Below are 576,716 nucleotides of genomic sequence, written 5' to 3' on the forward strand. Positions count from 1 at the left end.
TTAAAACAAAAAATTAACTTTGTTAATTTTGGTTATTCAATAAGGAGGATTACCTGGGGTACAATTTGTTAATCACATTGTTAGTCAATGAACGTGCACGTTCACAGTCAGATCTATCCTTGTCACATCCTGTTTCAAAACACCAAGAAAACAGTACTTCACAATGTATTGTGTATTCAGCATGATTTAGCCCATTGGTTTTGGACTCCAGTTTTTAAATCCCATGTCATGTTGGTTTTTTGTAACCATATTTGTAAGAGTGCCAAGTTATCAGCTAACCTTTGCAAGTTTAGTTAGCAAGCTTCTTCCATAAACTGTATGGGTGCAAAGTACAGTCATAGATATGTAGTAAGTCCTGCCAAGTAATAGACTGATTAAATACTAAAAATTTTCTTGCCAAAACTAAAGCACAAACTCTTTGGACAGGCTGTACCACACAGCAAGCTATAATAGTTCTCAGATAATTAAACATGGATGAGTTATGTAATAGTCATCCTCTTTAGAGTTGTTGTGAATGAGACAGAGTATCAATACAGGGCAAAACTGTTTTCATACCATGCATCCTTCTTCATGAGGTAAAGTATGGGATTTTAACATGGGATTCTGAGAGGACTGACGATAGGGGAAACTTCCCCCATGTTGAAGTGGTAAACATTGAAGTTCTTCTAGGTGCCATCTGGCTGGCTCCATAGGCAAACCAGTCCCTATGTTAAAATGACCAACTTTACAGTCCTAAAAAAATAGGTAAGTGTGCTTTTTAAGTTCAAAATTTCACTGATGATTTTATACTTGCTGTATTTATGTCCAAATAACTGTCAAGAAGCACTGCCGTAAAAGTGACCCAGAGGAAGTCTTTAAGAAAGACTTTGCTTTGATTTAAACTTCATTAATTTATTTATCTTGACAAATGACCCAGAATGACCCAAATGACCTAGAACTTCATTCTAGGTCATTTGGGTAATAAGTGATTTATGCATCAAAACATAAAAAGTTATCCACTCCCTAACAAGCCTCAGAATCAGGCAAATACAACCTCAAATGAAGTCTAAAACATGACATATTACACTGTCATTATTTATTTAGCAAAAATTAAGACAAAATGCAGAAGCAATAGGTGAAAAACTCAAGCGCATGTCATTATTCACTAACTTGTAGAACAAAGTTTAGCAGCAATAGCTTGAAGTAACTGTGTTCTGTATGACTTTATCAGTCTCTCACATCCTTGTGGAGGAATTTTGGCCCACTCTTCTTTACAATGGTGCTTCAGTTCATTGAGGTTTGCAGGCATTTGTTTGTGTGCAGCTCTCTTAAGGTCCCACCGCAGCTTTTCAATCAGATTGAGGTCTGGACTTGACTCGGCCATTGCAACATCTTAATTCTTTTCCTTTTCAGCCATTCTGTTAGAGATTTGCTGCTGTGCTCGAGATCATTGTCTTGTTGACCTTGGTTGGATTTGCTGGGATGTTCACTTCTTGAAAGCTTGTAGCATTGTGTTAACCTGAATGCTCCAGCCTGAGAAACTGCAGAAACCTCAGATTTTATAGAAGCAGTCCCACTCGCTGATGATCAATTAATCAAGTAAATTTAATCAGCCGCACCTGGCCGATACTCATCTTCTGAAGTCCTATGGAAGTAGCACTTAGTTTGTAGAGGACTCTGTGTCTTTCTTTGCAACTGCAGGTAAACACAGGTGTTAGTAATCACATTAATTAAGCTTTTGGTGTATTTAAATACAGAACCTTATTAATGCTATTTGAAACACCTGTGTTTAGCTACCACTGAACGTCAGAATGGCTGTAGTGAAATAGTCCTGCCAGATGAAACAGCCCCACATATTCCTGCTAAGGTTGCTTGGTGTTTATAAGTAATATAGATTTTTACCTCCCTGAACGTATTTGCCCATGAGAATAATCTTTAGCGAAAATAGCTATGATTTAAAAGTACCTTTGCAGGGCCTTTAATGGCCTGCACTGAAATATTATCAATTGCCAACTCTAAATGGTTACAGGTTTGTTGGCATGAAATACAGCAATGGGCTGCTTGTCTTGCAAAAAAAGGAAAAAAAGAAAAACAAAAGAAGGAAAGAAATGAATACCACAAAGTTAAACAGCATAATGTGAATAACAACTTCCTGGATTTCACAGCAACCACAAACATCACAGTCAACTTCAGCTTGATTTTAGTGATTAAAAGAAACCAGTTTGACATGTTTCAACATGCTGTCAGTTAAACTGAACTGTTATTGTTTTTATTTTGATTTTGGTCTCTCTGCTAGGTTTTGCATGGGAAAAAAGGACAGCAAAAAGGTTTCATAACAGTTTTCTTTTCCATAATGCTTTTTGTTATTAGGTTTGTTCTTATCAGGAGGCGGTCGAGAAGCTCTGTCGATTAACATGACATGCAGACATTCATTGGATATTCAGTTATTGCATTTTTGACAGGTGGCATGAATAATATTGAATATCGTATTACAATGCGTTGTTCTGCTTTGGTGTTCATAGTCAAAACACATATTGACCATGTCCATATCCAGGTCATCGTAGTCTAAGGAGCTTGGAAAGAAAAGGGTCTGGACTTCTTTAACTTTCTTTGAAAACGTTTCACCTCTCATCCGAGAAGCTTCTTCAGTTCTAAGTGCAATGGGTGGAGAGTCCCCAAGAGGGTCATGAACCCCCTGCTGATCCTCTGCCTAATGAAGTTTGCTGATGACACAGTGGTGTTGGGCGCCAGCTCCAACAACGATGAGGCGGCCTACATGGATGAAGTGAAGAATTTGGCATCGTGGTGCCAGGACAACCACCTCCAGTTGAACGTCAGCAAGACCAAGGAGCTGGTAGTGGACTTCAGAAGGAGTGAGCACAGCCCATCGTCATCAATGGAGATCCAGTGGAGAGGGTGCAGTCCTTCAAGTATCTCGGTGTCTACATCTCCTCAGACCTGACATGGTCTGCCCACATTCAGGTCCAGTCCAAAAAGGCTAGGCAGCGCCTGTACCACCTACGACAACTGAGGAAGTTCAGGGTCTCTCCAGAGATCCTCAGGACTTTCTATACAGGCGCTGTGGAGAGCATCCTCACACAGAATATCACATCCTGGTATTGGAACAGCTGTGTCAAAGATACAGCTTGACACACCCCATCATCATCCATAAGTGACTGAGACAGGACTCAGGATTGTAATCACATTCTCATATCATGCCTGATGCTTCTGGCTTCACTACGGCACAAGACACTTTAACACCCAACTCACACAATGTACATTCTCAGATTTTGAACTGTAAATTTCCAGATTGTTTTATTTAATTAAATTAACTTAATGTATATAATTCACTCACTTACTGCACATAATGTCCTCTTCGTATATATTCACTTACTGTACATAATGTTGTCTCTTTTTTTGCACAGTGGAGGAGTGTATCAGGTCACATTTAACTGTGTGTTGTACTCGTATAACTATGCACGTGACAAATAAAGAATCTTAAATCTTGAATCACACGAGCCAAAGTGTGAAAACGGGTGTGGATCACGATCAGCCAAGGTTTCGGGTTAACCCATTATGAAAGGTATCCCCACCCTGTCATGATTTACTGAGGTCAAATGGCCCAGGATATAAGTGGGGGTTAAAGCGTCTGGGAAGGGATCTCAAAACTGGATTATAGATGGCAGACAGTTGGTGCTCTTAGAACTGAAGAAGCTTCTCGAATGAGAGGTGAAACTTAAAGAAGTCCAGACCCTTTTCTTTCCAAGCTCCTTAGACATACTGACCATCTTAATATTAATGCAAACCTAGATCTCCCCAACAGCAGTATCTTTCCATTATCTAAATTCACCTACAGCATCAATTACAGCCTTGAGTCTTTTCGAGTATCATGCTACAAGCTTGGTACACCTGCTTTTGGGAGGTTTTTCCCATTCGTCTCCACAGAACCTCTCAAGCTCCACCATGTTGGATTGGAGAGTGTTAGTGCACAGCCATTTTCAGATTTCTCCAGAGTCAGGGTTCAAGTCTGAGCCCTGACTAAGGGCCTTCTACATCAGTTGCTTAACTGGCGGGGCTGTCAGCTGTAGAGAGAGTCCTAGTGGTTCCAATCTTCTTCCATTTACAGATGATGGAGGACGCTGTGCTCATTGCAACCTTCAGTGCTGCAGAAATTTTTCTGTACCCTTTCCAGAGCTGTGCCTCGGTACAATCCGGTTTCAGAGGTCTACAGACAATTCCTTAGACTTCATTCTTGGTTTGTGTTCTGCACTGTCAACTATGGGATCTTAAATAGACAGGTGTGTCCATGTCAGATTCCATACACATGTCCAATCAACTGAAATTACCACAGGTGGACTCGAGTCAAGTTGTAGAAACATCTGACAGATGAGTAGAAGTAGAACGCACAGGAGTTCAGTTTTCAGTTTCATTACAAAGGTTGTAAATTCATATATTTGTCATATTCTTGATTTTTAATAAATTTCAAGCAAACCTTTTTCACTTTGTCTATATGGGCAATTGTGTGTAAAAAGGATTTAATCCATTTTGGAATAAGGCTGTAACATAACAAAATGTGGAACATATGAAGCGCTGCAACTACGTTCTGGAGGCACTGTATATGATTAAAGTCTATTTGAAGGCATGAAGGAAAACTGTCAAAAATCTTAATAATATGTGGATTTATTGTTGCAACTCTTCAGTGTTTGTCCTAGGCAAAAATGATAGATTCTCACAAGCTGGTGACTCATTGAAGACATTTAAGTTAGGCGTTTTTATTATTGTTGGCTATCAGTGTACAACCACTAAATGTCTAGCTGTGCCATTGGGAATGTAAACAAATGATTATTATGAAACTGATCTAGCAATTCCATTTCCCGGTGCAGGCCTATTGTTACTGGATTCATTTATTTTTAAGTGCCTGTGTGGCAGAAGGAAAACAAGCAAACTCCTTATTTTGAATGCTGGGCTCCTCTAAGCGCCTGTTGCTTGTTTGGAACAAAGGTCTGTTGTCATATTGAGTGACTGGACAGTCTCCTCTCCTATAAAGCAAAGGGTTAACAATAAGAACAACACAAGAATAAGGGAATAATAAGCTTAAGGATCAATATAGTAATTACCTCCTCTAGATATTTCTTAGACCTAGAGACTCCAGGGGGGATACTAACGAGGGTTCAATACCACAGAGTGCAATCACGCGCGCGCGCGCACACACACACACACACACACACACACTATAGCACAGTGCATGATAATCAGTGATTATCAGGTATTAGATTATTGAATAAGGAATTGTTTTGCTGTGTGTACAGGGAGGCGAGCTCAGCTTCTATGGCAGAAAGGACTCAGTATCTGTGTCTGACACACTGTCTTAAGATAATGTGACCAAAACAAAATCTATGATGTTTATGAAATTCTTATAAAAGCAATATATATTTTTTTTAAATATCAGAATGATGATAGTTAACCTTTGATGTCCTTACTTTGAGAAGCTTTGTGTGAAATACATCAGCTGACCTGTTGTCAGTACTTGGAGTCCCTTAAACAGAAAAAGTTCACCCTAGGATATGTCATGTAAGTTGCACTTGTAGTGTACACACTTTGGCTGATGGTGAGATTAGTATTCATGTTGTGAGGACCGGGAGCGGTTGACCTTTTTGAGATGCTGAGCCGTTAGTTTTCCAGCTGGATTTTAAAGGGCCAGAATCTTGGTCAAGGAGAAATTTTGACCTGCAAACTGGGAGTAAAAAAGGTCAAAATTATTATGGGTCATTTTCAAGGATCAGTCAATGATCACATATTATGGCAGACATCAGGAAGGACTGCTTTTAACCAGAGAGAGATCTATCAGAGAGATCAATACATTCATTTACTGATCTGGTAATACTTTCACTTTTATCAGTCGTACATATGAACATAACAGCTTACTGACCTTTTCTTCTGCTTTCCGTCATTTGTCTCCATGTTAGTGATTTCTATTGTGTTTAATTTTGAATTTATTTTTTATGGTATGTTGTCTGTTTTAATGTATGTATTGGCTCTTTGTGATATTTGCAAAGTTTCTTTTTATTCTATATTTAGGTTGCCATTTTAAGACTGCCTAAGGAAACAGATGAACATTAGCCTGTGTGCTAAGGCTGGGTCATTTACTCAAATACAAAAATAAATGAAACTAATAAAGTGGAACAATTTCAATAAACAAACTAGTACAATCAAAAAAAGACTGAACAAGTCTGGCTTGTGTGGAAGGCCTGCCAGCATTTGAACAAACTACAAGACTTCTGGAATAATGTCCTTTGGACAGAGAAGACCAAGCTGGAAATGTTTACTATGATGCACAACACCATATTTAGTAAAAAAAAACAAGCTCGGCATATGAACACAATCACCTCATACCACCTCTGGAGCAAGGCGGTGGAGGGGTGATGATTTGGGCTTGTTTTACAGCTACACAAACAGCATACCTTGCAACCACTGTCATGATACGTTGTGTGGCAGGCAGGGGAAGGACCCAAGATGCAGATTCACAGACACGGGGATAAACTCAAAAAACACAGCTTTATTGCTGGCCACGGGAAGCAATACAAAATAAACTAAAACTGGGAAAACTAAAGCATGAACTGTACAAGGAACCGAACCACGGGGAGAATTACACACAACATGAGGGAGAACGCGACGCCGAACAGAGGGAGACTCAGACAGAAATACACAGAGGGTAAACGAGGAAAGTGGGCACACACGGGGAACACAGGTGATACTGATAATCATAACGAGACAGGGCGGGGTGAACTGAACATGACATGTACAGGCACAGAGGTTCAGACAGGAGGAGAGAGAGCACGGGGAAAACACAGACATAACGGGCTGGGGAAACATGAAACAACCACAAAGGGAGACGAGGGCTCATAAATACATAGAGGGCACACAGGGGGGAGAGAGAGCACGGGGAGAACTTAGACATAAAGGGCAGGGGAAACATGGAATAAAACATAAGGAGAGACGAGGGCTCACAGATACACAGAGGGGCACACAGGGGGTAAAAGCCACGAAGGGAAAACACTTAGGGAACGACACAACAGGGCAACTCAGAAAACATGGTCTAAATAAGGAATGAAATACAAAAATACAAGGAACTAAGAATATTGGGCCCACATGGCCCAGGACCATGACAACCACGAACTCTCTGTATACCAAAGTATTCTACAGGGTGGGCCATTTATGGATACACCATAATAAAATGGGAATAGTTGGTGATATTAAAGTCCTGTTTGTGGCACATTAGTATATGTGAGGGGGCAAACTCCTCAAGATGGGTGGTGACCATGGTGGCCATTTAGAAGTCGGCCATCTTGGATACAACTTTTGTTTTTTCAATAGGAAGAGCGCCATGTGACACATCAAACTTATTGGTAATGTCACAAGAAAAACAATGGTGTGCTTGGTTTCAACGTAACTTTATTCTTTCATGAGTTATTTACAAGTTTCTGACCACTTATTAAATGTGTTCAGTGTGCTGCCCATTGTGTTGGATTGTCAATGCAACCCTCTTCTCCCACTCTTCACATACTGATAGCAACACCGCAGGAGAAATGCCAGCTCAGGCATCCAGTATCCGTAGTTTCAGGTGCTGCACATCTCGTATCTTCACACCATAGACAATTGCCTTCAGATGACCCCAAAGATAAAAGTCTAAGGGGGTCAGATCGGGAGACTTTGGGGGCCATTCAACTGGCCCACGACGACCAATCCACTTTCCAGGAAACTGTTCATCTTGGAATGCTCGGACCAGGCACCCATAATGTGGTGGTGCACCATCTTGCTGGAAACACTCAGGGAACGCGCCAGCTTCAGTGCATAAAGAGGGAAACACATCATCATGTAGCAATTTCAAATATCCAGTGGCCTTGAGGTTTCCATTGATGAAGAATGGACCCACTATCGTTGTACCCCATATACCACACCAAACTATCACTTTTGTTGTTCCAACAGTCTTGGAGGGATCCATCCAATGTGGGTTAGTGTCCGACCAATAGCGGTGGTTTTGTTTGTTAACTTCACCATTCACATAAAAGTTTGCCTCATCACTGAACAAAATCTTCTGCGTGAACTGAGGGTCCTGTTCCAATTTTTGTTTTGCCCATTCTGCAAATTCTGTGCGCCGATCTGGGTCATCCTCGTTGAGATGCTGCAGTAGCTGGAGTTTGTAAGGGTGCCATTTGTGAGTAGCTAATATCCGCCGAAGGGATGTTCGACATATGTCACTCTCCAGTGACATGCGGCGAGTGCTACGCTGTGGGCTCTTGCTGAATGAAGCTAGGACAGCCACTGATGTTTCTTCATTAGTGACAGTTTTCTTGCGTCCACATTTTGGCAAATCCAACACTGAACCAGTTTCACGAAACTTAGCAAGCAGTTTGCTAACTGTAGCATGGGAGGTGGGTGGTCTCGTAGGGTGTCTTGCATTGAAATCTGCTGCAATGACCCGGTTACTGCGTTCACCAGATATCAACACAATTTCGATCCGCTCCTCACGTGTTAACCTCTTCGACATGTCAATGGCTGTGAACAAAGAGTAACTTGTAAATAACTCATGAAAGAATAAAGTTACGTTGAAACCAAGCACACCATTGTTTTTTCTTGTGACATTACCAATAAGTTTGATGTGTCACATGGCCCTCTTCCTATTGAAAAAACAAAAGTTGTATCCAAGATGGCCAACTTCTAAATGGTCACCATGGTCACCACCCATCTTGAGGAGTTTGCCCCCTCACATATACTAATGTGCCACAAACAGGACTTTAATATCACCAACCATTCCCATTTTATTACGGTGTATCGATATAATTGGCCCCCCCTATAGATTAAAAAGCAAGGCCAGCTATTCAAGAGATAAAGCAAAATCGGGTAACATACCCGGCAACTGTGACAAATCGTTGGTATGATATGCTTTGGGAGGCATGAGAGTGGTTTGGAATGAATCTATAAATGTGTTTTACGTGTGACATGAAAATCAACCTAACAAAGCATTATGTACGTTAAATCTGTTCACTTTCAGATCCTGAATCACTTTGGAAAACACTATGTGATAGTGTTAAGGCTAGGGTTAAGGTTTAGGGTTAGGGCTGGAATAGACGGCTGGAGCCTCTGCTCCAATTGTATGTTTTTATTGGATTCAATTGACAACCGAGAGAGTTTCACGACAATGCGGAAGGGTATCTTTCGCGTTACTAGGGGCGTGAAAAATTGTCAGTATGTTACGCGTTGGGAACGATAACGCTCTGGGCAGGAACTTAAGAGAGCTGCACGTAAACAAGTTTTTTGGAGGTGAGCTTCCCTCCCTCCAAGACATCTACAGGAAGCGGTGCCTGAGGAAAGCGGGGAGGATCATCAAGGACTCCAGTCAACCCAGCCATAAACTGTTCAGACTACTTCCATCAGGAAGGAGGTTCTGCAGCATCCGGTCCCGTACCAGCAGACTGAGAGACAGCTTTTTCCATCAGGCCATCAGACTGCTGAACACGTCATAGACACCTCAGCTTCACTACTGGAACTTCAACACACACACACACACACACACACACACACACACACACACACACACACACACACACACACACACACACACACACACACACACACACACACACGTAGAAAAATATTTAGTATACACATCCAGAAATGCATATACTATTATATATTGTACATATATTTATTAGTTTCAGATGTAGCCATTCTTGTATTTTGCTTGTTTACATTATTGTATTTTGCACAACTCTGTTGCTTGTGAAGCTCGCACACAAGAATTTCACTCACATGTGCTGTACCAATGTACCTGCACATGTGATGTGACAATAAAAGTGATTTGATTTGATTTGATTTGATTTGACAAGTGCCTGTGAATAGCAAGGAACTCGAACAACGCTCTAAATAAGAGTGGTTCAAAATTCTTCCACAACAATCTGAGAAACTAATAAAGTCAAACAGAAAACACATATTTCAAGTTGTTGTAGCTAAAGGTGGCTCTACAAGCTACTGCTTCATGGAGTGTAGTTAGTTTTTCACTCTGCTTTTATGTTTTGGCTTAATTTTTGTACTATTGTCATTTTTTTCAGTTCACTTTAGGTTTTTATACCTAATAAGGACTGGATCATTTTTTTTTATTATGTCTTAATACATAACAGCTTGGAATGAAAGAGGGTGTACATTTCCTTTCATGTATGTGGTAAGTATTTACCTAGATAAATAAATAAAACCATAAGAAGATAAATGCTTACCTACATTTTTAGTACATTAGCAATCAGATTCTTCTGCCACCACACAGCTAAAACTGTCACAGGCCTCTTCCTTAGACGTGTGTAAGCGCAACATGATTGGCTTTAATATAATTTCCATTTGGAACTTTATTGGATCTTTGAGGGCAATTCCGACCAAACACAAAGTTCACCAGAAACTTTAGTTTCTGTAATTAAAGATGTTAGGATTCATCCTCTGAGGACCATGAGTGTAGGTCCAAATTCTTTCATAGCCACGTAAATCATTTTTTTTCAACTGAAAACCAAAGATTTTCATCTCATAGCATGTCTACAGATAAATCCATCAAAGTCAGCAGGATTAATCCACTGCAGGACACCATGACATTTCTTCATAGCATTTCAAAAATGAGTTTAATGCATCTTATCATTTACATTATTTGTATGCTGCTTTGGACAAAAGCAACTACTAGTTAATGTAAAGGCCAGCGATCAAGTCTCACTTTTGGGACTTTGAGCCTTTGCCAAGGTGGGGGACTTGCTGATGGACAAGACAATAGACGCGACAAAAGATCCTAAAAGGCACTTCACCAGCGTGGCTAATAAAAAGCTGATAGAATTACATTATAGATTGACTCTGTCAAGTGGCTTAACCTGATTTTATTACCTGCCTCCAATAAAGTGTAACCCTTTCTTTACACATTTTTCACTGTCAAACGATTTCTATGTTCCAACTTCCCTGCTGACACAATCTATCTCTGAGTATAACCTTCCTCCTGACTCTTTTTTCTGTAATCCTCCAGTCTGCTAAAGGTGACGAGTGAGCTGTGTGGCTGTTCAAATAGTGCTGCTGGTCAGGAGGCCTGTGGAGGAGCCACGAGAGAAAGTTTTCTCCGGAGAACAGAGATCACTCACTCTGATAAATTGGGGTCGTGGCCGGCGCTAACAAACATCATTCATCAAGCACTCATAAAAGCTCGCCTTGGGAAGTGTTCACGGTGCACTCAGTGCTGTATTGCCAGTGGTTTCTTCCATTTTATGAATAATAAATGCATAACTGTATTGCTTATTATTAATGCATGTTGTGTTTAAACTTTTAGGTGCGCTTTACCAAGAACCTGGTCGTAATTGTGCCTTTAAAGATGTGTGCCCAGGCCAAACGTCATTACCGCCTAATGAGTACAAGCAGTGCTGGATCAATACCAATGGGTACACAATTAAGCAAGCACACAGTTAAGTTATCAATCCAAACAAGGTCTGCTGACAGATGCTGGAAGTTGCTGCGCTCCCAATTGTTCTCTCTTTGTTATCCCCCTCCGCCCCGTGCACACATGAAGGTGTTTTTTAGGTCGTGTGTGTGCATGTGATACTTAGTCTTCATGCCTTCCCAATGAGCTGTGCGTAAATAGCCCAGGGGATTAATATCTGCCGCTGCCGCATGCAAGCGCTAGCTGCAACAGATTCTATGAAAAAGAAATTGGTCCTCCTCATTAATTTGCACTTTCTGTCAGATCGATGATTATGCACTGTAATGAAAATAAAGTATGCTGCTGGAAGTAGTGAATAACGTTTTGAAGTGTGTGTTTGTGTGTGTTTGTGTGTGCTGGTATGCGCGGGAGACTTTTTTGTGGTTCACTAAAAAAACAAAAGAAGAAAAAAATCGGTGAAAGCAGAAACAGCTTTGTAATTTAGATACATTAAGGATGCTTTAGCTCATGCTAATGCATCTCCTCACTTTCTTTACTTGTGTCTCTTACTCACAGTTTAGCTCCTCCCCCTGAGGATGTGAGAGGACAAAAGGTGGTGGAGCTGCCAAACGAGAAGTCCCGAGCTTTTGGCCTGTATTTACTTGGTATCAATACCAAAATCTGCAATATGGCACAGCACTAGAAAATGGATATGAAGGCTTGTGATTAACCAGACCAGTTGGTATCCTCAGTCTAGTGACCACATTGGTTACTTTATCCCCCTTTTGAATGGATTTCATGTTCTATTCATTATGGCTTGAACTCCACTGCAGGGCAACCTGCCACTGCATGTGGCGAATAAAATTTGAACTTGAAAGTGAAGACTGAGCCCAGAAGGTCATCAGGGAAGTGCATACTGAAGCCATGTGCCTGTTTCCCTACAGAGTTCTTCTTTAGCCAGATGCGTTGCCCCCTTGTTCGATGTGTTAACAGCCAATCAGTGGCAGTGGTGCTTCTGACGAGCCTGAAAATAATTTGAAACAATTTTGTATCATTTAATTTCAGTTTTTTTTTCTTAGATTAGAATAAAAATTTTATATTAGAATTTTTTTTTTGGTATATTGAAATTGCTAGCATTTCAATATTAATATCTCAATGACTATTAAGGATAAAAGCCTGAAATTTTCACTGGTCTTTCTTGCCATCAAAATGAATCAGGGTCAGTAATTTGGGATAGAATATGAAAATAAAGTCCTGCACTCCTGCAAAGTCCCATATTTTAGCACACACTAATAAAAAAAATCTTGCAAAACACAATTGGTGACCAATTAGTTAATGATGTATAGTTGAATTACACAATACTGAAAAATACAAGTGTGTAGAATCGTTTTTAATGTGAATCACTGGGCCATAAAAATGAAAAAATAAAGTGCCAAAGTTTGTATACATAGTACTTTATATAATGATACATTTCAATAAAATCTGGTGATTCATTTCTGAATTAGCGTTTTTTTTTGTTGAGGATTTCTTTGGCTACTTTTCTACTTGACTTACTGCTACTGATATCTAATGTGTTTCTAATGGGATTGATTCCACCGAAGAGGTGACACATTTACTTTGTATTATTTTGAGTCAGAAACATTATAATAAAGACTTTGATTGCATTTTACCATGTACAGTAACTGTCACAACAACTGTCACATTAGAAGATGTGGCATTTACTCACCTGATGATAAAGACTTGTGCATTCCAGAAATCTCCTATTTCTGCATCTTCTCCGGGTCCATTCAGGGAACTGGGAGTTCTTTTGTGAAGGTGGAAGAGATCATTTTAGGTCTCTGGATGAGAGAAGATACAAAGAAGCGTAAGTCAGTGCAGAGTAGACAGAGTGCAGATGATGAAGATAAATGTTTTAGCTGTGAGGCATCATCACCAAACCACCTTAGAAGTTTATCTACATTACAAATTCTTCAGAATGCAATTTTTCTGAAATGTTGTGACCAAAAATCTGATTTCTGAAGATTCTAAACTCTTGTTTTACACAGGGTTTGGGGGATTTTTATCACTTCATAACTGAGAAAATACTTGAAACAGTCCCAATTCTAGTCCCTGGTTTTAGGATTCAAATACTCACACTAAACATTTATTTTAGCTTTACAAGTGTTCTTAAATTTTACTGATGCACTTTAAAAAGGGAACAAAACTGGAGTGTAAAACTCTGAGCGCTGCATCACGGTCTAATACCCGGTGTATTTCTGTAGTTATGTGAAAGACAGACGGCCCGGGGAAACGTCTTCCTCTAGTGGCCATCAGCACACACTGGTCAGCAGATGCCAAAATATATGAAGACATCATCTCATGAATAATCTATTAATATTAATTTATGCTTCCTTTTTGTAGACAAAAGATGGAATCCTGGATGTCTTTGTCTTGTTTTAAAAGATGTGCTGCCTGATAGCTGAGTCTGCTCATTCTCTGCAAACAGCTGCTTCCAGACCAAGTTTGCAGGGATTCGTGTGGACCCTGAGTTGGGTCTAGAGTCCCAGTTCTGGGATAGTTTTAACTAGGATACATAAAACTTTTACTCAAGGGACCTTTTGTTCAAGAAAGGGGTTGTTATTGTGCAAAATGACAGATTTCATACAGTTATGCAACTCTTAACGAAATAAATAAATAAATAAAAATGGTGTGTGTGTGCATATGAGGTTTTGAGGCTTCTTGAAAAACAGTGTGACTTTTTTCCACCACTGAAAAAACAAAATTGCCTATAAAAAACATTTTTAAGCAACTGATTTAAAAAACAAATAAACAAAACAAAAATGAAGTAGGTGTGGCAAATATGATTAAACATTTCAAAATATCAGTAATATAGAATAAAAAAAATGTGTTTTTTTCTTTTAATTTTTCAATTTCTTTTAATTTGTCAGAAGGCTCAACAAGCACTCCAATTTTCAATGTATAAAGAGAATTTTTCAGCATTTATTTTGGTTTCCAGGTAACATTTTAATGAAATTTTAAAGTGACTCATCAGGTCTGTGTGTCTGTCTGACCATCCATGCCTTCACAGTCAGGTAACATTGCACCGTGGTAACTTTTTTCATTAAAAATCCCCCCATAATAAAGCCCACCACCAATCGCAAGGCAGATGCCATCACTCCCTCGCTTCTCATTGGCTCGCGTTCGATATTAAGAATCCAGCTGTTTCGCCCCGCCCCCTCCCAGCACTTGTTAATCGACTTCCTGCTCGACCAGTGGGGGCGGGCACCTCCGAGTCAAGCCCCGCAGCGATTGGCTTAGAGTGGCGCTCTTTGGGGCGGGCAGTGAGAAGTTAGGATTCCCACCCCCCCACACCACCACCCTCCCTCCTCCACCCTCTACTCCCCCCACCACCCCCCATCCAGCTGTGTGAACCTCGCTGATGGATGGAGTACAGTGAGAAAGGAGAGAGAGAGACGAGAGCAAGGAGCGGGAGCAGCCCGGTGCTTTTCATCATGCGCGCAACAGTGGAGGAAGGAGGTGTTTGTGATATTTAGGAAATATTAAAAAAGAAACAAGGCTGGACGGCTGTCTGCGCTCGGGATGCGCAGTGGCAGCAGCAGCAGCATCTCCATGGATGTGCTGAAACTCCGGAGCGGGATCTGCGTTTGAAAGAAAGCCGCCTGTGGATGAAAGTGCCGGGATCGTTCATTTAAAGGAGGGGAAAAGCAAAGCTCGGTGGAGGATTTTCTCCCTTTTTAGGGGTTTGCCCATCAGCGCTGTGGAGGAGGAGGGGGAGGAGGAGGGGAGCGGAGAGAAGTTTGTGCGCGGCGTCAGTAAATTTCACACAAACAGAGACAAAAAAGAAAAGAAAGAAGGCTGAGAACTGAAAAGTAGGGAAAAGTCTCCCTGTCTCCCTCCCAATCTTTACGATTTAGGATTATGATGCGTGCCTGAGGACCCCGGAGAGGCTTCTTGGACACCGGAGACTCGACCCAGGGGGGCGCAGCGTGTCTCAGACGGACCCCGAGCTGCAGAAGGAGCACTGCAGCGCACCAGCAGCTGGAAACTATACGCTCCACAAACCTACAAGAACATCTCTCGTCTGCTCCATCCCTCGCGTTTCTTCTCTCTTGCTTTCTTTCCGTCAGACCGGCGTGGACTTTACAGCCACGGCACACACAAACACGCAAAAAGAAGAAGAGAGAAACTGATCATGCGATGACTGAGCGCGCTTTGGGAACATCTACCCGAGTCCATTACAGGTAACGAATGGAAGGGAAAGATGCTCCTCTCGCTCTCCGAGAGCTAGCAGGAGCTCGGGGGAGTGGGAAGTGTTGCTGTCGGTAGATCGGTGATGCTGCCGAAGTTTGGAAGCCAATAATAGCAAGCAAGCGCTGTCGTTGCAAGATTTTTTTCTTTTCTTTTCTTTCTTTTTTTCTTTTTCTTTCTTTTTTTTGATTTGAAGGAATGTGAGCCCCGCACATTAGGAGCTCTGATCTATTCGTCTCCCCTCCAGCTTTGAACAGTAGATATTCACTTATCCGAGTTTAATCCATGTAAAATGAAGCGGCTTCTGTGATGATATTCCAATACAACGATCATATCTGAGCAGTCATTTCGATAATATTTGGCCATATTTCCTCAAATAACCCCCCCAACACCACCTAGCTGTTCCATACTGTTGCTCGCCTTTCATTGTGCATTTAATTGTGCGCCTATGAGCAGCGAGGTGTTTTTCACTGTAGCCAAAAGTTGGTACCTTTATTTTTATTTTTTTAATCAGCTATTTTTTTTAAATATCTATTTTGCCGATTTCTGTTCTCTCTGCGCGCTCTCCACTGACTAATGGATCCTAATCATATGTCTGTGATCGACCCCGTTGCTTGCAGGAGGTGAATGATGGCCGAGGATGGGGGAAATCTCTCCGGGGTCCCCGACGCCGGGGCCTCGGAGGGTCGCTCCTCTCTGCCGAGGACTTTCATCCGGCTCAACGACCTGTCCGGGCTCGGGACGGGAGGCGGGGAGAGCGGCGAGATATCTGCGGTGGAGCCGGCGTCCCCGGCACCGGATGGGATCTCTGCAGCCGGGGAGGAAATGTCGGCGAACGGCGGGGATAGCCTGCCCTACCCCACCCTGGCCCCCGTGGTCTTCTTCTACCTGAAACAAACCACCCGGCCCCGGAGCTGGTGCCTCAAAATGGTCTGCAACCCATATCCTTTTCTTTTTCTTTTAACTCAACGCGTTTGGAGTCTGCATATGCGCGCATTCACCTGTGGCAGGTAAGAAACACCTGCTTTGCTGTGCACCTCACAAGGGTTTATCCAGTGACCACAAGGCTGCTAGAGTCAGGACAGGCCTGCTCAGACAGATCACACAGATCAGTGTGTGTGTGTGTGTGTGTGTGTGTGCAGGCTGATGTATGGAGTGAGCAAGCGTCATGGCCTGATTTGCACACACACACACACACACACACACACACACACACACACACACACACACACACACACACACACACAAAACAAAACAAAGCGTCACATTTATTTTTGTGACTCAGATGTGTGTGTGTGGGTCCCAGTGGAACCACATCCTCTCACACCTGACTGGACGTGTGTGTGTTCCCACATCATGCTCTGATTCCTCCGAGTTGGGTGTTATTCTTTGATTGATTATTAAGAACACACACAAGTTGGTTGTTAATAATCCATTTCTTATGGGTGGGGTTAGAGGATGGAGTCTGGAAGTTGTAATGTGTTTATTGATACACAGACACACCTGGAGTGGGTGTTTATTGAGCGGTGGCCCCGTCCTTGGGGTGGATAGCGGTGGAGGGGTGGAGTCGGTTCATGTCACACAGCCTTATTGAACCCTTCCTGCCACTGAAGGGTTTTATTGATTCATAAATGGACAGGACCTGCACCGATTCCGTTCTCCTGCTAGCAAGGAGGCAGGAGGAGGAAGAGAAAGGAGGCTCTTTTCTGTCTCCCACTGTCTGTCTGTCTCGCTTAGAGTTTAGGTAACGTGTGTGTGTGTGTATGTCTATATGTGTGAGTGGGCTATGGGAATAAATGTTTCCCTGGCCGCTCTGCTCAGGGGGTTTCAGACCGCCTTTGCTGTTTCTTTTAGGTGTCATGTTCCTTCCATCCTCCCTCCCATCCATCCATCTCTTCAGCCTTGTCTGTTGCATTTCATCCCAACCCCCCTTCCTAATTTGTCACTGTTTTAATTGAGACGCAGTGGCAGCCTGTCCTCCTCCTCTCCCAGGAACGCTGGCCCGCGATGCTGCTGCTCGCACTTGTTTGTACTCTTTTATCCCCTCCTCCCCTTCATGTTTCCTTCTCTCGCTTTTCTTTCATCTTTCTTTTCCTTTTTCCTTTTCTTTTTTGTGTGTGTCTCCATCTCCCAGAGATCACAGCTAATTTCCATGCCTGTAAATGTCAAATCTTTTAAAAAGGGCTTACAAATAGACTTCTTTAGCAGCAGGGGCACAAGAGTCCTCAGTGACTCCACAGGGAGCAGTGGAGATCCTTGATACTGTTATCCAAGTCATGGGTTCTCAAACATTTACTTTTCGTGGACCTCCCAGTGAGACCTCCACATTAAAGCAGCACATTCCTATTTGATAGGAAAAAAGGATCCAAAAACCCACCTTCTTTGGATTTTTATCTGACGTTGATGTCATATAGTTGGGAGAAATTAAAGTTTGAGCAACATTATTCTATACTTCTCTGTTTTGTAATTGTGAGGTTCCAAGAAATTCCAGTTGGGATTTTCATTTGTTTCTCCTTTTATTGTTATTTACAGCCTCTTTGTGTTACAGAAACCATTTAAGATGTTTTGGTGAATTAAATCTCAATATTTCCTTGGTGTATTAATGTACTTAGCACTAATAATTCAGTATGTTTGTCTGTGAGCTGGAGTTTATGGATACAGCTTGCTAATCAAGTTTGGTATCATTAGCTCAGAGTCTATGGTGAAGATATGTTTGGCTGCTTTGTCTGAAACAGACAAAGTAACCAGTCACCAAAATAACCAGATCAACCAGGACCACCGTAGTCCTAAGAAGACTGCGATAATTTCTTTACGAAATTATCTTTGACAGCTGCAACACAGATCAGTAACAATGGATATGACAGTCATAAAGTATTAGGAAGAGCTGGGCTGGAGGTGGGTTGCAAAGTGGCTTGCAGATGTGCAGCTAATGTGGCCAGGTTAAAGCAGCTTACATAGCAAGTGTTGAGGTTGACTTGGTGGCCTGTAGTGCTGTGTGCTGCTGCATATTTTGGTACTGATCCGATACCACGTAAATAGTCACCAGTACCGATGCTTTTAACCGAAAAAGGTATATGAAGAGCAGAGCAGTGTGTCATGGTTTTTGAGATGAATTATCATCAATTTGCAAATTCTGAACACATTATCTGAATCAATGTTATATTTAGTTACACAACAAAACACACCTTTCAGCTTTTTAAATTTGGAAACTGGGTTCTTTTGGAGACCTGGAATGTAAATGCACCTGTCTCTAAAACACTTTGGGACAACTTCAGTTTTAAATGTGTTATATAAATAAAAAAAACTTAAGTGAATTTCCCCCCAAAAAAACCTGAATTCATAAGATAGAAACAAAGTATCGATCAGTTACCAACACCTGCACTGGGATCGATACTATCGAATGCAATACTTAATTTATCGAAGCAATCAAAACAAAACAAACTAATTTTATTCAGTAAAGTGTCACACTGTGGTTTAGGGTTACGGTATTAAAATACTGTCATTTTAACTGATTTAAAAAAGAAAAAAAGTTCATCCTGATGGCGACTGGCTCTTTTCGAACCGGTGAGGTCTGTGGTTTGATGGATCTGTTTTGCAGTATGGATTTTAAAGTGTTGAAAGAACTGCTGGGTGATTTGCAGTGATGTTTGACTGCTCCCCTGTACGGGTGTGCACAGGCATCCCTCAGGCCCCAAAGATTGTATTTAGGTGTTCTCAGGCTTCCCGTTTGCCCTTTAATGTGTATTTGTACCGATTTAGGAAAAGGTCACTGCTTTTGTAATGCAGTGTAACATTACTGCGATCGATCCATCTCCCCCTGCGCGTGTGTTTGTGTGCACTGCAGTGTGTGAATCAGTGCGTACCCTGGTGCTTTGCATGGAGGCAAGCAGATGTAACTTTGGCCATATTTTTAACTCTTCCTCTGTTGATCTGCGGTCCTCCTCTGCAGCAGCCTCTCCACACCGGGGTCTCGCTTTCTTTCTTTCTGTGCTCTTGGTTCGAGAATTAATCCTGCAGTAGTCTCTCTCCGTCTCTATCCTGCTATAAATACATCCACAGCACACCACCAGCAGCGGCAGCAGCAGCAGCAGCAGCAGCAGCAGCAGCAGCAGCCAACTCGGATGCACCAAGACTGCTTCCTCTGTCTGACGCTGTAGACCAACAACACAGGAAAGCCTGACTGATCTCAGGGCCAGAATCTATTCTAAACACACATATCCTCACTAAGCCCCCGGCCTCAGGTGGCCCGCGGCCATTTTCAACAGTCTGAGGGGTAATTAGGACCCCTGGATGCTCGCTGAGGTATTTAAGGTCTAATTGAAGACCCCTGGGGTGCACGCTCTGAGTGATGTTTTGCTTGCCTGTGTGAAATTCCCTCTGCAGGTTTTGCTAATGATTCCTGCAGAATCTGCGTATGATAAAGAGTGAGAGCTTTTGTATGTGTGTGTGTATGTTTGACAGAGAGAGAGCGAGATTGTGTAAGCAGTGCACATACGCAGACACACATACACACACACACACACACATTTCCCCAGGACTCCCGTAGGTGTCTCCTCTCTGGCGGGGAGCTGGATGTTGTGCCAAGATGCAGGAGGAGGAGGGGAGAGTTTGGGAACTGGTCCAGTGCTCTCTATCCTTTGCTCGCACTGATTTAAGCAGAGGATTACACAGCCCAGAACAGTGAGGGAGGACACCTGGCCAAGGCTAGGTGTTTGTCATCACATTGAAACGGCATCACTAGCAGCCTGATAAACCACTTGCGCTTCAAAGGAGTGGAAGGATTTGGACAAAGCATGCTACCAATTTCATGTTTCTCTTCCAATTTCACTCTCCACATTTGTTGCCTGTCTTACGTGATGCGTCTGTCTAATAATGGAAGCCGAAGCGCACACTTACTTAATCAGCAGAAAATGTCTCCCGCCCTCCCCTCCCCTCTCGCAGACCCCCCTTGCTTCTCCTTTTTTTTTTCTCCCCTCCTCTCTGCAGCTAAAAGTCTCACGCTGGCTGGAGGAGCGAGGAGGGGTGTATGCCATCTTCTCCAAAACCGGCAAAAAAAAAAAAGAAGAAGAAAAAAAAAAGAGAGAGCGCGAGGTGGAGGGAGGCTAAGCTGAAGAGCCGTGTGCGATTTCAGAGAGCATTTTTTAAGAGGTGAAAAAGTTGGCCTGCTCCCGCCAGAAACACAGCTTTCATATTTTCTCCCTCTGCTCCTACACCCAAACCTACCATCTCTTAAGTTGCTTGGAGGATTTTCCAACTTCTGGCAGTTTGATGCTCTTTGTGAATCCCATCAGAACTTCTTTCATAGGCGTGTTAGGTTGCTGTGTCGACACTTGGAACATACATTTGTGTGTAAAGAATCTGAATATGTGCTGTCTCTCACTGGACCCTTCTTACATACTCACTCATCGTGTTTAATGAAGTATTTACTCAGCAGTGCAAAAACTTCTTATTGTGTTGTGCAGGGATCTTTAGTCTGTGAGTCATGTATCTCGGGGACCATGTGATGTAACTTGCATGTATTTTGCATGTGAATTGTTCACTGCAAGGGATGTGTGTGTTTGTCAGAGTGTGTATTTGTATGCATATTCAAAGCTGCACACGTGATCGTATTAGCGTGTGTTTGAAGCTTAAACGTAGCTTAAAAGTTTGTATGTAGAATGCAGCTCGCTAATGGACAGATCCACAGTGGATTTGTAGCACGTACATAGCAGCCTGGTTAGCTCAGTCAGTAGAGCACGACACTCTTAAGGGACTTTAAGTCCAAAGAGTTCTAGGGCCTCCAGAGGGTAATCGCCTACTTGGGAGCTCCCCAGAAAATGACTTACCTTCAGGGTATGGCTAGAACTCACCAGAGAGTCCCCCATATGATATTATTATGATACTTCACCGACAATAAGATAAGATAAGATAAGATAACCTTTATTAGTCCCACACGTGGGAAATTTGTTTTGTCACAGCAGGAAGTGGACAGTGCAAAAGTTATGAGGCAAAAATTAGGATACAATAAGAATAAATACAGTACACAACTGTACAGAATAGAATAAAATAAAATACTATATACAGTAGAATAAAATAAAATAAATATACAATAAGATAAAAATAGAATACAAATACAAATACTATATACAACTGAGTAAAAATACAACGATGACAGAAAGGATTATTGCACTTAGTATTATTGCACATGTGTGGATGTGTGTGTTTGATCAGTTAAAGTCTTTATTGTGGAGTCTGACAGCAGTGGGGAGGAAAGACCTGCGAAATCTCTCCGTCCCACACCGTGGGTGCCGCAGTCTCCCACTGAAGGAGCTGCTCAGTGCTGTCACAGTCTGCTGCATGGGGTGGGAGATGTTGTCCAACAGTGATGACAGCTTAGCCACCATTCTCCTGTCACTCACCACCTCCACTGGGTCCAGAGGACATCCTAGAACAGAGCTGGCCCTATGATATTATAGCCATTTTTATGCCGAGCAACCTTCCCATTCTATAGTAGCTTAACCAGAATACAAACAGCTGGCAGCAAGTTGAGTCCTCGTACTCGTGTTCATCGACAAATACTCATGTCAGCAGTCTGCCTGCATTTATAAACCACACAGCAATTATCTGCAAACCTTTGACAGTCTCTGAAACTGACTGCAGTAAGTCCAAGTCAGACTGTTTGTAGAAAGGTTGCCTCTTATTAGGTGATGCATGTAATCACCTTGAAATCTACAGTGGTTTATTAGGAGGTAGCTTTGTCAAGCTAAGCGTGTCCAGTTTTGAGTCGATTTAATCTAAGTTCGCCTGGAAAATGTTGTTTTTTAAATGTATTTAATAATATTATTATTGACATTTGGTTTCTCTGTATCAATACAATATCACCACACAATGTTAAAATACTCCAGCCCGACTTCAGGAGCTGGTTTCTGTTTGCATTTGTACCAGTACGAACAGGAACACTAATGTGACACATTAGCAAGCTGGTGAGCAGCAACAGCTTATAACCTCAACAAGAACACAGGATTTTGTGATCAGTAATGAGAGTTCTGTGTTTGCTGAGTGTTTTGTGATTAAACTTATATTAACTATGAGCACAGAAGCCCACATAAATACCTTTCAAACCCTGTGTTTGTGAGGTGTAGCCAATCAAAAGAAAGCTGGGTTAAACGGAAGACTTGGGGAGGCAAAATGGCTTGTTTCAAACAGCGGGTGCTTAGCTTAAAATAAATAAGGATTATTTTGAACTGAAAGTCATGCAAAGCTCCTTAAGTTCAATCGAACATTAGAATTAGAGTTTTATTGTCACGGCGAGTGAGATGAGCCGTGTGGAAAGATTAAAGGGGTGGCTGTAGCTCAGGTGGCAGAGCAGGTCAGCCACTAATCAGAAGGTCGGTGGTTCGATCCCAGGCTGCCTCCTGGCTGCATGCCAAATATCCTTGGGCAAGATACTAACCCCGTGTTTGCCTACTGGTGGTGGTCAGAGGGCCCGGTGGCGCCAGTGTCCGGCAGCCTCGCCTCTGTTAGTGCGCCCCAGGGCAGCTGTGGCTACAACGTAGCTTGCCATCGCCAGTGTGTGAATGTGTGTGTGAATGGGTGAATGACTGAATGTAGTGTGAAGCGCTTTGGGGTCCTTAGGGACTAGAAAAGCGCTATACAAATGCAGGCCATTTACCATTTACCATTAAAGGAGGATCCAGTCACAGGCACTCGTGAAGGTGAGGTGGTTTATTGAACACAAAATGCAAATGGAGAAACGGCAAACGGGACTGAAAACTATTTAAATTGAGAACAACTAAACTACTGAACACAAACCAGGACCTGAACACGACGGAGGTAAATGACGACGGACAGCAGGGGAGAACACACAGATGAAGCATGGTGGATACACAGACAGACCAGCAACTACAATGACAGAAGACACGACTTAAATACACTCAGAGAAACACAGGGAGATTACACACAGGTGGGGGACACAGCTGGGAGTAATTAACGAGACGAGACAAGGGAGGTAACTGAACACACTCACATGAGACGCAGACCTTCACAATAAAACAGGAAACAAGAAATCACTACACAAAGACGCAGACTCGACACTGCGAGACAGACAGAATATAACACATGGAACCTGAACTAAACTAAACGTGAGACACAACCGAAGAACAAATCCTTAAACACGAATAAACAGAAACATAGAATTCAAATAATAACCAACAAATCACAAAGGTAACAAAACAATCATACGAGAATAAACCAAAACATAATAAACTCAGAATGCTGGGTCGAACCGACCCAGAACCGTGACATTTATGAAACAGCTGCCACCTTAAATTAATGCCACGTAACAAGATGCTCAGCTCAGTCCAACAATAATCTTTCTAATCCTAGATTAGAATTTCCTGATTAGTCTAATTAGAATTTAAAGCTGCATTAATTGATTTTTGGCCACTTGGGGCAGCAGTGCAAGCGAAAAGCATTGACATATTTGATGATCCCCTCATGAAATAGTTTTTTCTGAACAAACTGGGAAATCTTTAGGAAGCACAGAGTGGAATTAGCATTCATTTGGAGTTGTATTTGATTTAGGTTCAGTTTATGAATTCTCTGGTACTGGTTAGAAGCAATTCTCAAGTTTACAGAAGGATAGATGGACGACTAGCTAGTTCCAAACGTGGTCTGTGTGCTTTGGAAACTGCAGACGCTCACACAGATTGCACTGGAATCTCCCGATCTGATCTTTTGGTTTTCTTTTCCTGTCCAGAAATCTTCTTGCTGTACTTCTACCGCTCTCTGTCACTGGCCACGTTCCAATATATTTTATTGGTGAACAAAAGACTGTTGGAAAAATTCACACAAAATTGCTGAGGAGTTCAGTCAAGAGGTGCAGTGGTTACAGAAAATATGTTTCCTCTGATACCTTTCTTTGAACTCACCGTTACATTTGCCAAAAGTTTTGGACGACATGAGAGCGAACTCTTCGGTCTCACTTTTAAGACGGAAACTAAGCTTTAGAACGAACACTTACATACATACAGACTACCTCTTACAGACTACCTCAACTTTTGTGTGGACACGGTCGCCCCTGCTAAGACGGTACGGTGTTATCCTAATAACAAACCGTGGGTAACACAGGAAGTCAAAGCTGTCCTCAACATGAAGAAGAAGGCTTTCAGGAGCAAAGTGAAGGAGGAGATGAAGGCAGCACAGCGGGAGGTGAAACGCTGCCTGAGGGAAGCAAAGGACACCTACAGGAGGAAGGTGGAGCAGAAGTTGGAGAGGAACAATATGAGGGAGGTCTGGAATGGTGTGAAAACCATCACAGGCCACAACACCAAGAAAAGCACAGTGGGGGGGACTGTGGAGAAGGCAAACAAACTCAACAACTTCTTCAACAGGTTTGACCAGCCCACAACCCCCCCACCCTCACCTTCACTACAGAGTCCAATCCCCACTCTCCTACCTCCCTCGCTTCCCCCCCTTCCTGACACCATGACACCCCCCTCCTCCAATCCCTCTCTCAGCAGCAAGACATCTCCCCCCCTCCCCTCTTCCCAAACATCTCCCAGTGTCACAGTGGATCAGGTCAGGAGACAACTGAGGAAGCTTCGCCCCAGAAAGGCAGCAGGCCCAGACAAGGTGTGTCCTAGGATGCTTAAGGCGTGTGCTGCTGAACTTGGGGAGCCGCTACAACGAGTCTTCAACCTCAGTCTGCGACTGGGGAGAGTGCCCGCCCTATGGAAGACATCCTGCATCGTCCCGGTCCCCAAAAACAACCGGCCCAATGAGCTGAATGACTTCCGACCGGTGGCACTGACGTCACATCTTATGAAGACTCTAGAGCGGCTCTTCCTCAACCTCCTCCGACCACAGGTACAACATGCCCAGGACCCACTACAGTTTGCATACAAGGCGGGTGTCGGAGTGGAGGATGCCATCCTGTACCTCCTACACAGAGCCCACTCACACCTGGATGGGGGAAAAGGCACGGTCAGGATCCTGTTTCTTGACTTTTCCAGTGCCTTTAATACCATCCGGCCCTGTATGCTTCAAGAAAAACTGAACAGGATGGAGGTGGACCCCTGCCTGGTGGCTTGGATCTCCGACTACCTCACCGACAGACCACAGTACGTCAGGCTGAAGGACATCACGTCTGACACAGTGGTCAGCAGCACAGGAGCACCACAGGGAACTGTGCTGTCCCCTCTTCTCTTCACCCTGTACACCTCTGACTTCTGCTACAACTCTGAATTATGCCACATTCAGAAGTTTGCAGACGACACAGCCATCATGGGGTGTATCTGGGATGATCAGGAAGAGGAGTACAGAAGTCTGGTGAGGAACTTTGTCGCATGGAGTCACACAAACCACCTGCAACTCAACACCTCAAGGACTAAGGAACTGGTTGTGGACTTCGGGAGGTCTAGAGCAGGTCCACTGCCGGTTCAGATAGAGGGGGAGGAGGTGGAGGTGGTCAACAAGTACAAGTACCTCGGGCTGTGGGTGGACAATAAACTGGACTGGTCATGCAACACAGAGCACCTGTATAAAAAAGCCCAAAGCCGACTGTACTTCCTCAGGAGGCTGAGGTCTTTTAACATCTGCAGGAAGCTCCTGAGGATGTTTTACCAGTCGGTGGTTGCTGGAGTACTTTTCTATGCTGTGGTGTGCTGGGGGAGCAGCACAGCAAAGAGGGACTCATCCAGGCTGGAGAAACTGATCAGGAGGGCTAGCTCTGTGGTCGGCATGAAGCTGGACACTCTGGTGACAGTGGCAGAGAAAAGGACATTAAAGAAACTGATGGACATTATGGACAATGCCAGGCATCCTCTGCACACGGCCATTAACAACCAGAAGAGTCTGTTCAGTGACAGGTTGCTTCTCCCAAAGACAAGAACTAACAGACTTAAAAACTCCTTTGTCCCACACGCCATCAAACTGTTTAACTCCTCTCTGGTGGGGAGAGGGAGGGGAAACAGGAGGACAAAGGAGGGAACAACTAAGCTGTAGTGCCTCTTCACCTCACTGTACAATACCTTTTGTGCAATACTTTTGTAAATAGTCAACGGTGCAATAGACTCAATACTTGAAATGTGCAATTCACTTGTATTTTTATTTTTATTCCTATTTATTCTATTTATCCCCTTCGTATATTTTATTTATATTGTCTCTGTATTTATATATATGTGTGTGTGTATAACTCTGTAACTTCTGTCGGTGCTGTGCTTTTTTGGAAATCGAATTTCCCAGAGGAACCCACCCGAGGGATTAATAAAGTTCTATCTTATCTTATCTTATCTTATCTTATCTTATAACTGCAAACCAGAGAACTCTAATGAGAGCAGTCAAAATCATTCAGCGCTGTGGCTGGTATTTATGTAGGCGTGTGCATGTGGGTGTAGGGCTTTGTTATTGTGCGAGAAAGTCTTTGTTACATTCAGGATTTAATGTTAGCTGATAGGGATTTATCGCTCTTAGTCACCGAGTCTTTGCTCTTGGCTTCGGCTGAAGGAAGTGACTGAGCGTTTATTGTATCCCTGTCCAAATATCAGTTGCAATATTTACCGGCATAATTGCAGCGTTGTTTTGTTGTCTGTATCACACAGACCTACTGTTCGGCTAACATCTGTTGTAAACACACTCGACACACATTCGAAAGGCACCAAGGTTGTTTGAAGTAAGTGACAGTTCTTTTAGCATAATGTGTTGAACCCGCTCCAAACACTGATTCACTGAAAAACAGCCATAGATCAGTTTCCTGGCAATGGTAAACTCCCGACACACTCTGCAGTATGTGTGTGAAATTCAGTGATTCAGCCACCGCCACACTGAAAGTGCCAATTATTGACGAATAACAGGAGCGACAATCAGAAAGAGATGGCAGGAGGAGGAGAGAGGGAGCGAGTCCGAGGCAGAGCTCAGACTGCACTAAGGTGTGAGTAGACGACTCGGTATGAGGTCTGTTCTTAATGAAGAGCTTTGTTTAAGCTGTTAAACACAAAGAAAACCCTTCTTTGTGCTTGGCCCGCAACACATTTTCAGCTCTGTTGCTGATTGCTGCACTTCTATAGTTTCACATAGGCGGATTATTAAAGCTTTTGCTTTAAACAGCTGGTGTGTTTTTTGGGGGGTTTTTTTTCCTGGAAAAGCTTTCCTTTAGGGCACAGAGAGTGATTATTTCATTTTTCATTAGAAAATTACTCTTACTCCCAGTTAATGGTTTCCTCTTCAAAGGAATCTCGCAGAAATCATAGAAGTATAAGCATCTGATCTAGATTTACGGTTACAAAATGCACCGTACTTTGTATTAAAGTATATTTGGAACCCTGAGCAATGTTTCTTGCTATTGCTCTATTCAGTTTATAAACAATAAATTCTAGGCTGAAATCAAAGACAGTAATTTTAACTGTTGTTTTTTAGGTTAGGGTAAGGCTTCAGTCACACCAGCCTATAGCCTGGCAACCACCAGTCGCCAACCAGTCTGGGTGTACTCCCCTACTGGTTGCTGCAGGGGGAGATTGCTTTGGCTGCCTGCAGGTTGCAGCCAAACCAGCAACTTGGTACTTTGTTAAATGGCCTCTGTTTGTGGTTTGCGTTGCACTTTTTCTATTTTCAGTATTTCTAGAAGAGTAAAGGCAAGTCAGTGTCTTCCATGCAATCCATGGGTGGCTGCGGCAATCTGCTAGAGATCACAGCAATCACAGGGAGATTTTTGACACAGCAACCTCTGGAAACTGCTCACCAACCAGGTGAGACAATCAGACAAGCTTTCTTTATAGATTATCGAATATATTGCGCATATTTTCTTCTGCTGGATAATACCTTATAATAAGATGCTCCTCTGTCTGTAAAATCAATAGAACATCCTTGGAATATATTCCACTTTGTTCACAAGATATATTTTAGATTCCCAAGGCCTGTATTTGAAACAGAAAATAAATACATACTTTTATTTCTTAACATCACCTGCTCTCGTGAAAACTCAAAATATTAACCTTGTTTTTGCAAGATTAGAATTAAAACCCTTCCCTTTATTTTAAAAACTCTTATACACACGTGCAAAACTCTTATGTTGTAGTGATGAAACTGGAGTAGTGGAAATGCAAAATGAATTTATTTATGTGAGTCGCCGTACGTACGGGGGAATTCACTTTAGGGGATGATCAGGCAAAGGTGCAGATAATGACGGCTAGACTAGCCGTCACGCAGACACTAATTAATATGTTAGTAAAAAATCACCTGACCTCTGGGAAGTCATTTCTGCCTGTCTTTTACGTCCAGTGAGAAACCACAGCAGTCTAATCTAAACATCAGAACAGAGTCTGACTGCTCGCCGTCTGTAATCGTGAGCTGTGGTTCGACCGTTCACTGCTAGAACCATCACAGCTTCTCCACTTACCTGCGTAACTCGGTTTCTCTGAGTACCAGGTTACTTAAGTATATGTGAATGCAATGAATGTGCTTGTGGCTCGGGCCTGGCAGCCACCTCGGTGTGCGTGCTGGCAGCCGAGGGGCCGGCTAACCTGATACACACCCGGTGAGACTCTGACCACAGCGATTCGGGAGCAAACCACAAACTCTACTGTAGACTGACAACAGCAGCAAGAATCACACTCACTGTCTGTGTGTGTTTGTTGTGCCTCTGCCTTATTATATGAATGTGTTTACTGTTTTGAATGGAAGAGCAAACGTCAGTTTCCTCCTTTCTTTTTTTTTGTGCAACTTTCTGATGGAGCGGCCAGCTTTTACTCGCTTGGGTTTTTGTTTTTGTTTTTTTCTAATGTGCGTGTTGCTTCATTCCTTTTGTCAGACATGTGTTGTGCTCTTCCACCCCTGTGATTCTGGTGGCCTAGTTAACAAATTAATGTGAATCCTGTAAAAACCACAGGCTAGCTCCTCAATAGAGGGAAAAAAAGGAGAGTGAGAGGAAAAGAGGAGCAGCAGCAGGGTCTGATGACAGGAGGTAGTGAAATCCATGGAAGGGATGGAGCTTAGACTTTTACAGATGTGCTGTCTTCGAGAGCTCGTCTGCGGCCCTGTAAAAATCACTTCACAGTGTGTGTTTGTGTGTGTGTGTGTATGTCACCCGCTCATAATCTTTTGTTTTTGCCCGCAGCAACAGTAGTTCCCCTGTCATATTGTTTCTGCTTTGAGAAGCACAGTCACATGTGTTTGTCTCCAGACAACAAATTTATCACTGATTTTCAATCAATTATTTGTACAGAGAGAACAATTAGTGCAGATAAAACCCCGCAGTTAATTACTGCTGCTGCAGAATGCGTCCCGACACAATTAAGATGTATGAAAACAAAACAGTTCTGTCATTGTCATCTGCACTTAATTGTCAGGAATGCTGTTTTGGTTAGACCGGCTGGTTGTGTGGATACTTGGTTTGTTGTCTGATTGGAGTGTTGTGTTTATGCCTGTTTGACTGTTCCATCAAAGACCGCTTGACGCATTGGCTGGTTGGTTGATTTGTTGAAGGATTGTGGAGTTAATTGGTTGGTTGCATGAATGGTTAGTTGGCTGTTGTATTGGTTTTTTATGTGGTTAACTAGTTGGCCATTTTCCTGGTTGGTTGACCAGCTTGTTTAAGTGGTGACTAGTTGGTTAAATGGTTAGCTGGTTGACTGTTTGTGTTTTGTTTTGATAATTTATTAGTATTTAGCCATTTCTTTTTTTCAGTTTCTTTTAATTGTTAGAAACATTACTCTCATTTATGACCCCTCAACAATGAAAGACGGGCTAACTGGCATAATTAAGTAGTCAAATGAATGATTTGTTTGGTTCAGCTTTTGTGAACTGGGTATTGGGTGGGTGATTCATTTGTTGAATAATCAAGTCCAAGGGTAACTGGCTGCTTTTCTTGTTGCTTTGATGGTGGTTGGTTTGTTGGTCCGGAAAGTGTGTAGGCAGCAAACATGATTTTTGTTGTGTTATAAGATAACTTCTTAACACGCGAACGATAATATTAGCTAAAGTTATCTGTAACTTGTAAAGCACTTGTATTTATCTTATCTTTTTTTTTTATCTGTAGCTTAAAACCCTGGTTTTATGTAACCGCAACAGCAATTTACATCCACCATTTGCTACTCCTGTCATAATGAGTGCAACTAGCGAGTAGAGCTAGCAACGCTTTGTTATTTGTTTGAAACTGCTCACGTTCTTTGTAGCCTTGTTGTATTTATGGTGTGTTTTTGTCATGAAATAGGTTTGTTGTTTCCAAGTCTGGTCTTATCTTGGTGTTGTGCACACTAGGACACTTTTACATCACATAAAAATGTATACTGGATGAGTAAAAGAGTCAAAGAGGGATTCAATTTGCTAAAATTTAACAAATATTTAGCGTTCATTGGTGAACTACACTGGGCCACACCTCTTAATTTTTCAATTCAGGTGTTTCCAGTTCAATTACCACATGTGTACAAAGTCTGCATTACAAACATTTGGGAATAAAATGAGTCATTTCAAAGAGTTCGCAGTGTCGTACAGTAAAATCATAGCACTATTGCATAAATCCATTTGCTAAATTTCTTCCCCTCTAGATATTCCATGATTAGCTATAGGAGGAGCCACTGTAACCCAGCCAGTAAGTGACAGACCATGTAAAGTTGTGAGGTCACGAGTAGTGAAGCACATAGTATGTAACATGCATCAGCATTAACATCAGCACAAAAACTGTGCACCAGGAGCTTCATGGTATGAGTTTCCATGTGTAGGTGGACCACTACATTGATCCTTGCAATGTGTGTATATGTGGGAAAAGGTCAATAGAAAATTTACCACAGAGTATTTGAATTCCCATTCCCACACACTGTAGGAAATGACTGTGGGTCTCCTAAAAGCTATTGATATAAATTTCAACTTAATTTTTATTTATAGAAAGATAGGTCTCGCTTCTTTAGGCAATGCTGATAACTTGCTATGGCTAAAGAGTGTGTTTGTTAAGGCATTAGCAATATTGTTGATGATTTATTACTTCCAGGCTGGACTACTGTAATTCATTATTATCAGGATGTCCTAAAAACTCCCTGAAAAGCCTTCAGCTAATCCAAAATGCTGCAGCAAGAGTACTGACAGGGACTAGAAAGAGAGAGCAGATTTCTCCTGTTCTGGCCTCCCTTCATTGGCCTCCTGTTAAATCCAGAATTGAATTCAAAATCCTGCTCCTCACATACAAGGTCTTAAATAATCAGGCCCCATCTTATCTTAATGACCTTGTAGTACCGTATCACCCTATTAGAGCACTTCACTCTCGCTCTGCAGGCCTACTTGTTGTTCCTAGAGTATTTAAAAGTAGGATGGGAGGGAGAGCCTTCAGTTTTCAGGCCCCTCTTCTGTGGAACCAGCTTCCAGTTTGGATTCGGGAGACAGACACTATCTCTACTTTCAAGATTAGGCTTCAAACTTTCCTTTTTGCTAAAGCATATAGTTAGGGCTGGACCAGGTGACCCTGAATCCTCCCTTAGTTATGCTGCAATAGACGTAGGCTGCCAGGGATTCCCATGATGCATTGAGTTTTTCCTTTCCAGTCACCTTTCTCACTCACTATGTGTTAACAGACCTCTCTGCATTGAATCATATCTGTTATTAACCTCTGTCTCTCTTCCACAGCATGTCTTTTATCCTGTCTTCCTTTTCTCACCCCAACCGGTCGCAGCAGATGGCCGCCCCTCCCTGAGACTGGTTCTGCTGGAGGTTTCTTCCTGTTAAAAGGGAGTGTTTCCTTCCCACTGTTGCCAAAGTGCTTGCTCATAGGGGGTCATATGATTGTTGGGTTTTTTCTCTGTATCTATGAAGCGCCGAGAGGCGACTTTTGTTGTGATTTGGCGCTATATAAATAAAATTGAATTGAATTGAACTTCACCTGTTACGGAAATTTCATAGGTACTGTAGAAGCAAATATAGAGTTTAACATAATGTATTTTCTATACTTAAGACGTGTTACTTTATCAGAATAATGAAAGTATATATTTGATTTTGCACTGTTAATGTGTTTTTTCCCCCCAGTCTCTCTTGGGCTGTTTCGTGAGATGGCTGTAAGTTTATGTAGGACTGAGTCCAGGATTTTCCTACCAGCTTTTTCTCATTAGGGTATTGTAGAAGAATTGAGCTTGGCTGCACAGAGTGGCAACAGAAGGGGGTGGGGGTACAGAAGAGAGATGAGAATGGCATGGGTAAGCTATATATTTACTCTTACACAGCAAAATCTTATTGGACACATGTACCGAGTTATTAAGCTGTCTTACTGCCGCTGCGTCTGGTCTACGTCATGACAAATGCTTTGATCTTTTTCTCCTCCACCTTTCTGCTAACTGGTGTCCACTACTTCCTTCTCCATCTTACCCTCTTCTTCAGTCATCATATATCGCCCCAGTTTTGTGAAATTTCAGCTGCCCAGCTTTCTAAAAACCTATTTTTTGACAAAATATGTGACCTGGTTCTTCAGCTTCTTTCCTCTCAGGTCTGTTGTTTCTTGCTTCTTCTTTTTTTTTACCCATCTCTGCTCCACCTTCTTCTCATAGTTATTTTTGATAATTACACCTCCCCCCTTTCCTAGCTGTGTTTTTCTCCAGACAGATTGATAAGCTGATGAGCAGCAGGGGATGCCATGTCTGATAGAAGTGCCCTTTTTAGGTTGTGTTACTAAAAAAAGGAATCTGGTGCTGTTGACACACTCCAGACCTGAGCGCTGACCTTATCTCTGTACCAGCTCACACACATACTCATGCACACTTCAGGGATAAACACGTAAAGCGCCAAATCAGTCGACTGTCAAATCAGCCCGCCGCAAAACTGCCAGTTTTGTCAATAAGTCGCACAGCCACACACCGAAACGCGTCTCTTTTGTCACTTTCTGCACATTTTTGTCTCGCCGCTCCACCTCCCTCCTCCTCCCTGCTCCTCCCTCTCTGTCTGCATCGCTATCTCAATCGCTCTATGTCAAGTCATTGGGACACTAATCAGGATTTTCCCGCAGCAGGTCTGGGGAGTCTGGTGAAGGAGCGGGAAAAAAAGAGAAAGATGTCTTATTATAGATAACAAACGAGGGATATAAATACCTCTGGGGTCAGGAAGCTTATATAAGAGTCATGATAAGTCTGCTGGCCTCGTGAGATCGTGTGTGCAAGTCTGCATCTGTGCACACGGGGTGTTCACAGCTCCACCTTCAACTTTAATAAAACTTTCCCATTAATGTAAATTTAACTCATTACACAACATCATTGTACGACAGCAGATTGGCTGATAGTAACTCACTCAATTACCGTTGTGATTCTGTGCCGAAAGCCGTGTTGTTGCGTTCAGCAGATCATGCAAGTCTGGTTTGTTCCGGTTCATATAGATACATGCAGCTGAGTGGAGGCTAATGAACTTTTCATAGTGGGTTGACCACGTGTGTGTGTGTTTTCAATTCTTTTGAGTAGCTGTTGTGGTTAATCCCCCTATGGTGTGTGTAATTAAAAACCTGCAGAAATAGTTTTTTCATATGAAGTGTAGTATTGACGAGCATATGTGTCGCGTGAGCTCGAGTGAGTTTTCGGTCATCGCAGTGAACCATTCCCTAAACCCCTCCCCCGAACAGCAACTGTTCAGTCATAGCTATTTGCACGTGCTAAAACATTTTTTATTTTCAAAGCCAAACATAAGAGAACAAAACTAAAGCGAATACAGCCTCGGGTGTTGACCCAAGCCTGCAATCCCTCTAAGACTAATGAACATTACTTCTGCATGTCCTTATGGGGGTACAAACCCCCCCCCAGAAAAAACCTAAATGAAAATGCTAATCAACTCAAGTTGATGGTACTTACTTTGTGATTTCCATAAATTAGGTTTAAGTCAGGAACAGTCATTGACTAAAACAGTGACTCACCTCAACCGGTCGCAGCAGATGGCCCCGCCTCTCCCTGAGCCTGGTTCTGCAGGAGGTTTCTTCCTGTTAGAAGGGAGTTTTTTCTTCCCACTGTCACCAAAGTGCTTGCTCATAGGGGGTCATACGATTGTTGGGTTTTTTCTCTGTATGTATTATTGTAGGGTCTACCTTACAATATAAAGCACCTTGAGGCGACTGTTGTTGTGATTTGGCGCTATATAAATAAAGCTGAATTGAATTGAATTGAAGCCAAAGTTTTGGATGAAGAGTGAAGCCAGGGACAGACACTTAATCTTTTAGCATAATATCTAGCTAGCTTGGAACACTGATCCATTTCCAGAAATACTCGATTCTAGGAACAAATCTCACCACCCCACTGCTTTCTTGGTTATGCCTCCAAGCACCTATTTTTAAGGATTTTCTAAATTAACTTTAATTTAAATAGTCACTGGGACATAGAAAATGCACATATTGAATCACCTGTTAAATCTAATTAGAAAGGGACTTTGGCGTATGCTAACTGTGCCCCAGAATAAGGTTTAAGAAAGCTTTTTACACTTGGAAGTTATACTTCTAGCCCCCCTCTTTGGGGGGAAAAAGGCTGTTTTCAATTAACTCTAAAAGAATAAGATGTTGTTTTTGTCCACCTCTGCCTACCATAGATTCAAAACCTAAAAGCCTTCACTATTAAATAACATTTAAAGGTATAGTTAGAAAACAATACATTGGTAAGGTTTAAAATGAGGAGTGCTCCTCGTCCCCTCCCAGACATAATGTTATTTACTTCTATGACTCAGTAAAATTAAACATATTTAATGTTGTAACCAGTAGTGGAGCTAATATCTTACTAGCTCCATTATCTCACGTTAAATCTTGTGTTTCTGTGCACCTGCTATATTATTAGACTGTAGCTACGTCTTCTAATGTGTATTTATAGAGGCAGGAGGTCTGTACACATTAAAAACAGTAATTATAACTTATTGTGCATTTTGGGGGGTTTTCTAATCAATTTTTCTGAATTCTCCTAAATCACCGCTCCCTCACTGGTGGTTGGATCCCTGTGTGCTACTCCGATGTAATAATTCTGGAAACACACAGTTTCAGTTCAGTTCACTGAATGAGCAAATGTAGGTTGTAACTTACTGCAGACATATTTGACTGTGTTGTTGGTTATCAAATATATGGAAAAGTGTTTGCGTGTGTTTCTTTCTGTGTCCGCACCTTTCTAATATTGTAATTACTTCAACTCAGTGCGTTTTCACTGTGACCTGTTTTGCACAAGCAGTGACACTGACATGACAGTCTCTCTCTTTCCCACACACACCCATACACACACACACACACACACACACACACACACACACACACACACACACACACACACACACACACACACACACACACAAGCGAACACCCTATCAGGCTCTCTCTCCTTGGTGCTTGGCCCAAATCACTGTGACATTTACAGTTTGCAGCCATTAGAGTTTAATGTCCCAGGGGCGACTGTGTGATGGCTGCTCCTGAATCAGATCACAGAGTTTTGTGGAAGTGCTGAGCCTCAGCATCCTTTTAAGCACTACACCTGCGCTGGGATCAGCTGAGAAGGGAATGGGATCATGTCCTATGAGCCTAGAGCTTACCAGATTTAAACGGGGTTGCAAGGTTATGTGAAACAGGTGTAATCTGTTAAACTGGAAAAGAGAAAATGTCACATTAGCACCTGATGATAGAGTCTGTGTGTAAGATATGGCTTTGTATGTGAAGCTAGTGACAGTAGTACCCCCCCCCCCCCCCCCCCCCCCCCCCATGGCCATATTATTAAATGTGAGGACTTGAAACATTATATATATATAAGTGCAGTGACTCCTAAGCTAGGCGAGTGGCTCCAGCAGATCGCCCGGGAACAACATCGGAGATCTCTGTCCAGAAGAGCGCAGTCCTAGGAACAGCTAAGATACTGTGCAGGACCCTCAAGCTCCCAGGCCTCTGGTAGAGGACCCGAGCTTGAAGGATTGACCGCCCGCATGGGTGAGCGGGGAATTAAAAAAAAAAAAATATATATATATATATATATGTATAGCAACTACGCACACACAGATAAGAAAGAGGACAAATAAATAACTTAAATGTACTTAATTAATGTACTCCAGCGGGAGGTTAGCTTAGCTAACATAATAGGTGAAATCGGATCCATATAAAGGTAACAAAAGACACCAGCTAAAAAATGTATCTACTGATAAAGCAAAGAGGGCTGTAGCCTCTGTGTTGTCACCTGTTGCTTTGTGAATCTGCTTTGAAGTCTGATGTTGCCACTTTTTATAATAGGTTATCATATTTGAATAAGATGCTGGCATTAGGAAACCTAACACTAGCACTTGCTAACGAGAGTGGCTTTCAGTCTTTTCCATATTGTTTACTAGCTAACAGCTAAGTCTTCTTTAGCCTGTTTGATACTGAGCAGGTACTGTGAGCGTCGATATCCTTTTTTAAAGCCTTAGTTTCTGGAAACAGCTGTCTGCTCTGCTTAAAAATGTAGTTGCTATGTGCAGGAGAACTGTATATTTGTCAAAAACATTTGAAGAACAGTGCTAACATTATGCTATCAGTAAGTCTTTATACCTTAGTTTATGCTATGACAACTGAGGCTAGCTTTAAAATGTATTACCTCGAAAATGTTGAAAAAGTTTGCTTATCTTTTTATATTATATTACAGTATATTATTCACATCCATTGTCTGGAGTATGGTGCTGTGTGGGAATACTGCTTGTCATAATTGTGTTCCTTCAGATGAAGTCACACTAGATTAATAACAGTATAATGAAGTGACAAAGTAATATAAAAATCTATATATTCTGAAACCCCACCAGCAGCAGAAACAGCCACACAGCAACAACAGTTCAATAGAATATGCCAAAAATCGACAGTGCTTGCTTCCCACACGAATACAAATGATACCTAAATGCAAACAGTTCGACCCTCTTCCTCCATCACACATATTGCATTCTGTGGCTCCCACACATTCATAAATGTGACAATATCATTTCAGGGAGAAAAATGCATTGTGTTCCACCCGAGGGTGCCGACCAGCCCACATGCAGGATGAGGAAGACAGCGGGATCTGCTTTTCGTCTTGATTAATATTTTCTCTTAGTCACCATTGCTTTACCCAATCACCCCCCAACCCGTCTATTTCCACCCCTTGTGTGTGTGTGTTTAGAACAAGTGTGCATACTGTTGCATGAATGTGTAATATCTGGTCTTTATTAGGCTTTATATTAGCATAGGCCAACACAGCATAGCTGGGCCTGACATGCGGGCACACAGGGAGGTCTCACTGTAAGTTTTGCAATGGTCCCATACATACAGTTTGCAGATGTAGACTGAGAGGGAAACCCTGTCTGTTCCCTGGAGGTGTATGTGTGTGTGTGCCGGATTTGTTCAGTGACGTTCATGTTTGTTGCACTGTATGTTTGTGTGATATGTAATCCTCTGTTGGTGTATTTGTCTGTATTGTGTAATTTGCCAGTCCTTCCCATATGTGAGGTTGTACTGTGCATAATTCCTGCCAGAAATTTTTTTCTTGTTTTTATTGTGTGTTTATCAGTAGTGTCTCGCTGGGCACACGCAGACTATCTGAGGGATTGTATTGTGCATTGTGATACACACACACACACACAATGCAGGGAGGGGAGCCTCGGCGCTCGTGGTTTCGGTGTCCCTCGTTAACTTGCTCTGTTCAGGATTTCCTACAAGATGTGGCTACAGAACCAGTTCCAGACTCTTTCTCTCTCTCTTCTTTCCTCTCTCTTCACTTCCTCCTTGTCTCTTTGTCTTTTGGGAAAGCGAGAGAGAGAGAGAGAGAGAGAGAGAGAGAGAGAGAGAGAGAAGTCTGCTTCTAATTTAAAACGCTCCCTCGCTGTCCTGCTCTGGGTCCTAGCTTCCCTCTGTGTGAGGCAGGCAACCAAGTGCATCTTTAAGAAATAACACAAATTAAATTCATGAAATAAAACCGTGTGCCTGTGGCTCACACAGGAGCCCCAGTTGTTTGCCTTTACCTTTCCTATGTGCCTGCGTGTGTGTGCTGAACAAAAGCTCCACATATCTAACTTCACTTGCTCTATTCATGATCATAACTCTGCCTTTGCAGCAGTGCATCACATTATTGTGGCGTGATAATGGTACACGCTATATTGTTTTATGACTGTATAGTGTTATATCATACTAAACTTTTATGTATTACATATAAGCTTATATATAAGCTCTTATATTCTTCAGTTCAGTTGAATTCAGTTCAATTCAATTTTATGTATAGAGATCACTACATCACAACAACAGTCAATTCAAGATGCTTTATATTGTGAGGTAAATAACCTGCAATAATCCAGAGAATATCCAAACAATCACATGACCCTCTATGAGGAAGCACTTGGCGATGGTAGGAAGGAAAAACTCCCTTTTAGCAGGAAGAAACCCCCAGCAGAACCAGCCTCAGTGAGGGGAGGCCATCTGTCACGACCAGTTGGGAGTGAGGGGAGGAATACCGGACAAAAGAGACACTGTGGAAATGCAGAGTGAAAGAGAAACACTCCACATTATTGGAAACCTGCAGCAGCCTTGGACTATTGCAGTGTAAATAAGGAAAGGGTCGTCTGATCCCACCCTAATTATGCGCATCATCAAAAAGGAAAGTTTTAAGTCTAACTTTAAAAGTAGAGAGACTGTCTGTCTCCTGAATCCAAACTGGAAGCTGGTTCCACAGAAGAGTCTCAAAGTTGAAGACTCTGCCTCCCATTCTACATTTAAATACCTTAAATGCTCTGTTGGGGTGATATGGTATTATCAGGTTTTATAGTATTGCTCAATATTCAGTTAAATATTATATAGACTAAACAATTGACTCCCCCATGAGGAAGCACAAGATAAAATCCCTTTTAACAGGAAGAATCCTCCCACAGGACTAGACGTGGGGTGGGCGGCCGTCTGCGTCGACCGGCTGGAGCAGAGAGGGAGAGAAGAGACGATGCTTAGTGCATCACTGGAAGTGCCCCGACAGCCCAGACCTATAGCAGCATAACTGAAACATGCTTCAGGGTAGGCAAGAAGCTGAATTGATAATTTACAATAATATACAATTTTTTTAAAGTTTGTTTGTTTTTCAGTGAAATAAATCTAGTAAATGAAGACAATTCATCACATTAATACCATAATCCTTTAAGTCCAGTATTCCCATATAGGAGGGCTGCTCATTGATTTTCTGTAATTGCATAAAACAATCAGAGCTGTTACAAAGACACATGCACAAAAGCAACAGCTTACAGTTATCGTTCTCCATTAAGCTGATTGCTTGAATGTCTTGTAAATGGGAAATTCCATATAAATCAGGGTGAGGAACTAACAAGTTATAGATGTAATCAGTTTTTTTGAGTTACATGGTTAATTAAGGTGCCTGTACACAACTAACTTCATAACCCTCCCTCAAAGACCGGGGAATAAGGAGTAGGGGCTTGTAGTTGGAAATTAAACTTTGCCTCCCCTCTTATTAATCTTACTACTTATATACAAACTTAGAATGTGCAGTTTTAGACAATAAAACACAATGACATCTCTCAAGTCCTCTCCCGGAGCTTTTTTTTTGTGCAATTTTACCTACCTGGAAAGATACTGATAGCTACTGATGTAAGGTTTCACCCTCTTTCTGTTTCAGTTGCACATTTGAACTGTAGTTCATGTCTGGTGGTACAGAGCTTTTTGTTCCAGGGGCATTTAAATAATACAATTTTGCCTCAGTTACGCAATATTGTCTTTTAGCTTTGGTCCATAATCAAGTTATAATAGCACTGAGACATATCTGTTGCTGCCGACTTGAGATTTTTCAACATGAAGGGTTACTGCTTAGGGAGAGTGTATTTCAACCCAATACATAGTGTGTCTTTTGTCCTTTTGTCTTCTGTCTCCCTCCCCTAACACCCAATGAATGGCTGATTTAGCCTGAGGTTTCTTCCTGTCAAAAGGGAGTTTTTCCTTCACACTGTTGATAATGATGGTAAAAATAAAAACATATGAAAAGCAAGCTGAGAGAAGTCTAACCAAGTGCAAAACCCAAAGGTCCAATTGAACAAGAGCCAGTGAGTTATGACAACACCATCTCTAAAACGGGGCCAACATCTCACGGTTGGCCATACTGCAGCACCAACGGCAAGATGTGCAATTGTGTAATAGTAAGATGCATTTTTCTATTGCTATTTTATCGTGTGACTTTAACTTGTTAACGTGTTTCCATGTGGTATTTAGTATATAGTAGCATGTTTCCCCCAAAGGTTCCCATTTAATAAAACCCTATCAGCAGTAACAAATTAGTATTATATAGATGCAATTTCTAGGTATTACAGGAAAATATTAGGTGTGTTTTAGTTCTGTAGTTTCCAACTACAAAAATCAATATTTCTCGCTCAAATTAATTTAAACACCTTACATTAATTGGCGTTTCACTCCTGTGGTGTGCTTAGGGGATCTAAAAAATTAAATACACATCTTGTAACTCTATCTTACTTGTTGTCAAATATTTCTGCTTGATTAGTTTCCTCAGCCAACCCTCTGCTGGCATGGCATAATGTTTCCGTCTACTTTTCCGCATCCAATCCAGCTGTTTTTGGTCTTTTTTTAATCTTCATATGACAAAGCTACTTTGCCCCTATTATGCTCCAGAATAAACTTCCACAAACACATCACTCACAACATTCCCTAAAGCAGAATCTGCAATACACAACCATGACAATATACAAGCACAAGGTCAGAACAATAAACAGGCTTAAAGTGAATGAACATGCTGAGCCTGCATTCCTAATGCTAATGTCGGAGCATGATGGGGCCAATAAAGGAACCAGTCAAGATGCAGCGTATGTATCCCAGAATAGTTTACGGAGGGTTGACTATCTGCTTATACTTGGAAGGTTTGTGAAAGGTTAGATTTGAGGTCTCTTTCATATTGAACTGCCCCAAAGCTTCATTCCCTCGATCTGTCTTGGTGAAAAAACCTGTTAAAGCAAACTGCTGCTGTTCTCCTTGCACAGCGCACCTGTCCCTCAGATATATGGCTTTTGTTTCTACCAGTGTCTCAGGATGTTTTCATCGATCACTCCCTCATTACGTTATCCTCCCCCCTCTTTGCTCATTTGGGTTTTTTCAGCTACTGTGACTGGAGTCAAAATGCTTTGATTGAACATTTTGAAGGAAATTGAGAGACTGACAAAGTCAGCCATCTAGGAAGCATCATCTGTTAAGCTTTTCTCTCCAAAATCCCCACCGGTGAAAAAGTCATGTTTTCAGCAAATTCCAACACTTGAGGCAAAAAAATTTTGGTGGGAGAAGGGGGAAGAAGTGCTGTGTTGAGGAATAGAGAGCAGAGATAACAGAAGGTAGAGAACCACTTACATAAATACGGTCTTGATGTTGTTCATCCAGGGACTAGATTTCATTTCTGATTGGCTGGTTTGGTTCAGCAGAGCAGCTCATTGGTTGTATCTCTATTAGGGGCATTTAGTTTTTGACAGTACTGTAAGTGAGTCCTTTGCTGAACCCTCGTTCTCTGAGTTTTTCTGTGTTAGCAAAGCTAGTGTTTAAACTGATCACTGATCAGACTGTTAGCATATATGTGTATGAAATAAAATAATAATTCCAAATACATTTCGCCCTTGTGCGACCCCTCAATTCATCTACTATCTGAAGCTGTTTTAGCTCCAGTGCACTTTTCTTTAAAACCGTCATTCCAATCAGTGGTAAACATCAGCTCTGAACACTTTAGGCCAATATGTTGATATAGTGAAAAGGTTAGCCAGCTTTAGAGTTTAGCCTAAAAATGAGCAGATGCTGTTTGTGTGAACAGAGCATCCTGGGATGGAGTCCGCATCTTGAATTACTGTTTTAATCCACCCCTATTACATATCATCCCTTGAGATTAACAGGGAAATGGTTACCCCTTGATGAGTCATTTGATATCTGATCCAGTCCTCCTTGGACTAAACACGATATCTTGACCTTAGCAAAAAGGACCTTTTGACCTGTCCCACTACGCGCACAGATGCGCACCACATGCAGCATCTGCAGGGCTTGAAGGTTCTTTATGGAGGTTTGTGTGAGTGGGTTGTGGTTTTGTTTATTTCATGCTCGCACACTCTGTCATTCCACTCACGTAAAATTCAACAACAAATGGCTTTGCAAACATGCTGTGATCAAGGAAATGTGCTTGATATGTTTCTTAGAGCTTACTGTAGCTTTAGTAAGCATCCTTAGTCTTTAAAACACCTAAATCACCAAAAACACTGAAAAGGCTAATCAAAACCTCTAAAATAATAGTTGCTGCAATAATTAATATTATTAATGAATATTCTTGTGCATTTCCAGGTACCCTCCCCACTATACTTGTCAGTTATAATAACTATTCTGATTAATATAACTAATCAGAATCCAACTTTTTAACACTTACATTAACTTGATAATATTTTTATGATGATGGGATATTTTATTAATATTAATATTTTTTTCCAATTTTCTATGATACCTGCCCTAACACATATTAAACACTGCCATTGTGTGTTTAAGACTAATCTATATGAACTGAAAGCTTTGGCTTCATGTTGAGTTTCATACCATGTTTCCCCCATTTTTTTGGCTCTGTATGATGTGCAAGAGATATCCTAAATAAAGCTGTGAGCATAGAAACATCTGTTTGCAAGGAGTAGCCAATGAGGACTGTGGTTTTAAAGGGATGGAGGGGGGGCTAAAATGGCTTGTTTTGGTATCTGAAGGAGTGCAACAAGGCACTGGATAAAATAAATGAATATTTGCCTTGTTTTTGATTTTTGAACTCCTACTTTACTCTAAAAATAAAAACATGCACAGGTTAACTGCCATATTTTTAATCCTGTGGGTTTTTGGGAGGCATGACAATTGTGCTTGGGCATTGTACAAGACAACCGAAATATAAGGTTCATTGCCTATACTGCAAACAGTCACCAGGGGGTTAGCCAAGATATTTTAACTTCTCGGGTGGCAGGCTGTCATGTGATCCATGTTTAAAGGCTCCATGAAGAACAGCAACTTTAAAGGACTACACATTAATTTATGTTAATCTAATTTAGACATACTGTTTGAGAAATTCTCTCTTAAATTTGGACAGAGCAAAGATAGCTGTTTTATCATTTGTTATGCTATGCTATGCTATGCTATAAGAAGCTAGTTACTTACTTTTACCTTCTGGTATTAGCCTAACGTGAAAGATATGTGGTGGATTATGTTGTGGGCAGATGTGGTGAGATGCTGAAGACACCGAGAATTTATTGCACATGTCGAGGAAACTGCAGATAGTTGGTATTTGGACTTTATTACTATAGGACATTCTGCTGGCCACAGCTTCACATTTAGCTTAAAGCTATTCAACTACTATCAGTCTTCTTGTCTAGTTCTTGGAAAGAATCACAATCTGTGCATTTCCCAAGTTATGAACCTATTCCTTTAAGCTTTTGACCTTAGTAGTATTAAATCGGGACCCAAAGTACTTGAAGCAAATAGCTCTAAATGTTTCAGGTACATTTTTAATCTTCATTTCATATTAATGCTGCTCATCTTTTTCTTAGGCGGTGAACAGGCTACCATACCGTTCACTAAACAAAAGATTCTGTGACCCATTTGGAAAAAGAAATAAAAAAAAACATTGTCTTCTATTTAGGTAGACCTCGGTGGAATCGCTCGTTTCTTGAGCACTAAATTGAAATAGATTCCTTAATCGATTTAAATGGATTCATTTTAGAAAATGTATTAGATGCTAGATTTATATACGAGCCGAATACAGTTCATCCTCCAGCCACGTCTTTACATTGCATACTTATACGAGATGCATTTTTATTGCATCTCGCTCACAAGAGGTTATTAAGGTGTGCAGTGCTTTTGTTAGAGTCCTGGGATTCTCAGTGGTCCTCAAGAGGGAGCCCCATTATAATGAGTAATTGTTCAATTTCCCTATACTTCAATTAAGTCCACATTATCCCATTTGATGTGTGTATAAGATTGGCTGGTGTAATCATAAGTTTGCCTCCCACTACTATACTTTCTTCATGTCTGGTGTAGACATTTACAAGTCAGCAACACAAATTTTCCCATACAAGTGTTCCCTGGAGCTAGAATCTATGAAATGTATGTCTATTTTGGTGTTCAGAAGAGGTGGGATTGTAATTGCAGCAGTGCTTGTTCTGATGTACAGCGCGGCCGGTGAAATGCGGGTGGGGGGAGAGACGAAATAGGAAACACTCCCTCCTCTTTCATTAATGTATTTCACAGACTGGGTGGTTATATTTAAGACCATGAAATACCTCAATCAGCGCTCAAACTGCCAAACCTTGGAGTTTGGATATTCTTTCACGTAACAGTAGTTGCTTTTCTGCTCCCCGAGAAGAACTGTGCCTGGCTGTCTGAGTGCGATAACATTACTATGAAGAGCCAGATCATGGCCTTTCATCCGCCACAGAGCCACAACTGCTTACACCAGTGCATTTGGAACACACTGTGCTGATGTTGTACACCAGTTAGGAAACTGCGGCGTGTCATTCGAGATTAGGCCGCCGTGCCGTTCTTTAGCCGTAATGAGCTGACAGACTGATGAGCGAGACTGAAGCGTCTGGGCACTACAAGCACTCTTATAAATCAGGACCCGTTGTGAATTATTCAATACGTCCTTACCCCAAGGAGATGGAGAGGGAAAATAAGAAAAGGGAAGGGGAGGATACAATATGATCACCGGAGGAGGAAAGGATAAAAAGGAATGGAATGAAAGAAAAAAGGCAGCAGTAAGAGTTTATAAGGCAAAGAAGTGCTGGAAGGTGAATCAGAATTTTACGTTTAGCGTTAGTCTTTGAAGCAGAATAACCTTTCAGTGTTCGTGATTTGTTCTTTTTTAACCATGGGACTGGACTGCTAGCATGGGATGACAAACTATTAGACAGCATGCTTAAAATCTGCTGATTTTATGACTTTGGGTGGCTCACAGAGATTCTCAGTGAGTCTGAATGTTTACATTGTAAAGTTAATTTGGTTTATTACCATGAGCCTTCACAGTTTCTTTGCACTTTAGGCTAATTTTGAAAATGTTGACACACCAAACTAAATTGGTATCAGTGATAAAACACTGACAACGGTTAAACAGTTTAGGAATTGTACCAATAATAGAAGAAAGAAAACCTAATAACAACAGTAACGGTAAAAAAAATCTCACAACAGAGGCAAGACCTGACATTTCATATATTGGGGTGCCATAGAAATTGCTGCATTGCTTTATTCTTAGTAGCTAATCTGTGTTGGTCAGATAATTGATACATCCTTAGTCCGTTAATGGACTGTTTCTGTGGATTGTCCAAAAGTACGGTGGCTCTGAGAGGACAAAAACACTGCGAGTTAAGACAACACCAGAAAATTGAAAAAAGCTACTTTTTAAAATTTGACTTTTGCATTTGACTTTTCAGTTCAAATGCACAAAGGTGGTCATACAAACGTGTGGTCAGACTTTACTCTGTGCTGATTGCAGCCACCCCTTATCAAATGCCTCATTGTGAAGAAAAGAATACCTAACATCACACTCTTGACCGCCAACAGTTCACCTCTATAGAGATGACTATAGAGTTGGCTTACTTGGTTCTAACTCCACGACACTGGATTTTTCTTTTGAGTTCATCACTTGACGCAATCAGGTTTGCACTAAAGCTTTAACACGATCTACTTCACATGTTCAGTAGTACTCCCTTCTATCTCTGAGGAGACTTTGATGTGTAATGTTGGCACATGTTTTCCTTTATCCTTTAAGCTTTGCTGCTCTTACACAGAGGAACTCTAATGCTAGCGCATACATTTCATAACACTTCTATGCTCACGACAAGATCCTCATACATGCTGATCAGCCACAACCAAGGGCGTAGATTTGGCATGGACAGAAGGGACATGTCCCCACCAATATCCAGCGATTATTGAATTTATCCCCACCAATAATTTGATCTCTTCGAGTAAAGAAATCAAACCCGATAGAAAGAAAAAAAAAAGATCTGTCAGCGTCTCATTCACCCAGCGGTGCAGAAAGAGCTAAATTACGTTCTCTACTGAGTCAGATGTAGAGTCCTACCTCATGTGACAAATATGGCCAATGTGATTGGCTGTGCCTTTCAGGGAGCTCTGTTTAGTTTTAGCAGCGGCAAACCTGCGCTGCGAGGAGGAGAGGAGTATGGCAGCAAAAAGGAAGAACCTGGATATGAGAAAGTATTTTTCAAAGAAACCTGTAAGTCACTTAAAGTTAAGTTCACTCATAAGATGTGTCATAATAACGTTACAGGCCATGCTAGGCTTTGGCCCACATCAGTCTAAAAGTGTATGTAACCATTAATAACGTGATTTGGAAACTAACTGCACATCAGGCAGCACTATTAGTTATCTCAATCTCAGAGTAGCATTTCTAATTTTGATTGAAACTGTCAGAGAAAACGGCAGCCTCGAGCAAGCCAGGATATTAGTTTACAGAGGCTGTACCATGTCCACCAGGAGAGACTGGACAGTATAGATGTAAAACAAATATGCCAGCAGTTTATCTCAGTTAACGAGAGGAGAAAGCATGTGTTTGGCTCCTTCACATAGTGGACATTGAGTTGTTGTGTCCATGTCTGTTGCTGTAACAGTAGTTCATGTTTAGAATAAAAAATCCCAGCTCACTGATTTGATAGTGTGCCTAAAATGTTGCATAATTTTGCTGAGAGATCTGTTACTTTGTGGTAATCTTAGATGAGTAGTTTTATTAACAAAAACCACCAGATCATTCAGTTTTCCCTTAGTGCTAATGTATAAGACATGTTGGTGTACTATAACTGAAGTAATGATGTTAAATCCTTAAAGTCATATTCTTTTATTGTCATGACTGTATTTGAAGCTATTTTTATTTTTGTATGATACCTGATTTGTATGGAATATGGCTGAAGTAAACTAAAGTCTAAAATACTTTAGTCATTTGCTTAATAGTAATTTAACATTATATAATTCACATATAAAACTATGAATTGTAATTTTAAATGGTTTAAAAGCATGTAGAATAGCATATGTAGGCAAGTATATTTCTCCTTTTATCAAGAAACAAAAATAAAAAGGAAAAAAAAAAAAAGAAACAGGGCAGGGTTTGGTGGTTGAATCATCCGTCCCCACCAATGCCAAAACCAAATCTACGCCCTTGGCCACAACAATAAAACCTTGGGTAACAGAAGCAAATAACAACAATCACCTCGCTACAATGCAGTATTCTCTTCAGAACCTGAGGATGCATCTGCACGTAACTTTGATGGCATACTCTTTGCCTAAAAGAGGCTTCTTACCAAGAACACTGCAACAGACCAGATTCATAGAGGCTCAATCCTGCAACCCCACAGGACCGAAAATGATCCATTAAAAACTGATCCCAGGCACCTCAGGAAACCCCATGAGTCCTTAATGGGTCAGGTCTATTTTGCCATCTCTTGTAGGCCATGAAAGACCTTTTATCTGCATCCACATGAGAAGCAATTCACTTGTCGTGCATCATGTTGAAGCTGATGGTTGATCCCTAGTATAAGCCTTCAAAGCGCAGGCTGCCCAGGTAACCCTCAAATGTTTTTACTACCCTGCAGTCCCATTGGTAGTTGCTTCAATCACTTGCTTTGAAGTTAAGAATAATTTTTCTTGGAACCAGCCCACTTTACATTGCCAGCATTTCTTTGCCTGTGGTGGTTTAGTGGCTTTGTATGGTCTCTGGTGACCGCATTTCTGGGAATCACTTCCTGTGTGGATACAGCTTCAGTCTGACCCGCTCTTCAACTACATTATTACATTTTCTAAAGATTAAAAACACACTGTGAATATCTCACAAACATTTTCTCTTTACATTGAGCAGTAAAGCTGCACACAGTGTTCAGTATATTGACAGACTCATGTTTTATTGGTTCTGTCACATTTCAACTTTGTTTCAGACTCGACGCCCCTTTGGCCTTTTTCATCTTTTTGCTGACATGCCATAATTTCTCTCCTTCTTTCAATTATCAATCAATCTATTAATTCCCCAAATTTGAGGCACTTTTATTTTGCTCTTTTCCCCTCCATGCTTTCCTTTTGCAATAGATTTTGTTTTCCGACCTTATGGTATGATACCTTCCCTCCTTAGCCAGGGTTGCTATGGTGATGGAAGACTTTATATATATATGTACATACTGGGAGTTCTTCCAGTGTGTTTTTTTTCCTCCTTCCTCAGCATTCTTTTGTAGGTTTTCCTATGCAGAGGATGCAGCCATTGTTTTGGCTTTGAGAGCTGAGGTGTTTAGTTGTGTGTTTATTAGCCGCCTCATTCTCTGAATGCGCTGGAGGGTGGATTGGTTGTGTATTGAGCGGAGAGGTATCTTTTATTTTCCTTTGTCTTAAACAATTCAATCAACTCCTTACTTTCCCTTTCTTCCTATTTTCTGTGCACCACTATTGCCCCTCTGTTTTAGCTTCTTCCTGTCCCTCTCTTGTGCTTCCTACCCTTCTATACGCTTCAAGTCTTCTCATCAGTCTGCCCACCTAACACCAGATTTCTCTCATTGAGATGATCTGCATGGGTGTCCATGTGTGTGTGAAATTCGCAGAAGTGCACGCACAGTGGTCTAGCACTCCCGTATTTGTCAGGGTTTTGTGGGCGCAGCATGCAGCCACATGGGGAGGCAGGAAGGAGCTAAGACGAGCAGCAAGGGGAAAAGGGAAAACACAGTTTAAGGCTGTGGAAAGTGTTCAGGATGAGACAGAAACCCTGTCTGGGGAAAAATGTGGGAAACACGATTTGGCCAAGAGAAGCTGAAATGAACTAAAGTGATCTGAGTCATGAGAGATAAGATTAGGAAACTTAGTTGTTCCCTTTGGGGAGATATGGTTGCCACCAGCAGCACAATTAATTTTAAAAACAAGGCAATGACAGAACGATATAATCTCAGCTCCAGATGCAGTGGATAGAGAAAGAAATGAAATGTAAACAGTCTGCTAGACTGTAATAAAATATTAAAAATGGGTTTGGGATCATTTATATGTATGCGTTGATTTTAAAGTTGATTTTAAATAAAAGTTGATATGAGACTTATGGGCCATTCACGCAGTTGATTGGTGGCATATTAATGACTTAGAATGCTTATTGAAACATCCATATAGGACACAGAGAAAGAAAAGCAGTTTCTCCTTTCTAATCCGTAAAGCGTAGGTTTTGTTGACTGGCAAATGTTATTATTAGCTATAGCAAATGTGCTAATTAATTCAGAACTTGGCTGCATATAATGTCTCTGAGTGACTTGTTATTTTGTTCCTAGCTGACTGGTTTTAAAAGAAGAAAAGACTCTTAAATAATGCTCTTACAGGCAGCAGAAAACCGCATCACCACTGAAAGCTACTTGAGGAACACGGCAAAGGGTTCAATCTGTTGACCCATATTTAGAACTCACTCTATTACAGTCCACCACAGGATAAGCTAGAAAAGCCAAACCACTAGCAACCACTGGTCATTGGGGCAACATGTGGATTGTCCTACCAGTTGAAAGTGGACCTTGAAGGTTTCTGGCTGTGAAATTGATTGCTGCCTACTGACAGTTTAGTTACCCCAGGAAGTCACTGGTTGCTAGATAAAAGTGGCTGGCTAGAGGTTGTTAGCAGTCACTAGTGTGAAACTGGTCACAAGGAGATTTACAGTGTTGCACCGAAAGCTTCCTCGTCATTGCTTTGGTCACCAGCAGCTTGCCGAGGTTGTGAGTAATTTGAGTGAATTCTCTCCAAACACTCACCGGCTCAAAAATAAAAGTTGTTCCTTTTGAAATATGTTGATTTTGGATGTTTTCTTTAACACCATTTTCACTAATGACAGCTAGCAGCCTCCAGTCGGTCAGTGAATACACATTTTTTCCTCGGTGACTGTAGGTTCGTGAGTTGTTTGGTACTGGGCCGTGAGAGTTGAGGTTCAGGGTTTTTATTGGTTTTTAAAGTTATTTATTTATTTATTTTTTATCGTTTTTAACGTTAACTCAATTTCCCTGGGTCTTTTCCCATGTGTTATTAATAGATCTTCTTTTTTTGGTACTGGTTTTATTTTGTTGTATTTATCCGTGACACCTTAAAGGCCAGTCTGTGAAAATATTGTCAGACTTAAACCAGTCCGTGGTGTAAAAAAGGTTGGGGGCCACTGGTCTAAAACACTGAAAACCAAAAGTATTGTTCTCCTAAAAGCTAGCTTGTCCTAACAGTGGACTTTCATACAAAAATGAACATTAGAATAAAATAGCAGTAACCTATAGCAACAGATCCCAAGTGTGAATTACATAGATGTTTTGGATTGTCCCATACTTTTAAATTCTAGCAGAATTACTTATATGCTAGCTAGGCAGTGATTGCAATAACTGGTAAACAAAAATGACTGATTATATAGGAGAATTTTAGCACACAGCAGAATGCATGTAAAATCTTCAGTGGTACAAATTGTGATAAGCTAGAAAACAGAGCTAGCAAAAGTGATTCAAAATGAAGAGCAAGAACAAAAGATGAGCCTCCAACTAATGTGTTATAATCAATAATTGCAATAATTCCTCTAACAACCCTGCTGCTTCCTAATGCATTCGATGCACTACCATTGAATGAGTTGTTAACTGGTACTGATCCTGTTAGTAGGTGTTGGAGGCCACTTAATGGTCATATATGTAGTCTAATAACAATTGTCATTCATTGGGCTGGTAACCTTTAAAGTAGGTGTTCAGTCAATAAAAAATAAAGACACAATGCCACTGGTAACTGAAAAACAATTGCTTTTTGACACTTAATTGACTTATTAACAGAATCTTGCAGCGTTTACGTTGGTCTGTGCACATCTGACATGTTTTTGTTTGCCGTATACGTTTCTCTGCTCACTATATTTATCTCTGCTGATGCTCTGCTGTGCAGACAACTGAAGAACATGAAAAGCCCTGCAGACGAACGCATACATGCACCGACACCCGCACGTGTATACACGCACACATATATACACATGCAGGAGTCAGCTAGCATTCACGATGCTTCCGATCAAAGCCGTCTGTTCATCTGCTCTTATACACGTGCAAGCAAAAGCTGAAGAATAAGGGGGTGAGATTATGGCAGGTACAGGGCACGCACATCCTTCCACGCCTTCAGGTGATGCTAATTGGTTTGCATGCACGTGTGTGTGTTACATGCGATTGTGTGTACGTGGGTATTTGTGTCCTGCAGGAGCCCATTCAGCAACACCAAAGGCCTTTAACCCCCACAGAGGCCTGTGTCAGCAACATCACTGTCAATGAGGTTCAGGAATATTAGAGCACATGCGTGGGGGGATGCTATGTGCGTGTGTGTGTGTGTGTGTTATAGAGTGGTTGCACAAGATTCATGAAATATATATTGTTGTCATGTAAACTCAAGAATGATTGAATACATGTTTGATAGGATGTCTTTATGTGTGTGTGTTTGGGACTGGACTAACTTTTGTAGGCATGTGTGTCAAAGAATTTCCTTATTTTCCTGTATTAGTGATTATGCTTATTATTCGCTCTGCTTACTTCCACTTCCCACAGGCACATACACACACATTCATACAAAGACACACATAAAACGCCGCAGCAGCAGCAGACGTAGCAGCATCTGTTTTGGCATAAATTATGGTTCATGAGAGACAGACAAAACGAAGGTAGAGATGGATGGGAAGAGCTTTGTGTTAAATGAACGGGAGGATTTGTGTTAAATGCATGGCTACACAGTGATTTTAACAAATTAGTCTTTGAGGGGAACGCAGCCTGACTGCTGCTGTTTCTGAAGTGTGGTTTACAAAAGCCAACGATTAGCAACAGGCCAGCTCCGATGCATTTTTGGACGATGAAGTAAGACGTGAGGGGCAGAAGCTGTGATTTTATATACGTGTGTTTAGGCTGTCAAAAATTTTCCATGGTATGCTATAATTATTATATAAGAACAGACCTTGCAACTTATCTCCTTTGGTTAGAGGGTTGGTTCAGCTACATTACAAAGAGCACAAATTTTACTGCTCAGTGGTATCCTAGCATTAGAAATAGTTTGGCTTTAATTTACCAAGGTTTTGAAATAACCGTCTTAAAGTTTGCAATAGAAGTGAATGAAATTTAATTTGGTGTGACTGTTACTTTTGTAGAAAGTAGCTGCAGTACATTATTACCGGGAAACTATTTGCAGACTGGGAACATGAGCTCATTACTTTTTGTGTAGAAACCAAAATGTGTCCATAACTTTTCGCCATGCTTTTTGAATCTCAGACATCCTTATAGCACTACTGCCTAATTAGCCATTTCCACTGTCGCCATCTTTATTTTTTTGGAGCCACAAGTTACCATGTTTGGGCATGAGAGTAACATGTTCGAGTTATCTGCTCAAGGTGGAACACGCTAACTAGCTATGTAATGCTAGTTCAGTATTGTGCCCAGGAATACTTTGGCATGCAGACTGGAGCAGCCAGGCATCAAACCATCAACCCTCCAATTAGTAGATGACCAGTGCTAGCTCCTGACACACTATTGCTATCTTTATTTTATATATTTATTCATATAATCAGAATACAACCAATAGGAATTTTTGAAGAAGAGTTGCACCCATCAACACAGGCTCATTCATACTGATTGGAACGAGCTGGCAACCTGTCCTTGTTTATAAATTAGATGGTGGTTATTTGCAAATTGTCTGCAAACTGTCTGAGAGTGATTGCAGTCAGTCTGAGTCGTTTGGAGACAGGTTGCTTACCACCAGGTAACCTGTGCAATCGCTTTGTGATCATAAGTGGTCACCAGGAGGTTACAGTGTTGCACACTCAAGTTCTGGGCAATCACCTAGTTTTCACTACTACTTGCAGTTGGTCTTTGACAGGAAAAAAAATCACTTGTGCCATGACTGATCTTTCTTGGTCACACAGAGGCTGCTGTCCTATTTTTACTCCAGTGTGACTGAGCCATTAACAAGAAACAGCAATAAATCACTAACACGTGGATACTAATTTTGGCTAGTTTAAAAAAGGCTTCAGACAATTTATACCTACTGTAAAACTTTACTAAACAGGAACAACTGAATGATGAACAAGAAATGACACACCTATTTCACCTCAGGTAGAAATGTGCTGCTTATGTTACATCGGTATAAAGGTATAAAAGAGATATGATTGAATCCCTGACAGGGTCTTGTACATAAAACTGCACTAGAGATGTTTTTTTTGTTAAACATGACCAAAAATGACATGAATCCAAGAGGTACTCCTGCTCAACGGAGGCATTGTGTCATCTAAGAACTCTGGAGTATCTATACTGTGTGTATGTGGATATGTGGGATTCCCTGTATGTAACTTACTGCCACTGAAAATCCGACACAGTCGGGTTAATATGGATTACTTCCTCATTCAGTTATTTTGCCAGTGAAGTCTGCGTTGTCTTGTTTTTATACCGTTCTATTGTTGTCTTGCGAAATGACAGCGTTTTGTCTGTGAGGCTGGGTTTGCCTTGCTAAGTATACCTGGGGGAACTCTGCATTGTGTAGCCTCGCTTTATCATCGCTGACACGCTACTATATGTGTTTAGGGCAAGAGAACGAGAGAGAGAGAGTACACCCCTAGCAGACGGCCTGAGTCGACCCCTTACAGACTCTCTTGGCTCGGCGTTCAATGCTGCTGCCCAGACACAATCATCCATCACACTTGCTTACACGCAAACACACACTCACACATGGATATATACTATGCACATGCACCAGTGGAGGGGAACGTATATCATATACAGTGAGGTCTGTAATGATGATACACTCACAGAGGCTTAAGATGTACATAGAAGTACATAAACAAGTAGCATTATTTGTTTTTGCAGACAGGCTATTCAGCTTTCTTACGTGAGCGCTAACAGTCTGATGGGCACTTTGCAGTGTGAATATTTTATGTTGCAACTTTTTGCAACTTCACCATTTGTAGCAGCACTAGTGCTATCAGTGCAAATTACATAAAGGAGTTTTAATTTTAACATTTCTATCGTAGGTCACGAAGTTCCGGTCTTAGAGGCGTGTTTTTTCCAGGAGCAGTGCTAGATATCTGACTTACACTGTCCCTAAAATGCTTCATTTATTCAAGCATATCCTTGAATAATATAAATTAATATTTATCTGAGAATTATAAATAACTGACTGTTAGCTCCTGTTAACTCTTGTTAGGCTGAATAAAATTTGAATATTGTATTCAGTTAATTATTGCAGGCTATTAGCTTGCCTGAGGTCCGACAAGAAGGCAGCTCGTTTAGACAGACAGAGGAAGACTCCATCATGCACACTCTGAACCAACATTTTTGTAATCAGCAACTTGCTTAAGCGTGAATGGGGTATTAATATGGAACGTAGCAACTATTTTTTGGGCATATTTTCACTGGGTAATGTTATCTAACCCTTTTGCAATCATCTGTCTAATATTGTGCATGCAAACACATGAGGTATAAGAAAACATGAGGCCATCGATCATCAGACCAGACCACCTTCCATTGCTACATGGTCCACTTCTGATGCTCACACATCCACAGGGTGGATACTTTGACTTGTCTTATGAAACCTTTTCATCATCACCATCATTAAAGGTATTCATATAGTTTGGGATCAGACTCTATGGTTCATGACCCTTGAGCTTTTTTTGAGTTTGCTGATTGTACCTAAAAGCCACCAAAAATGTTTGCCCTCACTTCATCAATCCATTTCTCATTATAAGCTAAGAGTTATGATCCTGTTGTTAGCAGACTTTCTGTTTGTATACTTATTTCCTAAATACACCACTGATGGACCCTATGCTATTAAAAAAAAGATGGATCAGATTTCTTAACTTTAGCTTTTAGGAGTTTTAATGCTGGTTGTTGAAAAGTTAAGCTGTTTACTCTTTTGGAAATCTAACGAAGTACAATGACTTGTATATCTATTTTTTTTAATATCCAGTAATAGTAGAATCATTCATTTGTGTGGAGAATATCAGGAAACAGTGTAAATGGCAATTGTAATGCACCATAGAGCATACTAATATACTGCAGTCCTAACCACAAAAAAATTGTGTAATCTTTTTATCGGCACACATTAATGAGAAAAAAGCATTTGCTGCCCATGTATGAAAAACTTTAACCAGGGAATGTTACGCTTCCTTTGCTTCTAAAGCTAACTGTATTGAAATTGAAGTCCCAGCTTAATCACTCAGAGTTCATTTTAAATGTGTATTGTTGAATACTGGCCTAATGTTTGATTGTTGTCTTCCACGCTGCAACAAATTCACTCATCAACCATTTGTTGCAAATCACTTTTGTGTAGGTTTACAATGAGACTCCTGAGTGGATGAGTCCCACTCTGCCAGAAACAATAAAAACTCTACTGGACTTTATAGACTGAAAATATAATGAATTTATACTCCTTAAAGGGCATAAAGGAAAGCTGTAACTAGTAATTTACTATCTCTATGAGATAGTTCTTTACATATTACATGTATCATTACTATTATTATATATGCATATATGTGTGTATTATATATACATGTATTAATATTATATGTAAGAAGTTCATCACATATATAGGAAAGCATGCCCAGTGTTTCAGCTGCACAGAAAAATGCAATGCAAGAGTATTTCCTTTTGTCGGAATGATATAAAGACTAGGCTAATGCTAGGCTAATGCTAGCTACTGTGCTAACATGCTAAAGTAAGACTAATTTTAACATTCTGCAATAACATTTCTCTCTCGCAGACACACCCTACCAACAAACTGAACAACAATCAAGCAAGAATCAGAGACACGGTGCTTAGCACCGAGCAAAAATGGTAGGAGTAAAGGCAACCAGTGAAAATAGAAAAAGCCTGAAGGATTCTGCCTCATGTAGCCTGACCCTATACTAATAACAATGTGTGAGCCTCAGAACTGGAAGGTCAGGTTGACGTCTCACCACATTAGGTAGCTAATTTGGAAGTGGCTAAGGGTACTCTAATGACTGACTTTCTAAGTTATCGCAGTGGCTGAGTGAGCAGGCAGTGACACATAGCCTCATTGCTAACAACTAATAAGATATGGTCTTTAGCATATAATGAATATAATATATAATGAAAGCAAAGCTGAGCCACCTCCTGTGATGTGACTTCGCTATAGTACTATAGTGAGACCTGTACAGGATGTACCCAGCCTTAGAAGACTAGATGAATGGATACATGGATGGAGATTGGATCACAAGTTTATTACATTTTTGAGGAGACCGTGTTGTGGAAGAATAAGGTTTTTGCATGCATACAGGTGTATGACAAAAAATATGGAAACAGAAGTACTGAAGTTTGGTTAAAAACATTAGGCTAAATGGGCGAAGAAAGCTTTAAATGTGGTGAGATAGAGATATTTGCTGCTGGTAGCTCACCACTGCTCTGTGTAAAATAATAAAAGCCGATTCATGTCTGCATTCCTTAGCTGGTTGTAAAACCTGCTTGCTGTCTTTAAATGAGGGCTCTGGCAGTCTCCTACCCTAAATAGGCCTCTTCTCCTTTATATTCTTTCTCTTCTTTTTTTATATTCCCCCTCATCTTCACTTAGGGCCACTTCTCAGACACACGCACACACACACACACACACACACACACACACACACACACACACACACACACACACACACACACACACACACGCAATGTGATCAAATCGTATCCTGATATCAGGAAATACTTCTGAGCCCTCTGATTGACGCAGACATTTCGAGTCGATCCGATACCCTGTTGTGATATCTCGAAGTCCAAAATAAGAGACATTGAGTGGTTTCTGGCTCCAGCACAAGAATAACAAGTCATTTTGGTGTTTCCTTGGCTAGAGGGCAGAGCAAAGCAGAAGGGATCTAATCAGCCTCATTTCAACTTCATTCATGGCCTGGACTGAATCGTTTTACATTCCTCGCCTCTCCACTAGCATGAGACTACCGTTGGGATGTTGGCTGCAGTTTCATAATCTTTTTTTTTTTTTTTTTTTTTTAAATGACATCAGAAACAGCAGTATGCGACATTACGTGATGGCAGAGCTTCAGTTCATCCTTTGTCATTTTTTTTTTTTTTTTTTTTTTTTTTTTTTTAAAATAAATAGGACAGGGGGAATGAATGAGAGAAAGAGGGGGAGAGAAAGAAAGAAAACCAAAGGGGAGAAGAGACGGTGAGAAGGGGGGGGAAGAGAGAGAAAAAAAAAAAAGAACTCCTGGGTCACCTGTATGGAGAAAAAAAAAAAACAAACAAAAAAAAACAAACAGAGGAGACAGCAAACAACAAAGAGTAACATAATAATAGAGAAAACAAAGCACCATCACAATAAACTAGCTAGTCATAGATATCAATATTTACTAAATAATAAACGATATTGTGCAGCACGCAAGATAGACAGCGCACAGTGTGCTTTGAGGCAGCAGCCAAGAAAGCTTTAGTCCGCGTCTGTGAATACCCATGTGTGCATACCTGTGTGGATCAGCATGCTTGCATTCCAAAGGTTTCTCCATGTAATGATCTGCTAGGGAGTGTGGGGGGGCCACAGCCCTGTCCTCCAGGGTGTGAAGCGGGTATGGAGGAGATCAAAACTCCAGACATCCAGAGGCCCCCAGAACACAAGAGACCATGGAAGACCAACAGAGGGGCAGCCACGCCACTGTTCCAGTAAGAGCTGAGGAGAGTCCCAGATGAGGGCTCGCCCAGCAGCCGCGGAGCAGAAGTCAGGGGGAGTTGCAGTGACGCGCCCGTGAGCTCCGCCGGCCCCCAGCTGTGCCTGAGTGACCGAGCCCCAGGCCGAGAGGCCGGGGGCACCCCACCTCCAAAGGGGCCCGAGCGAGCCCCAGGCCCCAGGCCCCGACAAGCGGCCGCCAAGGAGTGAGCCGGTGTGTACCCGGACGCCCACCCCCAGACACAAAGAACCACCAACACACCGACACCTGAGGGAGTCCGCCACCGGCAGGGGAAGTGGTGGTGGGTGGAGATAGGCCTCCAAACCTTGGAGGGCCTGAGGTGTCCCTAGAGAGGTGGCGTCTGATACCCAACCTGACATATAGACACAGACATACAGGCACACACAGACACAAACATCCATTTCCACCCTCATGCTCTCATATGCACTCACTCCACACTCAACCAACGTGGAGACAGACATAAAGAGACGCTGTACACACAATCACACTCCCCAAGCGTACTCTACAAACCGGGTCTAGGTACCCTTGCCCCTGGAGGGGGGAATTGCACCCAGACCCAGGTGGTGTTACCCTTTTCCCTGCGGTGGGGAGAGGCAGACCACCCCGACTCCGCAGCAGCAGGGAGGCCCCACACCCCAGACCGCAGTCGGACGGCCAACTCCTCCTACTAGCCCTCCCGCTCCAGCAGGCCGCAGAGAATGGGGGTGCAGTTTCATAATCTGATAGGAGCAGCCATTAAAGCTACATCCCTGCCCAGGATTATGATTCGCTGAGGCTGGAAGTCGATAACTTTTATAGGTTTTCTGCAGGTTGTTGCATAACACGGTTTTATACTGTATTAACATCCATTAGACATGTGCTTATATTTGTGAACACACAAAGTTTCTATGGTGACTGTGTGTCGTACGTCTGTAGACCAGAGAACTTGGCATACAGGAATCTATAATACCATGGCGCAATAAACAACATTAGGCATTTATGCAGGTTAGGTGTTGCTAAATCATCTTGGCATGACTTGGCATGGGAATGTAACATGCTGATTATGTTAAACTCATTATTAGCATGTTAATTTTAGCAAAAAACAAAAAGTACAGCTAAAGCTGCAATTGCAAAACTAATGCTATTAGTTTTGCAATTGCATGAGTTTCTGTCCTGACGTTGCTGTAATGACCATTTAATACACTGGGTACTTGTTGAGACATTACATTCCGAAACCTTCCTGTGGGAGTGATCAGGAGTTGTGAAAAATTGTATTGCAAAGCAACCAGGTTCTGTTGGACTAAAACAGACTGACTGATTGAGCAACTATGTTGCCACCCCTTTAGCAACAAGGCTGCATTGATAAAGTCTCAGGAAATATACTGTCCTGTTATGCAAATGCAAATTACAGTTATATCCTGATGAATAGTCAGCACTAGAACAGATTTTTACACCTCTGTTGGACACACATACACAAAAAGTTACTCTTTGCATATCTTTGTTGAATTAAGATAACACAAAGATTCAAAAACACGTATCAATCAAAAAGCACGTCTAGCACAAGGCGTTATGTAGATATCTTACCAATTGGTAGCACTTGATCAATACTGGATTTTACTGGCTTTTTGAACGGCCTAAGAAATTCTGGTCCTTGTTCTGCACCATAGCATTAGTTAGTGTTGTGAGGCGATCTAATTCTACTCTATCTGCAGGTTATGGTTAGCACTGGGGTCTGTCGAACTACGACATTCGTACAGCTGAGTTATTTTGATGGAACATCTACTTGGCTGGCAAACAAGTCGGTCAGGAAAGTGAGGGGATTTTTTCCCTGTATCAGTTGCAGGAGGTGTTGTTCTCTCAGAAGGATAAAAAAAAGATCACAATATAATTTATACCTTAACTATCAAATATGCCTGGAGTAAACTCTGAGTGTGGAAAACACTGTATGGATAGTTATTCAGAAAACCTTTCAAAAAAGGACAGCGTCGTTCGATACTATTGGTCAACAAATTTACCTATCAAGCTAGAAAAATGAAGTTTAAGACGTCTTTGCTGTGTTTCTTCATCCATCCATAATTTTAGAAGATGAACAATATCTTTAAAATCGTAAATGTGCATGGATTTCTTAGTTAAAGCCTTTTATAGAAAGTAATCCATTCCCAGTGTGAACTTGAACTTCATTATCGAGTGCATGTGGTGTGATATTGAGAGCTGAGGTTTGTAGAGTCTTGGCTGTTGTTGCATCCTGTGCCTGGATACATTTCCTGGTTGACTGGTGGGGGTGGCTGTACTTTGTCTGAGGGCAGCTCTGCATCAGATCACACTGCTTTTATAACAAAAGTAAAGCACTGTCTACTCTGTATGTGTGTATCCAGTGTATGTATGCTTAGTTTTGGTCAACTACTTGGTTTGGGTTAGAAAAATGTGGTTCGGGTTAAAATACTGCACTCCTGGTGATCAGACAACAGTCTTGAAAAAACCAAACCAAACATATGTGGTTCTGGCAGAAGACATATTCCCACTTGTAATACATTAGTTTCAAAGTCAAGCCGAGTGGCACAACAAAACGGAAAATGTGTGTCCACGTAGCCGAACAAATAGATCACATTTCGTCACTATTTCACAAATTGCCAGGAGACCACACTGAATGCATTCATCCTGCCCTCCCTCCAACTCTTCCACGGTTTACTCTTTCATCTCACTTTCTACATTTCCCCCCGGCCATGCTGGATCCTCTTTTTTTTCATTCAGTGCTCCTTCCTTCCCCTTATCCACCCTTTCTTTCCCTTTCTTGCTGTGCTTCACTAGCTGTGCGGGAATTTCTCCTAATTTCCAGTCCACTAATCAACTCCCACCTGAATCAGTCGCTTCTATTTCTCTTTAATCTCTCACCTTCCATCTCTTCCTCTTCCTCCTTTTTCTATAGTGTCAAATCTATTTGATGTGCTTCATTTCCTAACTTTTACACAGCTCCGCAGCCCATCTCACCTCGCCTGTTTTTTTTCCCTCTCCCTTCCCCTCCCGGTCCACCTCCTGTATCCGCTCTGCTGTCATCTCTCTCATTTTCTCTCATTATGTCAGTGTTATCTGGCCATTTGTTCCCTCCCAGAACTCCCACTCTGTCCCCATCCTCATCCTTCCCATCTTCTCTCTTCTCCGTGCCTGTGTCTTTTAATGGGAACTGGTGGGAGGCTGCGGTGGTCCATCTTGAGTTATAGTTTGTTTTGATGTGCTTATATAGATAGAGATAGAGGCTGAAGGACTGGGGCACTGGGAGAAGAGAGGGCAGGGGGAGGAGAGGAGGGTGAAACAGCACAGAAGACACTACAGACAGACATAAAGAACAGAAAGACATAAACGTGTTTGTGGGGAGAAACACAAGAGAATGACAAAAAGAAGATGAAGTGGAGAGGAAGTGGCATATGAACGATAGCTCACTTTGTACCTTGTGGACCACAGGTCCATCTCCAAACATACATGTATGGACAAAGAAGTGGGAGGCAGTGCCCTGTGTCAGGAGGTTGTGGAAAACCCCCAGAAAGGTCCCCGTGTGTGGCGTGAGAACCATGTTAAAGCTACAGATGGCAGCCTGCAAAGATTATTCAAAAGAGGCAAAAAAGCAGATGACAGAACATTGTTCCAAAGCTTTAATGGGAACATCCACATCCGTGAGTTCAGTTTTTGCTTTTCTTGCTGTTGATTCATTCGCAGTGCATTCTGATTCAGAGATCAAAAGAAGAATTGATCTAAAAGCATCAGACTTTTAGCTTTTCATCACAGATTGCTGAGAGATCAAGGCCAACCGACTAGCACTCAAAACAAATGATTAAATAACTTCTTAACCCCTTACCCCACTCTCTTATGGCTTCACCAATAAGCAGACACAGAGCAATGTTAACATTTATTTGTGGTTTGAATATGCGTGCAGCTGATGAATGTGTTCATTCTTCTTTTAGCTCCAATTCGTTCTCCACCAAATCGTGAGCTGAATCCTTGCTGCTGCGTCATAGAAACATCACAGAAACTCTTTTGTTTCTTTGTTAACATGAGAATATTACTTAACGCAGCTTTTGTGTTAAGATGCAACAGCACTGTAAGAAAGGTCACCCATCTCTTTTTAAAAGTTGGGGTGTTGTGCTCTCAGCGTACACTCTGACACGTGCACTGTTCAAACAACTTGTTTTATTTAACCCAAAAAAGTTACAAAATATTCAAAGTATAAAAACCACAGAGCACTGGAAACAGAGAAGCTAACCTTGGGCAGTTTTAGTTTTGTATTTTCCATATATTAATTTTGTTTTCTTTGATCTTTTTAAACTGACTTGAAGAAGTTTGTAGCACAGTAAAAATGACAGATGTTTACTTTGGTTTCACCAACATTATGTAGGAGCAGATCATCCCATATGGAAAAGAAATAGTAAAACCATATATGATTTACTCATGAAAGTGGCCACTTTCATGAGTAAATCATATATAAATCATATAAGGCTTACATGATTTACTCATGAAAGTGGCCACTTTCTCATTACTTTCGTATATTTTTTTAGTAAGTATCCAAAACATACAAGTTTCATTATATAATTTTTCAAGGGATCTTATATGTGTTTTCACTCTTGTATGCTTTTCATACAAGTTTCATACAAGACAGATACAAACTTTATAAGATTTATATATATCTTTTCCATATGGGATGAATAACAGCTACTGATTTGTAAATAACTGGACATGAATAACTTGAGCAGTTTATAACTAGGCAGCTCATTCTCTTTCCCTCGATACTTCCTTTAAATATAAAACGCATTTTGGGGTAAATCTGAAACAGACAGCCATGAAGTGTAAAAGTGAGGTCAGAGGTCAAATGTGACACATTTTGATGCAAACTACAAAAAAAGCAGTAGAACTTTACGCACAGTTTTAAAGGTAAAACACATTTTATGAAAGCTTGACCTTGTTTGACCTCGAAGAAGAGGTCAGAGGTCCAAAGTGACGTGATGATCCCCATCATCACTCCATATATGCCTATATGTTGTCAATACAAACAATGGCAGTAAGTAACATGGTATTAAATAGCTCTTTATAGCATTATTATCACTTTGACCTTTAGTTCAATATACTGAGAGAGGTCAAAGGTCAAATGTGCACCAACTAAAATTGATACAGAGAAAGCCTTTCCCCTTCATGGTGTTTATTTAGATGGTTTAGGCCTATGTATTAGACTGGCTGCACCCTCAGCCTCCTCTTTTGCTTAACCAGGGAGGAGTGGAGCAGCAGACAGACAACTCAGTCAACTCAAGACAGGGAAAAATGCACCTTTAAAACAATCTGAATCACATGATTCAACCGTTATTTGGATTACAATGTAAAAATAAAAGAAAAAGGGCTGAAACAAATGAACCAAATTAAACAAATCACACTGTGTGATTTCTGTGACAGTGATCAAAATTAATTGTGGCCATGATATGAGAGAGTATGACACTGTAGGTTTGCATACGTCTGCTTCATGTCTCGTGTCTTCGTACTTCCTTTGCATGTTAGACTGAAAAATTTGAATTCGCGTGGCTCGTGACAAGTGGACCTTTAAACAGTCCTATCCCTCTTACCTAGGAAGAGAGTTTGAGTCTCCTTCAAAATAAAAGGCATCCAAATATACATTGTTTGATGTGCCGTGTGACGGTCTGATCTTTATCCATTCTTGAGGACACTAGAATGCTTCACTTAATTTATTCTCATCTTTAGCCGATCAATCAGCATTTGTGTCAGTAACAGCTTATTATTGACTATGTTAGGATCACGTTGGATAATTAATACAAGTGTTGATGTTTTTCCACAAGCATCAAAATTTTGGCACCAAACCTTTGGAACTGTTACCAGAGAGCGGTTAGTCTGCCAAGAACAAAAATCTGGCTTTACTTTCTGCATTTTGTAATTTCCAGTTGTTCCACTTAAAACAATATGGTTTGAACTCTGTCCTTTTAGCTTTTTGAAGCCGTAAAAATCCTTTCCAGCAATGTTCTTTCTCTATTAATTAACTCAGTATGTTTTTCCTACGAACCTCTCAGAAGCTCCTCATTACTTCGGCTCTCGCAGATCCGTAGTGTAATTTACAATATGGTGACTAAAATGAATGAGTTTTGCTTGAGCGGGACATCATATACTTTCCATTTCTGCCTCTTTTTCCTTATATTACTCTTTTTATTCCCCCTCCTTTAAAAAAAAAGAAAAGGAAAGTGCAGCACTCCCGCTCTGCTTGGCTTTGTGCTGGTTTCTGATTTCTCTCTACCACCGTCTATCCCCGTCTCCGCTGCAACTTCTTCTTACATTTTCATAGCCCATATTGCAGCGATTTTCGCCATGTCTCATGATCAAAGGGGAAGCACTAAGTTCAGTCACAGTCTCGTCCCTAAGAGGGTCAATTGAATCGTAGCCACTTTCTCTTTCATCTTCTGGTCCTTCCACCTCCTTCCCATTCTGGCCTGGCTATTTGGCTCGGTTTTTCTACTATATTTGCATTTCTGCCCCCCGTCCACATCTCAGGATTTTCTCCCCTCATCTTTTACTCCCGCTTTGCCTCCATTTGCCGATTCTGTGTTCTGGCAGTCAGCTGAGTAAACAGGGGTACTTAATCAAGACATTTTACGTCACAGAGCCGTCCCACAACCTCCATCATCTGCCTCTGAGGTCACGGGTCATTATTTCTGGTTTCCCCCCGGAGATCTCTGAGAAGAGACCAGCGAAGCTGTGGCCGGGCGGGAACAGCTCCCGCCCACGCAGACAGCCAAAGTTTTTAAATAAAGTTTCTGCACCGAGGTGCCAGAGCGCTCCCCGGGTTTTGCTTCAGCACATCAAATGGCACGACACGAGTTGAAGCTGAAGCCGGATGAATATTAAAAGGAAGGCTGCAGGAGCTGTGACAGCGCTTTGCTCCCGACACAGAAATCTGTGATCTGATATGACTCGATGTATGAAAGGTGAACGCCTTCTTTGATCATTCCTGTCAGGCAACAGGGAGACACAGGACAGCTCGATTCATAACCTGGGAGGCTCTGCATATAGAAAAGACATATTTTCATACAGCAAAAGTGGCAGCTTCCTGTCTTTGACCAAGATTGTAAAGCAGTAATTGGCTCATCTGTTCTTCAGTGTCATAATGCTTAAAAAGAAAAGGGGGAAAAGTGTCTGCACTTATCTCCTCTTTATTTCTTTATGTTGTGCTGATGTAACTGCATAAAAGTTTGTCACTGCTATTAGCGAGCATAGACTGTATGTAATACATTGGCTTAGCCACTCTGATGTCACCCATGTTGTTTTATGAAACCAGACGAGCAAGGTGTTGATCTAACTGAGAAACAAAGGACACTGCACACTCTTATGGTAGCAGCTCTTCAGTCACGAGTTAATCAATACATTAACCCTTCATTATCCTGTTTTATGAAAAACTGACATCATGCCTTATTAACTGCGACTTGAAACTAGCAAAGTAGATCATTAACATATCAGTAAAGTGTTTATTGATATTGTAAATCAAGTGAGTATTTGGGTCTTTTTCCCATACACTTCTAGATAACACTTTATAATACAGCCTATAAATAAATAACTAAATATATATGTATTTATATGAAATCCCTATGTAATTATATTTACCAACAAATAATCAGAGGTAAGTTCACTAGAATAAGGAGGGTAAGAGGAAACAAGGAAATAATTATAATGAACATTTAAGTACTTTGTAAGTCATTTTAACTTCTGTGTCAAGTAATTTAAACCAGTAATTTTAAATATTGGAAAACTTAATGAAGTTTGCAGGAATGAAGAAATAATTTAATTGTAAGTAATTTTAAGTAAAGTTGGTTTGTAATTTTGCTGATAAACAAACAGCATTTTCTCATTTTACATTGTAAGTACGCTGTACTTCTTGCAGGCCGTACTGTGGAGTGGCTTCACCTTGCCTAACTAGTATTTTTACTTTCTTGTACACTCCTTTTGAAAGCTATGTCTGAACAGTTATTATGAAGGAAAAAACAATAAGTTAGACTTGGCTCCATCATTATGAGGTTACATAAGCCTTCAAATTTTTATGGGATTTATTTTGTCTCATTAGTTGGTAGAGAACAGTCCTTATCACCCTTACATTGGTAAAATAAAAGCACAGTTCATTAATAGAACACCCACCATACATACAAACATAATGGGTATTAAGTAGCACATGTAAAAAGGCAAGACCACTCCTTAAAATGCCCACACCCCAAATTACCATGAAATTGCACACTTGTTTAAATTTCCTAGTTTAATTATTTCTTTGTTTCCTGTAAAAACCTGACTTGTGAACCTCTTCCTAGTGTCCCTGCCTTTATATATTTGTAGGAAAATATAATTACATCGTAAATTCAAGTATAATACACTAAACTTCCTGTTAGTTGCAGGGGAATTAATTCCTTAGTTTTGGGCCATATTATAAAGTGTTACCGATTTCGGTACACCAAACCTTATTTTTGCTACCAGAGGATTTGTTCCCTGCTGGAATTGAGAAAGAAACCAGTGTAAGGCCCTTTCTAGACCTTTCAGATTTGTTCTGTATATAATATGTTTTAAAAAAAAAATTCACGTTAGGTGGTTAATAGCCTTCTGGGAGAAGATACCATTAAGGACGCTGTCTATTGTCTGTGGAAACATTTAGATGTTTTGTTATAAATTTAGAGTTTAAATTATTTAAACCGCCTGGGTCACAGGCGTCCATTCTGTTGCTGTGGCCTTGTCGCAGTGCCATCTCTTGCCCGCTGCTACTGTTTATTTCTTCCTAATCACTACAACCTCTAAAACTTTAGCCCTTCAGTCACACGCCACGCTGTCCAGGCTCAAGAAGATTCATAACAGCCCAGATAACATATACGCACACTCACATACATGTTTGGCATGTCTTAGCCTCTTGCCCACCTGCTATCTCAGCAGGGTATGTGTGTCTGTGTGTGTGCGATAAGTGAAGGAGAGTAGAAGTTCAACTCTAATCAGCAGCCGTCCTCCACTAATGGCTCTCTTCGCCGTCCACTCTGCACAGCGCCACATCTCCACAACAAACACGCACCCTCTTCACAAACACCACACTGTAAAAAAAATTTGTTATATGAAAGTATTTTACTGTGTATTTTACAGTTTTGTACTGTTCTTCTAGAATATCATTAAATTCACATAATTAGACTGTGATTTCACATTTCAAATGTAAAATAACGTAAAACCACTGTAAATGTAATAAAACATAATTTTCTTGTTTTTTTAAATGTATTTGTCTGTACATGTGCATATGTAGATTGTTAAAATACATTCACAAATGTATCATAATTTCACAAGTATTTGTCCGTTATTTGAAAGATTGAACTGTTAAATTCAAATGTAATGCTATGGAAAAATATATAAAATGATTCTTATAAACTTTACATCAAATAACGTTGTTTGGGGCGATCGTGGCTCAAGAGTTGGCAGTTCGCCTTGTAATCAGAAGGTTGCCGGTTCGAGCCCTGGCTTGGACAGTCTCGGTCGTTGTGTCCTTGGGCAAGACACTTCACCTACCACCTACTGGTGATGGCCAGAGGGGCCGATGGTGCGATATGGCAGCCTCGCCTCTTTCAGTCAGTCCCAGGGCAGCTCTGGCTACGACTCTAGCTTCCTTCACCAGTGTGTGAATGAATAGTGGAATTGTAAAGCGCTTTGAGGGTCTCGAAAAGTGCTATATGAATGCAATCCATTATTATTTAAACCAACTGTTAACTGTATATTTCTGTACATTTAAGTATTATTATTCATATTGCCGCATTCATTGACCTTGTTTATAGGTAATTTCATTGTTTAATCACGTTAAAATGTTCCTAATTTAATGTTTAAAAGCACTTGAAAAAGGCAAAATCCCATGTAAAATTAGGGCAACAAACTGTATTGTCATTACTGAACATAACCGTATTTTTATGAGAAAGTTATTTTCTGTTATTTTCTGGTATTATTTTGGCGCCCCAGCTGCTGGAATATTACTGTTTTTTTAGGATTTTTTTTTTACAGTGCAGACAGGCCTACTCTGTCCAGACGTGCCCCTACACATCTACACACTAATGCTGCCACACTCACACTGACACACACATATACATAAGATATACCCTACCTGTCACCAGCACCACTGCATGTGGTGTTTTTGTCAGCCAGAGACAAGTACAGTGCAGTCTAAAGACACTCAAAAACAGTTTACCCAGGCTGAGTAGTGTTTTTAGGAGACACTTACATGCAGTTCATACATTCACTGTTGTATGCACCAGGGCAGGCAATGTAAGTTGATTTAAAGTGGGGCGATAGAAGCTTTTTAGCTGTTTAAAATACGGCCCCTATTTGTTCAGCTTTGTGGAATACTCACATGCAAAATCTCTTTTTATGCCTATAAATCCTGAGGTTTCTAACACAGTCAGCTAAATAAAAATGTATGAATGTGCAGCTGAGAATGTTAATGCTCCAAACATAAAAGAATCCGGTTTGTGGGCAAGTTAATCGGTCAATAAAATAACTTAAAATAAAGATAATAAAAATGACTAACTAGAGGACGCTGCAATCTTAACTTCACTTTCTTTTAACATATCTCTTGGTATATATTGCTGACCACTTGTTATAAAAACCTTCAGCTCTTGGTTCACATGTGGGTTTAAGATGCTGTTAAATGTTTAAAAGTTTAAAACCATATAAAAATATGAGGAGCTGAGATGAAAACTCCAGCAGTAATTGGCTTGATGAGCTGCATCATCTGTGAGAGTCATAAATACTTGCTTTTCTAAAAGGTCAGATGGTGTATTGCTTTGAACTTTGTGATGTCTTTTACTTTCATATCGGATGGTCAAGTGATGCTAAAGTAGATAAGACGGGGCGTGCTAAAGCGCCTTTGCTTGAGCTGCCTCTCAGTTGAGGATCTGTGGGATGTGCTGATCCATTGAGGCCCCACCTCACAACTTACAGAACTTAAAGGATTTTTTGCTAACATCTTGCTGCCAGATATCACAGCACACCATCAGGGGTCTAGTGGAGTCCATGCGTCGACAGGTCTGGGCTATTTTGACAGCAGAAAAGGAAACCAACACAATATTAGGCAGGTGGTCATAATTATATGCCTGAACGATGTATGTTGGTGAGAAGGTGGTGTGCTTGGGCATCAGGTAATGACAGCGAGCCTGATTAGCAAGGTGTATCCATAAACTGTAATGCTGTTAGCACTGAGAGACCAAGGTGACAGTAGAATTTCATTTACCAAATGTAACCCAGGTCCCACGTAGCTATGGTAAAGCTAGAGTATATAGTACAATGAGACTGGGCCTGAGTTCGTAGTGCTACTAATAATGATACCTGATACCCTCTAATTTAACTAATAAGGACCACCACAACTGTACTTTACACAAATTTATCCCTCACCGGGTATTTATTTAGACAGCAAAGAAATTAATATAAACAGTTACTTTTATAAAATGAATTGAATTAAAATAAACAAACAAAAAAACACTGTAAATGTGACTACATGGATTATAAATAAAAGATTATCCACACAAAATACCTTTTTCTTAGGTGCCAACTGTTATTTCAGTTACAACAGCTCACACCTTTAAAATGGATGAATTTCAACCTTTGATAATAACTTTGATTAAAACTACACACTTACTCAATTTAAACCGAATTTGTAACAGTGGGCCCACACACACACACACACACACACACACTTTAACCTGTCCACACTACACCTGTAGCACGTGCTTGTTGCAGGCCTGATTCGAAGTTCGGGTGCGGTGAGGCCTAAAACTGATGGCCGCTTCACTCAAACTGAGCCATAAACAAAATACGTGCACTTTAGTTCCAGTTAGTACTCACGAGTCCAATGAGTTTGTTAGTGGGGCAATCAGAAACGGGCAGTTAGTTCACCAGTAGTGAAGACAGTCAGGGGTAAGAAAACAGTCAGGGGCGAGGAAACAGCCAGGGGTGAGAAAACAGCAGGGTCCATCCGGGCAGAAACCTCTCTCTCCCTCTCCTTTCAGAGCGTCCCTCGGCTTCTAAACATATTAAAACACTTGAGCTACAATACCAAATGCTATCACATAACGATTTAGCATTAGCATGCTTTGACTGAAAATCACAGAGCTAAACATACAGCATGGCATCACAGCACATAACGCGGTAAGCTGCGCTAGTTAGCATCACATATCACGCTATTTTATCACTATAACGAATAGTTACAGTCCAAATGTCAAGGCACACAGTCTCATTTACCTCTTGCAGATCACAAATAAGTAATATCAGGACCACGGGTAGTCGACCTCAATGATACACTTAGATGCAAAATCCACACCACGGTTGCCTTACGATATCTCTCTCTTCGGACTTAGCTTCTGTGTCCGCTCCCACAGATTCACACAAACATTACCACTCGTCCCGCCCCCATAACAGAGAAGAGTGACATTGACTGGCTCGTCAGCACAACAACCAATGACAATACAATATTGAGATAACTGACATTAGATGGGTAAATAATCTTAGGTTACACCCCAACATATTGTGGCGTGTTGGGGGAGCGGCTAGTTCTCTCCCATCAAGCCTTGGGACGTGTGCTGCTGTTTGGATGTTCTTGTTTTGTTGTTTATAGTTACACTACTTTTAACTGTTATCCTGAATGTTGTGTTTGTACTGTGGTTCAAAGGCACTTACAGTTGTTGTTTTATAGAATGAATGCAACCATGGGTGAGTTCTGTTATGCTGTTGATGACCCTCGAAGCACAGTGTAGCATCAGTGTGTGTTGTAATAAAGAGCTCCCCCTACCAGCTTGGGGTTGAATAACAATCTCTCTGTGAGCTTCTTTGTAAAGTTTCCTCTGCATGCCACATTGGTGTCAGAAGTGGGATTCCAAGAGCATGGCCACTATGCTGAAAGAGGAAGAGGAGCTGAGGAAGATTGAGGAGCTTATCACTCACCTGGAAGCAGTGAATGGAGCACAATCGAAGAAGCGGGGAGATCCCCGGGCAGCAGCAAGCCAGCCAGGGGAAGACCTGTGGGGCTTACCAGATGGAGCCTCACACCCCCGCCCACTGGGGAGCTGTCGGAGCCGCCAAGGCATGCTGCAGGCTCCAAGACCACGAGCGACCAGCCGCTGCTGCCATCAGGGGCTCCTGTCCGGGGGAGCATGAAGCTGCCACGCTATAATGGGGAGGCACCTCCAGAGACCTACCTTATCCAGGTACAGCTGGCTGCTCAGCTAAACGGTTGGTCAACAGAGGAGACAGCTGTCCAAGTTGCCCTCGCCTTGGAAGGCAGGGCCCTGCAGATCCTCACAGATCTTCAGCCAGAAGAGCGTTTAAGTTGGCCTGCTGTTGCCAGAGCAATGCAGAGCAGGTTTGGCCTCCGTACACATGCAGATGATGCCCGAGATAAACTTGCTAACCGCCCACGGAGACAAGAGGAGAGTCTGGGTGCCTATGCTGCTGACCTATGTCTTTATGCACGTAGAGGGTACCCTGCTTTTGATGCTGCAGCACAAGAAGAGCTTGCTCTCCAGGCTTTTGTCCGGGGTCTCCAGCCAAAAAGACTACAAGAGCACATCCGTCTGCATGCACCAGAAACCCTGGCGGCAGCTCTAACTGAGGCCGAAAGAGTGGAGCATGTGCTCAGCCCAGGTGCACGCAGCCCTGGCATAAGTCACCAAGTGCGCCAAACGGACTACGAAAGGAGCGACCAGGCGGAGGAGGCCCGCCAAACCACCAACACACCACCCTGGCGATCTCGGCGAGGGAATAGGCGAGCAGGAGGCCAATCCAGGGGTAACTGCCATCAGTGCGGAGAACCAGGCCACATCGCACGCTACTGTCCAGCACCAAGCCCACAAAGCCTGGCACCCCAGCTGCCGTTAAACTAAGGCGGGGTGGCACAACGGAGGAACTGCCCCCTGCCACCACTCTGTCCTCCAAATCACACTTGCGGGTTGGCCGGCTCGGCCAGACACGGGGACTGTATCTGGACTGTGACCTTGCCGGCACCACCTGTAGAGCCCTGATAGACACTGGATCCACGCTCTCCTTAGTACAGGCTGGAGTCCTCCCTGGTTCTGATGGCCCAATACCGCAGGGTTGGCAGCCTACTCAGCTCCACATCACCACAGTCACGGGGGAGCGTGCCAAAGTTAAGGGGGAAAGATCCCTCCCGGTGACTGTTGCTAACTGCACCGTGGACCACCAGTTCTGGCTAGCCAGCATCCAGGACCAATGCATCATTGGCCTGGACCTGCTAGCCAAATGGGAGGCCACAGTGGACGTGTCCCGAGCAATCCTTTACCTGGGCACGGAGGCTGTGAAGCTCCACACCACAACGGAAGTCCCGCTGCCTGCCTCCACCTTTTCAGCCAGCGTCAGGAAGCCTGAGGACCTGTCGCCGCTGGCGGGGGAAGGGGCCTCCCCTTCACCAGCAGTACCGCAACTGTCTGCAGAGACCAAGCAAGCTGTCGAGGACCTATACCAAAGGAGCTGCGAGGGTCTCCAGGCTGATCAGCGACGGCAGCTGCGAGAGATACTCGACTTGTTTGCCGACATCTTTGCAGCCAAGGATGAGGACTGCATGCAAACCAGCCTGGTACAACACGACATTGACACTGGGGCCGCACGGCCCATCCGCCTCCGCCCTCGTCGCCTTCCCCTTGCCAAGCGTGCCGCAGCAGAGCAGAAGATCAGGGAAATGGCAGAGGCGGGCATCATCGAACCCTCAAACAGCCCCTGGGCAGCCCTGGCTGTACTGGTTCGGAAAAAGGATGGTACCTGGCGGTTTTGTGTCGACTATCGTCTACTCAACAGCATCACACGCAAGGACTCCTACCCATTGCCCCGGATTGACGATGCCCTCGACGACATTGCTGGGTCCTGCTGGTTCAGTTCCCTCGATTTGCGCAGTGGCTACTGGCAGGTGGAGCTGACGCCAGAGGCCCGCCCAAAGACTGCTTTCTCCATTGGCCAGGGACTGTGGCAGTTTAAGGTGATGCCCTTCGGCCTCTGCAATGCCCCAGCCACATTCGAGCGCCTAATGGAGAGGGTTCTGGCTGACATCCCCCGCGACCGCTGTGTGGTCTACCTGGATGACCTCCTCGTCCACGCGACAGACTTCGAGAAAGCCTTGGCTAACCTGACTGCTGTTTTCCACGCTATCCGCCAGGCTGGCCTTCGCCTCCACCCCAAAAAGTGCCATCTCTTCCGAAAGGAGACGACCTTCTTGGGTCACGTTGTGAGCGGAGCAGGGGTTTCCACTGACCCTGCAAAGGTGGCCGCTGTGAAAGACTGGCCCATTCCGGGCAACATTGCTGAGTTGCGGAGTTTCCTTGGCCTGGCATCATACTACCGGCGTTTCGTCAAGGACTTTGCTACCATTGCAAGCCCCCTGCACTGGCTCACACAGAAGGGCCGGGAGTTCCATTGGAGTGAGGACAGTGCCGTGGCATTTGATCGGCTCCGATCTGCACTGGTTGAGGCACCGGTGCTAGCCTACCCAGACCTGCAGCTCCCTTTTGTCGTGGACACCGATGCCAGCAACACAGGGGTGGGGGCTGTACTGTCGCAGGAAGGCCCTGAGGGGGAGCGGGTCATCTCCTACTACAGCCATTCCCTCAGCAGACCGGAGAGGAACTATTGTGTCACCCGTCGAGAGCTGCTGGCCATCATCCTGGGTCTCCGCCATTTCAGACCCTACCTCTACGGGAAGAAGTTCCTCCTGCGCACAGACCATGCGTCCCTCACTTGGCTGCTCAGCTTTAAAGAACCGGAGGGACAGCTAGCCCGGTGGTTGGAGACGTTGCAAGATTACCACTTTGAGGTCCGTCACCGGGCGGGACGTCTCCACACCAATGCAGATGCCCTCTCCCGACGCCCTTGTGAGGAAAAACAGTGCAGGTACTGCCAACGCTTGGAGGACCGGGAGGGCATGACTTCAGTGATCGCGTCACCACAGGGCAGCCCTGAGAATGACTCTGTTCCAGGTGGGCATTGTAGCAGTCTTCAGGTCCAGTCCGCCGCAGGGGATACTGAGGGTCTGGAGGCCATGGATCCCCAACAGCTGCAACACAACCAGAACCAGGACCCTGCCCTTTCCCAGGTTCAGTGTTGGATTGGAGCCGGTCAGAGACCATCATGGCGGTGTTCAAGGAGGTCTGTCAGCGGCTGGGTACCAGGAAGACCCGGACGACGCCACTGCACCCCCAACGCGATGGGTTGGTGGAACGCTTCAACCGCACCCTGGCCACCCAGCTTGCTATCCTGACCTCCCACCAGCAGCGTGACTGGGATCAACACCTTCCCCTGGTCCTAATGGCCTACCGTTCTGCAGTCCAGGAGTCTACTAAGTGCACTCCAGCGGCCTTGATGTTCGGTCATGAGCTTCGTACCCCAGTGGACTTGGTGTTTGGATCTCCCCCCGGGCCGGAAGTGTGCGGGGACCCCGGGTTGGACTACCTCCACAACCTCCTCGCCCGGCTCCGAGAGGTGCATCAGTTGACCAGGCAGGCTCTCCGAGATGCAGGTTCCCGGCAGAAGCGAGCTTATGATACCCGCTGCAAGGGGGAAGGACTTTCGCCCGGTCAGCATGTGTGGGTCTACAGCCCGGAGAGGAAGAAAGGGCTTTCTCCCAAACTGATGAGCCAGTGGGTTGGACCCTGCACTGTTCTTGAGAGGCTGTCCGACGTGGTCTACAGGGTGCGGCTGGTCAAACGGAACAGGGTGGTCGTACTCCATCGCGATCGCCTGGCACCCTATCAGCCCTTGAGTCCATCCAGGGAGACGTCAGGGTCCCAGCTTCAACTGCAGGCCCCCAACCTGGCCTCGGAGGCAGCTGGGGGACCCACGGAACGTCCTCAACGAAGCCGTCGCCTTCCCCAACACCTCAGAGACTTTGCTATGGACATGCTGGTTGCTGGGGACAGCTAACCACTCAGGTGGGGGCTGTGTGGCGTGTTGGGGGAGACAATACAATATTGAGATAACTGACATTAGATGGGTAAATAATCTTAGGTTACACCCCAACATATTGTGGCGTGTTGGGGGAGCGGCTAGTTCTCTCCCATCATGCCTTGGGACGTGTGCTGCTGTTTGGATGTTCTTGTTTTGTTGTTTATAGTTACACTACTTTTAACTGTTATCCTGAATGTTGTGTTTGTACTGTGGTTCAAAGGCACTTACAGTTGTTGTTTTATAGAATGAATGCAACCATGGGTGAGTTCTGTTATGCTGTTGACGACCCTCGAAGCACAGTGTAGCATCAGTGTGTGTTGTAATAAAGAGCTCCCCCTACCAGCTTGGGGTTGAATAACAATCTCTCTGTGAGCTTCTTTGTAAAGTTTCCTCTGCATGCCACAATATTTATTGTGCACAGAAAATAACTCTAAATCATGAAACCCTTTTAATTATTGGACTCTTAACTGTAAATGAAATGCATTTGTACCAAAACATATGATTTTTAAACCTTTTATCAACTATTTATATCTTAACCATTTTTTTATAACAGTAGACTTTTTTCTTTATACTGCAAGCCCGAATAATTGCAGACAGGGCTACACAAAACTGCAACCTAAACGTCTTGTACAAGCTGTACCTTCCAGGAAGTCATAATATTTGTTAGATTATTCAATTTCAAATGCTTCAAAAGGCAATGGTGTTATTAACAAGAGAGCTTCAGGTCATTGATTCAAATTAGCAGAAATGAGTTGCAGTCAGTCAAAGCAGCCTCACCCAGAGTTTCAGTCTTGACAAAATATGGGTTTAAAGTTATAAAGAATTCAGCTGTGATGAAAGGAAAAATAAGCTATAAGTTATTTTATATCAGGACTGATTCCCCGTTGGAGCCAGAGTGAAGTCGGCCTTAGAGAAACTTCAGCTTTTTGGCATTTATTGTTACTGATTTTATTTTAAAGCTCATGAAGTCGTGGCTTAGTTCATGTACACGGTTAATAGAAGCAAGACAAATGGATGGTTTTAACCACCACGCAATCAACGAACGCGACCAAAGTACGTCTAGAAATTTCACACGTAGAGAAAAGCACACACGGGCAGTTATTTTAGCTCCTCGCCATTGTTTATAGAGCGATAGAGAAGAGATTGTGCTGGGTGAAAACTGCATTAGATAATCCCTGAAGCAAGCCCAAACTGTAACAATAACAGAGCTATCATCACCAAAACTATTTCCTACACACACGCACACACACACACTGCATGCACTCTCACTTAGACGCACACACACACTCGCGTCCCCCGTCCACAGTCAGATTAGTGTGGGAATGTTTGTGCCAGCAGCGAGCGTCTTGTGCTGTGTTGATGTTGTGATTATGGGGGGGGGGGGGTGTTTAAGGTTGAGGATGACTCATCTGACATACACACACGCTCACGTACACACAGCGCGCGCCCACAGTAATCTAGATAAAGTTCATCACTCACTCGGCCTCTCCTTCCTCCCTCTCGTCCTCTGACAATGCTTACAGCTCGCCAGGATTTATGCTCACCATTTCTCTCCTTTAAACATCTTTATATAAACGCTTTAATCCTAAACGCCACTCCAGGAGGAAAACTAACAGTGCTAGCAGAGACGGCAAATTAATTGAAATCGTTATTGGAGCCGGTTTTAAAGTGGTATTTTGTCTCGACACTGTATGTGCATTTCATTAGGACCGGCTAAGCTCATGACGGGCCGGGGGCAAATTTGGGGTCCGTGCACGGAGCAAAAGGCAGATCCTTCTGTTTGTTTTCCGTCCCCACACGTCTGTCTCGTTTAGTTTCCGAACCCAGCGGGCGATATTATATTCACGGATATATCTAATCTGTGTCAGCTGATCATGCTTGGGAGGACTGACTTATGTTTCACTTCACATCCTCGCTCTGTTGGATCACACAACGTTAGCACAAGCTAAAGCCAGTCACAAAGTTAGATTTTTGTCTTCAGTTGTATATTTGTTTGAGACTTGAGGGCAGTCAGGGTAAGACCAGAATGTTGCTAATTTAGAATGAATATGTTTTGGGGTTTTTTTTGTTGCTAGTTGCTAACTTTAGTGGTTTATTACTTTACACATTGCGGGTTCCCTACAGCTGGATTGGAAAACAAAACCAATGAGTTAAAACGGTCGGAGGCCAATCTTGAAACCCATCCGCTGATTTCTGATGATGTAACCTCTGTGGGTAACAGCCAGTGTGTTTTGTGGCTTCCGATGTAGCTGGTGAATGTTTGAATGGGCAACTGATAACCAGGCCAAGACTTCCTGTTTAGTGCACCTGTCAATTTGTAGGACCAGAGCTAACTAATTTGAGATCAGTTGACCCTGGCTCTGGTTGAGATTTGAACATTTTTACCATCTTTTTTGTTCTTTTACGCAGTGTTTGTTTAAATGCAGCCACAGTCCGCTCATTCCTGAGGGGGAGAATACAATAGAGCAGCCACTTTACAGTTATGAGCATATACCAGTTAGTGCACATCAGAACAAAATTTCAGTGCACTGACTTATTATCGGGCTAATACAATATAAATAAATAAATCTAAATCTAAAAGTATAAAATATAAAAAAGAATTGAAGATATATTTATGTAAAAATAGGAAAGAATTGTCAAGTTTATTGTGGATTAACCACAGAACTTTTTGAGTCTTTACACAAAAACGGTCAAATGTTGCCCCGAACCGCTGGCGTCTAAAACATTTACAAGAAACAAGAAGGCTTCTGTTACCAAATATATCCTCATATTTTATCATAGACTGTGTAGAACTGAATGAAACTGCAGCTTAGTTATAAAATTATAAGTAATGAACAAAAAATGCAATTTAGCACAGCTTTAAACTGCAGTCATGGCACCAAATGACCAAGATTTAAAAAACATTTTGAGCTAAATATCAGACCTTAAGATATCAAGTCATATACACCGATTATATCCTGGTAAATGGAGTGGTTCTTATACTCTACTGGAGTCCTCTGAGTGCTTTATACAACTTGCCCCATTCACATCCATTCATACAAGCACAGTTTTCTATGCCCAAGCACTTTGTACCTAACATTCACACTCTGATGGACGCATCGGAGTGCAACGTGGGTTTAGTATCATCCCCAAGATCCACACTGTCATGAACAAAATGATATATTTTTTTAACAAAAATGTTAAACCTCACAATTTATTGGGTTAACAGCACTGAAAACACCATTTCCAGGGTATAACCACCAATCAATTGATTCAACATGCGCTATGGTACCAGTCATAGACGTTGGTTGCTACTGACAACAATAACTAAAGCAGTTTCGATTTTTCAAAGAAGTGTTTAGGGTGGACATATATGCAATATATTTAGTTTTATAATTCATATTCATTGTTAACTAGCTAGCTTCAAAGTCTTTATGCTAGCTAGGCTAGGCTGGCATAAGGACTGGCAAGGGATTATTTTAGGGTGCCACATGCCACCACAGTAGATCCACCCCTCTCTGCTAATTCTGCTATGATATGAAACATGTTATGCGATATGTCTTCAAGATGCTGTGTTTGAGTTTTTTGCCCCTGCTGCCACAATTAAACTCAGGAAGTAAGACAAATCATATCAGGGACATCAAGTGAAAGCACCTGCTAGGGGGGGAGCCTGATTATAACAGGGACACAAAACACGAGTCAATACAGCTGAATATCTTCACACCATCAGAAACTAAACAAAACTTTGCGTTAAACAACTACTGTATGCGCTTGACTATGACTGGGTCAGTGCTTTTCTGTGTCCCGGTCTCAGGGTTTGCAAATGATTCTCTTCTCTGAAGACTCAGGTCTTATTTTAATGCAGTGCAGCACACGTGGACTTTGTACTGGCCAACAAAGGTTCCCTGGATGGTGGATGAACTGTGTTGTGATACTTTTGTACGTTTTGTGTTTATCAAACTTTTCGCTCCTATTATTAGCATCAAGTACTCAGTTGGAACCCCATATTTGGAATTTGTACCAGTCCCATCCACTGTTGCTGCTTTTCCCCTTTCCTAGCGCTGCGTCAGATACAGCTGAAAGTGCAGGCCGAGGTCATGTACAGGACCACATTAGTCACAACACTGCGCGCATCTTGAAATCGGACCCATGAGAATGAAGCAGGAATTATTATATTATCACAGGATTCACACGAGACCCGGCTTAGAAGTCTGTCTTCAGCTGGTTGACATCTACAGACCTTTAAAATTTTGCAAATGTATCTCACGTTCTCTTGATCGCAATGTCCCGAGACTGTCAGACTTTATGACAGTTCCTGCCTTGACAGCGGGACTAGTTTCCCATTATTACATCCACAGACACACTAAAACCCTCCCCACAGTGAAAACAATCATGCCATCATGACCGGTAATCACTACTGCTTCTCCTTAAGAAGCATTCAAGGAGATGCCAGGTGGAGGAATGATGGGCAGACAGATGGTAGCGAAGTCCGAGTCCCGAGCACTGGGAAAGTCCTAAGGGAGAGATTTGTTCTGCACTCCTCTGCTACGCTTCACTGTCCCTCTTTTCTCCCCTCCCTTCTCCCTCTGTTTGACTTCCCTTTCTGGCCTGTGATTTGTTTTGTTCTCCTCTTATGTTATCTGTTGCTCTCCTCAGAGGGCTAGTGGATACAAGGATGGACAGTGTGTATACACCACCCTCGAGTGTAGCATCATATTCACGCCGCCATGGTTGAGAGTGTGTGTGTCTGTGTGCACCGTGGGTACACGAGAGATGTGTGCATGTGTGTGTGTGGGGTCTTTGAGAAAAAGAAAGGACCAACAGGACAAAGAGCTGGCATGAAGACGAGCATGGCCTCACTCCACATTCACGAGACAATTTTACTATCTTTCCTGTTGACAGCAACTATCGAAGCACCCGGGGAGTAAAAGCCTCGCTTGGAGAAAATCCTCCCACTACAAATGTAGTTTGTAGCCCACACAAAGTGAACGTCTTTTTTTTTTTTTCAGCATAAAGGGAGAACAGCTCGGCGCAGTAATCCGCCTTTCTGGTGGCAGCCATTTTAGAGCCTTGTCTCGTCGTGGTGGCATTGTGGTGCAGTCCCAGTTGATTAACATGTTGTCAGTAGCTGTGGCTGTGTCTCTCTGCTTCTCTCTAAGCCACTGTGCAAAGACAAGACACAAAATTGGGTAATATATTACTTTGGAGACCTGTGATTGGTTAGAATGGGGGACTTTATTGCATGTTGTGAATACAGCGCATATGGTTCTGATTTTGGCTACCTTTCTTTTTTTTCCCTTCCCCGAGCTGTAGCACAGACGCAGACATCCAGCCGCACACATGCAGATCCATGCAGACAAACACAGAGAAATATGCATCCTAAACACACACACACAATAGAAAGCATTGTATATAAGACAACTTTGCCATTCTGACCACACTTCCTGATGGCTAATCTTGCAGTTAATTGCCAGGCATGATCAGTGCGCCATTACTGAGTTTCCTTGATTATAAATCACGTGCTGGTCATGGGCTCATTACTTTAATAGACCTGCACTGACTACTATACATTACAACTGAGGAACCAGGATCACTGCTCTCTTTAATGGCTTGTGACATCTCTTTGTTGGGATATTCAAAACTCCGAAGAGGACTGCGGTGGCCTGAAGCTTGTTGTGGTCCCTCAGAGGAAGTGCAGGCTCCGTTGTTAAGGGTTACAAACATATGAATGCTGTTCATAATTAAGGAGCTGACACTGCCAAATGATACAGTTGACTTAAATTATTGATGAGAGTCAAGCATACATGAACTGAGGCATTAAAGAGGATGTAATGTGGAAAAAAAGAAGATAAATTGGCGAACTGGAGACCAATGACATATAGTGAAGCTGCCAGGAAGCTACTGAGTAGAAAGATTTATGGAAATAATTAATGAAGTCAGCAGCCGTTGGAAGATGGTTTGAAGATGAGTAGATCGTACGGTTACTTAAGAGTTGTGTGCATCCATAAGGAAACAAATGTAATCTACTTCATATCTGAAGACTGTACATTATACCCGGTGAGGTTTGAAGCCACAACTCTAACCCTCTGTACTGGAGAACAGCAAAAAATGCTTTTTCTTGGAAGCATTTCTGAGCATGATAGTTATAATTACTTCTCTTTTTTTCTATCCCATGTTTGCCAATGCTTGGACAACAATTTTAAAAGAACAGAAATTACGTATTGTGCTATCATAGGGTTTGGCATCATCACCTATGATGACTTAGACCTCACAAAGTTCATTTCTTTACCTACGTGTATTTGAACAGTTCTGGGGAAAAGGTCCAATGAGGACGCTACAATAATAATTGACGCTATAATAAGAATGAAAATAAGCATTATAGCTTTAATTTAGGAATTAAACCAGCCTTACCCTCTGGTCCAGGTTGGATAGTGTATAAGGTGCCTTGACTCCCTCAAGGGAGTCCATGATCTCACAGTCGTAAACCTCCACGGGCTCCTGCTCACTTCTACACAGAGTACACACCCAGTCACCTCTGTGGAATACACAGGACCACAGTCCATGAAAAAATACATTAAACCCATATGTCATATATCCAGATTTGTATGTTCACACAGCACTTACAGCGGGAAGCTGCTGACAGCCTATGTGATAAACTTTGGGGCAGCGGTCACAGCAGAGCAGCTCTCCTCCGTTCAGACAAACAGCGCAGAAATCTTCACTCTCCTCAGTCCCAGCCTCAGCTCCAGGCTGCTGGGCGGATGAGTCGGCCTGTTCTCCCAAGCATCATTGGACGCTAAACCAAAGGCACGCACTTCCTGTGTTGAAATGTAAAGCAGTGGAACTTCAAAGTAAAAGTCAAAGTAAAAAGTTTAAATATCTCAATTTTTTTCAATTTATTCTTAATGAAGTCTGTTGGCCTTCATGAAATCTATCATTCTGCCTTATCTGTGGTTGCTATGTAGTATATGGTTTTATGAAAATACTTTAGCCTTAAATAGGATTGAACTGGTTTCTGAGTTATAATCCAACTGTGATGTGGGTTAGATTTAGATTAGGTAGCTACAACAGGTCATGATAATGGTAGATAAGAGGCTGCAGGTTTGTGGCAGGTTGTCTTTGGAAGATTTCTCAGCATGCACCACCCAGACCTCCACAATCACAATTACAATATAGGAATTTTAAGTTGTGCTATCAAAAAATATAAATGTAATGCTAAGTATTACTTGAGTATTGGCACTTTAATACTGTCGTTGCCTTTACCATTGGTACAATGATTATATTTTAGTTGTCATATTCCAGGTATCATCAACATTTACTGCCTTAAACTCTGAGGATTCACTTTCTTTGTCAACATAAAACAAGTGCATGTTTTTAACAAGGAAGATGTTAAAATGGAGATAAAAATATTGGAGGTATGTCCTCCAATATGAAGGAAGGTATGAAAATATCCTCTGGCTAAGCTCCGTGGATAGTCCTGAAAGACAAAAACATAATGCTGGAATCGTTCTCCGAGTCACTGAGCAGTCACTGTTGCAGTCAAAGCCAACAGTGGAGGGACACAGTGAGCTTTACATGTATGTAAAGGCACGGTGCCCACCTAAACTGCTGAGAGAATTGGCTTTAAGGTAATGGCAAAAGCACTGCATTCACAGCACGCAATGCCAAGCCACAAACACTTCACACAAAACAAAATCTTGAACTTGTACAGCAGCTGTCGTGAGAAAGAGGAGCAAATGGCACCCAGACACACAAACTCACACATAGCATCAGCTGTGCAGTTTGATAACTTCCACGAACTTGTATAAGTGTCCTCACAACCATAATGAATCGATAACTTCAAATACAGGCAATGCACAATTACTTTTACAGAGTCTTTTATAGCTTTTCAAGCTCATTGTGTATACTTCCATAACTATTAAGTGTTGAAATTCACTGGTCTGCATTAGGCTCCTCAGATACATGACACCCATCTGCTGTTGGAATCTCACTGAACTAAATGAACAGTCTTTATTTTACCATGTGGCAGAAAGGAAAGTGGCTAAATCCGATAATTGCTAATAATTTAAACTGTTAGCTAAACATGACCAATAAATGGTTGACATTATTAGCTAAAGTATCAGATTTTTTTTTTCTGATTATAAGGCGCAATATCAACGAATGGGTCTATTTTCAGGCATAAGGCGCATTAAGCGAAACAAAACAATCAGATTAGTCATTCACAATAACTCTCTTCTTTTCAGTGATCTAATTCTTGCAGTAGGTGGGGAAAATTGCCAGCTTTTCTTCGTAATCCTTTGGCAGTTGTTGAAAGATGGTAGTTCTTGTGCGGATGGAGAGATTATACCTTTTAATGAAACGGAAACACCAGGAATGACCTCCTCGAAGTCTTTGATCTTCATGTCACTTGCTACCGCTGTTGCCTTGAGACGAATAGAGATGAATAGAGACGCGTCTACCTGCTGTTCTCTGTCAATAACCCACTGTTCAGTTTTGTCCTCTAATTGTCGCCATCTCGCTTTGTTCACTCTGGAACTCTGTTCGGTCTTCTTTACTTGGCGCAGGTCATCTTCTTGCTTTCTCCACTTTCGTAACATTGGTTCATTAATGTTGAATTCTCTCGCAGCTGCCGATTTTCGAAAAAATTAAAGAATTTTACGTTATCATCCGAAAAATACAGTAGTTGAAATAGATAATATAGCCAATTCTACTTCCTAAACACAAATAGATTTAATTAATACATACTTAAAAATGACTTAGCATTAAATTATTTTTTAGTATTAAATAAATTGCTCAAAAGAAAGCCACCAAACATAGTGCACAAAAGTTATATTATTAAGATGAAATGTAACAGCATATAATAACAGTATCTATAGTAAATCAAAGTAATGATTAACCCTCTAATAAACAACGTAATTGCTGAAGTTAAAAAATCAATAAATGCATGAAATAGCTAAAAGTAACATATAAATGGTATGTAAGCTACATACATCCAAGCCGCTGTCCCTAGAGCTTTAGTCTAACCAAACTATAAACTGGTATTATGTCCAGAGCTGAAGTGTAAAAATCCCATTGTTGTAATATTAGGGGTATGTGCTATTGGTAAATAGCAACTACTTAAAAAAACAGATAAAAGAACACATTTGAAAGACACTTTAGTTTTCTGGCAGGACTTTTGGGGCTTGTCTGAGAGGGAAAAACTGTGTAACACATCAAACCAGTTCAAGAGCACACACGCACTCACGAGAAGGTTCAGATGTTGGTGGAGTACTTGGTACCAACTCTTTGAAAACAACAGACGGTGGTAACTAGGTCAACAATACACGCACACAAACACCTTAATTCATGAATTATTCATCTCTGCCTCTTACATTTAAAAGGAAAGTTTTTGTTTACTCGACACCTGATTAGCCTCGGTGGGGTTGAATTATTGGCAGGGGAAACTGTCGCTGTGCTCATTTAATAATGTCTCACACAACAATGTTCCTGGGACTGATGGATTTACTTTTTCTACATTTCCTGTCAAATATCAAAGCTGCAAACACAGTCAATACGATCTCTGCCAGACTTTACAGCACTTCCAAAGAAAAAAAGTGTTAGGCTATATTAGATCCAAACTTTTTCTCTTTATCGTCCTCCTACAAACTTATGAATAACTCTCAAGCGTTGCTATGTTTTAATAATTTAAAACGGCCCTAAAAAATAAGTTTGCTAATTGCATTTATGGTTTGCTATTGTGGCCTATTCTATATCCATTTTTATTACTATGGACTATGGCCCTGACCTCTGAGCTGAACTGTCAGGTCTATCTCAGAAAACAGAGTCAGTGCTTAATACATAATGCATAAAGCTGGTTATATTTTGGTCTTTCTCTCTACTCTGCTCCGACAACTGTTTGTTTACTTTAGGTTTGTGATTTTGAACTATATTGTTGCCTGTGGATATAAAACATTTAAGCACCTGCAAAACACACGGTATCTTTGGGTTGATGTCATGTAAATTTCATGATATAAAGGAGGCATAGGGTAGGTAGGGATCTACAGCAGTGCATTGAATGTCACATATCTGTCACTTGAAGCATCTTTTGCATCAAATTACGCTCTGAGCTGAAGCCGAGGCTAGACTCGGTGCAGAACAGAGCAGGCATCAGTGACAGCAGCCATGACAGCGATTTGGTCAGAAACAGGTTTAGGAGCTTAGGTGAAAGTGGGTTGCAAAGAGGCCTGCAGCAACTGAGGGCTGTGTTGGCTTTGCCAGTTGAATGTGTGGAAGCTGAGCTCGTCTAAATTAATGCTATGCTCAATTTAACAGAATATTAAAGACCATTATCCACTGAGAACAGCGAGCGGCCAGACTCAAAATGACTCTTCAACATGAAAATACAAAGAAGAGCAATGATTACAGAATGCGCCACAAAATTACAATCTCACACAGAGAAAGACAATATCCAAGATCAAATCCACCAGTGCATTTGTACTTCCTAGAGGAAACAATATTAAAAGCAAGGGTTTCATGTCTTGCAGTCTAATGAACTGATGCCTTTGTTTTTAAGCAGCTAGCTGTTCATTAGGGGGCGTGTTTATGTTCCAGGATAATCTCAGTACAACATGAAAGGGAGTTGCTCAGGGATTCTCTTCCATACCTGCTCTATAAACTCAGCTCAGATAAAATCATTACAATTTTCACATCAGCCTCCTCCACCTGCCCTTCTTAACTTTTACATGGCTTCATTTTGGCCCACTTCAAACTCTTTTCTATTGCCAACATTGTTTACTCGCTCCTGCCTCACTCCACCGTTTCCTGTAAGAAAATGCAGAACACTGCCTCATACATGGCAACTGGATGTTCTGACTTGGAGTAAAACACACACAAACACACAAAAAAATGCAGGAGTGGTTTTGTCAGGGTGGGTGGCAGCAATAAAAGACGCCAGTTGTGTTGTGTATTTGTTTGCATTTGTTAGCTGACGGGGTTGAAGGGGAAATCAGATGAATAAATAGCTTTTGGCTGACAAAGCCGTGGACTGGCAGTGGAACAATGTCTTCTGACTTTAGTTCCTCTATCGTTTTTTGGCCAAAATAAATAAATAAATCACTGAGCTCTACTGGAGAGTCAGCCTCTCTTCTCCCTCATCAGGTTCTTCAGCTCTTCATGTTCGGAAGCACTCTGCATATTTTAGCATGTACATGAATCTCATGATTTTTAATGGCTCTAATTGGTTATAGCTCATCACGCTGGAGTGGGCTTTAATCTTTTGTGTGCCAAGGTCTTGCCTCCCCTGCTGAACCAAAACAAATGAATCCCTACTTGTCTCCATTTAACTCATCCGTGTTCATCTGCCTCCCCTCTTCTGTGTGCAGAAAATTGTCGTGTTCACACTTGTGAAAGAGGGGAAATAATGGATTAGCATGATCAGTCATTTCTGCGAGAGAGCAGCTTTTTGAATAGTTTTGAATAGTATTAACCACTTTTACATGTCAAAACAGCTGCCAGTGAATCAAATTTTGGTCTTAATTAAGTGTTGACCAAAATATCATTATCGTATGGTGTTGTGCATATGGATTGCAAATAAAATTTGAGCACCGTTATGTCACTCACTTATTAGTGATTTCCCTTTGTGAATCTTCACACTGAGCCTTTCTTGTTTTTGGAAATCAAGCGTGATGAGTGAGTGCTGAAGCTGGGAGATACTGCACACTCACAGGCAGCTGCTTGTCGGTCACACGGCAGATGCTAATGTGGACCATAACATACAGAATAAACAGCATTTTGAGTTCACTTAGACATGAAACTAACAGTTAATACCATAAATTCACCAACAGTGTTTAATGAGGTCATAGACAGGAAAATGCCCCACAGACTTCTATACAACTAGATTTCATTCTGCAACTTGGGGAATCGCCCCCTGCTGGCCACTAGAAAAAAGGCAGGTTAAAGGTAGTTCTATGCACAATCTGATATCCCAATGTCGGTGTTGTTCGTATACATAACAATAATGTTAGTCTGGGATCGACACTGACCAATGACATTGTCTGAGCATTTGTTTGCCATTAGACAAAATTTGGCTAATGCTATCACTTGCAAATAAAGATGAATAACCAAAATCTGGCTAACAGCAAACTTAACTTGATAATAAATGTATTGCATTGTATAAATTGATGAAGAATTGATTTGAAATGACGACCACTTATTCCAGGAAAGAGTTATTTTCCTTTTTCCCCCCACATGGCCAAACTATGACACCACAACCATGTGATTAATGTATTTTTGCATTAGCTATACCTCTTTGTTGTTGTCATTATCTGCAATACGGCCATAAATAACTATTTACACAATTGTATCTAATGGCAATAATGTAACAGACTATGATCAAATACAGTGAATATGCACATTTAATAAAAGTCAACGAAATCCTTCAGATTCAGAAGTTTGAGGCTGTTAAAAGAGCAGGTTGTTATTCGGTCTAAGCTAGTGTTATTTTGGCTGCTGATTGGTGCATTCCCTGCTGCCTGCTTTCTGCTCTGTGTGTGCCTATGTAAGTAGTGTGTGAGTGTCAAGCACAGGTGCGACTGGGGAAGTGAGACCATTAGCATGATAACACCATGACAGCACCGCTCCCTTCTGGGGCACATGAAGTGTCATGCTTTCTGCTTTTTCTTTGGCTAGCTTCAAGAACAACATGACTGCTGATGGAACAAATTATTTGTTTCTGGCTGAAAAAAACCTTGTCTTTGTCTTGAGTTTTCTCTCCTATATTGAGGCGTCTCTCATATAGGCACCAAGTATTTATCTAGTGATCCCTGTAGACACGTGGATATAATCAATAGAGAATCTTTCATTTGGATACTGTATACAATTCTTCACCTACAAGTGGAGATCAGCAAATTATTTCTTGTAACATCCTACCTTTGCTTTTGATTCTTCTTTCATTATTAGTCTATTCTTTCTCATCTTGACCTCCAGTTCTTTGGGGCCCACTGTCCCCAGAGAGATCAATAATTCATCCACCTTCACCTCTGAGTTGAAATAAACGACCAGAAAGTGGTGGCAGCCGAATGGCTTCCAGAAAAATGGCTTGGTGCAGACACCGCTGACCCCCTCACTGTTAACCATTTGACATCTCACTAACGCACGAGACTGGGATCACAGGATGTGATTTGTGTCATATGCACGGTCATGCTCGCTGCCCAGCTGCTGTATGAATCACGGATTAAGTGGTCGAACATAGGGCAGACTGATGGCTAATGTTACATCACAGGGACACAGTGTGGGAGGAGAGTCCTGTTTCTGTATGGCGACAAGGTATGCTTAGTTGCAGAAATGCGAGTGCGCATAAAGAGATTTGCATGTAGGAGCACTGCATGTGCTCAGACAGAAGTGAATACAACTGCAGCATCCCGTAAAAAGGTGAAACAAACCCAGACATCAGTCGTCGTGCTTCACCGGTGGAGTTTTATGGAAATCCGATGGGTAGAACACAAACCTCCAGCTAGTTATTTTTGTTCTAAGAACGCATTATCCAAAGCGATGAAGACAATTTTTGAGGTCGCTCCTGCTGGAAAATACTAGAGACGCCTGCGCGTGCCCCCTCCCTTGAAGAGTCTTTGCTCCCTTCTAATTGCTGCTTCCAAAAACGCTGCTCGCTGACAGTTTTGTAACGAGTTTGACAAAAGCTGTGGGAAGAGGGGAGGAGGTGAGGTATGAAGGAGTGAGAAGAAAGGATGGAGGGTGGGTGTAAAGACAAAAAAAATGGTTAGGTTGAATTGCAAAGACTGAATATCAATATTGTTTTCTTTCAGAGAAATACCATCAATTTTACCCTCAATGTCTGCTGGTGCTTTAGCATCAACCTCCACTGTCAAAAGCTCTGCAGTACCCTCCTACATGAGGCACGTGGTTTTTATGTATTCATTATTATTCCCCACTGCTTTAAATACGAGCCTCCTCTACCCCACCTTACTGTACGATATACCATGACCCGAAGGATTAGCCATGCCTTCTGTTTCCAGGTGCAACCTTTAAGGAAATAGGCTATGAGAAAATCCCGCATTTATGTGTCATTTTGAGTGGTCTTCATGGGCATGCAGTAAGCTGCATATAGACTGAAACCTACTGCCAGCTTCAAATGTCATACATCACTTAATGGTGTTCTTCACCCTTATTGGTTCACCACAGGTCCCGCCCATTTGGCTTTGCCAGCAGTTGTTTTGTCCTTCAGCACTTGAAGTCACCAACTATCATTTACTCGCTATGATTTATGGTTGCCATGGTTGCTGCAAATCACTTTCAGTGTTTTTTTTGTTTGTCATGGAAAGGATGCTTTGATCATCCCCTGAAAACAGTGGACTGTGTATGAAAATGGCTGTAATTCCTCGCTGATAATCATATAACTCATAATCGGGATGGCTGTGGATCAGGTGGTAGAGCAGGTCATGTGTGTGAATGTTAGTTAGGTACTCAGAAACAGTGGGGGGAATAAAATGCTTGTGTGAATGGGTGAATGCACAAGTTGTGTAAAGTGCTTTGAGTTCTCAAGATAGAGTAGAAAAGCGCTATATAAGACATAGTCCATTTGCCATTCTCTTGGAAATCATATGACTCTATCTTGAATATTTGCTCTTAGTAGCTTAGCTAGGCTACCACAATGCCAGGACACCTGGAGGACACGTTTCAGAGCCACCGTTCATTCAGTGGCTTTCAAATATGTGATGGTAAAATGGTATATATAGATATTTTAGAGTATTTCGTTAACCTACTTTTAGTATATCCCTCTTCATGGTCTAATTGATGTCCTCTACAAATGCAGAGAGCTTCCGCAAAGTCTCTCTCAAAAATCGTATGATTTTGTTTCAGATTTTTTTTTATTATTGTAGGGTCTTTACCTTACAGTATAACACCTTGATATGACTCTTGTTGTGATTAAGTGCTGAAATTGATTTAAATCAGCTCATAATCCTAACCCTATGCCATCAGAATATATGTACTTATGCTTATTGTTGGATGTCTAAAGGTTTTATCTTTGGACATTGTCAGTCTCTATATTTATTGATCTACCTCCAAGCAAAATGATTATGTTCTTCTATCTTTTCTTGACGCCTCATTTTGGAGAAACAAGGATCAAGGATCTTTGGAAATATCTGGAAACAGCCTATGAATGGACTAAATTTGGATGGTAAACATAACTTTAAGTGTAGTCATGTGACCTCCAGAGTCAAGTTGTCGCGCTCTGTTTGGCCTTGGATTGACTGGTGAAAACGGAGCTTAATGTGCCGACAGCCTGCAGGGTTTCGACCCAGTCATCAGCCTTGCTGTGTGGGAAGCTTTCATCAATGATGTCCCAGGCTGCGGCCTTGCCGTTGACTCCCACCTGCAAACTCTCACTCTGTGTAAATACCCCCGTTTTAAAACGACTGAAGGGACCAAATCAGAGCGGTGAGTAAGTAATAGAACTTGTGGGTGGTTTGGTTTTGCATGCATAGTTTTATTGAAAGAACAAACAGTACTAAGGAAAGGATCCATTACTGTGGTTTATGAATCATATGCTGATCTTCATTTCAAGCCCCAATAACTAAAGACAGACTTGTGTTTATTTGTATTTCATTCTGAATCTACTTTTAAATGGATTTTCTGTCAATTCCTTCCACTAACATGCCAGTGCCTCAAAAACATGGTCAAAACACGTGTTTTGTTTTCTCTTCTATGATTGCTGTTTTTCCCAGCATCAAGCATTCTAGGAACAGATGATATCATCACTGCTCGCAGAGCCGATCGGTTTTGTAGAGGAAGGATATACAAAACGGTTTAAATAAAGAAGTCAGCGCCCAACTGGCCAACATGGGTGGATGCAGCTAATATGATACTTAGTTCCCCGCTATCTGTGGGCAGATTTGTCAGTCATGATAACGTTACAGTGAGCTTTAGGCTACATGTTTGAAGGCTGATGCATTGGGACTGTACCGTGGCAACGCAGCAAAGGAGGCAAAACGATGTTATAATCATTATCAAAAGCTCAGTTGTCAAAGCAATTCACAAAAACATAGCAGGTGAAGGAAAAGGAGGAGGAGGAAGAGTGGGGGTGTTAATGAAAGGGCAGGGAAAAATGGCTGTAAAGGAGGAGGAGGAGAAATGGTGCTGTGTTTGGTGACTGATTACAAATTATCTTAATTACCTCCACTCCCTGGAGATGCATTAGACTTCATGTAAACAGCGGCATGGGGAATGGCTGGCTGTTCCCTCCCTCTCATCTTCAGTTGTTTTAGCCTGTACATTTTTTTCTGCTTATTAGCTCCATTCCTCCTCTCTTCTGCTCTGTTTGAGTCCACCTTTTCTTTCTTGTTGTCCTGTTCTTGTTGTACTGTTGTCCTACAGTGACTGTGTTTACGTGTATATAAGAGATATCATAAAAATCTGGAAAGAGTTTGATTGATTGTGACATGCAGCGACAGTGTCATCATTTTTAACCAGGCATCAACTATCGTGGCTGTGAGCATGCTGGCAATGAGAAAAGATGAAAATTTATTTAAGTCCAACTTGTATGTTTTTTTTTCTTTGACTTTTATTCTTCTTCTTCTTCTAGTGCACAATTTCTTGGAAATTATTTTGTACCACCAGAAATAAACAGAACTCCTTTGAGTGATTGGCAGAGCAATTTAACACTTTCTGGGTGGCACGACTGAAAGGCCTGTCCAACTATATATCAGTCCTCGCCTTTATAATGGCCCATAAAGTAAGGTAGTGACGGGAAAAAACGCTGTTCAACCATGTTAACAGTGTTGATTTTGCCTAGTTTTCCCACCAGAGGGCACTCTGCAACTTCCCTGTTGGCAATATGATTGAAACATTACAAAAAAACAACCACTAGATGCGATCAGATTGTAAAGACTAAGCAAGTAACCAGCGACTCGTCACTTGGCAGTGACAATAACACACCAGTATTTTAACACTGCCATATTATCTCAGTAAAGACTTGTATATAACTACACATAACAAATGTTAGCGAATCCATATATGTTTTATGTGTGAGCCCAGTATATCAGATTTTTAAACCAACAGATATCGATATCAGTATCGGTCTTAAAAAACCTGTATCGGTCAGGCTCTAGTCGTATGCTCAATTCCAAGTCTATATTTTTATAAATGTTTCTTTTGATTGGCTGCTTTAGATCAGCGTTCCCCAACCCCTGGGCCACGGACTGGTACCGGTCAGCGAGGGTGTGAAATTCATGGTTTTCAGGGTTTTTATCGGTTTTTAGTATTTTTTTTATCGTTTTTATTGTTAACTCTGTTTCCCTGGTTCTTTTCCTGTGTATTATGAATAAATCTTCTTTTTTGGTACTGGTACTGGTTTTATTTTGTTGTACAGTGGTCCCTCATTTATCTTATTTATGATAAGTGAAATCCGTGAAGAAGCCAACTTTATTTTTTACAATTATTATAGATGTTTTAAGGCTGTAAAACCCTTCACTACACACTTTATACACTTTTCTCAGACAGGCATGAACATTTTCAAACTTTTCTCTCTTGTTTAAATGCTCTCAATGTTAAAACCTTGTAGATATATAAGTGCAGTATTATAGAATGAAACCAGGTGATAAAAAAATAAAATAAGAAATAAAATAAATAAACCAGGAGATAGAAGATTTATGTAAATGTGACAAGCTGAACGCATTCTGTACTGTACAGGAGACACGACATGAGATCAATTGACAATGGTCTACAGCCAATCGGGACGCAGAACACAATGTGCTGTAAAAAAAAAAAAAAAAAAGCATACAAAATTGCACAATAAAAATTCGCTTAACAGCACGTCCGCGAAAGGTGAAGCGCGATATAGCAAGGGATGGCTGCATTTATCCTCGACACCTTAAAGGCCGGTCTGTTACAATATTGTCGAACATCAACCGGTCCATGGCGCAAAAAAGGTTGGGGACTGCTGCTTTAGAACATTTGAAAAGCAGTCAAGTATAGCTTCGCTGCTCACAGCCTAAACTGTTTCACCAAGAGATTTACAAAAATTGAGCAATTAGAGCAGTCTAACATTTTTACTTGTACATATTCTGGCCTTATTGTTTAAGGCTTTAGCCATTTTCAATGTGAGCAAATAAGTAATCAGCTCACTTTAAAGCTGAATTTGTTATTCAAGGCCTTTATTTACAATGACTCATGTGCAGGCGGCTTTCACTTTTTACTCTGATGCTGAAATACAAGTTTTAAACATGATCATTTTCAGGCAAGGTCTGGAGCTACAAGGACCATCCCTTTTTATACAATTTCTAAGCAGATTTATAGGCAATTGCGACTGGAAATTGCATATAATGATATCCTCAGGAAGCGAGAGTCATCACGTCTGTGTATTCAGATTTGAATAGAGTTATTATTCGGAGTGAGCTGCTGCTGCTCCTTCTGCTGCTGCTTCAAGTGTTGACCACGTAGATAAATTGAAAAATTACACCTCACAAAGTCTTTATTCCTTCTTTCAGCTCTCTCCTCACAGCTTTAAAATACCACGTACCTATGGAGCCGTGTCAAAAATCGCTGTTTTCTGCCTGTGCCATCCTCTAGCTCTACTGTTCTCTGTTATTTTCCCTTTAATGAGCTGTAAATTGAGATCTCAGACACTACTCATCACCGCTTTGTGTCATCGCTGACAGCTGTAATTTCTTTCCATGCATAAAATGTGACATGTTGGATCATGAGCGATAAGTAGTGTACGTTACCAAAAAAATTTGCAGTGCTAAATAATAAATAAGGAATAATTGAAGACACTAAGGAAGTATCTCGGTAATGCATTGTTCCAGAACGTCTTCTGTTTTTTAGATTCTCCAGATCGACCAGAATGACAAACATCAGTTTTATATTCTCTAACTGGATACTCTGATGATACCTGTTGTAATATGAAAAGTAGCAGCAGTAGCTTCTATTTAAATCTCTATGGACATATAAAAGACTAATAATCAGACCCAATCTTAACTTAAAGAACTCATAGTACCGAATCACCCCAATGGAGCACTTCGATCAGTCTGCTGGCTTTCTTGTGGTTCCCTAGATATTTAAGAGTAGAATGGGAGGAAGAGCCATCAGCTCCCAGTTTGGATTCGGGAGACAGACACCTGGTCTACTTTTAAGGTTAGTCTTAAGATTAGTCTTAAAATTAGTCTGGATCAGTTAACCCTAAACACTACAGTAGGCCTAGGCTGTTGGGAGCTTCCCATGATGCACTGATAATTTCTTCTTCACTCACCTCTTTTCACTCTGTGTTTATAAATAACTCTGCATTTAATAAAAAGCTATTATGGATCTCTGACTCTTGTCTTTTGCTTTGTCTCCCTGAGCCGTCTTCCACTTCCAGGAAGTGCATAAAGCTCTTAAAGCCTTAGATCACAGGAAACCCCCAGGGCCAGACTTAATAGAGCCCTATTTTCTGAAAATAGCAGCTGATTACATTGCACAACCTCTTACGATCCTTTTTAATCTTTCAATCCAAAATAAAGAAATTCCACTTGTTTGGAAGTCTGCTTTTGTTACGCCAATATTAAAAGGAGGCGACCCGGCCATTTTGACTAATTACAGGCCAATATCAAACTTGTGTGTTTTGGCAAAAGTCCTTGAGTCTCTCAAAAGCTTTCGACACTGTGGATCACGCCATTTTAAAGCATAGGCTTCTTTCTTTGGGGCTGTCTAGACATGTTGTCTCCTGGTTTACTAATTATTTGAGTGACAGGACTCAATGCATTAAATGTGAAAATCTGTGCTCAGAACTTTTGAATATTCACACTGGGGTGCCACAGGGTTCAATTTTAGGACCTCTGCTGTTCATCATGTATATAAATGATTTGGGACAAAATGTGTCCAATGCTATTATGCATTTTTATGCTGATGACACAGTTATTTATTCCTTTGGCTCAAACTTTGAAAAGGCAATAGAATCTTTGCAGAAAGCTTTTGACGTGGTTCAGCACACACTTCTGGAGCTGAAATTGGTTCTCAATGCTGAAAAGACAAAGCTAATGTTGTTTTCAAACATGAAGAGATTTCCTCAAACTGTCCCCTTGGTGTCCACTCTTGAGGGAAACCTCATAGAAGTGGTGCATACGTATAAATATCTTGGCTTTTTAATTGATGATTCTCTGACCTTTAAACCTCACATAGACAATCTTGTGAAAAAACTCAAACTAAAATTGGGATTTTTCTTTCGAAACAAATTTTGCTTTTCTTTTGAGACAAAAAAGCGTCTTGTAAATGCTACATTTTTATCTGTTTTAGATTATGGTGATCTGCTGTACATGAATGCTTCCGCCCAGTGTCTTCATAAGATTGACTCAGTTTATCATGCCTCCTTACGGTTTATTACAAACTGTAGGGCCTTGACCCATTGTTGTGATCTGTACGCTCGAGTGGGATGGCCTTCGTTGTCCTCCAGGAGGTTTGCTCACTGGTGCATCTTTATTTATAAGGCCCTGCTTGGACAAATGCCCACCTACATTTGCGATCTGCTCACACGGAGAAGTACTGTTTCTTACAGCCTGCGTTCAAGCGATCTTTCATTGCTCAATGTTCCATTTGCCAGAACTGAACTGGGAAAGAGGGCTTTTACTTATGCTGCCCCTTTCACATGGAACATGATGCAAAAAGACTGGAAGATAGCAGATCTTATTTCATTAAATGCTTTTAAGTCCAGATTGAGAGAGCCAGAGAAAAATGTTTTTAAAATGTAATTGTTATTTATAATATGTATGTAACTTTGTAATTTCAACGTGTTGTCGCCTCTTGGCCAGGACTCCCTTGCAAAAGAGGTTTTTAATCTCAATGGGACTTTTCCTGGTTAAATAAAGGTTAATAATAATAATAAAAAAAGGGAGTTTTTCCGTCCCACTGTCACTAAATGCTTGTCTAAACAGGAGGTTGTCTGATTGTTGGGTTTTATTGTAGAGCCTTTATTTTGAAATATAAAGCACCTTAAGGTGACTGTTGTTGCAATTTGATGTTATGTAAAACTGAATTGAATTCTGCTGATTCTACTAACTCTGTGACCTCTTATATCAGTTTCAGTTTTCAGTTTTATTTGTCATATGCAAGTTAGCACAGGGTCAACATCGCAATGAAATGTATTTGACAAGCAGAAGACAGTCACTCAGCAGAATGGTACAGTAGAAGAAAAAATAATAATAATAACAAAAATAAACAGAAAAATAGTAAAGAGCAAAATATTAATAAGATGTAGTAAAAAAAACAACAACAACAACAAAACCCCCCAAAAAAAACCCTTTTGTACTGTTCAGTTTGAACTGCTGCTCATTCCTGTGCAATATCCCCCCCCCCCCCCCCTTTTTTTTAAATGCCTTATATCACATATAAGGCATTTGTATCTGCTGTAGGAAAACTATTGTTGTTCAGCCACTGAGGGGCTGCTATACTCAGAAATAAATGGCAACGGTGTTGATACATATCCAGTTTGTACATGTGCGAAATTTCTAACTTTTCAGGAGTAGTTCAGCTTACCTGGCTGCTTCCATGACTTAAACCAGCGGTCCCCAACCTTTTTTGCGCCACGGACCGGTTTATGCCCGACAATATTTTCACGGACCGGCCTTTAGGGTGTCGCGGATAAATACAACAAAATAAAACTAGTACCGGTACCGAAAAATAGAAGAGTTATTCATAACACACATGAAAAGACCCAGGAAAACCAAGTTAACGATAAAAACGATAACAAAATAACGCTGAAAACCGATAAAAACCCTAAAAACCATACATTTCACACCTGAGCCTCAACTCTCACGGACCGGTACCAAACGACTCACGGACCGGTACCGGTCCGAGGCCCGGGGGTTGGGGACCGCTGACCTAAACCATCGTTTTTAGAGGAGAAGAGCAGTGGTAGGGGGAATAGCACAGTTTCAATCCCTTGTTCTACGACCTCGGTAATAGAGGACAATAAAGCTGATTATTCATTAAGGGAGGCCTGCACTGCGATTGGCGAGTCACTATTGTATGAACTTGCAGTGCCCCTCAGTTTCAGTCTATGATCATAAACTCTGGTTTCAAAAACAAAGATGGTGACGACTAAAATGATCCAATGGAGCTTTCAAAGGCTATATTCGTAAAACCCCTGAGATTACAATTCTCATTTGCCAGGGTGTACTTGACCAGGATAAGCACCATCTTGGATGGAGGGAGAAACTACAGAAGGGTGAACATTAAAACTCCAAACAGAAGAGCCTTGCCTGGGTCCAAACCCAGAACCCCACCACCCAGTACGCCCCAGTATTATATTTGGTGGTAAAAGACTCAGATATCATTTTACTTGTCTAGTACGATATTCCAACTAAGCTCGTCGTTGTTATGGTTGGCTCTTAATAATGCTGCACTTTGTGCTGAGCTGGGGCAATAGGCTCAATCCTTAAAATGTGCAGCTGTGTCTGTATCGCAGCGTGACCTTTGAACTAGAGAATATAGAGCATCATTAATGTGCCTTTCCGTGTGCATGTGTGAATAAATATAGTGGTGTGATGGCTGAAGACAGAGGTGACGGCACATTGGAGTGTCCGGTAAATGATGGACTAATTAGCAGCGGTCCAGATCCCCTTTTACTCCCAGTTTCGCAGCTTGGCCCCGGCGCTGGTTTGGTTTGTTTTTAACTCAAACTGCTCTTCTATTAATGCTTTATGTGCTACTTTTTATTCACTCTGTTTTGCATCCTACCCATTGGGATGTATGATTGTCATACTTTCCATCTTTTTCGCATTAGCGTTATGGCTCTGACCGTATGACGAGATTGCCCGAGCTCGCCAAGTTTGTGGCTGCAGCTTGAGAACGTGTGTGTGTGGGTCTGTGTGCATGTCAGTATCAATGTGTTTTACTCCTGATGTTTGATTGCCCATATTTGTGGCTTTATAGATGATCTCAGCATTGCATGCTTTGTGGGCCTGTGTTGATGTTGTGTGTGTGTGTGTGGGTGGGTGTTTGGAGCCGGCGTGAGGCAGGTTTTGGGGCCAGCGTGTTGTGGTGTAGCATGGCCTCCCTCCAAAGCCCTGTGGCTGTTGAACTTTTATGGCGAGTCAATCGCCGCACAGACCTTTCAGTCTACCCGGTGCGCGTCGCAAACACACACACACACACACACACACACACACACACACACACTGCGCACGCACACATCAGCAGCAGCCCAGCCTTCATTAGAAGTGCCACCAGTAGCCAAGCCAGCAGCTCGACACTTCAAAGAGCTCTCTCTCGCTCTCTCAGTCTCTTGTCTCTACCCTGTGCTCGTTCTCTCATTTTTGGGACTTTTCTTCCTCTTGCCACTTTCTCCACTCCACTTTACAATTCCTGTCTTTCTTCTGCCTTGCTCATTCTTCTCGTTTGCTCTCTCCAGTCCAGGGAAAACCTTTATACTTTGCTCTCTGTGATCTTTTAGAGGAATGCCCCAATGAAAATCTTGCCTTGTGCCGTAAAAACTACCTGCATTTACTTGTAGGCTTCAAAGGTAGCTCTGAAAGCTTTTTGTAGCCTGCTCCTTTGTGAAGAGCAGCACCTGTCGCAACTTGGATCCAAAGCTGGTTGTGCTGGGTTGAACCAAATTCTTTTCTCATAAAATAGATGGAACTGGAGGCTGTGTGAGCTTGTCAATATCTTGATGAAAAAATAATAAAAATAATTGATTTTTGCTGTTTCACTCCTTTCTTATAACTCAGTGCAGGTTCGCCAGCATGTCTTGTAATTATATAAAAATGGAAGGTGCTCAGGTTAATAAAATATCAGTTTTGTATTAGATTACTTTGCTGTCTCTTGCCTCTAAAAATGATGTTGTGCATATAGACCAAAACTCTAATTCTTTGTAGGTTAATTAGTTAGTATATTTAGTCAGTTAATGGCTTCATTTATTTAAGAAATTTACTGGTTCCACCTGCTTAACTGTGAATGTTTTCCTTTGCTTTTGATCTTTCACTGGTTTTTAGCTATTTTATGGCATTTCTTAGACAAACAGTAGTGATCCATAATAATCTGGGTAAATGTGTCCATCAAAGTCGACCAATTTTAACATGTTTTTTCATATCATGACTCATCTACCAGGAGCAAATACACTTAAATGTCTGACTTTCTGTCACAGTCCATGGTTTTGACTCAGGGTTTGAGTTTACGACTTTGAATGTTGATAATTTTTTTCTCAATTTTTTATTCACATTTTGACTTTCATGTCTTTAAAGCTTCTTCATTCCAGTTTCTACTGGTGTTAGAATATAATTGTTCCTTAAAGTTTGATTTCCGTTTAGTCACTGTCTTTTATTTTTTTTTGTTTTGTCATTACCTTGTTTAATTTCAGCTGTGTCTTGTTACCCTGGTGTTTCCAGGTTGTACTTGGTCTCCCTTCAGTCTGTGTCCCCTTGTGTCTCTTAGTTAATGTTTTGCACTTTCTTGGATTCTCGTCCTTTTGTGCATTTTCTTCTTGTGCTTTCATACCTGAACAGAAAGGTCAGTTTTACATTCACCTGGTTTGTTTGTGAGTCTTGCACTCTCCACATCACCAATAAACTGCTTGATACAAGATCTCAGCTGAAGCTTCAGACTAATAAGGAAACATTTGCCTAATTTGGAAGCTCTATATGTATATATTCACACATATTCACATAAATATGACAAAGAGTTTTGACAGGAATCTTTGCAGTCCTGTGAAAAATTAAGTACACCCATGATTTTGTAGCTTGTAGAACCACTTTTAGCTGCAATAACTTGAAATATCATTTTTGGATGATATCGGTCTTTCACAGCATTGTAAAGGAATTTCGCCCCACTCTTCTTTATATTGGTCCAAAACAGCATTGGTTGTTGAGGTCTGGACTCAGTGACTGAGATACACATGTCCTGTGACATCAAAGTATTTCTGTTTGTACTGTCATGAACCATAAAATGTAACATGCTAACTGAGGTTTGAGATATACCTCTCGCCTTTTTGTGATTTCTCTAAGCTGTTTGTTTGACCCCTATGAAACTTTTGTAGAATACACTGTTTTTTATTGGGACAGAAAAAATATCTAATGAAGGTATTTGATGTATTTTCCTTTGGACAGACCCTAGCTTGCCTTTTCTTAAATTTCCAGGCCTTTATATGATAATTTTAGCACCTGTAGCTGAATATTTATAATTCGTGTGAAAATAAAAGCATTTTAGATTTGGATGAGCAGTCTGTTTTCCGACCCACAGTCTGTGCCAACAGGTGAGCAGTATTTGATATATTAAAAATACTTCATGTACTGTACTTATGATAATTTTCTCATTAAATTCTGTTGCTGGTAGCGGTCGACTGCATGTAGAGAGAGACACACGGCTGGAATCGGTATTGTTCAGCACAAATGGAGTAATATTCTTCAGCGTGCCAAGCAAGATAGAGTTTTCTCATATTCTCATCCTTTCATTATCCTTGTTGTGTCTTCCTCTGGTTTCTGCAGTTAAACAATCAGTAAGCACACACGCAGCACAGAGAGAGAGGGATGCCATTTCACACTCCATATATCCCAGTCTGAGGGATGCAGGGTGGTAACGGAGCATTATCAGATCCCAGATATTGATTGATTGTCACATGTATTGTTCCCAGGGAAATATAGCCCTGCTGAGGCTAGCTGCAGCTGTGCAAGAAGGTGCTATTGCAGTGAAGAAAAGTTTCACTGGGAGCTTGTAGATTATGGCCATGATTCAGCATGCACGAGGCTTTTCTGATGAATTTCTGTGCTGATTCATAGAGCAATGATTCATAGTTTTGCATGATAACAAGCCTGGAAAAACAAACAAAACTCACACACAGAAAAAACCCGCAGCAGTGATGTACTGCTGAAACTGAAGTTTGCAAATATTTCTTTATGAGTAGAGTGAAATTAAATGCATTAAAAGGAGCATGTTGCTGAAATGAAATCTCTCACCTAAATTTCTGGTGCTCGCATTGCTGGTTTGGTGTTTCACCAGTGGCCATGTGGTCTCCAGCTGTGTGTATTCCATCACAGACCAGAGGCAAAAACTGTGCCTGGCTCTGACTCAGGGAGACCCCAAATGAGCGTGTCTGCGTGTGCTTGTGTTTGTGTGTGTGTGTAGGTGCACCTAATAGGGGGTAACCCTGACATACTTTAACTTTTCAGCTCGTACCCGCTGCATCTCTTTCTCACTACAAACCTTTTCTCTCTCGCTCATGTGCTCTCTCTTGCACGCTCATGCGCATGGGGCATTAACAATTCTGCTAATTGTGCAGAATATTTAGTCTAACGCCTGTGTCTACACGAGCAAGAGAGGGAGGAGAAAATGGCTCCCAATTAGCTCAACTTTGAAACTTTGGCCACTATTCTTGCTCTTTTTTTTTTCTAGAAAGTTTCCCCTTGCAGCCCCTAGCTAGGGGTGTGTATGTGTTGGTGTGTGTGTGTGCGTGTGTCATGAGCTTGAGGGTCTGGCACTAAGATGGTCAATTAAAACCACTGCCGGCAGCGAAGGACCAATGGGAACAGGGTGCCAATGCACTTCCCCACCGTCAATGTGGTAACGCAAACCAGATGCAGTTGGGCAGTGTGTGTGTGTGTGTCTGTGTGTGTGTGTTTGTCTTTGCTAAAGTCTACTGTATGTGTTTTTGCAAATACCTCTTTGCTGATACACAGTTTCTGCTTGTGCACGTAATGAAAATCTTTACCTTTTTGGAAAAGGAGTTGCAGAGCTTGCAGTTTTATTTATGTGAGAACCAAAGGGGTGCAACAAAAAAGGCTCGGATAACAAAAACATGGGATGAGAAAGAAAGGTATTTCCTCTTTCTTCCCAAAGCTATCCCAAAAAGCACAACAGCCCCTGTCTCTGAAATCTCACAAACACACTGGAGCTGTGCTGGCTGACAATCAGTTCTGACGTTCATCACCTAAAACACATCATCCGTCTTTTATCCTGCGCTGACAGCTTTGAATGGTAATTTCATGCAAAGTGATGTCTTGTTATGGCTTTCTTTTAAGTTTTTCAAAGACTTTTTATTTCATCCTTTTATGCTGTTTGATCCTTTTGAAGTTTGAGTGTGAAAAGAAACCCTATTTCTAAAACTTAACAAACCTTTGTTTTGCTTCTTTTTTTTAAAATTGGCTACATATAGCTTTCATTCACAGTTTTATAAGGTTCTGATCATAAACAGAATAAAAGGTGGACGCTGTGACGTCATCTACCGGTTTATGAAGTCTGGTTACCAGTCAGACGAGCTGATGATATATGATGATGATGATGGGTGGCTCTGACTGAAACGGCACACTCCTTGGTTAACAACCTGTCATTCATATCCATTGACCAGTGAGCATGTCTGAAATATAGGATGACCAGAATTTCCCAATCATACTAACAGTTTTCTACAGAGTTTGCAAAATTATAAGGATGGTTTTTACTGATATTCGGATTAGGATCATAAAAAAACAGTAAATATATTGAATTTAGATCTTAAAACCTATGGCCTAAAGATTATCATGGCCATAGTTCCATAGTGTGTTTCAAAATTTGTGCAGAAGTCCACTTAGACTGACTGCATTATATCTTTCAAACTGGTCTTGAGCAACAGCTCTCAGCTTTCTGAAGGTCTTTCAGTGTCCTTTGAATGTCTTTCAAAGAGCCTAGAGAACTTTTCCTGAATACTACTTAAAGAAACTGCAAGACAACTTGCCTAAGAGAGTGGAAGAATAAAGGTAGCCATAACAAAAGTTGAGTTTTCAAGCTTTTTGTTAGAGTCTGTTTTCGTCTTACATTCTAATTTAAGCTGTCTTGTTTCCTTGGTGTTTCCAGGTTGTACTTGTCACATATACATACTATATTCCAATTTAAGTCTGTTTTCCATTTTCTTAGACTTTTGTGCAATACGACTATTTTCAAATGTACGCTAAGTTACCGTACTTAGTACTTCCAGTACTAAGTACACGCCTGTCAGCCTCAGGATCACATCATAGCCAGTTGTGAACTTAAAAAACCTGCTAAACATCAGCATCTTAGGATCATCATTGTGAGCATGTAGCCGTGCAGAGATGAATGAGTTCAAAGTAGTTCCAACCTTTATTCTTAAACTTGTCAATCTTGCGACACTTCAGATTTATCGAGGACGTGACTGGCTGTAGAAACTATCTGGCATCTCCTCCAGACTTGCAATTTAAACCAAGATGGTGTCTGGAGATGCTTTCAGCGCTGCGGTACTTTAGGGATGATTAAACACTTACTCTCACACAAATACACAAACAGATACACACACGCACAACAGCTGTATGCTATATGATGGATCTTAGCATCCCACAAGGCGCAAGAAGAAGAGATAAAGTGGATCAATCTGTGCATGTGCGACCGTCTTTATGGACGTGTTTGCTCTTTGGTTCTGTCTGTTGGCCTCACAACAGACGTACTACAGCTCTCGGGGAAATAGGGAGAGCTGTTTCTGATTACTTCCGCACAATCCGCAATGATAATCATGATGTTTGATTGTCTTTTCTTTCAGCGTGTAAGCACAGATTTTTCCACAAATAAACCAAAACCATGAGCATGATGAATAACGGCGACGCCTCTCGGGTCTCACTAGCTCTACGCGTGAACTGAATCACCTCATTTAGGAGCTTTGACCGACCGTGGCACATTTCATTCTGTGATCAATGGTCTGGGAGTTATAGGCAGAGGAGGTAGTCAGAGGTGGGGCACAGGGATGAAGGATACGTGGAAATACGCAGCGACCTGTCCCGCGATAGCCGGGAGAAGTTGCGCAGGAAGGATGATGCAGAGAGGGATGGACAGAAAGAGACAGGCGTTGAAAAGGAGGGAGAGGGATGGATGGAGACGCAGATAGAAAGTGACAGTCAGACAAAGGGGCGGAGGGACTTCAGCCTTCGTTGTCCGTCTCTGGATACAAGAACTCATGATCTGTGAGAGCGACGAAATTGTATTTATTCAGAGCATTATTGCTTTTGCGTCTGCCTCTTTGGGAAGTGATGCTGGCAGCTTTTCTTTACTTTGTGCACCTGTGGAAATGTCACCGAGTTTCATTTTGACTTTTCTAAACTCCAATTTTTCTACTACCAAAGGAATGGTGGTGCAGTAGATTAGATATTAATCTAATCTCTGTTATAACAATCCATCACTTTGCATTTGTGTGACCCGGGTAGGTTTAGGGGTACGGATATGCTCAAGGGTATGTGGTCTTCTCTCCAATAACTCTGATGTATAGATAAGTGTAGTTAACAGAAAGATAACTGTGGCGCGTATAATGGGAGCGTGGACGCTGACATTTTGACTCTGTGTAAAGAATGCATAAAGAATTTCTCTACAATGGTACACACAAAGCAGCAAACCCAAAGGCTAAAAGTTTAAGATAAAGGGGAAAGACTGCAATTCCTAGAATAGCTTGATGAGACTCAAAAGCAAGTCCTATAGACTCCCATGCTAAAGGGCCAAAATAAAAAACACTAAAAGAAAAGCTTAGATAAAAAATGGCTTTGTTTTCTGTGAAAATTGTCCACCTTTGACCTTCTATCTGGGGTGGGTGTGGCTCAGGAGGTAGAATGGGTTGTCGACCAATCAGAAGGACATTGGAGCGAATCCCAGGCTGCTCCAGTCTGCTGTCAATGCTTAAGTAATATACTGAACCCAGATCAGTTACTCTTTAGTGAGTACAGTTCACCTGTATGCTTTATGTATGCTCACCAAACAGCTTTCCAAAATATGGTGATCCTGAAAACATTTCTTAATAACATGATATTTACAATTACATAAGTCAAAATGGAAGTTCAAGTCTCGGAAGTCAAACATTATTATTTATGAACACCTCAACCTTCATAAACACTAATGGCCCTGGTTTCACCAGATGTAATTGACAGTACTGCCTCCTAGTATCATCGCACTTCAACCTCTTTAGGCATTTAATGCTGGAAAATGTCTCAGAGCCAATCTGAGAAGAAGCTACAAGTGGAAATGTGAAGGTTGTAGTGTCTGCAGTGGTAGAAAATAAGCACTCATGTACTTTGCTCATATACAATTTTGAGGTACTTCACTTGAGTATTCTCATCTTCTACTACTGCTCCCATAGCCCTCTGTGTTTTAGGGAGAAATATTGCACTTTTGACTCGTCTGGATTTGTTTGACAGCTACAGTTAGTAGTAATTTTGCAGCTGAAGGCTTATCCTAAAACAGATGTAGTATAATGACTTATTACCTCTGGAAATAATTTTCAAGCAATTGTTTTAGGGTCAAAGTCCAAAATCAAAATATGTAATGTAATTTTTTTCTATTAAAAACTCCTTTTTTTTCTTCTTTTATAATATTCCCACAATCCATGTTTATTTTCCCATTACACTTCTATTTGTACTCACTTTACTGGATGTAATCTAAATGTAGCAGAATTTAAACGGACCTATATAATAATAAGCTAGCAAGCTCAAAATAACTTTACAGTGGGGCAAAAAAGTATTTAGTCAGCCACCGATTGTGCAAGTTCCCCCACCTAAAATGATGACAGAGGTCAGTAATTTGCACCAGAGGTACACTTCAACTGTGAGAGACAGAATGTGAAAAATAAATCCATGAATCCACATGGTAGGATTTGTAAAGAATTTATTGGTAAATCAGGGTGGAAAATAAGTATTTGGTCAATAACAAAAATACAACTCAATACTTTGTAACATAACCTTTGTTGGCAATAACAGAGGTCAAACGTTTACTATAGGTCTTTACCAGGTTTGCACACACAGTAGCTGGTATTTTGGCCCATTCCTCCATGCAGATCTTCTCGAGAGCAGTGATGTTTTGGGGCTGTCGCTGAGCAACACGGACTTTCAACTCCCGCCACAGATTTTCTATGGGGTTGAGGTCTGGAGACTGGCTAGGCCACTCCAGGACTTTCAAATGCTTCTTACGGAGCCACTCCTTTGTTGCCCGGGCGGTGTGTTTTGGATCATTGTCATGTTGGAAGACCCAGCCTCATTTCATCTTCAAAGTTCTCACTGATGGAAGGAGGTTTTGGCTCAGAATCTCACGATACATGGCCCCATTCATTCTGTCCTTAACACGGATCAGTCGTCCTGTCCCCTTGGCAGAAAAACAGCCCCATAGCATGATGTTTCCACCCCCATGCTTCACAGTAGGTATGGTGTTCTTGGGATGCAACTCAGTATTCTTCTTCCTCCAAACACGACGAGTTGAGTTTATACCAAAAAGTTCTACTTTGGTTTCATCTGACCACATGACATTCTCCCAATCCTCTGCTGTATCATCCATGTGCTCTCTGGCAAACTTCAGACGGGCGTGGACATGCACTGGCTTCAGCAGCGGAACACGTCTGGCACTGCGGGATTTGATTCCCTGCTGTTGTAGTGTGTTACTGATGGTGACCTTTGTTACTTGGTCCCAGCTCTCTGCAGGTCATTCACCAGGTCCCCCCGTGTGGTTCTGGGATCTTTGCTCACAGTTCTCATGATCATTTTGACCCCACGGGATGAGATCTTGCGTGGAGCCCCAGATCGAGGGAGATTATCAGTGGTCTTGTATGTCTTCCATTTTCTGATGATTGCTCCCACAGTTGATTTTTTCACACCAAGCTGCTTGCCTATTGTAGATTCACTCTTCCCAGTCTGGTGCAGGTCTACAATACTTTTCCTGGTGTCCTTCGAAAGCTCTTTGGTCTTGGCCATGGCGGAGTTTGGAGTCTGACTGTTTGAGGCTGTGGACAGGTGTCTTTTATACAGATGATGAGTTCAAACAGGTGCCATTCATACAGGTAACGAGTGGGGGACAGAAAAGCTTCTTACAGAAGACGTTACAGGTCTGTGAGAGCCAGAGATTTTCCTTGTTTGAGGTGACCAAATACTTATTTTCCACCCTGATTTACGAATAAATTCTTTACAAATCCTACCATGTGGATTCATGGATTTTTTTTTCACATTCTGTCTCTCACAGTTGAAGTGTACCTCTGGTGCAAATTACTGACCTCTGTCATCATTTTAAGTGGGGGAACTTGCACAATCGGTGGCTGACTAAATACTTTTTTGCCCCACTGTATACCCATCCTGGACAGTGCCATACATAGACACTGCCTGCCACGATATTGTTGTTTTGGCACTAAAAGTTACCATATTTGCCTGAGAAGGTGAAGTGCTAAAGCATCAGGAAACAGTACACAGATCACCAAAGACCGCCTCACAAAACCTGCAGCACAAATGTCTTGGATAGTTTATCAGATAATTTCATAAAAAATGGTCCCAAAGGTAGTTTAACCGAGGCGAAGCTGAGCGGACAGGAGCCAACTACTGCTGTTTTTTACAACAGGAGTGTCAAACATAAGGCCCGGGGCCCAGAATCAGCCCATCAAAGATCTAGCCCAGTCCCAATTTTGGACTTTTAACCATATTTTCCTGGTCATTTATACTGCACCAAAGTAATTAAGTTATTGATACTGTTTTTTTACAGTGTTTTTTTTTACAAGCCAAATAGTCGTTCTAGTACATTTCTTTAATTTACGACAGCAACATTTCTTTGTAATGTAGAAAAACTAAGATGTACTAATGTAATTGCACTTCTTTATCTTATATTAATATTAATATATCAGAGTGATTTAATGACCTAAAGATGTGGGCTGTACATGGCCGACACTGTAAAATGAGTTTGATGTTGTTGCTTTACAATATCAAATGGATGCGTTAGCCACAGAGATCATGTAAGCATGTTGCTTTCATGGTATGGCACGGGCATTTAAACATAGACTGACTCCATGTTGGAGCCTCAGGTGCCCACTAAAGGAACTGCAGTGGTCTCTTAAAGCCTTTTGTGTTGGCCTGACTAGTATAATGACAAAATACCCTGGGCTTGGGATCTTTTTAGTAAACTGCACGTATTCGTTGTTAAGAACGGACAGCTGTGGCCCTGTCACCCAGAGAGGCTCACATTTTAAGCTTAGTTTTTCCAGAAAATGAAAGAAAGTCTCGATGGTTTCAGGTTTTAGATGAATTTTAAAAAGTAAACAAAGGAAAATCAACAGAGCTTAACAAAAGATTATCTTTCACCATCCTCCCATCTTGCTATCACATCACAGCACTCACCTTTCGGCTTAATACCCAGAATAGTTTCAGAGTTTCCAACAAACCTGATGGTAAATCCCAAAGCTTTACAGGAATCCTCTGTTAATTAGGATTCACCTTGTGTGGAGCGGATTTTTTCGGATGGCACTGTGGAAAGAAATGCTCATTGAGCTAATGGAACAGAGAGTCTTAGTCTCTAAACACGTTCCATCCCTGCAGTGGAAGAGCGCTGTACGCCTCGGGCCCCTGCAGCTTTATACCTGCTGCCTCCACATCACTGCTCCCAGGTAGCTGCCCACACACATTTACTACTTTTGTGGAAAAGACAACAAGACGACTGTAGTGATGCAGCGGTGCATATAAATGGTGGCAGGCAACAGCTTCCATAAAGCCTTTCGGTTTCACAGCAGCTCTGTTAACTCTGTGCACAACGTCGAGATAGTCTTATCGATCACACATGGAATGCAAGCTGATAATTTAATGCATTAATAGTGAGGTGGATAGGGACATGCGCGCAGATGTCAGCATCCCGGATCATAGATGCTGGGTTTGAGAAGAAAATAAAGCTGTTACCACGCTACAGATACGAGCGTGCACATTTATGTCTTAAAATAGCCTTCGCTGTTTGAGTGTTTGTTTGCAGATCAATGCCGTCCTCCTTGTGTTTGCCTCTGAATGAAAAGATTCAGGGATTAAACTACCACTTCTAAACCAAGGAGAAAGACGAAGACGAGAGAGATGAAGTGTGTGATAGACTGATGTAAAGTCCCAGAGGGAGAAAAAGTAGACCGGCGGTTTAATGAGAAGCCTAGCTCCAATGCAAATGGGAATTGATTGGTGCTGCTGACGTGTCAGGAGATACTTAACTCTGACAGGAGGAGAGGGTTTGTGTGTGAGTGTGTGGGCAAGGATGTGCTTTTGTCTTTTGTCTATCTTATGGTCACCACGTTGTTGCTTTCATCTCCTTTACTTGTCAGTTTATGAGCAACATGCAGTTATTCTTTTGTCAGTGCTGATGGATTTTTGACACTTTTGCTTACGCACACATATTACTATTTTTTTTTTTTTTTTAGGTTCCTTCTTCACTGAGAGCCACCAAGAAAGAATATGAAGCCTACAAGTGTTATTGTACGAAACCTAGTGAGTTAGCTTTATCATCTCATGTTAGCAGAAGTACCTATGGCTCCTGAGGGACCGCGTGTGACATTTAGAAAAGGCGAAGAAGCAAGGCCCTGTTGATCGATATACTCCCGTGTGCCACTGCAAATAAACAGACTTTCTTTCCCTAGGCCAAAACAGTATAGCAATATGGCGCCCCTGGGGTGCCATGTCTGTGAAAAAAGCATTTAAGAAAGCAATTATTCAGGTAAGAGGATACACACAGCTATTAAGAAACAGACTAAGGGTCATTTTCATTGACAGAAATTAACGGCGGTAATGAAAATGCCAAAAAGTACCAGTCAATCAAGGTCAGAGATGTTGTTAACCGTTAACACCGGCGTAGCCTGTAAATGATTCGTAAAATTTCGTTTTTATGAACCGTCCTTTATAGATTAACATCCTACAGCTCAGTCAAATCCTGTCATCTTTGCTCCCCCCCTATTTTTTATTTCTCAAAGCCAAGAGCCCTTTAAAAGTTAACAAAGTGGCCTTCAGCTCTCATTTGCGGACAGATCACTCATTAGGAGCTCCATTAGTGTCTTGTGTTGTGTGATCCCAGTGAATTAGCTGCAATCAAGCCGTCTTACTGATGCTAATCTGGAACAACTGAAAGAGGTTAGCCTAGCTGCTGCCGGCACTTCAGTTAAGAGTCGTGTGAGTCACTTAAACAGCTTTCAATACTGCAATTCAAAAGGCAATTTCTAGGGTACAGAAGGAAATATACGTTGCACTGGCTTGCACTGGTTCCCAATAGCAAATATATTATAGAGCCATTGGAGAAAATATTTGGATGCTAAAGGTAATCTATAGAGTAACTAGCTGTACAGAAATGGTAGAAAAAGGGCAACATAGAACAAGAATTTCCAGATAAATACGTCCTTTTAACTCAACAGGCACAAAATTATTGTAGAGCAAAGAATGGACAAGTTAAACATGCTAAAGCTAAAAAGGGTCATTGTGTGACTTTAACTGGTGTATTATACACTTGTTTACCTAAGGAGTTAGTGCAAATTCATATATGTATGTGTATACGTACAGTATACGTATGGTAAATATGGCGGAAGCTAGTTTAATAGTCTAATAGCAGCTAGCTTGATTAGCCATGCAACTTGTGGCTAATCAATCTCTCTCTCTTGGAGCACATCTAAAACTTTCTACTTAAATTCTTTAACCTTCTTCGGTGACTCAGTGCAAAAAGTTTTAATGGTTTTTACCATGATTATATGTGGGACCATTTCTTAGGCCAATTTCAGGAACTTCCAGGTTCCAATAGTTTCCTGGCAGTCGGTCCTTGCATTATGCAACATTTTGTTATCGTTGGACTGGGCCAGGTTGATTCTTTTCCACTGCTTCCAATTTGCTAAGCTAAGCGAATCAGCTCCTGACTAATGTTTTTGGTTAAAGTTTATAAAAATCTGTTTGCAACTAAATAGAATAAAAGCCATCATCGGGTAAATTATCAGTCATTCAGTCATTTGCTCAAGAAGGTATTCTGTATTTCTGTGAGTGCACTGATGAATTCCTGAGTTATCATTATTTTTTTTTCAAATTTTAAAAAGAGATTTTAGCTCAATGCTGCCAAGTGATACACAAAATTACATTGGTGTTCTATGCCCAAATATTAAAAACAAGTCAGACAGTTAATAATATGTAACAAATATACAGTCACTTTGGCAAAAACAGAATTTAAAATGACTTAGTAAATGTAGTAAAAAATAGAAACCAATGACAAATTAAATAATGCAATGCTCATTTTCTTGCTATAAAAGACTGAGGAAAATGCACTCACAATATTGCCTTTCGTCATGCTTGAGAGGCTCTTTGGGCTTCAGGAGAACAAAAACACTTCCACACACACACATACTTCCAAATAAACGCGTGATGCTACAGTTATCTCGCACTGCTGCAGGACATTAATGGCTATTAGCCAACCGCTGGTATTTACTCAGCACCCATTAGGGCTGATTGTTAGCCTATGTGGCTAATTAGCATTCCCCAGCTGGCTCTTTCACTCTGTTATTAGGGCCCTCTTATCCACTAGGCGCTACACTCAGAAATCTATCTGTAATGTGCATCTATCCCATCTAACTGACTTCCATGTTTAGCTCTGTGGCTATTAGCAGAATCGCTAATGATCTTCACACAAGTCCAGAGACTTTATCACTTCAAGGCTGCTTGTAATCAATCTTGATCTTTACCACCAGGCTCATGAAAACTTCTCCTTGTATTTGCCATGAGCGTTAAAGCTTCATAAAGATGGAGAACAAAAACCCACTTCCTACACGGTTCTGACTATGGTCAGAACTATTGTTGTCCCCGTTAGCAGGTGTCTGTTTCACTGAGAAACAGATCAAACAAATGCAAATCAAACAGGTGCCCGGCAGTTTGGGTAGTAACACCTAAGCAGAAAATAGATATGTGATAGAAAACTCATGAAACAAAATGCCTTCAAAGGATCTAGTAGTGATGGGCTTATGGAAGTGTTTGAGCATTCAGTTTCATTCAAACGCAGCTGAATCAGAAACTTCACAAAGCCACCAGAGGGACCTTCAAATATGAAGCAGACTCATTACCCTGTCACATTAAAAGTGAAGACTGAACACTGAGGAAAGATAAGTCATGATGTAATTATTCACTATCATGTCCTGGTTCCATTTTTTCCGTAAAATAAATAAATGAATAAAAGGGAGTGTTGGCTCCCCAGTGTTTGTCAGAACAAAGAAATGCATGCTCTAATTGTGCTGTAGATCTCCCTTTCTCTGTCTCGCTCCCCTCTTGCTAGTCTCTGTTTCTGTGTCAAAGGCACATTGTTTGTGCCGCGTACACCTGGGAAGGCATCGGCCACTTCACACAGTGCAGCCCTGGGAACCCCAGAGAGCTGACTGCTCCTCATAATTCCCACAGCTTTTATTCCCCTGGTTACAGATGAGGCTCAGTTAATGTGTGTATCATTGTTTTATGATACAGATGTTTGCAAAATGGTTGTTTGGGGCATGTGTGTTGCAGAAGCAGCAAGTGTGTTTCCTACTGGAGCTTCCATAAATTTAAAGTATCCTGTGACAAAAATGCAGAAATGTGCCCTCGTGTTGGTCTCGGTTCAGATGGTTGGGTTTGGTTGGTGCTTGCGCATGCTTTTTCTGGTGCATGTTGGTAAAACTCCTACGCGGCCTTGCACTGAGGGCAGGCGTACATTTCCACGGCCTTTGTATTTTGCGTGTTTGTTTCCTGTTTTATTTTGAAAATATTTTCCTCGTATTACTCAGTTGACTTGACTTCCTGTTTTTGTCTTGTTCCGCACGTGAGCCCTTCATTATTTCCATATCCATGTTTTCATAATCGTTGGATGCCAAAACTGGAATTAACATCAGGCTATTGACTCAGTCCAAGAAGGTTTTATGGATTTTACCAAAAGAGACCCCAAAATACAGGTTTTGATATTACAGGCAGTCAGTTTAAGCCACCGGTTTCCATTCAGTATGGTCTGCATAAAGTGACTTAGCAAAGGAACAAGGAACTCCTTATTGATACTTATTGAAAATCAACAGCTGTGGTGAACTCCTTACGTCTTTTCAATGTTCTAAAGACTGCTTCTTGTTTGTTTCTATTCTTTGGATTTTCCTTCATCACCTAATCTTTCCCCAGCTCTTTCTCCATCCATCTTTCTTTCCACCCACTTCTGTTTTTTCCCCTATTGCTTGCTGGTGTTCCCTCATTACAGGGGCTCGCCGGTGGCTGCTTCCCCCCGCTGCACTTCTCTGTGCGGGCTGCACACAGACTCTGTGTGTGTGCACGTGTTCGTCTCGCTGGGTGTGTGCTTGGTGTTGTTGTCGTAGCTCAGTTGGCTGGAAAAAAATGAAAAATCGTATATTGCTTCCAGCCATTTTTTTAGTTTGTTTTTATTCTTTTTGTCACGAGTTAAGAGGCATTTTAAAGAGATATGTCTAAAGATTAAAAGAAGAGTCTTTTTTGTATGAATGACTTAATTATTATTAAATCCCTTTCCATTCGGGAGGGAAAAAGCTTTCCGTTTTGTTAAACTAAGAAGGAAAAAAAAAACAGCCAATCAAAGCACTCGATGCCGCTTTAAAGACATGCCATTGGTCAAACATCCAATTTTGAGACACATGATATTCCTGCTGCATCTCTGCATGTGTGTGTTTGTCTAATCACAGCCATATGTTTACACATTCCTGTACTGTACATAACATCAACACACACTCGCATGCCCAAACACAAAGATGCCGACTCCGTTGCCATAGAAACCGGATCCTAGCCAATAACTAGAAGCAGCCTTCTCGGGAGTGTAAACATTTTGTTTGTTGTCATGGAGAAATGGATACTGTTTGCATGCCACGTAACTTTTTTTGTTTTTTTCCTGATTTGTGCGTGTGTGACCTTCGCCGCGTTGCCCGAGGGTGCACAGGAGAGAGCCAGAGAAGATCAGGGCCTTGGTGGTGTATTAATACCAGCACAGATTTATGGCACTCACAGTGTGGTGTGCTTTTAGGTGGAGAGATGCTCCAGCTGACACCACGTGTTCTGGACTGGCTGGCGGCTGCGGTTTGGAGCTGACAGCTGATGGCTGCTGGCTTTGTACTGGCGTGCAGGTCTGGGGGAGAGGTTATTTAGGGTTGCTCTTCAATAACTGTTTGTTCTCGCTTGGCTTTTGCCACACGCTTGAACTTTATGACAAAGATAGCACCACCGCAGTGGGAGAAGACATTCAAAAGGAGCTTGTGAGCTCAAAGATTTAAATTTGCTGTTGTTGCATTCGCAACCTCCTTATGGAAGTCGGCTTGTTCTCTTCCTCCTTTTCTTTCCCTTTCTGATCCTGGCAGGGGCCAACAACAACACAGACCTGGGATTTTTATATAGCTACAGAGAAAGTTTTGAGTCATCCAACACTTAATATCCACAAGGCATTCTCTGAGATTGGCAAAGCTTTTAGAGTCACTGGGGTTTATAGGCTCTTTCTTTCCCTCAAACTTGCTCCCCTCGCCTACCTTGCTCTCCCCTTTCTGAGAAGCAGTTGGAGCCTATAGCCATGGCTTATTTGCTTTGTATAATGGGCTGCTCAGTGCCAGAGGATTGGCTTGGCTAGAAGGAGAGACCGGAGGAGAGGAGAAAGTAGAGTCAAGGGGGGGAGACAAAGCAGAGCTTTGCTCTGTGAAGACTGCTGTTCTGGGCCTGTGGCTTCCCAGGTCTCTATTGTAATGACTGTATCTGTGTGCATTAGCATGAAGTAGTGGTCACGAGCTGCAACCAAGTGGAGACTAGGGATACTCAGTGCCCACCAGACATCAAACCACCCTGCCTGCCCCACTTATTATATACTTTTTGATGGCAAGAAAGGGTCTACCTCTCTTGCTAATGTCTTGGCGATGAGAATACACCCATGCGTTTGAAGTATGGGGAGGAAAAGCTGGCCACAGTAAATATGAGGTTTTTAAGGCTTGGTTTTTGCTTAAGGTTTGATTTGAAGTCTGTAGTGGTTACAGTCAAGGTAGGGAAAGTCTCAGACACATGAAGTTAAGTCACTCCTTAGTAACAAAACTAAGTTAAATGGTGTGATTGTTGTGTGGGTTACCTTACGCTGGTGTTGTAATACAGCACGTGTTAGCTGTGTGTCTTTAAAGTAAGTTAATGCTGATGCAGTCACATCACATCTGATGTTGTGGAAATTTCATACTGATACAGGATGCTTTCATAGCTATTAAACTTATTTTGTTTAGAGCAGACTGTGGTAGTAGACAAAGCCAGCTGCAGGCAACAACTTATGATCCTCCCAGTTCTTTTAGATGTATAAAATGTTTTCATTGCTCAAGCAGAGTGAAGCTACACAAGAAATAGTCCATTTACCATTTTCCCATGTTGTTAGTCAAAGGCTCCTTTTCCTTCATTCTCAATAAGGTTCTGAAATGTTCCAGCTTCTAAAGGGATAGAAACATCTTTGTATCCCTTAGCAAAAATGAAGGGGCATTTTGTCGAAACCTGAGGTTTTGGCAAAGCAACAGGCACTTGCTATGAGGAGGAGCCTTATGTTTTGCATAAAGATGGTTAAAAACAATTGCCCTTCCAACAAAACACCTTGAAATGAGCTCTGGTCCCCATGTAGCTGCTTAGTAGCTATATTTAACTGCTCCGCTCTGAGTAAGATAGCACCTATCTGTACTGTAGGTGTGTGTGTGTGGCAGTGTGCCTACAACCCAAGAACTAAACTTAACATCTCTCTCAACATTAGAAATATATTTCAGTACTAAACCTTTCCATTACCTCTCCCCCGGCGTCTGCAGTTTGAAAAATGTTTCCTTGTGATTCACCAGCTTATCAGCCTCCATCTACCTCACAGGGACATCGCCGTTATCAAAGTCAGAAAGAGATGCTACTGTCCGTGATTTGCGACAGATCATTCTAATACTCCTTTAATCCTTATTTTGAACATGACAGCAGGAGACAGGCAGAACAAGCTGTTCTGGGCTCCTTTAATAATGTTCACATGAGAGGAAGGCACAGACTGAGAAATTGGAGCGACAGTGCACATTGTTGCTGGTACACAGGTGTGAGAGGGACTTCAAGCTTGTCATAGAAAAAAAATGTATTCAGGATTAAAGTCACAATCTTTGTCAAGTTAAATAAAGGGAATTGAGGAAAGCAGTGTAGTAGGTGAGCATGAAGTACAGCGTGACATCCTCTGAAGCAGTGGTTCACTTCAGGTCCACTTACTGGACTTTGTTCTTTCAGAAAAGTAGGTCAGGCATTGGAAACCCAGCCCCAGGTACCAGGGATAATACAGAATTATCTTCTAATCAACATTATACAATTTTGGTTTCTGTTCAAAGCATTTTACTGTTTCTATTGAGGAGTTACATCAGTTTTTAGGCTTAAATATCATTTCCCATTGTTAGAACTGATTGCTAATTAGCTTTTCCTAGCCCTCTAAATATTTGGACCGTGTTTCAACACATGAACGTCCTCGATATCCTGCCTATGAAAGCTTTCATGTGTGCTAATTTTTATTAAGTGTGTGTGTGTGTGTGAGAGAGAGAGAGGGAGCGTGTGTGTGTGTGTTTGTGTGCGTTTGTGCAGATTACAGTAGCGTGCCTCCGCTAACTTCCCTGCTATTAGCCTGTGTTCTGTTCCGGGGCCAGATTAGCTGCATTGATAAAGCTGACCTCCTGTTAATCATGCTGATTCTGGCACTGTGCTGCATTTTTCTCATATCGTCATTTCCCTCCATTTGCATATTTTCAATTCTTCACTTCTATTTTTCCTTTTTGTCCTGTAGGCCTTTTATTCTCTCATTTTCTTGCTAGCTGACCTCTCGCTAACCTGTCTGTGCTTTACAAGGTGTGTTTTCCTTTTTCTCTCCCTTTCAGAATTAAGGGTCTATTTGTTTGCTGTGGCATTTAAATGGGTTTCCTAAGGTGTGCATGTTTTTGTGTGTGTTTGTGTATGTGTGTGTGTGTGCATTTGGTGCTAATTCCAGTGAAGTGAAGGAGATGGGGCTCTAAATATATTTGAATACAATAGCAGTGACCGGGTGCAAGCGATAGAGACAGAGAAGGACCAAGGGAATGATTGTGTAAATGCTTAATTATCGAGAAGCTCCAGGAAACTGAAACACTGCCTGACCTCTTGTCTCGTTTAACACACTTGTCTGTCACTTAAACTTCCTTCCATACCAGATGCATCTTAAAACTTCTGAGGATATGTTTGGATGTCAGCCTACAAAAGGCTGTTTTCAATTTCAGCTATTTGTGGCGAAAGCATATGCTCTGCATTTGTGTATGTGAAAACTCCCTCAAGAGGATTAAAGCTTTATTTAGCCTTCAGATCAATTATTCGTTGTTCATTTTGATTTATCTCAATCACTTTTTGCCTGTTTATGTGATCTTTCATCAGCTCTCCATCTCTGTTTTTATGCCTGTTTTTCAAAATTGGTGTAGCCATGTTTCGAAGCCTCAGTCTTTAGTTTTATTTGGAGCCAGAAGTGACCAAGTTTGGAAACAGTGGAGTGCTAAGTTACTGGCTAATGCTAGCAAGCTTGTTTAGAAATCTGCATAAACAGGCATGGGTACAGAAAAACGAATGATTTCACAAACCAAAACTGAAGAACAGACTTCTTTTAGTATAAATATTAGTTCAGTAACACCAGAATAAAAGTAGAATGTGGACCTCCCTACTTCTAGGAAAAAGTGGTTTTGGTTGCTTAGAACTGCATTTGGTGACTGATTGCATGTAGTTGTGTTGGGTGTAATGTGTTACAGTAATCACATTATATTTTTCAGCAATGCAGTAACCTAACACACTACTGTACTACATTCAATAATTACAATACAGTTACAATTATATAGTTAGTTGGGTTCATCAGTTCTCTACATGCTAGGTGGTTAGAAAAAACCCCTCATCAAACAGATGAGCTACTCTCAGATCATTTCAGTTGCTGTGCAGGAGGATAAAAATGGTGGTTAGACTATTGCTTTTGAAGACTGGAGATATTGACATTACTTTTATTATAATTGCACAAAAGGATGAGCATGATGGTAAGGTGCAAACTGCATCTAGGAGAGAAACAACCAATCATTATGCTGCTAACTGCAACTGGCAAAGACTGCATGCTAACACAGAGCTAGCCAGGAACCCAGAACCCAGAGTAACGTTAAAGCTGAGTGCATGCTGACCCCAGCCCAGCAGCCAGCCTGCCTTTTGTTAACTCCCATCCTCTGTGTCACGGCGGGGTGCGCCGATGTGTGCGGAAACAGGACCCAAAAGCAGATGATGACGAGGAATAGTAATGATTAACAGAAAAGTGAACCTTTATTGCGATGACGGCAGGAAATGAACCAAGAGACCAAAGCAAACAGGCAAAACACTAAGAAACAAAACACTAAAGGTACTAAGACCAAAAACTATAACTATGACCGAGGTGGGAAAAATAAACAGGCTATGACTATGACTCTGGTGAGAATAAACAGACGAACTGACAATGGCATGAAGAAAACAAAAGGCTTAAATACAGACATGAGGTGATCAGGGGAAGTGGCGACACATGAGGAAACAGCTGACTGACATGAATCTAATGACAGGACCAGGAGGAGTGAAACTAAATACAATGACCAAAGAACACATGACACTGTCAGAATAAAACAGGAAACACTAAAACTAGACATGACAATACAAACTTAACATACCAAATACGTGATGAATAATGCAAGAACTCAAACAGAAAACCCAGGAGCAATAACTGCCTAAACTAAAGGCAAAATAGGAAATAACACAAAACTAACAACATCTCAAAAAATAAGAACAATACAAAGAAAACTCAAAGTGCTGGGTCGGAGACCCAGCCTGTGACACTCTGTCTTAACCGGTTAGTGATTTTATTACAGTAATATCACCATTACGCTGGTTTGCATCTTTGCTTTGTGTTGCTGGCTTTGTTTTCATACTTGTTCATACAGAAAGATTTAAATTTGGCAGCCATTTTTGATCATAAGACAGTTGCACGGATTGTAACAGTCTGCAGAAAATTTTTTCAGCTTTCAAGACTGGAGCTGACTGGTATGAGGTATTAAGTGGTAAATTAGTCACAGAGACCAAACATTTTTACTTTTCAAACAACATGAAAGGCATGAAAACATATCTATAAAGAAAGGCTTGTTTTTGAAACCAGTCTCAAGTGATGACTCAAGGAACTGCAGCTATTCTTTAAGCCCAAGGACTGGGAAAGGATCCACCTCTCTGTGTGTGTGTGTGTGTGTGTGTGTGTGTGTGTGTGTGTGTGTGTGTGTGTGTGTGTGTGTGTGTGTGTGTGTGTGTGTGTGTGTGTGTGCTCTCTGCTTTCTGTAGGTCACTCTGCCTTCAAACAAATTTATATACTCTCTGTATATGTGCTTTCTGTTCCCCTGGTGTGCGAAAGCTTTTGCCTTCACTCATACTCACACACATACCGTACTCGCGAATGAGCCAGTGCATCATGTCAATTAGAATGACAGAGATGGTGCTGCATCTTACCCGACGGACACACATCTGCTAGTTCATAGTCTGAAGGGCGCTTACTGACCGCAGATGTTTCTGTCTGTGTGTGTGCATGCATGTGGTAGTTGTAAAGTGTGGTGTCTATTTTACCTGTGCTTTAATAGATTTGACTATATTGTTGTTTTCTGTGTGAGGTTTTTGTCACTTTCCCATCAAAGGATCATTGCAGTCATATGAATGAGTTTCTTCTTTTGTTAAATTGTTTGACTAAATTATACAGTTTGCCTCCTATATAGAAAGTTATAATACATTCCTGTAAATTTAGTTTATTATTTTGTTATGGATGTAATGGTGGGCTTAGAAAGGACTGAAAACCTTGTCTTATCTTTGTATGAAGAACCCTAACCCCTAACCCTAGACCTTGGACATTTGATCTCTGAGAGCCTAGATCAGTGTCTCCCAACCTTTTGAAGCCATGGCACATATTTCACATTTGAAAAATCACACGGCACACCACCAAACAAAAATGTCACGAAAAGCATATTGAGAATTTTCCCCCGCGTTCCAGGCAAAGTGGAATTGGCTCGGTTTGTCCCCAGTATACCTTTTTTGATTATTTTGACCACTACTCATGCTAGGGCCTTCATCTGGGTTGGAATTTTCTCCAGGACGCGGGTCAGATTGTCTACTTTTTCTTTTTAAATATTTTTCTATTGCTATTACACGCTGCTCACAGCATGACTATTATGTAATTTCTTCCTCATCTTCTTCTGTTTGACTGGCAGTCGGCAACCCATTTAATTAGAACCGCTACTACTGCCCTCTAGTGGAAGAGATTGTAATTGTTGTTACTCACCCAGATCGCTCAGAGTACTAATCAGGCGGAACCAGATAATCTTCGACAGCACACCTGAACATTTCTCAAGGCACACCTATGGTTGGGAAACACTGGCCTAGGAAGCTGACCTCAGTGGTGGAAAGCAATATCTTGGTGAGAACAACTGATAGGTGAACTGGTGAAGTAAACTCTCACTAAATCCATTACATATATTAGAAAAATCACTATGGCGCAGCCGTTGCCGACTGAACCCTCGGGTGGTTGGCACTTTTCTTGGAGGAGTTTGGATGTTGTGCCTGTGCCTGTTAGGTTATTTGTTAATTCTCAATTGCACGGGTGTGACTCTAACACAGAGCTGTTGTATCTTTATGATGTCCAGATTGTCCAGAGTATAAATCAGCAAACAGGATATTTTAGTAAGAAACAACAACAACAACAACAACAACAAAAACTCTGTCACTCCAGTTTAGGGTTCAGTCTAACTATCCATATATTTTATGTGGCAGTAGGTGGTTTTCTCTGAATGTGTTTCTCTTCCAGTTGCCTGGAAGATTCTAAGAGATTGACGATTTAACTATATTGCTCTCACCTTGTGCTTACTCACACTGGTGAACTCAACAGCATAATCCCTCTGCATTACTCCAAGCGTGAACAGCAAAGTGGCGTAATCGCCGCCAAGGATGGCGATTACACTCGGCATTAGAGATTCCCTGTTACATAAGTGGCACACGAGAGGTTACTCTGCCTTTGGATAACTGCTGGTTTGACAATCTTAGATGTGTGGGTGAAAAAAAACCAACCTTTGACTGAGAAAATAATGGACATCATAAAAGTATACTGCAAAAATTAGCATATCTGAAGCAGCAGTGGAACGAAATACTGTTCCAACCTGAGATGTGCTGTAGTACAGTGTAGTCTTTTCTCTGCCTGCACCCTGACTGTACTGAAGATATTGATATTTCCTCCCATTGCGTCACCAAGGCAGCTGCTATAGTAGTGTAAAATCTCTCTCCCACTCCTTTTATTCTCTCTTCCTTGACTCTAAAAAAACATTTGCTTAGTTTTATTTAATTGGACAGAAGACTAATATTTTTCTTCTCTGTGTGGTAGTTATGGCCGGATGCACAAAAACAGTAAATCTAGTCATTCATGGTTATTTCAAGTAGATCATCTATAAATCCAATTATATGACAAATGCAATAAACCAGCCTTGGCAGATAGTTGAGGTTAAAAATTAATGGAGCATAGTTCATTTTCTAGATGGTAATTGAAGATGTTGCTAAAAAAAAATGTTAGACATCTCAGACTTTCCAACACCTCCCTCAAAGTTCTGCTCGGTAGCTGCGACAACTCTGCCCATCGCCTCAGCTACAGATACCACAGCAATAGAGATGTGACTTCACAATACTTCCCAATGAAAGCCTGCGTTGCTAAGCAACTCGCAGTCCGCAGTGGCAAGATACAGGGGTGTTTCCTGGCTGATGAGAGTTATATATGTGTGTGTCTGTGTGTATGCATGTGGAGGAACTGCTTGTGCTGCGAGCTTAATAGAAACCCTATACCCCCGCATTTTCAATGTAAAACTCACATGTAACAGGCTGACTGCAGCTTAAATGATGCTGTGCATATCCACAAGGGGACATTTTGGAAGACGAGCTGGTTTTGGTACGGATCTTAACGAGGCAACCAGATAGTGAACTCAGCCTTTTCTTTCACCACTCTCACATCAAAATTGAGTCTGCGTTGTCTCAGTATAATAGTTGGTGAACTGAACGCATCCATATTCATGAGCGAGGAGCTCGGAAGAAAGTTGCAGTGGATTTAAATAGACAGCAAGTTGGAGCGAGGGATGAATTTATCAATAATGTAAGCTACTAAAACTTTCATGTTGTTTGCTGTCACCCATATTCCCTCATGGGAAATCGTTTGGTCAGCTGTCAAGCCCTCGACTCTCCCCTGCGCACACAAATGATTGCTGAGGTGCTGCGGCAAAATGCTTTGTAGGGACATTAAACTGATAAGTTTGGCCCCGACTTCCTCGCTGCCTCCTTCTTCTTTCTTAGTCTTTCGCATTTGGCCCCATGTACACTTTCTTTCATTCTCCACTTTTTTTGTTACAACCCAACCCCAGAAATCCATCCTATCCCCCCCATCCATCCTTCTCTCTGAGCTCTTTTACAACCCGTGGTAACCACTGATACAGCCAGTGCAACAATATGCTCCTATTTCTCTTAACCTCCTGACTCAGGCTACTGATAAAGCTTGTCAGCAAGCGGTTGGGATCCGCAGTGTTACACTAGCAGGATTTTCCACAAGCAGGATTTTCCACACTGTGAGCCGGGACGCTACGCTTTAACACATTAGCCTTTCGCTAGGAGTCATGTCCGAAGCAACACATTTACGAGCACAGTGCTCATTTTAACTAATAACTCAGAAAAACATGTTGACAGCATGCAGCAGAGCAAAGTATTTTATGACCTTGTTTGATTTGTTTTGTCTAACTTTTTGTCTTTCTGGGTTTGGAGACATTGGAACAGTTCAGCAAAACGGACAAATTTACAAAATGCATTTATTAAAAGCAACCTGCACTAACCTGCAGCGTCAAATGATTGCAGTTACTCATCACTGAGACAGGTTGTTAATTAACTTTCCCCACCTGTAACCCGATCTCGTGGAAGTATTTCAGATGACCACAACCTCTTCAAAGGGCAGCGCTGACAGCCTGAAAACAATTCAGAATGAAAGTAGAATATATTGTCATTCCGGAAAGTCCTCTATGACTGTTCTTCTCTGATGCCAGCCCCCAATAACAAGCTTTCCATTAGGACATCGGAAGTGTAGTGATAGGGGCTCAAAAAGAGTGGAGTTAGGAGTGACAGACCTGTGCTCACTTGCCAGAATCCCATGCATTACACACACTGCCAAAGGAAAACTTGTGCACCACTGTGGTACATCAAAAGCTTTGACATAATGCTATTATCCAAATAGCACTCTCGAATGAAGGGCTCGATTTGGAATGGTTCATGGTGGACAGGTGGAGGAGGTGGAGGTTTAAAGTATGGTGGTGTTTTGAATCAGACATCGAAGTTGATCACTATGGTGAAAACACCCAGGTGCCAGTGATATAGATGACCCTCTGGTATAATTTCTACTCATAAGTTAAGCAAATAAAGCTGCAAAAGTTACCCGTCCTTTCTACAAACCTCTTAACTCTACAGCCCTTATTTGGTTAGCTTTTAAAAACAAATCTGTGGCGGCACGGTGGTTAGCACTGTTGCCTCACAGCAAGAAGGTCCTGAGTTCTTTCTGTGTGGCGTTTATGTGCGTTCTCCGTGTACTCCAGCTTCCTCCCACAGTCCAAGGACATGCAGTTAACGGGGATAGGTTAACTGGAAACAATTGCCCATAGGTGTGAATGGTTTTCTCTGTTTATGTGTTAGCCCGGGAACAGACTGGCCAAGTATCCAGGGTGTACCCCGCCTCTTGCCCTAAGACAGCTGGAATAGGCTCCAGCGCCCCCCGTGACCCTGACAAACGGAGGCGAATGGATGGATGGATAGAACCAAATCTTCTTTGTTTTTTCTGTGGACACTTCTTTTATTTCTTAGAGACTAGCTGCCTGTTTTTTCTAAGATGGAGGCTAAGTTGAAAACAGCTGTTCCAATGTTTCAAGATATTGTTTTATTCAGGCATTTCACAGTTTGATGAATCGTGTCTTACCTTATAACTTATGCTTAACATGGAATTTTTAACTACCCTTTCCAGGCAGCAAAAACTACTATCTTGGAATACATCCTAAGGTGCTAATGCTAAACTTGTAGTTGAAATTGTTGAAACTTCAAAGAAGCCAGCAATCGTTATTATTGTCCAAAATCTGGATCTTTGATCATCTCTGCCTCTACAGATCAATAACTGTGGGTAATTTTTATTCATGACCATGAATTTTCTCCAACTTTTAACACGACATTGTTCTGCCTAATCTTTTCTAAACCTTAAAAATACAAATGGCAAATCCAAGACTTCTCTCTAAAACACCTGTCCTGTTTAGCTGCTTGTCTTAGATACTGTGCAGTGTACTACTGGACCACCACTTCTAGATTCCTTCTTTAAGGAAACTATAATCTCAGATTTTCATATAAGACAAAGGCTTTTGTAGATACACCACTACATTAACATTCCCGTGCTCAGATGTGGAACAGGAAAACAGCCAAAGAACTGTCATCGATTTTTCTCACAAAGTGGCATTTTTCATGAGGATCTTGCAAAGGAAGACAAATAAATAAAGATGTATAAATGCATGCATATCCGTGAGCATGCATGCACATATTTATGCACAATGACGGAGATGGATTGTGAATTACAAAGGGCTGCAGCAGTCACCCTCAATATTTCATGAACATCCTTTCACTTTCAGTTCTCTCTTTTTTTATTCTGACATGTTCAGCACTCTTTTTTCCAAAAAAAGGTTTTATTTTTGTCAGTCTCCTCCCTGAAAAAAGCTGGGGTAAGGGAGTGCAGACAGGAAAGGGGGAAAAAAGTGATCACAGAGAAAGAAAAAGAAGCTTTGACGCATTTGGAGAAAGGGGGATTGATGGGAGACGAGCAGAAAAGGTGAGGCAGTAGCAGCGGCTGTCTCTGAACACAGATGAACCTCACTTTTCACGCTTAGATACCTTCCTTCCTGCTTTGTGCACATTCACATGTGCCGGCTTTGTAAAGTTTACTCTTGGAAGAAAAGGCATTGCAACCCCAAGGAGGCAAAGACAAAAACAAGGCTGGTTGTCATGATTGGTAAAGGCGAAAATGGTTTCGTAATATAGCGAGGCCACTGAAGTTAAGCAAAACCAAGGAAGGAGAGAGCGATTTTAATGTCAGCATTTCTCTTCACAGCGGCCATTTTATAATCATCTCCCTGGTGATTTCCTGTCAGACATGAAAAGTTTCTATTTTCTCACCTCGTTCCAACTAAGTTTGGCTGAATTTAAACTTTTAGATTTGTAGAGTTCATGAGTTCGTATGTTTGAGGTTGTTAAAATCTGACATAAATCCTCAATTGAGGTTTCAGAACAGGAGTCCTATTGTAAAGGGGGGGGGGGGGACCCATCACTGACACGATCAGGTTTGGGGTTCCCAGGAAGTTAATTTGTTTTTGCCCAGCTACTGGTTTGTTCTGTCTTTGTAGCCTTTAGATTCACATTAATAAGAGTCCAAGACCTCATGTTCGCCTTCAGGGATCCGCGACATATAAGAGTTGATTAATTTGCCTCTGTTTCATGATAGTGGTCATGTCAGTAATAATAATTGCATCCTTCAGTCCTGTGGTATTATTTCCTCATGGCTCTGAATATCCTCTTGTACTTGACATAAAGATATGCATGTCAGGGATGGGTGGATAACAGTCCACAAATCTAGATGGTAGACTCCCCATTTCTTATCATCTCCTTCAACTCTGTTATTCCTCCTCTTCCAAGTACAGAATAAATCGAGCCTTATTTCAAAGCAGTATCTGGCTTTCTTTTCTCACCTGGCTCCTTTCCCTTTCTTTAGCCCCGTTTCTCATGTTCACCTACCTTATCTGCTTCCTTTCCTTTCTACTTTCTCCTGCTGTTTCCATCCCGACTGCCTTTTCTTGCACCTCGCTGGAACCTTTTAATGAAGGAACAAACGCACATGTTCAGCTGAATGTCACTGCATTGGCCCAGCTCCCGCTCCGTCTCTCAGCTGCTTCCTGTGCCTAACACCTTGGCCTTTGCCGTACTTGAACTTCAGGGAAGAGTGAGTTTTAATCAAGGCGACGTGGCTTTTCACATCCTCTTTCAGAGCCACTCTTGACTTTGATCTGAATTCCTTTCATGAGCATAATGGAGAGTTGTGAAGCCTGAATTTCACTAGGTTGCATCAAGAAAATCGTCCCAGTTCTGCAATGTACAAAGTAAGCAATATTCAAGCTGTTTTAGCTTCCATTGAGTATTGGTGATTGGTGGGAGATTGGTGCAACCTATTGTTAACGTATGTATTGTCTGAGAGTTGTACTATTATAGTGATAATCTTATAAAGAAAAGGGCAAGGCTAAAATTACATAAGGAAGTGAAAGGAACAGAATCTAGTTCATGATTCTTAATTTATTGTTTAGCTAGATGTGTTAGTGTATTCTCTTTTTCCGATTTCTCATGAATTTTGCTCAAATTGCTTGCTTTTTGCCTTTTATGTTCAGTTTGTAACAAAACACTTGACTTCCTGTCTTTGCAACACCAGCAAATTTGTTAGGCTCATTTTTTTCTAGTCACGACCACTTTAGTCGAAATAGGACTGCCATTCCATCTGAAGGCATTTAGGTGTGGCAGAATTGCTTTGTTCTGGCTACAGTCTCCCCAAACTATGTACATATATGAAAAGTTTTGTGCAGGGTGGTCCACATCCTTGTCCTACCATGCACATGCATGAAGAAATCAGAAGCCTCTCAGAGAACACCGCAGGCATCTCCAAAAGTTGATTCTGTTCATCTGGACGTAGGTTTTCTGTGGGAGAAACATTTCGTCACTCATCCAAGTGTCTTCTTCAGTCTCAGCTGACTGCAGGTTTCCCCAATCTTATGAATAGTACATTTGCACAATGACTGAAACTAGCACCACTGAATGAACAATGGGCTGGGAAGTCAGTTCCTTGATCATTAATATGCAACTTCTCATGACCATTGATCAACAACCACTGATCAAAGCTCATTGATCAAAGACCACGAATCAATAGCCACAAAAAGGCCATTGCAGAAGAAGCAGGACGTGTAAAGGTCTTATCAGCCCAAAGGAAACGTGCTAACAGGCATCTGCTGATTCTTAAGGTAATGTTTGTTAACACTGTGATCGGTGGATCTGCTGGGATTGGCAGATGAGCTTGACTCCGTGGCCTACCAGATTTATTTGCATGCACTCTTTTTAGTCTTTTAGCCTCTACACATCAACTTCCACATATTATTTTTAACCTTTAAGCAGCTTAAAATTTATTAAAATCATCTATCGATCGATCCGTGTGTGTTGTGTCCTGCTTTTTCCATAGCTTTTATCTAAAATTATGTCCATACATTGCATACATTAAACCCAAGCCTTTTTTTTACCTTTTCAGTCTGGAAAACCTGGAAAGTTAATGTGAAAACATTAACATGAGTGATCTCAATCCTCCTTTTATGTCTGAATATATTTAAGTTGTGTAAGATAAGGTATAGCACGTTCAGTATTTGCACATGCATCTTTTATTATATAGCTGTTTCACCCAACTGTAGTATCGTGCCAAGAATTCCCCGAGTGAAAGATATAGATTTGGAGAGAACATACGAAGAGCCAAGGCCAACTGGTATGTGTGGAGACGGGCAAGGCAGAGATGGATGCAGAACCACGTCTTGTTTGAGTTAAAGTAAACACAATGAAAAATATCTATTCAGAGAGTCTCGTCTATATCGATCGCTCTCAGAGTGCATGTGTGCACCTTATCTCATCCTGCTGAGGATTCATTTCCCTACTCTCATGAAAGAAATAACAGGTGGAAAGAACTTGATGAGAAGGGTAGAAACTTTTTCTTCTCTTTCTTTTGCAACAAACTTTGCACTTTTTTTGAATTTTTCTAACTTATTTCTGCTAACATACACACACAGATGTAAAGTTCATATGTACATGCATTGATTTCTGCGTGAGATTATTAGGGCACAGAGTCAGCTGAGTGATGTAGCGAGACAGGGGAAGACACAACGCTTGCATATTGTTTTTTTTTCTCCACTAGTCAAGAAGAACTTAACTAAAGAGGGAAAGGGGGGAGCATGCACGCTGTGTTTGCATGTGTAAGAAAGAAGAAAGGCATCGAAGAACCCAAGAGAGCAGAATACTTGGTGCTGATGAGTTTGATTATGTTGCCTCTCATATAAAACTGTTGTTGTGTGTTTTCATGTGTGTGCCTGTGGTGTAGCGCATGTGTGCTCCTTGCTTTCAGAGTTTTGACAGAGCATATCCCCGTGTATCTTTCCTCTAATTGAATCCATCCCTCAGGGTGTCACTGCTTGTTTATATGCTGACACCATGAAGGTGTGTGTGTGTGTGGTTTCACAATAAAGGCAGTACATTGCAAACTTTCTGCCCTTATTGTTTAATTATAGCCCAGCAGCTGGAGAGTCAGAGGAAGAGAACAAGGGCAGAAGAGGAAGATTTATTGATTGCATTAGTCAGATTATTCATATTTAATGTTTTGCTTTGTCTCTGTCTCACTACATAAACCCCCTCCTCTGCCTTTTCTTTATGCCTCCCTGTTATAAATCCACCTCATCCTCTTGTAAGACCTCTAGTAAACAATATTTTGTATGCATCAGTAAAACCTGCCCTTTACATCTTCACCTTTCAAAAGGTTTCCCTGAATTTTGAGTTGTTATTAACTATAAAATTATTATATTTATAATCCTTTGTCCTTTAAAGGAGGACAAAGCACATACATTTAAAGACTTTTCTATATATTTTACAGTGACAATTTGACTTATAGTCTATAAAATTAAGTGTGTACTCTGTTGGAGCAAGTTGTAATCAGAGGATAATAAGCAATTATAATATATAGTGTATATAGGCTAGCAGTAGCAGTGCCTGAAGCATTTATTCGGCGCTTGCTAACATTAGCTACTGTCAGACACCAAAAGCTGCTGGCTGTAGCAGACCAAGGCTAGCTACAAACAAACCACTAAACACTCAGACACAAACTCACAGAACAGGTGTTCTGTGTCTTTCAGTGAATATCCATTATACGCCCCCAGAGGCTTAGTCAGCAGACTAGCCAGTGGGAGCTAGCCTGTTTTTCCTGTCTAACTCCAGAGGAAAAGCTGCTAATTGGGGATGCTAACTAAGGTTGTCTGTTACACAGTTGTAGACCATGTAGCACAGAGTGTGTCTTAGCAGAACTACTTATTTATTTATTACTGGCACTGTCTCCTTTCACTAGTTAAGAGAACCATTAAACATTGCAGAAGCCCCAACTAAGTTGTTTAATAAAAACACAAAATACAAGCTTGCATTGTTTTTTTTTTTTTAAATTATTATACATGTTTTTTCGAGTACCTTCTTTTAAATGTCCATTTATGCTTGTTGGTTTCATATCGGCATATACACATAAAGAGATCGACAGTGAATCCCTGAAATTCGGTAACATAACAGGGGAAATAACTGTTTAAGGTGAACAATCGAAGCTGCTACCAACTGGAACGAACAATGCTATTTGATTGAGACAGGGTGTTTGAAGGGTTTAACTATGTAACCAGCTCTAACTCTCCAAACCTCAACCTTCCTCTGTATTGATTTAAAACTGCAGCAAAATGGCAGCCTTGCTAAATAACAGATAATATAAAGTCTCCATTGAACCACCTATAGTGTGAGCCACTAAGGATCTATAAAAATATCCATCCATTGATTTGTAGCTAGTGTAGCTACCAACCAGCAAAGGGGAACATCAGATTGCCTAAGGTCTTGGGTATCTGTCTGGGTATTAATCTTCAGCCTGGGCCTACAAAAGCATTGCTAGTTGTTCTTGCTCTTAGTTCTTATTCCTTGCTTCCAAAGGTTCATGTGTAAATTTTAAAATTTTCTGTTTTTTACACCATGTAAGTGTTTAATATAAATCATACTCTTCACATCCCAACTGAAGATGGCTCACAGAGCTTCAAAAATAAGTGGCCTGTCAGAACTCACTAATTTGACAGATCTTCATATTATTGCAGAAGAGATCATTTCTGGTGAAAGCGTAGGAGGCTGAGAGGGAAAAGGGCAGGACCAGGGAGAGGTTGATTATCACATATTGATTCTGCAGAGATGCATGTAGACCTGCCTTTCTTCGTACTGTACTATAGATTCATGCAAAGTGCATACAGTTCCCTGTTTTATGTCCTTTGGCAGAGTACATTTGCTTCCTTTATGAATGTTTTCTTGCTGACCTATCTAGTATATACACATTTCCTTAATGAGGACAACTTCTGATTTAATTAGAGCACAGGCAGCAGCGTATTCTACAGGTGTAGATTAAACTTGTACTGGAAAAGCAATGTTTGGTTTTCTAAATTTGGAAGAAGCTAATTAGCACACATTATTAATAGATATATTTAAAACGCATCTTTAACCATTCCCTGTCATATGCAGAAGCATTATTATTTTGTTTCAAAGGTTTCTGGAAATTAATTTATTATCAGTTTGCTATATTATTTTTGCACAAATAGGACCAAATTTGCCTGTATTTGAGCTGGAAGGAAAACCAAGTTTCATCAGTGTGTTGAGTTCGATACCCCTACTTTAACAAATTAGCTTATAATGATTCGTTTCTGTTTATTCGTGGACTTCTCAAAGTTTTGATGACTTGAAATTTAGCGGGCTAGTGTATGGTTAAGGGCAACACAGATAAAATGGACCCATTAAATAAAATAACTATTTATTAAACAGTTAGCTGATAAAAAGCTTCCTGACAGCACAGGAGAACCTGCAGAGATGTTCAGGGATTCCTAACCCTGCACATGCTTTCCAGGAAGTGCAGTTTGAAATAGTCCAGTAGTATAACAATCAAGCCTTGGTTGGCCTGAGTAGATATTAAGAAGTGAGTCTAGGTTTATTTTTTTTAATGTTAATTTTAAATCATGTTTCAAATTTAGTTCACTCATTTTGTTTGTTTGTTTTTTCTTTCCAGTCATTAGTTAGGCGTCAGGCTCTAGAGACCAGTCTGCAACCTGCTGGTAATCTCCAGTTGTGGGACATGATGTGTAATACACAACTGGTTGGCGAGCGGTTGCTGGCTGTCACCAGGTGAAATTGGTCACTTGCTTCACTAAAGCATTTGCCCACTGCAGGTATTTTTTCTTCGTAGGTTACTAATGCAATTTACATTTAAACCTGCTGTACAACAAAATATTTTCCTATTCTCCTCTCTCCATAACGTTTATATATAATGGTAATTTGTTGGCCAACGAGATAATAAAATTTCTAGCTAGTTTTGTCTGGAGCTTGAAGGAGCTTTATGAGGATGTATGGAGAAACCTAGCGATAATGGTTTGCGCTGGTGAAGACTGCTAATATCAGTTGCTTAAACAAACAAGCCCGTAGAGCTCATTATTTTTAATTAGCCCCGCCTTCTTCTTCCTTAACTGCAAAGACATGCTGGCGCTGCCATAGTGTCGATTCCAGTTTGCACTCTTTAAAACTTTTAGTGCCACTCTTCTCAAAGTAGAGGCCCTCGTGGCTGAGCTTTTGTTTCCTGCTTAATGATCCCGCTCCATGTACTGACTGATCTTTTTAATTGCATCCCTTTGGACTCAGAACTTTCTCTGCATTCTCGAGTGTGTGACATAATCAGGCACAGCCTTCCAGATGCAACAATCATTATCCAAGTGATGCTACTGAGGCTTCCTTTGGACACAGACTTAAATATCCAGCCTACATCAATCAATACTCCTGTTAAGAACTGTTTGGAACTACCAAAGATTGTTGTATTCTTGAATGCTTCTGCGTAGCACAGGTAATACTTAGTGTCAATTAATGGACGCAGTCAAATTCCTGATTTCTTATTTTTATGTATCTGAAACATTTAAGAGTGACAAAAAAAAAAGGAAATCAGGAACATCCACACACGTACTCATCATCTAACAGATGCATTGGGGGTAACTTTGGGTTCAGTACCGTGACCAACGATCCCTGAGCACATGGACTGTAGGAGCCCAGGATTGATCCAACAAACTTCTGCTACCACCTGAGCCACAGCCCAGATGAACGAATTCAAGACTGCTTAGCTGAGACGTTTGAGATTCTTTTCTACTTCGTGTAAAGCAATCAAGCCAGCGGAGGCTTATTTGGACTAGCACAACAGAGGGTTGTTTAAAATTCTCTGTTTCACCATTTTCATCCATCCTGCTCTTGCTTTTCTGTGTTGACAGGTCATGCTGACCCAGCTTCATAATGGGTCAGTGGGATGAACGAGCAAGTGGCGACTAATGCGATAAAAGACAGACAAGTCATTTGTCCTCACGGCCTGCATGCACACTTTTACACACCACTCCTTCTATTCACATGTGTGAAATGCTCACACTTGGACACACACACATATGACAAACTGTTATCTTTCTGTCTAACATTGTTAGCCAGACTGGATGCAGGGTGCTGCCTGCAGGTGTAGTGCCATCTATAATACGAGTGGTGTGTGTTTGCTTGCATGTATTCAGTAAAAATGCGGTGTGGTTGTGTGTGTGTGTGTACTTATTGAAACAGTATTACCCTAATCTGTGTTTAGTCTCATCATTGATTGGTGTCACATTGCTCTAGCTGGCATTTAGCCTAACCACATTAGGTCTGCCCACTTCGACCCCACAGTCAATAAAATTCATGCGCTATGCATCAAGATGTCGCCACGTTCACTAACTGTAGACTTCATCCTCCTTTTAGTCAGCTTTCCAGTCTTCCAGCATCTGCCTTTGTCGTCTTTTGTTCCGCCTCAGACGATCTCATCTAAAGTGCCTATCCATCTCCCTCGCTAACACCCTGAACAATTTCCAACATGCCTTCCTAACGGATCTTTGGTTAAGAGAAATGAGAGCAGTGACTGCCACTCTGTACAGTTACAAGCAAGCTTTCCTATTTCCCAATTTTTCCTTCTTGGCTTGTTCTCCTTTCAGAAACAGCTTTTGATATAAAGAGATAAACATGCATCACTTTGTCAGATGAGGCTGGGATAATGAGGTCACTGGAGAAAGCCTTGAGAAATGCACATTTTTCTGCCGATTGTCACTGTAAGCTGCTGTCATCTCTCTGTGTTATATTCCTTAACTACTGTTCTGCACATGGTTCGAGCGAGCGTCCATGCTGGTGATCCTGCTGAACTGTGTGACACTGGGCATGTTTCATCCCTGTGAAGACATCAACTGTGACTCGGAGAGGTGCAAGATCTTACAGGTAAGGCTGTTCCTGGCTCAATATGATATGTATGAACTGTGTAAGTTGTAATTGTGCTTCACTTCCAGGACATCAGAGTTCCTATATATGTGTGTGATTGAACTTGCACAACAACGGCTTACTAAGAGTCAGTAGTTGTCATGTTTAAATTTGTATTTGCTTTTATATATTGTGGGTTCAGTGTGTTTACATGAGTTGGGTTACGTGGGAAGAATGATATCCTGTACTTAATACAAAATTAATTAATTAGTTTTTAATATATCTTAAACTCAATTTTATGAGTTGACACCGGTAGAGGGAGGCCAAAACCAGTTGTACCAGTTACCAGAGCTAAGCTAACATTATCTGTCAGTTAACCTGCACTGAGCTTTTAATTTTTAATCATGTCTTATATCGTTTGGTTGATTTCATTCATTTATCATTCATATTTTATTAAGCAGGTTTTGAAGTAATTAAGTTTTTTAATAATCTGAAGGTAAAAAGTTAATGATTTAATCAGCTCGTTTCTGTTTACATATTTCTCCAAAGGTTCTCGAATGATTTTGTACTAGCTAATTTTTTAAGAAAGAAATTATAAAAAGGTTACCTTAAAAAAAACAAAAAAAAAAACCCAGTATTTAATACAATGTTTAATTACTAAATTTAGTGTTAAATTTTACAAGGAATTATGAATGCATGTTGTTGACCGTGCTAGCTAGTTTTAGCTTTAGGTGATAACTCCTCAGGTCAACAATCTTATCCAAATGTGGCAATGATTATGTTCACAGGGTTTGAAATGATGTCTGAAGCCCTTGTTTCTCAGACTTTTCATGTAGAATAAAACAAATACACACATTTATACTATTTCAGCTCTCTCAGCCTACACAAACCCTCACCCTCCAATCACCTTCGGATTTTAGACTGTGTAAAACAACCAGTTGTTAACGTGGAAGATGGGGTGTAGTGGTGCATTGTCCAATATCTGCTTGACAAACTCTAAAATTCAAATTTCCACTTCATAAAATTTCATTTGCAGAGCAGTCCTTACCTTTAAAAATATCCTGACATCTCCCTCTCCTGCTTTGTCTTTCTTACATCTTTCTCCATTACTGGGTGTTGCACGCTGAGCTTTTTTTCCTCGCTCCGGGAAACACTGCCAGCTTGACATTAGCTAGCAGACAGATTTTGTGAGGAACTGCAAAAATGGTTTGTGTGTTTGGTGAGATTTGTTAAGCTGTTTGAAAAGTTGCATTTGAAATTACCACCCACTTAAAAACCGTATTCCTTTTATGCACACTCCTCTTTTGTAGCTCAGTTCAGCTAGTAGCTGAGTACTGCAACTGAACCTTTATTTACATCTGCACCATGAACATAACACAGAGATGAGAAGAAAGAAAGGATGTGTTGATGGCATAACTGATCTGTGGGATGTTATTATTTTCTAATAACTGAGTATCAATGCCACAACTGGAAGTGAAACCAGGCTCCAACACACAAAAAATAGCTAATTTGCAGGTAACTATATGTTTTAGCCTGTCTATCAGATTAACTTGCTCATCACGTAATGGTACCAGTATAAGTCTGGTCCAAGTTAAGAAAATACTAGAATTTCACCCCAAAAAATGGAGCACAGACTTCTTGGGTGGTCTGCGTCTGAAGGTCAGCTTTACCACAGGTGAAGCTTAGCAGCCAGCTATCAGCTACAGTAGCCAGTGTCAGCACAACCGTCAATCAAAGCAGCCACAGCCCTAACTGTAAGCCTTAATGCTATCCACATGGGCGACTTTACTCACTGCCTGGTAATTTCCAACACTCTTTACAATCCACACCACCCATTTGCAATGCAGGCTTTTAAGTGAACTGTGGTTTAACAATTGTCCAAGAACTCTTTGCCAGATGTCCAAGTGAAAGAAGGAACATACATATGCATGGCAGCAAGACACTTCCTTTACTGGCGCTCATTTATCCTCCATGTTTCCTTTATGAAGACAAAAACAAGCAGTGTAACTGGAAAGTATTAAACAGGTATTTCAGGGACAGCATCCACACACTCTATAGCAAGTAAATAAGGACAACTAATGCAGAGTGTGGGAAGAAAACATCAGACGTTAATGCTGCGCAAATCCCTGTTTGCGTGGCAGATCATGAGGCAACACAACCATTATTTAAACAGAACTATAGCAGCTGACAGGGAGCAGGAACACTGAAACACTGAGATAAATTCTAAAAATGTCTAAAAAACAACGCATTTAAAAGAATCCCGGAACGAGCTGCTGCTTTCCAGCATATCTGGTCTCTGCAGCTCCCCCCATTTACATTATCTGAGATGTAAGATAAACAACAATATTATGTGGAGGCGTTTCCATTAATTTACAGACCTGCTTTAACCCAGTAAACACTAATGGAGGAGTGCCACTGTTCGCACTGTGAAAAGCAGAAGCCTAGAAAACACTTTGTTTTCTGTGCTGAGGGAAACAAGTGGAGTGAGGTGCAGCAGAATGGATCCGCGTTATCTGGCATTGTTCATCTTCTGCAGTGAGGAGATAATGTGCTTGCAAAGTGTTTCCAAATAGATTGAATCAGAACTAAGTCATCTTATTTTCTTGTCCACTGACTCTGAAATTCAGCAGTTTCATTCCAATATGAGAAATCTACTTCGTGTATAGTCTCAGATGTTAAAGTCGGCTTAGTGGGTAACGCATGTGCTGATCTGGAGTGTTGGAAAGGTAAAGATAGTAGGGAAATAAAAGGGAGGAAAAGGGAAAGCAAATAAATTAAGGTTAGGGGCAGGGAAAGAAAAAAAGGGAAATGAGCAAGAAGAGGACATTTATGGAAAAAGGAAAAAGGCACGATTAAAAGAAATCACAGAAACAGGACAAAAGAATGCAGGGAAGAAAAGGAAGGTAAAGGAATAAGAAAATGTGAAGCAAGGAAAAGGAGGAAGGACAAGATATTAAATTAGGGAAAGGAAAAGTACTGAAGAGAAAGGATAATAGAAGTAGGAAAATAAGAAAGGTGAGGTAACAAAGAAAAACAGCAGAGAAGAAAGGAAACGAAACGAAGAGCAAAAAAAAGAAAGTGGAGAGGAGACGACGGAAAAGCAAGGGGATAAAAGCAGGGAGGAAGAGAAGATGTTAAAATAGAGAATATGGAATAAAAGGAGGTCAAGAAAGGAGAGAAGAGAAAAGGGAAAGATTAGACAGAAGTGAGAGGAAAAGGGGGAAAAGAAGAGCAGAGGTGAGAAAAGAGTTACAAAGAAAAATGGGAAATTTGGTGAAAGAAAGTAGGGGTGAATTCGAAGAATGAAGGTAGAGGAAGCAGGAGAAGGAAAAGGACAGGAAATCAGAGAAATAAAAATGCAAATGCAAAAGAAAAAAGAAGAAAGGACATATGAGGAAGAGGTGATGATGTGACAGGTGAATATGGAGAACAGGATATGTTGAGACGGTTGTGGGGGGGGGGACACGGAGCAGAGCTTTGTGAGGGTGCTGTTGCCAGGGCAGCCCATCCACTCCCTGCATCTCTTCTGCTCGCCGACATGAGATGAGATTTAATTCAGCGGCTCTCCTCTCCGAAGCGTAGACGAATGTACGGCCGAGAGGCTAAACGCATTCTTATTAATTCCTCGCTTCCTCCATTTCAATCTCCCCGTCATTGTAAGCGATCATAAAAGCACACGACCCACACTGCTCAGCTGTCTTTGCCGCACCGTCTCAGACGTCCTCACTCTCCAGTTTTGTCGGCCTCTTCTCGTTCCTCTTCCTTCTGTTTTCGCGCTCAGGGCTCAGTTTGACTTTGTAACCTCTTTAAATGCGTTTTTTCCCCCCAACAGTTTTTATACCGTCTCCATAGCCAAACACAAGCTTTAGCAGGCAGCTACAAGTTGATATTGTTGGCTTTATTCAGCTGGTTCAACAAACTGTAACACTGGTCACTGTCTGTGTTAAGTGTTAGTGTATAATAAATGAGCAATTTTATCAGACTGATGATAAAAGTATGGCCATAACTTTGTTACTGCAATCAGGCCCACAGACAGAGATAACAAAACCCAGTAGCAAAAACATAAATGCACACATTGACTGAGATGGATAAGCTGCCATCATAAATAAACCAACTGTAATTACTTCATTTTACATCAGGAATTCTACTTTGTCTCCCTGGGCTAATGTGTTCCCCAGCTATGCTTTCCCTCTTTGGCTGTGTGTGATGACAAGCTTGAAGTCACGAAATTGACGCTTTTAACATTTGTTATTGGCAAAACATTTGTTTAAATATAAAACCTGGCTGTAGTTTCAATATGGATACCATGCAAAATCTCCCCTCGTTCATTATATTTCGCTTCCAAGGAGACAGACTTTCTTTTAAAAGAAGTTGAAAGTAATGAAAGGAGCTGTAGTTCTTCAGGCTTGCTGATGTTTTTCTTTCAACATTGTTTGCTTTTTCAATCATTTTCAGTCCAATCTGTGTTCCTGACTGTCTTCAGAGTATTTTGTTGTTTTGTCTCTTGGTTGTTCACTAATTTATAAATCTAATCTATAAATCATTCGAGCATACAACAGTGGATGAACCAGTGTTGTATCCACACATAACAGAAAACTGTAAAAAAACAGTTTTGAATTGCATCTTTAGGCAATTTGTTACCAGCAGCCTTTCATAAAAACACTTCATTTGACTCATTTCTGTAGTTGCATTAATCTGCATTAATACAAAATGAAAACTAAAAAATAAAAATAAAAGAACTCCATCCATTTTCTTCCACTTGACCTCATCAGGGTCGCGGTCCCAGCTACCATAGGGCGAGACCGGGGTACATCCTGGACAGGTCGCCAATCTGACGCAGGGCTTTAAACAGATATTAGCCAAAAGCTCAGCATGGTGTACAGTGTCTCCTTAACAAATGTGGGCACACTAGACAAGTAGAAGATAGAAGTGGTGGCTTTGAAAACTATCTATAGCAGATGAATAGTATTGGAAAGTTATGTTCTTAAGAAGCAGAATAAGAAAAATCTTGAAAAGATGTCACACAACCTCCTGACTTTCAATCAGCCCTTCCTCCTTAAGGAAAGATAACAAAGGAAAATTAGGTGTGCCAAATTACTAAAGAACTGGACTAAAAATTAGGTTTTATGATCATCAAATCATCAACATGTGTGATGTGTGAGTAGATCAGAAGAGAAGTACAACAGTGAGTGTCTACAGCCATTTGTAAAACACGGTGGATCCTCTGTCACTGAATTTAAGAGAGTGGTATTTGGGATATTTTCAAAACTGATGGAATAATGAACACATGAAAGTATAATCAGATTTCGATCCACCATGTTGATTGGCAACACATTCATTCTTCTAGCTCAGGAGGCAGGTTAGTGATTGGAAGGTTAGTAGTTTGATCCCTGGCTCCCCCAGTCTGCATGCCAAGTATCCCTGACAAGATACTAACTCCAAGTTGCTCTCCGATGCATCCATCAGAGTATGAATGTGTGTAAGTGTTAGCGCCTAGCTAACACTGAAAAGCATTGAAGAAAGTGCTCTTGTGAATGGTATGAATGGGTGAATGTTGTATAAAGCACTTTGAGTGCTCCAAGAGAGCACTAGAAAAGCGCTGTATAAGAATCAGTCCATTTACCATTCTGACAATGATCCCAAACACAGAGCCAATGCATTAAAAGCAGTCAAAGCATGCATTAAGGTATGCAGTAAAGGTGAACCTGGATGCACAATTATGAGTCATGGTCTGGCCTCCCTAAAGCCTGGAGTGTCATTGAAGCTGTGTGTGATCATCTTAATAGAGAATGGAACAAAAGGCAACCGTCATCCAAGCTTAAAGAAGCCTGGAGAACTTTTCCTGAAGACTAATCAAGGAAATGACAAGAAGCCTTGCCTATCAGAGTTTAGGCTGAAGAATAAAGAGGCTTCTCACCAAAACCTAAAGAAATGGAAGATGACTCAAGACTTTTACACACTACTGTACTCCACATTTCCAAAGTTCTCAAAAAGCCATTTTTAAAACACACTGTGTTGTGTTGCTAGTTGACACAGTGTCACGTATTTAAAGCCCTTAACTTACCCCAATAACCCTCAATCAAACATGAGATCACCATTGCAAGATATTTTAGAAATGCAGAAAATCTTTTCCCTCTTACTTTCGCACTCTTTTAAATGCAGTGGCCTCTCTAGCTGCTCTACTTTAAAGGCCTGATTGATGGCATGCTGCTGTGATGATTGCCCTTCCTGCAGGTTCTGCTCTCAAAACTGAGAACTACTGAAGCTCTGTTAGAGTGGCGGTAAGCTTCATGAAAAGTGTGTGCCTTTCCAAGTTTTACCCAGTCAGTAGACTTTGCCAAAGGTTTCAGTTCAGTTCTAGAGTCACTTCAGTGCTTGTTAAAGCAACAGGATTCAGCAAATTTGTGTCTAAAATCTAGTATTTTATAAAGGCTAAATGCTTCCTATCACATTAACGTTAATGGATCTGTGTTCCACAGTTGCAAGTATTAGTGCCTTAGCTCTCAGATCAGGGCTGTGCTTAACACAGATAGCATGAGGGCTAATGAGGGACCATCGCCAAGACTTTGCTCTGAGATGTCTCTAAATGAGCACTCATCCTGACACGGCTAATGTCGACCGTAATGATCACAGGCCGTCGTGTAGCCGCGGGGTTGGAAGAAGGACGACCCCCTCGTCAATCTGCCGGGATTGTTGAAAGGTTGCCCTTTTTTACAATTTGTTTTAGTGGAAATCCATAGGTCACTTTAAATTCATTTGTTAGCAGTGTCATCGCTGCATGACTAAACAGTATAAAAGGCCATTATTTGGACCATTTTGAGACTGGTATTCAATACAGCTTACATTTTTCTTCTCCTTTATGAGCATTATTTGGATCATCCATTCATCTGTTTTACACTTTAAGATAGTATGGGCTCGAGCCTATACATTTTTTGCAAACTTTAATAGCTGCATCATCACAGTATTCTCATCTGTGCTGTCTATAAACTAAAATAAGGGGGTTTGTAAGTGGAGGTCCACAGTAGCAGTGGCTTCATTAATTATGTACATCATTGGATATATCAGTGTGATTCACTGTAGTCTTATTAACTTGGATGTTGTTCTACACAACACAGTTGTGAAGAACAACAGTGTAGAACAACTGTGTCGACCTCACTGCAGTGAGATCAGTGGGAACAACAGCAGCACGATAACTGTTGCTACATTTTTATGCTCACCAAAAGTCCGCATACCCTGACACTTGAGTCGTGAACTGTTTTGGGTTTTTTCTGTGTATCAAGCACATTATAGAGTTTCAGTTTTGCTGCTTATATGCTATAATATTTGCAGCAGTGGCATTTGTGGGAACAGCGTTGAATCGATCTGATCTTTTACATTGCAGAAGAGAAAAGGCCTAGGATAGCTTACATCATCACTGAATCAGTTTGTTGTACTCAGTCTGTAAGCTACTTTACATTTACTTTATATGCGTCAGTGCAGATGTCTGTCTGTTCTCTGTTTGCTGAAAGGCAAACAGTAATAAACACACGAAAATGGATTTTCCTTAAAATGCATAGCACCCCCCACCCTATTACTTTGTGTCACTGTAACTGTGAACGTGTACACTGATATTACCACTTAGCTTTAAGGCATCACACTTGCAAGAAAAGTTGTAGTATTATTATAAATGCATAGTTTGGTTTTGTTATCTTTTATTGCTGTTACAGGGTGGATGAACTACATAATCATGACATCATTAAATCAATTAAAATGTCTATAAATCTATAATCCTTATGTGTGTTTCTGTTGTGAAAAAGACAATAAAAAAAGTGTTTGTTCTTTGTTTTTCTGTGCTTTATCTCATTCTGAGACATTATCTTCAGTGGTAAACAGACCGGAGATAAAATCTTTGTGAGTACATCAGTCAGCTTTCCAGCTCAGGGTGGAAAACTAAGAGATGAGTGATAAAATCTCTGCAGCTTTAACATTGAGAATTGTCTCTCTTTTTTTTTTTACCATAAAAGAAAAATGGATAACATTCTTCTTTAAAAGCTACACTTAACCCTCCATCATCTCCTCTGAAGCAGCTACAGTAGAGAATGTGATGCATGCAGAAAGCTAATAAGATCACGAGCAAGAAGGTGAGTAACAGAGATACAAGTACTATATGGGGGAATTTCATTTGGAAACGGACAAAAGATGCTTTAAAACAGATTCTCATATTATAATATCGCAGTCCCACATGTCACACTTTGGAGTTTCTGAGCTGTAGTCTGTAGTGATATTAGGTTTCTGCTGAACAGGTAATGAGCGAGAGATGGGCAATGAACAGGAGACCAAATAAGATGAGGAAGACTAGGGGTACACTCAAAAAAGCCTATTTTGGATTCACTTAAAAGAGATTATGTCGAGTGGTTCCACACAATTGTATTAGCTAACCCCTAAATAATAGTGTAGAATACACCAGGCACAGACACACGCACACACAGGTAGGTACAGCCAACTTCCACATTTATTCAAGTGTTGTTGTTTTGACAGCTGACTCAGTCACACAGTCTGACAGCTCACGAGCCCAGCTGATCTCTCCCCTGGCCGCTCCTCCTCGTCTCACTATAAACACAGCGGAGGGAGACCATCATCAGTCCATAAACAACATCAGCTGTTCTTACCGGCCTCGCAGCGCCGCCCTGTTGAGCCTTCCGCTCCACTCCTCCCGGGGCCACGCCTCCGCCACACACCCCCACCGCCCGTTCGAGGCCGGGGAGCCGTCCGGCCGAGCCAACTCCCCCCCCCGCGAGCGAGAGAGGAAATCGGCCACTGCCATCTGCGCCCCCGGCCTATGGATCACCTTGAACTTAAAGGGCTGCAATGCCAGATACCACCGGGTGATCCGGGCGTTGGCATCCTTCATGCGGTGGAGCCACTGCAGCGGGGCGTGGTCCGAACAGAGGGTGAATGAGCGTCCCAGGAGGTAATAGCGCAGGGAGCCGACCGCCCACCAGATGGCCAGGCACTCCTTCTCCACGGTGCTGTACCGGCGCTCGCGCTCTGCTAGCTTCCGGCTGATGTATAGGACAGGGCGGTCGGCCCCCCTCACCTGCTGGGACAAAACGGCTCCCAGCCCTCTGTCCGAGGCGTCAGTCTGCAGAACAAAAGGGAGGGAAAAGTTAGGAGTGTGAAGCAGCGGCTCCCCACAGAGAGCCTTTTTCACCTGCACAAACGCCGCCTGGCACGGCCCCGTCCACTGGACCAGATCCGGGGCACCCTTTCGAGTGAGATCGGTCAGGGGGCTGGTTAGCTGCGCAAACCCCGGCACAAAGCGACGATAGTAACCCACCAACCCCAAGAACCGTCTCACCTCCTTTTTCGTCCTGGGGCGCGGGCAGGATGCGATAGCCTCCGTCTTCTCCACCTGTGGACGCACCTGCCCGCCCCCCAGGTGGTACCCCAGATACTGCACCTCCCTCCGTCCAACTGCGCACTTCTTCGGATTGGCCATGAGCCCCGCCCCCCTCAGGGACTCCAGGACCGTGGCCACCCGCAGCACATGCTCCGCCCAGGTGTCGCTGTGGATGATCACGTCATCCAGGTAGGCGGCAGCATACGCTGCGTGCGGACGCAGTACCCGGTCCATGAGACGCTGGAAAGTGGCCGGGGCCCCGAACAGGCCAAACGGAAGTGTCACGAACTGGTACAAACCGTACGGAGTGGAGAAGGCCGTTTTCTCCCTGGCCTCGGCAGACAAGGGAATCTGCCAATAGCCCTTGGTTAAGTCCAGTGTCGTGAAAAAGCGGGCCGTGCCTAACCGGTCCAGGAGCTCGTCGACCCGAGGCATGGGGTAGGCATCAAAGCGTGACACTTCGTTCACCCTGCGATAGTCGACACAGAACCGTATAGACCCATCCTTCTTCGCCACCAGAACGATGGGGCTACACCAGGCGCTGTGCGACTCTTCTATTACTCCCATCCTCAGCATTTCCGCCAATTCCCTCTGCACGATTTTTCGCTTATGCTCCGGGAGCCTGTAGGGCCGTGAACGCACCGTCACGCCGGGCTGCGTCACGAAATGGTGCTCGATGAGGGACGTCCGGCCGGGCAGGGGGGAGAACACGTCCGCAAAACGCTGTTGCAACGCGACAACATCCGCTCTCTGGGCCTGTGTGAGATGGTCATCACAAGGGAGGGAGGTGGGAATGATAGAATTTGGCACCTCAGGCCCCAACTCATCTCTCTCCTTCACCAAGCTCACCAGAGAAGCAGTTTCAACCTCTCGCCACAGTTTGAGGAGATTGAGGTGATAAATCTGCGTGGCTCCTCCCCTGTCCGACCGAGCGACCTCATAGTCCACGTCCCCGACTCGCCGTGTGACCACAAAGGGTCCTTGCCACTTGGCAAGCAACTTCGAGCTGGAAGTAGGGAGTAACACAAGCACTTTATCTCCCGGTGAAAATTGCCTGAGCCTAGCCCCTCTGTCATACAGGCGTTGTTGACGCTGCTGAGCCTGGAGCAAATTCTCCCGTGACAACCTCCCCAAAGTGTGGAGTTTTGCTCTCAGGTCCAACACGTACTGAATCTCATTTTTGGCGGGGCTCGGACCGTCCTCCCAGCTTTCTTTAATCAGGTCGAGCACCCCACGTGGCCTCCTGCCGAACAGCAGTTCAAAGGGAGAAAATCCCGTGGAGGCCTGGGGCACCTCCCGCACTGCGAATAACAGAGGGTCTAGCCAGTGATCCCAATTGCGTTCATCCTCGTTAATGAACTTCCAAATCATGGACTTTAAAGTCTTATTCAGCCGCTCCACCAGCCCGTCAGTCTGAGGGTGGTAGACGCTGGTCCGAATAGATTTAATGCCTAGTAATTCGTACAGTTCCCGCAGTGTACGAGACATAAACGACGTGCCCTGGTCAGTCAGTATCTCTTTCGGGATTCCGACTCGGGAGATGACCTGAAACAGTGCCTGCGCCACACTCTTTGCAGAGATGGTGCGCAGCGGAACTGCTTCCGGGTACCGCGTTGCGTAATCCACCAGGACTAACACAAAGCGGTAGCCGCGTGCACTCCGGTGAAACGGCCCGATGAGGTCCATGCCGATGCGCTCAAACGGGACCTCAATGAGGGGGAGAGGGCGCAGCGGCGCCTTCGGTATGGCCGGCTGGTTAACAAGTTGGCAGTCCGGGCAGGACGCGCACCAGCGGCGCACATCCGCTCGGATGCCCGGCCAATAAAATCGGGCCGTTATTCGCTCCAGAGTTTTCTCATAGCCCATATGCCCTGCCATGGGGTTATAGTGGGCCGCCTGGAAAAGCGTTTCCCGGCGGCCCTGCGGCACCAACAACTGGGTGTGTGTTTCCTCTGTCTGAGTGTCACGACTCACTCGATATAATCGGTCGTTTAATAAGACGAAACGCGGGTAGGTCTGCGCGGCCTCAGGGCGCACCACGTGACCATCAATAGCCATCACTTGGTCAAAGGCTGAGCGTAGGGTGCCGTCACGAGACTGCTCCAGTGGGAAATCACCCATGGGGGACACTTCCGGGGCCGGCGGGACGTCCCGTGAGGGACCCGCCGGCTCCTCCCCCCCGGAGTCAGTGTCGGACGACCCCGCGTCACCGCTGAACGCCGCGCACACGCTACACCCCGCTTCCAGTCGTGATCGCACCCCCGCGTACTGCCCCAGTAGCTGATGAAACCCCGGCCAATTGGTACCCAGAATCAGGGGGTGCGACAGGCGCGGGCTAACCGCCGCCGTTACTCTATGCGTTTTGCCCTTACACTTTAATAACAGCGGCACTATGGGATACCTGTGAACGTCACCATGCACACACCTCACCTCCACCCATTCTGCCTCCAGCAATGCCCCGGGGCGAACCAAGCTTTGGTGTACGAGGGTCTGCGTGCAGCCCGTGTCCACCAACGCCTGGCGTATATCCCCTCGAGTCCTTACCGGAATACTGTATGTCCCTCCTGGACCGGGGGAGGGTGCTGGGGCGCCAGCAACACGAAACACCTGCCCCACTTCCATAAGCGGACAATCCCTCCTCAGGTGCCCCGGCTGCCCGCACTTCCAACACTCCGGCCCCGGCGTCTGTGCTGCTCTCCGTGGCTCGGGGGCGGCTCCGCTTGGCTCGGCTCCCCTGGACGGCACCAACGCCGCGAAAGGGTTAGTGGGGCTCAGCGCCGGCAGCCGCTCTGCCTGCCCTGGTGCCGGCACACGCCGCCTCGGGGCCGGCACTGGGGCCTGTTTGTTCGGCCTCCGTCCGGCGTCCCCGGGTTCCCCTGCTCCAGCGGCAAGGTGGTCCTCCGCCAGCGTCACCGCTACCTCCAAGCTTGCGGGCCGGTGGCACCGGACCCATCTCGCCGTCTCCGCTGGCAATCCCTCCGTGAACTGCTCCAGCACCACCTTGTCCACCAGCTTCGTCTCCCCCTCCGATGTTCCCGGTTGCAGCCAGCGTACCGCCGCGTCGCGCAGCTGCCGGGCCCAGGCGAATGGTCGGTCCGTTGTAGCCAGCCGACAGGCCCGGAACCGCCGGCGGTGGTCTTCGGCGGTGAGCCCTAGCCTGTCCACCACCGCCCGGCTCACGTCCGCGAAGCTGCTCCTCGACGCCGGAGGCAGACTCAGGGCCGCTGTTTGTGCCTCCCCGGACAGCAGGGGGAGCAGCCGCGGAGCCCACTCCTCCCGCGGCCATTGGCAAGCCTCCGCCGTGGCACGGAAGGTCTCCAAAAAAACCTGTGGGTCGTCCCCGTCCCCCATCCGGGGCACCGCCACCGACAGTGGCGAGGGCTTCGGCGTGGCAGCGGCCCCGACCAGCCGCTCCAGAACTTGCGTCTGCCGGTCCGTCTGCTCCTGCAGCGCGGCCAGGTGGGCACGCTGGTCGGCCGCCTGATCCCGGCTCATCGTCGCCATCTCCGCCAGCATCTGTGCCAAGAATTGCAGAGGCTGGGCGGGTGGCGCGGCCTGTGGGTCGGACATTTCCCCACCGGCACTATCCTGGGTTTCGGCACCACTTGTAGAATACACCAGGCACAGACACACGCACACACAGGTAGGTACAGCCAACTTCCACATTTATTCAAGTGTTGTTGTTTTGACAGCTGACTCAGTCACACAGTCTGACAGCTCACGAGCCCAGCTGATCTCTCCCCTGGCCGCTCCTCCTCGTCTCACTATAAACACAGCGGAGGGAGACCATCATCAGTCCATAAACAACATCAGCTGTTCTTACCGGCCTCGCAGCGCCGCCCTGTTGAGCCTTCCGCTCCACTCCTCCCCTGCAGCTGCGCCCGGGGCCACGCCTCCGCCACAAATAGTTTCAATGACATGCTGTGTTTTGGCAGCTTAACTCAATGACTTAACACAGTTGGGTGGAATCACGTGACATTCACTGAGAGATTGAATTTATGTCTTTTAAAATGAAGTATACATACTGTATACATACCATTATATTGCTGTAAGTTTTGTTGAATAAATTACTCATTTAATGGTTTTAAATTTGTTACATTTGCAACTCCTTTATTTTATTTTTTACTTTTTTGGCCTCTACTACGGTAGCAAATAATCCTTATTTATCTCATACTGGACTTTGGCGTAGCAGCCTAATCTGCTCTCCCCCTCCCTTTAAGCCAACTTTCTACTGATTGGTTGCCCCTGACAAACAAAAGATTTGAATAGAAGGTGGGTGGGACTTCTATCCACACAGTCAGAGACGTTTGCCTGAGATGACCATATTAGGATATCTAAGTTACGTTATGTATACATATGACATAAAAGGAAACGTGCATTAGGTCAACTTTAATGTTTGATGTTATGAATTAAAATAAGCTTCGATGTAACAATGTACTGTGTTACAACCCTGAGTAGATATCAAATACACACACACACCTAGCATGTGACTGGAGGATGAGGAGATGTCACATTTTACGTGTGTGTCTGTGTGCACTGTTACTCTTGCTACTATGAAATGTGGTGATTGAGCTGAAAAAAAATCTCTCTACAATATTATCTCTCTCCACCTGTGAGGACTGGCTCTCAGCTGAATGGCAGATTACAGTTAGCATATCCCATTGTCCTCACCACACAAGGCCTTCATCGGCAGGTATGGCTGCCTGCCTGCCTATCTGCGGGCGTTTGTGTGTGCATGTGATGAAAGCACCTGACCCCGGTGATAATGGCATTCAGGACTTGTGACAGGCAAAATTAGCATACATAGTGGCTAAGATTTATTTTGGAGACGAGTGGAAAGGAAGTGTTTTCACAGAACTGATGGCACTTGTTTCAGGTACACTGTAGATCCTGTCCTGTCTGTTAAGCTGCCTTTTATAGTAAAGGGCAGTAAAAAAAAAACTTCTTTTGGAAGGGCTTCATTGGTCGATATCATTTCAGCTCATTCAAATGGTGACTTCAGCCTAAGAACAGGTGAACATCAGAAGGGTAAACATACACAGTAGGAATTCGTCTATGTTTGTTATACCTTGATTGGTTTTTCCTGCAAGAAATCCGCTCCTGCAAAACAAGTAATGTGCTCACAATGCTGGCAGTGACTTTAGTGAAGTATAAATCCAAAGTTTGTTGCAAGCTTTAGCCATGAAAGGCACCGTAGCTGAACAGACAAAAGAAACAATAACAGAAGTGCTGAGCTCCGCAGCAGATCCGAGGAAGAAAAGACACGCTGCTTGACTGACTGCTGGGATCCCAAATCCTCACGGTACTTCCACACTGACAAACACAAGAAAGCTGTACAAAAGTTGAACTTTCCTCAACTTTTAGTGCAGTGGTTTCAGGTGTCACCTGGAAATTTACAACAATTGAACTGAATTTTATTTATATTAGCTTAGAATGGGATAAATCTGGTCAGTGTTTTGGTTGATAATTGTGGTTTTATTTAGTCTGGGTATTTGACCATTTATATTGCTGTTATGGCTCTTTGATCATGCTGACATGACAGATCCAATTTTAATAATTCAGAAAAGTAAAAACCCCAAATTAGCTGCCTGGAATGCCCATTTTGCTACATACATTAGGGACCTACAGTACATGTACAGCCAGCTAACAAGAACATGAATACCTGAAACAGTAGTTAGTTGCAGTGCAAGCTAATCATGCAATCCATTATATAGGTGATAGCAGGACGTGAGTCAAACTTTACTTTTTACTGTCCAATCAGAAGTGAAAGATGAAGAGAAGATGAGGCTGACAGACTAAAGAGTTGAACATGTTGATGCCTTACTTCTAAAATCTACATGTCTATGCATAAGAACAATCCAGGCAACCATGATTTTAAAAATTGCTTTGGTAAACCATACTATGAGGTGGTGCATCAAACTTGCTAAAATCAGCTTTTACGAGTTGATTCTCCAAGACTGGTGAGATTAAAGCTAACAACAAAAAAGGCATTTAATGTTGTTACTCTCCAGCATGGTGTTGATCAATAGGCTGTGTTGGCTGATGAGGTCACCTGGCAAGTTGTTGCTGAACAATAACTTCAGTACAGCTAGCAAAGCCAACACTGCTAAAGTTAGCTAGTTTATGCTAACGCTTGAAAACAATATTTAAAATAAGTCATGTAAAAAAAATCGCACCATAGGAGTAGAGGCAGCTCAGACTTGTTCCATTAGTTGCTGTTTTGGTTGACTGCTTGTTTTCCTGAAGCTCTAAATTGGAAGTGAACAGTGTTGGCAAGTTAGCATACGACAATGAGCTCCATCATCTGCATCGATGGAAAATATGCTGGGTTGAAATAAACACCTTAAGATGACTCTTACTGTGAACTGGCACTACAAATAAAATTAATGCACTAAGATTGTCTCTGGCTAGAATTAGGTTGTCTAAGGTCTTGCAACTGTTAGCAGGAAGTACCTCAGTTTTGTGTCCTCACTTCAGAAAGTAAGGATAGTTATAGTGTTTGTGTTCCTTTATTTAATTTTAGCAACTACTTCAGCACATACAGATGTGGACCCTTGACAGTGTTATGTCAGCAACAACAGATGTTAACATTACATCCACAAATGCCCCACAAACTGTTTCATAGTTACTAGTTATGGAACTTGGCAACAAAGGAAACCACTCGAAGGTAAAGTTTTTCTTTGCCACACCTGTTCACAGGTCAGTTGGTATCTTACTTTTCAACAGTCTTGTCTGTTTTAAAAGTAATTTGACTCCCATCCTGACACGATGCTCTGCTGAGTATTTACACACAGAGGCCTGCGTTCATGTCCACAAACACATGGTACTGGTATTCGAATCACGCAAAGGAATGCCTCTGCACATCTTGATTACTCGTCAAGAGCTGCGGCACTGCACTCTTGGGTGCAATATTGTATCTAATAACTGCTTTGACACTTGAGGATTTGTGAGTGAGCCATGTCAAGTCATTAGGGAGTGTTTTAAGTGCACTCAACATTGGTGATTAAGTGCACTTAACGCATAAAGGCTCCGTTCAGGGGGTGATGAGAGGGCGTGCAATGTTGGCACCCGCTTGACGCATTGATAACACGCAATCCAGATTTCTGTACTCGCTGATGTCTGTCTGAGCCTGGCGGACACGTGTGTTTATCCCTGTTCTCAGGCAATGTGAGAAGTAACACAGGCGTTCACACACACACAGGGGGCTGTTAAGCTGGTGTGTGGTGCCACTGTTTAGGCTGGGAGGTTCATGAAACACTGAATCCATGTTGAAACTCAGAGGACAAAAAAATGTGTTATGGGTTTAAGTGTGCCCATAAAGGGGAATTACATCTGAGAGATAGACTCACATGGTGGCATATAAACAAAGTTGAAAGTTATTATAAGCAGGTACATGAAAAATATCATAAACAGCAAATACACGCATAAATGGACCGTAGCATTACCCGCTCATGCTGTCTCACTGTAGCTGCATACACTATGAGGTGCACTGGGAGACATAATCACAGCAATGGGGGGAGGCAGTGGGACTTCCTTGTGTCACAGGAGGCAGTGGGAGAAAGAGATAAGAAGCAGACAGATGACGGAGATGGAAATTAGTGGTGGATTGCCGAGCAGGAGGAGGAGAAATGCCAGTAGTTCGCAAAAAACAGGAATCCAATCCAGATGTTACTGCCAAGAGAAAAAGAATGGGTAAACGCACGAGAAACAGACAGAAGACAAAAAGCTGAGGTCCCAGCTTGGATTTATTAAAAAAACACTTTATTTATAAAAAGAAACACTTTATTTGCACGTTAGCATCTGTTGAAAAGATTAAACCAGTTTGATCACATTTATTTACATCTAGAATAAGGATTTTAAGAAAGGAACTTCGCTTTCCAGCCAGTGGAGACCTGTTGACATTGGTAGTGTTAATTAAACATAAATAAAGAGTAAATATACAAAGGGATAGTTTGAGAATTGTATTGGAGACAATCCAGGTCTTTAAAAACATAAAGAGCTTAATTTACTGCCTCTAAATTTAGGTTATTGTTCTCGGCCCTAAAAATCTTAGAAATATGGCATCCAACCAGATGCTAACTCTGGATGGTGTTGCCTTGACCTCCAGTAACACTGAAAAGCCATTTTTGAAGTCGTTTTGTCCTTCAATGCAGATGTTAAACAAATATGTCGGACTGCTTTCTTCTGTTTCCTGAGCCTGGTTCAGCTGGAGGTTTCTTGCTCATATGGTGTCATATGATTGTGAGGGGTTTCTCTGTTTTATTTTTATTATTGTTAATGTTGTTATTCCTGTAACAACATTGAATTGTTGTTACAGTGAAGAAAAGTATGTTTGCAGTATTTGTGCAAAGACTGTATGTAAAAGATGGACGTAGCCACTAGAGATGGAACTCACCAGAGTCCCAACAAGCTTCACAATGCTTCAGTAATAATGCAATATTCTTGTGATTTCTAACATGTTGCAGTACTTGGAATACTGTACTAACAAATATGCAATTTATTACCTTTTTTCAACTGCAAATGATATCCTGCCATCAATGTTGCCATAAGACAAAGTCAGTCTGATACCAGTCAGCGTTGAATGGGGTCAAGTTGACAGTTGCATGCAATCTGTTTCTGATAATACAGCAATTAACTGTGTTATCTAGTCAAAAATCACATATTTGTTGCTGTTTATAGTCACAAACATCCACATTTAAGAGAAATTCACATTCAACTGTTGCATTTGTGCTCAGCAGATTTCCTGTTCTATAGAAATATAAGCAGAATACAGCCAGTTAACACCTGCAAAGCCAGGCTTCTACCTTTCTACCTTTAAAACCCGGAGAGCAGCCAAATGGCTGGTAGGCTTTTAGCTAAGCTTTAGCTTCAGCCAAGTGGAAGCTAAATTGGCTAGTCATTCATATGTATATTAGGTTGTTACCTGGGAATTCTGGAGGGAGGGGAGTGGGGGTTTGAGTGGATTGAGGAATTTCCCTGCGAATCTTGTTGACTGTGCCGAGGATGGTGGTTTTCCGTCTAAGAAGTTTTTGCGCAAGTGAAAGCGATGTGAAAAAATTGTCCGTGGTAACATTTCTGCCCTTGTCTAGGAATGGTTCCATCAGCCTCATTACTACATTTTCAGAAAGTCTCTCCCCAGTGGGACGATTGGGGTCCTTGCCAAGATATGGGAAGACATTGCAAATGTACTTGGATTTTAGGTCGCAAGCCACCCAAAACTTGATCCCAAACTTGTCAGGTTTACTTGCAATATACTGCAGGAAACAGCACCGAGTCTTTGATGGGAAAAGCTGTGAACTTCCTTTTGTGTTTCATCTTGATGCATTCTCATCCAGGGAAATAAATCTCCAAAAGTCACCAACTTGGAGTGTTTCAGTTTGCCATCTTAGGGAGAAATCAACACACATGGGTGTATGTCCTTTGTTGCTGAGATTTATTGATAAAAACAGTACAAAAAACCAACCCTTTGTACACATATTTGCAAATGGCCTGCTGAGTTGAGTTGAGTTGAGTGCCCTCGACTTGTGCTCATTTACAAAGACTCATTCATACGTGTTGGGAATGTGTCTGTATTTATTAGTTAGGCAGCATTTATTTACAAACTTTTGACAACCAGAGTGATCGCAGTCAGTCTGCAACTGTTTGCAGAAAGGTTGCCTCCTATCAGGCAACCTGTTATCCTTCTTCTTGCATTCAAAGTGGTTGTGAGTGTGCAATTTCCTTAAGCTCTAAATGTTATTTCACTGGAATACAATTTACAGGCAGGCAGCAATTTTTATTTTGTAGATGCACAGAGTTATCTGTCCTATTTTTTTTTTTTTCATTTGACTGAGCCATTAGCTTAGAGGTAGCTGCGTCAAGCTAAGTATGTCCAGTTTTGTTTTTTTTGGTTTAACGGATTTAATGTAAGTTTGTGAGTTAGTGATTGAGACCTCTTATTCATGGTATTCCCAGAGTATTTTAACGACATGGTCACCATGCAATTAATTTTAAGCCTCAATAATCTTTAATAAATAATCTTTAATCTTCAATAGCTATGAAAATCAATCACCTACATATTAGTCAGAAAGGTGAAAACTGCTTTGTATGGCAGTCTTTAAGCATTGCATCTGCTCTAAAGTTGGAAAGTTTTTCACAAACAGAGTCTATAGGGATTGGAACCATCAGAGGTTCATCCCCACTGCCGTCATTCCTCAGCCCGGGAGGACGCTGCTTGGATTCATATGAAAATGCTGTGCTAATGCATGCACGGTGTCTGTATTATCATGAACACGTGCATGCAGGGTCAACATTCTGTACATTTGAATATGTGTAATAGGTTTACATTTGACTAATTAATTGCTACTTAATCATAAACAATCCCATAGAGAGAGTTTAAAGTACAAAGCTTTTACAATAGCTGTTATAAACAGTCTGTGTCTGGTTAGTCTTTACAGGGTCTGTCTGGTGCCCAGGAAGTGAAGGCTTTTCCATATCTGGCAGCAGCCACAGTGCTTTGTTTGGAATAAATATAGAAGGATGAAGAGCGTTACCTGCCACCTACGCAATATCAAAAGACAAAGACTTTACAGTACAGCCAGCACTCTTTCTATTGGCAAATGATCTCTGGAAAATGAAGGGCAAAAGCAGCGTAGCAATGAACAGAATGAGCAACAGCAGTGCATGCAAAACATGAATGAAATGTTGGCCCTGTTAGGACTGTTTTTTAAGCTGTGATACGCCCATTAGTTGGTTTCAATTTGCCAAAGGATACTGTATGACTCGGGTCGCTACTTTTATTTCAGCCATATTTTGATTTGATTTTCTCACATACCCCACCACTCCCAGCCGCCGCAAGTTCTCCCGCTGCCATTCGTTGGTCCATTTCACACTTTTGTGGCTGTCACGCCGAATGAAAGCCAATTTCGTGACGCCCGTCTGAACTGGAATTAGGCCGGATGATATGACATAATTAACTTTTTTGCTTTGTTTTCCCCTAATGTAAAAGTCCCATTATTCTTTGGACGCGTGCCAAAAAGTTTGCAGAGAATTTAAAGTGGGGTTAAAGTATTCTGTCTGTCTCTTTAAGTCTTTTCCCGGGGAGAGGATGCAGTGGAGGGTAAAAATTAGGGAGTGTGTGAGCAGTGAGCCGTTCACCACAGGTCACTGGTGTCTATTCCCTCAGAGGCAGACGCGTTTGTGTGTTCGTGTGTGTGTTCGTGTGTGTGTTAGGCTTCTCTGGTCTCCGCATGGACGTACAGCCAGTGAACCACAGTGGCACACCGCGCACAGAGCGACACATTTTCTTTCTAGTAAACACGCAGCTTTAGAGGAAACCTCAGAGACTTGCTTCGATGCCTGCGATTGATGTAGTACCTGCACGGCTTTGGCTGCATGTTTGGACATCGCATCTCATCGTGTTCATTGAGACCACGCTCCACTGATGTGTAATACAAGTTTTGGTAAATCAATATCCAGATTGCAGAGCCTGTAATCGTGTACTGCACCACCAGAACTGTACGCTCCAGTGGGAACGCCTCACGCCAGCGTGTCCTGTTGACTTTGATTTGATTTGATTTGATTTGACTGCTTCAAAATGGCCACCATCGTCCCTGTACCCAAATCCTCCACCATCTCCTCATTGAACGACTGGCGACCTGTAGCCCTGACCCCCATCGTAAGCAAATGCTTCGAGAAGCTGGTCAGGGACTTCATCTGCTCTGCACTACCCGACTCACTGGACCCTCTACAGTTTGCATACCGCCACAACAGGTCCACTGATGATGCCATAGCCCTGACACTACACACTGCCCTGTCACACCTGGAGAAGAGAGACACGTATGTGAGGATGCTGATTGTAGATTACAGCTCAGCATTCAATACCATCTTTCCCTCGAAGCTGGACAGGAAACTGCAGGATCTAGGACTGAGCAGCTCCCTCTGCAGCTGGATCCTTAGCTTCCTGTCTGACAGACGCCAGGTGGTCAGACTGGGCAGCATCACCTCATCCCCCATCACACTGAACACTGGTGCTCCACAGGGGTGTGTACTGAGCCCTCTCCTGTACTCACTCTACACCTACGACTGCACAGCCACTAACAGCTCCAACATCATTGTGAAGTTTGCGGACGACACTACAGTGGTGGGTCTTATCACCAACGGAGAAGTACACACCCCCATCACCATCAACGGCGCTGCTGTGGAGAGAGTGAGCAGCTTCCGGTTCCTTGGCGTACACCTGGCTGAGGATCTTACGTGGTCAGTACACACAAACAAAACAGTGAAGAAGGCGCAGCAGCGCCTCTTCTTTCTCAGGAGACTGAAAAGATTCGGCATGAGCCCCCGCATCCTCAGGACCTTCTATCGCTGTGCCATTGAGAGCATCCTCACTGGATGCATCACCACCTGGTATGGCAACAGCACCGCCTACAACTGCAAAGCTCTCCAGCGAGTAGTGCGGTGCTCTGAACGGATAATTGGAGGTGAGCTTCCCTCCCTCCAAGACATCTACAGGAAGCGGTGCCTGAGGAAAGCGGGGAGGATCATCAAGGACTCCAGTCACCCCAGCCATAAACTGTTCAGACTGCTTCCATCAGGAAGGAGGTTCTGCAGCATCCGGTCCCGAACCAGCAGACTGAGAGACAGCTTTTTCCATCAGGCCATCAGACTGCTGAACACTTCATAGACACCTCAGCTTCACTACTGGAACTTCAACATTATGCACTCCACACTGTATATAAATGCCACTTGTTTTGCACATATTCAACTCTGTATATTTTATATATTTTATTATTATTATTATTATTATTATTATTTTATTTTATTTTTTTACTATTTAATTTGTAAAAATGTGTATACACACACACACACACACACACACACACACACACGTAGGAAAATATTTAGTATACACATCCAGAAATGCATACACTATTATATATTGTACATATATTTATTAGTTTCAGGTTGGCCATTCTTGTATTTTGCTCGTTTGTGTTGTTGTGTTTGCACATCTCTGTTGCTTGTGGGGCTCGCACACAAGAATTTCACTCGCATGTGCTGTGCCAGTGTGCCTGCACATGTGATGTGACAATAAAAAGTGATTTGATTTGTGATTTGATTTGATATGAATGAGGTGTGTGTGTGTGTGTGTGTGTGTGTGTGTGTGTGTGTGTGTGTGTGTGTGTGTAGGCCTGGTTGGATCAAACACTAGAGAAGATTGAGCTGGCTGACATCCGCTCAGTGTCACTTTAAAGAGTCCCCAAAGGCTTGGTCTCATGTTGTATTTGTTCCAGTATGCATGAACACTGTACATTATCATGACTGTGTGCTGTGCGTCTTTAGTTGGATGTGTTAAAACCTGTGTGTGTGTGCGCGTGTTTGTGAGAGAGATTGGGAGACTTAACAGAGTCATAACAGGGGTTTCTTATGTTACAGACTCTGCAGGCATGCATTGACTGTCTAACGTAAAATAGATGAGTTATTACTCCCCGGTGGAGACAGGAGAAATGGGTCCTTTCAGCAGAATAAAACAGAACGGAGATGGAAAGATGGGGTGTTAGAGGAGAAAGCAATTCAGTCGTTTGAGGCTCAGCGTGGCGGTAAATGTCTCTGCTCTTCCTCATTTCACACAACGCTTATTTTCTTTTGGTCATGCATCTCGGGTTGTAACATCTGTCAATAGCTGGACCGTCATGTTGTTTCTTCCGACAGGCTGTTGCTCCCTGTTATCTAACGGCTCTATATGCAAAGCATTTTGGGGCTGAAAGACGACTAAAAGGGCTCGATGGAGCTTTCGTATGTAGCCTTTATGTAGGCGTACGTAAACCCTTCACAGCTAGTTATGCATGACGAAATCAGAGTAAATGCATAGTTATTTTAAGTTTCACTGGAGTTGTGTGATTCAGCATACAGTACGATGTAATTTTGCTGAAATCAAAATCTCAGGTCAAGTCAACAATAGAAGGCTGAACTTGAAGGGTTGTCAAAGAAATAAATCCTTGTTTATGTTTCTCTAATATACATTGTAGTTTTTTGCAGTGTGAATCGTTTCTGGGCAACCTGCAGGAAATTTCAAACACTGAATTATGACGAGAGTTCTCTTGAGCTACATGATGGTGTCATTTGGGGCTTGAGGTTGAACTGAGTGAAACTCCTCCTCATGTCAGTGTAGAGAAGTTGAATTAGATATATCTGAGATATTTTAATAAAGGAGGATGAAGTGCAATTTCAACAATACATCTAGGTTTGTCTGTGTGATAAAGAAATGGAATAACTCTAAAACAGTTTCCTGCTGACTGGTATCAAAGCTTTTCGACTAAAGCACGGCGGCCGTCTTGTTAATTCTAGTCCTGATTAGAATCTAGAAGCACTATAAAGGACTATATGTGCCGCGGTATGACAGGTTGCTAACATATAAGTGTGTTATTCTCAGTCAGATCCGCCACTCCTCATCACAGTGAGAATTCAACAAGTACTGTCTATCTTTTATATACGGTCTATGATTGGCCCTATAATTCCTAGTTGATGCTACTGCTCAAAACAAGGCCTCAGGTTTCAGGCCGTAAACAAATACTCCATGACAATATATCTATATAATCCACATCATACTATCACATGTCAGTTTATGGCCAGTGTGGTCCCTTTCATAGAAGAGTTCCAGCATCCAGACAGTTCAGATTAAATTTAGATCAAACACTGAACACAATGTTTTGGGGTTTTTTTCTTCTGTCTTTTCTTTTGGGAGATTATGCATCACTAAGCAATCTGCTCTGAGGCTCGTCTGCCTCTTTGGAGTCAATGAGTGGTGCGTAAAACATCTGGAGTGATGTATGGTCAGCATTAGGGAGTGAACCCGGGGCAGTTATTTGTTCCACAGCCGTCTGATAGGTTGTAACCCTGGAAATAGCAGTGTGACCCTTGTGTGTTGAGCATGGGGCGAGGTTTTAGGGTTTTTTTTATGCAGACGACATGAATGATTTCCAAAAATAGAACTGAATAAGATTTGAAATTGTAAACAGACTCGCATGCATCGATTCCCACGTGAATCTCCATGTTTTACTTGCAGTGAACTTTGGCGCTAGCTTCTCTTTAAGCTAACAGGATTTGATATATTTATACATTTCTCTCTTCATCTTGCAATGACTCATGTATCAGTGGGTGTCCTGAACCTTGATCTCCTTCCAGAAATTTTCTTGATTTCCTCTTTATTTTTTTTATTTTACTTTGAGCTGTATCCTTTTCCCTTTTCATTTCCGACTCTTCCTCCCTCCTGTTCATTTATTTATTGATTTTCATATTTTGAGAGTCAAAGTTCTCTTCTTGTACTTTCCTGTCCTCATTCCTCCGCTTGTTTTTGTCTGGAGTCCAGTTTGATAATGATTTGGAGTACCGAGGCTCAGTCAGAGAGCCAGACAGACGGTAATGAGGGCAGGAATACTGATTAATGCAATCAGCGGTTTGTTTTGACTGAATGACGTTTCTAGCTCGAGTCTCAGTTAAGGACGAAAAGGTGCATCTTTCTTCACCTTTAGACAATAATTCTGATGGTAAAGGAGCCAAACGGGACAGACATCATTAGTCCCAGGGTCCATTTTGGATGTTGAGCATCTGAGTTGCTGAAGTGCCCTTAAGCAAAACATTAAATCCTTGGCAGCTCCAAGGAGGTTGTTATCTCTTTCTTGAGCCATGGGGAGCCTGACCTTCTAGAGACAGGCTAAAGAGAAAAGAGGATCCCTCTGCAGGAATTAATAAAATATCACGCTCCTGTCAAAGGTTCTCAGTGGGATATTTTTAAACATCAAACATATTGTATGACTAATAGTAGAGCCAGAGTCTGGCGTGAATGTCGGCCACTAAAGTAGCAAGAAAGTGCTGTATGGGAATGCAGGTACTCTCCATCAGGAGAACTGTCATGAAGGTGCGTATATAGAAGTGTATTATAGACATATTAAAATTGTCTACAGACATTCAGGTTGAAGCCTGCTGACACTTACTTGTAGTTGTAAGTATATTTTCTTTGTTCCCTGGTGTTTTGTTTTGCCATGGTGTGGTGTAGAGCCTAATAAAGCGAGCCTTTATTGGATTATTTTCCTCTGAATTCACCAAATCCAAAACAAGAACAGAGATCCAAGAGAACATGAGGAGTGAAAGTGAAAAAAGGAAAAAGCACTACAGGGAGTTAAATGGATGATCTGACAAAAGACGAAAAGAAAAGATGTTATATACAAAAGAGATTGATTAGTGACACAAGAGAGGAACCAGACACAGGGGAAAGCAGTCAAGAACAGCTGAAAGTAGTCAATCACACAGGAGGGAAACAAAAGCAGGAAACCTTAAAACAAAATTAAATGGGAAAGAATTGAGCACTGACTGAGACTTAAAAAATAATAAAAGGGAAAATAAAAACCAACAATCAACAAGACAGAGGCCAGTCGATGTTAGGGGAAAACAGTGGTTTGAGACCAAAATTATTTCAACCACATTAGTGCTTGGGATCTCATTGGCTTTGAAAATGGATACCAGGTCTGCAACCAGTTGCTGTCTTTAAATCATCTTTGGCACACCAAGAACGCTATAAAACGACATTAAGATGCAGTCAGTCTGCTGACATTTTGCAACTTATTGGGGTCAAGTTGGCAAATGGTGCAGTTATGTACAAACATTTGCAAAGCTGATCGTTTTGCTTGCCACCAGGCGATGAGGTAGATCGCCTCATCTCCTTGCAATCAGTCTCAGACTGTTCCACTTTTTCTCAGTCACAAGGATGTTGCTATCCTATTTTGAACCTAGTCTAACGGAGCCATTAAGCAAAAATAAATAAATAAGAGAATTACAATAAAATACCAGATCTATAACAGGTTTCTGTTATTTTTGACAATCCTGTCGCAGAGAACCACTTCTCTAGCACCTCCATATGGTTATCAGCCATATTTGAGTAAAATATCCAGCCCCTACTTAAGTCTTGCTTGTAAAATACTCCTATTTGGTAAATGTCACTGTCATTACATTTCTAACACACTTGTTGTGGGCAAAACACACCTGATTAGGATGTTTAGAGGTGAAGGTGAGATGTCACATCATGATTTGACACAATTACATAGTTAACCTTACTGGGTGTGCTTAAATACCATTGTATAATATATAATGGTAACTGTTGTAATATGGATGCATGTAAGCCTAAACTACAGTCTTTCCTAAACCAAACCTAGTAGCCTAAATCTGAAATTTAATCTGCTCCCCAAAGGATGAACCATACATTAAGAGATTTGGTGATCCTCAACAGAAGGTCAAAAGTCAACGTAGATCAAGTCACAAAATCAAATTACAAATGCAAATCAAAATAAAATGGCATGTTAGCATCACATTAATATTACTCTCTGCAAAATTGAAGACTTTGAATGATGTTTATTTGAAAAACAATGACCATCAATACATATCGGATCTTGGTCCAGTATTTGGATCATTACATTTAAGGTATATTTTCAAAGAAAACTACTGTCAGACATGATTGCCTCTTAATCAACCACAGCTTTGCAGTTCTCATAACTCACTTACATCATACGCCTTGTATTTTTGTCTCTTTCTGTCTATGCAGGATTTTGATGACTTCATCTTTGCATTCTTTGCCATCGAGATGGTGATCAAGATGGTGGCTCTAGGGATTTTTGGCAAGAAGTGTTACCTTGGAGACACGTGGAACCGTTTGGATTTCTTCATAGTGTTGGCTGGGTGAGTTACACAATTACACTCGCAAACACAAACACACAGGTGGCCAAGCATAACCGTGCATAAACACCGGAGGCTCGCGCAAGGAGCAGCACGCACACATGCAACAAATTTGGACAATAATCAATGTGCAAGGCGGAATCTGTGAAAGCGGTGACAGATTCAAGAACAACGATAGAATCTGGGGAGCACAAAAAGATGTTTTGAGCTTCTAGATGTAATTGTGTCACAGGAAGCCAAGACGCTGCAGGCAGAGGATCAAACAGTATTAGATCTGAAGCATGAACCTGGTAGAGCAAGCCTTCTAACTCGCACGAGCTTTGCTGGATTTGCCCTTAAATAAATTTACTTTAAGTATTCCGTTAGAGGCTTTTAACTTGAAATCAATACCACGAACCCTCTTAAATTCTTTAGTGTTCAGATTGTGTAGAAGCTGATGAATGCATGTCGATTTCTTTTCTAATTATTATTATTTCAACTTTTACAGCACTTACAAATCTGCCCTTGCTCTATAGCACATTTATATACATTTTAATTACTATACCGCGCTCATAAAATCAAGCGACACATGCCCACACACCAATGCACACACACTGTAATTTGATTAAACATGTTACAGAACATAGCCTGCTGCTTTCAGTCTGACATTTTCATCATACTACATCCCCCGCTGGTTTATAATGCCATCCTTCTGCCACAGCTTCTGTTGTCCATCAGTGGAAACGGGACACATTTCCTTTTGTGTGTGTGTGTGTGCGCGCGAGTGCACATTGTCCTTAAGCATATACACATATATATATATATATATATATGTGTGTGTGTGTGTGTGTGTGCATACTGTATACAGAGATATAGAGAGAGCGAGATCATTCCCTTTATTTTACACTGAGCTACTGTTCCACAACTGAAGTGATGCCTTGGGTTATGTCTGCTCTCAGCTCACATTCAGTTAATTCCCGTGGTTTCCTTTCACTCCTCTTCTCTCTACCTGAATCATATACGTGAGTGGAAGCCTTTATATGATTATGGTAAGAGCTGCGTCCTTCTCGGTCATCATGACTCAGGGAGAATCTGACTCAGTGCCAACGCAACAGAAGGAACTTGATGGGAAACACCTCAGCGTTTGATACGGAGGCATTTATCTCCTGAGTGATGGGGAGGTCGTTAAAAGCAGCTCAGGCTATAGCAGCGAGTGAAACATCTGCGGGGGTGACATTGCATCGTTGCAGGGAAGGCTGTATCCTGTATCCTAGGATATCGCATAGGATTACGCATCTGCTGAAGTATTCCAGTGTGAATTTTTGTATACGACTTTTGTAATAGATAACCCAGTTTATTTTTATTGCTTGTATAATCTTTTATTATTTTTCCAAGCATACATGGAACAGCAGACATCCCACAAAAACCTGAAACCTGAAACAGAGAGAGACATCTACATACCGGAAACAATTCATTTAATTAATCAGTTGTAAAATTTATGGCCCATATTAAATGCACAATTTTAATTTTAACTGGTTGATTTTAGCTGTGTGTAATAAAAGTAGTGGAATGAAAATCAGGTCCTGCTTTGCATGCAATCAGTTGATTGAAAATCCACTATCAGCTGAAAACACCCGCGAACCTCTGTTGGAGACAAACTTCATTTCTGTTCCCTCATCCCGATCAAGGGTTCAGTCAAGACCTCTACATTCCAAAAATGCTTTTTTAAATTTGCGGTGTGTGTATATATACATATATATATATATATATATATATATATATATATATATGAAAGAGCAACATTTTATCAAATGCAACATGAAATTTAGATTGTGTAAAATGCAGGTTGCAAAGCAGCTTGCAGATATGTAATACCCTATCTGAAGTAATATCTATATTTAGTGGGATGATAAAATTCAAAAAGCATAACCTCTGAATTGGAATACATATTGTTATGTGAAACCAGTACAAGTAACTTGAAACTTTAACTTTTGGACTTAAGTATGCACTGTCACAGATCTTGTATGCATTGTGTTTTTGTCCTCCATTGCTGCTGAACTAGAGTATAAAAAGGGAAATGTTCAAAAATCGTGCTAGGATATATCCTAGGATATATGTGCACATATCACAATCATGGACAGACTGTGATTAAGGTGGTTTGGTCTTGCAGCCTGCCCTCGCAAGTGTTAAGGATCTTGGTTTCCGGAAGAATAATTGATGGAAACGTTTGGCATCAGAAGAGTGTGTGTTTTTATCAGAGCATGCACAATATGGAAACTGGCAGAAAACCAGTCTTATTTGCATGTCTGTAGCTGATGGTGTCTGCACGTATGTTGGCTTACATCACAGAGTGTGGGCGTTGAGTGTATGTTAATATGTTTAGCTGTTTTCATGGGTTCTAGTATTTCTGAACAAATAAAAAAAAACTCATCTGTATGGAGAGCCCCCAGACTTGCAGAGACAATGGTAACCAAGGTAACGGCTGGTTGTCGAGCATTTGATATATCCTGGCAACAGTTGTTAAGTCTGCGGAGGAAGGCTCTGATGAACTGTTTGTTTCTTTCCTAGACGATAATTACAGCTAAGCTGCTTTTTCAGCAGGTCTGGACTGTCTTCTGCTAATCACCTCCCTGTCAGGAGGGAATGATGGAGGGATGGCTCCACGGAGCAGGTGGAAGGTGTAGAAAGGCAGATAGATGTGCAGGGGAAGAGTTTCTGATTTGTGAAAGCAGAGTGTTAAATAGATACCGTACCGCATTTGCATGATAAAGAGGGAGACTAGTAGATTGGAGCTTTCTGTCTTAATACGTTCAGAATCATTTGCATGGGACTTGAACACAACAGCATTTGTACAAAATGTGAACGGTAGATGGGTGTTGTTTTATTTCTTTCTGTTTCAGAGCATGAAGAAAAGTCAGTGTAGTCACATTGAATGTGCCAGACCTGACCTAACCACAGACCGTATATAAAAGATTGGAAGTAGATACCCTGACATTACCCACTGGTTAGTTAACCCTGGACATTTTCACTGTCATCCTCTTGATGTTTTGAAATTGAGGGGAAACAGCACGTTCATGTGGTTTTGAGTGTAGTCGTAGTTTGAGTTGAGTTTCTAAACTGGTCATCAGCATTTACTGAGGTTACGGATGACACAATCTGAGGGTCGTTTCCCCACAGACTTCTATACAACAAGACTTCTTTTTGTAACTAGAAGAGTCATCTCCTACTGGACACTGACATTAATGCTGGTTTAAATACTTGTACATGGAGCATGGGGTGGCCCTGGTTGCTATACCGCACAGTCTTTGATTAACGGCTTGTGATTTTCAAGTAGCTGAAGTCATGGGTAATCAACTTCAAAATGAATTTAATATTCAGTTTAATATCACCCAGAGCTGGGTAGCATGGCTGTGTGGTGGCTAGCACTGTTGCCTCTCAGAGGCTGTTCTGTTTGTGTCTGTGTGGGTTCTCTCTGGGTCCAAACACATGCACAGGTATGTCAGTTGATGATTCAAAGTTGGCACTCAGTGTGAATGATTGCCTGTTCCTTGTAATTGATTGGCAACCTGTAGTTGGGATAGTACTCTAATGCTGAATTGAAGAAGCAGATGAAGTTGATGAATGACCTAATGTTAGCAACTAAGCCCATAAACTCATAAGGCAGAGTTTACTGAGGTCAGTGAGGAAAGGAACCCAAGCACTATTTTCCCATAGGCTTTTTGAACTGAGATCTGCTCAGACAGCTTGTCTCTCCACCCAACCCTGAATAAGTGGTAGAAAATAGATGGATGAGTTCTATACAACTCAGAATCTTTTGCAGCTTCCAAGGTTGGCACCTGTTAGTCATTAAAAATAATGGAGTAAGATACTTTGGTGTTGGCTTCACTTTTCAGACCTGGAACATATGCTCATTTTCTATCCTATGCAAGGATGCTAAGTCCATCTTTTACTATATATAGGTTTGTATATTGAATTGAATTCCATTTTATTTCAATGGTGCCAAATCACAACAGTCGCCTCAAGGCGCTTTATATTGTAAGGTAGACCCTACAATACTACATACAGAGAAAAACCCAACAATCATATGATCCTCTATTAGCAAGCACTTTGGCGACAGTGGGGAGGAAAAACTCCCTTTTAACAGGAAGAGACCTCCAGCAGATGCAGGGGATATCTGCCACGACCAGTGTGAGAGAAGGAAGACAGAGCAAAAGATGAACCAGAGATTAATAACAAAAATAATTCAGTGCAGAGAGGTCTATTAACACATAGTGAGTGAGAAAGGTAACTACATAGGTGTATAAGTCCATGTTTCACTAATATCCATGCACCTTTAACCTATCAAACCTAAACTCATCATCATATGTATGGCAACTGTACTTTTAGCCCTGAGAGAACTGATAGTAAACAAGCAAAGCTCTGCACTATAGTTTGAGAGCCAGCTGTGGAGTAAATTACCCGATAAGGGGGGTGTTTTCATTTATTTATGAATTTATTTATTGATTGCTGCAGTAGAGGCCCAATCGATAGCTAAGGGAGTGCCGTGGCACTTACTGTAGCAGACAGGCTATCCTATCAGTACATCACCCTGTCTTTACACTCTCACTGCGGTGGTGATTCCACCCAGAGAGACAGAAAGGGGGTAATGAGGGGAGCAAGGAGGGGACAGGAGGAAGGGCAGACAGAGAAGACGAAGGGAAGCGAGGCAGAGGCAGTCAGGTCGATGCCTTCGTTGGACGCCCTTAATATTTAATCTGGTTTGATGCTTGAAGTGTCTTTGGATGAAAATACTGATACTACTTGTACAGTTCACCATGGATAACTTTTCAGTGTAACTTATAACTTCTGCTGAAAAAAAGACTTTTTAAATATGCAATTTTTCTGAAATTACCCATAAAGTGGCAGTTAAATGAAATAAAACATGTAATATCTCGCCTTTAATCATGCACTATTGTACACTGCCACAATTGAAGTCATTACATTGGATTCAAAATCAACATGCTGGCAATGTATGCAATCACTGCCTTCATCCACCGCTAGTGCTCCATCATTTCTGACCTCCACCATTGTGTTACAGCTGCAAATATACTATTTTCTTGTCAGTTACTGTAATCTAAACCCTTTCTGGTATTCCATGAATAATGGCTGTCCTGTCTACTTTTGATGACAGTCCGGAGGAGATTCTAATACCGACTTTAAATGACAGATCTGCGTCCACAGCAGAACATTTTAAGCCACTGTCATTGTTATATTCTGAAATACATGACAACACTGCTGGTGGAAGTTGAAGTAAGAGCTGTGAAATAAATTTGGCCCCTGGAGACTACAACCATTTACACCTGTTGATTTGTCATTTCATTTCTATCTATTGGCACAGTTGAAGGAAGTATTTTAAAAGCACGAAATAAATACTATTTAATTTTGAGACTCTTTATTGGCTCAGCCACACTAGAGTAAAAATAGGATGGCAATCTCCTTGTGGCTAGGAAAACTCAATGGTTGCCTGCAAAATAAAAACTTAAATGTTTTTGTTTAGCTTTTGGAGATGGATGTAGCTGCAGAAACCAACTTGTCCAGATAGTTAACGGTGTTCCACGCTCAACCTCGGGGCAAAGAGCTGGTCAAACGCAAGAATCGTGGTCCAACTTACACTGGCAGCAATCGCTCTTAGGTAGTTTGGCAAAGATTTTCAAACAACTGAATTTATATGTACAAATTTAATTATATACATTTATAGATACATTCAATACCAAAAAATGATATATGCATGGATGGATTAGGGCTGGAATACATGGCATCTGCAATCAGTCTCAATGTGCCTGTGCCTGAGCACAAACGATTGCAAACTGGTTGTATTTTGGTTAGTTTCTTTTATAAATGTGAGATTGCTGAGCTCCTGTGTGATTTTATAGGATAATTACTAACTTGCAGCAACTATGTCACTATTTGTCACTACATTCTGCCTGGACTCTGAATGTAAGCGCTTTATGTGAAAATCTACTTAATATGAATTTTTTTGTATGCACAAACAAATAGCTTTCCAACAGACAGCAACGGATTTGCAGTTGTCAGCAATCACAGACAGATTTCATGTAGTTGCCAACTTGACTCCACTCAGTCACAGACCGACAGCAGAAGCACTCTGTCTCACAGAGATGGCAGTAATTTGGGTTGTGCTGGGATCTCCAACCACCGTCCCCAGTCCGACTGTAGCGAGATGGCCAGATCGTGCCACTTTTTGTGCTTTACATAATGTGCAACCAAGGTGAAATTGACAGAACATCAGAAGGATTTCATGTGTTGTGTCAGTGAGACCAGAAGTAAAGCTTTCAGAAAACCCCAAAGTATGGGCAGGCTTTAACATCATCTATGAGAGTAGGCTTGCAAAAACAATCACTGGCAAACTTGGGTGGCAGAGTGTTATATAAATATATACATGTAATGTTACATACAATATATAATTTAGAGCAGGATGTGGAATTTATGTATTTATTTTAATAAAAAGGCTTTTATAAAATCTGTGTGTCATGAACCAAAGTTCCGTGCGCAAGCTGGACCCAGAAGCAGAACTCACACACCAGGGTAGGAGAGAATAAAGAAACCAAATTTTATTATAACTAAAGGTGTCCCGTGAGGGTAGCCGGAAAAAACAACGTGTGGAACCAGAAAACACCGAAGGACCGGGGAGGTGAGTCGCGCAGGGAACGCCGAGAGCAGGGCTGTGGGAGGCTGCAAAAAAAAAGGAGAAACAGATTACTGGGGTGCGGAAAAATGGCAGCATACGAGGGAAGGGGGAGTATGCGTCTTACGGTGATAGCCGGGCAGAGTGAACCAGAGGGGGGGGGGCTCCAAAAGGGGTCGAGGCGGCGGGGCTGATCGTGATCCAAATCTCAGGCGGGCAGGTGGACAGGCAGGTGGCTCACAAAAAACGCCGAGTTGTGATCTGAGTACACAGGGCAAAACAGTGTTAGTTCAGATGGATGATTTTTCATAAGGGCTTTCCCGCAGATGTACGTTACCGCTGAGAGACGACCTGGTGATCGCCTGGGATGGGATGCAGGTGTGGGGTTAGCAGCCACGCCCGTGGGCGTGGGCATCCCATCAGCACCCCGGACGCCGGGCCGCGGACCATGACACTGTGGGGTTCATGTATGTGCAAGCTGAGCCCAAACGGGAGTGACGGCATCTACCTGCTACAGAACAGAGTGGAGAATTAGTCATGAGCGACTTCAGAGATGTCGAAAGACAGAAGCTGTACTGGTATTTTTTGAGCTAGTTTTAGATTGACTGGACATTTTCTCCCCCTTTGGTTCTGACTAGATATGCAAGGCTTAAAGAGATGTTCATTTCAAGGTTATGGACTCTACTAGAGGAGCTTTGGCAGATCATTAAGAAAATCCCTATTCATCGTATCTATGGCCTCAGGGCAGCATTTATGTTATCCCACTGTCTGACACAAGCTCCTCTGATAGGCTGCCCCTCACAAACAAAACATCTGAATAGTGGCTGTGTGGCTGAGTTGACCACATTAAGGATTTGAGCTTTCAAATCACTATAAAGTCTGAAAGCACTCGCACATAGTGTAACCTCAGTGTTTTAAGAGACAATAAGGAAAAGCGTAATAGTTCCATTTAAGCAGAGTAGTATAAAAGAAGCCCACATTTACAGTCAATTAAAAGACGCTGTCCTCCCGATGAAAGTCAGAGGAGTCAAATTTATTCAAATAGTAGAGTTCAGAAAACATTGTGCAGTCTACTAGCCATTATCTTGACCACAATCAATCCATAAAGGTAATTATATGGAGGTATCACTGTGCTGATGCTTTAAAATGCAAGCTGAGCACCTTTAACTGGCTTTAAATACTTTAAAGCATCCTCTTGGATTTCAGACTTCACACTAAAAAGAAGAGAAGAGAGAGAACCATTTTTTCCCTGAGCATCGACTGCTTTCTTCTCGTTATGATTTATTGATGACACTTTGGATCCGATCCAGCTGACGAAAAAAAGAGCGTGAGGATGGAGGAGAGAAGGCGATGTGAGGCACAGAGAGAGGTGGCTGAAGATGTCTGGAGGGAGACAAAGTGAGAAAGGCCGATGGAGGGACAGATGTTGGAAGAGGTCAAAAAAGTAAAAATAAAAAACACTCAAGGTGAAACAGGAAGACAAGCATTAGTGAGCGAGTTGGTGAAGAAGCTGGATGCATTTTTTAAACCTTAATAAAGTTTTTTTGTTACAATTTTAAATATGCTCATTTGCTTTTGAGAAAATCGATATCAGCTTCAGACCTTTGGGTTCAGCACAGACAAATGAAGCGTTCCTCGTTGCTTTGATTTCAATAAATTTAGTGTGTACGGTTAGGGCGACTGGACCCGCTGAGCGTAGGCGAGCTGATTAACTAGTATTCTAGCCACTGGCCTAAATACTAATAAGCATCCCTATCTGTGAGGAATACAGGCATTTCTACCTTTATGTGAAATAATTTCCCATGCTTAAATTTTCAGTTAATAAGCCTTTCATGGAGCTGTGCTGCTGCCAGTTATTTGGTGCCTTGAAGGCGTCTTCTTTTCTTAAGCTCATATTTTGAATGATGTTCTGTTCAAGTTAAATACTTTAGTGATTATTATTATTTAGAGCTTCCAGCAAACCAGAATTTTATCATTCAAATCAAATTTATCTTTCTTATCTTTTTTCTTTTAGTTCATGACTGTATGGGAACTTATGCTAGCTGTCACAGGGTGAAAGGCAGGAAACGTACTGGATAGCATTCATGCTATCAGAGGGCTAACACTCACAGTTATTAAATAATCACATTCGTACCGACAGGCAACTTAGAACCACCAGTTAACCCAACACACATTCCCACTTACAGAACCAGTTTGTTTGCTGACCATATGGGTTTATAGGAATCATAAGCTAGGAAGCATGTATATGATGCTCCAAGCTAGCTATTTTAAGCTAATTTTATCTCACTTTAAAGAATATAAAAACCATGATACCATTAAGTGAAGCTCACAGTACTTCACAGCATTGCCAGAAATGAAATCTTTCTGTGTCTAACATACCCCTTTAAAGCTTTTTGCCATGTTTCCTGCGATTATTTTTATTCAGACTTCTTAAAACCTACTGTAGCCAGATACGCTGCTAACCTTTACCGTTTGGACCTGCATCAAAGGGTGGAGAGGGGAAGAAGAAAAAGAGATGGAGGCCTCAGTAATGTTACACAAATCAGGCCTTTAATTCTTTTCTTACATGGAATATGAACAGAATGCGTCACACACACACTTTAAAGTGGAAAGCTCGACTGGAAAGAACAGCAGCTCTCCGCCTCACATTTCAGCTTAAGCATCACTTAGCCTCGAATGCAGTGCACGCTGTGATCTAATAAATGAAGACGTCTCAGAGAATCTTTGCCAAATAGCTTGAATGCTTCAGCTTTCAGAGGGCCGGCTCGATTAGCACGTTTTTGCCATTATCAGGTGTGAATTTCATGGTATGCTGGGACTTGGAGTATGTAAAATTCATGAATCTTCTGCAGTTCAGAAGAAGTTGAGAAATTGTCAAATAAGGTTGATTAGGAGCCACTGTGTACAGAGGAGTTATTTGACGGCAGCGGCGCCTGCAGATGGAGCAGCGGCAGCAGCAGAGAGGAGCAGCTGAGGTTCAGAGCTGAAGATGTTGCCCACAGCAGCACAGGACAGCTGGAAAAATGTCAGAAGATAATTCCAGTGTGCATATTTCAAACTAATGCGTCTATTGCTAGAAACAAGACACAGTAAAACGTATAAAATGCTGTACTTGTGGTACTCGTACACTTATGGTGTTACTCCTGTAACATATTTTGTGGATTGATATGCATATCCGGCTAGTTGTAGTGGGGACAAGGCACATCTACAGTCACAGCAAGGTTACATGTACAGCGCTTAAACCAAACGATCTATTTAACCATCACTTCTGGTAAACACAAGTCCAGCACACCTCCCTAATCCAGCTAAAATTACAAATCATCATCTACAGATTTATGTTCGTTTATAGCTTAAATGAACCCAGAGACACAAGACTGATTAAGTCGAGTCGAGCAACACCAGCTGTACCTCCAGATGCACATAAAACTTATTTAACTTGTGTTACATTATAGCACTTTCTATACAGTATAGCACAGAAGGCACATTTGAATGTTGCACTCTTCGTGTAATATAACAGTTCGAGAGCAAAAGCAGACACAGAAAGGGCATCCATGAACAATAGTGGCCATTAAACAAACTGTTCGCTGTCCAGCAGCAGGTCTCCCGGACTCTCCCTCCTCCATCTTTCTATGAGCTTGTGCTTAACAGCATCAGGACTAGACTGCTGTATTTTCCTGTCCTGACTGTCCTTATCCACCTGGGTTCTCCTCCATTAGCTAGATTATTTTCCCACTACATGTGGGTCAGCAGATCGGCCATAGATTATCAGTCAGAGGGAGGGAGAAGAGGGAGAATGGGAGTAAGGGGAGGGATGCTGGAGGGATGGAGATAAGAGAACTAGATGAAAAAGGTTGAGTTGTTTTATTGCTTCGTACTGTAGGGATAAATCCGGTCGCAAGACTGTCCCCGTATTATCAGCCAAAGTAACATTGTGTTAATGGAGAGGAGGATCCTGTGGCCTCTGTTGTTTCACCTCATGTTCCTAAATTAAATCCGCTTTCATTAGTCATTTGTGGGAAATCCTCTCTGTGCACAGAAGGTAAATGCTCTTAGAGAGGAGTAAAAAAACCAAACAGTTTCCTAAACAGCCTTGAGCAATCTGACCGTGAACTCGCTGAATGTTTTACAGTATGATGTTGTGCTTTGGCGGCCAAGAAGGGTGATTATCATGAAATGACACTGGTTTTAATAAATGAATGAATATGCTTGTTCTGTTATTTTCTGAGGCACTGGTGATTCAGTTTTCTCTACATGGATGTGGTTGCACCAGTAATTCTTTAATCCACAAACAAACTAGAAGCTAAATTTGTATTTACAGTGGGGCAAAAAAGTATTTAGTCAGCCACCGATTGTGCAAGTTCCCCCACCTAAAATGATGACAGAGGTCAGTAATTTGCACCAGAGGTACACTTCAACTGTGAGAGACAGAATGTGAAAAAAAAATCCATGAATTCACATGGTAGGATTTGTAAAGAATTTATCCGTAAATTGGGGTGGAAAATAAGTATAAGTAAGTAAAATAAGTAAGTAAGTATTTGTACTCCCTAACCTCAAATCGAGCATGAAAACCGAGGAGGCTCCATCAAAATTTGTCAATTCCTTTCAGCATTTCGCTGTCTATCCATCATGATTTGCATAAAAATACGCCACTGGAAAGCCGGCCAGGGAAAATATAAAATAATATACAGTAGCGAGGTTCTTTTTCATATCTCGCACTATTGATTTCTGAAAAACTATCAAACAGACAGTATGGGGAAAAAAACATTGAAAAATGTCTTATGCATACCATGGATCGTTTGATATTTAAACATTGCTTCATTAGAAACAAATTGACAAAACAGACAAGCCCAATTTTAAATCTTTGCATGCATGCAAAGACGTGTGCAACAGACACCATAATATAGTTTCACAAAGCAGCAACCTCCAGGGCTGAAAAACGAAGCCTGGATCGAAATGCTTCAATGGCCACTCGAGGCTGGCTCCAAAAGCGAGTAAATCCCTGCAGACTTTCATGTTAAAAATGGCCATTGATTTCTTCCCTACTGTTTATATTCGCTTCATCTATGAGTACTCCTTATTCGTGAGACTGGTGGCTACTTAATTTGATCACAGTACAGTGGCTGTGATCAGACAGATGGATACGCTGACTGAGGTGGACAGAAGATGGACAGATGGAAAGATAGAGGGCGACAGATAAAGGTTAGGTGAGGACAGCACTAGTTAAACATTTTACAGTGTCCTACATTCCTGAGCTGCCTCGCATACTTTTTCCTATTATAGTTCTTTCTGGGTGGCATTATGTCCGGTGTATTTGTGTGCAGGCTCCGTTAAGAAGGTGGCGTTGCTGGAAAGCGTGTGTACCATCCTTCATGTGCCTGGCTCTTCAGGCACAAACACACACACGTCCAGCCTTTACGATAAGAGAGAGGACAAACCAAGAGGCATCACGCCCAGAAGTGTGTATGTGCGTGTGTGCAATGATATACACACTTTATGTCTTTGGTGGCTTTATTTTAAATGACATGAATTTCATTACACATTTCTGCAAGTTTGTCCTTGTGAGGATATATCTATATAAAGATATGCAGGGGCGCCGTATCAGTGTGTGTACAGAGTACAAAAAAGAGAAGAAGACGTTTTTTCGTGTTTTTCGTCCTCCACTTCACCCTCTTGCGTAGATCTGCTTCAGTTTGGAATTTGCCTCATGCAAACTCCCTCCAAGGCTGCGTCCTCCTCCCCGTCGCCCTGCCCTCTATCAGCATCATCAACGCTGGCACGGACTCTGACAAAACAGCGCACGACTTCCTGCAGTTGAGATCGTTTGTTTGATACACTCCATTTCTCCTCAGCTGTTTCTTCATTCCAGATGAGGGGAGATGGGTCAGTTTTCACTGAGCACATCGACCGTCATCTGGCTCTAATCAGGGGCAGCAAGTGTTTTTACAGTCTATTTTTGAGCAGACATCATTCATCATCTGCTTTTTAAGTTTGTTTATGTTAATCTGTCTGATGAAAAAATTACCCTAATATTTGTTGCTCTGGGGGATTTATAGCTTGTCTGTGGCGCTTGAACATAAGTTTTCCCATCCTGATGATGATACCGTAAATTTCCCACAGGGACCTCAGTGCTCAAAACTGAGATCATGCTGGATTTATTATATGTTCTCCTACTGGTGAGATTCTTTCACTTTTTTGCCCTTGCTGTGCTCATGTAAGCCGCTGTCTGGTTGCGGGATGGACAGTACTACGAAAATACTGTACACACCAAATGAAAATGAGGATGCTTTGAAATGCATCTATATCTGTTTTTCATATTTATTAAGAAAACAAAAAATGAATGGGCATCTACACACAGTAGGATTTCAGTTAATGTCATTTGAACATCATGGAAACAGTTGGTACTATTAAAGGAAAAAAAAGTCCCTTGGTGGAAGGGAAGTATATGCAGAATTACATCTTAGATGTGACAGAAATATCCTACAACTTAAATATGATAACAGATGAAATTATCCGGTCTTTAAGTGATGATGTTTGAACCCTGCTTACGGGTCCAAACTAGTCTGTGTTATTAAGGCTGTTGTGTTTTTAACATGGTTTAATGCTTTGTATTTTGTTCTATTTAATCTGAACAACCCCTTATCAAAAACGACGTGATCACTGTCAGCCTCTCTCAGTTTTTATTACCACTATTCATTTTAAAGCTTGGTTTTTAAAACCTTACATTGTAACTACAGCCCAGCCCATGCAGACTTTATTAATGGCTAACTTCGTAATGTGGATTATCTCAGTTGTTTGTTCTCCTGACTGAAGTGTGGTCCATTTACAGCAGCCTGCCATGCGATTGCATTTGTCACTAACCATCAGGAACCCTCATGTTAACTTCAGCTTCACTGTGTTTATGTTATGCTAACATAGCTGTGTAGCTAGCCACCACGTAGCACATCATTATATACCAGCTAGCCCAACTTCAGTAACCCTACAAACATTACTGATGTTTAGTTTTCTGTCTTCATTTATGTCGGAAGTGATAGCAGAGCTGAATGTTTCAATTTTTTCTCAAATTTCTCAGTAAGAACGTGGTATATTATATTTGGGTGGAAACTACAGAGTTAACTTCCCGCTAACTTCTAATGCTGTTAAATTTCCTAAATTCTGTTTTCATGGATGCCTGGATGTTAAACTTAATTGTTATACCTGGCAAAGCAGCCACACTGATTATTTTGTTAAAAATGAAATAATTTAGACAGTTTGTAACTCTGTGTTTGTTTGACTTTGGGACCTGAAGCGGTGTTTGAACCCGGACATGGCTAATGATGTCAGACTTAAAGATCGGATAACTGTTGTAGATAAAGAGAAAAACAGTAAAGACATTTCAACACAAGAAGAGACTTTGTGAAAGTAAATGACTTTAGTGACTCCAATGTCTGCTAACAATCAACGGTCAGCTACAAAACGATGCATGACGAGCAACACACGTAACCACCTAAAGCTCGATTGCTGTGATATTCCCACTCTTAATTTGACTTACAATTTATTTTTTCAGTAACATTTGAATTTTGCTGTTATTTTTGTTAAAATTAGCACTGATTCTAGCACATCTTGCCAACCAAGCTAGCTATTGTTTGCTAAAAACAAAGCAATCCATGCTCTCTTCCATCTCTCTTGATCTTTGGTCTTTTGGTGCTTATAAACTAATATTTGTTGATTTAATTAAAGAATTTGTATTATTTCTTATATTAGATAACCTCTTCATTAGTACAGTGTTTTTTAGTATAGAAATTGTCCATCCATCCATCCATTTGCTTCCGCTTATCCTTTTCAGGGTCGCGGGGGGCGCTGGAGCCTATCCCAGCTGTCATAGGGCGAGAGGCAGGGTACACCCTGGACAGGTCGCCAGTCTGTCGCAGGGACAGACAACCATTCGCACTCACATTCATTCGCACATTCCCACCTAGTGACAATTTGGATTATTCGATTAACCTATCCCCACAACCGGCATGTCTTTGGACGGTGGGAGGAAGCCGAAGTACCCGGAGGGAACCCACGCAAACACGGGGAGAACATGCAAACTCCACACAGAAAGACCCCGGCCTGATGTTGGAATTGAACTCAAGACCTTCTTGCTGTGCGGCAACAGTGCTAACCACCGTGCCACCGTGCTGCCCTAGAAATTGTCCTGTGCGTCTATATTACAGTGAGGGTTACTTACAGATACTTTTTATTGCTCTTGCTTTAGACCAGGTGTCTCATACGTCCAGACAACTTCAGGAAATGTGAAGGACAATATAGATTTGGATTTTTTTAGAGTATTTTCAAGTTTTAACGAGTTCTCATTTGCCATTCATACTAAACCAAAGTAATACCTCACATATAAAAAATTAAATGACAGGAAAATTATTGTGAGCTTGCAGTAAAAAAATTAAAAGAAAACTATTTTAGAATTCCAAGGCAATCTGGGAAATGAACTAACATTACTTTTTCTGTAGCTTTGCACATTTATCATTATCACCTCTCCAGCCCATTTAAGATCAAAGTGGGCCCTATATGTCGCCCACAATGTAAAATGTGATTATGGAAAAACCTACATTTCCCATAATCTAACAGTATGCTGTTTCCTGTTTTCTGGTATGAAGTGAGATTATTTAAGGAAATTTTCTATACTTGACAAAAGAGCCAAATGAGGCACTTTCATGAGCTGATTTGAAACATAGGTTGAGTGTTCTTTTAATGTTGTCTTATATATCAACCATAGTATGTGTAATATTTTGTCATAAAGCCGTCCTTACGCTGATTCAGTTCTGTACTTTCAAATGTCTTTCTTTTCTAAGTCACTGTTTCATGAAAATAAACTGAATGTCCATAGCAACCATTACTGAATATTACACAGGTTGAGGTTCCTGTTTCCAGGGACTGGAAGATACCGCTAACCTCATGTCTCTGCTGGTTGTGGGAGGGCATCTCCATGCTGTTCTGTTAACTGTTTACCCATTTACCTTCTCTCTCCGGCCTGCAAGCCATCTGTCAGCTCTGTGTATGCATACTTGTGATTGTGTATGTGCGTCTGAGAGAACGAGAGAGGGAAGGAGTAGCTATTCGTGTTTTGCTCCAGTGTAACAAGCAAGAAGGGATTGTCCCGGGACACCTTAATGTGTAAAAGGCGGGCATTCATGGGTTCATTAAGGGAGTTTCTCCCACTTAAGGTGCTGCACACACACACACACACACACACACACACACACACACACACACACACACACACACACACCCTCTCCGACATGTGTTGCGAATTTGTCAGACAGACAGACTTGGAGTCAGTTCGAGGAGGGAATTCCTTCATCTGCACGCTCCTTCAAGCAGCACATGTGCTCAGCATCTGGTCCACACGCTCACACACACACATATCCAACACACACGTAAGCAGAGGCAGTGAGTGTGAGAAGGGATAACGATAAACACTGATCAAAAAACAAGAAAAACGTTTTTTCAGGCATTCCACAGTCTCTCCCCTAAGTGTTGTCCTTCTAACCTCCCATCACAGTCAGAAAAGCGCCTCTAAAGAGCTGCCGGAGTGTGTGTGTGTGTGTGTGTGTGTGTGTGTGTCTGTGTGTGTGTGCGTGTGCGTGCCCCTGCGTGCATGTATGTGAGTGTGTGTGTGGCTTCTCAAGGTTAAGAGGCCGACTGATCTGATGCTGCTCTTTTATGTACTGTCGAAGCCATATCCTCCATCCAGTGATGAGTGATTCACCCGCTCTTGACGTCTCAAAGGGGATGCGCATATGCCACTCTCTGCTTTGAAGGCTGATTGTGCGAAGGTACATGCGAATATAACCGTGTGTTTGTCAGGCTCGCAAACATCGCGTGGATGCTTTGCTTCATGTGCAAGCACAAACAGGCACAGCACTGTGTGTGTGTCTCAGTGTCAGTGTGTAAGCATGTGTGCGTTTTTCAAACTTTTCTGGACTTTCAGTTGCAGTCCACAGAGCGCTGGAATGAAAGCATATTGTTTGCCAGAACACATGCATTGCAGCCATGTCTAAAAGCAAGAATGTAAATGTGGTTCAGAACCTTACGATGATTAATCACCACTTGCCCTGTGAGGGGTGGGAAGTGTTTAATACATGCAAAATATAATTAGCTACATAATAACGTTTTCCCATTTTTCTGTGTTTTAATTCCCAGCGTGATCGAGCACGTCCTGCAGAAACAGCAACAGCATTTGCCGCGGCTCTATTCACACATGCTTCCATTCTTTCTGTATGTTCCAGGATGCTGGAGTACTCGCTCAACCTGCAGAACGTCAGCTTTTCAGCAGTGAGGACAGTTCGTGTGCTGAGGCCGCTGAGAGCCATCAACCGAGTGCCAAGTGAGTGTAGATCTCTGCTCACAAGCCACATCCCAGACCCTCATACACTCCGTCCTTTTGCAATTTTAGGCTTCCTCTCCTTGTTTTCTAAAAGTCAGGCCAGGTTGCCCAACTTTTAGTCTGGGAATAGCTTTAGGCCAATTTCAGTTATTATTAAAAAGTAGATGGTGGCGGTGCAAGCGCAGGGTGAGAACACAGATAATCGTCCAGTCTGTGAGGTTCAAGCGGCTGTGCTCTGACAAAAATATCACACAGACAGTATGGAAACATTCAAAAACACATTCAGCACACTAATTGTTTTGCTTCCTTTGATATCTCAGTATCGCTCCTTTCATTGGGCCAAAACAGTCAGGTCCAATTTTAAATGCGCTTGGCATTTTTCCTTTTTCTTTCTTTCTTTCTTTTTTTTTAAATTGCATGCAAAAGCAGGAACCCATGTGTGCAACAGACACCATATCATAGTTTGACCAAGCAGCCAACCAACCTGCAGGGCTGAAAAATGAAGCCGGCATGGAAAAGCGCCAATGGCCACTTGAGGCTGGCTCCAAGAGTGACTAAATCCCCACAGTCTTTCATGTTAAAATGGCTAACTTCTGCTAAGAAATTAGCCTAATGCCAACAAAAAAATTGTTCATGTGTTGTTTTGATCTCTATAATAACTACATAGCAGTATTTTTTTTTTACATTCACTCCTTAGGCTCTTGTTTGCTATTAGCTGTTTTTCAGTATGCTTCAAATCAAGAGAGCAAAAACAGCAAAGAGTGACCTTTGTATTTTTTTGTAATTCACCTCTTTCAATCTTGTTGAGGCTAAAGTTGAAGTTAAAGTTGTTTTAGCAGACTTGATGCTTAGCAGACAGCTAAAATCAAATCACTAAGTCGGACCACTCAGTTGTGTTCTCTTGATTCCCCTTGAAGCATGCTGAAAAACAGCTAACAACTATCCTGTGCATTAAAATTAGTATCCCTTTTGCCCTGACCCTGTCTCCCCTCACCCTAAGCTGTTGCAGCAGATGGTTGCCTTTCCCTGAGCCTGATTCTTCCAGGTTTCTTCCTGTTAAAAGGGAGTTTTTCCTTCCTACCATCGCCAAGTGTTTGCTCATAGGTGGTTGTCTGACTGTTGGGGTTTTCTCTGCATTATAGTAGAGTCTGTACATTATAGTAAAATAAATAAAACTGATTTGAACTGATGCTGAGGAGTCCTGTAAATAGAAATCAAAAGGCACATCCAAAAATGGATACTGCTTGCTTCCCAATGGCCAGCAAGCAGTATTTTGGTTCTCGTGATGAACTAGGCTTGATAGCCAAAGATATTAGCCATATGGTTTTATCTTATCTTATATCTTATATTGGGTCTATTTGCCTGTAATGTTGCTTGCTATAATTGTTGGTCATGCAGGTTCAGTTCCTCCACAATGGCGGTATGTAGGTCAGAGGCAAGTTGATCCACGGTTGGACACCTTCAGCGTCTCTGTGTTTTGCTATTCTCCCCATCCAAACAGTTTTGGTCTCTGACAGATTTATAAGCAATTTTCCAATTCACCAACTTCTATTAAAGGACTGTAGTTCAGACTGACTGTCACACTTGTTCATTACCCTCCACGAATCCCTCAGTCACTCGCCCTGTCTCGCATCCTCGCCCATCTCATACTTACTCTCACACCCTCCCCAGAAAGAGTGCCCCCTGTTCCCTTCCCCTTCTATTCCATCGGTCTTCATTACTGTTTAATCAGTGCAGATTGAATTTCCAGTGCACACATTAAGGTTTAAATAAATCATAAGGATTTCTATAGTACCCCAGCAGTCCACTTGGTGCCTTCCTTCTTAACTTGATATCAGCACCTGCAATGCTTTCATTTTAGATACAGATCCTAATTATGTCATTGGCTTCTCTCAGAATCATTTCATCGCAATGTGTTTCAGTGTGTGTGTGTGCAGGTGTTTACCCCATGTCGGTGCATGAATGGGATATCAACCCCCTTCCTCACCCATTCCCCCAGCCGATGACACTCTTAAGCCCCTTGTATAATCTCACTCTCTTGTCAATCAAAGCCATTGCGGGGGGTTCACCCTTGCTCATTACCCCTCATATGCAACACACACACACTAAGAGAGTGCACAGTTACTCACACTGACTCGCTCATTAGGCATCCAACCATCCCTCACCCTAATCATGGAACTAATAGTGGCATTCATGTGCGGATGATTTGGTCTGACTCTGGCCCTGTGGGGAAAATGTCATTGGGTAGATTTGTACTGGTGGTAGTGATGGGGCGGGTGGTGGGGGGGATGCCTTTGGTGTGGCTTCTATCTGTCTTCTGCCTCCGTTTTAGCTTTTTTGCTGTCTAATCAGATCTTGTGGAGAAACTTGCAGCATTCATCATGACTCTGGGTGGGGATGTTTGTTGTGTAGCTCGGGCTATTTGGAGGTAAACTGAATTGAATCTGAACACGTGGGTTCTCCAGTTTTTTGATGTTGGCCATTCATGTCCTAGATGATAGAGAGGTTTTAGAGTATGAGGCTTTTTCCCATTTCTGTTTTTCCCCAGTTTCATTAGTCTACAGTGATACAAAGGCCAAAGCTGCAGTTTGACATTTGAAAGTTCACCAAGTTGATAAAAGAATTTGACTTGCCTAATTGGCGCATTTGCCACATTTTAAAAGAGGTGATGTGGCTTTGAGTCATACATGCAAAAGCAGCTCTGTCCACATAATTAATTATATAATTTATTATTGATATACAGTGCTCAAGCATATTAAAAAAACACTTAGAAAAGTCATCAGATCATGCTGGATATCAATACTTATACAGCCTGGGTAAGGTGTTAGGAGTGAAAGGATACCAAACTGTTTGATGGAGATTGGTATTATCGTTAAGGCTGAAGTCAAAGACACCCTGAAAATCAAAGCGCAAATATGATGAAGCAGGCCGGTCAGTTCTGCTGGAATTTCATTGCATCAACTGAAAATAGTACTCAGTAGTTTGTATGGCTACCACCTGCTTGTTTGAATGCCTGGCAATGTTGGGGAATGTTCCTAACGAGATGACGTACTGGGGAAACCCCCCAGATCTGGACCAGGGCATCACTGAGTTCGTGGATAGTTTGAGGTGCAGCCTGGTGGCTTCAGATGGACTAGATAATGTCTCAGGAGTGTTCTCTTAGATTTAGGTCAGGAGAGCGTGGGACAGGTTAAAGGTATCAGTTCCTTCATCCTCCAGGAGCTGCCTGCGTACTCTTGCCACATGAGGATGAGTACAGTCATGAACCAGGAGGAAGCCAGGACCCACTGACCTAGCATCAGACCTGACAGTTGGTGCAGGGATTTTATTCTGATATCTAATGGCAGACCATCACTGACCTACCACCAAACTGCTCACTGTGACTAACGTTACAGGCAGCATAATGTTGTTCATGGCTTCTCCAGACCCTTTCATGTAAGGCTGGGCGATATATCGAGTTTTTTAAAAATATCGATATATTTTCATACGAGATATAAGATGTGACAATATCGTTTATATCGATATAGTCTATGTTACGTTATAATTATATTTGTGGAGCCGCAGGTTTGCCTCTCTTTCGTCCACTTTTGTCTCTACGCAACGTTACTCGGCCTCGCCTCTCCTTCACTGAACACAACTCCCCATCCCCCATAGCTTCACCTGCAGGCAATGACAAGATGAAAGCGGAAAATCTCCGTTAGCGAGTTACCGTGCATGGGGCTGGACGGCGTCAACGTGTTAGCGAGCTAACCGCGCTAGCGAGCTAACCGCGCTAACGACATGCAGCCCGGAGGGGCTGCACGGCCTAAAATCGTTTCATTTTCTCAAAAATCGACAGTGCGCCTTATGTATGAATTCTGGTTGTGCTTACTGACCGCGAACCGATTTTATGTGGTACACAGCGCTCAGCAATCTGTCAAAAAATTTTTTATTATGACTTTGCTAAGCTACAGAGCTGCACCGCTTGATGGATTGTCGGAGGATTACGGCTACCGAGGAGGAGCCTCGCGGAGTGATACGTACTGTGTGTGTATCCGGTTGTTCAGTGATGACGCGACGAATCCTACTTCCGGGTCTAAAGTAGTCTGCGTTTAATATGGCTTTTGTGTTGTTAACATGTTTAATGTTATGTATTTTCTTCTATTTGATCTCAAAAAGCTCCTAAAACAGTCAGTGATCACTGTTGACCTCCCTCGGCTTTTATTACCGCTAATCATTTATTTAAGCTCAGTTTTTAAAACCTTACGATGTAACTACAGCCCAGCCCATGCAGCAGTATATGAATGACTAACCTCGTATTGTGGATGGATTATCTCAGTTGTTCTCCTGGCTGAAGTTTGGTCCTTTTACAGCATCCTGCCATGCGATTACATTTGTTCCTGACCACCGAGAACACTCACATTAACTTTTATCGAGTGGAAAAAAAGTTAGCTTGTTTATATTATGCTAACATAGCTGTGTCGCTAGCGGTCACGTAGCACATCATTATATACCAGCTAGCCCAACTTCAGTAACCCTACAAACGTCACTGCTGTTTAGTTTTCTGTCTTCATTTATGCTGGAAGTGATAGCAGAGCTGTACGTTTTAATTTGTTTCCAAAACCCCACAGTCAGGACATGCTATATTGTATTTAGATAGAAGCTAGCGAGCTAACTCCCTGCTAACTTCTAACTCCGTTAAATGTCATAAATTCCGTTTTCATGGATGCCTGGATGTTAAACTCAATTGTTACACCTGGTAGAGCAGAACGCTGATCATTTTATTAAAGATGAAAGACTTTAGACAGTTTTTCAACTCTCAGTAATCCCATAGTGATCGTTTGATATATGGACCTGCAGCGGAGTTTAGACCCAGACACGGCTAGTGACGTCAGACTGAACAACCGGATAAGGACCACAAATGGCACCTGTTCAGAGACGTGGTGCAGCTGTGAAATCTGTCTCTTTGTTATTATGCTCAGCGTCTATTAGTTTACATTTTGACTGCACAATTGTGAGCTTTTTGTTATGCACAAAAACAACATTGTTTTCTTTTATTTATGGACCATGATTATTTAATAAATGCTGATAATTTATTTTTGAGTAATTTCTTCATGTACATCTACGCTGTATGTAAATAAAAGTGCCCGTGTGACATCTGGGACAGTGTGACTAGGAACTCTCTTTTTGTTCTTAACTTATGGCTTTAAAAAAAAAAAATCCAGATATATATCTTATATCGCCATCCAGCTAAAAAATATCGAGATATGAATTTTGGGTCATATCGCCCAGCCCTACTTTCATGTCTGTCACATGTGCTCCGGGTAAGCAGATGTGACAGGTCCAACACGTGGACCTGCTAATTCTGATATTCTATCACGAATGCCAATCAGGATGATGCCGAACAGCAAGCAAAGGTCCCACTAGAGAATGTAGGGCCCTCGAGCCACCCTCTTGAAGTCTTTTTCTGATTGTTTACACCAATGACGTGCTGGAGAACATTTTTGTAGTGCTCTACAAAAGAATAGATACCAGTCCTGCTGATGGGTTAAGGACTTGTCCAGCTCTCCTAGAGTAACTGTGTCTCTCCTGGAATATTTTTCATGCTATTGAGACTGTGCTGGGAAACATAGGAAACCTGCCAATAGCATGTATTGAGATAACACCCTGGACAAGTTGGACTACCTATGCAACCTCTGCAGGCTCCCAGTATCTCCTCATGTTACCAGTAGTGACAGTGACCATAGCCACATGCAAAATTAGTAAAAAAAAAAAAAAAGCAGTCAGAAAAGATGAAGAGGGAAAAAATGTAATTTGCCTTAACCTGTGAAATCATTCATATTTTGGGGATTGGTGCTAATTTCATTAACACCAAAGCAGACACCAACACCGAATATCTTGTCTAAATATGGTATCTGATATTTTGTTCTGATTTTACTACCTTATTTGGGAGGGGGGACAAGTGGTATATTTGACTTATTGGCAGGCAATTATTTTATTATATTTTTAAGTCACTTAACACTTGCCTAAGAATCACTAAAGTATAAACTGGCACCTTACTTAAGGGATGAATCATTTTTGTGTCTATACATAATAAACAACTTAGCAGCGAACCCATTTTAAATAGCATCTGCAGGCACTTTGTTGCTAGAAGCAACACAATTTGTTCCCATTTCTTTAGCTGAATCTATGAAAAATGCCAAGGATAACACAGTTGGACAAGCATGAAATAGTGTTCTTGCACCAACAAGGTGATTCCCAAAGAGCTATTAGCTGAAAACTTGGTACAGTATATCTCAGCATGGAATATAGTGTGTTTTTAGAAATTTGAGGAAATTGCCCTTCTTTTTCTGGGGCACAAACGAAGAAGTGGCAAAAACTATCTATAAAAGATGAATGGTATCTGAAAGTCATTTCCATAAGAAATAGGAACAAATCCATCAAAGACCTGACACAGGATCTCAGAGATGCAAATGGGACTTCAGTTGAGCCACCTACTGTTCGGTGGGGCGTCATCAGAAATGGTCTCAGTAGAAGGGTGGCTGTCAAGAAGCCATTGTTCAAAAGCTTCAGGAAGCCCGCAGAACTTCCTGAAGTCTACTTAAAGAAATTGAACGAAAACTTTTATCAGAGAGTTCAGGCTGTGTTGAGCTACAAAGATGGTCATACTAAATATTGACTTACAAACTCTTGTGTTTTACAAACTCGGGCATTTCAGTAAATTAATCTTTTTCCCACTTGCCTAATGAAACACAAAGAAATACTGGGTAACTTAAGACTTATGGACAGTACTTTACATGAATGAAGTTAACGGTGATTCAGTGCTCTCAGAGACAAAAGAGAGATGTATCAAGTTACATTGGGGAAAAATATCTACCAAGAGGGAAAAAAGGCTTTTAAGAACATTATCTTCTATCAAACTAGTAACCTTTCTATTGTGATTTTTAGTCGACTTGACTGTTGATTCAATATTTGCAATTTTAGTGTCCTGGTGACCACCGAAATTCAAGTTAATTTAGTGCTTGAAAACAACCGCTGAAATACGAGTGCCTGCAGGCCGAGTGGCATGATTGCTTCAAGAAGGAGTTTTGGCGGGAAATAAACTCCCTGGTGTCTCTCTTTCGTCCACTGTGTGCACAGAGATGCATCTAGGCCAGTGTATTTCCGCTGTTCCATCTGTGCCTCACAATTAGCATTATGAAGAGAGTTTCCTTAGTAAATCTGTTAACATGGTGTGAATATGTTGCAATCAACCAGGGGTTATTCAAATCCAGTGTGAATTGGGCTGAAGAGCTGCTTATGCATGAACATTAAATGCTCATGTTTCTAAGTGATTAGCCAGCATTCTGGGCTCAGGTGTAGAGCAGCTGACCACTCCACAGGTTGAAAGAAAGCCATTTGGCACATTAACAGCAATTACTCTAATGCAGTGAGCATCAGCTCTATGCAATGTAGGTGTTGTGTAGGAAAAGGTATTTTATTTAGCACCAGCAAAGTTTCAAATCACCAATACTGTCATTGCTATTTAGTATGGATGGGTATATAATGTGTAGACAGGGTTGCAGTTTGCTATGTTGAAATGGAAATGGTATATCTCTGCTACTGGAGAACAAGGGAAATGGGTCACCATACTCAATAGATCTCTTTATCTATCCATCTATCTGTGATGACTCTCTAGTTTTAATTGTCAGTTGTATATTTCAATATATCAAAAATGTAAACGTAACTAAACCTGCAGGTGACACGTGTCTGCACACCTCAGCTGATGGCTTATATGCAAGCACTTACAGGTCAGCACCTTTTGCTAATATGGTAAAAACTTTCCATCTCCAGCCTTGTATTTAAATTTCTTGTTGCTATTAGTCCACTGCTGCCAAGAATGTAAGTCATCTGAACCTGGCTCAGCAAATGTATAAACTGTTAAGAGTTCACATTCCTCCTTGTTGTTATCCGGAGCCCCTCGCGGGTCTTTTTGGACTTTTTTCTTTGTCTTACCTTGAGTCCATATTGGAACAGAAGGCTGAAGCTCATCCTAAAACACAGACACGCGCACATCTTCACACTCCTGTTAACGAGCACATTGTTCCTGGGCCGGTGTCCACGTCCGGCACTCTGGCAATGATTGATGCGCTAACATGGCAGTCCTGCCAGTGGAAGTGACAGATACATTTCGCAGGCTCCATCCGCTGGCTGCCAACAAAAAAACAAAAATCCCAGACTGTGTCACCACCATATCACCACCCACCGTCTGCCATCTGATTGGCTATTACCCTCACGTCCAGTACCAGTCCGCAGGGACCTTGTACCAGCCTGTCATTGGCTAAATCAAGGCAGACATGACAGCCAGTGACATACCTCTGTGTAGTATTCAAACGGAGTTACTGGGTGCTCTTGTGTCCAGAATACAGTGTTTTCTTGGGTGACAGAGGAGCATCCCCGGCTTTCTTCAAGATATTCAAGGCAAAAGGTGCTTCTAGTAACTATTTAATAACCACATTCTTTAATATTTAAATATATACTATCAGCAAATGCTACTGTTGTATCCTCGAGTCAGCTGCTACAAAATTCAAATTGAAGAGAGCTGCATTAATAGGTTTTAGTTACAGACCTTGAGGCACTGAAAGCTAGAATACTAACTAGAATGCTGAAATGTAATTTTTCCTGCCTTGTGTTTATAGGCGTAAAGGTGCCATTGTTATGCAGGGAAGGGGAAAAAAATCCTTTTTTATCCTCAGGCTTTAGTTCACGCTTATTTTACTATGCAACACGCAGTATTTTCAGAATAGAAAAGGAATCCAGCATGATGGATTCTCATCTACCAAAGTTCCTAGTAGACTTACCCGCCAACTGAAATTGTAATTCCTTATTTGGTTTTGGTTTTAATGAATTTTCCCACCGTGGTTATCGGCAAGTTCTTAATTCCGAACAGCAGCTGCTGGGATTAAAGAGGAACTCCACTGGGTTTATGAATACATGACAGTGTAGTAGACATGTGGCGTACAACATAGCCTTTGAAAGTGATTGTAGCTGCAGAGGAAGTCAGAAAAAATACCGAGTGGTGATACCATCGGGACACTATGAATTTAAACGTGCATTTTAAAGCGCGTTTTAAAAAGTATGGGAACAAAAAAGGTGTGGGAACTGACAGACAAAGACATTTAAGGTTTGCATCATAGGACAACTAGGTTTCTGGATATTATGATCAGAATCCCCATATATACTTTTTGTCTTTATGAGATGCATTTTTAGGACCAGTGATGTAACCCAGGTGACCCAAAGTCATGTATTAGCCCTATTTTATGTCACAAATGGACACAGACATTTTGATAATATCATAATAAATGTAAAGGTACTGTGAATAGAATTTAAGGTTATTTAATAGACAAACACAATGTTGTACACATAAATATACACTGATTCTTATTAACCTGGAATTAAGCCACTTAACCTTAAATGCGCATAAACATAATTATTAATTCCCAGTATTGTTGTAATTACAACTTCTCCAGAGAAGTGAGAACAACAACAGGTAGTTATAAGCTAACATTATGCCAGCTAATGTGCCGGCTCTGAAAAACAATTTGTGAATAAACTCTCATATGATGAGAGGATGTAGTCAAAGAGCCCGAGTCCAACAAGGTTAGATCGACTTGCCGGCTAATAGCTGCTAACAGCAGCATTGACAGAAAAGTTCAGGATATCCTCAACAACTCGCCTCAGTATAGGTGTCATGGGACAGAAGTGAGCTTCACCAAATCATTGACTGATATCAAACTCCCATATTAGTCAGTCAGTTTTACAGCCATTTCCAGGGTGATGAGACGTGGACACCTACAGCGGCCACCATAGCTAGCATTGTGCACTTGAAGTAGGAGGAGTAAGAATTCAGTTGACTGCAATCTGACATCTAGTGGTGAGATTTTACACACGTACCCTTAATTTAACAAGCAAAACAAAGCCGAATCATTCTGAAGCTTAACACAACAAAAAATGCCAAAAACATCATGAGACAAGTTACAGGTACCGTCCGAGGTTTGTACTTTACAGAAACCATTCTTAAACTTACTGTAGGAGCAGTATTTGACTTTTAATCTGTTCCTATTTTAATCATAAGCTTTTATTAAACCTAATCAAGTCGTTTTGATTGAACCTACCCGAAACAGTCTGAAAACTAAAGGTCAAAGTTGCTGCCATCCCTCCTAACGTGGACGTGATTTTGTTTTTTATACTTCCTCATCTAGCGAGATAGTATTCTGGAGGACTACCCTGCACATTGCAAACTAACATTAAATATGCACTCAGTGCGTTAAATGAAGATAAGTTAGGAATGAGAATGTGTTGATCTTACTGAACTTTTGCCAAAGCTTAGTTCATCCGATTGTGTCTTTAAATGAGGCAATAATTCATGGGTAACTTAAGAAACCGAATAGATTGCGTCAGGTTGGAGGGCAAAGGTGGTTTTATGCCTCAGGCTTGCAAATGAGCAGACGTAACAAGATAAAACTTTTGCATTCCTCCCAGACTCGGTGAGTCTCGATGAAACTTTTGGCTGCTGCGAGTACGCCACATTTGAGCGATTGATAAGCTGGAGGCAGCAGTCAATAGTTGATTATCACAAGACACACACTCTTACCCATCCCTGTCTTAATGAGACTGATTAATAGCCCTCAGGCACTTGCTGATTGTTGAGCTGCCTCATGTGCCCTTTTCCCCAGAGCCTTATCAAACTAGCCCACACATATGCACAGGTAGAGCTCGTACACATTTTCCTCACTTTCTCACACACTCGCGAACCTGCAGTGCATGCACATGCAAGCTGTTATTTCTACCCATGCATCAATAATACGTAGTGTTTCATCCTGTTCTCCACGCTCTGTTAGGCTTGGTGTTTGAGCTGTACCAGGTTCATGCACACTGTCTTGTAATTCCACCCAGATACGCCCTAAAGGCAACAGCAACACAGGAACATTATCAACCTCGCAGCTCCCAGCACGACCATGCCTCCTCCTCCTCACCCTCCTCCTCACCCTCCTCTTATGGCACATTGTTTGCCAAGCCACAGTACTGTAATTAAAGAGCTCACAAGAACGTCCTAGCGTCTATTCTTCCCTAAGATGTTGGGAGAAGGGTTTTATAGAAAGGCCTAAGTCACCCCCTGACTTTTGCTGTTTTATTGTGATGTAAATACAAGAGGGAGAGCCTGGATGAGTCAGGGGACGGGTTTGATCCGGAGGGCTCCTTGTTTAAAGAGGAGAGCTGAAGTAATAACACGCTGATAAGGTTAGAAAGAGTTCAGAAGAGGAAGTTGTTTGCCAGAGGATGAAAGTAAAGAATGTCACAGCGTAATCCTTGCTCTCCGCTGTCAATCTTTTGCTGTAAAAAACAAAAAGCTCTTTTTAGGCGAATCTTATTATGACAAGAACACCCCCAGCAGCTGTTGGCGGGCGAGTGATATTTCCTTGCCTAAAGACAGAAGAGATTGTGTTTTACTTGAATTTTCGGTCCCAAGTCATTTTCAAGGTTTTAAGCTGCCACAGTTTCTAAAGGCTTGAAGTTCAGGTCTTTGATCAGCTGGAATATTCCCAGATAAGCAGAAGACGAAAGCACGCACAATCATCACCCCACAGCTGTGTTTTGCCAAAGAGATTTGATGCAGGGGTAAGTGCAAGTGAACAAGTAGATGTGTAAAAAGGTGGAAAAATGTTCCTTTTTAAGTCATCATTTGTTTGAGTGAATGATGGAGTCTAGGGCATCATTTATCACATCCAATCGTTCCTTCAAGCTTATCCAACTAGCCTCACAGCTGGGCCGGAGTCTATTGCAGATGAAATGGTGAAAAAGGGGTAGTACAAAGAAGAAAAATAGTATCCAATCAAGTTAAACCATCTTCAAATAAATACATATAAATATTGGGCTGAGATCTGAGGAATTCGTAGTCCAATCAATACCTCAAACCATTTTTGAGACATTTCTGATTTGTGGCTGGGAGCATTATCCTGCTGAAAGAGGTCGCAGCCATCGGGGTATACTGTTTCCATGAAAGGGTGTATGTGGTCAACGATGCTTAGCTGGTGGTACATGTCAAAGTAACATTTCGGAAACATGATTTGTCCAAGCAGGCTACTTTCTTCCATTGCTTGGTAGTCCGGTTCTGTCCAGTCCAGCTCACGTGCCCATTGTGGACAGGATCCAGTATCCTGACTGGTATGTGACCATGCAGCCCTGTACACAACAACTTGTGGTGCACTGACACGTTCAGCTACATGGGCCAGCCTTCACTCACCCTGTGCATCAGTGAGGATTGGCTGCAGACTGGCTGCTGTTTCTTCCTTTGACCACTTTGACCAGGAACAACCTACAAACCATCAAATTTTGGCCCATGTCAAACTCGCTCAAATACTAATCTTTCCTGCTTGCTCGCCTGGTTCCTTATATACCTCACTCGCTATCACCTGATAGCCAAGATGAAAAGATAATCAGTGTTATTCATTTAACCTGCCAGTGGTCATAAAGTTAAGCCTGATCGGTGTGTTTATATATGTATATTGCACTCACTCACTCATATAAATTGTGTATCTTTAATTTAGGGATTTGTTTATCTGCATTTGCACAGCTATGCCCATGTGGGTTTGTTTGTATGGAAGGCCCGTTGTGGAAAATGGATCAGTCTGACTCAGTATGTAGAATAATCATAAGCATAAAACTATGTGAGTAAACTAATTTAGATTTTTTTTTCAGTGTCTGTTTCTCATAATTTTGTATCCACTGGTCAATACAAAAAAAAATTCCGATGATTACAAAAGTTCAGTTCTAAGCCCGTTCTCTTCATCGGGTTTCATTTTTTTCCACATGGACTCTGGCTATGAGTCTCATGACTCACTTACACAGAGGATTATTTTCATTTTGGGGACATGCAATCATCTCTGTCTGGAGTCGCTTACAGCGAGCTTGTTGCCGTCCACTCGGAGCAAATAAGAAGAGACGCAGGTGTATGCTGCCCCTCGACTCAGAAAGCCCATTAGTTCACAGTACACAGATTACAAAGCTGGCTGGGCCGGAGCTGGACCTGGACAGCAGAGCAGAGGAAGCAGACCTAATCTGCCTGCTAACAGATGGCTCCCCCGATCACACGCAGCAACCCGCCTGCCAGCCGTGTTGGAATGGATTGGCTGCCCACGGCGAGGTTGGAGAGGGCACACAGGCGGAGGAGGAGATGATTGTTATTGAATATGAAATGTCGATCACTTGGAATGAGCACACTGTAGAGGTTGGGAGAGGCTTGGTGGATTGATTGTCTTACCTCGGACATAAACAGAGGTTCTTCTTAAGAGATTCATGCTCGCGTCTGTCACTGTTTAACAAGTTACTCTCATGAATGGCTCTGATCCAGACGATGTATTGTTTAATGCCCTGATTTATACTCCTCTCACAATAGCACTCTGCAAAACAAACTGTTGCCACTTCAAATACTTTATGTCGTCTTACTTCTGGCTAAATTGCTTCCTAACTGCCATCACGCCTGTTCCAAATACCAATCGCTCAAAGCTGACTTCTTTAATGTTCAGCCATTACAGGCGTACCAGCTCTGAGACTCTTCTGGTTTTGATCATACTCCGGACATATTTAGACTATATTTTAAAAAAAGAAAGAAAGAGAGAAAAGAAAAACCCTTCACATACCGTACTTGAATAACATTAATATGTTTGCCGATGACTACAGCAATTCTAAGATGGTTAATGTGATGAATGTGTTGTAATGTGTTGCACTCTCACTGTATGTGAGAACCCAAAGTGCCCGAAGCTGCGGTTCCCTTCGTGACCACTTGAGGCTAGCTCTGAAAACAAGTCCCCAAATGTAATTTTCAAAGATACAGATAAAGTTTTCTTCATTTAAGTTGATTTTTTTTGTTACTGAAAATTGAGAACACATGCTTTCTAACTAGGTGCCAAAACATTGACTTCAAAATGCAGTGTTTAGAAACCAGTGACATCATGATGGTACGTCCTTCTTCTATGAACAGTCTTTTTGTCTTTTGGTGGTTTTTTCTCTCCAATTGAAATAACCGAGTTCACGTAGCTCTTTCATAACTCCAAGACAACATTTAGTTTCTTGGAAATAATGAGCCTCACTGTGAATGCAGCACAAGCATGTACAATTATACAATAGATTATATGAATATGCAAAAAGCAAAATAACAAACAAACAAAAGCACTGCTATATATTACATATTTAATCTATCATAACTGGTACTGCACGGGGTTCTGACAAATATAGCCACTTTATAGCTGGATGAATGCTTGGTTAGTAACGTCTATGTATCTTGTCATGTTAGCAATAACTGATTGATTAAAACTCACTACTAGACTAGTTTTGTTTCCACTCATTGAAGTTATTGACCCTTTTTAGCTAATATCACCTATCAGTCTCAGTGCAAAATGTTCAGTTGTAACTACATTACCTTTTCATACCTGTCCTGCTATGATGGGAACTGTATGGACTTCTAAAAAGATGATTACATAAACTCTGCTGGAACAGAACAACACCATTTGGACAAGCTACCTGCAAATCTGCAGGACAATGTAATTTGAAGTAGTTAAGTAAATAATTGTAACAATGTTTTTATTTGTGTGCGCATGTGTGTGCTTTACAAACATATTTCCACATGATGACTCTAAATGTAAATGAGGGCATTTCAAAATGAACATATTAAATTTTTGTTTTTAACATTATTGATATTTATCTTCCAGCATTTTTCAATGTTGTAACCATTATACTTTCACACATTTATCCACTTCACAGAATCCCACGAAGGTCTGTTAAAATAATGATGATAACAAGTCTTGTGGGTGTGTAAGTCTGAGCTGTGTCAGTTATAGAAATCTCAGATGCAGATGTGTAGTACTGCTGCTCTGAATCACAGCATATGAAGCCCGTCATTGTCTGGACACTAATCCCAGCTGCTGTTGCTAACTCAGGCACAGCTAAGCAGCATCCTCACAGCTCAGCACATTACTCTCTGAGAGCGATCACATGAAGGAGTCGCTGCTTAATGTGCACTGTGTGTGTGTGTGTGTGTGTGTGTGTGTGTGTGTGTGTGTCTGCAATGACCAAACACAGGGAAACACGGGGTAGATTTACCTTTTGACTCGGGTCTCTCAGAGCGTATGGGCCCTCACACCTCTGAATGAATCCGTATATTTTCAGGCAGTTCAGGCAGTCGTGATGAAGGTGTCTCCCACCAAAGGGCAAGTGGCTACAAATGGCCACAGGCAGTGAGTCATGCCTTCATTTTTACATAACTCCCTGCACTGGATCGCTTCCCTTGAATCATGACAGGATGTTTCTCTTGTAAACAGCCCTGCAGAGCCGTATTTAATAACTTGCACGATGAGTGGAGCATCGCAGATAATTTCTTTACGCCTCTCATCTTGCGCCGTGATGGTAAATGCTATTTATGCTGCTACCGCGTCCAGTGTGTAATGTGGCAGCTATTACACAAACGGAACCGTGCTTTTCAAGTACCATTCAAGTTTCCAGGCTTTCTCTGCTGTCACTTTTCAATTTTAGCTGGATTTCACAGCTCCTGGATTTTTCTCCAGTGTCTGCGAAACACGCAAGTTATCCTGCAAATGTTCAGCACTGTCACTCATTCTCTTGTGCCTTACCTTTGCTCCTCTCCTCCCTTCATTTCTCCCCCTGCCTCTCTTGACGGGCTGTGGCTCATTTTGTTCTCCAGATCTGAGAAAGTCCGCAAACTCCTTCTTGGATTTCCTCCCATCTGTCAACACGGGAAAAAAAATAAAATCTGTCAGTGTGCACCCGATTAAACAAAAAAAAACTGAAACGAAAAACAAACTCAGAGCTGAAGATATGAAAAGTTTCTGATGCAGTTTGCTGTGTCAGTCTCAGATGGCGCAGTCGTCTAAACATGAAAAGGATGAAATTTCGCCAACTTTAAAACAGGAATGGTAAATGCATGCACTTTCACTCCAGACCAGAGGAGATTTTAGCGGATATGGACACAAGCAAAGACTTTACTGTGTATTCTGACAGTGGATCTCCTCCAAATCACACTTTAAAGTATTCCTGATATATGTATATTTAAAAAAAGAACCATGAAGATGTCAAGGGAAACCCACTTTGATTCACTAGTTTGTTTTTCATTTCATCTCATATTCCCATTTTTTTTTTTGCTCCTAACACATCTGATGGGATTTTAACTTGGAAATTGCTCATTTTTTCTGATTACCCTTTAATATTTTGAAGTAGAGCCCAACTGATTTCTCAGCAGAGAAATATTCTAACTTTCTCAATATTATAACTTAATGTTAGCTGTTTGCCAATATACTGGTATCCACATTCATCACAGCTAATAAAGACAAATTTAAAAAGTAAAGCAGAGATGGAAGAAACACCCTTCAATCATGCTGTAAGTGTTGATGTTGACTAGTTTATCTGCTAGAGGAAAGTTTGGAAGTTTTGGAACGGCACAAACATAACAACCAGATCCGAGCAGGCAGAGTGTAAACAAGTAATGTGTTGTCTTGTAAACTGCATTGTCGTAGTATGTTATTAAGGACCCATAAATAACATCACATGATAGAACTGACAACCTGTCCAGGGTGTATCCCGCCTCTCACCCTCTGGTAGCTGGGATAGACTCCTGACAGCCTTCTCATCTCACTCGTCCGGTTCAGATTAAAACATTTAGGTTTCAGGATCTTTACAAGTATTTCAAGCGAGCAGAGAAATTTGGAGAGTTCTTTGTGTTATTGCTGGGTTTTTACCTCACAATATAAAGCGCCTTGAGGCAACTGTTGTTGTTGTTTGGCGCTGTATAGATAAAATTTGAAATCAACTAACTGAATTATTTTGCTTTGATTTTTTTTTATCTGTATGGTCAGTTCTTAATGGTAAAACACTGCAGTTTTTTAAAGAAGGGAGATTCTTACATACCTAAAATTCACTATGAAAATATCACTGGCCCAAATTTTAAATGAGTTTGCTGAAATGTTGACATTTTATTAATTCATTACTTATTAAAGAACAAGATGGTTCATCATCCTGAAATGTCCTGAAAACTGGCACTAGTCTTTAAAAATTATAAAATGTTCTTACATTCATATATTTGGGGTTTTAAATACTTTTAGCATTGTAGACCAAAATAATGCTATTTTAATTTCTATGCACATTTAGATCACACAATGCAGCTGCATCCATGCCGTTTTGGATCAGACAACACTATAATCCACAGTCCAATTTACAAGGTGGCAATAATGTGCCAAAACTGATATAAAGCCAGCAGGACGCTATGCTGCTACCAGGAGGCTGAGTCAAATCCAAAATAAAATATTTGTGGTCATACGCAGGTGGCAAGTCAGTTTAGACAACAAGGCACGTGTGAAAACGAATACATGACAAAACCAAAGCACAATGCACAGGAAAAAAGGAAGATTATGTACAATTTGAATGAGGTATGGAAACTTTGGCTAGAAATGAATATTCTGATAATGACAAAGGGAAACTACAGCATTGTATACTTGAGAGAGTAAATAACTGATGGGATGCTGGTGTGGCCTGAAATTGAGGCAACATTAAAAAAGCACAAAGTGGAATCAAGGATTTGCAAAAAAACACAAAGTGATTAAACACAAAACTGTAATGGGAAATCTATCGTATCTATCTATCGTATCTATCTATCGTATCTATCTATCGTATCTATCCATCTACCTACCTACCTACCTACCTACCTACCTACCTACCAACCAAGGTACAATTTCATTCAAAATGATACCAAAATGTTTTAAAAGTCTTTGTTACGTCCCCCCCCCCCACCATGGCGGAGGCAAAGGTAGGAAGGAGACAGCAACACTGGACAACCACAATCAATGAAGGAGGAAGACCACATAGCAGTTAGGTATCAGGCAGAATTTAATGGTTGGACAGTCAATCTTAACAACAGAGAAAAGGTGGGGGGGAGGAGGACTGGGCGGTTGATCCAAATCAAAGAAAGTAATAAAACAAAAAGAGGTCGGTAGCTTCCAGGGCCTAGCCTAACTGAAAGAAAAATGCAAAACAAAAGGCCTACCTAGCTACTCGATAAAAGTCAGTGAAAACATACAAGGGTGGCATCAACCGCATAACCTAGTGTGACTAACAGAGTAAAATCTACAACCAGTGTATAGGGTACCCCGGCTTACCTGTCCAGCCTCCCACCACACACAACATAAAGATGCCTGTTCGCAAATGTTTGTCAAAGCAGAAGCCAGCAGCCCCCAGCTGGCCAGGGAGCGGCTCATTTGTAGTGTTCCTTGGAGTGTGATTGGCCAACTGGGCCCAGTCCAGCCAATAGACACCTGCCAATCAACTTCGAACTGGCCAAACAGAGGAGGCCTGACGCCTGAAAGATGAATAGAACACAAAACAGAGCACAAAAGCAAAGCCACACCCCTTGGCACGTAACACTCTCACCCTTCAAAAACCAAACTTAGGGTTTGGTAACCTCTCTAAACAGCACGGGAGAGTGCGTCTGCTACAATGTTTTCTGAACCTTTTTTGTGATGGATTGTGAGGGTATAATTCTGAATAATCAGTGACCAATGCATAAGCCGCTGGTTGTGATTATACATCTTGGAGAGGAAAACTAAAGGGTTGTGATCTGTGAATTACTTCAGTGTAAATTAGTGGGCAAAGCTCAGGAGGTAGTAGCTTCACTTTCGCTAGAGCAAAGCATGAAATACGACGTGTTGAAGGAAACAATTGTACGTGCCTACGAACTGGTACCTGAGGCCTACAGACAGAAATTTAGGAACCATAAGAAGTCCAGCAGTCAAACATATGTGGAGTTTGCACATGAAAAAGGGGCTCTTTTTGATAAATGGTGCGCTGCTAACGGAGTTGGGGATGAGTATGACTCGCTGCGTGAGTTAATGCTACTGGAGGATTTTAAAAATTCATTACCTGAGAGGCTCATAATGTTCTTAAACGAACAGAAGGTGACGTCAATGTCCAAAGCAGCTGTGTTGGCCGATGAGTTTGTGTTAACTCATAAGAATGTTTTTACCCCTGTTTCCCATCCAGATAGGCCCACAGCCTTGCGCTCAGCACGGCTTGAGTCTAGTTGCTCTGCTGCGAGGCCAGTGAGGCCAGTGAGGGTGCCCTCGCCTCCCCACGGTGAGCGTGAATGCTTTTATTGCCACAAGAGGGGTCATCTCATCGCAGAATGTCAGGCATTAAAGCGTAAACAGCAACTATCCTCGCAACCAAAAGGGGTGAGATTGATTAAAGCCACAGAGACTGGGAGGGTATTTCAACCAAACACTAACCACCCTGACTCCTGTTTCAAACCATTCATTCTAGAGGGAGTGGTTTCGCTGACTGGGAATCCAAATGATCAACAACCAGTAAAAATACTGAGAGATACAGGGGCCTCTCAGTCCATCATTAGAGAAAACGTCTTACCGTTTTCTGAGGAGTCATTTTGCCAGTCCAGTGTTATTGTCCAGGGAGTAGAACTCGGATTTGTATCTGCCCCTTTGCACACTATTCACATTCAGTCTTCATTAGTCAGCGGAGTTGTTAAAGTGGCTATTCGTTCTGCGTTGCCCATACCAGGCATTGACTTCATCCTAGGTAATGACCTTGCTGGAGGCAAGGTCATACCCATTCCTGAAGTGTTAGACAGACCCGAGCTGAGCGGGGATTCTGACTCAGCCCAAGACCAGCCTGCCATCTTTCCAGCTTGTGTAGTTACGAGGGCCCAGACAAAAAAGTATGGTCCTGACTTGGCCGATTCCTTCATGAAGTCAGATCCCGTTGGTGACGTGATTAACTTTACCTCTGGATCTAAGGTTCAGGCCACAGTTCCACCTGCCGACAAAAAACAACCAGTTCTGGATTTGCCAGTCTCCCGAGAGGAGTTCATTATTGCACAGAAAAATGATATAACCCTGTCCAAGTGTCATTCCTCCACTCTCAGTCAACAGGATGCCAAAGGGAAAAAGCTGGCTTACTTCTCTGACAAAGGTCTTCTGATGCGCAGATGGACAAGTGAGGTCTCGGAAGACGCTGACTGGTCTGCAGTATATCAGGTGGTGGTACCTACTGCTTATCGTACCCAGGTACTGTCCTTAGCACATGACCATCCATGGTCAGGACATTTGGGGGTTAATAAAACATACACCAGAATTCTGAAACATTTCTTCTGGCCCGGACTGAAATCTGATGTTGTGCAACACTGCCGTACTTGCCATGCATGCCAAATGACCGGCAAGCCAAACCAAGTAATCCCCCCCGCTCCTCTCTGTCCTATCCCAGTAATAGAGGAGCCATTTCAAAAAGTGATTGTTGACTGTGTGGGGCCTCTACCTAAAGCTAAAACTGGAAACCAGTTCCTGTTGACGATCATGTGCGTTTCGACCAGGTTTCCCGAGGCAATCCCACTACGGAGAATAACAGCTCAGATTGTTGTCAAAGCACTGTTGAGATTCTTTTCAACCTTTGGTCTGCCTAAGGTTGTGCAAACAGACCAAGGCACTAACTTTAAGTCTAGAGTGTTTGCCCAAGCCCTGAAAACATTAGGCATTGAACACATAACCTCGAGTTCTTACCATCCTGAAAGTCAGGGGGCACTAGAGAGGTTTCATCAGACTTTGAAGTCTATGTTAAGGAAACACTGTTATAGTTCCCAACGGGACTGGGATGAAAGTGTTCCACTTGTTTTATTTGCCTGTCGGGAAGCAACCCAAGAATCTCTGGGATTTAGTCCCAGTAAGCTTGTGTTTGGGCGTGAGATGAGGGGTCCTTTGAAGGTTTTTAAAGAGAGGCTGGCTACACCGGTTGACAACACCAAAAGCCTTCCAGAGTACGTCAAGACACTGAATGACAGGTTGAAGAGGGCTTATTCCTTAACCAGGAACGTATTAGCCACGTCACAAGCGAAAATGAAGAGACACTTTGATCAGCGGGCTGTTGACCGTTCATTTCTGCCAGGTGACAGAGTGCTCCTTCTCCTTCCGGTGCCCGGCTCCTCTCTCTCCGTTAGGTTCTCTGGTCCTTATGTCGTCGAGAGAAAACTCAGCAAGACTAACTACATTATTCAGACCCCGGATCGCAGACGTCCCACTCGGGTGTGTCATGTCAACATGATGAAGCTGTACAACTCTCGTGAACCTTCAGCTGTGCCATCTGTGGTCCAAGAGCAAGTGGTTACGTCTCCGATGGCTTCGGTGACCAAGGTGGAGATTACTCCAGAGGAAGATGGGTTGGTGTTACGAGGTGCTGAGCCTCAAAGTGCTCGACTAGGTAATTCTGTGATATTGTCAACCCTAACACAATACCTGTCCCACCTTCCTGCTGAACAGAGCAATGATATTATAACACTCATATCGGGATTCCCATCTCTGTTCAGTGATATCCCGTCTCAAACCACTGTCATAAAACATGATGTGGTGCTCACTAACCCTACACCAAGCAAACAGCGCGCTTATCGGGTTAGTCCTGCAAAGAGGGAAATCATAAAACAGGAAGTTGAGTATCTTCTTCAGAATGGATTTGCAGTGCCAAGCTCCAGCTCTTGGAGTTCACCATGTCTCTTAGACACTAAGTCAGATGGAAGCCCAAGATTCTGTACAGACTTCCGAAAGGTGAACTCTGTCACTGTACCCGATGCACATCCCTTACCCCTTATCGATGACTGCATTGATGAAATAGGGCCTGCAAAATACATCACTAAACTCGATATGTTAAAAGGGTATTGGCAAGTGCCTTTGACACAGCAAGCATCTGAGATTTCAGCTTTTGTCACCCCTGACCACTTCCTGCAGTATACGGTTATGCCTTTTGGCATGTGCAATGCCCCTGCAACGTTTCAGAGACTGGTTAACAAAGTGTTGGGAAACATCCCTAACTGCCGAGCATACTTAGATGACATTGTTGTGTATAGCAGTGACTGGTCCACCCACATAGCTACATTAAAAGAAGTCTTCATTAGCCTAGACAGTGCGTCTCTCACTTTGAACCTTGCCAAATGTGATTTCGCTAGAGGCAGTGTCCTCTACCTTGGCCAGCAAGTTGGTCTAGGGCAAGTGCGCCCTGCAGATGCCAAAGTCATTGCGATTAGGGAGTTCCCCCAACCAACCACCAGGAGAGAACTGCGGCGGTTCCTTGGGATGATAGGATATTACCGACGGTTTTGTAAAAATTTCTCTTCTGTTGCTGCCCCTCTCACTGATTTAACCAGCCCCTCAAAGCCGTTTATTTGGTCTGGGAGTCTTAAAATGGTCTGGGAGTCTTAAAATTAGCATGTTTTTACAGGGTGTCTATAAGTAAACAAATTGTAACATTTTCTTTTATCAAATCCGCACCTGCCCTTTTGAAAGCATCCCCCAAATAAACTAATGAGCTCAGTGCCTTGGTTTCTTTTAATGGGACCAGATAACCCTTTGATTTCATATATCTCGTTTTCCCACCCTCTGCCTATTTGGTGCCCTTTCCATTGACTCAGTGTCCTTCCCTTCTGCCCTCTGTTCCTCAGTGCCATCAAATGAGTTCTGCCATTGCAATGGCAGGCTTCGATTCGGCCTATCCAATTACCCAGAAAACCCCTGATCAGGAAAATGATCCTCATTATTAACGCCTGACTCAAAAACACAGCCAGAGAAGGAGAGAGAGAGACAGAGAGATGGGCAGGCAGAGGTGGAACTAAAGACACAGAGGGGAAAAGGGGAAACCAAAGCAGTGTGATGGAGAATAGAGATTACACATTGGCAAAAACAAGAGAGAACTGAACAAGGTTAGGTAAGATAGATTAACAGATGGTTGGATAGTATACAGCTAGTGAGAAAATCAATGTGAAAATCAAATCAAAATCTGAGGGACAGAGCCAGAGTTAGCAGAGGGAGTGTGTAGGCGGTAGGAAGTGTGTGTGTTGTCAGAAACATGAGGGAACACTGTCCAGAGCAGACAGATTTAGAGATGTACTGTATGAAAGGCAATAAAGCAGGTCTTTTACTGTGGCTTTAATTCAGAACAAACTGTAGGAGTCCTGCTGGTACTTTCACAGACTGCTAACTACTTCCGCTTGACTCAGTACCATTGTGTCTTCTCCAAATATATTTTTAAACATTATTTTAAAAGGGTGTTGCTAAGCACACCAACACAGTGAAATGACAGGTTTCTAGTAACTACTAAGCATTTATGCCGTCCGGGGCTCTGACTGGGATGTCACTTTGGATTTTTGCTACACCAGTGTCATCGTGGACAGTTATAGCACTTACAGTACTTTTCAGCAGCAGAAACTTTGACATATTTCACTGATGATCAATACATGCTGTTGGTTTGCACCACTTCTAAATAGCATCTCGCTAAATTTGGAAAGACATTGTCACTGTCACATTGGCAATCTGGTGTTGGACCAATTAGGGCTTACTGTAGTGTGTATACACTATATATTAGTGTCTATAATGCCTAGTTAGTGTTTTATTAACAATCATCGGATACTACTGTGAACAGACGTTGTGTTCGAGTTGTACTGTGGGCCATGTAGTGATTAGATTCTGTCAAAAGAGCAAACATAAACAATGTGTGGAATAAAAAGGCAGTAGCTAGCTATGTGTCAAACTGCATGATGTTAATTTTGTTGAGCATAGAGTCAGTTCAGGCAGAACAAGATCAATCTGGCTCTGCTGATACCTTTCTATGGAAACTCTAACAAGAGTTATTGGCTGCTTTAGCTTGCCCAACATTGCTGTACATCTGCAAGCCTCTTTGCAACCCACCTCCATCCCAGTTCTTTATGTTTTTCACATCAAAAATGTGGAAAAAGCCTAAAAACTAAAACAAAAGCTATCGGTCCTGTCAGTGCACCATGCCATTTATAAGTCATTATTAGCAGTGCTTTATATATTAAAAAAATGGATGGGCAAAATTAAATTCTGCTATACATGGCGGTCTACAGTTGTTCATTTCAATTTCCTGAAAACCTTTTTACTGGCGAAAAATTTCATCCTGAGAAACTGACACACTGAATCATTTCTGTTTGTCAAGGGCCCCATATTGTTTACGAGTGACCCACAGCACTGTACTTCGTCTCCTAAAATGAATGACCGTGTTTTGACAGTCCTTTAATAAGCCCTGTTTTGGTAGTATAAAACATAAAGCGCAGAGCGGCTATATTTACTAGATTATGACATGTAACAGGCTGTTATTTCTGTGATTCATCATTTTTGTTTCATTTTCATTAAACTGAAAAAAGCTACTTCGGCATCTGCTGGAAAGTGTGTCATTTCATCAGATGAATAAAACACAAAATTTTGCACTTGTCCCTGCAGGTCTGTTAAAACAGGATTTATGCAGCATTTAGTGTGAATGGTACTTGTTTGACTAGGATATATGCAGCGATGAAAAACGTTCTGCAGTGCCTCTTTAACTGAAAGTGCTTGGATTCTCCATTCAAACAGACCTGATCCACACAATGCAGCTATATGGATCTACTATGTGCTGCACAGATGTTTGACCTTTGCTTTGTCTCTTCTCTCAGGTATGCGTATCCTTGTGACCCTGCTGCTGGACACCTTGCCTATGCTGGGTAATGTACTGCTGCTGTGCTTCTTCGTCTTCTTCATATTTGGCATAGTGGGTGTCCAGCTGTGGTCTGGCCTGCTCAGAAACCGCTGCTTCGTCGAAGACAACTTCTCCTTGTGAGTACCATGCTTTCCATCTCTACTGTACTCATGTATGCATTGTCTATATTCAATTCAGTTCTATTTAATTCAGTTAAATTTCATTTATATAGCACAAAATCACAACAACGGTTCTCTCAAGGTGTTCGACACATTTGGTACTTTCTTGTCCAAATTCCATTCAATGCAATTGTATTTATATAGTGCCAAATCACAGCAACAGTCGCTTAAAGGCATTTTGTGTTGTTAAGGAAAAGACTCTACAGTAATGCAGAGAAAACCAACAATCAAACAATTCCTGTATAGAGAACAATACCACAACCTGCATTAGATTTTACTTTACCTTCAGTGCCAAATAAGCCCTTTTAGCTAGCTAAAAATGGTAATGATATATCCTCCTTCTACAGGCTGAAAATTGTTCAACTACATGCAAAGATGAGACTATAGTGAGAACAAGAAGTGTAACTAATTGACTGCTAGTAGACTTTATGCAGCCACACTTGCATTAGCACAATTAAGAATTTAAACCACCAACTCTTATTATGCAAATGTCACAGTAGTAGTACAATTAATTGTTAAAAAATGAATAGTTTTGACCCAGACAAATAGCCAAGCTTTCTATTAAATCTTTAATAGACAGATCTCATTTTTCAATCTGCAAAATTAACATCAATAGACACTAAAATATTTAATATGAATATTTTAAATTGATCGAAACAAATCGTAAACGATACAGATTAATAATCAGTTATTTACAGGTTAATAATGGATATTTATACTCAACAAGAAAGAGCTATCAGTCGTCAGTATTCCCAACCTCTTATCTGTCTAGATTTGTAGAGAATGGAAGAAATGAGGTGAGTGTTGCTGATTTAAACCCTGTGGTTCATGTTAACCACTTTCTCTCAATAATTTAAAGGTCCACAAGCTGGAAGGATTTTTTTATGTATTTATTATTTTTCTTGAAAAGTGATGCTATTGCTGCAGCATAATTCTGCAGGAGATCGAAGTCAATCTGGGGAGTGAACTTTGACTGAGCACCCTAAACTACGTCAAAAGGTCTGTGATCACAGAGTCTCATCACATTGATGAATGGGATAGACAAGCCTGGGAATAATGAGAAAGACGTCATGTGAACCAGGCATATAGAACATGGAAACCAATGACTTATTCATATTCCCTGTATCTTCCTGCCCTCATCGTTCCCTCTCGATGTATAACTCCTCACAGCTATAATTGAAGTTCATGCATAATGGCTTTGCTATGCAGGCATTTTTTCCCTCTGTCTCTTTCTCGTTTTCTCATCATCATTGTCAATTTTTAGACATTCCTCTTGTACCTTGAAAATCATTATCATTGCAATAGAAAAATGGCACCTAAGCCGAGTCATTTTTTTAATGTCCAAAGTCATAAACATAACTGTTTTAATGCTTGCATCCATTTCTCTTGAACGCATATCACTGATACATATTTTAGTGCTTCGGCACAGGCTGTTAGCTTGGTTGACAGTAACTCTTTATTAGTATGATCGAGACTATTGAAGTGGACCCATGCGTCATGTCAGGGTGTGATAAATTGACCGAACAACATACTGAGCTCATCAGAGCAATAAGTGCTCCTGTAGATCATCCCAAAGTGGGAAACAGATTTTAAGAATATATAAATAAGAGAGTGTGGATAAGTGGATATGTAGTCACACAAAACATATGATGCTACAGTGCAATTAATAAAACTGAATGTGTGTTGACAGATGAGCCAGATACTACAGAGTCACCAGACACACACCAGTTATTCCAGACAGGCGAGTGTTCTGCAACAGATATGCCAAGATGTGTTATAGCAGGCAAATTCTCTTGTATATCCAACTCATCCAGTGCACACTGGGTTCTCCCTGGGTATTTGGCCCTGGATATTTCAAACACAATTAAAGCTAGCTTCACTGATTATTTACTCCAATCTGTTTGCATGAGTGTTAATCAGTGGAATCAGCTGCTGTAGTGTTTGCATGGATTTAAAACCTGCAGACTTTGGGATTTTGAAGTTGATCCACTTAAAATTGTGCTGGGTTTATAATAAAGTCCAAAAGGAACACCATTAGGAAAATTAGAAATGTCCCGCCAATTATGACAATAAATGCAGGCTGCAGTTGAATACATGTGAAAAAGACTATTTCCTGAGGAAAGACATCTCTGGACTTTTTTTTTTCTTGGAAACATTCAAGGTCACATATTTAACCTGAGATATTTCGTCAGGCTGTTTTGCAACATGCAGCTGCTCAAATTTATGCATTACTTTTAAGATGATAATTCTTTCGGAATCATTTATAATTTATATATATCTTATTTGCCTCACTTTTTGAGGTCTAGTCATTTAGTATGAGATTTTCTAACTTTTGAAAGAAGAAAAAAAACATGGTTTTACTCTTATTAATAAAAATAGTTGCATTTTTGACTAAAATATGTGATTCTTTCTAATTGCAGTACTTTTGTAGTATTGTTTCTACAACCCTATATGTCTGTCTATTTTATATATGATCGACCTGTCTTATCTTTTATTAGATTTAGTGTTAAGTTCAGATAAATGAATAATATTGGGTAACTTTAACATTCATGTAGACGCTGATGCTGACAGCCTTGACACAGATTCATTAAATTATTACACTTTATTGGGTTTTTTCAGAGTGAATATAACCCAACTCAGAGTGTAATTTAAACACATAATTGTAATTTAATTACACTGCACTGGGAAATACATTTAAATACAGTAGATAATACAATAGTCTTTCTGAAAGTGCTGTAACTGAGTTTATGGAAGCAATTCCTCCAGTGTTATTATCCTCAATGCTGTGTGCCAACACTTCTAAATTTGGACAAAACTGGGGTTATTGTACTCGGCCCTCTTAGAAACATGGCATCTGACCAGGTACTTACTCTCGATGGCATTACTTTAGCCTTCAGTAAACTTGAGGAAATCTGTTATGTTTGAGCAGGATATGTCCTTCAGTGCGCATGTTAAACAACTATGTAGGACTTCCTTTATTCATTTGCACATATATTTTAATCTAAAAAGAAATCTAGTTTCAGAGTGATGCTGAAAGACTAGTTGATGGATTTATCACTTTTAGGATGGACTATTGTAATTCATTATTATCGGGTCATTCTAAAGTCTCTCTAAGAACCATTTTGCTGATTCAGAATGCTGCAGTAAGAGTATTAACAGTGAGAGTAAAGGGTATATTCTGCCCATATTAGGAACATGGGCATCACTGACTCCCTGTTAAATCCAGAACAGACTTTGAAATCCTTCTCCTCATATACAAGGATTTGAATAATCAAGCCCCGTTGTATTTTAAAAATCTAATAGTACCATAACATCCAAATTTGACACATCACTCTCAAATTGTAGGGTTTCTTGTGGTTTGCTTATTTATAGTTTATAGTTAGGGCTGGATCAGATGTACATATCCTAGTTATGCTGCAAAGCCTGAATGCTTCTCATCACTGTTTCTTTTTCACTCAGCTCTTTTTGCTCTCCATATACTTATAAATCACTATTGCATATAGAAGTTTAACCAACATTAGTGATTATTAAAATATGCTCTCTTGTCTTTCCCTTCATTCCCAACTGGTTGCACCAGATAGCTGCAGCTCCCTGACCCTGATTCTGGATTATTTAATTGCTGGGGTTTTGTTGGGGTCTGTCTGATGTTGCGGGGTCTTTTGGCCAACTCACTGCCATTTTAATTTAGTCCTGATTTTTCTGTGAGTTAATGCAATCTGAAGTCCATACTAATATTTCCCCTTCTTCCTCATGCAAGCCCTCTGTCTTTGGAGCTGGGAAAGTACTACCACACTGAAAACGACGACGAGAACCCCTTCATCTGCTCTCAACCCCGAGACAACGGCATGAGGGACTGTAGCTCGATTCCCAAGCTGTATGAGGAGGGGGGCCTGGAGTGCACCCTGGATATTGACTCTTATAACAGCACTGACAACACCACCTGCGTCAACTGGAACCAGTATTATACCAACTGCTCTGCTGGTCTGATCAACCCCTTCAAGGGAGCCATCAACTTTGATAACATCTGCTATGCTTGGATCGCCATCTTTCAGGTAGGACAAATGGTCGGATTTGAAGATACCAAAATAGTTTTTCTGCAGTGGCAACATACAGTACGATTTGGCCCATGCACAATCCTGTAATCCAAAATGGAGATGAAGAGGGAGAAATGGAGCCTAATTACCCCTGGGCTAGTCTATCAGAGAAAGAGGGCTTAGAGGATTAGCAGGTCACCAACATCGCACAATCAGACTGCAGCTTATTTTTTCCACACCATTTCTTTGCTATCTTCACATCATCTGAATAACATTTTGTTAGAGTATTCAGTCATAGTTGTCTTGCTGGGGGACGGGTATTTTTAGAGAGCCAGACTGAAGATGTTCAGCCTGCATGGGGTAAAACAAACAACATAAATGTTGGAGGATTACTCTTATGCTGAGTCCTGGTTTTTATAGCACTGGGAAATATGTCCTCTTTCAATTTCTATTTTTAAATTCCATTCTTTATTTGGTTTCTTCTTTCAATTTTTTTTTTATGTTTGTATGTACTTAACTCCTGGTGTTCATTTTTAGGTGATTACCCTGGAAGGCTGGGTGGACATCATGTACTTTGTGATGGATGCTCACTCCTTCTACAACTTCATCTACTTCATCCTGCTCATCATTGTAAGTATATCTGCACACGACTGAAGAAGAGGGTCAACTGGGGGTGTGAGCATCCACCGATCATGTGTGAATGTAGGCTGTACACAAGATGGACATAAGTACTGTGATATGACCCAATGGTTTAAGCCTCAATATTAAAATTTTTGCAGCTGCTAGCATATTTGGACAAGAGGGTGGGGTGCTAAGATATTAGCTAATGGTTACCAAGCTTGGTAATCTCTATCCACAAACTGTACAAGTGTAGACAGATGCTAAGTAACATAGTATGTAACATAACTGAAAAAGCCCCAACAGCATAACATTAAGTAGAGGTCCAGCTGAATTATTCAGATTAGCAGAGCTAATTGCTAATGCTAACAACTACCTGGGTCAACACATCTTTCAAACAACGTTCTCTCTGTAGTCTTCATTCTTCAGACCTCAGTAACAATATCATCTCTCTTTCTTTCCCCTTAGATTGGCTCGTTCTTCATGATCAACCTGTGCCTGGTGGTCATTGCCACTCAGTTCTCAGAGACCAAGCAGAGGGAGAGCCAGCTGATGAAGGAACAACGAGTGCGCTTCATGTCCAACGCCAGCACTCTGGCATCCCTATCCGAGCCAGGCTCCTGCTATGACGAGCTCCTCAAGTACTTGGTTCACATCATCCGCAAGGGGGCCAAGCAAGTGGCCCATATCTGCAGGCTCTTGGCCCGTCGTGCTGGGCTCCACATTGCTGCCTCGCCCCCAGCCACAGATATCCAACGCAGCCACAGCCAGAGGAGAAGGAGAAAGACCTCCAGGCAGGGGTCTGTGTCAGTTCACCACATAATGCATCATCATCACCAGCACCACCACCACTACCATCTAGGGAATGGTAGTGTGAGGGGAGGAGGGAGCACCAGATGTTTGGACAGTAGGGAGGCAGAAGGTGGGGCTCATAACAACAACGGGGGAACTCTCATAGCAAACACTGGAAGTGGGCATCTTGCCGTGGCGCTACCCTCTTCAGTGACAGCAGCAACTTCTGATATGAACGTTGCGATTTTGTCCAGTCCTGCTGCTGATTCATCCTCAGTTTGCAGCATTTTCAACACCAACTCTGGATTTGCTCCAGGCTTCTTCTCCTTGGCTCCGGCTCCCAAGTCCAGGGCCATTAAGAGGAACTCTGTGCCCTTTGCTGCTCCAGGGCCTAAGAACTACCCCACCCTTCAAGCTCGGGCTCTCGCCGAGTCTAGAAGAGGGAGCATTGCAGCTAGCACCCTGACGAACATCAACCTTAATATTCCACCAATGCCCCAGGACAGAAGGCCATCGAGTCTGGTAGACCCGCTCAGTCCAACAGGTAGACACACAATGAGGCAGCAGATGCAGATACATTTTTGTGTGTTAGCTGAGCTGAATAGGAGAAAAAAATAGAATATCCACAGGTTTAGATTTACTTGAGTGAGCTACCCTGATATATGACTGGCTGACCAAGTACAAGTGATTAGATTTGATATGATTTAATTTTCCAATTAATTTACTCGTGGATAATCTTCTCACTCTTATTTTGACAGTTTAGTTACTGCTAACTGCTTAACCCAGGTGCTTCATGTGTTTTCCCTACAACCTGGCTCACTGGACAGGTTGCTATTGTGGCGGTCCGTGATGCCACTCAGCTGATATCCACAGAGAGTTGATATGATCCCAAGGTCTCACACGGTTGAACTAAACCATCATGTTTTGCAGCTGGTAAATGGTAGCCCTTCTGCTCTGCACCCTCTGAGTTCGGCATGGCTGCACACAAACCAGTTGTCGACGTGCAGGTTGTATTTAGAGAGGCCATCCTGTTTGCAGTGGTCCTCCAGACCAGAACAAAGTCTACAATTGCCAGCTGTAGGCCATGATAGTGAAGTTGGAGTATGTCTGGCTATGGATAAGATCCCTTTTGGGGTAGCAGCTGAACGATTTGGAGGACAACAGTAACCTGGCCGGGGAGCCAGCTGGCAGAGAAAACATGAAAGGCCAGGACTAGCAAGCAAGTGAACAAAATAAGAGTCAGGGAATGGTCCAGCAGTAAATCGATCACAGATGACATTGTTTTCTCAGACAGATAGAAAGAATTCAAAATATGCTAAAATTAATCATCACATACTGTAGTTGGGGTGCCATTCATATACCTGGAAAGCCTGCCCGAGAAGACTCTTTGTGTGGGAAACACTGCTATCTCATTTACTCAGCCCATGCTAATTTCCATATTGGTGTTGAAGGAAATGATGTAACACACCAGTGGTTGTGTTCCTTTAACTGCAATCATGTATTTGGTGCTGTGCAGTATTGATTTGTTCTGACTAAGCCTCGAGCTACAACACTGTCCAGAAAGAGATTTTTGCTCTTTTCATGACAAGCAGATGCTAATTAGAGTCAATAAATGTTAATGCCTCATGTCCAGCCAACTTTTTTTGCCTCTTGGTCAACTTTTAAAAAATGTCTTAGGCCAAACAAAAGTCAGTTAAGGTCTCTTCGGGTTGTACAGGTGGTGGAAAAAGGCTGGCTAGCGGCCAGAGAATCTGTAGAGACGAGGCATTAGTCATACAACAGACACACTGCCCATCACCGTCAAACACACTTTTCCTGATACACACGCAACTGTCTAAAAATGCTCCCATTCACAACCGATCTCTTTCATTGGATCTGACAATTTGTCCAAACCACTTCATTTAAGTAATTTATCAAAATCATGCTGATTCCACCGCAGTACCCTTCTCTCTGCCTCAGCTTCTCCATCTGACCTTTTTTACTCCATTGCAGCCCAGCTCTCCTGCCAGCTGTCAGCCCGTGACCTCAGCACCACCAGCAGCGCCATGGACACGGCCGCTTTGACACTAGACCCTGAGAGCTGCCCCTACTGCGCCAAGGCCCTGGCCAACGAATCGGAGGGCGGGACCGAGGGCAACGAGACACCTGGAGACTCAGACAGTGATGGGGTATACGAGTTCACTCAGGACCTCCACCACAGGGACAGAAGAGACAGCCGGCAGCCCAAAAAGAAGCACCAGAGGCTGGGGAAAACGGCCGCCAAGGTTGTTCACTTCTGGAGGTTGGTGTGCGACACTTTCCGGAAGATCGTGGACAGCAAGTACTTTGGCCGAGGGATTATGATTGCGATTCTGATCAATACTCTGAGCATGGGAATCGAGTACCATGAGCAGGTTAGTTAATGTGTTTTTCTCTTCAACAAAAGGATGTGCAGTCGCTGTGCTGTGATATTCAAATGCCTTGAAAAATTTCTCTGTGGAAATGTGAAGTATCCTGATGCATATAGTCACGCAGATAGAGAACGATTGTAGGAAAGTATTAGTTTGACTTGTACATCCTCTGTGTGTGCGTGTGTCATTCTGTGCGATTTTGCAAGCAACACCGCTCCCACAGGCCCAACTGGAATTCCTGATGTCTCTCTCTGGTCTCATTTGTTTACATGAGCATAATTACAGCCATGTGAGAGAGAAAACGGAAAGAGACAGAGTGAGAGAGGGAGGAAAGTAAAGGGGTGATTTAACGGGTAGGGAAGGCCCAGCAACATCTGACGTCAGATGTTCTCACTCTTTCCCTCTCAATCTGCTGTTTGGTTGTTTTTATCCCTGCGCTGCTGTCTCTTTGACCCAATTCACACCTGATATTCACATGCAACATGCGCTAGCGATAGCTAGTCTGGATTACGAATAATGGATGCTAATGTAAGGTGTAAATACATCCAACATGCTCGGAAGACCACATCTGGATATGGTCTGACATTCAGTATGATCAGATGTTGCCCAGGTGTGAATCCAGTCTGTTTTAAGTTTCTGTGAGGAAAAACAAAGGATATCTGCTGAACGCAATGAGTGGTCACACTGAGCTTAGTCATTCTTTAAGCTTATTCTTAAGCTGTCTGTTAATTAAGTTACAGTCAATCTTTTCATTGTCAAATATGCAGCACATAAAGTGCTTTGTCACAGCTCCAACCAACTGTGTGTATTTATATTAATGCAGTTGTACTGCAGACTTTTATTGGCATTGATACTGTTGTGTCTATTAGTAATGATGTAACTGATCCTCTTTTTCTGTGTCAGTATAACATTTGATCTTTTGCAGATGATTTCTCTGAGTGGAGTCTATTGATTTCTGTTGAGGTTACAGAGTTTAAAAGAGGTATCAGGAAAATGCTCATACTGGTTCTTTGTACTGGCCCAGTGCATCCTGAAAGTATTCACAGAGCCTCACTTGTTCCACATTTTGTCATGCTGCAGTCTTATTCCAAAATGGATTCAGCTCATTTTTCACCTCAAATTTCCCATAATGACAAAGCAAAAAATTATATTAAAAATATATAACATGTACTTAAAGTATTCACAGCCTTTGCTGTGACACTCAAAAGTGAGCTCAGGTGCATCCTGTTTCCACTGATCATCTGTCAGATGTTTCTACAACTTGATTGGCGTCCACCTATGGTAAAGTCAGTTGATTGGTTATGATTTGGTAAAGCACACACCTGTCTATATAAGATCCCATTGTTGACCAAGCCATGAAGTCCAAGGAATTGTCCGTTAGACCTCTGAGACAGGATAGTAACGAGGCACGGATCTGGGAAAGGGTACAGAAAAATTTCTGCACCATTGGCAGTCCAAATGAGCGCAGTGGCCTCCATCATCAGTTAAATGGAAGAAGTTTGGAACCACCAGGAGTCTTCCAGGAGCTGACCACCCAGCCAATCTAAGCAATTGAAGTAGAAGGGCCTTAGTCAGGGAGGTGACCAAGAACCCAATGGTCACTCTCACAGAGCTCCAGTGTTGCTCCGTGGAGAGAAAAGAACCTTACAGTGCGACAACCATTTCTGCACTACTCTACCTGCGTGGTTAAATCCCTTGAGTTAGCTGCCCTTTTTCTACTTAAATTAGTTATTGTTAAGTGGCTTAACAAACAAAATAGCATTTCACTAGCTGGGCCCACGTCCTCATTTTAGGTTTGACAGCGTTTTAGTAGGTAAAGGTGAATGCTTGGACATGAATTGAGCTGCGGTTTGGAGAAGGCTTCGAAGGGGACTGGCGACGGCTCCTGGGCCTGGCAGATCCCCATGTACTAAATAGGAGTGAAGAAGTTAAAGAATTGAGAACAAGGAGGGAGGGAGGGTGGGGCACGTAAACGAGAATGAACAGTTTGCAGAACTGGGGGGAACCTATATAGATGACAACCGGAAGGAGCGCGTTTGGAGGCGTGGTCCCGCTCCTGAAATTCCAATACATAATACATAATCTCCAATTAAAGCAAAATATAAAGACATGAGAGGTTGCTCAAGACTTCTATCATCTATGTTTTGATATTTTTTGCCTTACCAAAGCTTTACTAATAAACACATTTTATCCACCTAATATTAAAGTTCATTAAAAAAGAAATTTAATTAAAATACAAAAACACAAAGTGTTGCATACACTGAGTACAGCTTTATTATTTTCATAGACATACACACACACACAAACTGTACTCTTTATATATGAGAGAAAAAAACACCTTCTGTACAAACTGGTTTCTGATCATTTGCATGACTAAATATTATGCCAGTAATTTGCATTGCTTTCACTACAGTTTCTCTAGTGTTGAGAATTTAAACTCCTGCTATAATTAGAAGTAATTTCCAGGGTCAACAACTGTGTCATGTTTATTTTCCAAGCAAATTCCCTCAAAATTAAAGATTGGTAGCTTCATGAATCTCATTAAACATCTGTTTCCATTCTTCTTCAGTTATTTTTGTTGCCAACTCCATACAGGCACTGAATACATTTCAAAAGGTATTTGGCAAAGCAAAATGCTAGTCCTGGATATTAGTTGCATTAGCGTTCATGATTTACAATTCAATTTCTACTAAAATGGGAAAAAAAGTTGTCTTGTGGTGTCTTATTTCCTCCTCTGATGTTCTCATGAGTATTTTTTTTATAGAGGACATAAAGAAGTTTGCCAAGTGCAGCTTTCAGGTTTGGGGTATGTATTGTGTTTGAGGCTATTGTGTTGGGTTATGTTTTTGGCACGTGCGGTTTTGGTGTAAAGTTATATAACACTAGGGACACAAGTACTGTGTGTGTGGGTGTGTAGTAGGAGATTGAAGCCTAGCCAGGTTTTAGGGGGTTACTTTCGGTCACTGACCCAGTGCCTATAAACATATCCAGATGTCAGAGACACACACACACACGCAGGAAGTTTTATAGCTTTCTAGTTTCTACTTTCCCTTCATCGTTTTTTTTCCTCCTGACTTTTCCTCTCGTGCTCTTGCTCATAGCTTTTTTTTTCTAATTCTGGTTGTACTGCTTCCTCTTTTCTTCCTCCTCTGTAGACCTATTAGCCTCCATCAACCTCTTTTTGCTTTTTCACTTTTTGCTCGCTTTTGTTCACCTCCACCTCTTTTATTTCCTTTCTTCTCTGTTCTGCGTCAGCCTCTCCCCTGCCTTTTTTTGTCCTCTTCAACCTTTTCACTTCTTTCTCAAGTGCTCTTTTCTAGTTTGGGTAACATGGATCCCTCCAGTCTCCAGACAGGCAGCTGAAGACTTTAGTGAGACGCTTCATTGATTGTAAGCCCATCGACATCCAATAGCCACAAAGATCACTAAGCCTCCTTTTCCTCTGTAACTCTGTCCATATGGAGGAGAGGCTGCCTTTCAATTTCCATACATCCTCCAGCCAAGTTTCTTCCTGGAGTTTTGAGTGTGTACCTCATGCTGCCATTTTTCCTGTTAAAACTAGTTTGACGGGCAGAAAGTCTCCTGAATTTTCACCTAGTGCACTTAGTACTGCGTAAGTTCATATTTTGTCTATTACATTTTGGAGGAAGATGAAGCATTTTCATGAGGTTGAACAAATCAATCTGTAGTGCAAAAGTTAAAAGACAATATTTCTGATTATTTAATTTCTCGTCATGTGGAGGCAGTTAAACAAAATCATAAATATCCTCATCAAATGTTGCTGGTTTGTCTAAACTGCAATAAACACCTTCAGATTATATCCTGTAACAACTCTGGAGTCAGCATGATGTGCAATTTATTAGAAAGTAAAAAAATAAAGTGTTTTAAGTTAATTTAAAACATATCCACACTGAAATGTTTCATTTCATTTAGAAACATCCTGTCTCGGAGTGATGCTGAAACATTAGTTTATGCATTTATTACCTTTAGGCTGGACTTTTGGATTTCATTATTACCGGGTTGTCCCAGAAACTATTTCTCTACTTTTAAGGTTAGCCTTCAAATTTTGTTTTTGATAAAGCTTATAGGTAGGGCTGGATGAGGTGACCTTAAATCTTCCCTCTGTAGGTTAGATGTCCAATGATGCAATGAGTGTTTGTTCTTCACCCGCCTCTTTTCACACTCGATGTGCTTACACACGACTCTGCATTTAATCATTAGTTATTATTAATCTCTGGCTCTCTTTCACAGCATGTATTTTGTCCAGTCTTCCTCTCCTCACTCCTAACCGGTCATGGCAGTTGGCTGCTCCTCCCTGAGCCTGGTTCTGCCGAAGGTTTTTTCTGTTAAAAGGGAGTTTTTCCTTCACACTGTTACCAAGTGCTTGCTCTTAAGGGGGTGATCTGATTGTTGGGTTTTTTTCTCTGTATTATTGTAGGGCATTTATCTTACAAGATAACATGCTTTGTGTCTAACAGAGTTATGGATTGTCTTGCATTATCCTTGAAGCTCATGAGCTTTAGTGGCAGTTGGGAAGCTGAACTATTGAAATGGGATGCAGTTGTCTCACTGAGCTGTCATGAGCTGTATATTCATAATTGGGATGTCAGCATCTTTGGATGATCAAATAGAGCTTGGGCATTATTAGCTATACCAGTTGGATTAGCTCATGCATGGGAAACTTTAGAGAAAACAGAACTACAGACGATAAACCGTGTACCAGGAAGGATCTTTCTCATGGAGGTTTATGGGGCTGTACTCCTCAGACAGATGAAGTCGATGCAAGTGCCCTAATCTTGTTGTTGTTTTAGTGGCCAGCATGGCTGACCACTGGTTTAAAAAAAGATTTAGGAACGCTTATAGGAAAACGTTGACCATTGTTTAACCAATCAGTAAGCAGTCCTCAGTCTCACACTCAGATCCACCCATTAAATTGCTTGTTGTGTTTCACTTCAAAAGAAGCTTTCGAGATGGTGACTCCAAAAAGGCCTTTCACCATCAGCAGGTGAAGTCATAGTGGCTGCCTCCATCTTTAATGCAGTTCATGTTTAAGAAACAGTCAAGTGATGCCATTAGAGGAACTGCACTTTTTGACATTTATATATTGGCTTCTTTTTCAACCACAGTAGCTGCTTCACCTTGTTATTTTTCTCTTCACAAACAAAAATAAATAAGTAAAATTACTGAAACGCTGACTCAGCCACTAACACATCATCATTGCTTCTCAGTAATATTTCTTTTTACATCCTGTTGACATTCAAACACATTTGTTCTTTTATGTTGTTGTTGTGGTTTGCTGTCTGTATATTTATTATTATACTTTTTTTTTTTCAAAATGAGGATAATTCTGCCGTGTGTGTGTGTATTACGTATTTCTCAATCATGTGTAAGTCATTGTGGATTAGCCATGTGATTGATTGGTGACCTGTCCAGGGTGTATTCTGCTTCCCACCCTATGACAGCTGCAGTAGGTTTCAATTCCCCCAGTGACCCCAAGTTGGATAAGTGGATAAGGATGGATAATTGTGGTTGATTTGCATTCTTCACCTTGTTTGCAGAAAAACTCAGCAGGAGGGGCGAAAACCACAATGTCCTCAAAGCTTTCCAAGATCTAGATTTTTATATGAATCATTTCAAGTGTTTGTTTCCAAGTCTGACCGAAAGTAAACAGAGAAATTTGGAGATTTGATAAATATTGGTGTCCTGGAGACGGCGTTTCACCTTCTCAAAGTCTGGGAAACAAATGGGAAAGCAAAAATTGAGCAAAAATCTAGGATGAATGCTCCACTCTCCATATGGTAAGAATAAGCTTTTCCAATGAGGAAATAGCTGTTTTATTAGCTGGATATTTAATTAGCTATAACCGCTTCCGCACGGACGTGTTCTAAACATGAAAGTATCTACTGAAATTGGCTGATGAACAGAAATCCCAAGAGCAGAGATTAAAATAGCCTTTCCCGGTGGGAATTTCTGTATTTACTTTTGGTTAGATTAAATAACAAATGTGTTCAATAATATATGGGTTGTGGCTCAGACAAAGTGGATGCATCATACACTGCACAAAGAAACGAAAGGAACAATGAGAAATATCCCTTGTTAATCTAGGCTAAGGTTAGCGTCACGGCTGCTAGCGAGGCAATACCTGCATCCTGCAGTTCCTCTAGGAAAGCTGGACAGGGCCATAGAAGGTCCTTAACCCACCAACAGGACCAGTACCTGCTCCTTTGTGCTCAGAGGAATAGGTTGCGCGCTGCCTGGTACCGTGTAGCCCGATGGGCATTTGCCAGAGAACACCAGAAATGGCAGGAGCATCACTGGTGACCTGTTTTTCACATGTTAGAGAAGGTTCTGGTCTTGAGAATACATGGAAATTGTTATGCTGTCTGTTACATTGTCCAGCATGACCAGTTTGTTGGTGGTTTCAGTGATGGTCTGGGGAAGCATATCCATGGAGGGACACACAGACCTCTACAGGCTAGGCAACCCTGAGTGCCATTAACCTATTGGCAAGACCCACTGCACCAGACCCTACACTAGTGCGGTGAGTCCTGGGTTCCTCCTGGTCTATGACAATGCTCCACCTTGTGTGGTGAGAGTATGCAGACTGTTCCTAGAGGACAAAGGAACTGATCAATTGAAATCATTGACTTTCCCCCACGTTTGCCTGAAATACATTCAATAGAACAACCCTGGGACATTATGCTTTGGTCCATCCGATGCTTCCAGGTTGCACCTCAGACCGTCCAGGAGCTCAGGGATTTCATTTTTAATCCAATCATGTGGCATTCTTTTGTTCCTTAAACCATGCCCAGACTATATCACTATATATATTTCTCCTTGAGATCTGATGTTTTTTTGGCTGATGCTTTTTGACAATGTAGATGTCATAATTATGGATATAGCATGTAATCCAAACAAATCATAGAACTGCCATAGTATCATCTGCTGTTTGCAAGTCAAAGTTTGTGTTTGAGGGGAAAAGAAAGAAAGAAAAACTACACCTTTAAGAAAGTGCTTCACCTGCGTTGAGTGTGACAGCTTATCGATCACGTTGACCCGTTTTCTGGTACCCCCTTCTGTTCTGTAAATAGATGAGACACACAGACACATAATATATAGCTGGTATTATGTGTCTAATTCGTCTCCAAATGAGGTTATAGAGTTCTGGCTGAGAATTTATGAAGATGAAACAACCACGCTGATGAATAATTGATGAAGAGGCAAACATGCGAAACACGACTACAACACACGTGCAAAGTGAATTCAACTCGAAGCGCAACCTGTTTCAAAGAGCCCGTCAGGGTGTCTGCTGGAAATAAATGCACTGCACGTGCTCATCAATCACAAAGTATGCAAAGTATGAGCAGATAGAAGAGAATATGCTTTCACTTTGCAGCTGTGTTTGTTTGTATTTGCGGATTTCACTTTAAGATCCAGACTAACTGTAATTTCCATTTTTCTCACTAGTTTATTATCCATAATTCTATACGCAGGACAAATACCACAGCAGGGCATCAATATGGGTATGCTTTAATTTTGAAAAGACATATTTTGTGGAAAGGTATTGAAACCAATGCAACATATTAAAACTTCTGTTGTTTCATATCCTTAATCTTCTGTGTTTTTCAGTTGATTTCTTTGGCAATGTTACAAAAATATATACACCTAACTTGTGTGAGGCAAAAGTTCAGACCCTAAACACACTTTTTTCTTACTCATGGCTCTGATGTCAGTAAAAGCGGATATTGCTGTCAGGCAGACAGAGACTGTGAGCACAGAAGCTCTTTAACTGAGTGTCACACTTTGTTTTCAGTATGAGATTTACTTCCTTTACTAAACACAATGTAACACATTACATAATGGCCGGGCTGCAGTTAATTTGACATGCTTTCAAACGAAAACTGTGTAGCTGTCTCACATCCCACCTTTTATATCTGCTCACCAGAGCCACTGCCGCTAACTTTGAAATGTCTCAGCCACATATTCTGTTGCTAGTTGCAAAGACATTGTTGTGCTCTATTGGTTTTGGATTTTTTTTTTTTCACGCCAATGTCCCAATAGTACAATTGAAGAAAAATCCTTAGAGTAAGCATGTTGCACAGTTAATGTGGTTTTTCAAGCTAAATTCAGCTGGATTGTTGGCGCTCTTATAAACACCAAAAGTGGGGCATGTAGCTAATTTTGCCCAAGTCTTTCCTTTTTCTAAATCTTACAAGAATATATCTAGACTAAGACAAGAGGGTTTATGGTCATAGATTCAATATAATGGACGGATGTAACAACTGTAACCCATAAGCTAAAGCTAGCTAGACTGGTTAGCAACCAGCGTTCATAAACATATAGCCTGTCTAAAAGTGCCTGACTAATAAAATACTTGAATTTTACTCAAAAGGTAAACTTCTTGGATGGGCTGTACCTCAAAGCAAGCATGTGTTTTTGACAGATAAATCCATTTAAGTGCTAGAAAAGCTGCTAACAGCTAATATAACAGAGTTATACGCTAAAGCTAATATAACAGAGTTAGCAATTATTGGCTAATATGCTAGCACACCTGTCAGTCAAGGAAGCCAAAGCAGCCACGTCCATAACTTTAAATCTAAATAGTTTCAAAAAAGTTTTTAAAGAAATTCATTTGCTCCTCTATGCTTGCTATGGAGGGGGATATTAGCCATTAAAGTTACACTCTGTAAAGTGCTGATATGTCATTGTTTTTTAAAGATTTTTTTTGTTGCTTAATTAGTTCAGCTAGTTGGCAGATTGAAACAACTGCCTGAAACATGTCTTGCATTTACAGCATAATTATTTTCAAATTATATTAAGGCCCACTTTGTTTTTCATCTCTCTATAGAATATTTACCCATTATAGTGATTAAATAGCAGATGTAATACTTTTGGCCATGAGCCATGAGCTTTAAATACTGCTCTGCAAATAATTACTCTTTAGCTCAAGACATATAAAAGGATCTGACACACTGAATGAGTCCAAATGAACACACACACACATTCACATATATGTACAGTATGTGCAGATGTGACTTAACCCCTGAAATGTAAACCACAGGTCCAATTGATTCATATGCGCGTCCTTCAAAATACAGACCTACTGTTACTCTGCAGCCCCCTGTGCAGAGCTACAGCCTCAGCCTTGCTGTCCGTGACACATAACAGAACCCCTCTGTCTGTTTCCTATCTCTTAAATGCACACTCAGAAAAACGTACACAAACACTTGAACCAGCGCACACATGCTCTGTGTGCAGAGGGGCAGCAGAACGTGCCCGCGAGCAGTGTATGTAAATGTGTATGCGACACAGAGACGGAGATATAAAAAGATAATGAAATAGAGTGTTGGATATGGATAAGGGGAGTGTTAGGACTCAGAGGTGATGGGATAGAGGGGGTGATGTGTGGACGGCGGGTTGGATGAGTAAAGAGAGGGTGTCTGTTTTAGCTCCCTGTGCTGTTTAAGACTGTTACCATTTATGGTGGAGCTGATGGAATAGTTGTGTGCATGCCAACTATGTGACACAGCCCATAGTCTGTTTACTTGGGAAGGTCAACCTCTTTCTCACTTTACATCTATACGGCCACAGAGACAGCCTGTCACTCTTTCCTCTGCATCCTTTTTCTTCAGCTCCCTCGTCGGCCTCTGCGCTCCCTCAACGAAGAGGCGCTGATACCAAAGTAGTTTGAGTAGAAGTTTAAGAGGCATGGCAAAACAGAGGTGTCAAGGGAAAAGGTTTAAATGCATGGTTCCTGTGTTTTTTAAAATTGGTGCTGGTGTTATAGTGAAAGCTTTTTAGCACCGCCATGAATATTGATTTGGCTATGCAGCTTTTACATGAGCACAAAGTGATCTGAAGTCCCTTTTGGGTCACTTGCTTCATGTTTCCCATAAGCAGCAGTTTGACTTTATTGACCTTAAAAGCTACTCACTTGAAGAGGAAAAGTATATCGGTGCTCTGTGATCTTTTCAGCGCTAAGAAACAGCGAAACATGTCAGCGATTGTGCATCGTGCACGTGTTTGAGCTTGTGTTCTTCCTTCATGAGTGTTGGAAAAGAAGCAAAATACACAACCCTAATGCAGCCCTCGCATTTCCCTTTTTGGACCATGTATACTTGGGGGTATTATAGGAGGAGCAGTGAAAATAGAAGCTCATATATGTCATATATTAAAGTTTTGAGGGTACGCTTCTTTTTAAAATCAGTGACATTGATGTTGTGTTTAATGGATTTCAACATCAGAGTTATGTGGTTAATTTTAGGAAAACATCCTGCTTTTAGTTCCAGACTACCTGTTTTTGGGAAATCCCCAATAGTCATGTTTTGTTGATTTTAGTAACTGATTACAGTGATAATTAAAAAAATCTCTTCACATTTGCTGGACGTGATGCAGAATTGTATGGGCACGTGACTATTTTAAGACAGCTCTCTCTTTTTTTTATAAAAACAGCCTGATATTTAATCCAGGAATAAAACAGAATCAGGTTCATTAAAGTAAGGTCATGTCATTAACCAAATTTTAAAATCCCTCTCTGTACTGCCGGTGATGGAATTAATAAACAGTGTGTTTATGTGCGATGAACACCTCTTTACATATTGCCCCATTGTACTGGGCAGACATGCGCATTTTTTTTCTGCCCCTGCCAAACCAAGAAAAGACCCTCTTGCTGTATTTCTCGCTCAAACCAGAGACAATATTTATTCAGCTTTTATCCTGCCCTGGCAGAGGAATGTAGAGTTGGCATGTGAAGACACTGGCCACCCTCCAAGACAGGCACAGGAAATGTGTTTTTCTAATTTGTACGACGGTAAGACGGAGAAAGCAAAACAACAGTCCTTAATCCTGGCTTATAAAACGAGGGCTTTTCCAGCCCTGAAGGCTATGAAATCAAAAAGAGAGGATCAATGGAGTGATCAAATGATGGCTTTGGTTATTTCCTGGTTCAGTGAGATGTCAAATAACATGCTGCCTGTATTTAGAAAGTTCTTCTTTCAAGCTCTTCTGCTGGATCTGCCAATTCATCCCTATCTTATTGTTGCTTTAAGCACTGGTCTCAGCCTTTATTTTGCCTTGAAGAGCAGATGTTTATGCAGGAAAGATTTAACATTTCATTAAAAGAGGAAAAAATGAACACACAGATGGATGATTCTTGAAAACAAAAAACAAAGAAAAAAAACTAAGTAATCTTTGACAAAACCTGTGGAAAGCAAATATTGTGGTCATGCCAAAAAGCAAGATATGACAGATCCTGTGAAAAACTGAGCTCACTTTTTGATTTAGTTGCTTGTGGAACCACATTTAGCAGCAAAACACTGAAGTAATCGTTTCATCCTTGTCTCTACTCACTTTGCTGTATAGAAAATTTCAGCCACTATTCTTTAGAACATTGTTTTAGTTCACTGAGGTTTGCAGACATTCATTTATGCGCAGCTCTCCTAAGGTTACAGCTCACCATTGTATTCGGGTTAAAGGTTGCACACCAGCTGAGCCATTGCAATGACTTGATTATTTTCTTTTCTTGTAGATTTGTATAACCCATTTTGGGCCATGCTTCAGCTTCTGAACAGATGGCCTTACATTTGACTTTAAAACACTTTGGTATACACAGGAGTGAACAATCTACTCAATGACTGGAAGATGCCCAGTTCTTGAGGCTGCAAAACAAGCACCAGCATACTTGACAGTTGGTATTGTATGTAATATCAGTACAAACACAATTGGTGTATTTCCTAATATTACATACAAGGTCTTGAGTATTGTTGCCCCATCTTAGGCCCCTCTTCTATGGAACCAGAAGATTTGGGAGACAGACACCATTTCTACTTTCAGATTAGGTCATACTTTCTTTTTTCATAAAGCTTATAGTTAGGCCTGGATCAGGTAATCAGGTGACCACTTAGTTAGGTTAGCTGAGTATTAATTCTTCACTTACCTCTTTTTACTCTCATGTGTTTATACAACACTCTGCATTTAATCGGTAGTTATTATTAATCTCTTCTCATCCACGGGTGTCTTTTATCTAGTCCTTCTCCCTTCACGGCCAACTGGTTTTATGCTTTTGGCAGTTGGCCACACTGCACTGAGCCTTGTTCTGCCAGAGGTTTCTTCCTGTTAAAAGGGACTTCTTCCTTCCCACTGTCGCCAGCTGCTTGTTCATACACTGTCATCTGATAGTTGCTATTTTCTTTCTTCATTCCTTCTTCTTTATTGCAGGGTCTTCAGCTCGCAATATAAAACACATTGAGCTGACTGTTATTTTGAATTGGCACTACAGAAAAGAAATTGAAGTGAAGTGAATTGTATTGAATATGCTGTGTTTATTTTGGCCAAATGTGGTGCTGTGCTTTATGATTAACCATCTCTACTTTGGTCTCATCTGTCCAAAGGACATTGTTCCAGATGTCTTGTGGTTTGCTCAGATGCAGTTTTGCAAATGTAAGCTTTGCCGCCGTGTTGTTTTTAGAGACAAACAAACAAGCCGGCCTTTTTCTAATTGTACTGTCATTAAGTTGAACATTTAACATGCTAACTGAGACTTGTGAAGTCCCCCCACCCCCCCAAAAAAACCAAAAACAGAAACTGCATCTCAGAGTGTTACACGGATTAACCTAGTGGTGAATTTGCTGGACTGCTCACTCTTGGGATGATTGTGGCATTGTGTTAACACACACCTGAACGCTCCACACAAGCAAACTGCCAAAACTTCTGCTTTTATAGAGATGGTCACACTTGCTGATAATTAGTTAATCAAGTGTATTTAATTAGCAGCACATGGCTGTGATTTAGGCTCTTAATTCCTACGAGGTATTACTTCTTTTTTCACAGGACCCTAGGCAGTCCTGTGAAAGCTTTCTTTTTCACATGACTCTACGTGCTCTTTATCGAAATTATCACAGTTTTTTATAATAATTTTCCTAAAACCTTATCAACACAACAAGTTCAATTCCATCTCTTAACTATTATCACTCCAAGGAACTTTACTGGTACTGAAATTTCTTACGTTTTCTTAAGACCGGGGGTAAAAGTTCATTTGACTTATATTGTTTATTATAACAGAATATGTCAGATGCCATAATAACAAGGTGACATTGTTATTTAGAGACTAAACAACAATTACTAAATCAACCATTATATTAAGTGAGCCTTGTTGAACCCCAGATTTATTGCATTAGTACGAAATATGATCTTTTGAGATAATGAAAAATAAGCATGACCACTATAATATCTGTTCAGTAAATATGAAGCTACAGCAAGTAGCCAGTTAGCTTAGCTTTACTCCCATTGTCAAGCCTAAATTTTAATTTGTACATTGGCCAAGCCAGTGTTGTCAGAAAAAGTTTGCATCCAGTTAAAGCACGCAGGTTCTTAGTTTTCCCTCTTCGGTCAGGTTGAGTCACTAAAACAGCTCAGAAACATCACAGCTTGGTCTAAAATATTCTTTTCACAACATTAACTCTGCACACTGCTAACATGAAGCTCATGAGTAAGAAGTGCATCTAGCTTGAATACAAGGGAACCTGGCCAAGAATCCAAAAATGAAAAGTTGGGAGTGAGACTGGTCACACTGTTGCCACGACAGATCCATGAAGGCACCACAACCAAAGGTACAATAAGCCACAAAAGACTTTAGCAACTTCCTGACGAAACTTTAAATAGTTCTTTCTGTTTGAATTCACCCCATCAATAAGAATGCTAATGTGACTTGCCAGTTTGCGGTTGGCACAACATGAAACAATAATGACTGGAGTGCTGTGGTTTTTGCGCATTGCGGGTTTCGTAACGACAACAGAGTTGCAAAGGCAAGGCTTTAGCCAGGCTCAAGGTCAAAGAGGGAGTTACAATTTCATGTATAGCACTAAAAACCTACCATAACACTGTTACCTTATGTGTGGCACAGAGGGAACAGCAAAGTTATATTGCTGCAGCTCTTCACACATATCGTGAGTGCAATCTTTTACTTACTTACTTTCTGCACTGCTGTTTGGATGCCCAAAGTAGCAAGTTGAGAAGAAATGTGAGCAAAAAATAACTAAATAATTCAAAAGTTTGTCACTTTACATTTTCAACATTGCATAGGCTCAATAAGGCTGGGACCAATGTTGTACCATGTATCTGTAGCCTACTACTGCTTCGGGAGCTGAAGCTTAGAATGGCTGGAATGTACTATCTCAGAACAGCAGTAAAAAAGGGAAACCTGTAGTGCAGGGGTGTCCAGCTCCAGTCCTCAAGAGCTACTGTCCTGCAGCTTTTAGATGCATCCTTGTTCCGATGCACCTGAATCAAATGAATGGCTTGTTATCAGCCCTTTGCCAATCTTGATGGCATGCTGACGAGGTAATCCAATCATTTGATTTGGAGTAGGGATGCATTTAAAAGCTGCAGGTCAGCAGGTCTCGAAAACTAGAGTTAGACACCCCTGCTGTAGTGTCACAGCAAAGAGAAGAAGAAAATTGTATATAATGCTTTACAAACGCCAAGGAGAGCCCATATTGTTCCAACTTCAACAGATGTTGAGTTAAATCCTGATGGGTTGCAAACCTAAATCAAGTTAGCAAGAACACTTCCAATGGTTGCAACTTAAGAAAAAATTGCTGCGAAGCACCAAAAACAATGTTGTCTTTGTTGTGTCGGGGGGGGCTTTTGTGGCATTTTGTTTTGCTTTGTGTTTCTATTTATTGGCATTTTCTCAAGTTGCAATGCGTTTCAGGGCCATCGTAGTATCAGTATGGCCAACAAAAGCCAAATTAAATTCCGCATCATTATTTCATTTCAGAATTATTGTTAAGTGGCTGCTATAGACTTCCTAATCATTAAATCATCTCAGACAAGACAATGATGAGGAGATACTGTATCCTCCTCATTGTTATTAAATCACCTCTAACCCCAGTAGTGAGTGTATCAATGTCCGTTTCATACTTGAAATGCCCTCTTCTGTAGCGAGCCCATGAAAACCACTTGATTAAACTAACATGCGCGCGCCGCACACACACCGGGCATGGCGCTGCATCATTGACAGTCTGGAGCGCCGCGGAGCACAGCATCCCGTTTAGATTAGATCACATCAGATTAGGTGGCATTACATTAGTGCTAACCAGATAACGCTATTCCTCATCTAACACACTTTACCTCCTAATGCTCCCGCAGCCTCATTACCCAGGAAACAGCCATCGAAGGAAGCAATTAGAAAAGCAAGAGTGTCTTTCTCGCTTACACGGTCGGGCATTTGGACGCATTAATCTCTCTCTAGGTAGCACGTGCACCTCACTGGCCATTAGTCAATTAAAAAATTTCTCCCGTTTGATAAGTTAATGGCTGTGAGGCTTCTGTGACACTAGCGTGTGTGTATGCATATGTTGTTTGGTTGGTGTATCTTTCACCCTCTTTGTCTCTTGTGTGCTCCTTCTGTGTGTGAGAAACTCTTTTATGGTCTCATTCTCCTGCAGTAATCTTGCATGATGTCTGAGGAATGTCTAATATACAAGCTGAAACAATAGCAGAGCAGAAACAGTGGGGGAAAAATAATGACCTGAACCTCGGTCTCAAGGCCCAGATGTCTGCAGTCCAAGTCTCACCTCATAAAAAGTGTACTTCTTGTTCTGGCTTATCAACCACATCTATTATACAGCTGGATGTGTGTGTCTGCATGCATGGCTATAAGTGTGAGTCTGTGCAGAAATATGTGCGTACATTGTTAGGAGTGTGGGAGTGGAGCTGCACTGTGTGGATTTATGTGTGTGGCCTGTGGATGTGTGCGTGCACATGGCTATTAATGTAACTTTGGAGACGCCTCTTTGCACACTGCACTGAGTGTGTGTGTGTGTGTGTGCTTCTGCATAACTGTGTGTGAGGGCATTCATCTGAGAGAAAACACAAACATCTAAGTGCCCCCGCATTTGTTTACCCCCTTGAACTTTCCGTAATCGTGTATCTATGCGCGCGCGTGCACGAATAAGAAGGATTTGCCGCCGCCACACTCGTCCCTGTACAAATGAATGGACACAATAAAGCAACGGGATCAAACGAACAGATTGATCTGCGTCTGTGAACACAGAATCAGACACAGGAGACACAAAGACAAAGAGGTGAGATGAAACGGGGGAAAGCTTGTTTTTCAGGAAGCAGGGTTCACTGATAGGAGCTGCGCCGCAGACTGTCGACAAATTATTCTTTTTTTTTTAACAATGTGGCCCTCTGCTCTGTACATGTTCTCTACCGTGTAGTGTAATACAGCAGCTGTGTTACATGCTGGTGCTCAACCTAAAATGCATAACGAGTGAAAGGGTACAATGCACAAAAACCTAAATATGACAATTTGTTGACCTATTCTCAAATTGCAAAGCACAGGAAATCAAACACTGAAGCCTCACTGGTTGCTTGGAATAGCTATGGCAGTTGCTGACTTTTACAAGTTGCACACGTTCTTACTTTCTCACTTTAATTTACTGAACATTGACACGACTTTATTAGTTGGATAAGATAATGTCCCAGAGGTGTTCTACTGGATTTAGGTCAAGCGAGCGTAGGGGCCAGTCATCCTCCAGGAACTGCCAACATACTCTGCCGCACGAGGCTGGGCACTGCTATGTACCAGGAGGAACCCAGGACCCACTGCACCAGGATTTTATCACGATACCTAATGGGGGTCGAGGTGTCATTGCCTAACCTGTAGAGGCCTGTGTGTCCCTCCATGGATATGCCTCCCAGACCATCACTGACCTACCACCAAAACCAGCCATGCTGAACAATGTTACAGGCAGCGTAACCCTCTCCACGGCTTCTCCAGACTCTTTCACATCTTTCACACGTTCAAAGGGTGAACATGCTCCAGTGGTAGATTCTGGTATTCTATGGCAAATGCCAATCGGGCACCAGTGTGACCAGTGTGGTTTCGAGTGTCATTTCAAAGGGCTCTGGCAGTGCTCATCCTGTTCCTTCCCGTTGCACAAAGCAGCAGATACTGATCCTGCTGATGAGTTAAGGACCTTCTACGGCCCTGTCCAGCTCTGCTAGGTATTTGCTTGTCTACTGGTGTCTCCTCCATGCACCTGAGTGCTGGGAAACAAAGAAAACCTTGGACTTCCTAGAGAAGCACAGAAAAATGAATAACACGGAAGACAAGTTGGTCATTCAAATTTTTATTTAGCACGTCAGACATACAAACAACAAAATACTACTTCACATACTACATGACACAAAGTAATCTTGAACAGTTGCAGCGCAAGAAACATAGATTTCAGGGCTCTGGGGAAACTAAAAAAAGCACTAGTGCTCTGAGTTATGGTGCAACATCAGCACTTGGTGTTGTTGGACTGATATTTGCCTCCGGGCCTTGTGTTAAATTCAGGGTCTTGTGGGAAAAATGACTTAATACCAAGCAACAACTTGTAAGTGTGTACTTGTTGAAACTCAAACAAGCTGTCAACACCCTTTATTGAAGTTTTCTCTTGATGGTGGTTGCTTTTGACTTGTTCTGTTTCACTACTCAGACATGTGCCCAGTGAGTAACGCGATTCATCTTTAAGATTTAAGAAGTTGTTTTTAGCCATTCCTCTCTCAGCATGCTGCCACTGTGTACTTTTTGCACTTTTTTTAGCAAATAAAATAGTGACTTAAGGGTAGGCTGAAAAAAGGCCTTTCTGGTTAAAAGTTTTTAAACAGGCGCTCATAACTGTGATCTTTTGCACCCATGCACATGTCTGGCAGTGTACTGAAAGTTGTTCTACTTGTGTGTGAAGGAAAGGTAATGAGCAGGAATTCAATTGGTTACAACCTCCAACCTTATCACAAAACAGCACTAAAATCTACGCTCTGTGCTCTGGGAAATATTCAGATTTGCTCCCTGCAGTCTCATATCAGGGCAAAATTTTTGTGACTTTCTGGCTTTTGCTCCTATTGTAGCAATCAGACTGAAGACTCGAGTGTACGATTGCGTTGGTTTTTACTGCCATTTTAATAATGCATCAGTACAGATGCTCAGAGATTCACAGATTATACCCAACCGGTTCTGTGGGAGGTTTCTGTCACCAGGTGCTTGCTCACATTGGCATCAACTGATTGTTGACGTTTTCACTCTCTTATTGTAGGTTCTTTAACTTACAATATAAACTGCTCTTAGCCTGACTGTTGTTGCATTTTGGCTACAATATAAAATGTAATCGAATTGAATTTTCTTCTGATTTTGACCAGATGTTCTCCTCCTATAGTTCCACCTACATATAAGTGCTAAATATCACACTTTTCAACTGACCACTTTTGTTTTTTACATCTAAGGACTTTCTGCCTTATTAGGATTAACACACACACACACACACACACACACACACACACACACTGATGAACCAATCTGTGGTTCTGTATCTACTCTGGCATAAGATTGGAGGAACCGGGGATTGAACCACCAAACTTCCAACTGGTATTTGACCTGGTCCATCTTCTAAGGCAAAACCGATCCCTACACATGCCCTCAGTACAGCATCTCCATACTAGTCTAAACAAGAAGCAAGTGTGGCCAAGGATCAAACCAGGTCATTATAGACTCCATTCAAAGTCTGCCAATAGATGTCTCCAAGTTCTGCACACTGGAGGAGGTGAATTCTTGTCTTTCCCATAGTTTGACATGAAAGCAGTGTAACAATACCAGCAGTGAGCATATTTCGAAGTAACCGATTGACTTTGCTGCTTAAGGGCTCTAGACAAACTGGTGCCACGATTCAGCACGTGGATCTGTTATTCAACTGGTGATGCTAATCTCTGTCTCCTTTTCTCTGTGTATCCTTGCTAGTGTTGTGTAATCGCTGCTTAAACAGTCATGGTGTGTAGTGATTAGTGACAGCCCACCAGGACGGGCCTTAATGACACACACTGTGTTTACATTACGTTGCATTACCTCCTGGTTCAGCCGGGGGATTATGTTTCTGCTGGGACGATGACTCTATTTATACACACACACACACACACACACACACACACACACACACACACACACACACACACACACACACACACACACACACACAGTGGGATATTGAGACACATACACTTATGATAGAGAACGTAAAAACCCATTTTGGGCCTTCAACACCTATCCTGTATGTCATGTCCGTGCTACGGATTTGTGTGTGTGTGTGTGACACCACGTTTTGAGCTGTGTAAACTGTTTATTGCATGGAGATGAAAGGCCTCATGAAGCCTGTCTGGGTTGCTGCACAGGCCACAGACACACAACATCGTTCTGCCTCTTTTCTTCCCACCAATAATTACTGATACCCGCTATAGAAGTCTGATTTACATAAAGCGTCACATTTGGATGTGCCGCGCCTTTTATCTTTGGCTCGGAAGCTCTTTCCCTTGTCTGTCTGCTTGTTCTCATTGCCTGTTTTCCCCTCTGCGCTCAGATGCTTACAGACACACACACACACACACACACACCATTTGATTGATCGAAATGTGAGCGGCAGTCCATTTCTCTGATGAGCTTTGAGCAGACGTTGCATGTCAGCACTCCAATCGGTGTGCTTGTCCCAGTGGAAGATAAGGACACTGTACATACATGCATTTATGATATATATGGTGTAATGCGCGTGTGAGAGACAGAAACTGTGACCAATTTGTCATATTTTAGTTGCATTTAGTCTTCAGCAATTGCCTTTTACTCATGTGATACAGCAGATGTTTATTCTGTAGTCATACAGTCAACTTATCCTGAGCTGCTTCCTCTGTAATAACACATTAATTACTCCCTTGTTTGTCTTTCTGTCTCTTCAGCCTGAGGAGCTGACCAACGCCTTGGAGATCAGCAACATCGTATTCACCAGCCTGTTTTCTTTGGAGATGCTGCTGAAGGTTTTGGTGTATGGGCCCTTTGGCTACATCAAAAACCCCTACAATATCTTTGACGGCATAATTGTGGTCATCAGGTGAGGACTCGCTCTCTGGCAACAGGAATGCCCTCAAATAAAACACGTATCCTTTTCTGCACTCGGCTTCTATATTTAAAAGGATGCCACTGGGAACACAAACCCTGCTCAGTGCAGTGAAAACGAATTCAACTCCCACATGAATTCTTCTATTTTTGTGCAGATCTCATACGATGTCAGATCTTCAAACAAAATGTAATAAAATACAAAACGCAACCTGACCGAATGAAATGCACAGCCTTCAAATAATGTTTGTTGAAGCAAAAAAAAAGAAAGGAAAAAGAGTCCCTGACATCATTGTGGTGGAATTTTGCAGCCATATCATATCCTGTTAGAGACCAGAGTTCATGTTTGTCTCTGTCAAAAGATCTCTGCCTAGATCAAGACCCAGTTGACCTTTGGGTCTATCTTTTTGTTTTCTTTACCTGTGTTTGGTAACTTTTGTCTACATTGTCCTAAAAGAGGGTTTCAAGGTCATCTGGGTGCATTGTGACAAAATTTAGATGAAAGGTAAAGTTCTTCTTCCTTTACCTGACCACTCCGCAACTGAGTGGGCACAAATGGCTGCCCTTCCCGCAGCCTGATATTTCCAGAGGTCTCTTCCTGTTAAAAGGGAGTTCTTCTTTCCCACTGGCGCCAACTGCTGTCCATAGGGGGCAGTGCGATAATGAGAATTAGAATTTTCTCTCAAATATTTTAAGGCACTTACCTGTCAATAAAAAAGCTCCATTGTTGTGAATTGGTGCTACATGAATTGAATAGAAAAAAAGGTTGCTGTGGTGTGTGCGCCAGTTTAAGAACTAAACAGGAGGTTTCTTATTTCGTTTCGACATGTTGGAAAAGGGAACGTAATCAGCGATGTGATCCAGTTGCTAGTCCGGAGAGACGAGGTTGTGTTGGCTTTATTATTGTTTGCCAATCTCTCAATTTCAGCCCTGTCTTCATATCGAAACATTCATTCTGAATTCCTTTATCCCTGGGAGAAAGAAATCAGAAAGTTTATTTCAGAAAGGGTTTGTTTTCAGTCACGTAAAAGTGCATTTATTTTATTTTATTTTTAAAAAAAGCTGAAATGGAGAGAAAACACTTTTTTTTTAAAAAAAAGAGAAAAAGAGAATACTGGTGTGCTTGTAGTTCTGGCTATTTTGATGGTTCTGAAAAATGATTGAACGGGATTGGTTGTCATCAGGCCTCGGTGTGTCTAGTCCAGCTGCAGGTTATCAATGTAGAGTCGTAGTTCTTTGGATATATTAATCCAGATTTCTTTTTCTTTGCTTTTTTTGTTTTTTTTTTTACACAAACCCACTTTGTATTGGGTAACCTTAGTCCTCCAGCACGCAATTATCACTTAATACTTGTATATATAAAACTGTGCATCACAGCATTAAATTAAATTAAATATAAAACAATTTCTTATGTATCAAAAACTAAAGACATTAGTAGAAAATCGAATACATTTTAAAGCACTGTCTGTGAAGATTTTTTATATTTATCAGTAATACCATATTTAGGACTTAGGAAAATATGGGAGTTCTTCCTTTCCACTGTCACCAACTGCTTGTTCATGCAGGTTTGTTTGATTGTTGGGGTTGTCTCTGTATTTTTGTAGGGTTTTTACCTTACAATATAAAGCACCTTGTGGTGACTGTTGTTGAGATATGGTGCTGTATAAATAAAATTAACTGAATTTAATTGAAATTAATTTTATGTACAACACTAAACTGGAGCTAAGCAAAGGTACAGAATAGTGTCTGGTAATCTCATAGTGGTGCATCAAATCTTTCCTTCACCTGGAGGTGGAGACCAAACCTGAGCTAAAAGAAGACGGAGCTTGTGTCTGAGTACATTTTCACACATAAATTTCAGATCAGTTCAGGAGGATAAAGCTAAGATATTTTCTACAGTTATGTTATGTTGTGTTATGTTATTTTATGTGTTTGTTTACAGGTTTCTCTGCTGATCCAAAGTGGCCAGAAGAATAAATACTTTCATTCACTGATTAAAACAAAAAATCATTTTTAAAGCATTAAAAAAGCAGCACATTTTCACCATTTCATAACTTACTGAAAATGTTATTCTTTGTAGAAAATGATTGTGCAGTGCTAGACCATAATTTGTGTCAGTGTGGTCAGGACCACATCTGGGAACCCGCAGTGTTTAGAGAAAGTGAAAAATTGGGTTTTTGCTCGCCTGACGTGAAGACAGTTCACTGGAATTTGGACCTTACGTGAATTATAAATGTGTTTTTGTCTTTTCTCCGGACAGCGTGTGGGAGATCGTGGGACAGCAGGGTGGGGGTTTGTCGGTGCTGAGGACTTTCCGGCTGATGCGCGTCCTCAAACTGGTCCGCTTCATGCCGGCCTTGCAGAGACAGCTGGTGGTGCTCATGAAGACCATGGACAACGTGGCCACTTTCTGCATGCTCCTCATGCTCTTCATCTTCATCTTCAGGTATTCTTAGGGGGAGAGTGAGTGAGTCAGGCTGAAAAAATATTTATGTTTCAGTCTTCCACTTGTTTAAACAGTAGGGGAGGTAGGCACCACTCTATTTCTCAATTCTAATGGAAGAATAACATCAAAAGGGGAAAAAAAGTGTTTCAATCACTGACCGTGGAACTGAAAAGAACAAAGGCGATGAATGAAGGTAAACTGGTAAATCAGTACACGATAACTTCTGTGTGAGAAGCAAGTAGTGTTGAGAGCGACAGGAACAGTGAGATGATTTAATCGGGGGAAAAGACTAAAGTGGTTCCCTCTTTCAATCAGCATTCCATCTTTCTGGCTGGGTAGACTTTGTGGCTGAGCCCAAAAAACCCACTCAATTGTTAAATAAGACACTAAATGCTTCTCTGTGTATTTCAGACCCCCACCTTTATTTAAGAGGGAGTGTTACGACTAAAGGAGCATGTCTCTGTGTGTATCCGAAGAATTTGCTGCTTCATTTCAACAGCTTATTGAGATTTGTGCCCTCACATACACGCATGCACACAGACGTTTCAGTACACAGGCGCGCACACACAAATACACAAAGTTCCAAGGGCCTTGTATATGCATAGATAAACAGCTCTTGATTTGAGTGAAGGCTTGCCAAGTTGACGCAGCGGAGGCCTGTTCATTGATCCCTCAGCTCCAGTTGAGCTTCAGTGTCTGTTCCTGAATAAAAGGCAGACTGCGGTGCCGACTCACTGCTGCTTCATAATAATAACACCCCCGCTTAGTTGTTACATGTAGCTTAGCTTTCTTTGTCTTTATCCCCTCTGCCTTTCATAGTGTTGCCTTTGCTTCGCTGTGCCAGTCTACCCATATTTAGCTGTGTCACTGTATATGCGCTACTATACTATTTACTCTTTACTACAGTTCTTCGTGTGGCTGCAGATAGAGCTTTATATGGGTATATGTTTGGAGTTTCTCATTCCACATGTTGTCATGCTACAGCCTTTTTCCAAAATTGATTACATTTATTTTGTTCAACTTAAAATTCTACACACAATTCCAGATAATCACAAAATAAAAAGAGATTGAAATTCTTGCGGATTTATTAAAAATGAAAACAAAAATATAACATGTGCATAGGCATTCACATCCCTTGCTACAGGGATGGTATTAAGCAGATCATGACTGGTGCCTGGTTTCCTCCAAGCAGACATTTTTCACATTGCCATTATGGGGCATTGTGTGTAGAATTTTAAGGCGGAAAATGAATTTAATCCATTTGGAATATAACATGATAGCATATGGAAAAAGTGAAGTGCTGTGAATAGTTTCTGCTCTGTAGTAGAAACATGTATTCCTTTATTTTTTTCCCTTCAAACAGGGAGTTGACAAAAACTATGACTGCTTTTGCAAACGTTGCTTCCCCCATGTGTCACCATTAAATGAATTATTTACATTTTCTTAACATGAGAATAATCCAGGGAAAACTGATAATCCTAGATAATGGATATCCCAAATCTATTCTGTATGCCATGATTGGTAATCAAACGGTTAACATAAAAAGTGGAGGCAGGAGCAACCAGCTAGCCTGGCTAAGAAAAGAAAATCATGAAAGGATTTTAACGGCTGTGCTGGAAAGCTGAAAGTGGAAGAGGAATAATAATCAGAGGTTCTGACTGAGGCAAAAAGTGTTAAGTGTTGTGGAGCACTGCTCTACTGTGAAGTGATGGGGTGCTATGCAAAACTAAGCTAATCCTAGCTATCGTCTTATGCTTGTAAATGTCTCTTAAACTACTCCTTAAAGTTCCAAAGTAGAGGAAATCAGTCAGCATGTGAGTAATCTTCTGAAAAAATAAATAAATACATGAGGTGTCATTGTTGTGGGTTGTGTCACTCTCCATGGTGCTGAATCCAGTGAAAGCACTTCCATTAGCATTGTTGGTCAAGAGATAGGGTAATAAAGTGAATGCTACCCAATCAGGGGCAGGACTCAGTATGTAATATCACCTCTGCAACTGTCTCAGGTCAGTATATAGTTTTATTTAAGCTTTTGTATGACTGTAGCTGTTTATCCTCCGCTTTTTTCTTCTTTTTTTCACAGGCAGCAATAATAATGGGTAAACATGTCATTTCAACAAATAATTTCTGTTTATTTGTGTGGTATCTAAGGGTTTGCTGTGATGTAAACATTTATCCCTCCTTTTCCTGTTTGTTTTTTCCTGTCCCCTCCTCCCTCCCTCCCTCCTGGGTCAGTATCCTGGGGATGCATCTGTTTGGTTGTAGGTTTGGGTCAGAGAGAGATGGAGACACTCTACCAGACAGGAAGAACTTTGACTCTCTTCTCTGGGCCATAGTGACTGTCTTCCAGGTGAGCTTGTCTTCTCTTCCCCCTCTTCCCCAGTGCTGTTTAGTGGTGCTCCAGGCTTGTTTATTCCTCACTGCTTGTTTACAGTCACCGTCTTGAAACAATAAAAAATAAGCAGCATGAAGAAATTACAGTATGTATGTTCATCAGCTGCCTGTTTAATCTAACTGTACCTGTCAGAGTGGTCCCTCGAGCAACTAACCTCCAGTAAGATCTCCTTGAGTCTTGGTGATGACTGAACATGCTCCTGTTCAGAGCCTGAAAGACCTCTTCCTCCTCCTGAATAAATAAAATCTATCAACCTCTTCCCCTATGGCCCCGCTAGACCTTTTCTGTCTTCATCATTTTCTTCCAGTCATCTAATTTCCTATTTCTGGCTATCTTCTATAGGTTATGTAGGCTTGTGCTTTGCATTATGTCACCTTAGATTCATGAATTAACCGTAACTGTGGGGGTCCAGCATATATCACTCTCAATATAGTAACCATTTATTATTCACCTGACTGGCTGTAAGATGTATGCATGTTTCTCTGTACAGACCGTTGTACTGATGTGTCCGTTCCCATGGAGAGCTCAAGTGTATCTTCACTGCTTCAATCTGTTGAACAGAATGATGAAAGTTTACATTTTAATGTTGCGTTTTTCTGAAACATTATCCTTCAGCACACAACTTCGTAAATTCAGCAAGTTTTTGCCGTACTCCCGCACTTCACTGAATAAAGATGCAGAGATTTTGTTAAAACCACTTCTTCTATTGCAGCTAAAAGCTCTGCTGTTAGTAGGTGAGCCTTTGAGCTTTGATTAATGGCAAGAATGAGCATCTAATGCATTTCTTTAACTGATCTGTGTTACTATGACCAGGAATTTAAAAAACATAGATAGGGGAGAGAAAAAAAAATCACAGTTACTTAAAATCGGCATATTCTCATAATCAAATATTGCTGCTCTGTCAAGCTGTGAAATCTCACAAGGTGTTCTTTGGTGCTGGTACAGTGGCGCTGATTAAGGACTCTATTTACACACATGAACCTGAGAAAGTACTAATAAAAAAGGGCTATTACTAGTCAAATAAACATATTCTTGGGTCCTAATCAGAGAAAGGCTGAATGCAGTCTAAAGCAGAATTGAGAAAATACTGCTAGTATTTTCAAAATATGTTTTTTTCTGATTAACCAAAGATTTAAGTGTATTTAGACAAGGGTAGTCAGGAAGGAAGGTCAATGAGACACCAACGTCAATAACCAGACAGGGAGCGAACCTTCAAAATAAAACAGGAAGTATACTGAAAGAGAGAGGCACAGACAAAAAAACGCAATGAGACAGGGACAGAGAGAACAAGGAGGCAAAGATAAAGAAAAAAGATAAAACAATACAAAGAAAGAAGAAAACTAAGCATGTATGATGAAAAGCTTTTACAGCCTTACAAAGACTTTGAAAAAAGTCCAATATTTTTGCCAGCAGTACACAAACAATCCAGCTACAGCAAACAGGTTTCAACTTCTAATCTTTACTAGTTACCATGTACTGCACGTTACAGTCTACATGAGGCCCAATATGTTGTTTTAAAAAAGGCTTAAATAAGTATCTCATTAACCTTCCAGGGTCTAAATCATCATCAGCTGTAACTCCAACCCTGGGCAATCAGAATATACAACTTTTGTTTTATTAAATTGATCTCTCAAGTCTACACAATCAGGGAAGAAATAAAATAACCTTTCTGACTGACATGTGTTAACAAGTGTTCAATTTATTTTTCTCAGAAAAGCCATTTAGTTCTCTGCTAAATATAGTTAGTGTTATCACCAATGACAGCTTATACCTTAGAGGATTAACAGGTAAGTTCTTGCAAAAATGCAGCAGAGGGGGAAAAATGTTTGTTTGTCAGCAAAATTTGTCAAAAAATGCCGAGCTGAATTGCACTGATCTTGGTAGGGGCGTGAAGTATGAAGCATTATCAGGACCGGTGAAGACTTAGACCTCACACGGGGAAATTTCTAGAAGAATTGCTCAACAATACTTTTACCTATAAGCGCCTCTCTTACTTTCTCTGCAGATCCTAACACAGGAGGACTGGAACAAGGTGTTATATAACGGCATGGCCTCCACTTCTCCCGTAGCTGCGCTCTACTTCATCGCGCTAATGACCTTTGGCAACTACGTCCTCTTCAACTTGCTTGTTGCCATCTTGGTTGAAGGGTTTCAGGCAGAGGTACAACTAAATTGAAGTTAAATTATTGGGCTGTATCTTGTCACATTGTTTCTCTTTTAAAGCTCTCGATGATTTGATGTACCTTGCTGTCAGATCTGTATTTGTTTATATCTTTATCTACATAGCACAAAAAAAATAAATAAAGGAACACTTTTTAGTCAGTTAAACGTCTGGGACATTGATCTGGTCAGTTAAGTAGCAGACGGGGTGCACTAGAGGGGCAACAATGAGACAACCCCCCCAAACAAGAATGGTTTTACAGATGAAGGCCACAGACATTTTTTTTTTATTCCTCATATTTTCTGACTGTTTTTTCTTCATTAGTTTTGCATTTGGCCAGGGTCAGTGTGTGATACTGGACCCTATAGAGGTTGCACAGGTAGTCCAACTCCTCCGGGATGGCACATCAATACGTGCCTATACCAGGTTTTCTGTGTTTCCCAGCACAGTCTCAAGATAATGGAGGAGACTCCAGAAGATAGATAGTTACTCCAGGAGAGCTGGACAGGGCTGTAGAAGGTCCTTAACCCATTAGCAGGACTGGTATCTGCTCCTTTGTGCAAGGAGGAACAGGATGAGCACTGCCAGAGCTCCAGCAGGACACTGGGGTGAATGTCTTTGACCAAACAATCTGAAACAGACTCATGAAGATGGCCTGAGGACCTGCCATCCTCTAGTGGGCCATGTAATCACTGCCCAGGCACCAAGGATCCTGATTGGCATTTGCCATAGAATACCAGGAGTGGCAGGTCCACCACTGGAGCCCTGTGCTTTTCACAGATGAGAGCAGTTCCCCCTTAGAACACTGAATGATATAAAAGAGTCTGGAGAAAAAGTTTGAAGAACATTATGCTGACTGTAAAATCACTCAGCATGGCTGGCTTGGAGATGGATGGCCAATCCATGGAGGGATGCACAGGCCTCTTTAGGTTTGGCAATGTCACCCTGACTACAATCAGCTATCAGGATGAAAACCTTGTATCCATTCTCAGACCCTGATGCAGTGGGTTCTGGGTTTCTCCTGGTGCACAACATAGCTCAGCCTCATGTGGTGAGAGTATGCAGGCAGTTCCTGGAGGATGAAGGAATTGATACCTTTGTCTGGCCTCCACGCTCACCTGAACTAAATCCACTAGAACACCTTTGGGATATTATATTTTGGCCCATGTGATACCACCAGGCTTCACCACAGACTGTCCAGGAACTCAGTGATGCCCTGATCCAGATCTGGGAGGAGACCTCCAAGGACCTGGGAGGCCATAAAAACTACTGACTACCATTTTTGAGTTGCTGCATTGAAGCTTCAGCAGAATGGACTAGCCTGCTGCATTATTTTTTTTTCCATGTTGATTTTTAGGGGGTCTTTGAATTAAGCCCTCTGCAGAATGATAATTTTCATTGGCATCAAAAATTGTGGCATCCTTTCACTTGTAACACATTGCCCAGACCTTATCAGTACAGATATCCAGCATGATTTTGTTCCCCAATGAGATCTGATGTGTTTAACAAAGTGTTTTTTATGTAGTTATTTTGAAGTCTTTGCTTTAATGCTTCATATTTTTCAGTGCAGGACCACATACCTCAACAAAGAACTAATTGTATAAGCATTAACAAAACGTGCCTTTTCTTGCACTCGTTGCAGCGGGTTATGTGAGGACACAGGGTTACGCATAGCAATGCAGTATTTCATTTTTCCTGTCTCCCCTTCGTATTCATCTCCGTTTCTTTCTTTTCTTTGCTGTCAGCCACTTCACCTCCTACGCTTTCCCACTATCTCAGCAGTCATCCTCATTATTGTTCTGCTTATTTGCCAGCGCCATAAAGTACATCATAAGAAAACTATGTCCGCTAGACCAGACTGTGCATCAGCCCACATCACCCAAATCCCCCTGTTTTAAGTTTCATGCTCGGATATGTTCTCGCCCCCCTTCTGAATCTTCCCCCTGCTTATTGCGAGTTGTTTATTGTCATAAAACAAAGGTGATATGTTGTCTGCCACGGTGCTGTGTTTGTGAGCTCAGATAAGCACAAGAGGCAGCTGGGGGGAACAGTCACAGGGCCGCAGGAAGAAAGCAGCTAAAACTCATTGAGAGACCACTCTTCAGGCTTCAGCCAATGTTTTATTTGAGACAGATCGAGTGAGTCAGAGAAAGAAATAGAGGGTGAGAGTAAATCGCACAAGTATCCAGTCTATCCCCACCCAGCTGCTTGTCTCCTCCTCTCTCTCTCTCTCTCTCTCTCTCTCAGCTTTTAAAGGGTGACAACACCTGTGCTTTGATCTCTGACACTCTTTAGCTCTCTGAGAGGACAGAGAATAGATGGTAGGTAGCAGCAAGAAAGGTTGACAGGCTCATACAATATGGATTAATTGGAATGGGCTGCTTTTTCTATTGCACTCACCTGCTATCAAAATATCAAACGCAGTATTATGGTGAATGGAATTCCACAGAGGTTTGGGTGCAAATCACCCAAACTGCTTTGGATGAAAGCTCCGGATGGAGGCCAAGCATAAAGTAAATTAATTTGCCTTGGCGTCTTGAAGTCAGATTGGGAATGATGCATTAATCCATCTATATTTTTGCACTTCCAAAGTTAGCGTTTTAACATCATATCAATAAACTATAGGAGATTTTGCCAAGTGCAAGAGCCTTCTGAGGATTCCCGACCTGCTTTTCTAGTGGAACAATGGTCTAAATTAACTGACGTTCAGTCTGTAGGATGTACTATCAGTACTAGTAAGGCTGGAGCAACTGATAGGACAGCACCAAAGTCAAGGTTTTTCTTGTGAATTTGATCTTGTCTGAACTTTAGTTGCCTACTGGAGTAGACAAAAAATTTTCTGGGGCTTTCAGCTTTGTTGGAAATACAAACCACAATGTGCTAGTTAGCGAAGGTTCTTGGAGTGTTTTGTTGAAACGCTTACTGGCAGAATTGTTAGCCCTCAAGTTAAGTTTTGTGGCCAGAGTGCTGCTATTTTCTGTTAGATTAAGCATTGTAGTTATTTCTTGTCACCACAGCTGTGGCCATGTAAAAAAGACACTGAAATGCAAGAAAAGCGCTAGTGCGAATTAGCATTACTTTTGCTAGCCAGGCTAGCTAGCCTTTGCTTTCCCAGCGGAATAAACGATTACATCTTCTGCACTGCTATCCAAAAGTTTTTTTTTTTCAGAGTAATGGTTTTGTTTATCAATCCACAAACACTGACTTATGAGTAATCGGAGCATTAAAAGAAAGCAGCTAACTACAAACGACACACAACGTTAGCTTCTACCTGGTGAACAGCAGGTAGAAGCTAGCATTGCTAAATATGCAGCTGTCTCTCTCAGGGAGTGATCGGGACAAAAACAGTTTTTAAAAAAATATATATATACTCACATAAAAACAACATTTGATGACAAACTCTGTACCCTTACTGACGAGTTAAGAAACCTCTCCAGATTGATGAAAGGTAATTTAAAAGATCATACTACTTCAGGATTTGCATTTAAACATTTTTTTTTAAATTTTCCCATAAACGGCTGCTATATCCATTTATGTTAGTAACTATAAGACTGTAGCATATGTTGAATGTTTTGGTCATTATCTAATGTCATGTAAGCCTGATACTGTAGATAAGTGCTTATATTTTCTAACACAAAGATAAAACTAATTTGTGCTAATGTCATTTTGGAAATGTGAATAAATGTTTACTTAAGTAGAAAAGAAACACAGATTAGAAAAACAACTGCAGGCTCACACAGTACAATGCACAGCCTACAGCTGTATGAGGAAACCTTTATGCTCTTGTATTCCCCCTCTGCCCTCCTGTATTACTGCAGAGCTGCCGGCGTAATTCTCCCTACCTTCTTTTTTTCAGCTTTACATCCTTTTCTGCAAACACTAAGTTTATTTTTAGTCAGCCAAACTTTCCCTGCGTCAAGGTTGCTAGGTAACGGGCACTTGAATGATGTGAGCAAAGCCAGGAGACATGGTGCCAAGTCACACACACACACATACAGCCTCATACAAAGAAGTGGAGTACTTCAAATGTCCATATTGCTTTGGAATTAAAGACAGAAGGGACATCTTATCATGCTTATCATTTTTTGTTATCTTAACTCCTTCCTTTACCCCTCACATCACCATACTCATAATCTTCCTGCTCTTTACCAGTGTCCGCCCTCACCATTGTGTCCTTTTGTCAGGTTTTGCCCATGTGTCTGTTTGACAGAATCCAATATCCGCTGCAGAGAATGCAACCAGACCACCTTAGAGAGAGCTTTTAACAGAAGAGAGGGAAAAGTGTTTCTTTCTTTTTATTGCACTTCTCACTGTGACAATAAACATGCATTTGACACCAAAGCACCAACATGCACGGTATGGGCCAGATGCAGAGGAATGTTTCCGTGCCGGTTTCTACTGCACAGTCACGAGTCTGGAGGATTCATGCTTATATGAGGATCATTTTCATATCTGCTTTGTGAGAAAATGATTTCATCACACGAAACATCAGTGGGCTGCCTGGTGGATAAAACACGGCTCTGCATCACCTCTGTCCTGCAGTCCTGACTCCCTGAGCTTTCAGACCGCTGAAATGCACGTGTACGGCTCACGACTGCACACTGCGATCCAGGACAGTTGCTTTGACATGTTCTGTCGCATGGTAAACTGCAAATGTTCCAACATGCTGAATCTTCTCTAACCTTCTCCTTCTGCTCTCGTCTGCTGCTGTGATTCAACCTCTCACCTCCGTGCCTCTTTTCCTGTGTGTGCCTCCCTCTCCTGTCCGGCTGCACCGATCACTTCCGCTAATAGGAAGTGGCCAAGCGGGAGGACTTGCATGCCCAGCTGAGCCTCATTCAGCTGCCTGTTGTTTCAGGGGTATGTACAGCTCTGCAGCTCCACCTTCCCTTCTTCCATTTAGCTGACTGACCGCCCTCTCGCTCCCTTGCATCAGCTCTCCCTCTCCTCCCCTTCCCTCCCTCCCCCAGCCCGTACAGAAACTTTACGGTGATGCCTCTGACCTCTCAACAGCTACACCTTGGAGTTCTGTTGCAGAAGCGCCATTAATGACTGATTGATGAATATCGCCATTCACGCGCCCCTAACGTTTTGCCTACTAAATTAAAAATCCTAATATGTGTAAGTAATAAGAGATGGCTCTAAACACAGCTTGCTCCTAGTGTCTTAAAGGGACATTTTAACCAAATTAGGAAAACAAATTTGCTTTCAAACTTGCCCCCTGGTACCTCCTAGTCGTGCAGAGTAGTTTCAATTTTATTCACAGAAGTTTTGAGATCTTTGCTGCTGCCAATCCAATCCAAGAGAGTACTGAAGTGGGAGCTTTTCCAAGGTTAGAAAGGACATTAAACTCTCTTGGCTAAGTTATGAGTACATAAGATGAGCAACTGTGTTAGAAAATATCTGCTTCTCTGATTGGAAAGCAGCGAATAATCCCCAAGGAGAATGTTAGGAGGAAATCGTTTGTTCAAATGCTGCAAAAGTCTTTGTTTATAGGGCTGAAGTCTGGGCCAATCTAAGGTCAGGTTGAAAAACTACAATAGAGTTATACTTTTTTCAAAAAAATCTGTCTTTTTATATTTGACATCCTGGTGCCATGGCTGTCCCGTGTCTCGGTCCCTCCACCGCTCCAGCCTCCACGTGTACGATTCATTCAAGATGGTTTTTTACTCATCACTCCACAATGAACGTATTCCCAGGAAGTGATGAGCTCAGAAACAAAACAAAGAAAACATCTTGAGATTGAAAATTGTGCTGCCTGCAGCATGTATTCAAAGCCATTTCCATAAAAACAGACATAAATATATAAGATTGCCTGCAAGCACCAAGTAAATACAATGAAAAATCAACATCCCTTCTTTCTTTTGTCATTATCCATAAAAGTCCTGTAATAAATCGTCAGATAATTATAACTGACCATTTATATTTCACAGTAATTATAAAAAACATCTGCAGACTCTCCTGTTGGCTGTATTTTACACTCAAGCTTAAAAGACCATGGAGCTAGTGGTAGATGGAAAAAAGATGTCTTTCAATAAAGACATTTAAAACGAGCAGTTCAGCATACGTAACAAGTCAGCTAATTCAGTGTCGATTCATCACAGCTACATAAGCTGTGTCTTCCTGAGTGAAGAGCACAGAAAGCCAGTTTTAAGTCATCCAAGTGGCCTTGCGGCAAAAGAGCTCCAATTTGGCTGCCAGACGAGTTGTCACATCATCTAGAAGTTCTCTAACCCTGCATGGTGTCTTTTCTGTTGATACTAAGAGCAGCATCGAGGGGCTGCTGTGTGGAGTATCTGAAAGACAACATAGGCTTTGTTGTGTGTGTTTTCCTACTTTCTTGTCCTACCTTAAGAGCAGACTCCACATCAGAAAGCTCAACTCCCACCAGCCCTCAACCCATTCTGTCTAGCCTCCAGATAAGAACAATCCACCAGCTCAGCCAAAAAATCCCCCCTCCTCTCTGTTCCTGTTTTATCTGGCTGGGCCATGCGGGAGAAACGGGGTGAGTGCTGGCTTTATGGTTGACCCCGGCACTGACAGAGAAATCCAGCCCGACTAAAGGATGAGAGGTAATAAATGGCTTGGGGGAAGAGGATCCAGGTTCTTACACTCAGTGAAATGAATCCTTTAAAAAATCAGATGAGTGTAAGTCTCGTCCTCACGTCCTCTAACTTTGCACACTTGAACACTATTCAAACTGATCCAGGACTTTTTATGTGGTAAGATTGTTCTGAGTCCAATATCATAGCTGGTAAAAATTCAACAGCTTACTAGGGGCAAGTCTGAGGCATGACATGGAGAATTTGGGTGGAGTCTGCTCTCTGGTGTAATGGTCAAATCGGTTATTAGTTTTATGTCCCTCTGTTTCCCTCAAAGAGCTATTAGTACTCCATAGTTTGGTTACATTCTGCATGAGAGAACCCCTTAAACCCTGTAAGGTGATATTTTTTTAACTTAATTATTATTCTGTGAACACAACTTAACTGACATGTGTACCAGCATAACAAGTCAATTTCAATTGATTTGAAAGGAAAAGTCAGTTTATCATTCAATTTGATTGGCTTTCTGGCAGTGATATTTTTTTCTTTAAAGTCTTTGCTGGCTTTTCACTGTCATTTTTCTTTCAGTGCCTTCCTGTGACTGGCTTGCTCCTTGGAGTTATCATGCCAAGTTTTGGATGAATTTCCATGCTATAAATTTTTGGTACAGACATTAATAAACTGCACTAATTTGAATGAGTAAATCTTAAAAAAAAAAAAGGCAGGTGACATAATCAGAAAGAAGTCAAAGAACCCAAAACAGGAAGTATGACTGAGAAGGGAATGGGTGAAATTAGAAAGACAAAGAAGCACAGAAAAGAAAACAAATAGAACTGAAACACTGCAAATACATAACAAAAACTACAAACCATGACAAAAATACCTTGTGCAAAAATCACATAAAAGTCTGCATTATGAAACAGGTGGGTTGGTCAGTTATACACAAGACTTCCATCCAGCAGAGGGAAGTTCAGTGAATCAGCTTTTAGTTCGTGCAGCTGACGGATCAGCGAGCTTGGTCCGTCCATTATCCATCCAACCCTCTGTTCACAAGAATCTCTGCTTCTCCTAGAGTTTTGGTCAAAACGTACACACAGTGATCAACTAACGGGTCTTCGCTCAAATTTTACTCAAGGCCTTGGTCATGTTTGCTATTTATGGGCACTTTAATATTTTCACAATACTCATAACACCTCGTTGAATATTGGTCTGATTTGAGTCAAGCAGCAATCACCTAACAGGTTTTCGCCATAGACAGTATAAAAGATGGAGGTAGCTACCGTTATGTCAGCCATTACCCGAGATGAGTGTTTCCAACTTCACTATCTGCACTACTGTGACAACAAGCAGTGGTTCTGGCTGCTCAACCACATGCTAATGACTGATGATTGACAGCACATTTGCCATGCATGTTCATTTTGAGACATGGTGTGGCCAAGATTTACAAAAAAAGACTTGATTTTTTAATCAGTATGACCCAGAATAAGTGGCTGAGCAGTAAAGCAGAAAAGTGCTTACACAAGATCCATTATTTAGGACCAGAAGTCTTTTTGCAACCACAGCATTCAGCATTTGGTGACCTGAGATAGAATGCATGGTTGTTTCTCTGGTGGATCATGAACCTGATGAGCTATTATGTTTGTTTTTTCTTTTGACTTTATGTTGAGTCATTGTTTGGTCACCATGCTTTTTCACAAAGTAATGTTTACTTCTGTTTCCTGTCTAACTGGTGGACTGACCACTTAGAAAATATAAATTGGCTGAAAATATAAATACTGATTGCAAAAAAATATTTGAGGAGGAAATATCTCAATTAAAATTAATAATAGAAAAACAATTGACCTGAATTCTCAGCTAAATTTGTAGATGTTAGCATTTAGTTTAAGGATTTTAATTACAAACTTGTTAAAATAAATGTGGTTTTCAACAGGCTGCCAATAAAAAAACAGACTTTTAAAGTCATGCATAACATAAATATACTTTTTTAAATTACTTTTATTTCACTAGCTTATTCTTCCATAGATGTGAGTAGTGTTTTGGTGTTACAGGACAGTATACATAGGCAACGGCAAATCTGATTCTGTGTGATGTACAGCTGTGGTAGGCTACAAATTTTGTGGACACGTGCACACACACAAACACACACATACGCGTAAACAATTACTCCACTTCCTCCTATCAACAGCCACCCTCCGTTTCCCATTTACACCCTTTTTGAAGCAACATAATTGAGATCTCCCGTGTGCTGCCGGTGTCTATTATTGTCCGGCTATCAGCAGCAGACCTGGTCTGGCCCATCTCCTGCTCCCACCACCGTGCCCAAATTGGGGTGGCAGAGTGTAAACAACCTATCCAAACAACCAATTTCAGGACCAGGGATTTCCCTCGAGTCCACCCCCCCCACCCCCCCGCTTTGGTTTAAAGCTTTTATTCCCCTTTTCTTATCCCCAATGAAACCTTCATTGTGTAATTCTTGGTTAGAATACCAGATGCACAGACGGCACCAACATGCCAAAAGAGCACAGCCAAGAATTAAACCTGCAATCAGCCAGTTGCTAAGTAATAGCGTTAGCTATTTTAATGAAAATTTAAACATTTTCAAAATTTTCTATCTACAGGATCCAGATAGATGACAATCTGAAGATTAGCATTGTCCAGATCTTGCTCTTTTGACACGTGTAGGGAGGACTGCCCTTTTTAAGTTACTCTGTCTGTATTGACCTGCTAGTGCCACCTGTAGATAAATCAAAGGTCATGCTGCTGCAACACAGTGATTAGATCAGACTAATGTTGCTCTTCAAGTAATGTTTGCTGCTGTAAAAACAAGTAACATTTGGATGGCATTTTTAGGTTATTACATAACAAAACTATTGAAGTACCTGCCGTATAGGAATATGCTAGAAAGATGGCACATAACAGAAAATTAGTACATGGAAGACAACATATTTCACTGTAAAGCACCAGAATGATCTGTATGATATGTTCCAGGAGAAATCAAAGCAAATGTTCCATCAGAGCTCACCAAGATCTTTTAGAGTTATTTTTCTATAGTCTCACTCTTTCATCTCTGGAGGGTGATGAAATCATACAAGATTAAAGCCTGAGGATCAGTGCAAAACAAAACAGGAAAAACTTGCAAAGATGCATCTTGTTGACCTCACTGTGTTTTCTGCCAGTAACAAAATTTATGTCTATCCATGCCTTCTAGATATCTTCTATTTGATTTTATATGCAAACCTGGCCTCTAAATGAAATGGGAGGGTATTTAATCACACATACTTTGCACTGTTTGATTCAGTTCTTCGCATGGAGAAATGTTGCACCTGTGCAGTGTAGGAGTCGTGGATAATAATAATGGATTGGATTTATATAGCGCTTTTCAAGGCACCCAAAGCGCTTTACAATGCCACTATTCATTCACTCTCACATTCACACACTGGTGGAGGCAAGCTACGGTTGTAGCCACAGCTGCCCTGGGGCAGACTGACAGAAGCGAGGCTGCCATATCGCCCCAGAGCCTAAAGGGTAAAGTGTCTTGCCCAACGACACAACGACAAGGACAGAGAGCCCTGGGATCAAACCGGCAACCTTCCGGTTACAGATACGCTTCCCAACCCCCTGAGCCACGGTCGCCCCAAATGTTGATGTTTCTGTTAATGCGTAAACTGCTGAGCTTTTTTCTTTAAATGCTGCGGTCGATTCCTTTAGGTCATCTTTTCGTTTTTGTGCCTTGGAAAGCAGACATTTCTCTTTACCTGGACCTGCCAGGTCTGCTCATTTACTTCTACCTTAAAGCCAATACAACAAAACCCTTGGCTTCCCTTTTTCTGTGAGTAAACATCTAGACACTCTGCCATATTGACCTCTACACTGAACAGAGACTGCAGGTACAAGCTCCTACCTTAAAACTGCTCGCCAAGAACAGAAGCCAAGACCAGTAGCACACGTACTTCTTACCTGTGAGATACACAGAGAGAAGATAATACTGCACACTGCGCACACACCATCTTTTAGTGCTGACGGTCCACTGGCTTTGTCCAATCACAGCTGTCCCTTCTGATTGATTGCATGTGGTTTGATGAGCCCTGTGGGAAACAAGCTCCTGCAGTGGTTAAAACAGATTTTTTTTTCTTTTGTAAATTTATGTGTGGTGATAAATTGTTGTGGGTGTTGGCTCTGTGTTTGGTTTAGCGGTACGTCTGTGTGTTGGTGGATGTGTGACAATTTGTCTGCGGTTTAACGCTTCTGTTCAGACATTTTTCGAGAGCAGTGCTAAACAAATGTTAGCCTCGGTCTCTTTGCTCTAAAAAACAAAACTACTGGTTCATACAAGGCAAAATATTCATATTCAGACCAACTAATCAGAACAGTTTAGCATCAAACTCTGAACGAAAAGGCTTTAAGGCAGGACTTAGTAACCGACAGAAGTCACTTGTATCAAAATTACAAGATGTTATCTTTAGAAGGTCAGAAATGGCCAAAATGTAGGAAGATCCTTAAAACTAATTATTAAAAAACAAAAAATAACAAAAACAGTAGATGTGCTAGATTTCTGTTTCACTGGAATTAGGTTGGAGGGACTTTTTTATGAAGGAGTATTGGGCCACCTTAAAAAAAAAAGGATTCTTTTCATTATTATTGTTCATTTAAGAATAAAGTGGAAATACTACGTTGAGAAATACTATTTTAAAGCCCATTTTTAATCTTTACATTTTGAAGTCAATACGTGGAAATTAAATTTGTGTCGTTTCAAGTCATGACCACTATACCCACTATAAAAGGTCTTCTGTAGATGAGTTACCCATATGGAAAAGATATATATAAATCTTATAAAGTTTGTATCTGTCTTGTGTAAAACAAGAGTGAAAACAGATATAAGATCCCTTTAAAAATTATATAAATAAAACTTGTATGTTTTGGATAAGATAAGATAAGATAAGATAAGATAAGATAACCTTTATTAGTCCCACACGTGGGAAATTTGTTTTGTCACAGCAGGAAGTGGACAGTGCAAAAGTTATGACGCAAAAATTAGAATACAATAAGAATAAATACAGTACACAGCTGTACAGAATAGAATAAAATAATATACTATATACAGTAGAATAAAATAGAATAAAAATATACAATAAGATAAAAATAGAATACGAATGCTATATACAACTGAGTAAAAATACAACGATGCCAGAAAGGATTATTGCACTTAGTGTTATTGCACATGTGTGGATGTGTGTGTTTGTTCAGTTAAAGTCTTTATTATGGAGTCTGACAGCAGTGGGGAGGAAAGACCTGCGAAATCTCTCCGTCCCACACCGTGGGTGCCGCAGTCTCCCACTGAAGGAGCTGCTCAGTGCTGTCACAGTCTGCTGCATGGGGTGGGAGACGTTGTCCAACAGGGATGACAGCTTAGCCGCCATTCTCCTGTCACTCACCACCTCCACTGGGTCCAGAGGGATACTTACTAAAACAATATATGAAAGTAATGAGAAAGTGGCCACTTTCATGAGTAAATCATATAAGCCTTATATGATTCACTATATGAAGTAGGCCACATCTTATGCAAGTCTTTTAGAAGTCTTTACTATTGCTTTTCCATATGGGTAAGTACAGTTAGGTATGAGGATGGTGAAAGCTGCATGTGGTCAGAAGGAAAAACTACACAAACCTGGAAGAGTTGGAAGAGCTAGCCGGATTACGCAAAAAGAAATAGCTGGCAATGGACAGATGCAAGGATATCAATGGTTACACTCTTGTGCAGTAAAGAGGGGTATGGTTTATTACAGCAATAACAGGCCAGCTGATCAAGTTGTTTTGTTAACTCATCTACACAAGTCATTTTGTAGAGCAGTGTTTCCCAACCACTCTCTATGTGCCGCGAAAAATGATCAGGTGTGCCGTGGAAGATTATCTGGTTTCACCTGATTAGTACTCGGAGCACCAGCGTGAGTAACGGGCAGAACAATTACATTCTCTACCACTAGAGGGCAGTACAACTACCTGCTGTAATGAAATGGGTTGCCAACTGCCAGTAAAACACCAAGAAGAAATTACATAATAGTCATGCTGTGAGTGAGAAAACGCAGCGCGTAATAGCAATAGATAAATATTTGAAAAGAAAAAGTAAACAATCTGACCTGGGTCCTGGAGAAAAATTCCAACCCAGATGAAGGCCGCAGTACGAGTAGTGTTCAGAAAAAAAGCAAAAAAAAGCTATACTGGGGACAAACTGAACCAATTCTGCTATACCTGGTGCGTGGGGGAAAAATGATCAATATGCTATTTGTGACATTTTTGTTTGGTGGTGTGCCGTGTGATTTTTCTAATGTGAAATATGTGCCGTGGCTCCAAAAGTTTGGGAAACACTGCTGTACAGAGTATACCAGCTGAAGCACTTGTTAGTTGAAACAAAAAGTTTAATGTCAAAATTTTGACTTTATTCTCAAAATATTCAATAATATTGAAACCCCACCATTTTGTTCCCTACTACTCCGTTGTCCATAACAGTTAATGAGAATGTAAAACAATAACGTAACAGTTTGCAAACTGGACCCTTGAAATTAAATACAGAAACATTACTTACTACTATTACTTTGTAACACCCTATAAACTACTGAAGTCAAGGTCAAGCCTTAAATGTAATTTTTAACATCTTGTTTTTTTGCTCTACTCAGTAAATGTAGACAGACATCCTGGGTCTACTTAAAAGGCTTGCAGCTGGGTTCTTTATAACTTGAAGGTGACTGAGGTGTTCACAATATCGCTTACCTTAAAACTAATTGCTACGATTTCTTGCAACTGGTCACCTTCTCCTTTGAAAAAAACTAGTAGACTGACTTGATCAGTTGATTGACTTGATCAGCCAGCACCCAATAACAAAAGCTTCTGTAAGGTTGAAGGAGCAATTCAGACATGAAAAAAAAAATCATGTTTTGATCAAATCATTGTTTGACTTTGGGTCTAACAGGAAGGTACAAGTGGCAGATAACCCAAATCTATGAATAATATGTTTTAGAGGAAGAATGGAAAACGATAATGTTCCAAACTGGACCCTTGAAATAAAATAAAGAAGGATTACTTACTGTTCTGACTTTTACTACTACTACTTCTAACCTGTGATAGCTGTCTGGCGTTTAACACAGATATTAAAGTAAAAAGCTAATAAAACAATGACAGTTTTATCCTGTTTTTTGAAGTGGCTATTCACCTGGGTAAAGCCAAAGCCATTATCGGTTAACGCTAGTAGGACCACTGCAGAAGTTTCCATCCATCCATTCATTGTCATAACCACTTATTCAAAAATAGGGTTGCAGTGCAGCAGATGGCAACAGTTGGGGTAAACCCTGGAAAGGTTGTCAGTCCATCACTGGGTTAACGCGTAGATGGAGAACCATTCATCCCCACGCTGACACCTAGGGTTAATTTAGAATCATAAGTTAAACTAAAATCCATGTGACTGGACTGTGAGAGGAAGTCACTGTACCCAGTAGGTGCATAAATTCTATCGTGATATGTTGATATCTGTTTTTAGAAATTACTGCTACTGTAACTACCACATATCTTCAGCTTCACGTTTCTTTCTGCGAGACAACAAATGAAGCACTCTAGATGCAGGAACGTGATGAGCAAGGTAACAACAGAAGACTGCAGTAGCCCTTGACTCTCTTAACGTATTTTCCCCATCCTTTAGAGTTTAAGGGAGATAGGTCTGGGGTACAAAATAGTAGATTTAACTGCAGAATTAAATGCAAATTGGTCTCTCAAAGATAGCATACCCAACACTCCCGCAGTAAACAAATACGATGTGCAATATATCCATTCCTCCTTTGTTTCTTTCCAATACTCATGGGAAGTATCAGGAAAGTAATTTGTTAGTTCAAAAGGAGGTGCATGGTGATTAGGTCCTGAGGCTTTTCTGCACACAGTTTATTCACTTTGCTACCACAGAGGTCTGACTCACTGGGTCGGCATTCTATTAATCCAGCATCCACCTGGCACCCTCACACATATTAATGGAGTCTTTGGGCTCTGGTGTAGCGCAACAAATACAAACAGGGACGCTGAGGTTCAACTGCAGCGGATTTGTAAATAGGAAGCAGCATGTGGCAGAGGCTAGAAGAGAGTAATTATAGGAGCTCGTGAAAAGTCGGTGAAAGACAAAGGACAACTTCAAAGACTGTAAATGAAGAATGATGGAGAACAAAAGAAGACCAAATCTCTTCGGCTGTTCTGATAAAAGTCAAACTGTTTTAGTGACTTATAGAGATGCTACAGTGGAGTATGTTTTATGGAATTTTGCGTATTTGTATGTACTTGTGAAAACCGTAGAACCAGCAACCACACTGAAGCTCTTAGCTGTTAATGAGTCACAGCAACTCCAAAGTTTTGAACTCATATTCGGGCCAGGTTCTCCTAAAGACAAAAAAAGCTTCATGTTACTGTTTAACTTTCAGTTTTTCAGTGTGGTTTCTCTTTGAACTCTATCACTTCTCCTTGCATGGCAACGCTTTACTCCAATGACCTTCCCCACCTGTTACCTGTGAGCGCCCGTCTCCGGGAGCATGAAGACCACACCCCCACCCACCTGCTTACAAAGAGAGGTTGCTTCTACTGACTGATCCGCAGTCAGGTCTGAACCAGAACTGACGTTAAGCAGAAAGTAGAGGTAGCTGAGCAGCAATCTGTGTTTAGAGGCAACGTCAACCCACCTGCTTTCTCTTAAATCTTGCAAAAATCCCCCCAGATAATTTCACAGATGTTTTGGGGTTTTTTTTTCTGTAACACTTTTTATGTGTGCTTTTTTTGTGTGCCAAGGATGATGCTTCTAAATCATGCTCAGAGATTGATTCCTTTGCACGAAGCATGGAGGACGTCAACGGCAGCAAGAAGGATTTATCGGCCTCTGCAGGTGAGGCATGTCCATCTGCTGTTCATACAGCATGTACATAGACTACATATATTGATTTTAGCTCAACGGGAACAATTCAGTTCAAGCCTGTGGGATTCATTTAAAGCCCCTATTACGAACATTTGTTTAAACATCCGCCATCTGTGTTTGCATTTTCCCCTCTCCTATCTTTGCTAGACTCCTGTGGATTGCACACTGTTGCAATTCTTTAAAAATTGCACGTAAAAGTTTGTGAAACAGCAGTAAGTTAGGCCTCAGGCATTTAAAAAGTACCCTGTGAAAACATTCCTCAGGCTTCTGTAGTCTGTAACCTCCTATTGTCATTCTCTTCTCCCGCTTCCGACCACTCTCGGTGGGCACGTGCCCGGCTATCTCTCTACACAACATCAAGTCGGCAGAGTGGCCTCATTCATAATTCCTCATACCATCCCCTCTAATAAGTGTTGGCAAAGACTGAAAAGCCCAGTGGATACACTACTATATGTATAGAGTACAATTCCCAGATGTACTGTATCATCTCCCCTTCAGCCCCTTCAAATGCTCTGTGTAAAACTGCTTACTTAGCTGGAAGAGCCTAACATCTTCTAGGCCTCGGATAAAGTTTCGAAGATGGAGGAATTAGCGTTATTAAAATTGCATTCCCCTGCACGTCATGCATTTGTGTTGCTGCCAAACATAATATTCTCTCCTACGCATCCCATAAGATTAATGCCCTCTTGAAATATTCATGTTGCTCAATAACAGTAAGAGGCATATATTTGTTGTTTTTTATAGTCACTGTATGACTGAGGGTGTACCACATTTTCCCTTATTCCTGCTTTTTCTCATGTCTTTATTCAGTTTATCAATTTCACCACTGTAAAGTGTTGTTTTTGTCCTCTTTTTTCATTCACTTTTCTTCCACTAGTAGTGCCTGCAAATGGTCATGTGGACCTGAAGTCTAACCTGACTCCACCGCTAATTACCCACACTGCTGCCACCCCCATGCCCGTACCAAAGTTGCCCGTGGGAGGTGAATCCAACCCGGGTTATGAGACTCGTCGAGGCAGCAGCAGTTCTGTAGACCCAGCCTGCTATGAGAAATCACCGGTTTGTGTATTTATTTAATATTCTCATGTACAAACAAAAGGGCATGCCAATTTTCATGTAATAACCATGGACTGTATTTAAAACATGGATGTAGCTACTTTGACATCACCCTTTGGCTTGTGGACTGCTATTTAGAAACATAGTTTAAGTAGCTAGCCAGTGCTAAGAACTTAACATTTGATTGTTGGGTTTCTCTGTATTAGTGTACAGTCTTTACCTTACAATATTAACCTACTGCTGACTGTTGTTGTGATTTGGCACAAAGCTAATGAAACTGAATTTATTTAAATTGACTCAAAACTATACTATGTACTTGTTAAAAGCTAGTTGGCTTGGTCAGCAACATGCTAGACTTTGTTACTAGCTAGCAAAAAAAAAAGGCAACATCAATGCCCCCAGTATGTTGCTTGAAGGCATAATTTAGCTATACACACTAGCCCCGATTTTTGTGCCAGTGTTAAAACATGCTCATTAAAAGTCTATGGCATTTGACAGTTTGGTGGGGTTGAGGTGAGCCCCTAGTGGCCGTTAGAGGAAGTTTAATTTTTGATACCACCCTACGTTCATTTTGGCTTCCTTTTTAAACCTTTTGGAAGTTACTGCTGGGTAATAATCCAGTTCCAAGTTGTCACATAGCTATCAATATCACATGTGTTGTGTGATAAATGCCAGAATTTACCCCTTTCCTGACAGCTGTTTCCCCCAGAATGTGCGTCTAAAAACATTGTATGCTCTAATGATGTGTGGGGTCATAATGATTGATGATGATTAATAAAGTGCACCAGTCTCACAGTCAACTTATTGGTACCACTGCTGCTCTTTATTTGACAAACTGATGACAACGATGAAAGACTGACAGATTATGTTGATACCTACATTTGCTCCTATCTATCTGTCAGCATGAATCTCACTTAAATTCACCTCACGCAAAGCCTCGTCGGTTGTATTCAGCTGGCTTTATTTGCATAACCAAAGCACTAAGCCACAAAATTAAAACTGCACTATGCAGTTACACTTGTGACTTTTTTTTACCCTCCTCCCGTTTGTTGCAACCCTCCTGCTCCAGACCAGTGTCCGGAGCTCTTCCCCTTATGCCCCATGGAGCTCCGGTAGTGGCCGGACAAGCCGCAGATCCAGTTGGAACAGCCTGGGTCGTGCTCCATCATACAAACGCCAGAAGAGGCAGTCCGGGGAGCGACGGTCGCTTCTGTCGGGGGAGGGTGGCTCAAGTTCAGAAGACGGGGAGGGCGGAGGAGAAGGAGGTGGTGGACTGATGGAGGAAGATGACGCATCACTGGCCAGGACGGACTCCATGTCCCAATCGCAGAGAGGGCCCAGGCACAGGAGGATGGAGTCAGTGGAGACTCGGAGCTCAATGGATTTGCCACCTGATGCTTTACTCCAGGTAGACCCCTCTAACAGTTATCAGTTTAAACCTCGTACTAATTGTTAAGATTCATGGACAGTATGACACCTGACTGGGAGTCGTAACTTAAAATTAGTTTCCATAGTTTTTTATTTACATTTTTTTTCACCTCATGTAGGTACCCTACCGGTACCGCTCAGCAAGCATGCACAGCTCCAGACCCCCCTCCCTGAGCCATTTGCGGCCCCCAGAACACAATGACTGCAACGGAAAGGGATCTCCATCAGTCCTGGGTCCCACACACGTCTCGCTGGAAGAGAACACCGAAGACGAGAACGCAGAGGAGGAGGTGAACCTGGTCAGTCACCGTCCAAGTGGGCTTGTTCTTATGACTGGTTTTCTTGCAGGTCTAAGGCCAGATAATTGTATAAGGTTAGCAATTAGGCTAAAAAAGTTTATTAGAATTTTAAGCAAAGGCCAAACTGATTATTGATCGGTTAAGCATGTTAAAAGTCTTCAAATAAATTTGCATATATTGCATGTCTTTCTAATTCTTGCCTATTTCACTGAACCCTGTTTATTCCATTGCTGTCTGTGATACATATAAACCAAACAGGGTTTTAAGCATATATATTTCAGAAATTCTTGAACGGGCTTGTGGCTCACTATATGCAACAGGAAGTTGTGTGCAGATGAATAATAAATGCACTGTGCACTTTTTACTCCGTGCAGGGTCGTTTTGCCAGGTTGTTCCGCTGGCTGGAGAAAAAACAGCCGGCGTGGTGTAAGCAGAGAGATACCTGGTCGCTCTACCTCTTCCCTTCAGAGTCAAGGTAATGTTCACATCTCCGATCACCTCCACACTTATAGATCTTTGGCCTGCCCTCTTGTTTTTCTGCCATAAAACTATCTTTTTTACATACTCATCCTGGGCACAGAACGCTGTTGTTCCAAAAGGAAGATGCTTATAAGCAGCTTTCTACTGTCGCAGCCATCAGCGTACCAAAAAAAAAGATTGAAACAAGTCTTACCATTGCGTCTGACTGACATCCCATGATGCTGACTAAAATGGCAAAGAGTTTTTTAACCGCACTGCGACCGCATCAGCATTTTTTCCCCTCTGCCGATATCAGCGCCTCTTCCGTCCTACATTCTCGCTTCAGAAGTCTCTTTTATCTGCACATTTCTGCCATGTCAGGGGGTGAGTAAGCGGGAGCAGAGGGAGGAAGGGAGTTTCTCCCTCTGAGTGCTGCATGTTATCTTGGCCACGTGCTGAATCTGTCGCTTCCCTCCCCTTCTACTTCGCCCCCTCTTTCCTCACTCCTCCTCCCCTTCTGGAGCTTTGATCCGAGCGTCTCTGCTGTCTGTTCAGAAGATGCGGCTGCGAAGGCAACACTAAGCAACACCCTGGCCCCCAGCCTGCTGCCCCAGCCACAACAACATGCTAATTAAACATCCCAGAACAACCCGCCATGACAGGAGCTGTATTTTAGCCAATTCAACTCAGAAGATGCTTTAATCTTTTGCTGTGATGGTTTTAATTTAATGATGAATTTGGAAGCATAAGGGGAGTGTTAAAGACTCAGTAAACTCAAAAAGATTTTAAATAATATCTATATATCATACTCATGGTTACTGGTTTCAGCTTGTGTATTTATATGGTATGTGTATTTTGTGTTTTTTCCTGCAGTGGTATCAGGGGGCTGTGTTTGTTTGGCTCTGACTGAAATCGTTGCTGTATTTTAACAGTGTGCCAGCTTTAACACCACGGGGTTGTGCACTGATTTTGACGTAGCATTTTAATTACTTTGCAGCAATTTATGCCTCAAATGATCCACATTTATCCAAAGGTTTTTTTTCCACCTGAAATCTTTGGACTTTTTTTGTTACCGACGAGTCAAATAGCTCTTTTTGTATTGGAATTTGATCCACTTGGCTCACTAACATTTAAAATGACAAAAAATACACATAATTATTTTATTTGAGCTAATTTGTGTGAATGTAACCAAGTATAATTCAGGCACAGGGCTTTAAGGGAGCAGATTTACTATGCAGAAAATTCTGGTATTTCTTGCTTTCTTCATAAAGTGAACAACAGTTGATCCTAAACTCAAGTTATACTGACTGATACATTATTTAAACAAAACACTTTATCATATGCTTTAAATTAAGATCAAAATCAAGTGTACGTCCATATTATTAGAGATAATTTCCCATCTGTTCAGTGTTGGAGAGCTACAGTGCATATGCGAGTCTAAAAACTGTGGCTGGTTCTCCTCTCTGTTGGTCATAACTTATAATTTAGAAAAGGTTAATAAGAAAAGCTCCATGTATTCTGCTCCTGTTGGAGTAGTAAGAAAACTGAAGGAGCTTGACTCAAACTGGACTTCTAGCTGGCTTTCAGTCACAGCAGGCTGCGAGAGCTGGCTATCGTTGAGAGTGACACCGAGGACATAGGCTCAGCGTGGCGCCCATTCTGGCCTTGAACCACTGCAGACGCCTGCCTGTGCTCACAATCACATCAAGAGACAGCAGCACGGCGGGAGGCCAAACTCCAGCAGCTTTCACATGGACCCGAGTTCACCTCAACCTGCCTTTTGTGCTACGCTGTTGTTACTGCCGCTACTGATGATTACTGCAGGGGAAGTTTTTAATGAGTGGAGGAGTGGGCCAGCTGTGCAGGCAGACTGAGGTACAGTCACAGCGATTAGACATGTTCGCGGTAAGAAAGAACAGTGGTCTGTCAACATGTGGACCAGAGATGTGCAGGGCCCATGCGGTACCCCGTACAGACTGTGATTAAACCCAAAAGAAGGCTGCACTTTGTGGGAGAACTGACACGTCAGCAGATAGTGAGATACAGGCAACAATAGAAGAAACAGGAAGCAGGGAGCGGGTTTTAAAATTCCTTTAAATAGTGAAAGCAATGATGTGTGGCTCGTTTTTTTTATGTGTGTATGTTGCCGCTTTCCACTATCAGGAAATATGTACCCGTGCAGGTTGAAGAAAATGTTAACTGTTCCCAGCATCCGTCAGCTCTTTCCAGGAAGGCAATCATCCAGCACACAGGAAGGGATGCGGTTTATGGATTCTTTGGAATGCACACAAGAAGAACTGAGTAATTAGTATAAGTGGATTTTGTCTTTTTTAGCTACAAAGAGGTCATGAAAAATTAAGGCAGAGGATGCAAGCGGACCAGACAGTCTACCACCTACACTGTTAAAGTGGCAGGGGAATTATGAGAAGTGAGTGCAATTTGCAAAAAGGGCACGAACAAAACACTCAATTGACAAAATTTACAAGTATGCTGAAAAATATGAATTTTGAAGGTGTGAGCAGAATGTGAGAGAACTGTGAGTTTATGTCCAAAACATAATAGTCATGTGAAAAAGGTTTTCACAGGGAGAAACTAAGGAAGCCCTTACTCTTTCCACAGAAATTAAGAAGTTAAGTACCGTAGTTTTCGGGTCATAAGCCACTACCTTTTTCCCACACTGTGAACACAGTGTGGGAAAAAACGGTTCACGGTTCAGATAATTATAAAAAGTTAATGGTGAACTGGACTTCACGCAGAAGCAGAGCATAAACCCTGTGCGGCGAATGCATTTTTTTTTCATGCAGCCAAAAACAATTCTTGGTAACAGTAGACCAATAAAATTGATAAGTAGTATATATACGGTATATATTTTTACCGGTTGTTAAGAGACGTTATCTTGTTTGTGCACTGTTCCGTAAAAAAAACATAAGCAACGTAATTTGTGTGTTACTGATACGTACGTATACTTAAAGGTAGCCGTGTTACAGGCGCTGTTCGAGGAAAAAAAGCATTTGCAGTATGTATTTTTGTATGTTTATGTTACCATGTTTATGTTACCTTACAGATTAAATTAAACGTTAAAAATCTTCACGTGTAATATTTCTGTGTAAATATCTCATATTACGAGTAAAACGCATACGGCTTAAAATCCGGTGCGGCCTGTACAAGTACAAAATTGATTTTCTTTCTAAAATTAGAGCATGCAGCTTTTAATCAGGTGCACTCTGTAGTCCGGGACTTACGGTAGCAGCCACGTGCTGCTTAGGAAATGCCTGAATTATAGTGCAGCAGGAAATCTACATCATAACATATGACGTAACCCCTTCTTAACCCTGTGCTGTAAACTTCCATGCCAGTCACTTCCATGCCAGCGCCGACCCGCTACATTTCTATCTGAAGTGTCTGGAACAATGTCCTTTGGACAGATGAGACCAAAGTGGGGATTTTTGGTCATAATGCACAAACTAATTGAACACCCAATGAGTGTCAAGCACAGTGGTGGAGGGGTGATGATTTGGGCTTGCTTTGCATACATGGGACCTGGATGCCTTGTAGTCACTGAGTGAACCAAGAACTCCTCTGAGTAGCAAAGTATTCCACAGTGAAATGTGAGGTCATGGTTCTGACAGCTAAAACTAGTCTGAAATGAGCTCATGCAACGACCCAGTCAAAGCCCAGACGTCAAACACACAGAAATACTGTGTCAGGATCTTAAGGGCATAACTGCACAAATGCCTGCAAATGAAGAAAAGTGAAATGAAGCAACAATGTAAAGAAGAATCCTTCCACAATGACATGACAGACTGTTAATGTCATACATATAAAGGTTACTTCAGGTTATCAGTGCTAGGTGGTTCTGCAAACTACTCAGTCACACACCCCACTTGACTGTATTTACAGTGGTCCCTCGCTATAACACGGTTCACCTTTCGCGGTCTCGCTGTTTTGCTGAAATTCTTTCTTTTCTTTTTTTTTTACAGCCCATTTTGTTCTGCGTACTGATTGGCTGTAGACCATTGTCAATCAATCTCATGTCGTGTCTCCTGTACAATACAGAAAGTGTTCAGCAGTGTGACTCTGTAGTGTCGTACTGTATGTTCGTAAGTTTTCTCAAACAAATGCAAAAAATGTCGACGAAATGTTTTGCACCATCAAAGGCAACCGCGGGTGCCTTTGGTTTCATTCTGTAATACTGGACTTATTTTTCTAGTTTTGAACTTTGAGAGTGTTTAAACAAGAGAGAAAAGTGTGGAAATGTTTGAGCCTGTCAGAAAAAAGTGTGTAGTGAGGGGTTTTACAGCCATAAAACATCTATAATAATTGTAAAAAAATAAAGTTGGCTACTTCGCGGGTTATTTTTAGAACCTAACTACTGCGATAAATGAGGGACCACTGTACTGTGTTGATGAGATATCAACTAAAGCTGAACCTGGAAGCTGAACCTGAAAACCAGTTTGTACCACAAGTTGGAGTAATAAATCATGTTAACATTCTAATTAACAATGGTGGCCAGTCTACAGAACCATCAGCAGTTTCAGAGGATTAAGAAAAGGACTTTCAAAGCTTTATACAAGAGAGGAGTTTTCAGATGCTCTTTGTGACATTTGAAAAGCTAAAACTAACCGCAATGAATAAGTCAATGATGTCAGCTGTCATTTAAAAGTTCTGATGCTAGAAAACTCAAAAGGTCAGTAAATATCATCTCAGGGCAAAGCTTCAAGCTCGCGTCGAAACACCAAGATGTCAGCGAGTGTTTCGAACGGAGCATTTTCCACTTCATCTTGTAGTGGCAGGTTTTTTTTGTTTTCCCCCCCTATTTTTAGTGTGCATTTTGAAGAAGAGGAGGTTATTTGACTTTGACATGAAAGTTCACATCCAGAGAATGAGCTCTTCTAACATCAGAGGAGGAGCTGCTACGCCACTTTAGGAAAACACACAAACTCTTTATCATTAAGCCTCTTGCACACAGATATGAAATACCACAGCCTGTACGACAATGAATAACACACTCGCATACACACGTGCCACACAAATGCAGCAAGTGTCGACACAGCGATGCTTGTATTGCCAAATAGAGCCTGAAATCCAGATCTGAGCCTCACAATATTGTCCTCTGCTGTACACTTCTGCTGATACGAGGCATCAAAGTGGATTTGATGCACAGTTTAATCCCTGCTGCCATACATGACAAGCGTTCCCTCTTTCTCCCTGCTGTCACAAACCGAAAGCCACGAGAACCTTTTCATGTTGTGTAATGAAAGCAAGGCATAATTAATGACTCCTAAATCTACAGCTCTTCATTACAGAGTTACTGTACGCGAGACAAGCGCTCTTAAATTAAATGAGATTGTTCATTTCTTATGAATGCCCTTGTGCGGCACATAGTATTATTCCAGGTTTTATGGAACACGCCTCCACTAGCATGAGTAGAACCATTTCGTGGCGCTTTAAATGTCTACGCCAGTGCAGCTCAGAGGAAACACTGCACATTTTGCTCCAGTGTTTGTACATCTGAGGGTTTCCCAGACGAAACACACTTGAAATGCTTGTAAAATGTGACACACTCTTACAAAGTCAATGATCCAAAATCTCATCAGCTCAGCTATTAAATAAAATCAAAGTCCAGCTGACTACAATAACAACGCTACATGCACTTTGATATATCTGTAATAGCTAACGTATGACGCTGCAGTCTTTGCTTATTTACTGAAAACTGTTTCTGTTGCTGAAGAGGCTGATTTAGTTGCTGGTTTGTTCCAGAAGTCAATGTGTTTTTGTTTTTATTTTACATTTTATTTATACAGCACCAAATAACAGCAGCAATCGCCATAAGGCGCTTTATATTGTACTGTAAATACAGTAAAAACCCAACAATCATATGACCCCTTATGAGCAGGCACTTTGGCAATAGTGGGAAGGAAAAAACCCCTTTTAACAGGAAGAAACCTCCAGCAGAACCAGGCTCAGGGAGGGGCGGCTATCCGCTGTGATGGGTACTGTATTTATACTACCTGTTTAAGTTGTTAAGGCTGCTGTTTTTTCATGTGCCACTGCAGTATCAATAGATATCTTAGTTGCAAGATTAGCAGCAGCTGGTGTAGTTGCTGAGTTGGTGTTGTAGGTTGCAGGTACTGCTATATTTTTTGTTTTGTGTTGGTAGTTTAGTTGCAGGAGGTGTTGCTGTAATTTTAGTAACTGATTTACTTTGATTAGTCACTGTGATTAGTTATTGGTGTTGCTGTAATTCCTGCAGTTGGTTTACTGTTGATGGAATTTGTATTTGCAGGATTTGCAACATACTGTTAAAGGTTTTGCCATAGTTCCCATAGCTGGGTAAGTTTCTTGGATTGCCATCTTTTGTTGCCGTAGTTGCAATGGATGATTTTTTTTCCATGAGATGTTTGTGTTTGGTTTAAGGTGTTGCTGTAATTTTAACACTTTTTTTCCTTGCACAGGTGGAATTGTAAATTGCATTTCTATTACAGTAATTCCAGTTGGTGGTTAGTTTCATAGTAGGTATTGTTGGTTGCAGGTAATAAAGTAAATTGAATTGCTTCAGTATTTAAAGGCGTTGCCACATTTTGGTGTTTTTTTTGTACAGGTTTTGTTGCAGTTGCAGTAGCCGGTTAAGTTTTTGGGACTGCAGTGTGAGCTGCTATGTTTGGTTTCTATCTTTGGCTCTAAATGCAGTACAGGTTGGTTAGTTGCAGATGTTGCTGTAATTCCAGTTGCTGATATAGTTGAGAGAGCAGCCATGCCTGGTTGCTTAAGTTGCTGCGTTTGTCTAAGTATTTCTGTAATGCTTACACATTTTTTAAACTGTATTATTTATTATTATTTTTAAATGTATTATTGTTCTTATCCTTATGTTGATTGCCGTGTGTCCACAGTTAGATATAGCGGGTTTGTCTACCTCCGAAGCACTGTGCACATTGTGGCTCAAGAGTTGGCAGTTCGTCTTGTAATCGGAAGGTTGCCGGTTCGCGCCCCGGCTCGGACAGTCTCAGTCGTTGCGTTCTTAGGCAAGATGCTTCACCTACTGGTGGTGGACAGAGGGCACTGTGCTCGTTTGCAGGCTTAGAGGAGAAAGGAAGCAGACACTGCCTTAAGGTAGTGTTTAAGGCAGTCATGTGACAGTGGCTGTAGTGTGGATGGATTGGAGGAAATGTCCTGTTAAGGAACATAGGACAGTTTTTCTGTATATGCCAAGCCTATTTCCTCTCTCACAGAAATGTCCATTCTTTGCTTTTTGCCTTTTATTTGTAAGGTTCCGGATCCTGTGCAATAAGATCATCACCCACAAGATGTTTGACCACATCGTGCTGGTCATTATCTTCCTCAACTGCATCACCATCGCCATGGAGAGGCCTCGAATCGACTCCAAAAGCGCTGTAAGTGTCACAACATGTCAGGTAGGTAGGTAGATAAAGGAAGACAAAAGGGAATTCCAACCTCTGCTCAGACAAACACGAACGCCTGGAAAGAATCAGGTGTGTAGTTTTCTCTGTGCAGAGAAATGGAGTGGAGCATAGTGTTAACAGGGAACCACTCCTGTTTGACTGCAAGCCAGCAGTGTGTGCTATACCCCTGTACCTACTGCACTACATCATCAACACCATCACCTCTTTCGCTAATGTGCCATTCCCTTCAAACAGAGGACTGGCAGGATGCCTTGCAGCAACACAAAAACACACCTAACTCTGTGTCCTTTCCAGCAATAACAGCAGAACCGGGCCCAGAAGTTCCATGCATAAACACAATAATTATCACTGTTTGGTTTTTTTTATTTTTTTTTCCTTCGCTGGGCGAGGTGTTCCGCGGATCGGCCTAATTGCAGTTCAGTCTCGCTGGAACGTGGCGTTTTGCTTGTTTTGCGACTGAAACACGGAGGAGACAGCACTGTTGTAATTGATTCAATTATCCGTGGGCTGGTGTACGTGGCTAATGTCCAGGAAAGGAGATGTTTAACAAATGGAGGCTGCCTCCACAGGCCGCCCGTTCTCATCAAGGCAGAAGGAACGCGCACACATACACAAGCATTGATTTCTCCCCTCTCACGTCTGCGAAATCCAGCGCAGCAGCCGCTCTAGGATTCACATCAGAGAGCAGTATTTTCAGATGCACATATATTTCGCCAGCTTCCTGCCGTGGCCGCCGTGTCCGGCCTGCACCCAGAGGTCGTTATTGAAATGAGATGGAAATGTATGACGCAGAAAGCAGCCTCAAACAAGTGAATGAGCAGTCATTACAGTTGCGAGCTGCGATGCTTACTGCTACAGACCTCATTCGCCTGGGTGGTCATTGCATGATGCCATTTGTTTGTCTTTGCGGGTTGTTTTGAATTAATGAAGCCGACTGTGAATCGGCTTATAACATCCAAACATGTATATTTTATCACTCTGCTACTCTTTGAAAGTACCTGCTCTACATCACCCCACTGCGCCAACTTGACAACACATGTAATTTACTTTAAATAGAAATGTCAGAGATAAAGCGTCTCAGTCGCAACATTTTAGCGTGGAATGCACGCTACATAATTAGCTTATTGTCCTGGAAGTTATGTCACTCGCATTGCATTTGGCTTGCGGTCCATTACTGTTTTGGTTTGGTGCTGTGTGTTGCCTGGATACTGTCGTCCTGTAGCTCAGTGGAAATGATTGAGGATGATTATAGCACCTATTATGATTTATTATTTCTAATTGAGCTAGGGGACAATGCATCACTGTCTAAAGCTCTAAACTGAATTATATCAGCGTGAACAGGATAATGTACGATCCATCGAAGTTTTCAGGGGCCGCGTCATCGCTCCAGACCACTTTAGAATAGAAGTGCCGCTAGACACAAAGAGAAATGCCAGTTTCTGCCTTTGGTTGCTGTTTCTCAGCACAGGCAGATTGATCCACATTGTGTTTCAGCACTTTTACAGCAGCCCCTCTGAAAAGTACAACAACAGTATGTTGCTGGGAAAATACATATCTAGTTCTTTACAGTATAAACAGGTGTAAATGACTATAAACAGTTAATTTCTGTGAAGTATATGCAAAATGTAGCCTGAATTAATTTGTCTGGGTTTTTTTTTTAAACTATGACAATACCACATTTGTGACACTTCTCATATTCCCTGGGCTGTATGTTTAATGAACTACACAGCCACAAAAACCTTTAAGAAGTACAGAATTAAGATAGAAGTGGTGCTCTACACAGGATGTGATGAAAGATTTATTTTTTTATGTGCATGACTACACGGTGTTCATTATATAACTAATGATACTGAGTTCCTTTAAAGAAAAGAAAGGCACTGAACCTCTAAAGGGCTTCCAGTGTAAATCACCTACTGAAAGTGTTTAGTAATGGGTTTTGCTTTTACTGGCATATGGCTAAGCAAAGTACCTCTAGGTCATAGCTGGCTTTTGCCACTATATTTAGCATTACTTCAAACTGGGTCTGATTCCTGGGGCGACCAGACTTGTGGTCAGGCAAACAAGATTCCAGGTGTTGAACTGCGAATAACAGCACCACCACCACCGGAGATGAAGGTTAAGAAGCAACAGGGAGGTGCTTTACTCCTATTGAGGGTGCCCGGATTCCTGTCACTGTCCTGCCTTAGGCTAAAAATATATCCAAGATATAGAGAAATAGACCCAGAGAATATACATAGACAAAAGTTTATTGCCTCATCTTTTTTGATGATATGATCAAATGAAATGAAAGATGACTCATCTTTTTTTTTGCCATTTAGCTAGCTAAAATGACACTGGTTAATTGCAGTATTGCAGCTAGTACACTATATTTAGCCTGCCTGTATATCTTTATTTAGCTTGCTATATGGTTGGTGATATTAAAGTCTTGTTTGTGGCACATTAGTATATGTGAGGGGGCAAACTCCTCAAGATGGGTGGTGACCATGGTGGCCAAGAGGGTCATGTGACACATCAAACTTATTGGTAATGTCACAAGAAAAACAATGGTGTGCTTGGTTTCAACATAACTTTATTCTTTCAGATGTTGAAACCAAGCACACCATTGTTTTTCTTGTGACATTACCAATAAGTTTGATGTGTCACATGACCCTCTTGGCCACCATGGTCACCACCCATCTTGAGGAGTTTGCCCCCTCACATATACTAATGTGCCACAAACAGGACTTTAATATCACCAACCATTCCCATGTTATTACGGTGTATCCATATAAATGGCCCACCCTGTACATTTAGCTGTCTCTTCTTCAGACCGAAGAAGGCCCTTGAATGAACAACAAAATGTTTTCTCCCACTGAAAATGCTAAATCCTAATGAACAGAATCAACTTTCTGGGATTTCCTTTCTCAGTGATTGAGAGCATGCATCAGGGCAATTAACGCTCTGCAACACTTAAAAGGTAGCCCAATATTAACTCAGTCAAAGTATCTAACAAAAACAAGCTTTATTAGCTAATTTAATTCACCTCTGGCAGTCACCAAATTTATTACCATTGTATTTCTGGTATCTACAGTGGGCAGCAACCTGCATTTTTTACTAAAAGTTACAAAATGTTGGCTCTTTCTTCTTCTACAGGGTTCTTAAAAATGTGTGTTTAGGGCATTAAACACCTATAGTTCACATACTGTGGTCCAGAATAGTGGACGACTTTATGCTTTATGTCCGCTTTTTGGCTAGAAACATCTGGCCAATCTGGCCAGACACATCTGATGTATTCATTGGAGTGTAAATGTGTGTGAATGTTACGGCGTTTTCACACCTGTAGCTCGTTTACTCTGGCCCAAATCAGTTGATGAGTTTGTAAACTTTAACTTTTTCCAGTGATTTGGTTTGTTTTCACACAGAGGAAATTTATACTAACTTGCTGCATCCCAGAACACACAGTATCCGTGGCTATGGGACTTTTTAAACAAACTAGTAAACTGAACCTGGTAGTTTGTTCAGATCGGGGTCTGGTCACCTGTTTACACCATGAATGAGCTGCTATGGAGTTAATTTGAAAACGTGCTGTGACCACCGCCTCCAGTTTGTTATTTTTGGTCTGCACCCGAGCGTGATTACTGTGTTCACATCTGCACAAACGAACCACAACAAAAGGAAAAAACGAACCAGAGTTTGATTTAAACAAACTAAACACAGCAACTGTGAAAACCCCTTAGATAAAAGACATTAAAAAGGTGCTTGGCTAAGTGAGATATATTATGTAATGTTTCTTCCTGTTAAAAGGAAGTTTTTCCTTCCCACTGTCGCCAAGTGCATGTTCATAAGGTTTGTGAGATTGTGGGGATTTTCTCTGTATTATTGTTGGGTCTTTACCTTTCAATACAAGGAGCCTTTAGGCGACTGTAGCTCTGATTTGATCTTATATAAATAAAAGTGAACTGAACATTAGACCGAGAACAAATTGCACTTTTTGCAGCTTAGTTAGTGACGCACACTTTAAAATTTAACATCAAAATTTCTGTTGCTTTGTAATGAATGGAGGTATGAACACTTGTTTACAGAGAACAGGAATGGCTAATGTCAAGACTGGAATTTATAAACCCTCGCTACGACAGCATTCCCAGTGATGTCATGCCTGACGTTCTCAGAGACTTCAAAAAAATCGCCACAGGACTGCCATCTCTGTTTATACGTGTGTGCATAACTTTGCGTTCCACTGAGTATGTGTGATGGTAGTTGGAGGCCGTGGGAAAGAGAGCCACCTAAACCCACACACACGCTCACACGCACACATGTACATTCAGTGGCAGGACAGGGTCATGTCTCCTCAGACAGAGGGGATGCAGGGTAAACAAGCACTCAGTGAAAGGATCTTATTCGTGCTTGTTTTCTCTCCTCAGTCCTTGTTTAGCTCAGTAAATAGGCTCCCATCCTCTCCTGCATGCGCACACACTAAACTACTGAGAGATACTGCTTCAGGCAACAGGGGAGCATGGGAGCGCAATGATATGATTGTGTATAGATGGAGATATGGTGTTGAATTGTGTGCATACACACAACTAATTAATGGTGCTTGTTTTTGAAAATGACTCTCTCATGAAAAAATAAAGCATCTGATGCAACATGCTTGTTTAATTGGTGAAGTGCCAATTTCAGCCTTTAATTGTTGTTTCTCAACACAAGCAGTGTGTGTTTCACTGTGAGAAATTTCACAGTTAACTTACAGTGAAGTGCTGACAGTGTGATTTGTCAGCAGTTAAAAGCTCAGTGTGCAGTATAATGTACATTATACTGAAAATATGCTTTGCAGTATAATACTGTTCCTAGTGAAATCGCTAGAAACAGCTTATTTTTGTAATATATGACGTGTTTTTAGAACCAATAATTTTTTTTTTAACATGCTAGTAGTTTATTCTCAAAATTCCACCTTTGTGATTGAATGATTCGTAGGTCAGTTTAAGTGGCTTGACAAACAAACACAATAAAACAAAACATTATTGAAAATGAGGTAAAAGGACCTGACTAAAACTGAGTGAAAAAGCAGCCAATGTCCAAAGAAAACTGTGAAAGACCTTCAGAAAGCCTGGAGAACTACTATTCAAGACTCTTTAAAAAAAGAAATGAAGAAAGTCAGGTTCCTTGGAAACAGAATAATAAAGAAATGAATGATGACTCGAAACTTTTGCACAGTAATGTACACCAACACAAAATAGCTGAAATAACCATTCCTGTGCTACTCCTCAAAGGCACCAGTGCTTTCAGCATTCAACTGTATTTAAAAGAACAATTTTTTAAAGTGTGCTGTTGTTATTATTCCACTTGTTCCCAGTGCAGTGCTGTTTATTCAGGGAGTTGAAGAGTTTTTCTATCATTGCATTGTTTTAAAAAACAAAAATTCCTTTTTTTCTTTTATTTGATCTCATTTATTGTCTTGAATTTTACCCCTCGGGGATTTATGAGATATTTGAGTACATTTTTTTACCGCTCTTATAAGGTTGCGAGCATAAATACCAAATCAGATCCCTTGTTTCAATATTTCATGTTGTTTTAATACAAAGTAAACGTTATAATTGCCTGCCAGCTATCATTAGAGAGCGTACAATAGGGGTGTTTGCACAAACATGTTTTCAGATAGTGTATGTGGAAAGCAGCTCTCATGCATTATTCAGCTGTACACTAGTCAGCTTAGAAGCAAACAACAAACTGAGTAAAAAAAAAAGGTGCTCAGAACATTTCATGAGAACTACCTCCGCTCAACGAAGCCTCTCTCTCACTCTCTTCTTTCCTTTTCCCTTTTGTTTGGCAGGAGCGGGTTTTCCTGACAGTGTCCAACTACATCTTCACAGCAATCTTTGTGACTGAGATGACTGTAAAGGTGAGTCACGCTGAATTGCCAACAATACCTTTTAAACTCCAGTGCAAAGTTTGTGAAAGGCTTTGCTCATTTTAGCCACTGTGTGAGAGGATGTTGCATACTCCATACTTACTTTTACCCTTTTAAAGACTCAAATATCTGCTGTTCATTCTCCCATGAAGTTATCCCTGACTCCTGTTTTTATTCACTTAGTTGATTTCAGCTCTCGTGCCTCAAAATATTTGGTAGGTCAGGTTATTTTGGTGCCGTGAAAACACTGGTTGCCTCGCATCGAGAGCGCGACTTTGCTCAACTTTGCTCTGAAGTTTAAACGAAAATGATTTGACACCCTGGTGTTTGCAAACAAAACAAAGATTTTTGCATGAGAGGAAGAAACCCAAAGCGCACTCCCAAAACCTCCAAGACACAAAGCTGTAGCGATAACAGAGTCTGCCTGATACCTGCATGTAGTGGAACGATTCCATAATAGAAAAGAAAACAGAGTGGGCATGAGGGGGAGGGAGGGGAGGGGGAGAACGAGAGAGGTGAACAGACAGTGAATGCACACCTTCTGAGGGCAGTTTCATAATGCTAAGAGGAGGATTGTCTCGCCAGTATTCAAATGGCCCAGCTTTGAATGGAGGTCCATGGCAGCGTGGGCAGGAGCTCGCGGAGGCAGAGGGGAGGAAAGTTCATCGGTGTCACTCATTCAAAGCCTCTTTCTCTATTTTCGGTCCCGGCGACTCACAAACGTTGGGGTGGCACACAAATACGCACACACAGAGCACTGGTTTTATCATCTAATGCTCAGGGAATCTGTGTGTGATGCAAAAATGTAACAGTGGCGAATGGTTAGCATGAAAGATTTTAGCATTTAAAAAATGAAACAACTATGCGTCTACTCTTTTATCTCGTGTTTCAATTATAATACTATAATAAGTCTATTGCCCCATTTCGGAGGGAGTTTTTATTTTATTTAATTTTTTAAAAGCAGCTGAACACGGAGTGGAAGCCTTTCATATTAAAAATAGATTGCATTGTTAAATATTACACATTGTATTTTTACGCCTGTTGACTTCTGACAGATGTTTAGTGTGTAGTTGATGTCCCATGTTGCCCTCAGGTGACTGAGCTGTTAGCAGTTACATGAAATGCAACTGAATTTTTCATCTATACTTTTTCAGTGACTGTATTTAAATATTATATATTATATATTCATCTACTGTACATTTATTTATTTAATGAAAATGAAGCATTGTGTGAGTAAGTAAGTGCTGTGTAACTGTTTCCATAGGAATTCAGGGGGTAAGTAGCAGCCAGAATTAAGTAAGTGGCAGACTAACTGACACGTAGTCAAATGGTCTTGACTAATTGATCATCAGCAAGTGTGAGCACCTCCATAAAACCAGAAGTTTGCACATTGTTTGGCAGTTTGCACATCTGGAGGACTTAGGTCTGTGTGGTCTGTCTGTTTGAAAGGGTTATAAGGCAATTTACAAACAAGTCCATTATTCTACCGTGAGAAACATTATTCACAAGGGGAAACCATTTGAGTCAGCTGCTAATCTTCCTGGGGTAGATGTCCCAGTAAATTCATATCAAGGTTGTGCAATGCTCAGAGAAACTGAAAAAAAAACCCTAAAAACTAAAAAGTCACTACATGCTTCAGTTAAATGTTAAAAGTTCATGGAAGACTGAAAAATTATGGCTTGTTTAGAAGGGTTATTAGATGAAAGCCTTTTCACTCTAAAAAGACTATGGCAGCACAGCTGAGGAAAACTGCAGCTGAACAAACCAAAAGATTTCTAGAGCAATGTGTTTTGAACAGATAAGTCCAAAGTGGAAATGTTTGGCCATAATATATAGCAAAAATCAAATATTGGCACAAATGCTTCAGCTCTAAAGCACGGAGGTGGAGGGTGATGATTTGGGCTTGATTCGCAGCAACAGGACATCAACACCTTGCAGCCATTGAGTCGACCATAAACTCCTAGGACTGCCAAAGTATTCTTGGGTCAAATGCGAGGCCATGTGTTTGAGAACGAAAGCTTATAATAACAATAATAATAATAATGGATTGCATTTATGTAGCGCTTTTCGAGACCCTCAAAGCGCTTTACAATTCCACTATTCATTCACTCTCACATTCACACACTGGTGGAGGCAGCTACAGTTGTAGGCACAGCTGCCCTGGGGCAGACTGACAGAAGCGAGGCTGCCGTATCGCGCCATCGGCCCCTCTGGCCAACACCAGTAGGCGGTAGGTGAAGTGTCTTGCCCAAGGACACAACAACCAAGACAGACAGACCTGGGGATCGAACTGGCAACCTTCCGGTTACAAGATGAGCTTCCCAAACTTTATCATATAACAGCTGAAAATGTACAAGAGAACAGCTGAAAAAGAAGAGAGTCAAGTGTCGCAATGGCCTTGTCAAGTCCAAATCAAAAACAAAGGCCTCTGTAGCAGCCTTTTTTAATTAATTGTCCGCTATATTGATTAGTATCGACTTATACAAACGATCTTATCGCCTCTCATCTTTTCAGTTGGAGTATTGTGAAACTGCATGATGCAAAAACTGTTGTCTTGGCCTAATTTAATAAGTTTGATCTCAGGGAATAATGTTCTGGAATGCATATCGCTTCATCAGCAGAATACGTGATGAGTGAAACCTATGGAAATAGACATGAAGTTTGGAGCGCTTGCAGCTTTTATGATCATCACTGCCACACAAACAGTCACTTCACTAAGTCAATAAGCTGGGCGTATGGGACATTAAGCACCGACTCCTAATAAATAGAACACTGGCTTGATAAACAAATTGCAGCCACAGTGACAAAAATAGATATTAAATTACTGATTCGTGTATCATTTGTCAGCCACTTATATTCATGGTGAATAATTCATTTGAACTAATATCCAAACCAAACTGGCACTCGGCAGTCTAAACTCAGTGCTTTCTGCTTTATAATAACATACTGTTGTCTTCTTTGCTGTCCAGATCGTGTCTATGGGATTTTTTTTCGGGGACAAGGCGTACCTGAGGAGCAGCTGGAACGTTCTGGACGGGATGCTCGTCATGATTTCTGTTATTGACATCCTGGTGTCTCTCATTTCCCAATCCGAAACCAAGATCCTGGGCATGCTCAGAGTGCTGAGGCTGCTGAGAACTCTGAGACCGCTACGGTAAGTGACTGAACGTCATAGATAACTTCCCCTGGGGATGGTTGTTGTTAGCATTTTATTGATAACAGCATTGACACCAATACTTCTTATCAATTCAATTCAATTTTATTTATATAGCGCCAAATCACAACAAAAGTCGCCTCAAGGCGCTTCAAATACTTCTTATCAATATACGTATTTGCTGATATTCCTGGCCTGCTGTAAAATGGATATGGGTGCTTTTGATGCATTAGCACATTTTTTTCATCTGAGCTTCACAGCAAGCTGGTATGCAGTACTGTACTTCTGGAGCAAGCAGTTGTGGTAAATGCCTTATAGTTGAGAACGTGAACAACCACAGACAATATGCAGTTGTTTATCTGTGGTTGTCAGGACTGTTGACACCAACTTTGTGTTATTTTGACTAACAACAACTCAGACTTACTTTAATGGAGATAATGAGTTTCTGTGTGGTCATGGTACTCTTGAGAGGTTGAGAAAAAGAAGGAAACTGAACTTTAGGTTTGATGTTTATCCAAGAAACTTGTCTGTGAAGGTTTTTAGTCATCCAGCTCATCGTAGTCTAAAGAGTTTGGAAAGAAAGGCATCTGGACTTCTTTAAGTTTCACCGCTCATCTGAGAAGCTTCTAAGAGCAACTGGTGGAGAGTCCCAGATTTAAAGCCCTATGGGAGTGTCGTCAAGAGGGTCATGGACCCCCTATTGATCCTCAACCTAATCACACAAGCCAAGCTGTGTAGGTCACAATCAGCCAAGGTTTTGGGTGAGTTCATTGTGAAACCTAGCCCCACCCTATCATGTGATTTACTGAGGTCAGATGGTCCAGGATGTGGGTGTTAAGGCGTCTGGGAAGGGATCTCAAAACTGGATTACAGATGGCAGACAGTTGGTGTCATAAGCCACCACCTCTGTTCAAAGATGATTGTTCACAGTGGACATAGATGGCTTTTCCACTCCTCTTTCAAACCATCTGTCTTCTCTGTCCAAAATGTGAACGTTGGCATCTTTGAAAGAGTGACCTTTGTCCTTTAGATGCAGATGGACAGCAGATTGTCCCGTCGAGATGGCTCTTCTATGCTGTGCCATGCGTTTATGAAGTGGCTGTTTGAGAAGCTTTGATAATCTCAACCAGTTGCTCTTAGAACTGAAGAAGCTTCTCGGATGAGAGGTAAAACGTCTTCAAGAAAATGAAAGAAGTCCAGACACTTTTCTTTCCAAGCTCCTTAGATCCTAGAACCTTCTTCACTTTTACAAGCAAAAGGTGGAGAGTCCAATATGTTAAACTCCAAGTGTTTTTTTTCTATTTAGAGGTCCTGTTGATCATGTGAGCGGAAAGTGTGAAAAAAAGGGTCTACAAGCTCTTGAATCATGGGGCGTATTTCGTTTTTCACAGGACTCTATACAAGTCTGCGAAAACCTCCTTTTTCACATGACAGTATAAAATAATAATAATCAGTAGCTGGTGAGCAATGTTAAAAGACACATATAGGAAAGACTCTTAAATACAGCAAACGTAAAAGTGTTGCAAATCCTTGGTTCAATAGTTCCAGTAGTAAAAACGATATGTTTTCAAGTGTTGTCATAAATAGGTAGGAACAAACTTCCTCTCAGTCTCAGTAAGGAGATGCAAGTGCGTCAGTGTGTGTGTCTATGTGTGTATGCATTTATTTTAGCATTTTATTCATGTTAATGTCAGCATGCACACAATTTCACAGTTGTGTTTATTTGAGCGGAAATAATTCAGAAATTACCGATTTGAACATCGATTTTGTATTTTCCAAATATTTGCACTGCTTTGAGTTTTATCCATTCTTGTGTGTGTGTGTGTGTGTGTGTGTGTGTGTGTGTGTGTGTGTGTGTGTGTGTGTGTGTGTGTGTGTGTACACATGCAGCCTCTTGGATGTCTCATCTCGTGAAGGGAGCTCGTGAAGGGAATATTTATCACCATTCTCGGGAAGAGCACAAAAATCAAATATTCATTTTCATCCTGCCAAATTTACCCGCTGAACAGCACTGATCTCTTTCCCCCATCCTTTTGCTTTTTTAACTTTCACCTTTGACATGAAAGTGAAATGTTTTGACGAGACTGCTTTTGCTCTCCTGCGTTCAAAGCGCTACTTTCGTCTTTGACTTCGTTCTGTAATGTTTGGGTTTAATTAAACTGGGTGAATTTCCAGTTAGTTGGCCAGGTTCTGTTTTTTTCATCACTTTTCTGTCACATTCCAGCCTTCAGAAGTTACTTGGTTTGGGGTTTGTTTGTAGTGTTTTCTTCATGTTCCTACATGTAGGCATCAGTAGTTTAGTAGCTACAATGCTGTTCTTTTTAAAAGAAACTATGCTCAAAACTGGATTAACCTAATGTCCACATCGTATCTGTGTTAGCAGCGTTTACTAGTACATAACAACAGTTAAGTGTCTGTTATCAGTCACTGTAAAACCTTCTACAACAGCAAAGACTGTTTTAATGCAAACTGAGGATTGTGTGGGTTGAATGAGAAATTGAGGCATAAATATAGTCCCTTTTAAACTATTGTAACAAGTAATTAACTTCTAATCTTTACTAGTTACTGGTTTGTGCATGTTCTGTTTAACGGTTACGGATGCTGCTAAAAAAAAGGCTTAAATAGATATCTCATTAACCCTCTGAGGTCTAAATTATTGGCGATGACGCCAATCCTAGCCAGAATTTGCAACTTTTGTTTTTATTAAATTGTTCTCTCAAGTCTACTCGATCAGGGACAAAGGACGTAACCATTCTTACTGACACGCACTAAAAAGTGTTCCATTTATATTTGTGTTGGCTTTTTTCTGTTTGTATGAGTTATCACCAATGACAGCTTAGACAAGGGGTGGGGGAACTCCAGGCCTCAAGGGCCGGTGTCCTGCAGGTTTTAGATGTGTCCTTCATCCAAATGGCCAAAAATTACTGCTCAACATGTCATGAAGTTGCCTGGAGTTCCCCACCCCTGCCTTAGACCTTAGAGGATTCATAAGCAACTTCTTGCAAAGTGCAATCTTGTCAGCAAAACTACTGAGCGGAATTGCACTGATCTTGTTGGTGAAGTGAAGCATGGGCAGATGAAGGACCGAGTGGAATTTGGTATGGATCCATAATTATTCTCTGCAAAAAAAAAAAAAGGAAAAAGAAGAATCTAAACAGGGAATTGGCTTTTGCATTGACATTGCCATTGGCGCTGACACTGGCATTTGCATTGGCACTGGCTTTGGCAGGGGAATCACTGTGAGTGCCCTTTTAGAAAGCCCGTGATCTTCCTGTGGATAATTCATTATGGATATATGTTTGGGCTTGCAGTCACACTGTGGGATGAATTTGTAACTAATGAAATCCCTCAATGCAAAAAAATCAGTCTTTCTTCAGTCCTGGTGCTGTCTTACTGAAATGGTAATGTGACATTAAAAGTATAAGCTTGCTGTCAAATGAGTGGCTTCCTAATTAAATTTGGTGCAACTGTGACAAACTAAATGCTTGAAGAGATTCACCTGTTTCTAAATGCCGCTGAATCCTCTTTAAGTCTTCCTGTTATACGCCCTGCTTTATTTAATCCTCAGATGACAGCTGAGTTTGTATTAACAGGACTAGCAACGGTTTTAAAGTCAGATTAGAAAAAAATATGAAACAATTACAAGAGGAAATTGGACCTATTTTGAGTCTGGGGGAAATATTTTTAGGAGCAAAGGGCAACAATTTCCTTCAGGCATGATGTCACCAGTTTGACGGAGATGCAGAATGGCAGGGAACGATGGGCAGATCTAGACTCGATACAAAGAGAGGCAGAAAGCAAAGGAGAGAGAAAAGACAGGAAGAGAAGAAGAGAATAAGAAAGAGCTGAGCTGTGGAGCTTGGTTCTCTTCTCTGCTGAGGCTGCAGATGAATTAAAGGAAAGAAATACCAAAAATCATTTTTAAGTTATTAACTTTTAATCCATAAGAAGGAGCGCAGCTTTAAAGGCTATATTAAGCTATAAGTTTGCTGCTCTGGTTTATACGGTATAGTCTGATTATAGTGTACTCTGTACTTAAAACTGTTGCTTGGAAGATGACAACACTGACTTCAGAAGCGAAACAATTATCAGCAAAAAATTGTGCTTCTTGAAGCTAGCTACTACTAAAACTAATACTGAAGTGCTAAAAGCTTAATCCAGCCTCATTGGGAAGATGCAGACGCAGAGCAGTGATGCCTGTAGCTGTGTTGGCACAGATCATTTCAAACATTAACAGGACGTTGTATGGACATCAACATTAGTTGTCAAATCATACTCCCTCACGTGTTTACTAAACAAGCTAACTAGCTAACTTTTCCTCTCTATTTAAGCATAAAAAACAAATCGCATAAGATGCAGGACCACTGATAGCTGCTACATAGTGCAGACGCTGGATTATTTAGGTTGGGCAGGACCCAGGTGCAGCCATTGGAGACAGAGATAATTAACTAAAAAGCAGTTTTATTGCCAAATCTAGAGGCTCAAAGGAAATACAAAACACAAAATTAGGTACTAGGAACCGGAAACTAGAAAACATGTAAACTACTAAAAAAAAAGGAACTCGCAGAAAAATAAAAAAAAACACACAGTATGAGCTGACGACGTGACCACGAGCAGAGGGAGACTGAGGACATAATTACAGAAAAACTGAAAAAAAGTCTACAGAGAAACAGATACGGGGACAGCAACAATGGAGACAAGAGATAAACAAACATGAAGACAAGGCTGACTAAACACAGGGGAAGACGATGCACTGAAAACTCTAAGATGACTAAGAACTGAAGGCTAACTGAAGCATACTTTATACACAACGTAAATATAACCATGAAACTATGAATCACACAGAATATTCCAACAAACAAGTCTGGAAACACAGAAAGACCCAGTATCAGGACAATTTAGTGTTATTTGTCTGAGAATGGAATAGAATACAATAGATACTTTATTGTCATTTACAACACAGAGCAATTAGTCTAGTTAGTTTAAGAACAGAGTTTCGGTGCATTGACTTGCCATCAGATTAATGTGAGATTTCAAGGTGACTTCTTGAAATTACATATTTGGAGAACAGAATAAGCACAAGAAATGTATGAATGGCTGGTAAGATTCTTAATATCAGATTTTAACTTTCAGCCAAAGTAACTGCTGAGTCCTTACTTAGGCTGAAATGACACTAGAGAAAACAGTGGTTGGGTACCATAGTGCAACAAAAAACTATTACTACTTATGATCTTGCATAGCGTTGCCTTTAAAATGGGTTGCTTCAAAGATGGTCATCAGGACTGTGCCCACGTGCTGTCAGCTGCTATGTTCAAAGTGACTTTGATGTGTCAAAACCACAATAAAACAGCAAGAGTCAATTTGCTATCAGTAAGCAATAGAATGGTTGGGCAGTGGCGTCAATTTGGCAATTACATCGAATCAGTTTGTGGATACAGTGATTAACCATGATATATCAGTGAAAATCCAAATCTATTGATGTCTAAAATTCACATGAACCTCACAGATTTGAAACTGAAATTCAGAAAGTCCTCTAGAAGTACTGAGGTAGTTGTTGAAGGTCAGCGGTTTAACTGCAGAATGGTTGGCATGCTTGCTGCTTCAACATGTCTCTGAATACAACAAGAATACAAAGAGTCAGTAACCACATAAGTTGTGTCCCCTAGTTCAGCTCATAGGGGCAGATTGATTCAGACTGAATCAATCGGGATGACAGTGATGTGTCAGTTGGGTTAGGATCCTAAATATTTGGAAACAGGTTGCCTCCAACGCGAGAAACAAGAACAATCACCTTGTGATTGAAAGTTGTTGCCACCTGTAGGTGTTGCATCCTCAAGCTCAAGGTCACCACTTAGGTCTGGTAGCCACAACTACTTGCATTTGGTCACCGACAACAATATGAATAAATAAATGAAAATAATCAATCTCACGGGCAACCACCAATTTCTTCTTAGTCACATGGAGGTTGCTGCTCAGTTCCAGAGTTTTTTTCCTTATTTGTTCCTGTATTAAGACTGTTTTAAGTGCAGAAGCCCAACCCACCAGCTGTTCAAACCTTCTGTTTACAAGGGGCAGCCAATCAGAAGAAAACTGGCTTAAAGGGAAGGGGAAAGGAGCTAAAATGACTTGGTTCCAACAGAAAATCAACTGAATAGCTGCGCCAAGCCCCGGTATGAGACAAATGATTGTTTTCCAATCATGACTCAATGCAAAGCTACTTTAGTCGAGTCCAAAAATAAAATTATGAAGCAGGAAATGAGCACAACGGGGCCCTTTTAAAAATATTTACTAGAACATGTCATTACCATTTTGCCAGTTTGTTAAATAAAAAATTACAGCAACCGCTCAACCAGAATAATGTATGTGTAAAACTTCCAAACTGTAACATTAAATCAGTTAGTCCCCCAAATTCCCCAAACACACCAGAAAACAGGCACGGCTTCATAAAGCTACAGAATTTCCTTCAATATCAGCTTGTTATCACCCCAATTCAACTGTGGCAAACTCACACTCACTGGGTATTTTAATTAAATATGAACTCGTCTGTGTTTTCCCCTCCGGCACCGCGGTGGCACATGGGGGTTCACGCAGGCAGCATCAGAGCTGCCGACGCCGATATGAGAAGAAAACTCAATCAACAATCATTCATGTCCTCAGGGCCTAAAAAGCTGTAGCAACTTAGACGACCAAGTTTTAAGGCTACAATACTTAGTTACAATATGCACTTTGCACATCTTAAGTGCGATAAGGTGAAGCGGTTGCTCTAAACTAGCCGTGTACGTTGGATGAGTTTTACTGCAACAGGCGTTACGCAGGAGTCTGTTGCTGTTTCCTCCTCATTAGAGATATTAATGATAGCATTCATTGCACGCGCATGTGTGTTGTGTGCGTCTGTGCATGTGACAGAATGATGCATCGGCTTTGTTTAACAGGGAGCACGCACACACCTCTGCAGTCATTCATCAAGCCCACTACCTGAGCTGAGGGCAGTCCTCGGGGAGGTCCCGCGAGTTAACACCCCCCATGTCATCGAGTGGCACTTTTATGTCACCCCACAGCACCTACAGCTCATCGACAATTAAGGTGCAACCTAGAAACCCCTACCCCAAAACCCTCTCCACGTTCATCATTAGTTATAGCTGCCACCGAGCTCCATCGCAGGCAGACCGGAGTGTCGAGGTCAGAGAGAGCCAGCAGGTTGCTTTTATCGATGAATCCCCTGCTGTGGTTGACCTCGATCGGATCAGCCTTTTGAGCACATCCGTCAGTTGATGATGATGTAATTACCTCAATGCTGGTGGCCTAATTGACTTATAACATATAATTACAAGTGCCTAACCCTGCGATGTGACATGTCACTGTCTTTCTTTTGCATTTCCGTAAGCACAATGAGAGATTGGGCTGAAGCGATGATGAGGAACGCCAGCTGGGGGCTGAAAAGGAGAAGAAAATTCACAGAGCTAGGTGGAGTGACAGGCAAAGTTCTGACCAAAAAAAAAGTGAGAAAAAAAGCAAGAAAAGAAGAGCTGCCTCATTTTTTATTCCCTCTGTATTCCTGCAACTCACCAGCCCTCCTCTCCTCCCTCTGTTCCCTATTTCTATCTCTCGGCGTCGCTTAATTACACCCAGTGTTTGCACTGTGGGAGTACGGCTGCCACTTATTGCCCTACTTGTTGTTCCCTTTACTCCGTGTGAGGAATAAGCTGGTGGTGGAAGAAGAGGAAGTGGGAGAGAGAGAGATGGGTGGTGCATGTGTGCAGGTGGTGAGGATCGTGGCACGCTCCTCATTGCTCCTTTGTGCGGTGCAAAACAAGGACACCGCCATGAAATTATGCAGAAGGTAGATCAGACAAAGCAAACTTCTTTCTCTCCTTCTGCTCTCTCCGTTCAGCTTCCCCTCATCCTCCTTTTTGTGCCATATGCAAATAGACATAACGGAGAGAAGCCCACTGCAGCGTGTCCTTCATGTACCGCATCATCAGAGTGTATTGACTTAGAGTGAGAGCCTCGTCTCTCCATAGTTTCTCTCCTTAATAAGCCTTTTCACTTCAGCGTACTTGTTAGAGTTTGGTTTGAAAGGACGTGAAAAGGTACAGAGGCTCGTCTGAGGTGTTCATATGCGACTCAGCAGTGTGCGGGAACTACAGCAAACTGGTCAAAAATGTTCAATTATTCAGGCTACTCAACACACAACCACTTGAATAGGTCGGTTATGTGTATTTCAAAATAGACGTGTCTTTTCAGAGATCTGAACGTTATGAGTTGTCTGTCCTTCCATGGTAAATGGACTTTTCTTCTACTTGAAGGGTGCACCCTACTCTCTGCCTATGACAGGTGGGATAGGTTCCAGCCCTGCCTCGTGACCCTGAATTTGATTATTGGAAGAAAATGGTTGGATGGTGCTTGGAAGTGTTATTTACACTTAGTTAAGTTTTAAAAAGTTGAAAAGAACTAAGCTAATATTATGCAAGTAACTTAACGTCTTTTCTTCGGCTGAACGTCTAATATTTACTAAATACTGAGGGCTAAACTGTTTCCCCACAGTCCATCTCTCTCCTGGCACTAGCAGCAGCAGTGTGTCTAAAGCACTGCGCAGTTAGAGCTGAAGCTACATGACACACAGCTGCCACACAGCATGCAGTATTGTTGGGTGGATGCTAGTCTGTTAACTCCTGAAAGCAATGACTCTTAACAACTTTTCTGGTGGAAACCAAGCATTGCTCTGTGTCCTATTCAGTTTAGTAAAACTGTAGTAAAAAGTTAATAAAGTCACTTGGTAAATTTAAGTAGGTAAATGGAATAAGTTTAATCAAATGCTTTAAAATCCACCATGAAAAGAAATATGAGTAAAACCTGGACGTCATTTGGTCTTTTTTTTTTTTTTTTTTTTTTTACCAGAAATGACTACAGACTGAAACTGGACTTTGATCAGTGTCATTGCCAAGGGACTGAATGCAAACATGCTGTCAAAGAACAGGAGAATGACTCCCTTGAGACATTCACAGTTGCACTCCTTGAGTACTAGTGCCCTCTATAGGCCAGATGTGGAGCCTCAGCCTATTATGGCAGTGAGTCAAACACATTGGAGCCACTTTGGTCCTGAGCACATTACAGTATTTTGGACTCTCACAGAGACTGAACCACTAAATATTAAGACCAAATGTGAACAGGACCTGGGGTGTTCTTTTGAAGATGGTGAGTGGAAACCACAATGTGAGGGAGCACTACCAGCCACCACAAGGTTTTTCACTTTTAACAACAGTGTCTATTTACACCAGAAAGACACCAAAGACAAATAAATCAATTTCAAATTTTTGCCCTAGATGCAAAGTTATAGCCAATAACATGTAAAAATTCAAACATTGCAAAGAGATTCTTAAAGAGATTCTCAGATTTGAGATCCCTCGCTCTGCTAGATTAACCTTTTTTAGACAACACGTCCCATTTCCTGTTTGCCTAAAGAAAGAATCTGCTGTGAATACTGGCAATAAATATGTCTACGCTGATTAAAGCAATCTCCTCTGACATGTTTTGAGGCTGTGACATCGATTGGTTTCTGTACTCACATGTTGAAGCTTCAACATTTGGTTGTTGCCATGTTTGTTTATTTGCATCCAGACGCAGCCATGTTTAGACTACAGTGTGGAGCACAAAGGTGCTAATGCAAACAAGTTTCTTTAGCATGCTATAGCCATAATCTTTATAGTTGTAACTCACAGATATACTGTTTAACTCGGTGAAAATGAAGCACAAGCCTGCTGGGTAGTCTTTAATACAAATCATGCCTTCTTATTTTGTCAGATTAGAAATATACTCCAAGAGGCGCTGATAATAGAAAACGAATGGAGAAGTTCAGTTTAGTGAAGTAGCTGAGGTTAAGCCTTATACCACATCTAATAGCTACACCTGTCTTCCCTAACTTTAGACCAAATGGCACATACACACACAAATGGTTGAAACATTCAATAAACAAATAGTTAAAATAGCAAAAAGCAGTGAAGTGCAGGCAGGAAAAAAAGGGCAGCCACTGACTTGTAATTCTCTGATCAGGGCTATTGATCACTGCGACCTTGGTCAGTCTTGGCTCCTTATTATCTCATGTCTTCTCTTAATGTGCTATCAACTGTTCTATCACTCAATTGTCAGCCTGGAGAAAAACATACAGTGTAGACAAAGACAAATAGACAGTGGCAGAGAAGATTATCGCCTCAGCGGCTTTGGCTGCTGAGAAACTGTGTGGCAGTTTGTTTTTTAATCACCTGATCACCTCATATGTTTAGTGCTTGCTTGAAAAGAAAGCCCGTGCAGGCGAGCGCGTTACCCGTTAGGTTCCGTGTAGTATCTGTGTATTGAGTTTCTCCCTGTCAGAGAAGCACAGCTGCTGTGCAGTGCAGTGCCAGGTGCCCTGCTGGTGCTAATGAACCATCCTCATCAGTCCAGTAGCTTAATTAGAAGACTCTGTTTCTTTGACTGCAATAAGCAAAGAGATGTGTTTTTAAAGAAAAGAAAAGAGGGAGCAAATGAGAGACACAGCAAATAAACAAACTGCGATGGAGGGAGGGGCTGCGTGCGTGTCTAAAAGTGCCTGAAGTGAAGGCCTGGGGGGTAGGGGGCATGATGAGGTTGCGGGTTGGATCGCTGCAGGCATCCATTCTCCATCTGGTGTGAGCTGCACAGTAACTGACCTAAGAGTGTCCTGCACAAACCCCCACACACACATAGTGCACTAATGCCTCATTGTGTGCCATGTTCCAGCGTGATCAGCAGAGCCCCGGGCCTGAAGCTGGTGGTAGAGACCCTGATGTCGTCCCTGAAGCCCATCGGCAACATCGTGGTCATCTGCTGTGCCTTCTTCATTATCTTTGGCATCCTGGGAGTACAGGTGAGAGGGGAGGGGGAAATGGAGAGTATACGCACAGACCTAATGAGAAGACTCTGTAAGCCTGCTTGAGCAATTTGACATGTGATTGAATGCTCGCGCAGGTCTCCACCCTCTCCCGAACCACCTTGGGTGTATGTACATCTGGAAGGGCTATCAGAAAAACAGCTATTTTTTTATGCACTGTCCGACTTATAACTCATAGGCCTGGACGCTTATGTATGCTTATGTGGCCGCAATGAGTTTTCATGGCTAACAGCCCAAGGATCAATCCATACCAACAAGCTCTGTGGCCTTGGTGTAGTTCCAACTCCTGTTTGTCTGCCATCAGGACATTAATGTCCTTTAACCATCTGTCCAAGTAAAGTAAGGTCATAAAGGGTTAATGGCTGTTATGACACCATGAGGCAGCAGTTGGAATATTCACTCATCAAGTGCAGAATTCAACCTCCAGTGTTCCCAACGCTACCGATCCATATGTTGTCGCTCAGTGTCGATGTGCTTTTGGAGCTTTTTATAGCTTCAGTAAAGAGCATACACACTTTGCAAAGTCCCATATCACCCTAAATCGTGTAATATGAAACACATACTCTCAGGGTTGAACTAAAGCTTTCAAAACCTGGAGTCCAATCACAGCAGGGTCACCTATAAGCCATACAAACTTAACAGTGTTTTTGTGGTGGTTCAAATGTATGTGTGTGTGTGTTTTCTCCTCAGCTTTTCAAGGGAAAATTCTTCATTTGTCAAGGAGAGGATGTAAGGAACATCACCAATAAGTCAGACTGCTTGCAAGCCAGCTATAAGTGGGTCAGACACAAGTACAACTTTGACAACCTAGGACAAGTAAGACATTCGAAATGTCAAGATTCCTGATGGACAGATGCATGAATAAAAAAAACTGATGATGCTGATCACGTTTTTCAACGATTTTTAACTTTAGTCCGTGTTTACGTTTCAACCCTGTCATCCTTTCTCAGGCCTTGATGTCTCTCTTTGTGCTGGCGTCAAAAGATGGATGGGTCGACATTATGTACGATGGGCTTGATGCTGTGGGAGTTGACCAACAGGTAAATGTTAAATTGCGCACACAAAATGTTGGCAAGTCCCTTGGCTGTTCAATATAATTTCTGGATTTCGTCTAATACAGCCGTACCTGGCAGGCAGTCATTACTTAGAATGAGTGATGAAGACTTCTTAACCTCTGGGGGGTCCTAGAAAAATGCATACACTATCGGGCTTAGAGCCACAAATCGACCACGCCCTAAAAAGCGCTGTAAAAAATTTATATATTAATATTTTTTTCCACTTTAAATTAGCCAATCTTTTAGACCTACTTCTCCTTGAAATATTCATGTCAAGTTTTAATTACATTTCGCGGATTTTAACCCTTTTAATCGCAGTTTAATTACATTAGCGCATCCTTTTTTTTTAGCCCCCCAAAACAAAACGAAATATTTAAAAAAAAAAACATTTGAAGTAATATTATATGTTATTATAATTAGGCCTTTAGATGGACTAAAGATTGGCACCAACCTTCATTCCGATCGCCTTTTTTTTTTTTTTTCAGGACCAGAAAATGGTCTCCAGGCGCAAATGCTCCTCCTCTAGGCCGAAATCAGTGCATCCTCCCGGGTTAACTCCCGACGATGACCGGGGCATGTTGCGTCGGACCCCTTTTTCCAACACACACGTCCGGTACCACGTCACAACAAATACGTCATTTCCTGTTGATTAAAAAAAAAAAGCACCCTCAAACGGTCCTAGGGGCCGAAAATGGTCCCGCCCGATCAGCGGGCGAAGCCGCTGCTGCACGCCGGAAATGAGGCTTCGTTTCCCGCAGGTCTGTTTAAGCAGCCCGCTGTTTTCCAGCCCGGGGTCAAATGTGGAGCAAGGGCGCCACCCGGTGGACAAATAAAAAAATTACAACTCTAAGGCCAGTACTGCAAATGGAAACGGAAACATAACCGATCACGATCGATTTGACCGTAATTTTTTTGCCGTGAAAAATAGTGTTTATAATGGGTTTCAATGGGGCACAAATCGACCACTAGGACCGATAGTGTAAGTTTGTCTGTAGCTTAGCCACTGAAGCTAATTTCCGGAAGTCATACTGAAATTTTAACAGTAAATGTGACCGAACTTTTTTTTGCAGACTTTCGCTATATTCCATTCAACACAGTGCAAATGGCGTGCAAATGAACAATGAAAAATGGCACAAATCGACCCAAGACCACCCAGAGGTCGTAAAAAAAAAAATCCTCCACATAGAGCTAAAAGAAGATTGATGTTTCCGTCTGCAGCAAGAGCCCTGCACAGAACAGAGCAGGCAGCAATGACAATAGAATAAGACACTGAAGACGTCAGATACAGTATGAAAGGAGGAGGTTGCAAAGCAGGTTGCAGCTACAAAGCACTTGTGAGTAAGGTAAAGCAGCTTTGCTAGTTCGATGTGTGGAAGGACATTACCTGGGCCATCAGCTGACGTGGGCGGGCATCAACATCAGCTGATCTAACCTGATTGTGTCTGCAGCCAGCCTGAATTAACGTCCTTCCTGATTTTTCTGTTGTTTTTCAGCCTATAATGAACTACAACCCATGGATGTTGCTCTACTTCATCTCCTTCCTCCTGATCGTCGCCTTCTTCGTGCTCAACATGTTTGTAGGCGTGGTGGTGGAGAACTTCCATAAATGCCGGCGCCACCAGGAGGCCGAGGAGGCCAAACGCAGGGAGGAGAAGAGACTGAAACGCATGGAGAAAAAGAGACGGAGTAAGGAGAAGGAGCTGGCTGGTCGGTAGTCTTTCCACATCTTTCTGAGTCCTGCTTGATTCGAGCTTGAGCCTTTTTTTTTCCTTTTTGCTTTTTAATTTGATTTGGCCGAATACGGAAAAACGCAATTAGTGAGCTAGTATCAAATATAGTTGCTACTCTGCGGTAGAACTCCCTTTCCTTCGACCATCCTCTTTCCCTTTTACCGTGAGTAAAATGGAAAGAATTCTTAACCCAGTCTGGTGGTCACCTGCTCTGGCTCTGTTGAGTCTGCTGCAGGCTGTGGAGGCTTTTCTTCGACCCCAGCAATAATTAATCAAGCTGGAAAAGCTCCCACAATCGGCAGGCTCGCAGAATTAGGACTGATGACCGCTGGAGTTAGCCGCCACCCTTTCCCTCCTCCCTTAACTTGCCTGGTCTACCGTAGACACCGTGCTTGGGATGGCCCCTTGGAGCATGCCCAGTGAGTGCTGACAGATGGGGCTTGCATGGTGGTGGGTATACAGAGCTAGAGGGAGGGGGAGTCAATGATTTCATCACCGTGGCCCGAAAAGGAGATGACCCCCCCTCCCTTCCTCTCTTCTGCATGCGGTTTAGTACAGCCGGAGGAGCAGGGATAGACCAAAATCTGGAAGAAAAGGAGGAAGAGTTTCAGCTGTAGCTTGTGAGATTTGCGAAGGAGTTAGAGCTAATTTCACGCCTGTCCCACCCTCACCTCCGGCTGTATAGGAGTTGATGACAAACTGCTTTTTTTTTTTTTTTTTTTTTTTTTTTACCTATTTTAATACTTTCCACTGCCTCCTACACCCCACAAAACAGTGCTAGCTTCTGCTAGCATTACCCTTCTTGGGAATTTGAGGCCTATACTCATGCCTGTACAGTATTTTGCCGAATCTATTCCAAAGGCACTTTTTTATATATATGTCTATATTTTGTACAAGGAGCAGTGGACACTTTTTTTTTTAAGCCAAAAGGCAAAAAACCCAAACCTTTTCATTTCTTTTATATATATATAATTTTATTTGATAACCGGAATGTTTCCGTCGAGCTCTTGAGAAATACAGATGGAAATTGATCTTGCTTTTACAGGAGGTGTCCGCCAAGGCTATCTCATCCAATCAAGAAACTCACCCCCGACCCTGTCACACACAGTCTACGTGTACACACAGTATATGTCAAGAGGCCCTTTTAACTCGTCTTCTTCTACATCTCTGAGTTTCTTTCCCTGCTTTTTTTTTCTCCTTCTCTGATTTTTTTTCATTGAAACGGTTCTCTTCTTAATTTCTGGCTCAGTATTTTTTGCCAGGATGCTTTTTTGTTTTGGTCTTTAGGGTGGCTAAAGGCCAGTTGATTCCTTAGTAAAACAGCAATACGAAAATGAAAAGTTGCTCATAACAGTTGCAGTTGTAACTCGACAATTTGTAAAGCGGGTGTTTTTGAAACCTTTGGTTTGTGACATGTGAACGTTTTTCATCCAAAGAACTGGACTCAGAATCTCTGGAAAGACGAAAATAACCATAGGCACACAAACCAGCTTAACCTTTCATCGCTACCTTCTAAGCCTTACTCCATCCCTCTTTCCCTCTTTCTATCTCTTTGACTCTCTTCTGTCTCTAACTTTCAGCCATCTTTCCTTTCTCGCTTTCTTCGGCCTCTGCCTGACTAACATGCTCTCATTCCTCTAGATTTATTGGTTCCGGGGGTGAGTTGGGCCCTCTCTGACGGCACACTGAAAGGTACAGAGTTTCCAGCATGTTCTGTGTGTCCCTTTTTAAAACCCCACACCGCCACCGACCACGACCACCCATTAACGGTGGCTAGGGTTAATAAGTTCAATGATCACGGGAGGTAGGGCCCCATCTTGCGTCCCCGCCCCCCTGCCTCTCTCCCATCAGCTCTCAGTCCGCTGGACATGCTGTTACCTGTTTTCTCTGTCGTGCCTTTGTCTTTCACAGCTCTTCCACACCGCTCGTGATCCATCCACTGTTCACAGCACCGCACCGCTGCTGCTGCACCACCAACACCACAAGAAAGGAAGACTTTGGTGTAAAATTTAATTAGCAGGGAAACTCAGGTGGCGAGAGGGAGAGAAGGGAAAAAGATGTTTCCACATAAGAATTCCAGAGTTTCCTTTAGTGTTTTCCAGACAGACGTGGTGTAATTCTCTCAGTATATGCTTATGATGCTCTTTTCTTTTAGTTACAATAATATTTTTTCTCAGCACCAAAGCCATTTTGTCATTTGAAAGCGTGGTGACATTTTTGGAAAAAAGTGTTGCAAACTGAGAACATAAATGTTGTAATGGGCATAGAAGTATACTTTAGCATAGCTGTGCTTTAAGCTAACTCTTATTGTCAGCATGCTAACATACGTAGATTCGATAAACGCAGTATTTGACATTTATATTATTTAGTTTACTGTTTGATTGAAACACAAACCTCAAGGTGGTACTGGAGGAAACTTCTCGACATCACTATAGTAAACAAACGTTAACATAGAAGTTTAAGTAAGTAAAATTGAGCTGTCGGTGGCTCTGGACGAAAAGTCGCTACCACACTCGCTAGTCATTCATCATCTTTGATTCAAACAAGACTGTAAACACTTTGTTCGATATTTCACTCTGAATGAAAGTGATCAGCTGGTAAGTGGAGTCATGAAGTTAGTAAAACCAGCCAAGAATCTATAAGCAGCTCTACTTTGACTTTGAGATCTCAGCAATCTTTTGTTTTCTTGGTTTAGTGCAGCTAAACTCAGATAAGCGTAGCGTGACAGATGCTTACTTTGATGACACCAGCATTATGTAGGAGTAGGTCACGGATAATAGGTACTGATTTGTAAATAACTGGACATGTGTCACGGCGAGATGTGCCGGTGTGTTTGTTAGAGCGGACCCGAAAGCAGACACTGGAGGAAGGAGCTGGTTTGCAAACAGAAGGCGAGCCTTTATTTCAGCTGAAAACATGAAACTATGAAACACCAAGAATAACTATGAGAAACTATAACTGACTATGATAACAAAAGGTAAAACTATGAGTATGACTCAGACTGTGACTGGGACTAGATGATATGAGGGAAATTGGCAGACGTCCCGACAATGAACAGTAAGAGACACATGACTTAAATACACACATGAGGTGATCAGGGGAAGTGGAGACACAGCTGACTAGGATGAACATAATGATGCACAGGAAATGTAAACTAAAACACAAAGACATGGAAACTGGACTTTCAAAATAAACAGGAAAACATGACAAGACACAGGCATGACAGCATTAACCAGGCAGACCAGAAACATGACAGATAAGACACAATAAACCACAAGGGGAACTGTAACACATGGGAAGATGACCCAAAGGAGACCTGCTAAACAATGAATAACTACAACTAAGGAACCCAGGATCTAAAAGTACTAACTATAAACAATGAATATCAAAATACAAGAAAACACAAAGCGCTGGGTCATACGACCCCGGACTGTGACAACATGAATAACTTGAGCTTGATATAATATATCAACAGTATATTTCTAACTAGGCAGCTCATTCTCTTTCTCTTCATACTTTATTTAAAGATAGAACACATTTTGGGGTCGACTTGAAAGAAAGGTAGATGTGAAATGTAAAAGTGAGGTCAGAGGTCAAATGTGACCTGATCTTAGCTGTAAACTATAATGTGATGTTAAGAATCCCCATATACCAGATCTTTTCCTACATTTTGCCAATACAAACAAAGGCAGCTGGATTTTAAGCAGAATTTCAAAGATAAAAGACATTTTAATGAAGGTTTGACCTAATTTGACCTTGAGGAGAGGTCATATATCATTCCCTGTATGCCTATATATTGTCAATACAAACAATGGCAGTAAGAAAAATAGTTTTAAATAGCTCTGTGCAACATTTCTATTACTTTGACTTTCAAATCAGCCTACTGAATTTAGTGAAGCCCTGCAAGGGACGTTGGAGAAAGAAGAAAAAAAAAAAAAGATGGACTTTTGCGAGATGTCCCTTGCAGGGCTCCGTAGTAAGCACATCAAATAAACAGGGCATGAAGTTTTCTAATCTTGATGTTTAATAAAAAAGTCTTTTAATTTTCTCAGTTTCCCCCGCTGGTATCAAAACCTGCACTGAGTATTTCAGCATCAAGTTTGAAATTCTAGTACCGCAAGCTGCGACAACACTAGATGATAATACGGATCCTTTTTTGTTTTACACCGTTTACCATTTAGTAACAAGTTCTGGCAAACCTATTCAGTACTGACCAAAAAAGTTACTGACCTATCAAAACCAATAGGAAAGAAGCTAAAGACCAGTTTTGATTACTCAGAACTATTCGTTAAACTTTAATAATGTGTTGGATTTCTCTCTCTTGCGTTGTGTCTTGTAACTTCAGCTCACTGCTGTCACTATAGATTGGTACCAAAAAGGTACAGGTAAAATTATCTATTAAGGCTTACCAGCCTCTATTAAAAGGCCACAGAGATTCAATCAAGAAATTCCTGTTATTTGGTCCCTGAATCTTTGCTTAGTTTAGAAATCTTCATTTAGGACATCCAGAATCAGAATGTGTAGATGTTGCTATATTATTAAACTGAAATCAGCTCCAGCTTGTTTCGCTCAAGGGTTTAAACTGTTCCTTTGGTCTATTTCTACTTCATCACGTGTGCATCGTTATTAAATCATGATCTCAAATAGAATAAAAGAATGTCCGATTCACTAGGAAACACTGTGTGCAAAGGTCGCATCGGTATGAGTTGTGATTAGCTGAGACCACAGCAGGTTTGTTCACAGCAGCTGCCTCTTGTTGGGCATAAAAGGTCATCCTGGGGCGGTGTGACCACTGCCTGAATTGTCACAAGTAGTTTCCATGGAAATCTGCTAAAGGTATTGTTATGAAAGATGGAAGCTCGTGAATGAGAGTTTGTGTGAGTAGGCTTAGCTATATCCCGATGGTCCCATCATCGCCTCGGTTTACTTACAGCAGGTAAGCTGGAGTGGTGTCTGTTAATTTGCGGCACGTTCCTGGAAGGTAGACCCGGCTGTGTTGCTTCATATTCTTGTGTGCATATGAGTGTGTCGGGGAGCAGATGGCTGCAAAACAGGTTGTGAAATATGCAGGAGCAGCTATCTCATCCTCAAATCCCCCCCCCCCCCCCCCCCTCCTCTCAGTGTGGATGAATGTCTGACCCCCACAGCCTCTCTGTTGATCCTTTTTTGCCTCAGTGTCTTGTAACATTTAGGTAGTTTTACCCAAAAGGTAATTACAGTACTGACACAAACACAAAAGTCCCACAGAAAAACTGCGTATGTGTATTTGAGGTGTCCTGCACACTCCACACTGAGGTGCATTAAGATTTCCACTGATGATGCAGGGAGGAGGAGAAGATATGTACGTGGGTGGAGGAGGTGGCAGAGATACACAAACACTGTATCAGGCTGTAATAATGCAGTGATGTAAGCACAGACAGGTGCACGCTGAAGAAGAAGTGGCGATGCATTGTGACATGCAGAGAGCGAGCGCAGAAACACCTAAGGCTAAATTTGAAACTCTGCCCTGTTGTTGGAGTTGACTTGTTGTGTTGAGTCACAGTCAGCTGGCTGTGGCAGACACATCAAGTGAAGCTACAGTGCACTGCATGGTGTATGCAGCAAATTGTAAATATAGCTGCGTGCTGCTTCCTCCCTCTCGAGGAGCTACCACAGTGATAGCGTTCTGGATCTTTTGACACACAGCGGCTTGCATCAGGGTAATGATGCTCTTAGTGTTGATGCCTGAGTCTATAGGCTGTTGGCTGTGATTATGCAGCCATAGTATTAAATGTAGTCACAGTTACTCTATAAAAAACTCTATAATGTCTTTTACAGTAACAATTTGAAGCTTGTGGACCTGAGAAGAAAGGCCCAAGTTCCCAGACCCCATCGTGTTGTCAAATTAGTGTAGAAAGTCTAAAACTGACAGGAATTCTACTTTCAAAAAATTGTAGGGTTGCAAAGGAAATCAGCATAATTTCACTGCACTGCTTGGTTAATTCTGCAGATCTGCTCGTTATCTGTATTCCGTACTTCGAAGTAGCCAGCTACATTACCACTGTACATATTATAGAGCTACCAAAAATACTGCTGTAATACAGTTGTATACATGTATATTTTATACAGAGGAACCAAAACGCTACCTTCTTATACTGCACAGAAGTTGTAAGGAAGCGGTCAAACCAAATCATAGAGTTACAAAGTAAAAGCTAAACAATTAGAACAGAAACTATGAAACAAAGCCCAAGACATTCGCTTCCTCTTAGATGAAGTTTGATGACGTTTTTATTAGGGGTGCAACGATACACAAAATTCACGGTTTGGTTCGGTTCGATACTTTGGTGTCACGGTTTGATATTTTTTGATACAAAAAAATGTTCATGCTTTTTTAATTTGTCATTTATTAAAATTATAAATATATATTTTAACTCAAAATGTACAGTTTTTAAATGTAATGTTGCTGAAACAACAAAATAATAGTAAAAAATAAATCTATCTGATCGAGAAATCACTCATCTTTGGAAAAGAGAGTTTATTACAGAGAAATGTCTCTTTCCAAAATAAAAGCTATATAATACGCTTCTTCTGGGCTATATTCTCAGCAGCATATTAAACATATCAGGTCCCCATAAGGAGAATCATGTGCTAACGGCTGTCTAAATGACTCGGGTAAAGTTTGTAGCATGCGTGCTTGTTGTTTTTGTTTGCTTCCACTTGTCTCTGCACTAGGATGATGTCGGCGTAAATGTGCAGTCACATTCGTTGTGTTTCCATTAGTGCTGTCAGGTTAATCTCGTTAAAATGACATTAACGCCACAACACGGCAAATCTCTGTTAACGAGCTAACTGCGCTAACACACTAGTTCCCACCCATGTAATTGAGCATTGTGTGGCACATCCGACATACTGTTTTACTTTTGTCCATGACGCGCTTACCTTCAGGGTCATACGTCACATGAAAACCAAAATAGTTCCAAAGGCCAGATCTGAATGAGGGTGGGGGAGGTTCAATTTGCCATGTTGCAATGAGCTTAGCTCCTGTCTTGCTAGCTTGAGCTGCGCTCAGTGGATCTGCGCTCGACAGTGCAGCCTAGGTGGAGTAGTCGAACGCAGATCCACTGAGCTCTCAACACAGACAGCATCGTCAGAAGAAAAGTTGATAAAATAAATTAAAAATTTTGTATTGTTCGATACATATGCGTACCGAACCGAAAGCACTGTATCGAACGGTTCAATATCGATACGAACCCCTAGTTTTTACCCCTCAGTCTTAAGGATGATGGGGTATTGTTGTCATGGCTTTCGGGTGGCTTTTAAAACAGGATGTTTAAACTGATACCAGAGGTGCTAAAAGTCTTGGACATCTTGAAAAAATATTAATTAAAGTGATATAAAAGTGATGTACCAAACTGTAATGATGGCTGAAATAAGAGTAATGAAAAAAAGAGATGTATCCTTATAGAGGCATCATTGTAAAATCCACAGTAAGTTTGTAAAACACGGATATCTTTAATAAAACAATAATTTTCTTGTTCTGTTGTAGTATCTGCTTCTATCATTATTTGAGTGTGTTTACATACACATAATATGGACCAAAAGGCTAAACAGAGAATAAAAGTTGTAATTGGGAGCAGAGAGGAAAGTAACGAGCACGGTTTAGAGAAAAGCTTTGAAAGCTGCAGTACATTTGAATATTTGAAGGTGAATGTGTTGTGAATTTGTAAGGTGATGACATGCTAACTGTTTATGACTAGAATTTAAAGTCGTACTTTTAATGTGTATGTGTTTGTGCGTTCGTGTGTGTGTGTGCGCACACCATACTCCGGCTATAAGTCAAGTCTGAGGGAACCATGGTTCTGTCGTGTTAACAGATGGCCCTCGGCTTCCCAAACACGGCGAACAGATCGCGCTGTATCCCAAGCAGCTCTGGCTGGGTCAGCCCCCACATGAATTCACTCTATCATAACACACTTGTCATCACATCTCACCCCAAACAGTGAGCTGATCAAGAAATACAAGTGCAGGACAGCGTAATATAAACCCAGAATACTGCAAACAGTCGCACACAAACATGGCTATCTGTATACCTTCACATTGACTCTCTGCTGTTTATCTGTTAGGTTTAACAGCTGTCCCTTTTTGTAACTTTATCTTTTTGATATAGGATTGCATGATTTTAACACTGACCACATATGTTTTGAGCCGTTTCCATCTCTGTTGGTGGTCTCACGTTGCTGTGGAAACTGGCATATTTAAGAGCTGATTGCCAGCTGATACTTTTCTGTAAATCAGCCTCCTACTCTGAGCCCAACAACAACACTTTCATGCTGTTTATCCACTAACCTTTGTGTTGTGGAACATGGCAGATTAATATTATTATTAATATATCCTGTGAACTAAATGCAATGTCATTAGCAGCAGATTGCCTTAGTAAATCTAGTTTTTATTTTAGTTAACGAAAAAAAAGTTCATATCTAGTTGTAATTTTTAGTTTTGTGTTACTTAACCATAATAACCTTGTTGTTCCTCAATCAACTGTGTTAACATCAGCATAAAAACAGGAGCTTCACTGCATGGTTTTCCATGGTTAAGCAGCTCCTGTGGGTGTGATGTGTTGATGGCCCAGTAGTTTTGTCCTTATCCAGTCTTTAAATCTGACGTCATTAGCTATGTCTGGGCCCAAACTCCGCTGCAGGTCCCAAAGTCAAAAGATCACTGCGGGATAACTGAGTTGAAAAACTGTCTAAATTCCATCATCTTTAATAAAATGATCAGCGTTCTGCTCTACCAGGTGTAACAATTAAGTTTAACATCCAGGCATCCATGAAAATGGAATTTATTAAATTTAACAGAGTTAGAAGTTAGCAGGAAGTAAGCTCGCTAGTTTCCATCTAAATGAAACACACCATGTTCTGACTGAGGGATTTATGAAACAAATTAAGACGTACAGCTCTGCTATCACTTCCAACATAAATGAAGACAAGAAACATAATATAAACAGTGAAACTGGCGGATGAACGCTAACTTTTTTCCACTCGATAAAAGTTAACGTTCCCGATGGTTAAGGACAAATGCCTTCACATGGCAGGATGCTGTAAACCAAACTTTAGTCAGGAGAACAACTGAGATAATGCATCCACAATACAAGGTTAATCATTAATATACTGCTGCATGCGCTGGGCTATAGTTACATCGTAGGGTTTTAATAACTGAGCTTTAAAATGAACAGCGGTAATAAAAACCGAGAGAGGCCCACAGTGATCACTGACTGTTTTTAGGGGCTTTTTGAGATTAAATAGAACAAGATACAAAGTATTAAAACATGTTAAAAGCACAACAGCCTTATTAAACGCAGGGTAGTTTGGGCCCGTAAGCAGGGTTCATCACGTCATCGCTTAAAGACGGGATAGTGAACACTCGTACATCCCTATAATAAGCTCATATTTCCCCATGTAGATTAATGAATTTCATGTTTATTTTTTTTTATAAATTCAAGTCACATACTAATAAGTGATAAAAAAACAAAACAATTAGTATGCTCTACTGCAGCGGTCCCTAAACCCCGGGCCATGGAGCGGTACCGGTCCGTGAGTCATTTGGTACCGGACCAATCGTTATTGTTATTTTTTTTAGCGTTTCTATCGTTAACTCGGTTTCCGTGGGTCTTTTCCTGTGTGTTATAAATAAATCTTCTTTTTTTTGTACCGGTACTGGTTGTATTCTGTTGTATTTATCCGTGACACCTTAAAGGCCGGTGTCTTTATTGTCAGACATAAACCAGTACGTGGCGCAAAAAAAGTTGGGGACCGCTGCTCTAATGAGTTCTTAGGCTTTTTTTCACTGAGCTCCAAATGCATGTAAATGTATATCGAGGTTCACAAAGTTTTCCAGCTTTTTAAACTTCTGACACCAACTATAAAGACACATTTTGCTTAGCATCACACAGAGGAAGTTTTTAAACTCAAGGGAAAACTTGACAGGGCTTCATTGCTTCCCCACATATATAACGGTTTCTCTATTTGCAAAAAGTGTGCCCACAGCGCTGCAGATAACTGCGCAGGTGGTTGATGTGGACAATATGACTGTTGTATTCTTCATGTCGAGTTATAAAACTTCACCATCTTAAGTTGGGTAGTTTATTCTTATGCCACGCTGCTAATCTTTGCTGTCGACACACGTCCAGCAGTTAACAAGAACACAAGGATAATGGGATCATCCCCTCTCACGTTGGTTCCCCTGGCACCAAAAACATACACTGTGACATCCAAAAAACATTAGCGTGGATACACAAAGCAGCTTGACATTCCATGAATAGCTTTCTTCATCTATTAGCTTGGCGCGCATACACATATACACAAGGAGCCACACAAAGCCAGCCGGTGCCAATCCATAGCTGTATCTGGGTCAGCACTAACAGAGATGAATCGAACAGAAGTTTCACATCGCCCCTCTTTCTTTCTTTCTATTCCATCGCTGTAGAAATGTAATTAATAACTGCAGCACTTTAGGGAGAGGGTGAATGGGAGAAGGAAGAGAGGCAACAAAAAAAAGTCTCAGAGGGGAGCAGGATGTGGGGGAAGGAAGTGAGAGACAGTTATATATCTTGGCAAGAAATCCCAGGGGTGTAAAAGTTTGATGCCACAAGGTGTAAGTAGCAGTGTTTAGTGAAGTGTTAAATGCGATGAATCTTTCATAACTTTTGGCGGTTAGCAGCAACTGGACGCTGTGTTACCTAGAACAGTAACCTAAACTGTAATAATATGTTTTGAAGTTACCTTATCCAGGATGCAGTGAATGAAGCTAATTTGTTTTGGTGCAATATTGCATATATTCATTAATCTCTGCTTGTGGTGGTGTGAATGAGGGATGATTGATATGTACTGAAAAAAGCGAGAATGCAGACTCAAAAATCAAAAAGCATCGAACTACTAATGAAGTTCATTCATTTGCACAGAAGGCAGCGTTTTAACTTTAATAAATGCTTCAACTGTTCTGACAGAGCATGTTGTAATTACATAGGTTGACTGAAAAGCTGCAAGTAATTTGTGGGAGCTCCGGGGGGGGGGGGGGGGGATGCGCCAACAACACTCACTATGAATGTTTCATGTTGGAAACTTTCTCCATGAATATTTCATCTGCAGAAATGTCAAAAAGAGAGCAGCATGGAGCAGAGTGGGCAGACAGCCTAATATTGTAGCGCTGCCCTGCTGCACCGAAATGTAGTGATGAAAGAGACATGAGGCAGATTTTTTTTTCTTTCTTATTTCTCCTGGGCAGAGTTATTTATGCAGAGGGCCATAACTAAAAGCTGTATCTTAACCATTGTGTGTGTGTGGTTTAGTCAAGAAGAAACACTCAGTTGGAACGCCAAAAGCTGTGTCATGAGCTGCACGTGCTCATTGTTATGTTTCTCAGTTGGAACGCCAAAAGCTGTGTCATGAGCTGCACGTGCTCATTGTTATGTTTGTCCGGGTCAAACAACATCATTTGACGAAATATATTTGTGACATTTTTCCACTTTTGTGTAGTTATGGGCTACTTGGTGGTAAAATATTCACTACCTTTTCTGATTTATTGTACTAAGTGGGGCAAGTTAGCATAACTGCTTGAGTTCTGCGGGTGATCTGCTAACAATGCAAAGACCAGTGCAGTCTATCAAAAGCAGCACAGATATTCAGTGTCAAGACTCAGTAAAGAGCTGCGGGGTAAAGCTAGCCTTGGCACAGCACTCATAGCTTTGAGTTACCCATCTGCAGTTATTACATGCTTGATCTGATAACAAATCCTTCTGGCTGTTTTTTTTTCTTGCATTATTATTTTAACACAATTTTTCTGTAAATTACCTGCTGCAAACTCATTTATGATTCATTTAAATATTCGTCTCCCCAAATTGTGTATGCTAAGGAGGAAACTTGCAAAGTACTTACAATACAATAAGGCCAGCTGTAACCCCCCCCCCCCCCCCCCCCCCAAATACTTAATTACATAATCTCGTTAAAATGACGTTAACGCCATAACTGCATTAACGCGGCAAATCTCCTTTAGCAAGTTAACGCAGATCACCCCATGTGTGGAGCTGCACGGTGTCGACGCATTAGCGCAGTTAGCTCATTTACGCGTTAGCGCTGTGCAACCCCACGTTAATGCCATAACCGCATTGACGCGGAAAGTCTCCATTAGCGAGTTAATGCAGATCACCCCGTGCGTGGGGCTGCACGGTGTCAACGCGTTAGCGCGGTTAGCTCGTTAGCGCAGTTAGCTCGTTAGCACGGTTAGCTCGTTAACGCATTAGCGCCGTGCAGCCCCACTCACGGGTTGATCCGTGTTAACTCGCTACCGGAGATTTGCCGTGTTAATGCGGTTATGCCGTTAATGCCATTTTAACGAGATTAACTCTGACAGCACTAATAATTTTAATTTTTTTTTTAGCACCAAAAAGAGCCCAGTGTGGTCCTTGATTTTTAGTGATGTAATCAGGATGATTAACTCAAAGCTTAAATACAGTGTAATATAATATGTATCATATACCATCTTCACCAACTTTGTTTAGTATATTAGCTTAGCAAGGTTGTGTGAACCTGATAGAAATGTCACTGATTGGTCGTTAATGTTAAATTTGTCAAGTTTTCATGAACCAAAACCTATTAGAAAAACGTTTCTTGCAAACTTAAACAGAGTAAATGGATTGTAGTCGTTGATGGTAACAATCTTGATAATCCCTCAGTCAAACTGAGGACCTTAAATGAGAACCTTAAATCTTATTTTCCCTTTTCAGATTTTGCGCACATATTTATGAGTGTTGAAGGGTTTTAGCATTCTTGTTGATTCAGGAACATGCGAGAATTTTGGCTTTTTGCCAAATAAAACAAGTGGAATCACAGTCTGTCAATGTTTAGTGCGTTGTTGTAAAAGCTTACTCGGACGTTTGATATGGGACCTTTTTCTTTCTGTTCTTAAAAGTAGATTAGAGCTTGTCTTAAAGTATGTATCAGTCTTTAGCAAGTATTGCAAATCTGTTATAGAGATGCCTTTTTGTGTGATTTACAGCTGTATGATGAATGGTTGTAACGCAAAATATTAGCTGAAAGTGTAGACAAATTCAAAAAGTTGGCATCAAATATCAAGTCCAGCCTTCGCCCAAGAAAGGGTGAAGACATTAAAATCAAGATCTTGCTGTTGTGCATATTGTCGCTCTCACCATAAACACATGCAGGTAAAGGAAGAAGGGTTAAACGCAGTCATTATGCTGTTATAAAGCTTCCCATCCGTCCTGTATCTTGTTCTCACCGTTTTCCCTGTTATTCCGCCTTCCACTCACTCTGTCCAATTGCTTGCATTCACCATTCAGTCCCCCATTTCAATTGGTCCATCCTGCTCAAGTATGACTCAGAAAGGTGTGTCGGTCTACTATGTGAACCAGCACAATGTGTGTCAGTGTGGGTGTGTTAAAGAGTGCTGGCACGAGTGGGTGTTACCATGCCCTGTCATTTTGAACGATGTCATGTTTCTTATTTACCTCTTCTCCTCTGGACTTTTCAGTTTGCTCTGCTGTTCCTCTGCGCTGCTCTCAAATCTGATGCGAATTCCGCTGTTTTTGTCTTTTTCTCACCACTGTGTCGCTTCCTGTCTCTTTTGATGTTCTAAGCAGGACAGCAGAGCATTCAGGAATTCCACTTAAATCTTTTTTTGACTGTAACTATTCATATTGACAATCTTTTTTTTTTCTTTTTTTTTAGACTCAGTGTTTGCTGGATATCAAAAATGGACATCCGGTCCTTGACAATGACGGTTGACATATTTTTTTCCGGCAGACGCTGAGTCTCAAGGTTTATTACTGAACCATTCACCATGAAGGATAGGGGCATAAAAGCAGCCACTGCATCCACCCAAACACCTGCCCCATAACTGTGTTACTTATTTCCGTCCGACCTTTATAATGCATCGTAGCTGCTTTTACGTCCCGTGTCCTGCTCTTCCCTTCACAGCCATTCCCATTCCAAACTTTTAAGTCCAATTTAATCCCTACATCTCATCCTTTACTTCCATCCATATCAATTCACTCCTTATCCCACTATTCCAATCAGCTGTAAATGTCTGACAGAGCCTTCAGATACATTGAGAAGCGATCCAGCAGCCATTACACCAATGAATCAAAGCCAGAGCAGTGCCTCGTATTGTTTTCAGATTCATTGTCAGGCCTCCTTTTCATGAGAGTAGTCGACACGGCATCCCTTCCACCTCACAGCTTACTCAGGACACCCTCACATGATCACCAGGTTCTGAGAAACTTTAGGCACTTTTTGTTCCAGAACCATATGTCACATATCCAATCAAACCCAACCTGCCCTCACCCACACGGTCACAGGATACCCATAGTGCTGTGCTGTAGGGTTCTTTACCATCAGTCCGACAACCAAGGACCCTTATTTTGTCTGTATTTCCCAAAACAAGACCACCTCGAAAATGTATGCCTTCATGTTTTTGAGTGTGGCCACGTCCAAAAGCAACTGCCAGGCCAAAATCCTAATCTTTTTAATGCCACCTCCCACAAAGGAGATGGTGAGTAAGGGAAGGTGAGTAAATAAAGAGGGAAACTTGGTCTTTGAGTTGTTTTTGGACAGGGAATTGTTTATGTCCTGTTAATTCTAAGAGTTTTTCCCTCCTGTTTGACAGACCCTTGGGCAAAATTTCAGCAGGGTTTTTAGATCTCCTTTAGATGCACTTAAAATCATTAAAGTAAACCTAAAGCCAAATGTCCACTGGATTGTGGATCTGCATTCGAGCTGAGCTACATTCTTGTAGTGTATGCAGGTAATGTTTCAGGGGTGGAGCATCATCCAGCCTCTTTTCTAAGATACTTTTAATTTTCTGTATTTTACTCTTTTAAGTGTGCCAACAAATGCTTTTGGGTAGTACTTTAGCTACTGATTGACCTCAGAACCCGGTAGCCACTGATAAAACTCATAACCTCCAATGTCTATCCTTAACTAAGACAGCGTGTTTGAGATGGAGGTTGTATTGAGGGCTGTACTAAGTACTAAGGCAGTGTATACTCTAACTTGAATAAGGATGACATTTATCTTTTGTCCTGCCTCCCTCCTCTCACCTGCTCTCACCCCTAGCTATTCGCAGCAAATTGCTGCCCCTCTGTGAGCGTCTGCTGGAGGTTTCTTCCTGTGAAATGGGAGTTTTTCCTTCCCACTGTCACCAAGTGCTTGCTCATAGGAGGTTGTGTGATTGTTGGGGTTTTTATAATTGTAGAGTCTTTAACTTCCAATATAAACAAGGTGACTGTTTCAATTTAGTGCTATAAAAATAAATTGAATTGAATTAAATTGAGCAATTTAGATGGTAATAATTGTAATAGTTTGGTCTCCTCTAAGAAGGCAACATTTGGTTTGTGGCTAACTCTTTTTGAATGTTTATAGTTGTGTTAATAACACAAATATTATCGTTAATTATTTTTATCAGTACAGCAGCAGCATGGGGATGACTTGGGGATGAATGGCAAACATATGACTTTTATAACTAACAACTAAATGAACATTTATTTCTATTTAAGCTCCATTAGCTAGGGTACTAATAATAATGATAATTGTAATCGACAATATTAAATCATTTTCCAATAAAATAAATAGATTCTTGTCCTCCAATTGCAATAAAGCTTATTCATTAGTAGAGACACAATGACATGGAGTCCCTCAAGACAGGCCTGTCATCTCAAAGAATGGAGTCAGTCTCAGATTACATGATTTTTCTTTTTCATTTTTAAAATCTTTCTTTATACAGCACCAAATTAAAACAACAGTCACTTCAAGGTTCTTTATATTGTAAGATAAAGACTCTGCAATAATTCAGAGTACACCCCAACAATCAGATGACCCTGCTATGAGCACTTGGCGACAGTGGGAATGAAAAACTCCCTTTTAACAGGAAGAAACCTCCAATAGAACCAGACTCAATGAAACAGGACAAAAGACAGACTGTGGATCAGAGCCAGAGATTAATAACAATAACATGATGATAAGATAGAAGAAACTGAGACAGGCTAAAAAAAATTACTAAAATTATTATGAAATTATAACATTTTGGGGTAAAAAGCTCATAAAGACGGATGAATGGAGCCATTTGAATGGCAACTGGTGCTCTGCTCAGCTAAGACAAAGATGCAGCTTAATGCAGCCAGATCTGGTGGACATTAACTGTAAAAGTAATGAAGTTGAAATAATTGTAAAGTTTTATTCTGTATGAACCCCCAGCATTTTCAGGGTTCATTTTTAACCTAACAGGGAGAACAGCAGGCATAAGAAGCTCTAAGTCCCTGCCCCTTTTGCCCCGGCTGGTCCTGTTACACTTTCACACAAAAGCGGTGTCGCGAATGAGGATGGAAGCGCAAAGAGCAGATGCCGGGACCTTCACGGGCGGTCGGTCACGGCCCCTCTGTGCATTTGCGCTCATCCTCATTCCTTTTCAAAGCTCAGAGAGGAGGCTCCACCTGCCACATCAGTGAAGGACGTGCAAGGAGAAGGGGAAGTGGAGACAGAGGAAGTGAAAGTGGGAGCCGAAGCAAAATCATTTTCCATTCCTCTGAATGTTTTGGTAGCCCAGCTGGCTTAGGGGAGGAAAAAATAATTGCCAGTGTGATTGAAAGTAGGAGTTGCGTGAGCTCTGCTCCTCATTAAGGAGAAGCTTTCTTTTTCTCCAGTGGAGGCAAAAAGAGCAGCGGGAGTTAGAGCAGGGGAGCAGGGGCAGCCGGTGTAATTTGGCTCCCTAAACTTTCACCTTCTCTTCTCACACTTCATTCGCTATGCTCCTCCAGAGACTAGTTGAGTTTTAGCCAAACGGTTTATGTCTCTCACTTTCTTCTCCCTTATCCACATATCTCTTGTTGGGCCTTGCCCTTGCTGCCACATCCATAATGTTAAGGGCAGTGCTCACTTACTTACTCAGATCACTTTTTCAGGGAGAGGAAAGTGAGCCAAGCTTTAGCTAACTTTAGCTATGGTGTAGAAAACTTTTTCTTTACTCTAAAGGAATGTAAATAGGGCAGTAGGACAAAAAAACAACATGTTATGCAGAATATCTAAATGAATGAGATATAGGAGATGGGGTGGTAAAGCAAAAGTATTGCTCCTCTGTGTGTGTGTGTCTGTCTGGCTTAGCCGGCAGTGCACCTGCAGACGGTAAGTAGAGCAGAGTAAAAATAATGTTTGCTCATTCAGAGATGATGGACGAGCTCGTAAATGCAAACTCCCAGTGAATGAACCAAGCTGTTGCGTCCCCGCAAGGGCCATACCCAAAACCCCGTTTCAAAAAGCATGTGTCCCAGACATTTTACATCTGCTTTATCACTGTCTACTCAGAGGCCAAGTGCCAAAACATCCATAAGAGTTTGGGCGTTTATATATATAAATATATATGTAAAAAGTCGCAGACAAGATGAGGAAATGTTGGTGCGGAGATAATTCCAGGTGCCGTCCTGCTGCAAAAGCAAAGCAGGTGACGGGAGCGCGTCAGCTTGTGTTAGCACATTAATTTGAAAAGCCAGACCGCTCACACCAGAAGCCACATCGTTTTCACTGTCTGGCACGCACATGTCTGCGGTCAGACTTCCACCGCTGGCCGCCCCCGCGGTTCTGCCTGCACCACTGACATTCAGGTTCATCGCTCCTGCTGTCAATATCAATAATTACCAGCGGGCACAAAATTGGCTCTCAGCGAAGATGAACTGGAGCACAAATATAGAATGAGTTCACTTGAAGGCACTCCTTAGAGTTCAGACCTCAACAAGTCTTCAACTCTCCGTTATTTACCTTGACAGCACCAAAGACAACAAAGCAGGTTTATTATCAGAGGCAGGCTTTATTTCTTAATGTTCTGTGCCCATGAGTCTGACTTCTCATATGTGGCATAAACAAAAGTTTTCAGGAAGAAACTATTAAAAGACAAACACCTTAACTTGTTTAAATATCGTCGATTTAGGGACATATTTTCGGGCATGACCCTTTAGCCTCTTAGTTTTAGATCCCTATCTTTAAGTAAGACTTCTGACCTCTTCGTGCTCAGTGGAGGACCGTTGTTTGCATTGTTGTGCATGCAAAAAAACATGCGTCCATGCTTTATTAAATAAATAAAATAAATAAAAATCAGCTTTCTCCTCCATCCTCCGTCGAAGTCCACCATCTTGAATGACAGCAGAACGGCATTGAGGGCTTTCTTTAAGACTGCCACACATGAAACTATTAAATGGGAAGGAACCAAGCTGACTGGTGAGCACCAACTGACCTTTCTAAATAAGAGTGGAATGTCAGTAAACTGGTCATCTTGCACAGATAGAAAAGTGTAAATAAACTCCAAATGAAGCCAGGTCTTAATGATAAATCCCCACAGCACTGTTTCCACCAATAGAAGCAATAATAGATTAGACATATCACATCATTGCTTTACTCTGAATTTCTATTTTTAACAGAAATATTAGACTCGATCCTTAATTCCAGGTGCTGCAACTCTGCTAGTCTTTGTTTAGCGTGCTGTCAATGAAATGAACAACCTCCCACGCAAAACTCTTACATCAAAAGCTTTTCGGCAGTTCCTATGACAGGACATAAAATCTTATAGGAAGTGAAAAGTGGCATTTCTTTCACTTATTTAACACTGAATCGCATGTTTTAGCTGTAATTAATTAATGCAAACAGTATTTTTGCTGCTATGAAGGAGCACTTACATCAGATCGATAGGTCTGACCGCTTCCCTTTGTTGTATCGCTAAAGATAACGCAGCGAAAATGCTAAGGCATGCCACGCGTAATTATAGCGTAGGCGGTTTCATCCTCTTGAGCGCATTTTATCCTGCCTTTAATTGATGTGTTTGTGCCTGCAGTCAGTTTTGAGGAGGCCATTAGCTGACTGTGTTGTTTTTATTTTGAATATCACGCTTATATTTTAATTAGATTTGTGTCTTTTGTTTGTATTTAATTGGGAAAAATAGCCTAAGTCAAAGATAGCAGTACTCGAACGCGCGATCATTTTAGTTTAAAGCTAAACGAGTTACCTTCCTCCCTTTTTGTCAAGTCACGCTCAAAGTTTCTGAAGGGCAGCCAATCACAGGTTTTGACATTGACCGCCATAAATACAAAAAGGAATACTGCATACAGTGGGATAGATGGAGCTCAACATTTATAACTTTGCACCTGCTAAATTTTATATCATAAATACACATCTTGATTCAGATAGATAGATATGTGTGTCTTTTTTCTATACTGGTTTTCCTGATTCAATAGGGAACCCTGTAGGCACACACCATGAATGGCACACACATATGGTAAATGGCCTGCATTTGTATAGCGCTTTTCTAGTCCATAGGACCCCAAAGCGCTTTACACTACATTCAGTCATTCACCCATTCACACACACATTCACACACTGGCAATGGCAAGCTACATTGTAGCCACAGCTGCCCTGGGGCGCACTGACAGAGGCGAGGCTGCCGGACACAGGCGCCACCAGGCCCTCTGACCACCACCAGTAGGCAAACATGGGGTTAGTATCTTGCCCAAGGATATTTGACATGCAGCCAGGATGCAGCCTGCACTGTAAACCCGAATAAGTTACCAGAACTCAAAAAAATTGAGGCAATCGATTGCCTCAATTTTTTTGAGTTGATCAACTCAAAAGCCAAATTTTTCCAGAACATAAAAGTTTGGATTACATGGTACTTGTATCTTTTGAGAACGGTCAACTCAAATATTTGCAGTTAATATGACTTAAAGTTTCAAGTTTACAAATTCAAAGAAATAAGTTCACAGAACTTATAAAAAATAAGTACACAACTACAACATTTTTATGTTAACAAAACTCAAATGTTTATTAGTTTGTGTTGTCATTATTTTAAGTACACGTTAGTCAAATATGTTGACTACTTGATACTTAAAAACATGTGACCCAAAACTTAAAATTTTTGAGGCAATTGATTGCCTCAATTACACTGAGTATCGGTAACTTAATATGCAAAAGTCATAAACATCTGCCATTGAACAGTATCTTGCCTGCTCCCTTTTAGCACTATGTTGAAATTAAATACATTTAAAAAAAAAAAAAAATTACATAAATTAAAAATAATTAACAAAAACATTTATAAATTAAAATAAGTAGACCAAAAATTGTTTAGTCAGGAAAACTGTCAGAGTAATGAAAAATAATAATTAATAATATCAAAATGTGCTTTTGGCTCTCTGGCTAATATCTGAATAAGACAACAAGGCAGCAATTTGAGTGAATTACAATGCTATTTGTTTTACATTAACCAGTATCAAACAGTGAAATTTAGGTCATCTTGCGCAGCCCACAATGTTTTGGAAATAGTATTACGAAAAACATTAAAAACATACAAAACATTAGTGTTGCTTTGCATTATGTTAATGAGAACAAAGGCACGTTGTATAGTTTGGACCTATTGGCTGAACACCTGTAGAGTAATCTAATAATGTTTTGAGGCATTATTTAGATGAAAGGAGAGAACTTTGAACTAGCCTTTTATAATGCTTCACCCTGCATCCTTCTTTCAGATGAGTTCCTACATAACCAAGTCATTCTTGAGGGTCTGTAACCTGGGTGACAGTTTACCACTTTCTAGACCAAATAAAATCTTTTGAGTAAATTCTAAAGTGTTGGTCAGGGCTTTGGGGTAGCTGAGGTGAAGTGCATAGATCAGTCCAAACATTACTAGGAAGGCTTCACCAAATCTGGGGAGACTGAACACGGCATCACTTTCAATGACGACAGAGATTTTCACAGGTTGGTAGTGAACTGGACTTGTTGTGTGATGGTCACTGATGACAGTGAAGAGGGCCACTTCAACACCATCAAGCTCCAACTCATCAGATTCGTCCTGAATTAATGAAAAAGAGATACTAATCACAATCTAACCCAAGAAATACAACAGACGACATATAATTTCTCATTTTACCAACTCCCACTGAGATCCAATACCTCTTTTACAAGGGAGACCTGAGTCTCACTGTAAGAGGTGAAAAACAGAAGATCCATGTTCTGCACACATAAATCAGCTAATTCACCAGAGAATCAAGTGGTGTGAGATAGACTGAAACTAAGCTAAAGGAAATACACAGGAGTAGACTAAACAAAGTCCAAACAGTGCATCAAAATACATGTTTGTACTTTGATGCACTGTTTATATACACAGTAGTATCTGTTAGATACTTAAGGACACTCACAGTGCAGGTTCTGAAAAATCCAGAGACATCCTCATGCAGATAGACAGGAAGGGCAGGGAGAACGGTAGTGCACTTGGTGTGGATATCATGGATTTCCTATTTCCAGATAAAAACAGAATTTTATATACTGGTGAGTTTACTGAACAACAACAAAAACAACAGTCAAATCAGAACATATGTCCACAAATAACCTGTTCACATCTTTAATACAGTCAGACAAATAGCAAACACAAAGTGGAGTAATAGCAAAATTCAAAAAGCTCATTTAAATCAATGAACCTGTCCAATGTTCCACTGGTTCAACCTATGAAATGTGTAACAATCTATTATTACCTGTTCATTGTGAATTCTTAGAATTTCAACCAGGGCATCTGCTGTCTTCCCAGTTTTTGATGCCCTGGCTGAATAAGGTCATCAGTCGAGGAAGATGGCGGTCAAGTTCAGCGTAGAATGTATTGGGCAGGTTCTGATTTGTAATCCGCTGAAACTCTGCATACAACTACAGCAGAAGGACAATACAGTTCAATTTGAAGAATCTCGCACATCTTTATAAAGCAGCAAAAAGCTGCCACATGAGTAAGAATTACAATTTTCATTTTAAACAGAGCTGATCCATATTACCTCAGACTCCATTTTTAGAGCAGGCCAGAGGTCCAAGAGCTCCTTCACAACCCTAACCCTGCACATATAGTTTAAAATATAGCGTTTCTAACAAGAAAACTGCTTGAAAGCACTCTCACTGCAGACAGGCATCTCCGTTGTGTAACTGCAGGGACAACGGGCTTGTTTGGACCCAACTATTCTGAGTCATGAGAGGGGGTTTAAAAATTTAGAGAGATTAAAATACTTTGTTTCATACTAGGCGACCGGGCGCCACCTCTAGAGCAAGTAGTATCTAACTTTTTAAACAGCCTGCGACCCTCATTACAACAACTTAATGCTAGCTCTGCAAGCGGCAAAGTTTCCTTCGGGGAGAGCAGCAAAGCACATAAAAAACACGGACCGACATTTCTGCTATTCTTTTCGACACGCACCCAAAATACAACTAAATATTCGTATTTTAACAATAAACCAATATCAACATTGAAAACTTACTGTAAGTCCAGTGATGCTAGTTGCTGCCGTTAGGTCCAACTTTCTCCAGTCGTCCGTGTTGCCTCTTTGGTGCTGTTCCCGCCCATATACCTTTACTTCTTCTGTGTTTCGTATTAATGCTCATTAGCGCCGCCTTCCGCTTCGGAGGGTGAATCAGAGATTAACTCGGAATAAAAATTGATTCCTGCAGCTGCTCAACACTTACGGAAAAAATTAAAAATATATATGTAGGACACAGTGATAAAACAATGAATATTAAAATAAATACATTTTGTCTTCCACTAATGCATTTAAGACAATTTGATTTTACTTATTTGGTGAAACACTTTGAGATTTTATTGTATTTTAGCATGTGCTACATAAATTAAGTTTATTATTAAATCCTACCTACTTGAAACAACAAAAATAACAGGACTTTACCATTCTTATATGTCCTAACTTAACTGTGTTACGTTGTGCTTAAGTTATTATTTTAAGTGATGCTTACTTAATATAGAAATAGTTAAATTCAATCAAATATTATTAGTTTCATTTACTCAAAAAGAAGAACATGTTATACGAACTTGACATATTTAAGTTAACAGAACTTTTTAAAGACTTTGAGTATACACTACTTAATCTGTTTAATTACTTTGAACATTCGGGTTTACAGTGTGGGATCGAACCACCGGCCTTCTGATTAGTGGCTGACCTGCTCTGCCACCTGAGCTACAGCCACCCCACATACACACTGGGAATAGTCTGAGTTCAGCACAGCTGCAGTCACAGTTAATTGGGTAGACAGGGAGTGCTCACAACACCCAAAGGATCTTTTTTTAAATGTGTGTGTTCCCTTTTACATCCCTTTACTCGTGTGACCTAGAGCCTCTCCTTCACTGATGGAGTGTTAGGGTGATAGATGGAATGAGTCTTCTCTCTCTTCCTCACCCTGACTCCCAGCCTATCCATCCATCCATCCATCCATCCTCTCTGGACAAAAAGGAAGGGGTGAGGAATGAAGTGATGGATGAGTATGGAAAAGTTTCCTAATGCGTTAATGTTCTTCTCCTGAGAGGAGGGGAGCAGAGGAGATAAGGAGAGGCCGTGTCACGTGATGATCAGGGAGAAAGACGGCGAGAGGGCCACATCTCCAACCTGGAATAGCCCGACAGCAGCCGCCTCCCTGGAGTTTCTCTTTCAAACCCACGTTGAGCACTTGCTGTTTGTCTCTTATCGTGTCAGGGGAGAGTTATTTAAAAATGAAAGAAAGCAAGAGAGAAAGAAAAGAAAATTTGATCAGAGGGGAGGGGATCTGATTTGATTAGTCGTGACTCCAGACCACAGGAGCGCTTGGCTGTAGTCTCTCTTTCTCTCTCTTCATTATCTGATCGGCCTTCTCTTTTTGCATCTCTTCCCATACTCTCATATTCGTAATGGGAGTCAGCCATTGTGAGTGACTTTAATGCACTGATGTTCCACTAACAACTTTCCTTTAAAACAAGGCTTCGTCGACTCCAGTCCTCAACACAGCAGCTCTACTGTATGTTGTCCCAGTGTAAAACCTCCTGTCTCACTTTCTGAACATCACCACCTCCTCCTTCTCCTTCTCCTCCTCCTCCTCCTCCTCCTCACCCCTGCCTTCACCCCAACTCCCCCCAACCATTTCCCACTTCCAACAGAAGCTCAGAGTAAGCCCTACTACTCGGATTACTCCCCCACCCGCCTTCTCATCCACAAGATGTGCACCAGCCACTACTTGGACCTGTTCATCACCATCGTAATAGGCCTCAACGTCATCACCATGTCAATGGAGCACTATCAGCAGCCTAAGGTCAGATGTTTGGGAAAACAGGATGCTGGCTTGGCTCAGTCCTTTGGAGGAAAAAAAGAGAAAAAAGTTTTACACATATGTATACATGTCAATCTAAAAAAAATCACTATGTTTGAATATTAATATTGAATATAAATGAAAAAATATTCATGTTAAATATTAAAAATTCCTTTGGATGTTCTTTTTCCATGAGTGGTTTTTAATTACCATCTCATATCAGTCACTTCAGATGATAATGAATACAGTGCAGCTTCTCATAGTCCTACAGTTACAGACAAATGCACGCTCTTTTGTTGTGTCAGGAGTCTAATTCTTCAAATTTTGCCAATTCTTTCAAGTTTTCCTGCCATGAAAATAATATAAAAAGCTGATTATTGGCAACGCACGTTGGCTGTTAGACACTCCATTCCTTAATCTTCAGGTCAGTGGCGTCTAAAAACGAATGTTGTTGGAATTCTAGTTCAGCCTTCCAGAAACATGAGGTTTATAGCTTTGAATGCTTTAGGAGACAGTGTCAGGTGAACAAGCCTTTCCAACGATAATAAAATACTAATGAACAAACCCCCCGCCTCACCAGTTCTTTGAACAAGGCTGAGAGAGGGATAAGGTCATCAGGGAAAACAAATGAAAGTTAGATAAGAACTGTAAAAAGCTTGGCTAGAAAGGCAGTGGTAAACTATAGAGGGAGGTCAAAAGAATAAATACTGAATATTTGGACAATCAGTGAAAAGAAAAAAGTCATATTAAAGGACTTTAAATAATGCTCCAAACTGTAGAGAATTAAGGTAACCAGGTTTAGCCCAGATCCAATCCATTAAAGAAAGGTAATTATATGAGAATCACTGAGGTCTGGTTATGGATTCTGAGGATTTATAGTCTATATTTTAATCACCATCAGGCATCAGGCTTTGCCAGCTGGGATTTCTCCAACACTCAAATATGAGTCCATCACTTCATGTATCACATTGTTGGCCAACAACAAACTGAGGTGGATTTTTGAAAAAATAAATGTGACTGAGTGGATAAAGTTGTTTTAAGCAAGATGCATCAGATATCAATGGAGAGTCAACAAAAGCATAGGATTGCATTACAGGGTGGATAAGGGTATTGTAAGGCATGGTATATGAAAATGTAGAGCAGGAAGCTAGATCCTAGCAACATGCTAAGAATATTAGTAGACAGTAAAAAATTACATGAGCCCTAAATTGAAGTTGTTTTTTGAATTCTCTAAATATCTGGCTAGTACCACAATATAATGTTTGAATTGTTGCCTCTGATTGCCATCACAGTGGATTTTAGATCAAACAATCAAATTTCAACTTTTAACTTTAATTCAGGGATTTCATAAAAGCCTTGCATTAACTGTTGATGAATTATAGCCATTTTTATGCATGTTACCCCATTTTCCACTGTTTCTGAGGCAACTGATTGACAAGCAGGTTCACGGGCATGTGAGGCCCAGGTCCAGAGAAAGTGAGAGAGTCTATCTTAAAGCTGAAAACAATTAACCTATTAAACAGACAGCAAAAACTTTAGGAGTCACCAAATCATCAACTAGTTGTTTTTTTTTAAAAAAGGACATGATGACAGAATTCTTTCCATGGTTAAGAAAAACAACTTCACAACATCTGTCAAAGTCAAGCACACTCTTGAGTGGGCATATCGTTGTCGACCCTAAAATGAAGAGACACCTTCATGAATGTAAATATAAAAGGGTTTACAACGAAGAAAACATCTAAAACAGTTCTGTCACTGGAGCCTATCCCAGCTGTCTTAAGGCGAGAGGCAGGGTACACCCTGGACAGCTTAACAGTCTGTCGTAGGGCAAAGACATAGACACAACCATTCGCAGTCACATTCACTCCTATGGGCCATTTAGAGTTTCCATTCTGCATGTCTTTGGACTGTGGGAGGAAGTTGGAGTACCTGGAGAGACCCACACAAACACAGGGAGAACATGCAAACTCCACACACAGAAAAACCCTGGCCTAATGGTGGAATTGAACTCAGGACATTCTTGCTGTGAGGCAACAGTGGTAACCACCGTGCCACTGTGCTGCCAGACAGGCAGCTCAGTAGGTAGACTGGTTGCCCCATGATCAAAAGGTCAGGGGTTCAAATTCGTACCAGATCTACACAATGGCTGCCCACTGCTTCACTGAGTGAGTGGCTTAAATTCAGAGGACTAATTCCCTATGGGATTAGTATATGTTTATATATAATTTGTATAGATGAAAGTGAAATTATGTTGGGGGAAAAGGATTCAGAAGAAGGGAAACAGCTCGTGATCCAAAGCATAATACGTCATCTGTCAAACACGGTGGAGGCTGCCTTTGGAAGCGAGCCACTATTGTCTATTGATAATGTGACGTTACCAGGAGAAGCAGGATGAGTTCTACAGTATACAGAGCTGTGCTCTCTGTCGCTGCAAAAGATTTTCATCCGAGTGCGGAGAGAGTCCTTACATTTAAAATAATGCTAGTTAGTTCAGTTACTTTTGAGCTTCTGAAAATGGGGTACCACATGTCAAAACAGCTGTAATTTCTAAACAGTTACCACAGTTCAGCCAAACTTATAATAAATCTGCGAGTACTGCATTTGGGTCCTCTTTCTCTTCACACCTGACCGTGACAACCCTGAGGCATCTTTATCATTTGATTTAAAATCTACTGTGGTCACAAACTGAGTTACTGTCCAAACATTTATGGAACTAACCATATAAAGCTGATCTCTGTCAGTAGGTACTAGAGAATATGTTAAGGTACAATAGAAGGTTTGGTGGTTTAGAGCAGTGATTGGTTAAACTGAATGATGTTTTCAAGGAGCCGTTGGTGTCAGATTAGAAGCTTTTTGGCTAGAATGTGGGGGTTTTACTTTTTAGTACAACAGAAGGTTGTACCAACGGATACCCTTAAGAGAAACAGAATGTTGTTTGTTAGAAGGCAGTAAGACTGAACAGTGTTATTGGTTAGGATAGAAAGTTTAGCACAACAGATGGTGGCCAATACAGTGCAGCATCTCTGGGAAGAGTAAGAGGTTTGCTAAAATGCCTGGAATTTGTTTTTTGTTTGTTTATCTTGTACAACAACATCATTAGTAAAATTGTTATTAGATAGAATTGCCGAGTATAGATATTAAATAATGTTAGGTAGAACTGAATATATTTAGTTTGATAAGAGACTACTTGGGAGTATGATATGTCAACAGAGAGTGCTAGCATAAAATGTTGTTATAAGTGTAAAATCTTCCTGCAGGAATCAATCAATGGTCTCTGACTGCTTTTAAAGTAGAACAAATTGTAGAAAATAGAAAATAATAGATGGCTGGCATCAAGGGATTTATCACAAACTGGTGTTAGTGTATGAACTGCCACCAGTGAGACTTCAGTCCAATCCCTCCTGATGACCAGTTCCCTCCACAGCTCTCTGTTAAAGGTCAGTTTTTACATGCAGATGGGAAATGTGAATTCTCCCTCCAGCAAAAAAAAGAAAGAAGGAGAAATGGCCACTTTGATTCTAATGGGCTTTTCATGGAGAATGAGGGAGGAACAGAGGGGATGGTGTGATCTATTCATGGAATGGCTAATTCTGAAGAAAGGACAGCCTTTGCATTATGGACCCTTTAGTATTTTATGTAAGGATTATAAAAGCATGAACGTGGTTTATTTAAGCTGCAAAACTAAGCAGCATAACAAGCCATTCAGTTTAAATCAGTGTTTTCCCATTAAAATATGAAAAAGATAGCAGCGAGGTGAGATCATTTCATTGGTTTTCTCTGCAGCTTCAGCACATTTCGATAAATAATGAAAACCACAGATCGCCATGGTGGAGTAAGAGAGAAAATTTAATGCCGGCTTTACAGAGTTGTTAAAATGAATACTTTTGCACTTTATGAATCTGTAACTTTTTTTTATCATTTCTCTCAGGAGCTGGATGAAGCACTGAAGATCTGTAACTACATCTTCACTCTCATTTTTGTGCTGGAGTCGGTCTTCAAGCTGGTTGCCTTCGGCTTCCGACGCTTCTTCAAGGACAAGTCAGTATATAAATCTCTCGCAAGTTCCCCGACGTGTCATGTTGAACTTTCCTACACTGACACAAAGAAAAACTGAGATTCTGAAGAAACATTTGCCTCCTGTTTTTCGGTTCTGACATTTGGGGTGGATGTGATATTTTAGTAGATTAGTGGTTGCAAGCACTTGTCTTTAAATTGTGAGTCATGTAGAAAATCTGAGGCAGCGTTCAGACAAGTTAAATGAGCTTTTTCTAAGGTGCTCCAGCGACTGGTTCTCAGAGAGGCCTGCATGAATACAAACAGCCTTGTTAAACACCAATAAAACACAAATGCCTTAGATGATTTCATAGCTTTGAAATCTCTGGCTTTCTGGTGAAAACCACACAATAATACACAAACACAATCCCAGCAGCATTGCTGCATACTGGCACATGTTGCATATAAAGAAATACACCCACTAAACCCACACGCTTCAGTGGAGACATCGTGTTTCTGGACCAGAGCTGACCACCTAGGAGTCCACGATGTCTGTCCCGTTCACCAGAGAAAGACCATTATCCTTTTCAAGTCTGGCAAGAACCCAGTTTAAGAACAGCTCAGTCCACAACCTTTTATTTTTGTTTCCAGGTACAGCAGCATTTAGCCAAAAAAAACCCTGAGCTAATTTAAAAATACATATATAATTTCAGGCGGATTGATTAATGCAGTTTGAGTAGATGTAGGGATATGTGGATTTAAATGTCAAACTCTGAGTGAAACAAAGCCTCACATGGATATTAACAATGTAAATAGCAGTACAATAACCAGGTTACTGCGACCACCCACCTCTGTCTTCAGGTTTTATACGTTCACTTCGTTCCAGACTTGTCGTTTATTGAACGGCAACTTCAAAACTGGTCATGTCTGAACATTTTGTGGACTATGCCTATGTGACTGGAATCACATCGTGGCTGCTTTTTAAAAAACTTTCCTCATAGCACTTAAAATAGTCAGCACGCTCTCACTGTCATGGAGAAAATGATCCGTCTCTAAATTTCATGAGTTATTTGATTAGTTAAATATGCATGACTAAAGCTTTGGAACACTGAGGTGATACATTATACAGAATCTTTTGAGCGTCACTGTAGACTTAAAAAAGGCCATGAAAGCTGTGTTGTACCCAGGATTCTTCCTTAGCGTTATCCATTTTCTATCCATGTTGAAGTTCTCCTAAATAAGGGACCGTCTCTGTCTCTGTCTGGGCAGAATTGTGGTGGAGTTCTTACTATTGTGATGTCAAATTTGGAGTGTTTCCTCTAAGCACTCCAACTTACTCAGTCAAAAACATAAGACTGCAGTTCTGAGTTGGACTGTTGTCGATTTCTTAAAGTTCAAAGTCATCAGATCTGTGACTCAGTTCTGACTGAAGTCCACTTCATATGATTGGAGTTCACACTTGTGTGATGGTGGAAATGACTCACATATGGGTGATTTGTTTGAGTCCATTTTTGCAGCCAATCACATTTATCCGAGGTTTCAGTGAAAACAACTAACCCAAGTCTGTGTTTGGTGCTGATGAGTATGTTTTGTGTACGTCTGTGTGTGGTTGTTGGCGTGTAGGTGGAACCAGCTGGATCTGGCCATCGTGCTGCTGTCCATCATGGGCATCACTTTGGAGGAGATTGAGGTCAACGCTTCCCTGCCCATCAACCCCACCATCATTCGCATCATGAGAGTGCTGAGGATTGCTCGAGGTATGACACTCCCCCCCCCCCCCCCCCCCGACCCTTACACAGTGTGAGACACCAACGCACAGCAAACTCTTTCAAGGTGCTGTACTTTGAAGATGATGTAAAACACACATCCCCGGGACTCCCCTTTTTGTCATTTTTTGCATGGCAGATCTCAGCATGGTTCGGGCAGGCTGTGAGCCGACCAGATGGCACAGAGACACACAGTCAGCTGACAAACTGAGAAGAAGCGAAGGGAGAGAAAAACACAGGGTGAGGAAAGTGAGCTTAGGGTGTGAGAGAGCCAAAACACACTGTGACAGTAAGTGAACTAAGCTGCAAGAAGCTAAGGAGAGGATGGGGTACAGTAAAGAAGGATGAAAGAGATGTAAGAATAAAAGAGAAATAAACGAAAGAGATGGGATTGATGAATGACTTCTGACCTTAAAATAGACTACCAGAAGGTGAGATGAAGTCAGGAGTGAAATAGGTGTGCAGAGTAAAAGAGGTTCAGGCTGATTATTGGAAGATAGGAGAGATAAGAGGCTTTACCTGAAGGCTTGAGGAGAGCAAGCAAAAGGAAGGAAGATGAGAGAAAGAGGAGCTAAGACATGCAGAACGGGAGCCTGTCTGTTTGGTCCAAACACTGAATGTGCAGCGATGAGGTAGCATGGAAGTCGTGATTAATTGTTGTCGCTCAGCCGACCCAAACACATTTTTTGCTTTGTTTGTCTGTGTGTATTTGATGGGTCCAGTCTTACTGTCTGGCATCAGCATGCCTCTCATAATCAGTCTGAGCAGGAATCTGAGTTAGCTAGATTAAATTCACATGTTGTCAGCATTGGAATCAAAAGGCGGTGGGTTTTCTGTCCAACGCTGTCAGTGAGATGCATCACATGTGTGTCCTTTGTGCACAGAAAAGCTGGCAGAAATTCCAGCTGTGTAAGTTAACAGACTAATCAATATCACAACTCAGACACAGGAGAATCTGATGGATTAAAACTAAGTGTTGTTTTACATTTAATGTTTAAAACAGAATGTAGGCTTCGACCATGTGCGAATTTGATGTAGTCCACAAGTACAAATAGGTGTCCTGGTTTAGGATAATAATGCTCATAGAACAATAAAAATGTTATAAAAGTGCTTACAGCTAACAAAGAAAATTCGGGGAAGAAATGTCTTAGAAATTATATTTATTACTGATGCTCTAAAACTTCAGAAACTGTTGAAAAAACTTTTCCTTCCTACTATCCAAGCAGAGGTTTGATGCATCTTCCAGGAATGGTGAAGCTATTTTCCAGAGAACTGTTTGGTCAATTGGATTTTTTCAGCGGCTGCAGACTTGCTTTCATTTCATTTTTGCGTCTGCATTTCAGCCGAACTTCAGCCTGAACGATGAGATTTTTACTACAATACCTTTTGATTAGATTAAATTGCAGATTAAATCAGCTCAAGTATTTTCAGTTTTTATAAAATGAACTATTAAACTCACTTCAAATTGGATTAAATTACCATAATGAAAAAATAAGCACCCTAACACACTCTTGTGTTTTAACAAAATTCAATATTGATTCATTTCACAAAAGCTGTAATTACACTGGTTTAGGCACCAATAAGTGATGTAAAGTGTATGTGTTAGTCCCCATAGGGAAATAGTTCCTCTGCATTTAACCCATTCACCCAGTGAAGCAGTGGGCAGCCACCAGTGCAGCGCCCGGGGAGCAGTGTGTAGGGCAGTACCTTGCTCAGGGGTACCTCAGGGTAGCCATTCAGTGGAGTCGAACCCCCGACCTTCCGATCATGGGGCCACCACTCTACCTAATGAGCTATCCCTGCCTCTCCTGATGTGTTTAATAACTATCTCAAATAAATAACAAAAGCAATTCCTCATACTTTTATTGCTTATTATTTTACTATATGGCAAAAAGTAACAACTCACTCACCATAAGCAGTGAGACAACAGCTTGAGAATCATCAGCCCACCAACCCCTTGCACTCATGGTGTCACAGCTTAGCAATCCTAACATGAAGGCAAATAAAACATTACCACAGTGAGTGGCATTTTACATGACCTTATGTGCATACGCTTTGCTCTTTCAAACCTTGAACTTGCACAACACACCCACACAAAATGCTATTAATAGACATTGACATAAGGTTAGTTGTCGGCTTTTATCCCTCTTAGCAATTTCATGGTCAAATCCATGATTCAAAACACACGCCTACTTCATTTGTAAAGTAGTTGAAGTTGACAGTACTCAATCCTTTTAAAAATTGCTTTTGACATTTATATTGAAAGTATGTGTTAAAGTGCAAAATAACAAGGGAATATCTGTTATCTCGTGTCTTGCTAGTTTACGCTGTGGAGTTATTAGTTACTGTAGCTCGAGTGATTACACCAGAAAATTATAAAGTTAGATTGTTTTGGAAAAATCACCTTGAGGCAGTTTGAACTGTTACTATGTTTTCAAGGCTGTCTTTACAGCTGATTAATGGATGTAATGTTTATCAAGTTATGGTCAGCGCTTTGCTAATCTGTCTGGCATATGTTTAGATGTTTCAGTGGTAGCAGCTGAGGTGCAGACAGATGCCTTTCGGTGGTAAATGCATCATTAGTGGCCATATAATTAGTCAGAGAAAAGTGGTGTTTCTCACTGGAATATGTGTCATGTTAGCTGAGCTAATATATTGAAGCTAACAGATGTCTGGCAGTGTGGGTTAAAAGTGTGTGGTTAAAATAAAAGTACATTTTTTTTGCAAATGTGGGATTTCCCTTTTTTGTGTCCTATGTTTACTGATTTTTGTTAATATGTGAGTAATTGATATAGATAAAAAAAATATCTCTTATTATTCCATAACATGTTTTCTTCCCAGTTTAAAAGAGATCCTGATAGCACTGTGATTCTATTGATGCTTATTTTGATTATTCATCTTGTGTTTAGCAGGACTCTGTTTTTATTTTGACTTTATTTTGGTGAGGTCAGGGGTGCGGGATTTGTGTAGGTTTGTTTTGTTTATTGTTTTGGCCTTGGCTCACCCTGAAGTGTTGACACTCCCGTTTTGGTTCTCTTTATTCACATTGTAAATAAATCACTTCACATCTAACGGATTTGTTGCGTGTGACTGCTTGGGTCTTGGGGGGGGAAGCGAGTGCCTCGCTCATGTTATGGCCTGGCCCTAGACGGGTCGTAACATGAATTGGGGGCTCGTCCTCTGCCTTTTTCTGTGGGTTTTTGCGTGTGTTTGGTCTGTTGGCGGTTTTCTTGGGTGTGGGGGTGGTAGGTGTGTGGAATTATGGAGTTTTCTTTGGATGATTTTGTTACTTCGCCTTCGTGGGATAGAATTGTGAAGTGCAGGAAAGCGGATTTGCTTATCATTGCTAGTTGTTATGACGTTCAAGTGTCCTATGGTGCCCGCAAAGCGGTGGTTAGGGACGCTTTGTGTGCAGAGTTGGTGGAGCGAGGCGTTCTTCCTGCCCCGCAGGCAGCTGTAGAGCAGCCTGATGGCGGGGGTGTGAAGGTGGCTCCGGAGGCTGAGCCGGGGTCGGATGCCAAAGGGCCTGTTAACGTGCTACCAGCCGAGGCGGACTCTGATGCGGCTGAGGCGGGCTCTGACACAGCCGAGGCGGACCCTGATGCTGCTGGGGCGAAGCCTGAAGCAGCTGAGTCTGGTACGGCCGGGGAACCCCTGGCGGGGCGGTCTACGGAAGATCTCCGTTTGACCCTCCGTATTAGGGAGGTGGAAGCCCGTGCTAAAGAGCTTGAGGTACAAGCAATGCACCTCCGTGTCAGAGCTTTGGAGCTGGAGCGAAAGCCCTCCACATCTGCCTCTAGTCATCCTAGTACGTCCACCGTGGTCCCGACAGGTTTTGACATCACCAAACACGTTAAACTGGTTCCCCCGTTTCGTGAGGCCGAAGTGGATTCCTATTTTAACGCTTTTGAGCGTATAGCGGCCGCGTTAAGTTGGCCGAAGGAATTTTGGCCGCTGCTGTTACAATGCAAATTGGTTGGCAAAGCCCAGGAGGTGTGTACCAGTTTATCAATTGAAGATAGCCTGGATTATGACGTCATGAAGAAGACTGTGTTGCAGGCATATGAGCTCGTCCCAGAAGCCTACCGTCAAAAATTTAGGAAGTGTGAAAAAACCGCCAATCAGACATTTGTGGAGTTTGCCCGTGAAAAAAGTCGCCTGTTTGAACGATGGTTGCAGGCCAGTAAAGCACAGGATTTCGAGGGGCTGAAAGAGCTTCTTTTGTTAGAGGAATTCAAAAAATGTTTGCCGGACCAAGTAGTTATTTATCTGAATGAGCAAAAGGTGCCCTCACTTGCTAAAGCGGCAGTGATGGCTGATGAGTTTACTCTCACCCACAAAACTATATTTTCAGCCGCTGTCTCACAGAATATTAGGGTGGGACAGGAAAGGAAGATAAAGTCACCAAAGATAGGACTGAAAGATAGACAGGAGGATGGTGTTAATCGCGACTGTTTTTATTGTCGCGGACCCGGACATCTAATCGCTGCCTGTCCTGCGCTCCGGAGGAAAGAGCAGCGCAAAGGCTCTAGAAATCCAGCGGGCGTAGGTCTCATCAAAGTTGTCCCTTTGCCTAAATCGCATTCCACTCTCACCCGTGATTTGCACCATGTGGATGCAGAAATAGAGCCACGTTTTAAACCGTTGATCACGAAAGGCTTTGTTTCTGTGACGGGAGAAGAGGGGGACAAAGTGCCTGTTACTATTCTTCGGGACACAGGTGCGCATCAGTCGTTTATGTTGGATAGTGTACTACCATTGTCAGATAAAACTGCTTGTGATTCGGATGTGTTGGTTTGGGGAATTAAGATGAGCGTTCTTCGGGCGCCGTTACACAAAGTCCATTTACATTCGCCCGTGAAAACGGGGCATGTCAAAGTTGCGGTGAGTTCCCAGTTGCCGATTAAAGGGGTTTCGTTTATTTTAGGAAATGACTTGGCTGGTGGGACAGTTTTCCCACCGCCTGAAGTGGTGGAAACGCCTATTTCTTCTGTCACTGAGGTTGCCGCCCCTTTGTTAAATGTGTTTCCTGTTTGTGCAATCACTCGTGCGCAGTCACGCAAATTTGATGACGTTATGGATGTTGCTGACACGTTTATGGCGACGCCAGACGAGAGAATATCTCCCAGCCGTGAGAGTGACAGAACAAAAAGCGATGTGATGAAACTGATGCCAGAGCTGGATGAGAAATTGAATAGGGATGCATTGATAACCGCTCAGCAGAATGACTCATCACTGGCTCCCTGTTTTCTATCTGCAGCTAAGAGTGCAGGAAGTGAATCACCCACTTCTTATTTTTTGCAAGATGGAGTTCTTATGAGGAGGTGGTCCTCTGACCGGTGTGGTTTGCCTGGTGCTACGCAGGTGGTGGTGCCGAAGCCACATCGAGGGCAGGTGCTTAGCCTAGCGCATGATGCCAGCATGGCTGGACATCTTGGGGTGAACAAAACATATCATCGGGTGTTGCGCAACTTCTTTTGGCCAGGGTTGAAAGCTGATGTGGTGGCATATTGCCGTACCTGTACCACATGTCAGATGGCGGGGAAACCTAACAGACCTATTCCACCTGCTCCGTTACATCCTATTCCAGTAATAGGTGAGCCGTTTGAAAAAGTAATATTGGATTGTGTGGGTCCCCTGCCAAAAACCAAATCCGGACACCAATACATACTTACAATAATGTGTTCAGCAACAAGGTACCCAGAGGCAATTCCACTACGCACGCTGAAAGCAAAACCGGTGCTAAAAGCACTACTTAAATTTTTCTCTACTTTCGGGCTTCCAAAGGTTGTTCAAACAGACCAAGGAACGAATTTCACCTCAAAAATGTTTGCACAGGTTGTGGAGGAGTTGCACATAAAACATGTAAAATCCAGTCCATACCACCCGGAAAGTCAAGGTGCTCTGGAAAGATTCCATCAAACCCTCAAAGCTATGCTGCGCAAGTTCTGCGCGGGGTCGGATAGAGAATGGGATGAGGGTCTACCGTTATTGTTGTTTGCAGTCAGAGAAACCACTCAGGAATCCTTGGGATTCAGTCCGATGGATCTGGTGTTTGGACACGTGGTCCGCGGTCCCCTCCGCCTTCTGAAGGAGAGGTGGTTGTCAGAAACTTCTGAAACTCAGCATAATGTTCTGGATTATGTTAGCGGACTTCGGGAAAAGCTTCACCTTGCATGTCAGTTAGCTCGAGAGAATCTGTCACATACGCAAGCTAAAATGAAAACTCGCTATGATAAAAAAGCTGTTTGCAGAAGTTTTCAGCCGGGAGAGAAAGTGTTGGTGTTGTTGCCTGTGGTAGGGTCCAGCTTATCAGCTCAGTTCGCTGGCCCATATGTGGTGGAACAAAAACTCAGTGACAACAACTATGTGATCCAGACCCCAGACCGCCGGAGAAAGTCTAGGGTTTGTCATATTAATCTGTTAAAATCGTTTCACTCGAGGAGTCCTTCGGGTGCGCCGTCTCCAGTGTGCGCCGCTAGTACTGTTTCTCCCTATGAACCCTCTGATGACGGGCTACTCCAGAAAAGTGAAGCGCTGGGTAGCGGCCGGTTGAAAAATTCGGAGATCTTAAATGATTTAGACACATATTTAGTCCACCTGTCTGAACCCGCTCGAGCTGACATCACTGATCTGATAGAAAAGAACTTATCACTTTTTTCTGATCACCCTCGTCAAACTGCGGTCCTGTGCCACGATATTGATGTGGAAGGACATAAACCGATTAAGCAACATGCTTACCGAGTGAACCCAGTGAAAAGGGCGATAATGCAGAAGGAAGTTGACTATCTCTTAGAACACGGTTTAGCCTTTCCGAGCGCCAGCGCATGGAGTTCGCCGTGTGTGCTAGTACCAAAATCCGACAACACTCCTCGGTTTTGTAATGATTACAGGAAAGTTAACGCTGTTACCAAACCTGATTCATTTCCTCTTCCTAGAATGGAGGATTGTATTGATAGAGTGGGATCGGCATCGTTTGTAACCAAACTTGATTTGTTAAAAGGTTACTGGCAAGTACCTTTAACTCCCCGAGCCTCTGAAATATCTGCTTTTGTTACACCGGACCATTTTCTCCAGTATACGGTTATGCCGTTTGGGTTGCGTAATGCACCCGCTACTTTCCAGCGCCTTATGGCCAAAGTACTGGCGGGCGTGAATAACTGCGATGCCTACCTGGACGATGTTGTCATTTACTCATCCACCTGGTCTGACCACTTACAAACACTCTCTCTTGTTTTCAGCCGTTTTCAGGAGGCCTCGCTTACGTTGAACCTAGCCAAATGTGAATTTGGCAGAGCCACCATCACATATCTGGGAAAACAGGTGGGTCAGGGACAGATACTGCCGGTGACCGCGAAAATACAGGCGATCGTTGAGTTTCCAGTCCCACAAACGAGAAGGGCGCTGCGCCGATTTCTAGGAATGTGTGGTTATTATAGAGGGTTTTGTAAGAACTTTGCCACTGTCGTCGTTCCTCTCACCGATTTGATCAGTCCGAAGAAGCCTTTTGTGTGGACGCCTGTTTGTCAGACTGCTTTCGAGTCTGCGAAAGCATTACTGTGCAGTTCCCCTGTTCTTACGGCCCCGAATTTCATGTCCCCTTTCAAGCTCGAGGTTGACGCTAGTGCGGTTGGTGCAGGAGCTGTCCTTATGCAGGAAGACCATTGCGGCGTGGATCGCCCAATTTGTTACTTCTCAAAAAAATTCAACAAACATCAGATGAACTACAGTACCATTGAAAAGGAAGCCCTTGCCTTGTTGTTAGCCCTACAACATTTCGAGGTGTATATCGGATCCAGCTCTATCCCTGTTCAAGTGTTCACTGACCATAACCCATTGGTTTTTCTCTCCCAGATGCAGAACTCAAATCAGAGACTTATGCGTTAGTCCCTTCTCTTGCAAGACTTCAACCTGCAGATTAGGCATAAGAAAGGGACGGAAAATGTAATCGCGGACGCCCTGTCGAGAGCAATTTTGTAGTCTAGGATTAAACACTAGAAGGATTGTTTAATTCTTATGGAAGGGGGTGTTACGAACTTGTATGTCCGTGTGTTTGTTTGTGCAGGTGCTGTGTTTTTGTCTATGTTAATTTAGCTGTGCCAGGGCCCTGTTCCGATTGGTGCATGGACTTACTGCCCCGGCGTGATTGGATCCAGCTGGAGGACCCGCCCAATAAAAGGAGGCTGGAGTGCTACAGCGGGAGAGATCCTCGCGTCTCTCCTCATCACCCAGCAGTAGTCCTGTGGTAGCCGCTGGCTGCAGTATACGTGCGAGAATTGTGGAAGTGGAGTGGGTAGGGGTGAGCTGCCGTTTATTTTGATCACCCGTTTTCTCCTGTTTTTGAGTTGGTTAAGGAGGTCAGACTCTGTTTTTATTTTGACTTTATTTTGGTGAGGTCAGGGGTGCGGGATTTGTGTAGGTTTGTTTTGTTTATTGTTTTGGCCTTGGCTCACCCTGAAGTGTTGACACTCCCGTTTTGGTTCTCTTTATTCACATTGTAAATAAATCACTTCACATCTAACGGATTTGTTGCGTGTGACTGCTTGGGTCTTGGGGGGGGAAGCGAGTGCCTCGCTCATGTTATGGCCTGGCCCTAGACGGGTCGTAACAACATCTATCTTTACGTTAATGCACATATCTAATCAGCTAATCACATGGCAACATCAGAATAGGTAAGACAGGTAATCTAAGTGGCTTTAAGCATGATGTGGCTTTGGTGGACGATGGTTTGGTGGTTTGTTGATCTTCTGGTATTTTCCTGCACAACCATCTCTGGGGTTTACAGAAAATGGTCTGAAAAAGGGAAACTGTCCAGTGCATCTCTGTGCATAAATGCCTTGTTGATGTCAGTGGCGCATGGCCAGACCACTTCGAGCTAATACAGTTATGCAACACTAACAAAAAGAAGTCTGTATTACAACCAAGGTCTGCAGACGAGCATCTCTGAATGCACAACACACAAACCTTGAAGCAGATGGGCTACAGCAGCAGAAGACTACACCAGGTGCCATTCCTCTGGTTGAACAATGGAAGACTGGAAATCCTTGCATACCCTGATATTATCAAGCTGTTTATGTTGCGAGTCTTTATTGGCTGATAAATCCCAAATCACTTAAATTAGGATGACAAAAGCATTTTACAGAAGTGTTATGTCTTAAATCTATTGTCTGATTTTTGTGCTGTGTATTGAAAGATTGCCCAGGAGGAGTGGGGGGGGTCATTTGCTGCCTAATTTTGTTTCCTTGGGTTAATGTTTACACATTTGCTACAATGTATCATCTGTCATTCTTGCTGTAGTTCAATTGGTGCTCAAGTCATACTGGTAACCCTACCGAGTCACTGGGGGATATGACCTCAGTCATGTCGTCTTAAGAGCTCAGTGGTGTTTAATACAAGAAAATGAGTGACTAAGCTAACAGAGCAGGATTAAACTGTAAGTGAGAGAAATGTTGTGTCCTTTCAGTTCCACAGCAGGCCTGCTCTGTTATGTAAGACTGAAAAATCATAATATTGGTGAGATGTTGTTTTTTCATTCTGTGTGTTTGCGTGTCCCCACAGTATTGAAGCTCTTGAAGATGGCGGTGGGGATGAGAGCTTTGCTGGACACCGTTATGCAAGCCCTGCCTCAGGTACGCGCCGCTAAATAACACCCACCAAAGCCGCGAAACTCTCCTTCCGTCCTCATCTGCATTTTTTTTCCTCCATGGATTTCACATCCCACAGAAACTGTCCCTAAAGTTACATCTCAAAAGCATTTCCTTTTTTTGTGTGTGTGCTGCAGATTCTGCTGTTTCAGGGCGTCGTCTTTCTCACGAGTTTTCTCTGCTCAACTCCAGAGACCCTTATTTGCATTAGAAGCCCCCTGCAGAGATTGGAAAGTGAATGTAGCTTCAGGTTTTTGTTTTAAACCCTAGGGTGGGTGGATTTGTGGGTGATAGAGTTAGTAAATTAGAACAACTTCTGCAGTGTTTTGCAGAAAGTCAAAAAGTCTTATATTCGCAATGTTCTTTCAAAACACCTCTGTTGTTGCTTTTCAGAGAGACACAGAGATCGAGTGTTGTTCCAGGCTCCTTGAGCTTGTCAGAAGTGTTCATTATTAATAAATCTGATGATAGGCGGGTGGTGGAGGTGCGAACAGGTTGCTACATGCTGATAATCATTGACAGCAGCAAACCATAACACTTTTCATTATTTAAACCACCCCTGTGTCAAAGCTCTAATCCCTTGTTTTTCCTATCACTTTCTACAGCTCCTCTTTTTATTTTTATTCCAATCTTGCACCTTTATTTTGTAGACTGCATATAAAAATGGGTTGGCTAGGAAGTCCTTTCTCCATATACAGGTTAATTTTAAGGCTACTTGAAGGCTCTAGAGGCATTTGACTCAGTCGCACAGTGGCAGACTTGGACAAGAGCCTCAGAAAAACTATGTAATCTAAAAGAGAAAGCCCAGTTGAAACAAATCGACCAATGACACCTCCTCTAAATGTACATTTATGCATTAAAATCGATTCAGTTTGGACTGTTTCAGTTAGTGTCTCTCACAAGGCACTCTGCACACCGCTTTGCAACCCACCTCCACCCCAGATACTCCTTTCATGCTGTATCTGACTTGTTCAGTGTCATCAGAAAAAGGAAAAAAGGAAGTGCTCTAAAGGATTATTCAACAGGTGCTCATCAGTAGGGCGAACAAAATCTCAATATAAAAAAGGGTGCGGTTGCTAAGCCACTCTGTCAAGGATAAAATGTAACAAATTTATTCTTGAAGCAGTTCAGCAAGCAAAACAGGCCAATGGGTATCGACTCTCTCTCTTCATCAGGGTCTCACAAATACACAATCAGTCAGGATTAAATACCACCAAGTAATTCAACCCCTAAGGGTACTAAAAATTAAAAAGACAGATTTATCAAAGAAAATACAAAACAATCTGCGGATAAAGGACAAAAAAGTTTATTCTAAATTTACAGTAAATCAAAATAGAACATAATCAAACAGTTAAAATACTGCATACCGAGTAGACTATTTTACCAGACAAAACATGATATTGTATAATAGAGTGTAATAATCAGTGTCATGCTCTGTTCTGTGCTGGGACACTCATCACACACATACTGTATATATGTGGGTTGAAAGTTACTAATTACCGCATATTATAGGCTAGATTTTACATAGAAATCACATACCTGTTAATTGCGCTCAATTTCAGTTTTCCAGCTTTTTTAAACGTGCAGATTTGTATTTTCAGTAGTTTATTAGGTAATTTTGTAGCTTAAGAGTTTAGCTGGGAAAAGCAACATTGTGATGGTGTCATTTGAGATTTAAGTGTATTTTGTGATTATACAACCATCGAGTCTGGGGAGGTAAAGAGATGTGTCAGGACCAATCAGTTGTAAAATCACACACACCAAAATCCATGGCTTGTCTAGTCCACAAGGTGGGTTGCCAATGTAATAGATGTTATTGGCTTAACCCCAACATCTGCTGATGTTTTGCCATTTTGGAGGAGGCCAGAGAGTCATGCCCAGTGGAACCTTTTGACGTACAATGATCTGTCTTCTATTTGGCATTGTTCATTTTTGGTTTTGTTTGTTTGTTTTTTCTCATCTCTTTAATGGCAAAATGCTAGCTAATTTCTAATTGTGCGGTGGATCCACTAGCTTAACTCTATAAAAGTCATTTTTACAATCATTGGCTAGCACAGACCAACAGAGTAATTGTGCAAGTCAGCATTAATATATGTGTACGAGCAGGAGAACACCAAATCACATTTACCCTTATTATCATACAGATTGATTTACCCTACGATAAATAGATAGCCCTTCAGATTTAGCATTTTGAAACTGGACACATCAGTCACGATGCTGGCCTGCTTGAAAAAGATCATTTACAAAATGAAAGTCATGTTGTCCTCGGAGAGACTTAAACTAGCCACTGAGATGAACTCAGACTCCACAATAGACTTGTACACAGTTGGAGTCCAGAGGAGTTGCCCCCTTCAGAAAGAATGCAAGGTTACGGCACATCCCCACTGACTTAACTTTTCAAACCCAAAAGCAACACCAATCTTTTATGCACAGCCTACCTGCACTCATTGTCAATTTATTATTTTCCAGATGAATAACCAGATCATGCTAGTTGTCTAGATTGTAACACATTAACTAATTTTCAAATTAACAAAATAAACAACCCGAATACAATAAACAACTGGCTGTGAGTGATGTCAGCAGCACTAGATGGCAGCGCTGACGCTGTGGTGCTGTCCATCTTTACCTGCTTTCTGTCAGACACTCATTCACATCATTGAAGCATGCATTCTCTTGGATAGGAGATGTGTTTATTTAACAAATGCTCAGTCACTACAGCTTATCTTATACTTTCTCTAACTGCTCTAGAACCATCCTCCATTCTACCCTGCCTCCGAATGAGAAGTTTGTTGTCCCTCCTTATTGGTTTATTTTCCCTGGGCTTTATCTCCTCTGACTAATCGCTCTCTTCCTTCCTGTTGTCTCCCTGCAGGTGGGCAATCTGGGTCTTCTCTTCATGCTCCTCTTCTTTATCTTTGCAGCGCTGGGAGTGGAGCTGTTTGGTGACTTAAGTAAGAACACATGCACAATAAAGAGATACTGTGCAGGCAGTAGAAAAAGAAGAAAATGAAATCTCTTAGTTTCCACTCAGGTCATTCACGGGCATACACCGAGCATTTAACTCTCCCCTCTGTGGGTTTAATTCATCTGATATTAATTGCTTCCTCGAATCCTTTGTTGAAATACTATATTGATCTCCTTAATTTTATCTTGAAGCTTTCAGAGCTATAAAATGCTATCACAGTAACTATTTTATTATAGGAAAATCCAACTGAAAGCCGTGAACACTGCTATCTTTTTTTGTTTCATTCTCTTTTACTCTCTGGCTAATCCTCTTTTTGTTTATCTCCTCCCACTTCCCTTTTGTCTCTGCAGTTTGTGATGAACTCCACCCCTGTGAGGGTCTGGGGCGCTACGCTACATTTAAAAACTTTGGGATGGCCTTTCTGCTGCTCTTCAGAGTTTCCACTGGAGACAACTGGAATGGCATAATGAAGGTGAAACCAACTCTGCAGTTTCAGATCCATAGACCACTCATACTCTACATTCACTCTTTTGTATCTGCACATTCTGCAGGTCCAGTTCTGTTTTAAAATGACTCCGCAATATGAATGTGCTTGTAATGGATGAAAAAAACATCACATTCGGACCTTCAAACCATACTCAATTTTTTGTATATAAGTTGTTCATAATGTCAACTTCTGGTTTAAAAACTAAAAAACGGATGTCAGTCTTTAGTGCGGCCATCGTATTTTTGTAGCCAGATGAGACTATATTCAAATAATACTGCATTTACAGTTTGGAGGACTGTGGTTGGAGATCACAGCATGACGCACCTTATTGGGACAGAGTGCAATGAACTCGCAATTTTGCTATGACATGGTTACATTGAAGATGGGGACCAGGTTTGCCACAGCTCAGTTTCTGTCTTCAAAGTGATTTTGTTGTTTAAGAAAACGACAAAATGCTATTAAGACAATCAGTTTGCAGTTAAATGGGGTCAAGCTAGCAAATACATACAATTATCAATTATCTGATAAAGTGGCACACAATGGAAATCTGTTGCCATCTGCATACACAAACATTCACATTGACTACTTATATTCAGGTTCCAATCAGAATCTTGTGTGTTTGCAACAGAAATTCTTCCACGAATTGTGAAGTAGTTGCTGTAGGACTGTGATTCAACGGCAAAATGACAGAAGTGCTCTGCAATCAGAATGCAACCAGTTGAGTGGAGTTTCCTACTGCAGAAAGACTGAGTTAGATAATTGCACTGTGTTGGCAGTCAGTTTTTGCAAACCTTCAGCACTTTGAGAGTGATTGCAGTCGCAGTTGCAGTGTTGTTTGCAGGCAGATTGCCTTATGCTCGAAAGAGGTCACCCAGAAGTTGAGAGTTCCACATGCTCTAACAGCAACAAAAATCAGTGCAATTACAAGGCAATGACCGATATTTCCAAGTCTCAAGGAGGATGCCGTCCTGTTTATTCCCCAGTGTTACTGAATAAGCCATAGGAGGATGTACAGCTAAGTTATGAGCGTAAGTTGATTTTAAACAAACACAGATTCATGCTAATTAGTAACACATGAATAAAATACTGGATCTTCACCACCAAAACCAAAGCACAGATATTTTGGATGGTGTGTTAGTAGAGTTAACCAGGAAGCATTATTAATGGTGAGATAATTCACTTTAAAATGCTCCCAGAGGTAAAAACACCACAGACCAGCCTAACATCAGTGATTAAAATTAGCTTAGGTGACACCTGGCAGACATCCAGTAGCTAAATCCATCAGTAAGCCAACTTGAGTGAGGGGTCACTGCAACCCAGTACAAAGTTGTTCTTACAAAGTTGTTCTTCTTGCTGTTGTAATGATCATCGGCTGCGAATGGTCACCCACCTGTAGGTGCATGTTCTTAACTAGAACATTTAACTAGAATACTATTAAATCCACCGTCTGTACGGTCTTTCCAGGATACGTTGAGGGACTGCGCCCAAGATACAGGCACCTGCTACAACACTGTGGTTTCTCCCATCTACTTCGTCTCCTTTGTCCTGACCGCTCAGTTTGTCCTGGTCAATGTGGTCATCGCAGTACTGATGAAGCACCTGGAGGAGAGCAACAAGGAAGCCAAGGAAGAGGCAGAGCTGGAGGCGGAGATGATGGAACTGGAGATGGAAGCGGGGGACATAGCAGCAAGGTCGCCCCAGCTCAACCCTCTGACACTGGGTATGGACAGGTCAAGCTCTGGGGGTTCCCCCTGGAGGTCTCCCAGAGGAGTGGATACAGAGCAGGAAAGGGATGGTCCTATGGATTCACCCACTGCCGATATAACCAGAGACTCTGTAGGCATCAGAGCAGAATCCCCTTCATGCACAGAGCCCCAACTGGAGGTAAAGAATCTTGTCGCCAAACTAATCTTTTTTTTCTCTCTCTGTCTCTCAAAAAAAGTTAATCTGTACTTCACAACAAAGCATCACTATTATTTGCCAGATAATCCCATTAAAAAAAGAACAGACCTAATTCAGTTACTCAGCTTAGCTTGTACCAAGCTGGAAACATGATTTTTAATTCTGTTGTGCATTATAAGATGATTTGGACACTGCTGGGACCAGAGCCAGGCTGTGAGGCTCGTTAGATGACCCCTTCATTGTCGTTACCTCTAACTCTGGTTCAAACCATTAGTTGATTCAGCAGCTCGCGCTGAGTAATGCTGAGAATGTGGCACGCCATCTAAAAAAGTTGATTACTTGCTCTTCGCTGGTCTCGGTACAATAACTGTAGTTCACCCATAAATAAACCAAGCCAGGGATGGCTATATTAGGCTGTGTTTACCAGACAGCCTGGCATCATCTCAGAATACAAATGGATGCATTTATCTGAAACGTACCCAAAACGGTTGTCATATTTTGAAGCTCTCAGGTGAAGATCTTTGTCTGCTGCACGTGCACTACGCAGGACTGGACATAGCTCCCTCGCATATCAGACGCTAGTTTGCAAATGTCTGGGTCTTTCTTGGTTATGCACAGTCACATCCAGAAAATATAGCTGTGCAGATTTATTATGCTGTGTGACCCACACTGGCCCATATCGGGATGCTTTACAATTTGTGTGCATTCACGGCTACGTGTGTGTGTGTGGTTATGTGTGTGTCTGTGTTTAGCTGATCCCTCTAGAGGACATGCCAGTCACAGACAGGTCACAGTGCCATGGGAAAGCTGGACCACAGGGCCTTGTTGTTCACTTCAACAGCTATTTCCAGACAACGGGGAACTTTGGGGGATAGGAAATAGAGGTTTCGCTATCGTTATCCCTCCCTCCCTAAGATCTTATCCTTCTTCCCTATGCTCCTCTCCCAAAACGTGAGCGGCTAAGTCACACTCTTCTCCCCAGCCTTGTTGAAGACCTGCTCTGCTGCAGTCTTGTAGTGCCCCCTTGTGGGTTTGAGTGTTAAGGGTGTTTGTTTACTACATTGCTGTGCAATTTGAAAGATTCGACAGGTCATTTAGTAAGAAGCCCTTAGCAGCCCACAAGAGAGCATTGTTCCCTCTGAGATGTTTCTCTTGTCTTTTGGGTTTCTATAACTGTTTCTGCCTGACTGACTGTCCTTTTCTTTGTGATCCATTCTTCTGTCCATACTTATTCGTGTATCTTTGTATGTAACTCTCCCCCTGTCCTTGTCTTCTTCTTTTTTCTTTTCTTTTTTCCTCTATTTCTGTCTCCGCTCTCTCTCTCTATTCTCTCTGCATTATCCAAGTTTGTCCAGCGGAGGGCACTCTTTGACTCGGTCTCCCTGGTCATCCAGGGTTCAATGGAGGGGGAGATGAGTCTCATGGACAACCTGTCCGGCTCTATCTGCCACTACTACGCGCTGCCCCCCAAGCCCAGCAAGCACAGCACCGACAAGAAGGTCAATAATCACCAGAAGCATCCCTGATGGATCGCCTCCTCCATGTCATATGTGGTTTTGTAGTGTCTTTATCTGTGTGCACCATGTAGGGCTGCTCAAGTACGAAGTAACGAAAATACTAATATTTATCTTGTACTGTCACATCTGATGCTATTAATATAATACACACACTTGTTTTAGTAACACTACAAATTATCGATCGATAATAAATGAAGTATTGATTGTACAACTGAGCTTTGGGTCATAAGTATAAAGGTAATATAGATAATATGGATACTATAGATCATAAAATGAAAAACAAAGGTGTACTAATTGATTATTTACTAGTTAGTTGGACTGTAGTGCATCAAAAAAAGAAAGAGTTTTAACTGATGCTAATAATGTTTTATAAAGTGTTTAAATAGGCAGCAGAGATAGTGATGTCATCAATTAAAAGAACATTAATCAAGAGATGGGTGTGTTTGCACCTGGTTTAGAGAAAAAAGGTAATTATTTAATACCCTGCTGAATTTGTTTGCTCGCTTACAAAGAAATGAACACTCTCTAATTTTTATGATGGTCTTATAAAAGCACATTACATAATTGATTTACATATCACTGAGTAAAATGAGTATTTGATTCCCAGGTAAAACATGACTCATTATTTATTGAGTTATTATTATTAAACCCTTGTTGGCAAGTACAGTGGTAAGATGTTTCTCACAGTTGGTCACCAGGTTTGCACACATCTATGCTGAGATGTTGGACCACTCCTCTTTACAGAAACTTTCTAAATCCTTTGGGTTTCTTGGTTGGTTTTTAGGCAACTTTAAGCTTGAGCTTCCTCCACAGATTTTCTATAGCAATGAGGTCTAGAGACTGGCTAGGCCACTCCATGGCCTTAATGTGCTTCTTCTTTAGCCACTGCTTTGTTGCTGTGATGGTATGTTTTGGGTCACTGTCATGTTGAAAGATCCATGCATGACCCAGCTGAGGGAAAGAGGTTCTCATCCAAGATTTTACAGTACAAGGCCCCTTGATGTGCTAAACTCAACCTAGACCCATTAGCAGAAAGAGCACCAAAGCATAATGTTTCCAACTCTGTGCTTGACAGGGTAGATGGTGTTCTTTAGGCCGTACTCAGCATTTCTCTTCCTCCAAACACGGCAGCTCGAGTTGATGCCAAGCAACTCAATTCATCTCCTAAACCTTCTCTGAATTATTTAGATGTTCACTGGCAAACTTAAGACTTAAGTGTGTACATGTGCATTCTTGAACAAAGGGACCCTGCAGGGACTGTAATATCCATTACAGTATGGTATACTGCCTTCAGATCATTAACAAGTTCCTCCCGTGCTTGCGTTCAGGTTGATTCACCATCTTTTTCACGATCATTCTCATCCCATGAGGCAAAATTTTAATGATGTTAATTTTATATTTCTACCAGTTCTCACCGAGCTTCTCGCTGTTGGTCTTGTAGACGATTTCAGCCTTGTGTAAGTCAACAGTCTTGTCCCTGTTTTCTGACCGGTCTTTGGCCCATGATGCTGAAGGATTAAGTATGTGAGAAACAGATTCTGTGGTTATTCTGGCTGAGTTGTAGGGGATCAAATACTTAATTCACTCAAAGCATGTTTGTCACACTTACATGTTTCACTTTTTCCACATAGGTAAGGTTTGGATAGCATTCTTTCCCACTAATTGAAGTCATTATCAAACAACTGCATTTTGTATTTCCTTGCCTTTGTATAATATTACATTTTATTTGATGATCTAAAACAGGGCTGTCCAACTCCAGGCCTCAAGGGCCGGTGTCCTGCAGGTTTTACATGTGTCCTTGATGCAACACAGCTGATTTAAATGGCTAAATGACCTCCTCAACATGTCTTGAAGTTCTCCAGGGGCCTGGTAATGAACTAATCATTTGATTCAGCTGTGTTGACCCAGGGTAATATCTAAAACCTGCAGGACACCGGCCCTTGAGGCCTGGAGTTCCTCACTCCTGATCTAAAACATGGAAGTAAAAAAATACAAGTAATGAGGATGGGGGCAAATAGTTTTTTACAGTATATGCATAAGCCTTAGCCTAGAAAGCAGCAAGCAGAAGTATGAACTGTCCAAAGAACTCAGTTTTATTAAATAAAGACATCCCTGTCTGTTTAATATCCTGCAGCCCTACAGCCATTACCATTTTTGTACTGGCATTCTTCTTCATTGAATATTTTCCCCTTACTAACCAGCCTCGCTGCCCACCAAAGCACAGTGCGTCATGTCCCGCCTCAACTATGAGCTCATTCCCTCATTCACTTACACTCATTCATGCTTGGCAGGTTTTTGGTCTGCTTCTGCAGCCTCACTGGCGTGGTTTAAAGTTTGCCCGTCTCCCCTACACAACGTGTCTCTGTATCTGTATGAGGACGTGACAATGCTTGTGCATTTACTCAGGTGATTGTGTCATTTGCCAGTCAGTCACAGCAGAGTGATAACCACCTAAAGCCAGCAGATCACACACTGTTAAATCCTGCACAGATGTGGCTCAATCAATAGGCTATGGATCACTTGAGCCACTGAATAATGCATCTGGGTGCCTGTTTTTCTCATTTGAAGCCAAATTTGGCACAATTACATTAGCGCTGTAAAACCCCCATCTTCTAAAAGCTTTAAATGGGTTTGAGATCTCAGCGTTAGATGCCACAGGGCAATGTTCTCCTTCTGATATGTTTCAGTCCCTGCATTTTTATTCACGAATGACCCATTTGCCTGACAGAAACAATTTCCCCTGTTAAACCAGTGTGAAGGCAAAAAAAGAAAATAGCAGCTCCTTTTACATGAGCCAGTATGGAGCCCCGCAAGGGACATGGGAGAAAAAGAAAATTAAGACGGACTTTTGCGAGATCTCGCAAAACAAACTGGGGGATCATGCAAAGGTTTTAGCAGATATTTGACGTTTACACAACTACATTCACGCCTCAAAATATCTTTAAAGTTTATTTTGTGACCCAGAAAGAGTAATATTACAACTACGTAGCTGCCGTCATTGTTGGAATTCAACTTTTTCAAGATCTCGCAAATGTTCATCGTAATTTTTTTTTCTCCCATGTCCCTTGCGGGGCTCCGTAAGCCAGAAATACTGAAGACTTTGGCTTCATCTCTGAGTGTTTCAATCTCTGAGGTGTTTTACAAGAGGTCCCTAGAAAATTAGGTTATTTGGATTCTTCTTCTTTAGCAACATAAGCAATTAAATGTGCCATTTAGTACTTAATGTAAATGAATCCCAGTGCTGTCGTGTAATGTCTTACTGGCATCATATTTCGCTGTTAAAGAATCTCTCTGCTGTGCCTGTGTCACAAAAAAAGTCCACTAACAGCTGACTAAATACAGCCGTTTTTTGGTGTTTTTTTAGTTTGTCCTTCTTCCTCTGTTGTTTTGCTCTGCTACATACTTCTAGTTTATATGTGGTGTTTTTTTTTTAACTTGTATTGTTCTGTTAGTTTCAGGTTTTATCTGTGTAACGTCCTTCTATTTATGTACTGCACAGAGTGCACCTTTGTTTTCTCTGCTCACCAGCGGTTGTCTCTTCCTGCCTAGATCCCTCTAGCGGAGATGGATGCTCTGTCTCTGGCCTCTGAGAATTCCTGGTCCCTAGCTCTGACAGACGACTCAACCCCTGACGATTTTAACCCCCTATTTCTAACCACTCTGGAATGCAATGTACTGACAGTTCCTCTCTTCATCTTTCTCCATTGTTATTTCTTCTCCTTCCCCGCTGCAGTGGCTTGTACTGTCTCCTTCACTGGGTATTTCCAAAGTCACCTGACCCTCCCCACCACCAAGCTTACACACTGGGGTTTAACAAGGGGAAGCCAACTGGATGCTAAATTAGCTAAAAATATATTTTAAAAAAAAGAAGATAGCATTTATATGTACCACTAATTACTTATTTTTGAAAATAAGTAAAAGCCACACACTTGTTTTTCTTTCTTCATAGAACGTCTGAATGAGCTCTTTGGCGTGCAGCTCATTACAATTCTATCTGGAGTCGGCCATGTTGTGTATTTGGATTTCTTTGCTAAAGTTGCTGCTTCTAAAGCTATGTCCCAATCATAGGCCGCATCCTTCGGAGGACCCGGCCTTCGCGGTCTACGTGAGCCAGGTCTTTCAAAGACCAGGAGGGCCGGAAGTACGAGGCTGCGAAATGGAACGGTCTAGCCTTCAGATTTGCGTCACCAACTGTCTCGGTGGAGTTTAATAAACTCAGCTGTCTGCTCCTCACTCACTAATATATAACAGGACATTGGAGTAAATTCTCGACCATCTCACACTTCTGTTTAATCAGTTTTCTGTTTGACATTTATTCAGCTGTGTGAAAACTTTAATCTCAGCCAAACCGATTTACTCAGGAACAAATAAAACACTGACAAAGGCCAAACAATAACATTTTTAAGTTATCTAAGTGTTATTGTTTGGCTTTTTTCAGTGTTTTATTTGTTCCTGAGTAAATCGGTGTTTAACCTGTTTAACCAGAGTAGCGAAAAGACCGCTGGGGCCTGAAAACGATGTGCTGGGAGTTAGTTGTTCTCACCGGCTCTAATGAGCCTCGACTTCCCAGTCAGCTATTGAGCTGGTGGGTAACAGACGTCTCAGAAAACGTCGGAGCACTTTTGCAAATATGCGATGTCTTGATAAACCGAGCTGATATTTGAAGTTTACACGGCTACATTCTCGCCTAAAAATATGTTAAAAGTTTATTTTGTGACCCAGAAAGAGTAATAAGAGTAATATTAAAACTAAGTAGCTGCCGCCATTGTTGGAAACTGGAATTGGCTGGGCCGCGCTATGAATTCTGGGATAGTTTGGGCCACGAAGGATACACCCGACCATCCCTCAAATTCAGGGAAATGAAGGATGCATTAGTCGGTCGCATTTGGAGCAGCCTTCAAATTAGGACAGACTTTGTTGCCTAGCTGTGACGTAATCGGCCTTCAAATGCGGCCTCAGAAGGATGCGGCCTATGAATTGGGACCTAAACTGTTCTGAAATGGGGGCGTGGCCAGCAGCAGCTCATTTTCGAAGCTACAGATACTAAAACAGCTTATTTGGAGCTGAGATTAAAAAATGTATAAGCATAGCAAAAAAACAACCAATCTTTTTTTTTAGTTTAAACTTTATAGACAGATTCTGGGAATGTGTGAGACTTTATTGAACTTGTCAAAATTGGATCTAATATGGGAAATATGAGTGGAGAACTTTTTCTGTTTTCTATGTAACTGATTCCAAATAATTAAATAAATAAAATGTGGAAAGCTTACACTTGCACATACAATAACAATGGGTCACTTAAACCATAGTTGACGCGTGACAACTGCTAAACAAATGAGACGTTGTGTTAAGTATAACAGTGAGTAAGGGTCTTGGTAAAAGGCATCTTCCACATCCTGGCATTCTTTGTCATGACCCCGTTCATTATTTTCTTTGAACATGTCGTCATGCACTGCAGCCCATGTATGTGTCCTCACTGCAATTAATCTATAGATCCCTCTATGACACGCCATCCTACAGGCTCTGAAAATGAAATTGAATGTCGTCTGGGTGTCAGAGTATTATTAACCACCGGTTTGGGTCATTAATGATCACATGGCTTCATGACCAGAGAGGGTCACTGTCACCTTGGCTCAGCGTTGCTGCTGAATTAATACGTATATCATAAGAAAAAAAGAGCGCTGGCCAACGAGGTGCTCTTAATTGGATTGTTCTGGGACAAATGCAATAGAAAAATAAAGACGATGGAGTGAAGAGGTAGAGGTGTTCAAGTGGCTTTGAAGTACCCTGGTGAAACAAATTTATCTTTATTTCTCATTCCGCCTTTTCAGCCTGGTGTGTTTTACTTTCCAGTCCAGTCCAGTCCAGTAGAGTAGTGCGCCTCCTTACCTGCCAGTTTGCAGTTTTTTCTCCTTTGACTACTTTTTTCACTTTCTTCTCTCTCTGTGTGTAAACTCTGTTCTCTCCCCTCCTTCTTTCTTTTCCTTTGTGCTTTACGTGTGAGTCTTCGTCTTTTCTCGCAGTCCTTTCCTGTCAGCCTACTTCTGTGGATGTGCTGTATGCTGTCCTCTGGTGGTGTACTTTTCAGTCTCCTCTGAGCTGCCGTGTGTTTGCTACAGGGTTGTAAAGTGTGTTGGACCCCCTGTAGCTCTGTGCTGAATGGGAACTGATTCTTTAATGGGTCAGGCTGCAGGACACTGCCCTAGCTGACACACAATCACGGCTTAATGTAAAGTTATACGACCGACGGGCTAAAAGCAGACACAAGAAGCAGAGTGTCACATGCTTTAAAAAAGGAATTGGAAATGTTTCTGTGATCTGTGGCAGCTCTGTGCCAGTCAACTCCAATGTGCAAAGATCCTCTGTGTTTTCTGTGTATGCTGATGATCAGTACCTCTTTGTTGACATTGTGTCTTAGACAGTTGACAACCTGTGAGTGTACTGGTAAGAGTGTGAGAGTAAGTGAGTTAAAGAGCAGCCCAGGCTCTTCTTGTTCTGGGTGACCCTGATTGTTTTCTCTGCTTCCCCAGGCGGAGCAGCTTGGTTCTGGGGCGCTTCGGGACGACAACCTGTTGAGCGTCAGAAAGCCTGCGGTGGGACGCACGCACTCCCTACCCAACGACAGCTACATGTTCCTCTCGCCACAGCCCGTGGGGCAAACATCTCCCACTGCAGCACACCCACAGGGGCCCCAGCACATACTGGGCACTCACAGGGCCCAATCGGGTAATGCCACATTTCTCTTTAATGTCATTTAGCGTAGAATGTGTTTCATTAGGACAGAACAGAAATGGGTGGGCTTGATTTTTAACATAAAGCATTGTGGCATGAGGAGGTTATTTTATCTAAGGTAAACACACCTACTGTAACTGTTGTGTATTCACTGAAGGTGCCAGCACTGTGCTTTGTGTGCAGGCTCCAGTGGCTCGGTGCGTTCACAACCCGCAGAGTTTTCCCAGCAGCTGACTGTTCCCACAGACCTCTTCAGACCCATCAGCCCACACAGCCACTCAGATTCAGAGAGTATACCACGAAACCCACCGTCTAGACGCACACACACATTTAGCCGTACGCTACGCAGACAGGTGAGCAAAACACACTGCTTCAGATTTTCACTTGACTCCAAATTTACTTTTCTAGTTTTATCCTGTCTTTTTACTACTTAGTGTGATAATACATATCTGTATTATATGTCTATACTTGACTGTGGTCCTTAACTGTCTGTTCATACCAAACTCTATACAGGCTTATACAAACTGCTGGAGTTTTTACTGTTCGCTGCCAGTGGAATCGGTGGGATACGAGTTATGAGTATTAGAACCACTCTGGGAGAAAAATGATAATATATTGAATGGAAAGCAGTGATTTTTAAACCATAATAGCTAAAAAGAAAGTTTCGTTTTTTCCTGCTTTCTTCTATAACGCTGAATCACTAACTTATAATAAAAAAAAAATTATGCATTATAACAAAATATTAGTACCTGTTATTAAATATAATATTAAAACAATTTGATACATAATGGCAGTTTTACATGAAACGATCAAGCCTTATTTTTGCAGATATTTGTGGCTACAAGTATTAACTATGCTCAACGTTTAGTGTATTAGGTAGTATTGTTTTATTGTGTCTTCATTTTCACCATAAACCATAATAAGAAAACATGCCTCCTACACTGTTTTTTAAATTTATTTATTTATTTTATTTATTACAGTGTTATTATTAATAACAGTTTAATATATATAAATATAAATAAGATGCTGATGAAATCTCAAAATTAAAATGAAAGGAAATACACTTTTCTGTACCAAAGTTAGCATAGCACAGTTAGCATAGCATAAAAAAGGTTTTAGCTAACCTTGCCCTTTCAAGCTGCGCTACACAGGCCAGCTAGCTTAGTTCAGTCCAAATAAAAAAGAAAACAACTTTCTACCAACATCTAATGAAAATTGTCAATATGGCACAATTTAGTTCCACTCTAAACTAACTGATGAGAGCATATTTGTGAGTAGTATTGATTTTTTTGTTATATAATCTTGTGTTAGCATAACTGCTCATTTGAATGCCTTCCAAGCCTTGAGAAATATTCCTTGAAAGTATTTAAAGAATTTACAAGAAAGCTTACCTAAAAGAGTTCAGGGAGTGTGTGTGTTAAAAAATAATAGTCAAATATCAAGCGTGTTAGAACTGCATTGCCTTATATACTGCATTTCCATTCCACGAGATTGTAACACACATCTTTCAATAAATCTCTGCAGCTATTTTCCATTTCTCTAGCAAAGTATTAAGAAATGAGGGGTGGCTCAAGACTTTTAAAACACTTTATATCACAACAAGAAAAATGAGCATGTGCTAAAGCAGTGATAGCCATCCAGTTCTGCATGCAACCTTTCACATTTTTATATAACCATTTTTATCTACTCCGTGGTCCAGATAAGGAAACGCATAGTAAGGTTCTTTACTATCTTTCAAATTAGATAATAAGCAGCCTGAAAGCCTGTCGGGTCCTTGAGGTATCCAGATAGAGAATGCCTCAGCAAAGACATCCGCAAAATTCCCAGCCATCATAACTTATTTAAAAACATCACCAAAACTAACCAAAAAGGAAAACTTTATCATATAATCACATTTGGAATATTAATTGTCAGCTTTATCAAACAGAAATTAATGCTCCTATAATATGCCTTTTTTGATAAATCAGGCCTTTAATCTTAATTCAAAAGAGTCTATCCCAAGAGTGGCTCTAAAACTCCATGAAAGAGAATCATTTAAAGCTTTCCATGTTGGATGTTCTAAACATATTCACTTTCCCCCCTCTGTCTGTCTTCTTCTTCCTGGGGTTTAACTGATCTGCTGTCTCATTTTTCCACACTGTATCTGTTGGTCTTTGATCTCAGCTCAGCTGGGCCCAAAAGCCGCCCGACCCTGAGCTTCTGTTCAAACACAGATACTCCTGTTTCTGAAACAGACAGTAGACTTTAGTTACCACTGGGCCTTTCAGAAACACTGGACTCCATGTTCATCTTCAGAGAGACAGCCCAACAAACACACTATTGCATTCACACACACACACACACACACACACACACACACACACACACACACACACACACACACACACACACACACACAAATAGAGTCCTCTCTTGCCCCCCTCCCTTCTTTGCCACTCATTGACCCAAATGTTTGTCTACTGCTAAGCATCAGCCACAGAGTATCTTTAACTCTCTCAACAGGTAGCTAGTTAGCCTGTAAGGAGCTAACTTAGTGAGAGTTTATTGATTTGTGCAAGTGACTGGAACTACATAGCATCTCGTAACTGGATCTTCCAGTCACATGATAGAATGTATTGCAGCAAGATACAGGTGTAGTGTGGCTATGTCACTCATGGTACGGTGCACTTAATATATTACAAACAAATACAACTCAGGGGATTGCTACAAAACAGCAAGTGCTGTCCAGTTGCATTTGGCTATTTTCTACTCAGAATCATGATTATTGAGCACCAGAGAATTTTGTATTGCCTAGGTTAGTGCTTTAATAGTTATTAATAGTTGAGTGTGGTACTATTAAGTCAGTTTTGCTTATAAAAATAGTTTTGAAAAATGAACTTTGACAGGGTGATCCTTTTAAGCTTCGTTCCAGTGTGCACTCTTATGATTTCCTACCTGGTGTTGCATTGCTGTGGCTGGTGATTGGCCAGGCCTGCTTGTGATACCTTTGCCCACTTGGTGTCACTGTGGTTACAGCATTCTCATGCAGAGAAACCCCCATAAATCCAAACACTGCTCCGAGTGCTGTGCTCTAAAACTCATGCATGTTTTATTTCCTCATCTCTATAGATTTAAGAGCATATTCGAGCTGACCCAATTCAACACTGTTAGATTCAAGCACCCTGCTATCAATGCCCTCTCCCAAGTCTGTGAGAGATGAAGAAAAAGTCATGAGTTCATCGGGACATTTTAGCAACCACTGTGCTTATTGACCTTTCCACTACTGCAGTCGTTACATACTGTTTTCCCTCAGCCTGCTGGCCTCACACCCTGTACATGGTTCTGAATAGAGATAAGGGTCACAATTGGTTGCAAACTCTTCGTGAAACTGCAGTGCTGACGGCTAACAGGGTTTTGTATGAATGGTCAAAGGTTAGATGGTCATTTGGTCTGGCTCGGAGCTCACCGTTTCAGCCAGCGGTCAATCAGTCCATAAAAAACCCCAAAATATAACAAAACAATAATCAAAACAATAAAATACTATACACTTTTCCCAGCTACCTTCGTTCTTTAAAATATTATTCACATATGTGTTTAGCTATATTGTTCGAAACCTTATTAATGGACTGAGTTATTAGTTGAATTAGTGAAAATATATGCCTTAAAATTCAGGGTAAATTATTCAGATGAATGTAATGTGCCGAAACATCTACCTGGGTCATCTTTCTCTAAATCTACTACTAATAATAATAATAATAATAATAATAATGGATTGCATTTATATAGCACTTTTCGGGACTCCTCAAAGCGCTTTACAATTCCACTATTCATTCACTCTCACATTCACACACTGGTGAAGGCAAGCTACAGTTGTAGCCACAGCTGCCCTGGGGCAGACTGACAGAGGTGAGGCTGCCATATCGCGCCATCGGCCCCTCTGGCCAACACCAGTAGGCGGTAGGTGAAGTGTCTTGCCCAAGGACACAACGACCGAGACTGCTAGATCTTTGCATGATACAACGAGCATAATAATCTTTATTTGTAGTATACTGGAATGAGTCATGTTAGGTCAGGGGTGTCAAACTCCAGTCCTCGGGCTGGTATCCTGCTTGTTTTTGAGATATCCCTGCTCTACCTGCTGCTGATTACCTGGATCAGGTGTGCTTTGCCAGTAAGAAGCTACCAGGGCAGGTTAGTTGGAAAACAAGCAGGACAGCAGCCTTCGAGGCCTAGAGTTCGACACCTGTGTGTTAGATTGTCTGCCTATAAAGGAGTCCTCCAATTAACTCTGCCTGTCACAAACATACAGAGCTGTGTGCCTGAGGCTACGTCCACACGAATGCGTTTTTGTTTGAAAACGCATTGTTTTCTCTCCATTTTGGCCTCCTGTCCACACTGAGTCTGCGTTTTCCCCCGAAGGAAAACACAGCGTTTTCAAAACGCTCTCGAAAACAAATACATTTGAAGACAGTGCTTTCGCGTCACAGTGTGGACAGCGAAAACGGAGACTTTCGAAAACGATGACGCATTTTAGTCATGTGATGCAGTCATGTGACCAATTAAAGAAAGATAGCGGAGGGCATTATACAGCAGTTTTTTTGTTTGCTCTCAATTTTGACAGCCCTATTAAAGATTAATATAAGTTTGTACATGCTTCAGTTAGCTTTTCTTCAAATTCTTCAATTTCACTTCGCTTTTGCAACTTTGTACTTTTGTGTTACTCGCAGCAACAACTCCACCTCATTGTTAGTCCATTTAAAAAACGCGGTGCTTTTCCTCGCCATTTTGCCGTGACGTTTCAACGAGCCCCAAAGTAAATAAACGGCAGACAAAAATGAGCCAGGCCGAATCTTCTTGCGTTTTACGCATGCGCAGTACTGGAACGTAAGCGTTTTCGGCCGTTTCAATGTGGATGCACAACGACGATAACGCCATTTTCAAATCTATCCGGGTTAGTGTGGACGTAGCCTGAGATGACCATATTAGGAATATCCCGTCTTTGTGCCATCACGCTGATCTGGAAGTAGAAAAAATAGTCGAAAACATAAACACTGAAATAATTGCTTGTACTTAACACTTTTTTGTTTCTTAGTTTAAAGAATAAAATTACCTACTTAAAAATTGCAACAGTTTTGGCTGCGTATTGGACTCCAAGCTATTTATGATGTTGTGGCAATTTTTAAGTATTGTAAGATTTCTATGTCTCACATTATGATTTGTCATAAAAGTAGTCCTTTTGCAGTTTGCTATGGTGGCCCTGCAACTTGGGAAAACACCAGCCAATGCTGCAAAAGCACGCAAAACAAAATGTAAATAGAAAAAAAACAACACACAATGGAAGTTGAATAAAACACAACAGAAGTGCCACAAAAGCTCACAAAAAACAAACAAATAAACCCCAAAAGCACAGAACAAAACTCCCAAACTAAAACTAAAAAAACAAAATGGAAGTGTTTCTTCGGTGACAATAAGGTGACAAAACAGTTGCAGAACTGCAACCTCTAACATACATGGCAGATGGTCGCCCCTCCCTGAGCCTGGTTGTGCCGGAGGTTTCTTCCTGTTAAAAGGGAGTTTTGCCTTCCCACTGTCACCAAGTGCTCACTGAAAGGCGATTTGATTGTTGGGGTTTTCTTTGTCTCACTTTAGTGTCTTTACCTTACAGTATAAAGTTCCTTGTGGCAACTGCTGTTGTGATTTGGTACTATATAAATAAATGAATTGCAGAAGTACCAAGCTAACAGTAAATGGCTAACAGCAAACATGTAGCTACAGTATTATATGAATCACATGATTAAAAGACATATTACCTCACATCTTTATCTCCCTCACGATGCTGAAGATTTCTTTGCGTCGTGTAAACGCGTCTCAGTGCGATCCTTCACGTGTTTTGGTTTCTGGCTTTTTGCAGCGTTTTAAATTTACCGGTTTCCTTAAGTTGCAGTGTGTTTGACCTCCCAAGGCAACCATAATTTTCTCATTATTTTGCATGAAAAAAATGCAAAAAGGTTTACTTTCAAAATTAAATCAGATAGTAGGGTCTTTACCTTACATTATGAAGTGCCTCTCAATAAAACTGAATTGAATTAAAATGAATTGAACTGAAGAATGAGACATAAATCTTACAATGCCTACGTGACACAAATATTTACTACGTTTTTTTGGCTTCTTTTTTAAACGTCAGAGCACAGAGTAACTTTAAACCTTCAACACATGAATGTGAAAGCACAGAAAGTATCCGCTAATGTCAGATGTTTCTTACCCAAGTTACTCTTGAGAAATCTTAATCTGAAATATTGGCATTGAGCAACATCATCTTACAATTATCACAATAATGTTTCTTAGAAAACTAAAATAGTACACAGAGGACTGTGACAGTGAGCTGGTCAGACTGTGAACTTTGACCCAAACTGCTGCTTCTCACCCTCATCATCTATCACTAACCAATCTCCCCCCTCTCATCCCCCTTCCCCCTCCCGACCTTCCTCTCATTGCACATTTACTTTAATTCCCCTCCCCCCACCCGTTCTCCAGGTTGCAGTGTCTACTGATTCTCAGGAGGCCCTTTGTACCGACGTAGGGGAAAGCAGTGAAGGACTCGTGAATGTGGCCTCTCTTGGCCTCCCTCCATCCCCTATCCCCTCCATCTCCTCTACCTCTCCCTCTCCCTACCATCATCATCAACACCCTACTCCTCAACAACCAGCTCTGTGCCTGGTCCCTGCCACACCGGGCGCCTCCCCTAAACCATCACGTCCCAGCACAGTGCACACCCAGCACCACGACCAGCATTGCCTCGCCTCCTACTCCCCCTGCCCTTCGCCTCCCCCTCCCATACCCGCCAGGCCACCCCAGCAGGAGGTGTCAGAGGATCGGGAAGTGTCCCTCATTAACCAGATGGTGTTGGCCGGCAGCGATGACATCACGGCCGAGGACAGCAGCAGCAGCGGCGGGAACGAGGGTTACGGCAGCTACGCGGGCTGCCAGGAAAGTCGGAGTCCATGTTTGAGGCAGCTGAAGAGGTTCCACAGCGCTGACACGCAGGGCCGCAACGCCCTCCTGCCCCGCCCCCGCCCTTACTCCTGGCTGGACGACCCACGGCGCCACTCTGTGGAAGTCTGCTCTCCGGTTGATTCCAGCCCCCAGTGCAGCACCAACTCCACCTCCTCCGGCTTTGTGTCTCGGGCCGACAGCCTGCAGATTCAAAGCCAGATCCCCGCTCAGACCTCCCCCCGCCGCAAGAAGAAAATGAGCCCACCCTGTATATCTGTGGACCCCCCTGAGGGACTGGAACCCCAGTCTGGCCTCTACCCATGCCTGGGTGGGCTCGGTGGCATGGGACTGACTGGGTTAGGGATGCCCCCTCCCCTACCCAACCGGGACACCTACCTGAGGAGGAGAGCACCCTCCAGTGACTCCAAGGACTCCTTTGACCTGGCAGTCGGAGAGGGTTCAGGACAGGACGGAGGTTCACCGAACCCCAACACCAACTCCAAGTTATTAACTCTTCCCAGCTTCTCCTTTGAGAAAACAAGCTCTGAGCACTGAACACCAATACTCGAATACACACACACGCGCACACACACACACACAGCCGGACGAACCCTCCACACACATAAACACACGATGCACTCTGTGTGTCTGTGATGGTGATAGTTCTAGTAATAATGCTGTAGAAAGTAATAATGGTAAAACTACAACAAACAGTAAAAACATCCTTGGTTTCATAAGGAGTGCAGTACTGTAGTAGTGTGACCATCCCTTGTCTTTGTATTGTTACTGCCAAAACAGCCAGAGAAGAAGAGAACGACAAATATTTATCTGGCTGCAGCTTGACCCCATAACCCCTGGAGTGACATCAGCGCCTGGGTTATTAGCGCCCACTGCGGTCGCCATATGAACTGCCTGGTGTTAATACAGAGCGGACCTGGTCAGTGGAGGTACAAAGCAATATTTAGAGACACTATTTTCTTAAATTATTGGCCCATAGTGTTTGTACAGGATGTTGTTTTTAATTTCATTTAACTGTTATTTTCATGTCTTTTTGTGATTTTCTTTCTTTTTTTTTATTTTTTTGTTTTTTGTTTGGTCAACAATGGTTTGTCTTTGTCTTTCTTTTTCACTGTAGGATATTTCTAGCTTTCTTGGTTTACTAAGGAAAGTGAACGTTTTTCAAAGTGGTGAAAACCAGTATTTGTAGGAATAATATATAAATATATATATAAAAAAAAACAAAAAACAAGTCATTAAACTGAGCTTGGATTTTTAAGCACACGCAGACCTTGGTGGTTTGATTGTTGGACGATAACCTGATTGCTTGTTTCTTTCATGTGTTCCTGACAGCTCCAAAGCCTTTTAGACAGAATGACTGATGAACAGTCTGAGAAAAACAGCCATGTCAATTCTTCTCACATTTCATGGCCACTCACCCCAGATTCAGCATTCTTAGTCCGCACAAAAAAAATTCTCATGATATCTTAGGTAAGTACAAAGGTAATACACCGCATTTGTAAGAATGATTGATTGATAGTTTAACTGATATGGAAATGGCTGCATTCTAAACATACTGCATACACAACAGTGACGTCTAAGCTGTATTTCTGCTTCTATATGTTGTGGCACAAGTTCTATGGCAATGATTGTACAATCTGAAGCTACACCGGGACCTCTTCAGCAATGTAAGTACAAGTTAGAGCTACAGTGGAGAAACAGAATCTGCCAGCCATCTTCAACGTCTGCCAGAATGTTGGGGTTGTCTTCGCTGGAGTGAGTGGATGGCTACAAAATCCAGTCAGTCATAAGACAACAGAGTGTTGATTAGCAGTTCATAAATTTATTCCTATACAACGCTTCATTTTTCAGAACTTTGCTTCAAAGTGGACAGACTTATATTTTTTTAAAGTGTTCTTGAGCTTAATTTTTCAGTAATGCGGTAAAAGCATACCTGGACAGAAAAACACGCAATGGGATACAACCATTCATGGATTGGTCTCCCCAAAGCTCAGACCTCAACATTACTGAAGCAGTGTGGGATCATCTTGACAGGGAACAATACAAAAGGCAGCCAAGAAGAGCTTTTAATGTCTTCTGAGAAGCCTGAAGAAATTACAGGAAAGCTGCCTGAGAAAGTTCACTCTGTAGTAAAGATTAAAGGTGCTCATACGGTATCAAATATTGATTCTCAAGCTCGAACTCTACAATAATGTACTTCCTTGTTTTCATGATTTCATTAAATTCCTGAACCTGTTTCCCATGTTTCCGGAAAACGATTAAGAAACGAAAGGTGGCTTAAAATTTTTTGTAGCCACTGTGTTAGATTACGCATTTTTGCTGCCATGATGTGGTTTATGAAGCATAAAATCATCATTTGTGGTGTAAGAAACTAATGAGGTAAGATAATTTCACTAACCAATTGGCTTCATCGGGTGAGGGCCTCCAGCTCGCACTGGAACGATTCGCAGCCGAGTGTGAAGCAGCGGGAATGAGGATCAGCACCTCCAAATCTGAGGCCATGGTTCTCAGCCGGAAAAGGGTGGAGTGCCCACTCCGGGTCGGGGATGAGTTCCTGCCCCAAGTGGAGGAGTTCAAGTATCTCGGGGTCTTGTTCGCGAGTGATGGGAGAAGGGAGCCGGAGATCGACAGACGGATTGGGGCTGCAGCTGCAGTAATGCGGACGCTGCACCGGTCCGTCGTGGTGAAGAGGGAGCTGAGTGTAAAAGTGAAGCTCTCAATTTACCGGTCGATGTGTAAAAACCTTTATGAGGCGACATATATCTGCTCTGTTTCTCTGTCACCTCATTCTTTGCTAGCTCATTTATAGTACTGCTCCTTTCTCACAGAAAGTGGAACTGATTGTGGAGACATTTAATCTTGAAGGCTACATCTTTTTATTCTACATCTTAGATTATGCCTCCTATTTCACTTTGAAAAGTCTGTTACACGAGTAAATGTGTAAACCACCGATTTGAAAATGAAAATAGGGTGTGGGGCGGAAAAGAAGCTCGATAGCCCACTCATCTCTGTGTACAGCTAGAGAATCAAGGCTACATTATCCAATAAATAAATAAAGCAATCCTCTCCATCTCATTCCAGCAACACCACAGGTGCCAAGGGCAAACCGCTGGCACCTGTGGTGTTGCTGTCGAGTGGTGTCTGTGTGCCTTTTTCATGGCCAGTTCTTTTCCTGGCTCTGGCTCTATCTTTACATGCTGTCTATTTTTACCTAGCTGACTTGCATGTTAGAAGCTTCAAATTCACCTGTCAATCCATGTAGTAACGCAATATCAACAGATATAGCAAAACCTGTTTTAGTTGTATAAAGTAATTAGCAATAGAGAGATGTGGCCCTCTTGCTCTCTGTCATCAACTATCCTGTCTTTAAGTGATGATATTTGAACCCTGCTTCTGGGTCCAAACTATTCTGCCTATATTACGGCTGTTGTGTTTTTACATGTTTTAATGCTTTGTATCTTGATCTATTTAATCACGAACAAGCCCCTAAAAACAGTCAGTGATCACTGTCGGCCTCACTCAGTTTTTATTACCACTATTCATTTCAAAGCTCAGTTTTTAAAACCTTACAATGTAACTACAGCCCAGCCCATGCAGCAGTATATTAATGACTAACCTCGTATTGTGGATTATCTCAGTTATTCTCCTGCTGAAGTTTGGTCCGTTTATAGCATCCTGCCATGTGATTGCATTTGTGTCGGGAACCCTCACGTAAACTTTTATCGAGTAGAAAAAAGTTAGCATTCACTCTCCAGCTTCACTGTGTATGCTAACATAGCTGTGTCGCTAGCCACCACGTAGCACATCATTATATATCAGCTACCCCAACATCAGTAACACTACAAACGTCACTGTTTAGTCTTCTGTCTTCGTTTATGTTGGAAGTGATCGCAGAGCTATATCCCTCAATCAGAACATGGTATATTATGTTTGAGTGGAAACTAGCAAGATAACTCCCTGCTAACTTCGAACGCTGTTAAATTTTATAAATTCTGTTTTCATGGATGCCTGGATGTTAAACTTAATTGTTACACCTGTTAGAGTAGCCACCATTTTATTAAAGATGAAACAGACAGACAGTTTGTAACTCTTAGTGATGCCACAGTGTTTGTTTGACTTTGGGACCTGAAGCAAAATTTAGACTGCTAATGACATCAGACTTATAGACTAGATACTCTGTTTTAATGGTTTAATATCTAGAATGCGTATAGACTGTGAGAGACCCCCTCACAGAACAGAGCAGACAGTGGTGCCATTGGAGCCAGTATTGGTAATGTCAGAAATTACATGAATACCATAACATTACAGAAGCTTTGGTGGAGCTGGGTTGTGAAGCGGCTTGCAGAGGTAGCAACAACAGTACAGTGAAAAGCACAGTCCATGTCTTTTCTGTCCTTCTGTCTCCATCCCTTTACCTCCAACCGGTCGTGGCAGATGGCTGCTTCTCCCTGAGCCTGGTTCTGCTGGAGTTTATTCTTCCCCCAAGTAATCAAGTGATTGTTGAAGTTCTCCTTTTATTTTTGCAGGGTCTTTACCTTTATCTTTATCAGTACAACTGTTCCAATTTGGCACTATATAAATAACTGTTTGATATGCAACACTGCATAAGTCAGTAATAAAACAGGTGGGATTATGTTATAAATGCACTCACATTCATGGAAATACAACAATATCGCATCAATTTTAAAATATTTTTTTATACATTTAAGGCAATTCATCTCCTCTCCCGTCCATATCTCTTGGATGTGGTTCAGCATCCCATCTCAGTGTCTCAGATCCTCTTCTTCTCTTTCTCTGTCCGTCCCCTCTCCTCATCTTGCCACCATGGAGAGCAGGGCTTTCAGCTGCTCTGCTCCTCGACTTTGGAATTCCCTACCTCCTGATATAAGAAATATCACTTCCTTTTCTCTTTTTAAGTCTAGACTCAAAACTAACCTGTTCAAAATAGCTTATCCCACATAACCTTTTCCATTCTTCTATGTTAAATCTATTTTTATGTTTTATGATTTTGTAAACTGCCTGTTTGTATGCTTGCTTTGTTCTGCTGTGTACAGTGTCCTTGAGTGCTCTGAAAGGCACTTTTAAATAAAATGTATTATTTTTATCATTATTATTATTGTTATTATTACTATTATTATTAATTTACTAATCCGGTCGTTAAGTGATGACGTGATGGATCCTACTTCCGGGCCTAAAGTAGTCTGCGTTTAATATGGCTTTTGTGTTGTTAACATGTTTAATGTTTTGTATTTTCTTCTATTTGATCTCAAAAAGCTCCTAAAACAGTCAGTGATCACTGTTGGCCTCTCTCGGCTTTTATTACCGCTAATCATTTATTTAAGCTCAGTTTTTAAAACCTTAGGATGTAACTACAGCCCAGCCCATGCAGCAGTATATGAATGACTAACCTCGTATTGTGGATGGATTATCTCAGTTGTTCTCCTGGCTGAAGTTTGGTCCTTTTACAGCATCCTGGATGCGATTACATTTGTTCCTGACCACCGAGAACACTCACGTTAACTTTTATCGAGTGGAAAAAAAAGTTAGCTTGTTTATATTATGCTAACATAGCTGTGTCGCTAGCAGTCACGTAGCACATCATTATATACCAGCTAGCCAAACTTCAGTAACCCTACAAACGTCACTGCTGTTTAGTTTTCTGTCTTCATTTATGTTGGAAGTGATAGCAGAGCTGTACGTTTTAATTTGTGTCCAAAACCCCGCAGTCAGGACATGCTATATTGTATTTAGATAGAAGCTAGTGAGCTAACTTCCTGCTAACTAACTCCGTTAAATGTCATAAATTCCGTTTTCATGGATACCTGGATGTTAAACTCAGTTGTTACATCTGGTAGAGCAGAACGCTGATCATTTTATTAAAGATGAAAGACTTTAGACAGTTTTTCAACTCTCAGTAATGCCATAGTGATCGTTTGATATATGGACCTGCAGCGGAGTTTAGGCCCAGACACGGCTAAATAAATAAAGTACAGTGTAATATACCAGTTGTACTGAAAAACCTCAAGGAATCTGGGGAACAGAACAGGTGTTTAATTTTGGCAAAAACCAGAGCTCCCATTATTATGGCCAGTAATCCTTACAGAGGATTTCCTTTAAATGATCATGCACCTTTGCCTGAAGCTGCAATTTCCCATTTTTACCTGGGTCACTTACATGATTCCTACACATGTGTGAGCCTCTGATCCCACATAATGCAGTGGGCTAGCACAGGGTGGGCTTTACAAAACAATATGAACAATATGAACCACAATTTTTCCTTCATTTATTTATTTGAATTCTATTTGAATTTCATAGGTTTGCCTACAGGAACAATATACTTAAACTTCTAAATAGATCTTATGGACCAAGGGTGATTCTTTGATATTCTTCAAGCTGAATTTCACTGTGAGTGAGTCTAGCTGTTTAGGAAATATTATTGTAAAAGAAATTCCAAGGACTCATGTTAAACTAGCAGCAAGACAAACCCCAGAAAAAGATTGGAAAACATCAATCAGGTGGTGTTTTTTTTTCTTTTTCTTTTGTAATATTTAAGGGCTTGTTCCCTGAACATTTTGATCACACCTCATACAGTACTGAAACGAAACTAGAATTAACTGGATTTATGGTGCCACTTAACACAACATAATCTAAAGCATCATCTTAGGCAGCTGCAAAAGGCTTGTTAAAAAGTCATCCTGTCAGCCCGTGGGCTGATAGGTGCTTCATGACGTGCATGGGGCGACCCATATCTGACAGCCAATCAGAAAGCTTAGCAGTCTCTCCTCCTGAGATAATCCATTCAGAGTTCACTCTGCAGTCTGGCTGCTGCCCACATGTTCATTAGTCTTTCAGACAGAGTCTAACTTCTGTTAATTTCTGTGCGTTCCAAGAACCACACAGACCAAAGTTTACTTCACGAGCATTGTGTTTCACTGTTTCTCTCCTGAGCTAACGAGGCTGTGACTTGCAGGCCACACTTGATACTTTACAGTTCAGAGTGTGACATCAAGATAAGTTGACTGTTAATGTAGATACCCAATATTTAGCAGACAGTTATTTTCATCTATTTTCTGATAGATGAAAAGAACTCTGACTACGTTCATGGATATGCTTATTTCCCTAGAATATAGTTAACTGCATAGGACATTTGAGATCAATGGGACGAGAAGACAGAGAGGATAAAAGACTGTAAAAAGAGCAGGAGGCTCTGCTCAAAGCAACGCAACAGCTGAGACTACATAATGAGGAGCTGTGATCAGAGAGTAAGAGTGATCAGAGAACGGAGCAGCTTCGCAGCCAAACTGCAAAGAGGAGTCAGAGCAGTTGTGATGTGAACAGCTTGAACATCTCAGTGGTATTATTCATCTGCTACAGTGTGCCCACAATACAGCGCCCGCTCAACAGTTAGAGCAAAGAAACCAGTCCCCACAACTGGATAAGACTGGCAGTCCTGGCAACCACAACCGAGCACATTCTGATGGCTGTGAAGCGCTAAATGCAGCTTCTATCAGCGAGGATAAGAGACCCACTCTCCTGGATTGTGATCACACAGATCTGGATCCGGTTACTCTACAGGAGTCTTATTTACTGCATTAACAGAGAATCTAAACTGTTCATAAAAATAAAAAAAGAACCATCTCATACGATTAGCACAAGTCTGTTTCCAGATATTAAATAACAGGACCAGTTCTCCCACCTTCTCTCTTCCACGTCTTTTTGTAGTCTTAGTATGTAAATTTTTAATAATGTTAATAAACAAGGTGCCTCTAGGTCGGCCTTTTCAAAGTCAGCTCTCTGGTATATGTTTATTTGGGAAGTATCCAAGATAAATAATTACTAGCATATCTTTCCAAAAGGTTTGGATGGAGGCCAGGTCAATTAATTTAGAATTTGTTTTTAGGAGCAAAGAAAAAAATAACATTTAATTTTCCTCAACAAAGTTCTCTCCAAAGTAACATTTGGAGATGTTATCTGATTAACAGATGATTAATCTGATGCTAATCAGACTCCATGTAAGTTTAAAGAAGACATCCTAATATAAGAAAAAGAAGTGCAATTTCAACAGTAAGCCTCAGTTATTCTACATGATAAAATTTTTTTTGTCATAATGTATAAGTAAATGCGTAAAATTACAGCGTCATACAGCCATCGTTTTTATTTTTTATTTATTGTACTTTCTTTTTTAAATTCTGTTTAATTTCAGTGAGTTTTCAGGGTGGATTTTCTTGTTTCAGTTTAGTCTTTATTGTTTAAAAATGTTTTGTTTTAGTTCAATTTTTATTAATTTTAGTGTTTGTTTTAGTCTGTTTTTTAATATTATTGTAAGGAGGGAATACGTCAGAGGCAAGATTTCATAAAATTCGTATAGCTATTACAATAAAAAACGGTAACTTCTTGAAAGTAAAAGTATAAAAACCAAGAAAACAAGAAAATATGTCCTCCATATTTTTTTTAAATTTATTTTAGTTAATTCTCTATGTTCACAAAATTGTTTCTGTTAGTTTTATTTTTTATTTAAATTAGGTACATTTTGGTGGGGGTTTTTTTCATTTAGTTTTAGAACTTTGGTGTTAGCCTATTGCCTGGACTCTAATTACTCTAATTACAAAACCCTATTATCTATTTCTTGATTACTTTGGTAGAATATTATTGGAAATGGGCGAGGTCTTTATCAGTAGGAAAAGCTGTAAAACTGATTAAAAAAAACACAGTTAAAAGTCCAAAATGTATGCCCCCTTCACGTTTTACAAAGCCACCCTGTGGGTAGGACTTTCCTGGAGCTATTCTGGCCTCTGAGCCTTATGTATCATAAAACTTAAAATCTGAATCATTAAGATTGCTTATTGGTTTAAGAAATAAAAGATGCACAGACAACAAAGACAAATTTGGCATATTACCACTACAGGACTGTTAAATAAAGATTCACAGATTCAAAGATTATGATCTATCTTTCTTGTCCCACACATTCTTCTTCATGTCAAACCCAGCATGTGATTATGTAACTGAACGAGGAGTCAAAGTTAGTGTACCTGCACAGCTGTGACTGGTTTCTACCTGGTGTTGAAAGCAAATATGAAAAGTGTCATTCTCAAACTTTTCACTTACTATTGTAGACTTGTTTTTCTTTCCACAGATATGCTCAGTTATACTGTTGACAGTATCCAAAAGTGTCAAAGTATTGATACAATCAGCTTCTACATTATTACAAGTAATACGCACAACTTTTCACTGGTGTAGCTCTATAAAACCAACAACGGAGTCAGAGGATCACCAAAGTCAGCTGGGCCTCATCATCAGGGAGTTATGAATATTTCATTCTGATCCACACCAAAGATCAGTGGACCACCGTACAAAAAGTTGACAAAAAGTGGACAAAGAACCGGGCAGCTGCAGTTTACAGTCGCAGGGTGTTGCTGTCATATATTTGACCAGCAAAGGATGAAAAGAAATGTTTTTACAAATACATATGAGCCGAGAATTTCAATTCAGCATTTCTTTACATATGAATGAACAGCAGTAAACCCTCATACAGAAACTAATGCTGCATATGTCTTTGTAAGTGTGTAAGACAGTTAGCTGTGGTAGTTCTAACACGATTTTCATGGTGCCTTTTATAGTGAGAAAGCAAGAAAAATAGTTTTGTTCCATGAACTTGTTGTGATTGTTGAAAGTTCAACCATCCTCTCAGAGACAGGCTTAACAGGATTAAAGGATATTATTTCTCATTTTCTTTTAATGCGTGCCAGTGTGTTCCAGTACGGTTTTATAAAATGGATTTCCACTTTTTAAAGTTCTAATTTTATTTTAGAAATAAACCTTTCCCACTCTGAAATCTATATAGCGTTATGAGATTCAGAATTTTTAAATGTATGAACTTTGTTTCATGCTGTCTTTAAATAACCCCAGACCATGCAATCCTGACAACAGGAACAACAACACTGATTTAGGCGTAATAAAGCACATTAAGGTAGTGGATGGCCTGGAAGTAATAATCCCTATCCTGGATTTGTGCCTAAAGCATGTCAGCATGTCATATATTTCAAATTTTAAAAACAGATGTTAGTTAGATACATTTCTAGGAATGGAGAAATCTATATATGTACGGGTAAACATGGCTTAAAAATCTGGCGTATCAATTTGTAAGCTGAATTGTTAGTACCACACTGCTAACACATCCTCATCACCCAGTATTTCCCATTGAAGTGGACAGCAGAACAAGGTTAAGAGAGACTCTTCAAAGATAAAAAGATTGATGTAGCCACCATGACTTTAAACATTAGTTCTGGAAAAACAAAGAAATTATTAAAAGGCCAAATTTAGATGACATTCATGCCTATTATGAGTGTATATGAAACTTCTATAGCCAATTATCATATTTATCATTACCTAAAGAGAAAGCTAACATTATAGAAAATGTCTGCCTGCACATATATATTTATTGAAAGGGTCTGTAGTCTATGTACATTTCAAACATACTTAGTATATTGACTTTACCTCATAACACAGAGTAGATATTAGTAACATCTCTACTACAACATACCAAGGAAGTCCCACAAACTCCAGCTGGTGCCACTCAAAGCTGTCTACAGTCAATCCCCCACAGACTGCCCTGTTAAAATGTAAAATTTTATGACACTAAAAAGCTTGTTTACTGCCTGGTACACAAAGTGGTTGTGGCCTCTAGGGATAGTTTCCTTCTTTGTTACAACTCTGAGGAGGGTATGTTTTTTATAGCACACTTATCTGGATACTGGTGTTAGCGACACTGACATTGATTGATGAGTTTGTGCTAGGCCTCATATGGACTAATTTGACTCAGTGAACTCGACCTCTCCACTGTGGAGAGGTCCAGTAGCTGGCAGTGTGGTCCAAACCATCCAAGAAGTTTGTGCTTCAGTTTTGGTGGGTTAAAGTCAAAAAGAGACAAACAATTTTATGTCTACTAGCTAGCAACAGCTTACTAGCTTGGTAATGCTAGCTATTAACTTAGCACTTTGATTACACCTGGCTTCATAAGGATGGCAGTGGCTAGAACAAAAGACTTCAAAATGTGTGATTATTTTCTTCGGGAATAACATCTGTAACTCAAAGGATTACGACTCTCCAGTATGGGCCCAGGTTACAGGTATTTTTTTTTAGCATAAGTGAAAAACGCTTCTTATCACCCTCTCAAAAATTTATGACGATACTTGCAGAATGTAATGGCTGTCCTCGCCGCCATCACACTAATTGACTTTAACATGTGCACTGACGGTTGTAGGACTGGATGCTTTCCATTAGCATATAGCTGCACATTAGGGAGTACGAGAAAGAGACGTTGCTGATAATCTTTTACAGCCTTTTTTCCCCTTCACACAACAAAAGAACAAGGAAACAGTTGCTGCAAGCTGTTACTGTACTGTGTTACTGTACTGTAAAGTATCAGTCCCTTTTAAACCAATAATACAAGTCTAATAATACAGCTTATCACCAACAGTCTCTTTTCAGATTTTACTGAAGAGTAGCAGGAGCAGCATTTTGTGTGGAGGAGAATATTGTTGCAAACTTCTTATATTTCAAAGCAACAGTATTTCTCTGAGTGCAGTGAAAAGCAGCTTCTAGCAGAATATTTTGTGAAATCCTCTTAGTTAACGATCAAAGATGCTTTGATGCCTGGATTTTTCGTTGCGAGGATGACTCGGACATAGATTTTCCTTTTTCATGCTATCTGATGTCACCTTCACTTGCCTTTGTTGCTTTAGCTTCTCTTATACTCTTCATACTATTTTCATTTATCATTTATCACCAAGCAGCCCAATTGAAATGTGTAAACTCCGATTAGGCTGCTGCAGAAGGCTTTATCTGAAATCAGCAATTGTTTGGAAAGTCGTCATGGTATTGAAAGAACCATGATATTGTAAACCTGAATCTTATTCAAATAAACACCGGCAACAGAAAGAATCTGAGAAAAAGAGTTCTTGCAGGTATATGATATCCTCATCCTGAGGGTTAGTCTTACAAAGCATGCAGTGACTCTGAAATTAGTTAATGCCCCAAATGGATGAGTTTAGTTATCTTAAGGTCTTATTCACAAGTAAGGGTCGACTGACAAAGGGATGATGCAGGATGAGGCTATTATTATAGCAAAACTATTTGTGCATGTGTATCTCAGTTTGGGTGTGTGTATTTTGATTGTGTGTGCATGGTAAAATGTGTGTGTGCATATTCAGATCTGTGTTTATGTGTAATCACATTTGTAAATGTGTAAATTAATCGGTAAAAGTGCAGACATATTAATGGCTGAAAAATCATAAAGTTTTGCAAAAAACAATAAAAATAAATGCAAGTCATCAGACTTTTGCTACATGTCTGCAATGCCAGATCCATAAATCGTGTGTGGAGAGTATGTTACTCAGTACGCAACAGTAGTCTAAGTCTTCATGTATGACATTAGTGGGCTGGTAGTGGTGGTTGGATGCAAGACAGGATCAGATGAACAGATCACAAACAAATTACCATAAGCTAGCTTTAAGTATGATCTGAGTATATATTAAAATCTGGCAGCTAAATAGAGGGCATTGATATCAGTTAAATTCTGCTGCTCCAAATCCATGCTGTATGAGCACAGTGGCCTCTAGCATTCATGAATAGATGATGTTTGGAACCACTAGGACTCTTCCTAGAGCTGGCAGCCCAGCAATCTTGGCCTTAACCTCCTAGGACCTGGCGTCCACATATGTGGACCCCACATTTTGGGTTGTCTAGACCAAAATACAAAATTTTGCTCTACAAGGGCCTGATATCCACTTACGAGGACATTATATTGCCTCTGTTCTATCAAAATTTAAAACGAAGGTCCTGGTTCTCATTTTTCTCAGTAACAAAAATCAGGTAATTCTTTGTTTTTACATTCATCATCATTCATTGATGAAGAACATGATGGTTACTCTGACAGAGGTCCAGTGTTGCTTTGTTGTGCGAGGAGAATCTTCTAGAAGGACGATCATTTCTGCAACACTCAAAAGTATAGCAGCACCGCTCATCACCTGGTCAATATGTATGTTTTTCAGCACCAGGAGCTGGGAGACTCGTAAGGATTGGGACAAACATGAACGCAGCAATGTGCAGTTCCGTCCTTAATTTTAACCTCATGATGACAATGTTCCACATCAAACCGGATGGAGCTGAAATCTGCTGTCAAAGGTGTTTCAGCAAAGTATTTGTCAAGGCTCGGCTGTGTGGCAGGCAGGAGGAGGACCCAAAATGCAAAACTCACACACACGGGGGTGAACTCAAAAAGCAGCTTTATTGCTGACCAAAGATAATAGGAGATACAAAACTAAACTGGGAAAAACTAACATAAAGCTCACCAGGAAACACAGGGGGAATCACACACAGCATGAGGGACGACGTCACGCTGAACAGAGGGAGACGCAGACAGAAATACACAGAGGGTTAACGAGGAAAGTGGGAACACACGGGGAACACAGGTGACACTGATAATCATAACGAGACAGGGCGGGGTGAACTGAACATGACATGTACGGGCGTGAGAGTCACAAAGTAAACAGGAAGTGCACAGAGGTTCAGACAGGAGGAGAGAGAGCACGGGGAAAACACAGACATAACGGGCTGGGGAAACATGAAACAACCACAAAGGGAGACGAGGGCTCATAAATACATAGAGGGCACACAGGGGGAAGAGAGAGCACGGGGAGAACTTAGACATAATGGGCAGGGGAAGCATGGAATAAAACATAAGGAGAGACGAGGGCTCACAGATACACAGAGGGGCACACAGGGGGTAAAAGCCATGAAGGGAAAACACTTAGGGAACAACACAACAGGGCAACTCAGAAAACATGGCCTAAGCAAGGAACAAAATACAAACATACAAGGAAACTAAGAACACTGGGCCAACATGGCCCAGGACCATGACAGTATTGGGCAAAAGCTATGACTGGTAATGTACATGTTGTATTTTTGTTTTTTTGTTTTTAATACATTTGAAAGAACTAAAAAGTTTTCAAGCAATTTTTTTACTTTGTCATTAGGTGGTATTGTGTGTAGAATTCTGAGGTGAAAAATTAATTTCATTCATTTTGGAATAAGGCTGTAACATGGTACAATCAATGCGCTGTCCATGTTACAGCCTTGTTCTAGATGCACTGTGCACATGCACATCTTGGTTGTTTGGGCTGACTAGTTAGAGAATGAGCTGACGGTAAGGTATTTTGGGCATGTCCAACTGAGAAAAGGCCCCAGGACAAAGTCAGACCTAGGACACGTACGGAAGATTAAATCCTCCCTGAAGGGCGGGAGGGACAGGCAGAGGAGAGGCAGGTTCTGAGCTCAGGCCTCTGCTCCTTTAACCTAGCACAAGATAAGCTGAACAGGTGGGCAGTATGGTTTGTAGGAACATCTTTGGACATTTATTATCTAGTCAAATTGATTTGTAATTATATAGGATGGTTGGACTGTAAGAGTAAGAGACTCCCAAATGTGTCTAAACTGAGGTCAGCAGTAATAATATACAATCAGTGTTGGAAGGTAAACGATGTTGGCACTCTGGTGTTTTGACACTGTTGTTGCTTAGAAGAAGGAACAGCAGTGTCAAAACTAAGCACTTAGGCAACACATAGATATTGTAGCAGGTGAACAGTGTAATGTGAGTTTAATTAAAGGGATGTAACTTTAGTTAAGGATGGGAAAAGTCGCCATGAAGACAAGTGGTACGTATCAAAAGTTGCTGAAGTGGCTCTGACATCACTGATGTTTAAACATACTGTTACCTGCTTAATGCAGTCAAGAGCTGTTACCATGAAATTTACATCCACAAGATACAGATTCTTACAGATGTTTATTAGTTATACTGTCCAAAAGTCTCAAGCAAGATCATTCCAGATGAGGCTTCATCAACCTGTGGATGGATCAACTGGAGTAAGTAAGTAAGGTTTATTAAACATTATTATTAAATGTTATAACTACATAAAACTAAATGAGTGCAAGTCTGCACAGATGGGTCTTAGGTTTCTTTTTTAAAAATCAGTAGTGCTGACGGACCTTAGAACCAGTGAAAGAAAGTTGGGAACTACAACCTGAAAAGCAGGGCCAGCTACAGGTCCTGAATCTTTTTCTTCCTATTTATTAAGGACGTGAGTTTCAGATATGGGTCATGCACTATGGACAGTGTTTAAAGATCAGTGTTAGATCAGTGTTAAGTGACTTAATATATAAGAAAAAAAAATTCCTCTAATAATGGCAAAGTACCATGACTGAGTCAAAATGCAGCCATTTTCTCCAAAAACCTTTAAAAACTGCAAGAAAGCCTGTCTCATTGAAAGCAAAATATTGAGACATGAGGGTTGGCTCAAGACTTTTGCACAGTACGGTATGTATGTGGTTTAGCTCTGCTACAAAAACAGGCTGGGACCTGTAGCCTGAATCTTAACTGATTCCTCAGTTTTAAACAGCTATTTGGCCACTGAAGTAACTTGATCATTAGATGATCATCAGCAAGATATTAAGCTAATGATTGTACCAATTATACTATGATAAGGGTTGATGAAATACAGAAAGCAGTTATTGTAGTGATAAATGTGCTTACTAGTAGTTAAAGTTTCCAGTTTCTGTTAATACAAAAATGATAATTAACTGAAACTGTACTTATTCCTCTACCAATCAGTTCTACTCACTAGCTTTAACTTCAGTTAATTAAAAAAATCCACCAACACATGATTTTTGCGGAAGAGATAAAAATAAAATAAAAAATCATATACAACAGCTGGTGGAACATACTGATGAGATGAGATAGCCTTTATTTGTCAGTTGCAGGTCTTTTGCCCACAACCGAGATGACAGACCTTGCCGACCATACATACAATACACAAACATCACATTGGGGAGACAGGTCAGGCCAGGTAGCGAGGAAATAAACATTGAAATGTGTAACACAAAAGGATAATACAGGAATGCACAGGTATAAACACACCATAACACAATAAACACAGACAAGCAACATGGGAAAGTGTTCCAGTGTGTACATCTGATCTGGGACCGCTGCAATCTTCAACTGCGCCTCCAGCTGACCCGATGTCCACATCAGAACCAAGGTAAGCGTTGGAGGTGGCGTTGGATCTGGGGTAGGGAGGGTGATGCGTCAAATTTCAAAGCTGTTCTTTGACACTCCGACACTGGTCTCTCAATCTCCCGTTGGAGAACTGCGAGCTTCCCCATGATGGTATCAAACTTGTGTTCCGTGGTGTTGTCATTCTTTTGTTCAGAGAGCCGATTCTGAGAACTCACGACTGCAGTCAGCTGTTCCACGATGTAATCCAACTTTCGCTCAGAGGTGTTATTCTGAGTATTCACGGCAGCTGTAAGCGTCTCCAAGGGCTTAACCATGCTGCTCTTAATGAGCCCGTTCTAAGAAGTCGCACCTCGTCCCATCGTTTCAATCCCAGCGGGCAGCCTTGTGGGGGTTTGAACAGCCGGTTCCGCTTTCTTAATTCTCCGATAAGCCAGGGCCAAGCCAGCTCCGATCAGCAAGAACCCTGTTATCATGGTTCCGAATAGGTAGATATCTTCAGCGTCCTCGATCGACAGTCCCGCCAGGCACACGACCCTCCATTTCTGCCGCCCGTCCATCGTGTATCCGGCAGGGAAAGTCCCTCCAGGGCACTCGGGTTCTCCCGAGCCCAGATTTCTCGTTGAGAAAAGGATGTCAATAGCATTCAGAGACCAGTTGATCAAATCCATAATTCTCTTTTAGGTTTTAGACACAGACTGTGAGAGAGTGTTCCAGGGAAAGTAATACAAAAAAACATGAGAATAGACAAGGACATAAGAACTAAGCAGGGAAGCCAAAAGGAAGATCACAAGATCTTCCTTTTGAAAATCACACAGCCTGCTGTTTTTATATGATGTGCACTGGTGGTAGTTCAGACTACTGCAAAATGTACCCTCTGCTCTTTGACCATTCCTTTAATCAACTTTTAACCACAGCTGTGAATTCTTTAAGATTGTGGAAATTACTTTGGAGCTGACTCAGTAAAATTACACAGGTTTACTAAGTGTAATATTACCTAGCTTACTCCAGTATTGAGTTGCACTGCAAACTATGAAGTGTATGAGTAAAGAGTAAAATGAACTAAAAACTGCCTCTGGGGAGAAGATGAGTGGTGGGTTTTGCTGCTGCTGTTCCTTTCAGTGTGAAATCTTGAAACACAACATGAAAATGGAATAAACATGTTTCACCTGCACAGTATGCATGTTTCATTACTTGTTGTAGAATAATGGGGGAACAATATTCAGATTAAAAACAGGCCTTGTAATTTGTTACATAAATGTTTATTGTGCAGTCATGCATCAATGGGTATTAAACAGTCCTAATATAGCAGTCTAAACACAGTAATAGAATGAAGATAATCATAATTGTAGCTCTTGATAAAACAAAGAGTAAGATTAGTGTCAGTGACGCTATGTGAACAAAGACTCATTAAGTCGAGATCAGATGGAGCGGAAACCGTATAGTCTTTGTCCTTGCTCAATAATTGAACCAAGCTGGAGGAGAACAGCAGGGATCCAGTCTAATTTGTTTACAAGATGAACTGACAACGGACGATTTAAGGAGTGCCACAACATGAAGTTTCCATTTGCTGTAGAGAAATACACTTTGTTTCTTTAAGCACTGCTCTCCTTTTTTTTTTTTTTTTTGCAACACTGCAGCGTCCTGAACTGTAACAATGGCCAGAAATAGACTATAACATTCTGAACAGTAGTAATCAATAATGCTCATTCAGGTTTAATTCACATAAATGTCCCTTAACAATTTCTGACGTTCCTACTCTGTCAGCTCTGAGCTCCAGGACCTACTCCGGAGGTCTTGAAAAATGGTTTCATCCTTTGACTAAGAGATTTTTGAAAAGGTTACTTAGAACTCGATTTCATTGTGTATTCACTGGGTGCCATTTTCAGCTGTAGATTATTTAACATTTGGTGCCCTCGTGAAGCCTTCTGGCAGCAAGGCGAATTTCACCTTTGCAGGCCTGTCATGTTTAAGCTGACACTTAGAGAACTGGACTTGAATAGGTTATTTTTCTCTGTTTATGGTGTTCGAGATGGAAGTCAGTCCAGATCATCCGCTTGTTATTTCATTCATAATATTTAACAAGAGAGGTTCATGTATATTACTAGATATGTACTCTAGTCCCTCCTTAACAAGTGGGCCAGTCTGAACAAAACATAAAATTTTATTAACAAATATATGTTTTTAAAAACGATTTATTTGATTTATTTTTTTTTTTAATTTCTGTTTATTCCCTTATGAATGTGATGTGATGTTCTGCAATTGCAACTGTTTCATTAGCCCATACATAGCTTAATGATCACTGAAATGTGTATCTGCAGCTAAATTATGTTTGGGTCAATAATAAATATGGAAGGCAGAATTACAAATAAAGTCCTTAAATATCACAGATGTATAACTCAAGAGATAACAATTCATTCAATTATTCATTCATGGATCCAGAGATTACTATGTTTTGGCGAATGTTAACGTATGAGCTAAGGCTAGCTAGCCTCTGCTAGCAGGCTGGTTAGCAAGCTGCATTAATGAAGGCCCAATAGTACGACAGAGTAAAATAAAGCTGAACATTTTAACATAAGACTTTATGGGATTTACTCAGTCTTTGAAGTGGCAAATTCAGGGAACTGATTTCAGTCCTTTCTTTTAGGTGAGAAAAAAATTAGAGGCCAGTGAACATTAGCAGGTGGTTGCTAATGTTCACAGAAATGCTCATATAACCAGCACGAGTTGTGTCTCATTCCTTTGAGCTGCACCATAAAAAATAAGCTAGATTTTGTTTTGAGAGAAATCCATAAAGTAGCAGTTTACTTTTTTCCCCATCTATTTCATCTTATACATACAGAACTCATTAGTGATAACCACCATGTTAAAATACACATATCTCAGTGGAGACTGAGGTTAGCGGTATAGCAGAGTGGCAGACAAACTAGCACTCTTGAAATTAGACGCCTGAGGCTGTGCCAGGTGACATGCACCAAAAACACCTCTCTATTCAAATGTATTTTTTATTTTTATCTGTTAGATTTTTCCTTCTTGCTGTCAGCCCTCCTCACTACTCCCAAACTGACATCATTGTCACATGTCCACACAAGTTTTATTTTCCACTCGTGCTCTCACAGCGCTACCAGCTCCACTCTGCAGTCTATTATTATCGCATTTGCTCTTTTAACACAGTGAATACTGTGTACATAAGTACAAGTTGTACATAAGTAATTTGAAGAAGTGCCAAAATTCTGGGTATTTTACAAGAAAAGGGTATTTTAAGTACAACATAAATGTTTTGTAATTTTGTGGAAAAACAAACAGTTTCCCTATCTTACATCATAGGTATGCTGCCCATATTATGAAGTGGCATAATCTTTTCTTTTTATATCATTATTTATTAAAATGACATTATAATTTGTGCCTCCTTTCCTATAAAAACCTGACTTGTTAACCCAGTAGGTAAATATAATTACATTATAATTTCAAATAAAATATGACATTTCATTCATTTTTTTGGACAATTACCCCCTTAGACACGGGCCATATTATAAAGTGTTACCCTTTTTTCTGTGGGAACTACAAGAATTCTGTTGGCACTGCAGAAAATCTGAGCAGGAAAACTGCATGCAGCACTATATGCAGCCTTCTTGTTCATACTGACATACTGAGTCATCAGAAGAATATCAGTATTCAAGTAAACCATTTTATACTCATTTTGGTTAGGCAATCAGTGGCACAAATGCACACTACTTTTTTCTTTTTTTATTAGGACACTCCTCTCTGTGTAGTGACTCTTGTTCATTTCCATGGATTTCCACTTCCACACCTCACACCCCTAGTAAGAAATGTGATAAACTGTATCCCAAAGCAGTTTTAAGGTGGCCCTAAGTCAGGGGTGCCCAATCCCAGTCCTCGAGATCTACTATCCTGCAGCTTTTAGATGCATCCCTACTCCAACACAGCTGAATCAAATGGTGTGATTACCTCTTCAGCATGCCATCAAGTTTGGCAAAGGCTTGATAACAAGCCATTCAGTTGATTCAGGTGTGTCAGAAGAAGGATGCGTCTAAAAGCTGCAGGACGGTAGCTCTCAAGGGCTGGGATTGGGCACCCCTGCCCTAAGTAAATAAAACATTATTATTGAATGTCTGTGATGCTTAAACAAACACGTTTTGTACCATTTACTGCACTTCCTTCCTTATAATACTTAAATTGCTCAATTTCTAATTTCAGCTTTTACCTTTTATTTTCTAACCCTTTCTTTTTGTTGTCATGGTCCAAGGTTCTTCCATAGACGGCCCTTGTATTGCATGCTCCAACATGAATAAATAGAATTCAACAAATGGTGACATTATTTACAACAGAAGCTACTGAACTATAATAACCCATTTTCAAACCTGCGTCTCCTGCAGCCTATTTTTACTACACTAGACAGAGAAGGCTTGTTATATGCAACACTGAAATGTTCATTAAGCAACAGCGATGAGTGGAAAAAACACTTCAATTATGTTGACAGCTGGCAGGGTTCAATTAGAATTGTTCATTCTTTATATGGCTCACTTTAAAAGACGAATATTGCCCAGCCTAAAATTGGATTAACAGAAGAGAATGGACAGATAGAAAATGCAAAACCAAGCCACAGGCTGATGCAAGTGAAAGATGTTTTCCTCAACCTTTCAAATAAAATAGATAGATAGATAGATAGATAGATAGATAGATAGATAGATAGATAGATAGATAGATAGATAGATAGATAGATAGATAGATAGATAGATAGATAGATAGATAGATAGACTTCAATGGGTCACTTACCTTATTATCACAGATGTGTAGCTCCCATGTCAAGTTGCAAGTGAACCAAAATGCTTGTGTCTGCTCATACTAGAACTCAGGGAAACGTCCGACATGCCAACACAGACACAAACACACATTATACTAAAGTTAATGAATTACTTCTTCAGGCTGACCGGCTTCATTGCATCAGCAGTTGCATACAGTCCCCGTCCATTAAGAACATGCAGGATTGTTGATACTGACCTGGTGATATGACTATCTACTTAATTGTTTTTTCTTATGAAATTCAGAAGCACGCCATGCTGTCAACCCAATAAATAAATAGACTGCTACAATATATTTATACTTGCCAGAGTAAGTCTTTGATTACATACTTCTTTGCCTGCTTCCTGTGGAGGGGTCATCTGAAGCGTGTCAATTCTCTTTTGCCCACACCTCTGTCATTCTCAATGAGGAAGCCCCCAATTCATTATACTGAGATCAGCAGCAGGCTTTTGGATCCTACAGTGTGTCTGATTCTGTACCTGCCCGCCATTTCAAGTGCACCATCAGCTGCAAAGCTAATAAGCTTCAAGCTTAACATTTCTCTAAGGTGCTGCATAACAATTGCTCCAGTGCATGACTGTAATTCAGCAATTTGAAACAAGAAGTTGCAAATCTCACCTTCATGATGAAGGCGATCAGGAATTTGAAAATATTTTTGTAAATTATGACAATCTGCTCCTCTGAATTTTGTTTTAAGCTGATGGTAAATGTAGTGTTGAAACAGCCTTGTTGGTGCTTAGTGGCTAAAGTAGATATGGAGGGGAACAAGATCAGAGGAAAAACATGACCTTGTTTTTAAAAACAGATCTGCTGGTGTGACGTTTATAATAGCTACAATGAAGTTTTTCTTTTCTTTGTCCCTGTAGGTGAAAGATCCAAAAAGCAACCAGTTATGTAACACTTTATGCAACACATTCTGAATCTACACAGTTGTACAGTAATGAGCTTTGTAGCTGCCTTCAACATTATTATAAGATTATCAAACAGTTATCAGGCACAGCAGCAAAGGCGTATCGTCTGAGGGGGAAACTGGGGCAACTGGGGGACGGATCAAGGATGGAGTTTGACTGCATGTTTATGTTTTATCTTGTGGATCAAAAGCTAACCTGGTTTTATGCAGTATACAATTTTTGTATAAACTGAATTTCAGCTGAAAATATTTACTCAGTCACTTTACAATCCACTGATAAAAATGAATGGCATTTCTAAAAAGTTCTGATGGTGGAGTTGATGCTGGGACCTTGCTTTGTGTCATCTTTGTGTCATCGTCCTTTTTATCTACCTCGGGAATTTACATCGGTCATTGTAAGTGCCGTTTATATTCCACCACAAGCGGACACGGTCACCGCCTTATGCGAGCTGCATGAGGCACTCACACAGCACCAGACACAACACCGGGACGCTGCGCTTATTGTGACGGGGGACTTTAATAGCGCCAACCTCAAACGCGCAGCGCCGAACTTTTATCAACACATCACCTGCCCCACCAGGGGTGAAAGGACACTGGACCACTGCTACACTACGGTCAAGGACGGCTACAAGGCACAATCCCGCCCCCCGTTTGGCAAATCTGATCACGCCGCCATCTTCCTCATGCCAAAATACAAACAAAGGCTGAAACAGGAAGTTCCGGTTCAGAGGAAGGTCGCGCGCTGGACGGATCAATCGGTGGCCGCGTTACAGGACGCACTCGATGACGCAGACTGGGGCATGTTCAGAAACAGCTCCGACGATGACGTCAACGTGTTTACGGAAGCGGTTGTGGGATTCATCGGGAAACTAGCGGATGATACCGTGGAGACGAAGACTATCACAACGTTTCCCAACCAGAAGCCGTGGGTGGATAAAACCATCCGCGACGCTCTGAGATCCCGCACCGCTGCCTACAACACGGGACTCATGACGGGGGACATGGACCCGTACAAAGCCGCGTCATATAACGTGCGGAGGGCGGTGAAAGAGGCGAAGCAGCGCTACGGGAGGAAACTAGAGTCACAACTCCAACAGAGTGACTCTAGGAGCCTGTGGCGGGGACTAAGGACAATAACGGACTATAAAGCACCAACAACCGGTATGACGAACGTGGCCGTGACTTTGGCAGATGAGCTGAACACTTTCTATGCTCGCTTCGAGGCTGCAGCTAAGGTCTCCAACAATGCTAGTGTTAGCGGCGCTAACGGCTGCAGACAGGAAGATACTGCCAGCACCGGAAACGTGCTCGTCATCTCCGAGCATGAAGTAAGGAGAGCCTTCAAGAGAGTGAACACCAGGAAAGCAGCATGACCAGACGGCATCCCAGGTCGTATCCTAAGAGACTGCGCATACCAGCTAGCTCCTGTGTTCACTGAGATATTCAACATCTCTTTATCTCAGTCGGTGATCCCCACATGCTTCAAAGAGTCCATCATTGTTCCTGTCCCGAAGAAACCCCACCCTGCTTCTCTCAATGACTATCGCCCTGTAGCCCTCACCTCAGTAGTGATGAAGTGCTTTGAACGCCTGGTCAGAGACTTCATCATTTCTTCACTACCAGACACACTGGACCCACTACAGTTCGCTTACCGTCCAAATCGTTCCACAGACGATGCCATCTCTCATCTCCTCCACACATCACTCACTCACTTGGACACTAGAAGGGGGAATTATGTTAAAATGCTCTTCATAGACTACAGCTCTGCATTTAATACCATAATTCCCTCCACACTCACCACCAAGCTGGAGCATCTGGGACTCAGCTCATCTATGTGTCAGTGGATCTCCAACTTCCTAACTGGCAGACCACAGGCAGTAAGGATGGGCGGACATGTCTCAGCCTCCACCACTCTCAGCACTGGAGCCCCCCAGGGGTGTGTTCTGAGCCCCCTGCTGTACTCTTTGTACACATATGACTGTGTGGCCACTACCAGCTCCACCACCATCATCAAGTTTGCTGACGACACCGTCGTGGTGGGCCTGATCTCTGATAACAACGAGACGGCCTACGTGAAGGAGATTAGGAATCTGGAGAACTGGTGCCAGAGGAACAACCTCCTTCTAAACGTCAGTAAGACAAAGGAGCTGATAGTGGACTTCAGCACTAAGCAGGAGAGGAACTACCAGACCCCCGTCATCAACGAGTGCCCAGTGGAGAGAGTGGACAGCTTCAAATACCTCGGAGTTCACATCACGCAGGACCTGTCATGGTCCTGTCACATCAACACCGTGGTGAAAAAGGCCCGACAGCGTCTCTACCACCTCAGACGCTTGAGAGACTTCCAACTGCCCTCCAAGGTGCTCAGGAACTTTTACTCGTGCACCATAGAGAGCATCCTGGCGGGAAACATCTTAACCTGGTTCGGGAACAGCACCATGCAGGACAGACGAGCTCTACAGAGGGTTGTGCGGTCAGCTGAGCGCACCATCCGCTCCGAGCTCCCTGACCTGCACTCAATCTACAGCAGGCGGTGCTGGACCAAGGCCAGGAAGATCGTGAAGGACCTCAGCCATCCCAACAACAGACTGTTCTCTCTGTTGAGGTCAGGAAAGCGATTCCGCTCCCTGAAGACCAACACAGAGAGACTGAGGAGGAGCTTCTCTCAATCACACCACCACACAGTACTGACCCACACATATGGTTCTTACACACACACTGGACTTTCTGGACTTTGTTTTTGCACAACACTGGTCACTATATTCTTCATTTCCAGTTAATACTTGTACAGCTGCTGTTATTGTGTATATATTTATTTATATTTAGATTTCTTCATACATTCTTATATAGTTCTATATTGTGTATTGTGTATTTTGTTGTACAGTTATTTTATTTTCAACTTTAACTTATATATTTTATCTTATTCTTCCCAGTTAAATTTACCCTTCATTCTAATTTGTGTTGTACAGTTATTTCATTTTTAACCTTAATTTATATTTTATTCCTTCCTAGTTAAATTTACCCTTTTTAATTTTTCATATTTATTTCCTATCTTATTCATAGCCTTTCCTTTTTTGTTTTCTTTAGGTCACGAGCAGTTGTCCAAGCATTTCACTACATATCGTACTGTGTATGACTGTGTACGTGACAAATAAAATTTGAATTTGAATTTGAATTTTGATCTACACAAAATTCCCAACGCCTGCTGACATCAGCTATGCAACAATTGTTGTTCTGTGAGAGACTTATAGAGTAGTTAACTTGTGCAGTCTTGTCTCAATTAGTACAAATGTACCTTTTATTGGTATTACCTAGGCCTCCACAGGTCAACTGCAACTGGTGCAAAATCCCACTCCAATCTTAGCTTCCCTTCACTGGCTTATGAATTCAGTTTAAAATCCTTTGTTTTGCTTCTCCGTCTTTTAAAGTCCGTGTTTCATCTGTGCGATCTGTTGCACTCTCTCGGGTCAGCAGAGCAGATTCTTTTACTCGTTCCAAAGACGCAACACAAACTCAGAGGTTATGGCGCTGTCACAGATACGGCTCCAAAATTGCCATGGCACGCCAGCCAGACTCCTTGACATTTTTTATCTTATTTAAAAACCCGCTCTTACTATCCGGCCTTCAACCCAGTCCAAGACTTTGGCAGTGATTTTAAATGACTTTTTATGCACTCCTTTATTGTTGAGCTCTTTAGTGTCCTTTTATCCTTGGTGTAATTGTGTAGCACTTTGGTCAGTCCTGTTGTTGTTTTTAAAAGTGCTTTATGAATGAAGTGGTATAGTCTCTGTTCAGCAAGCAAAGCAAATAAAAACGGTGCTCAGAAGACGGAGGGAGACAAAGACAGGTTACAAGTAGGGATGGGTATTGTTTAGGTTTTATCCGATACCGGTGCCAAACTGGTACTTTTGAAACGGTGCCGGTGCTTAAATGGCCTGCATTTGTATAGCGCTTTTCTAGTCCCTAAGGACCCCAAAGCGCTTCACACTACATTCAGTCATTCACACACACATTCACACACTGGCGATGGCAAGCTAAATTGTAGCCACAGCTGCCCTGGGGCGCACTGACAGAGGCGAGGCTGCCGGACACTGGCGCCACCGGGCTCGAAACGGTGCTTAAAGAATGGAAAACACAAACTTGTCCTAAAAACTCTAATTTTTTGCTGTTTTTTATTTTATTTTATTTTATAAAAAGATAACAAAGTTAGCCTTTTCTGCAGCTATAGGGCATATATGGTATCACTCTTGGCTGGAAGCAGTGCTTAAACAATGGAAAAAAACACAAACCTTGTCCAAAAACCTCTCATGTTTAGCCGTTTTCCACTTTTCTTTGGTCATTTTAGCCTTTTTTGCCAGGATGAAGGGAGTATCTGCCATCAAACAAGGAGACAGCCGCATGTAACTACGACGGTGTTTGCTAGTTCACCTTACGTGCATTAATTTAATAACGTGGTTAGCCTACTCAACATAAATTACACACGAACAACATTAAGCTACTCACGCAGAGAAGAACGGCTGCTGCTGCCATCATCATCCTCATCATTTCTGCTACACTGACAGGGCTACGGGCCAGGACTCTACTCTTCGGGTTCTTGGGGGATGTTGCTAACTTCGGGTCTGATAACAGGCACCACACCCGCACTCGGTGTGAGGTCTCGCAGCAAGCTATCGAATACGGTGCATTTCTCGGCTCTTAAAAAAACCGCTATGCGTCGCCAGGTGTTTCATCAGATTTGAGGTGTTACCTCCTTTGCACAGTATCACCTTAAAGCACTTGTTGCAGGCTGCTGAGTTTGCATCTTTTGCTGTGAAGTACAGCCAGACTTTTGACCGCTTGGGCATTTTTAATCTGTAGCTCTGCTCTAAAAGAACGTACGTACCTGGGCCCGCCTACTATCCTTAGAAAGGTAAAATGATTGGCTAGAATCCAAAGTGTATGACATCTCAGGAAAGAAAAAGCACCGAAATAAAGCACCGAAATGTGCGCTGCTTTTTGTTCTGGTTACTACCGTTTATGTCAGAACCCCATCCCTAGTTACAAGGAGGAAATGTATGAGTGTGCTTGTTTTACAGTAAGCCATTCAGCCAGACTGTGAGGACCTGCGGTGAGTGGGCCTCTCTTTTGTTACATGGATACAGGCAGAACACTTGTCTTTGTGTTACTTTAGCAAGGCTGAATAAGTTTTGTAGTTTGAAGTAGACAGTGTGTGTTTAGGGTAAAGGTGTCTGTTACCCTGAACTCTGACTGCTGCTGTTGATGTCTGTGGTGCTAGAATGATGCTATTGATACCATTGTTACTATATCCTATTATTTGTGTGTGTGTGTGTGTGTGTGTGTGTGTGTGTGTGTGTGTGTGTGTGTGTGTGTGTGTGTGTGTGTGTGTGTGTGTGTGAGAGTGCGTCTATGTGGTATGGATTGACATTTGACCTGCGCTGTACCTGGGCTCCGGGGACATTTCGACTTTTTGCTGTGTATTCATGTGTCCCCCTAAAACATGACTTGTAAATGCATTTTTAAGTGTCTAAATAATAATTTTTTCTACTTCTTATGAGGTCATTATTTATCTTTTGACCTGTATTTGCTTAAACTGTAGTGTAAATTCATTTATTAAACTATAATTAAAAGATTTTCTGATTTTCTTAAAAGTCCACCTATACCCCTCACCTGATTTTTGTGTATTCCAGTGTATTGCACAGCGACGTTTCGAGTTAGAGTGGATGTGTGTAGGTACTGCAATTTAATACACATTTTCAATACACACGGCCGGAAGTCATTGTGATTGGTAGGCTATATATATAGGCGGTACCTACAGGAAACGGCGCCACAACTTTCGCGCGCGTGCCCTTTAACAAGTGTATGTCGACGGCAATACGAAGACGGATTAAAAACACAAAGGTAAGCCTTTTTTAATGTAAAATGCACCATGACTTTAATACTATATGAAATTATAGGTGCACAGGCCTATATTAAACTGGTTTAATTTATGCTTTATGGACTGTTAGTGAGTCTTTGAAGAAGTAAAACGGCCCCAGCGTTTGTCATTGAGTAAATAAAATAGGGCTGACGACTAACCGCGTCAACGCGATAAAGCGGGCTAACCCGTGTTAGGATTTACTCGGTGTTAAAGCATTATTGTGGCTTAAACGTGTTAATGCCGACATCGCGACTAACGCGATTAACAATTAAACCAGCGCAGTCTGAGTCAAAATCCCTGATGTCGCTGTTAGCTAATTTCGGGCAGTTTGTCCAATGTCTGTTCATTCTGCTGACAGCCCTAAAATAAAAGCAAGGGTATAAGTGTATTTAGTCGTGTATTTATTTATATGCCTGAAGAAAAAACTTCTTACAGTTTTGATGCCTAAGCTTTCTCAGTACTTGTATCACTCTCTGCAGTCGCCATTACAGAAATGTCACATGTCGCCATTTTGAGTACTAGGCCTTTAACATTTTAAAAGAAGGCATAAATTAGCACTATGAATAAGTCAGCTGTGTTTATGCTGTAAACTACACTACTGCTAGTTCTGCTACTACTGATGATGATGACAACGATGACGATAATCGTAATACTTTATATGCTTTGGTAATACAGCCAATCAAAACGTACAGGAGAACATGCGAAGGAGACTCATTCCTCCACGGGAGGATGCAATCTGTCATGTTTCTGCTGGAAGGGACAAACTGGGACTTGATATCCACTACATAAATGCCTTCAAAGGTAAGTTGGTCTTTAGTTTGGATTAGATTTGAAGTTTGTCACTTTGTCTTTTGTCACTCACTTGGTATGCCTCTGCAATTCAGGTCGGGGCATTTTCACGACTGTTCCATTCCAAAAAGGAGACTTTCTTTTGGAATACAGAGGTAAACTCATAACAAAAGAAGAATGTGAGCGGAGACACAGAGTTTATCATGACAGCCTGAAGGTGTTCATGTTTGAATTCAAGTTTGATGGAAAACTCTGGTGGTGCGTATTATATCAGTGTAGTTTGATTAAGATTAAATTACACATTGCTTTTGATTTATGAAAAAAAAGCTTCCTAACTAGTTAAGCTAATACTTTTTTGCCTAACCCCACAGTGTGGATGCATCTCAAGAAGATGGGTCATTAGGCAGACTTGTCAACGACAACCACATCAGTCCAAGTGCTAAGATGAAAATATTAAATATCAATGGAAAGCCCCATCTATGCTTATTTGCAAGCAGAGACATAAGTCCAGGTGAAGAAATAGACTATAATTATGGTGACTCGGATTGGCTCTGGAGATGCAAGGTATTTCTACAATTGTACTTTTTGGAACTGATAAATTGCATACCCTAAGCCATTTTTACATTTGTACCTACTCAAATTGGCTTAACGTGACTTAGGGCATCTAGTTTTTCACTGAAATTGAGTATCACCTACTGTGCCTGGGGTAACTATAGCAATGCAGCCGAGCATCCAGTGATATAAATGCCACAGCAAGCATGGACGTCAAGGTGACAAAATGCCTGCTGCTCAGTCTATACTTTAGTGTTCAATTCAGGGATCACGCTGTTAATTTTGGTCGCTATTTCAAACATTTCAGAGTTTCAAAAATGATGGCTTGGATTTTCACGAAGGAGGCGCACTCATAACTTATCAAGTGACACCATTGACCAGCCACCTGGTGGCATTCAGTCTATGTCAAATTTTCTGATCACTTTGGATCACTTGGAACCTTGGTGCAGTAGTTACTGAAAAACTACATGGTACTATAACCTACTGGAAAAACAGGGGTAGGTACTAATGGAAAACAGGCAATTGTGATGGCTGCCACATCAAAGCCCTCTAAAAGCACTAAAAAAATATCAGCAGGTATGCAGAAATAAAAAATGGCTTTCGGTTTCTAAATTTTAACAGTGATTGATGTTTAATGTGATTCTACACAGCAAAATCTCCAGTGTTAAATTAACACTGGAGTGTCTATAAGGGTCCACACCTCTGAGTGTTAAATACAACACTGTTGAGTGTTAAATTAACACTTTTGACAGTGTTATATGTTTAAAAGTAACCTAGTCAGTTTTGAAGATTAACAATGGCTAACACTGAGCAGTGCTGATTTTCTAACACTGGAAAATAACTCAAAATGTTAGAAATATTCCAGTGTTAGAAAATCAGCACTGCTCAGTGTTAGTCTTTGTTAATCTTCAAAACTGACTAGGTTACTTTTAAACATATAACACTGTCAAAAGTGTTAATTCAACACTCAACAGTGTTGTGTGGACCCATATAGACACTCTCTAGTGTTAATTTAACACTGGAGATTTTGCTGTGTAGCCTCTTTAGTTAGATTCATTTTAAATTTTGTCCCTCGAAGATAAATGGGCCCTAGTGACAGTTCGTTGCTGCTACAGGTGATTGTTTTACTCCTTTAGCAATGGCTTAAAAAATAAAGAAATCACACTGACTATTTGTCTCTTAATCATAGGGCCTTAAATTCTCTATACATGACAGTGAATATTTTAAAGACAATAGCTTGAAACTTATCTTTCTCATACAGTTTATTTAATGTTTCAAAAGCCTCTTCAAAAATGCACTGTATATTCATTTTCTATCTGTTACACACGAAGACTGAGACCAGCCAGATTCAGAAGACTGTGAGCTGCCTAAAGCCGCAACCAAACAGCTTTCCAAACAATGATCTGGACCTGAAACATCCAGAGCCTGAAAGGGTAAATATAATCCAGTGTACCACTTAATGAACTAATAATTTAATCTATCATCATTCTTTATGGATGCTGTGTGTGTGTGTGTTTGGCAGTCACCTGGGTGTGATGTGATTTACATGGACCGTGGCTTGTAGGTCCTTTTCATTGTTTCAAAGTGCAAGTCTGGATAACATCTGAGTGTGTGTGTGTGTGTGTGTGTGTGTTAACCACCCAAATGTGACTTAGGAGGACCACACTGTTATTGGGGGACTCCGTCAAAGTTTGCTTCATGGTGACATCACTCTGGTTTTAGGAGGGGTCTTCTCGTATGTCTTGACAGTTTGACCTACAGCATGCAGAACTGACTGCATGTGCTTTGTTTCTATGTTGAAATTTTTTGAAACTCAGGCTTGAACATTAAGATAGATAGTACTATACAACTTCTTAACTTGTTTTAGGCACTTTTTACTGCTTTAGTGCATGGGCTCTCTCGCTGTGTACTCTGGCTTCTTCCCACAGTCCAAAGATGTAGCTTATGGGGTTAGGTTAACTGGTGATTCAAAACTGCCCTTTGGTGTGAATGCAAATGCTTGTCCTTCCATGTTAGACTGGTGATCTGTCCAGGTTGTACTGCCCTATGGTAGCTGGTATAGGCCCCAAAACTGCTACCCCACAATCCTGATAAGGATAAGTGGAAGAGGATGGATGATTGCAAAGGAATCAGTTGTTAACTATTGTAGCCAGTATTTTTTTCAGAAGAAAACATTTGAGTGGAAAGCCCCCCCCCCCACACACACACACACATGCAAATTAAAAACAGAAGCACAGGCCTGCCCAGTACAGTTGCAAGAAGAGCACTTGGTCTAATCTTTGTGCCATCTTTTCTTTGTTGCAGGATCTTGATGAAGAAATGCCTCAGCAAGGCTCAGAAGCCATGCATTCTTCTTCAGTGCAAGAGTTTGAAGAGGTAACATTGACCTAGGACAGATTTTAATGAATGTTTCTCATGCACGATGTGTACCTTACGCTATTTGCCGATAGTGAAATGGTCTATTCATCCTCTTGAGTGATGCATTTTTAGTAACTGTCAGATTACTGTTCTTTTGTCTTCATTCTCTATCTGTTACACACGAAGACTGAGACCAGCCAGATTCAGAAGACTGTGAGCTGCCTAAAGCCGCAACCAAACAGCTTTCCAAACAATGATCTGGACCTGAAACATCCAGAGCCTGAAAGGGTAAATATAATCCAGTGTACCACTTAATGAACTAATAATTTAATCTATCATCATTCCTTATGGATGCTGTGTGTGTGTGTGTTTGGCAGTCACCTGGGTGTGATGTGATTTACATGGACCGTGGCTTGTAGAGACACTGTCATACAAAACTCCAAGCCTTGCGCTGAAACTGGGACATACACTGCATAAAATGTCTGACATTATCCATTGTCGTGCCCTCATGACAGAGGATGAAGCCCTAATCAAGTCCACTGATGCGTTCAAGAAGTTGTATGTCTCCAAATGGTCTGAGATGGTGTCTCACCGTGCCTTGAACACATTGAGTGAGGCAAAGTTTAACAAGCCATCAACATTGCCCTTTGCAGAAGATGTTCGGATTCTCCATCACTACCTTCAAAAATCTGCAGAAAGTGCCTTTTGCAGCTTGGAGAACGAAGCCACAGCTCAGAATTATGCCCAACTTGCACAAGTTACACTCTCACAAATCATTGTGTTCAACCGAAGACGTTCTGGAGAGGTTTCAAAGATGCGCCTCAAAAGTTTTCTTGAAAGAGACAAAACAGCACTCCACACAGATGTTGCCATGGGGCTCTCAGAAATGGAACAGAGACTCTGTAACTATTTCTGTAGAATAGAAATAATGGGAAAAAGGGACAGAAATGTTCCAGTTCTGCTAACACCAAGCATGCTGGATGCTCTGTCACTACTGGTTAGTAGGAGGCCTGACTGTGGTATTTGTGCCACTAATATCTACCTCTTTGCAAGACCCCGATCAATGAGTCATTACAGAGGAATGGACTCCTTGCGTGTTCATGCACACCAGTGTGGAGCAAAGCAGCCTGAGTATCTAAGATCGACACAGCTCAGAAAACATGTTGCCACACTCTCACAAGTCCTTAATTTGAAAAACAACGAACTTGATCAGGTTGCAGATTTCCTGGGTCATGATATCCGCGTTCACCGCGAATTCTACAGATTACCAGTTCCCACAACACAGCTGGCCAAGATTTCCAAACTGCTTTTAACACTGGAAAAAGGACAACTTTCCCAGATCCAGGGGAAATCACTGGATGAGATCAAAATAGAAGGTTTGTATTGAAAGGAGCAAATATTAGGGCAGTAGTTGAATATTATGCTTTATCAACAGAATTAAAACCTAAAAGCACAGACCATTCTGTTAAATGTCCATGATTTAAGGTTCTTGAAGTCTATTGTTTCATCACTTTGCAACATTTGGCAAACTGCAGAGTGGTGGCCTTAAATAGTAAAACTATGTACTATAATTTCCAGTATTTGTTCTGTATTTTGTCATATCTCGTTGTTAATGTGAGGTTTTTGGGGGGTTTGTGTTTGGTTTTTTGGGGGGGTTTTCCCACAATTTCTCAGATGAAATTGCATTAAGTGATGCTGAAACAAAGGACAGTGAGAGTGAATCAGATGATGATGACACAGCACTCACAATGTTGGCGTGTGGCACCAGTGAGCCTGTACATGCAGTAGCTGATTCCACAAACACAGCGCAGCTCCAAGACACTGTAGATTGTGGTAAGTTACCACTAGCTTGGTTTCTGTGGATAAAATGTTTGTTACAAATATTAAAACTTAATCAAATTGTGTAATCAGCAGATGAAGGACCACTCACAATGCCTGCAGCAAGTGAGACTGCTGCTCCCTCTGAAGGTAAGGGGTGCAGTTGGTTCTCTAAGCTTATTATTGTTTCATCACTTTGCAACATATGGCAAACTGCAGAGTGGTGGCAAAAAGTCACTTGGATGAGTGACAAAATGTTTCTCCCACTGAAAACGCTACGTCCAGATTAACAGAATCAACGTTTTGGGATTTACTTACCTGGATGATTGAGCATGCATCAAGAGACTTTTATTCAACTTTTTATTCAGTCTTTTATTCACAGCGGAACACTAAATGTCTCATTTTAGAAATTTGATAAATTTTCAAAGAGAATTTTAGCTCGTTTTGATATTGATGGTAGCAACACATTTCAGAAGTTAGTACAGGGTAGCATCCATTCTTTTAACCACCAAATGTTTTTTGTTTTTTTTGTTTGGTTTTTTGTTTGTTTTAACTACTACTACTTTATATATCTTCCAGAGAAAAATGCTGCTCAATCCCACAATTCCCGAAGAGCTCCCAAAAACATGTGGTCCAAGGCTGAGGTTGCTGCAGTGATGAGGCATTTTAAAGACCACATAAACGAAGGGAAACTAGCCACCAAAAATGAATGCAGTCATTGCAAATTGGTAGAAGATCCGGTGTTGGCAGGAAGAACAGTTCAAAACATACGAGATTTTGTAAGAAACAGAGGATTAACTGCAAAAAGGCAGAAAAAAATGAACTAAAATAACTGTTTAGCCAGATGTGGTTTTACATCTTGGTCAGATTGCCAATTGTTGTTAACACTGATGTTCTGTTTAAAGAAAAAAAAAAAGTTCTTGTTAATTACAGAAGTAGTTTGTATTTCATAATTTTTACATTTAATTTATTTAGGTTTTTTTTTTGACAGGTTATATTTAAAATAAAAAATTATAAATGCATATTTTCTCCCCTTAATATTTACCTTTAGACTATTAAAATTCATTTTAAATGTTTTTAATTTTTCTGTTTTCTATATTTTTATATTTCTGTGGGAAGCGTGGGCATTTTTGTCCATAGATTTCTTTTTTATTTATGGTTAAAATTAATGTTCAGATCCAAGAACACTAATAAAATGATGTTCCAGTAATCCTGTGTCCTGTCAGATGTGTATTCATGGTAATGATGAGCTATTTAAATATTACATCATTGTCCCTTTAAAGACCCAATATTGTTTTTTTTGGACCTCATAAAACACATTGTTGTCAAGTGGACAATGTCTCCAGAAAACACAATAGAGTCTGGTTGATGTGTATCAGTGTATCTAGACTTCTATAGGGAGTGTATGAGGTCTGAAGTGACCCAAATTTTTTTCAGATTTTTTCGAACACTTTAACCTCGCTCCCTTGGCTCTAAGTCCTTTGAAAATGGTAGTCCACTTAAACCACCACCGGGCGGATTGACGTAGTATAGTCCCTCCATACCACATAGACCCGTGTGTGTGTGTGTGTGTGTGTAAAAAAACAGAGAGAGAGAGCAGTTTGTGAGAGAGCAATTGTGCAGTTTTCTGGTGGGGGAATACAAACTGTCCTAAATTATTTAGCCCTCTCTGCATAAGCCAAAAGCTATTTACATTTTTGACTGGCTTCTCCATGGCAACTTAATATGTAGTGCTGACAGATGATGATAGCAATGGCAGGTTTTTAACTGCTACTGTCTAATCAGCAGTTTTCTAATGCAGAGTGAGATTACATCATGTATGAATCATGTACTGATGTTTCTGTCTTGAGTTTGGAGACTTAAAGATTGCAGAACTGAAAAGAATTCAGATCACATCACATACACTCAGGCTCATCACCATTAACGTCAGATCCTATAAATGTGTCGTTTGCAGAAGACTATTTCTAACTTTTTAGTGATCACACAGAATTTAAAACTCTATGTGAGCTCCTCTGTGATGGTCCCGCTTTTCAGCAGTTGACAGATGCTCTCCTTCAGCAGTGCTACAATCTTTTCAGATCTTCTGTGATCCACCGATAGCCTTTGCAGAAAATATTGACTCACTGTTGAGCGAAGTCTCTCTCAGATGGAGAGACAACCAGGTACAGACTGTACTGTAACTGAGGCGTGATGCAAGGATGCTGTGGATGACTGGAGAATGATTCTGAAACATTTATGAATGAACAGTTGTATCCTACATTCACTGCAATTTGAATAAGACCATATTTAGTTTTTATGTATGAAGACAAAGCAGACAGCAGAAAACAGAGATGAAAACCAGCCTAAACAGATTTCAAAGTGGTCAACACAAAATTCTACTTTAGAAACACGAACAGGTAGGAAAGATGGCTGCTGGGCCTGGGTCAGCACATACTCATCTTTATCATCATTATGGGTTCTTGGCTAGTTCTGTGTTAGCACATTATCTGTGCAAATGCAGATGCTTCTGCTCATATAATAATATTATAATATAACATTGTTAGAATATTATGACAAATAGTAACTGTGATGTAATTACTGAATTTACTACCATAACAGATTACATTACTGAGATACTTTGTAATGCTTCACAAAGGATCATGCCATGTTCAGACAATCCCTGGTAAATAAATAAAGCTCTTAGTGATGAAGAATCTGTTAAAGTGAGCTGTGACAGCTGCAGGGCTTCATGGTCGACCAAATGTTGGCAGAAGATCCTTAAGTAATAGGAAATACCATGTGTTTCTGATGGGCAGAGTGGATTTGGCAGACAGTGGGGATGCTCAAATATTTTTTTTCCCCACACATGCTTTCATAATTATTATATAGACAAGGAAAATGAATCTCTGCCCAAAAATTCCTAAATCTTAAATTGTAGTAGGTTGTAAGAAGTTTGTTTAAGAAATGGTAGGAGGCATGTTTTCACAGACATGAAAGGTTAAAGATTCTATTTTGACCTTTAAAAGCATAAAACCATGAATACATGAATAGTGATTTTTCTTGGGTAACTGCTCCTCTGGAGAATGCATGAGGCTGTTCTCGTGTAGCCTGATTGTCTTCACCTGTGAATTCCATTCTGTCTTTCATATTTAAAGGTTTTTACTGAGGCTGTGATAGTTAAATTTCCCCTTAGACAGCAACAAGATATTGAATATTTTAGGATCCTGTGCTCTGTCCAGGAAAAGTTCTGAAAGTGGGTCATCCATTGATTTTCTTCTATTTATTCAGTTGAGGGTCACGGGGGTGTTGGAGCCTATCCCAGCTGCCAGATGGCAAGAGGTAGGGTACACCCTAGGTAGGTCGCCAGTTTGTCATAGGGCTAACACAGAGACACAGACGGCCATTTACAGTCACATTCACACCTACAGTATGGACAGGTTAGAATAATAATAATAATACATTTTATTTATAGGCGCCTTTCAGACCCTCAAGGTCACAGTAACACGTAAACAATACCATAAAAAACATTAGAAAAATGTATATATAGCAAACATGGTAGATAAAATTTAGACAGAAACAGTCATAAAAGTATAAAAGCAAATATAAACACTGAGCAAGGTAAAAATGGCCTAAGACAGATCGGGTGTATGCAATTCTAAACAGATGGGTTTTGAGTAGTGATTTAAAAGTGGTGAGACAGTGTGTGGTCCGTAGAGCAAGTGGAAGTGCATCCAAAGTCTCAGGGCAGAACAACTAAAGGCTCTGAGTGCCATGGTAGTCAGGCGAGCAGGTGGAACTGACAGAAGGGAACCTGAAGAAGAGCGGAGTGTACGAAGGGGTGAGTATGTATGGAGAAGATCGGATAGATATGGAGGAGCAAGGTTATGAAGTGCTTTGAAAGTGAGAAGCAGGATCTTGAAATTGACCCGGAGGTGAACCAGGAGCTGTTTAAGAACAGGTGTTATATGTTCAGTGGATCTAGTTCTGGAAATAATACGAGTAGCTGTATTTTGAACCAACTGCAGTTTATGGAGGGATTTATGAGGTAAACCATAGAGAAGAGAATTACAGTAATCCAGACAAGATGTGACAAGAGCATTGATAAGTATGGCGGTACTGTGTGGTGTGAGTGAGGGACGAAGACGGTTAATATTACGGAGATGAAAGTAGGAAGACCGAATGATATTATTTATATGTGCTGTGAAGAACAGTGCTATCAAGGATGACACCAAGACTCTTAACCTGAGGGGAGGGTGTGACAACAGAGTTATCAATGTATAACGAAAGACTGGTTGGAACTGTAGTCAGTTTTGATCTGGTGCCTATTAAGATTAATTCTGTTTTATTGCCATTAAGTTTAAGAAAGTTGTGTGTAAACCAGACCTTGATGTCACTTAAACAGTCAGAAATGGATGTGGGTGGGAGAGTAGCTGTGGGTTTGGAGGATAGGTAGAGGTGGGTGTCATCTGCATAGCAGTGAAACTGGATGTTATGCTTCCTAAAAATATTACCTAGGGGTAGGAGATAGATGATAAAAAGTAAAGGACCCAGGACAGAGCCTTGGGGTACACCAGAATTAACTGGAGTAGATACTGATCTGTGAGGGAGTAATTGACCCCTCACCAATTAACCCAAGTCCACTAAGTGCAAGCCTTTGGACTGTAGAAGGAAGTACCTGAAAAAAACCCATATAAACATGGGGAGAACATGGAGTCTCCACACAAAACATAGGCCAGATGGTAGATTCAAAATCCCAACCTTCTTGCTGTAAGTAAAGCTCTGCCATTACGGGTGATTTAAGTCTCATTCTCTTGGGATGGGGAATCAAGTATATATCTTCTTGCCAAACAAAGGAAAATAATAGGTCTTGTGTCATTTACTACAAAATAATAATCAAACTATTTCAGTAAGGAGATATTTGTTTAAAAAGGAGGAGAATTCATTGGAAAATCTTGGGCATCCAGTATTATACATTTTTGGCTCTTATACTTCCTGAAGAAACATCACAGATCGGACCAGGAAATGAAGGTAGGCGATAGTGACTAATCACCCAGGAGTGTAGATGCTGGTGGTGGAACAGGAAAAGCAGATAGTTGGAGGAGATCTCCTGGACAGTCCAAAAAAGCCGGATATAGAGAGGACGAGCGACCTATGATTGTTAGGATGCCTGGGTCATTGACCCAGAGGTTTGAGTTTATTATATTATTTATCATTTCTAGTCTTTGGTTTCTTTGTCTGTGTTCTGTCTTATGGTTTATGTCTCGGTTTCCTCTGTTGCAGTGCCAAAGTGTGAGTCTATGTCTTTAGTTTAGTCTGTATTGTTTCCTGTTTTATTTTGAAGGTCCATGTCTGATGTCAATGTGTCTGGTTTTGCTTCCCCTGTTTCGTTAGGCCTGATTTGCTCCAGCTGTGTTTCCCTCCTGTTACTCATTCCCTGATTGCTCCCTCTGTGTATTTAAGCCCTGTGTTTTAGTTTGTTGGTGTTGCAGTCTATTCTTATCTTGCTGTGTGTTCTGTCTGCGTAAGGTTATTTTGTATTCTCAGTTTTGTTACCTCTTTGAGTTCAGCATTAAAGCTGTTTTGAGTTCACGTTCCGTCTCCGAGTGTCTGCACATTGTGTCCTCCTACTAATACTCCTGCCTGCACACAGCCTTCACATAACAATGATAGGCTTTCCTGGCAAACTGACACACTGAATTTTTAGATCAGGGACTAAAATGAGATTAGACATGAGATTTCCCTTAAGAGACCTGAGTATAAATTTCATACTTCTACATAAAAATTCACAGCAACTAATTTTAAGATACAACAATCAACAAAGTAAAACATAAATTAGCATACCTGTGATGGAGCTTGTTGCTAGAAGTTACGTCTGTCTCTGTTCATTGGTCTTCTGCTAAATGGCCCCGCTCCAAAAGGTTGCCAAGATTTCTGTACAGCTGTCTTAAGCGTGAGCCAAGAGGCTGACGATTCCTAGGATCCTTTAAGACCAACGTGACAGAGACCTGGGAGATAATTATATAAGGAATATTGTAAGTGACAGCTCTTTGCCAAAAATAGGAATTTCAGGTTTGGAAAAAAGTGCTTCAAGTGAAGGGAGCACATCTGCTTGCAGTTAGCTGATGCAATGCAATGATGGGTGTCAAGAAATTGGCGCCACATATATTTTGGGTTTCTACTTCTTATATTAAGGATCCAGCTACTTATCTTTCAGTTGTTTAAGGAGGTTTTTTTCTATTTATCATGTTTAAATAATCAGTTGAACAGACGAAGATATTCCAGATATACTTAATTATAGACAGAGAAGGAAACCAAAGTAACTTGCAGCTCTGTGCAAAGATCTTGACCCACCGCTCGATTCTTTGTATCGTACTTCAGGAAGCAGAGTTTCTTATAATTTCTGAGTTCTCCAGGTTTTATGAAGGTCTTGTGAAGGTTTTCTTTGTTCATTGACTGTGTTTTCGCTCACTTTCAAGCCAGTTCTGAACTACTTTCAAATACTTTATTTAAAAGTTTAACATCTACAGTTTTGAAAAATACATTTTCACCTGCAGTCAAAATTGACAGATTTGTTTGTCCTGTCTGTAGTACTGGTAGAACAGCTCTGCAAAGGTCCTGATCTTGGCTTCCTCTCACAAAACCCTAATCTCCGTCTGAAGGCATCAAATGCTGTCCCCGTCTGTCAGATGCCATTTGTGGCTGCTTTCCCTCCAACTTACAAATGTGGAGTTTAGAGCACTTCAAAGGAGGAGCTTTATCTCTTGCAGAAAAGGACACGTTGTGTTTATCTCTGCCAAACCAGTGCCAACAGAAGGGGACTATTTGATCTTTTTGTCTTATTTATAAAGTTCTAGTCTTCTACAAATTCTTCCAGGGTGTTTTTTATATTGGTAAATGAGTGGTTTAAGCTAACAGTAAGCTAATAATATTACATTATCATCAATATCATTAGAAGGAAGTGAATATAATTTATTGATCTACAGAATTCAGTTAAGGAATTTGGCAATTAGACTCCGATTGGCCATCACAGCAGAAAGAAATCCATAATCCATAATTAGGTCTGAAACGTCGGTGGTGGAGATGAAGAGTAAGGCTTGAGTGGGGCCTGAGGCAATGTTCCCTCTAATTTTTCATGTGTCTGAGCGAACACACAAACTCCCTGAGCGATCCCTTGGACCACTGTGAGCAACAGCAGACGTGTGCACTGTGATCACGCCAGCATCGAATCCATCCAAGTTACATGGTTTATTAAAATAATCAAATTACAGCATTTACATTTATGTTAACTACTTTTAATTACCTGCTTTAGCCCACTTACAATGAAAATTTAAATAACTCTTGTTCATGACCTGTGTAGTATGTTAACACTATTGGAAGTAAAATCATAACTTGAACTCCAATTTTGAAAACACAACTTTCTTTTTTAATAAAGCTCTGACTTGTATTATGAGTCTGAGTCTGTGGTCTGGGAGAGAGTCTGTAACTCTCTGTCTGCAAAATACAGTATATAATGACCAATGTTGGGCAATTCACTGTATAGGTACTTCTTCAAAACAGTTACTGAGTGTGTTTACCTAAAAATGCAGCCAAGGCGTTTTTTTAAACAAACATTTCAAACTATTTACAGAACAATCAGCTGTTCTGCATCAAATTTGATGCCACACAAATTATTTGTGCCACTCCAAAAAATAATTTCTGTTCACTATGAGATAAAGGAGAACATCACAAGCCTGATACCTGCAGGCCTGACAGCAGGAGATGTATCACTGCTGTAACACCTGTAACATTCAGCAGTCGCCTCATTGTTCTGACACACACAACAAAACTACTGACTACACTACACACTAACTACACAAGATTTGCGCTCAACGTTGCAAATCTCTCACATCTCAAAACACCGCCGTCACTCCTAAAACTTCCCCCTTCCTAAACAACTAAATGCCATGTTTTGATTGGTTGACATGGTACATTTTTCGACCAATAGGAAAGGGTGGGTTTTTTTTGGTTTTGCTCACAGGTGGAGAGTGCTTTCGAGCGTTTTCCTTATAAAACGCTGTTTTTACCGTTTCTTCCCGCAGTAAATATAAACAACGATAGTATTCAGGAAGAAAACCAAACATTGCATATATATTTATTATAACTCTGGTTTTACGTGGCCTATCAACACAATTTAAAAACTGGTATAAAGTCCACACTTTTTCTGTCAATTGTTCCGTCTGTCCTGCTCACATCTCCAATGGTTGTACACGTTATCATTAACGCGGCTCCACTCCGCATCAGCCACGCCGCTTTGCTAGCTAAAACACTGGTGTCGGGACATAAGGACGCTGTCATAGCCTGTCAGCGACGTTGATTAGCTGCGTATATACGAATGTGAATCGCATCAATGGTTGGACTATGGAATAAGGTGGCATCGTTGTAATCGCATATGGGAGCAGCCAGTCACTTACTGACTAACACTGCAAAACAGAATTGCTAAAGTATTACTTTTAATTTCAATTCAGGTTAGATTTTTTTTCTGTGCGCAACGCAGATTCTCTGTGCGCAGAGACCGTGCCAGCAGTGCGCAATTGCACACGCGCGCAGCTTAGAGGGAACATTGGCCTGAGGTCAGTTGTGCAAAGGCGTGTGCAAGAGTCAATGACAGATGGGGTAGGTGGGGTGGAAGCTGATTGGCCTGATGAAGGTGGGCAGAAAAATGATTGGACTAGACCAGTGATATCGCAATGAGCTTGACAGCGTGGGAAAGAGGAAGCGATGTAAAGCTTAGATTACCCACCCAACACGTGGGACAAAAGCATGACACAGATTGACCTTACTGAACTTACGCATGAGCTTCAAAACACATAAGCTAATGTAACGGTTTGCTTCTCTGAAAAATATATACATAAATAACAAAGCTACCATGTTTGTGATGATGGGATCCTGAGCTGATGCCCTGCTTACATAGATTACATGGCTTGGAGACCCTTACAATAGCTTAAAATTAGAATTCTAATAAAAACACAAACTGCAATCCTTTTTCTACTTTTATTTATGGGCAATTAATGTTGTTGCCTCAGTAAATATAGAAACACATGCAAGCCTTGCTGCATATGCCTAACACATTTCTGCTGGGAAGATGTTTTAATGTTGGTGCATAGGCATCTCAGTTAAAGTGTAAGAGAGCAGAAACTAAGGCAGCTTTGTGACCTACATTTCTACATACATTTGGCTTATTTATTAATTTTAATTGAGGAAATATTTTTAGTATGTTAATAAAGAAATGATTTCCACATATATCTGAAGCTAATGTGTGCTACCAGGCTCTAAACCTGCTGTGATTCATTCCCTTTGAGAACCAATGAGATGCTAATCACAGCACATTTGAAAACACTATAATTTAAATGGTGACATTCAGCACTGAATATCAATATGACAGCCTCATACACGCTTACACACACACACAAACACAGTGGTGTTCCCCTCCATGCATGGATTCCAGAAATAGCCTTGTCACTTCCTGAAGTTATGTCTCATTCAGTATATTGAAGATTATAAGGGATCAGCTGCTCTAACGTTATCCTTTTAACAACTTATTGCCCCTTAAATGTCTCTCTCTTTCTTAAATAATCCTGCTGGGACCTCCATCTTTTAGCTTTCAAGTATTAAACAATGAAATGTGTCACAATTTAAGGATATGTAACAAATATTACAGTAAATGAAGCAATGATAAAGCTGTATACCTCTAGGATGTGCAAACTGGAGCTGCACATTGCATGATCCCTGAATGTTAGTGCAGTTTTGATGCAAAATTTTGCCAACAAATTGCAAAAAGTATGATGCAATGAAGGTTGGGTTTTGCTTTCAAATAAGATTTTTGTTTAATATTATTCTTGCATGGGCAATGAAAACAAACTAATCTTTTCTAAATATGAATCTTCATATTAGCATAAAATGTCAGTCGACAGGAAACGGTGTTGGGCTTGAAAGGTCAGACGTACTGCAATTTAAACAAGTTCAATTCGATTTTTTAAATAACACAAAATCCAAACAAGTCGCCTCAAGGTATTTTATGTTGTAAGGTAAAGACCCAAAAAATAATAACAGAGAAAACCTCAAACCCTAATCACACGATCCCTATAAGCAAACACTTGGTAACAGTGGGAAGGAAAAACTCTCTTTCAATAGGAAGAAACCGCAGGCTCAGGGAGGAGCAGCCATCTGTTTTGCTCCACCCCCAAAACACCTGTTGTGCTTTGATTTTGGGTTTTTTTTTCTGTTTTATTCAACACCCATAGGGTTTTGTGTGCTTTTGCGGCATCTTTCTCTCTGCTGGTGTTTTCTTAAGTTACAGTGCGGTGGACCTTTTGGGGCCACTACGGGAACCACCATTTCCTTAGTCAGAAACCACAGCAGAATTAGGGAGCCTAACTGTATCCAAGTCAAAACATAACTTTCAAAGACAAAGAATAAAGAACATTAACTTCAAGCTTTTCAGTGTTTGTCAAGTTAGTCTGAAAACAGTAGTGATGTCAAAGCAAACAAAAAGCCTCACTACAATGTACTTTTTAGTACTACAGTATTGTCAAGATATGAGGACAATTAACTAAAAATCATTTTCTGTTGTCAAATCTGAAAGAAATGCAGAATTCTATCACAGTACTGGAAACTTTAAACCTTATTTTCCTTCCCTATGCATTTGACTTTGAGATTTAGACTAGTTTTTATTGCATGCAAGTGACATAAGACTATGTACTATCTAGTATAGACGTACATACTGGCATATTGTCAGAAACCTGGAAACACTCCAATGCAAAAATAATTTTATGATCAGTAAAATTGCTGTTTCAGGTTGTCAATCTATTGATAAAATCAGCTCTAATAAGAAAGGATTATTTGAAATAAAAAAAAACATAATTTATCAATGCAGAGTTCGAGTGATAAGAACATTAGGGAACTGACATTCAGATTCGAGTGAAGCGGCACAGCAGAGTGCTGCTTCCAATGAAGGTTGTAAATAGGGCAGCACCCCAGAGTCTAGATGCTGGTGGTGGCAGTGGAGCAGATGTGAGATGCAAACTTTGGCTCTCTGAACATCCAGAATGATACGGAGTTCAGGGTGAAGGCTGCACAAATGATGGTCTGAAAAGCAGAATGACAGAATAAAACTCAGTTTCCAAGAATATAATTGGATGGGAGTAATAACAACAGAACTGAGGATGGGGAAAGTTTGACAGCCTGGGAACGATAAAGTCACGAAAAGCAGGAATAACCCAGGAATGTGAACACATTAAAACAACATTAAAAATACATAAATGCATGTAAAAAAAATAGAATTTTAAGAGTTTAAAATAGGAATAAGACATAAACATAAAAGCAAATAGTAAAATCACAGATTTTAGGGTGAATCAGCCACTGAATTTATACATCATCAGGGTATGACGCTGTTCCTGGCTCTGAGCCTATGTAGCCTCCCAGGGCATAAAGTCAATTTCCTGGGTAAGTAGAGTCCCTTGTGATTCAGGAGGCTTTTTTCTCTACATGCACTGATGTCAGTGCTGCTGATGGTGGGTAGGCTGCTTCCCACAATTCTCTGAGTCCAAACTGAGAATTGTGGGTCGTAGCAGAGGGTCTGTAAGGAGATAAACTGGAGAGCAAACAATACATCGGAGAAATATGGTGGTGGGAATAGTCAAGCCTGGCAACGTAAACCAAACAAATTACTTCTTGATCAAAGAGAAGTAGCACTCAGTTCTTCAGAGTCATGCTACACCAGAGACGTTACAGACAGATGTGCCATTCAAAGAATGCCCAGTAGAAATCTGTGCCGCTAACATGATGGGGGGAGGGGAGTGTGTAAGCATATTTTTGTGCACTTTCTATCTAAATCTAAAAAAAGCCTAAAAATGTTAAACATTTTCCCTGAAACACACCCCTTTTATTCTCTTTTTTTCTTTCCTGTTGTCATGAAGTAATAAACTTCTCAACATGGCATTGATCTGGATTGAAAATCTACAGAGGATTCACACTTGTTGCGCTAAACAGATGACATAACGCTCGCTACAAGAGCTGTTGGCCTGAAGGGTCTGACTCAGGCTTTCCAGAGGAAGTAGGGAGGGCTTTAGTCCAATGGGAACATCGGAGAGACATTTCTAATTCCAGAAGAGAGCTCTCATGGATGACGAAGGAGATGAGCTGACCCAGCTGGAGCTTCATATGCAGTCCCTGCTGAATGCCGCCTTCATTACAAAGATGTAGCACATGCTAATTTCAAAGAGAAAAAGTTGGCGTTTGTGACGTCTTTCTGCTTTGAAGTTCAACTCTGTTTTTTTTTTCTCAGATGAAGACACACTGAGTGCTATATTAACATTTAAAGTATGAGATGAGCTGTTTAGCTTGGTGTCATGGAGCAAAGATAGATGTTACTGAAAAAAAGCAAGCAATCTTTCTCTCTGTGCCATCTATCTCTGTTGTTATTACCAGTATGCACTCACAGAGAAATTCAAACCCACGGCACATGATGCCCCTGCAGACGATATGCTCCGACGCATCTCATCCAATTCCCTTCATTCCACTTGTGGTGATAGAGCAGGCTAAGAAGGTCGTGTGGGATGCTGCATAGTTCGAGTGTGGACTGTTCCAGTACACCGACCCCAGTCTGTCCTCTGTCCACTGCCAAGCGCTCCTACCGAATACCAAAACAATCTTTGATAGAGTGTATGCACGCAACTTCGATGAAATAAACAGAAAGAAGATGACGGTTCTCTGCGTATGTGTTTATGTGTACGTATGTGTGTTTGGGGATTATCTGGGGTGTTGCAGAGAAAGGACTGGTGCCTGTTGGGGAAAGGGATTATGGTTCAGTTAGAAAGAGATGAGTCGAAATGTGGAGTGCAAACACGTTAATTAAATTTGCACATTTGAGTTGTTTGCCAAACAGAATGTCCCAGAAGATTTTTTTTTTTGGTGTGTTTCTTTTATTTGTTAAAGTATTATTGATTGAATACTAGAACAAAGTGTGCAAGTTCATGGAGAAAAACACAGACAAATTAACCAAATTCTAAAGTCATTTGCAAATTTTAGCCTCTTTACAACTGCTGAGCCAATGCTGAGACAGTATTTTCACACCTAAGAATTCCATTCCCCCATTTGTTAACTGTGCATTATAGCTTAATAACTGCATCTGTTCTTGTTATTAAGCAGACAGACTGCTGTGTTGTTTGTACTAGTAACTGACTGCTGCATCTGTTGTGGAAAGATAAAGTACACTAGCAATAACTCACAATGTCAGCTGGATGCTGCTCTTGATGTTTATAGACTGGCTGAAGGAAGTGGATATTCAATTTATTGGTTAAAAATTGTTATAATTAAGTAAATGACAAGAATGATTGGCTCATTGTATGCTAGTTAAGATATAATTAAGCCTAACGGTGGTTAAGAATTTTCCAATTTTCTACATAAATGACCTCAAAGTCACCTGCTTTTTACACAAGTCTTTAAAGTAGATACAGGGAACCCTGTTAAGTTAATAAGACACCAATACTGCATTTGGGTATTGAGGAAGGAGATCTGGCATTAGTTATTGTTTTGATTTCAGTATCCGCAGTTACCCATTAACCTCATTAACATTTGTGTTCGTTAGTCCTGTACATCTACTTGGAGGACTTTTTCTTTCTACAGAACAGCTTCAGCTGTGAGATGTTGGTTATGAAGGGATACCTTTGGTCATTTCACAATACTTCTATTGGATTATAGGCTACGTCCACACGTACACGGGTATTTTTGAAAACTGAGATTTTTCGTTTTCATTTTAAAAAATAATCCCGTCCACATGTAAACACAGAAATGAAGGAAAACGCTGCTAGGAACATGCCAAAGCAACAGGTGGCGATATATTCCTAACTGTGTAGAAATGTTGACCAATCAAAAGTCTAGAAGCCTCGGTGGGAAATAGTAAACAAGGATGGGGCATAGAAGCAGAACCGAGTCGTATGTGTGGAGGGACAGTAACTGTGTGTGTATATGTAAGCATTTAAACTCTGCAGAGAGTAAAATTAACAGTAACAGTATTGTAGCTTGAAGACGAACACACCCGAAACTCTGGCTGATTGGGACCCACGCCCAGTTTCACACCTTGGCTCAGGCGATTAGAGGATCATCAGGGGGTCCTTTTGTCCCTCTGTGGAGGGTTACTCCCACTAGGTTTATATCTGGGACTCTCCACCATTTGACCTTAGAACTGAAGAAGCTTCTCGGATGAGAGGTGAAACGTCTTCAAGCAACTTAAAGAAGTCCAGACGCTTTTCTTTGCAAGCTCCTTTGACTAACAGTATTGTAGGAATTCAATTCAATTGTGGGGCGATCGTGGCTCAAGAGTTGGGAGTTCGCCTTGTAATCGGAAGGTTGCCGGTTTGAGCCCCGGCTTGGACAGTCTCGGTCGTTGTGTCCTTGGGCAAGACACTTCACCCGTTGCCTACTGGTGGTGGTCAGAGGGCCCGGTGGCGCCAGTGTCCGGCAGCCTCGCCTCTGTCAGTGCGCCCCAGGGTGGCTGTGGCTACAATGTAGCTTGCCATCACCAGTGTGTGAATGTGTGCGTGAATGGGTGGATGACTGGATATGTAAAGCGCTTTGGGGTCCTTAGGGACTAGTAAAGCGCTATATAAATACAGGCCATTTACCATTTACCATTTCACCGAAACAATAACGTGGCGCACAGTGTGACGTCAAAAAAGCCGCACACCTTTGACGCTGCGTTTTCTCAGTTTTTCTCGTCCACACGTAAATGCAAAAACTGAGTTTTCAAAAATACCTGGCCGGAGTTTTTAAAAATCTCAGTTTTCAGTGACCGAAAACGCCGTTTACGTGTGGATGAAAGGTGCAAACGCATAGAAACATCTGCGTTTTCAAAAGTACCCAGGTACGTGTGGACGTAGCCATAGTCATTCAAAAACACTGAATCCATGCCAGAGGTGGAAATGAGTTTCCATCAAAGGGTGGTTGGGCTCTCCCTTAGAGATAGGGTGTGAAGCTCAGTTGTTTGCGAGCTGCTTCTCCACAGTGAAAGGAGCCACTTGAGATGTTTTGTGCATGCCTTAGCAGGAGGTCTTCTGGGGAAGACATAGAACTCTCTAGTGTGGCTTGGGAACAACTCAGTGTAAACCCCAGATGAACTTTAAGACGTGGCTGGGGTAAGTTTCTCTGCATAGACACAACTCGGGTAAAAAGCCTTTAATTTCCTCTGTTTATACACAATCGCACTAATTTTACAAATGATTTTGTAACATTTACCATTCAGTATTTGATTATTTTAATGGATAAACTATATCTCATTGTCTTAATTCAATTCTCTTGATTTAATATTGACTTGAAAATCTGATTGTAAGATGGACCCAACACTCCCACAATGTTTGTGTTCACAGTTCAGATTTGTTGCCAACTTTCACATGTACAGCTACACAATGCTCAGAATTGATCTCTGCACACCCTCGCACTGGACTCTCCTTTCACTGTAAAAAGTAGAGACTGTGATTTGTCCAATCTGTCTCTGAAGGTTCTCAGTCATCCAGGTCATCGTAGTCTAAGGAGCTTGGAAAGAAAAGAGTCTGGACTTCTTTAAGTTGCTTGAAGACATTTCACCTCTCATCCAAGAAACTTTTTCAGTTCTAAGGTCGAATGGTGGAGAGTCCCAGATTTAAGCCCCGTGGGAGTGTCCCCCGAGAGGGACAACGGACCCCCTAATGATTCTCTACCTAATCAGCTCGTGTGATTAGGTAGAGGATCTCTGTTCAAAGATGGTCGTTCACAGTGAACATAAATGGCTTCTTTCACTTCTCTTTCAAACCATATGTCTTCTCTGTCCAAAATGTGAACATTGGCATCCTCGAAAGAGTCCCTTAGATGCAGATGGACAGCTGAGTCTTGTCCCGTGGAGGTGGCTCTTCTATGTTGTGCCATGCACTTGTGAAGTGGCTGTTTGGTCTCTGCAATGTAGAGGTCTGGGCATTCCTCGATTTGTCCAATCGCCAGCACCTGTGGCCTCACCTGCCTCCCGGGCAAGTGTTGCTGCCCATCAATCTGGGAAGGGTTGTAAGGCCATTTCATGTTCATCATTTAAAAATGAGAGGAATCTATTCATAAGTGGACAAAATTCTAGACAGCTGCCAGTCATTTCCAGGAGTCCCAGCAAATTCACCCGTTCAGTTCAGGCTGCGAAATTGCGAAACATAAATACAAATCCTAGAATCAGAGTACTCTAGAGTTAAATTTAAGGACATCTGTCTAAACAACAATGATGAACAATGATCACAGGCAGAGCAGCAAATCTAGAACAGAATAAGAAAAAAAAGGCAAAAAAATTAAGGTATTGCCATGGGCCAAAGTCCAGATCTCAGTCCACATTAAATACTGTGGTGCGACCTTAAAAGGTCTGTGCATAAAAAATGGCTGCAAACTCAACAAACTGATGTAACACTGTGAAGAAGAGCGGGCCTAAATTTCTCCATATTGATGTGAGAGACTTTTATATAAGCTACTGAATCTGCACACAGTCCTGTGAAAACTTTTTAAATTATTTTTTAACGACTATAAGCTACATATTATGTTGATGATACAAAGCTCATCTTCTGACAGTCGGAGTCATATACGAAACCTGAGTCAGCTGTGTGAGCTGCTGAATAAAAAGGTGCTGCTTAGGTGAGTTAGACTTCTATCGTTCTATCGTTTGGCAGCAGCACGCAATATCTAGGGTCAGAGAGTCAAGTGTGTCGCCATGGTAACATTTTTCATTGATTAGAAAAGAGATTTCCATTGGTCGAGGACTCAGTGTGTGTGTGTGTGTGTGTGCATGTTGAAACAAAAGACTCCCTATATTATACAGTTTTACCGTAATTGATATAAACAAGTATGTCAGAGAAATAAATCAATATGGCCACGATATATGTGTCAATGCAAAGCTAAAGCCAGAGAAGATGCAGCCAAGGACTATATGTAAAAGATGGGTTTATCATTTGGGTCTAACATGCAAAGTCGCCTTCTGTATTTTCAAAAAGGATTGTATAGACTTCTGTAAGAAAATTGCCCTTTGGTTACCTTGCCGTACTTCTCACTACCTCTATCAGTCAACATGTTCCCAACATGTTTATGGTCTGACTCTCTCGTCTGAGTCATTATTTAATACAGCATATTTTCTTGGTGTAAAATATAGTCCCAATTAGGCTTACACAGATAAAGGAGAGTATGCTTTATTGTGTGATCGACAGCAAACGAGTGGTACTGCATGCCAGTATTAACTCCCTGAAGCAGGAGCCAGAGGAGTTTAATTATCTATCACTGTCGAGTTCATTTGAACTTCCCCCTGTTTATTCCCAGTGGTTGAATCTAAGCGGAGAATCTCAGACCTAGTGAAATATGTTCCACAGGGATTTTGGAGAGTGGTTATTTAAAATCCTTCTCACTTGATTTAATTCTAATAAATCCAGAGTGTGTCTCTCTGTGGGCCAACAGTCTGAACCATGTAACTGTTGCAAGAGGTTAAAATATGTTGTAATCCGATTGTCTTTATTCACCATGATCTCTTTTTCTCTCTCTTTAACACCAAGTTAAACTAAGCAGAACATACTAAACTTTAGGTTATAGATGTTATGGAAACAACATGAACTGGTGAACTAAAATGAGCCTTCATTCAACAACAAATATGTCTGAAACTCTGTTATCCAGCTGAGAAGTTCACTGGACCAGAATCAATTTTGGGAGTTTCAGAGCAAAAACTGATTCATAAATATCTGTGATCTCTTCTTCCATGCTTCACTGCATCTGCTCCCAGGTATATCTATTTTTTTCTTGGTGAACTTTCCTGGTGCACCTTTGCATATTTTAAATATAAGCATCTTTTCCTTATATTGAATCTGCAATATAAGAAACTGCCACCCATCCTATATTGCCACGAAGTGATTTAGGGTTTAATAATTTAATTGTTTAATAATTTAGGATCATTTCAGGACCTTTTGGGTTTTTGATCATTTGGATATGGTAAAACTGAAACTGTTATTTTTAAGTTAAGGTTAAAGGATTAAAGTGAACTTGTCACGGTTTGCGGGGCAAGCCGTGTGGAGTTGTAGAAAAGGACCCAAAAGGCGGCAGCTCTGGTGCAGGTGAATATTTATTTACAATGGTGGGCACAAAACAGCACTGGTGGAAAAACAAGAAACCGGAAACCTAAACTGGGTAAGCTAATAACACAAACCAGAAACGAGGATGCAGGGAGGTCCGGGGAAATACACAAGAGACGCAGGGAGACCGAGGGGAAACAACACAGACGAACCAGCAACTACCATAACAGAAGACACAACTTAAATACACCCAGAGAATACAGGGAGATTACACACAGGTGGGGAACACAGGTGACACTGATAAACATAACGAGACAGGGCAGGAGTGAACACAACATTACGCATACTGACGAGAGACTGTCAAAGTAAAACAGGAAGTACACAGAGGTTCAGACAGGAGGAGAGAGAGCACGGGGAGAACACAGACATAACAGGCTGGGGGAAACATGGAATAAACACAAAGAGAGACGAGAGCTCATAAATAGACAGAGGGGCACAAGGGGGTAAGAGTCACAAAGGGAAAAAACACTTAGGGAACACCACAACAGGACACCTCAGAAAACCTGGCCTAAATAAGGAGCGAAAATACAAGGAACCAAGAATACTGGGCCAACATGGCCCAGGACCATGACAGAACTGAATCCTGTTTAGAAGATACAATGCCGGTTTTTCAAAGCTGTGAATAAGTCTTAGAGGGAAAATTAGTGAGGGTTGAAGGAGTAGAACAGCTTTGATTTCTTTTTGATTTCTAGAAGAAGTGGTTATAATGTAGGCGTACACATACAGATATTACATAGGTTTATCTTTAGGATAAAGGGGGAGCTTCTACGTAGAAATGATTTTTATACATATTGCATTTTGTGCTTTTAAAGGAGTTGTGGCTCAAATTTGTCTCTGGAGGGTCACGAGCCTTTGGCTAGCGCTATGATTAGCCAATCTACTGTGAGGATAATATGAGTTCATGAAGGATTGCACACGCTTACAGACACAGAGTCCAGAAACACACATGACAGTATTGATTCCAGGCAAAAGGCCTCAAATTCATTTAGCTTTTAACTGAACTTAAAGAAGGACCAAAGAGGAAGGAAAGCATATATTTTGGTTAAATCTGATAAACTAGAATTAGAAGGTATTGTTACATTAAAAGGAGCAAAATGAAATAAAAAGGCTATACCAAAATGGGTTATAACATAGGAAATGTGAGGTTAAAATGAAGTTAACACATAGGAGTTGTTTCAAGGCAGCATTTAGCTATGATGAAATGTATACAGGAGTAATTGCTTATATGCTTAAACTTAATTGATTAAAGTGGTTGTTTTTCTTTTGGAGCTTTTAGTAGAATAGGCTGGTTCTAATGATTTTTTGTTAAAAAAGGTGGACAGTTTGTGCACAGGATGTTGATGATCAGATAAGGGAAAAATAGAGCGAGCAACTGGACGTGAAACCAGCGCTTAAAGGATTTTAAAGTGATGAGTAACGTTGAAGAATATATATAAATACAAGTCAATAAGTTAAGAGCATAATTAGGATCATGCTTTTGATTAAAGAGTCCCAAATAGGATAAGTTAGGGAGGTGCAGGAAAAGGTGTTTTGTTTCCTTTGCAGAAGATCTCGGCAACCACAGGAGGGGCGAGGATCCTGGAGATGTCGAGGCCTCATGGACCACAAGAGAGGGACCGAGAAAACCTAAGCTTACACATGGAGTGTTCTCGAATGGGAGTTGGTTGAGCCAGAGGACGGCTAGAGAGGGTTTGAGCGAGGACACAATGTATTGCGACCTCTGGTGTTCCAGAGGTCGAGAGAGGGAGTGTGGAGCAGGGAAATTATTTTACTGCTATTGTTAAATAATCATCATTATTACCATTGCATTAATAATATAATCTGGAGTTTATATTGCATTCAGAGGTTTAAACAGTGTCTCTTTCAGAAAGACTGAGTTGCAGGCTGACAGGAAGTTGTATGCAGAAGTGAAAGCAGATAGTTATTTTGAGGAGCAGGCCAGACGAGGCCATTTGAATTATTAGGTTATTCAAAATGATCATTGCTTTAACAATGTAACAGTGACTACAACGACAAATATTTTCAAATGTTAAAAAACTAATACATATATAAAAATACAATATTTTTGTCATCGTAAATGAAGTGCTAGTGAGTGATTTTTGGAAACCGACTATGATTAAACAGTGGCGACCCGTGCTGGTGTATATGACAGCATTGCTCTACTCCATTTCAGCATAACTACTCTAGTACCATCGTCTGTCTTTCCCTTAAGCTTGTTTACACAGGTGAGTGGTAGGACAGAAGATCTCACTAGCTTGCCAGCACTTTGTGTTCTTATTGGTCAACATCACAGAAATGACAGAACCACTGTGGAAGATCAAATATAACGTATTTCTGTCAGAATGTTGCAGACACAAGCCAGTGCACTCCTAGTGCCTGTCCCAAGTCCAGATAAATAGGAAGGATAGTTGTGTCAGGAAAGGTATCGGGCATAAAACCTTGGCTAAATCAAACATACAGGTTATAAATGAGTTCCATCCCAAACTGGTCAGGGCCCATTGTTAACAACGACTGCCCTCGGTTGGGTGGTGACAGTCAGGTACATTTTGTGGGCAGGAGACCGTAAAGAAGAGAATCAACGCTAGGAGCATTTGAACTTACCATGGTGTAGATGGGAAGAACAATGGGGTTCTTCTCATCTACACAAAGAGTAGAAGTAGTGGAAAGAATGAGAACAAAGAGTATGTTTATAGTGTTGTAGAGTAGAAGAGAAGTTCAGACAGTTTGAAGGTTGAAATCAAAGGAGTGATGTTGAATGTTGTCAGTGCATATGCCCCACAGGGTAGATGTCAGGAGGAGGAATGAAGCATTCTGGAATAAGCTGGATGAAGTAGTAAAGTGTTCCCAGAGGGGAGAGACTGTGATTGGAGAAGACATGTAGGGGAACAGGGGGGATGAGGTGATGTTGAGGTAGACATGGTGTTAAAGAGAGAATTGTAGAAGAGCAGATGGTGGTGGATTTTACATAGGATTTAAGAGTGGACTACATTTTAAGCAGAAGGTGCGAACTCAAAGAGAGCAACGATTGCAAGGTGGTGTCATAGCAGAATGTCACTAATCTGCACTGGAAAGTAATCTGTAGGGTGACTTTGGAAATCAAGAAGAAGAAATGAGTGAAAGCAGAGGTCATGATTAAAGGGTGGAAACTCAAAAAGGGAGAATGCTGCACAGAGATGAGGGAAGAGTTAAAACTGGCTCTGGGTAGTAGTGAAGAGTTGTCAGAATACCGGGAAATTACAGCTGGTGTGGTGAGGGAACGTGCCATGAAGGTGTTTCCTCTGGACAAAAGAAAGAGGACAAGGAGAACTGGTAGCTGTATGAGAAAGTGCTTGAATGTATTCAAAGGAAGAGGTTAGCAAAGAAAAAGTGGGATTGCAGGGAGATTAAGAAAGTAGACAGGAGTACTGGGAGGCTAGGAGTAGAGCTTAGCAATGAAGGCTAGAGAGAGGTGAAAAATGTAAAAGGAAAGGCTTATAGTGAGTTTTATTTGAGGTGTGTGTATGTGTTAGTTGATGAGCCACACCATGAATATATGGGAAAGAGTTGTTTAAGCTAGTTTAAGAAGAGAGACCACAAGAAGCAAAACGACATCATGCCAAGAAAAAGCACTACAGATGCAATGCTTACTTTAGTGCACCTATGTTTGGCTATGCTGTCATGGCTAGCCAACTACCTTTTGTTTTAATGACAAAGTATCAGCATGCTATTTGGCTTCTTTAATAAATCTGAATTCTGACAAGTTACAGAAACATACAATGTTGAAAATGCCGGTTGCGGTACATTAGCTAATGGTACGTTAGCTAATGTAGCCTAGCTAACTGTAGGTTTTTCAGAGACATGACCGGTTACCATGTGACATTAACATGTCAGCCATTTTGGACATGTAATAATCTTGAAACATGCACCTGACTGGAGGATATAGGCCTTGTGTGAGAAAAAAAGAAATGATAATTTATTTTTAAAGTATGTATTAGTGATTGGAAGCAATCGCTACTACTTACAATAACTAGCAGTAGAACATGGCTCTGACTTCCGCTCATTGCCAGATTGCCATTCTACTCATGTGGTAGTATGTTGCATCTCTCCATGTACTTGTCTGCTAGTTCAAGCTCTTGTGCACCTTGTACTTGCCTGCCTGTCCTCTCTGTCCTCCTTGAAAACTGCTGGAAAGCCTGTCCAGTTTTGCCCTCCAGGTGGGTGTGTCCCAGTGATGTCTGGATGTCTGGAGCCTTGATCTCCTCCATACCTGCTTCATACCCTGGAGGACGGGGCTGTGGCCCCCCCACACCCTCTAGCAGATCATTACATGAAGGAACCTTTAAAAAAAAAAAAAAAAACAAGCGCGTCCATGCTCACAGGTGTACACACGGGTGATCACACCCACAAACTACACCCTTTTTGGCTCCTACCTCAAAGCACACTGTGTTCTGTTGATCTTATGTGCTGCACAATAATGTTTAATATTTACTGTCATATTCCCATATATCATTGTGATGTTGTTTATTCTATTACTCTTGTTCTCTTCTGCTTGTTTTCTTTTTTCTTTCTCAGCAGGTGATCCAGGTGATTGATATATGCATTTTATTATTATTATTTTTTCCCGCTCATTCTGTTGGTTTTTGTTTTTTGCCCTTCTCCCCCGTCCCTCTTCTCAGCTGTTTCTCTTTCCCTCTTTCTTTCTCCCCTTCTTTCCCCCAGTCAAGTCTGTCCCGTATTCAGTAAGTGAAAATAAAATAAACAATAAAAGGTGAATCAAATAGACCATTATGGCAAGGCTGGGATGGTCAATTTGGTAAAGTAAATCCGTTGGGCATCTTTCTTTGTCTTTAGACAATAATTCTGATGGCAAAAGAGCCAAACGGGACAGGCAAAAAAAAAAAAAAAAGGAAAGGAAAATTCTTCCAAGGTTTCTAAATGTCTAGACTTTGTTGTTGTGAATGTGAGAGCATTACTGATGAGATGCCTGTGCATCTGTCACTCACTTTTTCACTACCGCAGGTTAGCAGTTAGAAATATTAGATTGCAGCAGCAGTCTTACCATTTCCCACTGATTTAGGGCCAAATAGACAAGGCAACCATCTGTTTAACTCTGTATGCATGTTTCCTCAGCAATTATTCGTTCCGGAGCATCTCAGGTCTACTGCCAACTCAACACTATCACACAGATACAACCTTTGCACATGCAAAAGAGAGCAGTTATCACACCTAAGCAACATTACTAAGCTGTCACGATTTCACATTTTTCAGAAGAATTAGAGTCTAAAATCTCGAGTGTTTATTGTATGACAGTCTGTAGAGTTGCTGAAAACGCAAAGGTCAGAGAAAGGTAATTAATGTAGGGATGAGGTTTAACAGACCACACTGAAGCAGAGCAATAAACACAACACAGATCCTGCAGTTTTCTTTGTTGAGACAAACTGACCGGGTCAACCACGAGACGCCCCGTTGCTGAGATGCTATCACGTTTGCTTTGATTTCCGGAGCTGAATATTTTGTCTTTCTTCCTTTCCTTTTCCCTTAACCAGATAACTGAATTCAATGCCACTTTAAGGTATTATCAGTAAGTAAATTGACTGCAGTTTAACCGTGTGGTCAAGTTATGAACAGATAGCTGTTCACATCCTCTGTTTACCCAACAGAAACCAAAGACAATAGCATGATTTCCAGGATAAGAGATTTAATCCACTGGGAGATTGTAGGAAATGGAGACGCTTTCAAGCTCTGGATGTAAACACCTTGTTGTTGCTTTGAAAGTTTTTCATGCACACTTCCCTGCCAACAGCATTTTCTTCACACTGTCCCCTGGTTACACTTCCTGTGAACAACGAATCATCTTAAATTAACATAGAAAGACTCTGTGCTCACAGCCATGACAGAGTGGAAGGGCTGCTAAATTTACATAACACCTGTAGCTAATTCACCACAGAAACTAAATCAGGCAATTAGAGGATGATGAAGTCTCTCTGACAGGCGCTCTCTTCAAATGGGGTCTTTGCAAGAAAAGATTTTCAAGTTAGCAGGGTGCCTTTCTGTTTTCAACTGGTTGGACTACAGGTAAATCACTTGTATATTTTCAACTAATGCAAGTTTTCCAATCACAGCATTAAATTACAGAGAGCTTGATTTTGCTGTTCTGTCGATTGTCTAGGCCAGGCATGTTAAACTATTTTATATCATGAGCCACATACAGTGGGTTTTGATCTTAAGTGAGCCTGGCGAATGAAACTCCAATTTCTGTCTGTGTAAAAAGTTTAACTATGCATTTAATCAGTGAGATATTTTAATATTAGAGAAACAACCTACTGTATGTCTCAGGTTGTCTACATGATAAACAACTGCTGCTGTAGTAAATTCGATTTTAAGGATGTGTGTTGATGTGTATTTAAAGAGAACGGGTTTGTACCAAGTTGTAAATGTGCTTTTAAAAGTTGTTCAGTTGGGTATTTAAACTTTGTTGTTGTTGTTGTTGTTGGGGACTGGCTCCCCTTTGGCTTCAACTGGCAAATCCAGGAACTGCAGTTATTGGCATTGCTTTGGTTTCATTTTCATTCCCATAGGATCCCACTTGGTGCAGACTCTGAGTTGCTGTTGCTGCTGGTGTTTAATACTTTCCTGCAATTTTGTCTATTCCTTAAGCTTCTCGGGGGTACAATGAGTTCAATATGCTATATTAGAGTTTTAGAAATTTATAAATTGTAAATGACTCAAATAATGTTTCTGATGTAACACAATCAGTGTTAATGACATTTTTTGATCCTGACGTGTCAAAATGCACTATGATGCAAAAGTTTTTCTGAGTGTGTAACCTGGTGTTTGCCTAGCTGTGGGACTGCCTGCACTCCAGCGGGATTGGAGTACGGCATACAGTTACCAGTGGATGGATGTATTAAGAACTGGATACATAATGAAAAGATGGTCTCTCATTCATTCAAATAAATCAGCTTTAAAAGAGCAAAATCAAACTTCCTCTAATCTTCCACGCTGGCAAATTTGACCAATAGAGAAAATGTAGGCCCAATATAAAATCTGAAGACGTTTCTTCAAGCTACATAAGGATTAAATCAAATAATCATCTGGCTTTGAACCGAATTTTGATATTGAGTAATTTAGCATGTTTTGGACAGAGAAATGCTGACATCATGCTTTTCCAACAAGACCAAATGCTCTATGGTCTCGGCATTGATGTGATAATGGAGCTGATACAGCAGTGCCACTCAGGTTTGCAGCTAATTTATACCAGTGGGCATTAATGCGCAAGGCAATTAGTGAAACTGCACGGCACTTCTCCATAATGCACCCATATTTTATTTAGAAATCTAAAATAAATTATTGAAATAAATATTCGATAAACTGAATATTAAATTAATATTCAAAAGAGCAGGTCACGCTAGAAAAATGTGTTCCACTCCTGCCAAATGGACATAAGCCCCTCTTAGGTGGGAACAACAAAAAAACAGCAAATAAAAAAAATAGTTGTAGACAGTCTGTCGAGGTGTTAATGTCATAAATGTAGTTCATGCAGAAACACAGAGGGTGAAAGTACTACTACTAATGTTCCTGTTCAGTTCCATGTTCATGTCTTATTGTCTTAGTTTTCCCAGTTTAGGTTTTAGTTTAGTTCCCGCTCCTATTCACCTTGGCCTGTTTTGTGTTCATGTTTGGGTTTTTTGGGCTCTTTGTTAAACCATAGTTTGTTTCTCCCGTGTCTGCATTTGGATCCGTTCCATAAATATACCGGCGTGTCCCGTTGTGACAAAAACTTCCAAGTCTTGGGGCTATCTGAGGAACACGTGAATTTTAGCTGAAACGTTCAGTTACCAGACCTAAGCTAATGTCAGCTTAGGTCTACTCACTTTTTTCTTTTTCAAATTTGCATAAATAATGAGGTGGATAAACTAACTCCAAAAAGACGCAAAATTCATCCAGAGGAGTTTGATGCAATGACAAGATTTCCGGTGGGAGATTCATTCATTCATTTCTCAATGGGCAAAATATATGGAGGAGAGGTTTTAAATGGAGCGCACAAAGAGATTTACTAACATTTTGTTACACTGAGTTTATTGCTAATTGTCCCGATATTTAATGCCCCCCCAAACAAGTCTTATTTTTTGTACTCCATATTCAACTGACTGCACCTGGATTAAGGAAACAGAGTAAATACCCTGTAAATTACCCACACCTATGAACACTATATATCAATTGCGTTCACACCCTATTTTGCCCTGTTTAGTAAACCCCTTCAGTCACTGGATTTACACAGGAAGGTTAATTTATTCTGGGAATAACTTGGGAAGCACAACAGTCTTTGGATATGTTCTCTACAACAGGTGTATCAGCACAGTTAATTTAAGCAGCTGGAACCAGAACTACATGTTGTATCCATTTAAATGAAAGGAAGTGGCGTCAAAAGGTGTTTGTCCTTGTAATTGTCTTGGGCGCACAGCTGTGAAGCATGCGTCACAAGCCACTCACGTAATGGGGCACCTTGTAGTCGTCTATTGGAAAGCTGTTTCACAGTATTTTAACAAATATCAACAAAGTCTCTATAAGCTTTGTTGTTAAAAGTCACATTGAAAACTTTATTCTACTGAGGCATGATATCACGTAACACAGACTGTTAAAAGTGGGTAGCAGTGTTTCTGGAATAAAAGGGCTTCTCTTCTTGTTCCTAATGTGCCACATATGGTGATTCATATATAGGTTGATACAATGTCAACCAACCTGTCAGCAGTGGAAAATTAGTCTGAAATTACCTGTCAAAATAATCATTTTGATTCATGAGAGCTGTTCGTGTTCCTTTAAACTGTCTCCAATTATAACTTTTTTTTCATCCAACACCTTAGAGGTCTCCAGTAAGTTAAACTGTGTAATTGCAGCACTTGTGTCACTGTAAAACAAAGATGTATAAGGTACAGGCCCAGTTCTAGGTTCATAGGAGAGCTGAAGCAAAGTAAAGATGACAGCCTGTAAATAAAAAACTAGCACTTTACTCTTACTTTGTTTTACTTTTCCAAACCAATTTCACTTAACCGTGTTTGTCAAGTTTCACACTCATTTTGTTTCTTTCTGGCTTTAAGTCTTCTTTTAAGAATTATTTTTTAACATTGCCGTACACAATACAAGACCAAAGTTGAACTTGTTGGAAGTTTTGAGATGTGTCACATTTCAGTGTGAAGCTAAAGCTGTTAAGTCAAAAGAACATTATCCCAACAATCAGACATGGTGGTGCTGCTGCCGTCATCATCCGTCATCAATTCTGCTACACTGGCAGGGCTAGGGGCCAGGACTCTCCTCTCCGGGTTCTTGGGGGATGTTGCTAACTCCGGGTCTGAAAGCAGGCAACCCACCCGCAGTAGATGTGCTTGGTGTGAGGTCTCGCAGCAAGCTATCAAATACGGCGCATTTTTCGGCTTTTAAAAAAAACGCTATGCATCGCCAGGTGTTTCATCAGATTTGAGGTGTTACCACAGTATCAGCTTAAAGCACTTGTTGCAGGCTGCTGAGTTTGCATATTTTGCTGTGAAGTACAGCCAGGCTTTTGACCACTTCGCCTTGGGCGTTTTTAATCTGTAGCTCTGCTCTAAAAGAACGTACGTACCTGGGCCCGCCTACTACACTTGGAAACATAAAATGATTGGCTAGAATCTAAAGTGTATCACAGCTCAGGAAAAAAAAGCACCGAAATAAAGCACCGAAATGTGCGCTGCTTTTTGGTCTGGTTACTACCGTTTATGTCAGAACCTGTGCCATCATGGCACCAGATACCGGTACCCATCCCTAGTCTGGGATGAGGCAGCTGGTTGCACAAATGAGTCCATAGTTTTCAAGTGATGTCAGAGCTACTGGGAGACACGCACCTGGAGGCAAAATTCTACAATGGTCATTTCCCCTCCAGCCTTCCTTTGAATGTCTTTGAGTTTAAATTAGTCCAACTGCAAGATAGGTGCTGTGGTATTGGACGCAATCTATGTTTGTTTACAGCTGCCAGAAGGGTGAAGAACATGGCACCAACATGGAGTCACACCTCTCCTCACCCTGGCTTACAGGCCAAATCTAAATAATTTACTAAATTAATTGTGCTCCTTTTTAATTTCTATTTAAAGTCATTGATGATTTTTTTTTAAATACTGTATTACTGTATCATTTGTAGGTAGGGTTACATAATTGCTTGTCTAAAACCATCAGAACATGGGTCAGAGCATTGAGGGAGGGATGGTGCTGTGAGGGTAACACTCACTCAGCCTGAGAAGCTCGTGGCTAATTCACCACAACCGACTGTTTTCATGAATTTGTGATTTTTGCTCATGTAATTTATATCTTGCACTCCAGGACCAACAATGCGCAGTTTCTGCTTCTAAAGTAGGCAACATGGCAAACAAATCCCATCTGCAGTAATCAGTCAGATTCTTTAAATACACCTACATGAAACAGATCTACAGTATCAGCTGCTTTACAAGTATTTAATGTGGAGTCACTTCTGTTAGGTCTTGTGTCTGTGTCTGCTCATATTTGTAAGAAACGGCTCCCCTTCTGATTGCAATTGTGATAAACCAGCTGGTTTAATAACAGTCGAGGAGTTCTGTGAAATTGGCCAAAAGTCTGGGGCTGGATTTTAATTAGACTTCAGTCAATTAACAAACACAGATGGACTGTCAGTTATAGACAGTGTGTTTAATATACATAAGTATAGCCCATGGTAACTGCTGATGTTTTCAACATACCTGAACAAGTAAACCTCTGTTATTTTATTTAAGGCACAGTTTCAAAAAGGATCAGATTACAAGTCAGTGATTAGATTCTCGTTATCTTATTTCAATCTGTCTTTGCTTTTGAAGTGTGTGTAGCAATCGAGCCAAGACCAGAAAAGCAGAAAAAAAATGTTGTTTATGCCAATATTCAACTTGAAGGCAAATTATCTATTAGACCAGAGCAGAATTGCTGTTTTCCAATGAAGACATGGGCAAAAGCAGACATTTTAGAATAAATGAACTCTGAATTGTTAAAAGTTATTCTCATCAGCAGCCTTTAACCCTTTAAAGCGGTCGGAGCGGGCACGCTCCATTTTGCATAACTATTTTTAAATCCCGGTAGCACTGCAACCATGTAAGCTAGTGCAATAATTTTTTTTGCATATGAAACCGGAGGAATTGTACTTACATCTTATGCCATCGGCTTGTCCTAGGTCACGGTTTCCTTCCACATAAAGCTTTGCAAAAATTGCATAAAAGCACTTGCAGCAACAAAAACATAATATTCCAGAATTGTGGTGCTGACACTCACCAGTCCCCGGCCCCCTTCCTTCCGCTTAGCGTACAGCCTCAGGGTGCTGGACTTGGGTTGAAACCCTCCATGCATGGTAAGGAGCTTTCTTGTCTTTATGTCAGTGGCTTCTATCTCCTCCTTTGGCCAGCCTATTACCCCAGCAGGGTACCTGATCACGGGCACGTGTTGATGGCCCGGATCTTGTTCTTACCATTCAGCTGACTCCTCAGGACTTGCCTGACCCTCTGCAGGTACTTGGTGGTTGCAGCCTTTCTAGCGGCCTCTTCATGGTTCCCATTTGCCTGCGGGATCCCCAGGTACTTGTAACTGTCCTCTATGTCTGCAATGTTGCCTTCTGGTAGTTCAATCCCCTCAGTTCTGACTACCTTCCCTCTCTTTGTTACCATCCGACTACACTTCTCCAGTCCGAACGACATTCCAATGTCATTGCTGTATAGCCTGGTAGTGTGGATCAGTGAATCGATGTCTCGTTCACTCTTGGCATACAGCTTGATGTCATCCATGTACAGGAGGTGGCTGACAACTGCTCCGTTCCGTAGTCGGTATCCGTAGCCAGTCTTGTTAATGATCTCACTGAGGGGGTTCAGGCCTATGCAGAACAGCAGTGGGGACAGAGCATCTCCTTGGTAGATCCCGCACTTGATGGTGACTTGTGCTATGGGCTTGGAGTTGGCCTCTAGTGTTGTACGCCACATCCCCATTGAGTTCCTGATGAAGGCTCTTAGGGTCCCATTGATCTTGTACAATTCTAGGCATTCCAGTATCCAGCTGTGGGGCATTGAGTCATAGGCCTTCTTGTAATCAATCCAGGCAGTGCACAGGTTGGTCAGTCTGGTCTTGCAGTCTCGGCTGATTGTTCTGTCTACCAGTAGCTGGTGTTTTGCGCCTCTGGTATTCTTGCCAATTCCTTTCTGTGTCCCGCTCATGTATTGACCCATGTGCCTGTTCATCTTAGCCGATATGATGCCTGACAGGAGCTTCCATGTAGTACTGAGGCAGGTTATTGGTCGGTAGTTGGAGGGGACCGGTCCCTTCTTGGGGTCCTTGGGGATCAGGACCGTCCGGCCTTCGGTTAGCCATTCCGGGTGTCTCTCGTTAACTAACAGCTGGTTCATTTGTGCTGCCAGACGCTCGTGGAGTGCAGTCAGTTTCTTCAGCCAGTAGGCGTGAACCATGTCCAACTCTTCATACTGGAGACCCTTTCTTAGATATCTGCCACTGTGATGGTTACTGGACCCTGTTCAGGGAGGTCGCTGTGATCTGCCCTCAGATCCTCTAGCCACTGAGCATTGCCGTTATGGGTTGCATCCTTCTCCCATATGCTCTTCCAGTATTGCTCCGTCTCCAGCCTTGGTGGTGCTGTTCTCTTATTGTTCCCTTGCCACTGAGAGTACACCTTTGCTGGTTCTGTGGAGAACAGCTGGTTTATTCTCCTGCCTTCTATCTCTCTGGTGTACCTCCTCAAGCGGCTGGCCAAGGCTGTGAGTCTTTGCTTGGCAGTTTCCAAGGCCTCAGGTATGGACAGCTTGCTGTATTTCTTAGGCACCTTATTTGTCGCACCTTTCTGCAACTCCGTTAGTTGGCTAACCTCCCTCCGTACTACTTTGATCTTGCCCTCTAGCCTCCTTTTCCATGGGGGGTACTGCCCCTTGTGGCTGTTCAACTTGTAGCCAAGCATCTCACTGATCACTGCTGCCGTATTGTAGATCAGCTTGTTAGTGTCGGTAATCGTGGTTGTAGGTATTGCCCGTAGTGCTGCATTAACATCATCTAGCAGACCTTCTGAGGGTACTTCACGTAATCTTGGTAACCGGCTACGGGGGATCCAGGTTTCAAGCTTGGCCATGATCCTATTTTTCAGGTCAGTTCCTTTCGTACTCAACGATCCTTCTCCTATCGCACTTGGGGCTATGTACCCAATCTCGGGTGGGGGTGATGATATCTCCCCCCTGACCTGGCGTCCTGACTCCTCCTTGCCGTAGCATTTGTGTTGCACCTCGTCAATCTCTAGCTGTGAGAGCAGTCCCTTCTTTCGAATGTTGGAACACTGAGCTACTAGTTGTTTCACCGTCATTGTGGATGTTGGGTATCGAAGAATCCATAGGTCCCTCATCCTATTCATGTAGCCCCTTCCGCCGGGGTTACTTGCGTAGTAGCATTCCAACAACGCCCTGTTTTCGTCTCTTGCCCACCGATGCCTTCTTGTTCCAGTAGCCCACTTTTCGTCAGGGTGCCCTGGTTCCTCAACACCTGACGCGGACCTTGTTGATCCGGGCGACGTCCGAGCCAGCATGCCTTCATATTTATCTGTCTCGCTCATGTCTGCGGTAGGCTTTGCTTAGCATAGGGGGTCTAGCCTTAGGACCCTTACTGGATACAGACGGCCCAGGCAGGAATCAAACTTGCGATCCTCTGTTCCAAAGGCGTGTAGTTTAACCACTACGCTATCCAGCTGCTGCATATATATATATATATATATATATATGTATGTATGTATATACACACACACACACACACACACACACACACATATATATATAAATATAAATATATATATATAAATATATAAATATATATATATATATATATATATATATATATATATATATATATATATATATATATTAGGGGTGCAACGATATTCGTATCGATATTGAACCGTTCGATACAGTGCTTTCGGTTCGGTACGCGTATGTATCGAACAATACAACATTTGTAATTTATTTTATCAATTTTCCTTCTGACGATGCTGTCTGTGTTGAGCGCTCAGTGAATCTGCGTTCGACTACTCCGCCTAGGCTGCACTGTCCAGCGCAGATCCACTGAGCGCTCGACACAGACAGCATAGTCAGAAGGAAGAGCGCAGGGCAAGCTAGCGAGACAGAAGTTAAGCTCTCCTTTTAACATGGACCTCCCCCACTCTCATTCAGATCTGGCGTTTGGAATTATTTTGGTTTTCATGTGACGTATGACCCTGACCCACTCAAGGCTGCTTGCAAATTGCATCAATCCCCACCCACACCAATGATACAATAGCTAACATCGAAAATAAACATGTACATCAATAATCAAGAAAAAACTAAAATAAAACATAACTGCGAATGGCAGGTGGATGGACAGACAGGAAGTTGGGAAAGTTAAGAGTTCACCTCATGCAGTTATCACCGAACGGCACCGACTGGCCAACTTCGTGGTGCTTCTTGGATAATTTTTATTGCAATTATCTCAAATGCCTGGTAGAGCAGTTCATTCTACTAACAACCTCCCAAAAAAGTCTCAAAGAAGTGCCCCCAGTTATGGTGAGTGAGAGTAATATTTTAACTGGTGTTATTTTGCACTAATTAGAAAGTATGTGTATATATATTTTTGTGCCGTAAATACAATTTTTTTTTGTCTTATTTCCAAAGTATTTGTTCAAGTTCCATTATATTTTATGTGCTTTTGGATCAATTTTCTTTTTGTGTCAATTATCTTTTAGTTGCAGTGTGTTTGACCTCTCAGGGCCACTGTAAATATACCCATGGAGACTATAGCTATGTCCCAATTCATAGGCATCCTTCGGAGGACCTGGCCTTCGCGGTCTACATGGGCCGGGCCCTTCGAAGACCAAGAAGGCCGGAAGTGTGTGGCGTAAATTGTTGACCATCTCACACGTCTGCTTAATCAGTTTTCTGTTTGGCGTTTATTCAGCTGTATGAATTTATAACTTTAATCTCAGCCAAACCAATTCAATCAGGAACAAATAAAACACTGACAAAAGCCAAACAAGTTAAGTTATCTAGGTGGCTTATATATCATGTTTAACCTGAGTAGCAAAAGAGGGTCTGAAAACGATGTGCTGGGAGTCCGATGTTCTCGCTGGCTCTAATGAGCCTCGACCTCCCAGTCGGCTATCGAGCTGGTGGGTAACAGATGTCTCGGAACACTTTTGCAAATATGTGATGTCCTGATAAATCGAAAAGATATTTGAAGTTTAAACAGCTACAGTCTCGACTGAAAATATCTTAAAAGTTTATTTTGTGGTCTAGAAAGAGTAATATTAAAACTAAGTAGCTGCTGCCATTGTTGGAAACTGGAATTGGCTGGGCCGCGCTATGAATTCAGGAATAGGGTGGGCCACGAAGGATACACCCGACCCATTCTTCAAATCTGGGGAAATGAAGGATGCATTTGTTGTCCGAATTGGGACAGCCTTCGTCACCTAGCTGTGACGTAATCGGCCTCCAATGGATGTTAGTATTCCACTCTCTAACCTTGTCACTATTTCTCTCTGAAAATTAGGCTGGAAATGGCAACAATGCTAAACTTGAGGATTTAAAACCGTATCCTACAAACTAAAGGGTTTTGTCTGATGGATGTGTCCATCTTTTATGGACAGTCTATAGTCATGTAGCAGCTTTGCCGTCTTTCAAATTCCCAGTATAGCCCAAGATGTGAAGTCTAAATCAAAGTCAAGATAACGCTGTTATGAATTAGTCTGAGAGATACAGCTCTTTCAGATCTGCTGAAGTTATTATACAACTGTACTCAATGTGCTTCTGATCACCAGTTTCTTCAGCTTCATTAGTGACATCCCCACTGTTCCCCTTTACAAGTGATTGTGCTTCTACAGACTAATTATCAAATGGTGATTAATGATGCTGAGCTGGCAGTGAATGTACTTGAGATCTTCACAGACAGTTTGTCAGCCCCGTGTTTCTTTGTGTGTGAATAACTTTTAAGAAAGCATACACTACTTTCTATTACTCAAGACTTTTTTTTTTATAAACAGTACCGAACGAGACCAGATAATAAAACCAAAAAACACAGGTCACTGTTCTTGGAGGCTACAATGCACGAGTGTAGGATTCGGCTATGGGCTGATGAATATGGTTTAGAATTGGACTTGGTCAGCATGATGTGTGATTTTAGCCACAGCAAGGCTTTGAGAGCATATGAACAGATAAGCCACAACAAGAGTGCAGAGAACAAAAATAAGATAACCACAGCAAAGAAATATTTCAAAAGAAGCAAAACAGGAATGATGTCACTAATTATTTTAATAGAATTAGTTTGTGACATTTAGCCACATCTGATTATGCTAATATAATAATAATTTAAAAAAAAAAAACTTTGCTAGTTTCAACATTCGCTCCATGAGTGACATCGTAATGTTCATCATAAGACAACGATGGACACAGTTTGGACTTTCGCAAACTTAAAGTGTCTCAAACTAGAACAAGCAGAAACCAGTAAACGGGGAAAAGTTTTCTTTTATTAAAAAGAAGCATTTTTTTACTTTATGAATGTCCGCAGTACCCCACGGAGCACCTAAGGGCATTTAGTCTCACAGTTAAATGAATTTCTTTAGACAATTTTTGGCAAATATTGAGAGTCTGCAGATTTCTGTGAGAGACTGTTTATTCCTCCAAAGCAGTGTTGTTTCAGATCTGTCTGCTTTGCCTTCACCTCTAAGATACTACAGCACTATGACACTATATCGATTGTTTTCTGTGTATTATACATCTCATAAGTGTTGTAAGTCTCTTACTTAAAGGCCAGGATTATGGTTATGCTCACAAAAGTATTTCTGTTTTGCATATCTCTTATCTTCCACCAGTTTACTGGTGACCTTTGATAGGTGAGACCTAGTGACCTAGAGGTTAGGGCAAGGATGAACTCTTGGTCTGAGTCATCATCAGTGGCAACCTCATCTCTAACCCTGACACTGTAGCCTTAGGCATTCAGATTATGGAACCTTTTATTTATCATTGTAACTGAAACACATTAAAACCCATTCAGTCTTTGTCTACCTCTATTTTATAATTTTCTGCCTTCTCGGAATAGAAGGAGTGCTAAAACGAGAAAAACCATAATGCCAGAATGTACAAGACTTAATTTGACGTGTACCATCTCCCAGTGTCTTTGGCATGTGGCTTACTCAAATCTCCAAAGATGGTTTACAAAGGCCTGTTAACAGTTTAAATATGAATGAGGCAAAATTTACATGAGTTTTCCAAGGCACAGAAGTCTTATATAGATTCATGCATGAAATATAAACCTACTTACATTTTACTGGAATGCAAAATTCTTATGTTTCTTTTCTGTTTCCTTTTTATATGTGAGAAACGTGACACTTAAAGAGAGGAAATGAAAAGTAACAAAGAAAAGTGGGCATTTCAAACCACACCATCTCTGTTTTGACAGAAAGGCAACCAGACGTCTTTCACACAATGCTCGCTCTCACACAGGGAGGCTTGTCTTACAGCACTGTTTGTGTATCATTTCAATTAAATCGTGGTCATCACCACGAATGGTTCCACCCCGCACAGCTTTTATCTGCGTCTGTGGTCACATCTGCCTGCAGACCATCACAGTGCTCTCTATGTAATGTAATCTCAGCTTAACTTGAGCTGGGAATCAATGAGACCTCTTGATCCCTCATGCGCACGTACGCACACACACGAACCACACAATCAGCCTGGGGGCCAGTTTAACTGATCAAGTGAATTTCACACTGCGGTTGTGTCCTTTAAAGGTGAAAGGCAGTGCGTTCGGGCCTGTGGATACTTGCCAAATGCCCTGCTGCTTCATCATTTTGCTCATACTCTATTAAATCAAAGCATTCACCATTCCTTTCACTTCCTACAAATTCATACACTATAAGCGACAAAGCTTAAACAGCCAGTGCACTGACATCTTTACACATCCTTTATTGTTATTGTTAAACATCATTTATTTTGTGTCTACACTATATTAACAATAAGATGCTCTGTTACTACCTAATGCAGGCACATTTACAGCGAGCACTCTGCACATATTTGCTCATAAAATGTCTTAATTATTTATTGAGTATGTTAATGGCTTGAATGGGGTTCTGTCTTCCAGAAGCCATAACAGCTACTGTGTGTTTGTGTGATAGCTTCCTGTGTTGTTATTCAGGTTGAGAGCTTTCCACAGTGTTGCCTGTGGGCTCAGACCACTAACTTATAGGTTCTGGGGTGTGCCGCGAAAACAACACCTCCTGGCTGTTAATCAGGCAGTTATTTTGAAGATGCCGACTAAATTCGTAAATACCGGGGGGGAAATTGGAGAGAATGTTGTCTTCCCGAAGCAAGGTTTAAAGAGATTTACTTTTCTCTCGCAGGTTTTTATGTTTAATAATGTCTAGCTTGTTTTATCAGGGCACTGAACAAATGCCAGGCCAATCGATGCTGCAGATAGTTGCTGAAGAAATCTAAAGAAATGATCACAATATCGTGATACAAGTAAGTGCTCAACAATTGCAGAAATATGAAGTTCATCCAGGAATCCAAGAATCATACTACAACATTCATTGTGGCTATTAAACACGACATGTGTACATCAGCTGCTGGTAATACACAGGGATGTAACATTGGTGTGTAAATGGTTGGAATGCCATAAAAGAAATAGAAAAAAGAAATTTGCAAAGAAATCAGAGAACAAATAGGTAGGTATATAGGTATATTTAATAGGTAGGTCACAAACTCATATGTGAAGATAAGTCATGCAACACAGCACAGCGAGACATGTAATTAATAAAGATATAAGATCTAGACATGACCCAAAACCCACATCCAAACAATTATAAACCTTGATCTACAGGGAGTGCAGAATTATTAGGCAAGTTGTATTTTTGAGGAATAATGTTATTATTGAACAACAACCATGTTCTCAATGAACCCAAAAAACTCATTAATATCAAAGCTGAATGTTTTTGGAAGTAGTTTTTAGTTTGTTTGTAGTTTTAGCTATTTTAGGGGGATATCTGTGTGTGCAGGTGACTATTACTGTGCATAATTATTAGGCAACTCAACAAAAAACAAATATATACCCATTTCAATTATTTCTTTTTACCAGTGAAACCAATATAACATCTCCACATTCACAAATATACATTTCTGACATTCAAAAACAAAACAAAAACAAATCAGCGACCAATATAGCCACCTTTCTTTGCAAGGACACTCAAAAGCCTGCCATCCATGGATTCTGTCAGTGTTTTGATCTGTTCACCATCAACATTGCGTGCAGCAGCAACCACAGCCTCCCAGACACTGTTCAGAGAGGTGTACTGTTTTCCCTCCTTGTAAATCTCACATTTGATGATGGACCACAGGTTCTCAATGGGGTTCAGATCAGGTGAACAAGGAGGCCATGTCATTAGTTTTTCTTCTTTTATACCCTTTCTTGCCAGCCACGCTGTGGAGTACTTGGACGCGTGTGATGGAGCATTGTCCTGCATGAAAATCATGTTTTTCTTGAAGGATGCAGACTTCTTCCTGTACCACTGCTTGAAGGTGTCTTCCAGAAACTGGCAGTAGGACTGGGAGTTGAGCTTGACTCCATCCTCAACCCGAAAAGGCCCCACAAGCTCATCTTTGATGATACCAGCCCAAACCAGTACTCCACCTCCACCTTGCTGAGTCGGACTGGAGCTCTCTGCCCTTTACCAATCCAGCCACGGGCCCATCCATCTGGCCCATCAAGACTCACTCTCATTTCATCAGTCCATAAAACCTTAGAAAAACCAGTCTTGAGATATTTCTTGGCCCAGTCTTGACGTTTCAGCTTGTGAGTCTTGTTCAGTGGTGGTCGTCTTTCAGCCTTTCTTACCTTGGCCATGTCTCTGAGTATTGCACACCTTGTGCTTTTGGGCACTCCAGTGATGTTGCAGCTCTGAAATATGGCCAAACTGGTGGCAAGTGGCATCTTGGCAGCTGCACGCTTGACTTTTCTCAGTTCATGGGCAGTTATTTGGCGCCTTGGTTTTTCCACACGCCTCTTGCGACCCTGTTGACTATTTTGAATGAAACGCTTGATTGTTCGATGATCACGCTTCAGAAGCTTTGCAATTTTGAGACTGCTGCATCCCTCTGCAAGATATCTCACTATTTTTGACTTTTCTGAGCCTGTCAAGTCCTTCTTTTGACCCATTTTGCCAAAGGAAAGGACGTTGCCTAATAATTATGCACACCTGATATAGGGTGTTGATGTCATTAGACCACACCCCTTCTCATTACAGGGATGCACATCACCTAATATGCTTAATTGGTAGTAGGCTTTCGAGCCTATACAGCTTGGAGTAAGACAACATGCATGAAGAGGATGATGTGGACAAAATACTCATTTGCCTAATAATTCTGCACTCCCTGTAATAAGACTAGAATTTGGAACTGGCCAGGGTGCCAATTTGGCTTCTTTATAAAACTGCTAATTAGGGGCTTTTTCATCACAGTCACACAACAGTTTTACAAAAGGTCCCCACGACCTAATTAGACTACGAGAAGCCCGGTGTCTTTATTCTGCTGCTGCTTTTAGTGTTATATGATATTCGTATTAGATCTTGGGATATCATTTGGACTGGAGAATGTGGCCGAATAATTGCAAAGAGACGGACGGTGAGCTGGACAGAAAAGGTAACGTTTCCAAAAGGCAGAATGGTGGACCAACAGGAACCAAAATTCATGAAGGTCAGCGACAACCAAATACCTGCAGAAGATAAGTCCGGTGCTGAGAAGCCAGATGAACAGCCATCCCTACGTATGCCTTAAAAAGCTATATGAATAATAAGCTGACCACTGGAGGAGATGGATGCCACTGATGTCAAGACACGAAAACTCCTCACACAATGCACAGAGGTGTTGATTAACGAATGTCAGAGGCACAAAACAGGCTTAACAACCTTACACTGTAAAGGTTAACTCAATTAACTGCAAGGTTATCGTGAAATACATGAAACGTTAAAAAAAAATACCTGAGGTTGTGATGGCCATTTAAAAAAGGCAGTGGTGCGCAGTAACTTTTAAACAAAGGCAAGTGGACATGATGACCACCCCTGCTTATTTACAGTAACTAAAGATGAGTTGTGGAGGATGTTCCTTCAGTAAAAGTAGCAGTTAGACTCAAAATCGTGCAGCTCTGGCAAAATTTTCTTTCTTTTTTCTGTACAAGTACAAGAAAAGCAATTATTCTGCAGAAAAGTATTCCCTGGAAAATACTTGAGGGGGCTTTTTCACCATTACTTGACAGCACAGTGAAGATTAGAAAGGAAAGTGGTGAGAGAGAGAGAGAGAGCGGTGGAAGACATGCACCATTTAGTCGAGCGTCATACGGGCATCTGCTCACCGGCACCCACTGCTGTATTTGCTAAAGAGTGAACTCAGGTTAAATACTTAAATATATTATATGTTTGTAGTGACTCACCTGTGAGGACATGGTGTGTATAAAATGCAAACAAACAGAAAATGCTGAATTAAGAAGGTTGACTGTGAATACCTTCAAACCGTAATGAAAAAGTGGTTTCCTGAATGGTTCTTCATTAAATACACAACTGATTAAGTGTAATCACATTATTTCTCACATATATTCATCTGAAAATGCTGGTGGAGACAGCACCTGTTAAACTTGCCTGATATATTCAATCGTAGTAGACAAGAGTTGACATGGTCTGTCAATCAAGGCTTTCCAAGGCTAAAGTTATTTAACGTTTCTTGATACTTTGTTCTAACTCCTCTAGATCAGCGGTCTGCAACCTTTTTTGCCCCACGGACAGGTTTATGTCCGACTATATTTTCATGGACCAGCCTTTAAGGTGTCGGGAACAAATACAACAAAATAAAACCAGTACCGGTACCAAAAAAAGAAGATCTAAAAAAAGACCCAGGGAAACTGAGTTAACAATAAAAATGTTAAAAAAAAAATAAAGCTAAAAACTGATTAAACCCCTCAAAACCATGAATTTCACACCCGAGCCTCAACTCTTGTGGCCCGGTACCAAACAACTCACGGACCACAGTGTTGGGGAGTAATGGAATACATGTACCGGAGTTACGTATTTAAAATACAAACTATGAGTAACTTTATTCCATTACAGTTACTGTTTAAAAGGTGGTATTCAGAATACAGTTACTTTGTTGAAATTAATGGATTACACGGCGGTATTTTCCCATTTCATATGTTACTCAATGATGTGAAGAAATATTTTTAAAAATTATTCACAAAAATTATTCAATGTGAAGGTAATAGGCAGAGTATTACAGGCATTGCCTTAAAGAATGTAGCCTTATGAGCAGTGTAGTCTGTGCTGCAGGGAGAATGGACTGCCATACCCGTTATGTGTCTGTGAGCGCGAGGGAGGGAGTTTTCAGCTACGAGCCTGACAGAACCCAACGTATTAGCCAGAGGTCCCTTTACGGTTTTACGTCTTGACGGTTTGGAGCTGCGAACCTGTTTCACAGGTGCGGAATAGTTTTCTATACGAGATCGCTGCAAAAAGTGCAGCCTTACCTAATGTCAACCTACTGTTACTCATTTTATATCAAGTTTTAAAATCTAGTTGGTATTGGTATGGCAAATAACCTTCAGTAAAATTAATAAGTCACACAACAATAGTACATTCATGTAGTTGTAAAAAGCATGATAATATATTAAGTAACCCAAAGTATTCAGAATACGTTACTCTCATTGAGTAACGGAATACATTACAAAATACATTTTGGGGCATGTATTCTGTAATCTGTAGTGGAATACATTTTAAAAGTAACCTTCCCAACACTGACGAACCGGTACTGGTTTGTGGTCTGGGGATTGGGGGCCGCTGCTCTAGATAACACATGTTGGCCAAGGAAATTAGTCAGAGAAAAATATCTCTTTTGGTGATAAATCACAGACTAATTTTCTTGTAGATAGGTGTGCATTTGCACAAAAGCATGGAGAGCAGTAAAAACTGAGCCAAGACTAGTGTAGCTTGTCTAGCATTCTGCTTTCCTTGAATTCTCACGCTCAAAGACTAGATGTTTGTGCAAACAACCAGAAAAAGTCTGGGACGCAGACATTCCCAAGAGAATAACAGAAACTTTAGATTCCAGTAGCTCCAAGTCACGAAATGTCAAGCTAGCTTCCGGAGACAAAAGCCATCTGCAGGTACAAAGTGGTAGTTTAGAGGCTGGATGCAAACATCCAGAAGTTTCTGGATGGATTGTAGTTCAAGATGCAAGTAGGCAGGTTGCTTTCACTTGGTAAGTTGGCAGATTTGTTTATACATATATCGTTGAGTGAACTAATCATATTTCTGGAAGCCCTGCTATGGACGATGCGTGTTTAACAGCAGTCACAAGAAGAATAAAACTATTATCTTGAAACGAGGCCATCCACCTGTCTGGTAAGGAAAATCGATTTTTATATCTCACCCTGATGTCCTTTGTTCTTCAGTTCTCTTATATATATTTTTTTAAACACAGAAATACATTAGATGACCTTATAGCTGCTTAAAGATTAGATTTTGTGAAACCTCTTCATTCTCTGCCCACTTTTTAGTCCGAAAATTACCAGTCTGCATCTTCTGTTGCTGCATTTATTCTTAACCATGTCTGTCTTTTTGTGCGAGATGATTGGATCCCCACTCTATGGATAGTTTGAAGCTTTGATAGTTATATGTAATTTAATATGTGGGATTTAATAAGTTTTCTTCGTCCCACTCCTTTTTCAGGCAATTTTTGTTTTTTGTTTTGTGCATTTTATGTTCAATATAGGTATTTGTTGTGCCTGGAAATGAACAAATAAATGAAATGAAATGAATGAAATTTCCATTTTCACAAGATACATCTAGGAATTGATTCTGGCCATATCTGATGATACAAGCGGCATTGTTCTGAACGGGAGTCAACCTGCACCCATGTTATGAATTTCCCTGATATCTCATTATAATGCAGCCTCCTGCTGCTCTGTTTTCTATGAAGGAGTAATGAAGGTCATGCTGATAGGCTGCAGATGTACATTCAAACCCATAAGAGAATAAAACAAGGGATTTGTCTTTGAATCAAATCCCTTCCCAATCTCAAAGAATGACTGACACCCATGTGTGTGTGTGTATTGGAAACATGTCTTGATTGAGACTTGTCCATGTGGGAAGATTGACTGTCTGTCAGTGTAATGAATGAACGGTGATGCCAGCCTTTAGTGGCAAACTAATCCTTACATAACTCAAAGACTTCATTTCTCTGCTGTTCTCTCTTTGTGGTCGCCGCCTCTGTTTTTGTGCTGAAAGCAGCTTTGATGTGGCCAATAAGTCAGATCTAATAATGAAGTAGTTGGCTTTATTCAACCTGGAAGAAAGCCTCAATTTGCTGCAGTATAATAACCCACCCACAAAACCAAGTGGACCAGCTTTCTGCCCACTAATGTGTCACAAAGTTCACACTACGCGTAGAGCATAAAAAGACAGCTCACGTCTCAGTGCAAGAGAGGTGTAGCTTGTACTAGTAATAGGAAAAATAATAATGGAGGAGCAGCCATGTTGTTAGACACTGTCGATCCAGTTTAAAATATAAAAACTTTTGTAGCAAAAGCAATACTGTAAAATTAAAAAGTTATTCACAGCATCCAGTTTCTTATGAGAGCTTTAAATAATGTAATGAAAAACTATCAGCACATTAAAATAAAGCCATAGTTAGTAGTGACTGCTGGTAATGTGTTGCTGTTGTTCAGTGTGCATATAGACATAAATCTTGAAGCTAACTGAATGGTATGTTTTATTGAGAGAGGCTTCATGCTATGTGATTTTAAGATTGGCTTTTTTTTCTATCAGTATGCTTGATAGATGCAAAAGTATCTTTTTATGACAAAGTTGTGTTAAAATGCATAGTATATTATGCAAGTTACACTGCATTGCTATTCTATATTAATTCTTAAACAGGAAGAAATTGTGAGATTCACTATAGTCTCCATGTCCATGAAAAAAGTTATTGGTGTTAAACGATGGTAGCAAATATTGCAGTATGTGATAAAGTATTAAAAATGCCATTACAGATTTTTTTTAATATAAAATAAAAACTGAAACCTCACAGATTTATGTAATATTTTTTCTGTTTAGTGTTAATTTATTCAGCCATTTTTGAAAAAACTGATTCAGTAGGAAATGCTCGTAGGCAATTATCAGACTATTGAGGTCCTCTTGGTGAAATTGCAGGGTGTTAACCTCACAATGCAGAGTGATTTGAGATGTTTTTTCTTATTTTAAATAATATTATTATGCATAGAATGATTTTGACAATTGCTTCCAGGCTTGCTGTTTTTGTTAGGTGAAAGTGTGGCAGTGGGAGGTGAAGATATTTCCCAGTCACTCCACCTTCCCCAGTCACCAAGTTTTGGTTACTTATAATCTCTGGCATCAGCTTTCTTCACTTGGTGACAGTTATGTTAATAATGAGGCTCTTGTGTCAGAATACTGATTAACAAATTTCTGAACTGTGGTTGCACTAATTTAGAAGTTGGCTGGTTCCATTACAGTTGTCCCTCGCTAACGCGGTTTACCTTTGCGGCCTCAGTGTTTCGCGGATTTGTTTGGTGAAATTTTCCATGTTTTGTTTTGTTTTATTTTTAAAAGCACATTGTGTCCTGCATCCCGATTGGCTGTAGACCATTGTCAATCACTCTCGTGCCGTGTCTCCTGTCCAATACAGAATATTTCCAGCTTGTCAAATTTACATAAATCTTCGATCACTAGCGCTCTGAAGTGCTTAGGGATGGGTACCGGTGTACGGTGCCATGATGGCACCGGTTCTGACATAAACGGTAGTAACCAGACCGAAAAGCAGCGCACATTTCGGTGCTTTATTTCGGTGCTTTTTTTTCCTGAGCTGTGATACACTTCTAGCCAATCATTTTAGTTTCCGAGAATAGTAGGCGGGCCCAGGTACGTACGTTCAGTTAGAGCAGAGCTACAGATTAAAAATGTCCAAGGCGAAGCGGTCAAAAGTCTGGCTGTACTTCACAGCAAAAGATGCAAACTCAGCAGCCTGCAACAAGTGCTTTAAGCTGATACTGTGATACTGTCAAAGGAGGCAACACCTCAAATCCGATGAAACACCTGGCAACGCATAGCGTTTTTTTTAAAAGCCCAGAAATGCGCCGTATTTGATAGCTTGCTGCGAGACCTCACACCGAGCGCATCTACTGCGGGTGGGTTGCCTGTTATGCAACATCCCCCAAAAACACGAAGAGGAGAGTCCTGGCCCCTAGCCCTGCCAGTGTAGCAGAAATGATGAGGATGATGATGCAGCAGCAGCCGTTCTTTTCTGCGTGAGTAGCTTCATGTTGTTCGAGTGTAATTTACGTTGAGTAGGCTAACCACGTTATTACATTAATGCATGTAAGGTGAACTAGCAAACATCATCATAGCTACATGCAGCTGTCTTCTTGTTTGATGGCAGATACTCGCTTCATCCTGGCCAAAAAGGCTAAAATGACCAAAGAAAAAGTGGAAAACAGTTAAATATGAGAGGTTTTGGACAAAGTTTGTGTTTTTTCCATTGTTTAAGCACTGCTTCCAGCCAAGAGTGATACCATATATGCCCCATAGCTGCAGAAAAGGCTAACATTGTTATCTTTTTACAAAAAACCAGCTGAACATGAGAGGTTTTTGGACCAATTTTGTGTTCTCCATTCTTTAAGCACCGGTTTGAGCACCGTTTGAGCACCGGCACCGTTTCAAAAGTACCGATTTGGCACCGGTATCGGATAAAACCTAAACGATACCCATCCCTAGAAGTGCTGTACTGTATGTTTGTAAGTTTTCTCCCCAACAAACACAACAATGTTGACAAAACATTTTGGACCGTCAGGTAAGACACAGGTAAGGTGTCTTTGGTTTCATTCTATAATACTGAACTTATTTTTCTACGAAGGTTTGAACTTTGAGAGCATTTAAACAAGAGAGAAAAGTGTGAAAATGTTCATGCCTGTCTGACAAAGTGTATAAAGTGTGTAGTGAGGGGTTTTACAGCCTTGAAACATCTATAATAATTGTAAAAAAATAAAGTTGGCTACTTCGCGGATTTCACCTATCGCGGGTTATTTTTGGAACATAACTCCCGTGATAAACGATCGGGGACTGCTGTATTCTTGACTACGCTGCGTGATTATTTGCACCCATTGGCCGTTTAGGGAATCATAAAGTCACATCAAATTATGTATTATAAATATTAGCTTTGGTTAACGATAGAAAACTGCCCTACATATAGCTTATGGTAGAATGCATGTTAAAGAAAACAGTGGTTGGAGAACGCAGCACTAATATTATTGCGAATGTGAACTTGTGATCTTGTTACCTGTGAAATGGCTGCTGTGAGGACATGGACCAGTTGTTTCTACAAAGTGTGTTTTGTTCGTCAATATGACGAAAATAACACCAATAAGCTGGACCTGATTTCGAATAAAACAATTTACATTAGTTACCTACTTTTGTGTATCATCACCCCTCTTTAACCCACAAATTTAAATCTCTATTCATGAGCAGACCTGTGGTGTTCAAGAGTCAACTCTGCAACGTTATCAGATGCAAGTTCTAACTTGTGAATGATGCAGTGAATGATGTTCAGGTCAGGCCTAATCCTCTCTCACAGGAGTGTGGCTCCTCACAGCAGCTATAGACCATCAACTGCAAAAGCAACATTGTACACAGAGTTTTTCACAGACCGCTGCATAGCAAGGCTTTCTAACTGTGGGATATTAAAGACAGACAGAAACCCTGCTGTATAACTGCATTTCAACAAGATCAAAAAGGAAGCTGCAGGTTTTACCTTTGTAGAGAATTCTGATGTAGATGATCAGGCACGTATCTGACACTTATTAAGGTTATTTCTATGATTTGTTTCTTTGAGTCTGCTTTTAAATCTGAAACTCAATCCTTTTAATTTATCTTTATATAGTCAGTGGTAGTTTTTATTCCAAAACAGTGATAGTATAATGGTGGCATAACCAGTTGAAATGGAACATGAACAGTGGTGGGACTAGGGACTAAAAGGGGTGAGGACCTCCCCAAAAACCAATGACTGTCATAAGTTATCAATTATTTTGCAACTGATCGCCTCTGTCAGTGCGCCCCAGGGTGGCTGTGGCTACACTGTAGCTTGCCATCACCGGTGTGTGAATGTGTGTGTGAATGGGTGGATGATTGTGTATAGTGTAAAGCGCTTTGGGGTCCTTAGGACCAAGTAAAGTGCTATACAAATACAGACCATTTACCATTTGGTCACAGACTGACTCTGACTGATTGCAGTTGATTAATTAGATGGCAGTTATTTGCAAACCTTTGACAATCTGCAATCCGTCGAACCCGGACCGCCATTGTTTGCCTCCCACAGGTTGACCTGTGCAATCATCTTCCATTTAAAAGTGCCTCAGAGAGTTTAATCTATGGGTGACCAGTTGGTTGCCACAACAATAAGTCACCAATAGGTCAAAAAGATTCAGTGTAATCATTATTCAACGACAGATTTTTCCAAGTTCCAAGGTATTGCTGTCCTATGTTTACTCTTATGTGACTGAAGATTTAATTGTATGGATTTTTTTAATAACTTGAAAAAAAAATTTCACAGAAAATAGTTGCTATCCCCAATTGCCAAATATGGATGACTCCTTGGACCTATTTTCTTTTGAGGATGAGGACAGAGAAGTATCGCTCTTGCCTACCCTTGGAAGTACCAGCCTTCTACGGGCAGAAAGGATTGTCAGACTGCTCATACATGAATCCCCTTGTGCTCTGTTCAGTCTTCTCATGTGAGTCATTGTGATTCTTTATGCTGGTTGAAAGCCTGTTGTGCATATTTAAGACCATTTTCATCTCTTTTGATGGTGAATTACATGGTTTGAGGTGCAGATTGCCTTAATTTCCCTTGTGCCCAAATCCTTGTTGAACTTCAAACCGCACTTTGTTTACCAGGCCCTCTGGGTGCTGAGATCAAGAATCTTTTTCATCATTTTGAGGCAATGATAGTGAGGCAAAATAAGGATGTGTTGAGTCATTTTGGTGAAGTTTTAAAAACAATTAAATTCACATAATTTCAGGTTTAATTAGATGGTGCCAAATTACAGCAGAATTCACTCAAAAAGCATGTTATGCTGTAAGGTAAAGACCCTACAGTATTCTGGAGAAAACCCCAACAATCAAGCGACATGACCCCACCACCACGCATGAGCCTCATCTGTGGGAAGGAAAAACAGGAAGAAACTTTTGACAGAACCAGGTTCATGGAGGGGCAGCCATCTGTCACAACTGGTTGAATGTGTAGAAGAGAAAAGAAAGCGAGCATAGCACAAGGTGCAGGTCAAAACACAGACCAAAGGGGAGGGAAGACCAAAAGTTAATGACACACGCTCCTGTGGTATATAAACACATGGGAAGAGGTGAGTGCTCAGTGCATCTCATTAAGTCTGAGCCTAGTGCATAACCAAGGAATGGTTTAGGGACACCTGATCCAGTGCTAACAACGTTGCTCAAACAATCAAATGAACATGTCTAAAAAGACATCAGATCTCAATGGAGGAGAAAAATTCATGCTCGATATCTGTACTGATGGAGTGATGATGATGGACTGAGTAATGTGTTAGGAGTGAAATCATTTGATTGCAGATTAAAATGATCAACCAACAGGAGGGTTGAATTCAAAGATACCCTGAAAATTGAAGTGAAAAGAAATGATGCGGCAGGTTTCTTCAATTGCTGAAATTTCACTGCACCAACTCAGAATGGTACTCAGTAGTTTGTATGGCCCCCACGTGCTTGAATGGATGCATGACCACTTTGGGTCACGCTCACAATGAGATTGTGGATGGTGTTTGGGGTATTCTGAGATCGCTGGATTTAGGTCAGGCAAGCATGGGGGCCAGTCACTCGTATCAATTCCTTCATCCTCCAGGGCATCGGTGTATACCACGAGGAAGCCAGGACCCACTGCACCAGTGTAGGTTCTGACAGCTGTCAGATCCTACACTCTCATCTGCTGACCTTCCAGTCTGGTATTATGGAAAGTGCCAGTCGGTCTCCATAGTGCCAGGCAGTGAGTAGAGGGCCCACTAAAGGACATGGACCCTCACACACCCCTCAAGTCTGTTTCTGATTGTTTGATCAGAGATATTCATACAAGTTTCCTGCTGGAGGTCATTTTTCTTGCTTACGCAGTGCTCATCTTCTTCCTCTGTACAAAGGAGCAGATAGCGGTCCTGCTGATGGGTTATGGACGTTCTACGGCCCTGTCCAGCTCTCCTAGAGTAATTGTCAGTTTCCTGGAATCTCCTCCATGTTGTTGAGAGTGTGCTGGGAGACACAGTAAACCTTCTGGTAATGGCAAATATTGATCCTAGAGAAGTCAGATGACCTGTTTAACCTCTTTAGGGTCAGGGTATTGTCTCATGCTACCAGTAGTGACAATGACCCTAGCCAAATGCAAAACTAGAGAAAATAAAAACAACTGAACAAATGAGGTAGGAAAAATGTCAGTGGCCTACACTTTTAAAACCATTCTTGTTTTGGATGGGTTGTCTCATTGTTACATTAACATTAATATTAATTTCATTAACACCAAAGCAGTCAAAACTGACCATCCACCACCTCTACTACTTAACTGATCAGATCTATCTTTAACTTAATACTATACTCTGATTAAATATGGTTCCTTTCATTTTTTTGAGCACTAAGTTTAAATAATAAGGGACATTTTTAATTTATTTAACACCTGTGAACAAGTTTTTGCATGTTGTACAAAAATGTTCACCCATCATAACCGTTATTTTTTAAAGTTTATAAAGATTCCTACTCATAGTTCATTTGCATATTTTTTGTATCCCATCATCAAAGCTCTCAGCGCCATTAAATGCAAACCTGTAACATGTGACAGCAGTGTGTGTCCTAAATTGGAATACTGCTTTTACTGTTTACTGATTTGACTGTTTGGTGATGTTGCTATAGGTAGGGATGTAGATCGACCAGTAAATCGACAACTTTGCCTTTTCACACTCTATGATACTATAACAGACTGGCACCAATGACTTTCCCATCTAGACTCCAACTCCACTATTCCCCTGTATACTCATGACATCAACAATCTGGGACAAAGCAACCCGTAGTGTGTAGTCTACCCTTTTTTATACTCAGAATCCATGGGCTCCATCATGAAGGTGATAATTCTCACCTCTCCTGCTTTGGCTCCACTATGAGCTGGACTTCACGAGTCGGTGATGCCAGAATGACCATATCATTCATGCAAAGTCACCAAACTGGAAAACCTGGGTCTGACACAAATTAGCCAGTTGGAATGACCACGTGTATCTGCAGCCCATTTTTATTCATTAATATTTGTTTCCTTGTATTTCTACATTTGATGTAGAAAGTACTTCACAATGAGGACACATTATGCATCCTATGTGCTCATACAATCGGCGTCAAATGGTGGACATGCACACCTGTCATTACACACACACACACGGTCATGGAATTATGAATGTGACTGCAGATGCATTTATTTACTCTATCAGATTGCAATTTAGCTCAGATTAAAGATAATAGGTTAAAGTGTGTAATTTTCTGAGCCTCTGACTGGTGACTACACCTTATCGACTGGCCTGGCATTTAGCATGGTGAATGAGGGTAAGCACGCTAATGTGTGAACACATATGCAACAGAGCTGCCAGTTTGATGGGGATAACAATCTATCTTTGTGTACGGCCTGATTACTCTGTTTTTGTTACTAGTCTAGTCTCAATTGGCCCTTCCTGTGTGTGAGCGTGTAGCGGGTAATGACACGGATGTGAGTGTCATCCTGTAAAATCTCATGACTGCAGCAATCTGCAACAGGCAGTTGCACTGCATAATTTACCATGCAATCACTTCTCATGGGCAGTCTTAATCTGGATGTAATAGCTGCTCATCACAGCTCTATTAACCCCTTTTTCCATATAGCTTTTTGGTGAGGGTGATGTCTAAACATTCTCACACACATCATGCAGAAGCAATGTCACCCAGGTCGAGATAAGACCCCACAGACAGACATTATGAACTCCAGGGCCATTTCACACACTCACTCCCCCAGAGCAGGGGATTGCATAACACCTGATAATTTATTTTCTATTGTTTGTGCAGAGTGCTTTGGAGAGGTCGCTTGCCTTTTTTAACTGATGCGCATGCATCCGGTTATACCCGCTCGATTTTGATAGCAATTCTTTAACATTCATTTCCATCCAAAAAGCAAATGCACACTGTCAAAAAGATTTCTGTCTCTTTAGAGCCTCCTAAGTGTTCTTTTATAGCAGCCACTTGTCATTTCACCTCTGTTGCCAGCATGCATTTGCTGAAGTTTCATGAATACTTCATGGCTGCTAGTTGAAAACAGTTTATCATCTAGCTAGAGTGTCTGTGTACATTGACTCGCATTGAAGAGAGGCTGTACTGTGATAAATGGAGTTCCAACCTTTGAGGTCAGAAGGTAACCGCTATAAATGTGAGAGCCTGTCTGAATGTCCATCTCTGTGAAAAATCAGCCTGCCTGGAGCCCAACTCCGATCAGATAAGTGGGAAACAGCAAACAGAAAGCGGTGGGGGTTACACTCGCATTAGCCTAAATTGTTTTCTACTATAAAACAGTGTTCATATTATCATCCTGCTGTTTATGGGCCCTCCGCACCATTCCATGTATATATTCTGGAATAGAGCAGGCGTCAGTGGCACCAGACATAACACAGATTAAGTTGGAAAAAGCCTGAATAGCATCAAATGGAAGATCTGTTTGGTAGTAACCCACTGCACTCATGGTGTCACACCTCTAAGAGAAGAACTATTAAGCTGTCACATTCCATTAAACATGCGCAGGATAAAAAAAGACTTGTCAGGCATTTGTGACAAACTGAAGTTAATATTTAGAGTGTAAGACAACACCAAGAACAGACAATATAGAGTACACGGCTGTAATGGGAGTTGGCCTAATACTCTGCAGACAAAAACTCCTTAGCTGAAGTATTACTCTACCCTACTGACGTATCCACTTGCTAATACATGTTATGGATAATGTGCATGTGCCAGCACTTGTCTTTTGACTTCTGTCCAATATGATCATTAACCTCTGCCTGTGGATCATTTTGCACATCCCCCATGGACCTATTACAATAATCGTAATAGAGCTGTTTCATTTAAAGATTGTGCCGCATTCCTTTCAATAAAAGTTGTTTAGTAAGCACATTAAACATCTGTCCTCTACTCTGACCTGCATCCTGTTTCTCTTTCATTGGATAAAAGCATTTTATCTGCTACTGCTTTATTTAAAGCTACAGCAAGTACTTTTGGGTGGTGGGTATTTAATAGAAAAAATACACTGTTGTGCTTTAATTAAATGTTATCCATATAGTGCAGAATTATAACAGCAGTAACCTCAAGGCACTTTATATTATAAGGTACAATATATTTTATTTATTGTTGTAAATAAATGTGCGCCTTATCAGTTACTTTTAATTTAAAGATCATAAAGAGCTCTTTATTTGTACGTGGATATTTTTATTATTTCTTTCTGATTATGTTTTTCTATGCTTCCTCCATTGTTCTCTCTTCTTCCTCTTTTCCACCTCCTCACCTCAGCAACAGATGGTTATAAGCTAAAATTTTGCCAGCTAATGTTAGGCTCTAGTCTAATAATCACACTTCCCCTCTGATAAACAGTTTTATAACATTCTCACATCTTATGAAAGTTTATTAGCTAAGAGTAAAAGTCCAACAATGTTCAAAGACAGTTTCGCCAATGCCCGCTAACGGAGGCTAACAGCAGCTATCGCCTGACAACGCTTACTAAGACAAAAGTTCAGGATATCCTCAACAACTTTCATCAGTATCACTATCATCAGACAAAAGAGAGGTTCACTAAGTCGTTGATTCATATCAGACTCTTTTCACAAAGTTTTACTGTCTTCCCTACAGAAAATAGGCGAGGATAACCAGTATACTGACATCTAAGATAAACGGCTAACTAACAGCAAGCACTCACTACAGATGAATGGCAGCTAGTCCTTTTTTGTCCTGCAGTGGTCACCATAGCTAGTATTACACAGGCTAAATGGTGGGGGTAAAATCAGCTGACTGCAATTTATTGACACCTAGTGGTAAAATTTTATACACTGTAATTTTACAATTGCTCTTCTAGGTAAAAAGGGGGAACTACGCGTCTTTGACCTGACATGCAGTTGTATTAACATGTAGTCCATATTCAGCATGTAGCAGTGACAGAAAGCCAACAACACTGTTTAATTTATATCAGCTTCTCTGCAGCAGTCTGAGGCAAATTGCTGCAGTGGTAGTTGACGCTGACTTTGTAACCATTCAGTTAAAATAACAAACACAATCTAACAAATTGCCATTGCTGTATATCTTTTATTTACTGCATGTTTTTTTGTGTGTCTGTGAGGCTGTCATGCGAGTGTGTCTCAAGTCCTGTTATTGCATATCAGTTTGTTGCACACGCCCCTGTCACATGGAAATAGAGGGCACAGGGGTTACAGAGTGAAAGCGAGAAGGAGAGAGAGCAGAATGCATTTCCTGCTGCTGCTCTCTGCTGTCCGTTCTCTGCGTCTTCTCCCTCCCACTTTCAGGCTTCTCAGCGAGAGTACCTCACTGATAGCTCTGTTTCCCTCCCTCCCTTTCTCCCTGCTTTTGCTCAGCCCTCTCTACCTCTGACACTCACACTCTCTCTATAACTCTCTCTCTCTCAGTCAAACAGAGGATTCTCCATAGCCAGCTGTAGCTGAACGTGATTCTCACTTCTGTGATTGTTTCACTGATGCTTTCTTCCCCCCCTTTCTCTCTCTCTCTCTCTCTCTCTCTTCCGATTCTGCCGATGCTGACATCCTGTACGTGGATGCTGCTAAGGTGCACAAAGAGTGAAGGGAATAGGAGAGAACTTTTAAGGCTGCTATCAGTGCACTTTCTCTTGAATCAAGACACGTTAGATTGGTTGATTTGCTGCCGAGAGACGAGTCAACAGTGGAAGGGTTTTTGTTGTAGTCGATGACTCATTTAGGTCATTTTCCTCCTTCAGGACTCCTGGATATAAATTTCTTTTCCTTTGCTCCACCTGTGGGTTTCCTTTCTACACTCTGTGGGGACTTTTATGGAGTGTGAAATTTGTCCAGCAAGTGTGAAGTTTGACAGAGCATGGCCAGTGGAACCACAGCTGAGTGTTGAACCTCTTCTGTCCAGTAAGGCAGCCCAGGTAAGTCAGCCAGTTCACTTTATTTCCCAAATAGATTTGTAATTGTGCATTTACATGCATGTAGTAGGAACTGCTGTTCTTTTCTGAGCTTGCCAGGAAATTCTATTACTGAAGGCTAAAATGTAATATAAGTCCAGCCTGACTTTATCTCTGCCCCTGGTGCTTTTTGGTACTACTTAAGTCACAACGGAGAAATTACATCTTAGTGATTTCTGTCTGAATTTTGACAGGTGAGCATTAATCTTGACAAGAAGATGTCTATGACTCAGTAAAGACATCAGTGCAACAACTGGATCAACTCTGATACATTTAGCTTTAGTCTTACTTCTGAGAAATGACTTGGATCATTTTTCAGTTGTGCAATGTTCATGAGACTCTTTTTCTTAAGTTGTGCGGTAATCAAATGGGAATAAGCAAAATTTTCTTTAGAAACTAAGATTCATGGTTCCAGCCTAGACCTAAATGTGTAACCAACTGACCAAGTTAGAAACTCACAGTATGTTTACTTTAAGTTCAGCACATAAGTCATAATTCTGATTCATAACACGGAGTCATAGCTTATTCAAAGAATAACATACAAGACCATAGGCTACATATTTGTTAGTGCATGATAAAAAAAAACGAACTTCTTCCCATTTAAAAACTTGCAGAGAATTATGACACATTTTTGTCACCAGAGTTTAAGATTGTGCTAATGTTAATCAGACAGATAACACTCAATAACAAGAGCGCTAATTTCCATCAAAGATTATTTCAGTGTCAGATTTTCTGCATCATTTGAGTCACAGTGTGCAGACTGAATCTAAACATTAGTACTACAGTTTCAAAACTTAGGATAACGCCTCACTTCTTGACCAACTTGGTCTTACTAAAACACTGCTGTGGTAATTTTTATTAATCAGATTAAACTTTAGTCAGACAGAAATTTAACCTTTTGTTTAGTAGTTTTGACACTTTTTGGTCTCCACCTCTGTAAATATGCAATGAGTCAGAGACTCAGAGTGAGAGATGGTTTAGATCTCTACCTATTGGCGTGTTTTTTCAAAATGGAGATGATAGCTTGCAGAAAATATGCCAGTATAGTCTTTTTAACACTTTAGCAATCTGTTTATAAATCCCCAAAAGATCCACTTCATTAAAATAGCTTCCATGCATTGGCTATATTGGAGAGCTAATATATCATTTCCCTGTTCCCATACATTTCTCTTGCATCCAGACATGACAACAGTGTCCATGGAGCCTGTGGGAGTCCTGGTGGAAAGGGGCGGCAATGCAACTGACCCTCCTCTGAACTCACTTGAAGATACAGCCGCCACCTTTACCATTGGAACCATCCTCTCCATCATGTGTCTCATTGGAGTCTCCGGGAACATCTACACCCTGGTGGTGATGTGCCACTCCATGAGGTCTGCAGCCTCCATGTACATCTACATCATAAACTTAGCTTTAGCAGATCTGCTGTATCTTCTCACCATCCCCTTCGTAGTCTGCACACACTTCCTGAAGGGATGGTACTTTGGAGATGCAGGGTGTCGGATTCTGATAAGCATGGACTTCCTGACTATGCACGCAAGCATCTTTACTCTGACAATCATGAGTACAGAACGCTACTTTGCAGTGCTCAAGCCACTCGACACAGTGAAACGATCGAAAAGTTATCGGAAAGCTATTGCCCTACTTGTCTGGGTAGCTTCTCTAATCCTCACCCTACCGATGATCGTGAGAATTCAACTGATGGCAGTGGGCACCAAGCCTATGTGTCAGTCCACTTTGTCACCGCTCTCCTACAAGATTTACATCTCCTTCCTGTTTTGCACTAGCATTGTCGCTCCAGGACTGATTATTGGCTATCTTTACATCCAGCTTGCACGCACTTATTGGATTTCACAGACAGAGACATTCAAGCAGACCAAAAAATTACCAAATCAAAAGGTAAGTTAAGCACAAATTAATGTGTTTAATGTGACTATTTTGCTTTATCATTGCACTTACTGTCTTACCACTTATCAAATCCTTTTGTGTGGGTTGAATATTTAAATGCCACTACTCAGCTATCTATGCCAATTCTATTCAAACCCACATTTCTTCCTGGAAACAAAAGGGCAATACAGTGTTTCCCACAGATTTAAAGCCCTTGTCACACAGGTTTAGAGACTGGTTGGTGACTGCCTGGTAACCACCGGTTGTTAGAGAAAAGTCAATGTCATGACTGACTGGTTGCCAAGTGGTTGCAAGAGGTTGCTTGGTGAGACTGATAACAATGAGATAAAAACCTTCCTGTCATCTGCTAGTGACTCCATTACTATTAAAGATCCTGTATTAGTATGTTACATAACTAAGAATATGTAATTATAATTACACAACTTTAGTTTAAGAACAAAAACCACAGAGAAATGGCGCGTGCGACTACTACACTATTTGTATCAAATGATTATTATTAGATAAACTCTTTATTAGTCTACAGATAATTATAATGTTCTAGATTTATCTGCTCATTATTTTTTCAGCCAAGCACATCCTCATATATAAAAGCTGGAATGAAAAAATAAATCTTACTCTTAGGCCAAGTTATGTACAATACTCTGAAACAACTATATCAATAAGAGAGCATCACATAATATCTTAAAAATTCTTCAGTTATTTTCACACAGACTCTCCAACTCGATCTCAGTTCTCCTTTTTTGGTGAGCTGCCTCAACTTCGACCTCGTCTCTTGCATCTTTCCCAGTTTTCAGCTCAGCAGGAGATGAACACATCCATCAACACCAACCTAATGAATATGTTTGAAGTTAGACACAGTGATGCTGTACAAACTTCCATAGATATTCCACTAATAAACAAGAAGTACTTTATGCAGTGTTTGTCTGATGCACATTCCATTTTGTTTCATAGCAGGGCTGAAGATGGTTTTATTCTCTCCCGACACGCTTAAATGTAACCCATCACTTGCATTTAAGGGTGAGAATCTTGAAGCGCAAGGGAAAATATAGACTACCCTACCTTTAAAATTGCTACTATTTGATATCCTAACAATTCTCTCCTTCCCTACCAGGGCTGTGCTTCACTGTGAATCTCTTGCTGTTATCATGCTGCACCAAGAAATGAGAGAAAATTACGTCAGTATTCCCCACAGGGAAATAGTTTGCAATAGTTGCTAAAGTCACACAAGAGTACAAGAAACACAACACAACCAAAGTCTATAGGAAGTTACTGAAAGGATTAATGAGTTAACATTGGCTTCCATACAATACCTTAGACGAGTTACTGTGTAGGGACACTATTAAAGATCTGGGGCCAACCAGATTTACTGGTCACTGATATTACAGTGCACGAATAATTTGAGTCGCCAAAACATCTTATGCATGCATTTTCCCTTTCTGTAATACGTTTTTTGTTTAAGTATGCTAAATAGGTGAAAATCATAATCTGACTTATGTTAACATAATCCTAACCATACCTATAACCAGAAATTGGTTGGTAGCTTATTTACCCTCTGACGACTAACTCATCATTAATAATGACCTTTAACCCAATCAAAATATGTAATTTTTATTAAATTGTCCTCCAAAGTCTTATCACTTAGGGAACAAATCATTCTGATAACTGATACAACTCAAAAACTATTTACACTCTATCCACAAAAGCTGGTTTTGCCTTTCTCCAAAATATAGGGGTTTTGTAGGGTTTGGGTTAAGTCATTTCACTTGGCTAAAGTGATATGACTGAAATGTCTTTTTTCTTAGTGCGGTAGACCTTCTACAAAATAGCCATGATATAGTGACATTTACCGGAAGTCTTTTGACCTAGCAGCACCACATAAGGCATCACATTAAAGAAGCAGATGTTCGGTTATGAACAGTACTAATAGTTTACTATGGTCTTGCTACTATTTTACAGCAAATCAAAGTTAGTGTAATATATGTTGCTATAGCACGTTATTGTGATGTTTGACAAGTTGGTGTGGAAGACTTTAAGTCTGCACATTGTATTGCCCATTATGTTTGCTATCCATCCATCCACCCACCTATATATATATATATATATATATATATATATATATATATATATATATATATATATATATATATATATATATATATATATATATATATATATATATATATATGGTTAGCACTGTTGCCGCACAGCAAGAAGGTCCTGAGTTCAATTCCACCATCAGGCCGGGGTCTTTCTGTGTGGAGTTTGCATGTTCTCCCCGTGTTTGCGTGGGTTCTCTCCGGGTACTCCGGCTTCCTCCCACCGTCCAAAGACATGCAGCTTGTGGGGATAGGTTAATTGATTAATCCAAATTGTCACTAGGAGTGAATGTGAGTGTGAATGGTTGTCTGTCCCTATATGTTAGCCCTGCGACAGACTGGCGACCTGTCCAGGGTGTACCCCGCCTTTCGCCCCATGACAGCTGGGATAGGCTCCAGCGCCCCCCGCGACCCTGAAAAGGATAAGCGGAAGCGAATGGATGGATGGATGGATGGATATATATATATATATATATATATATATATATATATATATATATATATATATATATATATATACTGGACGGTCAGAATTACGCCACGAGATCTCTAGGTGGAGTGAAACTCAGCCGTCTGCTCCTTGCTATCTAAAATATAACCGGATGCTGGCGTAAATTCTCGACCGTCTCACATTTCTGTTTAATCAGTTTTCTGTTTGACGTTTATTCAGTTGTGTGAAAACCCCGGACGAATCCTCTTGAGGGATTAATAAAGTTTTATTTAATCTAATCTAATCTAATCTAATCTAATAACTTTAATCTCAGCCAAACCGATTTACTCACGAACAAATAAAACACTGAAAAAAGCCAAACAATAACATTTTTAAGTTATCTAAATGACTTATCATGTTTAACCTGAGTAGTGAAAGACGGGGGTTTGCTGTTCTCGCCGGCTCAAATATTTGAAGTGTACACAGCTACATTCTCGCCTGACAATATGTTAAAAGTTTATTTTGCGACCCAGAAAGAGAAATAAGAGTAATATTAAAACTAAGTAGCTGCCGCCATTGTTGGAAACTGGAATTGGCTGGGCCGCGCTTTGAATTCTGGGATATGGTTTTTCAATTTTGTTGTCCGGGTGAAAAATCGGGAGAAATTCGGGAGAATGGTGGCTCCGGGAGATTTTTGGGAGGGGCACTGAAATTCGGGATTCGGGAGGGTTGGCATGTATGCATTAACATTAGCTTGGCATTTTACATCCCAATATCAAGTGAAATCTGAGTCTCTCTGATGGCACCTCTTTGTGCTCTTATGTCCTTGAAGGTGCTCTACTTGATCTTTACAATTGTGCTCCTCTTCTGGGCATGCTTCCTGCCCTTCTGGATCTGGCAACTGCTGGGTCAATTTCACCCCTCGTTGCCTCTCTCCACCAAAGCCAAACGTAACATCAACTACCTGACCACATGCCTGACGTACTCCAACAGCTGCATCAACCCGTTCCTCTACACATTGCTCACCAAGAACTACAAGGAGTATCTGAGGAAGAACAAGCGCTTGTGGACAACTGGCAATTACTTCAACAGGAGGAGTCGTTTTCAACGTTCACCGCGTAGATCGCCATCTGCCAGCAGTCAGCAGTGCACTGAGAGCTTCATGCTCACGCACACGGCATCACTACGAGCTCATGACAGCAGTTTGTGAGGTAGGAGCAGCTTTTTCTCTAACATTCCTAAAATTTTAACTGATAAGAGAACAAGACAAGACGTGCTATAAAATTTGCTAAGTACAGCTTTGTGCTTTGGTCATTTCTGGCAATTAGGCATCAGCAAAATGAGAGTCATTGCATGCTTTAGAGTTGGTGGCTTTGTTGGGGTTTTCTATAACAGGAAAGACTGAGTTATGTGATTGCAGATAGCGCTGAACACGTCTATTCATGTTCTCAGAATTCCTACTTGCTGGTATGCACAACATCAAAACTGTGGCGCTTTTTTGATAACTGTTGCTTGATTCATCTATATTAGCACTGCCATCATTTTGGACTACAAACACCAATGGGAAGAGCACAATTGTACAGACAACACAGCTGAGAAAAGGAGCTTTCTAAGTAGAATAAAGCAAATCAATATTAAGCAATCGTTTTCCCAAAACGCTGACAGGTAATTGTTCACAATCATCTCAGTCATTATTGTTGGCTCACAGTCGGCGTGGGAAGGAAACTATTTATCAGTAGTACTGAGATTGTGGGTGTGTGGGTGTTGTCACAAAACTTTTCATAGGGACTGAAATGTACCAATAAACAATCTAAGAGCCAAATCAAAATTGCCAAACCAAACATCTTAAAAAAGTCGTCAACTAAATGGACCTGACAGGCGTCATGTCTGACTCACAGATATCATTAACATAACTGCTTTGTTTTACTGTTGTCGCAATGTGTGTATTGGACATTTTACTCTTCACTGATTGCATTGACAGAGCTCTGTATGCTGATGTGACATGCAGACTAGTATTCTTATTTCTTAGGCACGGAGATAACATCTTATACGGAAAAGTTAGAAAGCTGGTAAAACATCAGAAATCATGAATAATGAATTCTTAGTAAGTCCTAAGTTGTTATAGTTATTTGAAATCTACATGGACTAACAGGTTACAACTCACTCACACTAATATTTTGTCAGAAGCTGTGGTGAAAGATTCATATGCTCTTTCATAACATTTATCATGACTGTGCCTACGATGTCCAGTGCATTTAAATGTGATGTAAAGGGGCATGATCAGGTATCTGTATGTCATGAAATGGAAGAGAGGTCTGTTTCACTATAGCCTCACTGTGGGCTTTGACAAATGTCAATAATTTGATATAAAAGGCTGATGGAGTATTGTCGTCAACCTGCCGGGCAGGTGGTGCGATGACCCAAGCTTGTCCATGACGAAGGAGTTTCATTGATACCATTGGGCAGGGATGGCCAACTCCAGGCCTCCAGAGCCGGTGTCCTGCAGGATTTAAATGTGTCCTTGATCCATCAGAGCTGATTTAAATGGCTAAATTACCCCCTCAACATTTCTTGAAGTTCTCCAGATGCCTGGTAATGAACTAATCATTTGATTCTGGTGTGTTGACCCAGGGTGTTATCTAAAGCCTGCAGGACACCGGCTCTTGAGGCCTGGAGTTGGCCACCCCTGCCATAGGCATATCTACTAAAAATATCTGACAAATTTGAATCTCAGTGACCTTGACCTCAAGTTCAAGGGCAGAGGTAGATGGTATTTCTGAAATAGCGCTGTTGCTTTTTTTTTTTTTTTTTTGATGGCCAGAGGGGCTGATGGCACGATATGGCAGCCTCGCTTCTGTCAGTCTGCCCCAGGGCAACTGTGGCTACAACTGTGGTTTGCCTGCACCAGTGTGTGAATGTGAGAGTGAATGAATAGTGGAATTGTAAAGCGCTTTGAGGGTCTCGAAAAGTGCTATATAAATGCAATCTATTAGTATTATTATAAATAAAATTGTTAGCAAAAGTCTACATAAGTACTAAATCGTGGAGTCACCCCTGATGATATAAAGTACCCTAACAGTAACTCTGGAGTACTTGAATATCCTATTTTTGACTTCTGAAAATTTTGGTTACAACTATTCATTACAGAGGAAGCTGGAGAAATGGCGACAGTGCAGCAGAGGGAAACAGAGGATGAACTCAGGGGAAGGGGGGCGCGAGGATTAGAAAAGGTGGAGGTGCCAGGACACACAAAGACCAGCTTGGCAATAAGAGCTTTGGAAGGATTGCTATGGGTGTAGCCAGCTGATGTACAATGCAAAACTTGCTGTTCTTTTACAGATTATGTTCTATAGAAATAACTGATTGCATTGCAGTTATAATGCAGATCATATCTAAGTCCAGACTGACACGACAGGATATCACAGCTGAGCAGCTCAGCTCAGCTTTTATCTTCATACATTTACTAATGAAACGAATCTCATTTATGTTTCACAATAACATCCCGATTCTTTCTTTCCACAAAATGACAAATAGCAGGAAAATCCAATATTTACGAGCAGCTAATATATTGGTAGGGCTTTACTTTTGATTACTTGGTGGTTTGTCAATGAGAGTAGCAGTGTGTCATATACTACCACTGTTGGATAACAATGTGCTGAGTGACGCCCACCACATATATGCATGCACATATTATTCTTCTCTAATGCCCTAACCACTACCATCAAAGTAAGGCTTTCATGTGTATACAGTTGTGGTTTACAGCCACTCATGGGCATGAATGTCATAGTAATTTGAGGGTTTTAAAGTTTTCTTTGAACTGTTCTTCTTCCAGGGTGTAATGATTGTACAGCAATCATCTTTAAGGATGTAAAAAAACAAGATTTGGGTGTACAAGTTTCCATTTATTTTGGATTTATGCTGGAACACCTAATGTAAATGACACGCATGGTAGTCTGGGCTGACTAATGGTTAAAAGGAAATCATCTTATACTGTCTTATGGTCAATTGAAACTCTACTCATGATAAGAATATTTAGTCAGAATACTTGACAAACATGATTTGAAACAGAAATAGGTTTACATTGCTAAAAGTATAACAAAACAAAAACAGTACAATTGTCCATGCGTTGCCCTATACTACTGTAGGACCAAAAAATACAGAAAAATATGGGTATGCTGTATTGTACACACAAGCCTACAGTAAACACGCATGCTAGTAAATACTAGCTAAGATGCTAAGTTAGAATTTAGCACTAGCTAATGCTAAACTGGCAGATAATTAAAGTTCTCATTTTCTAAACAGTCTATAACATATAATCGTCTGTGTGTTGCCGTATACTACTATAGGGTACCAGTCAGAGAAAATATAGATATATTATTGATTTTACACTTGATAACCATTGTTTTGCTAACAAAAACAAAAGCCTAGACAAATACACAAGCTAACATAAACCTAACTAAGCTAGGTTAGCATTAAGCATTACTGGCTAATTCTAACCTGGCACATGCTTAAAGTTTTTTCTTTTCTAAACAGTCTATTACTTGTGTTATATACAGAAAATACATGTGTGTCTTAAGGTGGCTGCTAAGCGCTGGCCCTCTCAGAGGCAATCACAACATCCCCTGACACTTTTTAATTTAATTCAGCAAAATATATTAAATTGCTGTTTTAAGTATGAACTTTTAATTATAATGCCATTTGAACAGCTTACATTCCCTGAAGAAACACAGGGGGGTTTAAAAGCTATCATAAACTTTGCCAAGGGGGGAAAAAGGCACTTGGACCCCTATCACCAAGTGGATTGACTTTATATCATGTTATTGTAGATTGGAATTAAATGTGGATGTGCCAGGATTCTTTGACTGTCAAACAGCAATATACTTTGCGCGACTCTCACAAAGAAAAAAAAAATGTTTCAGGATAGATACGTAGCTGTCAAAGAAAAAAATATTTAATTTATCTCAATCATTCAACTATTGCATAGTGGCATCTTCCCCTCCCTACACCCAAAGGCTGCTTCACACTCCTGACTAATGAAAAGTGCTGCATGTTTCCAGCTGAAGGCTGGCCCAGTGAGACTTAAACACCTTCTGAGAGACAAATTTGTAACAAATGAGCTCATTGCGTCTGTTAATTTTTTTTTAAAACTTGTAACTTTACTTTTTATTAGTGTCCACATACGTCTTTGGTTGGCCAAAGCAACTTTTTGTAAAATGGCCCCTTGACATTGCGCAAGTGCTACCTGACGTTTTTGTACTAAATGTGAAGGTAATGGATAATTTTTTCCCTCCATTAAAGGTTGTACATGGTGACAGCTGCCTGGCAGGCTGTGTCAAAGTGCTCTAACTCCTAATGCGTCCTCGTAGAAGCATGTTTATTGCAGCTTAGGCCAGAAATAGGTGGAAACTGGGATTTTTATGCACTTAGTGTGGAAAATGTATCCCGTAGGGTTTTGTTGTTAAACAGGGCAATGGTTTAACAGTCAGTGCATGACCATATGGAACCTCGTCCTTGACAAACTGAATTCTTCTATATTTGTACTGTAAAAGATGAATGGCTATAAAGAAAAAGAAACGGTAGTCTCTTCTTTTTTATATACATATATACAACAACATTATACATTCACATATTTTGTGTGTACATCATATGATTTTGAACAGCAGCTTTGTGTAGCATGCTCTAAAAATACAGTAAAATGTCATTATTGCAGTGGCAGGTCTAAATGCTTGCCCTTTTCCTTCCAGATAAGCAGAGGAAATTAGTCAGCAAGGGATGTGGGAATATGCATGAATGATTTTGCAGTAATGATTGTCGGTGCTTGAACATAAAAGTGAATAATTCATACACAAAAACAGACAATTGCCTCCAATAAATTATTCATTACTTTTAAAGCACTGTCTTTCAGTGATTTTATATGTTCATTTTGGTCCCAGGAAAAGTCTTCTGATGCCTGTGAGTTATTTAGGGGGGAAAAATAAGGCAAAGGAAAACAAATAAAGCAAAGGGAAAAGAGAGACTCCTGGATTAAAGTTGCAATTGTTGATAAAATCTCATTCAGGGCTCCTACCACTCTGTAAATGGAAATTCAGGTCTGCGTGAGAGCCTGCCACTTTGATCTCATCTGAAACATTGCATCATTATGTAATAAAGTTTCATGAGTATGCTTTTATGCTTTCTGTGGCAATTATCTTCAGTTAGAGACGTCATTTAATATATCTCAACACATTTTTGCTGGATTATTGTGAAGCTTTAATAGTTCACTGACAATGGCGAATCATATTATATTGTAAGTAAGCTCAGATCAGATTCTGTAGTTAATTATTCAAATATCTGTCTTTGCACAAAATGTTGAATCTCAGAACAACACAGCTAATACATATTTTATTCTCCCAAAGTTTTTGCCCTGTGGTTTCAGGCATTTTCAGCTTTAAATATTGTGCACCAAACTATTTAACTACCATTAGTTTATGTGCAACTTTTGCACATTACAATAAAATAATCATTTTTGAGAACTCTTCTTAACGTCAGAGTCCAATTTACTTTAACGTGCGCACTTATTGAAAAAGTACGATTTAGCGTTTTCTCTTATATTTGCCATAGTCAGAACTGTCAATTTCACTCATTCACAAATTAAAAATCAGTGTAGAACACCAGATTTTCTTTCTTATTCAACTGTGTCATGTTAGTCGTAGCTAACGTAGCTTTAAGCTACATGCCTAAAACAAACTTGTAGTAGCTTCTGGGAAGTGCCTTAAACCTGAGTTCTACCTCAACATCTCGAGCTGGCAATAGCTGTGGTTGCAAAAACACTTCTGGTCATTAGAAGTCCATCCATCCATTTTTCTTCCGCTTGTCCGGAGCCGGGTCACGGGGGCAGCAGTCCCAAGCAGAGAAGCCCACACCTCCCTCTCCCCAGCCACCTCCTCCAGCTTGTCCCAGGCCAGCCGAGAGATATAATCTTTCTAGCATGTCCTGGGTCTGCCCAGGTGCCTCATCTCGGTAGGACAATCCAAGAACACCTCACTCAGGAGGCGTCAAGTCATTAGAAGTCTACGAAAAAAACCTTTCTGCTTTGATCTATGTAAATATTTTACTATTACAGGATCAGTTCCTCATTTCAGGTCATGCTGAATAAGAAATTGTGGCTAATGACTTGTGACAGACAAGTCACTGGCATTGCTAGTTGGTGTTATTGTCAGACTCGCCTTCTCTGCATCCATTTGTTTTGTAAACCAAAATAGCAGCGAAAACGCTAGAGACATGAAGAACTACACAAACCACCAATGACGTCGCGATAGTCACGTCCATCTTTGATGCTGTCTAAGGACGGAAGCAGGCACGAGGAGTCGGCTAAACAAATCCTGAAAGCTAGTTTTGTTCTAAGTTGGAATTCATTTAGAAACATGTCTTCAACCTCAGTGATGCTTAATGAGTGAACATTCTGATTCCATTGTACTTGATGCAACTTTTTTCATATGGGCATTAGAACTATTTACCGTAATTGTCGGGCTATAAGCCGCTACTTTTTGCACAAGCTTTGAACCCTGCGGCTTTTAGTCAGGTGCGGCTTTTCTATGGATTGTCCATGATTTTTGTCATATCGTAAGACGATTTGTTTTGTTTGTTCCGCTGTTGTACGGCACTACGTTGCCTGGCGGAAGGATCGGGGTTCAAGAGTGGTATGTTAGTCACATGTCCGTCCGCCAGGCAACGTAGTGCCGTACGAAGTAGCGCGAAAAACAAACTTCAAAGTAGCACTACGCGTTCAGCTGGAGGCGTGGATGATGAGCGGCGATAAACTTGCGAAAAGCAAGTTATGCCCAACTCCACTGGTGGATTCTGACAGCGTGGAAAAGTGTGAAAACATCCACGATCACCAACGGATTTTGAAGGGCTGGACTGCTGCATGATGGAGAGGAGGACACCGCCACGGCCCTTCTGAGGGTGTTCAACTCTGACACTGACAACGAGGATTTCTTTGGTTTTGAAAGTGACAACGAAGGAGAGAAGCGGAGAGTGGATGACGAAGCCATCCTGAGCCTGTTTGTATCCGACACTGGAGGAGAGGACTTTGGTGGTTTTAGTGCGCAGGAAGAAGAGAAAGATGGTGGTGAATGACTGACTTTTCTTCTTGTTAAAGCTGTGTCACTGCACCTGAGCCTAAAAGGTAGTCCGAATCTATTTTTCTGGTGTGCTATAGGTTACTGTTATGTACTACATGTGCAAATATGTACCCATAACTTGTTTTTCAAAATATTAATAAAAGTGATGTGTCTCCAAACAGCCATCTCTTTCCTGACAATTCCCTTTGTGCATATTCTCTTACATATGATAAGTCAACATTGAAACACCTGCGGCTTTTAGTCAGGTGCGGCTAATGTATGTACAAAACAGGATTTTCCCCTGATTTTAGCTTGTGCGGCTAATATTCAGGTGCGCTTTGTAGTCCGGGAAATACGGTAGACATCTTTAAACTGACACGTTCTCTGGCTTATAAACTAGAGTACTGGTTATTTGGTTTAATGCTAACAAACTAAACTAAACTAAAAATATGGTGACCATTATTTTGGAAAGAGCTGCTATTTTCTCATTTTAGTGATACACATGATACCTGAGTTATGAATCTAAACAGAAGACTTTCTTTCTCATGTATCTTTGCTAACCATATGATTACCACAGCTTTGTAAGGGCCAAAGTCCAACTTGTATGACCAGTTTCAAAGTTGTTTATGCATATATGTTTGGTTGCTATGCTTGTTATTTCAATAAATGATCAAAGCTATAAAATATGTCTAGTAGGTCTTACATGTTCACAGCCTCTATAGCCTATACAGCCATGCACACATTTTTTCCAGATGGACTGGAAGATCAAACAGGAGGATCCTTGACTGCTAGAGCGCTGCATAATCATTCCCTGTCAGACCAGACATGTTCCAACTTTAATTATAATTACTTTAATCCCATGTCCAAAGCCGGGCACATCAACACCACTTAAAAGATATCCCCATCTCTCACAGGCTGCAGCAGACAATGTTATAGAGTTATTGATAGGCCACTCATTAACTCGGTTATCATCTTATAGCCCCTTTCCCATAACGCTTTAATTTCAGCTGCCAAATGAAAATGCATTTGGACTTGGTCATGGCTTGGTTGAATCAAGCAGAGGTCACTCCAGAAATGCAGATGCTAATTCTCTTCCTTCCTTTCATGACACTAAAAGGTTTATTGATCGCCCAGTCATTTATCTGAAAGCTGATTACATTGACTTGGCTCAACCTGGGAATTGGAAATGGGAATTGCTATTCTCTGGTCGCAGGTGATAGGAAACTTTGAGTGTAATAGCTAAAGACTGTGTTGTCAAAGAAAGTCTCTGGTGTGATCAATAAGCACCCTGACTCTCCCGCTTCTGTTGTTCAACAAGATTATACAGTATAGAGACGTGGATTGATTGAGTGCCTCCCTTATCTTACCAGGGTTCATGTTAATGGTCCAGCGCTCTTTTAGAAAGGTCATAAGCTGATGAAACATTGGCTCCACAGATGATTCGGGTCACACTCACAGAATTTTCAGCACCTAAAGAGCTCATGTTATATTTATTTTTTCTGTCCCAGATTCCAGTCAGACACTTTGAATGGACTGGGAATTACACGAGTTTAGCAAAGTAAGTGCACAGGAATTGATAAGAAACTTAGCAGTTTTGCTGAGGGTTGTCTTCTCATATGGTTTACTCAGTATATGTGTGATTTTTACACATTCAGTTTCCAATGAAAACATTTCAGCCCATTTCAGATCCTGCAAAAGGAGTTAGTCTAAATGGGCACAGTAAAAAAAAGAAGAGAGAACCTGTTTATTAGGCCTCAAACTTGATTATTTACAGTGATGGAAATTTTTATTTCTTGCAACATTGATAATAAGACAATTACAAGATTTATGGCCAGATTTACTGAGCAGGGTGTTTTGTTTTTTTTTGGTTTTTTTTTTTGTTTTTTTCTCTAAATGACATCAGAAACAGCAGTATGCGACATTACGTGATGGCAGAGCTTCAGTTCATCCTTTGTCTTTTTTTTTTTTTTTTTTTTTTTTTTTTTTTTTAATAAATAGGACAGGGGGAATGAATGAGAGAAAGAGGGGGAGAGAAAGAAAGAAAACCAAAGGGGAGAAGAGATGGTGAGAAGGGGGGGGAAGAGAGAGAGAAAAAAAAAAAAAAGAACTCCTGGGTCACCTGTATGGAGAAAAAAAAAAAAACAAACAAAAAAAACAAACAGAGGAGACAGCAAACAACAAAGAGCAACATAATAATAGAGAAAACAAAGCACCATCACAATAAACTAGCTAGTCATAGATATCAATATTTACTAAATAATAAACGATATTGTGCAGCACGCAAGATAGACAGCGCACAGTGTGCTTTGAGGCAGCAGCCAAGAAAGCTTTAGTCCGCGTCTGTGAATACCCATGTGTGCATACCTGTGTGGATCAGCATGCTTGCATTCCAAAGGTTTCTCCATGTAATGATCTGCTAGGGAGTGTGGGGGGGCCACAGCCCTGTCCTCCAGGGTGTGAAGCGGGTATGGAGGAGATCAAAACTCCAGACATCCAGAGGCCCCCAGAACACAAGAGACCATGGAAGACCAACAGAGGGGCAGCCGCGCCACTGTTCCAGTAAGAGCTGAGGAGAGTCCCAGATGAGGGCTCGCCCAGCAGCCGCGGAGCAGAAGTCAGGGGGAGTTGCAGTGACGCGCCCGTGAGCTCCGCCGGCCCCCAGCTGTGCCTGAGTGACCGAGCCCCAGGCCGAGAGGCCGGGGGCACCCCACCTCCAAAGGGGCCCGAGCGAGCCCCAGGCCCCAGGCCCCGACAAGCGGCCGCCAAGGAGTGAGCCGGTGTGTACCCGGACGCCCACCCCCAGACACAAAGAACCACCAACACACCGACACCTGAGGGAGTCCGCCACCGGCAGGGGAAGTGGTGGTGGGTGGAGATAGGCCTCCAAACCTTGGAGGGCCTGAGGTGTCCCCAGAGAGGTGGCGTGTGATACCCAACCTGACATATAGACACAGACATACAGGCACACACAGACACAAACATCCATTCCCACCCTCATGCTCTCATATGCACTCACTCCACACTCAACCAACGTGGAGACAGACATAAAGAGACGCTGTACACACAATCACACTCCCCAAGCGTACTCTACAAACCGGGTCTAGGTACCCTTGCCCCTGGAGGGGGGAATTGCACCCAGACCCAGGTGGTGTTACCCTTTTCCCTGCGGTGGGGAGAGGCAGACCACCCCGACTCCGCAGCAGCAGGGAGGCCCCACACCCCAGACCGCAGTCGGGGTGTTTTTTTAAGGCTTCAGTCAGAAAAGCCATAGCTGTGAGTAAAAGGTCCTGCGATGATGATTCTCTCTAAATTCACGAACAGAGAGCTGTAGTCATTTCCTTTTCAAAATGACCATCATAGACCTAATTAGGGTTGTAAATGAGCTGACGTATGAGTAATCTACAAATGACACAGTTACAGCTTGTTACTTGCAATGTGTGAAACATAATATAGGTTTTACGATGTTTGTGAGTGTCTCTCAGGAAACTGCATGGCAGTACTGACCAAGAAGAGAAAGCAAAAGGAAGGTTCTCTGTGGGAGAGTTTGAAGTTTTTGTGGACAAAATGTAATCAATTTAATTTAACCAAATCAACCTTTGACATACTCAAAAAAATGAATTTTGTTGACAATAAAGTCTGTGCTCATTCTCCATTTATGGTTGGTGGCCTGTTGTTTTCTTTTTTTCCTTTTCTTTTTTCTTTTAGTAACCAGCAGTTTGTTGGAAACACTGTTTGCTGCCTTTGGTATTTAAATGCAGAAATCTGTGGGAAATCTTATACTGTTCAGCTGAAGCTTTGATATATTTCATATAAGTTAACTCATTTGGTAAATTGATTGATTCTTATACACCGCTTTTCTACTCTCCTGGAGCACTCAAAGCACTTCATGCAACATGAACTTTCTTCTATGCTTTTAAGTGCTTACTAACTAACATTCACCACCATTCTTTCTCCAATAGATGCATTAGAGAGCAACTTAAGGTTTATATCTTGCCCAAGGGTATTTGCAGAATAGCCAGGGATTAACCCACCAACCTTCTGATCAGTAGATGACCTGCTCTACCTCCTGAGCTACAGCCAGGAGACTCTTTGGCTGCAAGCTGCCCCCACTTGTGACCTGGAAGTCCAATACAATGGCAAAATCCACATTATTTGCAAAAAGCAGAGGTGCAATAATAACTGAGCCTCAACTATGGTTGTACAGGGACTTAATGGCCCAAAATTATGGACCATATGGACATTTTATGGACATAAAACATATGTAGACTGATTGGAACGAAAGTTCTTGTTGGTCCAGTGCGATGTTCATTAAGACTCAAGTGTTTTGTCTTCAATGGACAAATAGGAAAATCAGCCGTGGCTGAGTATCTACTGAACTGTTAAAAGAAAAAAAATCAAGATGTCAGCTGTAATGCTTTAGTATCTAGGTAAGGCTAAAGTTGCACCATGGTTCTTGGATCTAAATTGTAACATCAACATCAGAATCAGAATACTTTATTGATCCCTGGGGGAAATTATTTTTTGTTACAGTGCTCCATTATAAACAAACATTAACAAGACAGACAATACACTAACTAAGAATAGTACAATATATATATATATATATATATATATATATATATATATATATATATATATATATATATAAAAGTCACTTATTAATAAATAGCTGAAAAAGAAACATGTGTAGCTGTAGCAGTAAACAGTGTGTTAAGTGGATGCGTTGTACAGAGAGATGGCCACAGGCAGGAATGATTTCCTGTGTCGTTCAGTGGTGCTTCCGGTAATCTCAGTCTTTCACTGAACGTGCTCCTGTGACTGACCAGCATGTCATGGAGTGGGTGGGACAATATCCACCTCTCCGACACCACCTTAAGGGAGTCCAGCTCCATCCCCACAACATTACTGGCCTTAGGGATCAGTTTATCGAGTCTGTTGGCATCTGCGACCCTCAGCCTGCTCCCCCAGCATGCAACAGCATAGAGGATCGCACTGGCCACAACAGACTCGTAGAAAATCCTGAGCATTTTCTGGCAGATGTTGAAGGACCTCAGTCGCCTCAAAAAAATAGAGACGACTCTGGCCCTTCCTGTAAAGTGCTGTGGTGTTTTTAGCCCAGTCCAGTGTATTGTCAATGTGAACTCCAAGGTATTTATAGTCCTCCACAATGTCAACACTGACCCCCTGGATTGAAACAGGGGTCAAGTGTTTCCTGGTCTTCATGAAGTCCACTATCAAGGAGGAACATGTTCTCATATTCATAGTGGCAATGCAAGGTCAGGCTGCTGGTAATGTCATCAATATTAGAGGTACTAGAACAATAAAAAATCAGGGGAAGCAGGTGTTGCTGAAGTCAGTAAGATTAATTTTCTGGAAACCTTTAAAAACCTGAACAAATCGGGACTACTTTAGTCAAAAGACATTTTCTAACTGCAGTAATTTTTTTTGGCATTGCGGACACTGATTACATCATGAACAGCATAAAAGGTGGAGCTAAGGAGGAAGTTGCAACGCATAGCTATCGTGGACAGGCTAAACCAGCTCAAACAATGTGCCAGTGATCGTGTTGGGGTTACTGCTGAGAGCAACTCATCTGCCTGAATGTTGGATGAGCCACAGAGACAGGCTCTTCCTTCTGCCTCAGCCTTTTTTTTCTCGCTCCGCTTCATGTTGATTGGGCTCCTTAATTAAAGGTTTATTTGTAAAAGTTAGGAGACTTGCATTGCTTTCTCTATTAAACACAGTTTTGCCAGAGGCGTGTTCACCATGAAGGTGTCAAGTATCTTTTTAATAGAAAATTATTTAAGAGTCAAAGAATAAACAAAGTAAAAAACTCACATCAAAACAGCTCACATTAAGAATTAATGAGAACTGTGATAGCTGTTATTGTACTTTTCTCTTTGCCCAAATCCAATGAATTTGCATTTATATGAATTACATAACCAATATACAGTTTTGATTACTTTGTCTTTGTGGTAATCTAGCCTAGGGAATTTGGTGATGTTCTGTACATTATCAGGAGTGTGATGACATTTGGGTTAGGAAGATGAAGAGGCTATGGATTTGGGGTTGTGTAAAAAGTGTGTGACTGACCCAGGACAGCTGTATGTGTTTATAGTCCACAGGCTGCACACGTGCTTGTAAATACTTATCCTCTGACCCTGGACAAAAGTGTCTGGCATCTGCACACAATTTGGCATCCTCGAGCAGTGGCCAATAAATTTCACATTCAACAACAAGGCATTAAAAATAAGCCCTGCTCTAGTTTCTGTGAATCCACGTCTAATGTACTGAACACCTCCAAATACTGCAGCTAGCTTTTGTTTCCCTATTCAACTCCTTCTGTTTCCGTTTGCATCCCCTAGCTCCTCTATAGGGAAGCGTGTGAGAAGAACTGTGTGATACAGTTCAGTGGAAGTTGCTGAGCCATGAAGATTCTCTCCACATTGGCGTCAGTCAGTATGAAGTATTACTGCATCTCATAGTAGTAGTAAATGGACCTGCAGAGACATCAGTTTTTGTGTTCAGGCTGACATCATTGGATGGATGCTGACCTTGAAAAATGAGCAATAGTATTTTTAAAGGTGCTGAAATTGATTGATTGCATAGAAGTCGTGTCCCCAGGCAGTAGATATTCATAGCATTCTGGCATTCAACTCAGTGACCAAACAGAAACTTTACAGTGTGTCCAGGGAATATACACAGCGCTTAACTTGTTCCACATTTTGTCATGTTACAGCATTATTACAAAATAGATAGTTTATTGAAAGTCTTTCAAATTCCAAATTTATTAGAAATAAAAAACAAAACAAAAAAAATAACATGTACATAAGTATTCGCAACTTATCAATTTGAGCAGTCGAGTTAGAAGGCCCTTAGTCAGTCAGGTGACCAAGAACCCGATGGCCACTCTGGAAGAGCTCCAATGACAACCACTTCTGCAGCACCCCATCTATATGGCCTGTACGGTAGAGGGGCCAGGCAGAAGCCACTCCTCAGTAAAATGCACATGACAGCCCCCCTGGAGTTTGCCAAAAGGCATCTGAAGGAATCTCAGATCATAAGAAATAAAATTCTCTGGTCTGATGAAGCTAATATTAAACTCTTTGGCCTGGATGCAGAGGGTCATGGTTGAAGGGAACCAGGCACCGGTCATCACCTGACCAGTACATTCCCTGCAGTGAACCATTCTGGTGGCAGCATCATACTGTGGGGATGGTTTTTGGGTGAATAAAGCAATGTACAGCAATGCTCAGAGCACTCTGGACCTCGGACTGGGCAAAGGCTCATCTTCCACCAGGACAATGACCTTAAGCACACAGCCAAGTTAATAAAGGATTGGCCACAGAGTGGACCACTCTGTGAATGTCTATTACCTGACCAAACATCTCTGGAGAGGTCTGAAAATAGCTGTGTACTAACTATTCCAACTATAACATGCTGGAGCTTGAGAGGTTTTGCAAAAAAGAGTGTGAAAGACTGCCTAAAAATAGATGTACCGAGCTTGTAGAGTCATACTCAAAAACATTTAAGGCTGCAACTGCAGCCAAAGGTGGTTCAACAAAGGACTGAATAACAGCGGTGAATACTTATGTACATGTTTTTGTTGTTGTTTTTTTGTTTTATTAAATTTGCAAGAAATTTGAGCAAACTTTTCTGACTTTATCATTACGGGTTATTTTGTGTAGAATTTTGTAGTGACAATGAACTGAATGTGTTTTGGCATAAGGTTGTAACATGACAAGGTGTGGAACAACTGAACTGCTGTGAATGCTTTCCAGATGTGCAGTGATATTCACTATTACTCCAGAACCACCATCAGGATTGCGGTGTCTACTTTACATTCACACGCTATATCCACACGGAACAACTGGGATTAAAGAGCTTAACAGTTAACTAGACAGATTAACATTTTGGGAATCATTTGATTTCTGGCTAATAGTTGCATAGGCCAGGATCAGTGTTTGTCCTTGCACTGCCAAATTGAAAACCAGTCTAAAGAGACTTCAAAGCGATGCTATAAAAACATATACCAGTATAAATGGAGGCTAAAACATGCAGGTTTGACTGGTCATCACTGCTTCTGTTACCTGTGGAGTATCAGGCTTTGGTTGGCTTATATTCAACTTTAACATCACTCTGGGATCTAGCAGTGGGTTAATATGCTGTTTGTGCAGATAAATGCAAAGAGTCACTGTTCTGTGTTGCTTTTGTCGTTGATGAAGTTTGTACTTTATCACTGCACTCTTGACTTTTTCTGGAAAACACTGAAGCGAAATCAGTTGATTGTAGCACCAATAAGTGCCTTGAGGCAACTGTTGTGATTTGGCACTATATAAATAAAACTGATTCAGCTGAATTGAATTGAATAGCACAAGTGCACAGGTAGAAAAACACACTGTTAGAAACACACTGTTAGAAACACTCTACACCTACGACTGCACAGCCACTAACAACTCCAACATCATTGTGAAGTTTGCGGACGACACTACAGTGGTGGGTCTTATCACCAATGGTGATGAGACGGCTTACAGGGAGGAGGTCAGCGCCCTGACCCACTGGTGTCAAGACAACTATCTCACCCTCAACGTCGCAAAGACAAAGGAGTTGATAGTGGACTTCCGGAGGTGCAGAGAAGTACACACCCCCATCACCATCAACGGCGCTGCTGTGGAGAGAGTGAGCAGCTTCCGCTTCCTTGGGGTACATCTGGCTGAGGATCTTACGTGGTCAGTACACACAAACAAAACAGTGAAGAAGGCGCAGCAGCGCCTCTTCTTTCTCAGGAGACTGAAAAGATTCGGCATGAGCCCCCGCATCCTCAGGACCTTCTATCGCTGTGCCATTGAGAGCATCCTCACTGGATGCATCACCACCTGGTACGGCAACAGCACCGCTTACAATCGCAAAGCTCTCCAGAGAGTAGTGCGGTGCTCTGAACGGATAATTGGAGGTGAGCTTCCCTCCCTCCAGGACATCTACAGGAAGCGGTGCCTGAGGAAAGCAGGGAGGATCATCAAGGACTCCAGTCATCCCAGCCATAAACTGTTCAGACTACTTCCCTCAGGAAGGAGGTTCTGCAGCATCCAGTCCCGTACCAGCAGACTGAGAGACAGCTTCTTCCACCAGGCCATCAGACTGCTGAACACTTCATAGACACCTCAGCTTCACTACTGGAACTTCAACATTATGCACTCCATACTGTACAGTAATGCCACTGTTTTGCACATGTCTCAACTCTGTATATTTTTATATATTTTATTTTATTGTTTACTCTATTTAATTTGTAAAATATGTATACACACACACACACGCAGAAAAACATATTTAGTATACACATCCAGAAATGCATATACTGTATGCATATATATATATTGTACATATATTTATTAGTTTCAGATGTAGCCATTCTTATATTTTGCTTGTTTTACGTTATTGTATTTTGCACAACTCTGTTACTTGTGAAGCTCGCACACAAGAATTTCACTCACATGTACTGTACCAGTGTACCTGCACATGTGATGTGACAATAAAAGTGATTTGATTTGATTTGAAACACATTTTTCTTTCTGTCCACACGTTTTAGAGATAATTGAAGAACCTTTGTCATGCAAAAACAACATAATTCTAAATTAAGTGTGTTTATTGAATTTAGTCTGCTTCCTACTTTTTCACATATCACCTGTGTTAAGTTCCAAAGGCAGCTTCTGAAGCATAAAAAATTAAGCCAGTACATAAGTGGACAAAACTACAGTTCGTCTTGTGACTACTATAGGCATGTTAACGTGTGCAACTATACAGCATTAAAAAGCAGGTTCACATGCTGCCACATTGTTTGTTTGTTTTTTAAAGTCCATGTGAGTCGGAGAGTGGCTGTGTTGATTGTGGGTTCAATAAAGCCGCTCAGCATCTGCCGGGCCTCAGCCACTCCTTCAAGTCATCACACTGGAGCTTTTTTTTCCACTGTGGAAATGCTATTAGTGCCTTTGGGGGCATTTTTAATGGGTTATCTGATTAATATTATCCCTTAATGGATGATACAGACCATCTAAAAAGTTTTGGCTTCAGTTTATGAGTAAAAATCTGTTTTTTAGTTCATCACTTAGCAATAATTAGCAGCTATCTATGTCTCTGTTCCTGTGAGATTGTTTAAATCTTTACATCCTCCAGTTGCCTCATGACTGGTAACATTCAGTTTGGGGTTTTGTTTCTACCATGCAATGAAGCTTCCAGCAGAGAAACTACTGATAAATTTGCCTTTTTTTCTCATTTTGAGCTAGTCTGTGAAGCAAACGTTACACAGTGCTGCATGGAATATTGAGTTTTTGCCAAGCTTCCATATTGACTACCCTTTATTCTTCAAACAAGCTTTGTTTCTGCCCTTTAAGAATATAATTGAACCCTGAAAGTCTGATGCTTCAGACATTCTATAAACCAAATTTATTGCTTCTTTAATCAGCACAATGTTTTTTAATGGCTCTAACATAATTGGAAAAGCTTTTGTTATTTAAATTTGAAAAAAATAATACAATAAACCTGTATTAGAGAGCATATGCCACTGGAGAACAGAAGCGATGTATGCAGAAAATTTGATTTTTTTTACGCCTATTTAAATTCATAAATAATTTATGTCTCATTAAAATTATGATTACACTCATTAAAATGTTTTCATTTGCAAATGTAAATGTTTTAAATAAATGCAAATGTGCTTTTCTTTAAAATAATGGGGTTTGAGTCACAGTGAATGAGAAACTATGGTTATCATGTCTGTGCGTTGAGATTTGAGTTACAGCTCTGGGAAACGGCACAGTGATTTCTCACCCACACACTCACCTCAGATACAAATTAGCCCTATTTCATGGTAAACATGGTGAATTGTGGTAGTGGAAAAAAGGCACTGTTATAATAGAAAAACAACATTAACTACTAGATGCCATATATTTGTCTTACTAAGTTATATATCAGAACACTGGAAGTGTACATCGCAGTTAAGTTTCTAGTTAGTCTATCTCTCTTTTGCTTTAGCTTCCTGTCTCCTAACTCCTCATCCAAACAGAATATTAACCACTGATGGACAGGTTGTAGCAAGTGCTACCAGGGAAAACTGAACCAGTATCCATGGGAACAAAGATCAGTGTACAGGTTTGCGTGTGTCTGTTTGCTGAGGGATCTGCACTCTGCAGGATCTAATCTGCTGCAATAAATCACTATCGATACAATCAATGGGATGTCTGGGAATGTGGTCATCCAACAGCCTACATGTCAAATATCTCTCCCACTTTTGCACTCTTTAAAAATATGCAGGATTCAACAGAAGGCTTCATATATTTAGATATTTTTTAGAAAACCGCCTGCTTTAAGCAAAAAAGTGCGAAACCTGGAACCTCTATGAAATCTTTTCATCACAACAGACTCTTTCACACTTATAATCAGAGGTGGGTAGAGTAGCAAAAGATTGTACTCAAGTAGTAGTGGCTCTACCTCAACGTAGTTTTACTGAAGTAAAAGTAAAAGGTAGCCAGAAATTACTTAAGTAAAAAACTTATTCAGTAAAAAAGGGTACTTGAGTACTGCGTAATTGATCAGAACATCTGATTTAATGTTTAAAAATTATATAATTAGAGAGACAAAAATGTTACATAAATATAGTGCAAATGTTGGTATTTTAAAGACTGATAAGCAAAAAATAAAATACTATATAAAAATAACATGATTACGATCTAATAAATCGAAGTAGAAGAAACACTTTTCCAAATCATTATTAAACTAATATTTGTATATGGTGCTACTTCACTTCTCCAAATGGCACAGCAGGCTCAGCAGATAGAATAACATTAATACAGCAAACCTTATGTACAAACAAGAAATCTCCCTTTGACATAAACTGTAACTCATGCATGTTTGGTTAAAACCTGTTTATTATTCATTCACTGAAGTTACACTGAGAAGATTAGCCAGAATTTCTTTATCTCAAGTAATTTAATTAAATTCAATGCAATTTTATTTATATAGCATCAAATCACAACAATAGTTGCCTCAAGGCGCTTTATATTCTAAGGTAGAGTCTACAATAAGCTACAGGCATGCACGATGTACTTTCAAGCCTTGCTTGAATCCAAATCTCTTCAACATAGAGTGTTGCAGAGTACATCACTATAAGTGATCGATTACATTCAACAACAGTGAGTCTGTATAAACTTCCATAAACTACATTTGGGTTTAGTCTCGCCAGGAAGTCTTCTTTCTGCTATTCTTATAAAAGGTAGACGACTCTTTACTGTGTTCTTTTTCATTCAGTTGACAACAAAGCAAACGTGTTCTAATGGACTTGGACACTGGACTGTGGTTTTCAAAAGAATTATTCTGACTGATCACTGAGCATCTCACAGTTTCAGTAGAAGAAAATCTTGCTGCTCAAAGGGCACAGAATAAAGTACAGTATAAATGAATGTGGCTTGTATATGAAAACAAACAATCCTACAAACAATATAGTTATTAGAAATAGAAAAACTGTTGTCACAACCCGGCTCATAGGAAGTGACAAACAAATGGAGACCACACACAGGCTTTTAAAGACTGTAAGACACATTTAATGAAAATAAGGTAAAGCAACTTAAACACAAATTAAAGGACATAACAGCCATAACTGAAACTTCCAAATAAACATAACACGTGCCAGAGGGAGCCAAAAGCCAGCCACCCTGGTTCAGTCAAGGTGTCTTTATATACACTGGGACTGGCCTCTCAGGTGTGCTGCATCAATAATTGGGTCAGCTCCACCTACCTGCAAGAAACAGGAAAAGGAAAAAAAAACACAAGGCCAGCCCACTGGCCGTCACACTTCCCCCCAAAGAACAGGGTCTCACCCTGAATTGGCAAACACATTTACATTATGAATTTGCAGCTAGAAGAACTAACATTTTTTAAATTCATAACATACACACACACACACACACACACATGCACCCTCACTTTCAACACCTTTTGTATGCTCAAAAATCATCTTCAGCTCAACTCCAACCTCAGCAACCTTGGTACCTAGGAGCAATTTAAGAGGAAGGAAAACTATACTGGAGAGGACATACTTCAAGCATATGAGGAGTGAAGCTGCTGGTTACAAAGGGGCACGGGACAAAGCATCTGCCAAGACATTATCTTTGCCCTTAATGTGCTGGATATCCAAATTGTAAGGCTGCAGAAAGAGAGCCCACCGCATGAGCCTTTGATTTGGGTTCTGCAAGGTGTTCAAGAAAGTGAGAGGGTTATGGTCAGAAAATACCTCAATTGGCCGAGCAGAATCTAAATATACCCTAAAATGCTGCAAGGCCAAGACTAATGCCAAAGCTTCCTTCTCAATGACCGAATAATTCAGCTGATGGGAGTTGAACTTCTTGGAATAGAAACTAACTGGATGTTCAGTACCTTGCTTGTCAGCTTTGACTAGAACAGCACCTGCACCAATGTGGCTTGCGTCCACATACAGCTTGAAGGGCTGATCCAGACGAGGTACTAAGAGCACAGGTTCTGAGCACAGTAAAGCTTTTATGACCAACAAACAAGGGGAAGCCCAGCTTGATGACGACGGCACTGCAATGTTGTTGTCCAACATGTAATGAACTTCCTTATCAATTATTTTCCTCTTTTCCTCAGAGACCCTGTAGAACCTCTGCCGGATTGGTTTTGTATCACCCACATCAATATCATGCTCTATCAAAGTTGTTTTAGAAGGTGTGTCTCCAAACAAGGTTGGATACCTTGTAATTAATGCAGACAGTTCTGCATATTTGTCAGCAGGCAAATGGCCCAACAGCACATCCAAGTTCTGAAGAGTTTCTGAATTCTTCAGACGGCCAAGCAATAAAGGATCATCAGGTGCTGCCACATCCTCCCCCCCACAAACTGACTTCGCCACTGTACAAGCCGACAACCCTGGACTCGATGTGGAAGGAGAAACGAAAGAGCCCGACAGACCGACGGATAAGGGACGAACATGATAGGATTTCAACAAATTAATATGGCAAAGTTGATTTCTTTTCCGGCGATCCGGGGTAGCAATCAGATAATTCTGTTCAGACCGTTTTTGTACCACGGTGTAAGGCCCAGCAAACCGTGCCTGGAACGGTGACCCTGCAATCGGCAGTAAAGCCAAAACCTGGTCACCTGTACTAAACTGCTGCTCTTCAGAACGCCGGTCATAAAAATATTTCATCTTGACCTGAGCCTTTTCAAGGTTCTGTTTGGCCAACTGACCTGCCACATACAGTCTGTGCCGAAAACCATTAACATAATCTATGAAGTTCACTGGTGGTTCACCTGACAACCACTTATTGCACAGCGCTGTCAACGGTCCCCGAACTTTGTGGCCAAAGACCAAGTCATTTGGGCTAAACCCAGTACTCTCCTGGCACACTTCACGCGCTGCCAACAGAAGCCACGGTAAACCTTCCTCCCAGTCACTCCTCATTTCGGTGCAATAGGCACGTAACAAGGACTTCAGTGTTTGGTGGAAGCGCTCTAAAGTACCTTGGCTCTGTGGATGATAAGGAGAGGCTTTATTATGCACAATATTCAACAGCTTAAGAACTTGTGCAAAAAGATGTGACGAAAAGTTTGATCCCTGGTCACTCTGAATAATCTTCGGTATGCCAAATACAGAAATAAACTGTGTCAAAGCCTTCACCACAGACTTAGCTGTGATGGTACGCAACGGATATGCAGCAGGATAACGCGTAACTTGGCACATTACAGTTAACAGATACTCCGAACCAGATTTTGATCGAGGAAGAGGGCCCACACAGTCAATGATCAAATGTTCAAATGGGTTACTCACAGCAGGGATGGGACAAAGTGGAACAGGTTTAATAGACTGATTTGGCTTACCTACAATTTGGCAAGTATGGCAGGTCTTAATGTAAGCTGAAACATCACGCTTAAGACGTGGCCAAAAGAAGTAGCGCAAGATGTAACTATAAGTCTTCGTCACACCCAAATGCCCAGATTTGTCATGAGAACACTTCAACACCTCGTCACGGTATTTAGTTGGAACCACAATCTGGACAACTGGACTCCCAACACAGTCCAACCCTTGCGGAATCCACCTACGGACTAGTACCTCCTTCTGCAGAAAATAACCAGAGGCCGCACTTCTAGCGTCATCACTAGGCTGCACTTTGTGAAACAGCTCAGTCAGTGAAGCATCAGCACGCTGTGCCTGAATTAACTCTTGCTGGGAAACTGACAAATGTTCAGGAACAATCAAATCTGGTTCAACCTGACACTCTTCTGCTTGAGTTACAGGCTCTGCATCCCTTTTAGCTGCAGCCCTCGTAACAGCACAAGCTGCAAAGTCAGAAAAACCCTGTTCACACTCATGGGACTCATTCAGAACTCTAGATTTAACAGGTAAAGAATTGTCAGCCCAGACTCGATTTCCAGCCAAATCATTCCCCAAAAATCACATGTACGCCCTCAAGTGGCAAAGCAGGACGAACACCAAGGCAGATATCATCATCCACAAAACTGCATGACAGCCTGACTTTATGCAATGGGGCACAGATAGTGGTTAAACCCATGCCTTGAACAAGCACACACTCACCAGTATCAGTAACCTGTGAAAATGGCAACACGGAGGCTAAGATAAAAGAATCCTTCGCTCCTGTGTCACGCAAAATCTTTACAGGAACTTTATGAACATCACCCGGGAGTGATACAAACCCATCTGACACAAAATCCTCAAACCCCGAATAGCTCTCCGAGTCAGACTTAGTCAAAACTGGCGTCTCCCGAGAGACTACTGAAATTTCCCGTGCAGGAATGGTAAGAGCCGCAGGCTTAACCTGTTTACCTGTACGTGCCAACTTGCTTTTCAACAAGGGACATTCTGCTTTCCAGTGTCCATCGCCATGGCAGTAGTTGCATGCTTGACCAAACTTACTGGGCTTCACACCACCAATGGCCTTCGCAGGGTCCGATGCCATAAACTTAGTTTGACAAAAAGCTCTAGCGGGAGCACCAACTGGAAAACAGTTTCTACCAACCTGCCCCTTATGTGCCAAGATATATTCATCTGCCAATTTAGCAGCGTCAGAAACGGTTGTCACTTCCCGTTCGGCAATATAAGTGGCAACCACAGGAGGAACACACTCTTTAAACTGCTCCAATACCATCAACTCAAATAAATCCTGGAAAGTTGTCACTCCCAGTGCCGAACACCATCTGTTGAAGTGTTTAGTTAAATCCCTCGCAAACTCTATATGCGACTGCTTATCAGACTTCCTCCATGATCTGAAACGTTGACGGTAAGCTTCTGGTACCAACTCATATGCCTTCAGAACTGCCTCTTTAACAGTAGCAAAACTCTGGCAATCAACTGCACTGAGTGCTGAATAAGCTTCCTGAGCCTTTCCAGTCAACACAGACTGTAACATAATCACACAGTCAGCTTCTGGCCATCCTCTCAATTCGGCAATGCGTTCAAAAAGGGAGAAAAAGGCATCTGGCTCTCTTTCATCAAATTTCGGCACCAAGCGCAAATTACGCACGACATCAAAAGTTTCAACTCCTTGTGGAGAAGACTCTAGCCTCAACACCACCTGATAACTTGCCCGCTTTGATTAGGTCTAACCGATACTGCTCTAACTCCAACTTTTCCTTTTCTAAAGAATACCTTACACGGTCTTTCTCCATTTGTAAGAGTAACAACTCCTTTTGCTGCTCAAAAGACAAAGCAACGGCAGTTGAGACCACAGACTGATCAACCTCAGCCACTAAGGTCTGCATTTTACGTGACAACACGCCTTTCTTTACTAATGCAGCCTTCAACACTCCTTTAATCTCATCTTTCAACCGTTTATCTCCAATGTCGACATTGTAATGTTCAGCAAGTTTCAGGAGTTGTTCTTTAGTACAACTATTCAAGAGTTCCTCCGATGGAGACTGAACAAAAGCATCAACAGTAGCCATAACAGCAAAGTATTGATTCTCGACATGCAATTTAAAACAGCACTCTCCCACTAACTGCCTAACCAAAATCTACTTAACTAAAGCCTAGTCTTCATGCAGTTACTTACGGTGGGTACTTATGCACTAAAAACCACCAGGAAGAGAAAGGCAACTGCACAAACAGCGACCCCCTCAATCCTGGGGACGTGCTCCCAAGACAACTGCTCTAACCGTGTTCACCGCAACAGAAATTTCAATGAATGTTTCTCGAGGGAGAAACACTCCTTCAACCTAACAGGGAAAGCACTGATTTTAACTTTGCATATTCAATAATCAACAGAGCTCATACGCTCCAAAGTTGACACAAGACAGCACATCAACACTAGCTCAAGTCTACAGTAAACAGTATTAACATGACTGCCTCCACTCAATCTGCCTAACCCAAATGGCCTCCCAAACACAATACACAGCAGACCCAAAATATCAAAGCACCACAAATAACCAAACTGATCAGCAATCAACTCAACAATTGCCTACAAGGCAAGACCTAGCCAAGACAAGCAGCTGCAAACAGACCAGCTCTCAATCAAATTTTAGAAAGCTTACCAAACCAGGACGATCCCAAACGAGCCCCCATTTGTCACAACCCGGCTCATAGGAAGTGACAAACAAATGGGAGACCACACACAGGCTTTTAAAGACTGTAAGACACATTTAATGAAAATAAGGTAAAGCAACTTAAACACAAGTTAAAGGACATAACAGCCATAACTGAAACTTCCAAATAAACATAACACATGCCAGAGGGAGCCAAAAGCCAGCCACCCTGGTTCAGTCAAGGTGTCTTTATATACACTGGGACTGGCCTCTCAGGTGTGCTGCATCAATAATTGGGTCAGCTCCACCTACCTGCCAGAAACAGGAAAAGGAAAAAGAAAAACACAAGGCCAGCCCACTGGCCATCACACTGTGTACAAATGAAAGCCTATACTTTAAAAAAATAATCAACTTATAAAAGAGGTACACGGTAAGAAATTAAAACCACAGTTAAATAAAATGAAAGGGGAAAAAGCAGAGCCTTGCATGAAAATTAAAATATAGTGTGGTTAGAAGAGACAAGGACCGTTAAAGTATGTTTTTCAAAAGGTTTGTTGTGTTTCAGGACACTAAGACACAGTCTGGCTGCTGCTGCTGTTGTTATTAATAGTTATCAGTTTACAAGCTACACATTTCTAACCCTTAACATGTAGATAGGGAGTTGAAATGGAAATTGCAGTCGCAAACAAAATAAGTGAGAGCAGTCATTACTAGTTCAAAATAAGAGTGTAAACAACAAGGCACTTCGTTTTTAATTCCCACATCAGAAGTTTAGTTTGCTTTGAGAGTTTACTGAAACATTATCAAAAGCAAATACCATCTGGCTTTGGAGTTATAAATGAAACTGCATTCTGTTTTAACGTTTCACAAGCTCAAAATATAAATAAACTACACTGTTACAAAAAAATCTTAAAAAAACGGTAATATTCCGGCAGCTGGGGCGCCAAAAAACTACCGTAAAATAACAGAAAATAACTTTCTCATGAAAATACAGTTATTTTCAGTAATGAAAATAGAGTTTGTTGCGCTAATTTTACATGGGATTCTGCCTTTTCCAATTGCTTTTAGACATTAAATTAGGAACATTTTAACGTGATCAAACAATGAAATTACCTGTAAACAAGGTCAATGAATGTGGCAATATGAATCATAATGCGTAAATGTACAGAAATATACAGTTAACAGTTGGTTAAAATAATAATGGATTGCATGCCCTGGGACAGACTGACAGAGGCGAGGCTGCCATATCGCACCATCGGCCCTTCTGGCCAACACCAGTAGGTGAAGAGTCTTGACCACGGACACAATACCGAGAGTGTCCGAGCCGGGGCTCAGACCGGTAACCTTCTGATCATAAGGCGAACTGCCAACTCTTGAGCCACGATCGCCCTAAATAGCAATGATAATAATACTTATGTGATGTAACACAAGCTTATAGGACTCATGTTATATACTTTTCCATAGCATTACATTTGAATTCAACAGTTCAATCTTTCAAATAACGAACAGATGTTTCTGAAATCATGATACATTTGTGAATGTATTTTAACAATCTAAATATGCATATGTACAGACAGATACATTTAATAATCATGAAAATTATGTTTTATTACATTACAGTGATTTAACGTTAATTTACATTTGAAATGTGAAGTCACAGTCTATTTACGTAACTTTAATGACAAAACTGTAAAATGCACAGTAAAATACTTTTATATTAGGATTTCTTCCTACAGTGCAGCCATACCCGCGACCTTGTGGTTGTTAGTTCACATTCATTGGCCGATGCTTAGCGTCATGTTATTATGTGTCCCAACATCCAATGGCACGTCACATTGTTTTCATGGCCACACCCTCACCCAGGTGCAGAGGCCTATTTCTGTTCAGGAATGTTGTGAATACTTTGAGATTCATATTAATTGCAATTCCTAGCTCTATATTTATTTTTTAAAATATATAATTAGCACAGCGTGGCCATGCAATGTTTTATATGGGTTTTTTTAGTTTTTATTCCTATTAATTATATTTTCACTTGTTACCTCTGAATTATTGAATCAGACCTAGATGACATGAAATTTTCAGCACAATTATAATTCAAATACTCCTTTAATTATTGATTATTCTCATTCATTTTCGATCATTTTATATATTTTTCCATAGTATTACATTTGAATTTAACAGATCATTCTCTCACATAACAGACAAATATTTGTGAAAATACAGTTATGTATTTTTACAAATAAATATGCATATATACTTTATTTGTACAAATATGCATATGTACAAATAAAGTAAATTGTGTTTTACTATATGTACAGTGATGTTATGTTATTTTACCTTTGACATGTAAAATCACAGTCTACTTATGTACATTTCATGATATTCTAGAAAGACAGTACAAAACTGTAAAATATACAGTAAGATACTTTGACATTACTATTTTTTGGAACAGTGTACAGCTGAATTAAAGAGAAACGTAAGAAAATGGCAAGGAAAGAACCAACTGCACAAACAAAGTTAAGAGCTGTTAAAAACACACAGTTGGTGTACAACAGTAGAGCAGTCATCAGCAAGACACACAAAAGGCTACTCGTCAGTGCCCAAACCAACATACCTATATTTCTAATTTTAAAAGAGTTCATTTCTTACATGTCTTTAAATAAATGTCTATTTTAATCTGCATAAAATGAAAACACAAGCTCCCACTGATGTGGCTTTCCAAATGAACATTTTAAGTCCTTTAATCTTTGTAAATGCTGTGCCGGAACTAACAAAGGCCAGTTTGCAGATTTGTTAAATCAAAGTCAACTTAAAACAGTCAAACTTGTTAAACTGATTTGATAAAATAAATACCTAAGTAACAGCTCTAGAAACTAGTTTGCGACCACCAGGCAACCACTTGTTTCAAAGGAAAAATGTACATTCTGTTTGCAAGTGGTTGTTGGCAGTCGCTGGTGCGAAACTGATCACAAACGGGTGTACTAACACGGAAAACTTATTTGCGATTTGCTTGGTGATTAGCATGTTGACATAGTCATCACATGGAAGACACTGACTTGTCTGCAAACACATTTAAACTGCTTGAATTGGTCGTGAAACTATAAAAAGTGTGACATAAACTGGAAATTTAAATCCAACATTTTTTAAAAGCACAAATTTTACTTCGAAGGTTTGCGTTACAGTTTCTCACAGAGTTTCTCTACAGCTCTAAGTCAGCGGACCCCAACCTTTTTGGACCGGTTTATGTCCGACAATATTTTCACAGACAGGCCTTTAACGTGTCGCAGATAAATACAACAAATTAAAACCACCAGTACCAAAAATGCTGTTCTAAGCAACTGAATTCACCCGGCAACAACCAGCAGCCTCCAGCAACCACTTGTAAACCAATGAGGAATGCACATTTTTCCCGTGGTGATTGAAGGTTGCTGACTGGTCTCAGGACCTGTGTGACCATCACCTAACTGCCCCCTTAGTGGGCTGCTTTATTTTTTAATTCTTCATAAAGTCTACATTTTTACAGTGTAGCATTCATATTTGAATAAATATAAAGGCCAGTTGCTTGGTCTCTTTTCTCCTTTTTAATCGTTTAGCCCACACCCACTGTTCTTTTTGACCCATCCCATCATGCAGCGCTCCAAAATAGCTGGCTCTCCTGTAATCCCCCAGATTAATGACTAGTTTGCACCCCAGAGACACATTGAGCATTGCCCTTGCTTTGTCACCTTAATTGAACAAATAAGGGGATCAAGTGATCCATCAAATTAAAACATCGGTATGCTGCCGCTGAGAGTGAAACAGAAACACTGTTTAATGTGGAATTTACAAATGCTCTTTCAGGGCTTAACAAGATTCTGCTGCTTTTTATTAAAGGCCTCCAGTGTATATGTGCAGTGGCAATTCATATTCTCAACTATAGGTTTTACTGTTAGTTGTCTTATTTGCTATAACTTTGGGAAATAAAATGTGAAAATGAACTGTTAAATATAACATGCTTTTTCCATGTAGATTTTTATCCTGATTTGACTGTTGGGAAACTCTCACTGGAAAAGCCAAGCTATCTTTACCATCACTCTTAACAAATCAATAACGGGTCTGTCATTTATAAATACATTATATTGCCTGTGATCAGAGTACATACTCCTCTCTCTAATTCTGTGAATGGTTAACTGAAAATGTATTTGTGTGTGTGTGAAAACTAAGCTTGTTCAATTTCACAGAGAACCTAAAAAGAAGGATAATCAATGATTAGCCCAGTTTCATAAATTATTAATTCTCTTGAAGCAACTATAGAGTCTGTTCAGCATATGACAGTTTATGCGGTTACCCTTGGTAGGGATAATTTATAGCAGAATCCCTGTGAATCTATGTAAAATGCATGTGTTTTGTTTGTTTTTGATGCCTAACTTGATGTCTGGTATTCTGGAAGAGTCATGAACAGATGCCTGTACCTGTTCTTTCTGTCCAGTCATTTTATGAGCAGACTTCCAGTTAAGATAATCCATAAATTCTATCCAATCAAAATCCCATCTCATAATGAAAGCCATTGCAAATCTACTCTGTGTTTGACACATTTCAAAGGATTTCTAATATATATTTAAACTTAGTTTTTATCAGAGTTCAAAATAAGTGTATGATGTTTACCAGGTCACCAAAAAATATACAGCCCTTACAGTCCATATCCAAACCGTTCACTGTCATAAATTGAAACGGTTGATATTTATCAAATTTGGGACTCTGGCTGGATGGAAAAGACAAAGGCTACACTTTGGAAACCTCAAGGTTAGACTCTGCAATGCTCAGAGTATATACTCTTAGAGCTCTGGCAGCAGACCTCAGTTAGTATGTTTAATGTTAAAAAATGATGGGAATACAATTAGAAAAAACACTGATTAAGTATGGTTTGTTTGGAAGAGATTCCAGTAGAACATTTCAAATCTCCAAAAGAAACATGGCAGCACAGCTTCAATTTTCAAAGTGGTGTCTGAGCAAACCACAAGTCTCCCGAAACAATGTCCTTTTCACAAAAGTAGAGATGCATGGCTATAAAGCACTATGCCATATTTGGCAAAAACCAAACAGATCATATCAGCACAAACACTTAATGCCAAGTTTCAACCATTGTGGTGCAAGGGTGATGATTTCAGCTTCACAGCCAATACAGCAGGAAACCTTGCAGTCATTCAGTCGACCATGAACTCCTCTCTTTACCACAGTATTTAAATGTGAGGCCATCTGTCTTACAGTTGATATGTGGCCAAAACTGGATGGATGCAATAGGACCCCTGTCACAACAGCAAATCTACAACAGAATGACTGAAAAATGAATCCAGGCGTTAGGGTGTCCAGACTTCAACCTGATTGAACTTATAGGGTGAAGCCTTAGGAGAACATAACAATTCCCTGCAAACCTCAATGAATTTAAGCTTTAAGCTGTACTATAAAGATCAGTGGGTCAAAACAACAATTTGAGAGACATTAATGCCATTCACATCAACAAGTTACTACAGTAAATATCAGAGTGTCACAGGACTAAAAAGAGTCTTGTGAGAACTTTTTTCACATGACCACAGGTTCAATTCCAAGTGTAACTCTGAATATCCATCAGTTAACTTTTAAATTTCTTTTTAAACCTATTTGGCTTTATGAAAAGTTGATGGATCATCAAAGTTTATTGAGTTAAGATGTTTCCGTGTATGACCATAAACATTACAGCTCTGGAAAAGCTCTGAATATTCTCCTCCTTTCCGATAATTCAGTCTTGGTTAAAGGGGTAGAGTGATTCACCGTCTAACAATGCCGGCCTTTCAACAATACCTTGAAAAAATACAAACAAGTTTAAACTTCTGTTGAGGTGAATGTGAGCCCATAAAGACTGATAACAGCAGGAGGTGGCGTTAATAACCACCATATATGGTGGTTATGTGAGGAAAACAAGTTTAAGGTGGTCCCAGTGGTTTTGAAGGGCAGCCAAGTGTAGGATATTTCAGAAGTTTGCTCTCGTGTTTTGTAGTTTATAACAAATCCAGAGTACATACCCTTGCATGCACCTTTAAACCTCATAAAATGCTCTCACCCACAAACTAGCTGGCAAATTGGGGAGGGAAAGACAAATGGGGAAAAAACAATGGTAGAAAAGAGTCAGTAATCAAGACATTCAATGTAATGGAAGGGAGTGTAACAAGTAATCAGAGACAGAAACCAATGGAAGCCAAGAACGAATACCCACAGGGTTACTTTCAAACCATTAATAATTTTAAATATTCTACTCGAGATTGAATGTTTGTTACTGCTGGTTCTCACAGACTAATTTTGCTGTGAGACATATTTGTTCTGAAACGGCCACAGCTGCAATTAGTGTGCTATGTCTCCATAGATATATGGAGAACTTTCCAAGACCCCCCCCCCCCCCCCCCCACACACACACACACACACACACACACACACACACACACAAGAAATCCCTAAAGCACTCGTTCCAGTCTTGACCCTCACAGTGATTACCCAGTTTGAAAATAAAGGAACTCAAGAATTATCAATTTAGATCAATACACTGGACCTTAAGCCACTGGTTGCATTGTTTTTATTAAAATCCATCAAAGAAATTGCCACGAAACAAGACTGGCACTTTTATATTTGTCATGTGTCCACGTTTATTTTCTAAGGAAACAATCTTGAGAACACGATGAATTGAACAGTTTAGAGTCTGACTAACATCAGTAAAGTGAGGTCTCCTTTTCACAAACAGCACAAATACCAATCCCAGCAAAGGACACGCAAAGAAAGCTACATCTGAGTTTTCTCTTTTTACCACTTGCCCTTTTCCTTTCAACAGAAACACAAGCTTTTATAAGTTTATTTTTTCATTCAAAAACTATAGTATCATTGATGTGAGCAGAAGGGCTACTCAAAACAATTTGGAACAGATGTCTAACTTACACATGATTTAAAAAATATTGTATTCTTTGCTGATATTATATAAGATTTTAACTTTTAATATGAAGTAATTTAAAAGATATTTCTGAATTGTTGTTTTATTTATGTATTCTCTTATGTATGGTATTTTTGTCCTCTATAGGAACTGAAAGAGTTTAAGTTTTTATGGTATCCAATCTAAACACTTCATGGACATGATTCTGTGAAGTCTTTAACTATTGAGGACTGCCCCAAACTAAAGTTACTCAAGTACACAATAGACCTCAATTGGTCTGCGGGGGCAGCAGCCTAAGCAGTGAAGCCCAGACCTCCCTCTCCCCAGCCACCTCCTCCAGCTTATCCGGGGGAACACCAAGGCGTTCCCAGGCCAGCCGAGAGATATAATCTCTCCAGCGTGTCCTGGGTCTGCCCCGGGGCCTCCTCCCGGTGGGACATGCTTGGAACACCTCACCCAGGGGGCATCCTTGTCAGATGCCCGAACCACCTCAGCTGGCTCCTTCCAATGTGGAGGAGCAGCGGCTCTACTCTGAGCCCCTCCCTGAACATGGCTGAACTTCTCACCCTATCTCTAAGGGAGAGGCCAGCCACCTTTTGGAGGAAGCTCATTTCTGCCGCTTGTATCCGCGATCTCGTTCTTTTGGTCACTACCCACAGCTCATGGCCATATGTGAGGGTAGGGACGTAGATCGACCGGTAAATTGAGAGCTTCGCTTTTACTCTCAGCTCCCTCTTCACCACAACAGACCGGTACAGCGTCCGCATCACTGCAGCCACAGGCCCAATCCGTCTGTCGATCTCCGGCTCCCTTCTCCCATCACTCACGAACAAGACCCCGAGATTCTTGAAGTCTCCGGGTCAGGAGAGTAAATATTTGGAATAATTCTTGATATTTTCAAATTATTTGCTCTTAGCAAGAAAAACATAGAATCCCATCACCCACTGACACCCACTCGCATTTGACATCAGGAAATCACATGCTAGGGTGGGCTAGGTTTCACAGCGGGTTCACGCGAAACCTTGGCTGATTGTGACCTACACCCGTTTTCACACCTTGGCTCATGTGATTAGGTAGAGGATCATTAGGGGGTTTCTTGACGCCCTTGGGGGGCACTCCCCTAGGACCTAAATTTGGGACTCTCCACCTTTTGGCCTTAGAACCGAAGAAGCTTCTCAGATGAAAGGTGAAACATCTTCAAGCAACTTAAAGAAGTCCAGATGCTTTTCTTTCCAAGCTCCTTAGTCTTAGACAATGGTTATCTTGGACTTCACAGACTGACAGTAGGGAGGGTACTATTGCCTTTTCTGTTTCACAGGTTTTGGACTCATTATAATAGATTACTGGTACATTTGATGACCGCACTGGATTCTTGCTAATTTGGCCTAAACTCCAAAGCATCTGTTATTTGGTCCAAGCAAGGATATCGTTCACTGTAGGAAACTAAAGGCACTTTTAAGCCACCTGCTATCTGCTCTGAAGTTTGAGCTTGGTGAAAAGACCATTCATCTCTCAGCATGCAGCTTATTTCTCTTCCATTAACTTTTAGTTCACCGGGTCCTCTGCATGTTCTGATCAAAGTTTATTTTTCAAGTGATCCACAACCAAAAGTAAACTTCATAAAAGTGTGCAAAAAATAAACAAATAAAACTTAAACGTCCTGCTGTGGATGAAGGCAGAACCCTGATGGGTGAAGATCGTTAACTTTGTTTACGAACTCTTCAATCAGAGATTTTAAGTTGGCACAAATGTGGTTTCTGGTACTTTATAGCTGACAAGGGGGGAGTGACATTCAGAACTGTGAGATGCGGGAAGTACATCCTGCACACTTTCATACAGTACTTTGAGATATCTGAGTCCTTCAAAGTCCTTGGAAGATTAAAAGTCTCCTTTGGACCTGATTACAGAAATAGCTCTCTGACACTGTAGATTACTGTAAATCAAACTTGGTGCATGTGACAACTTTTTCATTACCCTTTCTGAAATCTGTTCACACACAGCATGTTGCATCCCAATTATGGACTTGCAGATGCTATATTACAGCAAAGCATTCTTGATGTCAACTTAGGTGAGATGAAATCTCATAAAGAGTCTGCCCATCTTCATTTCGCCGCACTAAACAGATTACCCATGTGAGTCAGGGTGTGATGGAAGCATATGCAAGAGCTGGACTGAGCCTATTGAAAGATGAAGAGGGCCTGCAGAGGAGAGAAGTGGAGGGGAAGGAGGCTGACGTTAGGGCAGTGAAGGCTGGTGGCAGACAGATGCTGTGCTTATCACAGCTAGATCACACAGTGCGAAGGTTGGGCGGACATTGCGGTCTGCTTAATGTGAAATTTTTCCAGCCCCCCCAGAGATTCCTTCAGTACAAAGCTAAAACATGCAAACATACAGAAACACTACAGATCTTTTGCCCACACACTCTTAGACACAAAGAGATGTAAAGTAACGTCACACTACCTCGCTTTTTTGGTGAAAATTAAAACCATGACCAAATAAATAGCAAAGCCTGAAGTTAAAATGCTAACTAAAGCTCAAAGAAGTGAACATAGTTTTGGTTTTTAATGAAGGTTATTGAGCTTGATCCTGTAATAGCTCGAGGAATTATGTTCTGTAGTTTTGCAACATAGCTGTTAAAAGTTTGGTTTTGATTTTGTCTCTGAGAATAACAAGACTTCACTTGAGGATAAAATTCTAACTAATACTATCAGGATAGTATTAGTATCAGAAGATTTTATTAGGGATATAGCTTTTTGCCTAGCAGTGGGAAATCATAGTAGAGAATAATGCCCTGAATGATTAATGATTTGCTATGATTGGCCATAATTCACATAGCGATGTTTTGTGACAGCATATAATCATGAACACTACATGCCAACTGTTAAACACGGTGTTGGAGGAGTGATGATTTCAGCTTGTTTAGCCGCAACTAGACCTGGGCACCTCGTAGTCATTCAGTCAACTATGAACTCCTCAGTATACTTACTGTAATATATAACTATACTAGTACAATAAAGTCAAACGAGCTCGACAGCTAAAGCTTGGTTAAAATTGGGTTGTGCTGCCAAAGGTGGTTCTACAAGGATGAGGACTGCATAGTCTCGTAGATCAGTGTTTCCCAAACTTCTGGAGCCATGGCACATATTTCACATCAGAAAAATCACATGGCACACAACCAGACAAAAATGTAATAAAAAGCACACCTATGTGCAGTGGCACAGTGGTTGGGAAACATTGTCGCAGATAATCCCTTTATCCATTCCTGTGAGGTCTTTCAGATAAAAACACTGATTCAAGCTAATCACACTGGAAAGTGAAGACAGTAATTAGTGTCCACAACACTGTTCATTGTCCTTCTAAAAGCCAGAGACATAATTTATTGGTTAAAATATCCACTTTTTTCTTAACTTTTTCACCAGTTTGATCACATCATAATTGGCCTTCACTCTCTCATATATCAAAGTGTTGACATACTTAGATAATAAGATAATCTTGTTATCTTATTATTCATTAAAATGAATGTTTTTGTGGCTTGTAAGGTTTTGGTAAATGTTATCTGCTTAGACAACAATTTAAAGTGCTTGTCAGTAACTTGTAAGTTAACCAGCCAACAATAATCTTTGATAGTGGAATAAACTGAAGTTGCAGTTCATACCAGGATTGAATGGCCAACATAAAGATTGACGTTACACTTACAGGAGAGAAATATCCTCAATATGAAAAAGCAACAGAGACCAAAGTTTCTGGGACAGCTTATGCACTTTGGGTAATTTAGTGAAGTAAATGCACACAATTTGATGACTGTCAGTAATTTCTCATTTCTGCTGCTTTTTTAACAATTCCTCAACATAGAACAAAAAGGAGGGACTTGAGCTGGAGTGAGTATAAGCATTAGATCATTTCAGCAACTTTCAACACGCTTGCTCATACAGAATGCAGGAAGATGGCATTAGTTTTAAAGTGCCAGAAGCTTGTGGCAGTTTTGTTTCACAACACAGATTCGATAATCTCACTTCCTGAAGAACACTTGGCTCTTTCCATACGGATTTCTTTGTTCAATGAATAAAGACGTGAGAGGCACATTTTGTACTGCGCTGCAGGAAACATCACAGTCATTCTCTTTCGTGCATTATTGAGGTCGTGTGCATTAACGTTGCTTTCTGTTGGGAAGAGCTCTGTTTTCTATGCTTTTAAATTGTTGTAACACTTATATGCATATATAGATATACAAGTTTGAATTAGATGGCATAAAGAGTGCAAAAAATTCATTTTATGATACACATTTATGTTTAATATTAGCAAGTATACAGTCTCTGAGAGCACTGGAAAATGTTATTATGGTCAGTGCTATCATGTTAATATAAAAATATGGAAATCCTTCCTTTTGTTTTGAGGAGTTGTATACTAAACTAGTTTCTTATCTGGTTTGATTCTAGAGAAAAATGGAAAGGAAACATAATAAAGTAACAAGCCATTTTCAGCTATGCTGCTACTCTGATTCATGCTTCCTGTGTTGGCGTAGTGTTTGGTCCTTTGTTCAGATACTTCCTCTGAGGACTACAATTCTTGATGTGTTGGAAGGTTTTTGGCAAAGAGCACAACGTGACAGCACGACTAGAATGATGTCACCGGGAAGCCTATTTTATATGTGTGCCATTTCAGATAAGAGCAAGGTCATCAGTATGGAGACCTTAATTAGGGATCCACTTCTGCAACCGCAACAGAAGATGTCACGGCGACACACCACACATACCTCGACTCGCAGATGTGATTAATTGGAAATGCCATCAGTTTGTGTGGAAAAATCTCATTAACTCATACATATGCACGCAGCTCGGCGAGACGGCGTGAATCGTTTTTTATTTTATGAACCATCTAACTCGACAATAAAAGAATGCCTCTATTTTATTATAACATATATGTAAATGTGAGTTATTTACATAATGACCAGCTAAAGGAAAAACTCTGAAAACATGCGTGCAAACAAACACACAGAGTGGAGGTAATACTTTTTTTTACTGTTTTTCTCCCTACAATCAAGATTCTGAAACACAGCAATTAATGAAAGGAGTCTGCTTATAGCAAGTTTTCAAAGTAAATGCTTGAGGGCTATTCTAAGAAGTGCCCTAACATTATACAATAATTACCACCTGCCGCAGACTAATGAAAGAAGTGGTACGCAAGTGGATGCAATTATTTGTTGCTTTTATGGCTACACGTGTAACTTTAAGTCGATCAAAGCCGTTGTTATTCAGTGGGGGTGCGGGATACAAAGGATGAGCTGTGTGATTACTGGCCGCATGACAACAGTGAAGCTAAACCCTTAGGAATGAGGAACTTGAACCCCTTTGCCTTTCATTACCAAACAGTGGCTCTGCTCCCCCCATTGGTACCAAAGAGGAGTCAGAATCAGAATCAGATGCAAATCACAGTCATATGGAAAAGATGCAGTCCTGCACAATCTAGAAATGATGGTTTCATACTGCTTCCAAAGGAATTAAGAGTGAAAAGTGTGAGAAGAGTGAAAGTAGCAACCAGGTGCTGCTAATCAGATGCACTTCATTAACTGATCATCAGCAAGTGAGAGCACCTCTGTCACAGCAACAGTATGACAGTCAGGTGTGTGTTAGCATGATGCCCCAATCTTTTGCAGTGACGTCCCCTTGACACCCCAGATTCCACAGGCCTCGTTTAGCACGTTAAGCCTCTAAAGCTGGGCATACACTGTTTAATTTTTGGCTAATTTTGAGATGATTTTTCAGTCGTGCGACTGTTTTGGGGATCGGCCCGAGTTTCGCCTTAATCGTGAGTCGTGCATCGTGTAGCATACATGGGGTAACAAGAAGCGATTAACACCTCACGACCAGCTCCCGATCATCGTACGGTTGCAAGAAAATCAAACCTGTTTGAAATCTCCGTTAGCGAGTTACCGCGGATCGCCCCGTGCATGGAGCCGCACGTCATCAAGGCGTGGGCGTGGTTAGCTCGCTAACGTGTCAGCGCCGTGCAGGGTGATCCGTGGTAACTTGCAAACAGAGATTTGCCGCATTAATGGTGTTAACGTCATTTTAACGAGATTAACGCTGACAGCACAAGTTATAAGCTTCATGTTATGGACGCACAGTGTGAGCACTCAGGTCGCATCATAGCATTGGGCTGTATAGTGTGAGACCCTGCATCGTGACCTACGAACTTCTAACCCCTGATTTCCATTATGATTCAATCGTACAGTTTGGGCAGGAGTTCAATAATGCGACTGAAAAAAAATCCCTGTGTATGTCCAGCTTAAGTCATCAGGTGTGCTAACCCTAACCCTAACCCTACCCCACACTTTGGAAGGGAAGCACCAACCATTGCTGGCAAATGATGCTCTGGAATATCAATTTAAAACAAATCTGATCCAAAATATCTATTAAAATGTGAATCCAAACATTTTGCTTTTATATGTATCATTTTACATAGTTTAACAGTTATCGTTATTGAATCATAAAATACCTAAAAAAGCAACATGGTTTGTTTCAGAAGTTGATATGTTCAGATGCTATGATGAGGCCAAAGTGGCTATGCTTAGCCGTCATGCACAGGTAAAGCTTGGCCTAAACTGGATCGTGCGATGGGGCAATGATCTCAAGCACAACAGCAAATCTACAACAGAATGGCTGAAAAGGAAAATCAATGTTTTGCAAAGGTTCCATTCAAAGTCCAGACCTTAACCTGACTGAAATGCTGTGAGGGGACCTTAAGAGAGCTGTGAATACACGAATCTCATCAAACCTCAATGAACTGAAGCAATGTTGTAAAGGAGAGTGGGTCAAAATGTGTGAGACGGATAAAGTCAGAGAGAAAATGAGTTATTTTCACATGATATTGTGTTCTTACACTCTATCTCCCCTCAAAAGCAAATATTCTCTCAGACTGACTGACAGTCAGTGTGATTTTATCTAATACTGAGTCTGGCTAGATTTAGGCTGTCAGGAGACATAGCCTATTGTTGTTTCTTTCTTTCTTTTCTTTTTTTGGGAGGCAGTCCCAGTCAGGTTTTCCAACAGGTCTGACTCTTATCAGTATCAGATTTCCTTTTCAAAACGATCAGTGAGTACAGACACCAGCAGATGGTCTTTCACACTGCTAGACTTTCTAAAAGCCAAACAGTCATTTTGGACTTATTCCTTCATCAACCAAAACAGGAGGATAAAACAGTGATTTGGTGTAAAGCTGTTGAAAGTACAGCATAATGGAAAATGCTTAAATGCCATTCAGGAAGCTTTGATCCATTGAGAAGCAGTTTGAGATTGCAGGCGCCACTACTGCTGACACAAAAACAACAATTAAAAATAAAAATCCAGTCTGTCATTCACAATGACATGCATCTGACAAGCATCTAAAAAGCTGAATTGTCCATATGTCACAAAAGCACATGGATAGTGTGCAGTTTGTGTTGTAGTGGTGTAGGAGCTTAATGGAAGCACTTCATTCAAGCAGAAATTCATTTCACTGAACAATGCACGCCTACGCTGTTTAAAGATGCCTCCTGGCTCACGAAGGGCTCTTCATGAAGTGAGCGCTTTTAAAATTGCTCTACAGCATTAAGGCAATTGAAATGAATAGCTGTTAAATTCACAAAGTGAGATACTAAATTGGGATCAAATGATAGCAGGTAAAGTATAACTTAAAATAAAACCTGCCACAGTATTGTGCTATTGTTAAAATACCATGAATGAACGGAACTTCTCCAGTCAGTTTTGCTAGCGCCACAGCACGACTCTATAATAGATCCTCCACTGCTTTGCGTTTATCAGCTGCATCCAGGCCTTCTGCTTTCAAGCAACTGGTTTTGTCACCCTGGCAGAGTCCAGACTATTAAAAGACCCAAAGGAGCCTGGGATCACAGTAAAGCAGTCGTGGGGTCAACACAATCAAACCACCTGCAGAAAAAAATAAATAAGGGACCGCTTGAAAGTCGGTTGGCTGTTTTATCAAAAAATGATTCCTGGGAATTGAGCCGGCATTGTTCAAAGTGGATCAACGGGTTTGAAGATCTCTGCTCACAAGTCTTATCCATCCTGTGAAATGTGACACTTGGAAATATAAAGATATCTGTTCTATATTCACCCACCTTGACACAAATAGCCAAGTGAGAGCTGCGAAATGAGCACACACGAGAAAGAGTGCATGGGAGATCGAAGGGGGAGAAGGGATAAAAGACCTAACGTGGGATCTTGTGAAGGAAGAGGGAAAGAGTGGCTAATGGAAACAAAAAGGGGGAGTAAAGCCCTGTGGTTGTCTGGGTGTTCTTTACCATCGGCTAGTCCCTTTTGACCAGGTGCAATTTTTTAGACACTTTGCTCTTAAAAAGTAAAATGCAAAGTAAAGCATTTCACTGTGATATTCCTCCCAGGACTTTAAAGGGAAAGCGTAATCTGTCAGATTTGGACCAGCTCTACACTTTAAGATGTGCTCGTAGGCTGAGCAGGCATTACTTTTTAAAGATCTTATACAAAATAAAACCCTCAAAATGAATCAAATACCTTTTGTCATTCATCTCTATTTTATATTCATGATGCTGAATATGATCCAGCTCTGCCCACATGAAAACAGATTCCCAAAGACTGCAGTGCAAATCACATGTAGACTACAAAAGCAGCTTTCAAAATTATTTTCAGATTGATCCCATGACTACATGCATGGGGAAACGGGATTAGTGATAAAACCACAAAGGATTATCACCCTTTTCCCAGTCAAAAAGGCCTTTAAGCTGTTATATTACACCTGTATTTGCTAAAATTTGACTCCACATATTTTTGCTAGATCTTATTATTATTAATATAATGGATCTAATCCTTTTGGAACATGTCAAAACTTTTATTTTATTTTCAAAATGCTACATTTGCATCAAAATAATGTGGCATGCTGTGGACACAAGTATTGAAACTAGAAGTACGGACCATAAACTAAATAGAAAATCATGATCAAGTTTCTTTTTGCAACCACAGAAGTTGAAGGGCGTTCGGTTATTCAGAATCTTGGTCTACATTTTCTATATACCACTAGATACTATAAGTCTATTTCTGTTACACAACTTCAGTTTTTTCAAATGAAGCTGCAGCAGTAGGAAATGTGTATTAAATGATATTGTGCTGCATTAATCAGAGGGCCAAAGGATGAATCAACATTGGACCCCCCGATTTGATGATAGTAACCTAATAGAAATTACTGCAGAGATGGTGATTGACCTCGCATGAAAAAGGACACATGATATATGATGCGTCTTATCCTTGGAAAGGATGTTAATGTCGTGGAGTACCAGGGGATCCAGATCAACAACAGGCTGACCCGGACGACCGACACAGGGGGCTGTGTACAGCCAGCTCTGTTTACTAAGAAATCTGAGATCTTAGAAAATGTTGGAGAGTTTCTATCACTCAGTTGTGGCGTGCACATTGTACTTTGCTTTGGTCTGCTGGTGACCACACAGAGTGAGGCTGTGATTGGCTCAAAACTTGGCACTTTTGAAGCAGTAATGGAGAGGAGATCACTAAACAAACGGTCATCCATCATGGATAATCCTGAGCAACCTCTGCACCACTTACTAGGCAGGCAACAGCACACACTAATTCAGCACCACAATAAACCAGTTTAGTGATCTGGAGGGTCCACCACACTGCACTTTGCACCACTTCAATGTCATGTGATATTTCCTATGCTGTTTATTTTCCAGTATTTGTTTAATCTCATCTATTTTATCTCGTTAAAGAATTGTTATGAATTTAAACCCCATCATGCATGTCTGTGTTTATGTAAATAAATAAATACTCCATGGTATTCATTTGGATTTCAAATTTCTGTGACTGTGTCAATCATTGTAACTCTGGCAAAGTGAAACAGCACCAAGCTTAATGTGCTACCAACTTACAAACCAATACACTGGGATTTAGGCTGCTACACCAGCAAGCTGACCAGTACCCACCCTTAGCTAAATTTAACTATGAGATATTGTTCTCCAAACGGGAGTCTTTTGTTCTGTCTTCTTTCAAGTTCCTATTTTTCCTTGATTGGAAGCTATAGCCAGCGTGATCGTTCTTTAGCTGTGAATAAAACCAAGGATTTTAATAAAAGAAAGAAGTGCTCGGTTCTACATTTATGACCCGCCACTGTAAACGGTTGCAAAAAGCTTAGTACTTCTTGATTTGAAGTTTTTCTTAAAGGCATATAGGTGAATAAAAACACCAAAATAAAGGCTGAGCTTAGTTTATTTAGGTGTGCCGAGATTTCCTGTTAATGTGGAGCAGTTTGATAAGTGACATTCAAATATGAGATGAGATCAAAGGATTGCCCTTGTTGCTGAGGGTTTATATTTGATGCTTCCCTGCAGCGAAACAATGCTCAGCTCTGTCCCATTGCCATGTGATGCAGGCGTCATTATAATTTTCCTTATTTCCTACTTCTGAAAAAAGCCTTTATTTCCCGCCGACCTTTCCTTACTCCTCTTTGTTCTCTTACACATCAAAACCTCAGCCACAGTGTGACGCTCCGTAAAAGCATCCAGAGAGATGTAGACATATTAAAAGGCTGTTCTGATCTTCACTGCTTTTATAGGAGCTGTTCATGAAAGAGCGACAAGTGAATTATAATGCACCTCTAGTTACTTACTTAGAGTCTCAAGAGAAGATCTCTGTGCATCTATTTGAGAACATAACCTCTCTGTAACATTCCTAAAGAAACACAAACGACTAAACAACGTAAATGATGTAATATACTGTGTGTACAGGTGTGGAAAGAAAACATGAAAGAAGCACTTGACTTTTAAAAAAAAAGAAAATAGCAACAACAATGCTCTGCAAGGAATGCCGTGGGTCTTTTTTCATTTTCTGGACATTTATATCTCCAAAATATGAACATGAATTATGGGTTCTTACAATCACTAACTCGCTGGCGACGCTTGCATATAGACACACACTCACTGTGTCACTGCACAGCAGCTGCACAGCCTCTCCTCCTCTTCTCTGTTGCTTGCAGTGAGCATGCAGACAGACTGATAACCACTGATGAGCCTGAAGGAAAAAGGAGATGTCACATGTCAGGACATTTTTTCTGTCGCTGTGGTTTTCAGAAGTATTGTTGCCAATTTGGTAGCTTACACTATATGGACATGAATTCCGGTGTTCCAATCGCTTCCATGCCCACAGGTGTATAAAATCAAGCACCTAGGCACGCAGACTGCATTTGCAAACATTTGTGAAAGAATTGGTCGCTCTCAGGCGGTCATTGAATTCCAGCAATTGGGAAAGACAGCAACTCAGCCGCGAAGTGTTAGAGTTTGTAAAATCATACACGGGGTCAGCGGATGCTGAAGTGCATTCTGTAGTTCACAGAGGTCACCAACTTTTTGCACAGTCGGATGCTACAGACCTCCAAACTTCATGTACTCAGAGAGCTTCATGGAATGGGTCTCCATGGCCAAGCATTTGCATCTGAGCCTTGACCAAGCACATTAGAAAGCCCAGCTGAATGCAGTGGTGTAAAGCGCGCTGCCACTGGGCTCTAGCGACGATGTGTTCTCTGTAGTGATGAATTACCCTTCTCCTTCTGGCAATCCGATTGGATAGTCTAGGTTTGGTGGTTGCCAGGACAACGGTACTTGTCTGACTGCATTTTGCCAAGTCAAGAGTTTGGTGGGTGGGGTGGGTTTATGGTGCGGGGTAGTTTTTTAGGAGTTGGACTTGGCCCCTTGGTTCCACCAGTTTTCATCCAACATCAGTGTCTGACATCAAATGGAAGTATAGTCAAAAACTCCCATAAACACTCCTAAACCTCGTGGAAAGCCTTCCCAGAAAAATTGAAGTTGTTATAGCTGCAAATGTGGGAAACATAATATTAAATCCTATAGATTAATAATGGGATGTCAGTCGAGTTCATATGAGTGTTGTAACGGCGGTCTGGCGAGGCAGCTAGCAGGTCCAGCAGGCATGTGGGGTGGAGGTTAGCCGGACCACTCAGAGGCCATTCAGTTAAATAGAAAAACAGGCATTAACAGAACAAGACCATACAGGGAGTGCAGAATTATTAGGCAAGTTGTATTTTTGAGGAATAATTTTATTATTGAACAACAACCATGTTCTCAATGAACCCAAAAAACTCATTAATATCAAAGCTGAATGTTTTTGGAAGTAGTTTTTAGTTTGTTTTTAGTTTGAGCTATTTTAGGGGGATATCTGTGTGTGCAGGTGACTATTACTGTGCATAATTATTAGGCAACTCAACAAAAAACAAATATATACCCATTTCAATTATTTCTTTTTACCAGTGAAACCAATATAACATCTCCACATTCACAAATATACATTTCTGACATTCAAAAACAAAACAAAAACAAATCAGCGACCAATATAGCCACCTTTCTTTGCAAGGACACTCAAAAGCCTGCCATCCATGGATTCTGTCAGTGTTTTGATCTGTTCACCATCAACATTGCGTGCAGCAGCAACCACAGCCTCCCAGACACTGTTCAGAGAGGTGTACTGTTTTCCCTCCTTGTAAATCTCACATTTGATGATGGACCACAGGTTCTCAATGGGGTTCAGATCAGGTGAACAAGGAGGCCATGTCATTAGTTTTTCTTCTTTTATACCCTTTCTTGCCAGCCACGCTGTGGAGGACTTGGACGCGTGTGATGGAGCATTGTCCTGCATGAAAATCATGTTTTTCTTGAAGGATGCAGACTTCTTCCTGTACCACTGCTTGAAGAAGGTGTCTTCCAGAAACTGGCAGTAGGACTGGGAGTTGAGCTTGACTCCATCCTCAACCCGAAAAGGCCCCACAAGCTCATCTTTGATGATACCAGCCCAAACCAGTACTCCACCTCCACCTTGCTGGCGTCTGAGTCGGACTGGAGCTCTCTGCCCTTTACCAATCCAGCCACGGGCCCATCCATCTGGCCCATCAAGACTCACTCTCATTTCATCAGTCCATAAAACCTTAGAAAAACCAGTCTTGAGATATTTCTTGGCCCAGTCTTGACGTTTCAGCTTGTGTGTCTTGTTCAGTGGTGGTCGTCTTTCAGCCTTTCTTACCTTGGCCATGTCTCTGAGTATTGCACACCTTGTGCTTTTGGGCACTCCAGTGATGTTGCAGCTCTGAAATATGGCCAAACTGGTGGCAAGTGGCATCTTGGCAGCTGCACGCTTGACTTTTCTCAGTTCATGGGCAGTTATTTTGCGCCTTGGTTTTTCCACACGCCTCTTGCGACCCTGTTGACTATTTTGAATGAAACGCTTGATTGTTCGATGATCACGCTTCAGAAGCTTTGCAATTTTGAGACTGCTGCATCCCTCTGCAAGATATCTCACTATTTTTGACTTTTCTGAGCCTGTCAAGTCCTTCTTTTGACCCATTTTGCCAAAGGAAAGGACGTTGCCTAATAATTATGCACACCTGATATAGGGTGTTGATGTCATTAGACCACACCCCTTCTCATTACAGAGATGCACATCACCTAATATGCTTAATTGGTAGTAGGCTTTCGAGCCTATACAGCTTGGAGTAAGACAACATGCATGAAGAGGATGATGTGGACAAAATACTCATTTGCCTAATAATTCTGCACTCCCTGTACAAGCCAGGTCTCCACGGCTCTACTCTGTTTGTACATACATGTGTACGGTCAATGGTACGGTCTCTCTAAACAGATGCACGGACAGCAGCATGTTTGGCTGTAATGGCTGCCGCTGCACTCACACTAGGAGACTTTCCAACTACTACAATAATAGGATGACAACCCCTAGTGGTGCTATGCCATAATAAAGGTTCTTACAGTGTGAAGGCAGATGAACGAATACTTTTGGAAATATAGTATATGTGGTAAATGTGTTCAGAACTCTTGTGTTCAGATTTTGTTTTTTTGTTTCACATCCGTTAGAAAGTCATTTCAGGGCCCCGTACTGACCAGGTGTGGTTTCTTTTTTGTAGTCTGAAGTGCTTGAAAAGAAGGCAACTGGACTTCTTTAGGTTCATGAAGATGTTTCTACTCTCCATTCAAGAGACTTTCTCAGTTATAAAACAACTAATGGAGGGTCTTAGTTAGGTACGTTGTCATGAAAATGAAAAAATGTCCTCAACTTGCTTTGAGATAAACCTACTGTGGATTAATATAGTGACTCCTGGAATACTGATTTGTTTGTGCACAAGAACAAAATCATGTTTGGGTGTATTTTGTAGTGGTCGTTCATGTATAGCTCTTGTATTGTAATCATATCAGAAATCGCATTCGTTTACAGCGATTCATGGCAAAAGAGTGTTTAAAAGTTAGTCAGCCTGCTGTTCTGTTGTCCATAAGTGATTCCATGGGAATCCACACCTGGTGGTGTATCAGACACTCTGGGTTATTGCTTAGGTAAAATGTTTCATACACACTTCACACCTGCACCTGTCAGCGAAGGCACCCAGCGGTGACATCCCCGGCGCGTTCCTCTGCCAAGGTGAACCTGCCAAGCTCGTCTGTCTGTCTGTTTGTATGTGAGCTTGAAAAAAAACCCTGCTGTGTTTCAAAAAATTTGGTGGAACAAGGGAAAAGTGAAGAAACAGTTAAAACTGGCCGTGGATCACACTTATTTTCTTTAAAAAATAGCATTGGCCTTGACAGTAGGATGCATGTGTGCCCATCTGCTGGGTTTGGCAGCACCTGTAGTTTAACAATAAAGCAAACACTCAGCGAAGAACTGCTCTGTCAGAAATACAACAGAGGAACGACTCATTTATCTGCTTACGGTGCAGCCAAGAAAATTCATGCTGTTTTAACACTTAGACCCCCGGAGAGCAGTCATTTTGGTTTTCTACCTTAGACCCCCGCGGAGTCATCATTTTGCGTTTCTACCTTTAAAAGCCGGAGAGCAGTCAGTCAAATGCTGGAGTCATTCATATGTATATTAGGTCGTTACCTAGGAATTCTGGAGGGAGGGGAGTGGGGGTGAGTGATTGAGGGGGTGGGGGAGCTGCTAAAAGCGGTGAGCTTCCTTTTGTGTTTCATCTTGATGCATTCTCAATCATCCAGGGAAACAAATCTCCAAAAGTCACCAACTTGGAGTGTTTCAGTTTGCCATCTTGGGGAGAAATCAACACACATGGGTGTATGTCCTTTGTTGCTGACATTTATTGATAAAAACAGTACAAAAAACCAACCATTTGTACACATATTTACAAATAATTCAACATTGTCAGCAATCACTCACAATCCTGGCACTGCCATGGTACCTGTAGTCTGCATTTACCACATGTGTACCTGTAGCAGTGAACACATCACACAGTGGCCTGATTTTTCTTGCATTTGTGTTTGACCTGACACGTGGCTCTTTTTCCAGGGACTCACTTTCCAACTACGCCTTTCCAATTTGGTGGTTGATTTAAGCTGCAAATTTTGCAACTCTCTCTCTTTAACAAGTCAGTGCTGCTGCTGTCCTGCATTGCAGCCCACACTTTAAACCACTCCACCACTCCAGCATCCACCCTCTGGGGACTCAGGGGGAATGTTTACACAATTTCTGTGTGCATTATATTTGCATGGAGAAAAAAGCTTGCAGTCTAGATACCAAATTCTATCTGTATTCTGCTGCTGTAATGAAACAGTCGAACGTACGTAATAAAAATTAAATACTACACCACTCATTAGTGTAGTATTTAATTTTTATTACATACATCACATACATGCACATATATAGTGCTGTATATAGAAAAGTGCATTGACACGTTAACAACAATTAACAAGAAACATTGCATTGCTAGAAAATGATCAGCGTTATTGCTACGTTGCTTTTTCCAAGCACCAAGCAAAACATAAATAAAGATTTTAATAATATTAAAAAAAATTTTTTTTTAAATAATATTAATATATCTGCATATGTAATGAGTGAGAAAATTTAATTACCACACCACCGTAATGAGTAAATCAAAACACCATTCAATTGATGAACGTTTAAAGTTAATTATCAAATAAAAGCTTAAATCAAAAGTGTATTTGTGGAAAAAAAAAACACACACATTCTCCCATTAATAGATGTTTGTGTGCAGTGTTGTGATTGCATGTGTGGATGAGGCCTGCAGTGCTGCAGGGCAAAGATAGGAACAAGCCACTGAGCTATGGGTGTTAAGCCAAGTGCTATGAGCTAGGTCTGTGTGTCCTGCCAGAGCAGAGGGAGTCAGATTAAGAAGCCATAACAAGCAGAATACAAAACTGGAACACCAGCTCTACTTTTAACCCGTCTTCTACCCGGACATTCAGTTAAAATTCCACCCAGGCCCAAACACACCCCCACACGCGATTTTACACTCGACACGTCTTGATCTATTTCTCGTCCAGAAGTGTAGTGTTGTAGTCCAAATTCCACAAGCTGGCATCCAAATTGAACATGGTCCAGAGTATGTGAAGTACATAACAATAGAAACTCTGATAACCACAATAATTAGCCTGTAAGATTTTCTCCCAGCCCTTCCACGGAGATTTATAACACTGTGCCGCTAATATGCTTTGCAATCAACTTTGTTTGAAGGGCTGGTAGCTAAATGCTTCCTTCAGCGCTTCAAACAAAAGTCACACAATTCCTTAAAGATGGAGAAAGAAACCACGCTGAAGTTTGCTCTTTTCCCCACTTAGCTGAATAATTTACATATGTGGATATACAGGAAATGGCAGAGGAAATCAGTGAGCCCTCACTTCCTCAGCACACTGAGATCCACATGGTGGCTGATGAGCTCTTAATGAGGCTTTGGCAAAGATGGTGCAACTTGCCTGATGGATGCTGCCAAGTGGGCTGTAAGGTGGTTTGGCTGCCACTGAGGACACAGGGGAGGTTTGCTGGAACATGACTGTGGAGAAAATGACAGTGGGAGGAGGAGGGAGGGGGTGTGATGGAGGAGGTAGATCAGTGCAAGGGTGCAAAGCCAGATGCATAGCAATCTCAAGTCAACAGGTGTCCAATGAGCAGTCATTCAACTTTCTATTTTCTGCCCAGTGCTATTCTAACAGCAGAAGAACAAAGTGGTGAGCTAGAGCGATGCGGATAAGAGTCAGCAAGCTTAGGCGGCTCCAAACTGTAGAGCTTGCATTAATGAAACATCATCTTGAGGAGAAAAACTACACTTGAATGTTCATTTATATACCCTATAAGCACGCTGTCGTCAAATAGTCCCCAAATGTGTGCCTCCTATAAAGAAAAAATCCTTTCAAAAAGCGAAGATTCATCTTCCTTACTTTCATGCCCGCTAGGACCTGAGTGGGACATGCATGCTGCAAAGTAAAGAGGAGATAAAGCATGTGCTCGCAGCCAAAGCAGGAAGCTGGAAAAACATCGGATAATAAGCCAACAATGAATATTTCATGGCTGTGTTAGTCAGCAGCAATGAGTCAGACAATTGTCCACTGAAGCAGTGATTGACCATTCATAGTACAGCTGTTTTTCTTTTTTCAAATATAAACCATATAAATATAATATAAACTTGCAGCTCGCCTTACAGCCTGGGCCGTATCCAGCTGTAGGATAAACCAACTATGAATATAACATGTATAAGGTCAATAACTAGCTTATAAAGTTCAGTTTATTTTAGCATTATATGACTATATAAAACAGCAGTATTCAACAATGGACAATATGCATAAGCAGGTAATATACATATATACTTGCTGACTGATCAGCAGTGAACGATCTGTGTCACACCAAGGCTAAACCTGAGGTTACTGTCCTTCAGGCCCAAATCGAGCTTCGTAGTGCAGACCTCAGCAGAGTGTGATTTGTGAAGGGGAAAAAAAAGAAAAAAGACTTTGGGGGGAGGGGTATGTGTGTCTTGTCCCTACCAGGGATAAAAATAATTTTAGCAGAGGCAAAGATAAGTAGACCAGAAGGGGGAAGTCCCACATATCCTGTCTCAGCAGATCATACCGGGGCCTCGGGCTTGTTAACACTTCTGAATATTTCAGCCAGGTGGATTTGTATGTCCAAGGTCCCATGATGCTCTCTCCCTCTCTCTTTATATCTCTCACTCCTTAAGTGTTTGTCTGTGTGTCTGCTATTATCTTTGTTGTGTGAGTCTAAATGTGCTTACAAAGTCACCTGAGAGAACCATCTGAACTTTGAGGACAGAAAGTTCGTTGACTGTATTATGAAGGCAGGGTTAGGGTTAGTCACTAATAGATGGAGTTAAGGTGCCCTCATTAAAAAAACACTTAACCATGACGTCATGAAAGACAGAGTGTTGGTGATTGCTGATTGGAGGGTGAATGTGTGTAAATCTTAGATAGAAAGCACTTCAACGTAGGAAACAAGAGCTTGTGTAAATGGGTGGATCAGACTGTATAAAACACTTGGAGTGTGCAAGTAGAGTTGAGTTTGCAATATTTAGTATAATAAAGTCATTTAACAGGATCCTACACAGCAAAATCGCTAGTGTGAAATTAACACTGTGAGTGTTAAATTTAACACTAGAAAAGTGTCTATATGTGATCACTCTTTTGAGTGTTAAATTAACACTTTTCAAAGTGTTATATTTTTAACAATGAGCTAGTGTTATTTTAACACTGCACAGAGTTAAAGATTAACACTGAGTAACACTGACCAGTGTCAAAAATATTCTACACTGGTGTTAAGTGTTAAAAATTAACACCGAATAGTGTTGGTGGTACTTTACACTAGCCCTGGTGTTTAAAAATTCAACTCTGAATAGTGTTAATTTTCTAATACTAACACTAGTGTCAGTCAAATCATTAATACCACCAGATTACAATAAACTCCCATTAATCTCTGATATCTCTACTGCTACAATTAACCCCCAACATCTACCCATCACAAAGAAATACAAGACATTAACGTTCCAAAATACTTTGTATTCAGATACACCACAAGTAAACAAGTCATACAAAATTACAGTATGGGACAATGTACATTTTGTCATCAGTGCCATTTGAAAATTGCCTATCATAAGGTCTATAGTACACCAGATCATCTACAGAGATCAGTGCAAAGACATCTAATCCATCCTCAATAACAAATGCATTTAAGTGATCATTGAAATATACTGTTGAGACCTTACAAGTTAGAAGATAAGCATTGAAATCTCTAACAATTATATTGACAATCTTACTGAACAAAGGCATCTCATTTTCAACACCAGAACAAACATACATCCCAACTTGATATTCTGTACCATAACTTTTGACCCAGGAAGTTGTAGAAACAACAGAAGAAACGTCGAACATTTTATTCAGTGCTTCACTGCCTTTTAAGCTGCTGGCCAAGACTTCATTAATGGGGCCAAACTGTAATCTTTTAAAATAAAAATTTTCAAAATGAAAGGCTAATTGATTCTGATGTTTTTTTACTAGTGTTTTTGTGATATTTTTAAAGTTCTTTACAGATCTTTTGAAGAATTTGTGCTTTGCTTCAAATCTCATGCACCACATATGTATGAGTGGCCCAATTTTTCTAATGCAGCATGGGAAATGGATCATTAGGTGGTGCTTTGGAATCAAATTCAGTTCTGGAAAGAGAGATTTGAAAGCCTTGTGATGATCGGCAATCAGATGTTTCAAATAGCAAGTCATGCCATGAGTTATAATGGGTGAAAAAACAATGTTCACAATTTGAACTAACAAAAGTAGCAAGTTCCAATGTCCATCATTTCTGCAAACGATATCTCCAAAAATCAATGGGCTATTCCGCAAAAGACACCATGACTGCACAGCATTAAGCCCAAGATCTTTGCTGTTGTCATCCAGTTTTAGCCCACCTGGCCTGTTCCTTCTCTGTGCATATCCGTAGTTAAAGCTTATAATTCTCTGTGACAATGAATTCAAGGATATCAAAGAGGTCTTAATCAAGTACTGAAACACAAGCTTTAACTCATACTGCACCACTCCCTCTAGTAGATCATGCATTATGTCTACAGCATAGTTATCTGAAATATGGAACAGCCGAAGTGAATTGAGTAAACAATTTCTTTTTACACCAAATGTTGAGGCCAAAGCAGGATTTTGTTGAATGGCACCACAGTGTTTGTAATGAAGTTCTTTGGAACGCAGTGTTAAGCCTACATGATCTTCACTAAAAACTGACTGCAACTCTGTCTTATCAGTTAAACAAAATCTACAACAATAGTTTGCACTAAATGATTCAACAAAACCAAAAATGCTATGTAAAGCCAAGTTGTCACCTGTAATCTGAAAAAGCGAACCTCTCACAGGTGTGGCTGAAAAGGGCACTTGCATTCCTTCAGTCTCTAAAATCTTTAGATCATCAACAAGTGGCTTTAGGATAGGATCAAACCCATATTTTTTTAAGTCTTCTGAATGAAAAAGGGCTACAAGATGAATGTTCATCAACACAGAATTTAACTCGGGTGGCAAATTTCTCAAAACAAAATAAATACAACCAAGTTTGTGCACTCCCTTTTTTGAGCCTAAAGGATTAGCAGTTTCAAAATCGTCATAGTAGAGCTGGATCTGGAGAGCATGTTCTTGTTGTGAGAATAAACTGTGATTTTTGAAGTAGGAGCCGTCATTTAAATCTCTGTACAATCCCTCCATGTTTAGTTTAGTTTTCTGGAAACTGCTACAAAGTTCACTGTTTCGAAACATAGATGAAAGGGATCCCATGATAGGAACGTACATGAATTTATCATTGACAGGAACTTGCCTGTATGTCCCTGTTGTTCTATCTTCGCGTACATCAAAACGCACACCAAGAACATGCTCTATGGGTTCAACTATTTTCCATTTTTGCTCAAAATGTCTTATCCTTTTAGATTCTGTGTTAAGACATGAAAATGGATTTTCAAGCTGATCAAAGCAATCCTCAACTTTTTCTAAGGTTTCTCTTGATGTATCAGTTGACAAACAGTCGACAACAGATTGTTTTGCATGTGCATGGATGTCATTAACCAGTTCCTCCAATGAACCAACTAAACACTGCACAGTACTTTCAGGAACTCCTGATGATTGTACTTGAGCAATAACAGAGCTGCACATGTTCAGTATTTGCCTTTTTTCAACTGGAACCTGTGTAGTTATTGTCATGGGATGAGCCACATTTACAGGCTGTGAAACAGAGGTTCCATCGTTAGGTACGGGCTCAAAATTGTTGATGACCTCAGAGTGAACGCAGTCTCCATGTGCTCGGAATAAGTGCCGCTTGTAACCATAGTACGTGTGAAAGATAAATGAACATCCAGGCTCTCCACAGGTCAAACGTAAAAACTTTCCTGGGTACAAACCATGCTGGAACTTCAAATGTCTAAATAACACTGAGCAACTTGTGTGGTGTATCTTGCAAATGTAACAGATGAACATTTCCAGTCAAAGTGCTGAATAGTGGATATCTTTAAACCGTACAGTGAAGACTTCCTCTTGTTTCCCTGACCTGAGGACTGTCCTTCAAAGCTGCCAACATCAATGCCATACACGGTGGTCTGGATGAATGTGTAGAAGTTGTCCAATGCCTTATCAAAGGACACGGCAAATAAAAAAAATGTGCCTTGAAAAGTTTTGCCTTGTCAAAACCTGCATCTCCCATCTGTGTCACACAGGGAATGACCTTTTGATCTAGGACATTGTAGAAACTTTGGGTAGAAACTTTGGATGATGTTCTTTCTTTCTCCAACACACAGGACGAATGGCTGAGTGGGGCCGGCCTTAAGAAAAGCCTCTGTGCTACCTCCCACCTGAGGGAGAGAAAGAAACCAAGTGATTCACATTAAACAAAATTGATAATCTGATGTTGAGGCATTGCTGTTTGAAATTATGACAATATTAAAATGTTTCACTCCGCGCGCACAATTATTTTTGTTTCAATGTGTACATTTAGTTTTAATAGAAACAATGACATGTCAGTCCTGCAACACCAAGCCTGTCTGCGATAGATACATCTGCTGCAGGTTGGATCACCTTGCCATCTTAAAATATCAGCCCTTGATAATTAGCATCTGTTCTCATCAAAAGAGAAATATACAATTCTAAAAAGCATACCATGATGAATTTCATTAGGTGGTGAGCAGCATCTGATGTGCTAATCTTTGAAGACGTCCTTCCCTTAAGCAGCAAAAGATGGCAGCCGCCTCACAGTCCCAAACTACAGAATAGAAATTAAGATCATCACAATTACTGTCATTTAAAGGACCACAGCAGCCATTTTTCCACGTTATGTAATACCATGATGACATTTTAGACACCTGATAATTTTTCAAACAAGGCAGTTTTCCAGAGACTTAAAATCTTCTGGCCACCAAGTGAAGTAGATATCGAGTCATAACAATAGTAAGATTATGTAACTTTTTTTTGTGTTCAAACTACCGTATTTCCCGGACTACAAAGCGCACCTGAATATTAGCCGCACAAGCTAAAATCAGGGGAAAATCCTGTTTTGTACATACATTAGCCGCACCTGACTAAAAGCCGCAGGTGTTTCAATGTTGACTTATCATATGTAAGAGAATATGCACAAAGCGAATTGTCAGGAAAGAGATGGCTGTTTGGAGACACATCTCTTTTATTAATATTTTGAAAAACAAGTTATGGGTACATATTTGCACAACTTTTTAGGTATATGTACAAGTAGCGGTAATTACAAGTACGAAACATGTGCTGTGCTTCATAAACGAGTAACAAATGTAGTACATAACAATAACCTACAGCACACCAGAAAAATAGATTCAGACTACCTTTTAGGCTCAGGTGGATGGATGGATGTTTTCACACTTTTCCACGCTGTCAGATTCCACCGGTGGAGTTGAGCATAACTTGCTTTTCGCAAGTTTATTGCCGCACACCATCCACGCCTCTCGCTGAACGCGTAGCGCTACTTTGAAGTTTGTTTTTCGTGCTACTTGTACGGCACTATGTTGCCTGGCGGATGGACATGTGACCAACATACCACTCTTGAACCCCGATACTGTGTGTCTGATCACATGCCCTTCCGCCAGGCAACGTAGTGCCGTACAACAGCGGAACAAACAAAACAAATCGTCTTACGATATGACAAAAATCAGGGACAATCCATAGAAAAGCCGCACCTGACTAATAGCCGCAGGGTTCAAAACTTGTGGAAAAAGTAGCGGCTTATAGCCTGACAATTACGGTACATTAAATGTCATTTCAGGTTTAACATGTTTGTAAGCTTCTTTTCATACCATACAGAAATGAGTGATATATTGTGTTGTGGGAATTAAGCAAATGCTGTAAATGTATTCAAAATCTACCATTTCCAACTTACACTTACCAGCCTCGTCAGAGTAACTCTGTGCAGAAATGAGCAGCTCATCCAATTCTGTACTCTGAGACAGACTTTTGCAATCTTTGATGATCCTTGGCTTGAAGAATGTTGGCCACTTTGCAAGGAACTTACCAGACACTTCCTCCCCAAAAAACAGCATTGTGTAGTCTTGGTCAATCTTAAACACAAAGTGTAACAACAGAAACAACACATTAACAAGAAAACAAACAAAGGAACCACAAAGCAGTCATTAAATTACTTTTTGCCTTACCAAGCCAGGTGTATCCAGAAATCTTGGGAAAAGGTCCAGGACAGTAGAAGCTGTGGCAGGTTCTTGAACCACTTTTTGCCCATGTTGAAATGTCACCTTCATGTTGTCTTTGACATGTTTCATGTCAGTTGAGTGCCTCTTCCTTGCATTTATCACCTGACAACGGCCTCACATTTGAACACAAGTTGCGAAGAGTCTTGGGGCTGTCTTGAAAAGCTGACTTTGATTACTTCATCTCTTCTCGGGAACCAGCATATCACCACCTTCCAAGAGTAGAACAAGGTCCAGCATATAACACCATTTCTTTGCAAAACATCTAGCATGTCTAGTCTCTTTAGACTGAGTTAAAATTAATTTTGTTAAGAAAAAACATCCTTGATCCATTTTTAAGTAGTACAAGCTGTGTAACATGACTGCAATACAGTATTCTCTCAACTATCACAGGGGTTAGTAGAAACCATATTTCTATTTTTTTATTTTTTATATATTTTAAGCCATAAAAACCCTCCCCACTCTCTAACAAACCCTAATATAACCCTGTTATTCATTTTTAGACTAGAAAATGCTTAATTTACCACAAAAAAATGTAAATCTAAAAAAAAGAAAAAAAAAGAAAAATACCTACTGGCTACAGAAATGCGCACTATAATGAAATTTCCACAATTTACAAGATGTAGGGGCCATTATAGTGTAAAAATACTCTCAGGTTACCCTTAAACATCCTAGTTCACCTAAGGCAGGGTCTCAAACTTAAATGAGCTGTCATCTTATTGGAGGGCTACTTCAGTGTTCAAGAAGTAAAAAAGAAAAAAAGAAAGAAAGAAACCACAAAGAAAACACCCACAAATATTCCTGACAATGTAGCGTTTGGTTTGTTCGTTTTTAAATTTCAAATATTGTATAACAAGACAAAACTGCAAATATGAACGCATCCCCCCCTCTCACTCTTAACTAACCGATGCCTTTAATTGAACTACCAAATTAACACAATGGTCCTCTCTTTCTGGTCAGACACTTTGCAGCACTTCTGCTGTAATTTTGTTCATATTTAACAAAATAAAAATGCAGAAATAAGTGTACACATTAGTTTTTGACTCTCACTGAACTAACAAAGCCAATCCCTCCACATGTTTGTACTCTCTTGTTACCTCGGCCAGGTCCGCGGCTCTGAACCGTGGTAATGACACCTCTGGCAAATACGCTGGGTTGTCAGGCTTGTAGCTTTACTGTCAGCGAACACAGTGTACAGTCGAGTCTTAACAACTTTCTTACAACCAGGCACTCATTTTGGCGGCAGTGGTTATTATTATATTTACATGCTTTCTTCTTCCATTTCTCATCGGTAACAGCTGTTACTTTCTCCCTCTCTCGCGCTCAAACACACAACGGGAGGGGCAGTTCCACGTTCTCCCCGCAGCACGGACTGCACTGCCCATGAGGGCCCGTAACACTCTGTCCTTATTGCCTTCATATTAAATCATTTTTGGCTAATGACAAAAAAAAGTCACTTTAAGGGCCAAATTGCATTATACTTCTTCACCTCACCTGACGTGGGCCGCAAGTGGCCTTTGGGCCGCGAGTGGCCTCTGGGCCGCGAGTTTGAGACCACTGACCCTAAGGCTTTGGCAGTTTAATTCGAAAATAAATAAAAGGCATTTAATAAAAACTGTGAAATATATTAACATGTAATATTCATTACAGTCTGCCAATAGCCAGATTATGCTAAATGAATATTAGGAAAGAAACTGGTACTTTGCAGAGTTCTAGCTAGCAGTAGCCCAGCTTAACAAAAACAGTTAAAATTCAAATATGACACTTAAAGATGATGTATTTTGATATAAATACTATTTCTTTTACTAGTTATCATGTTACTTGTTCTAACATCAATCTAAAACTTAATATTTAACCGAATAAAACTTACCGCATCAGCAAGAAAAAATGGCGACCGAAGATTCTGGAATGCGAATCTCCACAGGAAATGAAGGTGTGGTCTAATTTAACACCCACAGTGTTAAAATGCAGTAACGACTAAAATCCACTCTAACACTTTTCAGGAATCAACTCCCGATGTGTTATTTTAACTCGATTCAGTGTTGAACTAACTCGGAACTCTGTTGAAATCTACTAACACTGAAAAATCAACACTGGCATTTTTGCTGTGTATCAGGCTACTCTAACTTAACTGAAGCAACATACGGTAACAAGTTTTAACTCTTTGCTCCTTGAACACCTACTAAGGACCATCCTTGAAGCTCTCCTCTGATCTGAGTGGTGTCTGTCATATTTCAGGCTTGCTTATAGAACAAAATGACTGGGTTTGCATCAGGAATGAGTCAGGATGGTCTCTGTCTTTGTAGGTACCCAAAACCAGGAAACTATTCAAATGGTCATCAAACCACATCTTTATGGATATTTACAGAGTACTGGGGTGGTTGTCAGGGAAAGAGTGAAGACAATTGGCCCCTGATCTGCTAAATTAAGGTGCAGAAACTTCTCTAAGCTTGACTATCAAACTGGGCTGCATGCACTTTTAAAGATAATTATGGAAGCACCAATAGCTAGGTGAAGACATATGTTCAGATGGCATGAATGCTGGCTTTATTTGGAGCGAATACCTACTGATCTGAGAACTTTTACTTGAACCACCTAATGAATTTTTACTCACAGTCCCACTTCATCTGATGAGCTAAAGGTGACTTCACATACACCTGTCTAACTTCACAAACACAGAACACTGCTAATCAGTGCATGTTCAGCTCCCACTGATTGGCAGAAAAGACATGTGTTTAATGCAGAATAAACTCCTATAGTAAGGGGCCTCTTGGATGGATGGATGGATGGATGGATGGATGGATGGATGGATGGATGGATGGAAAGCTTGGTAGTTGAACTGATGGCCTGCCATAAGTTACAGTTTGATATCATAGGGATGGGTTCTTACAACAAATCATTCAAAACTATTTGAGTAGCACAAAAAATGAAAGCATGGATGTGGAAATCATCATAATAGTGGAATTGTAAAGCGCTTTGAGGTTCTCGAAAAGCGCTATATAAATGCAATCCATTATTATTATTATTATTATAATAGATCGCCTTTAATTTTCCAAGGTCTCCAACCCTATTCCTAACGCTAACCCTAGGTATATCCAACATGTATTCTCTCTTTTTATTACATTGTTAGACACTTATATGTCATTTTAATTGGTGCGTATTAAAATAAATAAGTGGAAAACATGATTTATGCAAGCAGAAATCCTTAAAATATTTTACTGCAGATCAGTTGGACATTTAGTCTCAGCAAACCAGGTACTGAAGTATCCAAGCATCCAAATAAGAGTCCATTGAGTCTCTGCGTGACTTCTTATTGCTGTGTACTATGAAAAAAAAACCCAGAATGAAATTGAATCAGAGGAAAGGCTGAATGAGAAACTGATGATTCTCTCTTCCAGAAATTGTCACAGCACCTGCAAACAACACAATAGAGTGGAGAATGTCGTTAAATATCCCTATTGTGTGCCAAGTTTGTGAGCGCACACGTGTGCGTTCTGCACTTTGCAGAGTGCTTACCTTTACAGGGCAGGGCGATGCTAAGTGTTCCAGTCAAATGGATCCAGTATACAGGATGTGGAAACACTGACATGCGCGTCAATCCAAAAAGCATCCGCTCACGCGAATACGTACTGACACATTCGGAGGCGAACGCATTACACTTGAAAGTCAATGCAGCTAAAAGTACTGCTCGGGTCCAGCATATTCAGAAAGATATTAAAGCATAATGAGAGCTCAAAGACTAATGCAGTTTGCTCATTTCCTTCAACGTTTTGTGCTTTAGAACATTCAGGTCATGTTCACGATCGCGTTACTTAGTCGTCATTTGGTTCTTCGCCTGTGGTTTCTAAATGTCTTCCTTTGTCCCTGCATTGTCTTTGCTCCACTCTCCGTTTGTCTTTGCATTCTAAGTCTGTTTTTAATTACTTTCTCTTTTATGTTGCTTCACATTGCTTTAATTTGTCTCTTCCAGCCTTTAGATTGTGTCCTCCGCACTGGTTTCAGCGTTGTGTTGCCTTCAGCACTAAGTTTCAAAGGTTCAGACAATAATATAATGAATTTACGTTGAATAGACGTGTTGTATATACATTCTTAGGTAGATGGCCATTTTACTCTGTCCACCACTTTGGTCCAGGATGGTTTTTGAATTTGGCTCGATGGACTGTGAATGTCTGAATGGACAATTCTCCCTACAAGTAGCACCATTAGTACAATTTTTGAATTATACAGTATTTTTGTGCACCTGTGAAACTAGTGACATTAGTTTGTGTTTAGTTCCTTGGAATGATAAAGGCAGTAAGACAAACACAGTGCTGGAGGGTAAAGGAAGTGTGGGGAAATGAGTGGGTATAAAGAGAATCAGACTAGGGTGATGAAAACAAATGAGACCAAGTCATGACTCACAGCTGCAAAACGTGTATTATATATTTTGACAATTTTTTTGATGCAAATTAAATTGCACAACAATGTAAAATGAAAATGATGACCAGTTTATGAAAGACCGGGGTGGCTGGGCCGTTGCGATAAGATATAAGCAGTAGGGGTGCAACGATACTCGTATCGATATTGAACCGTTCTATACAGTGCTTTCGGTTTGGTACGCATATGTATCGAACAATACAATTTTTTTTATTTATTTTATCAACTTTTCTTCTGACGATGCTGTCTGTGTTGAGCACTCAGTGGATCTGCGTTCGACTACTCTGCTTAGGCTGCACTGTCGAGCGCAGATCCACTGAGCGCAGCGCAAGCTAGCAAGACAGAAGCTAAGCTCGTTGCAACATGGCAACTACCTCAACGCTACCCGAAACTGAACCTCCCCCACCCTCATTCAGATCTGGCGTTTGAAACTATCTTGGTCTTCATGTGAAGCATGACCCTGATGGTAAGTGCGTCATGGACAAAAGTAAAACAGTATGTCGGATGTGCCACGCAATGCTCAATTGGTGGGAGCTAGTGTGTTAGCGCAGTTAGCTCGTTAAGGTGTTGGCCGTCCAGCCCCACGCACGGGGCGATCCACGGTAACTCATTAACGGAGATTTGCCGCGTTGTGGCGGTAATGTCATTTTAACGAGATTTACGCTGACAGCACTAGTGGGAACACAACGAATATGACTGCACATTTACGCCAACATCGTCCTAGTGCAAAGACAAGTGGAAGCAGACAAAAACAACAAGCACGCATGCTACAAACTTTACCCGAGTCATTTAGACAGCTGTTAGCACATGATTCTCCTTATGGGGACCTGATATGTTTAATATGCTGCTGAGAATATAGCCCAGAAGAAGCAGAAATTAGGGTACCTCGAGGGGTCACAGCAATCAGTGTGTGAACAGTGAACATTAACAGGCTTGGATACTGGTCTATAAACTATTTCAACACACAGTACATAACACACAATTGGGAAATGTTACCACCTCCTCAATCTGGCATTAAAAACCTAATGTGAGTTGTTTAACCATCAGTATTTTCTTAGGGTATTTAAGTATTTTACATGCTGTTAAAGGACATTTATGCATCACTATTTCAAAGTAAAATATTAAAAGAAAATAGCTGAGGACCATTTGTAAATTTTTACTCTCACAGTGAGCTTACTGGGAACGGACTAATTAAATATTTCCCATCTCAAAGATACTAAACGCATTGTTCAAATTACGCCTTAGATTCCATTATAGTGCCCGGTCTTTTTCTTTATTTCTTTTGTTCTTTTTTCCGAGGGAGATACTGATTACATTTGGGAACAGTCTGCAGATATTGAGAAAAACACAGCCTCTTTGATGAATATTCATTAATCAAAGGGCCTGGGTTCATCAAGATGTAGCGAACAGGAAAGGTCATTTTTATTGCACTGGAATATGTCTTCATTGAGTGTCTCTGTGGAACAAGTGAAAAGACCATTGCAAACAATCTGTCTATACTTTAATAATTTAAATGAAGTTAGAAGTACACTGAAAATAGCAGATAATATTATTCTGGACCACCCATCATTTAAGCATGCCTTTATTCAGCCCAGAAAAGACCAAATTTAATTGATTCTTTGTGTCAGTATACTAGGAATGGCATATATAACACCAACTGCATGGGCTTTTCTACTTGTGTGTAACCGCAATAAATCTGTAAAAAGATGAACGGATGCCGAATGGATGGATTTGCATCTGACCCACATCCATATGATTAGAATAACAACGAGGACCGTGGTAAAACGCAGACTTAGGTAAATGTGAGCTATGAGAAGACATTTTAGGTTGAGGCCAAAAAGGAATGAATGTTCAATCTATAACAATAAAGCTTGCGGTGATGCTAACATGATGATTATTTAGCGTGTTCAATAAGCCGCTAGTAGTGTTGCACTTAGCTGTAGAAAGTGCTTAAGAGAACTGATGCTGTCTGTTGTAATGCCATTAAGCTGTTGCTCTGGTACTACAGTGCATGACTCCACGATCAATTAAACAAGATCAATTTAAAAAAACAAGGTGAGGTGAAGGAGAGTCCATCTGTTAATTGTCTTAATCCATTTGCAAACTGCCAGCAGGGCTGCTTATATCAAAGCACACACGATGAGTAATGGCAGCTCCGTGTTATTTTCAGAGTCTAGACCAATTAGCGAGAGCTTATGTGCTTGTTGCTCTATGGACTTGGCTGAGGCATGTACAATCTATATGTTTTCATCACAAATAAAATATATTGATTAGTACAGCAGCAGTGAATGAAGTTATTAAATAATTTGGAACAATCAGTAATACAGCAATTAATCAGATTGGCAAGGCGTTCAGTGACGAATGCAACCCTCACCTCCCAGAATTCTCTGCAGTGCTCTGCTTTAGTCTTCCCACTTCATGTCATCCTTTATCTACCAATTAAGTCATATATATCTTGATCAACAATGTTGGAAGTAAATCTCTATAAAGTAATTACATTTTTCTTTAACAGCACATATAGAGTCATTTTCAGTAATCACACTGCAGTTTAATCACACAGTGGCAAAGATTTGTTACTTGGTATCTGACTTCAGGAGGAGTCCACAACCTTTTACACACGGTGTAATTTTATTTCACAAAAGGACAAGAAAGAGCAGTGTGCCTTGAAACAACTGCTGATAACCTGACATGGACTCTTTGCACTAAGCCAGTACACAGTGAAGCTGAAGTGTATGCTGACCCTGGCCAAGCAGTCAGAGCCTGACAAACAGGTAACAAAAGCAGTGATGAGCAGTCAGGCTCGTTTCATGTGTACCCTGTTTGCACCTGTTTCTACAATGGAATTGCTTTGGCAATCTCTGTGAAGTGATCTTTGGGCTGCTTTTCAACTTTGCACTCAGCTTTGTGTTAATACTAAAACACCAGGAAAAGGTCTTGTGTGTGTCCATATTAGGATCAAGATTTATGTTATTGCATGGCCTAAAGTTTACTTTGTTAAATGGTAAATATGTGACAATCCATCTCAAGGCCGTGTTAAAGTAACAACACAAAAATAATGTAAAGTATTGTGTAATGCATACTGTGTAAAGTCAAGGCCTTTACACACCAGACACCTAAAATCTGTGCAGTTTTTTTCCTGCCTGTCCTCCCTTAGACATTGTCATACTGTACCACATATAATGTAAAATCTAAACTAACACAGACAGGACTTAAAAAATATTATTAAATATATGTTAAAAAGAGAGTGAGAATGAGAGTCCCCTCATTCTTACTGCCGCTGTTCACGCCGACCATGTAATCTCGCAGAATGTATTTGCACCACTGCATTTGGCACAAGCGGTCAGAGCTCAGAACTTGCAGGTAACACTGGTAAAATAACATTATTTTACCTCAGACACACAGCAAGATGCTGCTCCAGGTCAATCGGCTCTCTGGAATTATTTCTCCCTCCTCACATGTGTTCCCAACACTGCCAGCAAGACCTGGGTCAAACCATGAAATTCCCCCTCTCTCTTCTCATGAAAAATTGGATGGACCCAGATTCTCAGTTTCTTAATTTTCTTTCTTTGAAACATCAGGAGCAAAACCGACAAAAAACCCCAGCAGGAGCAGCTCATCATCGCTTGATGTCAACTTTGTTTTCACACCGTTTATTTTTAGGCCTTAACAATAAAAAGAATCAGTCCCATGAATGATGAGTGATTATAGTCCATGGTTAATTTTGGTAAGCACCTCATAGTATAACAGTCATGTTGACTTGTTGACTACAGTAGTGTAAGAGTTAATATTGTTGCCTCACAGGAGTAAACTGGGGTCTCTCTGCATAGAGCTTCCAGGTTCGTGTGCCTGTGCAGGTTCCCCACCCCACACCTCAAGTTAAATGAGGGATTATGAAAATGGGTGAATAATCTACATAAACCTCCTTATCACACAACTCATTAGCTGCACGTGTGTTCATTATCTGTCTCCAAACAAGGATGCTTCAGTAGTGACTGACTTATGTGGCAAACTTGTTTTATCTATGAGAGTACGTGCTGAGGAGCACAAATGTAAAATTACTATTGAAGAGTCTGCAACACATTTTGTGGTTATTTAATGGGGTTTTTTTTGTCTTTTGCTTAAAAAAAACACTTTCTGATCACATTTCCGTAACTACCTTTAATGATGTTCTTCTGGCAATCCTCCTCTACTGATGAGCTCCACATCTGGATTCAGATGTGCATTCTCTGCAGCATCCTTGATTTGTGGTCAGACTTTCGGGAAATTTTCTGCCTGCAAAAGGCCTGTGAAGACTCTAGCATAATTTCTCTGACCTTTTTGATTAAACTCAGATAAATGTGCACTTACTTTTGAATAAGATGATTATTATGATTATAACACCTTATGCTTTCCAATGCTGAGATTGAAATCCATCAAGTAAAGCTGCAAAGACGATAACAACAGAGCAGATTATGAAGATTGATTTTTGTTTTTAAAAGGGAGCTGGGGTTAAGCTAACTATTTAAAAGTTGTTCCCTTAGCAATAGTCATATACTGTTGTAAAAAAAAAAAAAAAAGAAGAAGAAGAAGAAGTAATGCAGAGGGCTCTACTCATAAATTATGTTTGTGTCTGGCAACACCCCATTGTGCCCAAAGTAATTTGGCCCAAAGCAGAGCAGGAAGTGAGATCTGCTTTGCATTCTCATACCTTAGGCTTCCTCCCAATACACTTGCACAAATCCCTATCCTACTCAGCATGCACACAAGTGCTTTCTTTTGGTGTTTAAATATTAACACAAAGCTAAGAGCAAAGCGGAAAACCAGCCCATAGATCACTTCATCGAAAATGTGGCCACAGCAGTTCTTCTGTTGGCGTGAGTACAGGTACAAATGGAGGCTCCAGTGTTATAAGCATGACTACTCATCTCTGCTTTCATTACCTACTGGTAACAACTCTTTGATTGCTTGGGTTGACTTGGTTCAGGAGTGGCTATGGGGAAAAAAAGATTTCTCATTTGGAGGTTTTGGCTCGTGTATCTCACAAACCCTCGTGTATCTCACATCCTCGCTGCAGAAGCAGTGATGTGAGTAAGGCTACGTCTACACTGATAAATTTGAAAACAGCGTTTTCGTCTAAAAACGCTCCGCGACCGTTTTCAGTTGTTTCATCCACACTGAAAATGTCCCTGTACTGCGCATGCATCAAATGTAAGACCATTCAACCTGCATCATTTTCGTCTGCCATTTATTTACTTTCCGGCTCTTTGAAACGGCGTGGCAAAATGTCAAGTGCCGAGTTTTATCTGGAGCTATCTGGAGCATGTCCAAACTGATATTAATCTGTAATAGGGCTGACAAAATTAGGAGCAAACAAAAAAACTGCTGTACAATGCCGCCCGCCGTCTTAGTTTTAGTCATATATGACTAAAATGTGTCATCGTTTTCGAAAATCTCAGTTTTCGCAGTCCACACTGTGACGCGAGAGAAAAAGATGCGTGCGGAGATGGCCTGAGGGACATTGTAGCGTGAATAGTCCCTGTTGGATGGATGGAGGGGTGGATGGATGGGTTGGTCAAACATTGGAAGTTAATGCAAGATAATGCTGTTTATTTCCATAGTCCAAGTTACTTGACAATGTCTGTTGTACGCCTTTATTGGTGTTTACGATTGTGACCATGGCAATGAAGAGCCTGTATTTGTAACTGCAAACCTAACTAAGTTGTTTTGTGCCTATAGGCAAGATTCTGATTCTCCACTACCAATTATAACCCATAGGAACAAATCTTGGAAACGTAGTACCCTCATGGACTTTCAAACAATTCTGCAGGAATGATAAGGATGGACACATTTTGTCTGTGAAAAGCTGTAGCTTCAGCTCCATATTCCAGAGGCGCAGTTCATTTAAAGAGATTATACATAGTGCACGGTGATAAACTTTCTTTTGGAACAAAAACCAAACACCCCAGGGATGATAGCACTGAAACTGTAGACACCGTTTACTGCTAACCTGATCCTGCCAGGCAATCCTGTTTACTGTGCACTCTAAATCACACTGTAATGATTTCTTTGAGCTCAAGATGTCTGTTTAAGCAACTTGAAAAAAGAGAGAGAAAAAAGCTGTGACTACCTTCGTAAACGCACGCTGGAGCTGATAACAGCTTCTTTGCTATTTTTACCTCCATGTTGCTTCCAAAGAGGACACACTGTGCAAGTAGGGAGAAGTGTTTGTGTGTGTACATGTAGGGAGAAGTGTTTGTGTGTGTACATGTACAAGTTTTTTTTTAGAGGATTTACAACCACAGTAATTATAGCCATGCTCTGTCCTGTGTGTCCCTGACAGATATGACTGAGCGCTGTGAGGGGACATAAAAAGAAGAAGCAATTGGAGACACAGATGGGAGCAGAGCCCGAACTCCACTTCACTCCATTCGACCACAAGTGAGACTGAGGACAGAGAAGATGTCTTGAGTATTTTGTTTTTTAACATGTGCGGACACAATTATGTTAAATGAACACCTGGAGGAACCAGTGCTGTTGGACACAATGTACAAAACAGAACCCCCTCCTCACCACCCTCGCATGCATATTCATCACTTGCAGAACTTCCTGTTGCACAGAGAGAGATCAACGTCTCAAAAACACAGACTCGTCATATTTTTTCGGGTTTTCTCCCATGCTTGCTTTCTGTGCTTGCACTGGGTCAGCCTGCATGCTGGCCCAGGTCAAGCTGTTATTTCCTGGTGACTGAGAGAGGTGTACAGTACATGCTGCTGACGCACAAGTGGGAGGAAAAACAGGAATCGAGGGTTTGATTTTGAATAACACATAAAAAACAAAAACAAAAAACAATGTACTTACGTTGGTCAAGTGGCAAAATATTACACAATGTCTTTAGCTGGTCCTTGCGACCCCTTCTTGGAGGGCACTGTAAATGTTTTGTTCTTCAAAACAGCAGGTAGAAAAAGATACCGACTACAAATGAAGACAAATTGTAAATGCTAAAACATGAATGCTGTTATGAACTTCTAAACTCCCACTCTCTTGATTTCCTGTTTTATAAAGAGCGCTCATGAGATACTCCAAAATTAATGGAGCCCTAAGGAGGTGTAATCCAAATATGTACATTGTGTGGTGATTTTCTGCAACCACCGTAAAGAGCTGCTTTTCTTTACTGATGTGCTCATCTGCTCTGGTTTGTATGGAAGCTTGTTTCCGCCACTGAAAATGTTTTTTTTAGCCATCCATAACTCATGTATCTCAAAGTTTTGAGTTAATCAGCTAAAACGTTTAAGAAAATAACTCGGCTAATCAGGAAGCGCTGTAGTCAACATGACTGTTATACTATGAGGTGCTTACCAAAATTAACCATCATTTCGATGTTATCCTGAAGCAGAACATGGAAGGCATTAGCTACCAGTGCTATAGCTAAGCTAGCAATGCTACAACTACGCTAGCAGCATTCGGCTGAGTTACCAGCGCTACTGCTGCTTGTCATAAATGTTCAAATGTTCAAGCATCGGGTTAGCTTAGTGGGATGAGCAGGTGACCATATGCTATATGGCCAGGGAGAGCAGTAGACCCTGGTTTGATTCTAATCCGTGGGCCTTCCTGCATGTCTTCCCCTCTCTCCCCAGTTTTCTGTCTCTTTACACTGTTACTATTGAATAAAGGCTAAAATGGCCCAGTAAAATAAATAAATGTTCAAACTGCTGAGTACTCTCAGCATGGCTTTACAAATGATGAAATGTGCTATTAGCTGACTCACAGGCATTAGCATAAAAGTAGCTTGTTCATGTTTACTACATTTCGGTAGCACATTGATGATATCACTACCTGATTTTCAGTACGCATTTGTCTATGCCATCTGCTTCTGGGTAAGCAGCTTCCTGATTTGCAGAGTTAAGTCAAAATTCCAACAAAATAACTCAAAATTTCAAGTCATGCTTGTCCTCTTTTCTCCTCTCTTGAATTCCTACCAACCAATAACATCAAATAGCAAAATACTGGCATCTTTTAGAAAAACAGCTTTCATGTAAGTAAAACTAATGGGTATTTGTAGTGTTTTATTTCAGTGCAGACACATTATTGATTGTGTATTTGTGAAAATAAAAATAAAATATGTGCTTTTGTTGTCTAGAAGCAGGTGTAAATAACTATTTTAGCCATTTAGCTTCATCCAGTCTTGTTGAGGCTTTCTTGTGAGCAACCCTGCTGCACCCTCTGGTTGCATTACGGCCAATTTCTGTACAAATGGATGGGAAATTGAATGGCTGTTGTAGATTGGCTGCTAGGTGCAATTTTTTTTGCGCTCTAAATGTAAAGCCATCTTAAATAGAAGCCTTTTCAAAACGACAGGAAAAAGGAGAAATTTCAACTCTTCCTGCCATGCCCAAAAATAAAAATCAATAATCCATCTTATATTCTTTTCCCCTTTTTTAAGTCATAAAGATATTGTTAGCCAAAAAATCCAGCTCCAGACTGGTCTTAACCTGGATTCAAAACATGTTTTTTTTCTACAGAGCCAAGTTTGATGTCAGATATCCCAAACAGCACTCTCTGAAACACATGGCTCTGGCTGTGAGCACAGAAGCTACAGAAACTAGAGATGGACCGATCCGATATTACGTACCGATACTGACCTAAATTACTGGATCGGATATCGGAGAAAAATAAAAAATGTAATCCGATCCATTAAATATCACGAAAGCACCTCACAAAACTTGCAACACACCGTAACTCACCTCAGGTTAGCACGTCGGAGCAGTATGCATCACGTGATAGAGCGGCTGTGGCATGCGGGACCTGTCAGTGGTCTGGATAGCATGTGGAGCTTCGCTAGCAACCCGGCATTTCATCTCCGACAAAGTTATCCCCGAGAGAAGTAAAGCAAGTGTGTAAGTCCATCTCTGAATGTTTGTAAAGCATTCCTGCGTTAAGCTTAACAAGCGATATATGGAGCGACTGCCTCTTCTTGCTGCTACTTCAATCATGAAACTGCTTAACGATCAGCTGATCGGCTTTTCTGTCGCGAGTCCGTGTCTCTAGTTTGCTTTTGGCCCACTTTGCACCAGAAAGAGGAAACCAGCGGCTGAACAACAGCAGCACGTTTAAGCTTGATCAGCTGTTGTTAGAATTTATTTAATATTACTTTCTACTCGAGGATCTTTTTCTACGTAGCTGACGGCTGGTAACTGTGCAGGGGCGGATCTAGCAAAGTTTAGCCAGGGGGGCCAATAGGGCATTAACAGGGAAAAGGGGGCACAAAAAAAAAATCTTTCATGCAAATTCAGTTTTCATGTTCTGCAATCCGGTGGTCCATGGCGAGATTAAAGCGGTGACATGATTCAGCCCGCTCAGTGAAAATCCTTTTTTCCATCTCATCCCTGTGATGCAGCGTCTAGCTAGCGGTACAGAAGTTTTTCAAATTTCAAATTCAGTGTTTCACACAGAGCAACATGTAGCTTATGATACGCAACCACTTTATTTGGAGCTTGGCACAAAATTTAACAGCAAGTTAAGGGAACAGTTGCCGTTTTATCCAGGGAAGAAAAACAAAAGTTAATGTGTAATCATTTCTTCTCAAAAAGATGTGAAAAAAATAAAACAGGAGATTTCTAATGTAATCTTTAAATTTAAAGCTTAAATCTAATGTCCTTTAAGTTTTTATTAATCAGATATACGATCTGTACTGCTGAAGCGATCTGGATATTTCATATTGCACGCTACACCTGAGCTAAGAGTTCTTCCTCCTGCCAAATTCCGTATTAATACCTGGTGTTTTCCTCTGCAAAAAGCTTTCAGAGTCATGGGTTTGTTCCCCCACTGCATCTCTTGGATTGCCATGAACTGATGAACAAATATAGCCTATTAGCTTTGTCTTTAACGGGATTGAATCTAAATTAGCGCTATGGCTTGCAATATCCTGTATTTTCTTGCATAGAAAAAGTGTGAAGAAGAGTCCAAAACAAAGAATGAATAGGTCTCAAATGTCTTTATAGCTATGTGTAGCTTTAGCTTGATTCACAAACTGCTAAAAACACATCAATATGGTTAGAGCACGGCATGATAGCACTGTGTTGTTGTTTTGCCTAGACTGTCATAATAATGTTGGTACACGATCAACACTACACTGACCAACAACCTTGTCTTAGCATTCACTTAGCATTAGCCAAGCTGTTAAAACTATTGCAAGCCAACAATATCACGTACAAATTAATAAAGAAAACATTTCCTTCCATCACCCCTAAGCAGTCATGACAGATGGCCGTCCCTCCCTGAGCCTGGTTCGGGCGGAGGTTTCTTCCTGTTAAAAGGGAGTTTTTCTTTCCCACTGTCACCAAAGTGTTTGCACATGGAGGGGTGGGGTCATCTGATTGTTGGGATTCTCTCTATTTTTGCTGTTTTATATAAACAAAGACGTTTAATTTCTTTTTTCTCCACATTCCACCCATATGGAAAAGATATATATAAATCTTATAAAGTTTGTATTTGTCTTGTGTAAAACTTGTATGAAAAGCATACAAGAGTGAAAACAGATATAAGATCCCTTGAAAAATTATATAAATGAAACTTGTATGTTTTGGATACTTACTAAAACAATATATGAAAGTAATGAGAAAGTGGCCACTTTCATGAGTAAATCATATAAGCCTTATATGATTCACTATATGAAGTAGGCCACATCTTATGCAAGTCTTTTATGAGTTTTTTCTATTTCTTTTCCATATGGGCAAAGCTATGACGTCACAACAACTGGTCAGTTGCAATGTTCGTCCTGGACCAATACTATTAACAACACCATTCTTGATTGGCCGGCTGCTCCTGGGAAGGTTCACTACTGTTCCATGTTTTCACCATTTGTGAATAATGGCTCTGACTGTGGTTTGCTGGAATCCCACAGCTTTAGAAATGGTTTTATAACCTTTCCCAGAGTTAAAGATCTTAATGACTTTGTTTGTTATTTGTTCCTGAGTTTCCTTGAATCGTTGCATGATGTCTGGCTTTTGAGGATTTTTTGGTCTACTCCACTTTGTCAGGCAGGTCATATTTAAGTGAAACTAAACTCAGCTTTCCAAAAATGTGAGACACTACAGCTAATTTATGTTAAAACGAGGGGGTGGGGCACTTTTTCATACCGCTGTTGCTCTGTCAGAAAGCCAGAGCTGAAAATAGTACGCAAGAAATGTACTACTTACTACACAATAAACTAACATAAGAAGCTCTTCAAATTATTACAGCTTAAAACAAAATTTAGCTTGATATATTTATTTCTTCAGTATGATCAAATGGACACGCAAAACAGAATATGGGATGAACTGACACAATGTAGCTTTTCTTCTTTGCTGGAGAATTGAAAATATCGTCAGTCATGTGCTTTGAGGATTTTTTAAAGCCATCGTGTATGTTCTCAAAATTTCCCCTTATTAATATTGCATACAAGTTTCTTTTTGTTTATGTATAGTTTGAATCCTTTGCATGTCAGCGTTCCTTTTTAATGCTTCTTTGCAGTCTTATCGGTTTCTACAGTATCCCACTGAAAAAGCGAAAGGCGCCTTTTGTGTGTGTTCTTTCAGGTCTGCGATACTCCCCTGAGGCCAGCATTGTCATTCTGGGCCAGTTTAATCATCGTATGGCTTCGATTCAGATAAAGGAAAAGATAGAAAGAGAGCTAACAGAGTTACTGGTTGGAGCCACCATGTTACATCTCTATTGATTCTATTCCCCGTGCAGCAAGAGACGAGCTGGGCTGTTGCATTTTTTAACAAATCTATCCTCTGAAGAAATCCTGTTGGATTTTGGGAGGTTTTCTATGCTGGGCTTAATGCAAAAAGAGTAAAGCCAGATTTCATGCCTTGAGACTGAGTCTGCCATGTCATAAATAAACCTATTTTCTGGCTGCAGATGGAACTGCCTGCAAGCCAAAGACCATGACAAGGTTTGGTTTCTTTCATACTCTTTGAGTGAACAGCAAGTCCCATACAAGAGAGGGAGGTTATGATTTTTAGTCTGTACAATAGCACTGAGCCTCATTCCCACATAACCATAACTGTTTAAATTTGTTTATACACACATAAAGAAGGAGAAATTCTACTATTCTTCAATTGTTATTTATGGCAAGGCCAGGAGGTTCTTTTAATGACAAGAACATTTGAACTGTAATCATCAACCAATCATACCGTTTGAATTGCCCATCCCTTATCTACAGTTTCATCTATAAAACATAGAGGTCAGTGGGCCCTAAATAGTCAGAAAGCAAACTCCATCACCTTCAAAAATCAGCATCAGTTGCCAGAACTGCTTCGCATGCCGATGTTTGTATTTGGTTTTGTTTTTGAGAGTTTACGAAAGACTGAAAAAATTTAACTTCATGATTTCATCAGAGTTTTATTGGCTTGGGGCAGGATACTTCACATTTTTCAAGGATTACAAGCAAAGGGTGCAGAGTTTCAAAGACTGTTCATTTGCCTTGCAGGAACAAACAAATTGGAATTGGTGACCAGCATGTTTGGAATGCTCCCACACTCAGACTAAAGGATATTGGGACCTCTACTGCTCCACTGATTTTTCAATTGTTAATCCAGCTCTCATGAGTTTACCTGGAATTGTAGCAGCCCTTTAATATTCACATAGGATGAATTATGTAGATTAATGTGACAGGAAATTGTCAATAAGGGACCAAAAGCCCTTATGTAATTAGAATGTTAGCAAATCTTCTCAGGTATGCTTAAGTGAAACTACCATGGGGAATCAATTCCTTAATAACTGCCCACTATGAATACGATATTCAGATATTTAAGACTGTGTCAGAAAAGTGTCAGGATGCAATCTTTAATCTGAAAGAAATAAACCCATAAAAAATAATAATAACATACAAACATCCAGTGCTGCATTAGCACACTGTAGGTGCTACACTGCTATAACTTTCTGGATGGAGTCTGTGCTTTTTGTACCAGCAGCATGTTATGTTGACATAAATACATTTATAACAGTGAATATATTTCATGTCAAGAAGATAAGCCAAGATGGGATCAAGCCTTTCCACAATACAAAGGCTAAGGACTCAAAACAAAAAGGGTTAGCACAAGTTTGCAGTTAGCTAGCTGCACTTTAAGTTTAAACCCCATTAATATAAACTGTGGTTACATTAGGCTAGACTTAAATCCAGTCCAGCTCAAGACTACAAATATTTGCCATCCTAATCTAAGTTTTTCTTTTCTTTTTTTTAAATGCACAAGCAAAGGGTATTTGTACAGCTAATATATCCAAAATCAAAGGTTGGACCTTTTAGCTGCCTGTTCTCTCTTTTACTCACACCTGTTATTAATGCTTTGGGAAATATGAATCAAATGTTTCAAAGGGAAAACTTTTTTATGCATGCTGATGTGGCCATAAATGGGATTTTCATTGTGGGTGGATATTCTTTAGTAAACTGTATGAATCTCCACCTGCTTAATTAGAGAGTGTTGTAAAAAAAAAAAAAAAAAAAAAAAAAAGAATCACAACACGGCCAGTCAAGGGTTTGTGTGCAGTTCAGCAGATGGTGTATTTATATTTAATCGCATTGTTCCTGTGGGTATAATGACACCTGGAGCGGCCTTACTGTGTAAAACAGATGTTGTCTGTTAACTGCTTTCCAGTGATGACAGTGAGTGATATAAATTATGTACATTGTTATTAAAAATATGTTTGACCTGCCTATTACCGTCTTTATTTTTTTAATAGAATATATTGTAAAATCAAATGCAGGAGTTAATGGATTTTAACCCCACTTACTATTTTATCATGTTATACATGTTTTTTTTTCCTGTTGAGCATGAGACAAATGAAGCCATCACAAGCATTTGTGACCGTTTATTACATGCATGCTAGCTAACAATACACGCACTGATATTCATCTAAATCCATTTAAGCTAAACATGAATTTTTCCCACAGCTAACTAAGTCCATCTGGTGCTGACATCATCGGTGTAACTTTGTGCTGAACATTGGGGGGGTCAAGATCTCTGTCTAAATAAATAAATAAATCTGGGTAAATTCCCAGATGATTAAACATTGCAACTATTTTGCTGGTAATACCTGAAATGAGTAAAGAAAATCAACAGCCTATTTATGCAAGATAATTCATAATTTTATTGGGGGGGTTATATTGCTTGGGTCTGATTATTGGGGGGTCATAACCCCCCTAACCCCCGTGGAAATTACGCCCCTGGCTGACATCCAACCAAACTGTAACTAAAACAGAAAATAATAAAGTAAATCTTAAAAATAATAAGCTAACTAAGTTAAACGAGACACAAACCAAAGTCATCTGGATGAAAGATCAACAGAACTGCTTCCTACTTCAAACCTTATTCTTTATATTACCTCACATGACTTCTTAAAACCTTTCTGGCACAGAGCCCCTCTGCCAGAAAATCCTAAAGGCAAACTTCACTACTACATATCAGTTTTCCTCACTTGTTAACTATGGGCACCATTAGCTAAAAAGATTTGAGAAGTCTCTGCTCACATTGAAGTCACCCTCTGCAGAAAATCCTTCCCTCCCGCCCTCAGCCACCTAACCAAAATCCTCTAGATTTAGTAAAAACTGGGTCAGGCGTGCCCTTAATGATGTTCATGGACAGATGGGATGGACTGGGGCTTATACTGAAATATAGGTTTTGAACTCTAATATGACTCCTCTGTACATTTGATGCCACAGTGCAAGCACTAGCCCATAGCTAGTGACCAAGATATTTTTGCTCTCACTCAAGCAAAATGGTTATCTTAACCATGGATGGTACGAAGCTTGTAGTGGACTTGATAGTGAGCTCCAGTGTCTTAGTTTTTGCCATGAAGACATTGGCACAATATGTTGTCCCGAGAGATCCACTGCTGATTAGGATTGTGCATGCTCTCCTGATCATTTTGCAGAGATGAATCAGAAAATGGTACCAAGATAGCAAAACATCTGATGATTGCAGCTTAGAAATTGGATTAATTGGACTATACCTAAACAGTAACAGTGATACTGAGTGATAGTAACTGCTGATCACCACAGGAGCTGAGAAAGTGTTTAAAATTTAAAAATGATGCGCATTAAATCAATTACCTGGTATACATATCACCAGTTTGTTGGCCTGGATATATGGACCCAAACCAATAATGCATTTCCTCACCCATGTTATTATGCTGCAGTATAAACTACAGTTTGGGGTTTTAGAAGCCTCTTTATAGCCAGATGGGCAGATATAGGAACTAAACTTTGAATAATAAAGTGCAAAGATTTTGATCCATGATTTATTTATACACATGTTGCATCCGAGGAGACAAACCTTTGTTTTTTCTTTTTCAAAAATACTTCTTCAGGCTCTCTGGGGGTCTTTTAACGTTTTTGTTTAGACATTGGCTGACTTTTATCTAATTTTCTGTCCAGTCTTGTGCTTGACTATTCTCAGGGGAACGTTTTTTGTTTGTTAAACCACTTAACTCTAACCTCTGAACCATTCAAGCATAAAGAAAGCACCCAACTCAAGAGATGAGTCATTTTTTCCACCAACGGCTTAACAAAGAACCAATTTATAAGGCTCTTTGTTACCTGCAGGATGTAAGAAAAACACATAATTGATTTCAGTTTGTTTGAATCTACCAAAAAATGCCAAGGCTAACACCGTTTTACAGGCATTACAATATTATTTTTCTGCTGTTCAGGCCTCCATTTCTGGAAATGTAAAAATAAAGATCATTTTTTGAGCTTGACCACTCTGAGTCCAGTTTTTCTCTGTCGCCAAAAGAATTCAAATGAACGGAATTTAATAACACCAACAAGCTGATTCCCAAAAAGCTATTATATATATATATATAATGTATATATATATATAATGTATATATATATATATATATATATATATATATATAATGTATATAATGTATATATATAATGTATATATATATGATATATATATATACATGATGTGCAATATATATATATATATATATATATATATATATATATATATATATATAGCAATTGAATAGTATCTGATAGTCATGAAATTTAAAAAAATCCAGCAAAGACTTTACACATGATGTCAGAAATGCATCTGGCCCTAGATCCACATTAGCTGAAACAGCCATCAGAAATCACCTCAGTGAGGATGAGCAAAGGCATCAGGACAGAGGTAAAGCAGTGAGTGTCTACAACCTGTAAAATCAGCCAGTGGTGTTAAACATCTTGTTCAAATTGGTGGAATTGCTAAAGCGTCATTAAAGTATTATCTAATTTTTATTCAACTTCTTGCATTAGCTTAAAAAAGTCAGGCTCTGTTAACACTGCAGCACAACATCTATACACACTGTGCAGTGACTTATCTGCTTGTCTGTTCTTATAGTCTTTAAATCGAAGACTTAAAAAAAAACCTCCACAAAATGCAAAATTTAAAAAATAAATAATGATTAAATACCACTGGATATGTACCACAGTTTTCCTTTGTAAATATTTCCAGGTACCAGTTTTAACCATCACGAGTAACTGGTATTATCAAGCCATTTACCTTTCCATTTCTGTAAACTAACAAGCAGGTTAGCTCACAAGGACTTGTTCTTTTTAATCATCAGTCTTCAGTGAGTGGGGGCTGTTAGGTTTGTAGCATAAACCTATTCGCTGGAACGTTAAGACAATATAATTACACTGCAAGCAAGACACAAGTAGGCAAACTTCTTCATGGTACTCGTGCACGGGAGAGAACCGGACAGGCACCGTTCCTTCGCTTGACCCCAGTAGCTCTCGTCCGTTCTCCCGTATCACTGTCCTTTTATTGAGGTTACATGAATATGCATAAGTTCATTAACATATGACGTCTACATACACAAAGAGTACCTTGCCTGTGTGTGTGTGTGTGTGTGTGTGTGTGTGTGTGTGTGTGTGTGTGTGTGTGTGTGTGTGTGGTGCTGATCAAAGGGTCAAACATCCTTGGTCAGGAAGAGGGTAGCCTCCCCCTCACCCTAGATGGTTCATCCTAGATAACACGGTGAGGAAGTCCTGCAGTTCATCTAAACAAAGAGCACTTAGACTAGAACAGACGCAACTACGTTAATCCTACCATAAAATAATAAGACACGGTATGACCTCTCATGCTCCCAAAGTGCTGTCTAATACACACAAAGTTTGCAGACTATCAAGGATCAAAACCTCTACCAATCTACAACTAATTACAAAACTCTAAGCATATATAAGTAAATATTTCTAAGCATAAATGACAATCAACAATACAAATCTAACATTTCCCCCCTTTTTGACCTTTATGCCTGAAAAGTTCCCAGGTATGAATACCTCATGCCTGACAGTTTCAATGCAAACATTTTTATACTCAGCATATGTCAAATCACCCTAAATTACTGAAAAGGTACACAGTTCAACAAATGTATTAGCAGTTATCCCATTCATTGAGCTCATCTCATGGCAAACTGCATCTTACGAGCAAACAAAGAAATTGTTAATTTAATAGTGAAAATAAAAAGTAACATTTTCAAAAACATCTCAGCTTGGTAATGCTTCCTCCAGGTGTGCACATCACATGTCTCTCTGCAGAGTGGTTTGAGTTCTGCAGGGCGTCATGAATGTCTCTTCCAGTTGTTTCCATCACTGTCCATAGGACCAGAGTCCAAATGTATGTAGAATAAACATTCAAACATACCAGTTGGTTTTGTTGTTTGTCAACATGGTTCTCAGCTATTTCCAAAGCTGCAGACCTCTCAGCACTCTAGTTTTATGGCCTCCCATTACCTCACTTCAGGCCTTCGTCCTGTGAGGGGGATATTTATGACTCCTTCATTGTCCTTCATTGTCCATACTCTGCAGAAAACACCTCTGTGGAAAGGGTGCAGGGTTGTCTTACTGCTATTATGATCCCAGCAGCCTTCAGAGTGTCATCGTATGCACAGTACAGTGGCACAGCGTTAGGTGATGTTCATAGGAAACTGCTGTTATCACCACCATAGCTTCTGGTTCCTGTGCTTTTCACAGAATCATGATGTCATCCTCGAACTCCTTCTACGCTGTCGATGGAGCTTGGCACGCTCCTCATCCCCTGAGTGTTTATGTTCCAACGCTGCTGAAGGTTTAAGGCAGAGCACGTCGTACACCTTAGTCGTCTTCCTCAGCGTCAATATTGAATCTTTCATTGTATTTAAAATCTTGCTGTGGGAAGTCTCCTCTTGATTTCCTGGAAGCTTAGTAGCACAGCTCTCTGTGTGATGTCTGCTGTGCTGAAGATGATCTCTGATCCTCCTGAAGCCTCTCTCCCATCTTGTGGACGATCCTCTCCTCTATTTTGCAGGCAGTTTCATGGTCCTTGCTGTGGCTCCAAGGTCTGATTTCATGATGGGCCCCAATCAGCTTGATCTTTGACCTCAACCACTGCCTGGTCCTGTCAGCTATGCGCTTCTCACTGGGCCTCTGAAGATTTCTCAGGAGATTACTGCTGCACCTGTATTTCCTTGCTAGGAAGACAAACTATTTGGAGAGTATGTCAACAATCATCAAACCACATTCTTTAGTTCAGTGAACTTCACTTATAGGCCATCAAAGCCTCATCTGAACATGGGTGCACCACTTGCATAGGTTTAATATTTGTAAATAAAACGGCTAATCACACAAATCACTGCAACAATAATAAAAAACATTGTTTAATGTTAATCCTTGGACCCCTCCTCTTGACGCATGGACACACCCATGCGTCAACTCACCAAACCTGGATTCCAGTCTTAAAGAAAAAGATTAGCTAGATCATATCCCAGGCAACATCAGGGCATCTCCTCCCCTGGAGCAGCACCACCCCGGACCTATAATCCTGCAATGAAAATGTTAGTGTGCTTTGCATATTAAGTTTGCTTAACACCTGGCTCTCCCAGGAGCCTGCATACACACCATCATGGCCTGGAAAAAAAAATCTGGAAGTAAAATCAAACTCCATACCTGCAAACAATTGTATCATAAGGACAAGAAGCATTCAACATCAGCAAGACAAGTGTCATGTGCAGGTTTTCTCAAATCAGTAAACTACAATTATTTTCATAAGTCGCCTCAGACATGGATCATCCCATGTACTCAGGCAACATTAATGTAATCGGTGACTGCTCTTAAGCAAAGTCACTCCACTTATATATTACTATGGGCTCAAAAGTGGCCAGCTAATGAGCCCATATCAAACTATCCCAGAAACACTGTATCTCTTATTTGTTTTACTCATGTCACTTGTCCGTTTCAGCTGAATCTTCCACAGCATTCTCAAAGAAACTAACATTAGCAATACACATTGACTGTAGTCAGACAGAGGTCAGACACAGGTCAACAGGTTCCAGAGGTGCCATAAAAACACCATAAAGTCAACCCTAGCTGTGGAAAGAAGTAACACCAGTTCTCAACACAGGAAATTTCACACAGGTTATTCACATTATCAAAGTAACCTTCACATTTTCCCATCAACACAATGCAACAGCATCACCACTCATAACCTGTAAACACAGTTTTCCTCACACATAAACCCAGAAATCCTGTAGTAGGAAAAAACATCAACCAGTTGTCCTGGTATAAATCGCATCATCAATTCACATGAAGAACTGGCATGCTGTAAGAAAAGAAAATGCAAATATTAGCGCTTGCGCAGGCGTATGCATACTTTGTCACAGTTATCTCTGTGAGCAACTCAAGCCTATGAATAACACACCTGATAAATGCACAGACACAGAAAATGGCATTTAAAAGGTTAAATCATCATGCAACCTCGAGTGTTGCTGTCATCTTTCTGCTCCTGTAAAAGGAAACACATGGGTTCATCTGCACCTTTGTCAGGTGGGGGTTAGCTTCACACAATCATGTTCAGTCAGTCAGTCAGTTATTTTAAAATTCTTACTCATTCACTCAGTGGTTCCTTCTTTTGCTAATTGTGGAAATTATCATCGCATTCGTTTCCACGCTCAGCAAAACGACGTTATTTCAAAAAGAAAAATAATTTAGACTGGATTTCCTCGTTGAATCCTTTTTGGGGGGGACTCTCATTTCCTAATTGTCCCAAATAAGTGGCTTTCTCCTGAACCCATTTTAAATGTGGAGAAACTCACTTGCAACAATTTTCTTGACGACGTGTAACGCTTTTAATTCCCGACTTGCAGATCTGCTCAAAGAAAAGAAATTCACAAGCAAAAATCAGTGCTTGTTCAAAAATGAAAAATAAAAAATAACAGAGATTATCAAACCAAACTCTCAGTGCACTGTGAAAGTATCAAAATAAAAAGGCCTTGTTAAGTCATGACACAAACTCCTCATCATCTTCACAACAGGAGAAGAATCATCAGCTAGATTCACTCCAAACCAACCATCAACTGCACAACACACAACATAACCCTAATGTCATATTAGCTATGAGTTTAATCACCCGGTCTGTGCTCTTCACTCATTTAAGCCACAGATCTATTTTATTCAATTTTTCCTTTTTCCCTTCATCATAAAACATGTGACATGCTGTCATGCACTTCACAAAAGACGTTTGTTCTGATGTATTCAGAGTTGTGTATCTAAATACAGGATTCACTCGCACATCAAAACAGGAAACTCAGTGTTTTAGAGTCTCCACTCAACACACAACAACTCCAACACATCTCATTCACTCGTACTAGAATTCAGTCACCTTTCATTAATCTAAAACCGATCAACTAATTTGCATATCAGCTATTAACCCACTAAGTTGACAGGACGACAGAAAAGCATGTTCAAAATAGTATCACAAAAGACAATTTCCCTCATACAGTAAATTACATGTGCTGCCTCAATCAAGCAGGAAGCTTCTCCCAATTTACCATTTTAACAACTAAATTTATTGTCTGATCACTGGTTGGTCAAACCAGGATCTTTTTTCCCACAAAAGTTAAACTGTTGTCCTGCAACCTGGAGAGTCAATTTTTTGCATTGGATAAATTCAGTATTTAATAACAAGTGTCTGCTAAATTGACACTAATTTAACACTGATGAAAGATAACAAGCTAATTTTCATTGCATGGGTTTGTGTTATTAGGCAGGTCTAATGCATGTCTGTGGAGCTGCATCTCCAGCAGAGCATGTTCTTAAAGCTGCCTTTCCTACACACTTCTCTGCTATTATTTAATCATTTCTTAACTAATGTGCTATGAGTCTTCATGAGTCATTTTGTGTTTGGAATTGTTAGTAGGGTTAATGCATGTTCTGCTTGTGTGTGTGTGATTTTGTATATGTTTCTATTTTCGCAATGTTTCAGACTCCGTCTCAATTTTCCAACTTAAGCAGTCAGTTTTCTTTTCCCCAGGTTTGCTAACCCAAATTTTGATTTCCCACATTAAATAATTCCTATGTGTTCTCACCTAGTCTTCTCACTCTGTTATCCTCTCACTCTTTTGTCCTCTCCCACTTCAACAGTCCCGGCAGTTCTCCTTCAGCTTTGTCCTGTCTAGTAGCTGAAGTGCTGCTGCTGCCTTCTTGGGCGACTTCTTAGCAGCTGCTGCCGGTTTCTTGGCTTTGGCCGCGGCGGGCTTCTTGGCTTTGCTCTCAGTAGCCTTGTTCATCTTGAAGGATCCGGAGGCCCCGGTGCCCTTGGTCTGCACCAGAGTGCCCTTCGCCACCAGGCTCTTGATGGCGGTCTTGACACGGGCCTTGTTCTTGTCCACATCGTAGCCTCCGGCAGCCAGAGCCTTCTTGAGAGCGGCCACAGACAGGCCGTTGCGCTCCTTGGAAGCGGCCACGGCTTTCACAATCAGCTCGCCCACGCTGAGGCCGACCTTCTTGGGCTTGGAAGTCATCGTCTTCTTCTTCTTGGCCTGAACCTCGGCGCAGGGCGCAGGGCGTGTTTATGATGGAGCCTTTCCCACCACAGCGCTGGCACGTTGAACGCATCATGAAGGGTCCATTTCTTTCATGTCGCTAGCCAGCATGCTAGCCGCATGTGGCTTGCCCGAGTCACTCAGTCCTTTTTGAGCATTTCAACATGCTGCCGCCGCAGACCCTGGCCTCAGATCCAGCAAGTTTAGCGCGCTGATCTCCAAAAAAGTCCCGAAGGCCAGAAAGACGTCAAATAAGTGTCTCGTGCTGAGAACTCAAACAAAAACTCCTCTTCCCGCTGCCATCTTGCTCGCCCCTCCGTGAAATTCAACCAATCAGACAGGAAGATGGGTTTGCTTTCTTCTGCTGCTGCTGTTTATCCACATTGCTGCTGCTTTGCTGGGACTTTTTGTGCTCAGGACTTGCTGCTGTCTCTTTATCATGTTATTGCTTTGGAGCTGCATTCCTTATCTTCAGGGAGGAGTGAGCTCGCTTGTGAGGTTGAGAAACACATGGCACTGTAAATAAGTCAGCCAGAAACTTGGCCTGCATGTTTCCAATGATGTTAAACTATAACTTTCTTCCGACTGTTGCATGTGGAAAATTGATACAGGTCTGCTTTTCACCTGAAAGTGACAAACTAAGACATGTTCATTATTATCATCACTGCTTAATCAACACACATCTCTCTCTCTCTCTCTCTGTCTGTGTTTGTGTGAACAATCCTTTCTTAAAAGCAGAAAATGACATTGTAGTTGTTTTTCGGCTGATCAACACAAAACCTTTTTCCTATGATTATTTTTCATCTACAATATAAATTCTCTCTCTTTTTCACTCTTCTTTTTTTTTTTTTTTAAATAGCTGGTGGTCTGCAAAATCACCGCTCTCACTCACAATCAGAGGCAATCACTTTTGCACAGTGCACAAAAACACTGTGATGTCAGACACATTCACACTCACTTTTTCATCTGCATAAATAAACCATATGGCTGGAGATATGTGCCGTGGTGATCCATAAGCATGATCACCAGTTTATTTAATTATTTTTAATCCAACAAAACAAATAAACAAAAACATGATGCTGATGCTACACACACACACACGAGTCAAGGTGCAGAAAAACTGCTCATGGAAACGCTGCACACTCTCTGTTTCCCTCTCTTTGAGTAGTTCTCAGACAGCTCTTGATCTGATAATGTGTAGCTTGCTCATCAGCTCAAAAAACAAAAACAAAACTGCAACGCGACATCACACAGTAGTTGCATGCTCTGCCCACAGTGGCAAAGTCTTACACTTACATATTCAACACAGCTTCTCCATCATGTATTTTTAGATGTTTCATACAGGGTTGAGCATATTAGTTGTTTTCACAGATGTGCTCTATATCTCAACAATGGCTCATAATAAGACGACCGTCTTCCACACAGGTCAAGTGCCTCTATGCACTTCATGAGTTTAAATATTTACCTATATCACTTCACCTCACATGTCATTGTACTGAATTTAAGCAACCACAAGCTTAATGTAGATTACTTTTAACAACTATCCACCTCAATTAAATCTATGGTCTGGCACACAGGCTGCTGTCGATCAGGGCAAGCTAAAGAATAAACATTGTGTCAGCAAGGGGTGGGGGGAAAGCCATTCACCAGAGCATATCTTAAGTGCTGCTGATGTGGGCTGGCCTTCTCCACAGCTCTCCAAGGCTGGTGTGTTTTCTGAAAACTTCTAACATTTGAATCTCTTCCATTTATAAGCCTGCGATTAACCGCACGGCTCAGGTCCGCGTGACCGCGCTCGCGTGAACCCGCGCAGCTGTGGAGCCGTCGCTCTCTCTTTTTTACATAAATACTTTGTGCTGCCAGGAGCAAAGTCCAGCACAAACGTCTGTCTCCCTCCGACTCACTCTTGGTTGCTTAGAAACCCATGATAACAACAACAGTCGGTGTCACAGACCACATGTTCTGCTCCGCACACACAACAACAACAACAACGACGACGACAATGACAACAACACAAAATAGGCCTACTGTCCAGCACAATCTGGACCCCCCGGAACTTCTCAACACCCCACTGAGCGGTGGAGAACTCACTACAGTACCCCACACAGCGGTCTGTATTTCGCCCCACTAAGACGGCGAACCAAAAAAAGTTCGAACTGCGCAACTCTGCGACTTAATGCTTCTGTACAAAAAACCCCACTGAGCGGCTTTGTACATCGCCCCACTTAGACGGCGAATTTTAGCCCCACTGAGCGGCCACGGACAACGCCCCACTGAGCGGCGAAGACGTAATTTTAGCCCCACTAAGCGGCCACGGACAACGCCCCACTGAGCGGCGAAGACGTACAGTTATAGAGTTGGACTCTAAACTTACTCGGTGTTGCTTAGCGTGTAATATCAGCCTCGAATCCCGCCAATCGCCATTCATCGAGGAGAAAAGACATACAGCGAATCCACAGGAACTTCCTGGCTGACGTCAGTCTTTCAGCGTGCCTCTCCTCCCCTCGGTGAATGCGATTCCAGGGCTCCGGCATCGAAGGACCAATTAATGTTAGGTTTGTAGCATAAACCTATTCGCTGGAACGTTAAGACAATATAATTACACTGCAAGCAAGACACAAGTAGGCAAACTTCTTCATGGTACTCGTGCACGGGAGAGAACCGGACAGGCACCGTTCCTTCGCTTGACCCCAGTAGCTCTCGTCCGTTCTCCCGTATCACTGTCCTTTTATTGAGGTTACATGAATATGCATAAGTTCATTAACATATGACGTCTACATACACAAAGAGTACCTTGCCTGTGTGTGTGTGTGTGTGTGTGTGTGTGTGTGTGTGTGTGTGTGTGTGTGTGTGTGTGTGTGTGTGTGTGTGTGTGTGTGTGTGGACTGCTGATCAAAGGGTCAAACATCCTTGGTCAGGAAGAGGGTAGCCTCCCCCTCACCCTAGATGGTTCATCCTAGATAACACGGTGAGGAAGTCCTGCAGTTCATCTAAACAAAGAGCACTTAGACTAGAACAGACGTAGCTACGTTAATCCTACCATAAAATAATAAGACACGGTATGACCTCTCATGCTCCCAAAGTGCTGTCTAATACACACAAAGTTTGCAGACTATCAAGGATCAAAACCTCTACCAATCTGCAACTAATTACAAAACTCTAAGCATATATAAGTAAATATTTCTAAGCATAAATGACAATCAACAATACAAATCTAACAGGGGCTCAGGACTGTAAATATATTTAGTCCCCTTTTCCAGAAACAACTTTTTAAATGAAAACTTGAAACTCATGCTTGTTAGTTAAACCCACTCAGCTACTACAGCTAACACTGGGCATGTGCTGAAACACTGCTGTAGCCCTTTGTTTAGTCAGAAAGCCACTTAGTCAGAAAATCAGCCAGCTGACCAACACTAGCGCAATACAGAATAATTCGTATAGTGCTTTTTGGGCTGACATAAAATTTGGCAGATGTTCACAGCTGGGTCTTTGTGGGTTTTTATGACCTTATGACACCTCAACTATTCTAACTGTGAGGTTAACAGTTATGCCTGTTTGTGCTTTGTTTCTACTGGACTACTTGATCAATTGGAGCCAAATTCGCAAAATCTCCATGCTGAATATTCATAGGCACTTCATGATGACTTCCACTGAGTTAACTTTTTATTCAATATTTTTATTCATTTTATGCAGTTCTAGTTGTACTACACTTACCAATCTGCAAAGCTCTTGACACTTCCATCAGCTTCTGCAGTACCCGAGACGACACGAGAGAAAGACAAAAATAAATATACGATGAATAATAATAAATTAGAAAAATGTCCATAGACATTTCAAGATGGCTCTAAAGTAGTGAGACTTGTTATCCCTGTTAGATAACACCTCCCACCCCATGCAGCACTGAGCAGCTCCTCAGTGACAGGCTGCTGCGCCCATGGTGTGCGAAGGAGAGATTTCGGAGGTCTTTCCTCCAGCTGCTGTCAGACTATGACTATGTACAAGAGCAGTGAACGTACACATGTGACTACACACCCACATGTCAGCACACACTGGGGTCTGTACATATCTGAATGTATACTGAATGAACACTAAACACTCTTAACATCCAACTATTGCACTCTTATCTAGTAACTGCTTTTTATTATATATTAACTAATTATATATTTACATATTTTTTAAATTGCATTTAGGTTTAGGAGAATTTTAACACAACGTTCACAGCGTTATGACATATTTAAGCTAGCGAGGAATGTTTCTGTTCCAACTGAAACAAAAGAATTAGAAGTTCGTTACTTAGTTAATACATAGCTTCCAGCAAAGACAAGCGTGTTGTGATTGCCAAATATTGTTTGAGCTGAAACAACTACCATCTGCACAGAGTAGAGGTAATAAGATTTGTAGGCTGGAGTGAAGAAGTCGGCCAATAAATAGTTGGCTTTTGCTGGCTCCATAGTCAGATGATCAAAGAAACAGGAATTCAAGCCAAAGAGTAAAGGGAGGTTGATGATCTGTGTGGAGTTTCTCTGGCGGTGACTGAACAGCACAAAGCTATTCTGTCAGTGTCTGTGAATGAAGTTTGTTCCTACTGATGCTGCTGGTTGCCTCGGTATCAAATGCAGACTGTTAAAAGCAAGTAGGTCTTTCTGTCTTGGGCTTGTAAATAAAGCTACTTGAAACACAATGTAGTGTAGTCCATAATATATATAAAATGATTTGCAGATAGCCCACTAATCTTGAACAGCTGCTCATCCTGGTACATGTTTCTCTCTGACTTCATAGTAAAGAGAGTTAGCCTTTGTGTTTACAGTAAATGGCTTTAAATTGATAAAACTGCAGATTCAGACACAATTATCCCATAAAAATGTGAAGTGTTTTCAAAAATAAATACTTTTTCATTTCTTAGAAAAAATTCTTACACTTGCAGATTTCTGGCAGATATAAAAACTGAGAAGAACACCAAGCATTGTCTTAGACACCCCTCCCAAAAACCAGATTCCTCCATCTCTGTAGAAGCTCTGCTACAGTTAATATTCACCACTCACTACAGTGACTAAACCCCTTCCTCCTGTTGTTAGTTTGCCCACAGTACTCTCAGAAATAATCTTGATTACAACTCATTTTTCGCTGTTATTAACTCACTCGCGCCGCTAGAAACACTCAAAGTTTAGATATGATGTTATGCCCCCTGTCCTGATCAACATCCCAACGCAATTTTATCACAAAGGTCTTGAGAGAGCCTGTTATACTTGACTGACTTCTTTTTTGTCTTGACATGTCATAGGAATTGTGGAACCTCAAACACAGGTGTGTCCCACAGATTGAGTCGGCATGAAATCCAATTTTATCCATTTAAAACAAACTCTACAACACAATGAAATGTGCAAAAAGAGAAGAGTGAATAATATCAAGTTACTACAGGGAGTGCAGAATTATTAAGCAAGTTGTATTTTTGAGGAATAATGTTATTATTGAACAACAACCATGTTCTCAATGAACCCAAAAAACTCATTAATATCAAAGCTGAATGTTTTTGGAAGTAGTTTTTAGTTTGTTTTTAGTTTGAGCTATTTTAGGGGGATATCTGTGTGTGCAGGTGACTATTACTGTGCATAATTATTAGGCAACTTAACAAAAAACAAATATATACCCATTTCAATTATTTCTTTTTACCAGTGAAACCAATATAACATCTCCACATTCACAAATATACATTTCTGACATTCAAAAACAAAACAAAAACAAATCAGCGACCAACATAGCCACCTTTCTTTGCAAGGACACTCAAAAGCCTGCCATCCATGGATTCTGTCAGTGTTTTGATCTGTTCACCATCAACATTGCGTGCAGCAGCAACCACAGCCTCCCAGACACTGTTCAGAGAGGTGTACTGTTTTCCCTCCTTGTAAATCTCACATTTGATGATGGACCACAGGTTCTCAATGGGGATCAGATCAGGTGAACAAGGTGGCCATGTCATTAGTTTTTCTTCTTTTATACCCTTTCTTGCCAGCCACGCTGTGGAGTACTTGGTACATGTTTTTCTTGAAGGATGCAGACTTCTTCCTGTACCACTGCTTGAAGAAGGTGTCTTCCAGAAACTGGCGGTAGGACTGGGAGTTGAGCTTGACTCCATCCTCAACCCGAAAAGGCCCCACAAGCTCATCTTTGATGATACCAGCCCAAACCAGTACTCCACCTCCACCTTGCTGGCGTCTGAGTCGGACTGGAGCTCTCTGCCCTTTACCAATCCAGCCACGGGCCCATCCATCTGGCCCATCAAGACTCACTCTCATTTCATCAGTCCATAAAACCTTAGAAAAATCAGTCTTGAGATATTTCTTGGCCCAGTCTTGACGTTTCAGCTTGTGTGTCTTGTTCAGTGGCGGTCGTCTTTCAGCCTTTCTTACCTTGGCCATGTCTCTGAGTATTGCACACCTTGTGCTTTTGGGCACTCCAGTGATGTTGCAGCTCTGAAATATGGCCAAACTGGTGGCAAGTGGCATCTTGGCAGCTGCACGCTTGACTTTTCTCAGTTCATGGGCAGTTATTTTGCGCCTTGGTTTTTCCACACGCTTCTTGCGACCCTGTTGACTATTTTGAATGAAACGCTTGATTGTTCGATGATCACGCTTCAGAAGCTTTGCAATTTTGAGACTGCTGCATCCCTCTGCAAGATATCTCACTATTTTTGACTTTTCTGAGCCTGTCAAGTCCTTCTTTTGACCCATTTTGCCAAAGGAAAGGACGTTGCCTAATAATTATGCACACCTGATATAGGGTGTTGATGTCATTAGACCACACCCCTTCTCATTACAGAGATGCACATCACCTAATATGCTTAATTGGTAGTGGGCTTTCGAGCCTATACAGCTTGGAGTAAAACAACATGCATGAAGAGGATGATGTGGACAAAATACTCATTTGCCTAATAATTCTGCACTCCCTGTAATTTGTCCATTGCATGAATAGTTGCTTAGTTACTAAAAAGTTGAATTTACTTCTGAGAACAATTATGTTTTCTTGAACAACAGATATACATGTATGATACACAATGTATTATCCATAAATTGTACTTTGTGTTCTGTTCCTTGTAAACACTTTGTATGCACCTTCAGGTGAAAGTAATTATATTAAATACGGCTCCATTCAAGCATGATGGTTTGCATTCATTTCAATGCAATCTTGTAGATCATGACCCATGACCCATCCAATCAAAAGCACTTTGATTGTGTTTTACTCAGCTTCCGCTGTGTTTTGTGTGCATTTGCAATGTTTTTCTATTTGCTGGTGTTTTCTTAAGTTACAGTGCATTTGATCTCTAAGGCCAACCGTGCCTTCAGTCTGTAGATTTTACCACTTGCTGTTAACTGACAAAAGATCCAGTTTTTATTTTGAAGATGAACTCTCTCCATTTCCTGTTTGTGTTGCGCTTGTTTCATTTTTTTGTACAAATTTCAAGCTGCAAGCTTCAGTGCACTGAATTGTATTGCACAACTTTGGGCATTTATTGTCCCTTTGGACAAAGTTTAAATATCATTTACGCATTTGAATTTGCAAAAGCAGAAAATGAAAATAAGAAATAACCTAAAAACTGATTCTGTTGAGGTTTAGTACATAGCCTACAGTAGAGATGGCAGATAAATGTGTCTGTATGTGAGCACACTACTGCACACACACTGATGCAGTTACTCCCCAGTGATTCAAACACAGCTACCCACACACCACTGCAGCAGCAGCAGCAGAGGTCCTCTGCACCAATTTCCAACAACTGAAAACAAATGACAGACTAATTTATTTGCATTGAATTCCCACATGATTACAACATGCATATCCTCTGATAAACAAGAAGGTTCCACTCTATATAAAACAATACAAAACAAACAAAAAACAGAAACAACCAGATGACATTTGTAACCAGAGGCAATTACACAGAATAGCAGGAATGTACAAGTAGTCTCAGCTGGATCCAGCCCTGTTTAGTACCCTTTTAAAAACACTCTATGTGTTAAATAAGCCACAAACGACTGTGCAGAGTCTGAGACTGAAGAAAAATCTGGTCAGGTTCCTAATGTCAGCAAGAGGACAATCTGGGAACCCAGTGGATAATTTTTCCAGGGGTATCGATGTGGCTGCAGCTCAAGAACAAGGAGAACAACCATCCATATCAAAGACTTTCTGTTCTATCTGGTTTAAAAAAATATACATAAAAAAAATTAACAAAATAAAATAAATACTACCATTTACAATTGTTACATTCTCTTAGAAGAATGTAAAATGCATAAGCTCAGCGTTTACGCTGCTTCCAGGTCCTGACCTCTGAGTCCCACCCTTCCCTCCTACTGGCTCCTGCTGAGCCTGTTTTCCTGTAATTGGCTGAGGTCTGGTCATGCAACCATAAAAGCTGACTACAGAGCCTATATAAGCTGACTGAAGCTTAGATACTGTAGGTGTTTTTGAATATGCTGCTAGTCTTAGTTTTGCGTGCCTGTTTTTGCTAGGCTAATGTTTTTGGCTAGCTTGATTTTGGTTGTTGACTCTACCTTCAGAAGAAGCTTGAGGGGAAGAGCTGCCATTTTCTTTTAATATCCACCCTTTTCTCCTGGTCTTCCTTGGTTGACAGGGAGTCGAGGTGTAGGTTAATCTGTTGATGGGGTTTTATTTTAAGTTAGGACTGTTTTGTTCATTGTGTTGGCCTTGGCTCTCCCTGAAGTTAATTTATGCTTCTGCCTGCTAACAGTTTGGCAATAAGGTGTTTAAAACCAACCAAACAGCCTGCTCATGTTCCTCCATCTATTTTTAATACTGCTTCCTGTCACACTTAGACTGTTTTGGGGATTTAACCCCCAAAACAGTCTAAGTGTTCTGAATATAAGCAGAAAACAAAACTCTTTCGTGACCTTTTCATGGAAAGCTCTGATTACAACAAGAAAACAACACTAAACCTACAAATCTACATGTTTTTGAAAGGCAAATCTCCATAATAACTGTCCAGGTGCCTCCCTGCAGTTCACACCTCCCACCCAATGAAATAATCTTTTAGCACATTTTGGAGAAGAAAATGTGATAGAGAAGGCTGTGAACTTTGGAGCAGCTGAAGCTCTAAATCAAGAACTAAACCAGAGCAGCCGGTCAGCTCAGTCCTCAAACGCTTCAAGAGTCTTGCTCAAAGAAGACGTGAAAAAAGTGAGAATCAGCCCCTGCTCTGAGTTCTTTGAAGTGCTGCTGGCTTATACCAGAGGTGTGGACTCGAGTCACATGACTTGGACTCGAGTCAGACTCGAGTCATTAATTTTATGACTTTAGACTTGACTTGAAAAAATGTTCTAAGACTTGTGACTTGACTTGGACTTTTACACCAATGACTTGGGACTTGAATTGGACTTGAACCGGTTTACTTGAAAAGACTTGATATTTTACCCCAAATACAAAATTTAACATGCATATTATAGAGATTGAAAATGTGACGTCATTCACGGGTAGAACCGCAAAGGATTCTGGGAACTCGTGGCAAGCGGTACTAGCGCACGCAGGCTTTCAATTAAAATCAGTTATACAGCGATAAAAAGAAACACAAGAAGCCGTTGTATTATTAACTGCAATAGCCGGTCGCATGACAGCCACGGGAAGCCGACGGGTAAAGAGATCGGTTGTTATCGGATTACGTCGTTGAAGAGAAATTGTTCGAGCCATGTTTCCGAAGTAACAAAGAGGCGACGGGTGGCCTGGATTGCAGCCATTCAAAGGTCAAATATAACGTCCCAGAACCCTCCAGCTCACAGGTTAGTCTGCTCCAAGCATTTACACGAAGGTCAGTGTTTTTTAGTAGTTAATACGTCACTTTCATAACATAACTGGTGATATAGGTTACAAGCAAGTCTGGCGCTGAACAGAAATTGTCGCGCTATGCTCCTTTATTTATTGTGCATAAATAGTGAATTGTCCTGACACAATATTGCGTTTCGCTTCTGTTATTATGGTACATTGACAAAAACATATACTTTTATTCACAGGATAAAACAGGTTTTTTGTATCACTAATTGCCCAGTACGATTACAGCATACAGTATTATTGTCACTGCTACATTTCTGTGATGCTACCAGAAATTATTTCCACTACTAATTAATTACCGTTGAGCTCAAAGGTCCTATTAATAAACGGTTAACGAATGTGTATTTATGACGACGATTTGTGAGACTGGTAAACTTATGATACGTACGATGGTCTTTACTTTCTACACGGTGCATTTCAAGGTCCTGCACCCATCCGTCGGTAAACTGTACCTGGACTTGTTGCAGTGACCTGAAGTTACTAAACTTCATGAGTGTATGCACTCACTCCAAGAACCGTATGATTATAAATATGCATATAAATATGCTACGATGAGATAGCTGACTTCATCTAACTAGCAAATGTTGTCCAGGCTACGTTGGTGATACAGTTTTTTTTAAATGTGTATGATATTTTTGTCATGCGATTTTAAAGCTGGTCCTACAACCGCATCCAAGAATAACATGCAGCTTATCTCAGAACTGTCGGTAAAAATTTTTCTAGGAGCTAGGTTTAATTGAGCTGCATTTTAAAGAGGTGCAATTTCACAATTTGTGTATATTTTCTAAGTTCACTATTTTGTCATGTGTTGAGAAAAACACAGATTTTAAAATTACATGGTCTAATATTTACATTTAGCATAACTGCAACATTATTTTTTCGTTGTTTTTTTTTTTTAAAGACTCGAAAGGACTTGAAATTCAAAGTTTCAGACTTGTGACTTGACTCGGACTTTTACACCAGTGACTTGAGACTCGACTCTGCCTTGCCTGACATTACTTGAGACTTGACTTGAGACTTGAGGATAAAGACTTGAGACTTACTTGAGACTTGCAAAACAATGACTTGGTCCCACCTCTGGCTTATACTATTAAAAAAATAAAATATATATTTTTTAAATTGTTTGCAGCATTGCATGCTGGGATTTAATTTTTTATTTATTTTTTACATTTCTTAGCTTCTTATCTTTTTTGGGAAAATAGGGGGAAGTAAAATTAAGCTAAATAGAAGTAAGGCAAATCTTTATACAAATATATATCATCATAAAGTGATTTTTTTAATCTCAAATTGGCAGTAAAAAAGACATCCGCATGCTTTCATGACCCTTGGGAGATTATGCACACACAGTGTGCGAGCTTAAAGCGAGCTTACCAATTTTTCATCAGTGCAACAAACCTACAATAAGAGTCTCGGAAAAGAAACCTGCAAATCGAACATCGTGGGGTCAGCTGAATACATGGAGACAGCTACATGACAGCAACGATGAAAAGTGTCTTCCTCATCACTGTGTCAGTTGTCAGGTGGGTCAGCAGGTCTTTTCAAAGCACAGCACAGAGCAGGAGGATTGATGGGAGGAACAGCATGCTCCAGTTATCTGCTGGCGTATTTTATCATACAGGCGCACACATTGCATAGCGATGAACTCATCTCTGTTTGAAAATGATGCTCTGTGGTTCATGTGGAATCACTTAAATGTCATTCATGCGTCAGAGGTAATAATTTGTCCTTTGGCTTCCTAGCCTTCTTATTCTACTCTTCTAAAAGCAGTCATATATCCTTTCTTACTATTACAACCTCAACAACTATTTCCAACACTGAAAATATCCATTCCTCATGTCTGCACAGAGCCCATTAACCATTAGTCAGGACCATGTTATTAAACCAAAATGTCAAATAAGTTCACTGTATCTTTAAAATACCAAATTAAGCAGCAGTTAAACAAAAACGTACAAACCTCCATGAACAGATATGAGACATAAACATTGACATATAGGAGTTAGTGGGCAGCACAGTGAGTGTTTTAGCACCTGTGTAGTTTCAGGATTTCTCGGGGAGCCTTGAGTTGGAATGTTTTTCTTTCAGCAGCAGGAGGAAACCTAATTGCTCGATGCTGAAGGAACAAAAGTTTCATCCAGTCAAACGTGTTCTTAGAGCACATCTCAGATACACATTAGAAATTGTAGGAAACCCATGAGTGCTACAGGGGTTTTCTAAGCCTGACATTTGCCGGGCAGCTTTGTGAGTGGCACCACATTTCCTCTGGCCGGCTCAAAGTTAAATGCCACCTGGGAATTTAAAGTCTGTAATAAAACTACATCGGCTGATCCTCACAAAGTGTCCAGCACTGAATGCAGCAGGCTCCCTCTGGGCTTCCATCACGCAGAGAGGACCTTTGCTCACAACACTCCTTAGTTCATAATCCTCTTTTAAGTGTAAAAATGTGAAGGTAGAATTTAAGACAGAACTTCTGCAATTACACCCACCAAACCTGTCTAATAAAACAGTTCATTAACAAGAAGCTTCCACCAAGGCTGCTCACTGTCTGAGCAGTTTTTACTCTTAACGCAATAGTTTTGTATGTTCTATATATGTATTTGGTTTTCTTTGATTACACCAACATTATGTGGGAGTAGGTCTTGGATACCAGTTAATGATTTGTAAATATCTGGACAATAATAACTGAGCTTATTTAATAATATTACACTACAGTAAATTTCTAACTAACCAGCCAGCTCGTTCTCTTCCCCTTGATAATAACGTACTTAAAGTTAAAATGCATTTTGGGGTCAACTTTAAAGAAAGGCAGATGTGAAATGTAAAATTGAGGTCAGAGGCATAGCTTTAAAGACAAAATTTTATTTTATGACATTTTATGAAATTTTGAGGTTATTTGAAGAAGCCAGAGGTCAAAACCATTCCCTATATATCAGCAGTCCCCAACCCCCGGACCAAAGACCGGTACAGGTCTGTGAGACGTTTGGAACCGGGCCGTGAGAGTTGAGGCTCAGGCGTGAAATTTATGTTTTTCAGTGTTTTTATCAGTTGTATCGTTATTTTTTATCATTAACTCGGTTTCCCTGTGTCTTTTCCCATGTGTTACGAATAAATCTGGGTTTTTGGTACCAGTACTGCTTTTATTTTGTTGTATTTATCAGCGACACCTTAAAGGCCGGTCCGTGGCGCAAAAAAGGCTGGGGACCGCAGAGATCAAATGTGACATATTTTAACTTGACAGTTCATACCACAGATAACAGCCTCATAGTCTTTTTCAGCTTTATACTGTAAGAACAAACTATCACTGTAGTGAGCTATCACATGACCAAGGGCCATGGCGAGCACCAGGACATTTCTGTTGGCCTGAAGAATGCTTTGGCCTGCCATGAATAATCAGCTCAAACAGCAAAGATAAAACAGGCTGAAATGAGCTGACTGTCACTGAGGTGGGATTCTTGTACTTTCCCCATAATCTGTACAGTGATAAAGAGCACATATGCCTCCTGCCAGACAACTGAATATTTCATGAACCTTAGCTGTGTATCTGAGTTTGTGCAGCAACACTGTTGTAACCTGGTTTGCTGTTTTATAGTAAATGATCAACTTTTAAAGAGGAGGAACTGGGCATCTGTCATCTTGGGCATGACACAATTCTCTTAGATATCGAGTTAAGTGTGAGAGGTCTCCCTTATAATGTCTGTGTTGTCATTCAACTTCACACAAAGAGTCAAATGAAAAATTCATAGAGAATATTTAGAAAAGCTGTCAAAGACCAAAAGCAGTTTGCATTAAGTTCAGGTGCACCAATGTCAGTGTCCTGATATTGTTCATACTGACTCACATTTAATGAATTCAATGAATTAATTTCTAATCTTATTTATTTTGTAAGAGCTTACTCAATCTATTTGCAGACTGGTGCAAAATATAGGGCATGCCCCAAGCGAGCAGACCCATGGGCCCCAATGGGGGATGTTTGCTAGGTAAACACCTCAGAGCAAATGTCAAGCAGAGAGGAGGAGAACTGGTAATTAGGCCTTGTTTAAACCAGAATGTTCTAGAGTCAAATGTAAGGCCATCTGTCTGTCAGCTAAAGTTTGGCCGAAACTGGTTCGTACAACAGGATAATGATCCCAAGGACACACCTCAGCCCGACTGACATGCTATGGTGGGACCTTCAGAGTTGTGGATAAATGAATGCTTGCAAAGAAGAGTGGACAAAGATTTCTTTAGTTCATTACCTTAAAAAGCTGGTCAAAGGATTGGTGGATATATTTTCCTTGGATTTCCTGTGTTTGTTAGATTTTTATTTAGGAGACATTAAATCAATGTACTTGTTAGCGGTGTGCGATACTACATGTTTTGGTATCGATCCGATACCAAGTAAATACGGGCCACTATCCCCGATACCGATACTTGACAATAAATAAGGTGGATGCATCACTGAATTGCAAAATCTCAATTAATTTTCATGACCTTATGTGTTTTTTATTATTGAATAGTTAAAACCCAGGACATAATCACGACAAAGTTTATAATTAAATAGAAAATGCTTTATTATCAATTTTTCTTTTTAGAAAAAATCATAAATAAAAAGTGCATACAAGCCAATAAACAAATTAAAATTAGTACAGTTGAGAAACTATATTACAAAATTACAATTAAAATTCCCAACAAGAAAAACTGGTGAAAACATAAATAATACGTAAACAACTTAACAACCCCAAAAGCGTCTAAGTCACGTCACGTGACAGCGCAACATCTAAACACAAGAGGGGGGAGGGGGAGGAAAGTGCTCTGCGCTGACACGATAGCGGCGAGTCTGGCTGTTTCGTCTTTGCCGAAACCACACCATTGCAAACAAGAGCGGAATTTAAAGTAAAGAATCCATCTTACCAGGCTAGTATTGATCTGATACCGATGCTGACTTGGTAACGATACAATCGATATTTGGATCGATCTGCCCACCACTAGTACTTGTATTAATCATTAGTTTTTGATAAATAAAAGTTTTAAAACTACTCCAGGGTTTGCACTCATGCTTGATGCCTGTTTATTGTGAATATTTTAAGTGGACAAAGCCTCACACGTGGTTTTGTCATCAAATAACTAAACCTGGGACCATTTAGCCTCTGCCTGCTCTTCATTCTCATCTCACAGGCAGAAACAATGCCAAGCCATTTTCTTTTGATCTAATTTAACCTCCTAAGACCTGAACTCTTCCACGGCATGCATTTTTAATTTCTCTTTGATATTTGGCCATATTGGGACCTGATGAATGTAAAAACAAAGAATTACCAGATTTTCTTTTTTTACCTGATTTCTGTTTCTAAGAAAAATGAGAGCCACATATGAGGATATTAGTTTAAAATTTTGATTGAACAGTGGCAGTATAATGTCCTCGTAAGTGGATATCAGGCCCTTGCAGAGCAAAATTTAGTATTTTGGTCTAGACAACCCACAATGTGATGTCCACATATGTGGACGCCAGGTCCTAGGACAGGGGTCTGCAACCTTTAACACCGAAAGAGCCATTTGGACCCAGTTTCCACGCAAAAGAAAACACTGGGAGCCGCAAATACTTTTTGACATCTAAAATGTACCCAATCATTGGGGTCAACCTTCAGGATCAATAAAGTTTTATTGAATTAAATTGAATTGAAAAATGAAGATAACACTGTATATATTGTTTTTTACCTTTATGTATGTGTTGCTTATGAAATCCATAAAGTGCTACAGAGAAAATTACATTTTATTTATGTAATTAACACACTTTGAACTTTTAAAGAAATATATCAAAAGGAAAGACACCCAGCTGAATTAAAATGATGTAGCAAACAAAAACTGCTGTGAGCCAGCCTTATATCGCCTTTGGGCTTTTGGAGCCTTGACCTGACTTTTAAAAAATAATTGGAAAAAAGCACTATGTGTGACGCTTATTTTGAGCGATGAAAAAATAATAGGATATAATTTTATTTTTATATTTCAATATCAGAATCATCTTCCAATTTAGAACTACAAGTTAAAAAAGAACTAACATAAATAAAATACACTTCAGCTAAATACTTCTAATTTATTTTCCCAAACCAGGCAGAGCCGCACTATACGGACTAAAGAGCCGCAGGTTGCCGACCCCTGGTATAGGAGGTTAATGTGAAATTTGCTCACAATCCAATTAGATTGGAGTCTAACAGTTTGGTGCTGTAACAGAGTGTAATATATTCCCTGAAAGAGAAAAATGTTTGTTGAGAGAAGCTTTTGTTCAGGCTTAACTGGAACTGACAAGGGCGATTTTTAGAGATCAAAACATTGGGTTTACATCAGATGTCATAAACTCAACACCGATCAGGCCCCCAGCAACTCTTAAGGTTTGAGCAGTAGAATTACCACCTAGAACCTATAGTACAATAAAAAAACAACATCAACAAGATTATTTTAGGTCAGGATTGTCATGTGGCCAGCTTTGGCTTTGTACTTCCTTGTACAGTCCCTGAGAATGGTACCGTTTTTAAACTTGTTTTTATATACATATGAGATAATGTGCATCCCATGTGCCTATAAACACCTGATTCCCAAGTGAAGCTTAATGTATCTAATCATAGGGAACACTTTCTGATCAGAGTATAGGGTCTAGTTAGTAAACGTCTGGTCAGGTAAGTATCAGAGGGGATTGATCAGTTTCACTTGCTTTAGAGGGGCAACTATGAGACAAACTCCAAAACAGGAATGGTTTTACAGGAGAAGGGAAATGACATTTTTCATCTTTCCTTGATGAAACTAGTTTGCATTTGGCCAGGGTAGGTGTCACTACTGACAGTGTGATACGATACCTGGACCCTACAGAGGTTGCACTCCTCCAGAGTGGTAAATCAGAGTGTCAATGCCAGAAGTTTGCTGTGTCTTTCACCAATAGCTGGACAAGACCATAGAAAATCCTTAGACCATGAGCAGGGCTGGTATCTGCTGCTGTGTGCAAGAAGGAAAAGCACTTCCAGAGCTACAAGATGACCTCCAGTAGGACACTAGTGTGAATGTCTCTGACCAAACAATCAGAAACCGATTTCGCGAGGGTGGCCTGAGGGGCCCAACGTCCTCTAGTGGGCCCTGTGCTCACTGCCCTTTCTGTTCATATATATCCATCAAGCTCCATATCTACTCCCTTCTCCAGACAAATCACTATTATTGCTGTTGCATTGAAAGGATTTGCGAATTTGATTGAATATTCTTTGATGTTGGCAAATAGGCTTCTGCTGTTAAAGTGGGTAATTGATATTTTACTATCTTGTCTGTCTGTGGAACTGTTCACACACGAGGTAACAGCAAGTGTTAATGGCGCTGGTAAAAAAGTTAATGCTCCATACCTATTCTGTCCAGTACATCATGTTCAACAATCCTTTGAGAAGAACGTATAGTCTTTGAACATGGTTGAATGGGTGGAGCCAGTCACTGTTCTTTTTGTACACTCAACAAAAATATAAACGCAACACCTTTGTTACTGCTCCCATTCCCCATGGGACCTAAATTCATTCCAGATACACAATATAACCATCCCTCCCAAACAGTGGTCACAAATCAGTCCAAATGTGTGGTAGTGGGCACATCTGCTATATTGAGATAATCCATCCCACGTCACAGGTGTGCCACATCAGGATGCTGACATCATGAGTAGTGCACAGGTGTACCTCAGACTGCCCACAACAAAAGGCCACCCTGGAATGTGCAGTTTTTTGCGCTATTGGGGGTCTGGGGACCCAGAACCGGTCAGTATCTGGTGTGACCACCATTTGCCTCATGCAGTCCAACACATCATCGCATGGAGTCTATCAGATTGTCAATTGTGGCCTGTGGAATGTTGGTCCACTCCACTTCAATGGCTGTGCGAGGTTGTTGGATATTCGTGGGAACTGGTACACGCTGTCGTATACGCCGGTCAAGCACATCCCGAACATGCTCAATGGGTGACATGTCCGGTGAGTATGCTGGCCATGCAAGAACTGGGACATTCTCAGCTGCCATCTGCCCTGAACAATGTGAACCATGATTCATCCGTGAAGCGCACACTTCTCCAACGTGCCAGACGCCATCGAATGTGAGCATTTGCCCACACAAGTCTGTTACGGCGACGAGCTGGAGTCAGGTCAAGACCCCGATGAGGACGACGGGCATGCAGTTGAGCATCCCTGAGACGGTTTCTGACAGTTTGTGCAGAAATTGTTTGGTTGTGCAAACCAATTGTTCCAGCAGCTGTCTGGGTGGCTGGTCTCAGACGATCTTGGAGGTGAACCTGCTGGATGTGGAGGTCCTGGGCTGGTGTGGTTACACGAGGTCTGCGGTTGTGAGGCCGGTTGGATGTGCTGCCATATTCTCTGAAACGCCTGTGGAGACGGCTTATGGTTGAGAAATGAACATTCAATGCACGGGCGACAGATCTGGTTGACATTCCTGCTGTCAGCATGCCAATTGCACGCTCCCTCATTGTTTGTGGCATCTGTGGCATTTTGCTGTGAGACAAAACTGCACATTCCAGGGTGGCCTTTTGTTGTGGGCAGTCTGAGGTACACCTGTGCACTACTCATGATGTCAGATCAGCATCCTGATGTGGCACACCTGTGAGGTGGGATGGATTATCTCAATATAGCAGATGTGCCCACTACCACACATTTGGACTGATTTGTGACCAGTGTTTGGGAGGGATGGTTATATTGTGTATCTGGAATGAATTTTAGGTCTCTACGTCCATCCCATGGGGAATGGGAGCAAAAACAAAAGTGTTGCGTTTATATTTTTGTTCAGTGTATATGTTGGGTACATTTCTAGTTGTGCTGTGATGACTAGTATTCTCTCTTGTACATATAATTATGAGTGCTTCTGTTGTCCCCTTTCCGTTTAATAAGAATTTTGCAATTAGTCCAAGTAGTTTGGATTTTCCTTTGCTTGAGGAAGCCGTGCTTCCAGGGCAGTGTCACTGACAATGTGTGGTTTTTTCCCATATTACTAACATGCCAATTTGTTTGTTGTGATTTATTATCAGCCACACCCATATTTGCTTTAAATGACAAATTTATTTAAGACGGAGTGATTTATGTAAGTCTGGGATGGTACGTATTAACGGCCGCTTATAGATCCTACCTGCCGGATCTTCTTTTCATTGATATTGCTGTTATGACTGACGAAGCCGAGCTGGTGAGTTTCTGTGTTAACTAAGTAACATGTTAAAGCTATAAATATGACTATTGCTAAACTGTACTATCATTAATAGTGTTGCTTTGTTAATGTTGTATGGTTGTTTTATTTTGTGTCTTTCAGTTGATTACCTGGCTTCTGTAAAGGCGCGGTTACTGTACTGGTGTTAGCTTATGCTTGTGCAATAAAGCTTATAAAAGGCAGCAATCAGATGTCCGAGCCTGAGTACGACACAGTTTCAGCAGTTAAAACACACCCTTACGGTGGGAGTTTACTAAATTAAAGGTAGTTAGCTTAGTAAAAAAACGTACAGACAATGTCGGGGCAATTTTATAATAATAATAATAATGGATTGGATTTATATAGCGCTTTTCAAGGCACCCAAAGCATTTTTTAATGCCACTATTCATTCACTCTCGCATTCACACACTGGTGGAGGCAGCTACGGTTGTAGCCACAGCTGCCCTGGGGCAGACTGACAGAAGCGAGGTTGCCATATCGCGCCATCGGCCCCTCTGGCCAACACTGATTTGCTGATTTCTCTCTCCTATTTTCTGTGGCAGAGGTTTGCATTCCTCAGGGTTCGCATTCACTTCAGTTCTCTTCGAGTAAAGGAACGCTGTTTCCTGCTACTCCAAGAAGTTTAGATGCAGCTTGCTGGGTGCCCTTCGTTTCCAGTTGTAGTTAGTATCTTGCCCAAGGATATTTGGCATGCAGGCTGGAGCAGCCAGGGATTGATTTGCTTCCACGAAACCAATTATATTTTGTTGATACAATATAAAGTTTTTTTTTTCTTTTACAGGAGCAAACTTGACATTAACTGGGAAAAGAAAAGGCTACACTTTTAAGAAGATTTTAAGCAAAGAAGAGTGAACTGCCTACAATGAATGAATCATTGCATTTGAACTTTAATGACTATTTTAATTTTAATTAATTTTGCCGCTGAAAAACCCACTTTGTATTAGAACAAGTACATAAAATTGGAAAATAACACTGAAATAAGACTTAAAAAAAAACCTCAAGACTATAAACTAACTGAAACTAAAGCACAATGAAAACAAAAACTCAAAAGGAAATTAAAAATAAAAACTAATTAGAAAGACTAAACTGGGATATCTCTGAGGCCCTTTCCAAAGTTTGAATTTAGTTAAAAACAGATCATTTTACTGAAAGTGACAACACCGAGGGCTAAAAAATACAATTACACAATTTTCACTTTTAAAAAATTAAAATAATGATATTTCAGAGACTGTGATTTGAGGAAGGTCCTTATTAAGGACAGGGCAGCTCGCAGGCCAGCTAGATCCAGTTAGAAAAGGTGAGGGAGGGTAGTGCAGGAAGGCATTTATATATCTACAGTATGACTGGAAGATGAGTGTATGAGATGTGGTACCGCTTTGAAAAAAGTACCTCAAATTCACTGCATTCAAACTTGTCCATTCACTGCTAGTAACAAAAGACACACTTTCCAGTCATTTTTGCAGCCCTCAGCTGTACAAGGTAAAACTTTGGTATCTACAGTCTGTGATTCTGTGCTACAGATCACTCCGGTAATATTGCACTGTTAAATAAAGAGTTTTTTACAAGTTACTTTTATATTACTATCGTCAGTGGAGAAAAGCATAGCGATTATGTTAAATGTTAATCACTCAGGCAACTAGATATTTCTTTATTAAAATGGAAAAAGTATTTTGCTGTAGGATCTAAGTTCTGTTTCAAAAGGAGGGTGCTCTGATAAATTAACTTGAGCTTTTTTGTTCTGACAAAAGTTAATCTGAGGATAACTCTCCAAAGGACTCTCAGGGAAGAGTACTTTCTAAAGGTAATGAATATCTGAATATATCTGTAACATATAAAGGAAACAAAGAGGAAACCGTATAGCTTTAGCTGATGGCAATCACATTCATTTGTGATTGCACTGCATTTTAAAAATGACGATCTGACAGTTGGGCCACCGTGTTGTTCCCGTGTTTGCTGAACTGCTAAGCGATGTTCACTTAACACGTGCACTGACACCAAGCTGGACTGGGATCTTTAAGCAATCACACTTTAAAACTGTGGAAGACATTGTCTGGCTTTTTTGTGTGCACTTTCATGCAAGTCTCTATTTCCCTTCCAAGTCTTCTAGGGACTTGATTAAGACAAACAATAGGATCCAGAGAGCTCCTCCAGGAAATCCCAAAAGGATCCCAAAGCCTCTATAATTGGAAAAAAAAATAGTGGATCATCATGGCCTTGCCATATTGGTCTGTTTGATTGACCTTTATTATAATTATGTATTTATTTTATTTTCATTTTTTAAAGACGGGACAGACATGACTGGGGGATAGGACAGGGAGAAAGAATGAAAGAAAGAGAGGGAGAGAAAGAAAAATAGAGAAAACAAATAGAGGGGAGAAGAGACGGTGAGAGAGGGGGGAAGAAAAAACAAAACACCTGGATCACCTGTATGGAGATAAAAAACCAGAAGAGAAAACAAACAACAAAGAGCAACATAATAAAAACAACACCATCACAATAAACTAGCTAACAATAAATAACAGTAGATACTTTTTTAATTTCACCTGTTGAGAATGAAAAAAGAAAACAAGCAGAAGAGAACAAGTGTAATAGAATAAACAACATCACAATGATATATGGGAATATAACAGTAAATACTAAATATTAAACATTATTGTAAGATCGACAGCGCACAGTGTGCTTTGAGGCAGGAGCCAAAAAAGGGTGTAGTTTGTGTGTGTGAGTCCCCGTGTGTACACCTGTGAGCATGGACGCGCTTGTTTTTTTAAAAGGTTCCTTCATGTAATGATCTGCTAGAGGGTGTGGGGGGGCCACTGCCCCGTCCTCCAGGGCATGAAGCAGGTATGGAGGAGATCAAGGCTCCAGACATCCAGAGGCCCTCAGAGCACAAGAGACCAAGGAAGACCAACAGAGGGGCAGCCGCGCCACTGTCCCAGTAAGAGCTGAGGAGAGTCCCAGATGAGGGCTCACTCAGCAGACGCGGAGCAGAAGCCAGGGGGAGTTGCAGTGACGCGCCCGTGAGCTCCGCCGGCAGCCAGCTGTGCCTGAGTGACCGAGCCCCAGGCCGAGGGCACCCCACCCCCGAAGTGGCCCGAGCGAGCCCCAGGCTGTAGACTTCTAAAAGGAAGATGACAGAGAGAATTGAATATAATAGAAAAATATATAATAAAATATAATAAAAAGCTGAGGACAAGCAGCAGTTGTTGTGATCTAATGTTGGCGTTATTTAATTGAAGCTTCTTGTTTAAATTTGACTCTTCATTTTCATTTTCTCTATACTTGTTTATTATTAGGATAAGTATTCATTTATTCTAATTATCACATCCAATGCTGATTTTTCTTCCTTTTTTTGCAAATAGGCAAGTGACATATTAATTTTGATTAGTGCTGACACATTTAAAGGTAACTTCTATCGCCTGGTTTAATCTGGCATGAAGAAGCATCGAAGCTCAGCTCTGCAGACTGGAGCGTGCCCATAATAACGTCCCTTGCTGTGCTTTTATTTACACCCCCATGGGTTAGGCTTTCGAAACACAGGGCCAGAAACAGTAACAATAAGTGGCATGGCAGCTTTCAAGTGAACTGTGTGGCAGCAGGTTTAGCAGCAAGAGAATAACTGAGGGCTTAAGTATGCCTATTAAAAGGACGATTCGATTACACTGATGACCCAAAGCGTGATGACCCTGGCTAATGCACAGCTGGTCCACTAAGTGCCACCAAAACAGTCCTGACCAGCTGGGATATTAACTAATCAAGACCCCCGAAGGTGCCCTGTGATATGTGTCTCTAGCAGCACATTTGAAACCCTCTGAAATAATCCCAGATATCATCTCGTCTTTAAAATGTTGTTGGAGCTAGAAAATGTTTTTTTTCTCTGTTAAATTAGATAAATTGTCTGGCAAACCAAGTTATCCATGCAAAACAAACAGTATATAAAGTTGTTAAAGGTTTAAGACGGCGTTACTCATGTCTATCCATCAGTTCTCATCCACCATCTTTGTTGGTGATTTTTATATTTAATGGTATCAGTTTCAGTGGAAACGGAGTAGCCTCTGACTTTTAAATTCAGAGGCTACTCTGTTCAAAACGTCTCATATGAACTGTTAAGCATGGTGGTGGAGGGGTGATGATCTGGGCTGTGTGCCACTAGGCGAGCTGCTGGTCTGTAAAATAGCTTATAGCATCACATCTCCAAAAGGTGATTCTGTTCATCTGGACGCAGCGTTTTCAGTGGGAGAAACGTTTCGTCACTCATCCAAGTGACTTCTTCAGTCTCAGCTGACTGCAGGTTTCCCCGATCTTATAAACAGTACATTTGCATAATGGCTGAAAGCAGCCCACTGAAGGAACAATGGGCTGGGAGGTATGCAAATGTATGCAAGTGACAAAACGTTTCTCCCACTGAAAACGTGGGCATCACTGCATCAAGACGTCACAGCCTCACATTTCTTTTGTCTACTTTAACTTGTAAGCTAGCAGAACATTTGGATATGTTCATCTCTGCTGCTCTGTTTTGTCGGGCACCAGTAATGGAGTGATTTTGGAGAAAGCCCTTTTTTGTAGTTAACTGATAAAAGCTGTGGATGTTAAGATGTACGCGTTTTTAAGTTATTGCGCTGTATGTGCAGTGTGGCTTTTTTTTTTTTATTGTATTTTTTATATCTGCAGTGTAGTATAACGGTTTCATCATACTGAAAACTGTATGTTCTCTTCATATAAAACAGAGTTAAATGTGAGGCCATCTGTATGACAGCTAAAGCTTGGCCAAATTAATTCATTGAACAGGACAGTCCTGTATACCCTATGCCGTTGGTTCTTGTCTCCACAGATGCCTGCACAATCCTTGTCAAAGTTGCTCATAAACAAATATCTCCCAAAACCAGCGCATCAACTGTTGGACCCAACCAGTCACTTACCACTTACTGATGCTAGCAGATTGTTATTACAAACAACAATAAATCCCTACACAGTAAAAAATGTTTAAACAGTTTATGTAAAAACTTACAATTGTACTAGAATTATGCCAAAATGTTTGGACTTACTCAATAAGCTCTTTAAAGTTCAGCAGTTCTCAGAGTATGATCTTGAAAGCCAAAGAGAGACATAAGTTAAAAGCCTCTGACAGACTTGGACAACTAGAGTCTGATGCTTGTTTCCTCTCAAAAGGAACTGAGGGACATGACTTATTTGAACAAAGAAGAAAGAAGACATGCACATTCCCTGTCCTTTCAGTTATGTTCCGTGGAAATCAGTAATTGGAAGAGTTATGTACATGGGTCTGCTTCCCTGCTGTGCAGATAACGTGGGTGTGTGACAACCTTGGCAAAGTTGGCCACCCTGCCTGTGGCTCAACTGTCAAATTGAACCATTAATAGCTTTCTTTGATGGACCGTTGGTGGCAGAGTAGAATAATGGGGGCTCAAACTGTCTGAAGGTGGAGATAGGGAAGGAGCATATACTACTGTACCAAATGCAATTAACCCAGCTTCTAGTTAGAAGAAAGTGAAAAAGTTATTAAGTAGACGGAGATAAGAAGAGCAGAGAATCTGTGATTGGTGTAAAACTTTGTTCATTGTTACAATAGTGCTGGAGCTCGGGTAAAAGCAGCAATGAACCTATTAGATAGATGGAAGTTATCATTGTTCAGAATTAGCCCATAACATAGAAATCTTTCTCCTCTTTACTGGTTTTCACAACTCTTAAAGTCAACCTGCTGCAGAGCCGCAAACCCCGAGCTGCCACCTCATGGTCAGTTTAATGTGCAAAGTCTAAGAGGAGGCCCAGTCAGAAAATGTTCCTCCTCCTCAGGGATTTATCCAGCTTAGGGTTTCCTATCACTAATCAGTTTGTGAACTTCAGGGGAAATGTTCTTTAGCCTGGAGAAAAGTAACTGGCAACAGCAGCCGACCGCGCTCCCAATTTACATTCCTCAGCCATCAGCCTCAAAATACAGAAGGTATTAGTGTATGCAGTCTTGATCCTTCACTCACCACAGGCCTATAATGCTTTTAACTCCTGCCAGTCCTCAGAACATCCAGTTATCTGTGGCTTTATGGTGCGTGGCTCAGCTTTACGCTCCTCTCTGAAATAAAAAGATGCCCCATTTGGAAGGTTTTCTTGGTCACCGTGATTTTGTTACAGCTAAATGCCCCATTTTTTATGATCGCATCTGGACAGCAATTTTGCTTAAAATAGCCTTCTTAATTTGTGCATGTGTGTGTATTTCTGTCTTTCAACCAACCCACCTTCTTTCGAGTCACTGCTTTTTCAGAAAGAATTTGAAGCACACACAGGAAGCGTTTCAGGTCGAGAGTCATTTTTTCGGCTTCACGGCAACAACAACAGTAACAACGATAACAGTGACTTCACAGTCCAGACGACTCCAGCTCAGACCTGCCTCCTCCTGTCCCAGCGGGCTACTAAACAGGGAGGGCATGATTAGGAGATTAGTCCCGGCTGCTCTGCCGCAGAGCGCAGACCACACCTCCGCCACAGTAATGTAATATTTCATAATATTGTATTGTTCATTTACACTGTAAGCATAAGGATCTAGAGCATGGATGTCAAACTCATGTCACATACGGTCAGATGAGTGAAACTCCACCTTTTTGTCCGTGTAAAAAAGGGGTAAGCAACCTTTTTAATGATGAGTGCCATTCCTCAGAAGTCGGTGTGCCATATAATTGCATTAGCAATAAATATAATAATGCTCTATATCAACAGTTACACACTATATAGAACAACTTTATAGAATTATATTTGTTCGCAGATGTTGGCAGCTATCAGCGAATAGTTATCAGCTATTTTGAAACCAAAAAAAAATACACTTTTTATCCATAACAAGAAATCCATAACAGCAAATGAACTGTACAACAGAAAATGCATGTCTTGTTGGTATATGTATAATTTCCATACATTTTACATCAGATAAAAACTTTGGTTGTAAGATTCAGATAATTATTTATTAAAAGTGAGACATTTTAAATGAGAATAAGAAAGAAAAGTATTTCTTTGTGCCCCCCTCTCCCTGTTAATGCCCTACCTGGGCCCCTGGCAAAACTTTGCTAGACCCGCCCCTGCACAGTTACCAGCTGTCAGCTGCTTAGAAAAGGTTCCTGGTGTTATTTGTCTCTCAGAAACAGTTCATAACTTCCCTTCAACTCATTCATGTCACCTAAAAGGTAAACCTGTTTCTCCATCACCTGTTCAGCTCTGTTCAGTAAGAACATCTCCTGGTTTCATCTTCATGTTTCCTTCTCACCACATATCCAAATCAATCAATCAATCAATCTTTATTTATAAAGCACTTTTCATACAGCAATGTAGCACAAAGTGCTTTACATGATTAAAAGCAGCCCCCCCCCCTCCCCCGAGGAAACACTGGAGATATGACCTAATAAGAATATATACAGGATAAAAAGATAAAATAAATAAGAATGGGATACAGTATAAATATAAATAGAGTAAGAAGATAAAAAATGAATAAGAATAAAATCAATAAATATTAGGTAAAACCTAAATTAATAATATAAATAGAATAACAGGATAGAATAAATAAGCATAAAATAAATAAACGTTAGGTGAAAGCTAAATTAAAAAGGTGGGTCTTGAGCCTGTTCTTAAAAACATGTACGTTCTCTGCGGCCCTGAGCTCCTCCGGCAGGCTGTTCCACAGATGAGGACCATACCACTGAAAAGCTGCCTCTCCGTGAGCATGTGTCCTGACTTTAGGGACAATCAAAAGGCCCAGAGGACCTCAAGGTCCGCGAGGATTCATATGGTAAAAGCAGATCTGAGAGATAAGAAGTCCCAAGACCATTAAGACATTTAAAAACCAATAAAAGAACTTTAAAATCGATCCTGAAACACACGGGGAGCCAATGCAGCGATTCTAAAACCGGTGTAATGTGGGCCCGCCCTCTGGTCTTCGTCAGCACACGAGCTGCCGAGTTTTGTAAAAGTTGTAAAGGTGAAATATTCTTTTTGGGGAGACCAGAGAGCAGGGCATTACAGTAATCAATGCGACTGGTAATAAAAGCATGCATCAGCATCTCCGTGTTGGCCTGAGAGAGAATAGGGCGGACTCTGGCTATATTTTTTAGATGATAAAATCCAATTTTGGTTACATGTTTAATATGTGGGATAAAACCAAGCTCAGAGTCGAAAATAAAAACCAAGGTTTTTCACTTGTAGTGAAGGACTTAGTGAAAATGCCTCTAATTTAGACAAGAGTTTCTCTCTCTGTGAGAGAGGACCGACGATTGAAACTTCAGTTTTGTCCTGGTTAAGCTGTAAAAAGTTTTCTACCATCCAAGATTTAATATCTAGAATACAGTTAAAAGGGCATCCATTGGTCTGGTGTCATCAGGAGACACGGAGATGTACAGCTGAGTGTCATCAGCGTAACTGTGGAAGTTCACTCCATGCCTCCTGATGACACTGCCGAGAGGGAGCATATACAAATTAAAAAGTACAGGGCCTAAAACCGACCCTTGAGGCACACCACATGTCATTCTATGGATCTTAGAGGAGCATGTATCCATACTCACCATAAAAGTTCTGTCAGAGAGATAGGAAGTGAACCAGTTGTGTACAGCACCAGAGAGGCCCACCATGTGTTTCAGTCTGTTTAAAAGAATAGCGTGGTCTACTGTATCAAAGGCTGCGCTCAGATCCAGTAGCACCAGGACTGAGAGCTTTTGGGCGTCCCAGTTATATCTAAGATCATTTAAAACATTTAGGAGAGCCGTCTCTGTGCTGTGGTTCACCCTAAATCCAGACTGGAATATCTCCAGGATCTGTCTATCATTCAAAAAGTCATTAATCTGAGTAAAAAAAAGTTTTTCTAAAATTTTGCTTAAAAATGGTAAGTTGGATACAGGTCTGTAGTTATTAAATTCATTACAATCCAAATTGCTCTTCTTCAGAAGGGGCCTCACCACCGCCGTTTTAAAGGCAGCAGGGAAGACACCCAACTGAAGAGACCAATTCATCATGTATAAAAGCTCAACTTCAAAAAAATCCATGAAGTGTTTTAAAAAGTGAAGAGGGGATTGGATCTAAAAGGCATGTGGTGGGTCTCACTGTGGAGAAAACTTTCTTAAGGTTCTCAGCATTAACCACGACAAACCTGTCCAGTGTCTCCTCAGGTACAATCGAGCCCTCAGATGTGTTTAAAATCATATCACGAGAAGATAAAATGTCACATCTGATGGTGCTGATTTTTCCCCTGAAGTGGTCTGCAAACTGCTCACAGAGCGAGTCTGTGGGGGTTCTTTGGGAGCTGTTAAAATCAGGGTTAAATAAATGATCTATGGTGGAAAAGAGGACTTTGGGATTATTTTTGTTATTACTGATTATTTTGGCAAAGTATGAATTTCTTGAATTCCTTAGTGTATTATTGTACATTTTAAGTTGCTCGCAAAGTATTTGATGGTTGATTGCATTTTTATTTTTCCTCCATCTCCTTTCTGCTGCCCTGCAATTTCTTTCAAGTTTTTTGACTTCTTCGTTTCTCCAGGGTGATACATGTTTTATGTTAATCCTTTTGGATTAACATAAAACACCAATATCATGACCAGCAGCTTTTACAGCTGTGGATCCAGCAAACATCAGCTGATACTAGAAAGTAATTTTAAATAAATTCTAACAACAGCTGATCAAAGTTAAACGTGCTGCTGTTGTTTAGCGCGACATCTGCTGGTTTCCTCTTTCTGGTGCAAAGTGGGCGATAAACAAACAAGAGAGAAAAGCTGATCAGCTAATTATTGATCAGTTTCATGATTGAAGTAGCAACAGGAGAGAGAGGGGGAGAGAATGAGAGAAGAAGAAGCAGCTGCAGCGTAAAGACACAGAATAAATCCAGCTTTGTCTTTTTCATTGTAGCTGAAATACGGGACAAACTGTTCCTTTTCACCTCAACACGAAACAGTAATATTTTCTCTGAATGCGGGACGATTCCGTTTTTTATGGGATGGTTGGCAACTCTACTAACTAACCTTATGAATAAAATAAAGTTCACTATCAGTAACATCATAGCACCCACCCAGCTGTATAGAAACTCAGTCATGCTAGCTAGTAAGCAGTACGAGTTATTGTAACTGACTGTAAAAAGTCAGCATAACGAAAATAAACTCCACCTAAACTTGGTTTATATCTGACCCAGATAGACTGCAGGTCATAACTTCTTACCTGAAGTCGAGTTCACCTGACACTCAGACAGGCGGCTGCCTCGGGTCTCTCCTCCTCCTGCCTCCCCTTTCTCTCATCCACTCTGTGGAAACTCCGCCAGAGTTATTTTTACACATCTGCCAGCACCTGGCCAATCCACCAGGTTTCATTGTTTATACCGTTACTAAAAAAAAAAAAAAAAAAATTCATCAGCCCATAAAAACGAAAAATCACCATTGGCCATTGGGCACATGCCAGTCCAGCTATGGTCGTGCCATCAGTTAACCCTCCGTGTGCCCAGGGTTGCCGACCCCTTTGTGTAATTTCATTATTTAGCTATTACTTATTTACTTTGTGAATGGTACTCATGGCCAATCACACGACACCAGAGAGTTAGGGAATGGTTGCTATGACAGCACTGTGGTGAAAGATGTTAGCCCCCCTCCTCAGTTCAGAGATGGTCTTTCCCTTTTCATGTAAATGGCCTTGTTGAGTCCCCACATTCCTCCATATCCTGTTTAAATCTAATGTTTTTACGCTCTGTTAATCCTGTTAAAATTGGCTTCTCGCTGATTTAGATTTTTTTTTTTTAATTTGTATATTCTTTTTTTCTTTTATTTTAAAGAAAGAATGAACTATTTTGATATTTTTTCCCCTTTCCACTCAGGAAGGATGGATGCAGCGATGGCATTTATGAATGAAAGCTAGGTCAGGATTTTGAGTGCAAATTCAGGTGGTTCATGTGACTATACCGCATGAGTCACACTCAAAGAAAGAGGAAGCTCGAATCCATCATCACACAGGTGTTATGTGTGGAAGCAAACGGAAAGGAAGATTTTGCCTTCTTTCAAATGACTGAACAGTGTTTGTGTGACAGCCTGACCAAACGTTTACAAATATATGTGAATTTCGAAATAAATTATATTAGTCTCCACTAACTACATCTCACGTTGTTTTTAGTGCTGCTTTGTGTCATATTCAGACATTAGTGATAAACAACTCATGAGGTCTTCCAGATTGGAGGTCATCATTTATTGTTTTTACTTGGCTTTTATTTTTTTAATGTGAAAAAATAACATAACACATGGAAAACTGCACACACTCCACAAAAGATACAGTGAGAGTAAAATAACTACAACTGCTGGTTGATTCCACAGTGCATCACTGTCATCACAAGGTTACACATGAAGTGTCGTATTTCAGAGAAGAGCGAGCAGCAAACTGTTTTTGCAGACCTAAAAGCCGGCAGGTCAAGAAGAGTAAGTGTGCTATGCTGGCAAGCTGAGTAAGTGAGACACTGCCCACAAGCATGTATTCATACACAGAGGGCTTAAAGATGTACAGTCTCTGAGAACAGGCCTATTGTGCAATGGGTTGAGTGAGTTTTTATGTTTCACGTTTTAATTCAAACATAAATATGCCATTAGCTTTATCTGTGTGTCTAATGTAATTTTGTGCTAGAAGATTAAATTTGTCTGGTAAAAATTTGATTTTTATGAAATGCAAGTAGAAACATGATTAATAAAGCAGGAGCTTCCAGGTGCTTTAACAAAAAATATCACAAATTGGTAAATGAGGGCCCAAATACAGACTCCTGAGGCAGGTAAGGTTTAGCTTAAAGTGCACATTTAATAAAAGGTCGATGGAGCAGTCCAAAGAATACAAAGTCGATAAAGCCAAAGGCATTTGAAATCAGGGAACATGCAAAGCCACGTTAACAGACCCTCTGACAAAGGGCGAAATGGGAGACGGGTCATTAGACACGACAAGGGCCAATCAGGGGACAATAAGGTGAAATTAATCAGAGATAACAAGATGTGGGAAGGAAAATTAAATCCAAGGGACAAGCGGGTACCACAATGAAACAGGAAGTAATCGAGACATTGAGTGACTACATGCAGAGACAAGAACTTAAGATACATAACTTGATATAGGGTTTATTTTGTGTCATTTCCGGTGATTGCTTTGGGTTTCCCCTTGTATCCTTCTAAGCAAAATACAGATATCAATAAACTGGAACAAAGAACTAAGGCTCAAGATACAATAATATAACACAAATGAAAAACAAGAATCAAAGTCTCAAAAAGCTCAGAATTCAAAAACCCAGAAACATGACAAAAAAGGAAGGAGATTTTATTTTTATTTATTGTAATGCAGTGGGGCTTTAATATACTGTTGATGGGCTGGTTATTGATTTACCCAAAGATCTTTGGTTGTGGCAAAAGTGTATTAAATGTGTTATAAATTGTTTCCCAGATGAAGGAACCTTACAAACCACAACAGGACATTTATGCTTACTTACTTTTTAACATGAGCAAGCGGTTAGAAACGTACCACATACATTAGAGCTCATATGTGTACATATCTTGAATGTTTTTTCCTACCCAGACACAACCCAGCTGCTGCACTGGGACTCAGGAATCTGGATTATTCTGGATTCTGGGTGCAGATTTGGGATTATAACGTCTTTCAGCAAATTTGAAATCACTAGAATACACTCCCACTTAAGAATTAATAATAACACTTTAAGACTGGGGTAGGCAAAGTGTTGTCACTGTCACTGGACATAAGTCCGTAATACCTTTCAGCACATTGTCATTCAGGTGGTTTCAGAGGCGGCTTGACTCCTGTACCTCATTTCAGATCTGTTTTTATTTGAAAATTGAGTCCTTGATTGGAGACTGTGGCCTCCTATCAGACTAGCTGTAGTAGGGTTAGGGTATGTAATGTATGCAATGTAAAGCAGTGGGTGGTGCAGAGACATTTTGACAGTAGGAAAAGCAAGTATAACTAAAAAAAAGTTGGTAAGAAAAAGTAACAACTCACTATTTAGTGAGCATGTAGAAAGACTTTTGGCTGGCCTTAAAGTAATGCTGGCAAACTCTCATGTAACTTGGGAGGGAGGCTGTTATATAGGCGGCATTTTGCTGACCACAACTGAAGACACTGACAGGTGGTGAGAGGAATATTTTGAGGTTCTCCTCAATCCCACTGAAACATCATCTGTTATGGATGTAGAGCCTCTGGATGAAGGGGATGACTCACCCATCACCGGGGGTGAGGTCACTGAGGTAGTTTTAAAGAGCTGACTGGTGGTAGGTACCGTGGGGTTGGTGAGATTGACCCTGAGTTTCTCAAAACCCTTGATGTTGTGGGACTGTCTTGGCTGACTCCTTTGGAAGTCGATGACGGTGCCCTAGATTGGCAGAGTTGAAGATTTCAGACTTCTGTAGCTGAGCTGTAGTGTTCCAACAGTGGTGGTATCATCTTTGTCTCCCAGGGAAACTGGGAAGGATAGGACACTGAAGAGTGCAGTTTATCTGTGAGTTGAAACTCAGATCCAGGAGAACCAGTGTAGTTTTAGTTCTGGTCATGAAACACCAGAACTAAAACTCTTTATTTTCTCGGGGATATTCAGAGATATGTTTGATTTTGCCCCACCAATTTACATGTTTTTGTGGACTTCGATAAGGCTTTCAACTGTGGATTTAACAGATTGATCTATTCTCCTAGCCTCAATTATGATCATATGTTTTGGGTAGTGACTGAAAAAACAAGATCTTGGATACAAGTGGAAAAAATGAGCTTCCTCTAAAAAGGTGGATTGGCTCAACCTTTGGCCAGTCAAAAAAAAAACCCGAAAATAACAAAACAAAATAAAACAAAGCAGTTTTCACAGCTGGAGAAAACAGAATAAAGGTATCCATGATGATATAATTTTTTTTCTAGGCTGGCAAGATGATAGGTATGAGTGTTAGTCTTTGCCACATAGCAACGGCTTATAAACTCAGCTACAGTGCTGAAAAAAACATATTTACCCTTTTCCTGATTTCTTTCGTTTTTTTGTTGGTTTTTTTGCATATTTGTCATATGTAGATGTTTCAGATCAAACAAATTTGATAACCTGAGTAAAAAACAAATGTTGTTATAGATGATTTCATCAAAACAGACATCCAAACCAACCTGGCCTCGTGTGAAAAACTAAACATAAAATTCTGATTTTATCCCCTAAACCTAATAACTGGTTGTGCCACCCTTGGCAGCAAGAACTGCAATCAAACGTTTACGATAACCAACCAACCACATCACTCCGGAGGAATTTTGGCCCACTCTTCTTTGCTGAACTGTTTTAATTCAGCCACACTGAAGGGGTCTTGGGCATGGGCGGCCTGTTTAAGGTCGTGCCAAATATGTCAAATGGATTGAAGTCTGGACTTCGGCTGAGACACTCTAAAACCTTAATTTTTATTTATAGCACCAGCTATTTTTCTCCTTAACAAATGAAATCATCATTTTAAAACTAATATTAATATTTGTATCAGGATCTGAATCATCAGATGGGGCACAGCACTATAGCTGTAAGTGGCAATGCAGGGTTTTCAGCTCAAAACTTGTTAAGCTTGGTGATTGTAACAGGGAGTGTAGAAGCCTACATGCAGTTTAATTTGAAATGTATGCTTTTATTTTGATAGTGCAGAAAACAGGAAGTTGGGCGAGAGGAGAGTGGAGCCATATGGTTTTTTGACCTCGCAATCTCTCTTCATCCATTTTGAATTGACCTTTATAAGTTTTTGTAATTTGGAATTCTGTTGCTGTGTACCTGTTTGGACTTTTGAAGTAAATATTGAGAAGCTATCAAGGACTGCGGTTTCGTTTTTTGTTTTTTGTGGATAAGGAAAGAGGGACCAAGCGGAGCGTCAAGCTAAGGCTCCATTAGAAGGAAACCTACAGGGAGAATGGGGCATGATTTACGCTTGATTAATGTAGCATTTTCCACTCTCCACTTTAGATCTATTGTGTGGTACAAACATAACGTGCATGTAACTATGTAACTGTGCAAACAGAGTGGGTGAGAGAAAAAGAACAGTGGGAGCTTTATTTTACGTTTTCAGCATGAAGATAAAAGCTTTGACACGTAGCAATGAATGATTTAACCTGTTTTAATTATTTAAAGTTTGCTAAAGCCGACATTTATCAGCTGTAATCATTTTTATACTTCAAAAGGTTTTTAAGCTGTTTAGTGTGTAATTACTGATATCCGTAGGTTGATTAGACACCTATTTAAAATAAAATCCCCAGTGCCTTTGCTCAATAATATAAAAGTCACTGTATCTTATAATCACCCCTTTTAAAAAAAAAATACCAAACCGCTAACTGGGTGATTACAGGCCATCTGTTTTTTTATCCCAGTAGTCAGTAGTGTGACAGACGACATCGTTAAACATCACTCACACTAAAACACTGTTCTCTCTTCCTGTTGTCTTTGGCTACATTTAGAAATATTCAATTACAAAATGTGCATTTAAGGTTGCATTATCGAGCATCTCTCACATGTTCCTGTGCATCACACTGTCACATAAATTTTCATTAGTGAAACAGTTTGAATGTGTAGACAGAAAGTGTAAGATAAGCATTGGTGAGATAAAGCCACAGGCTGCTCTTATATCTACAATGTTCAGAGAAGAAATGGGAAAAGCTGATGGTGAACTGAAACTGCACAACTATCCAGCACAGGCGTTTGTCAAACTCCACGGCCTCAGCTGTGAAACTGTGCAATTGATCAACAAAGATTTGAGTAAATCTAGCATGCACCTAAGCCCGATTGTGAATAGACAAAGGGATTGGAGCTCTTGCTGTTCACCAAGTTCCCACACTAGCTTTCTCCTGTCAATATAATAGATCAACCTGGCTCAATTACAGGAAGGAAAGCTGGTGCAGGACAACAGATCTCAGAGGAATTCTTTTAACTATTCCAGCAAAAATGCCAAAATTAACTGACTGTGGAATATGTTCAGTATCAGAGAAAAGTTTGAACATACTTGTCTTAATTATTTATAGAGCAATATTAAAGATATGTTTGCCTCTCTCATTTTCTGATGCTTATCCAGGTCTGGATCATGGGACAGACCCAGACCTGGATAACCAGCAGAGCTCCTGCTGCTCGGCCACTTCCTCCAGCTCATTTGAGGCATTCCTGAGTCAGCTAAGAGAGCTAAACTCTCCAGCATGTCTTGGGTCTGCCCTGGGGTCTCTTAGTGGTGAGCCATGTCCAAAGCATCCTTTTTACCCCAAAGAATTTATTTCAAAATAATAATAAAATACCATATGTTTTTATGTTTAAAATTGTGGGGAGAAACTGTGTTGGCTTTATGTATTTATACTCTGAAAGAGTGGAGAAAAACCCTGAAAAAGTGGATTGGTAATGCAGTTGTCAAGTATGATTACATTTACTATGATGTCTACACATAAGTCAGTATGGTATAATGATTTTTTTACACTAGGTTGAGCAGATGTGACATTTAAGCTCTGGGGGTCTAAATATCCAAGATCTGCATGAAAGCTCTTATATGTCATTTGTTATCATCTGTGTGTAATATATGAATAGAAAAGTTGAGACATTTTGTAAAAGCATATAAAATTAATCCACCTAACACGACACAATAATGTGGAACTGCTATAACTGGATGTATATTAGGATTTCTTAATTTATTTAGCAAATACTCAAACTGCATTGTGAGTCAATTTTTTTTTACAATAGCAGCACAAGCACTTCATTAAAAATAAAGTCAAAGCCAGCTCAAGTAAAAAATTATGGAAACAACTTGTAATTTGCATTTTTAAAACAAATGTCTGCTTGAATCTAAATAGAGTTGTTGCAGACCTTAACATTGCTGCTCCTGACGATTGAAAGGAATCATGAACCCAACAAGAGACTCCTTCAAGAAAGAAATCCAACTCATAGTAAATGGCCTGCATTTGTATAGCACTTTTCTAGTCCCTAAGGACCCCAAAGCACTTTACACAACCAGTCATCCACCCATTCACACACACATTCACACACTGGCGATGGCAAGCTACATTGTGGCCACAGCTGCCCTGGGGCACACTGACAGAGGTGAGGCTGCCGGACACTGGCGCCACCGGGCCCTCTGACCACCACCAGTAGGTAAACATGGGGTTAGTATCTTGCCCAAGGATATTTGGCCTGGAATCGAACCACCGACCTTCTGATTAGTGGCTGACCTGCTCTGCCACCTGAGCTACAGCCACTCATAGTGAGACAACAAAATCGAAAGGTTATAAATGATACATGAGAAGATGTCTTCAAAAATCGTGATGCAAAACTGCAACCAGTAAATATGGAAAACAGACAAGTAAGGACAAAGTAAATGAAAAATAAATGGGAGAAACAGGAGTGATTTTTGTAATAGAATTATAAGAAATGGGCTGAATGAAATAAGATTTAGAGTATATCCAGAAAAGCCAAATGAAAACCAGCTCGAACGCCTAAACAGAACAAAACATGTTTACAGTGGGCTTACAGAGACGTGATTGTGGGCCGTGAATCATTGGATGAAAATGATGTTCAGTGATGAATTATGAATCTGCACTGGATTATTGGATGATGTTGGAACTTTTGTCCTTTCCACTGTACTTTGTGAGTTTACTACACTTGTTCAAAACAAAACCCTAAAGTTACACTTTGGAAAACAATGGTTGGGGTCCACTGTGCAACAATGTGTAATCAACTTGCAATTGCCTTTCAAAGGTTATCTTCAATGATAGGCATCACATCTTAGACACTTCACTTCACACTTCAAATCCTGTCTCCCCCCCACCCTGGACCCCCACCAATTCGCATACTGCCAGAACAGGAGCACAGAGGATGCAGTCTCCATCGCACTGCACTCTGTCCTCTCACACCTGGACAACAACAACACCTACGCCAGAATGCTGTTTATAGACTTCAGTTCAGCGTTCAATACAATCCACCCCTCACAACTCATCAGGAAACTGACAGACCTGGGCATCAGTTCCCTCATCTGCAAATGGTTACTGGACTTCCTGACCAACCGCCCCCAACATGTCCGGCTGGATAACCACTGTTCATCTACAATCACAATGAACACCGGTGTACCACAAGGCTGTGTGATGAGCCCTTTCCTCTACTCCCTCTTCACCCACGACTGCAGACCTGCTGATGGTTCCAACACCATCATTAAGTTTGCAGATGACACCATGGTGATTGGCCTCATCAGTGACAACGATGAGGCCGCCTACAGGGAGGAGGTGGATCGTCTAGCTGAGTGGTGCGACACAAACAACCTGCTGCTTAACACCGAGAAGACCAAGGAGCTCATCGTGGACTACAGGAGGAATGCTGACCCACATCCTCCCATCCACATTAAGGGGACGGCTGTGGAGCGTGTGAGCAGCTTCAAGTTCCTGGGAGTCCACATCTCCGAGGATCTCACCTGGACGACCAACTGCTCCAAGCTGGTCAAGAAGGCTCACCAGCACCTCTTCTTCTTGAGGACTCTGAGGAAGAACCACCTGTCCTCAGACATCCTGGTGAACTTCTATCGCTGCACCATCGAGAGCATCCTGACCAACTGTATAACAGTCTGGTACGGGAACTGCTCTGCCTCGGACCGGAAGGCGTTGCAGAGGGTCGTGAAAACTGCCCAGCGCATCGCCGGAGCACCACTTCCTGCCATAAAAGACATCTACAGGAAGCGGTGTCTGAAAAGGGTTGGGAAAATCATCAAAGACCCCAGTCACCCATCACATGGACTCTTCACCCTCCTGCCCTCTGGGAGGCGCTACAGGAGCCTCCGGACTAAGACCACCAGGTACCGGAACAGCTTCTTCCCCACAGCTGTCAGACTCCTGAACTCTGCCTCCTGACATCTGACCCACGTTAACACATGGACTGAACATACACACACCCACAATGGACAACTGTACCCTCAAACACACAATAATAACATGGACTGAACCACCACTCACAACCACTAGCACTTTATATAGCCTCTGTAGGAATTATATCTCACTTATCTTAACTGCACTACTCTATAGCTCTGTGTAAATAATCATTCTGTACATTCGATAATTTTTAATCCTACAACTGTTTACAACTTGCATAGTTCCCATTTCTGTATAGCTGTATATCTCAGATTCTGTAAAGTTATTTATTTCATATTCTGTATAGTTTTTCATATTTATATCCTGTTCATATCCTGTACATAGCTTGTACTCACTACAGCCTGTACATACTTATAGTTATAGAATATTCACAACATACTTCATACCGTGTACATTATAACATACTATAATAGACCCATTTCTGTAATATACTCACATATCTATATTATTGCTAATATATATTGTAATATATCTATATCACTAAAGCACTTCTGGATGGATGCAAATTGCATTTCGTTGCCCTGTACCTATGCATGTGCAATGACAATAAAGTTGAATTCTATTCTATTCTATTCTTAGACCACTCACTGTCAGCTGCCATCTTTAAATCAACTTTAGTGCCTCAAGAGAGGAATAAGACATGGAGACAGTCTGTTATCAATTTTTGACAGAAATTTGAAGGGGCCAGGTTGGCACTTACATCCAATCTGCTGTCGTCTACATCAGGTGGTGCTGTACCTCAGTCAGCTCCACACTAGCAGACCATTCAGAATCCACACATCGGGCACAACCCCCAGTCAAAGACTGGGCCAAATCTACATGTATCAAACTTCTAATTTACACATTTAGAAACAGATGCAGCTACTGCATTTCATTAATAACCAAGATTCTACCAGGAATAATGAAAAGGTGGTTGGTCTTGATGGCATACATGTAGGAGCTATGGAGATGCCTAGGAAGCTTTTTAACCAGATTGGTTAGGGTGAGATGACACCTGACGAATGGAGTAGTGGTACAGTTTTCAAGAACAAATGAAATGTGCACAACTGTAGTAATTGCAAAGGAATAAAATCTATGAAGCATGAAGCTATGAGAAGGATTTGCTGAAGATAGGTTAAGAAGATAGGGGATGATCAACAAGCTTGGCTTCATGGAGAGAAAGAAAGGTGTGCAGTAGGAGATACAGATGGAGTCAAGATGAGAGGATGAGATTACATCAGGCATCAGCTCTGATCCCCTACCTTTTTTGATGATGGACTATGATGATTGCAGATGACATTGCAGAAGAGAGGAAGAAGAGGGCCTGAAGAGGTTGAAGTGTGCTTTATGTATGCTAGCAGCACATATATTGGACAAAAAAAAATTTTTAAGAATAAAATTTAACACAATTTGCTGTAAATTACCCACCACAAACTTCAGTAACTCATGTTTGTGTGATCCATCATGGCGTATTCTAACTTGATAAAGCAGATAAACTGGGTTCATCAGCGCAGACTGACTGTAAAGTGTTGGTAGTGTCACTACATTTAGATATTAGATGGCAGTTATTTGCAAATCAGTTTGAGTCTGACTGACATTGTTTGGAGACAGGGTACCTCCCATGTGACCTATGTAATCGTCTTGGGACCAACGACCAGAGGTTGAAGGTGCTGTACAACAGTTGCCATTGGTTCCCAACAGTAAACCACTATTTTTTTTCCTGGTCACATGGAGGTTACCATCCTATTTTACTTCTAGAATGACTGACACCTAACACACTCAAGGTAACCAGTTTGAGAACATAGGGATTTGGGGTTTGAGTCAGGATGGGTTTGATGTGAAAAATCAAAATCAAAACTGCCAAACCAAATATGCAGAGCAGTGTGTTTGGGTCACCCCTGGTGGACAACGGAGCAGCTGAAAGAAGCGTAGCGTCTTCCACATGAAAAATTCTGTTACTATCTGAGTAGTCCCTACCATTGTTAATAATTTCTCATGTTCTTTCCTGTCCTTTCTTTCTTACAATCTGTCTTCATGTTATTGATTATTTATGTTATTGAAGAGGTGAAAGTGACATGTGAGAAGATTATTTACAATTTCATCAAATCAAAATCTGTTGCTATTTTTATTTTTTTTTAATCCAGAAGGAGACGATTACAATAAAATAAAACTTAATGAACCTCGGGTTTTAATAACATTTGTAGAACTGTTCCAGAAAAAAAGTCCCATTAACCAGTTTGACTGAGTTATCTGTCTTATCCAGCGCATAAAGGCAAACAGAAAGAGTTTAGGCAACCTTGATGAACTTTAAAACAGGATTTCAGTATTAGAGAAAGTCAACAGTGATTGAGTTCTTTACATTTAGTTCTGGGGATGATTTGTATTTAAAGTATGTGGACGTCTGTATTTTCCTCGAGTGGTTTGTTGTGTTTTTGTGTTTGTTTTGTGTGCTTTTGCTTATCTTTTGTTTTTGTTTAAAACATTCTGGTTTCATATCTATGCCTCAAACTGCTGTAGCACTGGTTAACAGCAAATGTAGTATCATAGAATAACTGATTGCAGTAAGTACTGTGTATTTTATGGCAGCATCAGTTACTCATGGATAATTCATGCCTCTTAGTAGAGTTGTTTTAAAACGAGGTGAAACAACACGGAGGTTTAATGTGGAAAGTCAGTCTCTTTGACATCCCAACTTTACATGAAGTAACCAAGGGCGAAATCATTGTTCATTTAAAACAATGGTTTTTCAAATTCAAGAAGCATGAGAGTAATAAAGGAGAGGTGTGTGGAGGTCAGTTACATGGGGAATGGAAAGAAGTAGATAATAAAAAAGGAGAAAACGATGGGGGAAAGGGCAGAGGTAGAGTGCAATGGTGTAAGTCAGGAGAAGGACACAAGAATCAAATCAAAGTAGAGATCTGTGAAGGCTGATGATAGATTTACAGAGAGCAGGACAGGGTGGTGGGAGAGAGTGAGCAAAGCTGAGAATCAAGGCACACAATGTACACGTTGTCTGTTTGTGCAGTATTCACTGCCTTGGAGCCTTAAGGGTAATCACAAGTGATGTGGACACCAGGCACTGGGTACATTACACCCACTATAAATAATGTACTGGCAAACGCCCGCAAAGCTGTTGGGATTTAGACTTTATTCCCACTCTTTTGCTATAAATAAACACATTTCTTGCCAAATAATAGGAATGTCCTGTATAAACACAAGACTCGAGACAAAATAACCAAACTTATATTGATATTATATAAGCCACAACCTGTGGTATATTAGAGTGGCATTACTGCGTGTTTATGTTTGGGCAGCCCATTATTCAAACAGGAACACAGATTACACAGTTTTCTAAGTAATAAAAGTGAATCACTTTTAAGGTTTGGATTACTCTTGTCCTAACCACTTATACCACCTGAACTCTGTACATGTTGTATTCAGGTGCTCTTCTTTAATTTGCAAGTTTCTTTTCATGGCCGTGCAGCATGAATTTATCCTGGATGATCAGACTGTCAACATCAAGTTCTAGTATAACGTCCCGAGGCATTTGGATGTGGATGAAAAGGCAGGAACCTTTGACCATGCTCCGCTCACGACCTTCCTCCTCAGGTTTATCTTCCTGTTACTTTGTCCTCATCTGCAAAATTACATTTAGGATGGAGAGTCACTGTTTTGACACAGTGGATGAAATATTATTAAATGCTAATTACCCATACATTGTTACTACACAACACATTCCAAATATAATTTAAAAGGTACACGATTCTGGGTGGTATTTGATCTATTTGCTGACTGCACTGCTGTTTCTAATAAAAAGTTTCCCTTCGTGTTAAAGTAAAACTCTTTTTTTAACAAAGTCCCTGTGGCAGGTGGTGAAGAAACACCTTTAATTAAGGGTTTTGCTATCTTAGCTCCACAGACAGACTATTCCAACAACAGATTTCTGGATCTGTCACCATCAGTGAGAGATGCTTACCACGTAATTTTGTGATAGTTCCCTTAGAACGGTACACTTACTTTCCTCACAACTAAGCAGATATGTTTTACTGTTAATCCCATCTCCCGTCTTCTGTTCAATTCAAATTTATTCATATAGCAACAATTATTCTGATTCATTAAAAGGACTAGACGTTACAATCCCTGATAATGCATTGCTTTAAATGGAGAAAGTCTTGAGGGATGGATACTATGAGGAAAAACAGCCCGGAAACGTTACCAGCGCGATGCATTGTTGTTCAACTTCACGGGTGTTTTGGTCTTTTATCACAAGTTATTCTGCAATTTTTAAGTTTCTTTTTACATTCCTTGGTTAGGTTTAGGAATTAGAAATCTGATCTAGATTTTAATATTAAAATTTTAGGACACATCATCAGCAGTGGACCTTGTATTCAATGGGTGTTTCGGCCATTATCACTAGACACCTTCGTCCAAGGAGGCCATGCCAGGGTTGATCAGGCCCCAGTGTGTCACTAGTTTATGTTTTATGGTTATTTCTCTTCTACTTTCTTCTGTTCAATTTTCTCAATTTATTTTATCAATTAACTGCAAAAATGAACAACAACAGCCCCTTCAGTACAAACAGTTAGAAAATTTCCTCTGAGGAAGCATTTGGTGACAGTGGGAAGGAAAAACTCAGAGGAAAATACCACCAGGAAAAGTAGGTTCAAGGAGGGATAGCCATCTGCCAGTGGAAGAAGGAGAAGAGCAAAAAGGAGAACATAGAGAGTCAAACTCTAGAAAAGAGAAGACAAAAATTAATGAGATGCAGTAGAAAAGAAAATGAAAGAAAAGGGGAGTGAAAAGAGGTCAGTGAAGAAGACATCCTGTCCATCATGGGAAGTCCTCATGCAGTGTGAGTCTTCAGGTGAGCCCGAAGCAGCCTTAAATATAAGCCTTATCAAAATGGAGAGTTTTAAGTCTAAGTACAGATGTCTGTCTCCCAAGTGTAAACTTGTTGGACAGGAAAGAGGCCTGATAGCAAAAGGACTCTGCCATACTTTTTGAAACTCTAAGAAATACAAGTAAACTTGCAATCTAAGAGCAAAGTTCTTTAATGGGACAAAACTCTACATTCTGGTATTTTAGATATGAACAATGAGCAATATTTAAGACCTTCTTTGCTTTTGGTTTATATAAGCTCAATATCAAGACCCTAAAATATGAATGAAGACTGATTCTGGAGACTGGTATTTGAGTGTGTGTTTCCCCTTCGTCTCTGTGTCTTAATTCACTCATTCCGACTCTGCTACACGTGCTGTCCTAAGGGGAACCTTTTAACCCACTGTGAGCGTGTTTTCCACGTTCTTTGTTGGTTGCACTCAGTGTCCTAGAAGGTCGTTCTGACCCACCATGAGCTTCTTGTTCTTCTTTTTCCCCAAGACCACTTGCTCCCTACTTAGACCTGGCTTGCACACACGGAATAGTAGAGCACAGCACAACCTCTACATATGTACTTGCTGCACCGTCCACACACTTTTTGCATCTTACAGTCTTTTTTCACGGAGCACCCCTGGCACCTCTTCCTCTTACTTGATCCTCCTACTGCCAATGGTACAGAAAACACAGAGAGACTTGGACTTGGTTCACCATTTTCCATGCTGTGCTTGCGCTAGGAACGCAATCCATGACACAAATGAGAAGAACTACGAGTGCCTTAAACAGCATCTTGAGAAACACTACACTTGTGTCACTTGCCCGCCATTCATTCCGGGTGGACTTCTCGCCACAGGACGAAGGCATTTTACACCAACAAGTTGACGATGTTGTAGAAGAGAGCCAGCAAGCGGCCATCCTGCGACAGCTGTATGTAGCAGCCAGCTGTATTTGTTGGCAGTGAAGTGGAGGATGGCGGTGGGCAGATTCTGGCCCTTCTGCTGTGGTGCAGCAACACGTTAGCATTTCTCTTGGGCATCTAGGACACCAGGGAAGCGAGCTCAGAGGCCTTAGTTCTTCAGTCACCTGGAGGACCACTCTTGTGTCCAGGTTTATCTCGGGACTCAAACCTCTTGAGCGGCATCTTGGCAGCAGCCTCTCCTCGAGACCTTTAAACGCTGGCCAAGATCAGCAGGCTCCAGTAGACAAGCAGTAAATAAACAGGAAAACAAAGAAGCACGTCAAGTAAAACACAATGACCACAGAGAAAACCCATGAAAATCCCGCAACCCCACAATAACAACAAGCACACAACTGTCTCATCACCGCTACCACAACCATGAAAACGTCAGGGCCATTTTGACCCCAAGACCAGAAAGCCAGCACGAGGTTAATGGGGATGATTGAATGTCATGCTTTAGGTTGGTGGCCACTTATGTAACATATAGTTTACAGTAATGGCCGAATACGCCAGTATATTGTATCACTTTCTTCACTGATACTATTATGTATAAATTTACTGGTGCAAAATATTGAGACGCTTGTACTTATCAAATGAATGAAGGTAAAGAAAGCGACCCAGTGACCATATTTACAAATTATAATATGTTAAAAATAGAATTACAATGATGAATAAGACAAAATAGATTTTTCCTGCTTTCTGGATTTTTTTCTTTCATTTAAATGGATATTGTGATACTGTGGGGCGTGTTATGCTGTTTACTTCACCCTTAGCTTTTCTACCAGCTTTCAATAGAGGTGAAAGAAGCTAAAACTGTAAGGCTCTGCATGTCTTACATAATCACTGTGGTGTCACAACAACAGCTTAGCACTAACTCAGTTCACACATATTTACTTTTTGTTGCTTATATCATTAGTAAGAAAACATATTCCACTTTCTGCATTTTTATGCATAATTCTACTACAGAGTTGACTCAATGACAAAAAATGTCTAATAAAGAGTTTCAGTAAAGCTAGTAGTTTGTTTGTTTTATGTTTTTTTGCTCAACACAGGCTGTTCACATTTTCCCAGTGAATCAGTCCCATCAAAATTTAAAAGCCCACAGCGAACAAATAATTTGTCCAGTACATGCTGATCAAATGTCTGGAGGACTGTGATGCACACCATGTTCTTTGTAGCCTCCAATCTAACTAAAGAAAAACCTAATATTTTGAAAAATACCTAATTATTATGTGACTCTGCATAACATCAATTATCACCACCCACTATAATTATTCTAAAAACTGAAACACAGTGAAAGGATGGTCTTGTATGGCAGCGACATGCGTAACTCTAAACTGGTTGTCACAAAACTAATTTTTAAAGGATAGGTGATTTACAATGAGTGTGTTGTGTGTATGATCCTACCCTCCCTCTCTGTTACTTTTCCACATTCCTTATTTGTGCCTCAGCGGTGTGCATGTGTGAAAGGAGGGCTATAATTACAGAGCACATTGGCTGGCTCAAACTCTGGCCGACAACTTATCTCTGCCCCTCCCCAGTCATTTGGCTGGTGCTGTCGGAAGAATCACGTCTCTAATGTATTATTCCAACTCTTTCCCTTCTGTGAAAACCTGTCTTTGCTGTTTCAGAAGAAGTGTGGCAGTGTAATAAAAGGTGTGAAGCGGTCTTTCATCTTTTCCAATCTGCTTTTTATCATTCACTTGTCATTGTTGAGTTTGCTACTTTGTTATTTATTTTCAATTACTGAGGGCAAAGACGGCAAAAGATTTTGCGTGGTTTTTGTTGTAGTAAGCACGTAACTTCCAATAATAAAAAGCTCAGAGTAGAAAATAAGCAAACTGGTTAAGCTGTGCAAAACGTGTCTTAAACAACGTTCTTATTACTATGATTAAGAGGTCCCTGCTGTCCGTGCTCTATGTGAATTCTGCTGTTTGTGAGCATTACAGTTTTATTTCTCAGTTTCAACAACAAGAGCTTCCAAGTGCTATAAAGTGCTCTCCATAAATAGCTCCCCCATCCTTGGAGGTTTAAGCACATTTAAATTAAGGGTCGTAATTACTATTAAAAGTCTCTCTTCTCCCCACTGGAACAACGAGTCCACTTGATCAGTGAGTGATAATATATGCACTTTTCCATCAGCCTTAATTGGGAAGGCTTTTTACATTTCCACATCAGCAAGCAGAATGAGACAGAAAAATATATTATTAATAATAATAATCAATTATCCTTGTATTCGGATCATGATTATAATCTGAAAGCTTCATAGGGACATGCTCAAAAATGAACAGCTATGAGGCTATCAGAGCCAACAGTGTTGGGCTGAGACCGAGCTGTAAAGTTTAATGGGAGCAGAAACTGATTCAAGTCCTTTCCTTGTGCATAAATGACTAATGAGAACATAACAAGATGAAGCACTCAAATAGTTACAAGTAGCATGAGGGCAGTGATGCAGCATGAAGTAGGAAATTAACACTGGTTTCCAGTGTCTGCATTAATGGAACAACAATCAGTGTCTACTTACTACTACTCCTAATGCAGCCTGGACTCCTAAAGACACAGTGAGCATGACCTCTCTAAGTCTTGTTCACACTGAGGGTAAGTTTGCCTTCACTCAGAAAATTAATAGTAAAACAGCTTGTCACTGGGTACTCTCTAAGGTTACAATGACCCTTGTGGTTCATATCTTACAGAACCCAGTCTTGAACCAGCTTTGAACCTCTGGAAATAATCTTGCAGCAAAAGGTTATTATGCTAAATTGAATATGAAAGTGCAAAAATTAGACACAGTCACTTGGAAAAGGACTGGCATTTCAGTAGAAGTGTATCTAGCTCACATAAACGTGTGCTTGAAACAAGAATCTTCTTGCTATTAAAGATACAGAAAGAAAAGCTATCTTTAAATGGGTTTAATTCAGCCTTAAAAGGAAGCAGCAATATAAAAAAAAAAAACACCCAGCACGCCCCTGCGGGCGGTTTATCCTTCAAGCTCGGGTCCTCTACCAGAGGCCTGGGAGCTTGAGGGTCCTGCGCAGTATCTTAGCTGTTCCCAGGACTGCGCTCTTCTGGACAGAGATCTCCGATGTTGTTCCCGGGATCTGCTGGAGCCACTCGCCTAGCTTGGGAGTCACCGCACCTAGTGCTCCGATTACCACGGGGACCACCGTTACCTTCACCCTCCACATCCTCTCGAGCTCTTCTCTGAGCCCTTGGTATTTCTCCAGCTTCTCGTGTTCCTTCTTCCTGATATTGCTGTCATTCGGAACCGCTACATCGATCACTACGGCCGTCTTCTTCTGTTTATCTACCACCACTATGTCCGGTTGGTTAGCCACCACCATTTTGTCCGTCTGTATCTGGAAGTCCCACAGGATCTTAGCTCGGTCATTCTCCACCACCCTTGGGGGCATCTCCCATTTTGACTTCGGGACTTCCAGGTTATACTCGGCACAGATGTTCCTGTACACTATGCCGGCCACTTGGTTATGGCGTTCCATGTATGCCTTGCCTGCTAGCATCTTGCACCCTGTTGTTATGTGCTGGATTGTCTCTGGGGCATCTTTACACAGCCTGCACCTGGGGTCTTGCCTGGTGTGATAGACCCCAGCCTCTATGGATCTTGTGCTCAGAGCTTGTTCTTGTGCTGCCATGATTAGTGCCTCTGTGCTGTCTTTCAGTCCAGCTTTGTCCAGCCACTGGTAGGATTTCTGGATATCAGCCACCTCCTCTATCTGCCGGTGGTACATACCGTGCAGGGGCCTGTCCTTCCATGATGGTTCCTCATCTCCCTCCTCTTTCTTGGGTTTCTGCTGCCTGAGGTATTCACTGAGCACTCGGTCAGTTGGGGCCATCTTCCCAATGTATTCTTGGATGTTCGTTGTCTCATCCTGGACTGTGGTGCTGACACTCACCAGTCCCCGGCCCCCTTCCTTCCGCTTAGCGTACAGCCTCAGGGTGCTGGACTTGGGGTGAAACCCTCCATGCATGGTAAGGAGCTTTCTTGTCTTTATGTCAGTGGCTTCTATCTCCTCCTTTGGCCAGCCTATTACCCCAGCAGGGTACCTGATCACGGGCAGGGCATAGGTGTTGATGGCCCGGATCTTGTTCTTACCATTCAGCTGACTCCTCAGGACTTGCCTGACCCTCTGCAGGTACTTGGTGGTTGCAGCTTTTCTAGCGGCCTCTTCATGGTTCCCATTCGCCTGCGGGATCCCCAGGTACTTGTAACTGTCCTCTATGTCTGCAATGTTGCCTTCTGGTAGTTCAATCCCCTCAGTTCTGACTACCTTCCCTCTCTTTGTTACCATCCGACTACACTTCTCCAGTCCGAACGACATTCCAATGTCATTGCTGTATAGCCTGGTAGTGTGGATCAGTGAATCGATGTCTCGTTCACTCTTGGCATACAGCTTGATGTCATCCATGTACAGGAGGTGGCTGACAACTGCTCCGTTCCGTAGTCGGTATCCGTAGCCAGTCTTGTTAATGATCTCACTGAGGGGGTTCAGGCCTATGCAGAATAGCAGTGGGGACAGAGCATCTCCTTGGTAGATCCCGCACTTGATGGTGACTTGTGCTATGGGCTTGGAGTTGGCCTCTAGTGTTGTACGCCACATCCCCATTGAGTTCCTGATGAAGGCTCTTAGGGTCCCATTGATCTTGTACAATTCTAGGCATTCCAGTATCCAGCTGTGGGGCATTGAGTCATAGGCCTTCTTGTAATCAATCCAGGCAGTGCACAGGTTGGTCAGTCTGGTCTTGCAGTCTCGGCTGACTGTTCTGTCTACCAGTAGCTGGTGTTTTGCGCCTCTGGTATTCTTGCCAATTCCTTTCTGTGTCCCGCTCATGTATTGACCCATGTGCCTGTTCATCTTAGCCGATATGATGCCTGACAGGAGCTTCCATGTAGTACTGAGGCAGGTTATTGGTCGGTAGTTGGAGGGGACCGGTCCCTTCTTGGGGTCCTTGGGGATCAGGACCGTCCGACCTTCGGTTAGCCATTCCGGGTGTCTCTCGTTAACTAGCAGCTGGTTCATTTGTGCTGCTAGACGCTCGTGGAGTGCAGTCAGCTTCTTTAGCCAGTAGGCGTGAACCATGTCGGGCCCTGGTGCTGTCCAACTCTTCATACTGGAGACCCTTTCTTGGATATCTGCCACTGTGATGGTTACTGGATCCTGTTCGGGGAGGTTGCTGTGGTCTGCCCTCAGATCCACTAGCCACTGAGCATTGCCGTTATGGGTTGCGTCCTTCTCCCATATGCTCTTCCAGTATTGCTCGGTCTCCAGCCTTGGTGGTGCTGTTCTCTTATTGTTCCCTTGCCACTGAGAGTACACCTTTGCTGGTTCTGTGGAGAACAGCTGGTTTATTCTCCTGCCTTCTATCTCTCTGGTGTACCTTCTCAAGCGGCTGGCCAAGGCTGTGAGTCTTTGCTTGGCAGTTTCTAAGGCCTCAGGTATGGACAGCTTGCTGTATTTCTTATGCACCTTCTTTGTCGCACCTTTCTGCAACTCCGTTAGTTGGCTAACCTCCCTCCGTGCTACTTTGATCTTGCCCTCTAGCCTCCTCCTCCATGGAGGGTACTGCCCCTTGTGGCTGTTCAACTTGTAGCCAAACATCTCACTGATCACTGCTGCCGTATTGTAGATCAGCTTGTTAGTGTCGGTAATCGTGGTTGTAGGTATCGTCCGTAGTGCTGCATTAACATCATCTAGCAGACCTTCTGAGGGTACTTCACGTAATCTTGGTAACCGGCTACGGGGGATCCAGGTTTCAAGCTTGGCCATGATCCTATCTTTCAGGTCAGTTCCTCTCGCACTTAACGATCCTTCTCCTATCGCACTTGGGGCTATGTACCCAATCTCGGGTGGGGGTGATGATATCGCCCCCCTGACCTGGCGTCCTGACTCCTCCTTGCCGTAGCATTTGTGTTGTACCTCGTCAATCTCTAGCTGTGAGAGCAGTCCCTTCTTTCGAATGTTGGAACACTGAGCTACTAGTTGTTTCGCTGTCATTGTGGATGTTGGGTATCGAAGAATCCATAGGTCCCTCAGCCTATTCATGTAGCCCCTTCCGCCAGGGTTACTTGCGTAGTAGCATTCCAACAACGCCCTGTTTTCGTCTCTTGCCCACCAATGCCTTCTTGTTCCAGTAGCCCACTTTTCGTCAGGGTGCCCTGGTTCCTCAACACCTGACGCGGACCTTGTTGATCCGGGCGACGTCCGAGCCGGCATGCCTTCATATTTATCTGTCTCGCTCATGTCTGCGGTAGGCTTGCTTAGCATCCAGCTGCTAGCTATAGATATATATATATATATATATATATATATATATATATATATATATATATATATATATATATATATATATATATATATATATATATATATATATATATATATACACACACACACACACACACACACACACACCGTGGCTCAGGGGGTTGGGAATCACATCTGTAACCGGAAGGTCGCCGGTTCGATCCCTGGGCTCTCTGTCCTGGTCGTTGTGTCCTTGGGCAAGACACTTTACCCTACTTGCCTACTGGTGTTGGCCAGAGGGGCCGATGGCGCGATATGGCAGCCTCGCTTCTGTCAGTCTGCCCCAGGGCAGCTGTGGCTACAAGCGTAGCTGCCTCCACCAGTGTATGAATGTGAGAGTGAATGAATAGTGGTATTGTAAAGCGCTTTGGGTGCCTTGAAAAGCGCTGTATAAATCCAATCCATTATTATTATTATATATATATATTGCAGATGTTAGTACAGTAAATTAGTTTGTACACTTGATTTGAATATTCTCCTCCCTATATGAAGCAATTTGAGGTAGGAACTCCCAGAAATACATCAGGATAAGTAACAAAAATATTTTAGTTCCCACCTTCTTATATGCAATTTTGTCTCTGTGCTGTAAATAACGAACACGTTATGCCAGCACCCTTAGTCCCAAGGGGTAGATTCATGTAGCTTGTACTTGTAAGGACAGAGCTAGAATGTGATTGTACTCATATTTATGAGTCTAAATACCAGAAAAACAAGTTTCTACCATATGAATAACCCACGCATCCCTGAAAATCCCTGAATAAGAAAATGGGAGATCAGGAGATGCCTTCAGTTACTTAAAACAGTTATGCAGATTGTTTCAACCAGTCGCAGCAGATAGCTGCGCCTCCCTGAGCCTGGTTCTGCCAAAGGTTTCTTCCTGTTAAAAGAGAGTTTTTCCTTCCCACTGTCACCAAAGCACTTGCTCATAGGGAGGTCGTATGATTCTTGTGGTTTTCTGTGTTTTGACTATATGATTATAGGGTCTTTAGCTTACAATATGAAAAGTCTTGAGGCAATTGATTTGGTGTTATATAAATAAAAGTGAATTTAATTAAATAAATGTGTATTTCTAACAAGGTCCCATAGCAGTAATGTTTGATTTGTTTTCATGGGCACAAAATGTCCTTTTTTCCATGCACACAAATAACAGCTGCCTAAACTTTATGACATAGGTTTATTGATCAGCCACTGGAGGTAAGAGGTAACAAGTAAAACAAATAGATTGAATTTTGTGGAAATTGGATTTTTTTGCCATTGATTGAAGCAGGTATTTCAGGCATGATGACATTTTGAGGAACCACAAGCTGAGCAGTAGATGTGTCAGATTTAAGTAACGTGTATCTTTGCTGAAAAAACAAAGTGGTGGCTTGACTTCAGTCTAATTTTAATTGTAGGAAATTATTTCAGGAACTGAACGGTTCTGGTCAAACTGCTTCTCATCATGACTCATTACTCTCACTGCCCTCTAATTTAAATGAAAATCAATTTTAGTTTTACCTCATTTGTCTTCATTCAGTCCAACATGAGGTGATTTTGTTGTTTTTCTCCATCTACACAACGTCTGTGTAATTGTTTTTGTGTCTCAGACTGTGTATGTAATTTCTACATCTGTTCCACTGCCAATTAAATTTGCTTTTCCAGCCAGTATCATTAATGTTAAAAATCACTTTCAGACACATTTATCTCAGAGCACAGTGTCTCGGAGAAGCTGTGGTGCAAGAGTTTGTGGAAATTCTATGTATGTGTCGTGAATACTGGTGGCTGGCAGGCCCGGACACTTTTATTTAATTCTTTTCTTTTTATAGAGCCAGCAGTAACTGTGAAGTTTTGACTTTGATGAGCTTCCTTCCAGAAATACCTGCCCTTATTCAAACTTGCAGGCTTCAGTACTTCTTGCACATACAGTTTGCAAAGGTAAACCACAGAGGACTCTCGGTTATGCGAGAATGTGCCCGTACCAGCATCTTATAGTATACTCAGAGCTCGTTAACAATTTCAGGGTGTCTAAAGGGCTGGAATATTTAAAAAGTTCATATTAAGTAGGCACACATCAAGTAAACAAACCAAAAAATCTTCCTTCACAGCTCTTGCTAGCAGTTTGTGCTCATTGTCCATGTTAAATAATGTAAAAAGACATGAAATATTAATTTTACTGAAGCATCTGCTGCTTCATTTATCTTTGCAAATTAAACTCGAGTCCATTATTTAGAGTTTTAAAAAGTCCGTACATATATTCCAGTCAGTCTTAGAACTAGTAAGCTTGTTCTTGTCATTCTGAAAGACATAAAAAAGTATTCACATTTTGTTCTTATTACACTTTGCACATTGTCGTCTCCTTGGGCGTGTCGGCTTCCCAGATGGGATTTCACCTTTTCATACATGCTTGCATGTTAATAAAAAATTCTGGGAAGCGTTCGTGGCCACCACTGTCTTTTTCTTTAATTCGCTTTACTCCCCTTGGGATTGCTTTTTACTCTGAAGCATTTTGTTCCACTGGCAGCTATACATGAGCCACTTGCACCCAGGGCACACAATAAAGTGTTTCCAGGAGCGAGTCAGGCAGCCGATTGTGGCAACGAATAAACGCACAAGACGAGTGCCCGACAGCACCCCACCTGTCTCCGGTTAAACACATGTGCATATTTGCAGTGTGTAGCAACAAGCAGCTGGCGGGTGCGGGTCAGTGCTACATTAACTTCCAGTTGGTGTTTGTCAAGCTATTTGCATGTCCTGGAGGACTCCTCAATCCATCACAGCAGGAGACCATGGTGTCCTTATTGAGCTCCAGAGGGGCATTTATTCTTCCACACAGCCCAACCACTTCCAGTAAATTAACATCTTCAAAGTGGGTTTATTCTCAGAATGTGTGCAGTGGGATTTGGTGACAATATGAACCCTCCAGTCACTGCTGAATAGAAATCCACAGCGTATTGCTGCTATTTGTGCCGTCTTCACTCTGCTCTTAAGAGCATGGGAATCTGACCATGTTCATCTGAGGAAGAAAATAATGAATTGTGGGATCTTTCTCTACTGGCTAATAAAAGGAAGAGCCGCGTGGGGGTAGGGTTCTTCTTATTCCATTAAATTTATAGGATCTCCATCAAAAACAAAAATAATAGGGGTCAGCTGATGTGCTGAAGCTACAGCAAAAGGGGAGCATCTTCCAGCACAATATTTTGAAACACAGTTTGCAGTGTGAGGCCACAACATCTGGAGGAGATCACCTCAGACTAAAGCCTGGCTTATTTTGTCCAGAACTGCAGAATGAAGGAAAATTTTTGTAGTTTAACATGTAGTAAAATCCAGTTTCTTCAAATATTTAGAGACCTGTACGGCACTGCAGTCGTGCATAAGCTCTGAGTGTTTGTAACTCTGCTGTATCTATGATGTACAGGTTTCTGTGTGAAGAAAATTATCCTAGTCAGCGTCCTCAATACATTGCAAGGAAGGACTTTTCAAAATAAAATATTCATATGCAGTGACTATGAAACCTGATGTAATATACTGTAAATGTGCACTTCTTCTACTTAGTATGCAAAACACTTATTTCATTAGACAGAATCAGATCCAGCACTGTATAAATATAATTATCTGCAAAAATATATTTCTCTGCAATGTTCCAGTACTACACCTTTATCAGAAAACAAAAGCAGCGAGAATCTCAAGTGGTTGCACTCTTACGGCCAATCGCTTTTCCCATGTGCTGTAAAGGTATGAATGAAGAATACAGTTTTAACATGTTTATAGTTAGAAATTGAAAAAACTCCAAGAACACAAAACTCACTCTCTAGGCTGTATTTACTTTTAGCAAAACAGTATTATATTTTGTGTATGTTCATTTTGTTTTCTTTGCTTGTTTGAATTTTAAGCATACCTATATAGAAAAATACATTTTACAAAAGCTTGAACTTATTTGCTCTTAAGAAAGACATAAGAGGTCCTTATTGAGAATATTTAGAATTCCCATATATAAGTCCCTGCATGATGACTAGCTTTGAATAGCTCCATATAGGATTATTATCATTCTGACCTTCAGGTCAATCTATTGACCTTGAAGCAGATGTGATGTAATACTGTATTTTTTGTATGTTGACAGTACACAGCACATTTGCAAGAATCACAGTCTCTAAGGCTTTTTGTCAAATGAAATCGACCAATAAATCACTGAAATGACCTTGAAGATTTGGTGGCTGTAACCCAAATTTTAATGGATTGTTAACACGACCCCAGGATTGTGGCCTATATATTTATTTAGGAGTACATGGATATTCACATATATCTCAGATCATCTACAGGAATCAAGTGGAGAGGTGGAAAAATTATTTACATAAAGATGGAGGGGTCACAGAAAACTATAAAACATTAAGAAGTAATTGATCATTGGGGCCCTTAGGAGCCAATATTTGAAGATATTAAATCCAGTAAGTCCTTCCTGTTTGAGTATTTTATCACGGCCTGCACCCTGAGGTAATGAGGTGATGAACAAACTTCATGGCGAGAATAAATGAAATGACCTGCTATCCTGTTGTTCAGTGATGACGCGATGAATCCTACTTCCGGGTCTAAAGTAGTCTGCGTTTAATATGGCTTTTGTGTTGTTAACATGTTTAATGTTATGTATTTTCTTCTATTTGATCTCAAAAAGCTCCTAAAACAGTCAGTGATCCCTGTTGACCTCTCTCGGCTTTTATTACCACTAATCATTTATTTAAGCTCAGTTTTTAAAACCTTAGGATGTAACTACAGCCCAGCCCATGCAGCAGTATATGAATGACTAACCTCGTATTGTGGATGGATTATCTCAGTTGTTCTCCTGGCTGAAGTTTGGTCCTTTTACAGCATCCTGCCATGCGATTACATTTGTTCTTGACCACCGAGAACACTCACGTTAACTTTTATCGAGTGGAAAAAAGGTTAGCTTGTTTATATTATGCTAACATAGCTGTGTCGCTAGCGGTCACGTAGCACATCATTATATACCAGCTAGCCCAACTTCAGTAACCCTACAAACGTCACTGCTGTTTAGTTTTCTGTCTTCATTTATGCTGGAAGTGATAACAGAGCTGTACGTTTTAATTTGTTTCCAAAACCCCGCAGTCAGGACATGCTATATTATATTTAGATAGAAGCTAGCGAGCTAACTCCCTGCTAACTTCTAACTCCGTTAAATGTCATAAATTCAGTTTTCATGGATGCCTGGATGTTAAACTCAATTGTTACACCTGGTAGAGCAGAACGCTGATCATTTTATTAAAGATGAAAGACTTTAGATAGTTTTTCAACTCTCAGTAATGCCATAGTGATCGTTTGATATATGGACCTGCAGCGGAGTTTAGGTCCAGACACGGCTAGTGACGTCAGACTGAACAATCGGATTGGATAATCTTGATCATTCTTACGTATTCAGCTTTTTTGTCAATAGCCACACTGTGTCATATAAATCACTTGTGGATGGACAAATAATGAAGCTGTTGATGGGAAATCTTTTATCAGTCTATGGACGAGAGAACGGATGAAGTTTCATGATGTATTGCACGGCTGTCACACAGGTGGCTTATCTTGGGAAGAGGGGAAAATTTTGTTACATGAATTGATTTTTGATTTTTTTGGTCACAATTGGCAGAGCAATTCTTCTTATTTTCCCTCTTTTGTTCTAAAATACGAGCTTGCAGGTAAGTCAAGTGCTGCAGGAACAGTTAATCTTTTTTTTTCAACAAGCAAGCTGCTTTGTTACCGTGAATTATGGTAAAAAGTTAACTGTGCAGTCGTTAACAGCTAATAAGCATTTTCATCTTCCTCTTCTTCATCACCAAAAATGTGCAAAAGGGAAAACGTGTGGTGACACAGCTTCGGCTACAGAAACGATGATGTTCTGAGACTCTGCTGCATTGTTTTCCTTTCGAAACTGGAGTGCTAAATGTGTAATGATGTGCTTCGGGCTTATGCTATCCTGCACTAGTTATTGATCCCAGTGAAGCGATGAATAGGTCAGACTCCAGTCTTAATTGGTTCATCAGTACCTAATAATGGAGACACACACACCCTTCAATCACTCTCAGTTTGTGGAGGAACAAAGGCTCTATGCCAAGACTATTAATCATCTGGAAAGCATACTGTAATTATTTTTGGATGAAAGCAGAGGATTAATAGGCCCGAAGTGACAAGTTTCAAAAAATCCTCCTCCGCCTTTCTTCCTTTCTTGCTGCTTTCCCACAGGGCCACAAAATGCCAATTCTGTTATTCCAAGCTTGTATTTGGCAACTATCCTATTCGCTATTATGGCATTTTAAATATGGACATGTTATCTGTTGTCTCAGCACAAAACCTTTCAATCATCTCTCGAAAATATCACCAGCAATAAACCTTCACTTCTGTCTTGATGATTTCTGAATAGAAAATCTTGTTCACTTTTTCTCCGTGTTTCTTTTTTCTTTTTTTCCATCATTACTTCCACCTCACTTTTATTAATAAAGTGTCTATCCAAAACATTGAAAGAAGATAGAAGATAATGGGTACTTTTGTTCTCTGTTTTCTTCAAGATGTTCCCACACTATTTCAGTAATGTTGAGGAGGCAGGTCCATGACTGATAGCGTTCCACTATGGGGCGCCGTTTGTAAACTGAAACATGCCGAAATTAACAGCAACATTTTTCCACATTTAGCTCTAAATCTTACAAAAACATGTTTTTTCGAGTCATTTTTTACAACATTTAGTATAATATTTGTAACTTTTCATATTTAAAACAGGATTTTAAATGTTAAATCTAAATGCTAAATGTTAAATGTAAATATTATATTTAAATGTAAATGTTAAATGTTAAATGTAAATATTATATTTAAATGTAAATGTTAAATGTTAAATGTAAATATTATATATAAATCTAAATGTTAAATGTTAAATCTAAATGTTATATATAAATCTAAATGTTAAATGTTAAATCTAAATGTTATATATAAATCTAAATGTTAAATGTTAAATCTAAATATTATATATAAATCTAAATGTTAAATGTTAAATCTAAATGTTATATATAAATCTAAATGTTAAATGTTAAATCTAAATGTTATATATAAATCTAAATGTTAAATGTTAAATCTAAATGTTACGGGAAACTAAATATTTAGCTAATATGCAAATTTATTGTACGGGTCAACGGAAATACCAAAATAAAAGCTTCAAGAAAACCTCCCGCGCTAAAGTGTGCCGGTCGCGGTCAGGTTCTGTGTTTGCGCTCCTCTTACGGTCACTTTTGACTGCCATGAGCTGCTTCGACTATTCCCTACCAGCATGTCCAGCGATTTAGCTGAAAACATTGGAAGAGCCGTTTTGTCGGCCATCCAACGATTCAGCGGTAATGCACCCTCGACCTCACAAACGCCGCAGCACTTGGTAAGTTTATTGTATAGCATTTTGGACAGGTTGATAGCAGTGTTAGCAAAACTAGCAAAGCTAAATTAC

At 41.0% G+C, this 576,716-nt stretch overlaps 6 protein-coding genes and 3 long non-coding RNA genes across 19 annotated transcripts in view; 5 read left to right on the plus strand and 4 right to left on the minus strand.

Moving 5' to 3' along the window:
* Positions 1–14,833: 14,833 nt before the first annotated feature.
* Positions 14,834–347,748, plus strand: cacna1g (calcium channel, voltage-dependent, T type, alpha 1G subunit). Of its 10 annotated transcripts, none has more exons than XM_080872626.1 (39): positions 14,834–15,654; positions 16,282–16,601; positions 133,069–133,181; positions 160,115–160,248; positions 177,172–177,269; positions 201,787–201,946; positions 205,746–206,040; positions 206,560–206,652; positions 207,109–207,976; positions 209,425–209,825; positions 229,590–229,741; positions 232,007–232,192; positions 234,428–234,542; positions 236,593–236,748; positions 241,543–241,608; positions 252,102–252,195; positions 253,103–253,284; positions 254,351–254,689; positions 254,829–255,008; positions 255,383–255,483; positions 262,735–262,858; positions 268,695–268,763; positions 271,742–271,926; positions 282,682–282,808; positions 283,523–283,648; positions 283,783–283,872; positions 285,381–285,594; positions 309,585–309,736; positions 313,662–313,771; positions 315,350–315,483; positions 325,051–325,121; positions 328,009–328,087; positions 328,452–328,573; positions 330,053–330,472; positions 331,837–331,989; positions 335,557–335,679; positions 338,538–338,733; positions 338,923–339,092; positions 345,253–347,748. In XM_080872626.1, exons 2-39 carry the CDS (start codon positions 16,289–16,291, stop codon positions 346,264–346,266), a joined length of 7,725 nt encoding a protein of 2,574 aa, XP_080728752.1. In that variant the 5' UTR covers positions 14,834–15,654; positions 16,282–16,288; the 3' UTR covers positions 346,267–347,748. The 10 variants fall into 10 exon arrangements, with proteins under 10 accessions (XP_080728752.1, XP_080728755.1, XP_080728756.1 ...); XM_080872629.1 differs by having other exon boundaries at positions 309,588–309,736; XM_080872630.1 differs by having other exon boundaries at positions 285,381–285,573.
* Positions 141,704–146,109, minus strand: LOC308391096 (uncharacterized protein; the record flags this gene model as incomplete). Its single annotated transcript, XM_080873563.1, has 3 exons — positions 141,704–141,749; positions 141,884–142,281; positions 145,084–146,109. The coding sequence occupies 3 exons, from the start codon at positions 146,107–146,109 to the stop codon at positions 141,704–141,706; spliced, it is 1,470 nt and encodes a 489-aa protein (XP_080729689.1).
* Positions 305,428–308,543, minus strand: LOC308390532. 2 transcript variants are annotated; one of them, XR_013970454.1, is made up of 5 exons: positions 307,927–308,543; positions 307,453–307,510; positions 307,165–307,330; positions 306,832–306,927; positions 305,428–306,485 (listed from the first exon to the last, which is right to left on the minus strand). It is a non-coding gene; the product is annotated as an uncharacterized lncRNA (long non-coding RNA). The 2 variants fall into 2 exon arrangements; XR_013970455.1 differs by lacking the exon at positions 307,453–307,510 and having other exon boundaries at positions 305,432–306,485; positions 307,927–308,504.
* A 26,396-nt stretch (positions 347,749–374,144) lies between the features above and the next one.
* LOC308391131 (N-lysine methyltransferase KMT5A-like) lies at positions 374,145–377,486 on the plus strand (the record flags this gene model as incomplete). Its single annotated transcript, XM_080873595.1, has 6 exons — positions 374,145–374,247; positions 374,331–374,493; positions 374,607–374,799; positions 376,119–376,220; positions 377,092–377,163; positions 377,332–377,486. 6 exons carry the CDS (start codon positions 374,145–374,147, stop codon positions 377,458–377,460), a joined length of 762 nt encoding a protein of 253 aa, XP_080729721.1. The 3' UTR covers positions 377,461–377,486.
* A 326-nt stretch (positions 377,487–377,812) lies between these two features.
* On the plus strand, positions 377,813–379,950 carry LOC308390986. Its single transcript, XR_013970541.1, has 4 exons — positions 377,813–378,521; positions 378,820–378,978; positions 379,057–379,113; positions 379,543–379,950. It is a non-coding gene; the product is annotated as an uncharacterized lncRNA (long non-coding RNA).
* Positions 379,951–431,766: 51,816 nt separating this feature from the next.
* uts2r (urotensin 2 receptor) lies at positions 431,767–510,894 on the plus strand. Its single transcript, XM_080872808.1, has 4 exons — positions 431,767–432,400; positions 433,617–434,332; positions 437,700–438,078; positions 503,739–510,894. Exons 2-3 carry the CDS (start codon positions 433,619–433,621, stop codon positions 438,075–438,077), a joined length of 1,092 nt encoding a protein of 363 aa, XP_080728934.1. The 5' UTR covers positions 431,767–432,400; positions 433,617–433,618; the 3' UTR covers position 438,078; positions 503,739–510,894.
* A 3,200-nt stretch (positions 510,895–514,094) lies between these two features.
* Positions 514,095–518,793, minus strand: LOC308391384. The gene is made up of 2 exons (XR_013970605.1): positions 517,105–518,793; positions 514,095–517,005 (listed from the first exon to the last, which is right to left on the minus strand). It is a non-coding gene; the product is annotated as an uncharacterized lncRNA (long non-coding RNA).
* Positions 518,794–518,799: 6 nt separating this feature from the next.
* Positions 518,800–522,380, minus strand: LOC308391383 (histone H1-like). Its single transcript, XM_080874008.1, has one exon. It carries the CDS (start codon positions 519,203–519,205, stop codon positions 518,819–518,821), a length of 387 nt encoding a protein of 128 aa, XP_080730134.1. The 5' UTR covers positions 519,206–522,380; the 3' UTR covers positions 518,800–518,818.
* A 53,997-nt stretch (positions 522,381–576,377) lies between these two features.
* Positions 576,378–576,716, plus strand: part of LOC308390745 (uncharacterized protein) — a 2,019-nt gene continuing 1,680 nt past the window's right edge. The window contains exon 1 of the mRNA XM_080873020.1: positions 576,378–576,647. Within this exon, the coding sequence (XP_080729146.1) occupies positions 576,546–576,647 (102 nt within the window). The 5' untranslated portion in view covers positions 576,378–576,545. The remainder of the gene's footprint in view (positions 576,648–576,716) is intronic.

This window comes from Rhamphochromis sp. 'chilingali' (genome assembly GCF_963969265.1).
Source record: "Rhamphochromis sp. 'chilingali' genome assembly, chromosome: 22".
Taxonomy (NCBI): Eukaryota; Metazoa; Chordata; class Actinopteri; order Cichliformes; family Cichlidae; genus Rhamphochromis; species Rhamphochromis sp. 'chilingali'.

Bases quoted from the DNA above. Each gene is read 5' to 3' on its own strand.
- uts2r (XM_080872808.1), top strand. From the start codon at position 433,619: ATGACAACAGTGTCCATGGAGCCTGTGGGAGTCCTGGTGGAAAGGGGC. The intron at 434,333-437,699 runs GTAAGTTAAGCA...ATGTCCTTGAAG, and splicing joins AAAAATTACCAAATCAAAAG to GTGCTCTACTTGATCTTTAC.
- cacna1g (XM_080872626.1), top strand. From the start codon at position 16,289: ATGATGGCCGAGGATGGGGGAAATCTCTCCGGGGTCCCCGACGCCGGG. The intron at 328,088-328,451 runs GTAAGAACACAT...TTGTCTCTGCAG, and splicing joins GGAGCTGTTTGGTGACTTAA to TTTGTGATGAACTCCACCCC. The intron at 330,473-331,836 runs GTAAAGAATCTT...GCATTATCCAAG, and splicing joins GCACAGAGCCCCAACTGGAG to TTTGTCCAGCGGAGGGCACT.
- LOC308391383 (XM_080874008.1), bottom strand. From the start codon at position 519,205: ATGACTTCCAAGCCCAAGAAGGTCGGCCTCAGCGTGGGCGAGCTGATT.